General features: G+C 43.6%; 5 protein-coding genes and 2 long non-coding RNA genes across 17 annotated transcripts in view; 5 read left to right on the plus strand and 2 right to left on the minus strand.

The window, feature by feature from the left end:
• Nucleotides 1–2,535: 2,535 nt before the first annotated feature.
• On the plus strand, nt 2,536–46,323 carry IFT43 (intraflagellar transport 43). 2 transcript variants are annotated; one of them, XM_042865466.1, is made up of 10 exons: nt 2,536–2,581; nt 2,745–2,834; nt 9,490–9,519; nt 18,939–19,006; nt 31,044–31,076; nt 31,484–31,530; nt 43,376–43,448; nt 44,842–44,917; nt 45,273–45,335; nt 46,077–46,323. In XM_042865466.1, the coding sequence occupies exons 1-10, from the start codon at nt 2,537–2,539 to the stop codon at nt 46,185–46,187; spliced, it is 636 nt and encodes a 211-aa protein (XP_042721400.1). In that variant the 5' UTR covers nt 2,536; the 3' UTR covers nt 46,188–46,323. The 2 variants fall into 2 exon arrangements, with proteins under 2 accessions (XP_042721400.1, XP_042721390.1); XM_042865456.1 differs by lacking the exon at nt 9,490–9,519.
• Nucleotides 46,324–84,989: 38,666 nt separating this feature from the next.
• On the plus strand, nt 84,990–272,260 carry GPATCH2L (G-patch domain containing 2 like). Of its 4 annotated transcripts, XM_042864953.1 has the most exons (13): nt 85,232–85,313; nt 85,983–86,650; nt 92,942–93,006; nt 95,885–96,061; nt 96,399–96,478; nt 98,432–98,496; nt 99,171–99,210; nt 101,456–101,541; nt 112,517–112,608; nt 167,305–167,472; nt 251,157–251,566; nt 259,805–259,921; nt 272,175–272,260. In XM_042864953.1, the coding sequence occupies exons 2-12, from the start codon at nt 85,992–85,994 to the stop codon at nt 259,889–259,891; spliced, it is 1,929 nt and encodes a 642-aa protein (XP_042720887.1). In that variant the 5' UTR covers nt 85,232–85,313; nt 85,983–85,991; the 3' UTR covers nt 259,892–259,921; nt 272,175–272,260. The 4 variants fall into 4 exon arrangements, with proteins under 4 accessions (XP_042720974.1, XP_042721059.1, XP_042721146.1 ...); XM_042865040.1 differs by lacking the exons at nt 85,232–85,313; nt 167,305–167,472; nt 251,157–251,566; nt 259,805–259,921; nt 272,175–272,260 and adding exons at nt 84,990–85,030; nt 117,533–124,467; XM_042865125.1 differs by lacking the exons at nt 85,232–85,313; nt 101,456–101,541; nt 251,157–251,566; nt 259,805–259,921; nt 272,175–272,260 and adding an exon at nt 84,990–85,030 and having other exon boundaries at nt 167,305–167,467.
• LOC122176623 lies at nt 234,392–392,233 on the minus strand. 4 transcript variants are annotated; one of them, XR_006177803.1, is made up of 5 exons: nt 392,148–392,233; nt 341,719–341,868; nt 326,649–326,701; nt 289,036–289,124; nt 234,392–234,586 (listed from the first exon to the last, which is right to left on the minus strand). It is a non-coding gene; the product is annotated as an uncharacterized LOC122176623 (long non-coding RNA). The 4 variants fall into 4 exon arrangements; XR_006177814.1 differs by lacking the exons at nt 234,392–234,586; nt 326,649–326,701 and adding exons at nt 280,832–281,872; nt 318,274–318,317; XR_006177791.1 differs by lacking the exon at nt 234,392–234,586 and adding an exon at nt 280,832–281,872.
• Nucleotides 392,234–392,950: 717 nt separating this feature from the next.
• Nucleotides 392,951–407,686, plus strand: VASH1 (vasohibin 1). Of its 2 annotated transcripts, XR_006178302.1 has the most exons (8): nt 392,951–393,214; nt 398,033–398,121; nt 398,982–399,038; nt 400,104–400,178; nt 401,172–401,553; nt 401,925–402,037; nt 402,570–402,752; nt 406,004–407,686. XR_006178302.1 is itself a non-coding variant. In XM_042868518.1 (7 exons), the coding sequence occupies exons 1-7, from the start codon at nt 392,951–392,953 to the stop codon at nt 402,640–402,642; spliced, it is 1,053 nt and encodes a 350-aa protein (XP_042724452.1). In that variant the 3' UTR covers nt 402,643–407,686. The 2 variants fall into 2 exon arrangements, 1 of the variants encoding a protein (XP_042724452.1); XM_042868518.1 differs by having other exon boundaries at nt 402,570–407,686.
• ANGEL1 (angel homolog 1) lies at nt 406,649–422,671 on the minus strand. 2 transcript variants are annotated; one of them, XM_042868510.1, is made up of 10 exons: nt 422,589–422,671; nt 420,259–420,858; nt 419,504–419,730; nt 418,826–418,895; nt 417,600–418,033; nt 416,816–416,942; nt 415,918–416,028; nt 415,589–415,658; nt 415,017–415,180; nt 406,649–414,165 (listed from the first exon to the last, which is right to left on the minus strand). In XM_042868510.1, the coding sequence occupies exons 1-10, from the start codon at nt 422,650–422,652 to the stop codon at nt 413,996–413,998; spliced, it is 2,037 nt and encodes a 678-aa protein (XP_042724444.1). In that variant the 5' UTR covers nt 422,653–422,671; the 3' UTR covers nt 406,649–413,995. The 2 variants fall into 2 exon arrangements, with proteins under 2 accessions (XP_042724444.1, XP_042724437.1); XM_042868503.1 differs by having other exon boundaries at nt 418,826–418,919.
• Nucleotides 422,672–425,807: 3,136 nt separating this feature from the next.
• Nucleotides 425,808–445,228, plus strand: LRRC74A (leucine rich repeat containing 74A). The gene is made up of 14 exons (XM_042862958.1): nt 425,808–425,835; nt 428,992–429,102; nt 430,785–430,960; nt 431,301–431,408; nt 432,172–432,268; nt 432,700–432,749; nt 433,533–433,614; nt 435,234–435,319; nt 435,653–435,847; nt 437,950–438,045; nt 441,588–441,731; nt 443,023–443,130; nt 443,799–443,884; nt 445,159–445,228. Exons 1-14 carry the CDS (start codon nt 425,808–425,810, stop codon nt 445,226–445,228), a joined length of 1,437 nt encoding a protein of 478 aa, XP_042718892.1.
• Nucleotides 445,229–482,995: 37,767 nt separating this feature from the next.
• LOC122179943 overlaps nt 482,996–485,464 on the plus strand; it is an 8,496-nt gene continuing 6,027 nt past the window's right edge. For both annotated transcript variants that reach the window (XR_006178867.1, XR_006178868.1), the window contains exon 1: nt 482,996–483,190. This is a non-coding gene — a long non-coding RNA (uncharacterized LOC122179943). The remainder of the gene's footprint in view (nt 483,191–485,464) is intronic.

Raw genomic sequence — 485,464 nt, forward strand, 5'->3', positions numbered from 1 at the left:
CGCCGCGCCGCCCGCGGGCTCCGCCGGCCGAGCGCAGCGCCGCGCCCCGGCCCCGCCTGCACACTGCCCCGCCGCCGCGCTCGCCGCTGAAATTTTATACCTCCCTCCCATGACGTCCCCGGGACGGGGCTCGCGCGGGGGAGGGAGCTCCAAGCCCGGCCTTCGCCCGCGGCGCCGCGCTGATGGCTTCAGCAGGCGCGCGGCGATCGCCGCCCTCCGCCTCCTCCTCCTCCTCCGCCGCCGCCCCCCGCGCGGACGGCGGCGCCGGGCCCCGCGCCTCGGGCTGGGCCCCTCCGACGTGGCCGAGGCGGCCTCCGCCGCGGCGGCGCGCGGGCGCCCCCTTCTGGCGGCGGGCGAGAGTGGGGCCGGGCCCTTCGCGGTGGTCCGCCGCTCCGCCCCTTTCCAGAGCGGCGAGATCGCGTTAAAAGCGGCAAAAATACCCCGAATAGTTTCCCGATGCGGTTTCTTTCCGAGAGGAGGAGGGAGGGGCCGGGGACCAGTGGGCCATGCGGCCCCAGAGGCGGTGGTGGGCGCCGCGGGGCCCCGCGCTGGCGACTCGCGGAGGGGCCGGGGCAGCCGCCTCGCGAGCCTGCAGCCCGCAGAAGGGGTTCGGCGGGCGGGATGTCGGCCCCAAGCGCTCACCCGGCTCCGGTCACGGGTTAGGATCACACCCTCAGGTCCCCATGGTCTCCTCTCCCGGGGCATGGCCCGCTGCTCACTCGCCCCGCCTGGCTTCCAGCCTGCCCGCAGCCTGCGGGCCCTGTGTCCGCTGCTCTCGTTCCACACCCTGCGCTGCCCACTGCCGGGCCCTCCGAGAGCTCAGGTGTGCCCTAGGGATGCTGAAGGGCAGCCCAACGCCCTTGTGGCCAGCGTGGTGCCTGGGGAGATGCTTTTTCAGCACCATGGGTCCTAGTTGGGAGCATGGCTGGCGGGGATCTGCTGCTGCTGGGCTCCCCTGCTCGAGCTGCAGCTGCCAGGTGTGGAAGCCCATAGGGTGGCTGGAAGCATTGCACTCGAGGGGTCATGTATTGGAGGCCACGCTGACCCGTAGCTCTGGTGGCTCTGGGATGCTTCTGCTCACTTGCCGCAGTGCCACATGGTGAGTTACTGGCCAGTGCAGAGATAGGAATGGGAATTGTGAGCTGATGAGGGCAGCTCCTCCATGTCTGGGCCCGGGTGTAGGTGTCAGTAAGGATCTTGGCATACTGTGATGGATGTGTGAATGATATTGGCTGCTCACCCAAGGCTGGGAGCTTTGTCAGCACGAGGGCGACTGAGATGTCCTGTAGGAGGGGGTAGGGCAGCTGTCTCTTGCTATGGCAGCTATGGGTTGCTGTGTCTCCCTGCAGCAGCACGATGCCTGCAGTCCCATGTCAGGCCAAGAGCCCAGCTAGGCGCCCTTCAGCACCCCAGCTAAGATGGCCATTGTTCTCTCTCACTGAGCAATGTGTGGGCTCCCCACCGCAGCTACATGTGCTGCTGAAGGTGGCTGGGAGCAGGGCTCAGGTGTGATGGCTTTCTCAGGCTCCCAGGCTTCCTCTGTGCAGGCGGAGGACAAGACACAGCGCTTCATAGGCCCGGTTAAGAAGCAGTCAGCAGCACAGTGCTGGAGGGCTCTCTGAGTCCTGCTCCGCGCAGCCAGGTGAGTGAACCCATGGGTCCTGCTGATCTGTGACCTGTTCCAATCCCTCCTGCGGCTGCAGCACCCTGCGGCTGCCTGTCGGAGAGGGGGTGGGAGATGCAGGGCTGTGTGCCCGTGGCTCCTGTGGTGAAGTGTGGAGACAGTGAGTGGTGCCCTTCTGCCTGGTGTGGATACTGAGCCTGTCAGTGACACAGAATCACCACAGTCTGGGGGCTGGCGGTGTGACAGCGCCCAACCGGCCTGGCTTCAGGGGAGGAAAACCACGTCTTGCTTACTGAGCTTCTTGAACATGAAAGGACAGATAGTAGCTTCTATTAGAGCAATTGATATAGCTGGAAAAAACAGACAAGCTTTCGGGCACAGATGTGCTGCGTGTATGGCTTTTTCCAGCTGCATCAGTGGGTCTCATAAAAAGTTATTGCCTCTGCCTACAAACCTCATTTCACTTAATTCTCGGATCATCACAGCTACAGCACAACTGCTTGAAAACGCAGGCAAGGAGCAGAAAGAGGGTTCTCTGACACAACGTCTTTAGACCTCCGAAAGGCCTCCAGCCAGACCACAGCTCCCAGCGAAGCCGGGCAGTCAGAACGCTACCCTGGAGCGTAGGGAACGGGCGGGGAGCAGCCTTCGGCTGCCGCAGCTGAATTAGGGAGCGGTGGCAGCTTAAGCTAATGAGGATGGCTGGAGGCTGCGAGGGGTGTCAGAGAAAGCAGAAAAATGCAGCAAATAGGCCGGGACCTTGTTTAATGCGTACAGCTCGCACGGGGCCCATCCGCAGCAACGCTATCTGCAGGGCCGGGCAGGCGGAGGGCCGGGCTGGGGCGGGCTCCGCTGCCGGTTGCTAAGGACGCGGGGCGGGCCGAGTGCCGGAAGCGGCGGCGGCGGCGGCGGATGGAGGCTGAGCGGGAACGGGCAGAGGTGCCCCGCCGGGCGGGGGTGAGCGGGCCGGGGTGCTGCCGGCGGGGGGCGCCGCCCCCAGCGTGCCGTGCGGGTGGTGGTCGCGTTCCCCTCTGACCTTCCCGCGGCTATGGCCGCCTTCTGCGGGCCACCTGAAGCCGTGCGTGTCGGTGACTGCGTGCCCTTCGTTCCTCTGCCACAGGTGCCCAGGATGGGCCGGCGGGCTCGCCAGGACCTCTTCTCTGGTGAGAGCCTCAGCAGGAAGAACTCCTCTTCTGCGTCCACGGGAGAGGTGGGTGTAGCTCCAGGACATCCTCGCTGTGTCTCGCACGGAAGCTTGTTGCTGTCTTCTGAGATTCGTTCCCCCATTACGTGCCTTACCCTTCGAAGTTTATCCTTAGAGTTGGGCCCTTGTGGCTGCCCTGCCCCTTCCCTCGTGCTGCTTTCTGCACCGCGTGCAGGGTTCACAGAGCTGTTAAATGGGGTTCTGGTTCCTCGTGGTGAGGTGTGGAGTAGTAACAAGCAGACTGGGACCTATTCCTCCAGTCGTGGCATATCTTGCCATACATACATGCAGGCTTATTGTTTTGTTACCAGTGTCTCACCACCTGTGATAGCAAGGCAGAGTACAGGTAAGCAGATACTTCTCGTTTGCATTTGGCTTCTGCAGGAGCCAGAGTACAATTTCTGGTGGTCAATATCAAGCTTGTATAGCAACTTGTATAGCAACAGTGTTTTTCCATTCCTCTGCTCACAGGCTACAGAGGTCATGCTAGAAGCCAGCTTTGCAGCATGTGAGACTTTGTGATAATGTACAAATTCATTTCCCTTTTGACTTTGGAGATAGACTTTTGTTCAGAGTCTGTTCTTGTCAGTACCTCTTCAAAAAGTAGAAAGTAGCTGCCTGGAACCCTTCTCTCACAGGAGGGTGAGGGACCATCCTATAATAACCCAGAAGATAAGAGCTGAACCTTTCAATCTGATATCTTAGTGCTGCAGAATCCTCAAATTCTACGTGGGAGTTCACTCTCTGATGTTTGCATGGCTTTTCCATAGCATTTCCTGCTGAAGTGAGCACCAGTCAAGAAAAGACATACAGTGTTCTCCCTGTCACCTTCAGATGGACAAAAGGCTCCTAAGATTTCCAGCTTACTGACTGTGATATTTGTGTAAATGAGAATAGTACTTTGGTTTTTGCAGTGCCTGTGTTTCAATTTCCAGCATACCATATCCTTGGTTTCTTTGAACTGCAAGGCCAATTTGCTCTGCTGAGCACTCTGGTACCAACTGAACTTCAAGTTTCTGAGCCCTGGGCCTTCTGTCTTAGGAGCGGCTGCTTCTCTGTGTCATGATGGAACTCTGAGTTGCTGTATCACACTCATCTGTCCCAAAGTATTTTCTGGGCATTTGTTTCCTTTGAGTCCCTGCTGTGTTGTTGAAAATATACCATTACAGCTTCTCTTAAAATTACACTGAATATCCTTTTTTTTTTCTTTTTTCTTTTTTTCCCCTTCTTTACCCCCCTGAACAAAGTATGCTCCTTTTTCCCTTTGATCAGCATAACAGAGAATCATCTCTTCCCACCTATGTGTTCTTCTCCCTCTGGGTATGCTAGGAGGTCAAGAGGAATTCTGGGAGGGCATTTGTGGAAGGAAAGGCCCATACTAAGAACAGACCTAAACTCTATAGGGTTTGTAGCACTGCTTCCCTGCCACCTCAGGAAAAAAGTGAGTGCTCTGGTTTTTAGAGTTAAATCACTTTCCACTGGCAACTGTTTTTGGTGCTGCTGTGGATACTGGAGAATGAAGAAGAATATTTACAGTAAGAGGAATAACTGATACTCGCCAAGATGTCTCTCATCCAGTTGAGGCTGGGCAGTCGTCACTGTCTATTTCACGTGACTAGCTGAAATTATTCTAAAATCACCACATGCCTTGGGTAGGAAGGGACCTTAAAGCCCACCCAGTCCCAGCCCCTGCTGTGTGCAGGGCTGCCCCCCACCAGCTCAGGCTGCCCAAGGCCCCATTCAGCCTGGCCTTCAGCACCTCCAGAGATGGGGCACCACAGCTTCTGGGCAGCTGTGCCAGTGCCTCACTGCTCTCTGAGTTGAAAAAATTCTTTCTCATATCTAACCTAAGTGTCTCCTCTTTTAGTTTAAAAACATTTGCCATTGTCCTGTCACTATCAGACTGTATACAGTCTCCCTCCTACTTATTAAGTTCCTTTTTAGTACAGGAAGGCTGTAATGAGTTCTCTCTGGAGCCTCTCCCCAAAAAATCTCAGTTCATGCATACTAAAGAGCTGAATGTACCCTGTGAAGAAGCTCAGGAGATAAGACGTAATCCCCTGCTTTACCAGTGAGTCCTATGACTCTCCCAATTAGCAAGAGACCTCAGCAGCAGGTGGTTTCATCCGTGCTTTCTTCCATCTGTCACTGAAGCACTAGAAAGGCATGACAGGAGATGCTAGATGTTTGCAAAGCAAATGTAGCTTTTTATGCATTTATTTTGGTAATTTAAAAAACCAAAGTAACAGTGGGACTCATAGGTAAAGAAAGTCTTAGAAGCCAGCTGGTGGGGCAAGCAGGTGTTAACATCGGTTTGCTTCTAGTTGAGAGTGGCTCACTCTAATTGTTCTCTCATCGCAATTGGCTTTGTGGACTGATTCCCTGCCTGGAAAAGGATGGAGGCATGTGGTAGGACTGCAGCTGATAGGTTGCAACTTACTGTGGTTGTGCTTAGTATGGCTAATGTCACAGAGATTATAACGGGTGTGGAGAGATCATAAAGATTCCCATCCTTGGACATCCTTGGAGAGGAATAAGAAGTAGAATCTTCTGACTGAAGGCAGTGAGCTTTTCAGCAGTAAAGGGTGAGGCCTTCCACGCCTTAAACAGTTCAAATATGTTATTACTGGATCTTAACCACCAAGAAGAAAACTGTGTCAGTAGTCTCCCTTCAGACAGTTCTTTGTGTGCTGTTAACTGAAAGCCTTGGAGCTACAGGAGAAGAGACAAAATGCACTGTATCCTCAGCCTTTTCCTTTGTTCTGGAATTGGAAGCCTTTCATACATGGCCATGGTTGGTAAGAAAAAGAACATTTAATAGAACTGATCTCGTGTTTTCCTTCACCCTGGACTGGCAACTGTGTTCTACTTTTCTGGAAGCTTGGCTCATCTCAAAAGTGTGGGGTCAGCTGTTAAAATGGGTGTCTCATTCAGCCCACTGGTCATCTTGAAACCTTTTCAAGGAGCATTACTAAAAGAAACTACAAAACAAAAACAGCATAAAAACAACCTGCCATATTTTTTTTTACTAGGACTCACCATAGTGGGGGAGGTTCCATGTAATTATTTCAGCAGATTTTATTCCTGTTAGTGATTTTGAAGACAGGTTTATCCTAAGCCTTTGTTGTATTGACACTTCTGTGGGAAGTTTTCTATTTGGGATAGTGATTCTGTCCTTGGTAGTACCTCAGGGTTTTAGGACTGTTTTAGGGGTCATCTTGATTTTCATTTATTTATTTTAATGTTTGTCCACCCAACCTCCACTCAGCTCAAATCTGTGATGAGAACACCTCATTTGTCCTCGCAGATGTCCTCACTTCTTGTCTTTTCTTGATGCCAGTAAGCACTCTGGATGTGTTTTACAGTCAGAACAGCTTGCTTGAAGGAAGCAGAAAGTACCTGTCTGTCCATGTTTCAGCTTTTGGACTTACTACAAGGAAATCACTTTGTGGAGTGAACTCATTTAGCATAATTAAAAAGATCTTTGTTTTGAAGTCAATAAGCAAATCTTCTGAGTTGGAGTGTAGATCTTATCAGTTTACCACAGATCTTTTGTTGACCTGGACTCTGTCTTCAAAAAGAGACTTCAAACAATGGTACTGTCTGTCTTCTTTCACAAATGTGTTGTGGAAAGCTGTTCCCTCGGACATAACTGCAGTCTCTTGTGCCTTGTAGCCTGCTATACATCCCCCAAGCTTTATAAAGCAACGCAGTATCTTAGTATTTTTTGTCTGCCTGTTGTGTATATGCATTGTTTGCTCTTCTGCAATAAATTCCTTAACTGTAGTAGTCTCTCTGATTCCTCTGGCCACATCTGTTTGATAGCTCCCATTCCTGTGTGGAATTATCTGCATTACCTTCAAATTCAGACTCCTTGAGGAGCTCCTTAAAGGTCATTAAGCTGACAGTCAGCCATCTAACATGCAGAGCATTCCTGCTTTTTCAGAAGTACAAGTACCAACAAACAACAGTGCAGCTGTATACTATTTCAGGAGGCAAGAAGGAACATGATTATTTGCTGTAACTGGTGCAATCAGCATCCTCCTGCAGCAATGGTTGTGCATGTTCCTGGTCTTCAGAGCTCCTTGGCAATTTAGCAGGCACTTCTTGAGCACCCAGGGGAATATGCTGTAAATGGGAATTCCTAGAGATAAATTTACTTGCTGCATGCCAGAACTCTGCATTTCAAACATTCATTTTCAGAAGAGTAATACATCCATTTTCCATTGGGAGGCCTTTCCCATCCCCTGGCTTGCTGTGTTACTTTTTACTCATCTTGACGGTATTGGGTTTCTGGCAAAATGGGACAGACTTGAGCTGGGGGTGTTATTTGTGCAAAGGGAGGGGTGGATGATGCAATGAGATCTGTTGAAGATCTTTGTTCTCGCGTTCTACCAGGACTTCTGGATGCTTGTCTAGAATAAAAGTCCTGGCTCTAGCATTGCTGCATCCAACTGCCTGAATGTTAGCTCAATGTCATTCACCAAAATAAAATATTCAGCCAGATTCAGAGCTCTTAAGGAGATTGGTTTGGAAAGCTGAGTGGAAAAGACTTCTGTTTAAATATGTCAGCATTTTGTTCCTTTTCTGTGTCTCCTCAGCAGGAGTGGGCTATCTGTTGTTCCATAAGAAATCAGTATGCAAAAATATTTTTGTATTATTCTGCTTAAGCAGTCCATTTTCTCTTTATCCTACTGTGGAGAGGCTCCCTTGGGACTTTGTTCAAGACTTTCTTGAGTTTCTGCTCTTACAAACCCTATGTGATGTTGTCAGTGTCTTTCTTGCAGTGCTTTGTAGATCCTCTGCAGAGACTGCTTTTTTGTAGGCAGTGCACCAGCCTGAAGGATGAGGTATACCAGGCTGTGCTGGGGGCCTCTCCTTACAGGCAGGACAAGGGTTACTTTCACATAATGGCAGAATTTGTCCAGAACTTTCATTTTCTTCTGCATGTTTTACCCAGGTCTGGGGAAAGGCTCTGTTCTTTCATTTCTGAAAGTGTGTTCTTCCCTCACACGCACAACCATTGCTAGGTTATGGCAGGTACCTGTTATCTGTAAGCATGCCTATGTAGTTGTAGTCCTAGAGTGATAGTTAAAAAAAGAATATTTCTATCTTCAAAAATCTTACACAGGCAAGTGTACAGACAAAACATTGAACTGCCTCCACTGTGTGCTGGGCAGATATTCCCACTAGTGTGTTTTACAGAGAAGCTCTTTGCACTTCTGCCAGTCAGCTTACAGATGCCCTGGTAGTGGCTTCAGGCCACATTCTTTAGGCTAACATGCTAGCTTCATTTAAATGGGACTCTGGTTGTTTAAACCAAGCAAATAGACAACTGCACATCAGTTGCTGAGGATGAAACCCGGATGGAAGAGTGCTCAAAATGGTTCTATAAATGCTTCTTTCCAGATGTCTTGTCCAGCAGGATTTCCTTCTGTGTGACTGTGAGTCCTGTGCCACCTGGGTTCTGTACATCTGGAGGAGCTTAGATCATGCTGGACCCCGCAGACATCTATTTGCTGTCAGATACAGGAATAAGGAGTCCCTGGTTAACAGATACACAGTTCCAATGGATCTTATTGGTTAGGTCAATCTGGTTTCATTTACTCTGCTTTCAGATACGGACACTTCTGTACCCTGCTGCCCTATTAACTGCATGTAGGCTCCCTCTGTCTTAATAAGGCCATAAGACCAAATGGCAACACAGAAACTAAATGGATTCAGATACCAAAATATTTTAATTGGAGATGTATTTATAAATTACATGACTTCCCTTCTCCACCAGAGAGATAATGCAGTCCAGATAAAGGTCAGGTGGATTAAAATAGTGGTTTCAGCCCTAGTCCCTGTACTGGGTCTTAGGATACCTATAGTTTCCCTGAATTATTCTGTTATTTCTTGAATTGTGTAGAGATTACTGAGTTCTTCAGTTGCCTTCTCCATGCATTTGATGCCTAACAATCGGTTGTTGCTGTGCTTTTTCTGGCAGCGTTAGTCGGAAAGATTCTCAGCTAGTTCACAAGTTTCATGGTAATCAACAGGCTGCTTTCTGTAGTTATTCATCTGCCTTATAACTAAGCTGTTCCCTTCTACAGCAGGGTTAACTAAAGTTCATATACTTATGCAATGCTGTTGTCAGCTAGGGCTATGTCAAGCTAACTGCTACAGCTACCACTACAAGTGGAGAATTTGACTTTGCTCAGAGTGTCTCCCAAAAAAGGGGTACAGTCAGCTGTGGTAAATAACTCCCAGCATGGCAGCTCCAGCATCTTTTCTGGGCTGGCATAGTTGCAGAGTCTGGCCATTCAGATCTTTCTAGTGTCCTACATGGGCTTTCTTGGATTAGGTTAGTTCTATTCTTGATCTTATTGTAGTATTTGTTTGTTTTTGTTTTTTAGTATTCCTTTTAATGATATGATTGCTGTCCACTTTTAATGCCATTGCAGTCAAACAGGCATGCTTTGTGGTATCACAGTATGTGTAAATGACTGGATATAAAACCTTACAGTAATGGGATCAACTTTGCACTTTGTTCAAGTGATTAAGGTTGCATAGCATATGCTGCTGAACAGTTCATATCAATCTTCAAGCTATTTTGTGCAGAATTAATTAGCTTTTCCTTTTAACTTCTTTCTCTCCTTTCCCCTCCTTATCCTTCTAGGATGAAGACCCTGAGGAAAAGGTTGACCATGTAAGGCTAGAAGCTTTCTAGGTAGATGCTGGCTTCTCTGAAGGGGACTAGTAAGGCTAACCTATTGATGTGCCTGGGGCCTACCATAGGAGGGGACCCTAGTGCTAGAGAGTAAGACGAAATCATTCCTGAGAGCAGTGCCTCTCCTGCATCTTCCATTCCTGTTGTTGACAATTTTTTGTCTTATTATCTGGAAGCAACTCTTATCAGCTGCTGCTTCATGTACTTAGATCACAGACCTTTGTGTGGCCATTGAAAAGGCATTCTGTTTTCATTTAAAAATCAGGACAGAGAGTAGCAGACGGATTACAGAACCTGTCTGAGGCTACATGTGCTGTCCACTTTGTTTAGCTTACTCCCACAACATGAAAACTTGTTTTAAGAGATTATGAAGTCTCACTGGTGCCCCAGAGGAGAAGGCCAGCCAGCAGTAACAGGATTCTGTGCTTGTGTATTTCCTGTGAGTCTTTCCTGGCTCGAGTAGCTCTTTGTATATGTTAGATATTTAAAGCATCCTTTCCCATATTTTCATTCTTTCTGCTGAAAAACTAACTCTGTCATAGTGTAGTAGCTCCATTCAAGAAGTTTAGAGCCCAGAAAAGAAACTTGTATCACCTGTCTCATTAATTCTGGTCTCAGCAGCATTTTGTATTGTAAGAATTGAGTACTCTTCAGTTTTCTCTGATGGTGCTCGAGATGATATTGTAGAAAAGATCCACTGAGTGTATTATATCCACTGGAAGCTGCTGGAGAGGGTCCAGAGTAGGGACACAAAGATGGTCAGAGGTCTCCCCTATGAAGACAGGCTGAGGGAGCTGGGCTTGTTCAACCTGGAGAGAAGAAGGCTGCGGGGTGACCTCATTGCAGCCTTTCAATGCCTAAAGGGAACCTACAAACAGGAGGGGAATCAACTCTTTGAAAGGGTAGATAACTGCAGGATAAGGGGAAATGGTTTTAAGCTGAGGGAGGCAAGATTTAGGTTGGATGTCAGGGGGAAATTCTTTACTATGAGAGTGGTGAGGTGCTGGAACAGGCTGCCTGTCCTTGGAGGTGTTCAAGGCCAGATTGGATGGGGCCCTGGGCAGCCTGGTGTAGCATTAAGTGGGGAGGTTGGTGGCCCTGCATGTGGGAGGGAGGTTGGAGATTCATGATCCTTGAGGTCCCTTCCAACCCAAGCCATTCTTTGATTCTATTAGTCAGCGACAGATGCTTCAGGACCCAGAGCACTCTTCCAAAAATCAGGCAAAAAGACTACCTGCAGATGGGTATTATTTTGGGAAGTACTTACCCAATAGCATTTTTTCATAATAATTGTCTTAAACTTTCTTATTTATTTATGTATTACCTCAGTGAACCCAGTCCTTACAGTTGTTTCACTGGAACTAATTCTACCTTTCATGCATTGCCTTAATTCATAGGTTCTGAAGAGCTGCTGTGCTGAGTGGTGGCTGGTCACGTGCTGCAGGCACCTTCTTGCTCCTGGCTGCACAATTTCATTAAAGCAACTAAACTGATTTGACTTCCACATGAACAATTGTTATTGATTTGGGGGTGTTGTGCAGTGGTGCCCAGCAAGGAGATGAAGTGATCCCCTCTCTAAAACTACTCCTATCTAGATAGCTCCTGCATACCTTATTAAGCAGCATGGTCATGCTTGAAAGTATTTTTTCATTTGTAAATGCCTGTGAAGGGCAACAAAATGGGTAACTGAGCATTGAGAAATCTGACTCATCAGTAGTCTGCTTGTAGGTTTTTAATACTTGTATGCTTAAAATGCCTACTGACTACTATTAATTGTATCATAGCCCCCTTCCAAACCAATTATTAGCAGAACTTTATATTGTGTGATCCAAAACTGTTCAGTTGCAGTATATCCCTTCCTTAGTCATTGCCTGGCCAAGCTGAAATACTTGGATTCTTGAATCATGTCCGAAGTTGGCCCCTTTGTCCCTCTGATGGCTCACGTAACCCTTCTCTGAACTCCCTTTGGGCTGTGCTGAGTGTTACAATCTGAACTCTTCCTGGATTTGGTCCCTTTCCTCATGCTGCTCTGAAGTTTGTGGCTGCCAGAATATCAGCAAACACCCAGTCGGTGCCTTTGATGTGAGCGTACCTGCTGAAGTCCTGCCCTGCGGCTGGCTGCCTGCTCAGAGACTTGTTTTGCATCCCCTGGCAAACCACTCATCTCACATCTGAATTTTTGCCAGTTGAGTCACTCGTTTGTCTGTGCCTTCCAAGGCTGCCTGGGACATGAAGCCAAAGGCCGCAAGGCTGATCAATGGTATAAGAAAAGGGTGTATCCCAATTTCTTAGTTAATTTGCAGAGGCAGAATAAGCAGGAGTATGAAAGTGGCTGGGAGCCAAGATTTTTGCTGGGTTCTCTTCCTGGCTTTGCCACAGGTTTGCTTTAGGGCCTTAGAGAAGTCGCTTCTTGGATTTGCTTTAGCCCCTGTTTAAAGGAGGGATAGAACTTCACATAGGAAAATTGTGGGGATTCCCTAAACACAAATCCGCAGAGAAGATACCTTACTCTCGTAGCAAAATCAATATTTTAGCCCACTGTAGGCCCCTGTGTAGTATGCAGATGATGTCAGATGGGGCTGGGAATTAAGGTGATAGAAAGAGGCTAGGAACTGCAATGTGTCTGAAACCCTGCTGTCCTGTGGAGTTCTGGCACCTCTCAGAGTTGTGGGAGAGCAAGCCCTTCCACTATCCTGGTGCTTCGGAGTTGTCAGTCACAGAGTAGGACTTCTTTTCTTCAGGGACCACCAGGGATGGAGGTGTTAATGTTGATGCTGAAGCCACGTGTTTTACACACAAATTCGGAGTTCAAACCTGCCATCTCCTTTCCCAGCTGGAAGACACTGATTCTATTGCCCTCTTCTTCTTCCTTAAAGATGTTTCTCACTATGAGCTGTTCTGGGTCTGAGAAGGCTCTCAGTCCCTTCTCTTGAAGCTGCTCCGCTTTGCAGAAGGGAACTGGAAGCAATCTTGGGCTGCAGGAAAGGGCTTTTGAACATTTGAGCAGAGGGGCATCTGTTCTAGGACTAATGAATCCAGCTGGGACCTTGTCCTATAGCTCTGTTTTGATAGACCTGCCATAGGTAGTCTTGATGGGAGAGAACACCTGATTTTTGACTCCTCACTAGGTGGTTGGTGACTTGTATGTCTCCAAGTCACTCAAAATTTGATGACATGCTTTAAGGCAACAATTGCAAAGAAATGAAGATCTGACCTCTCCAAAGGGGCAGCCAAGTTCTTCTGTAGTTCTAGATCCCAGTGCTTTTAAAACGGTTTGAATGGGAAAAAATGGGCTGTTGCTTTTTAGGTTAAGAAGACATGTCAAGAACAAATGTTTTCAATAAATGCTTTTGGAGGAACAGCTATTGAAGTTTTAAGTGGCTGAAATGTGAAGCCGATTGCAGACCTGTGTTGCTGAGTGACCCTGTTTGGTGAGGTTATATCTTTGCAACCTAAAATACAGTGCAAATGACTCAGGGACGCCCTGATGAGGAGCAGCCTGCACCGGCTGTGCAGTGCTGAGATGTGGCACAGCTTGGTTACCTGAAGTAAATAAATCTAGACTGTTTACAGAGTGGAGCTGACTCACATGAATCCTACTTGCAGGTGTGTCTGCACCTGTGGTGTAGACATGGCCTTGGGCTCTGTATGATCAGGGCCTTTAATCAGAGTGGTATTTTCCTAACCCATTTCTTATCTGAGCACAGTGGTTGGCACCCAACTCCGAACTCATTCTGTTGTCTGATCTGGTCTCAATCTGCCTTGCAGGTGCTCCCCTAGTGGTCTTCCCCACATTTCTTGCCCATTGCTTAGAAATGTGGAACTGAGGATCCAAACACTGGATGCAGTCATCTATGTGCTTTCTGGGGGACTTTATTTATGCAATAACAATGACATGGTTTTAGGCAATGTCCAGCCTCTTTAGTCCAGAGTTCATGACTTAAGAAGACGCATATAGTTGTAATGCAGCCTCTTAAAACCCTTTTTTTGATCTATGACTTGCGTGACAGTAAGATCTAGAGAATGTTGGTGAATGGGACAAAAAGTTCACATCCCAAAGACCCCGCGGTCTTACTGCATTGTTTTTCTCTCCAGCATCCTGCTCTTCCCTGTGACCTTCAACTTGTAGAAGAACTCTCACCAGAGTAAGGCTACTTTTTGTGTATAGTTTGTTGCCAGGGTTTTGCCTTCTTAGGCATTCAGCTGGGAGTGGGATGGACTGGCAGTAGCTCTTGAAGTGAGTGGCATTTCTGAGAATCTGGGAGGGTTCTCAAAGGCAGAATTTCCTGTAGCTAGGGCACATTTTTAATACCCTACTATATGTGTGCTTGTTCTGGACTGGACTAAGTATGTCCGTGTGTGTCCTAGTCGCTGTCATCTGTTTGGGTTCTTGCATTATGCTTATAAACACACTCCACCACTATCTGAAGCAGTACTGACTTTTTTTTACCTGCTTCCTTTTCTCAAGGATTGCGTATTTTTCTCCAGTGGCCTTCTGGTTACTTGTAGAGTTGCAGGGCTCCCAGCCCATTCCCGGGGACCGCACAGCTGGAAGCTGGCCAGGTTCTCCAGGAGGAATCTCAAAAATGCAGCTGAACTTCTGTTCCCTAATTAGGCCAACTTTCCCAGTGTGAGCCCCAGCACTGTGTGGCCCAAGCTCCCCAAGGCCTCCCGCTGCCTTTCTCCTGTGTACCCCAAGTGCCTGGCTGGCAAGGCAGCTCTTTTCAATTTCCTGAGATTATTGGGAGTCTTTTGATGACATCTACTCAAATAGCATTTCTAGTCCCCAGCTTTTTTAGTGGTATCCTTCCTGCTTGGCCACCTTGATTTGGATTATGGGCAAAACCTGAAAATCTCATGGAAAATAATTTTATTATCAGCTTTTCTTTTTCTTTCCACGCATTTATTTCATGCTTCAAGTGCTCCCAGGCCCATCTGAAGGTAGCAGAAGAACTGTAGGAGGGGTGTAGGTGGATGTGAATGTCTGTCAGTATATAGCACAAGGTAAAAGCAAGTGGGTTGAGAGACGTTTACATCTTGGAAGGCTGGAAGAGGCGCAGCCTTACAACTGTGGTTGTGAGAGGTTTCTACTTGGTAATCCTTTGCTGGTAGAATCAGATTATTTTGCACTGTTTTCATGCAGAGGAGAGCAGCAACTCTTGAGACAAGGTGTCACACACTGCAGTATGACAGCTTCCCTAGCAGGTGCAGATGCTACTTAGCCAGAGCTGACTGTTGTTTTAGGGAAGAGGTTCTTGTCAGCTATTAACCAAGATGAACTGTTCCTTTGCTTGCTGTGATAGATGTCAAAATATTTGAAGCCCCCCAAGAAATGTTTCCATCTCAAAAGCCTTTTCCATAATAAAGGGATGTCAGTGACTATGAAAAACAGCATAGTGGAAGAAATGAGAATCCAGTGTTTTCTGTTAGGCAGAAGTCCTTGGAGGAGACCATTACTTCTGCAGTCTGTGGATGTGATAAAGGCGGCTAGCAGAGATGGGCCACTTTTTTGCAAAAATACAAGGCTTGCATACAATTGGGAACAGATCCCTTTTTGATATCATATGTGCTTTGAGATGTGAATAGGTTGTGAATGTTATGTGGCTGCTTAGAAGTAGCAGGGCTGTTTGACTTACAGCTCCTTAACAAGCAACAGTCAGAACTAATTACTCAGGGCTGTTGGCGGAGATCAGCTTTCCAGCAGTCAGGGAGCCTCTGTCAACTTGCTGGAGGAACGGAAGCTCGGGTCTGGCCATACACCTTTCTTTCTGCTACATGGCCATTCTTGGATGAAAAGAAGGTGCTTACATGCCAAATAAAAATATTGCCATGTTTGTATGTGAAGGAGAACACAGATCTCACACATTTTAAGGAGTTGTACTGCACAAGAGAAAGACTGTGTGTCCTCTGTTGTGTACTGTCATTTGAGTCCCTGCCTCCTGCATAGAGTGCTTGTTGCTTCAAAGGAGTTGTCATGTTGGTAAAGATAAATTAATCCACATTTCCAGATCCTCCTGAGAATCTGAGGGACTTAAAATGCCCATAATCTGCCTATGTCATGGTGGGTCAGAAGCATCCTAACTAACTGGATCCTCCAGTTAGTTGCTTCCGTGAGGGAAGCAACACCCAGTTAGCACCTTCCAAGCTGCAGACATGAGCCGACAAGTAGCCTGGGAATTTCTGCCTTAATGAGGAAGCTGGATTAGAACCTTACATCTATCTGATAAGAAAGATCCTGAAGAAGAAGGTAGAATTTCTTCTTTAATAAAAGATAGATGGGATTCAGGTAAGCTGAGCAAGGCCAGTAGTTTTCCAAATGGGAGATAAAATCCTGATTGTGATGGTAGTATGAAAGCATTGATAAGAGTACCTGGGAAACCCTGCCTTCGGGAAAATGGCACCAAAATGAATTTCTGAGAAAAAATCAGCAGGAGATACAGAACATGGCAACATGCCTGAAAAAAAGAGAGTCTGCAGAAACTAAGATAGGGGAAATCTGGAGATAAGGAATTGACAACTCAAGCAGAAAAAGCAAGCCGTGGTGAACAAGTGATTAGTTAATGGTGTGAAACCGACTGAGCAGCAGCAGTTGAGAGAGCACTCTTTTGTCAGGAGCTGGGGGATTCTCTGTGTTCTGAACACTAAATCACTTTGGGTATATAGTTTTGTATGTGTAATGAAACTCTTGCCTTTGATATGGCAGGTAGTACTGACAGGTTCTGATCATTTTAAAGCCCACAGTCGTTTTCATCAGGAAGACGTGTTCAGGAGCACATTTGCTCCATGACAGAAGAACAGCGTCTTTCATTTCTGCTCTGCCTCCTCTGGCTTTGGCATTCTTCTCACTTTCTGTGTCAAGCTTGCTTGCAGTTGCAACTTTTCTAACTGTGACCATATTACGGCAATGCATAACATTGCATTCTCAATTGTAAATTACATTTTAGAAGTGGGAAAGGTAAGTTTATTTACTTGACAGGAGTGCTTGTGGCATGTGACCTTATTATGGCACTTTCCAGGCAACTAACAAAGAAAAACTATTTATTCTCAGCTGACAGGTAACGTTGCCTTTCCTGTTGCTAGTGTTCCTGTGGGCAGCTCAAAAAAAATTACCTGATTTATTGCAAGAGGAATAAAAGGGCTGTAGGTGTATGTGAAGTGTTTGTCAGCATCTGCCAGATATTCAGGGCTGCCTGATACGTATGATCAATGGGAATACATTATAAAATTGGAAAGACATGGGAACCAACCCCCTAAACACAGTGGAGTCACATCCTGTGCAAGGGCTGGGGCAGCCATTCTCACCACACTTCTATCTGAAGTGCCCGACTTTGCTCCTTCTCTTGGAGCTGAAGAAGGGTTTTGGTGATGCAGGACATAAATTGCCAGTGCACTGACGTGTCTTGGAAATGCAGTGTTTTCCCTCAGCCTTATGCCCAGGTTCTTTGGTTACATTTGTGTTCGGGAGCAAGGCCTGCTGGCTACTAGGGGAATGGTGCAGGGAAAGGAGGGAGAAGGGCTGTTTGCGTGGGAAGGATCAGTGTGGGAGGGAGTGTGTTTCTGAGGTAGGGGTGTGTGTAATGGGAATAGGGATGTTTTTGTGGGCACGCACGCCCATATGTGGTGTGTTTTTCCCCATTTTCCTGGGCTTTGGGTGTGTCCAGATCAACTGAATTCAAAATGCTCCTTTTTTGGCACTGTAGCCTCTTCTCTGGTTTGGCATCTTAAGAATCTGGGGAAATCATTTCAAGATCAGAAAACTCCATTCACTTGGGCCCCTGAAGGCTTCACATTCTGTGACATGGTCATTCCAGTCGACTGAGCTCTGTCCCCTGCGGATGAGCCCATATAAGGAGGCTGTTTCCTGTGTTTCACGCTCCCTGCCTGTCCCTCTGCCCTCCTGTGCTCCCTTTGCTGAAGAAAGCTGGTATTTTGGGACTGCAGCTCCTGCCTCATTCCTGCTCCCTGTTTATTTTTGGAGAATGACTATTTTTGCTCCTATCAGGGAGCTATGCAGGGTCGTGCCCCTTCCCTGCAGCAGGCAGTGGCTGCCCCTGGCAGGCTCTCTTCATTTCCCACACTCACAAACAATGCTTCTGTTTCAAGAAATAAACACAGCAGACCCCTACCATCAGAGGTTAGTTCATCCCCTTCTTCATCTGTGACAAGAGACAATTTGGCTTTGGCTCAGGTTTGACCCCACCTCACAAGCAAGCTTCCCTTGTCAGGTCAGAGATCCTCAGGAGTCACCCAGCCCATTTGCTTTCTTAATAAAAGCTTTGGGAGCTGTATGTCCTCTTTCCCTCACCCCAGATTAGACTTCTTTGCATTTACCTTGTTTTCCCCATTTTTGGACATTTTACCCCATTATCCTTTTTTTTCGGATCATTCCTTCCTGAGTCTGTTGCAGCTGGGCACCATCAACTGAAACAGACTGCCCAGGAGGTGGTGGAGTCACCATCTCTGGAAGTGTTCAAGAACCATGTAGATGGGGCACTGAGAGACATGGTTAGAGGGCACGGTGGTGATGGTTGGGCTGGATGATCTTAGCAGTCTTTTCCAACCTTTAATGGTTATATGATTCTGTGACAATCAGGAGCTATATGTAAGTATTTATCTACTGGGTTCACCTTACTTCTGCTTTTGGTATTGCACGTTATGTAGAACACTCAAGCTACTGCTGCATGAGGTGCTTCAGGCAGGGGGCTGGGCCCCAAACTGCAGAAGGCATTGGGCAGCTCTCACATGGTGGGCCTGGTATTTGGAAATTCCTGTTGTGAGCCCCAAGTCAAATTCTTGTTTTCTCTTGCCACGTGGCTGAGTGCCACACAAGACAAAATAGCAGGGAGTGTCTATAAGCTCTGAGTGAACTTTCCCTTTATCGTCCCAGAGGTGGTGATGGCAGGATTCATCTTGCCTAACGTTATAGGTCTTCGCTGTAGTTGTCATCTGACTTCCTATTCTAGTCAGTGGAGAAAAGCAGATCTTTCTAGGGAACGATTTGTCATCTAAAATACGATGTCCAAAATGTGTGCTGACTGACTTGTGTCCTAGCAAACATGTAAAACATAATGCTCCCAACTGAACTGTGAGCAGCAGTAGTGAAGGTGTTCCCAGTGAAGCATGCTCTGGAGTGCAGTGTTTCCTCTGCTTTGTCTCTTGAGCAAGTCAAAGGCACATAGACCTGCAGCTTGTCAAGATACTGACTAAAGCAGTGTATGTCCTGCTTCCATAGACATGTATAAAACTATCTTAAATATCTCTTACTTTATGAATAAGCAGTACTTTAAGCATTATCTCTCCATCTGTTTGGTAAATTGTTGCCTGTGTATGTGTGGAGCTGGTGAAAGAATTGGCTTGACAGGAGCTGGCTGTAAAATTTCTTTTTTTTATTATTAAAGGAACCACCACCCAAACCCCCACGCCGACATGGAGGCTGGGCAGTCGATCCTGTGCTGGCTCCTACCAAGTGAGTACTCACTTCTTTCTTTATTAATAGGGGCTTCAGCATGGATTAACTGAATGTCACTGGTTGGGCTTTGGAATTGCAGGCACTGGAAATGTTTTTTCTGGATTTTGCAGTTAATGTCTCCAATATCCTTGTTAACTCCTTGAAACCATTTGAGGTATTGCTCTTGCTTGGTCCCACTAGCAAATGCTCTGTGTAGATTGACCTGTCTGGGCTATGAAGTGCATTTACATTGCTGTCTGCAGAAGGCAGTATGTTCCTCACCTGGTATAGACCATGTGGGATTCCTGGAAGGAGCCAATAAGGGTGTTAAATACATGGGGATGGGATTTGATTGTCCACGTCCTTTCCAGGAGAGTGACACATGTCAGTGACCCACTGACAAGCATGAAATGAACTGTTTACCATTTAGTGATTGTCCTTGATGGTAAAGATGAAATCTGTTGATGTTTATGTGCATATGGGTTTGTGGTATAATGGAGATGGATGGAGATGGTCCAAGAGAAGAGATGGAAGAAAAAGTTATTCAAATTGTAGGATGTATGTTGAAAAGTCTGATTCTTATGAAGGACACATTAAGAGAAATACCCAGATACACTAATAGGATGGGTATCAGAACTAAGGGACAGTTCAGACCAGAAGGAGGTCTCAATCTATTTGTTATTTATCAAGCTGTAAAGTTACCTTGCTGTTACACTTGTTATTCACAGGACTGAAGGGCTCTGCCTTCGGGTGGTGTGAGATTGCTTGTGTATATTAAGGCCTTTAGTAAGAGTGCATTTGTCTGGACATGTGCTTTGGAGACACTGATCTCTGGAAAAAGTTATATATTTTCTTTCTTGGAACCTTGAGAATGAGACAGCACATCTAGAGACCTGTTACACAGTCAGTATTTCCTGGGAGCTGAGAAAGATGGTCTACATTCTAGAAAACAGTACTTTTTTGGGAAAATTATGGCTTGCTCTTTGTCTCCAAAGAATATATCAGCCCTTTGTAGAACCAAGATGAAGCTTATGGAAATGTGATAGCAAAGAACAAGGGTGAATTGCATTGCTTAGGAAAAATAAATCACGTAATTGGTGGCTATGTGAGGGACTGGATAAGAGCTAATTCAGTTATTCAGAACTGAGCCTAATGTGCCCTGAAGGACAGTGCTCAGGTTCCTAATATGATGGCACTGTGCTATGTGCTGCTGTAGGATGTTTTCTGTGGTTTAACTTGAACCTTATCAGATAGATTTAGAGCAGTAGTTATCATCAGTGCTTCTCCAGCATCCCAATTGCATGGATAATGGATATACCAGGTGCTTGGAGTAAACACTCCTATGAGGTTGGAAGCAGAGCAGGAGCTAGAGGGCTGCAGACTTTTCTACCCATAGGACCCTGCCCAGTGGGACATAAGATGAAGACGTTCCCCTTTCTCGTTCATGAGTACAGTATTGTGTCATACTTGACAGTATTCTCTTCCTTTGTAGTAAGAGCTTTTATGGAATAAATTTTATGAAGAGAAGGTTTGCTCTGACGTTCTTTAGTTGTAGGAAGGATGAGGCTTTTGTACAGCTCTTCCCCTGTCATCTCTTCGCTTCAGCTGCAGATTCTTGATAGGCTGATCTCTTTTCCTTTCCCTCAGAGAAGCCTGAGATGCTGGCCTGTAAGGCTGTCCTTGTGACATATCCCAGAGTTGAACCTTCATGTGAAAAGTCTGAGTCATCGATGGGCTGATGTCATACCAATGTTGCTGTAGCTTTTTTGTTTCTGTTTTCTCAGGCTTTATCTCCCCATAGCTTTTCTACCAATTTGTCTAAGTCTGGAAGACCATCAAGTCATTGCTCCAATTTCACTGGGATAGATATCGATACACTAGAATAACGTGCTTCTAGTAACATATCTGATGCAGCCATAAAGGGCTCTTATGCCAATGTAACTCAGCCTACACTTGGAAGTATATTGCTTTAAGTAATCTTGTTTAAGTAATTTTGAACTGACAGCAATACATTCTGTGATATTTTGCTTATGAAGTGAGGGTGAGCAGCATGACTGCAGTTGGATTTTCTGTGTTGTGCAAGTATATTTTGGGTCAGATGGGATACTGCAGCCACTTGGGAAAGTCTTGTGCATCATTCTCTTCCTTATTTGAGGTATAAGCTTTTAGTTCTGTTTCTGACAGATTCAGCAGTAAAACTGCAAACTTACTGCTTTCCCTGCAGGGCTGTTTTAACTCTTTTTTGCTGTATTTCTAGATCCAAGTTTTATCAGTTTGAAATGATTATTTGAAATTGTTCTCTGTGTTTCCACTGAATAACTGTTAGAGTAGAATTTAATTTGTGGCTGTTTTTCTGTTTTTCTATCTTTGCTGCTCCCTCCTCAGCCCTTACCTATCCAGCTCTTGTCATACCAAGGTGAACTTTCAAATATTTTCACCATCTTGCTGATTCCTTCCATTAGACTTGTGCTGTCTCAGACTATTGCAAGTTAGGAAGAGAAGGAGAGTCCAGTCTATAATTAGTTTTAAAATTAATTTGCACAGATTGTGTGCAAGGAAGAGAAAGTAATTTTGTCACGAGTTCCCATGGCGTTTACAAGTGTCAGATATTAATGTCCCAAGAATGATCATAATGCTGTCCTTTTTTCTCATTCTTAAAAAAAATAATAATAATAATGCTAAAAGTCAAGCATGGAGCGATTACTTTGGACTCCCAGCGCCTCTGTAAAACAGTTGTCATTACTAGGAGTCCCAATTTGTTGATGTGGCTAATAGTGAAGACTATAGATAAGTTTCTGAGCAAACCCTCAGACTTGCCCTCTGCCGTCAGCAAATAAATGGTGCAAAGCAATGACACAGAAATCTTTTTTTGCTTACTGATGGGGTTCTCTGCAGCTGAATGTACTGTGCATTGTACAGAGAGAAAAGAGTAGTTGTCCATGAGAAGAGGCAGTCCCATTGCTGCCCCAGCAATATTCTAGTGCCAGTGTTACAGGAAAGGGGATCAGCCAAGAACCAAGGCAGCTGCTTGGAGCCTAGCACCCTGCTGACATTACATAAATGGCAGTAATTACAGATGGTTTTATGCTAGAGAAGCATCGCTCCAACCACTGGATGGAGCTCAAGTGCCATTCTGAAAACTGTACTGATGTCCTTAATAACATCAGTGTTGACATTTGTGTCAAGCAAAGCAAAGGTTTTATTGTCAGGTTATCTCATGCTTTGGAAGGAAGAAAAAGAAACACAGCATTCCTGCCAATGGGAGAAGGAAAAAAAAAGTCATTTTTGCATACTGGTGGGGACTTGACAAAGGAGAGATGTTTCAAAGACCCATTTAATTCCAGGTTCTGCTGATCTCATCTATCTGACTTTCCTTATATCCTACTTTCCTTATAGAATTTCCTTCGTTTTTCTTCCTGTAAGTATGTTTTTCATTTGTTTTTTTGATCCCGTGTGTCTCCTTTCTTACGCATGGATCCTGGCATTTTAGCAACAGGTGCTCCAGCCACAACTGAAATTTCTTTTTTTCTGACTGCTCGGTCATACAGAATTGGAATAATTAGGGCTTATTTAGGTGAATGACCAGAATGTTTTGGAACAAACTTGTCTAGCAGTGCCTTTCACAGGAAGATAAATGTCAAGGCCCAAGAAAGAAGTGGATGCAGTTGGGATGACCTTTAGAGTGGAACGGTATTGATAACTCAACCTTTGTGTAGAAATCATTTAGGGCTCTGGAGGTTGGGCAATGGTGAGATTGCACCCTGGAGCTGGAGAAAAGTTATTTAAGAGATTAAGGTTTTTTATGATTTAAGGTCTCTAGAGCTAACTAAAGTTAAAAACCTCCTGTTTGAAGAAGATGGGCTTAAACTATCCTGTGTTGCATCTATATGAGATGACCCTCAAGAGTGTCTGTTTTATAGAACCTCTGGCCATCCCTGTCTTGCAAGTGGGAGTAGTAAAGCGTTCACAAGTTTCTCTATCTGACATGGCAGGGAAAAGCTTGTGTCATTGTGTCTGCCCTCTACTCCCAGCCCTGCAATGCTGAGATAAATCCTGGGCTATGCTTCCGTATGACACTGCCATGTTAGGAGCAGAGCCAAGCTCCTGGTGGTGGGGAAAACAGCAGGCTCCCTCTGCATCTTGCCACCCTCTGTGGATGTCTTCAGTGATGTGAAGAGTACAGGTACAAAGGATCGAAGCTACCAAGTGAGGAGGCACAACTGAGAAGGAGAAGATAGAAAAGGAAGTCTGATTAAGTTTTGTCTTGAAGTGTCTGTTTTTGGGTTTGTCCCTGCATTGATCTGCAAGGGAATGAGGCAAGTAATAGCCCCTTGGGGACCTTCAGGACTTTCCTCTCAATGTCAGCCGTCATTTTCAATCACCCTCTCCCTCCCAGCCATTAATTTTGGCCCAGGATCATGGGGACTTGTCCATCTATCACTCCTAATTGACACTAAATGATCTGTCAGTTTATTGATGAACGGCAGGAGTGGAATTGTCACAATATATTTTACTTTCTAACAACTCCTCCTGACAATTTTACCTTGTCCATCTCACTCTCCTCACATAAATCTCCATTGGCCTCTCATTCCTTCTCTTGGGCTGTTCTGGTGCCAGCCGCCTCCACGCCATCGGCACGCATCAAGGACATCAAGATGGCGGTAAGCTGCAGTGTGCAGGCCTGGGGTGGGCTTTTTCTTCTCTTTCTCTCTCACTCTTCTTTTTTTTTTTTTTGTTTTAATAAGCCGGATGTTCCAGGAATGCTAACAGGCTCTTGTCCTCTTGTCCCTCCATGTCATTGCTGGGGTGAGCTCTCCTTGGTGTTTCTGTTTAGACTCAGTAAAGATAACTGGCAGAAAATTGAAACTCCCTTAAAGACAAAAGAGTCATCTGAGAGTCCCTCAGTACCATTGCTGTGATGGGGGATTTTTTCCTTTTAATCCTGTACCGTGTGACTAGCAAGGGTTTCCAGCAAAGGGAAAATGCTAGACTTATGCCCATACCTGCATCTTAGCAGTGCCCAGAGGAGCCTGGAAAAAGAGTTGGCTTTTGTCTTTTTTTTTTTTTTTTTTTAAGCTATTTTTCTGCTTATTTTTTTCTTTATTAGTGAAGTTTTCTTTGTCTTTTTCCTGAAAGACACTGGACAGTTGAAGAAGTAGAAGGGCTGTAGAGTCTACCTCCCTTAGGAAATGGAAAATGGAGCCTGCACAACAAAAGCATGACATTTTGGTAGCAGTCCGTGTAAGCTGCTGAGATGGCAAAGTGTGAAGTCTCTCATTTTTTTGATTGAAAGCAAAGCATTTTCCTTCCTTAGTTCTCTGCATCTCCAAGGAATTTACCAGCACATCCAGGGAAGACCATACTTGCTGTCCCAAATAGTTTGAGCTTAAAAAAGCAAAGCACTCTTGAAGACTACATGCAACTTGGAACTCTTTTGAATCAGTCAAAGCCAAGGCTAAAAACTTGTCTGGCCTACTTAGGTCACCTCTAAATTGACTGTAAAGTCTGACTTGATGCAGTTTACCTGTGGAAAGAGAACTAAGGTGACCTTGATCTACTTGTTTGCCCCCAATTCCCCCTGTCCTCCCCTAACCAGCCTACTGTTCCCAAGTTCTTTAGATATCATTTTTTTAGAAGACGTGGCTCTCAGATGACAGCACAAGGTGGCACTTATACCTGGTTTGTCTGAGTTTTTGTGTTGTGGTTTTTTTTTTTTAATAATTTAATATAATGTTTTCAACGACAAGTAAATAGACTTTGGCCAGGTTCTTCAGAATTTGGAGTTTGCTTTCTGTTGTGGGATTTGGGGGGAAAAAAAACACACAAAAACCCAGCTTCTTTGTCTTTGCTGTCTAGTTCTGTTTCCTTTAGCAGTTGGATTCTCTGTAATCATGAGGATCAGAAATGTATGTTTCCCTTTAAATGGGAACTGAAATGCTCCTGTAACCCCATTTGATGTGAGAGTTGGCTCCGGTGCTCACTGCTCACTGGAGACTGAGGATGTGATCTCTTGGACAGGATCCCCTGTTCTCAGGGAACAAAGATGCGTGGTGGATACCTCTAGAAACTGCAGTGCTGTTTTCCCACACAGCAGGAATTTGTGTTGAGTGTTGTTGTTTTTTCTGTTGCTCAGTGGGAGCTCAGAGCAGCTCTGCTGTTCAGCTCTTTACCAGCAAGTGGATTGGGGCACCCTGGGAACATCTGTTATGGGGACGATGCAGTGTGTAGGCTGAGGTTCAGCAACCCTGTGAACTGCATCTGCCTGCTTCTTCTCTTGTGCCAGTTCCTAAAGCCTGCTTGCCAGAGCTTTCTTCCTTTCTTATTTCTGTTAAGTAAGCCTGTATACTAGGACATGAGGAGAAAAACAGCATGAGGAGAAAAAATCTGCTACAGATTGGCTAGTGCCTCTTACACCCATGTCAGCTAGAGCTGTTTAGCCACAGTGTCTGTCAAATCATAGGATCACAGAAATGCTTGGTCTAGAGGGACATTAAAGCCCACCCAGTCCCAAACCTCTGCATACACCCCCACGTGCAGGGCTGTCCCCCACCAGCTCAGGCTGCCCAGGGCCTGGCCTCCAGCACCTCCAGGGATGGGGCATCCGCAGCTTCTGGGCAGCTGTGCCAGGGCCTCACCACACTCTTGAGTGGAAAGAATTCTTCCTTGTATCTAACCTAAATGTCTCTTCTTTTAGTTTAAGGCCATTCACCCTTGTCTTATCACTGTCAGACAGTGTGAAAAATCAGTTGCCATCGTGCTTGTAAGCTCCCTTCAATTACTGTAGGGCTGCAATGAGGTCTGTCCAGGGCCTCTTCTCCAGGCTGAACAAATGTAGCTCCCTCAATCTTTCTTCAAGGAGAGGTGCTCCAGCCCAGGTCTTGTCCCGCAGGGAGTGCTTGCTCATGGCCGTGCCCCTCTTCCACCCATGCAGCACTTAGTATGTGATCCAGGCACCCCAGGGAGATGTGAGGCACCAGGGTGTCATCTGTAGGACCATTACAGGTTCCACAGTTGTGTGTCTGCCAAATCCCATTGAGGAAATACCAACACACACCCATGTGCTCCTGGGCTTGGGAGCGGAGGGCCGTGAGACAGTGTCCTATGACAGAAATAAAAGATCACTGCAATCTTGGCTCTGGTGAGGGTGCTGTTTTGATGGCAAAGTGCAGCTTGATTTTAGGAGTCTTTTCCAGGCTGCCACAGTCCTGGGAGAGGTGGGTAGAAAGCTGAACAACTGCTCAGCAGCCCAAGGAAGGTGAAACGGGATAGCTGTCAGGACGTGTTGTGTAATGCCTTCCAGCACCACTGCAGTTCTGCACTGTGAAGCTTTGGTGGGTGTTCTCCACCTGCTGTGCCCCAGCGAGCAAGCAGTGACCGAGCCCCACACGTGGGGAGCTGGGAGCGCTCGCACTGGTGCGTCATTGTGGATGTGCGCTGAGTTGTGCCTCAGGCTGCTGAACAAGCTGCTGCTCGTGGCTCACCGCCCACTCACCGCGGTGATGGGCACGGACAAAACACTTGAGCAGGAGTGTACGGTGTTTGTTTGGTTTTAATCGTAAAGAGAAGTGGTTCAGACATGCCAAGAACAGGCAGGCAGATGAGATTCTCCCCGGGCTGCCGGGCCCTGGGAAGCACCTCGCAACGTGCGGCCCTGCAGGCCTCCCTGGCAGCCGATCCCCTCACACCCGCCTCCCGCAGCCCATCCCGAGGGGCCGCCGCGCCGCCGAGGCCCGGCAGAGGGCGGCCGTGGCCCGGCGGAGACCTTCGGTCGTCCCCCGCCTTCCAGCCGGAGCTCCGCAGCAACACGGCGGGTGCGGGGGGTCCTCCCTCCCCCGGAGCGGGCTGCGGGCGTGAGCGGAGCTGCGTGAGCTGCGAGCACGGAGAGATTTCAAGGACGTTTCCCTCCATTCATCCCAGTTATGTGCGTCTCTAAAATAGGTTAACGGTGTCTAATTAACCACTGCACATTGTCATGCTGCATAAAGATAGCAGCCTGGCAGTTCTCTGAGCCCTGCTACTTTATCTCCATTTAGATCTCCGTGGTAGTCCATTAAATGAGAAAGAAGCAGTTTAACGGAGATGATGTCTACATTAGAGCTGCCTTTCACCTCTGGGCACGGCTGTAGGCAGCTCCCTTTCAGCCGGGCTGTGCGCTGCGGTGCGGAGGGGTTTCTGAGATTCAGCCCCCTCTCAGCACGAGGCAGGATTGGGCCGGCTGGGGCTGAGCGTCGCTCCAGATCGAGATCACGTTTATATCTTCTGCTCCGGCACAGCTTGGAGACAAATAGGTGGTGCATAACGGAAGTTGTGTGATAGGATGCACTGGGGTCTGCCGGGGGTCTTCTGCCCCGTCAGAAAGAATGAGAGAAACAAAAGTATTGTTCTCACAAGAGCGGATGATGGCTGGTGTGAATACAGCACACAGTGCATTTCTGAGCATTGCTCCCGGGACTGTATTGTTTTGCTTGCCCTTACTTAAGTGTATATTCATGCAGCACAAAGATGCACCAGAGAGTGTTCAGCATGTTAGGAAAAAATTATTTACCATGAAGTTGGTCAAAGGCTGGAAGTGGTTGATGCCTGTCAGTGTTCAAGAGACATTTGGATAATGCCCTTAATAATCTGCTTTAACTTTTGGCTAGCCTTGAATTGGTCAGGCAGTTAGACATGATTTTTGAAGATCCCTTCCATCTAAACCATTCCATTCTATAGTTCATGCACAATTGCTCATTTTATGGATGCTTGTTGCTATCCTCCCTGGGCTTTGTCTCCTGTTAGAGCAAACAGGAAGTGAGGGCAATGCACTTGTTGCTGAGACACAAGAAGAGAGTAGAAAATCTATCTGTACTGACCTGACTTTACAGTTTATCTTCTTCCATGTCAGTTTTCGCTCATTACTAGAAACTTATGCCCTTAGGGGTGAGTGAGATGCTGTGCACCTGGGCATGATATTCTTTAAAGGATGAAATGTTGGTCTCAGCATGTTGCAATTGGCATTGATAAATCTGAGCCAGTTCTCAGGAATGGCCACTCCACTCCACTTTGAGCAGTGTGGTAACTTTACAAAGAATGCCTGCAGGGCTTCCAGAAGCTGCTGATAGCACCTGGAGACCAAAGGGACAAGCAGGTAGCTGGACCTGCAGGCACACTGTCTCATGTGTAGCTCAGCCCTTACCCAACCTTATGAAAGGTGCAGGGTTGGAGGCAGGACACATTTCAAGAATTTATTAACAACTTTTTTTGCTTATTGCCTGGATGGTTTTTAACCTCAGGTCATGGGCCAAAGCTTGTCCTTTCTCTCTGGGTCACTTTGTTAGGTAGATTTAGATGATGCATTTCAGCCAAAGAAAGCAAAACGTTAGCCAGGAGAACAAACCAAAAATATTTGTGATTTTTTTTCCCCAGCTTGAAACAAGGAATTAAAAAGTAATATGTCATCAGAGAAAATAAAAGGAAGGCTTTGGGTTTGGGACTTTTAAAAAAAGAAAGCTGGTTTTTATCTTCTTTACCTTAACTCGGTCATCAAGGTCACAGGGAGTGTAGAACATGAAATTCTTACAGAAGTTTCATACCATATATCCCAGATAGTTCTCTACCCATGAGCTGGTTTGAAATGCCAGTTTCATCAAATGATGCTATTCCAAGTCATATATTAACAGACCTCTGTCGTGCAGGTGACTGAAAGCAGATGTCTCACCTAAACAGAACAGCAGTCATTTCTGTCTCCTGCTCTGCTTCCATTGGTATTTAAATGCTCTCTATAAATGAGAGTACTGTCGACGTAACATACTTTCCTCCACTGCCACCTCTGTTCCCTGAAGCATGGGGACTGGACTGACAGTGGGGCTTTAGCTAGCCCTGGAGAGACAGGAGGGTGTTCTAACACCCAGGCTCTGGCGTTACAGTGAGCAGTACTGCTGTCCTTTCCTGGTTTATTAATTTATTCTCCACATTACTGTTTTTTTTTTTTCAATGCGGTGCAGTTATTTCATAATAAAGTAAAGCTATTTGGCAAGCTTGCAGATTTGGGAGTGCAAAAACTGCCTTCTGGAAGTGTGTAGGAATCTGAGTATTCTGTACAAATTATGAAAGTATTGAGTGCAGACAGAAAATTAAACCTAAGTAAGAGTACTGATACCCCCAACAAAGCTGTCTGGATTTGGAGTCATCTAGATCAGTGAAGTGAACTCTTATAATTTATATTTTCTTACTGCCTTCAATGAGTCCATTTATAACATAATCAGGAAAAGTCTGGAAAGCTTTAAGTCTGAGAAAGAGCAGAATAGTCTCTGCCACTAGGACTAAATATGACTGCGTTCCCAGTGGGCCACCTGCATATCTATCAGGAGAGGGAGCTCAGGAAAAAGAAACAGCAATTGCTTGCAGGGACAGCAAGGTGTGACCCTCTCCTGGGAGGCATAAACATGTTTCACTCCTGCCTGGGAACAGGCAGTGAGCAAGAATGTAAGAAGCGTGAGTGCTGAGGGAAAAAAAAAGGGTTATTTGGGGCTGGACAATTAGCAAGAATAATGGGATCGTGCTAAGGAGAGGTTAGATAGAACCTCCAGGAAATGATCCCACTGCGAGTGCCAGGGGTCTGAAGACAGGCTGTGGGAAGCAGTTCCGTGAAGGCAGAAGGGAGAGGGAGAAAATGGGATAAATCATGTATCGTCTTTTCATCTCTGGTCAGATTCCAAACTCTGTTGTGTGCTGGCAGTGGACTCTGATCCATTACTTTCTCTTTCTGCAGCATCAGGAGGTCACAAATGTGTTTTGCACTATCACTGGGGAAAATGACTTAACTGGACAATTACTCCCCACTGAAAGAACTCTCCTAAATTCATAACTCCGCTGTACTTCTGCTGGAAGCTCAGGTGCAGGTGTCACTTATGTGGCTGTAGTTCTGACCATAGCAGTGATATCACTGGACTATTATTACTTATAGGGTCTAACCTTTAGCCTCTCACAGACTGCAAGCTCCAAGGAGAGCAATGGAGACAAGGATTTTCTTTTCATATTTAGACATTGTCTTGCTCTTAGAAGAGTGGACTGTTCATAGGAGGACTCAAAGAGGCCTGTGGCCTCATCAGAGAGAACTGATGAGAAGTCTGCCTGTTTCATGGAAGGGCTTTGAAAGGTGAAGTGCAAGGCAGTGCAGCAGCTTCTCTCACATCTTGGTGTGTCCTGGGACAGTGCATGTGGTAGAGTAGGGCCCCATGTGCTCTTGTCATGGTGCTCTGACTTGAGAGAGGGGAGAATATTTATTCCTAATGCATAGAGATGAAACTTCACTCTGCAAAATGGCCAAAGCAATCAGTGAGTGATGAAGTATCTGCTAAAAAGAAACCTGGCATTTAATTAACTTTTCAAAGTGCTGGTTCAGCAACCTCCATGTTTTACATTTTGAATATTGAACAAGCATCCCTAATCGGAACTGAATTACTTCTGGGCTTGCTGGGGTGGAGAGCAAGGGAGCTGCCATTTGCCAGTGCCTCCCCCCCACATTATTATTATGAACTTCTGTTAACTCAGCCGGATCAACCCTGATTTACTGCAGCGACAGCATGTCTGACCTGAACTTGGCCTGCTCAGATAGAGCTCCTAACCCTCAGAGGTGACCACATAATCTTTAAGCACAACCAAGGGCTAGAAGAACCTGTTGATCTCTCAGGGGAAGGTAGACAAATTATACTTTCTTTATTGCTCCTTAATGTGCCAACCTCTGCACCCAGGTAAGGCAAGCTTTGCCCACAGTTGATGTCAGAGAGTATGAAAAAAGTATCTGAGAAACTGAAAAAGCAGGGACTCTGTTCCTTGCTGTATCTGGACCTGATTGTCTTTTGGGACTCAGATGATTCTGCTTTATCTTGATGCACTCAAGGACTTTTTGATGCCTTGGTTTAGTGGTCAGTAAGAACTCTTTACAGGTGTGATGTGTGATATTAGACCTGGTTGCAGGAACTGTTTTATACATTAAGAGTGATACAGAGAAATATATGTTTTTTAATATATCTTTCTAGACTTTTCTAAGCACAAGCTTTTCCTTGTCTTGCAGGTCAGGAAAAAAGCATGCAGAAGAAGTAGAAGAGTAAGTTCCCATTGTTGCTGAGACTTCTTTCACAACTTCTACATCTGATTTCATAGAGAAAGGGGATGCAACTCTCTTAGCTCCTGTACATCAAGATCTGGAATCTGGGGTGGATGCAGAGCCTGGCATAAATTCATGCACTGGTCATGGGTCAGGACTGGTTGCTCTGTAGTTCCCTGGATACAGAGTTTATGGTGGCTGTGTCATTCCCGTGTGAGAGAAAGAAGTGGAACATGTCTGCTTTCCCAGCATACTCATGCCAGGCTCTGCTGTCTAAGCCACGTGTAATAACCTAAGTATTTGCCGCAGATATGAGGCATTGTAGACTTGTGGGGAAGAAGAAGATGGAAGAAGATGCTTCTTTGGGCTTTCATTTGAAATTCTTTTCACCTTGTGTTTTGTTGCAGTCATCGTCTCAGGCAGCAGAGCCAGGAGGTATCGAGTGAGGGAGGAGGTATGTTTTCACCTACTTGATGCCAGAATTGCCTTTATACCTGTCTGGGGGTTATCCAGTAAAGTGAGCAGAGGCAGCTATCTGGTAAGAAATGGCTAGAGAATGAATCAGCTTGAGGAGAGAAACAAATGTGGCTGCTGTTTAAGTCTCACAGCTGCTGAATGGAGGAGAGAGAGCAAAGAAGATTGAGAGAACGATGATGAAATGAACCTACAGTCTAAGTCTGTCTCTTCATTGACACGGAATAATAAATGCCTTGAGGAAGAAAGAAAATGTCATGGGGACACTTCTCTGTGATTACCTCCATAGGGATAATAGTGTACTGGGAAAGAAGAAAGCTAAAAGTCTGATAAAAAGGTAAAAGCAGGGATAGAAATCACTGCTGTCCCCTAGTTTAGATGATAGCAGGCTCTGCTTAAAGCTCTTCTTGTGTTTTGTGATAAAAGCGTTATCTTGTGCCTATCAGGACAAGTGCTTGCACAGTTTTCTTAAGGCATCTGTCATTAGAGAACTCGTTATTTAAGAAAAACACTTGCACTAATGCAAGATCTTAGATCATAAGCTGAACTTACTCTGGTGGGTTATCGTACTGGACTCCTAACTTACCGCTGCTAGTTTTCCACACGGTTTATATTACCTACGCTTACAGGACTGATTGAAGCAAGAGAAAGCCCAGGAAAAATCTGTAGTAGGAAGTCCTAGGCAAACAGTGGAAGGCCATGGATGTAGAAATTCATTGAAGTCTCTAGCAGCTACCTCAATTTTCAAGGGCTAAGAATTTTATACAGTGTATAAAAAGTTGCATCTGTAAAATGTTGCTAAGCATTAAGAAAATTACTGGAAGTCACAAAGGATGAGACATCAATATGTTTAATGAGACTAATTAGAAGACTTATTTGGGTCTTCCAGACAGATTAAGCACAGCAGCATATGACTGCCTGAAGTGGCACCTTTATAGCACTGGCATCTTCAGAATAGATTTAATTTCCCCCATGGGATGTTTCTTGGGCTTCTTAAATTTCATGATATATCACTGAGGCTGATAGTCTGTTCTGAATAGCTATTTGTCTGTTTGCATGTGTGCTGTCCTTCTTGTTGAACCTTGGTCTTGTATTCAGAGTATAATAACTTTCTTTGCTAACCAGGTATAAAAACTTGCCAGATGTTTGCAGTATATGACCTTTAGTGCTTGGGTTATAAATACAGAATATGTTGGGCTATAAATACAGAATAGAATTGATACAGAACATGGTATGAAGACATGATAGGTTGTAATACGCTTCCCTTATTTACTTGTACCTAATTTGTGGCTTGTAGTTAGTTTTGGCTTGTTTGCTAATCAGAATTCAACTTTGGACTATATGCATGTGTTAGAAGAAGGATCCTGCAAACGTTACTGGGAGATCCCACCCGGGCAGTTGCTCGTATAATCAGATACACTGGTTTGTAGATCTAATTCTGATATGGAAAATCTCTGAATGATCAATACATTGCATGCTAGTGGTCCTAGTGGTACAGGGAAACTAAACAGACTGATTCTGGGAGAGCAGTTCTCTGTGTGGACTCAGCAATTGCAGTGAGGACAGGTAACATATAAACTCCAGAACCTGATTAAAAATGCTTCTGCAATTAAGCAGAGGGGTACATAAGAGCTGGCCAGTGCAGAAGGTGTGCTGTGGTTGTGCCTTAAATTGAGTCATATTGGCCTCCCCTGCGCACAGTGAAGGGCTTGTGTCCTTAACTGTAGCAGTAAAGCCCAGATTCTAACCACCCTTAAATCAAGACATTGGTGTATGGATCCCCAAGGATGGGTCATGGTTATTTTTTGCTGCATAATGTGTTAGCTTGTACAACTTAATATGAACAGGCGCGGTTGCCTACTGATTGCTGCTGTCAACCAGTACATTTGTATTACCTTCCTTTGCCCTATTAGAAAGCTTAGCTGTACCATTCCATTAACATTGCTTGTCCGCTGTCCAACCTTTTTATTAAAAGAATGAAAGACAAAACAGTCTGCCCTTAAAAAGATAGCTTACGTATCTGAAGTGTGCTCAGCTATAATCGTTTGTATGGCACTAAAGCTCAGAGGCTTAGAATTTGGAGTCTGTTGGAGGAAGCACTGAAAAATGACAAGCCCTGGAGAGAATCCATGGTTTGGCATGTGGAGAATGTGGGAGTGTGGGAGAGAAGGACAGTTGGTTCTCAGAGTGTGGGAAGGTTGTGTGAAGACTGAGGTAACCTGGGATGTTGCAGGGAGATGGACCACACAGGACATCATATGTGGAACTATATGCATTTTCAGCCACTCCTTACAGCTGCACAGGGAAACCCAGGTGCAAGTCATTCACACTGTGCAAGATAAGCCACTGAAATATTAGTAGTGAAGTGTCTTGGCTCAAGCTTTGCTCAGAATTCATTTTCTTTAACCTGTATTTCTTCTTCATTGAGGCTACTCCAGGACAAGAGAGCCATTTTGAAAAGGAGCCAGTGCTGAGTTATAGGGATCAAAGAAATGTGTTTCACTAAAAGCACCATCTGCTCCTTTAAAACTGCAAGCTGGAAAGACTGATATGAAAAAGTACAGCATCTCTCCAGCAGCAGTTCTGGTGCATTGTCTGATGGATTCTGGGGTTTCCTACAGTGCCTTCCTTCTCTGAGCTCAGTGCCCACCCTCCTGAGCAGTCACTGGTACACGTTAGAACACAGTCACAGCAAGTGGATAACTAATGTTCCTTTGTGAGGTTGTTGTGTGTCCAACCGAACTGTGGTGCAGCCCAGCTCCTCTGTACCATGGAAAACTCGCTTTAACAGGATTTAATGCATCACATCTTAAGGAATAATAAACTTTCACAGGCCTCAAAAAAATGTTTAATTCCTAGAGGACAGGCCTAGTTGAGTCACTTTCAGCCAGGGGCAATTGGGGGCTTAATGCCATGTATGTAGCAATCTGGGCAATCTAAGAGAGAGGAGTTTAAGGGTAATTGCTCAATTTTCTGTCCATGTCAACAGGGAAAACGGGCAGCTGAGTCTGAGTGCTGTAGAGCCAGGAGACTGCAGGTGGGAGACAATCAGGAGAATTTAACAAGTGCTTTCTGTAACAGCCATGAGCAGTTTCTCCCCACTACAGACTATTCTTTGTCACAAAGTGGGAGGAGGACAGGACAACTGAGTATATGTGAAAGGGCTTTCTCCTCCCTTTGCTCCTTTCTCCAGCAGGATTGTAGAGTCTCTGCTTCTGCTTTGTTTGGGTTTGTTTTACTTAGCTTGTGCGTGACTTTACTCAGCTTGTGTGTCTCATTCTGACATGCAGCTACACTCTTCTATCAGCAGACAACTTTGTTGTATAAAAGTTTCCTCTATGTTCTGTTCTTGTCCACCTGTTCTGCTCTGCTAGGTTCCACACCCTGGATGCCTGTCTCCTCACTGCATGGTCCTTGGGCTTTTCCTCTTAGCACTGGAGCAGGGGTCTGTTAACTGATATTATCATCTGTTCTCCCTGCTCTCCTTCTTTTACAGACTGTTCTCCCATCTTCAGAAATCTTTTGCCCCTTTCTCTCTTACTCTTGCATAGCTCCTAGAACAGGGCTTTTAGTGGAGAACTGGGCTGTGACACATGTGATACTCTGTCTATGGGAACAACAGCTTATTTTAAAGCAGATAGTGTGGGTGAATGAGAGAGCTGATTGAAATGAAAGCCTGCCTGTGCTCACAGACAACCCGGACGTGACCTGCAGGTGAGGAAAGCTGCCAAGAGACAGTCACTGGATCTGTGCCCTCAAGGCAAAATCCCTTCCTGCCTGCTGGGAAGCCTCTTCGAGGAAGCAGAGCTGATGATGAGACCTCTCTATACAATGTCAAATCTTTAGAAGGACTTCTTACCCTTCTGGCATGTGGCAGCAGCTCCTTTGCATTTGAGCAGGATAGGAGTCCAGGCTCTGAGCATAACAGGAGCAGTAGAAAATGTGTTAGTGCTCCATTGAATATTAATCTTACTTGCTTGGGGAAAAAAAAAAAAAAAAACAACAAAAAACAAACAAACAAAAAAAAAAACAAAAAAAACAAGAAATGGAGAAAGTGGGCATGTGCCCTGGTCCCTGCATTGTCCTGGGAGCGATGTCTATCAGGTGGAATGGTAACACAGGATATGGCCATAAAATACCAAGCACCTTACAAGCTGCATGCAAATATGCAGCAGTGCTGAAATTACTCTGAATCGAGCTGAGAGTAAGAGCACAAGGTGATTGCTGCCTGCGTTATTCTTGATGAAGTTTGCGAGTTGCTTCCTGGTGAGCTGCTGTTCTGACAGAGCACACCAAGTGCTGGTGGTTTCCGGGGGCTGTGACTGCAAGGAGTGTGTGACAAAGAAAGCCTTATCAGCCAAGCACGAGCCAGAAGGGTGAGAGCTGGTAGATGGGAAGCTGGACATAAGCCAGCGATGTGCCCTTGCAGCCCAGAAAGAACTGTCTCCTGGGCTGCATCAAAAGAAACTTGGCCAGGTCGAGGGAGGTGATCCTGCTCATCTGCTCTGCACTGGTGAGGCCTCACCTGGTGTACTGCATTCAGATGTGGAGTCCTCAGTACAGGACAGACATGGACCTGTTGGAGCATGTCCAGAAAAGGGCTGCAAAAATGGCACAAGAGATAGAACACCTTTCCTGTGAGGATGGGCTGAAAGAACTGGGACTGTTCAGCATGGAGAAGAGAAGGCTCCAGAGAGACCTGAGAGCAGCCTTTCAGTATCTAAAGGGAAGCTACAGGAAAGATGGGGACAGACTCTTTGGCAGAGTTGGTGGTGATAGAATAAGGGGAAATGGTTTCAAGCTTAAAGAGGGTAGATTTAAGTTAGATGTAAGGAAAAAGTCTTACACAGTGAGGGTGGTGAGGCACTGGAACAGGTTGCCTAGAGCGGAGGTAAGATGAGAGGAGGTTTCTGGAGACTCTCAAGGCGAGGCTGGATCAGGCCCTGGACAACCCGATTTAGCTGTGGTGTCCCTCTTCCTTGCAGGACAGTTAATCTAGATGTCCTTTAAAGGTGCCTTGCAACTCTAAGGATTTTCCGATTCTGTGAATCTGCAGGAACTGCTGTGGACTGAGTCCTTCAGAGGCTTGAGAGCCAGCAGGTTTGGGCAGAGCTATATGGGCTAAAAGCATTGAGCATGAGTTGCATTGGATACAGAGTGAAAAACATGGTGGTTGGGAGCTTGTGTGAGGGACTGAAGAGAGGGGCCTAAGGCAGAGTGACAATGACTGCTGTGTTTCTTGGATTCTGTGCTATTAATTTGTGTGTGGTTCTGTCAATGCACCTCTCTCCTTCACTTACTGCTCCCTACTGCACCGCCCTAAGTCTTTGCACAAGGTCAGTGAAGGGCAAACTCAGACCAACGTTATGGTTTCTCCTGTGCTGCTGGTCCAGGCCAGCTTGAACTCCTACAATGACTGCTGACATTGCGATCTGGAGGTTCTGCTGTTTGAGGAAGCCTTTTTTGGCAGCCGTGGTGGATGGGGGAAACAGAGAGTACGTCCCAGGGGATATGGCTGAAGTCCTGTTTGGAGTGACTAACCACTTGTCACAGGGCAGTGGACAATTTAATTGCAAGGGAGTGAGCACGGCTTGTTTGGGGCTGAAAATAAAGGAGTGGGTAAGCATCTTCTATCACTGTATTCTGCAGTATGGTGGATACATAGTCATGTTGGTCCTGTGATTGCTGAGTCCATAAGTGTAGTTGACGGACTAGGTTTACCTAAAATACCCTTTAAGAAAAAGCTCTTGAAAGATGATTACAGAATTGAGACACCATCATTTAAAACTGCCTGAGGCAAGCTCCTTTGAAAATTGCAGCAGTGGAGGGACAGAGAGAGAACCACATAGCCCTTGATTGTAGTGTCGTTCCCTCAGGACCCGTCCCCCCTCCCCCTCGGTTTCTCATCTGATATGAGAGAGAGCAGCGGTTAGATTCCTCATCTGTCTTATGAAAATCCGATTCTGAGTGGCTCTGATCAAACCCGGATAGCTGTCAGCAGCAGTGGCCTTGTGTGGAGGGAGGGAGGCTTCTGAGGAGTTGCTGGATGTGGAAATGTCATGGGTGCTGCCGATCAAAGAGGCATTTTTTAATAAATATATATAAAAAAATAAAAAACCTAAGGATTTAGCATAAAAGAAATGTAGTTTGTCTTGTTTTTCCAGCGTAACATAAAGAGGATGAAATAGAATCAGATACGCCTGCTCCCAAACATAGATCCACGGGAGCATTTGAGAAGCTGCTTTCTCTGCTACGCTAACACTGTAGCACAAAATCACTCATCTCCAGTGTTATTGAGGACAGTTTTCTATTTCTGAGTTCACCAAACCCTCCCAGAAAACCTCATGCCTTCTCATCTGCTGCCCTGCCACCTCCTGAGTATGTTTCAGCAGGGGAATACTGCAAAGGAGCAAAGAGCAACCTGTGTGAAGAAAAAAACAGGTGTTAGTAGAAAGGAGGGCAGGTGCAGTGCTCTGTCAGGGACTGTGGGTAAATGCTAGGAGGTGTCTGGCCACTGTAGATGCTGATAACCCCAGGAATATGTTGGACTCCAGGTCCTGATCTTGGCCTCCTGTCTCTCCTGTCCTCTGCTGGTGAAGAACCTATATGTTAAGAGATTCCTTGTCTTTAAAGCCTTTAGTATCTGGTCTAGATTGCCACCTGTTGAAGCCCTGCACAGAGCTCAAGAGACTCATATGACGTGGCTTTTTGGTGCCCTGGTTGCACTGCAGCAGATTATCTCTCCTCATGCTTCCCAGGGATCAAAACTGAGGCTTTGTGACAACAGCATCCTTGAAAGATAGCAAATATGGCTGATGCATGTCCAGCAAGCTGTCGTCTGAGATGCTATCCAAGGTAGTAGGGTGTCTCAGTGAACCACCCAACCTTCCAGCTAGTCCTCCATCTAGCTAGCAGTATCATCAGAGCTTGGCAGCTGAAGAAAAAACGATTTTGTTTGATGTATCTGTAAAGCAAGGCAGGAGGGTCATTGCTGAATCTGCTGCATGACCCATCCTGTCTAGGTCCTGTGAATCCTCTCAGACCAAAGAGTGACTTTTCCCTTCAGCTGCCTATGTCACACCATTACGCTTCTCAGAGGGGTGTTTTGGGACATGAGAATCTCAGATGATCTTCTGCTTGTCTCAGCTTTTAAGACTGCCCAGCAGCTGTAGTACCACCTGCTTTTCACCCTACTGTTTTCATCTCTCTGCTGGCTGAAAGGTACACTGCTCAGTATCAGCCTCTTCCTAGGGCAATTTCAGTAAGGGAAAGGTATCCCTATGAAATTAATGTCTCAGCATCCAAAGAAGTATTCTTTATCCTCTCCATTTGCCTGCTGCTCTCCTGAGAAAGGAAAAAAAGCCTTCCAAAAGCCTTCAAGCTTGTTTGTGTGTTCAGCAGAGGCTGAATGTGTCCCTTATTCCTTATGGTTTTTTGAAGATTTTTTTTTGCCTGTTGCTTTCCACTTTTTTCTTTTCTTTTTTTAATTCTCCATTTTTCCACTTAGAGGGAAAAATTATTTATTGCATTGAGATGCGCTAATTAAAGCCATTTTCTGGTATTTGGTTACTGAAGTGTTTGATGTCTCTCTGACAAGACCATGAAATGCACAGTGTGTCTACAGGGACAGAATTTGCTGAACACGGTGCTTTGTAAATGAGGGGACACAGTGTCGCAGCAGCTCATGAATATGAAACGCCCATGATGCTACCTCAGTGGACTTGAGAACACAGATGAATCCTGTCATGTGCTAAATGAGACCAATTTCTTTCACTTAACTTCATCTTCAATCAGACCTTCTTCCATTTGCCTGTTTAAAATTCCCCAAACGTGATGCAGAAGGTAACAGCATTCAGTAAAACAAAGTTTTGCAGCAGCAGAGATATTATAATTATCTCATTTTTACATTTTATGAGCAAGCAACTTAAACTAAAGTTAGTTTCATTCTTATGCCTGCTTAGTGGCAGGGGACTGCCAGTTCCAGCAGCCACTGCCCTTTTTGTTCTCTGGATATGGCAGTGGATGGGAAGAGAAGACAGCTCCATCCCCACTGCAGAAGTGCCCATTCTGAACTGGCACTGGAAATACGCACCCAGCCGGTGGAAGTTAATCAGATGAAGCAAGATGGAGATGTTCTTTTGGGTGTTTGGATCTTGGGTGTGAGGCTTAGGTGACTGAAAGCAGCCCGGTGAGACTTGGCAGCCACCGTACTGAACAGCTGTAGGCTGGACTTGAGATGTGGTTTCTAGGAACAGCTCTGATTTATTGCCTGACCTTGAACAAATTCTGTCTGTCTCTAACAAAGCATTGAGTTCTGTGGGGCTAGGACCAGATCTCACTGTGATGAGAGCCTGCAGGTGTTGCAACTAAACCAAAAATAAGCTCCTAGGAGGGGAAGTGCAACTTGACAACTTGCAGGTGTAGCTGGGCAGTAGTTAGTAGGCATGCCTCCATCTCCTGCTTGTGGCTGTCTGTGGTTGTCATCAGTAACCTCTTTGCTAATGGGCAGAAGAGGTGATGGTCACTGCACATTCCTTGTCATGAGCACAGAACCCTGCTTTGTGTGTCACTTTAAAAACTGCTATTCCTTGTTTATTGTTTGGCTACCCAGATGTAGCCTTTCTCCTTTGTTTCTTCGTTCTACTGCTCGCACGCTTCTGCCTCATGTTGGCAGCATCTTGTCATAATTTAGCTATGGAACTCTAATAGTTTAAGACCTCGTTTGATCTAGCTATTGTAATAAAAATACTGCTCTTAATTATGCTTTGGACTTGGATGTTCTAAGGCATTCAGTTTGATGGAACATATTACAACTCTCCTGTTAGCCAACACTTGTACTGGTGTCTCCCATCCTAACCTATGTGTGGATGCACTCATTTTGATTTCATTCTTTGATAGTTTGCACCTGCTTGCTATTATATGAGGGATGGAGGGGAATCTGCAGTGGTGTAATCCAGCATTTGATGCTCACTCAGTATTTCATATCTCTATCATGAGTAGTTTTGAAACTAGTGTCTTGTTTATAGGCTGAAAAATTCATGAGAAAGGCTTTGTTTTGATTTTGTTCCCAGTCATTTTGAGCAATAAAGGGAAGTCTCACCCGATCCTCTTTACTGTCACTGTAGGCACTGAGCTTTATGTTGTCTCCTCTATCGTGGGCATACCATGTCTTCTGCTGGTGATGAAGTACCTGGCACATGTGTCCACCTCTTCTACTCTCTCTTCAGCTAAAATGAAATTGAGATACTCTCTCAGGGGGACTTGAGTGCTGCTTTTAGGAGCGTTCATTCTGGCAGTTTTATCTGTCGTATGAAATGGAAATTTGGAGGAGTTCTGTCTGGGGAAGATGACTTGCAGGAGGCTGCATAGATAGCAGTAGAGGTTTGTAAGGTAGTCTTGTTGGAAAAGCCTAAAACCATTTCTGTATGAGTGCTGCACTATGAGACTGGGAGAACATGGACCTGTGAACATTTCTGTATGTATTAATGTTATATCAGAGTCATCTTACTTCAGCTAATGGCAGTATTAAAAGTAAAGCATATGCCTGTATTCTTGCAGCACTGCAGCTCATGTGGTTCCATTCCCTACAGTAGGCATAGTGCCATGACTTAGCTGTGTTGTTAGAGCCTGTTGAAAAAGACAGATGTACATGCTAAGAAGAGCAAATAGTGGGCAGGAGCCTGGGCAAGTGGAAGGTTGGCTACTCAGTGATGAAGGTGAAAAAGGAGACACTTTGTGAACTGTAAGAAGAGAGGAAGGAGAGGGATTGTGGAGAGATAGCGCTGTGGATATTGGCAGAGGGTAGGAGAAGTTATGAGTAAAACAAGGACCCAAATATTTCAGGCCTGATTTGCCATTGGTAGCAACTGGCCTGGGGAGCTTTTTTTTTTTTTATACCTTGCAACATTTTTGTTCTGTTTCCTGAGTCTCTAACAGTCCTAAGGAGCATTGCGTGTGCCTAGAAATGGACAAAATCATTGGCACTTTTCGGTGAGAACATTCATGCAGTTCTCTTTGCTGGAGGGGCTGGCAGGAGCCCCCAGAGCATTTCCACGAGTTCTGTCTGAAATATTTTCAAAGTGCCTATAAAAATATTGGAGCCTTTAATTTCTTTTCGAAGGAATTTCTATGCGATTGCTTTCATGATGGTAATACAGAGTAGAGGAAGCGCTCAGGAAGGTGTTCGGGAATCTCTCCATGGAATTCAATGGCAGTGAGATAAAATCAGCACTGGCAAATCCAGAACTCTTTGGAAACCTGCATAAAAGGAAGATGCTGCTCAGAGCACTAAGTTTATGGTTTTCTCTAGTGCAAAAAGAAATAAACAGAAGCAAAAGTCTGGCAGGGTACCTCTGTGTGGTGCTTTGTTCCTCCTGTTGTACAGCCTCTGCAGTCTGTATCCTCCTTGGTCTTTGTTATGTACAGGGACTTTCTCCCACATTGTCACTGAGCAATTCTCTCCACAGGTCAGTCTCTGTCCACAGAGATGCTGTTAGCCTGTGACTGCATTTTATTATGAGCTTTACCTTGAGCTGGGAGCCCCTGCATAGAAGAGCCAGTGGGACAGCAGGTTCTCCTGGCTCTTGTCCCTAAACGCAGGGGGGGACGGATATATCCCAAAGGCATGGTAACACACTGGTGAGGCGTTTCTTGCCCTCTAAGGGACATCCTGGGGGCCTGTTGCTGCAGTTTTCCTTTAAATGTCTTTGAGAAGTTTGCCTTAGTCAGAGAGCTGCTTTGCAGGCACCTGTTCCTCAGGCAGCTGGGGAGCTCGAAGGCACAGCTCTGCTGAGATCATCCAAGCTGTCACCTCCGCTTGCCTTGGCCTGGCTCTCTCTGCAGCCGCTGTCCTGCTCAGCCCTCCGCCAGGCAGCCAATTAGTGAGAAATCCCACTGTGTGGCCAGTGCCGAATGACCGTCACACTGAGGCCTGTGCTGACCTGTGCCCTCCCGCAGCTGGGCCAGGGCTGCTCTTGCCCCAGCAGCCAGTGAGCCCCAGGGATGCTGAGGGGATGCTGGGCAGAGAGGGCAGCTGAGAGCTTGCGGAGTTCTGACAGGCGGCCGGACAAGGGGCTCTTCAGCAAGACCCTGCCCGGAGCCTTGGCCGCCACAGGTGGGGATGTCTCTTCAGCTCCTGAATATTCATCTCAGCCTGGGCTGCAAAGCTGGGCAAAGTCAGGCCCAGCTGCCTGCTGTGCTGTTGGCAGAGGCAGGAGCAGCCTGCCTGCTCCAGCACTAGAGGGCCAGCTCTGATCCCACCTTGTGCCTGTGAAACTTCTTCCCAGAGCCAACCACTGGCATCTCCGCCATCTGAGGGCACAGCATCTCTCAGGTTCTAGCGGGATGCAGTGCGCAGCCAGTTTTTCCTGCTCACCTCTGTTTTCTTTTTTTTTTTTTTCCCTCTAAGTACCCTTTTTAGGTGGAATAACCATAATCAACGTGCTGGGAATATCTAGTGACACCTATCAGCCATTCCAGGTTCACTCTGGAAGACACAAAAAGATTTATGACATTACAGCTTGGTGCATCCTCCCTAGTCTTAATGTCAGATGGACCACCAGCACTTCCTCCTTCAGCCACTCGGAAGGTTACAGCCTCTGCCCAGTCTGCAGGGAGCCAGCAGCTCCTTCAGCATGCAGATTCATTCACAAGGCTTCTGCCACTTTATGCTCCACACCTCATTTCTAGCAGATTCTATGTGGCTGAGCTGAGCTGAGTAATTGACAACGTATCTCATAGGAAGCAAATTCTTACCAGTCTTCAGATGATGGCCAGATTCTTTCAGCTAAAAGGTTGTCTTCAAACACTGTTTTCTCTTATTGCAGATATTCCTGTGATCCCTGACTTAGAGGAAGTCCAGGAGGAAGATCTGGCCATGCAGGTGGCAGCCCCACCCAGGTAAGAGAGCTCTTGAGGCTCACATTGGCTGTGTGAAATGTGTGGTAAAATTAAACTCCATCTTATCTCATGTCCTGTGGATGTCAGTGGCAGTTTCATTCAGCAGGATTTGATGCTCTGCATTGTGACAGTGGGGCTCCAGGCTGAACAGTGCCAACTTGTTTCCTATTGCACAGAGATAGCAATTAATGCATTTTCTCTCTGTATACACAAAAACTACATTAGAGCAACGCTTTTGATGTTGCAAAATCAAACTCTGAAAAGTGAGGTGTTGCTTGATGTAAGGTTGCCTGTGTGACACATGCCTCCAATACACATGTATTATCACACACTTTGACTGCACTCTGCTTTGCCCTCCACAGGATATCCTTTTCACTCAAGGGCTTAGTTAATTTGCAAAGCACAATATGGTCTGTAGGTGTATCACAGTAGTCTTGGGATTAGCTCATGGGAGAGTAGTACGTTTTAAAAATTGAAAGTTAAGTTTTGAAGTTAATTTTCTTGTTACTTCTGAGTCTTCTCTCCTGTTGGATCTATTTTGAAGATCACAGAGTAAGATTTCTGTTCACCTTTGGATGACCATAGATGCCTCTCTTGCAAGTATGGAATAGGTGTCGTAACTAAATAGCTGTTAATAAAAATAAATGACATATCATAGCAGTAAATGAAAAAAGATTTTGTCTCTCACCAGGGTTTGTTTTTTTGCTTTCTCTCTCTTATATAATCCCATCTGTTCTTCCTGTATCAATAGTCACTCTGCAATAGAAGATAAATAGTTTTCATGGGCATACATAGAAGATAAATTAATACGAATCTTCCCAATAGTACTACGTAACATGCAAAAGAAAGTCTTGCAGGACAGTATATTGCTGCCTACCCCTGCTCATCTTTGGAGTCTGCATTTTAAGAAATTGCATTTGATAGCTGAAATTTAGCTGAGAGATGGAAATCACAAAGTCTTCACTGTTCTATAGTTTGCACTGCGGGACTCTTAGAGTGTGCTTTACTTACCAGATAGGAGTGGCATTTTGGCTGTTACATGCTGGATGTTTCTGTATCTGGGCTGTTTGAATGTTCATTGCCTTCCTGTTTTCTTTCTGGCCCTTGCATGTGGCTTATGAATCTTCTCTCTGGCATGCCAGCTTCTCTGAAGGAGTCCCTGTTTGCTCCATATCTTATTTTAACACATGTGATCAGTCTGGCTCTCAGATGTCAGTGCCTTTTAATTTGCTGAATGAGATGTTCTGTTCTTGGACAACCATCTCGATATCCTCATCACCCAGTGTAGATACTTGAGGTGGGTGTCCCCACACTACTGTTCAAGCCACTGTTTGTCTCATCTGATGTGCTTCCACACTCATCAGGGGTGTATTTTGCACCTTTCTGTTTGCAGTGTGCAGGTGAACCGAGTGTTGACCTACCATGACTTGGACAAAGATCTTATGAAGTACGCTGCCTTTCAGACTCTGGTAGGTGGATGTTGGTGTGGAGTGACCGGTGTAAGTCCACTTCCTTCCAGTTTTCCATTTTCCTCTGTGATACTTAGCTGCATAAAATACATTGCCCTGTCATCCAAGCACCTTCCAGTCTGCCTGCAAGTGTTTTCCTCTCTGCAGAGCGCTTTTCAGGCTTGTGAGTGTCTGTAAATGTTGTACGTATAGTGCCTCTTGTTATATGAGGAGGTACCTGCTGCTGTCCTAAAGAAGGTGCGTGTCATGTATGGGACAAAATGTTATATCTGTATCTCTAGCAACATCCTCTCTGGTGAAATGATGGTGTCTGCTTTCTCTGTGTCTGTAAGACTGTGATTGTGTGTATTCTTAGGATGGAGAGGTTGACCTGAAGCTTCTCACCAAAGTCTTGGCTCCAGAACATGAACTACGGGAGGTGAGTTTTTCTGGAAACGCCAGTGAATTAAAAGCTTCTTATGTCTCAGACTGTACTTAGAAACTAAGCTTTTGTTGGCATGGAAGAAAGAGACTTGAGAAGGAGCCTATGAAGAGGAGCTTGTTTTCAAGCTGATGGAGGTCTGAATTCCCCAGCAGATTATTTTAAAAGTTTGTAGGTATTTCTGTGTGTGAGATCATGGCATTGCTGTGACTGGCTTCCTTCAGTTTGAAAGAGCTAGTGAAGGGCCTCGTACTGTCACAGATCCCTGCAGAAACCACTGCAGTGTGTAGTCTTTTGGTAACCACCATGGGCTCCAGATGGTTCTGCACTGTGCTACAGAGGAACAAAAAAAGCATTTACGGTTAGGGCAGGGGGCTGTTTTAAAGCAAGGCAGAAGAACCTCAGTACAAATGTATAAGCAGTACCTCAGGACTTGAAACAAAGGATTTCTACAGCCTAGAATTGCAGGTGCTTTAGTAGAAGGGTGGCAGATTTTTATGTCTCCTTATGCTCTTCTTGAGGGTACCTAAGATTAACAGTGTGGGCTTTACTGAATTTGGGAACATGATTAATTCTGCCAATCTTTAAATTGTAACACGGATTCACATTCCGTTCTCTCTAGGTTTCCTATCCTAGTCTACGAAATACATGCCTTCCTCTCTGGCAGGATCATCATTCAGAGACCTTTGGGAGTTATCAGTTAAATTTTCAGCATGTTTGTCTTTTTCCTCTTGATAGGACGATGTCTGCTGGGATTGGGACCATCTCTTCACAGAGGTATCCTCTGAACTAGTAACTGAGTGGGACGTGGGACAGTCTGAGAGAGAGGATCACCTCAGTGTCCCCTAGAGCACTGATACACCAGATATCTCCTCGTATACACATTCCCTGTAAATAATTTAGCACTTTAATTTTCTGTTCGCTTGTTTGTATTTGAGAATATATTTCAGACATGGAAATAAATAGAGCTTGCTCTGTAGGAAAACTGGCTCAGGAGAAGTTTTGGATATTTTATAGTAAGACTCTTCATTCTCAAAAGAGATTAAGAATGACAATAAATTATTTACTTGTGAACAGTCACTGTCACCTTACTGCAGCACCTTTACAGATAACTGCAATGGGCAGTCTTTCTTCAATCAAATTGTAGCCTCTCTGGGAGACTGTCTTACACAGCCAAACAATGGAATGTGGTTTTCAGTGATGGCTATGAGAGAAGATAGGTTGGTACTGTTTGTTTGCCTAGGACGTCTAAGTTATCATCTTCCCACAACATATGCCACAAGTTGTCATGATGTCTGTTTTATATCTCATCTACCAGCTTCTGTCATCCCTTGCTGGTTTAACATTTGCCCTGGGTCCTTACCTCTGTATAGACTCAGAGGAAGAATATCGCCTACTAAACTGCCAGTACTGCTTCTTACAGGACCTATTCTTTGTTTTCCCTGGAGGGATCCCAGACAAGGGCTGACCAAGCCTAACGCTGCTTAGCTTCTGCAGTCAGATGAGATCACATATTGAATGGAGTTAGCTCCAGGCAGTAGGTAGTTTGCAAAGAAAATACTACTCATTCCACACATGAAAAAAAGAAGCCTGCTGCTCTGAAACAAGCTAACTCCCTGGTGTGTTTCCTTGGAAGCAAGTAACCTGTTCTCATTGTCACCTAAAAAAAATCTGTTTAGCTGTTAATGCCCTATCCCCATAGAGCTGTGGTCATTATTTGCAGGAAACAATAGTATGACTTCTAAGCCAGTATCCTTCAAAGCCTTGTCCCACTGGAGAACCTTGCTATATACTTCTGAGGTGCAGTGCAGGTGCTGTGCAGAAGGCTTGTTACTGCTTTTCTCAGCTTGTTCCATAGGTCTCATGGAGCACTGCATTCTTTCTTCTGTACTGGCAGAAGTCCAGGAGAAACAACTCAGTGTGAGCTCAGTACTCTGCAAAATTTCTGATCACAGTTGATAGCCAAAAAAAGCCTACCAGCAAGAGAGAAGAAGCTGTCTGAACGAGATGCTATGTTTGTAAAATCAAGGAATCTCCCCTGTAACTGGAAAAGTAGATGAGATGGAAGCCTTGGGGCTAGCGTGTGGAGCATACCCCCTGAGGTCTTTTTCTGAGCAGAGAAACCTGTTCTGGAGTGAACAGAAACTTTCCAGCTTAGAGCAATGTCTGTTTTTCTCTGACATCTGTGGCGCTTGGCCAAAGAGAATTTAGGATTCTTCCTATAGTCCAACAAAGAGAAAACAAATTCAGCAAACTAAAGTAGCTTGGTATATCAGACAATCTCAAAAAGGCTGTGTGGGGAAAAGAATGGTAGAGTGGGAGAAGTTGGTTAGGCTTCAGGTTAGATTTGCATGGTGATCTTTGCACATCCCAAAGATCACAGAGAAAGCAGAGGCTCTCTTCTCTCACATACAGTCTGTAGTTAGTTTAGTGTGAGTTCTCTCTGTTCTGCGTAAGCTGAGGCTCCTCTAAGCTGCTTGCCTGGTATCATGGTATTCAGTGCATGTCAGCCAGTTATCAGTGACCATAAAAGATGCCCAGCCTTGAGGCACAGCAGTGGATGAGATATGAATCCAACTTCTCTGGTTGTCCAGCCTGAGGTTTGATCTGTGACTTGTGACATCATATGTTGAAGTTTATTTAGAAACTTAGTGAGGTGGTATTACTGACAATTGGAGCATTAAGAGAGGAAAGCCAGGCAGTACTTAGGATTGCGGCCTGCAGAATGTGGGCGGTTGAGGCTGTGCTCAGCCCATTGCTCGTCTTGAGCTGCATGCCATGCCGACAATCCTGCCTCTATCCAGGAGGGCAGAGCACTGCCTGCCTCTGAGGACTTCACTGATCTCCCTGGAGACCCTTGAAACAGAAGTGGGAGGGATATTGGATGCTCAGAGATCTTCCTGGGGATGGTGACAGGTAGGAGTGTGAAGGGCCTGGGGACGCCATTTTAGACAGGTGTGGGGAGGAGAGCACTTGATGTCACAGCAGGGTTTCTGGGAGGGCCAAGAGGAATGAAGAAGGTGAATGATTTGGAAACAGTGTGTATAATGTTTGGAGGAACTGAGGACAGAGCAGGTGCTGATGGAGAGAAGGAAAGTTGAGGTGCTTTGATGTGTAGTCTGACCTGCTATGATACAGGCTGTGGCAGAGCTCAGTGAGATGTGGCTGAGCTTCACCTGTCTTTTCCCTGGTTAGTTACCTCAGCAGATAACTGCCCTTGTGGTTCAAAATCTGCTTTATTTCTAGGCTCTGTTTTTGTTTCATCTTCTGTTCCTTGCATCTGGCATGCTTTCACCTTCCCTGTTAAATCATGCTGTCAGATACTTCTACTTGCTCAGGCATTTATGTGCACCATGAACTAGTTGTATCTTTAATTTTCTTAAATAAACTTAATAGAGTGAGACTTGTTTCCACATCTTTCCCATTCCTTCTGCAGCTGGAGGAAGGAAGGTGAGCTGTCTGGCTCTTGGCCTTCCTCACCACCTGCCTGGTTGCGGTGCTGGGAAGTGTCTGAGCTGTGCCCTCTCGCTGTCAGGCCCTGATGTCACATTGAAATCTGCTCCTGTAACTGTTCCTGCTGAAAAGAAACAGATGTAAGTGCCTTTGCTAACTCTTGGTGAGGAAGGCTGTATAGCCATCCTTTGAGGCATCTCAGTGTCCACAGTCACAGAGGGGTAAAGCGGTGTGTAATAGTGTGCCCTCAAGTTCCTAATCCAAATACAGTGCTTATAGACCTAGTGAGTGTTTTGTTCCCAGCCTTTTGTCTGAAACTAGTGGAGATCTTGTGTCCTGCACGCTCCTTGTTCTGCTCTGGCCCTACATGGCAGAGGGAGAGCTGCAGACTTGTCGGTGTGTTGTCAGCAGCAGGGTTAGCACAGTGAGTTGCTCTGGGTGTCTGCAGAGGGCTCTGCTGGGGCTCAGGCTAGGTGAGCAGCTCTGCCCCAGAAAGCCCCTTGCAGGCTTAGGGCTCAGTGGTCTATTCAGGGCAAACTGTGAGCCTCATCACAGAATAAAAGAAATGCACAAATAAAAATGAATTCTAGCTCCTTGCTTATAATAATAGATACAATATTTATATTAAAGGAGATGCCTTCTTAGAGTACAGCTTGTTGGGGAAGTGAGAGGGTTTTCAGAGCAGAGACTGCAGCTCTGGAAAAGCATGTAGAAAATAAAAGCTGCGTAAAAGCCAGGCCCATCAAGTTTCCACTGAGGAGCCTGCCTGCTGGCCGGGAAGCACTCAGAGGGGCTTTTTCACTCAGAGGATGGTGACACACTGGAACAGGCTCCCAAGGATGTTGTGGGTGCCCCATCTCTGGAGGCATTCAAGGCCAGGCTGGATGTGGCTCTGGTCTAGTGGCTGGTGACTTGCACACAGCAGGGGGGTTGAAACTAGATGATCATTGTGGTTCTTTTCAACCCAGGCCATTCCATGATTCTGTGATTCTGGGCTCTAAGTGTTTTGTTAAGTGTGGCAAAACGATGGGGGGAGGGGCTTTATGTTAATCAGCTGGAAAGGTGCTGCTGCTCCTCTCACCAGAGCATCTCAGGGACAGTGGAATTAATTCATGGCATATGCTCCCAGCAGCTGCTGCGCTGACCTGGAGTAGCGGCAGCCTGGGGCCCAGCTCCCGCTCCTCGCTTGGGCCTTGCTCCCTACCAGCCCTGCTGGGCACAGCCGCTGCTGCACCGCCCCGGGCTGCAGCCTTCCTGGCTCTGGGAGGGAGAATGCTGTAGGCCTGGAGGAAAGGAGATGCTTGGATACAAAAGAGAGCAATCTGAGTAGAAAAAAATCCAGTTTGTCCAAAACAGCCCTGATTCCTTGTACAGTGCTCACTGTCCAGGCCCTCCTTCCTCAGCTGCTGTTCTGTGCTTGCTGTGAGGCACCTGCTACTCATTCTCCATCCTTGTTTCCCACATTTGCAGAGCATCTCAGTAGATGGGTTGATCCTCTCCTCAGTGAGAGCACAGAAAAAGACTTTGCTATTAGTAGATGTCACGTGTCTGATGGCTCTCAGCAAGTAACTTTTCCAGCCTTGTTTTCACTCTGGTAACTATCGGCCACGTCCAGGGCCTGTGTCTGCCATTACAGGTAGTTGAACCATGTTGCTTACAGGCCACGCTGGCCTTTGTCTGTGTTTCATGCCCTGTGTAACCTACAGACAACTCTCGCTCTTGGGATACAGCTACTCCCAAAGAAAGCTGTCACTCTGCTGCAATTACGCCCTTGGAGGAATTAAGCCTCTCCTCTAGGTGCCCTCTCCCAGAGGGATGTTCTGCAGTCAACCTCACTAGGCCTGAGCAGCCCTGGGCTGTGTGCCCTTATCGGGCTCCATCACCAGTCACTTTCAGGACTACTTCATTATCCCTTTATTAGCCCTCTTCTCCCGCTTATCGTTATTAATAATCATGTTGGATCGGCTGGAGTGCTGACAGCTGCCTCTTGTCTATTCTTTCTGTCTGTTTTAATCCTGCCTGCTTATCTGGGATAAACTTGATCCTTTTTCTTTTAATTAAAGAAATTTGGTCAGCCAGCCCCTCCTCCATGCACAGATAGGATCACACCGGTGATATGCAGCAAGCAGGAAAAGGGGCAAATTGCTGGGTGACGGTGTTTTCCACAGCCCAGAGATGGGAGATGTGGGAGTCCAGGCTGGAAGAATCACAAACTGCACAGATCATCCCACAGTGCCACAGCACTCTGTGCTGGGGCACAGCTCTGCTTCTGGCCTGTTAAAAATGCTCAGGCAGCTGAAATATTCGTGTTGTCTGAAGGGACAGGTCACTGGAGGAAGGGCTGTGCGAATAGGCTGGTGAAAAACTATTGACTTAATTTACACTTTTATGAACCCATAAACTCAAATCTGCATTCGTTGCAGTCTGTAAAATAACAGGAGTGTGGGCTGAAATGCTTAGAAAGTGTTAATCAGGGGTCCGTAACAAAGCAGAATGCTCTGAAGTGCGGCAGTGGGAGCCTGACCGTGAGCAGCGGAAGTACTCAACCTTAGTGCTCAAAATGCACGTTCCTTTGTTCCCAAACAGTTCATTTCAGGTGCATATGCTGCAGCAGTGACTGGATATGTATGTACCCACTATGACAGAATGTGGCAACTGGCTCAGATTTGTAGGACTGTTCCACCCCTGAGAAGCTGTGAGCCCGTAAAGAGTACAGGGCAGAATTTCCCAGTGTTCACTTGGAAGCATGGCTCTGAAATTGTGTTGGGCAGAGCATATTGTTTTCTGTGCCTGTGCCACTGGTGCTTTTCAGTGCTTCAGCAGGATGCCATGAACGCACATCTGCAGGTCAGGTGTTGGTTAGGCAGCTGCAGCAATGCAGCCCACACGTTTGACATAGAAGATCCTGTAAAAGTACAGGGTTCTTTAACAGTGGCAGGCAGGAGCTGTGCATCATGACATTCATGCTGTTGTGTGTTTTCCTGCTACCCCCAGAAAATATTTTTCCTCACTTTTCTTCCACTCAAGAAAACGCTGGAAAATAAACTACAGTGTATGGCTGGTTTACAGTCAGCTGAGAGCAGACAATGAGTGATAATTACTCAGTGTTGAACAAAATATTTGAAAGATAAGAAAACAGAGTCCACTTGCCTGAGCTAGTGCCTGGTGCACTAATAGCTGCTCTGAGCTTTTATTATCTGACCCTGCTCCTGCAACAGAAATCCTCCTCCTGCAGATCCAAGTAAGGCAAATTCTCAGGACGGTCATGGCATGGAAGTCACAAGGGGCACCTTTTTTTGGAGTTATGGGACATTTTGGATCAGCCAAAAAGGAAGGGCTTACAGCCCGCATGAGAGGCTGAGGGCTTGCTTTGATCAGTGCCCCATCAGCAGAATTGCCCGCAAAGCCAGAAAAGTGCCTTGGGAGGCTGCCAAAGAAGTAGTTCAAGTTAAGTAACTTTCTCAGCGCTTTAAGCTCTAAAGCCAAAGGCAGAATGCAATATGTATCTCCCCGGGGCCTGTGGGGTTCTTTGTGCAGATGGCTTGGTAAGTCAACCAACTGAATAAATGCATAGTAGCAACTATCCCTGAGCTAACACAAAGGCAGTCCAGACAGCAAACTCCATCTAACCCAGAGGGATGCAGAGCGCCCTGGGCTTGTCCAGCTGGGTGCTGTGGCTCTTCCTCAAGGGTCTGAGCTGGCTCATTTAAACCACTGCTGGTGCTGCTCCTTCCAATGCTCTGTGCCCCAGAGAGATGCTCTTACTCATTTCCATGGCTTTCACACCTTTAGTGTCTGAGTCTTAAGACCTTGTCTGTCAGTATACAGGGGATTGAATGGTCTTCATTTCACACAGATTAGAGCCAGGATCTGATAATACTCTTTCAGGGTCCCGCAGTAAGAACATGCCATAGCCTTCCACAGCCTCAGTGCCATTACTTCACTGACCAGGATGTTGTACAAGGCCAGTGAATTTGTTAATTTTGATTTTCAGTGAAAAGGTCCTTCCAGATTTTCAAATACACAAACTAAAATTTCCTGATACCTTTATGTAAGACCATCCCCAGGAGGAGCACAGCACGCCACTCAGCTCATGGTACACCAGCTGAGATAGAAATCTGTATGCATCCTCTGCAAAACCAGTTTTCTGCCATAAACCTGCTGCTTTTGTCCCAGGAATGCCCAGGAAGAGGGATGAGTTGTCAATGTGTCAAAAGCTGATAGAGCTCTTCAGCCTTCTGCTGTCTCCAAATCAAGCTCTTCTGCTGAGCTCAACCCTGCTAGGACCACAGAGCAGTGATGGAAAATCTCCATGCTAAGGGATGCATGCAACATTCAGGAAGGCTTTGGTGAGTCATGCAGTAGTACATGCTTTAAGATAACAAAAAAAGTGCTTCTTTTTTAAGTTGCATAATGTTCAAAGGACTTTAATGCAATTGCTAGGCTTGCCTGTCCCAGAGACTCTCACTGCAAGCCCCAGGTTAGTGTGTGATCGAGTGGGACACACTGTTGCACAGGGTCTGCAACATCTTCCTGTGATATGACAGGCAGAGAGGGAGCCCTGTGGGATGCCTATGGCTTGCATGATGTGCAATTGGTTATGGCCAGCTTTGAGAATAGTGTTCTATGTGGGCTCTGTTGCATTAGGAAATGGCCCTGGAATATATGCATGGGTCTAAAACATCCAGCTTTATCATGTCCTATCTGTGGTATTTTTGCTTACATAATGGGGATTTGTGTTTGGGTCATACTGGGTGTGCACCTCTCCTTGGCTGGAGGTGTCCATACAGAGCACAGCAGTGTCTTGCCAGCTGCATGTGTCTGTCCCATTGGGTTCAGGGGTCTGTTTGTCCGTCTGTGCAATGTGCGCATGCACCAGTGATGGCTGAGGTTGGAAGTATTTATGGCAATTAAAATGTTTTGCCTGGGAGCTGTTTTGGGGCTTTTTTTGAAGTGAGGATTTTCAGACTTCAAGGTGTTAACAGCCCCTCTAAACGGTTTTGTTTTTTAATTGCAGCAAATGACTGTGGAGCCATTAAACATTCGCCTCTCTGCAGTTGTTTCTAAGCCCTTTCAGTCCTTCTTCTATTTATTCTGTTTAATTCAGTCAGGTAGCTTCGGGGCAGTGAAGATCAATACTTTACTTTGATAGAAAAGAGTCAGGTTTGAAACATAGAGATAAAACTGACACATTTTGTATAAATTTAATTAAAAATGCACCTTTAGTGGCTTGTTGCAAGCACAAAGCCAGCCCTCCATCCAGCTATCTCTCTGTCTCGTTCTGTGTCTCTCTCTTCCCTTTCTTGTTCCTAACAGGAAGATCTCTGAATCCGCCTCACCAACAAAGCACCTCGTTTTATGATTTTTGTCTTGAAAGTTTAGCACTGAGGGAGAAGGATGGAAGGGACGTGCAATGCTAAGCAGACCCCCTGCTCCCTGCCTGGTCCCACTCCTTGTGGTGGTGAGGGTACAGGAAGGAGCTGGCTCCCCGGTGGGGGAGGGAGGGGGATGAGGCAAAATGATTTTATTTCAAAACCCAGCAGATTGGACACCCTGGGGCACTTTCCATTTGGATCTGTAGCTTTCCTCCTCCCTGCCCCCCCCTTTTCCTGCTTTGTTAGGCTGAGAATTATTTTTCTGACTGCATGAGCATCCCTGATCCCACTAGGATAGTGCTGGCCACGAGGCACCGTCTTTTTCTCTTTCTTTCTTTTTCTCTTTATTCTCTCTTTCTTTTCCCTCCCTGCCCCCCTCACTTCTTCCCTCTCCTCTTTCCCCTAACCCTGCTGCCAGTGAGGACATTTGTCTTGTGTTTTATACTCTGGCCCCTTCGCCCCCTTCTGCACTTCTCTCTCTCTCTCTCTTTCTCAATCCCGTTTGCCTTGGTTCATTTTTCACTTGAGTGCCTTTCCTCCCAGACTCCCCTCTGCTCTGGCCCCCCTCTGCTCAACACCAATAAAACATGCGCAACACAGGTAGAACAAGGTGCCAGGGCTCAGAGTGACAAACGGTACGTGTGCCGCCCCGCAGCCAGGCTGTAAATCGCCCCTCCTCATCCCGACAGCTCCCAGGGATGGGGCTGGTAGTGTAGGCTGCCCCGTGGTGGGGTGGGCAGTGGGGAATCACACAATCATAGAAGTTGGAAGGGATCTCCAGAAATCATCAACTCCTACCCCCCAAGATCCCGCTGCCGGGCACCATGGCCCCTCTCAGCCCACAGCCTGAGAATAGGCAAGGGGAGAAGGCACGGGCAAGTTAACAAATAAATATGGACAGTACCTCTCGGCAGCCAGCGGGACCAACAGGCAGCTCCTGGGTCTGCTGAAACTCCAGGAACTGTATAAAGAGCACAGGGAAAGGAGCTGGTACATGATGGATGGAATGGGAAAGGGGAGTGAAGGAACAATGCAGATGTCACCATTGGAGACTGGATATAGGATGAGAGATAATGGCCTTAAGTTGAGCCAGGAGAGATTCCAGTTGAATACTGGGAAAAATTTCTACTCAGAAGTGGTGAGGCACTGAAACAGGCTGCCAGGGGGAGTGGTGAAGTCACCATCCTTGGAGGTGTTCAAGAAACATGTGATGTGGCATTGAGGAACACAGTGGGCATAGTGGGGATGGATTGGACTAGATGAAGACTAGAGGTCTTTTTCAACCTCACTGATTCTAAAACAAAAGGATTGCATGATGAGAATAAGCTTGAGGCTCTTGCACAAGCCGGACGAGCTTGCAGAGGCTGAAGGACAAAGATGCACAGCCAGACAAGAAGCAGAAGAAAAATGAGGTGATTGGTGCACAAACAAGGGTGTACCTGGCTGCTCCCTGGGGCAGAGCTGGGCCCACAGCTGCAGCCACATGGAGCAATGCACAGAGGTGCATGCTTTGAATTCCATTGTGTTTGACTTTAGCTGTCAGAACCACAGCCACTGTGAATTTTGCTGGGAACCAGGGGATGCCTTGCTGTTTTGGAGCTGTTGGCTTTGGAACAACATGTAAGTCCGGCTGCCTGCCCTATGGGGAGTAGTCCCCATTGTCTTGAGTAATTGCCAACTTCAGAAGCCGTGTGAGGCTTCTGGTGCCAGCACCAATGGATGTGGGGTTCCTCTTCACCAATCCGTGTGTCAGTTTGTGCCAGTGATGTATGTGGCATTTCCTACCCTCCCTAAAGGAGGCTGCACTTCAACTGTGAGGGAAGGGAGTGTATTCTGAAAAGTGTGAAGTACAGGCAGACTTTCCTTACTGCGTAAGGCACAAAGGGGTTAACTGCCAGCCAGGCTGCAGACAGTGGCTGCAACATCAGTTGGAGTCCTTCGAGTGATGGTGGAGGTGAGTGCTGAGGGCTGCTTTCTCAGGGACTTCTCCACGGAGGTGTGCCACAGCCAGCAGCACACTGCTGTGTGCAGACACCTCCCGCGCCTCCCGCCTTTAATCACAGCAAATGAAAGTTCCCAAACAGGCGGAAGATACCAAGCTTTTGTGTTCTGCCACCCGAGCTGTCTCTGCACTGCCGTCAGTGCCGGTAATTGCAGACAGAAACCGCTTTGTGTTAAAATGGCATCGGTAATTGAAACAGAATTCAGAATCAGGACCCCGCAGGCACCGCTTGGTGAAAGAAGAAATAAAGATCGCTTGGGTCACATCACTTGTAATTCGCGTTTAATAATCGTACCAGGAGGTGCATACAAAGGGAGAAGAGACACGAGGTGCAGCACTCCCCTCAGCCCATGCTGCCTCACAGCCTTCTGCAGCCCAGAGGGCCCGGCCAGGATGTGTCCAGCTCACTGAGAGACAGGAGGAGAGGAGGTGCCTCGGTTGTGGCCAAGTGAATACTGAGTTCTGCTCCAGGACCCACCGCCTGCCAGGAGCCTGCATGCACTGGATGCTAGAGTTGCAATGTGAGCTCATGGCTGTGTGCTCCCATCTTCTGCTGAGCTGCTCGTCCCCTTGTTTTGCCTTTCTTGGGCCTTGCCATGGTGTAAAAATAATCCAGTTCTTCAGTTATTAAAAAAAGCTTTTATTTCTTCCACCAAACCAATGACATCACGCATACACCTAAGGAATGGCATTATCCATTCATGTTGCCCACTTTGCTCTTGGTAAAACCCAGAGACTGGCTGGGAGCTACTCTTAAATTCAGACCAGGTGGGCACAAATGTGAGCAGGACCAGTCCATTCCACCTTTGCGTGGTGGCTCTCCTTTACCCACACATTTTGGGGAACAGACTCACTTCTGGTTACCTTGGATGCTGTTCTGTTTACTTCCCTGGGAAGAAGCCAGTGGTGCTTTCTGGGCTTGTTTCATGCAACAGGCATTTTCTCTACCATCACAGTTAACTCAGAGACAAGGTGGTGTTGCTGCTTGTGCTCAGGATATAAAGAAGTCTCCAGTGTCCAGCAGTTCTCCTGTGTGCTGTATTGATGCTGTTACTTCATGGTTTCCTTTGCATATGCGCTCTGCATTTCTTCCTTAAGGTACTGTTGGCAGCTCACCATCCACAGCTCTTGCCTGTGGCCAGGAAAAGCATCATCTGTCAGCTACATCTGGAGCTGCCATCCTGCCTTCTCCCAGGGAGCCCGGCGGGTCCTTATCAGAGGGACTGAGCTGCTGTTGTGACAGCAGAAATTTAGGTTGGGGAAGGGAGGTACGTTGGCTCTTTCTAGTCTTAATTGCCACTGTAAGAGAGAATTGTGTTAAATGTTGAGAGCAGATATCCTGATCTTTCTTAAACCTAGAGAAGGCAATGATATGTGAATGGTGAAGTGCTGCTTAGTGTCTCCCTGTTCACGTTATCTGTAAATACTCAGAAGCTGGAAGTTTTGAGGGAAAGCACCTGAAAGAGGTAAATGCAAGACATTTCTGCACTTTGTGGAGAAAGAGAGACCAAGCCCCATGTGATAATGCATTGGCCCAGCCTTTCTTTTCTGCCTGAGACACTAGGGCTGTGTTGGCCTTTGGATGGAGCAGCATCACTGCCACATGGGCCAAGGAAGTTCATGAGAGGCACACTAAATGCTTTGTCCTTCTCCTTCCAGTCCTTTCTCTCACTTTATGCATGGCACAGATCTAGCAGCCATCATCACATTAATCCTGTTTCTTGCCAGCACCTCAGGAAGTGGCTGTGCCACAGGCTCTGTCTCACAAAGACAGCCAGGTGGGTCGGACTGCTGCCTGCAGGTGGTTTCTGGCTGGGTGTGTCCCCTCTAGGGGACAGCCACAGTGGGATGTGATAGCAATGTTCTTCTGCACTCTTCCATTTTTAGTGCAGCCCCAAATCCCTCCCCAAATCCTCAGCTTCTCTTCAGCATCTTCACTCTTTCCTTGTGTGTGAATGGGGACCCAGAGAATGCAAGTGGCTGGTGACCTGCTTGGTGGTGGGCAAGGAAAAGATCTTGCAGATGAATTTAAATGAGCCCTTCTGGCCTTGCTATGTGTTAGTGCCTCTCTGGGGGGGCAATTTCCACGGGCCTGATGCTTGGCTCTGACAGCTGCATTTCCTTTATGCTGTGCTATCAGAACCCACTTTGCATGCTGCATGAGCTGTCATTAGGAGGAAAGGGCCATAAAACCATCAGCAGTGGCCTCCTGCAATCTGTATGATTTCCTCACACCCCTCCCACTACCTCCATCCTCACTCCAGCATGCTCACCGGACAACCTTGTGCACCCACACTTCCACACACTCACAACATGCTCTTACTTTCTCCATTTTGCCTTTCTCCTTTCCCTCCTCCCATCTGTTTGCCAAATAATTCCTGGCTAAGGAACTTTCGCCATGCAGCCCCCGGGCCGGGATGCAGAGACATGTCCCCCCCTCTGTGTCTGTCCAGGGGGCTTTGGAACATGTGTTTCTGGGAGGCAGACACCAGCTGGCTGGGCAGCATTTGCATAGTCAGCGAAAAGCCCCTGAGCTGAGCTGGGCACGTCTAGAGGAGCCTGTGGCAGGATGGAGGGACGAGGGATGTGCTGGTCAGCTCGGGGTCAGCTGGAACAGATTTCCAAGCAAATGGACAGATGGTGAAAGGAGGCGAGGGGTGAGGGGGAGCGCATGAAGGCTTCTACATCAAATAAATAGCTGGATGCAGCTTGGAGTAAGCAACCAATGTGTCTATGGGCAAGGCAATCACCATGCTGCTTCCTTCAGAGCCCATGGGATGGATAAAGGAGAGGATGGTGCTGGAGAGGGGAGCAGTTATGTTGGAGAGGTGCAAGAAAAGGCAGGGGATCTGGCATTGGGCAGACCCTGAGCTCGCATGGCCACACCACGTTTCCTTGCCCTTCCCTACCTGATTGGGTCTGGGACTGGGGTATGTGCAGTCCAAGCATGAGGCACCATCACAGCACCAACCCAGTTCTTCCCTACTGCTTCTCTTATCTCCCTCCACTCCAGTTAATTTGATTGGACTGAAAACAGTGAAGCAATCTGTATATTTTTGCTTTTACAAAGACATGTCTATCACGTACCAGAGTAACAGCAAGACACAATAGTTAGGAACCTCTACTGTTGATAGGAGTTCCTGTGTTGCCTTTGCACTCTGGTCAGCACTATGCCTGTCTGGGTCCATACATGCTCCCATTAGCACAACTTACTCCTCAGGACAGAAAGCTCACTTTGGTGTTTGATCCTGTAGCACGTTCTGCAGTGTTGGAGGAAAAAAATGCCCTCCCCTAGCATGTGAGCTGCCCAGAGATCTTGAATTGGAAGGGACCTACAAGGATCATCAACTCCAGCTCCTTGGCTTCACTCAGAACCACTGAATATTCAAAACATGTTTCTGAGAGTGTTGTCCAAACATTTCTTGAATTCCACCTGGCTCGGTGCCATGACCAGTTCCTTGGGGAGCCTGTGCCAGTGCCCAACTATCTTCTCACTGAAGAACCTTTTTCTAATATCCAACCTGAATGTCCATTGCTGCAGCTTTATGCCATTATCTCAGGTCCTGTTGCTGGTCATCAGAGAGAAGAGATCAGTAGATGAAAGGCATCCTTCTGGACCTTGGGAGGCATCTGTAGACTCAGCTCAAAGTTCCAGCTACTGGGGACCAGTGTAGGGGGGGGACTGGTGTCAACTACTGGAGTATGACCAGCGGTTTAGGCCTGTGGATGGAGGTGCCAACTATTGGAACGAGTGGGAATCCTGGTATCAATAACATCAGTAGTTGGAAGGGATCCTCCCTGTGCCTAGGGAGGCATTCACAGTCTCTAAGCCCAGAGTGCCAGCTTGTGGGGACTAGTACAGTGGTGCTTGAATTCAAACAAGAGGTGTAGGCATAGGATGTGAGCAGGCTGTGCAGCATCAAAGATGAAATTGTAGGCTCTTCTCTGAGACACAACAACTTAAAGAGCGTTATAGCTAAAATGCAGGAAAGAATGACAGCATCCGCTCCTCCACTGTTGAGGTAATCTCTTGAAAAGGGGAAGGATAGATGAAAATGATATCATTGAAAGTGTCTACTACAAGCCACCTGTCCAGGAAGAAGTGAAGGATCCTTCTTATCAGATAGGAGCAGTCTCAGGTTTGCAGACCCTCACCGTCATGGGCGGCTTCAGCCACTCTGATATCTGTTGGAGGGACAACACAGCAGGATGTAAGCAATCCAGGAGTTTCCTGGAGTTCAGTGATGATAACTTCCTCCTTAAAGTTACAGTCAACAGGAGCAGGTGCTCTGCTGGGTATTCTGCTCTACATCCCTGTTTGAATGTGGGGGCTTCACCAAATGACATCCAGACATTTCTTCCAACCTCATCCATTCTTTGATTCTTTGAAACACATTGATATTATTATTAATTTAGTTTTGGATGATTGGTATTTTTCTAGTTGTTTGGTTTTTGATTCCCCCCTCCTCTCCCCCAACTCCCTGTATGGAAGGTTCTTCTCCAGATGAAAAGAATCTGTAGATTAAACAAAACTTCCCTGAGGCCACTAATTGGACTTAATTGCCCTAAGTGGTTTCACCTGGACACCTAGCCATACCTGCTGCCCATGGCCTCATTTAAGCTCAGGTTGGGCCTTGCTCCTTTCCCGAGCTGTAGCTTCACATGTTTCCAGTTATGTCTCTGGCCTTATCTCCTCAACAGACCTTTTATTCATAGTGTAGCAGTGACTTCAGCCTACTGGACTCCCTGGATGGTCCCTGGACATGGTTCATACTATGCCTTGACTGGGACTGTTGATGGACCCTGTTACTGGCACCTGCCTTCTGTATTCAGGTGTTACGGCACTGAGCCCTGGCTCAGCTTTTCAGCCCTGCCTGGGCTGGACCCCTCCTGCTGTGAGTCACCTCTCCTAGAAGCAGTCTGTCCTCACTATGGCCTGACATGGATTGCCAGTTGCAGTTGGCCTGGAGACAAGAAACAACTGCTGCCTTGGATCCATCAGCATCATGTGTTCCTGCTATTATCTGTCTCTGAAGTTCACTGCTTCTCTGGCCTAGATTTGCTAATACAGTCAGATTTTGCTACTTGCCCCTAATTGCTGAAAAAGCAACACCAAACAGTACTTCTAAAGGTCACATCCTGGCATCTTAAGGCTGACCTTCAGCTGTGCTGAAATTAGCAGTTTACTCATTTCCCTTCAAATTTGTGCCAGAATTGCCACCTTCACCTCATCATGGTTTAGCTTCATCAGCAGCATCTTCAAGCTGATGTCCTTTTTTTGCAAGTCCAGGTAATGATTTCTCCTTTTCTCATAATTTTTTCAGAAATTACTGATAGACTCAGGGTGGCTAGTTTTCTTTCAGAAAGCATCTCCAATACGTGCTTAGTTTCTATTCCTTTTTGCTCCACTTTGTTACCTCTAGCTTTGAGTTGCTGATCTTGGCGAGTTGATGGGCAAAAGTCAATTATGGTCTGCACTGATGTGGGTGCTGATCAGTGGTGTTGTTTTCTGTTCTGTGAGCAGTCAACTTGGGAGCTGCTCAGGTCCTGCTTTGAGCCTTCATAGTTAGCTCTGTTTTTTAATTTAAGAACACCTATCAGGAGAAAAATAGATCTTTCAATAATGCTTGCTCAGTTTCTATCATATTCAGTGCACTTCTTTTTAGCTAACTCATCATTTATTGACAATGGACTCCTCTAAAGTACCAGGTAGTCCTGATTCATCTCTGTCCCTTTAAACTTGATCTAAGTGCCTGTCCTGACGGACCAGAAGTCAACAAGCAACATAGCCTCTGAATGTAGGAAACCATCATTCATTTCTCTTACAACAAAGAGATAGCAATTATTATGAGAGCTCACTTAGTATGCACAAAAATAAATGTAGAATTGCTGTGTTGTATTTTTTTTTTTTTTTCCGAAAAAAATCCTCAGGGCCTTATTTATCACTTGGAAGTACTCACATGCCTCTTGGGATTTTGTCCCAAATTTGCAGGTCTACAGAGTTTTCTGTATTCTAGTAGGGAGACTTTTCTCTTTTAGGTGTAGGCTGTATTCTTTATTGGATGTTTGTCATCTAAATTGGACAGAAATGCTCACTGCAAGCGTCCTGTGCGGTAGTAGTTAAAGCTGCATTTCTGCAGTGCCCATGCAGTGTGCTTGGACCCAGCAAGGCAACAGGGGAGCTTTCTGGGCAAGCTGCTCTCACCTGTCTTTGCTCGCATGTGGGTTCTGCACACTCCTCAGTCTGAGTGCCCTCTCAGTTCTGTGGGATTGAATATCTGAAATAACATCAGTGAAGCAGGCAGGGAAAGAGAAAGCAGGTTTGTCACCTCTCTGTTTATGCACATGTGCACGCATGCATGTGCACACCATAACAAACCTTGTCAGTTCCTTGGGATTGCTGAGCTGCCAATGGGATACAGAGCTCTTCTGCCTCCAAGCTTTAACCTGTTCTTCTCACTCTGTGGGCAGCTGCTGCCAAGTGCCCAGCTCATATTTTGTTTTATGAATCCCTTGCTTCTGTGAGGCTTTTTTTATTATTATTCGAGCTAAAATGGATCCGTAACCTTGTGGGACAAGGACATCAGCCTGGCTGGCAGCGCATGCACTTTCTTTTGCTCATGCTCTCCCTCCTTTCCACAATTACTCTTCATTCAGCACAGAAAATAAAACATTCCAACAAAATATGACAGCCCTGGTGAACTACCCCCTCCCCTCCCAATAGGAGGTCACTAAGGCTTGGACTAGTGCAAGGGAAAGAAAGCCCAGGAAAAGAGCTGCTTTCCTTTGATTTACATGCTGGCTGGCCAACAGGAGGAACTGCAGGGTGGAGGGAAGGGACTATGTAAGCTGCTAACTTAATAATCAAGGTTCTGAGATGCAGAAAAGGCAGCAGGAGCCCTTTTCTTGCCCTGGGTCTACAGGATGAGTGTTATTGTCTGCTTTTTGACTTTGCACAATACAGTTGCTACGTCTCTGCCATAGCCAAGAGTGTCTCCAGCTTTTCCTTTTCTTTTGGTGTTTCTCCTCTAACACTTCATACTGGAAAACTTAATGTAGTATTACTGTGCCTGAATAGATGTAGAAACTCTTTCCCTGGGCATGACACAGAGCCTTCTTTGGCCAGAGTCAAAGTGAATGGTGTTTGCTTGCTGTCTCCCTGTGCTGTGCTAGGGGAGCTTGGCGTGAGCATGTCTGTATGATTCTGTGATTCTGAGTGTGCCCAGTCCATCCTGTCTAGGACTGAACTGAGACATGCAATGCTGGGGCTGTGAAGTTGAATTCAGCAAGAACTAAAATGCTCTTTTGTCCTGGAGCTGTATGTGTGATGCTATGATTGTCAGGGCTGTGCAATGGGAATATAGCATCTCCTGATGTGACTGGGACTCAGCCAGAAGTTGCTGTTTCTTCCTCCTCCTTCCAACCACGCTGAGCTGCCAGCAGCTCAGCTTTCTTCCCTCCCAGATGCAAACTTCAGCCACGTATTCAGAATTGCAACCCAACTGCACGTTATCTTCCAACATTGATAACCACCTGTCCTCTTCATGGTGAACTGCATGCCCAGTTCAGGACTGTATTGGAACTTGAGTGGTTGTAACTCAAGAGGTAGTGTGGGCAAGACCCAAATCCATTTCATTTATCTGCATTAGTTCTGGACACTCTTAGTCTGGCATAATCACTCTCTTGCTTTGAGTACCACCTCTTCACCTCTGGGGGTCAGTGGATATTCCCTGTGATCAGCACTTGTTTTCCTCTGGCTTGGGAGAAAGGTGATTGCTGCAGCAGTCAGAGCAATTGAGACATTTGTTTTTGTCTGTGAGGGATGCTCAGAGGGGAGGACAGGCAGAGTCCCTCCAGCATCACTAGAGGTCTCTCTTTATCTGTATGTGCTTGTCTGCAGGGCAATGGGAGAAAAATATACTTGCTCAGAATAATTTCTTCATCTGCTTCTTGACATGTCACAGACTCCTGAAGCATGCAAGCCTTGTGAATTCATCCGGCTGAATCCTCGAGGCTCAGTTTTTCTGGATGTCCACTGCTTCAAAGTCTCTGTCTGCAATGTGCCTTCTGTTGCCTGCTTGTCCACAGCTCCCACTTCTTCCCAGTGCCCTGCTCAGTGCTGCAGCCAGCTGGCATCTATTGCCTTCTGTCAACCCACTGAGGAACCTGCTCTGAAAGTGGTCTGAATTCTCTGAGGAGCTGGCTAAAAACTGGTCCTCTCCTGGCTCCTTGTTTTCTGGCCAAGTTGTTGGCCACGGGTCTTGGCCTTCCTCTGTCTGCCCCTGTAAATCCTGCATGCTGACGGGTGTGATGAGGTCCTCCAGCAGCAAACAGTGATACTACTTTGGAGCTGACAGGACCTGTGGAAGGAGAGGAAAGATGTTACTGGTGCTGAGGTTTACAGAGGGCTGGTTATCCATTCTCCCGTGTGAGTCACTTCACTTTAGCAGTGGTGAGCCATGTCCTCAAGAAAAAGTTCCTCTGCTGGCTGTGTGGAACAGGAGGCCTGTTAGGAGATTCTTGGACTTCACTCAGTATACTGCTACCTCTTTCACAGAATGGCCTGGGTTGGAAGAGACCTCAAGGGTCATGAATCTCCAATGCCCCTGCCACATGCAGGGCCACCAACCTCCCCACTTAATGCTACACCAGGCTGCCCAGGGCCCCATCCAACCTGGCCTTGAACACCTCTAGGGAAGGGGGAACCAGCAACCTCTCTGGGCAGCTGCTCCAGCACCTCACCACTCTCTCTGTAAAGAACTTTCCCCTGACATCCAAGCTAAATCTTGCCTCCCTCAGCTTAAAACCATTTCCCCTTGTCCTGCTGTTATCCTTTCAAAGAGTTAATTCCCCTCCTGTTTGTAGGCTCCCTTTAGGTACTGAAAGGCTGCAATGAGGTCACCCTGCAGCTTTCTTTTCTCCAGGTTGAGCAAGCCCAGCTCCCTCAGCCTGTCTTCATAGGGGAGGTGCTCCAGTTCCCTGATCATCTTTGTGGCTCTCCTCTGGACCCTCCCCAACAGCTCCCTGTCTTTCTTGTACTGGGAGCTGCAGACCTGGACACAGTACTCCCATATGGGGCCTCACAAGAGCAGAGTAGAGGGGGCCCTGCTGGCCGTTCCTCTTCTAATGGAGCCTAGGGTACCATTTGCTTTTTGAGCTTTTCCACTTGGAAGTAATGTTGACAATGTTGTTGTAGTCTGTTTGCAAGTATGTAGAGATACTGATTCATTTTTGAGTGACTAATGATTCTTTAGAAGCTTTTCAGATTAATGATGTGCTTGTCTTGTTTTGCATTTGTCAGCTGCTCCCCAAAAGACATCCTTGCTAACCTTCATCTAGGCAGAAATACAGACAGTTCGGGATATGACCATGACGTGAGTGTTTTGGGGTATGAGAACAAACACCAGGTCTGCAGCTTTCTTGTAATGCATTCACTCCTGAATCCAGCAAGCCGCTGGTTGAAAGAGACCGGTTCTTTCATCTGTTGTTTCTTTTTTTTTTTTTTTTCTATCTACTGCACTGCTCTCTTGCTGTACCAAACACCAACAGAACCTGTGAGGTTGTGATATACTGTGCCAGAAGTGTTTTCTAGGAAGAGCTTGCAGGTGCCACTGTCTCTCTGATAGTAAGACAGATGTACCTCAGCCTGGTTCTTCATGGTATGGTCCTGCCAATTGGCTGAGCATGAATCAAATTACTTTGATTCAGCCCAACTGATAAATTTGCTAAATTGACAACTTCTAGATTTGCTGCCTATGGCCAGTTCTGTGAGGAGAACTATGAGGTTGGTCAGCTTGGGTGTTTCTGGATGCTTGAGGCCCGGATGATGGTGGTGGTGCAGAAAGCTGCCCTAGTGCACTGAAGGAGAAAAAGAGTGATGCAAAAAGTCTGTGTTCCATTCTGTAAGGACAAAAGTCTCCACTGCCCAGAGAAATGCTCTGAGATGGCAGTGGAGTCGATGTTGGGATGTGCTACTGCCATTTGTCTCTTTGGTAGGTTTTTCCCATTTGGAAAATCCTTGGAAGGAGGAAAGTGGAGCTCTTCCCCATGCATTAGCCCGATCTGTTCTGGGCCCATGTGTAGAACTAACTAGTCAGCTTAGTAAATGTGACATAGTTTTTTTAGGGCTATGGTTTAGTGGTTGTGGTGGTTGTGGGTTGATGGTTGGTCTAGGTGATCGTAGTGGTCTTTTCTAACCTTAATGATTCAGTGATTCCAAATGCTGTGGAAATAGGCAGAGATTTCCCAGCCCAGAGAGTGTGCATGGAGACTGATGTCCAATAACAAATCCAAATATACCTGTAGAAGAACCAGCAAGCATCCTATTAAGTGGTTTCCTTGCCTGTCCCACAGATCCAAACTTGGTGTTTGGCCACAGCATGTAGGGTGAAAGATGGATGGTCTTTGGGATACACAGATGCTGTGAGTTTGGTAGGTAAGAAACGGACAGCTTCCTCAAGGATGAGAAACAGATCAGCTGAGATCTGAAACCCAGAGAGTTCAGACACGAGAAGTGCCACTAACTCCTTTCACAGTGTTGCATTGGTTTGTGAAGTCTGAGACGCATTTATCCTTTACCTCTCATTGACTGGGGAACAGGAAAGATTGAGCAGTGATATCACAAGCTGGTGGAGGAGGAGATTCTTATTTGTGGACCAAGCATTTGCCCCTCTCTATTTGCATTCAGTGTAGAGTGGTTTGTGTATGTGTGTTAATATCTTCTGAAGGAGAGAAACAGGGTACCGCCAGCTGCTGCTGCTGTTTTCAGTGGGGTTCAGGATGCCTTGAAGCCTGGCTGTAAATACATTTAGCTCTGCTCTTCCATGGCTGCACATCTCAGCACTTACTGTAGGTGTTTGCAGGCACGCAGGCAATTATCTGTGTTTCTCCGTGTCTCGTGTGTTGTTACCTTGGTCTGACCATGTACCTGTGTCTCTGCCTGTGGGACAGTACAGTGGTGTAACGAGGGATGTCCTGCAGTCAAAGCTGCTGCTATAATTACAGCAGATAAACTGCTCTGCTTGAGGGCTGCTGTTCCCACCAGTCTGCGAGGCAAGCAGCCTGGCTTAACCGCTGAAGTCTATTCATTTTAATAAGAGGGACACCCTGTGTTATTAAGAGGAGTGTTTATTACTGTCGCTGCGTGCTGACAGCAGTTTCCATCATCGTTAAAAGGCAGATGGGGGGAGGAGGGTAGGGAGCTGTATGTTCCCATCTTGGAGGCTAGGACCCAGCTGGTAAGGAGGCAGCAGGCTGCAAGGCTTTCAGCCCAGGGAGAAATCACCATGTAGAGATGGGGCCCTGGGCAGGAGAGGGTGGGAAGTGTGGGGCAAGAGCAAGTGGTAACAGGTGATGATTTGCACAGTATGAATACCCAATATCAGTAGCTGGCCTTGTGGAGTTTTCACTGTGCCCATCAGGCCTTGTAAGATAAGGTATGGAGGGGCCAGTTTCAGCACAGGACAGGATGTACCAGCAGAGCAGGGTAAGCATATTGCTTTCCCCCTCTGCCTGTGGTGCTTTCACAGTTCTTGCTTCTGAGCACCTGAGACATGGTAGTTTCCAGATAAAAGATACTTATAGAGTCAAATCCCGCCTAGCTCTGGACTCAGAAACAACTGTATCTAAAGCTGGAGATGGGCCTCATTACTTTGCTTCTCAGAGTCCTCAGGAAAGTCATTGATAATGTTTGACTTTCCACTGAAGTGCTCCAATTTCAGACACCACTAGTGGTTTTCAAACATGAAAGGCAGTGCATTTAAAATTTCCCTGTCTTCCTCTCAGGTGTTTCTCTCTTTATAATTCCTCTAGTACATTCAAAACTGCCTCCAGTTTCTGTCCTTGGGCTTTTTTTCTTCTCTATACCTTTTAGGTTCAAGCTCTTGGGCTTCTTTCTCTTTCCTGAAGGTGTGGTATTGGGGAAGTTACTGCTGGGGATGTCAGATCCTCCTTTGTCGCTTTCTCTCCTGAGGAAGATGTATGAAGGGGATGAGATGATCTGTGGGGACTATCACAGATGGTGATTGTCACAGCGCAGAGGTGGCAGTCCATGTATGTCCTCGTGGGTGCTCTTTGTCTGACTGCAGGTGTTGTAACAGGCGTTAGTGCACAACAAACCCTACTGCACTCCATACAGAAGTAAAAGGTCTCTGCAGTACCGAGAGGAGCAACTCTCCCAACAGAGGAGTGATGCAAGTCTGCTGTTTTGTGGAAACATCGAATGTCCTGTATGTTCATAATGGCAATAGCAGTCTCACGCACTGATGATTTAATCCTACCAAGCAATAGATGAATAGTGCAGGGGAGTAGGTGGAAGGGGAGCCTGTGAGTGAGCAGAAGACTGGGGGAGCCTGGAGCAACAGGGGGGAAGCCTGTCTTGAGCCAGCAATGAGTTCTCAGATGTGCAAATCCTGTCCCAGCTACACTGAGTTGAGATTGGGTCCTTTGTCCTTGTTCTGTGTGGCTAAGTGCTTTGCCCTGACAGATTAAGCTTTTGCTGGTCAGATGCCTCTGATGGCTGGTGACTGCCCTGGCTGCTCCTCAGGCCCTCGCCCAGCCTCACTGGGGTTCTCCAGCCAAGCATGACATTAAGGCTTCTCTAAGTCTCTGCAGGTTTCACAAGGTTGATTGGGACCAGTGCGTGTCACTCTCGGCCACTTCCTCATCACCATAACTCTGGTCTGAATAACAAGAGGCCAAGAATCTGCTAACGCAGGCCCCAGCAGAGTGCCCCATCACTCTCTTTTATTCACCCTGGAGATTTATGCTGCCTATCTCCCTTCCCTTTGTCCACCGGTCGGGCCCTATAAGTCACGTCCCTAGGCTGACAGGTCACGTGGCCTGTGCTGCTGCCCTGTCAGAGTGACTGATGCCAAGGGGTGATTAAAAGAGAGGAGGGGTGAGAGGTCAGCAGCAGGCAGCATGATGCAAGCGGGGGATGTAATTATCACTCCCATGACATACTGCTGAGGGCTTTCATGGATCGTCACTTGGGCTGGAGGTGGGGAAGGAGGTGCTGGAGCAGGAAGGGGAATGGATGGATGCATGGCAAAAGCATGGAGTGTAGATATAGGAGGCAGGGAGTTTCATTTTCAGGAGAAAGTAGGAGGTGTAAAAGCCAAACTGCTCCTCAGAACTGAACTTCTGGGCTCCATGGGGCAGGATGGAGAGAAAAGGGCATTTGGAAAGCTGTGGGGATCTCTCTTGGGGTCAGAAGGTAGCCCTCTGTTTGGAGAGGCTTCTGGCCACATTTAAAGTGCTGCTCGTTCCTTCTGCTGCTCCATCCCAACACTGACAGCACAGTGCAAGCAAAAGAGTATTCATATGTGAGAAATGAGAGACCTGCAAGAACTGCTGGGGGAGTGAGTCGACAAAAGCTGGAAGGCTCAGTCACTCAGTGCTGACTCTGCCCATTTCCATCTGCAGTTCCCAGTTCGGAATCTTCTTTGGGCAATGTGAAGCTGAGTAGATAGTAGGCTGTACCCCTTCTGGGCATAGGTAGAGATGGGATCTTCTGTAGAGGAAAAATCAAGAAAGAAACTAGATGACAGATTGGAAAGCACGTATCTCAAGCCTGGAGAAGAGGATTTTAGATGGAGCAGGAGGACAGCTGTCACACACCTGTGTGAAAGAGAGAAGTAACTTAGATTCTGACAATGGGAGGATGAAGAATGCTAGATGGCAGCTGGGAACTGGATAAATTAAGATGATGTTGAGAAATGTCTTAGCAGTGAGAGCAGTCTTGAGTGTGGTCAATTTTCAGTGTTGCAGAGCTGCTGGGCAAGAACTGAGCAGATCCATGGGAGAGCGCACTAAAGGGGCAGTTTCTGTCTCTGATCTGATTTAAGTTAATTCCAGAGTGTCAGGTTTGGGTTTTGTTTTTTTTTTTTTTAGTGGATTCTGTTTGTGCTTTTCTAAGGTTCCACCACTTAAATTTGAATTTCCAGTGTTCTGGTCACCTCACCAGGGTGTTCTGTAGGCTAGGACTTGAAAGCTCCCCACCTTCAGTTTCCAAGAGCATACCTGGGAGCAGTTCCAATTTCCATTTTTTCAGTGCCTCATACTTGTCTCGGTGATCCTCAGGTAACATGGGCATCTATCACCACATAGCAACATGAAACTTAACATTAAAACTTTGGACTCTGTGTGGGAATGTGGTGAAGAACATGCAGTACTCTGCTTTTTTTAATCTTTCTTCATGCATTTTCAGGCTATTCTCTCTACTCTCCAAGGTCTTTGTTTCTCTAAAGCAGTCTGCTACGTATTTGATGGTTGTCATCATCTCCAGTCTATTTTTTTTCCCTCGAGACCAAATAAACCTAATTACAACCTTGTCTTGCTGGACAGGTTTTCTAAGTCTCCAGTCACTCTTGCTCTGCTTCCCTGGGTCTTCCTGGATGGTTGTGTGTGGTTGTTTTGTTTTGTTTCTAAATTGGGTTTGGTTTGTGTTTTTTTGCTTGTTTGTTTTTGGAACTTACACCTTCAGAGAGGGGCAAGGAAAGGCAGAGAAGTCCAGCTCAGTACCTCTCAGGCTTGTTTACAGAGACTTATATGATGTTTATTTTTTTACAACAGCTTTGCATGGAGATTTGTCTTCCACTTGAGTCTATTTCTTCACTTTTCTACAGTGCTGCTACCTATCTGATACTTCTCCAAACCCATGATTTTGTATGGATGATTATTCAGATTGGAGAGGGAGTTTTTAGGCCATCTCCTTTATCACTTCCAATAGCAGCAAGAATATTATTAAGTCCTGTGCTGAGACTGTGTGTCTCTGCAGGTCCTTCCCTTTACTTGTATAGTTGCATCTGCTTGTGTTATTTCTGCCTGAGTGTGGTGCTCTGGCTGACCTGCTTCCTTTATTTTCTAGACCTTTTCTTCAATTTGTTGGGGTCTTTTTTGATTCCTAGCCTGTTCTCCATTGTCCATGCAGTCTTTTTCAGTTTGCCATCTGTAGATTCATGATCACATTCTGGTACATTGAAACCTGTGATGATGGGTGACCACCGTTTGAAAAAGAGAAGATCATACCTCATTGAGAATTGGTTACAAAAGTTACTGAAAATTGTAATGATGGGAATTGAGGAGGCTGACCCTAATCAGTGCATTGTCCTCTGAGTCATCCCCCATTTGATCATGCTGGAACAGTTATTTATTTAGTGTGGCTTAAAGAAAACCTATCACAGAAACTACAAGGTACTAAAACCAAACACAAGTGGGGAAATAATAGGTAAATAGGGATGTACAGTAAGTCACTTGGTCTAAGAGAGCTATGTGATTACACTGAAGAATTTATGCAGTTATTAACTCTAATAAGTGGGGTTCTTTTCCACTGTGTTCCTTTTTAGAGTTGTAGTCAGTAGGCATTGTCAGGACGTATTTTGTGAACTGGAAGTTTTACATCAAAGAGGAGTTCCAGATGTGAAATCTAAATATTTGTCAGAAACCTTGTTTTTAGGCTTGTTCTAGGATGTCACAGCTTGTGCACCATACGGAGTTCTTCCAAACCAAACAAGTAAGGTATAATCTCATATACCAAATATAAAATCCCTCTTCTGTTTTCAAGCCCAAACTCATTTCATGAAATTGGTGAATACAAAACAGCAAATACTCTCAAGGAAATTCAACTTGATGAACAACTCATGAGAGAATGGAGAAATGGGTTATGTTTGGCAAATAGAATATTTTCAAGGCACTACTTATTGGGGTTTACAGGGGACTGGAAGGGACACACCAAAACAGCTACTCCTAGTCTTTGCACAAGGGAAGCTTTCTTGAAGGCATTACAAATATGTTATGCTGGATCAGAAAGGGGGAGTGAAAGAGAACAACTTCCTGAAGATGAGCTCTAGCGATGGTGATGAAAGGTGGTGCAAAGGATATAATGGGGATTGGATGAGGGTAGGCAGGGAGAATGAGAGCAACAGGTAGGAATGAGAGACACTAGAGGGGTGGGAGCGTAGGGGAGGAGGTGAGTGAGTGAGCCAGGAGAAGACAGCGTGACTGTGTCTGATCTACACTGACGAGTACCAATGTTAACTGTCACCTCTCATCTCCAAACTAAATCACACCTGGAATTGGAGGCAGCACAGAGCTGATAGTCAGCCTTAGAGAGCCGACAAGTCAATCAGAGCAGAGATGCATGGAAAGACACCAGCTTTATAGGGATCGGTGCTTTCATTCATCGTGGGATTTACACCTGTCAGCCTCCTGGAGGGGGGAGCACACTGGGACTCACTTCAGTGCCACTTAAAATGGGGCAACAGGCACATTACTGCAATCAGTTCCTGTTTGCCTTTCCTATGGAGAGTATATTGCAGGGAGCCTTTGCTACTTGCACTTGAATTGTCTGCATTTCAAGATCAGAAGGGCTATTCCCCACACAGCTGAAATGCCCCAGACCAAGTAGGCAGGGTGGCCCTAACTGGCTTCATGTTTCCCAACGTGTGGGGCTGGGGGAAATAACAGGGTAGCCACTCGCTTACCAAAAAGAAGGCTTCAGGAAAGCTGCATGAGCCCATCTCATTATCTGAGTTTGTCATGACATTTATTACAAGAGGTCAGTGGAGGCCAGACCAGGAGACCAGCCTGCCTTGTCTTCTACGCTGCTCTTTTCAAATACCTGCAGTGCTCTATAAAGACCCTCCTCTCCTTTCAAAAGGGCCCCCAGATCAGAACTCTTCCCTGCTGGCTAAATCCTGGGTACCAAAGCTTGTGATACAGGCTTTGAGCTGCCTGATCTCTTAATCCAGCTGTGTGTATTCATTTGAAACTGAAAGCAGCTCCTTTTTGTCGTCTGCTTCTCAGCATTAACTTCTCTTTGATGTAATTCTTGCTTCCGATGCTCTCTCCCTTCATGAGGAAGATTAGTGTGAAATTGGCCTGCTTCTCTAGAGACTGCAGTGTTAAGCCTCCAACACTTGGTCCTTATTGGAAATCCTTAACCCACATCGAAAGGAGGGGGAAGGGAGGAAAATGTACAAGTTCCAGACCTGACTATGGCAGTGCTCTGCTCGCATTGCTGTTTTGGGAGTGGGGATATGCTCTTAGAGATGCAGGTATTTTGGAGCAGGAACAAAGATAGCATCCAAGCTGCTGGGAGTGTGTCTTCTCAGATTGAGAAAAGAGGACAGCAGTGCAGGGGTGCTGAGAGGAGACTATGAGCAAGCAGACAGTATGCCCAGCCCGGGCTGAGTGACACCCCTGTTTGGAGTGTTAAGCCATCAAATTGATCATTACTAATCTGCTTTGAAAAGTAGGCTTGGAGCAGCATTGCTGAAGTCCATGTGGTGAGGACAGAGTCCAGGAGACAGAGGCTCCCTCTTCTCCGTAAAGTGATGTGACTTCAGGGTGGCTTTGTGCTTCATCTGGAGTATCTCCAACATGAAAAGGATAACGAGGTTGGGGCGGATGAACTTCAATGAGTTTGCAAGTGCCGATGGCTCAGACAAGTTGCTCAGGAGGCTCTATTCCTCGCAGCACCAGGACAACCTCTTTTCCTTTCACTCTGTTTCTTGTGCTTGCCTTCATTAAATGGCTGCTCTCTGCTTTTCTTTCCTTATCCTACTGTTTCATGTTCTTTACTCCCCTGACAGCTTCCCACAGCACCTGAACCTGCTGCTGCTGCTTCCACCGATCTCTGCCTTTCTCCTACCCTCACTACCTTTTCTAGTGGCTCTTCCCTGCTCCCTGCACTTTTGGCCTCTGCTATCTGCTGCGCTCCAGCCCCACCATCCCCTCCCTCTCAGTCCTCCGTTGCCCTCCCCATGAGTACGTGGTGCTGTTATCTCAGAGAAGGGCCTTGAACACCCCTTTGGTTTAGCCTTGTGCTTCCTCTCACTTGGCCGCCCCCCTCCCTCACCCAGGTCTGCAAATCACTCCTTCCCATGTCAGCCAGCAAATTGGTTTATCCTCCCCCCATCCCAGCTTTCATTACCTTGCCGAAATGAAGCGATATCTCCTCGGCGGAGGCTTCCCGTCGCTGCAGCCAGTACCCAAATCATGAGAGCTGGCATAATAAATGAAGACAAAGTGCCGGCGGCCCGGGCCATCTCTCCCACTGCGCCACTAGCCGCTGCCAGCTTCATTATTCGCTTAAGTTGCCGGAGAAAATTACTTAACCCTGACCCGTGTATTAGGGCCCTGTATTAATGCTGCGACAGGCGTCTCTTACAGCAAAGAACAATTTATTAGAGCCGAAACAGGCTGCTTTTCTCTGTCATTTTTCCAATCTGAGCTTTGAACACACATCATTAAACTTGTCTGACTCTCTCCCCTTCTCCATCATTCCTTTTTTATTTTTTTTAAACAGAAAGCGCTGTAGAGAATGGAGATTGTTCTGAACTTGCTGAGTGCCTGGACTTTGCCCCCGCCTTTCTCCCCCCATGCTTTTTCCTCCAAACGTGGCCCATGTCTCCATCTCTCTCTGTCTAATTCACCTTATTCTCCTCTTACTGTAGTCTCACCCCTGTTTTTCAAATTCTTCCTGAAATTCTCTCATATTCTGTTTGTAGCTCTGCTTGTTTGACTGTCCCCCTCTGCACAGGTGTGTCACATTCTCTTTCACTCAGTTAATTTGTCTGATTGCCAATTTTTCTCTGGGCTGAGCTGATATTCTGGAGGAAAGGTGCTGGGAGGTATAAGCGCCCTGTGCCAGCGCAGGGCCTGTCCCACTTTGTACTGCCCTAGGACTACCTGGAACACCAGAGATCATCAGCAAATCTGGTTTTTAGCACTATCACCTTTGCCTCGTTCATTCTCTCCGAGCACTCTACTCAACTTCAGTTTGGTCCTCAGTGTCACCCAGCAGTGCTCAAGCAGCGTGAGCAGCAGGCAGGACTTCAGCATGACTGACTATACTTGGGAGGGGGGCTTTCTTCTTACTTGCTGAGATACTTTCATGTGCTTTGGTGGAATTCAGTTATGTGCTCTTTTTTTTTTTTTTTTTTTTAATAGCTGTTTCATTATGAGATCCAGTGTAACTCATGATAGTACAGAAAGATATAATGAAAATAATCACTGTCTCTTTTAAATCCCACGTGGGCAGACTCACAGAAAGAGGCAAGAAGCTAGATACAGGGTGACAGGCAAGAAAGTAGTAAAATATACATGAACATCGGTCATTGGTTCAGAAGCATTGAAGCTGCAGGTACTTTCTTGGTTTCCCACCCTCTCTCACTTAACTTCCTTTTAATTTTTTCTCTTCGTATGCTGTTTGTCAACTTCCATCTTATTTTCTTACTGACCCATTTAATGAAATTATCATGTAGATCTTATATCACTGTAATATTTCAATTCTCTTTCTTTTTCCCCTTTTCAGAGCCTGTCTGGCCAGAAGTCAGATTAGTTGAGAACCTGGCACAAAGCCTAATTATCAATTATGTTAGACTGGAGCTATGTATGGATTTGGGGTTAATTTACCAATCAATTTATTAGTTGACTGTAATAGAATTTCAAGGCTGAGCCATCAGCATCTTTAGGAGAAAACAACATGGCTAACTTAGAATTTCAACACGAGCTATGACAGGCTTTCTTCTCCACTTCCATTTTACTGGTGATTTCCACAAGAAATCAGCAAGAAATGGACACTGCTGAAGAGGAAAGGCTGAATGTAGAGATTCTTTCAAATCATTCCAACTTCAAATTATTTCTAGGTCTGGCTCTGTGTCTGCTCTTAGCTATGTGTTAAAAATTTGTCATTTGCTAGCAATTGTCCCATGGGGATAAGTGATTGAAGGGGAATTGCTAAGGATTGAATGGATCATGGTGACCACTCTGCACTTCAGCTAGCTCTCCAAGAGTCCCCTTCTGGGCATTCCAGGTACTTGACAGGAATGAAACCTAGTGCTAAAATGTGAGGCTTTGCCTTGTGTGGAGGGTCTGCTTTGGATGCTGTCTGGATATCCCAGAGGAGCTGGAGATTACTGGAGCTCAACACATGGTCATGGGTAGATGGGATTAGGCTAAGAAGAGGTAAGAGATCTGCATGGGGTAGGACTTAGGAGACACTGTTTGTGCTACTTTATGGAGAGTTATATATACTCTGAAACTGAACACTTCTGTTTGCCTTCACATTTTCCTGTGTGATTCAGATGAAAAGAAGCCCAATTAAAAGCATTTCTATTTTCACACTTATTTATTGTGAGTGCTCTCCTGGACTGAGTTTCCTGGAGTCTAAGGAATGAGACATTGTGCCCTCACTCCTACCTTAGAGGGGTGGTTTTCATCAAAGGAAGGGAGAGTTCAGTCCCTGCAATTTTTTCAATCTATAGATGCATAGCTGAAACTTCAGCTTCTCTCTTACACTTTTTCTCTTCAGTTTGGAACTTACCAAAGATCCCTTTGTCATTTCAGAGCAGGATTTTTTGTAAATCTTAAATACAGCATTGAAAATAGACTAATAACAGAAAAATCCTCATAACTAAAGCACTAACTAATGTTAACAATGGGAGTAATGGGTTACATAGATTAATTAAGTAGAATCTTTATTATCTTCCTGTCCACTGCAAATTTGTCTGGGATGCCAAAGGTTTATATTATAAAAAAAGAAGGAAAATTAAAGTGATGGATGTTTTCCATTGTATCATTCATATGTAGGGTAGGAGAAATTCAACTTTTTATCTGAGCCCCATCCTCTTGTGTTATGTGGGCTGGATGAATTTTCAAGGCTGCTTACCTTCCCGGAGGGGGAGAAAGTTATTTCTAGCAATGTCAGGAATCAAGGGGATTCTGTAGCTATTTGTCAAGGGAGCGATTGTGAGCTGAAGGACAGCAAATTCATGAAGACATACACATGGTGCATGAGATGGCTTGGGGGCTGGTGGGCTGTATCACAACAGTGATACCTCTCAAATGGGGGAAATAGAGGAGTCGTGCATGGAAAGAGCGGTGTAAAAACTGGTTCACGGTAACATCAGGGGTAGTTTTTTTCCACCTGTATATAATTTCTGTGAGTGAGTGAGACAGTCAAGAGCTCTAGTTTTTAGCCACCTGTTGAGGAATCTGCTAATGAGAGATACTCTGAAAAGCCATACGTGACCTCCCCAAGTAGCTTGGAGGGAGGCCAACATTTTTGGAACCTCTTTGAGTGTTAGCGCAAGGCATTTAAAACGGACTGTCAGCTGGGCCTTTAGGACCTCAGCAACTCCAGTGGGTTTTCAGTCCTGACTGTGCAGGCTTTGTCACCACACAAAGCATCTCTTCAGCCACTAAAACTGTTGATCTTTGGAACTTTGCAGTTTTTTCCAGAGATGTGTGAAGGGGGTCATTGGGTCTGACAGGGAGAGGAGGGGTGGAGGGGAAGGCAGTGAGGGTGAGAGGGGATGGTTGGTTGGAGCAGCTGCCCTTCTGCTGGGAGTCCCTCCCGAATTCTCTGGCACTCTCCTGCTCAGCCTGATAGCTCTTCCAAGTTCTCTAATCACCTTCTTGCTGTAATGAGCCTCTCATCTCACTGATGGAAATCAGGGTATTTGGTTATGAAAGGGACACTGTTAATAACACGATCTCTCTCTTCCCCACTCCATCCCCCACTCCCCCCACCAGCCCCCCTCCCAGCTCTCCACACAATTCTCTCAATTAACGATAGGCAGAAATTAATTTTTCCCCAGGACTGAAACAATTGCTTGGCAGAGGATTGCCAGCTCGGCTCCAGATAGGGACCTTTCCCAGCAGGGCCCAGAGAAAGGAGGAGAGACCAAGGCGATAAGCAGGGCCCTATCAGCAGCCACAGGACGCAGTAATACAAATGTTATCCTTAGAAATGTATTTAAAGAGGATATGTTTATAATTCGAAGGGGATTGTCAGGCTGCTCCCCTCCCCCTCCCTGCAGATCCATGCTACCGCCTTCTTCCATGCCATGAAGCGCACTTAAACCTCCAAAAGGCTTGGCAATGTCAGCCCTGCATGCTCCCCTGGCCACTGCATGAGGTGGTAGGAGGGCTGCCTGGGTGCAGCGCTGGGAACAGCCAGAGAAAGCCACAGAATCCAGCAGGGAAGCCAGGCAAGGCAGCAAGCAGGATCTGCTCAAGGGGCAGGGGCTTGTAGCAGATCTACTCAAGACTCAAGGAACAGGAAAATATGTAGTGCAAGAGAAAAGTGGTGGGAGGGATAAGCAAGTACACAGAGACAAGGGGGGAGAGTCCTGGCTGTAGGCTGATCTGCAGGGCAGGGGAACCTTAAGTCCAGCCTGAAACAGGGATCCAGCTGCTGTTGCATGCAAATGTTTTAGTAGCGTTTGTGACTTGGGAAGCGTTGTCATCTTGGTTGCTTTCTAAAGCTGCTTGTTTATGGATCCCATGTGCATAATAGCTCATTGTGTAAAGATAAAACATCAAGCCCAGACCAACCAACATGCAGGACTATTCCAATGACTGCCCCTGGCTGAAAGAGCCAGCCCTGTTCTCACATACAGCGAGCAGAACATCTTCATCTTCTCCTCAAATTAGGGATGACAATACAACCAGTGACGCCTTCTGGCAACCCTTCTTGGCTGCTTTATGCAGACATGTGACATGCCCTGCAGCACTATCTAAGAGGACCTGCTGTGCTCCTGTGTTCCAGTTGTTCTCACTGCAACAGGAAGATAATGATAAGTTGCAAGGACAACAGGAGAGGAGCAAGAGGACTTTCAGGATGCAACACCTGCAGTTATTATAACTGAAATAGGCATTATTCCACTCTCCTCGAGGCTTCACCAGTCCTTGTAGGTGATCTCTGCAGTTGGCTCTGTTTGAGGCCTGTTACTTGTGAAACACCTCTTGTTCTTGCTGGAAGCAAGCTAGCATTGAGTTTCTGCCACACAGCGTTAACATCCATGATGGCCCAGTGCCCACCAGCATCACCAGTGCTACTGCCAGCTCTTTGCTGCCATGATGAGTATGTTCCTTTTTAGTTGGGCCCAAGTTCTGCTGGCAGACTGATGAGTGCTCCTGTGGGTGGCTCAGAGGCCACCGTTGTTAAACCAGCAATAGAACAGAGGACAGGCAGCCGTCTGTAAGAACCAAGACTATTACAGTCCTACAGCAGCCAGTGATCTGTGGAGAAATAAAGGCAATTGTCAAGTAAAATGTATCAAATATTCTTTACAATACTGTAAAAAGGCTGGCTCTCCTGTGCATCAGGTTCCACATAACTCTTGGCTCTCTTTACCTCTGGTCTTTCTATCTCCACTTTGCAAGGGAGCACTGATAGACCAGGGAAGATCCAATTCCCTGAATCTGAGGAACAGATGCATGTTTTGAAGTACTTCTTTCCATTCATTGTGTGGAAGCAAAGTTTCATGCAGAGGTGCTGTGAACAAACAACAAACCTTAAAAGCCAATCATGTTTAACAACATTCCAGGGGCTGCTTGACCCATCTGGACATCAAAATGCAATGTTTGCAGACTGGTCAGCCCTCATTTCTATATTGCTTCAGGTTCAGAGATAGAAAGTTCTTTTAGACCTTAGTCTATTAGGATCACTGCAAATTAAGCAGAGGTCTGTCATAGGACAGATTGTTCCTGATTATTGGGACTAAATGAACACCAAAACATTACTCAGAGGAACATAAATGTAGGCCTCAGAGCGTGTTACAGAAATAGCAGCTGATGTGTGTAGAACAGTAAGCAGATAATGGGTTTGAGCTTCTACACTGAAGTTCCTGGGTTCTTCTTATGAAGGAGGAACATTTGTTCCTTTCTCCCAGCATTTCCCAGCATTGCCAACCTGCTGCTCCTCGGTGAGGTGGTGGAGCCCCCTATCCTAGCAACAGTAACATTCGTCCCCTTTTCTTTGTATTTGGGAATACTAAAATATTCGTAATGGGGTGGTGGCATATCCAGCTACCCAAGAAGGGATGATGTCTACCACTAGAAGGCAAGATACTTGTGTGACCTTTACCAGCAGGGGCCCTGTGGAACCAGTGGTATAAAACTCTAGGAGGAGAAGCGAGGCAGTATAAGCATATTGCAGTTCTGTCCTCCCTAGCCATGTTCTTGTGGCTGGTATTCAACAGTTACAGATCTGTGCCCATGTCCACAGCCTGGATGGCAGCCTCCTCCCATCCCTGCTATCTTCATCCTGCTTTTGTTACCAGGCTGCCAGTGCTGAGCCAGCCCAGCAGTAACCTCACACAGATGTCCCTAGTGATGGCCTGGACCTCCAGATGGGAGTGACCCAAGGCACAGACACGGGCTCTGCCAACTGCTGGGGGGAGGCACCAGAGAGGTCTTGCCTTGTGCAGAGCCTCCCACATACAATTCCTTTCTACTTTCAAGTACTGTTTAAATGCAGACAGTGTTGGCTATTGGGAAACTGGACTTTTAAGGTGCCTGAGGGGACACTCCTACAAGACAAGTCCACACAGTCCATAGTGAAAAGGAGACATTGTTTTTTTCACAAAGACACCAAGAAGGCCCCTCCATCTGCCCCAAGTGTACCTGTTCCTGGTAAGGGCCTGCTCTCTGAGCCAGGGTGCGGCCCACCAAATCCAAACTGACCACCCAAAGCCTTCCAGTGGGCATCTTGCAGCTCAACAGCAAAGTCTTCAGAAACTCCTTCCGGGTGGTGGGGTGGGAGGGAGACGTGGCGGAGCAGCCTTGTCCATCGTGCACTTCTTCACTCCCTCCCTTTCAGCCCTGTCCTTTCTCAATACCCAGGAAAGATTAACTCCTCTCCATGCGCCAGAGAAAGTTATTATCATTAATGAAGAATTAAAAGGGAGCGATTAATAAAGGGCCCTTATCTGGCAGCGAGGAGGAGGCTGGACAATGGAAGGAAGATGGAGAAAATGGAAAACAATAAATATGAAGCGTAAAAGGAGGCGAGCACTGCTCCCACTTGTTAGATCGCAGCTGCATCTCCTGAGGGGGGAAGGCTCCAAATTGCTAATTACTGCCTCTGAAAAGACCTCGCTCTGATATGTTTTCTGCTGAAAGGTTCCCATTAATGAAGCAGCGATGATGCTGTTTCCCTTTGACTTGCCTTCAATTCCCTCTCTGAGCTTCCTCCCAAGCCGGGAACAATGAGGCCCTGGGAGCTGGCGGCTCCCACAGGCCTCGCGGAGACTGGGCCGGGGGCAGCCGAGTGAGGGGAGCCGCGCCGGCTGTGAAATATGGAGGGGGGAGATAAGGCAAAGACAGAGGAAAGAGGCTCACTCCCAGGAGCCCAGGGAAAATTTGCAGTTATTATGAAGGAGATGAGACAGATTAAAAGCCCTTGTGTTCTGTGCTGCCCTTTTATTTAGTGGCTTCATCTCCAAGATGAAAGAAGTTGGAAATGACTTTCTCCGCATTTTGCTGCAAGAAGCTTCACGGCACATTTTTTGACTTTATTCCTCCCTTTGTCTCTTGTCCCCTTTCTGTCTCTCTCTTTTTCCTTTTAACCCCTGGAAGGTTTTGCTGAGAAGCACCATGGGACCGTGCAGAATGTTTGCTGGGGTACAGCAACGACCCCTTTACTCTTCCTGTCCTACCAGGCCATCCCTGCTGTGAGCATCCCGCAGACCTTCCCTCGCTGCTCACCTCAGGAACGTCCCTTGCCAGCAGCATCTTCTCTGTCATATCAAGTCCCAGCAACAGTTTAGTGCTGGTGACTACAGATTCTGGGCAGGAGAAAGATGCCTGCATGTGCAAAGCCCAGGAAAGGCTAATAATCCACTCAGGATTCAAGTCCTGAACATTTTGCATCCCTACAGCTTTTTACAAGCAAAATTAGTGCTGAGAAAAATAGGCCAGTCCCTGTTGTTCGTGCAGGAAAACTGCAAACTACAGAGGGATCGAATAATTCACCGGGGATGTGGGGTGAAGTTGAACTCAGGCAAGGATTCAAAATTTATAGTCACTGTTCCACTTCAGAGTGGACTTTGTGAGACAGAACAGAAATATCATAAACAGCTCAAAACCAGATTACCACTTCTTCCCCAATATATTTCACCAACTCCTACTGACAATTTTCCATTTTTTCCCTATACACACCAGTGCCCTGTTTTGGCACCATTTTAGTTCCTGTGACCCTTGCAAAAGGCAAAAGCAATTCTGTTACCACCAAAACTTTCCCAGAAGAACATCCCCTATCTCTCCCAGGTCAGGAAAAAGGCTGCTGACATCTCTTGGAAGTTAGTTTGAAATGGTGAAATTTGCAAAAATATTGACAGGTGCTTTAAAAATCATACGATTTGTAAAACTCTTGTTGACCAACAGAACAGCACCGAACTATTTGGGAAAATGAATGGAGAAAAAGAGAAATTAAAGTGGGCATCTGCTGCTGTCTCCTCAGGACGTGTGAGCACAGGAATTCTTTTACACAACTGTTTGTGTAATTTGTTATCCTGCTCAGTACTACAGCCAGCACAGAGCTGAAATGAAGAGGTAAGAAGCTCTGAAGTGGATGTTTACAGAATAACCTTCCCACCAGGGGAGTTTCTCTGTAACCCAGACATTTTGTAGATGTTTTATGTCCTGAAGCATGGAAAAGGATTGCAGTGGTAAAACAGGATTAGATTTTAGGATCTGAGAGTAAAAAGAAAACCTCTGTACTGAAAATAGGAAACTAAATGCTGCAGTCAATAGAGTGAGGTACTGCAATTGAAGGGGTTAAGAAGACAAAAGGACAGACAAGTACAGATGAATTGGTGCAGAGAAAGTAACTAAACTGAAGACAGACATTAGGAATGAGATAAAAATGATTTATCAAATGGCCATTTTTGTTCTTTTAATATTTCTTTTCCACATAAATTTCTCAGACAACAAAAAGGTAATGAAAATGTTAAAATTACAGCTCAGAATAAAGGTTGAGTTGGAGAAACAGCAAGGAGAGATGTCAGTGAAGCTGAATGATGATCATTTCAGAAGGTGTAGGAATCAGCCACAAACGTAAGGATTTTCTTACCGTTATTTTTTGACAAACTGGGGGGGTGCCAGGGAACTGGGGAAAAGCAAGAATGGTGTCAGGGGGAAGCAGGGAGGAAGTCATGATCTTGGCAATTATCACCCTTTCAGTAAAACTTCTGTTCCTGGCCTCATAAAGGAATAAGTAGAAGCAGGAAAAAAATGTAAAAATGCAAAGGATAATAGATCTTTGAGCAACGAGCAGCAGCGTAGATTTATAGAGAACAAATCATGTCAGACAAACCTGATTACTTTCTCTGATTTAATTTACAAAATTAGCAAATGAAGAGAATGCCATGTACATAATATATCTGGGCTTCAACAAATCCTTTCATATACTGCCTTGTAAAATATGACTTGAAAAATGAACTAATATTGCCTTGAATATGAATGCTGCCACATGGATTAAATAAACGGAAAGACGAGAAACAAAAGGGAATGCTGCAGAAAATGGAACTGGGGTCACACTTGGCTTGACTCTGATGGCTGCTGATGATCCATAAATTGGGGAGATAACAGGCACATGCTGTGACGGAAGGAGGTGCAGATTTAAGGACAAGGAAATTGCACAGAGAGATTTATCTTAGAAAATAACAAAACTGAGTTCCATCCAGATGTACAAGTCCAGTGTATTTCCAGATATACAAGTCCAGATACACAAATTCAGTATAAAATGCAGTTTTGGTACCAAGTATACTGATCGCCAGCATCTTACAATTAAAAAGAAAAAAAATCAAGCAGCAAAAAGGAGAAGCACATGGCAAGAGCTGGGAACATTCAGCTTCTATTAGCAGCTAATGGTCTGTGGAGACATGGGCTGGGACTCCAGCAATGGGACCAACCAACGCACAAATCTTCAAAAAATCAATAAGAAACACCAGCTTTCAGCAGGGCATGTGTTACTTTCATTCACAAGCAGGCCAGGGGTCAGATAAGCCAGGGACTGATATTTCCATAAATAAGAACTTCATAAACCAATGGCAAGTGATAACATACACCCACTAAATCAAGGCATGCCTGCGCGCCCAGCATCGGGAGAGGCCTTGTGCACCGGGCCTGATTTCTGCTGACTCTAGAGCTGTGAAGTGATCTGTAGGGTGAAATACTCAAACACAGGTGGGATATTCATCTGGGGAAAGTATGGTTGTGGTTTTGGTGATATTAAACCTCAGCAGCGAGTCCTGCAGGGACAGGGCCTCATGGACAGCTCTCCTGCCTGATGTGGCACTGCACTGAGACACCTCATGGTCATCCCCAGCCACGAAGGGTCTGATCCAAGGAATGGAACACTTCTCATACAAGGACAAGCTGAGAGAGCTGGAGCTGTTCAGCACGGGGAAGAGAAGGCTGCAGGGAGACCTGGAAGTGGCCTGCCAGTATCTAAAGGTGGGCTATAAGAAAGCAGGGGACAGACTGTTTACCAGAGTCTGTGATAACAGGCCAAGGGGAAATGGTTTCAAATCAGAACAGGGAAGATTTAGATTGGGTGTAAAGAAGGTTTTACAATAAAGGTAGTGAAGGCCTGGAACAGGTTGCCCAGAGATGCAGTGTACGTGCTGTCCCTGAACACAGACAAGGTCAGGCTGGATGGGGCTCTCAGCGCCGTGACCGAGCTATAGGCGTCCCTGCTCGTTTCAGGGAGTTGGACTAGATGGCCTTTAAGGGTCGCTTCCAACTCCAGCGAATCTGGGACTACGATTCTATGAAAAGGCTGAATGGAAGGACTCATGAAAGAACGCGGCTATCCTGCGCAGGGACGCCTATCCAGGCACCTCTCCTCGCTAAGCAACGGTCTGTAACGGCTTCTAACAGCCCGCAGCAGTCCGGCCACGGCCGCACGCCACCCCTCAACCAGCCGCGCTGCCGGGCGGCGCAGCGCCCCATGCCGGGCCGGCCCCCGGCACCAGACCCGCCCCTCGGCGGGGAGGGCGGGGAGGAAGTGGCCCGGGAAGGCCGGAAGCGGCGCTGCGAGGGGCTGGCGGAACGGGCGCTGCCCGGTGAGTGGGGTCGGGGGCCGCGGCCCGGCGGTGGGGTCGGAGTGGGGCGTCGGCGCTCGAGACGCCCCTCCCGCTCCGGCCTTGGGGCGCGGCGGGCTGCGTTGAGCTGCCCTGCGGGGCCGCGGATTGCCCGGCGGCGTGTGGGAGAGCGCCGGCTTCTCGGAGCGGGGAGCGGGAGAGGCGTTACGGTGCGGCCTTCCGGGTGCCTGGACGGAGGAGGAGGCCTGCGGCAGCCAGTGCTGCTCCGGAGCGGGGCCGCGGGTGTTCTGGGCGAAGTGGCCGAGTACGAGAGCCCAAAGTGCCGGCGGTGGGGCGGCCCGGCGGTCACGGGCAGTGTCGGAGTTTGGCCAAGTCCTTAGGAGGGGCTCGCTGGCAGTACGGAGGTGGAAGGGCTGGGGATTTTGCCCCTGGCAGCTGGGTCCTGGTGTCACGTACACTGTTGTTAGGAGTGTGGAACCCCGTGCGTCTTATTTTGCTGCTGCATTGAAGCTGATTTGCAGACTGCTTTTTTGCTTTCTGTTTTGTGCATAGCTTTACTGCCTGTCTACTTTTTGGAAGACTTCAATCTGCTTGCTGCAGCTGCTAACCCTTCTTTGTAGCTTACAGTAATTGACATAGGCACACCAGGTAGCAAACTAGTTGCGGGCTCTCTTACCCTTAAGATGTGTAACGGAACACATTCATTCCAAGCAAAATACAAACATAAGGCCTTTTCATATACGGAGCACTTGACCCAACTGCTGCAGTGGTGACATCTCCACCACCATGGGTAGAAGTGGAATTTAACCCCTGCAACAGGAAGGAGTGAATGTTAGCCCAAGAAACAGCAGTTATATTGCATTGTTTCTCCCAGGCAACTGAAGTGTGTAACTGCTATAGTATGCTGTAGTCTAGCAATATGTTTGTGACAGCATTTATGTCAGGTGCTAATTGTTTGCTGTCATTTTTGTAGGCATTGCCAATGGATGAGCTTGTGCATGACTTGGCCTCAGCCTTAGAACAGACTTCAGAGCAAAACAAGCTGGACGAACTATGGGAAGAGATGGCCCTAAGCCCACGGCAGCAGCGACGCCAGCTTCGCAAGAGGCGGGGTCGCAAACGACGCTCAGACTTCACGCATCAGGCAGAGCACGCCTGCTGCTACAGTGAGGCCTCTGAGTCCAGCTTGGATGAAGCTGTGAAGGATTGCCGTGAGGTGCTGACAGCCAATTTCAGTGACTCTGATGACATGGCAGCAGTCAAACGACATCCAGCTCTCAGTGCCACCCTGAGGAGCAAGCAACACTCATGGCATGAGTCAGACTCCTTTACAGAGAATGCACCCTGCCGGCCTCTTAGGCGCCGCCGCAAAGTCAAACGTGTGACATCAGAAGTGGCTGCCAGTCTCCAGCAAAAGCTCAGGGTGTCAGAGTGGAACTATGAGAGGGGCTGCAGGTTCAAGTCAGCCAAGAAACAGCGTCTTTCACGCTGGAAGGAAAATGCCCCGTGGACATCATCTAGTCGTGGCCTTTGTGAATCGGGAGAGAACAGGCCCTTCCTCAGCAAGGGGGCAAGGAAGGAGCGGATGGAGTGTGAAGCTGATGAACAGAAGCAAGGCTCGGATGAAAATATGTCTGAATGGTGAGGTCTTCGTTTCTTTCCCATGCTAGAGCTAGATGGCTTCCTTGCTTGCAGCTACTTATAAATCCTTGTCTTTAGAAGTTCTTTCCAAACTTATTCAGTGCTATTCTCTTTTTTTGAGTAGGGAAAGTCCCTCAGCTACTTTAAAAGTTCAGATTTTTTTTCCCAACAGTCTTTTCCTGTCAGTGCCGTGATGATGACCCAAACACTTTCTTTGAAAAGCTAGCAGTTGTTACATTTCTGGCTTGTATTACACAAGCAGCTCTTTGAAAATTCTGTGGTCCTTCTGCTACGAAGTGGCATGCTTGTGGCCTGACGTTTGGCAGATAAATCCACTGTTGGTACTTATGCTGTCTGATTGATATGATCTGTTTGCAGTTTCTTGTTTTCAGAATTTACCATAAGCAGTAACAGAGAACTGATCAGACAATGAATGCTAGACCTCTGTGCAGGTACTGTGTGAAACTCAGTCAAAGCATCTTCATTGCAGTTCTACATTTCTGCTATGGATTTAGAATAAGGTGCTGACAAGCAGAACCTTTCCTGCAGGCTGTGGCAGGAAAGTAGTGAGAAGATAAAGAAGTTGGGTAAAATGGAATATTTGCAGGGTAAATCTATGAACTGTGAAGTCGGGCTTATATTTGTGTCCAGTTTTGAAGAACTGATGAACTAATGATGCAGTTTTGTACAAGAGTTGAAAATGAGAAGCGTAAATGTCATGATCTGAATTTGTGCATCACTCTTGAGAAGTTTTCCCTTTGAGTTTGATTTTCATTCTCTGCATAGAAGGTTCAGTGTTATAAAACTCCTGCTTTACAAAAAGATTTTTTGGGATTAGAAGAGAAACAACTGCTGAGAGTCAAATGGAAGAGTTGTAACAAATGGCATACAGAAAGGAGATAGGGACTATCATTGTTTAAAAAGCAGGAGACATTCAATAGAAAACTTTTTTGTTTGTTTTCATAAAACTGCTGTGGGACATTTTGGAGATCAAGATTTGTATGTATACGAAAGGGGGATGTGGAGGGTGGATTTTCTAGGGGCTGATAAGCATTACAGGCCAAGTGGAAGATTTGTCTCAGGAAGTCCTGAAACTGTTGAAGCTGTATGAATGTACTGAGGAAACGGTCAGTCCACTTTTGTGACAGTCTCATATGCTTTTCACAAGTATTCACTACAATAGACACTATCAGAGACAGTGAATTTGAGAAGTATAATTGTTTGCTTTGGTGTAATTGTTCATGTGTTTGGGTTCATTTAAGTGTTCTGGCTGTCTAGTTACTGCAATTTGTCAGTGAACAGGTGGCATACAGTTATTGAGGGCTTTGTGGAAAATAACTGGAAGTGCAAACTCCTCACAGGCACTTTCTGAGAGGCTGTGAAAAGCACAGGCTGTAGTACATTTCTCTCTGTGCTGGTCCTAGAGATCAGTTCATTTTCATTGAACCAGCATTGTATCTAACTGTTAAGAGGGTAGAAGAAGCATTAAAAGTGATTTTTTTTTTCCCATTGAAAAGTGGTTCTTTTTAGGTTAAGAAAGGAGGGAAGATGTGCCTTTTCAAGATGCTAGTGAATGCCTTTTTTGGTATTAGTTGCTAAAAACACTTTTATCTTTTCAGTGCTGTGTGCTGGCAGTCCAGAAAAGGAAGTGTGCTGAGTAGCCCCTGAATGTTGCGTGTCAGTAGTGATGGACTGAGAGATGCCCTTACTTGATGTGGCAGTGATGGACAGAGCTCCTTGAGGGTTTTTTTCTACCAGTCAGAGTCTGTTCCATCATGTCAAACTTGAACTTAAACCAGCAGGCTTTCATCTGGGCTTTAGTTGTGCCAGAATTTGGAAGAGCAAATAAACAGCTTTGTCAGACTATTACTTGAGGACCATGCTGAGGATATCACTTTGTTCTGTCTCAGGTGTACCTTGCTTTCAAACAAATTATTGTGCAAGTGTTTGTATGCTGTTTGCCTTGTGCTGCCAAGTCTTTGAGATTCTCTTCAGAGATCCAGAGGTCAGAATATTTCACCTCTCCAATACCACAAATGTGATCTGTGCTGTGATTCACTCAAGAGTGTCAAAGGTGGAGAGAAAAACACACATAACCCTCTTTGCTGTGGACTGCCCCTTGCAGCAGTGAAGGATCACGCTTGGTCTCTGCTGCTCTAAATATAGCGGTTTGCTGCTAGCAAAGTGAAACTGGCTTTGCTTACCTCACTCTTGCTCTGCTACTGCTGCTTTGCTCCTTTTTCTGCTACCATGAGAGAGGTATTTCATACAGCTGTATAACAAGCATAGCCTGAGGAAGAGAGAAGAAAATTGGATACCTAATGAGAAAGGATGGTATGTTGGCATCACAAGGTGGGAAAGCGACTAATAAAGCTTGCAGTACCTGGAACCAGTCCACTGTGATCTAGTGATGTATGGAACAACTTGATACTGTATTGGTTCCATTTCTGTTCATAGAATCACAATCATTCTGGTTAGAACAGACCTTTAAGATCATCATCTCCAACCATCCACCTAACACTATAATTCCACTGCTAAACCTTGTCACTTCCACATCCACGTCTCTTTAATACCTCCAGGGATGGCAACTTAGCACCTCTTTGGACAGCCTATTTCCAGTGCTGGCTACCCATTCTGTGAAGAAATTCCTCCAATGGCCGCTCTGAACATCCCCTGCTGCAATTAGAGGCTGTTTCATTTTTGTGTTTTGTAGGAGTAGATATCCCTAAATGATGAAATAATCACTATTTTCTCTGCTTTCAAGAGAGCTCCTTGTTCTAAGTCAGATCAAAAGCCTACTGTATTCAGGAAATAAACTGATTCACTGAGAAAGCTTTGGAAATGTATATTTAATGGGAAGTTTGCTTGTAGGCATGTACGTAGTGTATGTGAAATGAAATATTTGAAATTGCCAAATTTCAGTGTACACTGTGAGGAGGAAAGGTGTGCAGGAACGTGTTTCTAGGTTGGGTGATGGCACGACTCAAAGCCTGACATTGATAATTGTGATAACAAGAAGCAAGTGGTCTTAGTTTAAATAGTCATCTGCATGCTTGTACGGGGGTGACAATTAACTGCTAAGGTAACGTGCCCTTCTTTCTCCTCTAGTGCTCTGAGATTCCCTGCAGCCATAGTAAAGCATAGGGAAATTATATATTGAGTGCTGAAGCTCCTCGTGTTGGTCTAAGCTGAGCGCTTTCAGAATGATCTGGGTTTAACTTGAAGCCAGAGCAAATCATGGTCAAGAGTTGTTTGACAAATGACTTTGAATGATGTGCTTAGTAGTGAGAGCTCTGTGGTTTGTCTGATCTACTCTCAAGTGATGTGACTTCACTTTCTTGAGCTGGTCATTGCCCTCCCCCAGTGGCTCTGTGTGACTTTGCTGGTTTGCTGCTGATGTGTGTTGGCCTGGGATTGTAGCCATCGCTTCTCGAGTGTGTAGTGCACTTGCCTTTACTCACTGGAAGAGGGCTGTTTTCCTAACAGCCTGCAGTGGCAGTCGAGAGCCTGGCTAAGCTGATGAATTGAAACCCAATCTCTCGGTAAAGAAAAAATTCCTCTCTTGGAAGGCAAATGACAGAGACAGAGTGTTCAGCTTCCCCTCCTCCTCCAGCCCAGCCTGACCTTCTGCAGCCCCTCGGTGCCTCTTGTTTTCTTATTTTTATAGAAAATCAATATCCCTCCTGACACAAACAATAGCTCAGGAGAAAGAATAAATGGGGTAAACCTGAGATCTCTGTCCATCACCTCTCACTTTAACTCCCCCAAACTATTCAATTATAAGCATGCTTTGCTCCAGGTGTTTGCAACAGTGAAATTGCTAAATGAGGACCATTTTAACCAAAGATTGGGTGATCAATAACACTCTATAGCAGTAGGTTGTCGGATCAATAGGATTCATTATTTCATGGTTAAGGTAAGTAGCCTCCTTTGCAAGTGGAGGTCATTAATCAGTGCTTACTGGACCTGTAGAAAGGCCTGTGGAGGAGTCTAGTTTGTGTTCAGCTCTGAAGTGTGAAATTGTAAAGAGGGTGAAGTGGGATCCATGAAAGTTGATTCAAGTAAGGCATTGGCAATAACGTGTATCTGTAAGGAGCAAAGGAGCTGTCAGTATGACAGAAGGCTTCAAGTGCAGTTGATGTGATCTGGAATCTTACGTAACACTTCTTCCTTTCTCTGGCACCTTTTCTCTGGTGATGCTTCAAACCCATATGAAGCAGTCACTCAATCCTTGCTCATAAGGTCTCTTAATCCAGGCTTTCAAAGGAGAAAGCAGACACACTGAGATTTGCCCTGGGTCATACAATGAGTTGGTAGGAGAGCTAGGAATGAAACAAATGACTCGTGGTTATCAGTCCTTGGCCTAATTGCTTTGTTGTATATGTGGGAGGGCAAATGGACAACCACACGCTGTAATGGATTGAGTTGGAATTTGATATTAACTTACATACTGAAATGTGGGGATGATATACCAACCATTCATCCTTAAAAATTTATATGACCTTTGTATAATGATGAAGATGCAGAGTTTATAGATATCCAGCATGATGAATTGATTTGGCTGTACTCAAGAGTGTATTTTCCAAGAGCAATAATGTGCTCCAAAATTTTTAATAACGTTTAAATAATAAAGTAACATAATAAAAAATAAAATTTAATACCATAATGAAACTGAAAATGTTTAATTATGTTCCTGCATTTATTTGGGGTGATGCTTCTTATGATCTCTCATCCTTTTGTTTTGTGAATCAAGGAGTTTTCTGTTGATACCAGTGTCAGTATGACTCAGTTTCCCTGTAGGAGGCCAGAGAGCTTTGTAACAATGCTCCTCAATCAGAGCTTGGTTCTAGTTCTGACTTGATGTTCATATCTCCTATGAGACCTTAGTACTAAGGGGGTGTAAGGGCAGTAAGTAGTTACCACTTGTTACGATATTTCTCAGCTAAATTGGAGGAAGTATTACCTGAAGTGCAGTTCAGCGCAGAAGGCCAATCCTGGACAGCATCAAGAGAGGTGGCAGCAGTGTGTGGCTGCTCTGCCCTCACGAGGCCTCATCTGGAGTACTGTGTGCAGGTCTGGGGCCCCTGCACGAGATGAACGAGGAGCTGTTGGAGAGGGTCCAGAGGAGAACCACAAAGATGGTCAGAGAGCTGGAGCACCTCTCCTATGAAGAAAGGTTGAAGGAGCTGAGCTTGTGCAGCCCAGGGAAAAGAAGGCTCCAGGGAGACCTCATTGTAGCCTTCCAGTACTTAAGGGGGCTTGCAAGCACGAGAGAGACCAACTTTTTCACAGTCTGGTAGTAATAGGACAAGGAGGAATAGCTTTAAACAAAAAGAGGGGAGATTTAGGTTTGATGTAGTAGGAAATTATTTAAAGGATGGTGAAGTGCTGGAATGGGCTGCTCAGTGAAGCTGTGGATGCCTCTTGTCCCTGGGGACATTCAAGGCCAGATTGATGGGACCCTGAGCAGCCTGATCTAGTGGGGGCAGCCCTGCCCAAGGCACAGGGTTGGGACTTGGGTGGGCTTTGAGGTCCCTCCAACCTAAGGCTTTCTATGAAGTGCCTGAGGACTGATTTAGTATCAGCAATAGAGCTGTCAGATGCTTGGGGCTGACTTGTGTGTGTGTGTATTTCTGGTGCAAATATTCATCCAATTTTACAGTCAACACATTAATTTCTTGTTTAATTCCTTGATTCAAGAGTAAGTCCCTTGTAACTGCTTCAGTAAATGCAAAATGCACAGTGCTGAGCGGCATTCAGCTGCAGCAAGTCATGCTATGCTTTTTAGCTGGAAAGTTACAAACATACCTGCTTCTCTTCCCTGCAAAGGAGGTAAAAGTTGCTGTGGATTGAAGAGAGCCTTATGTAACTGGGTAACACGTTTGAGGAAAAAGAAACCTGAAGTACAAAACTTAAGAGGCTTTTGAGTATCTGTTAAGTAACCCCAGGGCAGTTAACTGCACTGAATTTCCTAGTGAGATTCCAGACAATGTCATAGTCAGGTTATGAAATCTAGTACCCCACGCAAATGCCAGTGTATTAATTACTTTTTGATACCTTAGAAGTAGACTAGATACAAGATTCTGCTTTTTGTCAAGTGATACAGCATTGCTAGGATTTAACAGGGAGCCACCATGACCCATGCTCGACCGAGCCATGTATACGAAGTGCAGTGATACCCAATTTCTGTGATGTAAAGTATTGTGAGCTCAGATAAACTAGTAAAATGTTTGTTTGGTATTTGCTGGGGTTGTAACAGTGTTTTTTTTCATTTGTTTGTTTTTATTGCAGTGAAACCAGCAGTGTATGCAGCAGCAGTGATACCGGACTATTTACCAATGATGAGGGCCGCCAAGGTAACAACTGTCCTGAAATATTCCTCATGTTACAGGGAATTTCCCTTGCCAGATCTGAAGAAAGATCTGAATTTGAAGCCAGACAGGGAAGAGAATGTGGGTAAAAGTCCAGTGGCTGTGAGGTGCCAGAAGTTATCAAAATGATCTGAGGGTCATAAAGGTACGGCTTTGGTAGCAGTACACTCCTGTATACGACAGAATCATAGGTGTTGAAAGGGACCTCTGGAGATCATTTAGACCAACCCCTGATAAAGCGGGTCCCCTATGGTAGTTTGCCTGAAAAGCATCTATGTGGGTCTTGAATATCTCTGGAGAAGGAGACTCCACAACCTCTCTGGACAGCCCGTTCCAGTGCTCCGTCACACTGTAAAGAAGTGTTCTTCTCACGTTCATATCAGATCTGTAACATTTAGTATACCAAAAAAACCCAATCCCAATGAACTACTATTATGGCAAGGCCTAGAAAGACAAGAGAAATTTAAAGCTCTCCATAGTAAAAAAAAGTAAAATTCACAGTGTCTTTCTATAGATGTTTTAATTGTTATCTAGTTACCACTAGAGCCCTATCTGTTAGTTTTTTTTTCCCAAGGGAAGGAAGAAACAACTCCAAAATAATCAGTACTATCAAGTCATCTAAAGAACTGTGCTAAGAAGAGCATTGCTGTTGTGTGTATTAGTTGAGCCTTGTATCTTCAAGGTCTATTGTAGAAATGGTTTCTTAGGGCTTTTGGGTGTGGAACGAATGCTGATTTTATTTATCAGTGAGAAGCGTTCAGTTTATGAGAGATAAGGTAGAAGTAAGTGTGAAAGCACTTGCAGCAGGCATGGGACTGTTGTATTTGGAGCAGGTGGGGTATGACCCTGGAGATTTGTAAGTCTGTGCAGCTTGTGCTGATGTCTATTCTGTCATATGTCAAAAGCTATAATTTGGATGAGATCTCTCCTGGGAATATGTGAGTGCTAAACTCGGTAAGAAATACTGCTTCCACTTGTTACTGACCCAAGTGTCTGGGTGAGGGGCAACATGATGCTAGCAAATATGTGTACGTTTTTTCTGATTATATTAGGCTGTAGGGCTGATCTGAGGTGTGTAGTTGTGACCTGAGGTGGCTCTAACACTTTGCCTAGGGTAGGAATTTCAGAGATCAGCTTTGCCCTTTGCTGAGAAATGATGATTTCCAGTATTCTGTTCTTCAAGAGCAACAGAAAAAAAAAAAAATCTCTCATCCCCTGTTTTTGCATTTAACTCTGCTGGGAGAGCTGAAGTTAGTGAGCACTTACATATCAGACGATGGCATTGTGTGTTGACTGAAAGGTCAACCTTTTATTTTAGCTCATCACTGAAGGCAATGTTGGTGTAGGCTCTGTGCATGTTTGCACATATGCATACCTGTAAGAAGTTTGTGATCACCTCTGCCTGCTCAAACTGTTTATGCTGTAAAGTAGTTTATGCTGGCCAAGATGTTTTCCAGCTTCCAGTATGTTTCAGTGAGTGGAAAATGGTCCTAGTTTATAATTTCATTGCAAGTTTTTGTTAAATGAATCTCTTGTTGTGAAATTTGAAGAAGTATCAGCATATGATCTTCATTGTTAATGTTTGTCTTGTGGAAGAAGTGATTTGAGGTGCGCTATGCTCATAGAGCCAAAAGTTTGGGGATATTTTCATATGTAGTATGGTCACTTAAAAAGAACTAGACAACCTTACTTGGTTTTTGCTTAAAGGTAGATGGAAGTGTGGGGTGTGTGTGTGTATGTTTATGTGCATAAATATAATTATACGTCAGTTGATGAAACATGCTTATAGCTTTGGGAGGAGGTGTTCTGGCTGTCCTAGCTGTTAATGATTGGAGTTGGTTATGGGTGCTGCTTTTTCTGTTACATGTAAGATTGCAAGAGTTTTACCAGCATGAAGGTTTTTTCTTTTTGAAGAGAAAACGGAGTTCGGTCACAGGTAATGTGACTTGGTTAAGAGAGAAAGGAGAGTGACTGGAAATACCTGAGTCTTAATGGTAGGGAAATGTTTTCCCTAGGTCAGGTGTGTTAGTAGTATTTTAAGGCACGATGAAGTACTTTGCAATTAAACAGTACTGTTTCTCAGTTGGGATCATAAAGAACTTCTTTGTTGTGTTTCCTCTTTTTTTTTTTTATGTTGCTCTTGTGCTACTTCCAGGGGCTACTGCTACTTCCAGGGGCTACTGCTACTTCCAGGGGCTTTTTGGCCAGCAGGTTTACCATGAATGGTGTCTAAGGCAGTTCACTATTAAGACTGCAGCTGTATTAATTACAGTGGCCATGCTTTATGGAGACCTTCGTAATTACTTCTGTTGTTGGTGCTCTACTTTTGCAGGGAAGATTGTGGTTCTGACAATGCTGTTTATTCCTGTTAGCTACTGTGCTAGGAGATCTGTTTCATCAGTGACTATGTTCCTTTTGCTTATCCAAAATAGCGAGCCTGCTGTCCTGTTGTGAGATTTTTCCTGTGGTTGCCTATACAGTGTGCCAAATGAGTGCCTTCTCTTTCTCTGAAGTAATTACTGTGACAGAAATAGATGTGCGTTAGACATCACACAGCATTGAACTAAGGTTGATGAGATGCATCCACAACAGAGTGCTAAAGCTGCCCTAGGCAGGTCTATAAAGAAGGCTTTGTTCTATAGGGAAATTGTGTAGACCGAGTTGGATAATTTAAAGCATTTAGTGATATCCCATAGTCACAGAATGATTGAAACAGAATACAAATACAAGGTTCTCCAGGAGTGAATTCCTAATGGACTTCAGCTGTTGTTCTACATCCAAAAGTGCCTACCTGTAGTAGTGTGTGGGACAGTCACAGGGCACGTTGTTTTTTCTTGTGGATAATTTCAATCTGTTTATTTAGGAGATGATGAGCAGAGTGATTGGTTTTATGAGGGAGAGTGTGTCCCAGGATTTACTGTCCCCAACCTTCTTCCCAAGTGGGGAGCTGACCACCGTTCTGAAGTGGAACGGATTGACTCAGGCCTGGACAAGCTCTCAGATTCCACATTCCTCTTGCCCTCACGACCAGCTCAAAGAGGTGAGTTCCATAAGGAATAAGGTGTTTTTGATCTTCTGCTGTGATGGTAAGAGTAAATTTCGCTCATAGGTGCTGCAACGTAAAATGCTTTTGATGATCTGTGTTTTGTAATGATGTGGAGAAGATACCAAAGAACTTATCCTTCAGAGTCCCTCTGTTCTGTTTATGGTTCGGTTTTTGTTAAATAAAGATTTTGGTTTGTGAATAAAAAGGCATATCTACTATTGAGAAACAAAGGTGGAAATACTGATTTGACCGCTAAACCAATTATTTTTCCTGCTGTTTTACTGGGAAGAATCCTCAATTTTCATGTGTTTGATTTTTATTTTTTTTTCAGGATTTCACGCTCGCCTGAACCGCCTTCCAGGAGCTGCTGCCCGCTGTCTGCGGAAAGGTCGAAGGAGGCTTGTTGGCAAGGTATTGCCCTTTGCAACATAGTACCTCTTTATTTCCAGTGCTGATTAGAGCTAGAGTACTATTCAAAGTTAGTACATGGGCCCTTTCCTGCAGAAAGGGGGCACTGTACATTTTTATTTCATAAATTCTTGCATTTGGTGAAACTGCTTTGATTGCTGGAAGCTGACTGAGAGAATATAGATTTTTAAGACAGATGTAATGGGTCAAAGAGAGTTGGTTAGTGCTAAAATTGATACAAAAGGAGGTCTGGTGATGAATGATAGAAGAAGAGTTAGACAGAATGTAGGGCAAAATGATGAGGCATGAGACCTTTTTATACCAGTAACACCTACAAGGGCAGAAAGCTGACTCTGAAGTGAAAGAGGGTGAAATTGTAGGTATATGCAGTGTTACCCAAAGCCACTGACCAGGTCTTTTATTTGTAGGGTAAACAGCAAAAAAAAAAAAAAAAAACAAAAAAAAAAAAGCTCATCCTGTTCTTAAAAGAATAAATGATACTTGGCAAATACCTGTCTAAAAGAGGCAGGCATCTGGTCTGAATCTTGAAGTGTGGAGTGCAGTTGTCTTCTATAAAAGATGTTAATGAGGGTGGAGGTTGTAGCCTGTGCTAGGTTTTACTGAGATGTGCTCTTGAATGTAGTGGCTTATATTCTTAGTTGGCTGGCTTTAGAGAGTTTGTTTATCTCTAAGGAGTGTCACATGGGTCTGCTTTCTAGGTGAGTGTGATTTCTTCCTCAGCAACTGTTGTCACACTTGAAAGATCCTTGTTTGCCCCTTCTTCCTTCCACTCACCTTGCTTAGTTATAACAGGGGCTTAAAATATGAATCATCAGCTGGCAAGAGACTAGCTTTGGGTAGATTCCTCAGGCCACCTGGGTCTATTGGCAGCACCTCTAATGATCCAAATGAGAAAGATAATATTTACTTGTTTAATTCATCTTCATCACCTTAAAGGGATCTTTGTCATTTGCAGCGGAGGTCACTGCTCCCCCTTCCCCATCTCTCTCTAAATTGTAATCATAAATAATGAGTTTCGTTCAGAGCTCCCCGCCAGCGAGCTGCTAATTATCAAAAGTACGGCTTGTAATTTACACAGTAATAAACCGTAAATTTAAACATTACTGCACTTTAAGTTAATAATTTTCCTGCTGTAACAAATAGCCCATCTTTCACCCCTGCTGTTACTACTCCCCCTGAACTTTGAATGTTTTTTGCCTATGTAACCTGGCAGAAGCTCTGGAGAATCTTACCTGTGCATTCTTTATCCTCATTTTCAGACATTCTGCAAAGCACTTTTCTTTTCTGATGCAGTTGCTATGCAGATTTGAACAGTTGCTGTGTCAGGCTATGTGTGTATGCCAGTATCAAGCACATAACACAAGGCAGCATCACTCAGAGAAAAAAAAATGTGCTTGCAGAGTAAGCCCTTTCTCCTGAGATACACCTTTCCTTTAGCTGTTAAATGTCCTCCTACTAAATTGCTGTTTTTAGAGAGGGAGAACTTCATGTTTCCTCTTTGTTTCTTTCACCTATACTTGATGGATCCCTTTCCCCTTTGGCTGGAGAGACTGAATTCAGTTTTGTGAGGAACATTCTTTTTAGTAAGATATTGTAGTATTCTGTCTCTCAGCCTGCATGTGGCCCAGCTGACTAGTGTAAACTGATTCCATTTTCCCCATTCTTAACTGTGTCCTTGTGCTGTATGCTTTGTGCTGGTCCAGTCCTTGGTGCACCCCTGTGCAAGCAATTGTAGTCACTAAAACAATTAAAAAACAACAATCAAAATAATAAAATAAAACCAAAATGGTCTTTGGCCTTCAGTTGGGGTTCTAAAAGGAGAGGATGTTTAGCTGAGACTGAGCTGCTACAGCAATGTTTGTTTTTATTAGCAGCAGTAAACCATGACTGCTCTCTGCATGAGTCTGCAACCTTTTACCTCTCTTTGTGTTTCAGGAGACCTCCATCAGCACTGTGGGCACTGAGAGGCTAGGTCATGTTAGTGATCCACGCCAGAAAGAGTAAGGCACTTAACAGCTGTTGTGTAAGGTTTTGGGAGGGGAGGAAGAACTTTGGGATCCTCTTCCCTTCTGTGACTGAAGGGAGTGAAGAATTTTGTGGTAAATAAAGAATACAGACAACTGCTGAGTGGGAGGCAGTCCTCTACTGACAGTTTTTCCGTTTTCTTTTTTGTAATCGCTGACTCTCCTTTTGTTAGTAGGCTGCCCCAGTATGCAGAAACTGCTCAAATGCCCTTTTGGTTGCAGTCTGTTTTTTGTGACTGCAGAAACGATGCTGATAAGGCAGTAGTGAATTTGCTTTCTCTTTCTTGGGTGTGTTATGTCTCCTTCCCCAAACTGTGTTTTAAAATTAGAGTCAGCAATAGAAATAGAGATGGTGCCTATCCCTTGGCATCCCTCTAATGCTGTTCTTGTGGGGCTATAATTAGGTAGATGTAGCTCCTCTCCACCTGTAATGCAGTGGGTCCAGCCTTCACCAGCTGTCAGTCCTCAGTTTTCTTACTTGGATTTGGCATTTGTTGTTTTTAATAGTGATGCTTAATCTCTCTTTTTCCCTCCGTGTTTGTTCTTCTTTTGCCCTTTTTTCCTCATCCTCAATCCTCTTTTTTCCCCTCAATGTTCATTCCTTCCATGGCATGGCTCCCACCTGCCCTTCCAACTCTGCCTCCTTCCAGTTTTTGGTTACCATCAATGGGGAAGAGAGATCGCAACCAGGTAAGCTGTCTATGCTCTACCTTTTTTATTTTCTTGGTTTCCTTCTCTCTAGAAAGAACACAATGCTGGCTTCTGATTTCCCTCACACCGTGGCCTTAGCACATGAGGTAATGTGGAATCACAGAACGTTTAGAGCTGGAAGTGATCTTTAAAGATCATCAAGCCTAACTCCCCTGCAATGAAGAGGGATGTGCACAACTAGGTTTGGTTACCCAGGGCCTGGTCCAGCCTCGCCTTGAAAGTCTCCAGGGATGGGGCATCAACCTCATCTCTGGGCAGCCTGTTCCAGTAGCTCTGTCCCTTTTTGTTTTGGTAACTTGTCTTCTGGATTTGAGTGCAACCCATGTCTCTGGCATTATGTTGTCTGAATAGCTCAGGGGCTCCTTTTGTTGTCCCGGTGTTTCAGGTTAGTGTTTGCCTTCCTCTCCAATAATTTGTGGAAGGGAGAATGACTCTTGTCAGGAGAAACTTTGGCCTCACAGAATTCCATGATAATTAGAACATTCTTCTGTTTTCACATGCTTTGTTTTGCCTTATTTGGCTCAAGCTCCTTCCTGATAGTCTCATCAACAGAGAAGGGGAAAAAATTAAAAACACAAATTGTTATCTGGCTGTAATTAAATAGCAGATGTAACAGGAAATAGAAAGAAATGAATGGGCACTCTTTTAAGTGAATGAATCTGTGGCGTAGGCACTTCTTTTGTATTCTTCCTTTGTAAATTTTATATACCTTCAGTGGTAGAAGGCTGTTTTATTCATGATGTAAGACTCCAGGTTCCAGATAGTGGCTAGCAAAAAAGATCTTCCACTTACAGGGTAGTGCTGTAGTGGTGTTCCTACCCTTCTGTTCTATTGCTAGTTGACTTTTGGTTAGTGAACACTAGGACCAAACATTGTTTTACACTATAGGTGACTACAGATACACATATGGCAAGAAATTATTTTTAAATCTTTGTGCAAAGAGATAATTTTATGTCCTTTGTGCAACTGTGCATTTCTTATTAATGACAGCATTTCACATACCACTTTTATGTTGTTAAAGATAAGAGAGATAACTCAGCTTATAAATGACCAATATAAATTAGTTTTATTTTTCATAACTGAACTTGCTTCAGCTACAGAGAGGTACTGATGATTCTCCCCTATGGTGCAGCTGCAGCATTATTTCACTGATGGTAAACTAATAGCCCAATTTAAGGAGCAGCTCACTGAAAACAGAAGCTTTGTAGTGCATCAGAAAGTTTGAAGATAAAGGCCTAATACTGAATTCTAGGCTTCCATATAACATTGATGACAAGAGTTGCTACAGCTGTGGATTTTCCCTATTTAAAAATGCGTCAGTAATCCTAGTAATATAAGAGCAAACATTCTGGAAATCGGTCAAGCACTTTGCAAAACAGATGGAAATGAATTTTCCTGCTTGTGGTGTGAATTATAAAGAAATAGATGTTGAATGGAACTGTAATGTGGACGACTAGGGCAACTACTAGCCTAAGCCATCTATTTGCATATTGAGCTAGGTTTGCTCTGTACACTGAGTAGATTGTTCCATGTCTTTCCCATCCCTTAAAAAAATGCAGGGCTGCATCTTCCACCATAAACTGTCTTTCACAGGCTTGATGGCTTGTCAGTGTATGCCGTACAAAGGATGTAAGATTAGCCTGACCACACATGATTTCAGAAAATTGTTTTAAGCAGTTTGCAATTAAAGCTTGTAACTGAGAGGAGCAGCTCACTTGCTGTGGAATGAATTTTGAGCTCATTGTGAGCAGACCCTGGTGGACCTGAGCCTTTTAGAGATCTGTTTCAGTGACATGTGTGAATATAGAGGAATATTGAGACTGTTGGGAAGTTCTGTGCTCTCCTTAGTTATAGCATTAAGTTTTCATTCTACAATATGAATGTGGACAAGGAGCTTCACTAGAGGGAGATGGATTTTTTTACTCATGTGCAGCAATAGAGCTCTTTGAGCATGCTCTCAGTCAATCAGCATTTCCAATAATGTGAGTTGAAAAAGAAGTGTGCTCATAGGGCTGTCTGCTGGGAGAAGATGGTTATGAGATTTGCACCCTGTGCAAGGCCATTGTCTGAACTGAGAGTCGGTTCTCATCTAACCTCATCCCTTGGTGTTTCAGAGAAGTGTTCTTATGCTGTATGAACAGCTGTAGGGAATAGTCCTGAGCAGCTGTATCTGGAGACTGTTTCTTTTAATGGTTTGCTTAAATAAAATCTCTTGACTTTCCAGTTCAATCCATTATCTCCTCTGTACTCTCTGGATGTGCTTGCTGATGCTTCCCACCGAAGATGCTCACCAGCACACTGCACTGCCAGGTAACTCCCTTTCTCTGCTCTGTTGGGTTGTCTTGGTTCCCTTCCATGTGTGTCTTCATTAGTACTATGCAGTCTGAACAGTTGTCACAGGCATGGAAGTTAGTGCACTTTTCCCTAGGGGACCTGTGTTCAAAGTCAGCATAGAACATACCAGTGCAGATTATCTGGCACGCTCAGTACTGTAGGCACTTAGAGTGTATTGAAGACACCTAGGCAGGACATACTGTGTTTTTACAAACAGATGTAATCTGTTCTTGCTTGTGCATTCAGTTGCTGCAACTCTGTTGCTTTGGTATGAATGGGTGTAGTATTATTGTCCAGTATTAAAATCAGAACAAGATTAGGTGACTCCTAAGGGCTTGGTATTTTTCTGCGTTCCTGTAGCATTTGCCCAAATGTTGAGATATATTTGAGTTTGCATGGTTGGGGTTAACTTGCTGTTCAGGCACCTTCTGCTGAATAATCCTAAATTACATCCAAGAGTTGTCCTTGGCAGTGACTTCTGTTCTTGTGCTGCAGGTGACTATCTAAAGGTAAGGTGCCCTTGAGCTCTTTCACTGTACAAGGAAGCAAGATCCTGCTTGGGACACAGTTCTGCTTACGTGCTTGTACAAAGGACCAAATCTGAAAGAACCGTCTGGACTTTCAGCTTCATGGGGTTTTTTTTCCCCTTGTTAATTAGCAAATAGAGCATGAAAAATGTACTGAGGTTGTGTGTGTCTGAGCAAAAGCTTGGCATCTACCCAGCAAAGCCTCTCCTCCCTCTGGCTTCTGCAGGGAATTTTGTGATACCGCACCATGACCTCATGCTGCTGTAGGCAGCATGCTAAAGCTAAAAAGGTTTGGGGGGGAGAGAAATCAGCTCTTAAACATTCATATGGATGAGAACAAAAATAGTTTGGAAGGTTGTGCATAAGCAAGTTGGTGCTTTTGCACCAGTCTGGGGATGTTTAGTGCCTGTGAAGCAAGAAGTTTGGTTGGTCTCTTCATTTGCAGTGAAGGTAACCTTTCTTGTTCCACTTTGTGAAACAGTTAGAGGGGAGACCAACTGTTTTCTGTTTGTTCTTCAGAAAGGGGATCTCGACAGCTCTCAAATTTGAACAGGGCAAACTGTCTCCCTTTTATAATGATCAGTGAAGGCCTTTTCCAAAGCCATTGATTGTGACAAGATGTTTCTGAAGCTGGAGTGATCATATTTGTTTATATTTACTGTATGTATAGTCTAGCTATCCTATCGGTATGAGCTTGGCTCCTTCCTATAGAGAATAAGTGGCTGACATAATCCTAATGATTCGTTACTGAATGTTGATAGGGAAGTAGTTTGTCCCATTCCAGCAGTGAGTGCATTTTTATAAGTGTCTGTTGTTTGAAAAAGTAGCTTCTTATTATATTGTGAAATATTATTAATGTGTGAAAGAATTTGGGGAGGAGGGAGTGCAAAACTATGGTAAGAATTAAAAAATGCTATATGGTCTCATGTATGAGTGAGCTTTCCAGTGCAAGATGTTTACATAGAGATGCTGCCAGGGGCACAGAGGAAAATTCCTTCACAGGAACATTCTCTTAACAAGAGCTGTTGTTCAGGTATTTCCCAATTCCTTTTCCTCTCTTTTCATGGATGGAGTCAGTTCCTATAGCTTGCTCTTTAGCAAGTTCTATCAGCCTGCATCTGGTCCTGGAGAAACTCTACTCAGAAATGTGTCGGAATATGGTGGGGAAGGCTAATGTCCTGAGAGCAATGTGAAGTGTTTTAGAGAAGAACCTGTTTTGATGTTATGGATATCCAGTTTCTTTAATCTCATGCCCTCTGTGCAGTGGAAAAATACCTTTCTGTTGAATTCCTTTTATCACAAATCACAGAATTGTTCTGGTAGGAAAAGACCTTGAAGATCACCTGGTCCAGCTGCCAGCCGCTCTCTACCATGCCCACTAACCAGTGGATGTGTAACTACCAGCTGGAGCCTGTTCTATGCCATGGAAGTGTTTTCTTTGCCTCTGTGGTAGATTTTGGTGCACTTCATCTCGAGGTGCAGCACGTGATTGGTCACGCAGTGCTTCATTTAGGCAGAGCTGTTAGCCAAAGTCCTGAGCACAGATAGAGGTGTTCAGGAAAGGCTTTTCATTGTCAAGGAGATTCTGTGTGGAATGTTCTTTGGGAAGTCTTGTCTGAATGGCTGTGTGAATTGTACACTTTCAAGATTACCTTTCTTGCTTTATATCAGTGATGAGAAGAGATTCATTCAAAGTGTGTGCGTAGCGCTGGGAATTTCACACCCATCATTAGAAGCAGTTTTGTGTGTGTGGTGACTGTTATCATTAGTGGTATAATTTTATTTTGTGAAGCAAGGAGAGTTTCCTGCTTTCTTGCAGCCCTCCCAAGGGACAACTGGTGTATTAATTTGCTGTATTGCCTCCTGGCTGTTCCCAGGCTGTTTTTCCTCTTCATCATGGAATTTTTAATGGCCCTGCTGCCTCTCGGGAGGCATGCAAGTAAGAGTACCTCAGGGATCTCTTCCTTTTTTCACATGCCTATAATTACTCTCCTTTAAGAGCACAAAGCGTTTGCTAATCATGTCTTGTCTGTTAAGGTTTCTGCTTGACGATGCTGGCTGTTAAAAGCAAGCAAGACGAGACTGGCATGGACAGCCCAAGTGATCCTCCCTTCATTCCTTTCTACCCACTTACCTTTCTGGGAGAAAGAGTGGTCTGAAAAGAATTGTTATCTTGAACTCCACTTGAAGAGGATTTTCATAGAATCATAGAATTATCAAGGTTGAAAAAGACCTCTGAGATCATGCAGTCCAACTGTCCACCAATCACCAATATTTCCCACTAAATCATGTCCCTCAGTACAACATCTAAACGTTTATTGAACCCCTCCAAGCTTGGTGACTGCCCCACATCCCTGGGCAGCCCAGTCCAACACCTGACCACTCTCTCAAAGAAGCAGCATTTGCTAAAGTCCAACCTGACTCTCCCCTGTCACAACTTGAGGCCATTCCCTCTAGTCCTATCACTAGTTATGTGGGAGAAGAGGCCGACTGCCACCTCACCACAACCTCCTTTCAGGTAGTTGTAGAGAGCAATAAGGTTACCTCTGAGCCTCCCCTTCTCCAGACTAAACAGTCCCAGCTCCTCATAAGGCCTGTGCTCCAGAACCCTCACCAGCTTCATTGCCCTTCTCTGGACATCTCCAGTACCTCAGTGTCTTTCTTGTAGTGAGGGACCCAAAACTGAACGCAGTACACAAGGTGTGGCCTCACCAGGGCTGAATACAGAGGGATGATCGCATCTCTGCTCCTGCTGGCAATGCTGGTTTTGATACAATTTTGTACAGGCTTAAGCAGAATATTTTATTAGACTTTGGCTAGTCAGTGAATCTGTCAGTGGAAAAATGTGATAGGTTGTTGTTTCGTGGGGTGTAATTCTGTTGAGGCAGGGTGAGTTCCAGAAGAGTCTAGAACCAATGTTCCCTTCAATTTGAGTTGTAAAACAGGTAGAATAAGACAGGAGGGTAGGCAATAAATTGTCCCTAATATAATTTATTGTTTGCTTAGTCTTGAAAATAGGGTTATGGGTGAAAACTAATGTCTTAAGAAAAGTGGATGTCAGTGCCCGGTGAGATGGCAAGTAGGTGATGCAGTTGGAGATTTGAGGAACGTCTGCAATTCCAGCTCTAGAAATATGCGTGTCTATGCAAACCTCATTCTGTTGTATCTGTACAGAGATCCTGGTGTTTTGGCCTCTTATCCAAGCATATGGAAATATAGAGATTGCCTGCAAGTGGGTCAGGCCTTTCCTGAGGTAGCTGAAGCATTGAATGAATTTTCACAATTTCATGCTCTCCCACTTGATCCGGACAGTATCCAGTTTATTCCATGCAATCTATCCACACATCTTCATCTTCCTGAGATGTCTATATGTATGTTTATGCATCAGCTGCTTTAGGTATCATTCTTCCGTTTCTTTTTTTTCTTCATTTAGCCAGAGCACTTTCATGTCTTCCTTTGCTACTAATATTCCAGTTAATATTCCAGTTGGGGATATAAGTGAATTCTTCATGCATGCATGCATGCAACAAACAGCAGTCTAGCATCAGTTGTCTAAGGCCTAGTGCTTCCATTTTGGTGAATTCTAATTCTCCAGAGTGAAAAATAAATGAGTTCCCCTTGGTTTCAGCATCTTGTTTAGTTATTACTGCTTTCTTCTGCTATGAAGTATATTGCTTTTACCAAATCTGTGTACTCAGGTCAGGCAAATGTTAAGTATCTGCTCTTACTGGCACACCCATGTTGTATAGGTCTATATGAAAAGAGAGAATACAATACATGGGATCACATAATCTCTACTTAGAATGCTTACTTGAGTAATGATTGAAAAAATGTGTTCCTTTCTGTTCACTGTATGCAAACTTTAGTGAATGAAACTGCTACATGATTAGAATGCATAGGGGAACAGAGCATTGCTGCATGAAGGCCTATTAGATTCAGATGATTGAAGAAGTGAACTAACTTGTAGTGACTTTGGAATCTGGAAATCTGCTCTAGAAGTTGTCCCATGAGGTTCTGCAGAGCAGAGGAGACTCTCTTATGCACAAGATTTGTATTGATTTACAAAAGTTAAGTGCAGATCAAACTTTGGTGCCCATCTGAGTCTGTAGTTTCAAAGAGGAGGAGAAATTCTACTCTTAATTTTGTGAGGCCACTTGGGTAGCAAAAGAAGGTAACGACAATACCTTCTACTGAGATACGTGTACTGTAAAGCTGTAGAAGTTAACAAAGAAGGAAAATCAGCTCATTTCTTCCGGTGACCAGCAGTGGCTCAAGAGGAGTGCAACCTCTATCTGGAGAGATGCTGCTCCTTCGGCTGCTAACCCTTAAGTGAGGGTGAAGAGGGGTGGATCCAGGCTCCAGCCCTTCTGGTCTTTCAGGTGTATTGCTTGTACCTGAGCTCCCTGGGTTGGCCACACCTTCTCACCTGGTGCTCAACCGTTGATCCATGCCAAGACCTGGCAATTCCTCTGTGCCACCATAAACCTCAGGTAATGCTTCCAGATTCACAGGAAGAATGTTTCGTTTGGCCTGTGTTTGCTGGGAATATAGCGTCTCAGCAGCCGCACTTGGGTTGTGTGGCATTTTTTTTAGCAGTAGTACCCTTGTTAGATGCTGTCTCTGCTGAATGTTTATTTTAACATGAGGATAATAGCACCCCTTGTTTGTGTGACAGTAGATTAATGGCTACCTAATATTCTCTATATAATCAACTTGTTTTGCTTCTTCCAGAGGTTGTCAGGAGAGAAACTGAATAATATGAGATTACAGTAAGAGACGTACACCCCCAAGTGTGCGATGCACCACCTGTTTCCAAAAAGGCCACACACTGTAGCAGCTAGTTTTGCAGGATGTTTTCAAAGACTTCTGTTCTGAGATTGAGGTGTATTTTACTCTGAGTTTTAAGAGGACAGCATTTTACAGACTGAGAGGGTTTGAAGGACCTAATTCTGTTCAGTTAGATTCATTGTGAACTGGTGACTGCTTGTGCTTTGTGTTGTTTTTCGTGGATTGTATTGCTTGGCAGTCCTAAACCCTACAATTTTCTGGGTTTTATATCTATGGCTTGTATGATCCTGACAGTCCAGCATGTGGTCACTTTGATCTGTAGGAGTGAGGTGGCAGTCCAGTATATACAGTTACACTTAATTTAAACAAACAGTTATATAATAACTATCTGGAAACTGGAAGCAAGGAAACATTCAAAATCCTTCTGACACGTTAAAGCCAACAACAAATCCCAGCTTTGTGCATAGCAAAGCCTGATTTTTCTCCAGTGTGAGCTGCATGTAGAATCACCATGTACCTCGAGTACTATGTTAAGCAAAAGATAAATCCATATTTCCTGGATAATTCCTTAGCTTGTGATTAAAATATACATATAGACATGTTTAGAAAGAAACTATAGATTTTTTTCATATAAAACCATTTGTTTCTAACATGTGTTACTTCTCATTTTCTAACTCCTGTAAGTAAAAAGCTGTGGTGTTATTGTATATATTGGATATATTGTAGCTACCAGGGTAGCTGCATTTTGGATCCTGCTTTGTCTCTCCAGGTGTGTTCTGTTTTTCTCTTCCTGGAGCAGAATTTCGGTTCTCTCTAGACAGGTTGATTTCCATGTTAGTGTTTGGTTGACTAGCAGATTTAATGGTGATTTAGCACTACAATTTTTTTTTCTTATGATCACCAGCCACTGTCCAATAGTTTTCTTGTTACTGTTCGTGCAGTGTTCAACAAAATATAGAAGCCTAGCAGAGGAAATAGAAAGCCAGTAAGATCAGATTAGTGCCATTGTGTTTTCTCAATTTAGGCTCAAATCTGTCACACAATGCTTGGTACCTCTGACTTCTTCACAAGGAGGCTTGTGACAATGCTACAATGTGCATTTGCTGTTATCCTTTCCTCTTGGCCCTGTTCAGTTCTACCTCTGAGTTATTTTTAACCTGTTTGGAGGAGTTGTTAAAATCTACATTTTCTGAAAAACTAACTCATGGTTGCATCATGACACAGATTTTTCACACTTTATAGTTAACATCTGTCTGCTGTGAGACGGTGTGCTGTGCATATCCATTACCTTACTTTGCTGGCAATGCTGTTCCTATGAGTTTGCTGATAAACTGGTGTGGTTTAACCTGACAGGCAACTCAGCACCACACAGCTATTCTTTCACTTCCCCCTGACAGTGAGATGGGAGGAATATTGGAAAAAAGGTGGAATTTGTGGGTTGGAGGAAGGGTCATGTCACTCCCATATACAAGAAGGGGAGCAGGGAGGACCCGGGGAACTACAGGCCGGTGAGTCTCACCTCCGTGCCTGGGAAGATCATGGAACAGATCCTCCTGGACAACATGCTCGGTCACATAAAGAATGAGCATGTGATCCGAGACAGCCAGCACGGCTTCACCAAAGGAAGGTCATGCCTAACTAATCTTGTGGCCTTCTATGATGGAGTGACGGCATTGGTGGACGAAGGGAAGGCGACCGATGTCATTTACCTGGACCTGAGCAAGGCCTTTGACATGGTCCCCCACCACATCCTCATCTCCAAATTGGAGGGAAGTGGATTTGATGGGTGGACGACCTGATGGATAAGCAATTGGTTGAAAGGCCGCAGACAGAGGGTGGTGGTCAATGGCTCTATGTCCAGGTGGAGGCCGGTAACAAGTGGTGTCCCCCAAGGGTCTGTCTTGGGACCGGTGCTCTTTAACATCTTTATTAATGACATCGATGAGGGAATTGAGTGCACCCTCAGCAAGTTTGCTGATGACACCAAGCTGAGTGGTGCGGTTGATACGGTGGAAGGAAGGGATGCCATTCAGAGGGACCTCGACAGGCTGGAGGGCTGGGCTCGGGTGAACCTGATGAGGTTCAACACGGCAAAGTGCAAGGTTTTGCATTTGGGCCGGAAGAACCCCAGGCACCTGTACAGGCTGGGAGGAGTGGTCCTTGAGAGCAGCTCGGCAGAGAAGGACCTGGGGGTCCTGATGGACGAGAGACTGAATATGAGCCAGCAGTGCGCTCTGGCAGCTCGAAAGGCAAATGGGATCCTGGGCTCCATCAGGAGAGGGGTGGCCAGCAGGGACAGGGAGGTGATTGTCCCTCTCTACTCGGCTCTTGTGAGGCCCCATCTGGAGTACTGTGTCCAGGTGTGGAGCCCTCAGTACAAGAAAGACATTGAGATTTTGGAAAGGGTCCAGAGGAGGGCGACTAAGATGATCAGGGGGCTGGAGCACCTCCCCTATGAGGACAGGCTGAGGGAGTTGGGCTTGTTCAGCCTGGAGAAGAGAAGGCTGTGGGGAGACCTCATTGCAGCCTATCAATACCTGAAGGGAACCTACACCCAGGAGGGGAGTAAACTGTTCAGAAGGGCTGATAACAGCAGGACTAGGGGAAATGGTTTTAAGTTGAAGGAGGGAAGATCTAGGTTGGATGTTAGGGGGAAGTTCTTTACTAGGAGAGTGGTTAGGCCCTGGAACGGGCTGCCCAGGGAGGTTGCGGATGCCCCGTCCTTGGACGTGTTTAAGGCCAGGTTGGACGGGGTCCTGGGCAACCTGATCTGAATGTGTATGTTTGGTGGCCCTGCTAGGCAGGGGGGTTGGAACTACATGATCCTTGGGGTCCCTTCCAACCCGGGTGATTCTGTGATTCTGTGATTCTGTGAGATAAAGACAGTTTAATAGGACGGAAAATGAAGGGAAAGTAATAATGATGATGGTAGAAGAATATACAAATTGCTAGTGCAGTTGCCCACCACCTGCTGACCAATGCCCAGCCAGTCTCCAAGCACAGTCAGTTCCTCCAGCCAAATCCCCGTTTTATTGTTCAGCATGGCACCATATGGTATGGCATATCCCTTTGGCCAGTGTGGGTCAGCTGTCCTGGCTGTGTCCCCTCCCAGCTCCTTGTGTGCCCCTGGCCCATCACTGTCAGGGCAACACAAAGCTGAAAACTTCTAGGACTAAACCAAAACATTTGTGTTAACAACATCGTTCTCATCCTAAATTCACAACACAGAACCATACCAGCAAGAGGGTAATATCTGTCCCAGCTGAAACTAAGACAACTGGGATTTGCCAATTTCTTCTCTTACCAATATAATACCAGTAGTGTGGTATCTACCAGAAAATGAACAATTCATGAATTGTAACAGGAACCCTTCCTGCCCGTGTTTTAATGAGGTATATCATTCCTGTATACATTCTTTCATTTCATCCTCTCCCAAAGTATCTACCACCTGGAGGTTCCCTGTATGCAGATTTACAGTGCCTGTAAAATGCACCAGCCACTTGAAAATGACATTTTTACCACCAGGGCAGTCAGAGCCACTGAGTAATCAATAGGTTCCTGATTTACTAACTGGAGCGTGGGTGATCAATAAGGGATAAACCTGAATGAAATACGTGTGATGGTGACTATTTATAACTCCAAGCCTTTGTATGTTAGAGGCAGGGCTGCTGGTTTCAGTGTCCTTGCTACTAGTCTCCAGCTGGAGTACACTGTGCCTTTATTTTCAGTACGAGAAAGAATTATGAGATTCTCTCCCTTTTTCTTTTTTCTTACTCTTTTTTTGTAATTGTGAGGTAAGGATAGGTGTGGTTTGAGCACGGATCTGAGAACCAGGAGCTCTTATTCTAAATCTGGCTCTAACATTTGTGAAGTGGGAAAAATTGCATGAAGTGCCCTGGAGACAATTGTGCATACCTGCTCTGTAGTATGTAGTGAGTCTTCAAAAAAGATCAGCTGGCTAATAATTGGGGTAAGCTCATAAAATTAAGTTAACCTTTCTATTATGATGTAATAATGATTTGGATTATCATATATAACTACTTAGTCATCTAGTCAGTAGTATTATTTTGTAATATTGATGTTGAATCAAAAACCTGAAGTTCCACTTGAATTAGTCTATCTTTTCCTTATTTATGTGTGCTTAAATTTTTGAGAATACATTGTAAGAGCGTGCTAAAATACTGTATGGCCACCATTACGACTATATACAAAAGCAACTTTAAGCCTACATGGGTTAACTTACAAGTTAGTCATTTATGTGTAGAAGGGTGGGATTTGCATGTGCAGTCTCCAGGTGTGCTGGTATTTTTGAAAGCCATTAGTTCATGTTGCAAGGAGACTTCTGCCTAATTATATTGATAAGAGCTCCTAGAAATGATTTGAAAAATTGGCCCTTGGTGAAACTTAATGCAAGTTAAAAAAAAAAAATTCAAGTTGTGCCTTAATGTCAAACTAAGATGACAAATCATGTAGAACTTGGGAATTTCAGTTGAGAATGCAGAATGGTAGCTATTTTGTTGTTTTTTCTTTCTTATTTTGTGACTGCATACTTGTTGAAGGTAAGTAGGTAGGCCCAGCAGCATTCAAACAATTGGTAATTTTTACTTGTATGTGGATTTTTTGTGTGCTCCTTGCACTGTTCTGTACAGTTGTACAGCAGCAAATTTCATAGTTGCATAAATTCAGCTTCCTAAATTCTATTAGATGATATTACAGATACACCTTTTTTTTAAAAGAAGAATTTGGTATGGAAATATGAAGCAATGATCTCTTGCTCATGTCATCTTGTAGAAAAACTTGTGAAAGTTTTTCGTGCTTGGATAAACATTCTGTAGAATGAGATGCTCTGGGCTGATTTTTTTTTCTTTTTTTTCCTGCTCCAGGCTGTCTTTTCTGAATGAATCTTCCTTTCTTTCAACATGTAGAACTTGGAGGAGTTGCTCTATTTGAGCCGCTCCTAATAAGGCAGGTTTCTTCTTAACTGACGAAGGGTTGTCAGCTGGTGTGGCTGGGACAGTTTATGCCTCTCCATTCTCTTTCAGGTGTCAGAAAGTCTATAATATTGCAAGCCAGATTCAGCTGTTTTCATTGTATCATCTATAAGGAAATTTTAATTTTGAAAATGCGTGAAAGTTTTGAGTTTCTAACTAAATTTATGAACTTACTTTTGTAGTCATTTGGACTATAGGTATATCCTGAGATGTTCTCTACAGCTCTGAATATATGTATGTAGCAAAATAATTCCTGAATAAGTGAGCAAATGGAATTTCTTCCAGGCAATTTTGCAGCCTTTTTTTTAAACTTGTGCAGAAATAATGATAGGGTGTGTCATATCACTGCCTGATCACGTCTTTACTTATGCAAAAGAGTTATGTAAAAGTGATTACTATTCCATATCCTTTAAATGCTAGGAAATAATAATTATTCTGCTCAGTTTATGGGTGTGCGCTCTTAAAGAAATGGATCCTAATTGTATGATAACAAAAGGTGTGAGGGAAACTTCCCTGGGAAGCCTTTGATTCATTTTGGTTACTGGGGCAGACTGAGGCAGAGGAGGGCTGGAGATGATCAGCCAGAATCTTGTGGGAAGGTGACACTGGAACAGAGTTTAATTTGCTGTTTTAATTTCTCTGTAGGCAAGCAAATGTACACCTGGGACCACCGTGCTCAAGGGACATCAAGAGGAAGCGAAAGCCAGCTGCAGCCTCCGTGTCCAGCCCAACGTCAGGTAGCCTGGATTTGTGTGTGTGTCAGCATTTCTAAAGTCGTGTCCCTCTTGGGCAGAGTGCCAAAGTCAGAGCAGTGAAAAATAGCATTACCTCAATTTGAAACTAAAAACAAAAAGTGAGAAAGGCAACCTGTGAGAAAATGTCGTGTGTTTTTTGTGTAGCATGAAAAGCTGCCTAACAAAAAGGTCTGATAACGCAGCTACGTGAAGCTAGCATAACTTAGTGCTTCACTGTGTGGTGGCTAATAATCTGTTTTGTCAAGAAGGAGTTCCTTCCTCAGTTCCTAAGTTGTGCAGCACTTGATGATCAGCATGCTGTACTGTTCCTCCACTTTTGGGTTGACATCAGCTGGTAGCTTTTTCAGGGTGCCACAAGGCACTTTGCAGGAGGAGAAATCGGGCAGTTTTTGCGTGATCACTCAGTGAGAAGAGCTGTATTCTCTTGGAGTTGTCTTGCTGTTGAGCTTAAAAAAGTCACATTTTTTCTTACTCTGGTTGTAGTGATTAAAGAGCTGGTTTATTCATCTTTCAGAATCTGAGAAAGTGTGTATGCAGAACACAGAGGACTTTAGGAGACTTCTTTATATTCTCTCATTGCTTGAAACATTTTTCCTGCTGCTAAATGACCAGTGTCCTTCCAGCTAGCTCATTAAGACAGTGTACAATCCAGTAATAAAGAGTTGGTTGAGCTGATGGGAAAAATGATGATGTGAAAACCATAAAAGCCAATGGAATTGAAGATTAATAGGAGGAATGAGGTTTGGTGGGTTTCATTGTAGGGCAGGTGGATAGACAATAGAATAATGAAATAGGGAAGAAAGCTATGCCATCTTTCCAGGCCAGAGATCTGGATTGGAGAGTGTTTAAAAGGTTTTATGTTAAAAAAAAAAAAAGATAAAAGAACATGAAAATTAATAATCTGTTGCTCAATGAAAATGTTGTTATTGACTGTTGATTTAGGATGTCCTTTTCTAGCTTTTGAGTATCTTGTGCTAGGGTATTCAGACTTCTGTAGTGAAAGGATTAATAAAATTGCATATTTGTAGCCACAGAATTTTAGTTCTGGTATACTAGGTTTTTTCGGTATGAATGCTCATGTTTCATTATGATGAGACACTGTTACCTGTCTGTTTTTTAGTTCAGAGTGCAATTTCTGTGCTGCATTGCTGCTTACATTCTATAGGGAGAGCTTCTATTTCTGTGCCTGTATCTTTCAAAATATTATCTAAAATATATTTGATTAGATGAAGTGCATGATGAACATTTTTCACGGAACTGAATCTGCATCTGGACTGGAACTCAGCAGTGGAAAATAGCATGGAGGTCTGATAGTCTTTCAGGAGAAGTTGGAAAAAATGAAGTGTTACAAATGAAGGAAGGAGAGCGTAGCTCTGGAATCTGGACAAGATGCTTGTGTTGATCATAGAGAGAAAACTGCTGCAAAATCATTAATAGTCAGAAATGGCAAAGATCTCTGTCTTTGAACCTGCTTAGAAACATCTCCAGCAACGTTAACAGATGGTCAGGGTTTTCTACAGGACTTGCAGAAAGTAGTTCCTGTGATTGGGTAACTGAAGCTGTATCCTTGCTGACTTTCTGCAGCGTTCTCTCAGTTGCAGCTGGAGCACAACCTGGGCACATAACTTGGAAACTTCTGAAGTTTGGTGGTATTTCTGTTAAAGATGCTCTGACTGCAGAATTACTGATGCCCAAAGCAATAACACTGAATTACTCTGCAGTAATGCAGAATTAACTGAAGCATCTTACGCTTGCTGGATGTTGGTGGGACAGATGCAGATTTTTCTGCCTTCGTTCACCTACACATCACTGCACAGATGCCATATGCTGAATTTCCTGTCCCTGAGGAATCATGGCAGCCTCATTTTCTCACTGCAGAAGCTCTTTCTGTTTGTGGTGCCTTATTCCTTTTGCAAAAGATGGAACACGGGTGGATCAAAATGCAGGCCCGTGTCTGTCACTGCAGAAATACACCGCGCTGGATTTCTTCACTTTTAAATAGCTTCTTAGCAGAGTCCAACTGCTCTCGTCTCACTTGTTGACCAGTTCCTGCTTCAGTGATCTCCTTTTTTGCAACCTGAGTGCCCCATGGAGGTGAAGGACACAGCCTGAGCTGGCTCCATCAGTCAGCAGAACAAATGGGCTTGCTCTGCCGAACATCGGGCCATCTCAGATTCCACCTCTTTTATAGAGATGAGTGATGAAGAGGGGCTCGTTCCGCTTTGCCGCTGTATTAATACACATCAGGGGCCAGCTCCCGGCACTAAATCACACTACTGCATACATCTGTTATCGGACTCCTCACCAGTGTGATGAACAAGACTGCAGATAGAGGCTTCCTCGTGTCATTCTTTATAGGATTTTCCTAAAAGAATAAATAGCTCAAATCTCTGCCAACACTCTCCCCTGTCATTGTGATGAATTTAGCTTCTTTCTTAAACATGCAGCTACAAATCTTCCCCTGTCACCTCCCCCGCCGCCGTCATCCACTGAAAGTTTTGAGTTGAATTTGGCTGAAATCAGAAGATGCTAATAAAAGGAATATGGGGTGCGGATGTCGGCTTCTTTCTAGTTGCAGGAATGAGAGAAAGGAGCTGGAGATGTGTTTATTTGAGACCCAAGCAAACTAAGTTTATTCCATTGTCTTCTCACATGTTTTTCTGACAATATTTAGGGTTTGTAGTTACGTTTTGTTAGAGACCTCTGTACGAATGTCAAAGAACATAAACTACTGTAGCAGCAATGCCACAGTCTTTGTCATTATAGCATTAAACCTCCATTATTTGCCACAGTTTGAGGCTAACTAGCCTGAATATCACAACTGAGTTGTTGAAAAGTAGCATTTTGGGAAAAGACCTGCATGTGGAGACAAAGGAAGAAAAGGGCAGAAAATTCATTTTTTTTTCAGGAAGTGACAATTGTAATCAAAAATAAGTTGATACACTTGTGTGAGTGTTGAGAGAGACTGAAAATGAAAGTTAGTGCTTTCTATACTACGTGATACCTCTGTGTGTGACTCCTAATGCTTTAACAGGGTAAGATCAAAAGTCTAACTGATGTAATTTGGCCAAGGAATAAGGAGATCTGGAGAAACACTGGTTGTACTAGATTAGATCAAAAGTTTGTCCAATTCAGGGACCAAAAGCCAGTGCCTAGACAGCAGGAAGGTCTGTGGTGATGAAGGGCCTTCAAACTTTCAGTGATCTAAGATTAGGGGCATCAGAATTTGTTGATAGTGTCCTTGTATTCTGTTAGACTCCATTGTGGTATATTTTTTGTGTGAATTCCTCAGTGGCATTGTGGTCTGAGAAATAGTATTTCCTTATTCTCATTGTAATTATTCTCTGTCTTGAAAGGGATCTCAAGAAGATTGTTGTGTCTGCCTTCCATTTGTTAGAGTAGACCACAAGTGTGTATGGTCATGAAACACACAGCGAACAACTGTCCAACTTCATATTAATGTGTTCAGTGTTTGTGGTTGTGTGTTTCAGCCACCTGTATATGTAGCAGTGCACACGGTAACCAAATAACCAACATTTTATTCAGGCATCCCACTGATGAATCTGGATGAAAAATCTTCTTAAATAGATTTTGTTTCTCTTTGTATGCGTTCATACTTGTAAAATAAATTAATTAAAAAATTTGTAAAGGTGTCAGCAGCTTCTGAAACTGCTTATCAGAGAACAGTCTGAGTAGCAGCAGGTTAGTGACTCTTGCTGCTCAGTTTCTTGCTAATGCTAATACATCCACTTACAGTGTGATGGTACCTCATAACGAGGAGCCAAAGGTGGGGAGACAGCTAGTGAGTGTCCTTTGTGTAGTTTTGGTGGTAATTAATATTTAAGGATTTTTCACTTGTTTTGTTACTGTTTCTTTCTGCATATTTCCTCTTGCCTCCAGGTGAAGATCAATAGGCTCAAAGTAAAACATGCTATGTAGTGTTATCAGCTGTGCTGTTGTAGATGCATGAATGACTCACTGTTTTAGATGACCAAGACTGTTGGGTTCCAAGGTCTACCAAGTGCATTAACTGCTAACCTCAGCCACTGATACTGGCTTTTTATGTAAACTTCAAAGCAGTCAGTGTTCTAGTTGAGGCTTGCTGTGGCCTTTTTTTTATCGTTCATCCACTACAGAGCAGCAGAATCAGCTTGTAATGAAAGTACACGAGCAGTTATTATCTGTTGGGAGAATACAAGGCAAAAATGTGTTGGGTACTGAAGCAGTTGCTTGTTCAGAAAAACCTGTGGTTGCCCAAAAGACTCTTCTGACAATTTCTTGTTTTTATCTTCCTCTGTTCTGCTTGCGATTCAGAATGCTGGGAATGGAAGTAAACTGTCACATCTCCAGGTTTCTTATAATCATTCTAGAAATTTGGGTTACAGTTCAGTTGAGCTGTGGATCTGCGAATCATTTCTGCTAGTTGTATCTTGTTCCATTTTGAACCAGTGATCGTGTTGAGAAAATGAGAATGGATTCCAGCCTAGCATAGCAGGCAGCTTCTTGCTCTAGTAAATTGATTTACCATGTTGAATATATGTGGAAGTTCATGGTATTGTCAGTACCAGTGAGCTCTGTTTTCTTCTCTGAGCTTTGCAATCTGGCAATGGCCGATGTTTCAGAGACTTTGAAATTCCCGATTTTTCAGTAGGAACTTTGACTAATGGAACTGAAAGTTCAGAATGTGGAAATCATCAGGGCCACGATGCTAATGCCATCAAGTATTTATACGTCAAAGAACTTGCAGGGAGCAGAACTTGCAGGAACTCAATAAATGAAACCCTCATATATATATAAGTACTGAAGTATATGAGGAGCTTGCCATGAAGTCTCTCGTTCTAACATTTTTTATTTCCTTTTCCTACTCTCCTGTCTGTTCCCCCTTTTCTGCAATTTTATATTCCAGCAACTTTATCTGTGCACGTGGATGCTGCAGAGTCAGACCTACCAGCAACACCACCATCCCTGAGGTCCCAGAACCCTGAGTGGACAGGGAAAATACCAGCAGCTGAGAAAGCCACAATTGCTGCCTCCGCTAACTTTTTTAAAATGCCGCCAGAGAAGAGCCCTGGATACAGCCAAAAGGAAGCATTGCAGCTGTAAAAGCGTGCTGGATTTTGGACGTGTCTGACTCTCCACCAAACACCTTGTTTGGCAGTAGAGATATCCTCAGTATTGGTGCGTGATGTGCGCCATTATCCAGGCAGAATCTGTGTTTAAAAACAGGTAACGAGCGTTGGGACTGCAGTGACTGTTTAAAATGTTCCTGCTATTGCTGTATTTATTATGCGTTCATCTCCTTACCTGATGCCAACTCATTCATATGGATTGTGTACAGAATCTTTTGGGTTTCAGATCTTGGATCTTTGTGCACTCGGTGCTTGTTTGCTGCATTTGGCATTTTCTGGGTGAAAGTTCCCACTGCTACTGAAGGAGGCAGATGTCATCCCCTGATTTCTTCCAGGCCAGGAGGATTTCTTGGCTGGGTAATGAGAGTGATAACAAGTTGAAATACGTAAGCAGAATTCTGTGTTTGCGGAATGTTTCAGGCTGTGTGTATGAACTTGAACCATGTTCCTTCTAATGAAACGAGTACAGTGCATGTCAATTCAGAAATTGCCATTGGCCCACTGGCAGCGTGGTCCCTTTGACCTTTTCCTTCTCTCTTTCTGAATGTCTTCTGTCTTGCTTGTGTATTGCATGTTCTTTCCTAAATTTCCTGGACAAGGATTTGGGAGAACCAGTTGGACATAAATGTGCAAACTGATGTCATGGAAAGGAACTTGGACCTCCAACACACTTGACGTATGTTAGAGGATAAACCAAACTTCTGTTTCTTAGTGTTTAACTTCAAAAGTGATTGTCAGCATTTCCCAGCACGTTTTCAACTGAAGTTAACAGATAGCTGAATGAAAAAACAAAGAATCACTTCTATTCAGAGCACTTTTGGCCTTGTTCAGACCACAGCTGTCTCATGTTCTCGCTCCCTTCAGAAAGTATTGTCTGCTCTATCTGTTGGAAGTGTCTCCACCTGCTGATGATTGTACTTTACTCTGCAGCATACACAGAAGAGATTCTGTTCTCTACATAAGGCTTGCACTTCATACTCAGTTACCTTTTATGTTGCAGTATATATGGGTAGTGATTTCTCCCTACTTTTTTTGTATTCCGTATCATATTACACTTCAATTATTCCATTTGCAGCATATTTTGGAGTTCATTTTTAAAATATATACCTGTATAGGATGTATCAAGGGACCGGTGACCTCACGGGTTCTCAAGTCTTTTAACAATAGGATATATTTGTATGCATACCGTTGTTTTTACTTTCCTCACTGGGTGGAGCTTTCAGACAGGACTGTTAAAGCTTCTAAAATTCATTTTGAATGTGGAAGTTCACCTGGAACTGTTTTTACTGTTTTTGCAGTGGTTTTAATTATTTTGCCGTGTTTACCTCTGTTTTATAAATGAGTAGCTGAGGGACAGATTTGATAGCAAGGCTATATGGTGGTATTTTATATTTAATTATGTATTAAAATGTTAAATGGTCATAACGTATACAAAACAAAAATGGAATGGCTCAGTCTAAATACAGATTGACAAATACAGTTATATTACAGACATCCTGCCTATCTCTGATCCCCTAATACCTGCTTATTCCTGGGGAGAGATCCAAATTGGATTTATGTTTCGCAGCCCAAGCAAACTGTCAGATCTGTCCATGCAAATCCCTCTCAAAACGTTTTTTTTTGTTGTTGTTAGCGGTACATTTTAGAACTATATAAATCAAGAAAAGCCCTTTTATCTTGCTAAAGGAGTACAGGGGTCAGTTCAGATTATGAGACAGGCTGTGGGGGTTTTGTGGAGAGAGGAGTATTCCTGTTTTAAAGTTACTGGATTGTCTTATTTTGTACTTCAAGCGCTTGGTTCAGTGGTGCTTGGGGGTTAGTGGGAGAGGTCTATAGTCTGGAACTGAAAAGTAGTGTCTTGTCTGCCTAGGACTTGTGAGCATGTTCAAGGCAAGGGTGAGCACCTTCTTATGACAGTGTGCAGATAAATTTTAGTTTTGGGAACCTCGTAACCTAACCTGCAGCCAGTTTCAGTGACAAGGAGTCTCCCTAAAAGAGCATTTGTGCAATTCAGACGCTTTTATCTCAAGAAGGATCTTCTAAAACTTCACTTGATTTGAGTCTGTTCAACAGATGCACTTCTGTTTCAATTTAGTTGAAATTTTAATTGGTGGCCTTTTGTGCTCCCCCTTTTTAAAACAATTCTGATATTGTATGATATATTCTGAGGATTGTTTGGAGTAGTTCTGCTTTTTCTGTAATCTAAAGACAATTTTAAAACTTTTATGAAAGTTGTTGTGAGGTTTTAGGGAATTAATGGCCTTTCTCTCACTCTTGGGAGAGACACCAGACTTGACATGATTTTTCTCTGGGGGCGCTGCAAGATAAATTATCAGATTTTCCTATTGAGGTCAGTAGTGCTGTTCATCTTGTTAAGCCCTTGCTTAGACTGTAAGCTCCCTAGGAGGTCTTACTTGCCTTTAAAGTTTGAATGTACCTGTGGCACTACTGAAGAGCAACCGTAGCAGGCCTTGTCTTGATAAATAGTGTTTCCTGCCACTGCAACTTCCTGAAAGTGAGGGGAGACTCAAATTCCTGCAGCTGCCCTCTCTTCAGTATTTCTGTGTTAGACTCCATTTGTAGGTCAATCAGGCTCTTGATCAAATTTGATTCTCCTGACTGGCAGACAACCTAAATGAATCACATGTCATGTTCCATCTTATTACTCCAGGGTTTATCTAAATTCATCGTCATACTTCAGTAGCTTGATTCAGATTTCAATATTTGCAGCATTCTTTGATGAATGAAGTAGTTGTGTTGTTTTGCAATACTCACTTGTATTCCATTTCTTGTCCACCAGGACTCCCCACTTATTTCCAGATCTGTCTTCCTCTCTAGTTGATGTTCAGCCAGTGTCTTATATAGGGCTAGTCTGTCCCAGATGCAAGAATCTCTAGCTGCCTTTGGGTGAGATTCAGGAGGTTTTTGTCTGCTTACTCGTTCAGTCTGTCAAGGTCCCTCTGGGTGGTACCTCTTGCATGTCAGCAACTCTCTCCAGTATGTCTGTTCTTCTGTTATTGTTGAGAGTTTGTTCTGTCTCTTTCTCCGCATCACTCATGAAAACACAGAATAGCATCAATCCCAGTATTGTCTTCTGAGGCACACTTTTCATACCTTGCTACCAGGTAGATTTCAAACCATTGGTCATTCCTTGAGCTTGACAGGTCAACCAGTTTCTCACCAACCTCACTGGGCTGCACGCAGAGCTCCCCAGTACAGCTTATAATGATGCTGTGAGAAACTGCATCAAGAGGTTTGCTGAAATCAAAGTAAGCAGCATTCACTGCCCTCCACTGGCATTTCATTCTAGAAGGCAGTCAAATTCGTACCTCATAAATCTGACTGCCTCTCCTAGCCACCTTCTTGTCCTTTGAAGCTTGGAAATGGCTTGCAGAACTTGCTCAATAAACCTAGGAGGGGCAGAGGTAAGGCTGACTAGCCTATCAATCCCATTTCCTCCTCGTTGCATTTCTATAAAGCGGCATAATGTATTCTCCTTCCTGCGTCTGTTATTGGGAACGTCATGCAATTGCTACAGGTTTGCAAAGTGATAAAGACCAGCTCATAATGACATTCTTACGCAAAGAGGGCTTTATTTATGTACAAGAACGTTTATATGTAGTGGAAGAGAAAGCCAGAGCTGGGAGGAGAACATTCGGTAGTTATTCTTTGCACATTTCTTGTAGCCCAGTGAGCTTTTGTGAGGCTTACGTTCCAGTTTGGTAGATACGGGGGGGGGGGGGGGGCGCAAATTAAAGAATGAATTTATGATTTTAAGGTAAGGTACAGTGAAGAGTGAAGGAGGCAGGAAAACAGTAGTTGGAGAGAAACTCCTAGGAGGCTGGGACTCGTGCTACTGAATGATAAATTAGCTTCATGATTGTACTATGCAGAGGTGTGTCTTGCTAGCGTTCCTGAATAATGATATTGAGGTGCTTAGTGCTGCCCTTCAAACTGTAGAAGCTCGCTCTGTTACTTGGTGGATGTTGCAGTCAGCTGCTCAGTGGGCAGAGAATGAGAAGGAAATTGGTGAAGAACAGTCGTTGAGAATCTTCTTTATTGTAATTGCCTTCTGTACTGAAGAAAGAAGATGCCATGATGTATGTGACTGGAAATTGAGAAGGAATTATGTCAAGCAGATAAGGACTTTGCTTTGATGTCTTCAGGAACAGTTTCTTAGCCAGAGAGCATCTCAGTGAAGCAAAAGTAAACCCGATACGTGTCATTTGTTCAAAAAATGTGATTTAACAGCCCTGGATAGGAGACCATCAAGGGAGAATGAATTTCTGTTATCACTTTGGTACTGTCTTGTTGTGTCTTTGTCTCCTGCGTTCTAATCCTGTTCGTGTTTGCATTGAGGCATTCTGGTTTTGTACTACAAAATACAGGAAAAATATGATGCTGCTGCTTAGGGCAAAAAACATAAGGGACTACTTGCTATAAAGAAAGCAAAATTATCAGAGGCCATTAATATTTACCCAGTACAAGAATAGAATTCAGCACAGAGAGAGAACAGAGAATCTTAACTACACCAAAGCATCTTGTTCTTTAAGGAAGTGAACTGTGTCACAGGCATATGAGACTGAACCGTCACTGGACACCCATGCATGTCTAGCCTGCAGTCAGGTGACATACCAACTTGTGGAGACAAAATGTGCTTCCCAGCTTTGATGAGGGTGGAATTCCATCTCAAGTGCAGACGTGGCTGTTAGTGTGATTTCAGTGTGTTGATATTCAGCTGGAATACCTGGAAAGGAGACTTCTTGTACCAACTCAGAGAACTGGTAAAATTGGAAGATAGACTGATACATTCTGTTATATCAAAGAAAGATGCAAAATATATATACCTGCAAACAATAATCACAAAAAAGTATTGCTTACCCCTGCACGTGTGATCCGGTACATTCAGTGTCTTTAAAGCAGAGCTGCCAGTGTTGTGAGTGTGATCATATTATGACCATGAGGTTTTGCAGAGCTGTTCTAATTTAATTGTAATCTCTGAAGAAATTGGGATGAAGAGAGAAGCAGCACTAGGTCAGGTCAGAGGTCTGCCTCGCTTGGTATTCTGTTCCTCACAGTGCCAAATTTGTATGCATACAGGTTACTTAAAAACAAATGAGTTGTATGGTGATATGTCCCTTTTACATTCTGTTAGCCCCAGTGTCTGGTCTCAAAAAATATAAAGGTTTTTCAAGACTGAAGAAAACTTCTGTGAACCTTTTAGCTATAGTACTTTTCCTGCAACTGAGTTTAATTATAATTTTGGAGGGACGTGTAATCTGACTTCAGAAACTTCAAGGATTAGATCATTTTCCTTGGTAGTCATTTTTCTTATTAATTGTCCCCTCAGTTAGGAAATTGCATCTTCTCTTGGAATAGTGCTTTTCTCTAAGTATCAACAGCCTGACACTTTTTCTTGTTATGCTTTTTTCAGCAAGGTTGAAGACTCCTATTCTTCCTTTACAACTAGCTTCTTTGTTGTGTACAACTATCTGTTGACAGTCAGCAAGTGCTGATTAATCCATTAACCCATGTAATTCTCACAGTATAAAACTTGTCATTCAGCCTGTTAGTTCCTTTCCTCCATGAACATCTCCAGTATTCCACATTAATCTGCCTTGTGTTCTAGTGTATTCTTTACAGAAGTAGGAAATCTTGCTTCCCTGTTGCTATTCATGCTTCATATATTTGTATAGCCAAATATCATAGTCCTTGCTGCCCAAACAGTGCCATAACTGCAATAAAATATTCAGTCAGCTGACCCTGAATCTGAAGTTTTGCTTTTCAACACATGGGCTCCTATAAAGTAAGAATAATACCCATTTTTTTCAATTCCAAAATGCACTGTGTTTCCTTTAGCTGTATTACTGTGCAGTGTTGGATAAAAAGTTCTTGTAATTCAGAATACTTCAAAGCTTAGTCTGTTTGGTTTCCTTCTGTGATGGCTGGTAACTTTATCATACTAAAAGACCAAGATGGAAGGGTTCTTCTCATGGAGGAGCCGTGCCTCACTTATCTGAGAGAAGACGGTGCTTCTGCAAGAAACAATTTTCTGGAAATATATTCTATAATGGTAGGGAGCAGTGACCTTGTAGAGAGAGTGCAACTTTAAAATACTTCACACTATCACTTTTCCAAAATAAACGTAATGTTCCAATGATAGCACAGTGCCGCATTTGAGTTGTTGCTTACATGTTTAAGGTCCTTTCCAACCCACACTGTTCTATGATTATATGATTCACATCCCAAGTCTTGGGGACGTAATGTTAATGTCTCATGCTAGCATTTTTTTGTTGTTGGCCAGAATTCTATGTGAGAGTGCAGTGACTTGAGGAGTGCAGGCTCTGGCCTGACCTGAGAGCCCCCACACACTGGTGAAGCCTTTGAATTTTCTTTCAAGTCTGGCAACATCAGACAGTTTGCCATAGCACCATCACTTTCATTGTGGCTTCCTTCTGTCCCAGACTTACTCAGAGGTTCACAAACAGCTGTACTCTAAAGAGCCACATAGTATATGTCAAAACTGTTTTATGCGGTCACAACATTTAACTGTTTAATAAGTATTGGATTCTGCATTCTTAGGAGTCTGTTTTGGGGGAAATGTAAATAAGATTGTTTGTATTCTTTTGTCTTTAAGATGTATTATCTGAAAAAGGGACTTGCAGAATCTCTGTTCTGATTATAGAAACTGGAAATAAATCAATATATGAAAGATTTGTTGTATCTGATACAAAGTGAGCTGAGAGGTGGAAAAAGGTTCAGTGATATCCAAGTAGATTTACAGAATTGGCATGGTTCATAATCTTTTTGCTTCCTCATCTGTTTCCTTAAATACCTTGAATACAAACAGCAACCTGAGAGTCTGTAGGAATTGCATTTTTTTCCTTTGAATTGCAAGCTTGGGTGAAGATTTGAGGTAACTCATCATGTCCATTCTTTGCTCAGTAATTTTTGTTTGTTTCCTAATGAGCCATGATGTCATGTCTAGGCAATGGTGATGCTCCCTGTTTGGAGCTTGAAATGATTCCAGAGTTTCTTAAGTATCCTTTCACTTCCAAGTCACCACTTTGGATTTGCCAAGTCCCAAAAAAAGATTTCATTTAAATGAGTGGTCAGTCTCAACTGATATTTTAATGGATATATATTCATTTTGCCAAAAGTAGCATCCTTTTAAGACTGATTTACATCATTGTATTTTCCAGTAATAGCAGCAGCTTCAAAGATCAAATTAGCAGTGGACGTTGAATTTTCTCATGCATGCATTTGTGTCCCTAAATTGATAGCTTGCATGCTTGTGCAATGAATGAAACAGAGCTCCTTCTACATTAACTGTTCCCAGGAACCCAAGCTGATGGTACATTTTTAAAACAATGGTCAAGATCCGTTGGAAGCCACTTCCAATTCTTAATCTTACATGTGGGTTGTTTGTTGTTTATTTGATTTGTTTTCCAGTTTGTAAAGCTGGTGATTTTCCTCTCTCGCCTTCAAGCTGCACCTGTGAGAACTGAGAAGTGTTTCTGGTGAAATGTGCTGATTTTTGCTGGGAGGAAGGAGAAAAGAGCTCTTAAGAATAGAATTTCTTAGGAGAAGCACCCCAGTTCAGCAAACATGATCAGCTGTGGGTAATAATCAAAATGTAGTCAGATATTCACAGTTAGTTAAGAGCAGCTTCAGTCTTCCACCTATCTGCATTTGTTTCTTAGTAATAAATATTTCATTTGATAATTGGGGCATTTCTTAACTCTTTTTTTTTTTTTTTGTTTAAGCTGACTTTTTGTTTTTTGTTTTTTTCTTTTGTCACTCCCTTGGTTTTGCAGGCATGGGGCAATAACTTCTTATTTGAAGGGTTGCTGGTAACTTCAGTAGCAGGGCTGGCTGTTGGGTCCTATCGAAGTGGTGGCTTTATTCTACTACTGGTATTTTTCAGATCATGCTTGTTTCATACTTTTGCACCTCAGAGAATTTACACTTCATGAAAATACACAGGAATACAAGTAGACTAACTATGTACTTATGGAGATTTCTCACCTATATAAATGATATTTCAAATTTGGGAGTGCAAGATTTGTTCTCTACTAAAGTCAAGCAGTTTTCCAGTAAAGGTGGATACTTGGTAGTTGCTTTTTATTGAAGAGAAATAGAATTTCAGACTGCTAAATGACATTCATTTCATTCAATCCAGGTGAGGGAACAACAGGGAGATATCTGAGGATGAGAACAAGAGGAGAGCTTATGCACATTTTAGACAGGGGGTCTGCCCTTAGGAAGACAAAAACACATGGAATGTATAAAACACCCTTAAAATAGCATCATATTTGAAGAGCTGGAGACCTTCATAAAAGGTTCACCAACATTGCCTTAGGAGTTTTCTTCATCATGCTTCACTCTATGCTTTGCAAACATGTGGACTTCACTCAGTCTCCCCCTGTCCCTGGGGACACCTGTATTCCTGTTTTCAGAAAGCCAAAGATGAAGATTCTCTTAATGCTGAATGCTGTGTGGAGAATGAAAGAAATTCTGTGGTTCCTTTCTTGACTATCCGGTGTCTCCACAAAAGAGCCTAAGAAAGTGAGCTTCCAGAGGGGCTTTTGTGCACCTTTTCTACTTTTCTACTTCTTTTGGATATTGTGGACACAACAGGGAGTAGGAATGTGGAGTAGTGGAGCAGATTTCCAGGATCCATGGGACTGCCCCTGCTCTGCACTCAGCCAGCACAGGGGCTGCCATGGAGCTACCCTGGAACCGGTGGCCGTTCTCCTTACCACATCAGTAGGAGTGCTGCATGACTCCAGACATCAACTTCCTGGGTTTCCATTTGTTTAGATATTTAAGCAAGTGTATTCTTTAACAAGGGAAAGAAGAAAAGAAAAATGATTCATGCTTGCACATGTTGGCAAACCAGGTTATAATTCAGGTGGACTTTGTTGCTCTAATTAGTACAGCCAGCCCTTCTGCATGCACAGTACAGTGTAGTCAAGCAGTAGCAAAAGTTGGGGTTCTTCCCTTTCACATTGGGTTCCTGCCTCGATCAGTGTGGGAGAGCTTAGGTTCACTCAGCGTACAGCTGCATGGGTTTGTTTTTACTTCATTTAGACACTTCAGGCTGTATTCATTGCACAGCATCCAGACTGTACTCTGAAGAGGGAAGAAGTAATTTCCTTGTTAGTGTCTTCAGGGTGCCTCCTGCTATGGTAATATAAAATGTTAATGGATTTATTTATGCACTAGAAATTTGGATATTATTGTCACCCTTATTTTACAGAAGAGTTTCAGTCGTCGAGATCTAAACAATAATTAGGAATTGTCTCTGAATTTGGGAGGCCCAGGATGTGCTACCAATGAACTGGTAGATTTTGGAAATTCCAATAATTTTTTCTAACTTTTGTGACAGCTGTGAGTGCCCAGAGATTCTGCAAATTCAGTCACAACATACCGGTGAGGTGAGGAGCCCTGTGCTCATTGCTGGAGTCTCTCTGTTTTTTGTTTCATACTTTTGCACCTCAGAGAATATACACCTCATGAAAATGTACAGGAATACAAGTGCACCATAGAGATGGCATCATAGAGATCAGGCATCATAGAGATGGCAACAGGCAAGCATATCTTCAAGGCTGTTGGTCTCTTGCATTCATCACAATAGCTTTGTTTTGACAGTCTCCTGCTTTGGTTTTTCTGCCTTTAGCAGTAAACGAGTAAGATCCCATCTCATCCAGTTCTTGACCTTCCTCTCCCCAGAGGTTTGTGTTTGGTGCTCTGTGAAGCTGGATTCTGATTAAAAATAAACTGTTTGATCATTTGAATTAACATTGTAATGTTATGCACAAAAGGATGAATTAGGATAACAGTTCGTTTCTTCAATTTTGAATATTTCTATATGTATCCAGATACACATGTGTATGTATGTATATATACAACTATAAAATTTATTTTTACACTAGGGGTTGTTGGTATGTATTCCCTTTGTGTTGGGATTTCTTCACAGGATATTTTAGCTTCCAAAAATATGCTTTCTCTCTGGGTCCTGGACTTCAAAGGAGTTGAAAAAGGAAGAGCAGACCAAATGCATAGTATGGCAGAAGATCTGCTGTGAAGTAGCTAATCTGCTACAACTTGAGAAAGAACAATAGGTAGGTGAAAACTTGGTCTTGAGCAGTTACACTTCATATATTTTTACCTGAACACCACAGGCCAATATGACTGTTAGCTAATGTCTTGCATGGACATTTCAAGTGTTACTCTCTGATTCTCTTCCCTAAATTCCAAAGCAATGACTATACAGTGCAGAAAACCAACTGTTATTTAAGGAGTTGCCTGTCAGTGCCCAGGTCAGTAGAAAGTGACATCTCAGAAGTTTTGTTGTGTGTTTTTGCCCTAAGGTCATCTTTGGAACCAGAGTGAATAATCTGAACTGTATCGGAAGGAGAAAGGCATTAAGAACTGTTGATTTTTGCCTGTCCTGTATTTTGTTCTGTTTTCTCCTTTGAATCTCAGGTTTAAATCTTGTTAAGAAATTAGCACTTTTCCTTCTTCTTTTTCTTAAAACTTAAACCAAAAAAATCTCCACCTTTCTCCAATGTTTATTAGAATTCTTGTGTCAGATCTGGTTAACAGGCTCTATTTGCAGCTGAATTCCCAATTTCTGATGTAAACAGATGCAATGGACCTGAAACACAGAAATCAGAATGTTTGAATTTCCACAAAAAACATCTTGAGATGGGGCAGGTAGCTGCACTTGTATCCGTATCATTGCTATAAAGCATTGTGGACCACGTTATCCCTTGCTTACACACTGCACCTATACGCCTGTGCTAAATGGGCTCTTCCTGAACAAAAGTGCATATTTTGTGCTACAGAAGCATTTAAGGTGGCACATGATAGGATGTTGTACAACCTATTCCTTCTCTTCTAAAGCAATAATTGTGGCTACCATGTGGCTCAGACACAACTCTGCTGACACCTGGAAATTGTTTTTGGGTAAGCTACAACCTACTTGTGTATACACATTTAAATGCAACTGTGGCATTTGCTCATGGGAAAGTATCAAATGCTTATCAGAAAAAGCTGGGAACTGGAAGCAGCAGACCTAGTATATTCAGAACGTGAGTATTCCCTGTCATTCTGCAAGTACTTTGAGTTTTGGGGTGCAGATGAGTACAACTTCTACTGCTTGTCACTGAGCAACTGCTGGTAAATGAAAATTGGAATACAGTGTTCCCTGGAGAGTTTGTCTGTCATGGAGCTCAAGAGGTTAATGTGTAGTTATGTGGTGATACTATAATTTTATATGCATCTGCATATACTGGTAATAGATATTAAACCAGGCATTTAGATCCTTATTATGGGTCAGTACTTGATGTCATAATAAAAAAGTCACATCAGAAAAGTATGGGATAAAAATCTGATTATGCCCCTTTTGGAGTGTAAATGGCTTTAAAATTCAAATTGTCACCTGATGGGAGGATCAGGAAAGAGTCAGAACAAGGGCAAAGGGGTTTGGCTGTGAGGTGCAAGGGGCAGAGTAGGGAGGAAAAGACAGGCTGGACAAGGCCTTTGCTTATGCAGTTTATATCCACGTGAATACTATATCTCATTACTTAGCTCTTTGTGTCATCTCATTAAACATAAACCTGAGTGAAAGGTGGACTTTGCAATGTAGTATGAAGGTCGGTAGATCACAGTTCTTCTGTCTTTATCCCTAGAGTGCAAATCTGGTCGATGTTGGTGAGGCTAAAATCTCATGGTTAAAGCAGTGTTCTTGTTTGAAAAAACAACAAACATCAGAACTAAGAGTTCCCAAAGCCAGGCAAAAGCTAGAACTCTCTGGAAGCTGTCCTCAGTAACTGCAACACCTGCCTCAAAAGGGGAAGGATGGGTACTGAGGGGGACTGAGAGATGGAATAGGGTGGTGTAGGTTAAGATCCGCTTGAGGAGTGCAGAGGAGACTACAGCAGCATGCAGTGTAGACTGCATACGCAGCTAGACAGATTGGGTCAGGAAGCTCAGCTGCAGGGCACTCAGAGGGCTTCCGACACCTGGAATGTTTGTGCTGGAGCTGAAACCCTGCAGCAGGTAGAAACTTGGAAGGGTGTTGACTTTCCATTTTGTTGCTATTTTCTTATCCAAATACATCTTGCAAAGTCTTCACAGCTGACTGTATAATTAGGGACATTATATTTTTTGGAAATGTGAAGTGTAGTGCCATGAAGTGAAATGAAAGATCATCACAGCTGAAAGAGGAAACCTTCTTCCACCATTCCCACCCTGTCTTCCCAGGCCTGGTTGTAACATCCTGCTGTCTCCCTGGCACTCCTTGGGGTCACCCCTCTGAGTAGCAGTAGCCTCTTAACAGGAGGAAAACAACAAGCAACAACAAAACCTCAAACACAAAAGCCTTGCTTTCTGCTGGTGTGATCAGTTGATTGGCTCAGCTGGTGTGCATGAGGAGTGCCAGAGGCAGAGCAGGCCTGAGGGCTGGGGGAGGGGCTGCCTGGCCACGAGGAAGGCTCCCTCAGCAGGCAGCTCCACTTCGTTTTGGCTCAGTTACTTGCAGGCTTGTGGCTGCTACCCCACTTTCTCAAGGGGTTCAGCAACTTGCTGAACAGTCCAAGGCTGCGAGAAGCGCTTCGCCGGGCTTGTAAGTCACACCAGCAGCTGTGTGCTCCTCATCTCCCAGGTGCTCCTGATGGGGTTTTACACCATCTCTAGCTCAGGTAAGAAGGGACATTTCCTGTGAGATAACTGCATGTGTTTCCTAAAAAGGGACTGCGGCTGGATAGAGCTGGTCTGCTTTAGCGAACCCCAAGTGTCTTTCTGGTGGATCTCTTAGGGGATGATTTGTCTGTTCAGAGTAATGGGTGATGGGCAAAGTGAAAGAAATGTACATGATGAGAACCAGCCTTTCTGGTGAGTGAGAATGTTGCCTGAAGAAGTCAGTGAGTCCTCAGCACAGGAGAAACACGGGCCTGTTGGAACTTGTCCAGAAGGGGGCCACAAAAATGATCCAAAGGATGGAACGCCTCTCCTGTGAGGACTGGCTGAGAGAGCTGGGGCTGTTCAGCATGGGGAGGGGAAGGCTCTGGGGAGACCTGGGAGCAGCCTTTCAATATCTAAAGGTGGGCAATAAGAAAGAAGGGGACAGACTGTTTACCAAGGTCTGTGGAGACAGGACAAGAGGAAGTGGTTTTAAATTAGAACGGGAGATTTAGGTTGGGTGTAAGGAAGAAGTTCTTTCAATAAAAGTAGTGAAGGCCTGGAACAGGTTGCCCAAAGATGTGGTGGATGTCCCGTCCCTGAAGACAGTCAAGGCCATACTGGACCAGGCTCTGAGCAACCTGATAGAACTGTAGACGTCCCTGTTCATTGCAGGGAAGGTGGACCAGGTGGCCTGTAAGGGCCCCTTCCAGCTCAAGTGATTCTATGAAGCCTTTTGTCCTTTGTAGTAGCTTTCTCTAGAGTTACTGGGATGTTGAGGCCCCTTGCCAGCATGATCCACAGTATTTTGGGATGGGATTTAAGGCAAGAAACAAGATATTTCCAGAAGTTAGAACTTTGCAAAGGTTGCAGAGCAAATCCACAGCAAGCCCAAAGGGCTTTTGAACCTGCTTCTCTAAGGCCCTTGTATTTGTATGACAGAATGCTCCAAGAGGCTGTCTGTTTGGTGCATAAGATGGATACCAAGCAGGCCTGGGGCAGGCAGTCAGCCCCTGAGTGAGGTCCATTCAGTTATTAGCGGATCCTGGTTTGTGAATGGCTGCGTCTCTTGGCTTGGATGGCTTTTGGCTGCTGAAAAAACAGGATTGGAGAACTCCATCCCCCTATTTGCAATCAGTGTTCATTATTAAATGCTGACAGTGTGTTCTCTCATGTATCTGGATTTTGTTTATGCATTGGTTGTTGCTATAAGCTTCTGTGCTGTAATGTCTTGCATTAGCTGCTGTTGAAAGAAGTCCAAGTAACAGTGTGCTTTGAGAAGGATGGGGGTGACTTGGCACAGACTGCAGGAGCAATTCTGAGGGAAGGATGAAAATGGGTTTTGTTAAGTGGGAGCCTGGCAAGGAGTAGATGTCAATGCCTCTATGTGCATCTCTGTGCTCAAGTGTGATGCCAAATTTTTTGAGGGGGATGAGGAGCTAGATAGAAGGTGTAATTGAAGGCAGGGGGATGAGCTAGCCATGGAAATGGTGTTGACAGAGGGTGCTTTTAGCAGACATGGTATGTTTGGGTGAACAGGTGGTTTGAGGTAGTAAGTGTGGCACCTAGGCCAGGAGACTGCAATTGCTGGAGATGACCAGAAGGGTAGAGGGGCATGCAGAAATGATAAGAGAATGTGGGCTGTATATATAGGAGGAAGAGGAGGAAATTAAAGCAGAGAGAAGAAGGGAAATAGTGAATATAAGCTGAATCCATAGCCGGCTTGAAGAGCATTGTAGGTGTAACAGACAAGAAAATGGGCTCTGTTCCTACCATGGGGGAGAGGAGACTGATTCCTTGTGCAGGGTTCACAGAGCACCTAGAGGGTCTAAGGTGCAACATCTGGGTTAAATACTATGGCATGTGCTGCGGCTTCCTGCCCTGCTTTGCAATGCTGAGCTGTGTGTGGAATGCCACACATCCTTAGTTGGCCCTTTTGGAGATTGGAGGTCTCCCGTGCACCTGTAAGAGAGAATTCAAAGAGAACTCAATCAAGAGAAAATGTGCATGGATTTGTATAGTTTGATTATGAGGAGCCAGCATCTTGAGAGCTCTATGTCATCACAGCCCATCTGCTCAGAATGGTTGCAAGGGAGTATGTTAAGATAATAAATTATGAAAAGGGGAGCTATTTTTTTTTTCTTTTTCTAAGGCCACCTCTGCCACTTCTCCTCCTCTCCTCTCTTCAGTAAGGAAGTGGAACATTAGCTGGTAATAATCAACATAGCTTCCTAGAGAGCTACTAGAGCAAAAGATTTGGCATGTTTCTTCATGCAGTGGGAACGGACAAAGAAGGATGTCATGAGGATGGCTTGTCTCTCTGGAATGCGCTCACTAACTGCTAACATGTGGCCTGACTGGTCGCAGGCTGTGTTTGCCTGTCTGAGCCTCATTCCTAAAATGCAAGTGGCTTCAGGGGCTGCAGAGACCTTCATGTTCCCTGGTCTCCAGGAGTGGAGTAGGATGAGCTGGGTTATCAGCTACTATTTATGTGTTGCTGAGGTCTGCTGGGTGTAACTGTCCCTCTGCATATTACCATGTAATCCTGGGAATAATCTGATGGAGTCACTGCAAGCATCTCTCCAGACTATCTTTAACTGCAAAAGTGACTGCTGTTAGTTATTTTATGTATTTTGGGTACATAGCTCTGGTAATCCAGAGCTCACTTGTTGAAGTAAATTGAGGCTGTCACCACTAGCAAGCTACTTTCCTCTGGCTGTTGCTCAACTTGCCCACTTGGAACAAGTACCTCTATTTTCCCCATTTCTTACTTAGTCTTTCCTGATCTTTCCAACCCTCTAATGTTGCCATACCACTGCTTCTCTCCCATAGTCTGTGTTCAGGTATGGCTATTTAAAAGCAATCACTGTCAACATTTGTCATTAATCTGTTTCCATTTTTATTTATAAAAGAAAGAGAGAGAGAATGGAACAGCAGCAGTAGCAGGGCAATTGCAGATGAATAATGAAAGGATTCATCACAGCCATAGCAGGATATATATATTTTTTGCAGCCAAGCGAGACGGATTCCCATCACAGCTCGGGGACTCGTTCCACACAACCACTCATCTTTCATGCTGGGGGAAGGGAAAGGTGGAGACAGTATCATTATGGATGTAACGGGGCTCTGAAGTGACTGGTCAAGGTTGATGCTTCAGTCACAAGGAATCTGCTTACAGGAATTTTCTCTCTACTGCGTACTGTTGCCTTCTACAGCAGCCTGCTGAGAAAAGGAGGGAGGCTGAGTGTTTGCTAACGGGGAAACTTGCTGAGTGCTCAGATCACTAAAGAAGGACAAGGTATCTGGTGAGGAAATAACACACGTGAGGAACTTGTCTCAAAGGAAATGAGGGACAGACACACTGATCATTCTTTCTCACTGTTTTCTCTCTGAGCCCACAATCATGTTTGTGGTCATATCAAGAGTCAGCTTTCTGCTTGCCCTAATCCCTCCAGCTTTACAAATCCATCTTCCCTGGTAAGCAGTGACATTTTTTTCTTCTTGTCCATTATTAGTAAGTAAAGTGGAAGAAAAATGATGAGATGGAGGATGCTGAAATACTCTGGAGTCCCAGGGAGTCCAGAAGTCCAGAAGAGAAATAATAATCATTTAAAACAAACAAAAAAAACCTACAGCCAAACTCCAGATAGGCCCAGCTGATTAAGATGTGCACTCAAACCTATCAAAATCTTTGTATTCACCTGTCCGCCACATTCAGGGGAGCCAGACTGGGGAGTGAGCTGTGCTGAGTGATTCTGAGAGGCATGACTGCAGTTGCCATGTCTGCTCCTGGATTTTTGGAAGGAGCCTGAAATCAGACCATATATTTTTTTTATTTAGACCTCCAGCAGGATGGTTTGCTATACAAAATGTTCTCACTTTCACGTGTTGCAACCATGTGTTTTTCTGTTTATTATTTCCACTTCCAATTGTGAGAGCACTTCAGCCCCCAAGAGACCTTATCCCAAAGGACTGTGTTTTTGTCAGGCTTCTTGGCATCCCAGAGTGCTTCAGGCACGTCAGGCAAGGCGGTAGCACCAGGGCATTTCTGTATTAAATCCTTCCTGTTAATTGAAACACAAGTGCCACTGGAGGCAATTCCAGTTGAATGGGAGGGTACAGTAAAATACCACAGCTGAAGCAATCCATGATAGAGGAAGACAAGCAATTATATTGCTTTGTTGGGTCCCTTGGCAAGGGGAAAGAGAGCTTTCTCTGATCTTTTCTGTTCCAGACCCTTATTTTATCTGTAGGAAATCCCAGTCTTGCTAACAGTAGAGAGATCGGGGAGAGGGACCTGTTCCTCAAGCTGTCCCTTCATTTCCCTCTTGTGCCCAAGGGATGCAACACAATGTTCAGAAGCTTGGATGCAACTTAGTCTTGTATTTTCTACCATTCCCCTTCCAATGTACAGGGATCATTTTGTCCATTTCCCCATATCATGGCACTGAGTTGTGACAGACCATTATGAACTGGGTATTACTCAGTTTGACTACATGGTCCAGCTCCATTCAGGCATCCTACTAGATTTAAGTTCCCATCCTAAAAGGATGCAGCACTGAGACAAGTTTTCTGTTGAATGTGGAAAACGTCATGTGTGGGCAGTACTATAGGAAGAGTTTTTTATGTAGGGTGCTTGCTTATTCCAGAAAAGAAAGGTGGCTTCAGCCATGAGAGCCATTCTCATCCTTGAACAGCTGCTGGTTTGTATACAGCACTTGTGGTTGATGGCTTCTTACACATCTCCTGGAGGATCTCACTTTTATACATTGTGGTCACTAAAGGTGGCTTTGCTTCTGTGGAGGCAAGACACTGTTAATACTAATGGTTACCTCCTGGCCTCAATTGGATGTATCCAAGTGTTTGGATGTTAGGAAAAAAAGGAATAAAGAAAATCAGGTCGCTTGCACTTATAGTGTAAACTTACAAAACTGGGTTGAATGCGAAGGTGAGAAGTCTTGGCAGTTTCTCTTTTATTTGTGAGATTATGGATTATTAATAGAAGGCTAGCTTTATCACAACTGGGAGGTTACTTTGCTTCTTATTGGTGCTTTCCAGGTAGACACAAATTTTGGATGAGTAATAAATGTATAACATCATGTTTATGGAGGAGACAGTTTCCTTCAAACGCCTCAGCAGTTGGTTTAAGAGATCTCATTCCCGCAGTTGCCTTTGCCTTGGCAACATTTTTACTGAATTATTTTATTTCAAGTTTTGTATTTTAGTGACTCCGTGCAGTTGGGGTCCATGCAAGTGACAGGTTTTGGGCCTTCATTATTTGGCCTTTATATCCTTTCTGTCTAGCTTTGTTCTCTTCTTGTCAAATGCTACCAACCAAACCATGAGCCACTCAAAGAATATTTTCTGGATCTTACAGATGTGCCTTTTGCAGTACTCTGCTCTAGGTCACCGTTTCTGGACCTTGCCATGTACCCACACAGTAGTGCAGGCTGTAGAACCACTGCACAAGATGAAATATTCAAGAGGAGAAGCAATTTGCTATCACAGGGTATCACTGAGGTATTTCATGTTCAAATAATAAAAATATAAATAATAGTATAAGTAATATAAATAAGATTTGTTTTAGCCTCAAAAACTCTGAAACATTGCAAGCAAGAAAATCATAGCTCTTGGTAAAGGTTTGTGATGCAGCATACAGACTTTTGCTGGGTCTGTCTCTTCCCTACCAAGTAAGCTCTTCTCAATTGGAAGTATTGAGCACCCTATTAGTTTCTGGTGTGTTCTCTAATATATTGGTGATCTCAGTTTTCCCTGAGGGACTTCAAATTATGAGGATATATATAACCAAGTGCATGTTTGCAGAGCCTGCTTTGAAATACTTCACTCCATCTAATGCATAGTTGGGTTATATTTAAAGTTTTCATGGTAAGCATGCTGGAAAATCTGCGTAGCATTCAGTGAGTGGTTGCTAAAGAACTTTAAAGCCTGTATCTGGGAGATACAAGGGTGTTTTTTCAGCAAAGCAATCTGTGGACAAACCTGATATCCTGAGCAACTGCTGTAACCCAGGTACAGGCAAGAAGAGGATCCATAGGCAGTTGTGTTTGGGACAGAGATTTGCTTGGGGAGCTGAACCTACACTTAAAAGGTGAGCAAGTTTTTGCTTTTTATATCACTTTACCTGTTATCCCGTGTGGATTTTCTCTCACTTTGCTGATGGTGTGTATGCATATAGTTCTCTGCGAGTCCTACCAAAGCAGTGGAAGCCACCTTGAGAATGGTGTCTGCCTGTCCCCAAACTTCTTCCTTTCTGCTCTTTGCTCCTGTGAAGGAGATGCCCACTCAGTGTGGGTGCACTGCACTTCAGAATTGATACTGGAGGTGGGGATGTGTTTTGCTGGTGACAGCTGCACGGTGGTAAGGGTTGTCCTGCTTTCTCAGTCCCTGTGCTCTGTGTTCCCAAGCTTTGCTTTCCATAGCAGGATCAATTTCTCTAAGAACAGTGTAAGAGACCAAGCTATTGCCTCTGGGAATAGTACTTCCTATGCTAATGCTGAATGGAGGCAGTTCAGCAGTGTCTTCCCTGGATAGGTCTGCTTCCCATTTGGTACTTCCCCAGGATTTCTCTCTGCTGACTCCTACCTGAGTCTGACAGGATGAGAACAAATCTGCCCTTCATGAATTCCTGCAGCTCTGAGAAGAATTGAGGAGCTGTACTGATTTCAGTCTGTTTCTACTGCATTGTTCTGGTTGAGGGCCTGAAGGTGGTGATGGCACTGGGGTATTGGGCTGTTTAATCATACTGTGGAAGTGTCTAAAATGTTGCAAAACAATTAAAGAGTTGATTTAGCTGCTATTGACTGAAATAGTCATGGTGGCCAGCAGACTGCACTAAGCCAGGGCAGAGACTCTTGGTTCTGTCTGAGAATGAATCTGAATTCAAGTATCCTCTAAGTGGCTGTTGGTTTGACAGATGGGCCAGGCACTCTACAAAGCGACTGTTTGACTGTCCTATCATGGAATCATTAAGGTTGGAAAAGACCATTAAGATCATCTAGTCCAACCACCAACTCGTCACCACTGTGACCGTGCCTGATGTTTTGTTCAAGAGCATTGTGTCCCAGGTGCAAACCCAGTGATTTCAGTTGTTACGAAAACAAGTAAAGAAACCAACAAAACCAAACCAACAACAAACCACAAACATTTTTTCTAATTTATTCAACCTGATTACAGAACACCAAAGCAGTATTAATATCCCAATTTCCAAGGTGGGAGGAGAGGTTAAAATGGAGCTATTTGCCCCTTATCCTATGAATGGAAGTTACCTTCTTTTGTTACACCTTTCCTGTGGGGTATTGATGTTTTGTTGGCAGGGTTCTGGATAGCTCATAAGAAGTCAGGGTATGAGTGAAACAGTGGGACTGAAGTAACTCTGGGATAAGAAGATGACCTCTTCGAAGGTGTCTGTACTGTATCCCTTTTGAGGAGACGTAGAGTTTCACCTGTTGTATTTGAAATCCTTATGGGGTCCTGAATTTGCTTTGAAATTGCAGGGAACAGAGGTTTCTTCTACACGCTTAGCTGAGTCTTACCAGAAAGTCCAGCTTTCCTAAACAAGGCTGATCCTTTGCTGGTGTGTTACTGGAACCAGAGGCTATAATGGGCATATGTTACTTGTAAGTCCCTATATTTTTGCTTAGGAGACTGATGAGGGGAGGGAGAGAGCTGGACTGCCTAGCTTGACCTTGTGTTTTGTTTTGTTTTGTTTTTTTTCTTCCCCATTGTTGTTTTGTTTTGTTTTTATTCTCTCTACACGTGCCTCTAATTGATCTTGAATAGAAGGGACAGTTGAAGAAGACGTTAAGGTGAAATGAAGCCGTAACTGTGACTGGAGACTTTTATTAAGTGTAGCAAAGTTCCCTTGGCTGCGTAGAAATTGTTTATTGATTTTGGTATGGCTCGGTGCTCCAGAGTAATCGCCCGCAGAACCGCTGGAGAGAGCAGAGAGCAGAGTGTTTGGCCAGGCTCCTGCTGCCTCCTGCCCTGCTGCTCTTTTGCCTGTGCTGGGGGGCTTCAGCCTGTAAGTGGGGTGGCTGCAGCTGGTGCTGGGCTCTGCCCTCCTATTTGGGAGGCAACTGGTAAGGGAAGAAGTGACTTTGGAGTAAACAGTGGTCAAGTGAGCGTGGTGCTGCCTTGGCTGCTCCTTGGCTCTTCCGCCTGTGGGTTATTTGCATACAGGATCCTGTGCTGGGTAGCAAGGTCAGCATGGCCTGCTTAGCTGTGGGCAGGGCAGTTCTGTGGGGGGGCAGAGACGAGCACGTTTGTGTTTCTTGCTAGCATCTCAGAGAGGTTTTGGCAAGCATCCCTTGCTAAAGCACCCTGAAATACACTGGTCCCTTGTTCCAAGGAGGAAATGGGCATGGAAGCAGTTTTGAAAGCATTTGGTTGGATATGTGAGTGAATTCTCTTAGACACATTGCACAGTTCTTGATACTCCCTCTTTTACAGGAAACACTGGTAATAGAGTATTTATTGTCTCCTCTCTCCCCATTATCCACACTGTTTATTTTTACCATCTGGTAGCATAGGTTGGTTTAATCGCCTTCCTTTCTTATATGGAAGACTTCAGAGGGCTGCTATACCATGGTTGTTGGGTGAATGTTGTTTTGATGCAAACCAGTGTGCGGAGAAAGGAAAAGGGACTTGCCCACTTGGTTAAGGCTCCTTTAGAACCTTTGTCTTTAATAAGAATGTCAGACACTCTGATGATAAAAGATGAAACAACAAGCTGTGTTGCTTTCTTAATCATCTATTCTGCGTGCAAGAGTGGAATTATGAAGCCAGAGTAAAGATAAGATCCTCCTTTGAATCACTAAACAAAGTTTTCAGGAGGCCACGTAGATGCTATAAAGATCTTTTTTCTGCTTAGCACAAATGTTCTGTTTTTTTTTTTAATGAAAAGCATGTGGAAATGTGTATTAGTTTAAAATATGATTTCCTATGGGCCACAGTATTAATGGAAGGTAAAATATCTCTAAAGTGGTGGCAATTTAACTCCCATATAAAGTGTATAGAAATAGGATAAAATAATATAAATAAAAATTTACATCTCCCTAGAGAGTTCTCTGACAAAAATGACACATGAACATAAGTGCTAGGAACAGCAGTAACAATTTCAACTCTGATCTTTTTGTTTGGTTGTCTTTTTTTTTTTTTTTTTTTTTTTTTTTGTCCCTGTAATAAAGTTAAAAATGTAACATACTGTGGAATGAGGACAATGAATTATGCTGATGTGGTCTGTGTACTTTGGCTAGGAAGTGTGAATGCTGTAATGGAATCTGCATCACTCTGCACTGGTACTTCAAAGCTTATATTGTGTATGTACATCACGTAAACTTTTGTAATGCTTAGTTGCTTGAATGAACTGAGACGATGGATTTGTTCTCCTTCTTTCTCAAAAAAAAAAAAAAAGTGTTTTAGCTAAAGCAGCAAGACCTTGTCTTGTGGCTGGAGTTTCCCAAATGCAAGTTCTTGCTAGTAATAGCTGCAGCTTTACTGCTCCTCCTGCTTCTGTGCAAGATTTTTGAGCCCCCATTCCTGGGAAGAACAAGCTGGCTTTAAATTCCTCAGTCCAGCACCTCAGACTGAAGGACTTATTTTTAACCTGCCTTGACCTCTGCTTGAGCAAGAATAAAATGGGGATAGGACAGAATATGACACAAATCAATAGGTTATCCCAACAGATGTGATCTTTGGCACCGTTTTGCCTTGGACACTTGCTGCAGTAACAAAGATAAATGGTGATTTGTTAACATTGTGATCTAGGGACTGGGTGGCTCGGTGGATCGTGTGGTAACCTCTGGCCTCTGGTCTCCAGGCTGCAAACATCAAGATGAAATCTCATTCTGATGGTAGGAAGGGATAAAAGGTCCACAAGGGTTGGGTGGTTTTGGCTCGTTGCTAACCATAGAGCTCCACAAAACAATTGAGCAAGAACTGAATAGGCGCTACCTCCTGGCAGAAGGAATTGCAGCAGTAGGAAGCTGGTGGTCTGTTACTGTGTGCTGAGTTTTACATTGCTTTACGGAGCCTTCAGAACTTCAGAACTGCTTTGTCTCTTAGCTTACCTATCAGAGAGGACTTGCACCAGGGACGATTTGCTGTAGCTCTCAGTAAGAGGGAAATTGACTGCCTAAAATCAGCTTCCCTTTCACTTTCTGGGACATTTTCTGTGTTTCTTTTGACCTTTGACTGATTGCTGAAGGACAGCAATGAGGTTTTTTTTATGAGCTGAGCTATGGGGAGTAGCAAATACAAGCAGGCTAGCTGTGAGCCAGTCGTGTCTTCACTGACCTTGTGCAATTTGTCCAAACCTCCTCAGAGCCTTGCAGGTAGCTTTTAGTTCCCACATGAGTGTAGTCCATCTTGCAGCAGTCTGTGATGGTGTATTCTGCCCAGGGTGCAAACAAATTCCTGCAACAGAAATTCATCCAGAGTGTCAGCAAGGATTCGTATGTATTTGTATCTGTTGTAACTGATTTTGTGTAAATGGACCTAAGCCACAGTGAGTTCTTGTCTGCCTCAGCTGGTGTTCAGTTCCTCCTGCCATGAGGAGGCAGTATGGCAGTATCTCATTCCAAGCTGAACCCTTCAGCTTGGCTCTGGAACTCTTCATGGTTCTGCCTGCAAGACTGGCACCAAGATAGGTGTTTTGCTGTGTTGTGTCCTCTCAGCCTTGAATAAGGGAGCAAAGCACTTGCATCTGCTGTGGAGCAGGGGATGTAATAACTGCTTTATTGATGCATGCAAGACCGATTAGTCATTATCTTTGTCATGTGGTAGATCCAAGGATTACATGAGGGCTTATGTTGTGCTTGGAACTCCCAAGTCTGCCTCTGTGACAATCCCTTACGCTGTCGGTCCCAATTCGTACTTCACACTGGGCTGTGCATTGCTGTGTTATAAAGAATGATGTGAATTATGTGGTTGAGAGTAGCCTCTCTCATTTTTCTTCATCTCACCAATCTGTACGTTGTATGTAAGCCAATGAGTTGGAACTGCAATGGGCCAAGGCAAGCTTTTGCTAGTGTCTCTGTCTGGTGCTGTCTTACAATTGACAGTTGCTCGTGGATCTCAAATGGGAAGCCATTTTTCAATCCATAGGTTGCATATGCTGTAGGTTGCTCAGAGCACTCACTTGCTGCTTGAGATTTTGTATAAGAAAGCCTGAGCCAAATAATCTTGTCCTTCTTGTTTTCATCTGCAGAAGCAGATGGTGGTGGGAGATGCAGGTTCCTGATAACTTCTTGTTTTAGACCAAGGCACCCCTTTGTACCCTGCTCAGATGCTTGTTCTGGTTCATATTGTCTGAAGCTGTTCATGATGTTTATTTCTCCAAAAGCAGGGGCTGCAGCCACCTCTTAGGCACTAGCTCTGTCCCTCTCTGCCATGGGGACAAAGGTCTTCCTGTCTCTGGACAGAAGTCTGTCCCTCTGCCATACAGCCTGTCTCAGAGTTTGCCCTGGCTCCATGCTGTGCAGAGAAGAGAGGCACTGAGCAGACTGAAAGTAGGATGTCCAGCTCACCATGCCCATGCAGGCAGCATGCCACTGTCCTCCAGCTGCCACCACAGCCTCCTCCAAGCTCCTATCTCTCTGCTCTGTGCAGAGTACATTTTGGGCTGAACTTTGGGCTTATACTGAATGGGGACAGCAGTGTGGTTGGTGGGCCAGGAATGTTAGGACCTGCACGTGAAGTAACACCAAAATTGGCAATGGCAGTAGCCTTTCAACAGATGTTCAGGTGCTCTGCACTAGCACTGCTATCTTTACCTACCAGACCTGTCATTCTGTCTGAGGAAAAAAAGGAAGAAAGAAGAAGAAGAAAAAAAAAGAAGCTAAAGAGAGAAGGTAGCAAGGTAGCAGCCTAACAAGACCTAGTTTCCATTATATTTTTAGCCTATGATTTTATTTTTTCCATTATAATTCAGAATTAACTGTTTCGTTGTTTTGTCCAGGCTGAGATCAAGCTTAATTGATCTTGAGTTCTCTGCCAACATCCTTTCTTTTTTTTTTGTCCTTTTCAGAATATGGGGATTTTACTGTCACTGCTTCAGTCTTTCCCTGAGTTTTATGAGTTTGTTGTTTGTTTTTAAAGAAAACATATTGAGATCACTGATGAAATCCTTGGATGCTATTGCTGTAAATTATTCTGTTACATCCTGAAGACCTCCAAAGATGAAGATTGTGCAGCCTTTATGTGCAGTTTGTGCCAATACTTGACTGTCTTCATCATGGAAAAGCTGAATCTCTTGTTTCCATTTACATCTGTTGTATATTGCTGTCTCACCATGCGCTTCTGTAAAGAGCCTGGTTCCATCTTCTTGATAAGCTCCTGTTAGGTATTGAAAGTCTGCTGCTAGGTCCCATCCAAAGTCACCTTCTCTCCTGGCTAAACAAACCCGATTCCCCCCCGGTCTCCCCTTACAAGGAAGTGCTCCAGCATCCTAACCAACCTTTTAGCTTTCTATTTAATGTGCACTAGTTTATCAGTATCTTGTACTGGGTCTCCCTTATTTGAGATGTTGTCTGCCAAGTGAAAGAAATTTTTACATCTGTTGACCTACTGGCTGTGGTCATGTGACTGCAGCTCAGGGTACTGTGGTCATTTTTGCTGCCAAGGCACACTGCTGGCCACCAGATCCACTTCATCACTGGTTGTTACTCAACCAGTGAGGCACTGCTACAGTGGTTTATTTCTTGCAAGGTGTAGGACTTTGCATTTGTCCTTGCTGAATATTGTAAGGTTTATGTTAGCCCAGTTCCTGCAACTTGTATAGGTCATTCTGGATGACAGCCATGCCTTAAGCATATCAACTGCTCTCCCTCCACCACTTGGTGTCAAGTGCAAATTTGATGTGACAGAGCACATTTTCATCTTCCACGTCGTTTGTGCAGATGTGAAGCAGGTCAGATCCCAGGACACACCCTTGCATACCTCTTGTTGTCAACCTCCAGGTACTATATAAGCATTGTCAGGTTTTAACCCATCTGATAACCTACTCGTAATCTTTTATCAGTCTTGAGACATTCTGGGAAATAGCACAGAATGCTTCGGTAAAGTCAAAGTTAGTGGCTGACATGCCTTTCTCCTTAACCACTAATCCTGCCATTTTACTGTAGAAGGTAATCAGTTTAGTCAGGCATGATTTGTCTATCCATACTGTTTCCAATCACCTTCTCCTTCACGTGCCCAAAAGTATGTTCTAAAGGGATTTACTACATCCTTTTCCCAAGGACGCACAAGATAACTGGCTCTTAATTTCTTTGATTTTTGACCTCTTTTGAAGATGGTCAGAAAGAAACCCCTAGCTTTTAAAGTCCATTACTTTCAGCTGCTTTTTGCTTAGCTCACAGCCAGCATAGCATAGCTGGTAGTGTTCATGGATAATCACAGAATCACAGAATTGTAGGGGTTGGAAGGGACCTCCAGAGATCGTCGAGTCCAACCCCCCTGCCAAAGCAGGTTCCCTACAGCAGGTCGCACAGGTAGGCATCCAGGCAGGTCTTGAACATCTCCAGAGAAGGAGAGTCCACCACCTCCCTGGGCAGCCTGTTCCAGTGCTCCGTCACCTCACTGTAAAGAAGTTCTTGCGCACATTTGTGTGGAACTTCCTATGCTGCGGTTTCTGGCCGTTTCCCCTTGTTCTGTCTCCATATAACATATAAGAAAGCTTTCTGTCTGCCTCAGATTTGCTAGCAAGAGACAGGAGAAGCCATGAAGTGATGATCTTAGATACAGGTTGCAGTGTAGCTGGGATCTAGCCTTTAAGTAGTGGCTGATGATGTTGAAGATTTACTGCTTGCTCCCTGATCAAAAGCTTTGGGTGCATTCTAGAGATCACAGAACGGTTTCAGTTGGAAGAGACCTTTAAGATCACCTAGTTCCAACCATCCTGCAGTAGGCAGGGACACTTCTCTCTCAACCAGCTTGCTCAAAGCCCCATCCAGCATAGCCTCGAATGCTTCCAGTGAGGAAGCATTCACAACCTCACTGAGCAGCCTTTCAACCTGTCCCAGTATCTCCCCGTTTTCTTGCACTTGGCCTTAAAGTTCATGAGGTTGGCATGGGCCCACCTCTCAAGTCTGTCCAGATCCCTGTGGATGGCATCCCTTCCCTTCAGCGTGTCAGCTGCACCACTCAGCTTGGTTTCGTCCGCAAGCTTTCTGAGAGTGCACTTGATCCCACTGTCCATGTGACCTACAAAGATGTTAAATAACACCAGTCCCAGCACCAGTCCTTGAATGCCACTTGTTGCTGATATCCACTTAAATATTGAGCCATTGAACAGCACTCTGAAACAAAGATCTCCGAGGGATTTGGTTCATTGTCTTTGAAGCCCTTTCTCTGCAATTCCATGCAGTGTCAGTTGCCTCTCTCTAGCAGGTCTGTATCTCTCCTGCTCTGTATCTCTTTCCTGAGGAGGAAAATGGACCTGTGCTCCAACCCAGCAAATGTTGTGCATAGTGGAAGAATAAGTTTGTCCTGTCCTTCTCCCTGAGAGACATTCAGATAAAAAATAAATTGATTTCTATCACAGGTCTCAGAATGAGATAGCTGGAGCATTGCTCTCGTTCTTCTAAGATATATCTGTCGACATTGTGATTAGTGATCCGCAGGCAGCTTCACTGCAGCAGTTGAAATTGAAGCTGCAAAGTTCCTCTAGATGTTGAGAGCTTTCTACATTTGCTTCCTTCTTGTAAGAAGTTCAGAGAGATAATTTCTTCACTGTTGAGCCAGGAACAAGGGAGATAAGGCTGAGAGAGAGGCGACCGTCCTCTTTTGTTCTGCTGCTGCCCCAGAGCAGGAGGGCAAGTTCCAGCACAGCGTTAGTTGTTGCTTTGTTTCTCATCTGTCAGTGCAGTGGCCTCAGGTGAATGAAACAGCTCAGAAGCTGCCCTTCTGTCAGCCCGTGGGTGTCCAACTTTTTCGACTGCCTGGGCTGCACCGAGTGAAGAGGAATAGTCTTGGGCTGTGTATAAAATATATAGTTAATGTATATAAGTAACAAAATTTATATATTTTTTTTAATTATATCATAAAGAGCAACAATGCTATGAAACTTTGGGGTTATTTGACCTTATGTTTTTAAAACTAATGCATCAGTGTAGTTCAGTTCAGGAAGCAGTTGCAATTTTTAGTGAATTCTCAAGATATTCATTGGAAACTTTTGATTAAATTTTACTCTTCATAGTATCGTCTAAATTGGAAAGGACCTTTTAAAGATCATCTAGTCCAACTGCCTGCGGTGAACAAGGTCTTCTACAGCTCTGTCAGGTTGCTCAGAACCCCATCCAGCCAGATCTTGAATGTCTCCAGGGATGGAGCATCCAGCACATCTCTGGGCAACCTGTTACATATCCTTCTTCCTTATACCCAGTCTAGATCTCTCTTGTTCTAGTTCAAAATAATTTCCCTCGTCCTACCACCACAGACCCTGCTAAGCATTCTGTCCCTGTCTTTCTCATAGCCTCCCTTTAGGTAGAGAAAGGCTGCTTCCAGCCCCTTGTATAAGCCTGTCCTTGTAGGAGAGGGGTTCCATCCCTTGGATCATTTTTGTGGCCCTCTTCTGAATGCACTCCAACAGGTCCATGTCTCTCCTGGAGGACTCTGCATCTGGAGGCAGTATGCCAGGGGGGTCTCACCAGCACAGAGTAGAGCAGCTTCATCCTTGTGTTTCATCCTTGAAAGCTGTTCACAAATGTATGAACTGTCATAAAGCAATGACATGAATAAGACATTGTTATGAAGCCAGGGATATTTCTTTCTGGTAGTTTAGGTCTTAGAGAAATCTGGTAGAGAGATACGGTCTGATCTTTTAGTTGAATATCTAATTGTGACTCTATACATTCCATTTGAAAATTTGCAGGTAATGTATTTATGTCAACTGAAAATGGAATTGCATACATACAAAAATTCTCAAATTCCTGTATAAAAATGGAAGGCATTGCTGCACATCTTTTGCTGTTCAAAAGGACTGTTTAGGCAATGTAGCAAAATGCATACAATAATCCATACCTAGGGTTATTTACCCTAACTTGAGTTAGCAGAAGTAAGAATAAATGCTCTGAAGGGAGGTTGCAAATAAGGGACAGGGATGGGTAGTTGGGAGGGCGCAGCTACTGATGTTCTTGTGATAGGGGTATCTCTGCAGAAATTGAGGTGAAAGAAAGAAAAGGAGGACACAGTTCTGAAGAGCGGGTAGCAACATCTGTAAAGGCAATGTGCAGAGTAGGCCAGGCAGTGCTCTAGCTTTCAGTTGCTGTTGCTTGCTCACTCATTCCCCACGTAGGAAGAGGAATGGAAGCTATAAAGTGGTCAAAGGATGATGGTCATCACTGTAAAAGAATCTTAGAAGCTTGAGACAGAAAGGTCTGGTCTGCACCATTCAGAACCTGGTGTGTAATAGCCTGAAATGGCCATTTAAGTGGGATAGGGATCAACATTCAGTTTGGTATGACTAATTCTTTTCATTAGATGTAAGGAAGAGGAGGTAAATAGACCATTAATTAAATCTACAGAAGATACTAGATTGGGAGCACCGTAAACACTGACTGAAGTGTGGAATGCAAAGAGATTTGGAAATTAGAAGCGGTGGTAGGAAATAAAGATTGCTGGTGCCAGAAGATGTTCAAGTGAAAGCAAACCAGATTGAAACTGATATTTGGAGAGGAGAAGCCTAAAAAGACTGTGGTGCCAGAAGGAGGTATCGGCTGTGTGAGGGTATTCATTGGGTATTTTACTACTGAGTTACTGCCTGTCAAGGGAATCTTTAGATTGTGTTCTTTGGAGAAAGAAACGAGTTTGATTCATTGTTTGTTGAGGTCAATGGAAGCCCTCCCAGAGGCTTCTATGAAGTTTGGAGTGTAGGCTAAGTGCTGATGGATGAGCCAATGGGAAGCCAATCAGAAACACTGTGTGCCTATAGCTGAATCAGTGGACATGCTTTGGAGCAGGAAACCCATGTCCTCTGCAAGGAGTTCCACTTTTAGAGTGTATCAGGGCAGTGTAGCTAATCAGTGTCAGAAGGAGTCAGAGTCAGGGCCTGGAGTAGGATAAGAAGGATTTTTCTGCAGCACAGGAGCAAAAGAATTGATGGGGTGAAAAATTAGTGAAATCTGTAATCAAATGTACTATGACCTACCTGCCCTGGCCTTCTCCAGTATTCTCTTCCCAGCGTATCCAGAGAGCTGCTCAAGCATGACCATCGTGATCAACACCATCCCCAGGGAAACTTGTGGAGAAAGAGAGGAAGAGGGAAGGAATTAAGCCAGTGCCAGGGAGGTGTTAGTGTAAGCAAGAGAGGCTCGGGACAGGAGTTACGGTTTTTGTTGCGACTTTGGACTCTCGCAGTGTTTTGTCTATTTAGCATTTGGGAGACAGAAGGGAGCATTAGAGCTCTTGGAGGTTAACATTCACCCTTTGTTAGAGAATTTGCCTCACTGTCAGGCCTAGGTTGTCCTTGGCCATTACTGCAGTTTATACTGCCTTGTGACAGTGGCTTTCCACTTCAGCTGGAGCGTATGGAAAACATGAACACACATTTCTCACTGGTTGTAGATGGCATCTCTGGACAGTGAGGTAATGTGAGAAGGTTCTGAACATCCACCTTTGAAGAGCTGAGGGCTGTGAGTGGTGGGTTCTATGTGGGGACTTCTGAGTGAGTAGGGCCTTGGGTATCCCTAGAGGCACTCACAGCAGTGATGAAGTCTCTGTGCAGCCCTCGTAGTGCTTCAGTGAGGCTGATGGAGGCTGAAGGAAAGTGAGTGAATTTTTCTTAAGGTGAGCTTGTAATGTGGGTCTCACCAGTCTGGAGTGGTCCTGCAGTGCCTACATTATCCTAAGAGGAGCAGGGAGATGTGAGAATTACAAAAAAAAAAAAAAAAAAAGTGTATTAAAACTATTTTATGAGGTTAGCATTGATCCCGATACCACCAAATATTGATGCTGGCTGGTGCTGGACTGTTACACCATGTGAGAAATATTGTGTGTATTGTGTGCAACAAGAGAGATTTCAGCTGTAGTGGGTTGTTAGTCTGTAAAGGTCAGGAAACGGTGAAGCAGGGAAATGTAACCAGGGAAGGAAGATTATTTTTTTTCCCTTTGACAGCATTTTGTACCCTGCAGTCCTCTCCAGTCTGACCTCCACCAGCTTGGTTCACATGGCCAGTGCAGTTGTTCTGCCCCTGGATAACGAATCAGACTATCTGGCTGTAGCTTCTGGTGTCTGCACCTACATCCTCATCTCGAGGGACAGAGGAGGGAGGTCTGGAAAGAAGCAGGTGCAGAGGATTTATATAGAAAGGAGAAGGAGCCACCCAGCACTTGAAATGGACCAAGGTGGAGTGAGGTGAGGAAGTGTAGAAGTTATGACACCAGTCTGTGCTAGTCTGTCCGTTTCTTTTGAGCTCTTTTCCACAGTGGTTGGTATGGGGCGCTCCAGGAGAATTGGATATGGAATGTGTAATTTGGAGGTAAGTTTTCTCTATTCCTGCTGGTTTGAGGTTGACTTCAGCCTCTAAGTTGGATATTTGCCTTTTCTCCTAGAAAGTGGATCCAGCTGGTGGTGCTTAGACAGCTCAGAGGACAGCTGTGTACAGTTTTAATCTCTTTCTGTTGGAATGTTAAAGGAGATAGAAACAGCTGTTGTGTCAGTACACAAGACCTAAGGACAAATCTGACCAAGGAATTGCCACCCATGAAGGACTCCTATAGCTGACATCCAGTCACTGATGTGGAGCTGGTGCACAGTTACTCTCCAGTATGCAAAATCCTGCCAGTTTAAGAGTTTTGGGAGGGCACCGCACTCCACAGGTTTTAACTGAATCTCTCTTGAGACAAAAATTTTATATTAAGAGACGGATTGTCCCAAACTACTCTGAGTTTTTTTTTTTTGCAGGAGATTTTGGCACCTGTCAATGATAGAATAGAGGATGTATCAATCACCTCATAATTTATGTACTTATCTGATCCTATTTTAAATCCTGCTTGATCAGTATCTTTAGTGCTACCTTCTGGGGGGTAAGTCCCATTAATTTGATGTGGCTTCATACATTTTAAATGAGGACTTGCTTTTTGCTGTCACTGAATGCCATGCCATGTTCCTACTGCAAAACAGCATGTTGTGGCACTTTCTTCAGGCATTTTCATCGCCCAGCTTTGCACTCTCTCTTCTACTGTCGTCTTCCACAAGTTATTATGCAGTCTGTCTGTGTGTTCTCTGGGGCTGTGGCCTCAGTATTTTTCCTTCCACTAAAAGATTGCTCCAACATATGGAGATAATGCTTCTGTGGAGCACAGAACATAGGGACAAAAATTCCTATCCATTATCGCTTGGTATTTCCTTACTGATCTATCTGAATGAGGTGGTTGGTTGTTTGTTTGTTTCCTTGTCATTACTGCAGAGTGAAAGATCATTTCCATTGAAATTTTCTGTTTCCTATATGTACTGGGAAATTCCAGTCCTCTGGAAGTGCTGAGCGTGGTCTGCACTGTCTGGCTTTGGCCAGTGCTAGATTTCACTTACAGTTGTCTTCTCTTCTATCCAGCTGTGTCACTTCGAGGTTCTGCTGAGCCCATTTTTACCTTGATTAATTTAAACAAGGCCGTCATCTGCAGTTTTCTTGCAGTAATATTCAGGTCAGTCATAATTTACCTCAGTAGTCCTAGCACAGACCCTGGTAGAGATGAGCTTTTGACCTGTGCTGCGGACTAGCTATTCATTCTTTACCAGCATTTTCAGTTTCATCTAATTTCTCATTTTTGACAGAAGTCTCACTCTATAGATGCTGGTTTTTCAAGAGTCTCTCAGGAGAAAAAAAAACAAAACAACCATCATTATATAAGGGTCCGGACTGTTAGCTGGCTCTCACATCAAGGTGTTTCAGGTGTAAGTTGAAAGAAGTCCCTTCAATCTAAGCAAAAGGCCAGTTCTTCTGAAGTGAGAGAACTGGCTTATTTGGTAGTTGTAAATTAGGCTAATAAATGTTAAGTCTAGCTTGCATGAGTATTAGGCCCTTGAGTGTGGCAGTCATGGAGATCCCTTTTGGTGTGGCATTTCACTCTTCACTGACATCCATCAAAGGTGAGGTGAGTCTCTTCTGTTAGGGGCATACTCAGGCATTCACAAAGAAAACTGCGATGCAGTGGAAGGAGGAAAACTCCTCTTGAGCATCAACTGATGTTTGGGTGCCCTAACTTCACTCATGGGCAACTCAAAGGCCATTACCGTCCTGCCGCCCATGGCAAGCAGGATATGATGGTGGTTATCACAGAGCCTTTACATTCTTTCCCTTTGATAAGTCTCCTGTAGGCTAATTACTTAATTACTTAGCAAGGAAAATGAGCTCTGAGAAGTTAGGAGTTTAGGCTGGTGACACTTCATCCATGAGAATTCATTGTGGAGCTGAGGTTTCTCTAGGATTTGTGGACAAATGTGCTCAGTGCATCCCAATATCTAATTGCATGATTCTCCCCTTGTTCCAACGTTCCTGGTTCTCTGCAGTACCCAGCCTCACAATACTGCTGCTATTCTCTGCTCATTGGCATGTGCTTCCCAGGTGCTCATACCCTCCTGCTTCTGAGGCTGACCCTGTGATGACAGCTGCCTGGCTGCCTATCAAAGGCTCCATTTAGAGCTGGCCTTAGTGCAGACAGAAAGCTGCAGTGTTAGACCCCGAAATCTGACACAGTGTGGCTTGCCTGCTTTTCAGTGGGTCCTTGACAGCCTTTCAGCTCATGTCTGTCAGCCCCCCTACCAGGCACACAAGTTCACTTCCATCGTGGAAGAAGGAGTGAGAGAAGTGACATTTCACCGAGCGGTGGGCACGCCAGGGGATGTAGGGAGATAAGGCAGGATCACAGAAGCAGCTGAAATCCCCAGCGGATATTGCGTTTCTGGCTGGATTGACAGGTTAAAAGTATTGCTGGGACAAGTCTCTCTGCTCCCTCGGTCCCAGAGGACTGTGCAGTGAGAACAGCACTCAATCCTAATGAATCTTGGCCTACACTGGGACCAGTTCTGCCGTAGCCTGGCATGAGAACATCCATGGGGAATTTGTTTCCAGCTTTCAACGAGAGCTACCCATAGAATGGCATTTTAAATAAATAAGTTCACTTAACAAACAACAGCAATAAATGAACAGAAACACTGATGTGGCCAGGGATGAAATATTAGCATTTTTCAAATCCGTTTAGTGAAGACAGCTGCTGGGCATTGGTTCAGGTCTTTGTATTAGCAGGCTGTTTGCAAAGCACTAAACTGACTTCCAGACAAAACCTTCCTGAAGCTCAAGAGGGCAAAACCTGTCTTAGTTGACAAACTAAATCTGTTCTAAACCTTTGCATTTCGTTCATCCGAAAGTACCTATCAGTACTGATGATGACACAGATGTGTCCCAAAGACCCTTCAGTCAGTGTTTTGGCCACTCCAGACTGCAGGCATGGAAAGGAGAACATGAGTTTTTGTGGGGCTTGAAAACTGCATAGTGAAGACCAAACTGGAGTGAGTTGCTATAACAGGACCACAGGATTTTCAGTTCATTCAGATGATCATGGTGCACTGAAAGGCTTCCCTCTCATCACAGCAGCAAGAAGCAGACTCAAATAGACTGGCTTGAAGAACCTCCCTGCTCTGTTATGAGATGCTTCCTGCCTGTGGCTACATTTCTTGAGGCATTGATCTGTTCAAATATTTGTCTAGCTAAATTACTGGTTCACCAGCTCTTGTGAGGTGCAGCACAAGATAACAAGGCTGGAGGCTATGGTCTGTAGTGCAAGTTTTCCACTCTTGGAATGATGTCACTATATCCTTGGAGAATGAGGAAGGTGCACGGGCAGGCAAGCCTTTTCTCTGAGGTCACTTGCTCCAAGATGTCTAGATCAGGAAACCTGTGCCAGCTGTGTGCTGTGAGTGGTAGCTTCAGTCTAGCATCCAGTAGAGAAAATACTGAAAATATGTAGAATCTAAGATGAGGGCTCCCAGCCAAAGGAAAGTGCTTTCAACCCTAAGGAAAGAGGTATCAGAGTGTGATGAGGGTCTTCCCAAGGAAAATTATATGTGCAGTAGGGGGAGAAGCAATGGTGATTGATGAGTGTGTTACCGAGGCAGTCACAAGTAGCTCCTAGCCCAGGGCATTCTCCCAAGCCATTGAGGGGTCTCTGTAGAATGGGAGAGTGCTGGGAAGTGGGTGTGCCTGTTTCTCTCAGATCAGTAGAAATGAACCAAATCAATAGACTAGCTGGTGATGGGCCAGGGGGCTTAAGGGACTGTATTTGCCACCTAAGGAAGGTGCCTGAGGTCATGCAGGGTTGCAGAGCTGTGGTGAAGGGGCACTTAGCACTTAGGGTACTAAGGATGTAGTACTGGGGAGATGAGGGTATAACAGTGAGGCAGAGGTGTCCTGTCATCCCACGGCTAGTGAGCAAATTGCACCAAGGTCTACTGTGTGCCTTGCTTTCCAGCCTCCCCACACCACTCTCAGTTCCCTGCCCACTCTTGCATATAGCAGCTGGTGGCACTACCTTTATTTAATGTTGTGATCTGTGCCTTTTCTCTCGAGTATTGTGATTCTGCAATATCCTCTTCTCAGGCTATCCAGACTTGATATCTGAGGCCTGTTTTCACCTTCTTCCCTCTGTTGTGCTATCCCAGACCCATTTTGCAGCCCTATGGCCCTATTCAGCATGCAGCACTGCCCCTTGCAGTCCCTACTGTGAGGTTAATAAAGACCTACTGCCTGAATTACCTTTAGCTTTTATAAACCAAAAAATGCAAACAGCATGTAAGCAGCATTCATTACCTTGCACGCCTTCAGCTGCTTATTGGATACACATCCCCCTCCCTCTAGCATCTCTCTCTTTTTTTAATATGTTTTTTTAATTTGTTTTGATGAATGAGTGACAACCCTGACACCCGATTCGCTGAGATTAATAGAAACGACACAATATTTACGTCGCGCCGACGAGCAATTATCCTGCCATCTATCTTTGAGATTATCTTTCTGATTGAAAACTACTCATCCGTGTAATCGGAATTATTTGGAATTAGAAGGGAATTTATGGCCCCTCTCACTCTCCCTCCTATTTGCCTCTTTCGCAATCCTTCTTTAAGAGGGATCCTTTCTTTCTTCGTTCCTTCCATCCTTCCAGCCCTGTGGATGGAACTGCATGCTTTGCTGTGCAAGGCATCACTGTGCAAGAATGGTTGGCTGTGGAAATGTGGAGAGACTTAACAATACTGTGGCCAGGCAGGCAATAGGGGCTGTGAGGACAGAGTGAAGCCTGGGGATTAAAAGGTTCTTCATAAAAAAGCTGGCATTAGAAGTGGGTGTGTAGAGTGTGTGACTTGGTGAAGGCTGTGCAGGCAGCACCAGTGACAGAATAAGTGGCAGCACCTCACTTATTTTCCTTGTTTGTTTGGTCTTGCATTTCCTTCTTTACAGCTTTGTTTTGAGGATGCTTTTTACCAGCTAACTGCTTCATAAATGTGCTCCTTGTGTATTTATTTTATCTAAATGCTTATCACAGAATGGCCAGGGTTGGAAGGGACCTCAAGGATCATGAATCTCCAACCCCCTTGCCACATGCAGGGCCACCAACCTCCCCATTTAATACTAGAGCAGGCTGCCCAGGGCCCCATCCAACCTGGCCTTGAACACCTCCAGGGACAGGCAGCCTGTTGCAGCACCTCACCACTCTCTCTGTAAAGAACTTCCCCCTGACATCCAACCTAAATCTTGGCTCCCTCAACTTAAAACCATTTCCCCTTATCCTGAAATTGTCAACACTTTCAAAGAGTTAATTCCCCTCCTGTTTGTAGGCTTCCTTTAGGTACTGAAAGGCTGCAATGAGGTCACCCCACAGCCTTCTTTTCTCCAGGCTGAACAAGCCCAGCTTCCTCAGCCTGTCTTCATAGGGGAGGTGCTTCAGTCCCCTGATCATCTTTGTGGCTCTCCTCTGGACCTTCTCCACCAGCTCTTTTTTGTACTGGGGGCTCTACACTTGGACACAGTACTCCCATATGGGGCCTCACAAGAGCAGAGTAGAGGGGGGACAATCACCTCCCTGTCCCTGCTGGCCACCCCTCTTTTGATGGAGCCCAGGATACCATTTGCCTTCCAAGCCGCAAGGACACACTGCTGGCTCATGTTAAGTTTTTCATCTATCAAGACCCCCAGGTCCCTCTCCACAGGGCTGCTCACAAGGACCTTCCTGTCTGTATGGATGCCTGGGATTCCTCCAGCCTGAGTGCAAAACGTTGCCATGTTGAACCTCATCAGGTTCACCCTGGCACACTTTGCTAGCCTCTCGAGGTCCTTCTGAATGGCATCCCTTATCTCTTATTCTAGCTCAGTGTAGAAGAGGGACCCATGCTTCCAACCTTTCTGCAGGTATTGGAGTAGCAGGAACAACAGCAGCAATCCCTGGAAGCAGCTTAGTCTCCTATGTGTGTGGGATAGCATCTGGCAGTCTTGTTTCAATGCTGGCATCCTCTACCACAATACTGTCTGTATAGGGCTTGTAAGAAATACTATGGCTCGTTTGTCGCTGCCTTAAAGAGCTAATAGGTGGTAAAGGACCTCTGTTGGTTTTTCTCAGTGGGAAGAGCTCTTGTCTCTTTGCAGGTTTTTGTGTTTGTTTTTTTTTTTCTTCAGAAGCACCAGTGTTTCCATACTTGTCTTTATTTGCTTTTCATGCTTTTGTTGGTCTGAGATACAGATGAACTAACTAGTCCGGTTGTCTCAGGGCATCTCTAGAGGTAGGAGACATACCTCTTCCTTTGTGGTTGATTCCAGGTCAGGATGGCAAAAGGCTCTCTCTTTGCTGGAAGCCCCTTCCTGATCACAGTCCTCAGGGAAGATATTTCTTGCCTTTTCCTTTTTGCAGAAGATAGGAGTGGGTCTATCCTACTGCATGAGGACACAAACCATGTAGAAAAAAATCTGTGCCGTAGCTTAGCCAGAGCCAAGAACTACTCCTCCTCTGCAAACAGCACTTGGTTTTTTTTTTTAAAGAAGTGATTGCAGCAGAAACAGACAGTGAAGTGAATGTCAGGGGATGTCAAGCAGTAGAGAGATGTTCTAAATGGATCTAGTAGCATTGAGGTCCTTTGAGAACTACAATGTGAAAAGGTTTTGGTCTCATATGAATCCTGATGAAGAAGACATAAGGGAAGTAAAGGGAAGGGTTGATGAGCAAGTGCCATGTTCTGAAAGAGAGACACAGGCTGAGTGCTGAAGGAATTCATCCTGAACTTGATTGCAAAGATGTCATTTAACATGCAGGCCAGACTGACAATGATGTTTGATACAGAACAGCATAAACAGTTAATGACACAAGGGTTTGGAAAGGGAAATGTGTTTTGAGGTACAATTGCTCAGTCAGCTCGAGAGATATGGGCCCAGATGGGAATCCGAGATCCTTCCGCCCAGAAATACCCAATGTTGTTATTAATTAGTATGGAAATATTTTCCTTTCTTCAGAGAGGGTTGTTGAATTGCCAGTGGGATACTGGGGGGATGGGTGTGTGTATGTGTGGGGTAGGCTATCAAGGAACTATTAATTAGGTTACTTCCCACTGCTGTTGACATGCTGGGGAAGGGGTTTATTTGTGGGCCAAAATAAAAAGGAAAGGAAAGGAAAATGGAAGAACTGGAAACAAGAGTGAAAAACAGGAGAGAAAAAGGCAGTTAGGTAGGAAAAACATCATAGACTGAAAGAAGATGTGTAAAAAGGGATTCCCAAGATCTCATCTTCTGTTTTGGGAAAGAGTGAGAACCCAGGCTGGCAGTTGATACCAAAAGGGAAACTTTTGAGGCAGCTGTGGTGTGGGTTGGACACAGCCATTCAGTAGCACTGATCCTCTCCTGCCTTGTCACCGGTTTTCTTGTTCACAGTTCAACAAACTTGGCACCAAAGCTTCTTCCTGACAGAGTCATGATATTTTATGCCAGCTGTTATTAGGTAGTAGAACAGAATTTAAATGAGAAACTTCTCTAGTTGTAGATTACCTGCCCTTGCTGACGTAGATCTCTTACCTCTCTTTCTTTGGAAGGAATCTTTGTGAGATTTGATGAATAATCATAAAAATATTTGGAATTTAGTTTTCTTCCTACATAAAAGTATACAGTGGTTGAAACATTATCAAGATTTCATTGTGTTTTCTGCCTCTGTACTTCTGGTAATAGTGTGTAAAGCCATGGGAGAGTCCCAGCACAAAACTGGCAGAAAGTGATAGTGTAGCCACATATCTAAGAAGTAGATGCTGCATTTACTGTTCTGAGATAGTGTCAGAACAAGAAGGAGACAAAGGGATGTGTGTGGTGGCAATGCTAGAATAAGTGAAGGGTGTATTCACAGAGGGGAAAAAATTGAGCAAGTGGGTTACCTAAAAATATCCCTTGCAGAGGGAAGAAATCAGTGCAGTTTTGATTATTGAGAGAAAGTGTTTTGGGTTTGCAAAGGGTGTGAGTAGTGTGATAAAAAAAAGACATAGCATTGATATCTCGTATGGGACCAACGCAATCCAGACCTATTTATCTAGAGATTTGACTCATAGAGCATAGCTATCTGCAGTATTTTCTTCCAAGAAACTTGTCTTGTAGGAAGTTGGCTTCTGAGCATGCAGAAGTCCCACCCAGTCTCCTTGGAGTAATACAGCACTAAAGGGAAGAAAAGCCTACCATTGCTTCAAATTCAGTTACTAAGAGATCCAGAGTGGTCTGAAACAGAGAAAATGATAAAAAAAGGGATTAAATCCAGCACAACACTGTGGTTTTCAATTCAGGGGTTTGGGCATGACAGTGACCATTTATTAAGGTATGAAAGATGACTGTTAGCGTGTGAATGCATGCCAGAGGCCAAGGAGATGTCCCTTAATCTGCCTCTGATCAGAGAATCCAGGAGAGCCCTGTGGAGCCGTGCCAACCCTTGACTGTACTCCTTCTGTGCTACATGTAAAGCAGAGCAGGAACAAGGTGGGATGTGTTCTATGAGGAGGGATGTGGCAGGACAAGAGCAATGAAGCTGGCTGAAGCTGAGCACTGCACTGCTCCTGATTTCAGATACAGCACTTTTTGATTTAAAAATGAAAGGTTTTTTTTTTTTTTTTTTTTTTTTTTAAATGGAATACTGATTGTATTGCACAGTGTGCTCCTTAGAAAAAAATGCATTGTCACTTTAACTCAGATTTCTTGTTAGGCCTGATTTTTCTAAGGCAGTACTATGTGTGTGATTACACTGGGTAAGTTTCCCTAACTTTTAAACCTGTTATCTAATGTCAAGCACATTTTGCACCCAGTCACAATTGTGAAAGGTACTATGCTTATGTCAGTTTCATGAAGTAGGTGACAGGTAGAGGAGGAAGACCTTATTATCATACCTTAGGGAAAGACTGTAGAATGAGATCATTCTTATTAGAGTCCTGGAGATCCACACGGGACAGAGACTGTCCGAATGCCCCAGATACAGAAGAGTTCAGTTGAGGCTCATATCACACTGGGCGTGAGTTGGAGGATCTACTGGTTGGTCAGTGTCTCTCTGTCTTTTCATCTCTTTCTCACTCGCTCACACGAACACACGCACACAGATTCTCTACTTAGAAAGGTATGAGCTGCCTTACTTCTGGACATTCATAATGCTGTTAATGTATGTGGATTCCCTGGAATTTAGTGAAGGGTGAATAATATTGCAGCCTCAGTATACCAGAGTTTACCACCACCACCACCAACAGAAAACAGTCAAAGATGAGAGAAAGCTATTGGAATCAAGATGTATTTCTTTCATATCCCTGAGAAGGCAGCGCGCACCCAGAATTCCCAGTAGAGAGATTTTTTCAGGGGGTGGGTTGAGGTGCGGTTGTAAAAACACAGTTGGAAACTACTGATATTTGTACTGACTTTGTCTTCTGTCCCTGTGTTTACCTCAGCTTTCATTGGATTGATGATTTCCAGCATAGTTTCTTTGGAGATACAATGTAGACTAAAATATATCTGTTTGTAGCTGTGTAACTTTGTTCAGTGCAGTATTCTTATAAAATCACTCCTGTGAAGTGGGATAGTTACAGAAAAAATGATGTGGATCAGGCTTCAAATTATAAAGCATTTGCAGCAGAGACCATATTTGCATATATGCATGATGTTTAGTGTCAAAAGACCCAAGACCTCACTGAAGTTCTGAATGCTGTAATAATAATAATAACAACATTAAAGGAACACAAGCTGAGGAGTCACCACAGTGTCTGTAATTAGTTGTGGTAAAAATTATCATTTCTAAGGCATCTGGAAACAAAGTAACTCTCACAGATCTACAGTAACTATGTAGTCATCTCTGTCATGCTGCAGTCGTAATGGCATTTTTGTCAGGGAACTTCCTTTCTTTCTGCTAGCTCCGTACCTCTAAATAAAATTAAAAATTGAATGGGTTTTATTTGCCATCTTGCTATAATGTGGATCACTGAGAATGCCCATATTAATGATTCAATATTTGCAAAGGGAACAGGTAACATTTTGCAAATACAAGTTAGTGATCCAGAAGCAGCTTCTTTGCACGTTCTGAAGGAGTTGAAAAAAGAGTTTTTAGGGATGGAGAACCTGGTTGAAGAAGTTGCCTTTAGAGGAGAAAATCAATGAAAAGTTTAGGGCAGGGTCCTGCTTCCTGATTCCATAGCTTTCATTATCAAGCCTTGTTTACTCTTTGATTAAAATTTTCCGGTGTTAGCAACAATTTCTCCAAATTACAGCCACCACTCAGAACAATAGTTCTAAACATTTCCTCCTCAACTCAACTATTTGTTAAATTTCCTGCTCAGAAAAGAGCGACCTTTAGGAAACTTTTCTTGGGGGCTTTGCTGGTACAGCTGAGGAATATGAAATGCCCTATTAAGACCAGAGCTGCACCTGTGTCCTGCCTGGATGAGAGCTAGTGACAGGTGAGAGAGTGAAAAATAGAGTAATTTTTTTTTTTTTTTTTTTAAAGTAAGCTGTTTTCTTTGGAAACCTAAGAAGAAAATGTGGAAAAAAAAAATCCGCAGACTATTTTCTAACGTTCAATTTCAGCAATTTTAAAATTGTGAACAGAGTCATCTAATAATTGGAAAAAAAAAAAAAAAAAAAAGAAAGAAAGAAAAAAAAAGAAAAAAAAAGAGAAACTTCTTCAGAACAATAACGCATACATAATACAACTGGAGAACAGGATTCCTGGGGAGTGGGAAGCAGGTTTCCATGAGGCTTCAGAAGGAAAAGGATCCCAGGAGCTCACAGCAAGGCACTTGATTTATTCTAGAGTGGGAGACTTTGTTCTCATCTATGCTGCTTAAGGTATACTTGCTGTGCGCAGGAGAGCACCATGCAGACACAACTCATAACTCATCTTAGATACTATTTCATGGCAATCTCCGTTTGAATTAATACATCCTATTTCTCATCAGGTTGTAAAGTCCCTATGAATGGGGCTTTCTGCCAAATTCCAAACTTGCTTTCAGAGCGTGCTGAAGTAGCTCTGCGTGACTCTGTTTAGTTAAGATAACGTTTCTTGCTACATGACATTAAAATAAATAAATAAAAGGGGTGGGGGTAGGGGGTGACCTGCTTTTACTGGAATTTCTATCACCTGTTTGCAAAGTGCTTTGATGCCACTGACCATCCTGCAAAGATGCAGAGGGTTGAATCTACCCCTTTTTGCACGTAACTTAGTGTTACACAGAGGTGCTCTGTCAGGAAAGAAATTATTGTGTTCACTCCAGATTTTCCTCTCTGTGGAGAGTCACGGCCAGGCCTGGTGCGGGCGTGTGCTGAGGCCATGCCCATGACACATTACTTGAGGGAGGGGACAAGCAAGGAGCTGAGCCTCGCCTCCCAGCAGTAGCAGGGCCCTAGGCAGAATCTATGGAAGGGACTAGTTCTTCCAGGTGAGCCCGGGTCCGGGGTGTGGCGGGAGCATGGACTAAAGCAGCAGTAAGAGGCTGAGCGACCAAATGTCTGCAGCCGAAACCTGGATTCAACAGGATCCTTCCTCAAGCAGCTGTTTCCAGAGGGCTCTGGGTAAATCTATTCAAAGAAAAGAATGTGAGAGCTGTTTGTGGTGGGCATGGCACCTCTACCCAAAGGAGGCCTGTCCTCAGGCTGCTGGGGCTGTTGTCTGTGGAGCTGGCTGCTCCGGGACGGAGGTGGGGTGGAAGGCCTAGCATGGTACTAGCAGGCCAGGATTGGAGTGAGCAGACACTGGGTGCTCCCGCTACAGCCTCAGAGGCATTGCAAGGGGTTGCTGTCTGCTTCACGTAGGCTGCTGATGTGGAGACTATTGGGTTTTTGAGTCCTTCTCAGGCTAGCAGGTCACTGGCTGGCAGCATGTGGCTGGCTGAAAAGGGGCAGTTGGTGTGCTTGCTTGAGCAGCTGCCAAGTTATCCTGGCACTCTCTGGCACTGCTGCCTCTCCACTGGGACCTTGTATGTCACTGCCATCACGTTCTCTTGGTGTAAAGTATCACCAGACCAAATCCTGGGTGACTGAAGCGAGCAGTAAAGTTTGGCAGTGACAGATGGTAACTGCAGCTTGTCACCTCTCTGGATCCTGTAGCCTTCCTTCTTTGTCTGGGATGAGCTCTGTGCTGGGGAGCCATTTTGGTCTGTCTGGGAAGAACTCTTTACCTCTTCTGATGCTCTCAGTGGCACAGCAGTTTTTTCCTTGCTCCCAGGGCAGTTTTCTGCCTTTTCTTAACACAGGTGTACCATGAGGTGCCACCATTTTGTCTGAGAGGGTCTGCATCTAGCTTCTCCTCACAGAGGCTGCCTCAGTGGGTCCCTGCAGCCAGCACCTGGACATGGACACCCAGTGCAGGTGTGCTGAGTAACTCTAATTTGATGGTATTTTGAGGTGGGTGAGAGCTGTGCCTTCTCTCTCAGACCAGCTCTGGGCAGGGACTTTTCAGACATGACCCAACTCAGAAATCAGGCAGGTTGGTTGTGTTGCTTCAGAGAGGGCTCAGGAGGGATCTGATTCAAAATTTCCCTTTATTTCTTTGCTTTAGAGACTAACAAGCTTGGCTTTACTTGGTAGTCTTACCCGGGTTGTACCCACCATCTGGTGTTGTCCTCTGTATGGATGGAGGTGGGTGAGCAGCCTTGAAGGACTTCAGCTTGCAACTGAAGCACTTCTCCTACGAAGACCTTTTCTTCATTTGAATATCTATAGCCAAGGAACCTCCTCTTTCTTTTAAGAACTTAATTAGTTATTTGCCTTGATATCTTATTTATTTATTTATAAATATCTTTTTATTGAGCAAAGCATACAATCAAAGAGTACGTGGCTTCCCCTTGGGGAGGGATAGGGGAGCAGCAATAAACCCCCTCACCCATACCTTTGGAAAATGGCAGTGATTTTTTTTTTTTTTTTTTTTTTTTTTTCCAGGGAGCTGAGCTAACAGTCTGGCTGTAAGGAGTTTAGATCTGGAGCCAGACATTATAGTTAGGCCTCTCTGTGGTTATAATGTAGTTGTTTTGGTTTTGTAGAAATTCTCTGAAGAAATCTAAATTAAAAACAAAGCAAGAAGAAAACAAAAACCCAAGGGGAACCTGTTTCTGGCAGTCCTCATCTCTCCGATCAGGCACCCTACTGGTTTAAATCTCACACTGTCCTCCAGGTCTATCAGAATTGCTATTAGCTTTATTCTGATAGCTACTTGCTATACTACTACTATGCTTCCTCTGCCTCTCCACTGTGGTCAAGGTCACTGAGAACATGAAACAGTATCTCTTGCCCCAAGTCCACCTTACTAGGCTGCAGGCTGCTTTGAGTGCACAGCTAATGCCTCATGCTAGCACAGGTGTGGGCTTGCTGCTGCTAAACAAAGTCCTAAGCAAGTGGTACAACAACAGCAATGAGTTTCTGCAAAGCATCCGCGCAAGTCAAAAACGTGAAAGGCACCTGCCTCAAGTGATGGAATTGACAGCCCCACGTTAGTGAAACGTGTTGCAGCGTGCAATTGGAAGAAGTTGGTGGTGGTTTCCAGAGAGAGTGCATCATGGTTGCACCAATTTAGGCAGAGTACCTCTATAAGAGTTGTCTTTTCTCAGTGTATTTTGCAGAGTGTAAACACAGAAGCGCTTTTAGGTGGATGTTTAGGAGGGATCTAATTAATATTGTGTGCAATAGATTGGCAAAGGCTGTGTGTTTAAATGTACTCCGGTATACAGTTATTCTAGTGCTGGCAGGATTTAGTTAAATCCAGGCACGTTTTATTTCTGTGTGTGTAGAACTGAATGCTTGCTCTGGATGTTCTCTGAATGTACTCTGATATGTGTTGTGTCTTCTTGTTCAGGCCAAGCCATTTTTTATTAGTTTGTTGTTATTACTGATGGACTCAGAAAAACAAGGCAGAGTAGCATTTTTCTGGACTTGTTCTTGTTAAAGCCCATGATTATAACTTCTCCTGAGTAGACACAAATGGTGCCTCTCAGCAGCCTCGCTCTGCAAGTAGCTATGCCAGGTGAAGATTTTAGCTGCTCGCAGCTCTGGAGGTGGAAGAATAGATTTGTGCTTCTCAATCCAGAAAAGTTGTGGAGCCCTAACCTGATGTGCTTTGCTTGAAGCAATGTAGTAAGTTGTGATAGGTTCCCTTCTGCACAGAACTTTTTCGAATTCTAATTTCTTGCTGGCAGGTACATGGAAGGTGGAATTAGCAGGAATAACTAAATCTGGTAGGGAGCTTCCGTAAAAATTTTAGTCACTTTCACATTCCTACAACTTAATAGCGTGTGTAAGAGTTAAAAAACAAACAAACAAAAACCTAAGAGTGTTTGCAGTTATATTAACAGATCAGTATGACCTATCCAAGTGATAATACAGACTTGACAAAGTGTGGAAAGCACTATACTGGATCACACATGAAAGATCTGGACACAGAAGTATGGACCTCGGGTTCAGCATTTGCCAACAAATATCCTGCTAAAGATATTTGTTGCACAAAGTATGCTGGTGTATATGAAGTTTGCAGTATTAAAATTGAATAAGGAATTAAAATTCTTAGTGATAATATCAGCTGTTTCCTCTTGAGCATCTGCTGTTTTTCAAAGTACTTGTATCAAAATGTAGAGTATCTTTATCTATTTGTTAAGTTGGATGTAAGAGTAATACTATGTGTGCCAAGCATTTGGAGAACGTTGCTACTCACACTTTTCCTTTTAAATGCAACTTATGCCCAATTTATTCTTTGTTTCTATATTCAGTCTTGAAAGAAGGGTTTTTGACTTTAATTTCCTTTGTGTGTTAAGAGTTATTATGTTATTGAATCTGTTTTGGTCTTTACTGTTTGAAATCAGTAAAATTCCCATCTCACTAAGCAGAGTTGTATCATGGCTATCCTGGAATTTTGAGGTTGTGAGACACGTTCAGGGTAGGGAAATTCTGACAGTGGAACTTCTTATTGGACTTTACAGTTGTTTTTTGTTGTGGCTAAACTTGGGAATTGCAGAGCTGTTTGTTTCTTGTAAAACTTTTATTCATGCTTGTTTTTCCTGATGCAAAAGCAGCAGCGGTTCTAAGCTCTAAAATTATGTCACATAATCCAATGTGCACTGAAGCATCCTGATGCTCGTGGCACATGGGGCAAAAATTGTCAGCATGGTTTCATGTGTGAGTGGGAGGAATTGGAAGATTCCACTGATTGGGCCAGTATTTTCAAACTTGAACTGGTTTTGCTGTGTCTGTGTCTAAAAAGGGTAGCTGTGAATTTTTGTTTGTTTTTATCATCTGGAGGAAAGTGTATTTTGCATTCTATAATGGCATAAATGTAGCTGAGCAAATTCTGCCCAGATTGACACAGGCAAGCCTTGAACTGCTTATGTTTGAAGAAAAATGAGTACTGAAATTTTACTTCTGCTAGTCACACACTTTGGAACCTGAGGCAGAAATACAGGCTTATGAGGAAAGTAGCCCTGGCAAGAAGCATTTAAAAAACTTTCCCAAACAACCATAGAAAAGACTGTAAAGCTGTGTTTGCATTTTACAATGTCTTCTACGTGGGTGCCTCAAGGAAAGAGTTGATCCTTTAATATAGTCTACAAGTCCCTGATGTTAATCTTTTGTGTTGTGTTGTGTTTTGTTTTTTAATGTATCTGAGGGTGCTCTTGAAATCTTCTGGCTCTCTTTTTGCTGTGTTTTGAAGTGGGCATCCTGTTTCATGGTCTCTACCATTGGTTTCTTTCCATGCCTCACCCTGTCTTGGTTGTGGCTGGACTGAGGAGAAGTTTGTACACAGGAGGTGGTGACAGTGAGGGGCAGAAGACTGTGTTAGAGGTTTTATTTGAGAGAGGCCCTCTGAACTGCCCCATTAAGGTCATATATCCTGGTGCCTGAAGGCAGGGAGGATGGAGGAATGCTGCATCCATTCAAGATTCATCCATATTAGCTAAGCTTTTCATGCTGGCAAATTCTTATCCCTTCATCTTCCATACAGAAAATAGAAGGATGGGGAGTAGAAGGATGTGTTCACTTTTGCTCTGCTGTGAATATGGGGTGCCAACAATAAGCGCTAACCTGGGCCTGAGGACTGAATAGAGCTTCCTGGCAACCTGTGTGAGATGTGCCAGCACATAGGCATGGGGTTTCCTTGGGATTCAGTTTGGCCCATGGCAGAGTAATGGGGCAGAGACGAAACTGTTCACATAAAATAGGGCTTGGAAGAGTAATATGTGGGGATCTTTAGATGCCAGCAATGTAGAACGTCAAAAACAGTTTGGCAGGTAACATTTTTAGGGCCTGTATGACTGACGTTATTGAAGCTGAATTATCCAAAAGTGACTGCTGGATTTAGGTGCCCTGTTTTGGGACCTTTGTCTGTTGTACCGCAGTCTGATTATCCTAAAATTCCTTTTGATGGCAGTGGGAAGTGTAACATGCTGTACAGCTCTGAATAGACCAAAAGACCAAAACATCATCTACTACACAGACTGAATGAGAGAGCTGAAATGAAAAATCTTTGGTCACGTTAATTTTATCTGTGATGGATCGTTCCAGTAGTGAAGGACCGCAATCTGGCAGGAAAGGGGTTGTGTTTCCACATTAGAGCACAGCCTATCAGATACTTCTTTTTTCCCTGTGTTCATTTGTACATCCTCATCTATAGATTCATGCCCTAAAGTGCACTGTTAAATACTGTTATTGCTATCTTATTAAAGCTGGAGGATGTGAAGCAGTAGTAAAGCGATAAGTGAAACTTTGCATAGTGCAGATGCTCAGCTGAGGAAAACGTCTTTTTCCAGTGCTTCACCAGGTCCCTGTTTTGTTGGAAGATTGGTTTGGTTTGTTTTTTTTTTTTTTTTTTTTTGGAAAAGCACGTTGGCTAAATCCTATCAGCTCGGACACTAAGCATATTGACACGTGGTGAATTACACATGCAGCAGGATTTGTCCCAAAATGAAAAAATTACTTTTATATTCCCAAATAATCAATAACTGCATTGATCTGAGACCTTGGCTATGAGTGGTGAGACCTTGCCTGACTTTCAGATAGCTGCCCCTGTTGATTACTTTGCTTTACTCCAGTGAGAGCAGCAGCAGCACAACGTAGACATGCCTAAACTAGCTTGAATAGTTCAGGTACTGTTAGCCACTGAGCCAGAGAACCATAGAGTTCAGTGTGGGCTTAATGCCTGGGGATTTTGTCCTGCTTTTTATGAGTTCAGCATTGCTTTACCATCTCAGCACTAACAATGTGTTGAAAATAAAGGTTGGTGGATCTGGTACTCTGTCTGCTGTAGTGCTTTTCCCTGCAGAGCTGAGCGTGGTGCTAGGGGTGTTAGTAGGAGATACTGCCAAAGGTAGCAGTGTGGAGGCAAAACAGCTTTTGTTCTCTGCCTGCTGTTCTCTTCTTTCCCACACTTCCGCTAGTGTTTATCTGGAGCTGCCCAGCCTTTGAGCCTGTTTAATGTGAAACTGCTTAACTGGTAAGGTTTTGCTGGGTCTGTGAGTACCTGGGAGCTTGGAGGACCAGCTACCTCTTGGATCAGCTTTTGGCCTGTCTGATGGTGGACCAGAACAATCAAAAGAACCTCTAGAACTTAGATATGGAAAAATCCAGGTCTGTTAATGCTACCTTTTAATGGGGACCAAGGCAGAAGCATTCCTGGTGCTTTATGTCAAGTTATTGCCTGGATTGTGGGTTCCCACCTTAGCCTCTGCAGAAGAGCTGTGATGATACCTATAGCTTGTTAGGAGTTTTCTTCTGGCAGTCAAGGATGTGATTGCAAGCAATGGTTTGGTCCCTGAGAGTTCAGTAGCTTCTCTGAGCCAACAGGCAATGCATTATCAATGCTCTCTGTTTTGTTTTCAGGAACAGCCTCAAGAACCAGTTTCTGTGGGCTGAGACCTTAAATGGACAATCAAACTGTTAAACTGCTGCTCTGCCCGCTACTCCGTTTGTTCTGCAGCAGAAATACAAACATGCCTGGACCAAACCCCAGAGCTCAACTCTGAACTTCTCTTTCATTTTGTCAGAATCCCTAACCTGTTTTTAAAACGATATTTATTTCTGTTAAATTGCGGAAGAGTTGGATGCAGTCTGCCAGTTGTGCTTTCCCTCCTCTTCTTTGTGCACTGAATTTTGTTCACTCGCTTTACATGCCTCAAGTTGCTGTAATGCTGCTGGGAAAGTAATTGCCTTGCACTTTTTCTTTCTGATGCCCACGGGTGACTGTGGGGGACTCCTCCCTGGGCACAGCGCAGAGTTAAAAGCCCAGCTTCTGCTTTGCTTAAGACCTGGTTATTTCTTTCTTTCTTTTTTTTTTTTTTTTTTTTTTTTTGTCAGCTGCCTGTTATATCAATCACAGAGCTGGGATCTATTTATAGGTTGGGACTCGGAGTACTGTGTCCTAGTCACAAAGAGAGGCAGAGACGCAGAGGGGACTGTCGGCTGGTGCAGGCGGAACCAAAAGATATTTAATCAGCAATTAGAAACACCTGAGGGCAAGGGAAATTCTACTCCAGCCTCGAGCTTCATCTCTCAGCCTGCAGCATGTAAGTACCGAACTTCTACCTTTTATTGCATTTGTGGAGCTGTTTGTTGTTTTTAGGTTGTTGTTTTGTTGTTTTTTTTTAATGTATTTATTCAATTGTTGCTGTGCACCAATCTTTTTATCTGGGCTAAAAATTATGGCAGCATCCCAATATAGTTAAAGGTTATATCTATATATCTATATATCTACTTTCACACTGTCAAAGGAAGGTCAGTGTGACCCACAAGGATAGGAGTTGGTTTCAGAACTTCATAGAAATCAGGCAGTTTCACTATTCAGGAGTTGCTTTTTCCTCTGGAAATAAGCAAGTGAAAGTTTGAGAGGAACAGTTATGTTTTGGGAATAGAAATGGTCAGGTTTGCTGGCATTCCAAAAAGGTCAGTGTATAATGTAGCTCTGCTTAAGGGCTTACCAAGGACAGGTGCTGTTTATCCCGTGCTGGTAAAGGCAAACCTGCAAACTTCAACAGTCTTGTCTTAAAAGAACCAAGTGACACCTTTTCCTCAATTTCACCAAAAAAAAAAAAAAAAAATTCATATCAAACCTTCTCTTAAAAGGGAAATGAAATTTGCCTGTACTGAATGTCTTTGTCATTGAGCAGTTGATATTTCTCTAATTTTCAGTGTCCCAAGCAGACAGAAGCCTCTTCAGTGATAAAAGGGGGTGCAAGTCTTTGTAAACTCAGCGCAGAGACAGTCAGGGAAATAACTTAGTCTGCCTCTGGTTGCCAGTTAATCGTTTGCTTTAAAGCTGCCCAAATGCAAAATGGTTTTAACAATGGTAGATTTTTTAATTTTTTTTTTTTTTTTTTTTTTTTTTTTTTTTTTTTAGAACTTCTGTTAAAAAGGGAATGAAAACTGGGAGGAAAATAATTACTCAGAAACTGTTTTTTTAATAGCTTTTAGCATAAATTTTTGTCGAAACACTGGAAGTCAAGGAGGTTTTTCTTACTTTGTATTTTGACCTCAGAGATTTGGGTTGCATCTTTTGCAGGATTTAGTTTTTGTATTTATTTTTAAGCACAGAAAAAATTCCTCCATTTCTCCTGGTTGTAGTGTCTGGCTCCCAAAACGCAAGTATTACAGTTTTTAATTTTGGTATGTTAAGTTTTTCAGTTTAAATTATGTAAGAGATACATACTATTAAAACTTTTTGCCCCCTCCTCTCTCCCCTTCCCCCCCCCCAATTTATCATTCTTGAAAGCAGTAAGAAGAAAAATGAAGCTGTATTTAATTTGGATGGAACAAGTGTCTAATAAGCACAGAATAATAAATCCAGAGCTGTCTCACATTCCGAGGGAATAGGTGATAGCTGAATTGCTTGGACTAACCATAGAAATGTGGCAAATAGGCTGTTGGTTGGCTCTTTATTTTGTGTTTCTTAGATGGATGTTTCAGAATTCTTGAAGTTTATGACTTCAGTGCAAGGAACAAACAGAACCCCGTTATTCTTGCTAAGTTTTCAGTCACGGATAAAAATATTTCCTCTTTCACTTACAACTCTAGGTATGAGGAAGGCTTTTAGGACAGTACTGATAAACACTATGAATTTTTATACTCCAGCGGTGTTCCAAATGACTATTACAATACTCTGCTTGCTCTGAATTTCCCTTCCCCCAAAATAAAACAGAATTGTCAGCCTGACTGTTCTCATCATAGAAAGCTTCCTTTTGCATATTAAGGCTTTTTGCTTTACTTAAAAACGAATGTATTTAAATTATTTAGGTCTCTGTTCTGTTTGTTTTGGCACAAGATTACGTTTATTCTCAGTCTGTGACAGTGTGACATCACTGTTTTATAGAAGAGCAGGTTTTCGTGAAAGGCATTAAAGAAATTAAATTGCCGACTCTGTAAGCAATAAGGAATCCATGGTATGACTGGTCTGGAGCCCTCCTAACAATTGAAAATCAAGCAACATCACTTGAAAAACAAAAATCAACTCTGTTTCCTTCTTATACATACAGAAATATCAGCATGACTGTGCTCAGGAATTACTGCAATTATTATATCTCAGTACACAGATTTGTGGAAATGCAAGCATTCCTATAGAAGTCTTCTGAGCCATAAATTTAGAAGATGTTTAGCCTTAATTTTTGGAACTATTCCATAGTTGTGTCCACTTAACTGCTGGACTTTTGATTTTAATCACGTGTGTCTCTTCCCCTGTTCAACCTGCTGCATTTTGTTACTGCATATAGGAAAAAATCACCGAGCATCCCCCTGCTTTATGGTGTACCAGTTAATAGCTTATGGGCTTGCTGTTATTTGGGGGTGGGGAGAGAGTTAGAGAGACTTTGATGTATGATGTGTGGAGAAGTCTTTGTTACTTAGTTTCTGTCTCACTAGCAATTCATTTAATGTGGACCGAGCACCTGTGAACCTCGGGAGTGACTGACTTTGAGTAGTTTGTCACAGAGCTGTTACTTGATTTATTTATTTATTGAGGAATGAAAAATCGTCTTTCTTAGTTCATCCTAGTTTGTTTGTTTCCTTGATAGCAAAGTAATGATTGACGTGCAGATTCTCTTTTTTGCGCCCCTCCTCCCGTTGCTGAGCATGACACCTCCTGAGAATTATAAATATAACCTGTGCCAAATCTGCTCAGGTGTCTGGAGTGCGGTGCGCCGCAGTGCCTCACTGTAAGTCCCTGAGAATATGGAGTAAATACCAACAGGAAAAAATACTCTTCTTGAAACAATTCTGTGGGGTTTTTTTGGAGGGGCCTTTTGAATAAACCCCCCAAAGCCAGCAGCTGGTTATTAAAGATTGTGTAGCTATCTCTCGCTCGTGCTATCTCTTACCTCTTTTATCATTTCACCTGTACATCCGTCCATCTATTTCTCATCTATTTTTACATTTCATTATGCTATGCCTGTTCGCCGGCTCTCTTCTTTTCCTTTCCTGAAGACACATTTCTATCTGGCACAGAAAATAAACTCAGATTGCGGGTAGTTATGTTAATCTAATTCAATCCTCTGTGGGTTAGGAGTGAAATTCTAATAGTGGAGCTGTTGAGGGCTTTTTTGTTAATGGCTTGGGGATTACATTGAGTTAAAGGCTCATTTCCTAATCAAACAGAGAGGGAGAGAGTGACTCCGAATATTTATGAGTCTCCCAGCGCGAGTTAAACATTGAACTCCAAAAGCAGGATTTCAGTGCTACAGAAAGAGTTAAAACCCCTCAGGGCTGCTGTGGAGGGGCGGGGGGAAGGAAACCAGTTAAGCCATCAGCATTTTCAACTGCTGTATAACTTCAGTTTGGTTAGAAAAAATAATCATCTCGCAGAGCTAAAATGGAAACTGTAGTGAGATATTTAAAACAAAGTCAAGTGATGCTTCAGAAAGACTCTCCTTTAGCAAAGCAGGATACATGCAGTGCATGCTGTAGCCTAGTAGGAACTCCAAATAAATACTCTTCTAAATGGGAAGAACTGGAGGGTGGGCTTAGTTTTTATTATTACTGCCTCGAAGACCTGATTTAAAATTTTAATGAGTTATATTTTTGGTTCTGTTTAACCCTTGGGTAATTTTTGCTTGAAGAAAAAAAAGAGATGTGTGTGTGGGTCAATACCTAATTGTTCCACTTCTGTTTAGTAGGCTGATACCTATCGAGGCTTTTTTTTCCTGCACTTCAGATTAGCTGGAGTCTTGGGTCAAGCAGTTTAGGTGGAGAACTGGGTTCTCTGTCACAGGAAAGATTAATCAAATTAATGTCTGATTACTTTTGTGGTAAGTACGTCTTCAATGCTTGGGTAGACCCTGCTGTTGCAGAAAAAGAGCGGTCCTGCCTGCCTGCAGTGAGTAGAGGTACAGTGTTCCTAAGCAGTGTGTTGAGGGATAGAGACCAACAATCTTCTGACTTGCATGGTCATGTCGTGCCTCCATATGCCTCAGTTTTCCTGCCTGTAAAATGATATATGGCTGACATCAAAAGTACTCTAAGGTCTACAGAGAACAACTTGTATAAATCCCCAGTGGCTGGTTTGCTCATGGCAGACTGACTGCAAATCGCTGACCCAGGTGTGTAGATTGAGAACAAGGGGTTACTGTGCTCCTAACAAGGAGTTACCCCACTTTGCTAGGTTTGTTTTCTTTGGTGGTGTTGTTTTGTTTTTAAAAGCATTTGGTACAAGTCATCAATAATGTCTTCCAGTTTGGGTAAGACAAGCAAGTAAAAGGCTAAGTTACTCCTAGTAAAACCAAAATTCAGTAGAGTTGTCCTTCACATTAATCTTAATTTGATCCTGGTGACTCTTGCTGAGATGAAGCTCCAGGTTTATTTCTCAAAGGTGGTAAGCACTGACTAAAAAAATGTTACTCTGGTTCTGGAGCCACTTGTACTGATGGTTATTCTCAATATACTGAACTTCCTGTTTTTGCTGACATGTCTATCTGGGTGCAGCACCTTGAGGTAAGAATTGGCACCTTGCCCTAGTTTAAAAATTATTTAAAACTGTTACCTGATGTAAATGCCTGAGGCCCACTTCTCTTTGTATTCTGTGCCTGGACCTGCTGAGGAGAGCACCATCAGCTGGAGTCTACTTTATTAAATGCATTTGAAATACATAATAATTGTGTTCTTTCCATCTAATAACTGGTACCCACAGCAGATCGCTTTGAGATGTGACTTTCTGTGGCCAAGCTGAACACTGAGTAACATTTTTTTCCTACCTTCCTCTCCTTCTTTTCTGTTGTACTGAGCCTTTACCTCTCCTGCTCTGTTCTGCTGCAGCCATATGGTTGGCAGTGTATACTTACATTTCCCCTGCTGAACTTTTAGGCAAAATAATCTTCCTTCTCTTTCTGTTCTTTTCAGTGTTATGCTGAATCCTATGAATGATCTGCTGCTGTTTACCCCAAAGATAGATACATTTTGGTGCAACTTTGCCTGGCATATGTACAGTTTATGAAGAACTAGGAAGCTGAAATCTGATTTTCTACTCTTCCACAAGCTACACAGAACTGTGTTCTTGTCGTTGTTTACGTGTGCCACAATTACTTAAAAAAAAAAAAAAAATTATAGTAGTGTAGGAATTTCAGGGAAGGAAGTGTGACTCTTTAACTCTTAGAATACAGTTTAGTTTCCACAATTACTTGAAAGTAATGGCATTTTAAAAGTCTCAGGATGCTTGAAAGACTCTGAGGGGAAAAAAGGGCTGCTTCCTTAGGGGGAATTATCCTTTTTAATGGGATATAACTAAATGTTATTTGAATACTGAAAAGCATATGCCAGCTACAAAGCCTGAATCTCATATTTATAAGAGGGAAACATAAGTGGCTATTTTTATTCATTAAGGGGTTGCTGCCCTTTCCTTTCCCTCTACCACGTGAGATGTGAATGATCCTGCTCACAAGAGTTTCATGCTTCTCCTAGAATGGATTCTCTATCTCTTTATAATTGTGTTTGCTGGTTCAGCAGGAAATGCACTCCAGAAGTTCTTGTTTCTCAAGGCTCCCGTGATCACCTCTTTGTAGTAGGTCTCAGCAAATGGCCAGTAGCCATGTACAAAAGTGCAGGCATTTCAGTGACGTCCTCCCAAAGTTCACAAGGCCTGGAGTGTGACTTCTTGGGTAGAAGAGGGGGCATGCCTGCTGCCAGGCCTTCCAGACTGCTTTCTCTTTGTTTGCTTTACTCTCATCCCATCCTCAGGCCTTTTCTTTACCTATGGGTCTCCTGGGCGTGCAGGAATTACAGTTGTGCTCATCAGCAGCTCTTTCTTCTGCTTCTCTTTAGGAAGAAAGCTCTTCCCTGATGCGTTATGTCTCCATGGCCTAGCAGGGGGGTTTTCAACCTTTCTCTGTGGGCAATGTGGACTCAGGTAGATTGGCGGAGAGCTCAAGTGAATGTGAATTTCTGAGTTGTGCTCCTTGAACCCACAGACTAGCACTGAGAGCAGCGCAGCACTCAAGTTATAACCATTGGCTGATGCTGTCTTTGGGTAGAGGAGCCTTTTGTGTACAAAACAAAAATCTAGGAAAGGGTTCCTTGCATCAGCATCCTCTCTAACACTTATCCCTAATGTCTTTCTCGGAGCCTATCCAAAGCCCCCCTGCTTTTTAGGTGCACAGCTTAAATGTATTCATAGGCAATCTTTGTACAGAGCCATTTGTTTCACTGTTGTTTTTTAATTCTAGCTCTGACACAGACACCCTGTTTAGCCTAAAGTGAGTCACTTCACTGATGTGATGATGTGTTCTGCACGTCTTAGATGGAGTTCCTGCTTGCCTGTTCTCTGTGGCTCATGAGTTGCATGACCACAGCAAAATGCTTTGTGTTACTGCAGACTCCTAGTACAGTCCAGTGTTTTGCCTCCAGTAACCCTCATTCTCTTTTTTTGCAGTGCATATAATAACAAGATTTTTCTATTCTTCCTGACTCTTCTCCCCATCCCTTTTGCTCTCTTTGTGCTATATAGGATTAAACTTCACTTTTCTCTGTGGTGGGCTCCTGGGACTGTAATGACTGTCAGTGCCATCTACTGCTACCTTCTGAGAGGGGGAGCTCTGCTCTGCAGATGCCTTGTACTCCCTGCACAGAGAAGTTGTGGGGGACAGAGAGCTACAGCTCTGATTTCTTTAGGGTAGTCTGTCCCATAAAAAGAAATTGAACGTAAGCATACGTATAGGTGCTTGAAGGGCAATATATAGAGATGTTGTTGCTTTGCTGTACTAATGGGTAGTGCCTCACTGCAATACTGTGCTAACCTGGCTACATTATTTCCAGCTCTGTAGTCTCTTCTGGCATGTGAGCTAGTGTAATGTGTGTTCAAGGAGGATGGAATTACTGGCGCTGCTGGCTTGTTTATGAAAGGTGAAATGATAGGGGCTGAGAGCCATGGCTTCTGGGAAATAAGGGCTAGCCAGAAGAATTGATTGTCTTGGCTTATTGATTCTTCAGGAAACAACCCTGAAGTGATAATGCTATTTCTGCCACTTTGAGACACTTTGTACCAGCAACATCCTCTGTTTACCTAGAATAGTGTGAAGGTGGACCTGTTCTGTTGCCAACTCATTCCAGAAAAACCCCGTGCTAGACATGTGTTGAGTTTACCACTTGTCTATCTGCTCACAAGGAGTGGGTGAGCAGCTTCCCTGCACATGCACAAGTGTCACTGGCTTATAGTGGGTAATGGCAGTTGGCTGTGAATGGTGTTTTTGAGAGTTTTTTTCCTAGTCTTTGTCTGTAGTGGCATTTTGTGAAGTAGCAGCCTGTATCACATCTCTCCTATTCTTTTCCATTCCCTTTCTGGCCAAATTGGAGTCACCTCCCAGTTGGACTCAATGCTTGAAATAAAGTGGCTAAATTCTTTTGATCCTATGAGCCCAGGCTAACTTCTGTCCACCTCTATTTGCTGTTGATGGGCAGGTGATAAAACAGCTGCTTTGCACTGAAGAAGAACCTGCCCCGAGAAGGCAGACATTTCTTTCTTACCCCCAAGGTGGTAAAGGAAGAAACACCAGGTTACTGCAGGAGCTGGTGGATGAACAGTGCTTTGTCTGCTCAACTATACCACCTGTAGATGCATGTGTGAGGTGTTTGAAGAGCAGAGCATGCAGAGTGGCAGCCTTGAACGTCTCTTGGGTGCTTATGTGACCATGGGCATGGTGGGGTCTGAGGGAACACTCTCCTGCCTATTTCTGGGACTCACAGCTGTCTTTGCAGTGCAGTGGGCTGGGGAAGCCTTCATGCTGTTGCCCTGAGGCACCAGTTGCAGGCAGCTTGCAAGATGGGCTTGGCTTATGGCCTTAGCTAGGCCTTTGTGGATGACTACTGATTTGGACTCAGATCTGCAGAAGTAAAAGCGTAGTTTTCTCATCGTGTTCCATATCTCCTTTTCTCTCTGCTTTGCATTCACGTGCTTTGCACCCTTTCATTTTTCTGCATGTGCTGTTGTGTTATGAGGAGTTTCAGATGGAGGGTGATAGCCTCCATAGCCGGGACAGAAGGCCAGGAAAGCCTGGGAGCATTTGGAGCCCATTGCAGAATCTTGCAGAAAGCCAAGAGAGCCAAAAAAACTACTGTGAAATGCTTCTTTATTAAGTCAGGACAGTTTATATATAGAGATACGCAAATAACTTAGAGCCATTTAATTACCCTATATATCATTTCTATAGTTCATCTTCTTTGATTCTGCCAACAACTTTATTGCTGTACTTGAAATTTTACTTGACAACTCCACCAAGTGAAAATAAATGATGAGAAAAATTGCAATTTTCTTTTGAAAGGAAAAAAAGTGTCTAGACCACAAGGTTTCAGTGAACAACTAAAAAGCAAAACCAACTGCTTAAAAAGCAAAAATAGTGGGGGATAAGAGTAACACCAATGTACATATAATACAGAATATAATTGTTTATTTTGGGACTTGATCAGTAGTTGAACATTTGTGGCTTACAGTACTGTGTATTATGTAATGTAAAATTATTATCTACACTTAATAAATTTCATGCTGTGACTGCTCCACTTCTTTTTAACTAGCTCTCAGACTGTGGCTACAAGTCGTGCTGGCAGCTTTGGATGTTTCTTCCATTTTGCCCTTGTTGCTTGTATCATGACACAGTCCCTACTCTTGGGCCTGCTGCATTGAGACGTGAGACAGCTTTTGTCCTAGAGACCTTGCAGTTCTCTTCGAGACGAGATGGCTGGAAGTACAGTTGTCTTATAGTCACAGACATAATAACCAAGGGTAACTGAGATAGGAATTAATGGTAATGTGTTAACACAAGCATGGCTTATTTTATATGCAGATGCCTTTACTTACTGTGCGCTTAACTAGAAGATAAAGTATACTCCTTTACGTCACTGTGCAAGACCTATCTAATTCTTTGCTTTGCAAAATTAACACCTCTCTTTCTTAGCCAGGAGAGCTTTGCTACATGTTCACAAATGTGTGCTTTCCCATTTTTTTCGGTGCCATAGTCATCATTTTTTCTTAAAAAATAGTTCAGAGGGAACTGACTTTAGATAAACCAAGGGAAGGATTTTTTTCATATAACCAGAATTAAACTGTGGGATTTGTTGGCCTCTGTGTTATTCAGTAGCAAAGTTATGGATGGACTTGGGAAAATAAATTTATGGAATTTGTGGTTGTCATCATAGACCAGTAATGTTATGGTCTAGAGGCAACAGCTTAAGCCACAGAAATGCAGCAAGGTGGAGAGCAGGAAAAGTATTCTCCTTTCTTATAGTATTTCCTTGAACATGTTAGTGGCTGCTATCAGAGATGAAATATGGGACTAGCTGACTTCTTAACTTGACCTCATGTGACTGTCTTCACGTCTCTTACAGGTGAAACCAGTGTTGTCACTAAATGCAGGTGGCTGAATTACTTGTTTATGTGACACCCCATTACAGACACACAGCATTTATATTTTGTTTACACTAAATGTTTTTCTGCTGTTATAGGCCATGTTCTCAAAGCTGTGAAAGTTCCAAAGGCAGATAAGCTATGCCATTGAGAAAGCAGCACTGAAGACAAGAATACAGCCAGGGAGGAAGGCTGAGCCCCACATAGACAATGCTCCCTGAATGTATTGGTTTTGACTGGTGTGCATTCCTTCCCCTGGACGGGGTGGTTCTTGCACTGGAATTTGCTGGGCAGAGAAAGGCCCAAAGGAAAAAAGGCATGTGCCTCTATGGATGCAGAAGAGCAGACTATACAGCAGCTGTGATCTTTTCCATGTATAACACGTGATGTTTCCATGTATAATCCATCCTCTGCTCTGCAATGTGTAGTTCTGCAGAAGATTTAGTCATCCAATGAGCTTTAGTTTGATGATGTGTTGGGTCAAGGAGCAAGATATTTTACTTGCAAGATGAGGGTTCAGTGTGAGAAAGAGAGAGGACCGTGAAGGTTTATACACTCAGTGGTCACATGAATCAGCCTGTTTCTTGTCCAGCGCCTTCCCTATGAGCCCAAAGCACTGAACAAACGTGCCATTATCTGTTGAAAATTGTAGTTTGTTGTTGTGGCTTTCTTTTTTTTTTTTCCCCCAGGATTTCATGGGTCTTCTCCAGTGCAGCTGTCTGTAAACTTGTAGTTGTAAAGCTGTGTGAGCTTGGAAGCTGTTTCATGTTGTAGTTTTGCTGCTTAATGTGCGTCTTCAACAAAACATGAGGGACTGCCTTGGAGCTTCTGAGTGAATTTACTTTCATGGCCCAGAATTCACCTCTGTAGTGAGAGGGCAGGTTTGCATTACTTTTTGGGAGACAGAAAAGGCCTGATCGAGAGCAACCGTGCTTTCTGTCTTGCTTCAAATGTAGATTGTTGTGTCTTGTACGTGTTTTCTATTGTAACTTGCACTGGTAGGTACTGACCCATGTTGGAAACAAAACCTTCTGGCGCTGAAGTCCCAATAACTGTTCAGACCTAAAAAAAACCTCTTAGCAGGCCTGAAGTTGTGGGGAGTGATGCTAGTTTTAGTTCTCCTTCCAAGCCAGAAATATTCCCAATTTTACTTTTTGAGCCCATCAATAACATGGGGTAATTATGTGACTATGAAAGCTGCCTTTGTACAAAAAGATGTTTGTATCATATACTATTTAAAAGCGGAGCCAAGCAGGAATTTATGCTGCTGGTTTCCCATTCATCTGGGAACTGCTGCAACTTTGGTAAAGTCACGTTTCTGCAGAGAGAGGACTTGAGATGCTAATTTGACTGTAGGAGTTTATTTCTGGAATGCAGCAGTGTTTCACCAACGGAGCAGCTGTCCTGGAAACACTTACTATAGGAGCTCTTTTTCCTCACTGTGTATAATTGACAAAATCACCCCAGTTAATGTGGAACCTTTTAAGTCTCCTTAACTAGACCACAGGGAGTGCAGAGAGGTCTACAGAACTCTGACCTCTTTCACTTCCTTCTCCTATCATTAGGGAAGAAAAAGATACTCCCATGCTTAAACGTTCCTTGGAGGAGAAGCCCATAATCTTTTCTGAGTTTATAAAGCTGTTTCTGTCAGTAATGTGCTACTGTTTGGGGGGAATATGTTGGTCTCGCACTTTCAATAGATAATTTGTGATAGTAAGTAAACCTCTTCTAAGCTTCTCAGCTATTGTAGAATGATTAATCACAGCAGTTACAGGTGGGAAAAGTTTCTTAAGTTATTCAGTTCTTCTGTTTGACTGGCTTGGCTTGCCCAACTTTCTTCCACACCCATTCACTGCTGGGTGACATACATTTCTACTGCTCAAGTGCTTCTGCTACCAGAGAAATTTTCCTGGTTGTTCAGTTAATATTATTTCTTAATTTCTTTTTTTTTTTTTTCTCTCTCTCTCTAGTTTTCTCTCATGATACACAGTTTCTTCTTTTCATTGTTTCCACTCTTAGATTCTTTTTAGACAGAAGTCCTGTCTCTTAATCCTTGTTTCCTTGGCCAACCTCTGTTTCTTTTTTGCCCTCCCCTGCTGCCACTTTTCATCGTTCTCTTGAACTACTCTGTAAGTTTTATTGTGTTTCTGTTGAAAAGGTTTTACACTTCGAGTTTCGAACCTGTCTTTGGCCAGTGTTCAAGGCTACTCACAGGTAGCATTTCTTTATGGGGAGGAGGAAATTCCAGCTGGACGAAGGCCTTTTTTTTTCAGAGAGTACCAAGTGACAAGTCCTGCATCTATGATGTAGGCCAGTTTCCCTGATGGTTGCATCACTGAGGCAAGATCTGCAATGGAAGCCTCCATCTGCTGGAGTTTGGGGAGTGCTTCTTCCATCAGGTATTTGACACAGTCCACAAATTGCCCCCACATCTGCTGCTGGCTCTTCTCCCAGGCTGTGCTAGTGTAGTTTTTCAGATGAATAAGTGTGACCAGGGCTTCCTAAAAATTAAACACTTTGTCAAGGATTTTTAAGATTTTAAGAACAGCCTGGTATGACACAAACTGGAAGGAGCAATTGGAGAACAGCAGTGTGCGAGTTTAAAAGGCCTTCAGTAGGCAGTAAAATAGTACATCACAGCTTAATGGAGAAGAATAAAAAAATATGGTCCCCAGTACTATGTAGTCTCTTCTGATGGCACATGGTTCCAGTCACTTGAAACTAAATAACAGATTTGTTTTATCTGTTAGTCAGAGTACACGAGAAGCTGGAAAAACAGATTTTTCTGCTACAGCAGAGTCCATGGCTTCACTTCAGGCTGCCAGTGCTCCAGTATTAAAATTACATATTGTAGTAGTAGAAGCAAAGCTGGACAGCAAGACAAATGTTAGCGGGCTTGGATGGTAGACAAACAGTAATCATATATTATTTTATAACCCTGATGTTCTGGGTCTTATATATATTTTTTTTCTCATGGGCATCTTGCTCTGTGAAGCTTGAATGAACTTTTAAAGTAAAGCAGATCTTAAAAAAGCAAATCAAGACACAGACACTTCCAACTGACCACTTATTGTCTTGTGTAGGATTGATGCACTGTGCAGCCCTTGCCATTGGGCTTTCAGATTTCTTTAAGCATTCTGGTAGATGAGATGCATGTTCTCTGGTAAACGTAGGTAGTTTTTCATAGAAGGATTAATATATAAGAAATTGCGTTATGAAAACCATTTATGATTCCTCTTAATTGAAGCTTATTGAGAACAAAAAAGTTCTGGTTAGTTGGTACAGCACAAACCCTTCTCAGTGAATGGTTTCACCAGATTGAAACAGATGCAGAAAGCAAGATAAATGTGCACAAATACTGAAACTTGTAAATAACTGAAATCTAAAAATATTTTGAGGCAAACCCATGTCACTTTGATGCTCTAGGCTTAATGCAGGCCATTAAAACCCACCTAGTAACTCCTGGACTGACTCGGTAGCTTCTCAATGTCAGTATCTTCTAAAGAGACATGCAGCTGTTATGGAAAGACATTGTGATTATCTGGAGTACCTCATGGCAGGTTGTCCAACTGGCCAGTTCCTTCTGTTTAAAAATGAAAACATTCTCTTTATTGTGAAGTAGAATTTGTCTAGTTTTGATTACTAGAAATAGTCTTATTTTACATCGTTTAAAAGAAAGATAAAAGAACTCTCCACTGTTAAATTTTCCTATGCTTACAGTTGTATCCTGTCACTCCTCAGTCTGTTCTTGGAATTAAATTATTATTATATTAAAGTATTATGCTTTTCAGATTGCTCTCTGGATAGTTTTCGTTTCCAGCAAGTCCTGGTCTCATAGAACCATGCTTTTCAATTCAGAAATTATGTCTTTCAGTCTCATTCTGTCTCAACCATGTCAGCATTTGCCTACACAGAAGGAGATGTTTTCAAAGAAAAATACCCTAAACATAAATAAAACATCTGGAAAAAAAAAAAAAGACAACCCTAAATGTAAATACAGCAGTTGTGAAAGTACATTAGCAATGTGGGGAGCATATGTCGTGTGCATCTGAGCCTATAGTAATCCTCCTTGTGGTCAATTTGGATTAAACCAACCTTTTGGCATTTTAAACCCATTTCATCTCCCCACTTAGAGCTGTGCATTCGCGTATGTCAGCACATGGATAACCAGTGGAAAGAAATCATCTGACCATACTCAGCATTGGTGCTGCCTCACCTTGAGTACTGTGGTGCAGTTTTAGGTTCCACAGCATAAGAATATAAAAATATTAGAATGTGTCCAAAGAAGGGCAATTGAGATGGTGAGAGGACTTGAGGGCATGGCTTATGCAAAGAGGCTGAGAAAGCTTTGTTTCTTCAGCTTGGAGAAGACTGGGAGGTGACCTGATTGCTGTAATAATGAAGATTTTACACTAAAATCTTTCAGGTAAAGAAACTCAGTATGCTCTAAGAGACTTTGGCCTTTACTTTTACTGTCTGTGGCAGAATGTAATTTTGTTGCTCTGGGAAGAATTTGAGGAAGAAATCCTGGATTGGGATTCTCTGTTCGTACTGTCCTCCTTTGTACAGGAATGGTTAAGAACTGAGTTATTTCAAGCAAGTTGCTCTGTGAAAGAGAGTGAGTTCACAAGACCAGAAATAGTAGTCTGTTGTTAGGAGCATGAGAGGATCAATCTGACAGTGGATGGATTTGCTTGTGTCTTGCCGGGTTTTAGGTTTTCAGCCTTTGACTGCACCTTACCTGTCTGCTATAATGCAATGAGAGGACCACCTTCTTTCACTCCCCTTTGCTAGGATATTAAGGCTATTTGGAATCAGATCCTATGAATGAATGTAGTAATGAAGCCATCAGTCTCAAATATGGGTAGCCTCTATATTCATAATTCTACTGTGAGTTTTATTTCTCTTTTTCTAAATTATAGTCTTATGATCAAGAGTAGAACTGCTAATGCTTTACCAAAGAATTCCAGTACCAGTTGGTAGACACGCTGAATTGTTAATATATTCACTATAGCCATATCCTAAAAAATAAATGAATAAATACTTGGATTATGAAAATGAGGCTTTGTGTGTAAGAACAGCAGCAAATGAGCTGCAACAGGCCTTTCTTTGTACTTTATCTGAATAATTGTTTGTGATACGGCCACTTGGAAATACACTTATGGAAATAGCTTGTTAGCTGGTGTAAACCAGCACAGCTGTGGTGAAACCTAACCAGCCCTGGTATTGTATGCCACATTACAGTTTGGCCCTTGATGTCCATAGGTGGTTGTTTCCTTGCTTTGAAGTGGCCAGGTTTTGTACGTGATGCAGGTAACTACAGGGTTGTCAGCAAACCAAAGCGACCTTAAACGTGGTTCTGACACAAGGTTTCCTTTCAGGCTGTACCTGCTCAAGGGAAAATATTCCTCAGGTAAATGGAACGTGGTAGAGGACTGAATGGGAGCATGGGGAGGAATGGTGGTGACAGGCAAGTCTAATCTGAGCTAGCACTGTAGCACCACAGACCAAGAAGGAAAAGCAGGCAGGTTGCATACTTTGGCATTTGTATGAGATTTGATTATGTTGTTTGGAAGCAGGACATCACAAAGCATTGAGGTAGTGTTCTTGCTCTGTACCATCCTGGTGAGACTTTCAGCTCTGGGCACTAGAAGAAAAAATGCAGAGAAAACTTGGAAGGTAGTAAGAGAAGAACAACAAAAATGATGACAGAGCTGGAGGGATTGTTTTTATGAGGGAAGATCAAAAGATCTAAATATGTGAAGCTTGGCTAAGTGATGACGAAGAAGGAAACATGAAAACTACCTACGACTGTTTGAAGGATATAAACACTAGAGGTGAGCAAACAGCAGGGAGAAATGGTCTATGAATTTGAAAGTCATTCTCAGTGCAATCTTGTTTCCACCCTTTAGTGCTCGCTTTCTGTTAGGACTTGTGCTTTGCTGAAAACATTTTCAGGAAAACAAATACCTTAGTAGTTCAAATGCTTCAGTATCTGCAAGGAAATTCTGAAATCTAAGTTCAAGTTTAAAATTTGAAATTTGCTTTACCTTGCATAAGTCACCTAATGCTAATTGACAGTATGCAAATTTTGTGTATGGTAAGGTAAATGTGTGGTTGAAAACTATACTTTCTGTTTATGTGGGACTTGTCCTTCCCTGATGGAATTAGTTAACTAACTGAGCATTGCAGGATAGGTTGCAGCTGCCTTCTATCAACTTTGCATAAAAAGATGAGGCACTTACTTTTGTAGGCAGACTGTATTTTATAAATAGAATGATTTGCATGTTGATCTGTTGGGAGAGACTTCGTGTTTGACAATAGGTAAAAGTGAGTAGAGCACAAAACACAAGTATGTTACTCATTTGAGGGTTGTCAGTCCGTTTTATGAAGTTGTTCAAATATGCTTGTGCACTGCAAGGGAGATCTTTTGTAGTTTGTGTGTGGGCTATTCATAAGCTAAGAAAGGTGAATGTACCTTCTGTGAGTCCAAGGACAGTTAGCACAATTGAATTAAGTGGAAGCTGAGTTTTAAGAAAATGTTTGAGTGTTGAAATTCTCTCCTGGAGGTTCACTTATCATTTAAAGTACTCGGGCAAAGCAATGGAAGCGGGTGCTGGGCAAGCCTCAGGTGAGCTGACTAATTTGGCAAGTCGTTTTCAACTTTGCTTATTTGTAAATTCAGGCATTAAATTCTATGCTAATACTCATCAATGGACTTGTCTATGCATCTTTCCCTGTTAATGTAGGATTGATGCGTGCTGCTCAGCAAATGGCAAGAAATGCACAGCTGTCTAGACACACTCTAAGAAAATGCTTCTCTGGAAACGGCAGTGTATGTGCATGCATACATCAATCCATACTGTACACAGAAACTACAGGCATTGACCTATGCAAACACACACCAAATTATTGCTTCCTATAAACAAATTAGCATGCTTTAAAAGGTGAAAAGCTCTATAAAATTGTCTGCCCTGTTGTTTATGACATGAGCAGAGGATGCACTACATTACAGGGGAGCTCACATTTCTCTCTTCTCCCCCCCTTCTCTAAATGGACGTGTGCTCCGTCCGTTTCACCATTGTTCCTGCCAGCCCGATCCCAGCAGGGGTTCCCTAATTAGCAATCTCTTCATTTCCAATCAAAGCACAAAGCGGCCCCAAAAGCCTCTCTTTATGAGGGAGCTGAGCGGTGGCTGGGGACGTGGAGTGGGATAATTGCCTTCGCCACTGGCAGCAGTAAGCAGCCTGGCTAATTCATTATTGTAATAACTTTGCTTGTCCTTGGGGAGGGGGGGCTAGGATGAGGAGGACTGAGCCTGGCGGTGCTAGCTGAGGACAGGGGGAAGGGGGAATCCAGCCAGAACTGAGGTAGGGGATGTGAACAATTGGCAGGAAAGGAGAAACTATTTGAGATTTTTCCCTCTGTCCCCCCTAAATAATTTGGGGAGGATGTTAATTTGTGACATGGTAGACAGTGTTCCCTAGCAAGATTGCTAAGTGCGCCCCTTTGCTCTGTCCTTGCGCTCACAGAGAGGGCAACCTGGAAAGGCACATTGCTCAGTCCCAAGACTGCTGGGGAGGCTGAGGCTATGGGTGAGGAGGACTTGGGTTTGCCTCTCAGTCGGGGTAGGAAAAGTTGCTTCTGAAGCATTGCGTTAAGGCTTAATGACTCAACTGTCCACACCTAGCAGTCTGTGGAATTCAGTGATGCAGAAGTCGTCACCAGCCCTTGTGTAGAGACTGCATATTGTGTTTATTCCACCCAGCCAGGAGCTGGCAAATCTGTGGCAGAGCTTTGTTCTTACCTATTGTCTCTTTAAAATACCTTCAGTTATTTACACAACTGCGTGTAGGTTGTAGCTTTGAATTTGCTGGAGCTCTGTTGGCTGCCAGCAGCCAACAAGACACTGCCCTCATGAGCAGACTGCCAGGCTGATGTGAGCAGCTGCTGGAGCTGCTGAAGGGAATTGGCAGAGCTGATGGTTACTTCCCCTTAACTTGAAGGGAATGTCTGTGCTGAGGTATGGTAAACTGTTTAGGTTTTTATTTTTGAAGTGTATACTTATTTTAAGTAGATAAGATCGGTCATATATTTGCAGACCCACTGGTTCTTCTTTTTTTATTTCTTTGTCCTTATCTCAAATTGGTGTGGCAGGGTCTTGGCTACTCTGATTGATTGATAGTACAGCTCCTTTTCCAGATTCCTTGGAGCTGTTACTGCTGTGTACATTCACTGAACCCATCACTCTGAACCTGTCACTATTCACATTCCTGCAGAGAGGTGGCTGGTTATGTAGCTATGCATTTTATTGTCAGTGTGTTGTTTTTTTTTTTCACTGAAAATTATTATTTCTGGCATGGAATAAAACAAAAGAAACAGTGATGTCGAAGTGAAAGTATCAAACATGCAAATTTATGTGCACAGGAACACTTTCATATTAAACTACTACATTGTGTTGGTAAGCACTCCATTCTGGAGCTATTTGCAGGATTTTTTTGTTATGGAGAGGCACGTGGTGCAAGTCTTCAGCCTGATGTGCATTTCAATAATTTCCTGACAGGTTTAGCCACCTAAGATGTAAAGTGCTTACAAGAAGACAGGTGTTTCCAAGGTATTTGGATGAGACACCAAAGGATTAATGGGTATTTGAAGCAGAGTCTATAGGTGACATCCTGATTCTTGTGACCAGTGCAGTTTTCCTGGCTGCCTTGTGCTAGTTGCTGTCTGGCAGGTTTCTCCACCTCTGACCAAGACGTTCATTCTTCTGCTGGCTGTTCAGCCTGCGGCCAAGGGAATGTCAGCTTAGCTGTCAAGCAAGAACAAACTTCCTCTGCCCTGTACCACTGTGCATGAGCAGTCCACAGCAGTGATGCTAGAGTCCTAGGAGAATGTGTCTCGATTTATTTTTTTTCCTTATACTCGGTGCTGTAATCTTGGTTGTGTTATGCATCTTGTTGTCTAATGTAAACACCTTACAGGGAGAAGGGTTCAAGTGGGCCTGTGAGTGAGCACAACTGTTATTTCAATCACTTGTTCTTTGTCCTCCTACAGCATCCTTTCCATCTAAGGATCATTGTAGGAGTGATGGGAAAATTGCACATCTCTCACAGCTTGCCCAGTTAATGAGGTACAGCAGAAACAGCACACAAGAGTTGAGGTGAAGTCATATACATAATCCTGCTTGCTAAAAATGGAATATTGTTCAGCATTTGTTGAGTTAGTTGTCAGTTGTGCGGTGCATCCTGCACTTCTTATTTTTTCCTTCAACTCTTGGAGAGCACCTCAGCGTTGTGGAAAGCATGGTGACCAATAGTTAGAGTCAAGCACTCAGTAGAAGAGACTTTGAACAAATCATTTTCTTTCTTTATGTTTCAAGCAGCTCAGGAATGAGGATAATCTTGAATTTGCTTCGTGGTGCTTTAGGAGGCTAAAGACCTTTTGGTAAATGAATTAGGAACAGGCAGCAGAAAGGGGCGAAAGTGTCTGATACACAACACACTGGCTATATGACTGGGGGAATGCTAGAATATGGGCAAAGGTGAATGAACTGGAGCAACATTAGGCAGCTTAGTCTTGAGTTCACTGCTAGTATGAGACCCTAAATTGTATCATTGTTAGCAATTGCTTCTGAAGAGGTAAGAAATTGTAGCAACGGGCATGAAAAGGAATATTAATGATCCAATTTCCAGCTGGGTTCCACTCCAAGGCCTCTCTGGGTGATGTGCATTTTTAATCATAACAAACAAGAAGGAAAAGGAGTTGTTTGCAGTGAGGCGGGTTTGCGTATGGAACCGTGGTGTGTGACTGTACTTTAGACCTCTGCCTGCTGCTCCAAGAAGGGCATTACATACAGCTGCTGTGCTTGAGTGCCACAACAAACTCGTCTGGATTATGACCATAGTAAAACCTGGGCCACCTAGGAATGCATCTTGAGTGGCCTAAACCTCTTAGCCAAAAGAAATCACTGAATTTGGCTGAAGCTTCAAATCAAAACTGACCCTAACCCCAAAAGGGCAACAGTACAATTTCAGAGTGTTAGAAAGCCTTTTGCTAATACAGTGTTAATTCCATTAACCTATTTTTGCAGTCTTGATTATTTCTGTGCAGGGGTCTCTTCACTTGTTTTGTTTCTGGAAAGTGATTTCTCTGACTTTCAGGGGAGTAGTCTAGCTGAGTGATATGCCCAACAGCCCGATCCCTTCAATCCTTTTAGTCTTACACAGGAGTGTGGAGGGGCTTTTGGAGAACCGTTGTGGTTTCCTTAACCTCTGAGGTGTTTTTCATTCTGAGCTTTAAGCCAAGGAAAGTTCTCTACTGCTTTGGGAGCCCATCACTGAATGGTTGAAACAGTCAGGAGTTGTTTTTGAGTGACACAAAGCCCCACTCACTTAGGGCTGAGTATTCTGTGCTCATTTAGCTGTGAGACATGCAGCTCTGTCCTTGATACATGCATTTGGGAATGTGCCAGCCATCTACCCTAACTTAACTGCTGAGCTTCAAGCTCTGTGTCTCAGGACTTACCCTTGCTTTTTCATCCATCTTCTGCTCTGTCCTGCTGACTGTAACTCCTTTGTGTGTTGCCTTGAATGGCTAATAGTCACACCAGTGTTTTAGCTCCACAGTTGTCAAGTGTGTGTGAGAATGTGGTGAAATAGCACAGGATCTTTGTGGCAGAGATTTCTGATAATGTCTTTGGGGCAGAAGAATTGGCTTTCTCAATACAAGACTTAAAGTTCATGCTGAGCGGGACAGTTGTTCCACCTGGCAGAGGGCAAGGGGGTCCTACAGGTACTCCCTCATTACTGTATAAGAATCCTCTCATGTGTAGTAAGGCTAGAAGTATGTGTCCACCTTCCTGTTTGTCTTAGCAACCCTCAATTGCTCCCCTTTGTGTTAATGTTAACCCAAAGCAGGGAAGAGGGCTGAAATACTGCATGCCTGGTCCTCGTAGCATCATGTTCTGTGTATCTGGCAGATGAAAGGTGGCTGGTTTCTAACATCCCAGTGCTCTTACTATTTTCAAGTAAGTAAGGTGGGGGATCTGGAAGAGATGGAATAAAAAGCAGGACAGGCTTTTCCTCCTATTAAAGTAGGGGCTGGTGTTCTCTGGGATGACCTGTGCTGATACAGCCATCAGTGACCTGTTGGTTGGGGTTAGAGCATTGCTACAGAAAGATGGGATGCTTTCTGTCAGAAAAGGAGGTTCTGGAAGAATGTAGGCACCTGCAAAATCAGAGCCAGCCAGGCCACTTGTGTCTGCCTCAGCTCCTGCAAGCTGCAGTACCAGGGGAAAGGCTGACAGCTTGCAGGCTTTTGTTTTGCTTCAGAATAAAAGTTACAGCATTAATATCAGAGTTGTTTCACCTCAGGAAGGGAATTCACTGAAGTGGCTGAGAAGGGAGTGGGGAGGGGATGGGAGAAGTTGCCTTTCAGCAGCCGCAGTAGATGCAGCCTCTGGCATAAGTGCCCCGGTTGGAGGACAGAGCAAGGGGTTTGGATGTGTGTTCATGCAACAAGTCTGGCCCTGATAGAGGCATGCTTCCACTTGGCAAAGCTTCCTCACTGCTGCTGCTGAATGCCCGACCAGCCAATGCACCTCCTGCACGAAAGGCTTTGGACTGAAATGTTGAAAGCTGCAATTCTGTGTATGTACATGTGTAGGAAGGACAAGAGGATTGCATGGACAGTGGTGCCCTACTATTAGGGGGATAACAAGTGGACACATAGCTGGTTGTAATCTTATAATTGCTTTTTGGGGAGGATGGCTACCATTTGCTGAGACAAGTGTTTGTTGCCCAGGCAAAACTCCCAGTGTATTTACAGCAGCAGTCTCTGTGTGTGCGGTAGGTATGTGTGTGCGCGTGTACATGCTTGTGTATGCCTTTATTTCCATGCTCCAGCTGCCTGCCTCTGATTTAAGGGCAGGTTTTATTCCCTAGCTGCCTCAGGGCTCCTCTTTTCTGATTGCATTAAAGTCTCCGTAATTCTCCCCTCATTAATGATTGGCATATTTTTACCTCTCACTAAAGGAGCTTGGAGGCAACTCCCGTGGGGCCCTGCTCGCCAAATGAAACAATTTCATCCTGCTCCAGAAACGCATTAAAAAGGGTTTGTCAGGATCTTATCGCTAGTTAAGGAAGGCTAATCAAATTACTTCTATTTATTAGCTGCTGCAGCAATGTGTCATTCCATCAAGTACAGGTACTGGGACAGGCAGGAATTGCACGAGAGCTCTGTACATCCAGTGCTGCTGTCTTGTTCTGCATAATGTTGTCTCTTGCTAAGAGGGGTGCAGGGCCAAAAGAGGCTGTGTGCTCCCTGGAACAGTCCTTCTGCCGCCGTTCCCACTGGGATTTCCCTTCTTCTGCCCTTTCTTCACTCATCTTTTCCAGTGTTACCTTTGAGTCTATTGCTTCTGCATTTGTTTGACCTCTTCTTACTATTACTGACTGTATTTTGCTATGGACTATTTATTTTGAGCTGCTTTGGGTTCTTCTTTCCCAAGCTTAACTCAGTATTAAACCAGTCTGCGAATTATTTCTTATGTAATTTCTCTTTGGATATGGGGACTTACAGGGGAGCACTGTGGGAGGATTGCAACAATTTGGAAAATCATATATGCTTTGCTTACTGTTGGTTTTTTGGTGGTTTGGTGTCTTGTTTTGTTTTGTTTGTTTGTTTTTAATAAAGTAGGTTCCAAGGACCTAGTTGGGACTCTGAGAAGAGCACCAGCTGTTGCTGGATTGGCACAGATCACATGAGCAGTAGTGGTTTGTCGAAGTGTGAACTCAAATAAAAGCTCACGCTTTGATTCCACACATGAAACACATTTTCTGCTCAAAGTGCACTTGTGCTGATAACCACATGCACTGTTGTTCTTTGCATGGGTTCCCAATTCCCATGATGAGCATACCTCCCATGGGCATGCTCCAGTGGTATATGGGGGCAGGTGCCTGCGTCCATTTTTAAACTTTGGAAAATATAAGACGACTACTTTTCCTTTACTATTTCTTTCATCTTGAAACTGGGAGTGATTTTATTCATGTTTGGGATAAATGTGAGTTTGCCAATGAAATTGTGCCTGTTTCCATGTAAAGCTAGACTCATTAGGAAAAAAAAAAAAAGAATAAAACCACTCAGCTGATGTATTTGCATGAAGTGAAATGTATCTAAATAGAGTTATGATGATGCTGAGTACTTAGTGTTAAATTTGCTCTTTTGTTGTGTGCATGCCAAGATCTTCACCTTAGCACAAAATCCTGAGCAAGCAGTGAAAGTGCACTGTTCTTATGTATAAGCGTATGTGAACACAACAGCATGCATATGGCTTTGACTTCATTTGGGGCAGATCCGTGCTGATTTTCAGCACTTTGCTGAAATGTACGTACACATGTACCCCCTTTCTTTGCTTAGAAATGATGGAGCACATAGAGATTTCACAGTAGTCTGCTACTACAAGCAATGATTTCTGGAGCTTAGGCAGTGGGAGAGATCCAGATGCTCCAGCTGTTACAACTTTGTGAACTCACTGCGTGATGTTAGTGGCTGCCAAGCTGCTGGGGTCCTGGGATCCAGTTCTGGCAATGGCAGCATAGCAGGATGTGTGGGGAATTGCTGCCCTGTGCAGTGAGCCACGCTCCAGCATCCTCATTATCCACACAGTTCAAAAGGCAGTCCTGAGCGGTCCTTCACGTCCCACAAAAGGCTGTATCGATTGGTCTGTCGGAGCGTTTCCTGGGGTCCTTTATATCTCTCTGCCTCGTCGTCAGTAATGAAGAGGCCAAGCGCGGGGAGAGTCAGCAGATTCCCAGCTGCTGGGATTTCTTCATCTTCTCATCAGGATTTTAATTAGACACGTCCGAGAGGGCAGCACTGTGTGAGGGCGGGCGGGAGCTTTATCAAACAGGCCACATCTTTAATTACTGTTTACTGACAGATAACAAGGGGGGGGGGGGGGGGGGGCAGCAGAGATGGTTGTCGGGGGAAGCAGGGAAGGGAAGGACAGCGGTCCCCAGAGCACTCTCCCTGAAAAGAAGGCCTTTACTAAGGATTGAGCAGAAAGTGTTCCCTTTCCCCAGCCTGCCACAGTGAGAGAGATTCCCTTTGCACCTTTCCTAGGAGGCAAGTGGTAAATCTAAAAGGTGTGAAGTGTTAAGCGTCAGAGATGCAAGGAATGGGAAGTAGATGTTTGGTTAGAGAAAAATGAGGTAACTGTCTCCTCTGGGCTGCCAGTATTTTCAGCTGAACTGCCCTGTGCCTTCCCAGGCATTGGCAGCCCTGTGGGTTTTCTGACACTGCACAGTAGGCAACAAAATCATTTCCTTTTTTTCTATTTGGAATTAGCAACGCCCCTGTCATTGTTTTGTGGAAGTCATCTCCTTCTGTCTTTCTATGTGTCCTCGGAACTGGTCGCATAGGAGCACAGCTGGCTTTCTCTTGGTGCCCACAGACTTCCAGTGCTCTGAGCAGAACAAGATCTGGAGGATGTGCTTGGGATCAGCAAGGACTCTAATTGGACTGTTGTTCTTCCATTTTGCTACGCAGTAGCGAGCAGATTATAGAGCCCACATGTTATAGATTTCCTGTCATCCCTCATGAATCAAGCTCTGCTGTCTTATTTACTGTTGGCCAAAGCCTGTGAATAACATCACCAAGGGATACACTCTCACGCAGTTGTGCAAACACAGTGCAGAGCAGTTGCATGTGCCTTTGAGCTGTCAGTCCGCCTCCCTCAATACCACACCTCAGCAAGGCTGTGTGGTAGGGAAGGGCCTTCCTTTCTGTGCAGGATGGCTCTTCGTCTCCCTGGGTGCTCTGTCAGTAACACTGAAGGCAAACCTTTGTAATCTCAATAATGTGAAGTTCGAAAATGTATAACTTGATGATATTCCTCCTCATTATTCGAGACATTCCATATGCTTGCATTCCTGTAGGTACTAAGGATATAGAATTCCAGTTTCCTGGGAGCTGTGTGATGTGAAATCTGCCAGCTCTGCAAGGTTTTTCAATGTAAAATGCTTGGTTTGTGTCCTGGGCACAGCACTGAAAGGCAGGACCAAGAGCACAGCGATCAGCCCCGTTGAAGATGTGTGCTCTATCTCTATTGTTTCTCTATCCAGTAGGGTAGCGAATGTAACAGGCGATAGCTTCAATTTATCAGAAGATATTTTCTCAAGTTTCCCCAAATTTCAACATAAGGTTTTGAAGGTATGCGAGTAATTGAATCCAATTTGGAGATTTGCCTCAGTGAAGGACTAACATTTTTTTGTAACTACAGTGAGACATGACTACTGAGTTAGCTGGGGTCCCCTGGAAGTGAAAGCAAGGTTGCTCTGTATGTCATAAGCCAGCCTGCTAGCTGTTCCTGGCTGTAGGTGTTTGCAAAATGCTTGGCTTTCCAAGGGGTAAGGTTGGAGACTGTCTGAGGAACTGTGGTGCTATTTTGTTTCTGTTAGGCAGGTTAATATTTCTGTTCTGGAAATCTAGCTATTAAATAAGGTCTGGGGAACATGTCTTCAAATTCTAAGGGGCTTTATCCAAGAGGAAGTGATTAAACTGTTTGTGATGTCTGTTGATGATAGAGCTGGAAGTAAATGGGCTTTGGATACAATGCAGGAGCTTTCATTTCTATGTTACAAATATCACATTAGCAACAACTCAGAAGCAATAGAACAGACTGACTGAGAAGGGCTGAGTTTTTCAGAGCAGAATGGAAAAACATCTGTCAACATAATGCTGCTGTGTCTGTTCTTCTATAGGGATAGAAAGATGCTGCAACCAGCTGATGTGGTCCTTGCTTTATTTTCTGTGACTTTAAATTGTGCATGATCTTATGACCAGATGATGTGGGTCTGAAATGGGTGCAGGTGTGAACTGGTAACTGCTGAGTCACGGCCCGAACCACTGATTGAGCACCTGGGGAAAGAACCCGGTCAGCCCTGGGGGCACAGGTGAAGGCAATTCAGCTGTGTGACCAGAAGGGGTGGAGCCTGGCTGCACCTCTCTGAGACCTCATTTCAGGGCTGACTGCTGCTGGGGAAGGATCTCTTTTTGGAGATTCCTCCTTGGTGAAGCTTTCCCCTGTGAATCTGGAGTCTTCTGATATGGGTGAGCAATTTTCTTTCTCTCCTTTGTAGCACCTTTCTAGTGTGCTGGTCCTTCTGTCATCACGCTTTTGTTGTAAAGTCTTTCCCACTCTATTGATTTGTTCAATTACTACAAGGTGCATATATCATCAAATAAGCATTAGCACCTGTAAGCTACTTGGAACAGTGTATCTAGAAGTGCAAGCGCTCTGCTTAAGCAACTTTAATTTTTATCTTCAGATGTACTGTTGTGTACAGCAGAGGCTGCTAGCAGTACCTTTTTTCTACTAGTACTCGCTGTAAAATTTAGTTTCAGTTGTTCATACCACTGCTTAGCTTTAGTCATTACTTCACGCTTTTCTATGTCTGTGATAGATTGCTGTTTTTGTCTAAAAGTTCTGCAAAAGCAAATTTAAAAAAAAAAAAAAAAAAAAGTAGGAAAAAGGTAGGGACTGTACTGTGATTTTGGCTAATGCCTTCTTTCTGTTTAAGTGCAGACCAAGAACGTTTCTCCTTGTAAAGCTCTAAAATTGTTTCTGTTCCAGAGCCAACCTGTGGGGACAGACAGGGCTGTATTGGGGTGAGGAGATAATCAGGCTGGAGGGGAATGGTGTTTGGAGAGTTGAGAGCAAAGGAAAGAGATGGGGTGAAGAGGCAAAGACAGTGATGGGAGTGGACTGTGATGTTCTAGAGTGTAAAAGACACAGATTGAATGGTCAGAAGAGCCTCTGACTGGTTATTCCTCAGAGGTGATCAATGTCTGAAATTCATGCCGTATTATCATTGCTCACATTGGTCTTAACAGAGGAGGGTGATCTACTCCTGCAGCCCTTTCCCTCCATTACCTTGGTTACAGTGGTCTGCATGATGGGCCAGTCTTTTCTGATAACCACGGTCATGGTGGCACTTCACGAAGGAATTTGTGGTGGGAGAAACAGCAAACCGTGCAAAGGGCATTCTAAAGCATGCTGACATAGGAACTGGAAGATGGAGGAAGGCCAGTTATAATCTGTGTGCACTTCTATCAGCCTGACGGTGCCTCTTACACAACTTAGGTGTTAGCTACGTAACTCTGCTATTTCTTCCTCAAGACCCCTGCTTCATTCACTGCATGTGGTAGATCACCAGCTGCGAGATAAATCAGAATTGCAAAGTGAAAGAAACTTCTGTAGGACCTCATCTCGTTTCACAGCTGTGTAGCAAGTGAGATGAGGGATGATGGGAGGGGGAGGGAAGCTTTTATTGGTGAGGCAGTTAAATTCTGATCTGGTGGTTGACGTCGTCTTTCACCATTTCTGTATGATAGTTTTCAAGCTTCTGAAGCAACTGTTGTGTCAGTGGGTGTTTAATTGTGCATTCCTTATTTTATAGTGGACCTTTTTGATCCTAAAGGATCCGCTTTACAGAAGCACTGACTGCTTATAGCTGCAAATGAAGTAAGTGGGAATCCACTAATACTGCACTGTGCAAATATATCAGTCAGGCTGTGAGTCTCAGAATGGGCGCCCAGAATTAGCAAATGTCTTTCACTGTTGTTCTCAGTCATTCACCCATAATATAGGAATGAAAATACCCCCTACTTTTTTTGTACGAGTGTGTGAAAATCTTGGATGGTGAAACTCTTGGACAGTGGTAATGATAAGCCTGTAGAAAAATGCATGAGAAAATGAATGAATCTCCAGAGATATGTTTGAAGAATGTGAGGTAAATAAGGCCTGTGCTTCGTGCTTTGAAGAATGATGTATTGCAATATGGTATTGTCTCATTCTCACTGTTTGGAGGAAGAGTTGCTGTTTTGTGTAGTTGCAGATCACATAATTGCAAGTAGTCAAAACCTGCTGATCTTAAATAGTATGTAATCCACTAGTTGTAACATCCACTCAGGGGTAACACTGCATGAGTGAGAAATTCAGATTTGAACCCTGTAATTTTGCTTTGTAAGCAAAAATGGTGCCCAGATACTACTGTTCTGAGTAGTAAAGGATCTGGGAATATGTGAGATCATAAAACCCACTGGAAGTAATTAAAAGAGTAAAAGCCCACATAATCTTCCTATGTAGCAATATACCAGAGAGGAGAGTGTCACTAGGGCTCTGAAATGACCTTAAAGATCTTTGCTGTAATGGGAGGAGGAAGAGTGGCAAAACCTGAGCTCCTAATGAAAGTATGCAGGAATGTAATGCTCAAAATATTTTAGTTAACTTCATTTTTCTTTATGGCTGATTATGTACATTTCAGAACAAGTTTATAATGACTGTAATGGTGATGGAGTGGTGTTAAAATCTACTAAATGGAGAAAATGAATCTTAATAGTGTTAGAAAGATCAGTGTCCAAACCTAACACTAGTTACCCTTTCTGTGGTGTGTCTGATATTTGCTGTATTTCCAAGAGAAAATGGCACAAGTAGGACAAGAAATGGAGCTGTGGCACGTACTACTGGCATTTCGTTTGTGGCAAGTAGAATTGTTCACTGCAAGTGTCTAAGAACCCAACCATGAACTCTTTATCTTATATTTCCACCTTCCCCACTTCTCAGAATTTCAAACCAGAAGAGGATTCTTTGGCTGATTTTTGTCTGCAAAATGGCTCTCTGAAGGATGGCTAGTGTCACTTGACCAGTTGATGACTTGAAAAGCGCTTGTTCCCATGTTGTGTACTGCAGATAGGGATTCTTTCTGGAGGTGAAGTAAGCCAACCCTAACAGACGCATCTAAATATGGGTGAGAGAATGAATGCAAGTCCCTTGTGCAGTTGGTTTAACTTTTCCATCAGACAAATGTATGGTTTAAAGAGAACAGAACAAAAAGTCATGCCAGGGTACCTGAGAGCAGGAACTCTTAGAAAATCCCTGCAGGCAGGACCTGACATTACTGGCAAGGAGACAGAGGAAAGAGAAATTTAGGAAAACAACCAGAAAAATCCAACAGTCTGTGGTGTTCAGACTGCAAAATGCAGCACGTGCTGGGTGAGAGCCATCAATGGGAGCTGGTTTCTCCGTGAGATATACAGACCTGAACTATCAAAGTAAGTTGCAGCTGGGACTAATGGAAGTTATGCTATGTTGGCAAAGCTATTCTGTTTCTGTGATAGGCACCTGATCTTAATAGGCAGGATTTAAACCCCTTTTTTTTCTGAATATCAGGGTGCAATATGACCCTCATAATTTAATCCGAACTGCTGTATGTGATGCAGCTCTGGGGTACTACGCAGAAGAGAAGCTGAAGCATAAGGCAGCGTGTTCCAGGAGCGTCACTTCTGAGTATGTCACATGAGTCACAAGCTTCTGTTGCATGCCAGTGAGTGGAGGAAGAGAGGCTGTGGGGCCCTGTGTTCCAAAACAATTGTCTCATTGACAAAGCTAGGCAACACTAGTGCCTAAAAACTTGGGCATACCTGTTTTGTAAACATCATCTTGAGGCATCTGTGTGCAACAGGTATGCTGCCTTCTGGAAACAGCTTAGGACAGAGCAGGGGAAATGAGACTGAGGAGAAAAAAAAAAAAAAAAAGCTGGTGCTCCTTACCCCACTGAGGCTGTGCAGGTGTAAGGTCAGGCCTGGGCTCAGCAAAAGAACTGCATGTGCCCAGAGGGTGTGATCCTAACTGTGCAGGGGCAGGCGATCTGCAGTCTCATTCTTTGCAGACTTGCCAAGCAGAAAATGTTTATTTGTGGCTCTGGATCTGCAATCTTGGAGGAAGGACTAAAAGTGATTTAACCTTCAGTGTGAAAAAATCACGACTGAGCAGGACACAGAGGACAGATGTGACAAGGGGCCTTGCCTTGCCTGGACAGGATGGATGGGGAAAGAGAGGAGAGGCGCATTAATTAATTATTATTTATTATTAATCTTCTAATTCTTCCCTTGCTCAGATTCCACAATTGTTAAAAGAAAAGGCTTCTCTAGCTGTCTGGGTGAATCTGATATTAACTCTGTCTTTGAGATGGGGAGCACCCTCTGGCGGTTGAGGATAATCTGACATTTCCTGGGATTGACACCTGTCAGCCCAGCAAGCTCCTGCAGTTAAACTCAGTAAGTAGCAGGGACTGGCTTTCTGTCACTGCTGGGATGAGTGCTTGTGGTACAAATGCTTCCTCTGATTTTCTGTCCCAGGAAACCATGCAGAGCCCTTAGGAAGCCTTTTTGCTCTATGCAAACAGTGCGAGGTGTGTGTGCTGTCCTGGTCCCACTGTCAGGTAGAAGCTCCAGTCCAGCCTCGTCCTGCTTATTCCTGAGCAGACAAAGCAGCACAAAAGCCAGCCCAGGGCATGCTGTTCCCTCAGTCTCTCCTCTTGACCTGCTTCCCACAAGCTCAGATCTTACATCCAAAAGTCTCCTCAGTCTAACTAGGCTGTTTTTGCTCTGCCTAGGTGCTAAAGCCAGCACAGTACAGTCCATTGCAGGGGGCACAGCAATTCAGCTCAGGTTTCCCTTCTTTAAGTGGATTAACAGGCTGAGGGGATCATCTCTGCCTGCCTGACTCAATCTTCATTAGCTAACGTGTTTTGCCAGCTGCAGTCACATCCTGGGTTGAAGAGCTGTTTGAGAGCAGTGGATTCTGGCCCCAGCTTCATTCAAATGCTGCTACGTCTTCAGAGAGGGTTTTCTTGACAGCATGTCTCCGTGAGCTACCCTGGGAAGTAGGGACATGGGGCAGGAGTGCTGCGATGTATGCATCCTTGCTGTGTGCAGTGCTTGCTTTACAGCAACTAATTTGCATTCTCTGCTGACAGAAAGTTCTGAGCCCCTGTGTAACGCAGGTACTGTATGAATGCCTGAAAACATCCTGGAGATACACCAATGTGTTCTCCCCCCCCCAAACTATGTTTTCCTACCAACAGGATCTTGACTATACCGGAGTGTCCTTGAAACTTTTCTTAGCTGGCTACCCCTTCTTGGGTTACAAGCTAACAAGCTGTGTGCAAGCAACTGATCACATCTCCTCTGCCCCTTCTCTCCTGTGCTGTGTTGTGATAGTCATTTTACAAGTGCTGCTTTTTTCACTGTTCAGAGATCTTTTCTACATGAGGAAACTACTCTAAATTGTATCATATTAAAACAAACCATTTAAACTACTGAACATCCAAACCATGTATGCTCTCCTGCCAGCTTGAGGTTATTTAATTTGCCTCATTAGATACCTAAACAAATTCAGTTCCAATCGTAATGAGAGTCTTTTGCACTGCTTTAAGTTAATCTATTTAAAATTGTACCTTGAGTTATACTGCAGAAGCATCCTCATGCAAAGAAAGCTTGCCAAGAGGGTAGGTGAACACTGGGTTCCATGAATACCAATGCCACTGGGGGAATTCTGTGCTTGTTAATAAGTGAAGCCACCTGTATGGAAGGAAGCCTGTGTGCCTTTCAGAAGGAAGGAGAGGCCTCCTCCTTGCTGTCAAATGTATATCATTGGGTGCAGGTTAAGCATCCTACACAAATCACTGTGACTGAAAGATCTCAACGCGAAGTGCTTCGCAAGGAAGCAGATGTTCTCCTTACGTGTCTATAACCTGACAGTTGCAGCAGGGGAATTTGGTGTGAGAGCTCTGGGTCTACTGTGTTCCATCTCCCTTGGGGAGGCAAGGCTCTCTAGAGCAATTTCCTGTTAGGATTAAGTAGCTATCAGAACGTTGCTAGATATTCTTCCCGAAGCGAGGAAGAAAGATCGCACAAATCCTGGAGATGTAACCTGTCTCTGAATGCGCTGCAAAGGAAGTTCTATTTGAAAGGCCAGATAGTACCTGTTTTATTGAAATAGGATTGTTTTAATATCTTTGGAGGAACACAGACTGGGAGAACAAGCCTCTTTTCTTCTATTTTATGTGTATTTATCAGAAATTACATTGTTTTATGTGGGGAGAAGAACGCTGAGGAGAAGTCTGAGAGTGAGGAACTTGCTGAAGCTCCCTCATGCTACTTTGTGCCGAGACTTGGGTCACTGATCTTACCTTTTCAAAGATTTTTCCAAACCTGTTCATGGATTCAGGAGGTACTTCACTGCCACAGCTGGCTTTGCAGTAGCTTTAGCAGCACAATACAAAGTACTGGTTTGAGACAGGAAGTGAGAGAGAAAACCAGCACTAGGGAGTAATCTGAGATATGCCGGGAGAAGAAGGAGCAGGAAAAAACTAGGAATGCTGAAAAAAAAAGTCTAAAGCAGTAGTTCATTGTCGGCTCCTGCCTTTTAATCTTAATCTCTGGCATCTCATCAGTAATGAATAGCAGGAAGACATGAATTGATATGGCGTTAGGCTGTGCCACTCATATGAGTTCAGCTGCCATCAATGACTCTTTCTGAAACATTTTTGCAGCATTTTTCAGTGGGAAATTCAGATGGTGTCTGATAGTTTTAAGCCCTGATTTCCCTTTGTGGCTCTCTGACCAAGATCAGAAGAGGATAGTTGCCAGATGTGTCTGACAGGGCAGATCTGTGATTGTTTCTGCAGCTTTTTTTTTAGTTAGCACTGGAAGATTGGTTCTGAATAATGGAAGGAATTTTATTATTTTAGAGAGTAAGACCTCTTCATCCTCCAGTTTGGGGAAACAAAAAGGAACTATATACTGTACTAAGAATATACTGTACGGTATCTTGAAAAAAATTTTCAATTTAGTTTCCCATGCTGTCTGCCTCAATTTAGTTATTTCCTCCTGTTTAATCTGCTGGTCCCTCCTTCCCCATCTTTTGCTGAGCTGTGGATGCAGACTAGACTGTGCTTTTTGTGCAGTTAGGATCTAGTTGCATGTAACTTCAGGGTTAGTCTATCAGCTGTGGATTAAATTGAGGGTGTCTATTGGGATTTTCAGGTCTTGGTTTTCTCATTGGAGGTCCTTCCATCAGACATGTCTGTTAAGCACTTGCTGAGTCCCTTGAGACACTTGATCTGTGTTTAAAGGGAAGCAGCTGAACCACAAGAAAAGAGAAACAGAAGTGTCTGTGTACTCAAGCACTGTTGCTCTGAAGGGATCTTACTGAAAGCTCTACAGAGCTTGCATGGCACTGGGGGCCAGGGACTCTCTGTGCTTCATCTCAGCAGAGACCTGTGTGATGGTGCTCTTTCTGGCCTTTCCTGCTCTGGGAGATGGTTGATGTCTCCTGGATGCTCCAGATGTGAATTGTTTAACTCTCCTGAGACCCAGGCCAGGAAAACCTCAGTAGGATTCCAACCAGCATCCTGCTCCCTACTTCTCTTAACGCTTCCCCAGCGGATACACCTGCCCAGGGAGAACAGGAACTCCATAAATAAATAATTCCCTCTGTCTCTCCTGATCAGCCCAAGCAGCTGTGATTGCTCCTGAAAGCCTGGGTTGCTTTCTTCTTAATGGCTTTTAAACCAATTTTACCCTCATCTGATGACCCAGCTTCTCCTCTGATTTTTGAAAGAACACTTTCTTCTTTTAGGGAGAGGGTTGTGGGGGGTGTTTAGGCTGTGCCAAGAGTTGTGGATGAGGTGAAATGGTAACACTGCATGTAAAGCTGCAGTATACTGTCTCCAGTGTGCTGCCCCATGGTTTATTCTGACAAACCTTTATGGGGCATCTCCCCAAGTATTGCAACTGGCATTGACAGTGGGCGTGCGTGATACTCATGGATGCTTCACAAATAAATAGGAGTTTAATAACTCCAGAAGCACTCTAAATATACTGTAATTTTGGATATATTTTACTGTTGAAAGAACTCACTACTGCACACAAGTACTGTGCAAAAAAGTTGTCTTTATGTAGCAAGTATTGTGTGCAGTTCTGGGCTCCGTGATATAAAAATGATGTTAAGATGCTTAAAGTGTCTGGAGGACAACAACAAAGCTAGTAAAAGGGCTGAAAGGCATGTCCTATGAGTTGGCTTTTTGAGTCTGAAGAAAAAGAGACCAAGAGGTGACCTCATTGATCTCAGCAACTTCCTAAGGAGAGGAAGCGGAGAGGGAGGTGCTGGGCTCTGCTCCCTGATCACTGATGACAAGACATGCAGAATGGCATAAAGGTGCCCCAGAGGAGGTTCAGACTGGACATCAGGAAAAATGTTCAGGTGGTCAAACACTGGAACAGGCTTCCTGAAGAGGTGCTTAATGCCCTGTGCCTGTGTCCAAGAGAAATGTGGATGATATCCTTGATCATCTGCCTTAGTTTTTGGTCAGCCCTGAAGTGCTAAAGCAGTTGCACTTGATCTTTGCGTGTCCCTTCCTAGTGAGCTTTCCTATTCTATTCTACTGAATATCTGTCTGTTTCTTCCCAGAGACTAGGAAAAAGCTTGGGAGCAAAAACTTGGAATGCATTCTCTCTGTTACCTGTTCAGCTGATCTACAGCGTATCAATAATGGGCATTTTGACAGCTGGTCAAATATGCGGGGCTTACACTGGTGTTCTTGTACTTTGTATATATAGGCTGTAGTAAAACTTTTTTTTTTTAAGTTGTCTTTGTGTAGCAAGTATGTGATCAAACCTAAAGGTGCTTGGAATGTAGCCTTGTACAAACCTGAAGATATTTATTGCTCCTCTGATGGGTGTCACCTAGGTGTGTCTATGCAGAAGCATTTTGTATTTCTGGAAGTATTAGTACTGTCTCTGCAAGCAGAACATACATGCTGTGCAGTAGGACATGCAACACCTGTCCTGCTGGTGGCCAGGTGCCTGGGACATATACTAGCAGGCCTCATGCTGTTTCATGTCACTGATACTTTCCCACGGTGCTTGATAAACCAGTTTAATGTTTCTCCTCATGCAATGAATGAGCCCCTAGAAATGAAGTAATCTCTCTGAGTGCCCTTGCCTAGTGTCTTCTCCCTAGAAAGCCAGACAGCGTTATCCTCGGTGCCTCATCATTGGCTACTTTGCAGGTGTCTGTTTTTGAGGAAGTGACTTTCTTTGTCTCCTACCATCTTCCTTCTAACTTCTTTCTCTCTGTCCTGAAGCAGCCACAGGTTTAACAAAGAGGGGTGCTGGCCCCAGTCTGTATGGTTCCCAGAAGGAATCTGATAACAACAACCTCTGGTACTTATGCCTTGGCATAAAGCCTACCTTTTGCTGAATTTCTAGCCACATGAGTTATGAAATATTGCTACATGTTGATAAGCAAGGCCTAAAAGATGGATTAAGTTCTACCGATTTCAGCTGACTGTAAATATTTAATGGAAGCTTGGTACGTTTGACAGAGGAGAAAAGAGGTGGGCATTGGTAGTCCCTGATCAATACAATAAAAGTGCTCAAGAGATGAGTGAAAGACCAGAACTGGTTTTTCCTTTGTAAGCACAGTGGAGACCAAGGGGATCTGTTGCTAGGAAGCTGTAGCACCAAAGTCACCCTCAGACCACATGGGACTGAGATTTGAGTTTGCCTTAACAATGATACTGAGAAGTAATTTTCTATAATGCTGCCACAAGAATGGCAAAGCTGGCAGTGCAGAAAGGATGAAGGCATATTTGCTGAAATACACTGACGCGTGCTCAAGTCCATCAGGAGATGGCTTTATTGCATCCTCTGTGCCTGGGCCTCTGAGAAACTTGCAAGTCACCTCAATGGGACTTTTACAAAGACATCTGGGGACCTGTATTTCCACATACAAGAGCAAGTGCTATCTTTTGAAGCTCACAGGGCTGCTTAGCAAAGTAGGGCTTCTCCTTACCTTTGCGTAGAGAACCTTTCTTTCTGGGAATCAGCATGCACCTCTTTTTGACTGACTACTCTCTTGATCTTACATGTGCATACATCACATAGCTAAATAAGACAAGTTCATATGGTCCTGAGTAGCCTTGTCACTCTTAAATGATGTTTGGTTATATGTGGTATAGGTAAGAATTGGTTTTCTGCTGCTTTTTCAATTTCTTGTTTGGAAAAAGCACGTGTAACTGTGATCATTCCTGCTCTGAAGGCAGTTTTTGAATATTAATAGCTTATTGATAAAAGCAGCAATATCCTAGCATGTGCTTCACTGCAAGTGTCTGAATGAGGTGTTGGGACTCAGAAGTTAAAAGTATGTTAAGCTTGGGATGCAGTTTGTTGGCAAAGTAGTCTAATGAAATAAGAGCTGAGGGTGTGATGGATTATTACCAATTTGTGTTTGTTGAGGAAGTGAAATAAATGTTGTATAAGTAATAAATACACTCAAGAGGGAGTTGTGAAAAATCTGTATTTTCTATATATAAACACAACAGTTAGTACAGAACAGTTCTTCAAAGTGGAGGTGTACTTAACTGATCCAATCCAAGGCAGAGGGTTCTTGCAGTTATTGTGCTTCTCATACATCTGTCTCTAAACTGGAAACTGGCCTTTGGCATGCCTGGTTTAGCCAAAACCAGCAACTCCTTACTGTTAGAAACAGGAGTGTTCTGGGGTTAGAGAAGGTGACCAGAAGGGCTGTTGATCATGTGATAATCTCTGCTTTTTTTTTTTTTTTTTTGTCAGATTGTTTTCCATCAGGTTTCTTAAGGTCACTTGGAACCTGCAGGTTTGTCTTGCTGTTAAACAATTCTCACAGATCTTCTGTCACTAAGCTCTTCTGTATTTGGCCTTGCTGATCACGTGAAGCCAATGTCTTCTGATGACCAAGGCTAGATGGAAATTCTGGCAGGGAAAAGAAAGCCTTTAATCCTTGTTCTTTTCATCCTCTATACTCTTGATGGAAACTTTTCATTGGTTTGCTTTTGTAACTGCCTGCATCACTTTCCAGAAGAACTGTGTTACCTTCACAGAGAACCCAGCTAAGAGGAAATTGCACACATACCCACTGTTTTTTTTGACACATTCTAGAATTCAAACTGGAAAGCTTGGGCCACTGCAGCTGCTTCATTTCTGTTGCTGAGAAAAGTTATCTTGCACATGCTGAAGTTCCTGTTTCCATCACAGATTTGGAAAATTATCTTCCATCTCCACAGCTTAACCTGTGTTGGATATGCTTTCTAACAGCTGTAACTTGGAAACATTTGCATTCTTTTTAAGCCCCTCTCTTTCTGGGCTGAGACATTCAGCATTATCAGTGCAGAGGTGAACATGTTTTAATTCTTTCCTTGCTGCATACTAGTAAGTAACTGCTCTTCGTCTTGACAAGGCAGCTATTTCTTGTGAGTAGTTCAGCAAGTAAGCTGGTACGGTGAATGCTGGGGTCCTGAAGTGGTTAGGATGGCCAGGACTGCAGAAAGAAGCAGCGAATAGTCTCCCTGTGTTAGAGGAATGAAAGAGCATTCTCAGGCACCTCCTGACCTCCCACCTTGTTCTTTCTTAATGAAAGACTTCAAGGTAGTGTATTCAGATTGAAAGGTTGAAGCCGTTTGGCTTTGTCCCATCTGCCAGGATGAACTACCACACTGGAAAAGCCACCCTTCTCGTGTCAGTGATGGCTAAGCAGAGGCAGTTTCAAAAATTTTGGATGCCATGTGGGTTCCCTCCCTGTCCCTGGTAGTATGGAAGCAAATAGCCTAATTGCTGTTCTATGGGAATTATGGATGGAGAAGGGTTCATTTTTGCTTTGCTGCAATTTGGATGGAGTCCCGGAATAGCTAGTAGATGATGTGTAGCTGTCAATATGAATAAAACCACTTTCCTGTCAATGTCTTGGTCATATTCTGCTTGGCCAAGGTGGCCCAGCTGAGGGTTGTTGTAAATACATCAAGGGATATAGATCAGCAACAGGTCAAAATCTGTAGCTTGGACACAGGTCATCCAAGTCTGCAAGATCAATCTACCTCTGTAATTACCTGCCTTTTTTGAGGAAGGTTGCTGATTGCTTAGTTAAACAAGAGCTAGCCAAGCTCTGGCCAAAGAAGTAGGTTGACAAAATGTGAAAGTAGATAAATTGCATTATTTCTGAGAAGGAGGGTTAGAAGTCCATATCAAATATTTTAAGCAAATTAATGACACAAGAAAGCATAAACCCAGTAAAAAGATTTCCTCTCTTGCCTCCCTCATGTAAAAAGAATTAAATTTCTTTCTACAAGCTCTTAATCTAGAAAACTGTATATTTTTCACACTGTCTTTATTCTTTCTCATTTGATAAAATACATAGTGTGTACCTCTTATTCTGATGCCCTGTTTTAAATTCTGTGAAAGTTAATGCAGCTTTGCCTAGCTTTTCTTTGTCTGTTTGCATGTCTGTGCATTCATCTAAGATGCCAGCAGAAACGTGTTCTGCTCTGGAAGCAGAGCTTATCCTGCTATAAATGCTGCAAAGTAGGAAACACAACAAGTATGGAAGGACAAAAATCAACACTGACCCTACAGAAGTAAGGATTATTAGAAGAAAATAGGTGTGGTTAACTTCTCATTAGCAACGGAGGGACTGTGTATCATCTGAAGGCTCCTAATACTGCCACATCCAAATTCAGAATTGAAAAAACTGGAACCTAATGAAAGGTCACATCTCTGGGACAGATAATTCTGAGGCAAAGCAGGACAGTAAGGGTTAAGACACATATGCAGACTTACACTGTGCTACAGACTTGCTCAGTTTCATCTTGGGCATGTCAGCCTCTTCATGATATGATTTGACAGTCTATAGGTTGAGAATTATAACAAATGTTTCAGAGATTAGATAATGCTTGAAGCATGTCTAAGGGTGTTCAGATGAGCAGTTATTTAAATGAAAACTATTTCCTGTTTAAATAGATGTTGAGCTTTAGCAGTGATGGTGGTGATGTCTTCTAGGTAGAGCATATTGTTCATAAAGCCATAAGGAAAGTTTTGGGGAAAACAAAAAATCAATATGGAGTTCAGTAAAGAATGACAAATTGTCTTTGGTGACAGCGAACTGTTTTGTTTAAATGTAGTGAGGGAAGGTAGAACAGAGCCCCCAGATAGAGAAGTCTGTCTTGTCCTCATGGATAGAGTCCTCATCTGGGATGGGGGAAGCAAGGGGATGTATGTGAGAGTAGCGAATGCCCACTGGTGATTAGGGACCTATGCTCAGAGAACCTAAGGTTCTCTTCTTTGTTACGAGTTTTACAATGTAGAGGGTTGAGGGCATGCAACGCAGGGACTTAAGCTGTGCTGTTCACCTCTATAGTGTGAAAGGGTTGTCTTCTGAATTCATCCCGATGAATCCTGTGTAACTGTTGTTCCTTTAAATGAGATGGGGTCTGGGAAAAGCCGCTGGTCTTCTGGGTAAAGAGAAACTCAACAAGGCAGGACTGCATGTACGCAAGCTCAGCTTAGTTCTCCGAAGTAGGTATGGTTTTTGCCCTGTGCAGCACCTCATTCACTTCCTTATGAGAATACAATAGTAGGGCTTCATAAAAGGGAAAAAAAAAAAAAAACACTAACCCCCCCCAAAGTAACTAGATATTATCTTCTGCTGTATTTTCCTTATTCACAGAAAACTAACCTTATCACCAAGTGAAATCAGGTTTGTTTGGCAAGATTTGCAGGTTGCTCCTATATTAGTCCAAATGAAATTTCTGTCAGTCAATCAGTCATCTTCCTGGAAAGCTGATCTTTATTTCATGATAAAAGTTTTTAAAAAGAAGTTAATCCATTGAAAATTCCTTAGTCATTAAAGAATGGGGGAAAGTTTCTCAATAAATTCTTAACCCAACATCTCTTGGAAGAGCCAGCGAAAAGTATGAAAGACATCTTTTTGTGGAAGGGGAGATTGCATACCTCGAAGAAGTGGTACTGGTAGGACACCATCTGCACTCTAACTGTGCTCTCTTCTAAGTTAACTCATGGAAAGTCATTGCTCTGCATTGAGGTCAGGCAAGAGAAGAACTGGGGACCTCAAAATCCAAAGGCTGCCTTATGATGATCAACTCAACAGGTAGCATTTACCTGAGTTGTGCTCTGTTCAGAGGCTGCAAATCAAGCGGGCTCAAGTGTTCCTGGCCCCCCTGGAGGGAGAGCAGCATTTGGAAGGCCTGATTCAGGCAGGCCAACAAGGGCTGTGCTCACAGGACAAGCTAGCTTTGCTTTGTTGTGTGTGCGGTTCTACTTTGTATTTACTTAGACTGTGGCTTTTGGATCTGACAACCAAATGTTAGTCTTTCTAAACTTGTTCTGGCACATATTTACAACACGTATGTTGGAAGGAAGGCCATCTCAAGATCAGTATTTCCTTTAATCTTTGGAGGGAACAGAGTTGGGCTAAAGCTGTGAGAAGAGCTCAGTGAGAATGGTGTGCAGAAGGGATGAAGCAGAGGAAGATGGGGCCTCCTGAAATTCTCAGATCAGCCTTCAGAACTCTTGTCCCATTTCTTGGGGAATTCAAGCTTACAGATCAGGCCCAGACAGTGGAAGTTGTTCCTTTATAGCCTTCAGAGGAAAGAAGGGTTCTGCTCAGCCCCTTTTGAGGTGGGGGAAGCTCCATTTGTTCACTTGCACTGGATTAGGAGAAATCAATGTTACATTTCTGCACCACTTTGTAAATACCCACCTTACCCAGGCAGTTCTTTCAGCAGCAGCCCATTTCCAGAGTACAAACCCACCATTGTACTGCTGATATCAGCTAATTTGGCCCCATGGACCTTGAGCCGGGCGATCACATGGTTTCCTGCTTGCCTTGCCTCAGCCTGGTTAAATCTTAAAGTGAAAGAATAAAACATCAGGTATTGGGAGATTAATACCTGCCTGCCAAGCCATGCCCACTCTGCTCTCCTGTTCACTGAGAGCCTACAGCTGAACTAATTCTGCACAGTCAGTGTGCGGAGAGTGAGCATCTTTCCATATAAAATAGTTTTCAGTCCGAGTCAGCTCACTGCAAGCACACTGGCTACTCTTGAACCCTGCCCTGACCCCGTGTGCCTCCTCCAGCGTCTCTTGCTACATCAGGAATCCTCTTCAAGCAGCAACCAGGTCATCAGTAAGTCCCTCTGAGCTCAGACCCCTGCAGGGAATGCACTGGTGCTTGTTTCCTCCTCCTCATCTCTGGTTGCGTTCAGGTTCTTCAGTGTGGTTGGTGAGATCCCTTCCTCGCAATACTGGGCACTGCTCCAGTTACCCCCAAGCCCATCTTCAGACTTACTGGCAATCAAAGCATCTTAGAGTTTTCACTGTGCTGATGTGTCACTTAGGAGGTGTATATTCTGAACTTTGTGTCACCTGCAACATTCAGGTAAGCAGATTTGGCTCTACTTTTGAAAGTGTGGACAAGTCTCTGTTGTCTTCTGTTTTCTAAACTAAGGTTTTCAGTGGCTTCTTCATGTGTCTTTTATTAAGGGAAATTTATCAGAATCCTGCAGCTTGTCCCTGCACAGTCAGGGGATGCAGCAGGACCTGCCACGAGTTCATATGGTGTTTTTGTTGCATGTTCCATAGTGCTTACGATCTCTGTTAGAAAACTTGTTGAGAAAGTTGTGCTGCCTTTAGCAAAGAAGGTGTTTGTGAATTTGACTATTCCTCTTTTTCTGAATATAGTCTGCTTCAAGTTTCTCCCAAGATGCTTAGCCTAAAACTTTCTTACAATGTAGTGATTAGCTGTAAACATAGCAATAAACACTGTTTCCCTCTTTTGCTGTATAGCCCCTCTAATCTGGAAAGTTCTTAAGGATCATCGCTTCTGCTGCTGCTACACTTTTGCCTCAAAATAGATTCTGTGCCTTGTATTAAGGAGTATCCTTAATGCTCCAACTTTTCATTTGCCTGACATAGGAGAGTGAAGTTTTGCTCAGTTGTGTTTATTTCCGTTTTAAAAGGGCCTCTCTTGTTTGTCAGTGAAGGTTATTTTAGTATATTTGAGCATCAGACACCTAAGCACAAAGTAGAGGTGTAAGAGAGGGGCATGGGAGGTTTGCATCTGTGCCCTTTGGGAGTCAAAGGGCTGGTGGCAGTGACCAAAGAGACCCTGCAGGGTACCTCCACGTGAGTCAGGCTTCCAGGACAAGGCCCTGGGCGTGTGGCTGAGGCTTGTGTGCACGTACAGAGATGATTCTTCAGCTGGGAACTGCTCTGCTGCCGTAGGAAGGCAGTGAGGTTGCATGGGTGTGAAAACGTGAGGATAGTGGAAAGCCTTGTGACAGGGCAGCTGGTGTACGTGCAGAGCTTAGAAAGGTCTTTCATGAGGATTGTTTTGTGTTGGTTTTGATTGTAACGTTTCTGAGGGTCCGTACCTACAGGCGTGTGCCTGACAATACGTGCTTTTATCCCGAACGTCCGATTCTGGTCTCAGTGCCAGGGTTTATTCCGGCACGCTCTCAGGCTGCGCTGAAGCGACATCTGAACGGTGCTGCTTTGAAACCGGGATCGGGTGCTCGTCTGCCTGCGTGTGCTGAGGATGCGGGGCTGCGGCAGCGAGCCTCGGCCTGTGCGTGCGGAGCCGTGTGCGCTGCTGCCCGCCGGCTGCGCGCCCGCGGGAGGAACTGCTCCCGGGGCTCCGCTCCGCGGGGTTTCCCCTAACCCTAAACTCTGTGGCCGCCGGGTAAAGGTGCGAGAGATGCGGGCCGCGCGTGCCGCCCGCCGCGCTGCTTTCCCTGCCGGGACCGGACGGCGGGCTGTCATCGCGGGTCCCGCCGCCCGGCCCGGGGCCGCCCCCGGGAGCGCTGCGCCCGTGAGGCCGGAGCGGGTCCCCCCCGGCCGTGCCTCCCCCAGCCGCGCTCCAAGCCCGGCCCCCGCGCGGGAGCCAATCGCCGCTCGTCCGTCTCCATCCATCTCCCGGTGTTAAAGCTACAGCGGGGCTCGGGGCGGCGAAATCCCCCGTGGCTGGGTCCTGCGCGCCGCCCGCCTCCCGCCGCTGCCAGAGTCCGGGAGCGGAGCGGAGCGCAGCGGAGCTGCCGGCCCGGCCCGTCCGCCTCTGCCCTGCCGCCGGGCTCGGCCGGCTCCCTGCCGCGGCTCCACGCCCGGCGCCCGAGTTGTCCTCTTGTTGTTTCCCTTCTTTCTTTCTTTTATTTCTCTTTTTTAAATTTATTTTATTTTATTTTTTTTTCTCCAACCGGGAATGCTCAAAGTGGACTGATGGACATTTCCGAGCTGTGCATCTCTGACCCGCTCGGCTACCACAACCAGTGAGTGCGCCGCGTTGTGCCGCACCGGGACCAGGCGAGCCGCGGGCGGGCGGGTACCGGCAGCGCTGCCGGTGGGACGGGACGGGGCCGTGACCTGGCGCGCCTCTGCCTCGCCGCGGGGATAGGAGCGGGCGGGTGCCGCGCGGGAGCGCCGGGAGTCGGTGCGCGGGGCCGACGCTTTATTTCCTCGTAACTTCTCCCTCTAACGCTTCATCTCCTAGGAACGGGCTGACGCTGAGCACTGGCAGTCCAGTCTGCACAGTGGTACTTCCCGTCGGTGCTAGGATTTTTATTACGTGGATTCTTAGGCGTCTATAAGGAGATATGCATAAAATTACAGAAAGTGGATTCGCTAAAATACTATTGCGATTTTTTGTTGTTGTTATTATTGTTGTAACAAATCTCGTATTTTGACCCGAAATCCCCATCGGAAAAGGAGTTTCTCACAGCTCGCTCTGCGGGGTGCCTGCCAGGAGAGGAGCGGAGCGGCAGGGCTGGCCGCAGCATCCCGAGCCGGGACCGCTGGCAGCTACCTCAGCACCTGCCGCTGCTCTTTGTATCCTGCGCGGAGCGGTACCCGGTAACGCTACGCTACGTTCAGAGCCGCGTTAACGTGTTAAGTTTGGTTTGATCCTTTTGGGGAAGTTAGGAAACAAGGCAAAATTTTCACAGCGTCTGCATCCAGCTCACTGGAGTCATTCAGTTCCATGTGCGTTTCTCCCCTCAGATAAATCTCCACGAGTTGAATCCCCTTTTGTGTTTTCATGTTAATCTGTGTGTCACCTACAGAGGTTCTGTGGTGTCATCCGGAGGGGATAGGGGCTAGGAGCGAGGTCATTTGCCGGTTTCATTGTGTTTGTTTTAAGAACGCATTCTATTTAGTAAAATTAAAGCACTTAAATCCAACCAAAACCCTCAATGATATTGACCTCTCTTTCCTTGTTACAGCTGTCCTTTATCCGTCTTGCTTGCTGATATTGTCTATTCTTATGCTCCTTTCTCCCTATTTTAATCCCCCGCTTTCAGCGTTTCATTAAAATGTGACTTAGAATTGTTGATAGAAATTAATAGTCTGACCTGTGTGATTTTTCTTTTCTCTACTGCTTCACTTGTGGCTGCTCCATCCGGAATTAAAAATAAACAGTTTCTTGAGGGAAATGTATTCTGTGTGCTTATGGGAGTCTTTTAACATAAAGCCAAAAGCACGAAGTGCATTTACCTTCATTAAAAACCAAACAAACAAACACCAAAACAACAGAAGAAAATGCTACAGTCAAAAGGTATATTGTTATCATTTGCTATAGTGTCTCTTAACTTTTTATTTGTTCTAGTTTTGGAATTGAGAAAAGAAACTCCAACAGCACGAAAGCAGTAGGAAGGGATCTGCACGTTGGATTGCTGTCCCTTGTGCTGTATCACCAAGGGCTTTCGGGCAGCTCCCAGCTCAGGAACAGTGCCCTACTGTGTTCCCAGCCCTTTGGCCACGCAGCAGGCAGGTGGAGGTGGCCCTGGGGAAGTGCAGCTGAGCTCCCATGGCTTTGCAGTGGGCAGATCTGCGCTTTGCCATGAGAATCTGTTGTAGTGCTCTCAGTTGAGAGGAGTGCTTGACGTGGCTGTGTGTGCCAGCCAGCTGCCATCCTAACACTGATGAGGTCGGGGGAGGGAGACCAAGAAATACCATTTTAAATATTTCAATCCATTTTATTTTGTTTAATTAGAAGAGTGCAGTGATGAAGTGGGCAATTATGGCTGAGTCTGGGAAAAGTTGGTGAGAAAAGGAAAAGGTGTGAGAAGCCCTAAACCGTAGAAAAATTGATGTGTGTGCAGTGTGTCTGCTATTGCTTGGGTTTACGTTCTTCTGTTGTTGGGGTTAGATTTTGGCTTGCGTTTTGTAGCTGAGGATAAGAGTTGACCCAATATATGCTTCTTGAGCTGCTTCTTCCCCCGTTGTAACACATTTATGAACATATTGGGTAAATACAGGTATTGCGGTTGTGCTTGTGATAGTAGCTGGTTGTGTGAGCATATCGTCCTTTTTGTTGTGAGTGAGTCTTCTTCCTGACTGTTAATCACTGAAAAAGATTTTCATAGTTATTTTCCTTTAAAAAAAAAAAAAAAGAATGCTTTAAATTATGTGGGCAGCATTTGTCATCAAATTAAACCTTAATTTAAGAGTGAATTTTTAAATATCACAGGCTGCCTCTTGTTAGTTGCTTGTTAAGCTATAGGAGAAAATGGAAAGAAGGATTGAATGTGGCTGGAGAAGGAGCTGTAGTCACTCAATAGGGGATCCATACAGTTACCTGGAAACTGTATTTCACCTTGCAACTATGGAGAGAAACAAGGCAAAGGAGAGGAAAGGTGACTCTGTTCACCTTGGAGTTTAAGGGGAGCTTAATATTTGTAATGCACTCAAAAGCAAACAAAAATGAACAAGGGAAAGGAATTCATTATCCCTCATCACACTCTTGAGGTTTTGGGTTCGTCTTTCTGAAGCATTGGAAGTTCCCTTTCCTCTGTGTGTGCAGGTCTGAGCGATGGCATCGGGAACCGGGGATGTTCCATTTGGTGGGCTGAGTGCTTTCCCTCAGCACGGGGTCTTGCAGTGAGAGTAAGGAAATACTGACTCCTGATACTGACCCTCTGTTTTTGACCCTGTGCATCCTACGGCAGTGTATGCGCTTGGTTTCTTGTACAGGAGTCTCCTCTTTGGTGACCACTTTCTACCTTTTGGTACTGACCTTTGGGAGAATTATTCCTGGGGTCGATGATGCAGCTCTGAGGGACAACCTTTTGCGTGACTTCCAGTTGGGAAGCTGACAAAGGCAGTGATTTGTACCTGCGGTTCGTCTCTCAGGTGAGGCGTACGGTGAGAATGCATTAGTTACACTGTATGACAATGTCTGTCTGCAGTACAGCGCGAAGGGAGCGCGCTTACAGGCACTGGGAACAGCATCCAGACAGACAAAATAGGTGATTATATTCACACAAACGTGTGTGCATATATAAATATTTATATGGAGTTGTATGCACGTACATAGGTACGGTCACGCTGAATATCGGTATTGCGTATCGCTCATATGCAAACCTAAGGCTGTTTCAAAGGGGGCAGCTTTACTTTTATGTATCAACTTCCATGTCCCAGAGAATTTTTTCTGTCCAGCAATAGCTGCCACAAGAAATACTGACAGGACTGCAAAATTGCCATCTCCGTTTCTAATTAATATTCTCCATGACAGTCAGAAACTGACCAAGTAACCATAATGAAGGGAAAATAAAAATCATTGGCAAATAAGGGCGCGCTGCCAGATGCTATGTCTCTTACACTGTTTCCTCTGATGTACAAGAAAGACACATGAGTCACTGATCTGATAAAAATGAAAATTATTTTATGGGCAGAAAGGAAAAGTTGAAAGGAATATCTGGTACGTTTGATAGAGAGACGGAAAGGTATAACATTGGAATTTTAAGTCAGTGAAACGGCAAATTCTGGATCCTGTAACAAAGAATTGACAAAGTTGTTGTCACTGACTCTAATGCACAGACTGAGGAAATGTGACTTAATTTGAGAGGTTACTGGAAATGTCTGTATTCCATGAATGGGAGGAAATCTGAGTCAGAGAAGCTGAATGCAGCGGTCTGGTCTGACTGTCTCTGACAGTCTGGGGCAGGGAGGAGTTGTTAACTGGGGAACGTGGGGAGGGAGTTGTGTGCTTTATTGACGGAATAAACTGAAAAACCTCTGTAAGGGAAGCAGCCTGGTTGCTGGGTTCCTGACTAAACTCCCACTGCAGAATAGGGTCTTGGTGTACTGTGCGTATTGAGCACGAGGCTGATGAGGAAATTGGTACCTTTATGACATTTGTATTAACTTTTCCCTCTTTTTCCAATTCCACTTGTGAAAGTAAAGATGGTCTAATCATTATCAATTATTGAGAAATATGGAAAGATCAATATATTTTAAAAAGTAGGATTTTTTTTCATTGTATTGATTTGAAGTAATCAATAAATATTGCATTTAGCCTGAGAGGGGAAAGACTTTGGAGAGATTGCATCAGAGAAAGTTGCTGTGACAGAGATTTCACATCCCGTTTTCTCCCTTTCCAGGGGATCACTGCTGTATCCTCGGTGCCCTTTTTGCTGCTGTTCCCCAGCCCCGCTTCAGCTCTATTACCACTGCTCAGAATTCCTTGTCATTTGAAATATTCTGTATTTTCCCAATAATTTTAGCTCAGTAAGAAGTTCTGTGCATTGTGTCAGTGCGTCCATTTCCCAAATTTGCCAGGGCTCCAAGGACACGAGTGCTTTTATGGGCTTGAAGAAGGGAGAAGGGAAAAGACTTCAGCCTGAGACCAGTGGACTTCACAGCTTCTGTTAGGAGCGCAGTAGAATTGCTTCGGAGTTTGAAATAGCAAAGAGAATTTTAAATAGAGGAAAAAATAGTAAAAGTAGAAACAGATGCTGGCACAGCTTGGATATAAAAGCCAAAATCCTATATCCAGCTTTTCCTTCTAATTCCTGCTTCTTGGATTGGGAATCAAGGTTTGTAGCAGCCAGTGTTTCAAAGCAGTAGCTCTGCTGCAGGCTGTGGAGACTGGGAAATTCTTCCCAGTAACACCTATTTTTTTAATCCATGGATCTCCTGCTATTAACTTTACAGAATTTTTAGTTTATGCACCGAGAGGAAGGAAATGTAGCATCTGTCCAGCCCCCAGCATTGAGCTTTCTAGGTAATGCTGCTATAGAAACTGGGGGGGCAAATAGCAGGATCAGAGCTTCAGCAGAAACCTCAAATCAGGTGGTTGGTTGTTTAGTGAATGGACTTAACAAAGGCAATGTTAGCAGTGCTTTTTTTTTTTGGTGACCCTGCTGGAGAGGCGAAAACCTTTTTTTTCTTTCTGCCATCCCAGTATCGACCGCGTTTGAGTTCTGAATGTAGTCATCCCTACGCAGCTTACATGTGCAGAGTGCTTGGTGCCTGTCATCAGGAACAGAATTTAGTATTATTTATTACTAATAGCTATCGATCTGATAAGTTTTACTACTTAAGAATTACACTATTGTAACGTACTCTGCATCTGTTTCATCCTTGCTGCCCTGCCTCTCCCCAGCCTTGTCCTGTCCCCTCGAAGCAGTAGCGATGCCCACAGAACGTGCCTTGCAGCTGGAGCATGGCGTGCTTTGATTCTGCCTGTGCTTGTGAGTGTGGCTGCTGGCTGTGGCTGCCCAGGAGGAGAACGTGCCCGCTCAAGGTGGAACGCACTGTATAATAATATATTTGTCATGTTTGTAATTGCAAATGTAATTAGCAAACAAGCTCTGGGGGATTGAGGACTTGAAACTTTCACTGCACATCGTTTGACCCTATCTTGACTGGACGGGAGCTTGTGTGCCGCTGTTAACCCTTGCTGGTCTTGCAAAGAAGTGCTCCTTTTAATCCGACTGCAGCTAAGTTTGCTGTTTAGTAGGAGTCTTTTTGTCCCTTATTTTTTTGCTGTGAGCAGCTTTGTACCTACATTTACTAATACCTTATTTTACTGTGATGGCAAGTGCTTACGTTCCTCCTGCGGCACACTCACTAATATTTCCTGTCCTAGCACTTCTGACAGACTGGAAAGCATTCTGCAATGCCCTTTGTGAAGAGCACTGTGTACCAGTAAGTGCTTTTGCATATTGAGCTGTTCAGTGCACTCCTATCATCACAGGCAACGTTACTATTCAGTGCCCCTTGCACTTCGCAAAGACAACTTGCGAAAAGCAGGTGGCAAGCTGTTATCACACAACCTGCGATGGCTCTGTGTCCCTGCTGAGCTGGAATTTTCTTGCACTCCCTTTCTGAATGGGAGAGGAAAAAATGGATGAGAAATCCTGTTCATTTTGTGGGATCCTAGCAAATCTGCGCCTAGTTCACACTTCGGCTGACTTCAGTCGTCGTACAGTGAATATTCCTGCCCTGTAAGGATTTAGCGAACAACACAGAATCCATTCATAAAATCACAAACTTGTATGTATGTGAAGAAAAGAGGACTCTTTTTTTTTTTTTTTTTTTTTCTTTTTTCTTTTTTTTTTCAGGCAGATGTCACCTCATTTCTTTTTCAAGATGGGACTTAAATTACAATACAGTGGCAATAATAGGATTGTCCTGGTTTTGGACACGGTTTTATTTATTCCTGTGTTGTTGTGCATGTGAAAGGAAAGAGATGTTGTGTAGACACAGGTAGCCATTTTCATACAATTTTTGCCATGGCTGTAAGGACATCTCACAAATCCTGCATCCTGTTGAAAGCTTAGAAGGAAAATGAAGTATGTTCTAATTTGTTCTCGGTAGAGTATGAGAAACTGATGAGAACCCTTTGCTTCAGTCCAGATTTTCCTTTTCCGTTCCTGGAGATGATGTTGGATTTACCGTGTATTTAGGGGTCATATATTTTTCTTGAATTAGAAAAGCCCGTATTGTAGAAGACTGAAGTGTGTCCGGGACCTCCAGCTTAGAGCATGCTGCATAGCAAGAGACAATTTCTCATCATAGCACCTTTTGTTTTGAATTAATTGTCTGTGTTTTACTGCAGCTGTTTTTACCTGACAATTTCTTGTTGCTCCGTGTCTGCTCTCCTGAAACTCTCCTTGTAGGTATGGCATATTTAGAAGTGTTATTTTCTAATTTTTCCCCTTTTTCTCCTGGCACTTTAAAGTTCCTTTTAGTAATAACGGCCCTCAATCTCCGGTGATGGAGCCGTCATTGTGAACAATGCTGGTGAGTGTATTGTCTCGCTGTCCTTTCACTCAAGAGAAAGGTCAAAAGAACAGCTTTAAAAAAAAAATGTTCAATTCTCCTGTTATGATTTTGCATATGGAGATGATAGTTTTTGGAATGTGCAAGCACTTGGGTGAAAATAATGCAGAAATATGATTTTCCATGTTGCCGCTGGTACATTTGGAAAAAAACATGCTGACACGAGCAATCACAAACCAGATTTCTCACTGAGGTTTACGTAATTTTGCATGTTAAAAAAAAATAGAAAATTACTACATAATTATTGCTTGACAGATTTTATTTTTCTGAAGTCTTATGTGTAGTTTTTGTTTTTATTCGGTTAGTCTGACAACTTTCTCATTCTTAGCAATGCTGTTTGTTTCCCGGCTATTAAAAAAAAAAAAATACCTAAGACCTATTTCAATGAGATTTTCACAGATTTGTCAGCATAGCAATGGAGAACGTAGAGTGTTACTGATCTCAAAGACTTGATATAAAATTTTTTTTGGTGCCCAGAACAGAATTAACCTATGTACATTTTAATGTATACGTTTCCTTTATCCTTTGCTTTTTATTTTTTAAATCAATCATTGACTTATACAGTAGTTTTGAGGAGTTGCGGTGTTTTTGGTTTGATTTGTTTCTGGACCACGGATGGCATGCAAATGCCACCTGGTTTTAAACAGTTCAGAAAGTGCTGCAGAGGAAGGAGTAAGAGATATTTAATTATTTGGAATACAAATTCTGTTCTTCCACAGCCCTTTTTCAGGCATGCAGGGTTCTGCTTCTACATTTTGCCTCTGAGTTTGATTCCATTTCTTTTAGTTGTTATATTTCTGTTGATAGAGGTTTTTAGGTCATTTTTGTCAACTGGAGGGGTAATGGTGCAGGGAGAGGCTGAAAACATTCTCCTGCAAAAGTAAAAGCCTTGGTGCCTATTGCCTGACACAGTTTTTGACATCAGATTGATGGCGGTGCAGAGGTGTCTGGATGGAGCAGGGCTCTCCATGCACCCAGCCTCCAAGCAGTGACTTGCAAGATGTGCTGTGCAGAAGCAGTGCAGTGTGCCCAGGGACTGGGGCAGGGAGCGGGCGCAGCAGCTGGCACGGTTGACAGCCAGGGAAATCCCAACGTGGGCACTTGTGTCGCAGTGCCTGGGCTTTGTGAAGGTTGTTAACTTTGCTTCTTGAGGCTTTTTTTGGCTGTAATAGATTGTAGCAAATGTGACCTTTTGAAAATGATGGTTAAGTGTATTGATGTGTCTGTATGTGTGTATGTATTACTTTACATAGATGATGCCAAACGCGTCTCCCGCAGAATAATTGACATGAGTTACATAGTTATGGCACCAAGCACACTGTGGAGTCTAGAACGAGCCCAGCTGTGACAGAAGCAGTTGTCTTGTGTGCAGAGATCTGTAAGTGCATGGACATATGTGTATTAGGCTATATGTGTCCATGTTTACTTTTAAATAAATGTGCACACTGTAAGTTAACAGGAAAAATAAAAAGATGAAATATATAACTTATATATAGCATGTTCATTCTACGTGTTGTTTCACTTGAGTAGTTATCTGTGCTGAGTCTCACGTACGCATGTCTTTCTGCATGTGGTTGTGTGTTTGTGTGCGAGTGTGTGTAAATGCATAAAAATCAAGGATAGCTGTATCTGTCTTCATCACAAGGTCATCCTGAGTATTGGTTAATTGAAGTTTGTAAATCTTTTGATAGCCATGCATGGAAGGTGTCCTATAAAAGCAGAATGCTGTTCAAGTATGCCATACATACCTGAAAAAAATATTTGGTGCTTTTGTTACAACTTCATAGATATAATAACTAGCAAGTATTTAGGGTTAGGTGCTATTGAACTGGCAATGGATGTTCTGTTTATAAACCGATATATCTTGGAATCTGTGATTTTCAAAGATCAGCAGAGATTTTTTTCAAATAAAATGCCATAGAGGAATTTGAAAAACGGTTTGCAAGCTATAAGCTGGGCTCCTGTGGCATAACCAGAAAAGTCAGGTGTTTGGAATTTTGTTTGTTTGTTCAATTTTTGGTTATTTTGGAAACTTTTTTCTTTTTTCAATGCGTTTTTGTTTTTGCAGGACACAATGTAGGTTTCCCTTATGGAATCCCTTGCTTCAGAAATTGTTTGATGATGGGATGTGCTTTGTGTTTTTTTCTACGATGTTTCTGATTGTTCTCTTTTTATTCCTTTGGTTGTATTCTTTAGATTAGAACAGAGCAGTTGCTTTTTTTCCTAGCAGTTATAGCTGGGGAACTGTCATTGCGAAACTGTAAGCCCTAACTAATCAGTTAATACTACGGACCATCTCTGTAGAAATTTCCCCACTTGAGTTCACATTCTAATATGGACTTATTTTCTAAACTATCAACCAATTCAATTCCATAGCCATTTTTATTTATGAAAGAAAACCAAAAGCTCATGCAATACACGGGTGCAGAATTTGTGCACTTTTAATATGCTCATATTTCTTAGAATTTTTGCCCAGGTGTTTAGAGGAAAAAAGATGCGGCTTCTCCCCCTTCCTGTTTGTTGAAAGAAGAAAAAAATACCTGCTTTTGGATGGCCTGCTTTTTTGCTTTGCTTCAACGTCTGCAAAATGTTATATATTCAATTCTCCTGTTGGAGCAAGAGTTAAAAATTAATTCATGAATAATAAAAACCAATCAGTCTTGTTGAGTTTAAGAAGGATTAGAAGAAGGGCTTTTGTACAGAAGCAGTTATATATCTTGGTGCTGATATTGTTGGACTAGTAGATATTGTACTAGCTCCTGTTGGTTATCTGATAAAGGTAGCTGATTTGCAAATAGGATTGTTATCCCGATGAATAACAGGTCTAATACTGGATGGATTAAAAGAGGCTGGGCAGTTGGTGTCTATTATAAGTTCTTGACTCCCGCTCAGAGATAAATTATAATTTATTTGATTCAGAAATCTGTAGATAGAAAAGGGACCAGGTAAATACTGTACATGGTTTGTGACGCTTTCCTATTGCTGGCACTTTCAAGGAAGGCACCAAATTCCACGGAGTTTCAGCTTGCCTCTGCTGCTTAGCTGACTGTGGCACAACATTCAGTACAGACATCAGGCTGTTCTGTGCTGAAAGCAGGTAACTGGCACCAAGAGGGCACAGAAAAACCCATTATTCCCTTGAGACGGACGAAAAATTTGCAGCCAAAATTTTCTGATGCTAAATGTCACCCTGTTCTTGGAGAAATCTGCTGTGCAACACCTATGTGAGGAAGCAGAGGGATGAAGATTAAAAAGATGAAATTTAAAAAGAAATTCAGTTTCTGAATCTGATGTTAGAGGTTAAGGGAAGCCAGTGGACACAGGTGGCTTGTTTCAGCAACAGTGCTTGAGCCTGATATGGGTTTCATCAAGAAGATGGGATATCTGGGTTGAGAAGGAAGAGGCCAGTGAGTGAGAGGAGACCTGGATGAATTCTTTCAAATACCTGCTCCAGAAGAACTTCCTAGGACTACACAGAGCCTTGGTGGGAAAAACATCTTGAAGTGGCAATTTCACCTCCTGTAAGAGAAGTTTGATGTCACACTAAAGAGCCTCAGCATCTGTCTTTGAACTGTTCTGGGAAAGCGTGCAAACATGAGATTCTTGGGAGGTTAACAACACTGATATGCAGCCTGCAGGTGACTTGCCTGTTCAATTTGGGTATAAACCAAGGCGGCATAGATAGAGCTGTCTTTTGAAAGGAGAACACTTTGGCTTCCCTCACTGGAGGATGGCTAGAGGCTTTACCTGCACTTGCCTGTGGTTGCAGTGCAGGTGGGAACTGACAGAGCTCAGCAGCCATGTGCAGGGCCCTACCCAACACTACTGCACATTGCTGCTCGGGGGCTGTGGAGCTGCCCGGGACCAGCCATCAAACCTTTCCTTTCACAGCCTGGCTCTTTAGAAGCATTCAGATTATTTTGTCCTCTGAAAAGTACACCTGGGTTTCTCCTGGGCACCTTGGCAGTGCTCTTATTGCCGCGTTAGGAGAGCGTTGCCATCTTCATGGATTTTTTTGAAGCCTCTGAGGAGACTTTGTGACATCCATCACAGGTCGTGTCCTGCAAACTCTGTTCCTCATCCTGCTAATACAATGTTTGGAAGTTGTCACCATGTCTGCCAGGGAGTGATCTCATTGTAAAGAAGCTTGATTAGGAGAGAAAAAGTGCAGCTTCCCATCTTAGTCCCTTTGAGAAATACGTTACCATCTTTGAGTGCATCTCTGATGTGCTTACTCCTTTTGATGTGTTTGTTTCCTAAATGAAGCAATCTCATGATTTTCTTCATACTTGAGCCTATCAAACTATTTTCTGGTGTATTAAAGTATCCAGTATGCCAGTCTGTCCATATTAAGGTGACATCTAGACATTTTAGATTAATTGTATGAAAGAGAAGTATTCCCTACTTAGTTCATGGATGGAGTATTGTGATGTATCTTGTGTAGGTGATGGGCAGCTGGGAGAGTAATTGGGTCATTAGGACCTGAATCGTGGGGCTACTGCAGCCTGAGTTAAGAATCCACAGGTGGTACATTGGCTTGAAATTCATAACCACTTCACTGAGAGCATCAATTCTGTCTCATCAGGAGATACAGGAATTTATGTAGCTAATTTCTCATTGAGTCTAGAATATACCTTGTCTGCATTATATATTATTAATATCAGCATACTTGTTTGAAATAGTCTCTTTATCTTTTCATTACTAGTAGGTGGCTTAATATGATTCTATTCTTAACAGAGTAAATGAATATCAGTGAGCAACAATTAAGTGCAGATTTAACAGAGCAATCCATTCATTTTTTTGATTGTCTTGTTTTGACCCCTGGCCCCAGTCCTCAATGTCTCTTGTTTCTTCTGGTACAGTGACATTGGAGTGGTCTCACTGTATCTTTGATACATCACCAGTGTGAGAGTTAGGATAAAGGTTTGCCGCTTTTCATGATGTGGACTACTGAGCCATCCAAAAAACCCTTTGATATCATAGAGAAAAATCTTGGAGGAGGAAATCGGGTTAAAATAACTTCTACAAAGATAAAAAACCTTCTGCCTATAATGATACAGTTGGTACTTGCTGCCTTCCTGGAGCAACTACTGTGCTCACGTGTTCTCTTTGATTCACAGCAATAGGTAATTTATATCAGGTTATTTCATCATCTGAAAGCAACTAACAACCATGAAATGTTGTCAGTGTTGTTGAAGGAAGAGGCTGGCGTTAAGAATTTATATGGGAAACAAGACAAGCAAAAGCCACAAGATGAAGAAGCCATCTACAAGCTCCAAGCTTGTTTGGGAACTTACTTTTAAAACTGTCTTCTAAGGTGCTTTGGATCTGAATTGGCTGTCGTTTATACCTGAGTAAATGACAAGTAACTGTCAAAATCAGGTGGCATATGGAAGTGTAAAACTGACACAACACTAATATTAGGCCATTCAACTCAACATCACAGTGGGGGAAGATATACCTGGAACTGATATAAGAGATTGTATTGAAGGGGAAAATAAACAATAAAATCCTAAATCTTTGTATGGGGAATCATTTTCCTCATCTAAAACTCTGCCAGGTGCTGCTAGTGCCTCAGATCACTGGCTACTTCCTTCAGAGTTCAAGTTTCATGCTTCCAATGCATGAAATTATTCTTTCAGCCCTTTGGAAATAATTTGGAATATGTTGGGGAAGGCTACATAGTGGTAATTGGGGAGCAGTTTGATGCATTGCTAAAATGCACAGAGGACAAAATGCCAAATGAGGTGTGAGAGGAGGTGAAGTGTGAACTTGCTGAAGTTGCAAAGAATATTATTGGGATAAAAACACAGCAGAGAAGAGTAAAGCAGGTCTCCAAAGAAGCATTCCAGCATGTGGAGAATTCCAGAGAGCTCTAGATGAGAATGTCCTTCGCCAGATTTGTGAAGATGAAACCTATGGAAGAAGAAGGCCTGTGCGAAGGAAAAAGGAGACCAGAACAAGACAAATGTGCAGACCTGAATGTGGTTTCAAGATCTTTTCAAAAATATATATGTAAATGCCATCAAACTCAACAGCATTTACATCTTTATAACAGTGGAGAAAATTGAGGGGAAAAAAAAAAGAAGGCAAATATAACAAACTGTGCCTTAAGCAAAATATCCCTGTTATTCACCTATGGGTTGGAAATATAAATTTAACACCATGTGATTCTGTAGTATTGTTTAACCCCTGATGCTGCTAGGAAATGTGTAAAGCAACGCCAGGCAGTGTCCTGCTGTTCTAGGCAGGAGATATGAAGGAAAGTTGATGGTGCAGAATGATCTTGAGCGTTTTGGGTTGTAAACAGTATCCTTCCACTGTGAGCTGTGTTGGACTGCAGATGGTGAGCTGGAGGAGAGAAAAGCAAGGATAACATCTGGGTCATGAAGATTGAGCTCTCACTGTGACAGAGCGATGGTGAACATAAAGCCCAGGACAGCAGTCACTGTGTCTGTCTTGCCTTGACTAAGGCTTCTTTCTGATGCATAGTAGGAAAAATCTATTTCTGACCACTTTTCTCATTTAAATTACTGAATGTGCACTGAGAATACAAAACCATTTCTTCCTGCAGAAAGCTGGAATTTGGATACAACAGCTTTAAGGGAAAGGGAGATGACATGAAGACAGAAAAAAATTTCTAGCATATGCATAGGTTTGCTTTGCTAAAATTGAATGAGGATTTGCCTAAAAATTGGGGTCAAACCTTGTGAAGCTGCTGCTGTGTTTCTCTCTCACCTTTTTAATTCTACAGGCACTGCATGACCATTTGACTTGGACTTTCCTTCAAATTTGCAGACTCTCTTGCTTTGTCTCTCTTCCACACAGAGGAAGTGTCGGCAATGTCCTTGTGAGGCGAGGAGGAGGCACGCATGTAAAGACTGCCCATGCCAGCACACAGGGTTCCTCCTGCCTGACAGCCCTTTGTCCTCTGTTGCTGGCTGAGAGCAGAGCCTGCTGCCTGCGCCTACTGTGGGGAACCTGGAAGCTGGGTGGTGCAAGGGGTAAACTGCACAGGCTGGAGAAGAGAAATAGGGCAGCTGGATCTTTCAGAAGGCAGAGCAGCTTTGAAATGGTGCTTTTGACATTGGAAAGAGCTGCTGTGTGTAATGTCATGGGGCCTGAGGAAAGTGAACTGTTCCCATGGGATGAGGAGATTTATTACAGTGTGTTTAGCATCCCTGCAACTATAGAAGGAAGATGCACATCAGCAGCTGGTAGGAGGCCTGTGTGGCTCTTCTGCTCCAAGGGAGCGGAGAAGGCAGGAACAGTGCAGCATGGCAGGGTGAAGTGGGAGACCTGTGCAGCCTTGGCTGTGAATTAGAGCAACACTGACTTAGTGTGAAAGAAGGAATAGCTCAGCTGTACTTTTCGGTGTGACAGAAATATTATGGAATAACCCTGGGAGAAAAAGCAACTCGCATTCGATGAGCTGGAAAAGGAGAAGCTGAGGACGGCAGCTGATTTGTAAGGATTTTTCTGGCGCATTCCACAGACTGTTGCTGGTTTCAAGTCTCAGTGCTGTGTTGCAGGATTACCGGGCACTACCTGTTGCCTCCTTGTTGAACGGTGCTTTGGAGAGGTAGACTGAACAGTGTTTGTTACAATTTTAACGGACAGGAAGCAAAATAGGGGCTGGTGAGGAGAGTCTAGCAACTCAACTTAGTTTTGTAAACCTCTGATGTTGTGTAAACAGAATTGTTGCTTGTTTCCTTTTCATTTAAGGATTTAAAGGTGCAAAGTGAAAGACCTTCACAGGAAATAGGAGGCAGAAGGTGAACCCTGTTTCCATGCAGAAATGCTATACCTCTGTGAGACATGTCCTTTCCTTGATGTGCGTTGTCACAATCCCTTATCCCTCAGAATGGCAAGGACACAGCTTTAGCCTTCAGATGCGGTGATGGAGTAAATATGTGGCCGAAGGGACCTATTAGCTTCCGGGAGTTACCAACAAGCAGCACTGAGAAAAATTAACAGTGATAAAAATAAATTATACAGTTCATCAACCTTTTGTTTTTAACACTGAAACAATGCTGCTTGGGGCACGTGGGTTACAGCAGGGTCAGTACTTCCATCAGGAGATCTCTGGTTCCCCACCCTCACCCACCCCAGGAGTGCGGCAGAATGGCTGCTGGCAGTGGGCGCAGTACAGCCTGGCCCAGCAGCCCTTTGCCTCCAGGCAGCGTGAAAAACCAGAGGCCATCAGGTACGAGTGAAAAAATTATAAGTTTCCTCAGTGTCAGCACAGGCCAATTCTGGTTTTAAACATGAAATATGGCAGCTAATTAATCTAGATCACAGCTTAATCGCCTGTGGTGGGTTTAAAAAAAAAACATTTTTGTGTGAACTGAGCACTCATGAAAGTGTGAGGCTGATATTACTGCACCAACTGAAGCACTGCTCGGGTAAGCTGCCTCGTGCTGGCTCTGCTCATGCTGCTCTGCTCATGCTACTCTGCAGTGGCTGGCACGAGCTGCTGCTGTCCCCTCTGGATCTGGCCCTGTGTCTGTGTGCATCCCCACAAACCCAGCGTGCTGCACTCCTCCCTAACTGTGTTCAGACTTGGAGTTGCAGAGCAGCAGCTTTGCAGTTTCCCCAAGGACAATATCAGGAATGCCTCTTCCCAGGACTGGGCCATGGCATGCTGCCTGCTGTATGAGAGAGAGAGGTGGAGGTGTGCTGAGAGGTGGCACTGCCCTGAGGCCTGGCGCGAGTCGGGAAAGCAGTGAGGAGGCACTAAAAATCAGATCAGAAAGCCAAGTGAATAAAGGCTTAGCTAGTTCCGTTCTTCCCCCAGTCCAGCTGCAAGCCAGGACTGGGAAAAGAAAAGTGATCTGCCCAATCTTATTGACTGTGAGTGCATTTATGTTTTTATAAGATTTTGAAATCACAGTGTGAGTCCTTCATTGTGCATCTCACCCATCATTAGTGAGCTGCTCTCTGTTAGTGCTTCCTGTAGTGCAGGTCTTGTAGTGTTGTGGGTGCTTGCTGTGAGGCAGCATCAACCAGTCCATTGTGAAGTGAGGGATGGCATGGAGGAAGGCAGGTGCATGCTGGAAAGGTGCTCAAAACAGATGGACCAGGCTGGCAATGTGTTGCATGTGATGGATCACAAAAGGGCTAGCACGATCTGAGGAGAGGCTGTCTTATTAAATCTTGTGGAATGGCAGTGCACTGCAGTATTGCTTATTGGGTGGATGCTTGAGTTCTGATTAACTTTCAACTCAGAAATTTACATTATTACTTATTTTCTGTTACAGTCTCAACAAGACATAGCGGTCCTTTCAGTTCTTGGGCCTGGGCTGTAAGCATTAGGTCTCAGAGACAGATGAGTGGAACAGTCCCTTACTGTACGTGCTATTTTGAGTAGCAGTTTAAGTTCTTGTGGTTGAAAAGTGCTACAGCTTGCTTCTAACTCACTGTAAATCATCATTTTTTTTAAAATGACCTAAGTCATTTTTAGGAAGTCTTCAATTTTGTGAGGTAATAACAGTATCCTAGGTGAAATAAAATACAAAGCCAAAAGCTTTAAGCAAGAATAGGTTGTTAATAAAACAGGATAGTGCAGTTTTATATCTCTAACCTTCAGCCATTATACTGACCTGTGTAGGAGCTTATAGTTGGTGCTTAATTTGAATAAAAACATTATTTTTTATTCTGTCATGTAGATGTGTTGAGAAGATGGAGCAATCATATTTACTGGGGGGCAGTGAGGCCAGAGGGCAATGGAGATCTGAACAGCATGGCTTGCACTCGTTCAGAGTTATGACCAGTAAAGCTGGGGAACAGACACATGATTTTCAACCTAAAAACACAGCATTGATAAGTTGAATTTTGTTGTGTAATATGTGATGTGCAAAGGCACTGTGTCTGTGGAGCAATTTTGGAAAAAAAAAAAAAAAAAAAAAAGTGAAATACTTGTGACAAGGTAAAAACTCAGGGAAATGACAGAGTTCACAGCTCTGTAGGATGGGTTGTCCTTTAAAAAAAAAAAAAAAAAAAGAGTTGCACACATCAAAAGGCACTTTAGAATGATTTGAGATACACATATGACTGCTGGGTCAGAAACAAGGAGATTCTGATTTGTCGTCTTCAATTTACCTTTGCTGTTATGCAGCATTTATCCCCACAGCCTCTCAAATCTAGCTGTTTAGTCTGAGGAAGAATAACACGTACGTGAAATTTCTGAATACCTGTGATGTATTCTCACAAAACAGGACTTTGAGTACCCTGTGGGCACACAATTAACTGTTTCATTTTAATTCAGCCCAGTGGGAAGGGGTCAGGGTCTCTCTTTCTTTTTGAAATTGCTTTGTAAAGAAGATGGTTATTAAGCATCAACTGAGCGTCTGCTATTGAGATACACCGAATAATCACCCGATCCTATTCTGGATTAGAAGAATAGAGAGAAATCGGACAGGTCTAGGCACCAATTATTAGCTTTACTGCAGCCTGGCAATGTATGGACTAGGCAGGATTTATATGGCTCTCCCAGTTTTAATTTCCATGATTCTCCACAAGGCACCCAGCAATCTTGGAGGGAAAAGAGTGGAGCTGCCATCTCCTTGTTATCTGTCCTTATGTTGAAATTCCTTCCTTTTTGTTTGCCTTCGTCTGCGATTTTGGGACATGGAAAAAAGCGAGCATCCCTGAAGATGGCAGCACAGACTCCCCAAACCTAGCTGCTCTGCTCACAGAGTGCAGAGTTGATACTTTCTGGCCTGAAAGATAGGGTCCCTTCCCTGTTTACTTCCTTTTACAGGCACTCAGGAGGATGTTTCTGCTCTTGAGAGCTACATTTTGCTATCTGGTTCGTGTTCCCAGCAGGTGGGAATTCTCTCTAGGGTGCCTTTTTTTTTTTTTTTTTTTTTTTTCTCCCCTCAAGGAAAGAGTAAAACTTGAGGAAATTGACTTTTTTTTCTAGCTGTGCTGAAATGAGTTGTCCTTGCATAGTTTTCATTTCTCAGTGAAAATGATTTTTTTCTTAAGATAAATGGAAATAAATGTAAGCAAACATTTCACAAAGGAACAAAAAAAATCCTGAAAACTCTTTAGATGTACTTTTAGCATGAGTTTTGGAGCAAGTTTTAAAGGTTTTGTGATGAGTGGTGGTTATTGTTGTTGGTTTTTAATAAAAAGCTATCTCATTTTCTGTGGTATTCTGTCCCTACCAATAAATTAAATATACCTTGTGCTCTTGGAAGCATGCAAAGTAACTCTTCTGATTCTGCTGTTCTCCTAACTTCTGTTTCATAATGAAGTTGAATGCTATAAATCTGGGATCAGGATCAAAGCTCAGTTCCCAGGTCTTCTATAAGTTCCTTAGGTGATCTGAGCAAAGACTTAAGTCTCTGATTCTCTCCCCTACTGGTAAATTGTGGGTTGAAATATCTCCTTTCTTTACTCTCTCTCTGGAATCCAAGTTCTTATGAGAAGGTACTTTAATGAGACAAACACTTTGGGTCTATGAAATACTTTTTAAATGACAGTAATGCATTTAATAATAAAGCCAGCCCTATCACAGTCACACAAATCAGATTGTTCTCTACTTTTGCTTTAGTGGAAAGAAATTCTTGGAGATGGGTGCTGCATACCAAGTCCTTTAATTTCAATCTCTATAGTCTAGATGAAATCTTAAGTGCAGCACAAGTGTACCTGTTCTACCTTGACATAGGTCAGAGAAAGATGGGAACATTTGCAGCTGAATGGCAAAGAAGCCTTTACCTCTTTACAAGTAGGCTCCTGTATTTGTACGTATATAAACATATACTGCGTGTGCGGTCCTGTTTTCACACTCAGATATGGAGATGAGCACATTCTGCAGTTCTGGAAAATATCCTCCTTTGAGAGCAGGTCCCTGTGTATTGCACTCATGCGTAAGCATAAATTTCAGAGACCTTTTTGCCCTGGCAGCATCTATATTGTGTTGTCCATGCCCTGCATCTATTCATACTCTGTTCCAAAGACAAAGGACACAATGTTTTTCTTGCTTCTCCTGCTTACCTGTTGAAAGTCTCCTTTTGACACAGATCTGCTGCAAACTGATCCAGATTGCCTTTGATTTACAGTTATAAGAACATGTTTTTTGTTTTCCTTTTCTACCGTCTTTTGGAGTCTAAAGAGTTTTGGTGGTTTTTTTGTTTTTTTCTTACCCCATCTCCCAATTTTTCCTACCTTTCTGGCTCTTTACTGAAACCCAGGGCTTCCCAGGACTTTGTTACGTGCCTTTTTTCTCTGCTTGAAGGTTCATTTCTGCCCTCTGCTCAGCCAGGCCTCTCCCTTGGTCTGCCACAGACTGGACAAGTTGAGGCTTTTGAATTCTACCAGTGTGAATGCTATGTGTCTCTGCTATTCTTGGGAGCCTGTAACTTGAAGAAAGGCAGTAGTGATGAGTTAATTACTTCCCTGATCAGTAACTGGGGCAAAGCTATGACTCAAGTTTTATCTCCTGCCACCACCACCAGCAGCACCTAAGTTGGTTGTGACAGGATGTCATTCAACAGCCTTTACTCAGTCCTAGAAAGATGGACTAAACACCCTAAGAAACACTCTAAGAAAATCTCTTAGAGGGAGGTGCGTGTAGAAAATACCTCAAAGCTCCTGAGCCCGGCCTGTTGGTAGCTCTTCTTCCCTTTCTTTATTTTTCACTGAGCAAGTTTATGAAAATGAACAAAAGTTTCAGGTAGGATGTGAAGCGGAGTCTCGGAACAGAACAGTTGATTCTGGGATTTTTTCAAGTTTCAGCCAGATCTATGTTTGAAAGATGTATCTAGTATTTGGAAAATGCCAGAAAGCAAAAGCAAGCTTTATTGAAAGAAGAGCAACAAAGATGGGCAAGGAAGGAAGCTGTTAGTCTTGCATGATGGAAGGCCTCTTTATACACAGGCTGTGGTTTTGTTTCATGGGAGGAAAGAAAATTGAGCCCTTGGGGTACAGCAGTTGTCACCCAGCCCTGAGAGTATTGATGTACCTATTGTACTTCAGCTAAGGAGGGTAAATCAACAAGCACAAAAGCCGTAAGCTTCATCCTAGATCTGCTAAGTCATGGGACAGTTTGCTGCCATGGTATCATATATGAGGTAACTCTTTCCCACCTGAGGAATTTTCCCCTTTCTCCCAGCTGGGTGCTTATGCTGCCAAGTACATTCCTGGAAGAACTCTGCCTGTGACACAGCAGATCAGTGGGCACAGACACAAGTCCCCTCTCCTCCCAGAGATCGATGTGGTGTTGGAATGTGGTGCTGAGACTGGCATTGCCTGCTCCTTTCAGGTCTGGCATTGATTAGCTGCAGCCTGTGGATAGAAATGGAGCAGTGATGCTCTGCAACCTTGATAACCCATCCTCAGGAGCCTGCCAGTGTCAAGGGGCTCCTTCCTGCCACCATAGCCAATAGAGCCATTTCATTAGGCTGTAAAGGTTAATTGCATTGGAAACTGGCATCGTCCTCAGCACATGAACATTATAAAACTCCACAGCAGTGTGAGGCCTGAAGCTGTCTCAGGGAGAGCAGAGCCCATCTGAACTCTGAGAAACTGTTCTGTGCTAATAGTGTGGCAGAGCTCAAGATCTTGGAAAATTGTTGCTATTGGGGTTTTCTCTGCTGCAGGAGGACACTGGTATCCTGCCCAGCTCTAGGAGCTGTCACCTGTCCAAAAACCACAAGGAAGGCTCACTTTTTTCAAGGCTGGTCCTCTGAAAGTTCGGGTGGTCCATTCCAGTGCGTTGTTAGGCTAGTGTGTATGTTAGCTAGTCAGAGAAATGTATTTTGTGTTTCATGTATTTCTGTGATTGCAGGCAGCTGCATTGAAGTCAGAAGTCTGATTGAACCTGAGCGGGTGATCACTCACCCACTGACTATAGATTTATGGCAAAGGTCTAAAAAGATCTGCATGTTTTCATTGTGTCTGATTCCTAGCACATACCAGGGCATCATAGTTCGGATGTCCTCTGCCCACTGTGCAGGAACCTTCAGTTGCATCTTGACAGTAAGTGAGAGAACGGACTTAAAGGTCTGCAGGAGGAAAAAAAAAATGGAGGAAGTGGGAGGGAACGTCTTGGGTTCAGGAGAGCTGCTTAGTGTTTTGAGATGTTCTTCCAGAGTGCACTGGGTTCCCAGTGGGAAGGGTGCAGTGAAGAGCTTTCTCTTTAATACAGTGTGCATTTTATCTCCGCAGACTTCTTGCAGACTTAGTTTAAAGATCTTAGCTCAATACCATTAGTGTATCTCTGCTGAAGGCCCTTTATAAAATTGATTAGAAAGTGGGCTTTTGCATGTGTGTGTGTGGGCTCTAATCTGATTTGAGTCCGAGATGGTATCTTTAATTCAGTGCATCGCGGCAACTAACTCACGAACTTCACCGAGAGTCAGGGCCCCTAATTTGGTTTGAGAATACATTAGCAAAACGAGCTCAGAAGACCCATTTTCAGGGAGAGGGGGAGGGGATGTTTTGGGGGGGGGCTTGAGGGAGGATGGGAGGAATTGACTTGACAGAGAAGAGTCGTGGGTTTAAACAAGATCCTGGGCACGATATTCCTGCAGTGGTTCCCAGGAAGTGAAAGAGAAGAGAGAGTGCAATTGATTGATTTCTGTCTTGCACAAACTGGAGAGAGCAAAGTGAACCTCAAGGCGGACTAAACCCTTTCTTCCCACGCAAGCAGAGAACCCAGAGTGCTGACTAGCCAGCGGTGTTTCTTCCCATTCTGTTCCTACCTGCTGCTGTGTGCGCTGATGTCTAAAGCTAACATTGCAGTTAGTGCTTCTATTCTGGTAGATGATCCACGCTATCAAAACTTTTCTAGACTGATCTGACAAAGAAAAGCATTAAACTACGTCTCTCTTCTCTCTTCACTTCCTGAAATGGAGAAAAAATATATAAATGTTAGAAATAAGTAGACTATCGTACCTGGTGTTTGCAGTGGGACATTGAAAGCAGTGTTTTGCTGCAGGTAATGAGAAAAAGTTTTTGCTCATCATAACCTTTGTTCCTGTAAGATGTGTTGGGAGGTTGTGTAGCATTCTGTATCATCCAGAAGTTCTGAGGAAACTGAAATTCTCAAGATTCTGTCCTGCACCCTTTAAGTAAATGATTATTTTCATTTAAGAAATTGCTGAAGTTAATGGGGAAATAACAGACTCTGCTGATGATATAGAAATACTCATGATATAAGTAAATATTTAATTTGAAAGTGTAATTAGTAAGTTGTTAGAAAATGTTTGCTGTGGTAATTCAATAGTTTGGCTGAGGTCTTTCACACACAGATGCCTAAGAACTCCAAGTTCTGCTTCCTTCAGTAGCAGCAGTGTATTCCCTATGTAACTGGGCAGTATTCTTCTTACTGGGAGTTTAGGGCTTGCAGCCTAAATTTTGTGTGTTGATACAATTCAATATACTGCAAGGGAAGGTTTATTCTGGTTTATTCCATGTGTGACTGTTAATACTGAGTCTGAGTTAAATTTTCAAATGAAGGCTCCTACATTTTGTTTGCAAAGCACTTAAAAGATACGTGTGTAATTGTGTGAATAAGGCACTCATGGATACAAATGGCTAATATAATTTTGTCTACAAGTTGTTAATGAAGTTGCTGAGCCATTGTTTTTGCAGTAAAAGTGCGAGTTATTTAGTCATAGTTCAGTATTTGTGTTTGTGGGTAAGAATATCTCTGTGCAGTGCCACATCATGGTTGTTTTATGCAAACATCAAATCTCGGGACTTGAGTATATTGCAGAGTGTTTGGTATAGTATTCCTTTCTGATGTGTATTTAATCATATTGCATGTACATTGCATGCATTGTATAATGCAATGTTTCCATTCCATTGCTTGAGAATAAGATCAATCAAGACCACAGCTGCACAGAGGGCAAACCATATTCACACAACATTCACACAAGATCCAGACCCCATCCTTACAGGCAGTATGTCTGGAATGGGGAGCTGACTGCTTTTAGAAATGAAGAGTCACAAAGAACAAATCTCTCAGAACTGAAAAGCTTTGGCAGTAGGTCTTAATACTGTCACTTGGATATACAGCTGGCTATATGATGATTTGACTGTCTAGACTCAGCTGCCTTCCAATAATTGTTTTTGTTATACCTCACACAGAGCAGGTTGCACTGCCCATACGCTTAGTTGAGGTTCCCTTTTCCACCTTCTCTGATGATCTGCTGAGGTCAGCAATTTTACTGCAGTAGCTTGCTCTGATGAACTTTTTCTACACCAGCCTCTCAATCCAGACAACACTGCAGTGCAGAGAAATAATCCAATTTTACTTGATTATTAATAATTACTCTCAGCTGCTACTTTTTCAGTTGATTGATTAGAATAAACAGTGCTCTGGCAGTATACACTAGAATCCATAACCCCCTTCTCCCTCTGCTGCTGCTCCAGACTTGACTTTTCCAAGTGCTATGTGAAGTGGAAGGTTGCAAAGCAAAGTGCTTTTTGTATGTACTTTGTTGCTAGAGGGCAAGACAATGTTTTTTAACTAGTTTTGACCAATATTAATCTATCTGGACTGAAAGAAGTTTACGAGGTTTGGGTGATATGTCTGGTTTACAAGTCAGTGCTTTTGCAAAACAACTAAGTTTTCCATGTTAGGGTTGAAGGTGGGCAATACAACTTGATTCTGTGTTTTAGTCTTCCAAAATGAGTATAGGTTTGCAGGAAGCATGCTTCATATTTACAACCTCGTCCCAAGTCCGACTGGTTGTGGATTCTTCCAGCAGGGTTATAGGCCGTGAGTCACCTTAAAGGGATCTCGTGTTGTTGTTGTGTGAGATTTTTGCTGTACCAAATCTGACAGTTTCCTTTTAGTATTTGGAATGTCCATATCAAAAGACTTGCTCCCAACCACTCATGGTCTGAAAATCCATCCAGCAGTTCTGCTGGGACAGAGAAACTTTAAAGAGTTTACAGATTTGTCAGGAACTTAAACAGCTAAATTATCGACAGAAAATGTAGAAAAACGAACACTGATATTCACATTAAGTTCTTTACAGAGAGTGGTGAGGTGCTGTAACAGCTGCCCAGAGAGGTTGTGGATGCCCCGTCCCTGGAGGTGTTCAAGGCCAGATTGGATGGGGCCCTGGGCAGTCTGGTCTAGTGTTAAATGGGGATGTTGGTGGCAGGGGGGTTGGAGATTCATGATCCTTGAGGTCCCTTCCAACCCTGGCCGTTCTGTGATTCTGTGATGTTTGCACTGGCTTTGTACATGGTCAGGAATAGCCTCTCTTAGCACTGCAATCCAGTTTATGTGGCTCCTTTGCTGATCCAGCCTATTCTGTACCAGGTTGCTGTTAATGCCAAGTAGCACTGCAACTGGTACCTCAGTGCACCAGAACAGGTGGTTCAGGTGTATCTGGGATCAGCAGTGCTTTTCCTACTAAGTAGCTGCTGTTAACTCCATGGACTGGAATTCTCTCTGGAGATGGTTTTGCTACTTGTAGCTGTTTGATTTGTAGCTTGGATTCCTTCAATTCATCTTGTTCTTAGAATGATGTTCTTTGTTGGGTGGGAAAGTAGAAAGTTAGAAAATTGCTTCACAGACCTCTTCTTTGCACACAGAATAATTGTCAGAGGTTCCTAGAGCTTGGGCTGTTTATTTGCTAACTATGAGTTTCTGTTAGATAGATCTCTGATAGACCTTTGAAGGGAGCCTGTTGTTGCTCTCCGGAGTGAATTGCACAGGGTGGACAAGTCTGTTACAGCTGACAGCAGTGTGGTTTTTAAGGGATGCTTAGACCAATCTCCTGCTCAGCACAGCACCAGATGGTAGAGGTGTGTGGACAGATTCACTATGCACCATGGTTTAGGAATAGGATCTTGGTTATCAAACACACTTTTATTTCAAATAAGCAAAACAACTTATCTTTCCTAACAGAGAGAAACGAGGAATATTTGAAGTAAAAGTGTTCTTGTAGAAGTTGTGGTTTTACATTAGAAGTCCAGAAGTTCAATGGAGGGTGTGGGATAGCTGCAGTGTTCAACATTCAGATAACTCTTCTGATCCTGAAGTTCAACTCCTGTTCAGATCAACAAAAAAAACCTATTTAATTTCAGTGGCAGTTGGATCAAGACTTAGAGAGATAGGATCTTATTCCAACCACCTGTCATTTATTTTGACTGTCACTACAAAATGCTGGATAGGATTCAGATAGCAGGTAGGATATTTATACTAATTTCAACAATTTTTCCTCAGTGGGTTGTAAAGTGAAGTACTTGTGCTGGTGCTAAGCAGCAGCATTCCTCATGAGTGAATGAGAAAGAAGTTTCATTCATGCTCTCATCAAAGTGGATAAAATGTCCAGGTCAATTTTTGTAAGTTGATAGGGAGCCAGGATTTCTGAGTTTCTGAACACATGCCAGCAGTCATTTCATTGTGATGCAGAAAGAATGGGGTAAAGCTTAAAAGGCACCAAATGGAAAAGCAGAGTGGGATTTCTCCAGTCGCACTCAGCTTTCAAAACAGAGGGGTTGATTTTTGGCTGTGTGATGCTCCTTGACACATGGTTAATCCCTACCATGTAATAAGGCTGAGTAATAGAGAATGACTGTTTTACACGAGTTGATGTCACAGCTTCTGCCATAGTCTTGAATTCCAGAACTTTTATGTACAGTTCCAACTTCTTGGATCATTCAGATGTAGTTTATTTGCCAGTATTTGTTTCAGTAGGCTGCCTCAATGAAGAGGACAAGGTAAGAAGTGTACCAAAACATCTCTATGTACATTTGAACATAAGTGCTTTTGATTAAGTACAGAAATTAGACCTGCTCAGTGAAGAGCAAGCAGAGGGCTGCGTGCAGGATGCAAGGAGTGCCAATCTTTTTTCATCCTAAATCTGGCTGCAACATGAAATTGTAAGCTGAGTAGAAAATCTGTTGAAGTTTATTTTGAGAAAACTCACCACTTTCTTTTACAGTATGTTCTTCAAACAGTGCATGTTTGGCCAGTCAAAGAACACAAGGCAGTGCACAAAAGAGTAAACAAAGTACTAGGAACAAAGCAAAACTAAGCATCTTACTTTGTTTATACTTGTTTTGGAAATCTTACAGTACAAAACAAAATGGGGCATTTTTCTGTAAGAAAATAGAAAATCTTTTTTTTAACACAGTAAGTTCTTGATGAAAAACTTCTAGCAAAGTTTAGCTGTGCAGGAAAACATAAAAATGGGTTGTATGGTGGTGTGGTCAGGAGACGGTTGGTGTGTGAAATAGCACCCAGGGAGCTGGAGATAGGATTAGGCAGTATTAGAGATAAGGTTATTGTGTAGACTGCGTCACAGGGGATTCGGTATAAAGGGCAGTCAGATGCAAGAGGAGGTCAGAATTGATCTGTATAATACAGATTTGTGAATCCAATTCCTCTCTGGCTAGCTTGCATGCAAGAAAACTGTAACTACTTCTTACTCAAGCTAAGCTCTGGGCTACAGTGCTGAAGAAGGATGTTCAAATTCTGCTGCTAATCATAGAATCATTGAGGTTGGAAAAGATCTCTAAGATCATCTAGTCCAACTGTCCACCTACCACTGATATTGCCCACTAAACTGTTCCTTAGTACCACATCTACACGTGTCATGTACACCTCTAAGAACAGGGACTCAGCCACCTCCTTGGGCAGCCCTGCTTGTTCCATTGCCTAGCTACTCCTTCTGGGAAGCTTTTCCTTGCATCCAACCTGAACATCTGCTGGCACTACTTGAGGTCATTCCCTCTTTTCTTATTGCTGTTACCTGGGAGAAGAAGCTGACCCCCACCTCACCACAATCTCCTTTCAGGGAGTTGTAGAAAGCTATAATGTCTCCCCTGAGCCTCCTCTTTTCGAAACTAAACAGTCCCAGATCCCTAAGTTGTTCCTCACAAGACTTGTGCTCCAGTTCCCTCACCAGCTTCCTTGCCCTTTCCTGGACACACTCCAGGGCCTCGACGTCTTGTAGAGAGGGACCCAAAACTGTATTCAACAGAGTTGAGTACAGGGGACGATCACCTCCCTGCTCCTGCTGACTGCACTATTTCTGATACAAGCCAGGATGCCATTGACCATCTTGGCCACTGGGGCACACTGCTGGCTCCTGTTCAACAAAGCAACGACCAATATCCCCAGGTCTGTTTCCTCTGCACAGACTTCCAGCCACTCTGCCCCAAGTCTGGAGCATGGGGTTGTGACCGAAGTGCAGGACCAGGCATTTGGTCTTGTTGAACTTCATCCCTTTGGCCTCAGCCCAGTAATCCAGTCTGTTCAGATTCATCAGCAAGGCCTTCCTATCTTCAGGCAGATCGACACCTCCTTCCAGTGCAGAGTGCAAACTTGCTGAGGATGCACCCAATCCCCTTGTACAGGTCAACGATGTACCTCGAGTACTGTGTCCAGTTTTGGGCCCCTCACTGCAAGAAAGATATTGAGGCCCTGGAACGTGTTCAAAGAAGGGCAACAAAGCTGGTGAGGGGTCTGGAACACAGGCCATATGAGGAGAGGCTGAAGGAGCTGGGAATGTTCAGCCTGGAGAAGAGGAGGCTCAGGGGAGACCTTATTGCTCTCTATAACTTCCTGAAGGGAGGTTGTAGTGAGCTGGGGGTCGGCCTCTTCTCTCGTGTCATTAGTGATAGGACCAGGGGGAATGGTTTCAAGCTACGGCAGGGGAGATTCAGGCTGGACATGAGGAAGTATTACTTTTCAGAAAGGGTGGTCAGGCACTGGAATGGACTGCCCAGGGAGGTGGTGGAATCACCGACCCTGGGGGTATTCAAGGAAAGACTGGATGTTGTGTTGAGGGACATGGTTTAGTAGGAGCTATTGGGAATAGGTGAACGGTTGAACTGGGTGATCTTTTAGGTCTTTTCCAACCTTAGTGATTCTATGATTCTATGATTCTATGATAAAGATATCAAGCAGGACAAGACCCTGTACTGCCCCCTGGGGAACACCAGTCATTATCAGCTGGATTGAACTTTGTTTACCACCAGTTTCTGAGCCTAACCATCCAGCCAGTTCTTTATCCAGCAAAGACTGTAACTGGGCCATGGGCTGTCAACTTCTCCAGGAGAATAAGGCGGAAAATAAAGTCAAAGGCCTTGCTGAAGTCTGGGAAGACTACATCAACAGCCTTTCCCTCATCCTCAGGCCATCACTAGAGCATAGAAGCTCATCTGTCCATTATCCTATTTAACACTCTCATGTATTTGCTCCATTCTTTCAAGCATAGTTGCTGATTAATGCTCTTGGTGTTCCTGAGAGGTTGTTCAGGACCATATCTGTGGTTTCCAGTTGGCGAAGCAGTGTCTTGGAGTTCTGCAGTGACTTGCTGAAGTCTACAAAATTAGTGTTGAGATTGGAATTAGAGTATGAGACTTTTGGGCTGCATTATGAGTACTCAGTACCTCATGCCTGACTGTTCTGTGTTGTAAGTAAAGAACCAGCAACTAGGAGCAATAACATACGTATGGATCCTTGGGCTGTGTTTGAGGCATCGGTGCCTGCTGCTGAGTAGAAATGTAATCTAGATGCAAAAAAGATCAGCGACTCTACTTCTAGATAAGACTCTTCCAATAGATTGAGCTACAAAGCAGCCTGTGAACAAGGAGATCCACTCAGACCTGGCCAGAGAGAGTTGGCTGGGGACATGCCTGGTTTGCCAAGGGCAGAGGGAGCTGGGTACACAAAGCAGATGAAGTGTGAGTGTGTGGAGTTATAGATTCTGTCCTTATGCATCACATTGATTTCATTCATTGTGTTATACTTAGCATTACGTTTATATAATGTCAGGATGTTATGTGAGTTTGTTTATTTTTAACTCATAGATGACTGGCAGTTTCAGTCTGGATGCTGTTCGGTAATAAAATGGAAGGCAGTCAAGTTCTGGTGAAAGATCTTTGTCAAAGGATTTTTTGAAATAACAATAAATGCACTTTCTTGACTATGTATATTACTTTGTCACCTGGGAGCTAAATCCAACACCTTCCTATATGCTGTACAATGGTTGCTGACAGGACTTAACACCTTGCATGCTGAATGGCTGGGTCAGCTTATGATGCATGTTAAATTGCATTTAGAAATTTAGGGGGAAAAAAAGCGATGGGCAAGGTGTGTTCTGCATCATACAGTAGGAGTCTGTTGCTGAAACAGCTAAAGCAAGGCTACCTGGTGAAGCACGTGATGTGAATAGAAGAGCTCAGGACTAAAAGCAGCCTCTTAACCAAACAGCTATGCCTGACCTCACTGCTGGTGGCCACTCACTGACTTGCTGTGCTGTGTTTCCCATTGCTGGTCGGCTTTGAGTGAAATCAGTTTGGGGATTTGGCATAGTATTCCCTGGTATAAACAGAATGCTGAATCAGTAGAGACCAACACCTGCTAAAGATCCATATCTTATCAACAGAACTGGATACCCCTTTCTTACTCTTTTTGGTACTTCCTGCTCTACTGGAGGAAACATCAAGGACTTACAGAGTTTCTTCCCTTCAGGTTTTCACACTGCATCCCTCATCCAGCTGAATGTGAGTGGGCCTAGGCTGCAGAACCTGCTTCAAAAATGGCCCTGTTTGCCCTGATGGGTTTGCAGTGCTTACTGCTGGCTCATCACCAGACATTGATTTCCATTTCCCATTGCTCTGAACTCTTGCATGGCTCACACACAGTGAGCTCAGTCTATCTGCTATGAACTGTCAGGGGATGTGGCTGGAGGGGATGTAGTTAGCTTTTGAGACCTCCCACCATCAAAATATTTGGCAAAGATCTGTTGTAAATGGATTTCTGCTTCTACCTATTCCCCACCTCTTGTCCAGGTTTCTCACACCTTCTATTCTGCATGCATCTGTTCCCCTCTCAGCCCAGTACTGCCCGTCCATCTCCTTCTCCATCTCCGAGTCTAATGGAGGTTGGTAATCCCGTTAGGTGCTTGCAGCAGGCGCTGCCGAATTTGCTTGCAAACGCCTGTGCCAGGTCGAGTGTCATTGCCAGCAGCGCTCTTGGCGGGATGAAGGTTGCATTAGTGAACAGTAATTGAAATGCAAAATAACATTTTGATCGAGCGAGCAGGCTGTTTATTTATCAGATCAATAGCCAAAATGCCCCATCTGGAGAAGTCAGCGTGATAATAAGTGATAGCATTCCAAGGGCAAACGGAACAAGCACAGCAGGGAGGACGTGTGGGCAGGGTGGGCTGGGTCACCCCGGGCTGGGGGTTGCTGAAACTTGCTTCTTTTTCCATCCCTTCCTTGAAGAGGGCAGCCCCCTCTGAGATGTGTCTGCAAAGGGCTCCAGATCTCTGGACAGAGAACAAAGAGTGCTCAAATACTAAAGGAGACAGAGCGCAGACATCTAAAATCATGCACGGGCTTTTTCCTCTCGTGCTCTGGTAGACACAGAGCCATGGTCACAGTGCAAGCTGCAGGTGGTGTAGCCCTGTTAGGCAGTGAATTTTTTTTTTCTTTTTTTCTTCTTGTTTTTATTAATTTATGTATTGTAATTTGATTTTTTTTTTTTTTTTTTAAATCTTTTGCATTATTGCACTGTATTTCCTGTAAAGATCAGAACACTCACTGTGATTATCTGAAAATATGAGATCATAGTTTGGCTTCTGTAGTGAATCTACTGGAATGGTACCTAGGTGCATCCACATAATGAGGAAAGAAGGGATGTCTGAAAGTGAGGAATGGGGTTGTATATATTTCTGTGATAAATTTGTATGTATGTATAACTTGCATACACAGGTTCCCTATTGAATGAAGGCTATCTCAGAAAAGTAGTGTGTGAAAGTGCAGAAGCAGCTGTAAATCTGTGTAGGTGCCTTGCTGTCCATCTGCCTGTGTTATCGTGTGTGTCTTGGCTTCTGTTTGCCCATTAGTAAGGACACTGTAAAGAATGGGACCGGGAGGTAAAACTGAGGTTGAAGATCTCACAGCTTGCTTTTTTTTTTTTCTTTCACATTCCAAAATACGAACAAGGAAAAGTGAAAATTTCCTAGGATGAGAAAATTTATTCATCATAATAGAAAGGAGTGCTTGATTATTTTTTTTAAACAACATTTAGTTGTACACTTGGTGTTGTTAATTTGAGAGGAAAATGTAGGGAATTTAAGTGCAGAATTTGTTTTGGGTGAATGTTTTTTTTGGCTTCAAGATAAAAGAATGTGTAATATAAGCCAGAGTGATGGGGAAATGAAGCATGTCCTTGTTCCATTACACAAATTTTTGTCTGCAGAGGGGTTTGTTGCCTGTGGTGGTCTTCTCATCTCTTGTTATGGCAGGTAAGCAGGACATCATGGGGTCTAAGGGTCAAGCGAACTGGAAGGAAATGGGGACAGTCTGAACGATGGATGAATGAGGTGGATTTAAAACAAGTCATTAGGGCTCAAGGTTGGAATTTGGGTCAGCTACAACTAGCTACTTAAAGTGTTTGTCTGGAGAAGAGGAGGCTCAGAGGAGACCTTATTGCACTCTACAACTTCGTGAAAGGAGGTTGTGATGATGAAGGCCTCTTCTCCTAGGCAACAAACAGGACCTGAGGAAATGACCACGAGTTGTACCAGAGGAGGTTTAGGTTAGACGTAAGGAAGAACTTTTTCTCTCAGAGGGTGGTCAGGCACTGGAGTGGCTGCCCAGGGAGGTGGTGAAGTTGCCATCCCTGGCAGTGTTCAAGAGGCGCCTGGATGAGGAGCTACAAGAGATGGTTTAGTGCTTGTGGTAGGTTGTGGGAGGACGGTTGGACTAGATGATCTTGCAGATCGTTTCCAACCTTGTGATTCTATGAGTCTACAATTGTAGAAAATATGCTGAATGCCTACCAGTGATGAGGTTTTAAAGACTCAGCAAAAGTGAACCTTGGGGGTATCTTAAATAGGTGGGTAGTGATAATCCTGTATGTTACAGTAGTTTAAGGTGTGCAGAAGCACCTCCCAAACCTGTGGTTTCTGTTAGACACGGTGGGCTCTCTCTCCACTGTAATCCCTTTCTCTGTTCTGTGCCGCATCAAGGCTCCAGTTTGTAGCACGGGTCTCTTGCCTGCCCTTGCCCATGCACAGCTCTCTTCTCCTTCCCCACCACACTACCACTCCCACTTCCACTCTTTTAATGGTTCTGGGACAGCTTCCCTGTGCCAGATTCAGTGTTTGCTCTCACACTGTTACCTTGCTTTCTTTCTGTATTGTCTTAGAAATACTCCCAGAAAAGGCAGGGATTTAAAAAAAAAAAAGTTCAATTTGAAAAGCAGTAATTGTCCATTGTTATTTTACATGCTCTAATGTATGCAAAAGTAATTTTAATAAGTTTTTTCAGGACCCATCTAGTTTTGAGTAATGTTTCTAATGATGAGCTACTTAATTATAGATTTCTCCAAGAGCTACAGGTGGAACCTAGGCAAAGCCCATCTGTCCTCTCTGGACTGTCTTGGCAGGGATGGGAGAAAAAGGCAGAGTCCTGCTGCAGCTTTCAGTGTTGAGATGTAAGAAAAATTAAAAAAAAAATGGCAATCACTCAAAGTCAGAGAACTCCTGAATGCCTCCGGACTGGAGAACATTCAAGTTCAGATTTTGTCTGAATAAACTTTGGATACCCTTTCAGTAAATTAGTATTCGGAAGAAATATTAGTTCTTTCTTCATAATGTAGTCTTTCTTCATATTTCCTTCCAGGATGACGTCCTTGATAGATAGGTAGCTCCCATCTTAAATCCTTTCCGAAACACTTGCTGGAATTAAACAGTACTTCTGTGTCTTTATATTTTTTTTCTGCTATTTTACATCATGCATTGTAAGCAAGGCTGAAGAGAGGAGTGCCTTCAGTGGTTATCTTCAAATACAAGGAATTGCAGGCTGAGGAATTTGCCCTGGTGGCAGTTTTCTGTCAGAAATGCTAAGATGGTAGCGAATGGAAAAAAAAGGTCTGTGTGAGATGAGACGATGGATCAGGCCAGGATGCAAAAATGAATGTGACATGAATGACTCTTCTGGAGGTTTTCCTTTCCTTGCTCAGCTGAAAAGGTGAAAGCAAAATTCTGACGTATGAGTGTTTGAAGTGCTCTACTGAATATGTTGTTGTATGAGTATCATTCACTACTGTCTGAAGGACACTGAAGGTACTAAGAGAGATATAGATTAGAAGTGCCCTAGATAGACAAGGTATAAAGAAACATTCAAGAATAAATGAAGGTCCAGCTGAGCATTTCAACAGGGATTACTGTATCTAGCTTCACCATACGCAAGCAAAAATGTTGAACTGGTGTGAGCAATCTTCCAAATGTGGAAATAATAGAGGAAGAAGATATAGACAGACAGGAGGTGTAAAATATACAGTGTCTGCAGGGGGGGGAAAAGGGTGACGGTAGAATTTAGATAAACAGTGAATGGCAAGTGGATCCTGATCCTTGTTTCATAGTAGTATCAATGGTAAGTGTAAGTAGAAGCATTAGCTCAAGTGCTAAAACAATTCATTCTAAAGGAACAGCCATTAGTACGCCTTAGGGCAAGGTACCTTCAAAAGGCAATGTGTTAATAAGAGAGCAAACTGATAATGTATGTCACACCTCCAGATTAATTGTCACTTCATCTGTGTAATACTTCTTACCATTAACTAACAGGAGTGTTGTCTTAAGTGTGAAGAGAAATTACAAGAAGGAGAAAAGGGATGAAGGCTAGCAAGAAATCCATAATGTCTTCTGCCCATAAGAAAGCTTTTTATTTCTTAAGCAGCCTCCAGACAAGTTTGCTGTGGTGGCTTTCATCAGTGCAAGCTAACTTGGACTGGAGCAAATCTACTGATACGTAACTGTGCTCTGGTTGTACTATGGGTCAAAGGGATAAAAATGTCTTGTGGGCATTAGACAAGCAAATACTATTTGTATAAGAGCCAGAGTATGTGCACTTGCTGTCCTGCATCTCCTTATCTAGCAGAAGAACCCAGCTTGGAACTCCTTTGCTCACTCCTGTGCAAGGAATCTTTTCTTCCAGTCTACATGACAGAACTGTCTCATGCCACAACCCACTTCAGGAGATCTCATATAATGCAGTTCATCTCAGGGCTGACACTGGAGACAGGTCTTTTTGTTGACTCTTGCAGCTGAAGAGCTCTAGCATTTTGTTGGCTACCTGTCATATTTACTTTCTAGATGCTTCAGCCTCCTGACTCAAAAATTCTTTGCCTGACCTCCTCAAATTACAAAGCAAATTCAAAAATCCATCTCTTTCTTCAAAGTAAGTTTAAAAGGCAAGCCAAGTGTGATGCATTTGTACAGAATAAGCCAGGTCCAGATGCCCAGTAGAGCCAGAAGCAACAGAAAAGATTGCAATTAGAGTTAGAACGGTGTATTGCATTTATTAAAAAAAAAAAATGCTGACAATAGCACCTTGTTACAACCTGACTGTTCAGGTTGGTGTTCATGCTGGGGAGTAGAAGTGCCATCCACTCCAGCAAACTCATCAGTGTTTTGCTATGATTTGTGTTTGTTCTGAAGGCAAGCAGGTAGTATTTATTATGTGTCTATACTAGGGATGAATACTTTGCAGAGAGTGTCTCTGGGTCTTGCTGTACTTTGCAGAATAGCAACATAGGCTATGCAAGCCAAAGGGAGCTCCTGCTAGCAAGCACGACAGAACCCTTAGAAATCATATTTACGCTCCAGAGAAAAATATTTAGGTTGATTTGAGCTTATGACTGTCTTATCCTTTATAGCAAAGCAAAAAGCTATGATTTAAGTAAAACCTTCTAAAACCTAGGTACTGATACCTTGGCAATTTCTGCTTATGATCTGGCACCCAACTTGGTAATTAAGCCTGTCACCCACGCAGTACCCAGGCTTTTGCCTCCAGAGAGAACTAAAGTTTGCCCTGGGTGCAGAATATGTTCCTGTGTGACAGAATATTCCCACAACAGCTTCCTGAACCACGGTGATTAGGGCTGAGTTATCCACAATTACTTACTGCACAGAAGTGACACATTAGCAGATCCCATTATTCTCAGACCATTGCATGGAAAAGATCTGTCAGGCAGGATGAGGCAGTGTCTCTAGATGATGATGTTCCTCTCATCTGAGGTTCAAATGGAGCAACAGGGCAGGACAGGCCTTGCCCCCAACAGTACATGGGAGGCCAAGAGCCAGGGCCATGCATGAGTGTCTATGGTGCAAGTGGAGCCCGCAGGTGGGAGCCACTTGGCCCTGTGTTATGAACGCCTTGTGCCTGTATCCTATAATTAATTACTCAGGTTGTTATTGCAGCTGTCATGTCTAGCCTGCCATTTGGAAAACATTATTTGCTTCTGTATCTAAAAAAAGCCACCTGACAAAATTTGGCTTGTTCTTGAGGGTGTGGCAAGTGTTTGAGAAGCTGATCTAGTGCTTGTCAGCCAGCTATGAGTTGTGAAGCTCTCTCATATGGCCCACAGAGGATGCAAAGTCTGTCTTGCCCCAATGGCATCATGGCATGATATGCACATCTCATTTTCACAAGCAGTGTAAGTTTGTCACCTGGGTATTATTAGAATACTGATAGTAAAAATAGGCCTGTAACCATGGAAAGGTTGGATTTTTTTAAACTGTTTAATTGTTGGTGTTTCTTCTTATTAAAGAGTCTTTAAAGTTCCATGGCCGGTCTAAAAATGTCAGAGCAATCCAAAGCATGGTTTTGTCACAGGTTGGGAAGTAAAGTGAACAGATTTATAGTGGCAGCCTTCTCAGTTTTTTTTCAGCAAAGCTTGATTTCACTGTGAGGCCTCCCCAGTTGTGACCTTCAGGACTAATGTAGAGAACCAGAAGCACAGCCATAGAGCATCTGGAAGTTGCAAGCCATACCAGCATGTTGCCTGCAGGGCTCTTCAATTTATGGTGGATCACAGGACTTTTCAGAATAGAATTCTGTCTGGAGTCTATGTCCATCTGTGAGAACCACCACAAAAGCCCATTTCTGACCTTTGTATTGTTTCTTGTACCTGGGGAAAAAAAAGGTTTTGTTCTGAGGAATTTATGAGAGAGTGTTCATTTGCTCACTCATTACCCATGTTCATACTAACTACACAGATGTATTTCAGATATGTTTTAATGACAACTTCATTTTTAATGTTGGAAATCTCCAGCATGCTGTGTTGGTGGCTATGTGATTTAATCAGAAAATCCTGGCGGAAGGACTGGCCTACATGGCAGAACTTCTGATGCTCATTCCTACCTTCCTTCAAGAAATGAGTATAGCACTGAGATAACCTTGCTTTTCTTGTTGAAGATAATGTACTGAGATCATCCACTAGAGAACATCAACAGTAACACTTCTAAACTTCCCTAGATCCTATTCAGAGTAGGGAGCGCTGCATGGAGAACATGCAGGGTCAGACACTTGGTTTTGCATTGGCACTTGGAGCTGTGCAGATGGAATTAAGTTACCGAATTTGGGGTATGTTAGCTGATGGAGAATCCTATTGGTAGGAGAGAGCTACCTTCTGTAACAGCGACAGGTACTGTTCTAGCTCACTTGAAAGTAGCTGTGACCCACCTCTGGGTTTGTCTCTTAAGGCATGTAAAGGCTTGTAGTTAGAAAATACTGATGTCATTTTCTTATCTAGAACTGGGATAATAAGATGGTTATAGCTACAAATGACTATTTGTGGCAAAAGAAAAAAAAAAAACCTCAGAAAATGTGTAATGAACTTTATAGAGAAGTAGCAAAGGGTGAAAGGACAGAGAAAAATTGGAGAAATTTCTAATATCAAATCAACATCACTGCTCAAAAGAGATAACGCTAAAGGCATGGGAGCACCTAAAGCACAATCCTGACTTGGTCTAAACCTGCATATTTACATTCAGGATCACTGAGATCAGAGCATACTTGTCTGACAGCAGTGTGCACACAAAGGCTAACAACATCATCAGTGATAAACAGCAGTGGGTTTATGAAACGAGAGTAGTCAGACAATAACCTTTCTTGATACAATTAGATAATTAGTGGGCAAAAAGAAAGCAGTGGATAGACTGTCTGTGGGCTGCGCATGAGCTTTTGACACAAAGCTGTGTAAGATCTTATTAGGGAAATTAGATCAAATTGGTTTTGATACAAATCCTGTGAAATGAATCATGGATTAGCTGACAGAGTATAAACGGAAGGCATTCTTTATCCTTCTGCAAAGGTGGTGTCCAAAAGGGTGCTGCTTTGGCTTTAAGTATTCATTAGTGACCTGAAGGAAAATGTAAGAGATTAGTTCTTAAATTTACAGTTGACACAACTGAAAGATATTAGAAACAAATCAGTGTTTAAAAAAAAAAATCTAGGCTAAAAAAATGAGCATTATTAAAAGACCTTGGCTTTGATAAAACAAGTGAAAATTAGTGGTGTGTGCTTTAAAGGTGATATGAGATCTATTTTAGAACAGGAAGAGTCTGAATTTCATATTGTGCACAGCAAGATGGCAAAGCAGCTTGAGTTCTGAGAACTAGTGAGACAGTGGGTATGCAGTGATGTGAGCTGGGGTGCAGGCTAATGGCTAGTGAAGCTACACATGGCTGGCCTGTAAGTCTGCCTGACTGTGCACTTTCTGGAGAGTCTCTCCCCTGAACTGCTGTGGCATCATTGCAGTGTGCGACTCGGGGCACCTTGCTGCAAGACCCAAGTAAGCTGGAATGAGTCCAGAGAAAGGCCACAAAGATGCTAAAGGGATTAGAGGGAATGACCTATGATGAGGAAAGGTGAAAAGAATGAAATGTTTAGAACCTCTAAGCTTGTTACATGGGCACAGAAATAGTAACGGAGTTTCCTGTGCCAGCGCAAAGGAGAGTTGGATCAAGTCTCTCTCCTTTCACTTTCCTATTAAGGTAACCAGAGCTGAGCAAAATGGCTGTTCATCACTTTGAACTCTTTGCAAAAAAATGTTTAACTGTTCTTGAAGTTCAATACATTTTTTTTCTTGCCAGGGGACATACTGAGTCTGCTTAAAAATCACAGTGGGATCTCTGTGGGACTTGTAAAAAGTCAGAGATGGAGAGGCTTAACTCAGTGTCTACTGCCCATTAGTCAACTATGCAAGTTGTACCGGAGGACGCGAAAGAAAAACCCAACCTCTGGAATGAGTGGATACACCCTAGCTCTGGTTTTTGGTCTGTCTTGGTGCTAAGGGCTTTTGTATGTAAAGCACTTGTTCAAACCTAACCAGAACTTGCTATGTGTTACTGTCTCACTGAAAGGAAAAGGAGCATCCTTGACTGTAAGGATGTAGGGTTTTGTTGCTATATTTGATTGACCACCAGACAGTCACTGTATGGCAGCTTCCATAACTGAGGCTGTGAGTTGAGAAGTGAGTTGGACCTAGGACACTGATCTAACTTTTTTTTCTGTTATTTTTTCCTAGTAGACAGAAACACCTCACTGAGTCTGTTTGAGGCAAATCCAGCTTCCCATAACTTGCTGGTGACAAAATGGTGCTAGCCTTCAAGTCTATCAGTTCAGAACTAAGATTTTTTTTACACAGTAAGGTCTGGAGCTATGACAGCAGTTCTGAGAAGTGTTTGCGAACAACTGTCCCGTCCTTTTTGTGATTCCCTGGTTTGTGATGGCCTGGGAGGGCAGTGTTCCTAGGTAAACTGCACTGTGGCATCTTGTCTTGCAAATAGTGATTACATTTACTAATACAGTAGACAGGACTTCAAAAAATACTTCCAAATCTGAAAAAGTGAACAGCCTCATGCTCCGACAACCAGCCATAGCAGTAGTAGCTCTGTTTTCCATATTCAGGTTTGACTTTGGATTTGTAAAGGGTGCTATTAAGATGAGGAGGTGTACCAGGCTGAGTCTGTTTTATACATGGCTAACATGAAGAATGTGAAATGAATATGCTGTACTTGGAGTAGATATAAGCACAGACACAGAAGACTTCTGTCACCTCTGTTTAACCTTAATTCTCTGAAGTCCTACTCCCAGTTTTCAGTATCTTTTCTAATACAATTCAGAATCTTATTTTTTGCTCCTTCATTTCTTCCCAGTCAGTGGATTCTGGGCTTTTTAAGAGACAGAAGCTGGGATTTGAACTTACCTGACTGAATCTGACAGTTCAGTTTACCTCCTTGTCATGCCTTTTTCATAGTGCTGTCCTCTGTCTGCCCTTAACATGCAACTTCAGCTCCTTTTTCTGTGGAGTTCCTCAGTGCAGAAAAGTCTTTTTTATGGTGGTTTTGCTTTCCACTTTGATCCTAATCTCATGTTTCTATGCCTGGTAATCTTCAGGTTTTTATTACATATGCACCCCTCAGGTAGAGAAAGGTTCCAGAATCTGGCCAGCACAGCAGCTTTTTGCTTTGCTTTCTGCTTTTCTGGGAAAAGCATGGGGATTCATCAACTCATCACACTGTCTCTGAGTGGGACTAAACTCTTGATCCCTCTCAAGTAACACCAGGCAAAGCAGCCCAGGAACGTGAGATGCCTGCCCATAGTCTCAAGGTCAACCATCTTGCCAAATAATGGACCTGTATGATCGATTCCTGGAGATGGGAGATGAGGTCAAATGCTGACAATGAAACAGAGAAAGGAAAATCAAGAGATACTTGGGTCAAATGAGATCATAAGGATGTAGAACTGTAAAGCTGTTGTGTATCAGACATATACATTCATATCAGTAGACACACAGAAATGATGTGTGTAATGTATCCACGTCAGTGTTGCTGTGTCACAAAATGTTTTGTCCTGTCACCTGATGGGTCAGACCTCTTGGCAGCAGGCGTTGCCATAAATACCAGGTAAATAGGTTGAAACTGAAATAGAAATGGAAATTACCCACATGACCATGGTGTGGTAACTTTAAACCAGTGGACCTTCCAAGAAGAAATTCAAGCATCTCCAGGCAGTTAAAATTCTTTGGACATGTCATCAGGAAAATCACTTGATCGCATATTTTTAGGTTTTCTTAAAAACTGTTGACAAATTATCTTGCTGGAGAGAAAATCTGACCTCTCAGGTTAATACTATTATCAATTTAAAAGTGTCTGAGACAGAAAACAAAGAGTAGGCATACCCTATCCAGAGAAGAAGTGGAGGTCAATTCTCAGGATGGGAAAGGTTAACATGGACAGCCCAAAAAATTCTGTGTTGAGGTGTTTGATTCATGCATTAATGATCTTCAAAGTGGGTGAGCAGTCAGACTCTGCAGATGACAGTACATTATCAAGAAAGACTGAAGAACCCCAGAGGATTGTACCAACGCTAGGTGTGTGGACAGCACAGTGGTAGCTGAAGTGCACTGCTGACCATTGCAGTGTTGTGTTCCAGAAGGCATTAATTTGATTTTTCATAGATCTTAATGGATTCTAAATTAACTGTAGCAACTCTTGAAAAGATCTGAGAGTCTTAGTAAGTAACTTGCTGATATGGTCTGTTAAAGAACTGATAACTAATTTTATAGGAGGGGAAAACAAGCAAATAATTTAAGGAGTTATGTAAGTGATGGGCTAAAAATAACATTGAAAATATGGAAATGTCGCTAGGTAATTGATGGGATACCTTTGTCTTGACTGCTATCCAGACCATCAGCTGGAGAAGTGGTGGAATAGTGCCAGTTTCATACTACTGAGGAGTTGCCTCAATGAATTCTTCTGTACTGAACAGAAATAGCCAAAGTAGATGAAATTCAGAGATGGACGATGAAACAGATCTGAGGTTTGCAAAACTTCTGTGTGAATGCATGAAGAACAATTATATGGATAATGAAAGTCTGAATTAGGAGAACATAGGAAAAGTACAGGACAGAAGAAGGAGAATTTGCAGATGTCCAGGGAATCTGGGCGGCTGCAAATACAGCATGCACAATAGAGGTGATTGGGTTTTTTTATTTGTTCATAGACTAAACGAGTAATCCTGCAGCTCGTTTTCATATGATATCATCAGAATTAGCAGTGTTCTAAAAAAAGACTGAACTTTCAGATGAACAATAAGATTACCTTTGACTGCAGTTAATAATAATAAAAGCTTTCAAATTTGGTAAAGATGCCATCCCTGCATATACTTTAGAGCATATGACTCTATAAAAAGTGGAAATTTGAGAGTAAACAAAAAAGATTAATATTTAAGATTAAGCTGGATGACGCTTTTGATCAGATCAGTTTCTTTCAGTTTCTGAGCTCCCATTTGAGTGATGTTAATGAAGAGGAGCAGTGAATCCAACATGAAAATAACACAGAGCTTCTGTATTACAAAAGAAAATCCATTCTGAATAGATCCTTCTTGCAGAGTGTGCTTGTGTATTCTGCTTAGAGCCAGGGCAGGGAATCCTGAACTAATTGAGAATCTTTTTCATTTGACCAGCCACAGATAGGCTCACTTTTTTCTGCTTTCCCAGGGTTTGTCTGCTCTGGGTAGCTTCTGTCTCATCAGCACTGATGCCCCTTCCAAGCGCTAGCCTGTGAACAGCCTGAAATTGTGATTTACATGAATGGCCTAGACTTTCTCTGTGTGATTTGGTGGGAAGTAGGCAATGGTTCTTAGTGATTTGTGTTGTATCCCTGAGGAGAAGCACCTGTGTGGTGTTGGACTGCCTGAGGCAACTGGAATTGGACTGAGGTGGGAAAGGAGAGCTCTCCTTTGACTACTTAGGAGCTGCTTTTAGCCAGGAGGCCACTGAACATCTTTGCTCTCTCTTTGCAGGCTGCTTGGCAGAATGGCCACGGAGGAGCGGCATCTCTCCTCCAGCTGTGGGTCCTTCATCAAAACCGAGCCCTCCAGCCCATCATCTGGCATCGACGCCATCAGCCACCACAGCCCAAGTGGCTCCTCTGACGCTAGCGGTGGCTACGGCATTGCCATGGGTGGCCACCCCAACGGCCTGGACTCACCACCCATGTTCAATGGCACAGGGATTGGTGGTGGGTCCTGCCGTAAGCGATACGATGACTGCGCCAGTGCCATCATGGAGGATTCACCCACCAAGTGCGAGTACATGCTTAATGCCATCCCCAAGCGGCTGTGCCTGGTGTGCGGGGATATTGCTTCTGGGTACCATTACGGTGTGGCTTCCTGTGAGGCATGCAAAGCCTTCTTCAAGAGGACTATTCAAGGTACAGTGTACCAATTTTTGTCAGTCTTAACCAATGATCAGAAATTCCTTAGATGACTTTGATAACCTCAGTGAGTGTATAAGTAGACAAATTGCCGCTCACTGATCTTGTGAATACAGTTCACATATATGGTATATGCCTGTGTCCTGAGTGCCAAAGGCATGCTGCAGATGTGTACATGTGCAGGTCCAACAATACAGCTGAAAGTAGAAGTGCATACGGGCAGGCTCTGATATCTTCAGATGCTTGGTTGTACTTACACAAGCAGACTATGTATGAGCAAACATGCCTGAACACACAGGTACTCTCTCTGCTTCTTACACTCTCTAACTGAAAAAAAAGGACAGAAGAATTCACTTTGCAATAGAAAGCATACTAGTGTGTTGACTAGAGAGCAAGCCATTGTGTTGGTAGCTGGCTGATGTCAGCCCACCACACCAACACTCTCTTGACTTCTGTGAAATGAAGTAAGTCCACTTGTGGGGAAAGCACTCTTTTTTTCTTTTTTTTTTCTTTTTTTTTTTTTTTTTTTTTTTTTTATTTTGTTCATTGACTGGGTCAGTCGTACTTAATTAATACTCCATCACTAGGAATGTTCAATTCTGGAGTGAACAGAGCAATACAGAGTGCAGATTAGCACGGATCTCTACAGAACTGACTATTTTTCATTTAATTTTTTTAAGATTCCAGGTGTATCTCCATGCCACTATACTGCTATGGAGATGATCATTCTGTATTGCCCCACTGAGTCTTCCTTTTTCATTATGCCATGTGGAAAGGGTGTCTATCCCTAGAGTATTGGCCTATGCTCTGGCAGAATTCCTGTGATTTATCATTGCTGAATCTCCTGTGATTGGACTTTTAGTCGCACTTCTGACTGTCAGCACAGACTCTGTTCCTTCTCCAGCACTTGGACCCATTCCCTGTGTTTCTTTTTGGCACGTTTGGGTACTAAAGGAGGGAAAGGGTATTACTCTGAAGCAAAGCCCTTACGGGCTTTTTATACAGGAAGATGATGAAAAACTAACTCCTCATGGGAGCAATACAAGAACTTTTTTGTGGCAGAGCGGAATATAGGCTTAACCTGGGGAGAGGAAAAAGAAATCTAGGAAGTTTTGAGAAGTTGAAAATGATCCAGAGCAACAGTAACTAGAACCTGTAATCAGCCTTAGTATTACATCAGCTGATTTCATCCTAGGAAAGGAGACTGCTTCTCTCCAAGCCCTCCTGCCCAGCACAGCCATATTCTCCCTGTGGTTCCCTAATTGATTGCCTGTTAACGTGTAACAGATGGGGGGAAGGAGTAAGTGAAGATTTCTCTCACCCTGTCATCAGCTTGTGTTAGTAACCGAGGTACCAAAATGCTTCAGTTCCCAGTAGTGGGAGAGCCCAGTGTGTTGTGCCAAGTGTGAATGGTTCTAGCTATGGAGCTGAAGGCTGAGCCTAGGGAGATTGGGTAGGCAATAGGATTGCACGTTTTGGTTGACTCAGGAAAATGTAAAATTCCTAGGGCTGTGCTGTAGTGATGCTGTATCCACTCAACCCTGTGTACACATGGGAAAGAGCTCAAGTATAACAAACAAGAGACAGGCAAAAACATTTCCAAAAGGTACTCATTCTTCAGCTGTATTACACCCAATTTGCAGACTTTTTTTTGAGTTAAAAGGGCTTTTTGAGGTAAAGTTTGTTTTTTGTTTTTTGTTTTTAATTAAAGTATGGCAGAGCCTGACAGCTCTGCCACTTACTCTTCCTTTCAGCCAGGTGAGTCCAGGCTGTCCTCAACATCATGAAGTCCACTGCTTTTTGACTGATGGGAAGGAGATGGGCTGAAAGCCAGCAGGGATGTGGTTGTGTATCTCTGGTCGTAAAATCATAGAATCATAGAATGGCTTAGGTTAAAGGGACCTTAAAGATCATTTAGTTCCAACCTCCCTGCCATGGGTAGGGCTGCCACCCACCAGATCGAAGTTGCCCAGGGCCCCATCCAGCCTCATCCTGAGCACCTCTGAGGATGGGGCACCCACAGCTTCTCTGGGCATGTTGAAATGTGCTACTGTTGTTGCTTAAGACAGGACTGATTTGAAAGCAAAATTTCATACTAGTTAAATGAAATGAAATAGGTCTGTTACAAGAAAGGTAATGGTTTGAATATTTCTGAATTAAAAACTTTTAAAATTCATATTCCATAGAAATCCTACATAATTCTCTCATCCAAATTTAAGACAAATGCTATGGATACATATTCATAATCTGACTATTCATTCTTGTAGTAGTTTGCTCAGCAGATAGAACATTATAAATCAATCAAATAATTGTCATTAGCTTTTGTTTTTCAGTTCTAACTGGTAAACAGTTTTACTTCTCTGAGCATTAAACTAAGAACAGTGCTACGTAACCATATGGCTGTCCTTATTATTCAACATATTCATGATTATTACTGCCCTTCATCTATTTTTCATTTTCAAATAGTGAAAATTAAGGCTATTTCTAAAATGACCATTAATATAAAATCTTAAAGTCAGCAAAATAAACCTGAATTAAGATTTCCCTCTCTGATCTTTGTGAGTCAGTCTGTTGTGTGCTTGGAACTCATACCCATAAGGTGAAACAACAGGACTTACAAGAATTCATGTTGAGGAGAATTGGGGCATTGGAGAGAGAGAGAGAGAGAAGAGGCATCTTTAACATCATCTTCTGAAAGGCCAGGGTGTTTATCAGGCAAAGCATCTGCATCCATGGATTCTCTGCTTGAGTCTTGCAAACTTCAAACTCTGTGAACATCACTACACAGCTGCTGTGCCTGGATGCCCTTACACCACTAAGGGGCTTAAAATGTGGATAATGCAACTCAGAAGATTTATGTGGATTTATAACAGGCTTGAAACAAAATGTGTGGTCTTTTAGGGCCTCCTGGTTGTATTTATAGTGATCAGCATGGCTGCTGGGAAGGTAAGAGCAGCTGAGAGAGTCTGCACATCTTCCTGAGCGCAAAAGTCTTCCACAAGTGCAGCAAAGAACCTGTGAGATGCAGGAGGGAGGTTTGTGACCCTGCAGTAGTGGCTGTGGCAGTCAGCTCTGTCCTGTCCCTCTGTCCTTCTCATATTTCTCAGATGGGAACTCACAGCAAAAACACAGTGTCTTAGACTTCCGAAAACTTTTGTAGCATGGCTAGAAAAAGCACAGTATTTCCAGGATCTAGTGCCCGACTGCTATTTATTATCATAGCTCTAGTACTTGAAGTCAGAAAATCATCTGCAGTCCAATTCAACCTTGTTAGTTTTGCATTTTATTTTTGCCTCAGTGCATCCGTAGAGATTGCTTTGTGCAGAGGATCTGTTATCCAAAACTTCAATAGGTAAATACTTCCGTGTCAGAAACCTGTCTGCAAGAAACTATGTCAGGCTGAGAGAAAGCTGTGTGCTGCCCAGGGCTCAAGTCCTGCAGCCACATGCAGGCAAGAGGGTGACTTGACCAACACTGCAAAAACGTCCAAGTCCTTTTGCATGGAGCAAAGAAGGCAAACAGTGCTGGTACTACACCTGGAGAGACCTCTATTTGCTCTCATGGAAATTTTCCTCTGATTTTCACAAAGTACCTGTCCTCACACCAGGACTCAGATTATGATGTCTCAGCTAATTTAAGTGGAAGGTAACAGAGAATCCCCTGCATGCTTCCTATGAGCGTTCCCTTGTCCTGCTGTAGAAGAGATTGGACTGGTGCCCACTGAGAGCAGAGACACTGCTGGTCATTCACCATGGGCCATTTTGCAGTTTTTAGGTCTTTTTTCAGTGGGACACCAAATGATCACTTGCCTTTGGAATTGGAGAAAAAAGAAAAAACAAAACCAAACAGATTCTGGACAAAAATTTGCAAGGCACGATGCTCTGTGCTTGATAGAACTCCCCTAAACCTACAATATTCTGAAAGCAGTCCTTGAAGGAAAAAAAGAAAAAAAGAAAGAGAGAAAGGATAAAAGGCAACAAATGCATGAGCTGGGAAGGCTGCAAGATGGATTTCCCTGTGAGTTTTTCCCAGCCCTCTGGCACCACAGGACCAGCACTGTGGAACCATGCTGCTGGTCATAACTGCAGTGTGTTGCATCAAATCATAGGGGTGAAAGAAAACTTTTTATCCTGAACAAACAAAACTTGGCATTTAATAGCAAATAGGTTGAAATGTAGGCTTTTCACTGGAATTCAGGGGAAGCTTGACTAAGGAAACAGAGGGCGGGAGAGACGGGTATGCAGCAGTAGCAGGATGGAGCATGCAAGGAAGAGGATAGGGAAAGAATGGTGAAGAGGAGTGCAGAAGAAACCAGAAGGAAATAAGAGGTTCAGTTGTTTGCTTGTTTGTTTCAGAAAGCAGAAGTTGAAAAGGCTTCATCTCTGAGGACTTTCCTGGTTATTTCTGTTTGATTGTCCCTAAGTTTCCTTTCTTGTATGTGGTGGAATAGGCAGGATCTGACTAAGCGGGGTGAGCAGCTTGTGCTTTGAGTGCTATACCAATTCTGAGCTCATCTCCCTTGAGGAACCAAGTCCATAACATGAGCAGGAGCTGTGTGACAAGTTACCACATTCTCCAACCTCCGAGAGTCGTTCTCCCCTTCCCAGATCCTCCCCTTCCAGAGAGGACGTGTCATCTAGGAGACTCCAATTTTCAGGTATTCCAATTATGTGTTCACTGAATATTTTGTTCCAAACTGTTTAACAGTCAAAGGTCTCTATTTTGCAGAAAATAGGGTAATTTTACAGTTCTCCAGCATAAAAATACATGACCTGTCACTTCAATAGTCCTTGGCTGTTCCTTAGCATCTCTCATCTAAAGGCTATAAAGTGCAGTTAGACCCTAATGAATCAAGACTCACGATCCCCCCAGGAGACAGGTTTGGTAGCTCACCCAATTTTGATGATGGGAAGACCAGGACACAGAGAGGAAGTGATTTGACCTCCAAGAGGAAAGCTCAGAATAAATCCAGACTTTGATCTGGTCAGCAGCCACTTGGTTTTTTTGAAGCTGTTTTTTAGGTCAGCCTTGTGTGGTGGCATCGGTGAGGTCCTAGCAGGTTTTTTGGATCAAATGTAAATATTACCTAAATCAAGGAAAGCTTTTCTAATAAATGACTGTTCAAAGCAAGGCCTTGTCTACTAGATTATCCCATTTTCTTGCCTTTTCTTTCTAGGTCACATAATCTACAATTCACAATACAATACGTGCCACAAATTTATACTCGTATAAGGACTTGTCTGTCTGAGCTCTTGTGTGCACAGAGGCCCTTCTGCACCCCAGCTGCTGTAGCAAAGAGGGAGCACTCTCTAAGCGCCAGCAGCCAGGCTGATGGTGTGACCGCCAGCCGCTGTGAGGCTGCTGGAATTCCGATGAGTTAATCTCATCACTTTATCATAGGGCACTTACAGAAATTACAGGAGCTGCGAGCAGCTCGCTGTGCTGGCAGCCGGCCCCAGGACCCATAAAAGAAATTGAGAGAACAAACAATGAAAAAAGTCAGAGAACTTTGTTACGAAGTTTTGGAGATGAGCTTTTCTTGGATGAATTCTGCCTGGGTAATGCTGATAGTGCCTTCCCTGGTGACTGCCTGCAAACACTTGGATATTGCCCCCAGCTGTAGCTTTCAGTCCATCCAGTACAGGGTGCATTTGGGGCTTGATAAAAAAAAGTCTGTTTAGCTTGGCAGCACTGTCTTGCATCTCCTAGTGTCAGTTCTTTTGTGGAGAGAACACACTGGGCTTCACCTCTAGCATTTACCCAGCAGAGCGGGCTGCAGGACATGGTTGCTGGTGCTTTCTTCCTTGAGACTGGGAACGGGGTATATGTAAGAACATGCAAACCTGCGTTCAATGTGAAGGCAATAAGACACGCTGAAAGGGACGTCCCACTGGTAGGTGTATTTTTCTCACTTTTACATACCCATAAACCCTATGGCTGCAGCACCGCATGGTGGCTGCTGTGTTGCCATACAGGAAGGGGAGCTGGCCCAGTGGCCACTCCCTTCTGATGCTTTAACAGTTGTGATCCCAGTACAGAATGCCTTTGAAAGCTGCATATTCAAATTATATGTCCCTATATGGTACATACGATACCCAGTGCTTACTCTGACACTTTCACAGTTGAGTTGTGATCTAGGCTACATAGACCACTGCCAGTACTTTGTCAGGGGGAGGCATGAAGAAGTTGAAGGATCTGCCTGACTCATTGTAGAGGGACCTTGAACTTCTGGAAAGGGCTGTCATTGCCTTCTGCTGCTGTTAGGGCTCTGTGCCCCCTTGGGTGTCTCTGTCTTAGGGGCTGAATTTTTGGCCTTGAAACCATAAAAAATGAAATATTTTGCTCTCCAAAACCCTGGTGCTGGTTTTGGTATGCAAGGTGAATATTGAAACTAAGACAAGACCTTCAAAAGTGAGATTATGGTGGAGTTTTATTCCAGGTTTGTTCCTGCTCTGTTCCTTCCTGTGCTGGGCACAGCAAGTAGAGATCAGGCCTCTGTATTCAGAAATCTGTAAGGCAGTGGAGCTCTGTGTCTAGAGCAGGAGTTTATTACCCTGAGATCATACCTGAATCTCAATTTCCAGCTCTCTGAGAACCTTGGTACATTGCTAGCTATTGAAATTCAGGTGCTGCACAATGACCAAATACGGTCTGAATGGAAGCAACTTGTGCAACGTTTTTTTTGTGTGTGTGGACAAGCTGCATTTTGGGCATGAAGGAACAATGGTGAGGAATGAGGTGGACAGCCTGGAGCTTAAAGTCAAGTTGCAGGTCTTGTGACAAGATAGAGGGCAGGTTTGTAACTAGCAGGCAGATAATGTCTGTACTTCTAGGGGCTGTATGCTTCTGAGGTTTCACCCAGCAAGGGCCGAGCATAATGAAATAAATAAAATGGTGCTTTCCTCCTTTTGAATCTATCTCTCTTTTAGGTCTGATTGTCAGTGGATTCTCTGACTGCTTAGTTAGTCCCAAGATCTAGTTATCACCCCTAGAATCTGTATGCATATATGCAGAGAAAAGAAGGGTCTTGAACAAGAACTAGAAATCCATTGCATATCTAGGAACAAAAATCAAGTGTCCTGTCCTGGTGTTACTGAACTGGGAGCTTCCCTTCTAATCTGGTGGCATACAAAGTCCAGGCTGTGTCCCCTCTCTGCTCTCACATGTGCTCTTTCCTACAGCTGTGAGTGAACTCTTGGCTCTCAGTTTCCTGCTCTGAACCACCAAAGCAACCTTTCCATCCTTCTGAACTAATTGTAGATTTTAGAAATCCCTTTTGGAGCTGCCTGTTTTACCTAGTAGCCAGACTGCCTAGCAATACATTATCACTGTTGACGCCAGGTTTCTGGTCCTGCTCCACAGCAAAAACTGAATAGTCCTCTTCAGAAGCATCTTCACAGTCAATGTCAGGATGAAGACAGCTGTTTCTGTTTGTTATCTTCTAGGGCTAAATAATTGCTGCTTTACATGTCATTCAGTGTACTATCCACTCCATCCTCATATCAGACCCCTGCTTCCATGTTTCAGTTACATGCTTGGCTTATTATAAAATACAAAATGAGCAGAAACAAATTTGGGGTGTCTCTTTTCCTGTTTTGTCTTGGAGGTGATGTTGTGATCATAAATGAAAGGAAATAAGGAAAGAAATTATCTTCTCTACAAAGAAATGATAAGGACTATTAACGTAAAACTGAAAAGATTTGCATAGATAGGTTGCATTTTACATCTTACCCATTTTTCTCACCAACTGCTTCCCTGCTACCTGCAGGATGTCACTGACAGGAGGAAGCAAAGGAGGAAATCCCACCTCCTAGCTCTGTGGTACCCAAAGCAAGACAAAGAAGACAGGTGACATCCACCTGGTAGATGTGGAGTGAGATTTGCTCTAGCTCTCAGGGCTTCAGGGAACAGGTAGTAAGTGACGCAGCATAAGAAGTGATGATGTGCTTTGAAAATACTGTGTGCCTGAAAGCCCAGCTTTGAGTCAGCCCCTTAGATGGGCAGGTTTCTCCCAGTACAAACAGCAGTGTTGCTTTTTTTCTGAAATGAGCTCCAGTAAGTAGTGCTGGGTTCTCAAAGAGCCATCCATCACAAGCCAGATGTGGTCTGTGTGTGTGAGCAAATGAGTGAGCAAACATAGAGACCAATGGTTATGGAAATACTTGGGCACTTCAGCCTACTTCTGGGTCAGTGAGAATATGGCTCCTGAGTGACCATATCTGTGTTTGATTGCAGGGAATATTGAATACAGCTGCCCAGCCACCAATGAATGTGAGATCACAAAACGGAGGCGCAAGTCCTGTCAAGCCTGTCGCTTCATGAAATGCCTCAAAGTGGGGATGCTGAAAGAAGGTAAGATGCAGTTGCTGTCTGTCCTGACCTGGAAATCCAGGCCTTGTAGAATCCCCTAGGGCAAATATATGCTTGTGCTCTCAGGTTTTTCTAAAGTATCTCTATATAGGAATTTTAGAAGAGTCAGGATGGGCCGTTACCAAGAAGACAATCCAGAGAGGAGGGTGGTTCTAGTCAGCACACTAATGCTAGGATATTACTTTCAGCGTGATAGCAGATTCAACAGATAACTGGAAACAGGCTGTGCCAAACCGTTTCCTTCCTGAAAGAACCCCAGGCTGGATGGTATTGTTCTCTTTCCCTCCAGGTCATTTTCCAGTATTGAGAAGGAAAGGTTCTTGCTTGATTATGACTGGGTTGTCTGGGCTTAGTAAGGGAAGGATTGAGTTAATGCAAAGCTATGGCACAGTGTGCTTGAAGGTCTGCCCATGTTTCCACTCAGGAGACTTTCTGAAGATGTTGAGGAGCACAGGTTTGTCTGGGAGCTGTGGGTTGCCTGCCCTGCATGCTCAACCTGTTCAGCTTATTGATCTGTTCGGTGTTCTCTAAGCAGTGTTCAGCTTTTCTTGTGCTGCTTTTCCTCCCTTCCCCCCTGCCTCCCCAATCCTTGTCCATTCAAGGTGAACCGCAGGGAATTCAGTGGCAATTAAACACATTCTTATGGATTGGCTTTAAAGCTTTGTTTCCTTTGGGTCCCTCAGGGAGAGGAACCGAGAGGAGGGGGGGTAGGAAGGAGGAGAGCTACTTGTAACCCTCTGAACTGCTGTACCTGACAGAGAACAGTGCCCTCCGTTTGTCTAAAAGGAACAACAGCTAGCTGTGGTCTGCACAAGGCCAGTGTGCTGGAGCCAAAATGCCAGCATGCATCGTGCTTCCAGATCATACCATTTTAGCAGCCAGTGATGAATTGCACGATGTCACTTGAACCTGTATTGCTTTGCACTGGTGCTCTCTCATTTCTTGAGAGGCAAGTTGATGGCAGCCTGTATTGTTAAAAATGTAGATTAGATGTTAAACTCTGTCCTGTTCTTTGATGGATGTGCAGCTTCTGTGGTTAAATATCTTCCTGCTGGAGCACACCAGGTACCAAGGGAAGGAGATGCAGTCTTGTGTAGTCTATCTCTCCCCGGCAGGTTATCGAGTTGGGAAGGTCTTGATCTTCTGCTGGGAGGGAGGCACCTGCTTTGGGATTTATAGAGAAACTCCTTTAAAGCAGCTTTCCTGTGTGTGGTCATTCTGGGGAGCATTATATCCCCTCACTCACATACCAGTCCATGATATTGATGTTGCCTTTAGTGGAAGAGCACATTGGTTATGAGAGAGCCTGCTCACATTAATCATGTAAAACAACCATAAAAATATGATGATGTGGCTCCAGTCGCTCTGCAGAGCAGCAGCACGGGTCCTGGCTTGCTGGCTGCCTGTGTCTGTACTGCCCTTCATCCAAGCAGTTGAGCCTCTCAGAGCTTGGCAGCTCTGAGCAGCAGGAGCCTGTGCTGGCTTGACTGCAGCCAGGGCAACCTCTGCTCCCAGTTCTAGGAGTGTAATGCAGTCCAGAGCAGGGTCTGAACTGTGGCTTAGCCACCAAGTTGTGTGAAAACAGTTAACTCCTACCAGACCAGAGACAGGCTGACAAACAGCATAGTTTCATTCACACCATGCTGTGTCTGACCTCCTGAACCCTGTGGGATACAAATCATTGTAAACTGAAATTTGACTCTTTAAGGCTGCTTTTGTGCTGAAGTGTCTTTGGTTATTCATATAGGGATTGATTTGGCATCATTAAACCACTAGGGAAGGGTGGTTTGCTATTGATGTTAGTGTATCTGTGATCCTTCCCATAATATTTAGAGCTGTGGAATATACAGCATTTAGATTTATTGATAGCAATGGGATGTACGAACACTTGACAATATCAAGGGAAGGAGAAGAGCCTATTTTAGCAATCTAACAGGAATTTTTTATCCTAATGCTGAGTGGTCAGCTGATGTAGGAAATGCTGCTTCTTTTCTCTCTCTTTTGCTCATCTTTACCAGCTGAGAAATAAGGGTCAGACTGCTTTGCAAAAGGGTTATAAGCACTGATTAGTTAACTTTATGTGAAGCGCAAAGTTATTAGTATACAGAATTTAATCAATACACATCTTTAAAAGCAAAATCCAAAAAGGGATAAAAAATGGCTTCACAGTCTTTGATCTCCACAGGGCCAGGAGTTTCAGGAAAGAACAAATCCATAATTGTTTGACTTACTCAGAAATGCAGAATTGACAAGAGATTTTGGATTAGAAAAGGTTCGTTGGTTTTTTACATCTCTGATCTGTCATTCTGTTAGCTCATCCATCGCTTTATCCACCAGGGCAACAGTGTTCCCTGTTACACATTTCTAGTAGTTTGACTGGTTTTTGAAATCCCTGGTGTTTTGGCTTTCCCAGAGAACCTATCCTGCAGTCCCCATGTGCTCATTAGGATGTTTTCATCTTCAAGCTACGTGCTATTTTTCCTTTCAGTATTTTCTGTTTTTCCTTGCTTTGGTTTACATCAGTCTTCTTCCTTGGGTCCATACATGGCAGAAGGCTGCTAAGCCAGGTTCATTCTCCTGTTTGATTGCCCAGAGTTTGGAGAAAAGTGATCTTACGGCTAAATGAGAGATCTTGAAGCCAGTTTGTCTCTTGCTGCATCTCTCTTTGAGATCTTTGGTACTGATCTGGTAACTTACTGTGAGACATTTCTGGGAAATGAAACTGCCTTTCTCTGAAGAAGAAAAATATGATATTCTATTCGTGCCTAGTTCAGTGCTTTGTGATTTCTTCTCGGTAAGACAGGAAAGATTCTTCTGGTTATTGTCCTTACACGTGATATACACACCTCTGTCTGCTCACTGAGCATGTGGTGTGGGCCTATTTTTCAAGCAGGGGGAACCAGTAATTAAAGATGTCAAAAAGCAGGTAGCAATGACTTCAAGCCTCTACTTTACTCCTGAATGCTCAACTTGATTCTGCAGAAGCAGAATCCCCTTGCAAATGCACATGAGGGTCACCAGGCACGTTCTTTCTTTTCCAAGGGACTGCAGGGAGCTGAACAGCCAACCGTGTCCCTTTAAGACCTGGGAGACTGTCCCTAACACAGAGGTGCAGGTTGTTCGGGCAATGCCAAGTGAATGAGGATCAGGGCAGGAAGAGAGCCGATGGGGCGATCAATAGGTGTCTCAGATATCCAGGCCACTTTCTTTAAGAGATCTCCGATCAATGCATTGCAGCGAGGGAACCGCACAGACACCAGAGCTTTGCTGTCTCAGGTTCTCCAGGCGTGACGCTGCAGGGCAGGCGAGACTCACTGGGGAGAGTGACTGGCAGAAAGCAATGCCTGCGGAGCCCAACAGAATCAGATGTGTTGGCCTGTCTAGCTGTCCGTCTCTCACTTTCCCTTCCATCTGGATTGTGCCTTCAGAGAGCTCTAATTGCCCCCTCATTCAGAGACCTGGACAGGAGGCTGCTGGATTTGGAGTTTGTGATTCCAGCGTACCCCAATCCAAGAGTCCCTGTAGAGAAGTTATGTCCCTAGAAAGCCTGTGCTCTGCTGATTGTGGCCTGGCTGAGGTATCTGCAGGCAGAGATGAATGGGGCTTCTCTACAGCTTTGTCCAGCCGAAGTGCATACCTTCCTGTTCTGCAAAATCTGTCTGCAAACAGACATGTTACCTGTAAGGATGCCTAGCCATTGAGGATGGCCTGTGGGGCTTCCAAGAAAGAGGGCAGACTGAAAGGGCCTTGGGGATGTATCCTGTGGCAGATGAGGTGCACCTTATTTCAGAAAATATTTACATCCAAAGTTTCCCAGATGCATTTCTTATAAGAATTCCCAGATAGGAAAACTGCTATGTTCAAGATGCCCCCCTGGCCTGGCCTCCTTGCTCTGAGGGTCACCCAGCAGTTTTTACTTATGTGGTGAGGGTGAAGTCTACATGCATAAGAAAGGTAGGGGAAAGAAGTCTGGATCTGGATGCAGAAAAGGGTGGCTCTTTAACAGCAAGAGAGAGTTTAGGCAATTAGCGAAGAAAGGTGGATGACTTACTTCAGCTACATGACTCTGTTTCTTCCCAGAAGTGTATCTGCTGTGATATAGTAATCCCAGGTACAACCATTCATTTCCCAAGCTTTGCTCCTTGTCATACTAATGCACTTCAATAAGTAAGACTAGAGAACATGTTAAAATTCAACAGGACATCCAAATTCCTTGTTACAAATCCCCCAAGCTCCCGAACTGTTATCTGTCTAATCTGATTTGTGATGTACTCATCACTAGAATGTGTGGATACTGACACTACAGGGCCAAGGACTGAAATATGAATGAGAAGTGAAGAGAGAAGAGCCACAGAATTCACCCTGCTCGTCTTCCCATTAGCTGTTCCCCTTTTTCACCTGTCTGTAGAGCCTTTGGCAATACCCTGCCTACTGCAGCCAGTAGAACTATCCTAACTCTGCTCTTTCCCTTACCAGATGCAGCCAGTGGCTGTTACAAATGCTGTCCAAAGAAACAAACCTGTCGCTCCTGAGTAGGCCTGGCTCTGTGATTTTATAAATTGGGTGCCATTGTCCAGTACCTAAACAAGGGATTCCTGGCACTGGCAATCTCAAAATACTTCTACCTCATAACTTGCCTTCATTGTTCACTAAAATCCAGATAACTGAATCAACAGTGGACCTCCTTTCAGCAACATATCCAAATGGAGGGTGTTTCATTTCTCTTTTTAAGTGTCAGAATCTCTCAATGAAGCAAAGCGTTTCCAGCAACTGCTCCCTCCTGCCCCCATCCCTGCTTCCAAACCATGTGTTCTCGAAAAGACATTTGATTCCAGTGAAAGCTCAGCTGACATCCCTGCAATATGCTTGGGTTTTTGCTTTGTGCTTCCTGGGAAGGATGAGGGCTCCTCCGGGGATTCTGGGTAATTGGGTTAGTGGCCAGCTCATGTCAGGAAATTAAAAGGCAGCCCCGATCAGGTTGCTGCTGCATGGGATTTAATGGCTTTGTATTTATAAAGTATTCTGCCTCCAGCCGGTGCCAGAAATATCACTACTGGAGGCATCCAGATGAAAAAAAAAAGAGAAAATTTATTTTTCTTACTCTAAAATACCCTTGTGTTTAAAAACAGACGGGCAACCAACTTCTCTGTCCTCTGACATAGGATTTCCAGATGCAGTGAGTGGCATCCTGATGTTTGTATTTTCTACACCCAGCCATTTTCCAAGACATGAATTGAGCATTTACAGTATGGCTAGAATTGGGCTGCGTGGTAGCACAACATAGAGCATATGCAGCCTTTGGTAGGATGCTGGTAAAGCTCCAGAACTGAGGCTTCTAGTGGATGGACCATCAGTGAGTGTACACTGGAACCATAGCACTTGGTATCTGTTTTCTGAACACCAGACTGGTGCATCATGGACCCTTGCAACACCTTCTGCCACATCCAGTGGATTATCAATCTGTCAAGGTTGGTTTTCTCCATTCATTTTGAACCATTAATCTGCCCAGATGAGTCCGTAGGTTCTTGTTATATGTAACTGAACCTCTGTTCTATCAAACATGAAGTCCAGATTCTTTGATGTACTTCAGTGCAAATTCAGAGAGGGATTGCCTCTACAAAGGTTTGTGAGTGTATTCCATCACTAGAAGCTGTGCTTAGTGCTCTTATAGCACATACAAAAAGAGGAAGCTGATAAAAACTGCAACTGTCCAAGGATTTTTAGATGCCAATCATCATGCAATAAATCTGTGGGTAAGATCCCCTGAGCTGAGCAGGAGTAGGTTGGGCCTGGACGCTTGTCCCACTCCTCTGCTGTAACTTAAGGCACGTACATTCAGCAAGTGTCAGTGGGCACCAGTTCTTAGTGGTGCAAACACCACTGCTGAGGTGGGAATTTTAGGAGACATTTTAAGTCTCCAAGGCACAAGTAGAGCTGTGCTGGGAGAGCTGGCTGAAGTGGCAGCATGCTGTGTTCTTGGGCCCAAGGAGCTCCCTCACCTCTGCAGAGCTTTGTCACGAGTGGGCCTCTCTCCATGTGCTGGCGGCGCCTCTCCGTTGTGTCATAAATCTAGAGTTTTGTTCCTCAGTCCATGCTCATGCTCCCTTGCCTGCTCCAAAAGGCTTGTGTCCTCTATCTAAACATTTAACAGTCTTCTCACAGATGTTCTCAGTGTGAAATAGAAAATTGAGCTAGAAAAAGCATTGGTTTGACCCTTCAGGGCATTTCTGAGGTTCATCACATCTCCTCACATAAGTGTCTGGAGGGTGATGTGAATGCAGATATGCCTGCTTCTCTCTGTTGCTTCTCAGAGGAGCCCAGGTGCACAGAAGAAAGCTGTCAAAGTCTAAAGTAAGGTAAGTGGAAACACACCTGGGGCTGTAGGTTTCTCTAGGCAGCAAGCACCCTTTTGGGGATTCAGTTCTGAGTATTATCTCTTGGAAAGTTGGTGGCACTGTGGCTTTGTCAGCTCTTAAGTCCTTCTGTGAAAGTCATCCATGGTCTTTTCCTGGTAGACACATGCCTGTGTCTTCTTTCGCAGTGCCCCTCAGCCCGCTGCTGTGTGAGTATTGCTTTTGTGGGTGATGAAAGTCAGTACGCCTTTTGTCTTTCTTCAGACTGGTTAGAGGTCCATGAGGGGAAACAGTCCAAGCATTTGTATGGACCATGAACAGAAGGTGAGGGTGTGGGCGTGGGAAGCACTACAGAATGCTAAAGAATGTACCGAGGTATTCTTTATTCCCTTCTGCCCCTGAAGCCTTTCTTGATTCCTGGTTTTCCAGTGTGACTAGGGACTCAGCATGGGAAGGAAGCTGTACCTTTGAGGGACAGGCCAGGGATGCAGATACACCTCAGCAGAGCTGGCAGCTGAGGAGGAAAAGGGTTCAAAAGCTTTTGAATTACATCAGATCCTATATGCTTTGGACCAACCACCGGGGACATGTAGCTTATATGTGTGTGACAGTTTGTGTCAGTGCTCCAGAGCATGTGACAGGCTCTGGAACCAAGTATGTCACCAGTTGTTGCTGGGCTAACCTGTCCCTTGCAGTTCAAGGACTGTTTAGCTAGACAAGCAGGAAAACAACTTTTCTACTCAACTAATACATCCCTGAAAATACCAGAGGAGGGATCAGATCCATCTCTCTATAGGTCCTTGTAACACAGGAGAGGGATTATGATATAAACAGGACTTCTTCTCTTCCTGTGATGGAATCTACAAGTGACAAAAGAAAACCTAGTCAGGTTCCAGCCTTTCCACCTTCTCACTAAGCACTTTTCTCCATGGTCTGTTTCTTACCCCATCTGGGCACCCCTAACTTTTAAGGTCATAGCTACACTGTTTCCTTGATAGGCGTCCTCCCAGCTCACTCCTCCCACTGCCACATCCCCTCGTCTCTCCTGATGTTCTGAGCAAAAAAGGAGAAGGAACGCCTTGCGTACAGTACTTTTCCTTTTCTTTTTTCTTTGGTCTCAGCCTATGTTTGCCAGCTTTCTTGGGCATTGCCAGTCCCCGTGCTTTAGACTGCAGCTCCTGGGGACAGGGGTACCTCTGTCACCTGTGGAGCAACACCTCAGTTCAGACCTCGGGAGAGCAGCTAGGTTGCACTGATGCAGACTGTACCTCAAGGTATAGGTGGGCAGTAAGCACAGGATCTGGCTGGTTTATAGAGTGAGCTGGGCAAAAGCAGTCCTGGAGATGCTGCTCCCTAGCAAGCACTTGTCCTCTCTTCCCTTCAGTTGTGCCCTTCTTGGTCTAGACACAAATTATCCCATGCATAAACCCTGTAGCTTGGCTTCTCTGTTAGCTCTTGTGGCAAGATGGATCTTTCTGTTCCTGTCAATTCATGAGCATGTGATAGGACTCGATGGAAAGTGAGGTGAGGCTAGTAATTTGACACGACAGCTGATATTGGGCCTAGACTGCATTTCCCAATGGCCGGAGCTTAGCTTCACAGAGCTTTTAAGATTATTTTTAGTCCCCAGAAAATAAAAGAGAAACTAAACCTGACTCTGTATGCTGTCGCCTCTGCATACTCGGCTATTTTTACTTCCGACAGACTGGGCCTAGGTCCAGCTTTTAAAAAAAGATGGAATTATTTTACTTCCATTAAGAAAAAAAAAAAAAAAAAAAAAAACACCCGAAGCCTGATGTTATCAAGTCAGCATGGGGACATCTGATCCCAAAGTTGTCGGGCAGACATCTCTCTGAGGGGCACGTCACAGAAATGCAGGGAGCTTGAACAGATCAGTGGATCAGCTCTCCCACTGCAGAGGCTTGGTGCTGGCACAGACCTCTCTGCACCAGCACTTGGAACACGAGTGGCACCCACAGGACACTTCGAAAACTGACAGTCCTGCCCCGGGCAGGATGCTGAGCCGACAAGTTCTGCACAAGCCCCGGACTTGCCCCTCTCCTTGCTTGTTGCTGGGGAGCTGAAAGCATGCTGCTGGTGAGTGGGGACTCAGTGCAACTCTGGGAAGCTTGGCAGCTGGGCTGCTGTGCAGAGTGACTCAAAAGGTAACAAAATTCAACAAACGGCACTTCCTGGCAGCACTGAACGGGAGGAGAGGGGATGTTTCAGCACATACAGCCTTCATTTCTGAAGAAGCAGTTTCCAGAAAGGTAGGTCAGCACAGAGTGATACTTCCCAAACCTTGCTCTGTACTGTAGCACCTCACATCATAAATGTGAATCCTCCCATCCTGTTTGCTCTAGCTGACCATCTTTGCTGACACTGTGTCAAGAAGGGGGGGGGTCCAAGAGTGCCAGTCATGGTGATGGCTTTGTAAGATGAGTGCTTTGTTTCCTGGGAGCTGGACAGATGTGATACATGTGAAAAATAAGTCTGTGCAGGAGCTGGAAGTCAGCTGCTTTCTCTTGGTGTTGTCTGGTCAGGCTGTGGTATCAAACCCTACGTAAGAGCCTTCTGACCAGCTGTATCTCAGAAGTGACTGCTGCACTTTGCAGTTAAAGTGCAGGTGGCTGCAGGCATGGTGTGAACTCTGCACTTGGGATTACAGTGTACAAAGCACTCAGCCTTGCTCCAGCCCTGCCCCTCTCATCTCTCTTCTGCCCTCTCACTTTCATTCATTCAGTTTACATCCTGCTCTGTTTCTTCTCCACTTGATGCTTTCTTTTTTGCTCTGAGCTCATGCACTGCAACTCCCCACCCCATTTAGGTACCCCTTAGGTATCCTCCAGTAGAGCTGCATTGTAACCGCCCTCCCTATCTTAAAATCAATCAGTGAGCAAACCAGAGCAGAGCAGCAGACATTAACAAGCCACTGCTGCTTAGTATTAGATCTTGAATTTTGGCCATGCCCTTTCCTGCCATCTATGACCCCTTACGCTGTCAGCTCTTTAGGAAAGGGCTTTTGCCACAGTGCTCACTTCTGGACTGTCACAGTCAGGGACTCAGCTTGAGATGCCTTTGTTTGCTGTTGCCCTGAACAGCTGGAGCTGCTGATGACAGGGTAGGGTAGTGGCTCTGCAAATGCTGATTGAAAGCATTTGCCTCAAGGAGTTTCATGCAGGAACAACAGGAGGACGAAGGTTTGTTCAAAATAAACAAGCTAAAGACCTTGGGCGAACAGACCTCTATCTGCCTAGTGAGGGAAGGAGGGATGGACGGTAAATCTCCCTGCGTCTCTCTTATCTTTTTTTTAATGCACTTAAGTCGTTTGTGTCCTTATAATCTGATTGAGGGTCCTTAATACTGCTGCAACCTGTGCAGCCATCCCTCTGCTGGGCACTGGAGATGCATGTTTCTCCTTGGGAAGAGGAACAGAAAGCTCCTTCCCCCATTTTCTCCCAACTCTCCCAGTCGTCCTTCCGTACTGCTTAGCAAAGTGCACAGTAAAAGCATTGTGGAGAGCTGTTTGCTGGTTTCCACTGGGCTGAGAATGGTGTCCCCCATTCCAGTGAAATCCTGCCTATAATCCATCCTATTGGCATGAGGGAATGGGCCTTCCTGTGACCTTTCTTGTGTGAGTGTCCTAGGAAGCTGTGATGCAGGAGCGAAGTCCTGTAACCTTTTTTGGATTCCTCCATAACCTTCAAACAGAATTATTCCCAACCCTTTAAATTTTCACAGCTGGTTACTTGGTTTCCTGGTACTTCCTGAAATCTGTCTCTCCCATTTTCTCCTGGCTGTATGTAGGTGTCAGTCATTCAGCAGAGCATAGTAGCGTAGGGGTCTTCTTTCTTATGAAACCAGGAAACATGTACAGAAGGAAAGAATCACAGGCAGAAGTGACAGCATCCTACTTCATCCAGGACTTTATTAGTGCTGTTCCTTCAGGATCTCCCAGGATAAACTTAGGTTTGGGATTCCCCATCTGCCCTTTCTAAAAATCACTCACTGGAACCTATTAGGGCTCCCAGGATTTTGCCCACAGGCTACCTGCTGCAGGGAACAGAGATAAAAGAAGCAGTGGGCAACATTTTCAGAAAATCTGCTGTGTAATAGAGGAGAAAAGTAGTACTTACTCTTAGGGACATCAGTAAGCTCTCTATACAGTGTCAGAAATAGAGAATGCAGGGGAAGGAAAGGTTTGATCTGAATTCACGCATTCTATTTCACGTCATTCTGTCCATCTTCCAATGCCTGTCCTCCTCCCAGAGCACACTCCTGCAGCAGCAGTTCCTTTGGTCTCAAGAACTCCAGGCCTTCCTGCTTCCTCTTAATGGCAGCAGCTAGTCTCTTAAAAGGAAGCAGCTACGTAGCCCTACCAACAGCATGCCCCTGCACACCGAGGCTTAAAGGCAATACACCTGCACGTGGCATTGCTCCTGCTGGAAATCCTGGCAGTACTGCTGTGTAGCTAAGTGCCTTTGGCCTGGCTGGCAGTGGTTCTTTTTGCTGTTGCAAGGCTGCTGGTGCTTGTTTGTCAGTTGATCTGGTTTGGGTGCTCTGGTTGTGGTATCAGGATTGAGGTGTTGTGGCAAGTAATAATTTCACGTGGTGTCAGAGGGATCAATGTGAGCGCATTGCAAGCTTTCCTTTTTCCATGACCCAGTAAGCAAATGGGGCACTGGCTTGAGACATACAGTGTGACAGATGTGTCTCCTTCTGGGGTTGAATATATGTCAGCAGGCTGCAGGTTTTTCAGATGTACAAGTTGTTCAAAAAGCACTGGTTTGGAGTGTTTGCTTTTAGATGTTTGTGTTTACGCAGTAAATTGATTGCAAAATATTAATGGCTCAGTGTGATTAGTAAGTGTATCGCATAATTGGTTCCTGTGATCAGACTAGATAAACTCATCAGTGTTTATACGCTTGTATTGTGTAGGTTCAAAGATTTATTCTACTTGATTGCCCCTACTTTTATCATGAGAGATTTTTTTTGCAATAGCTGTTTCCTCCAGCAGGACTGAGCTGCCCCAGTTTCTCAGGAACTAATTGCCAGCAGCAACATGGCTGCCAGAAGTAACTGACAATTGGTCAGATATCTGTGGCTTTTTTCATGATTAGTTTTTAATTCCGTGTCTTGTCCCAGTGCAGTTCAAGATAACAGAAGTTCAGTGGTAGTTCCTGTTCAGTTGTTTATCGATGCTGCTGTAGTTTTTTGTGTGGGGTCAGTCACTGGGAACTGTTTTCACTGTAATATTTGCAGTTTGGTTCTCTGTATTTTCAAAGAGCTACAGCAAATTCTTCAGTGTGTCCCTGCTTCAGATTTATTGCTGCTATATTGTAGGAGAGGTTGTTTCTATTTATTTCAGTTCTGCTTTTATTATGGCTCCTTACTTGATCAAACCTGAAACATTTCTGTTGAATTCATGGTTCATAATCTATTTGCTACAGATCACTTTTTTCAAACATAAGCAGTGAGAGGTAACAGAACATTTAACTCCTCAATTTTAACAACAATCTGAAACCTTATTTTTATAACTACAGGTTTGATTGACATTTAAGGCTTTATTTTTAAAAGCAAGATCATCATCCAGAGGACATTGAGCTCTGAGACTTTTCATTTGTCCATCACGTTAGCGGTGATTCAAGAGTTCAAATGGGTTAATATTTGTCTTCATTAATGTCTTGAAAGAAAATGAAGCTCCCAGCAGTAGTATGAAAGCTAGAGGTAGCTTACCTATTATTATTGGGATCTCTGAGTTCAGTTGAGATCTCAAATGATTGATTGGGAGAGTGTGGAGAACATCTCGGCAGAATTTTACATCTGAATATCAAGATGGAGGCTATAAGGAATCATGTGAATATATCCTGTTTTAACTGCAGGTGTTCGTCTGGATCGAGTCCGTGGAGGCCGCCAGAAATACAAGAGAAGACTGGATTCTGAGAGTAGCACTTATTTGAGCTTACAGATCCCTCCCCCAGCTAAAAAGCCACGTATGTATCAGTGTTTGGATTATGGTCCTCTGAGCAACCACTGTGTTCCCTTTAGTTGGTCTCACAATGTTCAATGGAGCAGTTATCAATTCTGGTTCCCATCAGTCACCAGCACTTTTTCTTGTGATCACAGTGCATCAGTATACTTGCTACATCTAAGGTATAGCCTGGGTGCAATATTTATTGTATCTAGAATATAGACCAGAAATTTCCTAGGAGATTATAAAAGTTCATTTAGTGATTTTGTTGAACTTTTCTGCCATCCAAGCTACCCTGACAAAATTGGTCCTGTGCTGATTCCTCTCTTCCATATGGCCAATAATTCCCGAAACTTTTCCAGGTCCTATCAATTGATTATTCATGCTTCCTCCTATCCCTGTTGGATCTACCTGAAATAGTGATTGACAGCCTTACAGTAGCTTACTGCTTTTGTCATCCCTGTATGGAGCTGGTTTGGCATAGACAGATCACTACAGCATATGAGGTTGCGGTGTATTGTCTTCTTGTGACCTATACAATTTCTGAGGTCCCACAGCCTCTGTAGCCATGTATTCTGCAGGAAGGCCCTTCTAGAGAGGGCTGTTATGACACTTTATGTCACGAGAGGTAAAACAACAACTTCTCCTTTGAAATGTGCAGTGACTAAGATCGTCTCCCACTTGCTGGTGGCAGAGCCAGAGAAGATTTATGCCATGCCTGATCCAACCATGCCGGAGAGTGACATCAAAGCCCTGACAACCCTCTGTGACCTGGCAGACAGGGAATTGGTGGTGATCATTGGCTGGGCGAAGCACATCCCAGGTAAATGGGAAATTACAGGGCTGAAGTGTGGACAGCAAAGGGAGCTATTATTTATCATTGTGCTTATCAGTTTGTCTTCAAGTAGGATTTTTACATATAGTGATGGACGGAAATTACTGATACAGAAAACTGCTTGTGGCAGGCCTTCATTGGAAACGAACTCCAGTATAACCCCTGGTGCAGGTGCATGAGTTCACTGTCTGTGTGTGTGCCCTGGCATTATGCAGTAGGCTTTGAGATGCTATAACAAAGTCCCAGTGACATCTGCATTGAGTGGCACAAAGAAAGCACTTGGGGAACAGCCCTTGGGATGGTGGACTTGTAATGATCTTGGACTACATCACTATGGCCTAGGTCTGTTGTGTTTATGGATGAAATAAATGTTATGATAGTGACTGGACTTCATTGCTAATGGCAAGGCAGGTGCCCACTCTGTCTGTTGTGGGCATTCTTGTGCAGACTTAGGAAAGCTTTTATCTTACTGGATTCATCACAGAGCAAGTCCCATTGAAATGGAGGACATGCTCACTGTTGTCAGTCAATCTCTGGTCTTCTGTGCTGGAAAATAATGAGGACAATGTATTGGCAATGTGACTGGCCTCTGAAGGCTCACTGCCTTCAGTATTCAGTATCTCAGTACCCAACTGAGTGTGCCTGTGCAACTCAGTGAGAGAGCTACAGCATCTCATGTGCAGTAGGATGGACCCAGGCTGAAGGAGCAGACATGATCCTCAAGAAGGTTCTGGGACATAGATTCAGACTAAGCAGGGAAAATGCCCCTTCCTTCTCTGTTGTTCCTTCACAAACACCCTCTCCAAAAAAATAGATTGGATTTGGATGTGGGGAAGATTGGATAGGGAATTTGGAGAATGTCCTTGAGGTTTACATGGCTGCTTTCCAGAGGACTACTTCAAACAGATGCTCACTATGAACAGCTCAGTATTACTTTTTCCTGCCTTCCACCCTGCCTTGTTGGGAGAATATCTGAGGTCAACCACAGAATCACAGGATTTAACCAGTATTTGCCCATTGTCTGCATCTTCCGCTGCATAGACTTGTGTTATGTTGCTTAGCTTTGTGGCTTTAAGTTCTTCCTTGTTTTGTGAGGCATCTTAGCATGAGTGAGCAAACTCATTCAAACCTATTTCTTTTATGTATACTGCTTCTCTTTGTCACTCCTCTTGTGGCTTTTTGGTGGCTGCTCTTCTTTTCTCAGTGGGAGTATTTCTCCTGTGACTCAAGGGTTAGTGACTTCCTAGGCTGTATGAAATACAGAGTGTTATGTGGTGGGACTATAAAGTCTGGATAAACTTTCTGAGGACAGTGTTTCTGAGTAGAGGTTAATCCCAGTGGTGCCCTTCTTACATGAGATCTGCAGGATCTGCAAGTGTTACATCCATCAGTAGCACTGGAATCCTTCTGGGGCTGATTCATCACAAATGGGGTTACAGTGGTGATTAGGGAACTCAGCCTGGATTGTTCTACTAACCCAGAACTTAGGGCATTAACACGAGTGGTTTTCATACAATGCAATTATCTGCTTGGCTGTCCAGTAAGGTGCTGCTGTCTGTTCTGCTAACCTTGTCTACTCCTATTTGCACAGGGTGTCCTGCTTTAGTTCCCTTGCTTGCAGTGTGGGATGCTCAGTTCTGAGTTGTTACAGGGTCTTTCAGTTTGGTATGGTGATTATCCCAGAACAGGTGTGTAGTAATGAGATGGCTCCTGCACTACAAAAAGGGATCTTCCACTCCATTGTGAAAGGCAGGACAAACCTGTCATCACCTCAGCTTTCTCTTTCCTATCAAAGATTTTGCAGCATGATAAACATCAGCCATCAGCCTCATGCAGTTCAAAGCAGCAGTATCATAACAGGACTGTGTATACAAGAGAGAGCTCAGGGACTGTTACACAAGGGAGCGGTAAAAGTTCATAGAAAGGGAACAAAAAAACACGTACAAAACATACTGCATTAGGCAGCAAGGGGGCAGAACAGGGCAGAGCCAGGAGGCGGCCAGGAGTCTGGATTATACATGCCATGTATTTCTGCCTTCCAGAGATTTTTAGAATACCAGGACTTTGCTTCCTGTGTGCATAAACTCTTGGACATAGTCAGCGTGGAGAAAGGAACAGAAGTCACATCATATCTGCCTTGTTTTCACAGTGGAATTAATAAAGAATTGTGTGGTATTAGTCTTACCAACCCTTCAGGATCCCAGATGTTGGTGCAACCTTCTGCCTCATGCTGCTAGCAAATAAAATCAAAGCTACAGTCCTATGATAACAGGAAAGCATGATTTAATGGTAAAGGTAAATACCTTTAGCTCAGCAGTCTTATTAGCTTTTAGCGCAAAAACCAGACTTAGTGTGGAGTTGTACCCTTCTGAGTGAGGCCCCTCCCCTTGTGCTAATTCTCTTTGAACATCTACTATTTCTGCATGCCTTGATGCAGGGAGACAGGACTTCTCTCAAGAGGTGACGGCGAAGGCTCTCCCAGGGTAGCTGTTGTGCTGCTCTCGCTAGGAAGACGATAGTACTAGCATGGAATGAAATATGGCAAGTGGAGTGACAGCAGCTGTGTCTGGAGTGGCCTCAGATCCTATAATTACATCTCCCTTTATTACCTCTGCTAATGGCCCTCCAGAATGACAGAAATGATAATAAATTAACAGATTATGAACTCCACTTGCCACAAATTATGTGACTTTTTTTTTTTTTTTATTTTAAATTCTGGGAGCTCCCACTGCCATATCGCTGAGGGGGAAAAATAAGCCACAAAAATAATGATTAAAAAAAAAGCATGTCACATCAGCTATTGCAAATAAAGCAGCTTTTCTCTACCCGCACCTGGGAAGGAGGGAAATGCTCATGCAGCTCTGTGCTGATCACGGAGCCTATGCAATCCTGAGATATTTTTTTGGAGCCTTCCGCTGCCGGTGGAGTAGTCAGCACCTTTCAGAATAAGGCCTGCAGCAAGAAACAGATTAGTAAGGGCACTTTCTGGATGCTGTGCTATCAAACAACTCAGGAATGCACAAGGCTGGATTGCTAGCAATTCCTGTGAGCTATGATCTGGTGACGCACTTGAATTTCACAACTGGATGTTCTCCGGTGTTACAAACCTATAACAGTGAGCCTCTGATGTTGGCCAAATGAAATTAGCATTTAACACTCCAGATCCCAACTTTCATATATGGGAAACCCTATGTTGTCTGATCTGTCTGATGTTGTCTCTTGTCTGTGCAGAGTGCAATATCATACATCACAGTCCCCCAGCCCTTGCATTCTACTTGTGGAAACAGTGGAGGGTCCCAATTCTGTTACGCATTTCAAATCCAGAACTGGCACTGCAGCTCCTGCCTTCATGCTCACCACAGGAGACTGGCAGAGGACTCTGCTGGGTGGGCAGGGCAATTGCAGCTGGCTCTTCTGTCTCCTTTGGCATAGGTAAAGAATGGCCTCTGCTTTGCAATTCTTTACCTGCCATAACGACCTCTGGGAAAGAGTGATTCATAGAGGTGCTGAGTGTACAGGCTACTGCTAGGACATATCAAGATTTTGCACTTCATTCTGTAACAGAAATGTGTGAGCTATGTCTGTCTTGGATCCTCTCACCATACTACATAACTGTTTCTCAATCTTTAACAAATTTTGTTGACAGACTGCATTGAGACAACAGCATAACCCCATTTGCAACCCAGATGAATAATGGCAGTGCAGAAGGGCCACAGGATTTACCCAGAAACTGGACTTAAGGCAGCAGCCAAAATGTGGGGCTGCTCTCCATGGGCAGAGCTAGGAGAAAGGTGAATGAAAGGCTGAAAGCTGGCTGCAGAGGAGAAATTCCAGGCACCAGAGACTGTGCCAGTGCCTGTGCACAGCTTCCTCTGCCTCATAGCTAATCCTATGAGGCTCCTGAGTAGCAAGGAGACCTGGGGAGACAGGACCAAGCCTGTGAGCTGCCTCAGCCTGCTCTTGGACTTGGGATGGCTGCATTCAGGAGCAGCAAAAAAGCAGTGTACTGGCTGCTCTTTAATAGGAGTTAAGGAGCAGGAGACTAAAGAGAAAAAGGAGAAAGGCATCCCTGCATCCTCAGCAAGGGATGGGTTTCATCGGGCACAGGGCTACGTGGGCTGTGCTGTACAGGAATCAATCTCACAGTCATGGAGCTGGATTTTTGCAGCTTTTCTCCCCAGCAGCCTGGACTCTTTAGCTGTTCCTTCTGGCACTCCTCCCCAGTGGTTTATTGATTCTTTCCTCCCACCCACTGCTCCCCTCAGACCTTGCACACACAACATGTGACAGCTGATTGGTATCTGTTAATTAATGTGGCCTGGGGCCTCTTTTCTATTCAGTGGCCTGATAAGGGAAATTGGATGTCCAAGGGCTGCCAGGCCATTATCACCCTTTGCTTCCCCTGGCAACACAAACACAAAACATGGCGTAGTGATAAATAAATACCACTAACCCACCCTTCTGCCATCCCTTCCCCAGCTGAGATAGCGCAGATAGAAAAAGAAGACCCACAGTCAGTCAGTCAATATAGCAATCATCAGCTCTTTTGTTAATTGCCAACTTGATAACAAGAGAAATCAAATGACCATCATGGCGCCTGGCTACCTAGGCCTTGACATGGATCCAAGGAAAGTGAGCAGGGAGAGCTGTGGGATGGAAGCATCCCGCTGGGCCTAACACTCAGTTAGTGGGACTGGCAGGCTCCTGCGGACAGAGGCTAATGAGTTCCCATGCCTCTTGAGGAGAGTGAACCCCAAGGCTGAATAAGCATGTGGAGTGAAGACTGGCAGGGGAGGCTGGTGCAGCACAGTCCTCCCAGCTGAGAGTGTCAGACTGCCCCATTCTCCCACTGCCTGGGGGACCTTTAGACACAAGGAACTGCCAAAAATCACAATTCCTGCCTGTCAGTGGTGGCCAGGAGCTGCCAAGACAGGACCAACTCACTGTACTTGACGTCTCCGTCTGCAATGGCTGTCATACAGTGCCTGTCTCCTAGGATCTTTCTTTCATGATCTGGCTTTCTGGGATTGATACTGAGGACATAACGGATATAACTTTCTTTCCTACGCACTTGCTTTTCCCTTTCTCTTCAGATAGACAGTACCTCTGTGTTTCAGCCTCTCCACTTCTCCACCAGAGCCAACAGGACTCTGATGCTGTCTATGAATGTGACTTTGACTGCTCTTTTTCCGTTTGGGGAGGACGATCTGCTTCACTGTTCTGTCGCTACAGGGCCTGGCAAGAAATTGTTTGTATAGCACCACAGAGGTGTTTGTGTACTGGGTAAGGTTGGCTGTGAGGGGCAGAATGCTGATGGTGCGGAGCTCAGGGAATACTGATGAATAGAAGTGGATTTTTTCACAGACACATTCAGCTTTTAACATTTTAGCATTCTGTTGTGGCAGGACCTTCTCTTAGGTTGTCTGAAATGAGAGATTGCAGTATGTGTGTGTTATTTCTTCCTATTCCATCAGAAACAATCATTTCTGCTTTCTGGAGCTCTCTGCTCTTTGGTTCAGCTGGGGAGACTAAATGGGCTGCTATACAAAATTGTAAAGGTGCAGTGAACAGGAAGTTGTGGTGCAAAACAGTTGCTGCTGTAGAAGAAGTAGAAATCAGTGAAAAGAGATTATCGTTAAGGTTGCCATATTCTGTGTGTTCTGTGCCACAGAGACAGGGGCCACTTCAGTAAGCATTTTTTGAGAGTTGCAGGGGGAGAGTGCTTTGTGTGGACCGCAGGGAAATTAGGAAGCCCAGGCTCTGGGATTCTTTGCTGCACACCCTTTTGACGCTGGCTGTCTTTTGCCCCATCAGGGTTCTCCAATCTCTCCCTCGGGGACCAGATGAGCCTCCTGCAGAGCGCCTGGATGGAAATCCTCATCCTGGGCATTGTGTACCGCTCCCTGCCATACGAGGACAAGCTCGTCTATGCTGAGGACTACATCATGGATGAAGAACACTCTCGTCTGACGGGGCTGCTCGAGCTCTACCTGGCCATCCTACAACTGGTGCGCCGCTACAAGAAGCTCAAGGTGGAAAAGGAAGAGTTTGTCACGCTTAAAGCTCTGGCCCTTGCCAATTCAGGTACAGCCCTGGCCCAGGCAGCCTGGTGATCAGAGTCATTGCGCATGCTGTTATCTGGCTTGGGAGGAGCTTAGGGCCCAGTGCTTGAGTCTGTGCTTTGCCCGTGTCGTGCAGCATCCCTGCATTTCTCTGTCAGCTGCAAGAGATGAGGGAGGTGGAGGCTCCCTAAGCTGGTGAGGAGAGAGAAGCATGGCCTGCTGCTACTATGGCCTCAATTTGCAAACTGGCCCTGAACTGAGGAATGGGACCTGCCAGAGGTGGGCTGGATTCTAGCACTAAAAGAAAGGCCTTGTGCCATGAGTTTAGATAAAGGGATGCAGGCCAAGCCTGCATCCACTCAAGTAGCGTTGGGCAGTTATAGCAAATAGGGAAATTCTAATCTTAGTTTTAGATCCCACAACAAAACAACAAACAAACAAAAAACAACCATCCTGTGGGGTTAAGGATGCTTGGTCTGCTGCTGTAGGTGTTTAGTGACCACTGACACTGAATTCCCCCCCTCCCACCCCCCGTCTGAATGGTAGAGGATAAGATGTGCTGGCAGAAGCCGGATGTTGCCTGTTTTGTTTCTTTCTGGGAGAGGATGAGAGAGATGAGGGCCCTCAGCCTCTACCTCAGTAAGGGGAGGTTCACAGCCCTCAGGCCAGCAGGCTGGAAGCCTGTGCCCATGGGAGGCACAAGGTTGTGTGTGCTGTACTGATGTTGTACCAGACATATATTTGCTCAGGAGTTCCTTCCGAAGGGAAACTGCTGAAGCTATTGTGTGACGAGGGCTCCCTCTACATACCTTGAGTCTCACTGTCTCACATCTGATCTTGCCAAACTGCAGTGTGTAGGTTACGCAGTTCACCCTTGCAGGCCAGCAGTGAGTCCAGTATCTGTGTTCAGCTAAAGGCACTTTCCAGAAAGGCACTCAGTATGAAGCTGAAGGCCTTAAATGTGGGGAAATCCACACCTGCTGTTGTCTCTAAAAATTGATCATTCTCTCAATTTAGAAAGAAAAGAAAGGTACCATATCCCAAGTGACAGTTTGCCTGAGTTCAATCAGCCTGCAGATAGTGCTTTTCTGAGCTGTGTCCTATGATCCCAGGTTCTTCTGCACCTGACAGCTTGACATGATATAGTTCCTATTTCATAGTTGCATTCCTGGGCTATAGGTGTTACTTCAAGTACAAGCAAGTGGTCCAGAATGCTCTGTGAGGCTACTCTGTTTCATACCTTTCTGTTCTGGTTTGTCATCCACACATCTTAGCAGCAGCAATTGGAAAGAAAGAAGTTAAAGAAAGAAAGAACCAAATCACTTACAGATAATTGATAAAAACGTTGGATAGCCTCTGTTGTTTTACTGATCCCTGCGGATTTCCACCAGAAATCTCTTCCTCCAGGGATGATTCACCACTGATAGCTACTTTGAAATCTGTCATCTGGCCAGTAACTAATCAATTGAAAGTGTGCTTTATTGATATTGCATGGTGCTAATTTTTTAATGAGAATGTCCTGTGGTGCTAAGCCAAGTGCTATATAAAAGACTAAGTCTATTATATCTATGCAGTTAACTTTATCAACCAAACTTGTAATCTCATCAGAGAATGAAATCGGGTTTGTTTGACAAGACCTCCATTCCAAAGTATTGTGCAGACCGGCAGTAGTTGTAATACCACCTCTTAAGTTTTAATTGAACTTTTTCTTCTTCCTTTATTTTACTCTGGTTCACATCAGTGGCAGTTATCAAACAGGGACAGTATATGCTTCATTAGAACTTTTCCAGCCATCTCGAATTTCTCAAAAATACCTACCCTTAGCAATTATTTACCTGCCCTAGGTGGGCCTTTGTCAGCAATTTTAAAATTCTAAAAGCCAAGGTATCAAGGTCTACTGATTCCTCTGAAGTCTGTCCCTAACAGATGTCTGATACCTTCCTGTGGAAACAACTGAGTAAGGCGTCTCACCATCTTCATATAAGACAGGTACATAACACTTCTTATTCTAAATGCAGGACAGAAATACTCACTTCCTCATTCTATTAATAGTTTAATCATCTACAACATAAAAGAGTCCCCCTACAAATGGTCATTTTTCTTCTATTTCTTAAATATTTATAAAACTCTTCTTTATGGCCCTTAGCCCTTCCAGCCATGGATTTTCTTCCAATGTCCTTCACTTCGCTTATCGATTTTCTACACTTCATAACTTTTGATTCATATGAATTGCTATCTACTTCCCTTTTTCAATTTCTCATATACTGCTTTTTTACCTCTAATTGCTGCCTTTACTTTGCCACTGAACCAGAATGGGCAGATGGCCAAGGCTACCCTTTCTCTTTATTGTGGGATGGTGGTTTTTGGCTATGCAATCAACTCTTGTTAAAAAACATGCCTCCTGTCTACCAAGAAGGTCATGGGATTAAACAAGGAGAAGGGCATCTCAGAGAGGCTGAAGAGTTAAGGCAGTGTAGTGACAGGGTGACAGAAGAACCACACTGGGACATTTGTCTGACCCATGTTTGAGTGGACTTGTTGTAGGACCTGAGCCTTGATGCTCTCAAGTTCTTCATGGTGCAGAAGAAGCACTCTACTGGTACTGTCACTGTGCTGTCAGGACTAAGCCCCATGTAAGCCTTATGGAATAGTCTGCAGTAGTAGAAAAACACTGAGCAGAACAACCAATGCTTCAGAGTTCTTCTTTTAGCACTGTGGAGCAAAGAAACCAAGGTAGAAGTCAGGAAACATAGGCCCCACATGAATGGGAAAAGCCACTCTAACTGCACTGATTTGTTCTAGGTACAGTCAGGTAGCAGCATAAGCCACAAAAATCTTGCTTTGTTAGTCTTACTGAAATATGTGAAAGTACATGTATGTACACACACACAAGGAAACTAGATAGGGTAAGCTGTATTCTTCTAACATAACCTTCACATTCAACCTTTGCATTGTATTAATACATGTTATTATTCTTAGTATATTTTTGACATGGAATAAACCTGCAGAACCTTCATGTGCGTACTTACATGCATGCACAGCTGACTCCAAGAACAGAAGGAATGCAGACTGTCTCTGGGCCAGCCATTAGCTATGTGGGTCAGAGGCAAGGTTTAAAGCTGAGCGTTTAGATTAACACCTGTGTTGCTGGAACCTGTCTTTTCTCCTTGCCTTCCATAAAGATAAATTTCTGATTTTCCCCTCTTTCTGTTGGATGTAATTTCTCACGCAATCCAGTTTCTAGGGAGTTTCCACTCTTCCATGCAGCTCGGTGCACGTTGAGCCTTTGTTTCTAATAATTAAAGTGAATGGAAACAGAAGTGGCAGCTCACTCACTGTTCACTAGAAGGGAAGGTGACAGTAGGTGCAGTGCTGCTTTGAAGGAACTGCCTTGCCCGAACTCTGTCTGATATCTAATCATCACTGAAATGCACCAAGGACTCCTCTGGTGGGACTGGCACCAACCAAAATCTGTCTTTACTGAGTACTTTTCAGAGAGCAGAGAAATTAATTCTTAATGCCCCAAAGCAGCAAGCAAGGTCAAACAATGCAACGTCAACCATTTTTTGACAGAGTAGGTGTGCTGTAAATGTCACCTGTTACAGTTTAGAGACAGCATTCCCATGTTAAGCATTTCTAGCTCCTTTCGCCACAAGAATACAAATTGATGATGCTGTGCATCAAAGAGCTCTCCAGGTTAGCATACAGCACATGTTTGGCTGAAGACGTCCCAGACTGACCAACTCTTATTTCTCTTTTTTTTTTTTTTTTGGTGTGTGTATGTGTATGTGTGTCCATTCTCATACCTGCTCTAAGTTCCATGTCAGCCGTGCTGGAGAAAAAGGCTTCTAACACGAAGCCTCATATGTAGGCTTGCTGACCCTTAGGAACATGACCAGGCTGCCTCCAGAGCACCTCAGTGCTCTGACAGCTGTAAAAATTCATAGCTATTGATTTTGTAATTAACAGTTTATCAATGCCATTGACACCAGCTCATTGATGGCTTGAAAGGAAATTAATCCTGCAGTGTTATTTTATATTTTGCAGTCAGCTGCTGATTTTGACCATCTTTCAGCAAAGAGTGGGAGAAGAAGAAAGACAGGCCTTGGATCTTTATTTCCCCAATTTGTCTCCATCTATATGCCTGGCTATTTAGTGCTGTTAGGATCTCCTCACCTTACAGAGGCCTGGTAGCATAAGGGCACAGCTTGAGCATTGTCTACTGCACAGCAGAAGCAGCAGCAACCCTTGACCTGAAGCATGACTTTACTGTGCCTCCAGCACCTACTGGACTCTGTAAGCTCTGACAGGAGCTCTTGCTTCTTCCCTCGTGCCCCCAGCCAGAAGGACACACATAAAGTAGGAAGTGTGGAGCATATTTCTCTCTGAGTTCCACTTCTTGATGCTTCTATTCTCCAAAATCACCTCTGCAATTTGTAAGGAAATGCTTCTCCTAATGGTGTATGGAAATTCTCCAGAGGCACCACCTGCTTCTGGGAGAATTTGCCAGGCTGTTTCTCCGTCTCTCCCTTCCTCCCTCTCTCCATTCCTTTCTCTCTCTTCTTTCAGAATCAACCTCTGGGGCAAGCTCAAGTCACTATGAGGACCCACCAGCCCTTTTCTGGGCTTCATTGCCTGGTCTCTTGGCTACAAAAAGCAAATACAGCAATAATGATTTTTTCCCAATATGCATCTTGGAAGTACAACCCTTCGATATGCCCTAATTAGTGCATTCCTTCTAAACATCTTTTTAAACAGCCTCCTTGTTAGACATATTATTTTCTTGGCTGTTGTAATACTTTATGAATCATACGTCATAAATAGCATCTACTGTACATGTATTTTATGAAATTCACAGTCTCCAATTTGTGTTGAGCTCTCCATAGAGATTATTTGTATTTCTGGAGAGATTCTGGCATTTCATCCAGCCTTCCTCCTCCTCTATTGCTGTCAGACTTGGGAAACAAGTCCTCACATTTGCGTTGGATGCACGTAGGCTGAGCAAGACACTGTTACACTGCAGAGCCCAGCTAGAGTGGCAGACAGGTGCAACTGTATGTTTATTCTAGCATCCCTTTGCTTCTGCTTCTAGATTCATTGCCCCATGGCCAAAATAGGAATCTTCACCAGTGCATTCAATATTGATTAAAAGTCTCTGACCAATGAAGACAAGGCAACAGTGTATAACTCTGTCAGGATTGTGAGGCAGAAGCAACTATCAGCAAGATGAAAGGGAGAAAACCTTCAACAACATGGTGCTTAGCTAGCTTCTCTAATCTAACATCTCTCCTCTGTTGTGGTGCCCTCTGCCATCAAGACTTCCCCACAGATTTAGCAGTCTGTTAATCGTCGGTGCCTCAGCTTGACCCAGGACTGGGTCACTATCAGCTGCCTTTGCCTCAGAGATACACCGAGGTGCCATGCTAGCCTTGCACTCTCTGTTAGCCTCTCCAGCAGCCTGGCAGCCTAAAGGAAGAGGTTTTGCAGGAGGTGCAGATTTCTAGAAGGACTGAATTGGGAAACTCTCGAGCAGCTGCTGGCAGTCTCTGAAAATAGGGGCATATGCACAAAGGTGGGGCTGGCAACACCCCTGGGCACACTGACTGTGACCTGCTGGGGCTTTTCTGTCTTGCGACACCCTGAGCAGCTGCATGGCAATTAGGTAGTTTAGACAGATGAAGCACTACAGCAGTGTTAATTATTCTTAATGAGATTGCTCCCAAGCGGCAGCACAGCAGATGCTGCCCCTTGCAGGGTGACTCCCCCGCAGGAGCATGGAGGGCAAGTGAATGTGCAAGTCACAAAGACCCCTGGCCGACCCCCTGCAGCCTGGAGTAACCAGCAAAGTGGGCACACAGGGCACAACGTGTCACAAACCCCAGTAACATTTCTACTGTTCCTGCACTGCTAGGGCCAGCTCCTGGGCCTGACACTAAATTTCAGCACCTGCACCTGCAAGCAAGTTGGATTTTTTTTCCCCTTACAAAACAAAAGAGAAAAGCAATTTATTTAAAAAAAAAAAAAAAAAAGATCTTCAGCTGAAATACTGGAAACTGTTTCCTTCCTCATGTCCTGTTTGCTTTCTCTTCTCCCTTCCCCCCAGACTCTATGCACATAGAGGACATGGATGCGGTGCAGAAGCTCCAGGACCTTCTCCACGAAGCCCTGCAGGACTACGAGCTGAGTCAGCGCAACGAGGAGCCCCGGCGAGCAGGGAAGCTGCTCCTGACCTTGCCCCTCCTGCGGCAGACAGCCGCCAAAGCTGTGCAGCACTTCTACAGCATCAAACTGCAGGGCAAGGTTCCCATGCATAAACTCTTCCTAGAAATGCTAGAGGCAAAGGTCTGACAGCCCCAGTGCCAGCCAACAATGGCCGGGGAACAAACTAGAAACAAAGATGCAGACAACGGAGCAATCCAAACAGCAGCAGCAGCAGCCACCGCCGGCTTTTATCTCCAATCATTTATTATGGAAGAATTATTTAATGTCTATCTGTCGGCGTGACTGCAGAATCTCATGTACAGGAGGGGGAAAACTCTTTTAATCAGTCACCTGTTTCTCTTTTTTTCATTTGTTTTCTCTGTGGAAATACCAGAATATGCTCTTGCACTTGTTGAGGCGGTCGCTGGGGCTCAGCCCCTCTGAGCGATGTTGCTCTCAGCACTGTGCCGGCCGCCTGGTCCCCAGCCCCCTCCACCAGTGCTGGAGAGGGAGTGGGGACTGAAGCAGGAAGAGACGAAGAATAGAGTCAATATAAACTTTATCTGCTTGTGGTGTGAGGGGTCAGATAGAAAGGGAAGCAGCCAGGGTCCTTCATTTTGTCACCTTTCTGGCTCTAACAAAGGGCAGATGCTCCTTTGGAGAAGAGCAGTACTGGACCTCTCCTGATCAAAATGGCTGCCTCCCAGGCTCCTCTAACGCCAGCTAACACTTGTACATACAGGCCCCACTTCTTACCGGGAAAGATGCTCCTAACTGTGTAAGATACCCTGCGACCTTGTACAGCGTGTCATTACGCCTGGCTAGTCCCTCCCATGTGCAATCCCCGCAGGACCCTGAAGAGGCAGGATGTATGTCCCTGAGAGAATGCAAGTCTCCCAAGTAGTGAGAAAAACAGATTCTGGTGTAAGCTTTTGTGCTGGGTTGACTTGATAATCTCTGCATCCTTTTCCATGTGGTGCTAACTACAATTCTTCTGCACTTTTCGCCCTATAGTATATAAAACCTGCCTCTTCAGTGCAGCTGAGTGCCATTTCCCACTCGTTCCTTGTGGCAGAGAGCACAAGGCTTTGTCTGCATGGTTACCACCCACGTATAAACACACCCCAAACCAGGGCTTGCCTAGACTTCATTCAAGTAATAGATCTTTGCCTCCATGGAGACTTAGGCTTATTGCCAAATACTAGTTAGAAATCAAAGGAACTGCTTTTTGGGGGAGACAGCTCCTGAGCCCAAGAGACTGCTTTTTTTTTTTCTTCGTTGTTTTTTTTTTTTCCTTTTTTTGTGGCAGCCTAGGCAAATAAGCTTAGAGGTTGGCGTGGAACCCCCAGATCCAATATCCCAACTACTGTCTTCCCCTGCCTCATCCCATTATCCTCAACAGAGCAAAAAAGGTAGCATGGATTATCCCTGGACCTGGTAAGAGGTTCTCTCACTGATGGAAGAAGAGATATATCTGACCTCAAGGTGGTCAGAGAAGAAGTGGTGGAACGTTTGTTTACTCATGTCACTAGGTTTCTACTGTGTCTGAGCCTTAGTTTAGCTCAGCTGGCTAAATCACAACTGCTGCATTCTCAGTATTCAGAGGGGATTTTGGGTGGCTTGAAAAAACTAGCTTGGCATTCTGTGAGATTTTATTTTTTTGGACACTTTGATCTGAGCCAGCCTGAGCTGGTGAGAGAATGTATTGTCTGTTTGGTAGTGAGTGGCATGACAACAGAGCTGAGGAGAAGCCTCTGATCTGTATTTGAGACACCACTGCCTCTGCTGCCTCTTCTCAACCTAGGCTTACGTTCCTGGATAACCCAGTGGTGTGACCTGCACAGGAAGCCTTCCAAACTGTGGAGTGTGATCAGGGAGGTACCGGGTGCTTGTTTTCTACTGGAACTGAACATGTATCTCAGTGCAAAGCTCAGGCTAGCTCAGAAACTGGGGAAATTTCGCTGCTACTGAGCTCTCAGCTCATGTTGCTAGCCCTCTGCTGGTCCTTTAGTTAGTTCAGTTCCATCTCCTCTGAGTTCTCCCAACACTATACAGTCATAGCTACTCACCCATTCTGTACTCACTACATAAAAGAATTCAGTCCTGCTTCAGGCACATTAGTAAGCCAGCAAAGATCCAGGAGTCAGAAGGCACACGGGAGCTGGGATTGTTTCCACACTCAAAGCAGCAGCAATTACACAGTGGCCTTGTGCTTGAACAGATACCTGTGCTTCTTTTCACCTTCACCCTCCCAGAGAGAGCGGGGAGAAAAACGATAGCTTTTGGTTGCGCTTACAATCTCTGTATCTATCTGTGAATGAGAGGGACCAAACTGAAATGCAAGCCTTCACTAGAGCCAGTTTGCAGCGTGTTGCAACCTGGCAACTCTTTCTGGCTGTGGCATGAATATTCTCACACACTTGCTGTGCTGTGGTCTCTAAGCAGGACTCACTTGACCACTGTTGCTTCTCTGCTGAGTCCCACTCAGCTGCAGCACACTGTGTTCCAGCCTGCCTCACAGCTGTCCCAAAGTGGGCTGAAAAGTTCCTAAGAAGCAAGTCTTACTCTGCTGGGCCCTGGCTGAGAAGGTCATTTAAAAAAAGTTCCAGGGAATTCTTCTCTAAGTAACCCTGCTTGAGCAGCGGGGTTGGACCAGAGGACCTCAACCATTCTGTGAGTGTGAAAAGACTCCTCCAGCTTTGTTGAATTTGAACTTGGGCTTGCTTTTCAGAACAGAGGGGAAAATAACCTAGAAAACATGATTGTAAAGGAGGGCTGCTGAGTTACCTTCTAGCTAACAGCGACTGCTGTCTATTTAGAGTATGGAGGCAACGGCTGCGTTGGCAGAACAATATAAAGATACTAAATTCATTTTTTTCCTGGACTTTCTTTCTCCATTACAGCTGCATAATCTTGGAGCCCAACTGGATATCCCCTCATTGCTTGAAGGTAGTAGGCCTGGAAATTTTGCTGGTTTGCTTCTGAAACAGGATGGGAACTGAACCAGGCAGTAATTAGCATGTATTTATCTCTCTATACCAGGGATGCAAACTGTTTCCCAAGAATGGGGACAGAAACACCTGCCTAGATTTAACCCTTAAAAGGCTTATACCATCTTAGTTGGGAAGCAGGGCAGGTCTCTTGGCCTTTCAGACAAGTGCAGGCTTCACGTGCATCTCATCCCTTTCCAGTTTCTCTGATCTGCTGTGCCTCACTAGTACCAGCATGCTGCCACAAAAGAGGAGCATGTCCAGCTACACAGCAGGTCAGGCTTGCAGAAAAGGGTGACATCTTAGTGTAGTCCCCTCAGTAAAGTTTGACATGGGAAATGAGGCTTCAGCAACTGCTTAGGTCTTGGGATTCTCATAGGCTCTTACAAAGCGGTCTGGAGATGTGGAATTCAGGCATAAACTGGGAGGTGGGTTCTGGTCAGTGTTTCTTATGCCATTCATTTGTAATATGGGGCTAACAGAGTCAGCTCCATACAGCTGTCCTTTTGCATGGGGCAAAAGATGACAGAGTTTGGGCCCCAATTTCTGTGACTTAAAGAAAAGCTAAACTGTAGAGGTAAGTGTGTTGGTGACAGTGAATAAGCATGAAGCTGACATGCAGCTAGTATGGTAAAAGCAGCTCTAGCCCCCGATACGCATGTGCAGATAACAGAAACCACATACCTGTGAGCCACTGCGAAAAGGCAGATCTTCCCAAGTGACCAGTTCTTCTGTTTTGGGCACATTCTTCTGCGGGAACAGCAGTCTCTGGCCTGTATTGCAAAATTAATTTCATGGGGATCAATTAAAGGAAAGGGTAAAACACTACACAAAAATGAGGTTTCTGGGGAAACTCGGGCATTACACCTCGCTGCAAAACTGTGAAGTTACAGGAAAGTCCCCTGCAACAATCAGAACCTCACAGTACTGTTTGCACTAAGGGGGCATTATTTTTCTCTTTGTCAGCTGTCATCTTTTTTTTTAAACAATTAACAATTTCACCAGAAACATTTAAGCAGCTATTAGAGGGGAAAATCACTGAGGAAGACCCTAGAATGTAACTTGTTGAGCTTTTATTACCAATTGGAGCTGAGAAAAAGTGCTTCCACTTTGTATCCACAAGCTATAATCAACTGTATGGCCGATTGTATGTTCTTGTGGCTGGCTTATAGAGGGAAGCTAAAGAGACAGAGGCTGTGAGATTGATGCAGGGAGTTATAGACAGTGAAATAAACAGTATCTACTTAACTATTATCTGCTCCTTAAAAAAAGAAAGAAAGAAAAACCTGTGAAATAAATAAATTGTATTCTTGTGGTACAGGTCATTTCAAACAAAACAAGAAATAAAACACAGAAATGTCAAAACTAATCATGACAGAGTAATGTTTATTGTATTTAGAAAACGCTCTGTTCTGTCTCTCAGGATGCACAGAGACCCACTGAAGGGGCTGGGGTGGGGGAAGGCCTCATTTGTGCATGCTACAGAAGGGAAGGGAGAAAAGTCCAACCTCTTATTTAAATGCCCTCATTTTGGTGTTTTCCTCTATCCAGAGAAAAAATCCCCAGTAAACTTTTGACATTTTTTGAGATCAGCATGGCTGAGGGCTGGTAAAACAGACACTGTCGTCAGTATCTGGCACAGATTGGTCTCTGCCACTCACTCATTTTCTCTCCACTGGTGCAAGGAATAAACATGAGCTAGTGATGAAAAAGCCTTGAAGTTGTTCCAGTGAAAAACAAAATCTCTAATCATAAAATACATCATTGGCTTAAACCCAACAGTGACATCAAGAGTGTTGCAAGCATTGCAGCAGCTGCCCAGTGCTGATGAAGTGGGTACAAGTGCTGAAGTCATTGATCTGGTGGTCAGGTGTTGCAGAGGGCAATCTCACTTCTGTGTCAAAAAGCAGGGAGGGAAGAACGTTTCTTTAAACCGTGTTCTTTAAGCACATTTCTCTGTCTCTCAAGTTAGAGGCACGTTTAACTGCTGGAATATGTTCTTCAGCTCCAAATGTTAAAACAGTTTGAGGTAGTTGTTTGTGACTGCCTGCACCCAAAATAAAATGAAGACAACCAGTGTCTTCCTCCTTCCAGCTAACGTATCAAACAGTTAATGAGAGCAAATATTAGGCACAGAAAACTTCAGCATTCAACTTTCCAGTAACAAAAAGTGGCAGAGTTTGTGCTTTGAGCCTGTTTCTTTACAAAGCCATTGCTATCAACTTGAATGGCACAATGGAAAAGCTTGACCATCTCTGTCTGGGGAACAGGAGGAGAAACTAAGCAGTGTTGCTGGGGGCTGGACAAGACAGAGGATGGTAAGTCACAAACGAGCACTGAGTTTAGATAGCCCAGCAAGACACAGCAGCTCTGGTTCAAAACATTGCTGGCTAGGCAAGCCAAAAACAATGACTCAGAGCCAAAAGAACTGCAGCCAGAAAGTCTCTTTACATAAGTGCTAATCAGCTTTGAGAGGACCAGCATGGTTACGGCCTTCTGTGGGCTTTGTTCCATAGGGCTTAGGTAAGGCTAGAAAGAGCTTCAGCTCTGGGAGTAGCAGTATCCAAATAATGACAAGCAGGAGTGAGGTCACAAGAAAGACCAGAACTGGCCAGATGCTCAAAGCACCATTTGTAAGAAAAACGGAGACAGACAACAGCCACCACTGACACATCCCTGACTGCTGAAGAGTTCACTGCTTCACTGAACCCTTCCAAAATCTAACCACTGCATGCTGAGACAGGTTGGAAGTGTTTAGCAAATGGTCTCTGGACAGGACACACTGTGTACAGAAGCAGCTGTTCTAGCTCAAATCACAGGGCCAGGTCCCTCTTGCCAAAAATGGCCAGCAGCAGATGACCAGAGAACAAAAAAAATAGGGCGCTGAGGTGTAAAACTAAAGCTCCTGGCCATTTACAAAAGCTCCTGAAGATAGAGATGAAGCCTCTGCATTTAACCACCCCTGCTGGCTTTTCTTACATGGATTTGTCCACCCACTTTTCGAGGTGATAGAAGCATTCAGCCTCTGCATCAGCGATGAGTTCTGTGGATCACTGCTAAAAGAAACAGCTTCTTTGCCTGCTGTGGACATGCCATCAGCTATTCTTATTTCATGCCCTTACAGCTTGCATTAGAAAGCACAAGGAACAGTCCCATACTCACTTTTCCCTACCATTCACACTCGTCTAAATCTCTCCCAGTTTCACCCTCTGTCATTTCTTTTCAGGGATGAAGGACAGCTGCCAGCCTTCCCCCTTCACTGAGTACACACTGCACGAATTAAATTAGAAAAATGGGATATTGAGAAAGGCAAACTTCTGCCTTGGGTGAGATGCTTTACAGTACAAACACTGTCCCCATCTGAGAGACATACAAAGCTCTCTTCTTGTATCTATCCACACACAAACATTCACTCACCACATCTCTTAGCTATATTTTCATTCACAGCCCTGCTGAAGTTCACATTTACTTTCAAAACAGCTCACAGACAAGATCAGCCTATGCAAACCCTACTTTCCTAACCACAACAAGGTGGGTGTGGCCTTTTTTCCTCCATCTCAAATAAAGACACCTCAGCCTTTATCTGATCTAATCCTTTTGTCATAGGAGAAATGGATTTTTAAAAGAGGAGATCTTTAGTGCGTTCCTTGATGCATCAAATAATAGATTTTTAAAAAATTCATTCCTTCCTATTGCACTACAAAACTTGATTTCTGTTTAGAAATCCCAGCTTTATTAGTAAGTTCACGAATACCTGACTACTGCTCTTCTGAAACGAACACACCGAGTGTGCCATTAAGAGGCTCAGCATCGAGTGAATTACTTTGGTGAATGAAATAACCATACATTTTGTTCTCGGATTTCAAGTGGCATTACACTTTCAATATGCTTTATGACACAGCCCCCGCATAACTGCAATCATTGAATAATAAAAAGCAGAACAGTGATCAGATAAGGAAAAGCCATGACAGAGCAAACTAAAAGCACTTTACCTAAACCTGCAAGAGTCAAACACAAAACAAGGCTTCATTTAATAGATGGGTTAGAACAAAGCAGATAAATCATGTTTTTACTCCATATGCCAATTAAGTCAAGTGCAATATGTAAGTTATGAATAATCTCTCTGGAGTGGAGAGTGTTGGATTTGGAAGGAATATAATCTAACTGAAGCCAAAATTTTAATCACCTTCAATAATTACATTTCTAGTATTGTAAATTCTTTTCTGTTGCAACATTGAAAGCAGTCATTTGTGCAAGTAATTTTCCATTACCATTTACATTATTAAATTCACACACTTTTGAACCAAACCCTTGTATATACCTTTTTGCCAGTGATTAATGTTACTGTAAGTCAACAAATCCTTTGGAAAGGATTAAGAAAGAAATACAATTTCACCAGATAGTGCTGTATCTAATGAACCCCTGTAACCAAGCCTGGGATTATCACTTATTTCCCCCGCTGCTTTTTTCATCCAACCATAACCTTTCAGCAGCATCCTAAGGGAATGATGCTCACGGGGACTGTATTAGCATAGGCATCCTCTTTTCTGAGTGCTATCCTCAGCTTTGAGCACTTGTGGCTGCAGAAAATCCTGCACTGCTACTGCTGCTTCTGTGTGTTTCTTCTTTCCAGCACAACTTTCTGGCTGTTCATGATTGAGCACTTACTGCTAATGTTTGGTATGGTTTGGTTTGTTCACTCCTCAGACAGCCTCTCTCCTTCTGCCCTCTTCCTGACACACTGCTCAAGTGAGCGGGAAGGATGTCAGTGTCTATTCAGCTTCCTGTGCCAGCTGACCACACCAAGCTGTTCTGGACCACTTCCATCTGGAAGGAGGGCCACCCAGCTTAACAGGACCCATTGGTAAGGCTTTGCTAAAACGTGCTAGCATTCCAGCCTTGAGAAGAATACAATTTATCAGAAGTGACTGCCTGTATCTAGAGGATGGTTAGAGAAGGGCATCTGCAAAACAACAGTGATACTGACACTTGAGACAGGGCATTCTTTCCTGTCCTTCTCAAGCTTCCTGTGCAGGTAGGAAAAAAGTACAGGCCTCAGACACAGCCCAGTCAGACAGGATCACAGCAACTTCTGTAACAGGCGCAGTTCATCGGAGAAACTGTGTCAAATCTTGCTGGTCAGTGAAATACCCTGCTTCCCTAGAGCTCCACTGCTCAGTCCAAGAGGGCCTCCAAATCCTGCCTGCGTAAGGTAGCAGAGCCATGCAGTGGGGCACCACCTGCTAATGTGTGTTGTCAGTGCTAGACTAAAAAGGCAGTGCTCCTATGATGCTGTGTTCATTTGGCAAAGTAGTTATTAACCTGAATTGAGTTACAGCAATTACAGAAACACCACTGTGTTCACATTCAGTGATCACAGAAAGCGAAAGCATTTTACAAATAAATCACAAACACCTTCTGAATATGTTTAAAATGAGCAGTCAAAAGGAAAGGACAGAACCAGAACTTCCCAACTGTGTTTCTCAACTTTTTTTTTTTCTTTTTAAGCAAAGAGACCACTCAGCCTTTCCAAACAAAAAATAAAGTGCTTGGACTACTCGGTGTCCCATGTACTTGTCAGCTATAAGAAAGAGCAGGGGATAAAGAAAATCTCAGCAGATAGGCAAATAAGATGTTTCAGTTTTACAGAAATTATCAGGTGATTATTTTAACAAAGAAAATCTTATGTAATATTTAAGTAATGGAAAGTCAGATCTGACCTCTTTTCTGCAGGTCTCTGCTAAGCTGCAAAGCCTGTGCTGCAAGCAGGGTAAAGCTGCTGGAGAGGAGTGGAAGCTTCCTATCTGAGTGCACACTGAGTGGCTGAGGTTGGATCAGCCCACTACCCAGCACAGCTCTCATTCCTGCACCCATGGCTGTGCCAGCTCCTCAGGCTGGGGCTTTCCTTCCCATCCATGGCTGCTCTGCACACAAAGCATCTCTTATCCCCCAAGGCATGCTGCTTACAAAAAGGTTTATCCTGAAAAGTGGCTGAAACATCAGAGAAGTGTTGCCTGGGACTTCTCAAAATATTAAGATACTCAACTTGAATCAGCTTGGACTAGAATTTGAGAATCCTTTTATGTCTTGTCTTGCTTTTCTCACAGAACATGCCCACAAAAAGTGGTATTAATGATGCATTCTGGAGTTTGTCATTGCTGTGTGACCTGGAGTGTGCTCCTAAGTTTATTCTATCAGTTTTCCTGATATTCTTATACATTAAGATAGCACAGGATAGCCTGACTGCTGCATGTGTTACTTATCCGAATGCAAGGAATAAATAAATTACCACAAGCTGCCAGTGAAATACCATGCTGAGCACAAGTGCTGTCACCTCTTTGGTGCAAGGTTTTCTGCACTGCTGGTGGCTTTTATCCTTCCGTGGGCCACAGCACTAAATGCCCTTTTCACTAAGCCTGGCCCTCCACTCTCCACAGAAGAAATTGTTCGCCCAACAGATAAACACTGCTCCTCTCAAAGATGAAGTGAGTCAAAACCAAACTACAACAGAAACTGTCTGGGCTGCTGTGTCTACAGGTAGTTGCACTTCATTGGTGATATATGAAGAGAGAAGGGCTAGCATAGGCTGGGACAGTAATGCACAAGGTGAGCAGAGATGGTGTCATAGAATCATAGAACGGCCTGGGTTGAAAAGGACCACAATGATCATCTAGCTTCAACCCCCCTGCTATGTGCAGGCTTACCAACTACTGCACAGAGCCACATCCAGCCTGGCCTTGAATGCCTCCAGGGATGGGGCATCCACAACCTCCTTGGGAACTTGTTCCAGTGCATCATCACTCTCCATGTGAAAAACTTCTTCCTAATATCTAACCTAAACCTCCCTTGTCTCAGTTTAAGACCATTCCCCCTTGTCACCCCTATCACTATCCACCCTTGTAAACAGTCATTCTCCCTCCTGTCTTTATGCTCCCATTAAGTACTGGAAGGCCACAATTCAGGAAAATGTCCTGCTGACATCTCTGCCACAACTGAGAAGTGAGATAAGCACTTTCATGAGCATCCATCAGGTAGGTGGCTACCCAGCAAGTCAGAAACACACCATACCTTTGAAATGACAAGGAGAGGAAAGGTCTGAATTATAACACAAAAAGAGCATTCAGCAGTGTCCCAGGAACTCTGTGCTCCGAAAAATCATTTCTTCCTTGTTAGTCTTCTCCCTTTGTAGTTCCATTGTAGTTTGTAGCACCTCTCAATGAGAAGGGACAGGCCTGGCCATACATTATTTCCTTGCCAGTCCACACCATAGGTATGTGCTTATTTCTGCTGGGAGACTTCTCATAACTAGGAAGGCTGCTGCCTTCGTGCTCACACATATTTTGAGCTTCCAAGGAGAAAAAAGTGAGAGAAATAGGAGAGAGAAGAGAAAACATGACACAGCTTGCTACCTAACTAGTTGGTGTAGCTGGCTTTATCACTTCGTCATCTGGCTGGCAGGAAACCATGACACAGGCATGCTTTGCATCAGTGAGAGCATAGTACACAAACAGGAGGCCAACAAGCTCCTGGCCAACAAGGAGAGAAGCAACCACTAACCATGGAAAACACTCAAATCACTTTGTTCTTTGCCCTCAAGATGACTGACTGTGCTGCTCTTTCTGTTCCTAGAATGAATTTTGTTTAACATTCTAACTTAACAACTTTCATAACTATCATGACTTTGTTTTCTTTTCCAGCTAAAAAATCAGAGCTCCAGAATTTGTCTGAGTAGATATTAACTCCCATGCATCCACATAATGGCAATACAACTCACTTTTACTCAGACTCCTTAGGTCTAAATTTTCCTGTTTGGATTTCTGAAAAATTAAAAGACCCCTTGAAAGGTCATTACAGTGCTTCTTTTCCACTGTATTCCCAAGTCCAAGTGGATATTAGGATTTATAAATTTTGTGGCGTTTATGACCTGGGAACTGGAGCATCTCTATGCTTCTCTCTGAGTTGCCACACACCTAATGCCTTACAAATCCGCAAGGGGATGGGAGCACCAAAGCACCAAACAGCTCTAATTACCTCTGGAAGCAAGCTGTCACTCAAACAACAAAGAAATTTGCAGTCATTTCTCCTAGGCCACATCACTGAGCACTCAGACCATCTGAATACAATACCAAATAGAGCAAGACGTGGGCAATATGTTATTTGTGCAAAGCTGAACTTGTCACATTCGTAAAACTAATATGGTGTGGCATGAGATGAAAGGCCATCTTCTCCATAGAGCTCCCACATTCTATGGAGCAGGCAGTCTGTGCCCACAAATGAAGTGCCTAGCTTTGTAAAACTAAGAAGTTTTCAGACTCAAAATGGGCAACGAGCAGCTCATTGCAAGACCTTTGAGATAAGCACAAGATGATAAATTAATGACAGAATGAGTGAAGTAAGTATTTCCTCTAAGCAATTCTAGATCTCACTGGAGCACCAGCAGATCTCTATGAGTTTTGTTGAAAGTGATGAGCCCTAACCAGGAGCAAGCCAGGAGCACCTGCAGACCAAAGAGCACTGGCAGCCTCTGTGAGATGCTCTGAGACCTCTGTACGAGCAGTATAAGTGGCTTTTATTATCCTTCCTCCACAGTCATTCCTGCCCTCCACAGACAAATAGGAAGAGTGAGTGCAGGCCTCAAGGAACTCTGCAGCCTAAATCCCAGGTAAGTCTTTGCAGCTGTTGGAAATATGTTACTTTCTTGGCAAATTCCCTTTTGCTTTGAAAGGGAGGAAACCGCATTTAAAATAAAAATAAAAAAAAAACAACCAGTGATCTTCGCAAAGCAAGCTGCATTCCCTTGTTACATACCAACCCTATTCACCACAGATAGAGTCACTTTGTTCCTTTTGCCTTTCCTTCAAGCATAAGTTCAGCTCACCCACTCCTCAGTAGACATGGCTCAGGACACCATGCCAATTCAAAAGTTCATTTGGACGTGTCTATCAGTAAAATCCTCAGGAGAAATTGGAAGAAAGTGGCATCTTTGCTTCTTTTGACAATTGGTCAAGGAAGGTGTATTTATGTGTATATATACACCTACATCTATGCAGTACTGCCCAGGTGCTAGCCTGGGTGTAAACCTGACCTTCCTGATGGAAAGCCCATTGACTGCAACACTGCCACAAAGCACCAAACTGTCCACAAGCAACTTCACAAGCCAAGACATACAAGAAGCTTTCATTTCTTCCCCTCTCAACGTAAGGTGGAGTCAGTGACCTTCCCTTCATCCCATCTGAAACTCCCCTTGGGGCAAGAGTAAGGCCATTTCATGAAATAGAAGGTATGCCCTATGTTGGCACTGGAAATCCCACTGAGTGACAGGGAACGGTTCCACAGCAATTGCTTTGTTTAAAATGCAAAATGTGGATGTGTTTAGAGAACGCATCAGCATCAATCACTGTATGCAAATACTGCCTGTGAAGAAGAGCTTCCCTGTAAGTCATTCGTCGCTACCCTAATCGAGTTAACGCCAGTGACTGAGGGCATGTTGAACGCTGATGGGCTGCTGATAACACTGTCCCAGGAGAAGATTAATAAAAGGCAGCAGGAGTGCTTAGTCTGACCAGGGCACAAAGTGAAAGGTGAGGAAGGGGGGGACAGTGATGTCTTTCTCTCTTGCAATCACTGCCTATGGCCACAGACCAGAAAAAAAAAAAAAGAGGGAGGTCAACAGTCAGCGCAGACAACTTACGCTGACTTGTACAGGAGACACTGCTGACTTGCAGTCTCTAGCTCCCTTCACAGAGGGCACATGGGCACATAAAAGGTATGTAAGAAAAGCAGCCCTGTTGCTAAGCTTAGATCCACCTATAAACTGAATTCTGCACCCAGACTATGGAAACTGGAGTTTTGAAAAGAAATACTGCAAGGATTTGCTTGGAGGAGAAGACAGACACATTTACAAACAGGCCCTGAGAGCCATCAAGGTAAAAAGACCGCACAGCTCCTGTGCCAGCTCTGCAAGGCACACGACAGCAAGGCCCAGTGCTAAGCTGCCCGATCTTCAGAAGCTGAGGATCTCCAAACGCTGAAAGCAAGGCCTTGACCTGAGCAAATAGATCCAGCTACAAGGAATTTCTCTGGCAAATGCAGCCCTTGGTGCTTCCTGACAGATGAACTGTAAGTACTGCTAATGATAGTCATTAGCATCATTCCCTCCCTTTGTAAGCAGACAGAGAAGTAGGTGAAGGGAAGTAGAGAGGGTGCAGATGTTCTCTATTTTCTCACTATAGGGAGCAGAAAAAGAATTGGGCACTGCAAGCTAAACTGCTTTTGAGCCCACTGAGAGCAGCCTTACTGCCTACACATCCCTTCTCTTCCTCAACCCTTAACCTGCTACCTCGTCACTTTCTCTTAGCTCCTCTCATCGTTGCCTTGACCCCATCACCCACACCTGCTTCCTGCACCAAATGGTTGCTAACAAGCTTCCCTCTTCACACATTGCAAAGACTTCTGCCCTCGTCAGAACCTGAATTATTGTCCCATGACTCCTGTACATCTGAGTTACTGTCAGCTCCTTGGAGAGAGGAAATCTTCTCTTTTATGTATCTGTGAAGTGCTCAGAACACCGATATTGCTCTATAAATAAGGACAGTAAGAGTCAAATGCTGACAGCTCCAACAGATGCATAGAAAAATTCTTGCCTGTGGAGTGAGATTGTTCTGCTTACTGTAAGATATCATGCCAAAACAGGCTTCTGTATGGAGTCCAGTACCTACCAAAATCCTTCTGAACCTAGCAAGACCAAAGCTGGCCCTTTTGTAAGCAGTCTTAACATTACAAGCTGTCTCTCCAAGGAATCCCATACAAGGCCTACACAATATTTCTAGAAACACAGTGCCATGTTTCCAGGCTTCAAGAGATGAGACTCATCATTACTGCTGAAGCAGGGCAGAAGAAAAATCCCTTAGGCACAGTTCATGTTTGTGCCACAAATGGCAGTTAGTATGCTGCATACATCCAGCTCCAAACTACAATTTTTGCTGGCTTCAGGTTGTTACTATCTGAAATCATTGCTAGAGCAGACAAGGTGAATGAATGCTAAGTATATTTTCCTTATCCCATCATCTCTAGTCCCAACAGAAGTTTCTGCTTGTCTCTAAGTTATTTCAGCTTGTCCATAAAAACTGATATACCACTGATCTGAACTTAGAGAGCTGCTTGTGGATCATTCTGGGTCATAGATACAATACAGAATAAGGCTGGATAATCTTTCAGTCATGTTCTATTCCCACATATTCCACAGTTCTTGCATACATCCAGGCACACTACAGCCCAGGCAGTTTTAAGAGACTTACACTGCCTGACGAATGGGGAGTTTGCACACTGTATCCCTCTCATAGAATCATAGAATCATAGAATCTCCTTCTCTAGCATTTGAATGCTGAAAATCTTCTGCCGGCACCAACTACGTAAGTTTCCCAATTCATGACCAGATACCATCTCTGTGGAATTATCAACTATTTCAGGTTTGTTTCTTACTATTCAGGTCTATTTCTTACTATCAGAGCTCCATTCTGTGACTGGAGCTGCTCCTCCATAGCCTCCAAGGGCTAAAAACTGGTCAGACCATCACCATTGGTCACAGCAATATTTTCATGGAGCAGAAAGGATGTTAATGCTTCCCTAATACTCAGTGGTTTATTTCTGGAATACAAAAATTCTGGAATATGAAGGGAGCAGAAAACCTGGGACAGATGGAGGGCAGGTGAGCAGTGGATTCTGGCTTTACAAGAGGATGATAAATGACAGCAGCTTTAGGAACAAAACCAAACATCCTTCATGCTGTCAGAGCAATGAAGCCAGGACATAACAAGAAGTGGGCACAGGGGTTATGGCTGTTTTCCAGGGAAGCACACAACTATCAGGTTACTACTGCTCTGAGTCAACAGACCAACTCCTCTGCCCTATTCTCACACAGAGTCAAACAGAAAAAAAATCATACTTAGGGACTACACACATGTAGGCAAGTTGGACTTTCAAGCACTAGCAGTCTGATAGATCATTTCTCCCAGTATTAGGTGGTGCTGGAGAGTCACTGCTGCTAAACTCACTTTCCTTTAGCAAAACAGTAAAATACTTAGCAGTTCTTTCCCTGACATCCACATCTCATCTTCCTCCACTAATGGCAAGAGATGCTACCTGAGCTGTCCCTGTTCTTAGACTGCAAGTGGGAAAACTGAGACACTGGAAGGAGAGTGACCTTCCAGAGCCAAATACAGCAAGGATTCAGAAGCTTTCATGAGTCTCCAATCTCTGTACTGTTTACAACCTTCTTGTTTTGCAGATGCTCTTGATCAAGATGAGCTAAGACTTTCATCAACCCGTCTACATGCCACTAGACTGTCCATGAACTAGACATCTGCCTCATCTAATTGAAGACAATTCTGTTAGGCCTCAGGAAAAGCAAGAAGGCCCTGCAATACTAGCTTGGCCTTATCTTCAGCTGGTGGCTCTGAGGACTGCTGGCTGCTTTCCCTTCACAAGTGTCCAGAGACACAGAAACTTAAGCAATATGAACTGCTTTGCTGATGACACCCTATGCTCAAGAACATCAGCAAATGGAAGAAGTGTGAGTATTCTGAGGAGAAATCCTTTGGAGATAGATAGGAACCAGATATATCATGTGACAAAATGCAACAAAAAATGCAACTTCAGTCTGGGAGAATGCAATAGAAAGGAACATACAATTAACAGTCCTGGTAGAAGTAAGCATGGCCATAGAATCTAGAAGTCATTCACTGAACTTGTTACAAGTAGCTTCGTGAGCAGTACAGTGAATGAATCCTACCTTCCAACTGACTGCTGTGTGCTGAATTTACTGTGCTCCATATAAAAATATGTGAACTTCAGTGAGAGTTTTCCCACAAATAGGACACTCATGCACCCCTTCTAAAGGACTATCTACTGTTTCTTTAAAAAGGGATGAAGAAATTGAACCTAGCACACATACTGAAAAGTCTGTCCAAGGAACTTACTGGGACCTCGTATATTTAAGAATTCTGAATCTCTTTCAGTTAAGTCATTTGAAATAGCAGATGCAAAAACAGATTAACCCACAGTATGGGAAATGAGTGAAAAACGATAGACACTCACAGAAATGTAGTGTGAAACTTGCCTTGTTTTGTTTGGAAATGAAACTTCAAGGAATCTTCTTACATCTGCTGGAAACAGAAAGTTTACCAGCAAATTGGTGGGTCTTTGAATTATGAGAAGATTTGCATTATGAGAAAAAGATAAAGGAAGACAGTGACACTGAAAAAAAGGCAGCACTATTTCTTTGGCACCAAGAATGATGTGCAGAGATCCAACTCAGAACTATTCTTTTCAGATGATAAGGGTGAAGCTTGGAAACAGCAAGACTCACAGCAGGACGAACAGGAAAAAAAGTAAATTGAAAAGGCACAGTCTCCCAGGGTTCTATGCCATTTGTCTGGGGGCTCCAAAGGAAATCAAGAATAGAGCAGCCTTGCTGCTAACACAAAGCAAATTACAGCAGTAGAATTCACGCTCTAAAGAGTGACTTCCACCCAACTTTTACAGCATGGTACAACAGCTGAAGTCCCTTGAATTAGTGAGGGCAAAACTGGGGACATCCAAACAGAAAAGTCTCTTCAGCACACCTCTGCATTTCCATACTGTTGGTTACGTAATTATTTTTCTAGCCACGCCTGACTAGTTATTCCAAATAGGCATTAAGAAGACTGAAGAAACCTCCTCTGCCAGAAACCTGAAGTTTTGAAATTCTTGATTGATTTGGCCCTCCCTTTCTTCACGCGCTAGTTGACTTCTATACATCCTGCATAGCCTGTTCTTGCCTCCACCCATGGACATGCTTCCTCCTCAAGTCAAAGTGGGTGATTCAAGCCTCATGCCTGATTTGGAAAGCCATCAAAGTTTCACTGCCCTAATGCTGACATTAGCTCACACTGATAAGCTTAGCAAACACCTGAACTGGAGAAGGGGATGCAAGAAAGGACTTGGAGAATTAGATACTGTTCATGCTGGAGGAAGAGGTAACCCACTGGGACCTCTCTATGGCCAAACACTGAGATCCTCTAGCACCTGCCTACCTCTTAGTCCAGTCTTGGACCTTTCTCGTCATATGAAATGAGTTTTCAAAATGCATATTTAACTTCATAGAATTTATATGCCACTGAGGAGAAATTCACACCGTCCCTCCAAATGAAAGAAGCAAGAAATAAAATCCTGCCCTTCATTTAACCTTTTACATGCACTGCCTCAGCTGGGATGGAATTCATTGGGAAAGGAGCTATTGTAACTTTGTTTCTAAGTCACAAGCTAGCAGTGCCCACCCAGGCCAATGACAGCCTCCAGAAGCATGCAGCAGTGTGGCACAGCCTAGTGACCCTTCTATCACTCAGTTGGTTCTCAATGACTCCTTCTAAAGATCCCAACATACAATGCTCAGCTTAGACCATTTGTCTGAGTTCTGTGGAGCACCACAGTTTATGTAGCTTTCATGGGTTGTGTCTCTTTGTTCAGACACTGAGCATCTTTATCTTGTTGCACTGAACCTTATCATCAATATGCCAATGAGCAAAGAACTGGGTTACAATTCCAGCTATATGCAAGGCCCCCAACGCAAGGCAGCCTGTGGCACTGCACGTCTCTAGCAAGTGTTGTTCCTACAGGAGGTGCTGTGTACCCTACAGGAGCACATACAGGGTTAACATTCTTGAATTCCTGCCCAGAGACAAATGGTTTGTGTAGAGGAACTGCTGCTGGGAAGGAAGGAAAAAAAAGACCCTTTTTTATTATTCTGAGGTGCATTTTAATTTGCACAAGCGACATTGTGTCTGTGATGGATTACATGAAGAGAAACATTACAGCCCAGCAAGCTTGGCAAGGAAAAAAATAAGGGAGATATGGGAAGGATTAAAAACAATCTATTGCAATGCAGAATTCTGATAAGGGGTCCATGATGCTTTCAGAGCAGGAGCAGGTGGAGCTCAGAGTATTGAAAAAGAGAAGGGGTTTGGCCTAGGGTGAGGGCAGGGCGGATGCACAGATTGAAAGAGATTTCTTGGTCATACAGTCCCATTTCTTCCTGCTACTAGCACAGGAGCTCTTTCATGAAAGACCATGTTCCATCTTAAACCTCATTCTATTTATTTTCACTCAGAAGGATGTTCCAGAATCTCACTTCTCTGATGCTTAGAAACCTTCATTTAATTTCCAGACTAATTTATTCTCAGATAGCTTATACACATTTGTTCTTGTGCCAACATTATCCTTAAACTTAAATAGCTGTTCTCTCTCTTGAGGGTTTCATGGTTTGATGTATTTATAGACAGAAATCATAGACCCTCTTCCCTCATTTTGCCTGACTGAACTACCAAAGCTCTTAAATCTTGTAAAAAAGGCTTCCCATATCACTGGTCACCTTAGTACCTTTCAGTGCTCTGTTCCAGATCCTGCCTGTCCTTTTGGGATTCTGGTGACTGGAATTGTGTGTGCCATTTCAAGAGTAGTTGTAACATGCTCTTGGGCAATTGCACAGTAGTTCCTCTGTCCAGTGGAAGCGTCTCAACAGCTAAAATTTGTCCCAGCTTCAGTTTTTCCAGCAGCACCATACTGATCATTTGGCCAATGTCATTAATGGTTAAGACAAATCAGACCTGGAAAAGCCTTCTTTCAGCACTACCTGCTGCTGTCCCCACTTCAGTCACCCTCGTGATTCTTCCCACTGATCACCATAACACACCTTATTAAATGATTTTCTGAGTTGAAGATAAACAAACTCTATCCAGTTATCAAAGCTAACTACCACATTGCTTTTTATCCCATTTCCTGTACAGATCCTTTTTCTTTAGGAAAAAAAACTAATGTACAAGCTAGAGAAAAATCCCTACTGCCTGCTAATGGTTTATGGCACACAGGTAATTCTGTCCCCTTCTCTGGGGGAGAAATGGTGATAATGGTAGTAGTCTCCTTATTACAGTTTTATAATTTCTTACTCATTATATGGAGTCTTAGCAGCATAACCAGGCTCTCTGTACTCCTCCCTCTTTTTCAATTTCACCTCTTCCATTTCTGAACTACTATGAAAAAGCATTTCTCCAGTGATACCAGTGCCTGGAATTAAAGAAGATAGATTTCCATCACTTAAGGATGGAGGTATTTAGTAACAACATAAATGTACCTTGGTAGGTGACCTGAGAAATGCCCTAGCACAGCAGGAAAGACTCAAGAAAACAAGCTGAATTAGGCAGCCTCTAGGTAAACCAAAGCATCGCATTTTTGTACTGTGAATCACAGAATGCATTTGAAGTGACCACAATAAAGATTTATGAGTTAATTTATACGACGCATCTTATTTTAAAAACCCAGATGCATCCATATGAAAAATGAAGAAACCCCTCCCAGGATATCCTCATTAATAAGCACATAAATAGAGCCAGGCTAGTCCAAAATCTAAGCTCCAGTTCAGAGTGGTACTGAGCACCTGGAAACACCAGTAACTTCCCCTGGAAGCTACACAGGCTCAAGATAATTTCCAAGCTGAAGCTGAAAGCCTATTCTGATGAACCCTGGAGTCTTTTCCTGCAGAAGAGATGGACCCCTTAAGGTCAGTGCAGCTGGGCTCTGATAAACAAAATGAATTGTTTCTGTTGAAAACATTTGGCCATTGAAGCCTGTATGTGTATATGTACATACTGCAGTGTAAATGCTTATCTGTTTCTATTGTGCTTCCATACATGAAATGATTGCTAAAACTTTCTGGGAAACTATGAGTACTCAAAGCCTAATGACTCCAGCTCTAGCACGCTCAGATTTTAGAAGGCTGCCATCACCTATTATGAATACAAACTCACCCAGGCTCCAGAAAATTATGCCGTGTTCTAATTTCTTGTACCCTGTTACTAAGAAAGGCTCTGCTGCCTCTCCTGTCTAGCCCCAACTAATGCTACAGGCACAACACAACTGTTCTCTTGCCTCCCTGTGTGTTCCAAGAAGTCAGCTTAAAAAACCCATTTGGTTATCAGTGGAGGAACAGCATCCCGTATCCTTCTTTGAGGTTCTGCTACCTCAATAGAACTAAAGTAGAAGATCACATGCTTCTTTTTTTTTTTAAATTTCAGAGTCAGTAAGGCTAACTTAATATAACTGGTAGCAAGAAGGTTCTAACATTTTCAAAGATAGTCTTTAAAAGTGTATTTTCCTTCTTTCCCCCTTCCATGATATGAGACATCCTAGCCCTTCCTACTAATAAAAAGTTGACTGACCACTTCTCAGAGCAGAGCTGAACGCTGTTACTCTAAGACTCTAGAAAGGTTGGTGTTAAGCCTGTATCATGTCACAGAAGTAAGAAATGAGAGTAAACTTCCAGTGAATGCTAAGTGAAAAAAAATTAATAAAACAGAAACTATTACCTCCAAAATTCATATATCTCTCTGTACCTTGCTGTCCTGTCTAAGCTGTTTGTAATCAGATGTTTTGCTGCATGCATGAAGGGACCATGCATGTAACATACTTGTAACATACATAAACTCCATTTTCTCTTCAGTGGGGAGTCAAATGTGTTCCTTTGAATAAATTTACCTCAGATAAAGCAGGCAGCACTATTTGGCAAACTAAATGTCAGCAAATTAGTAATTGGCAAATAGAGACTAAATACAATAGATGAATGCTCAATGCTTTAGACTCTTCAAATATTAAGTCCGTTTCCTTTTTACTAATGTTAGTGTCAGGGAAAAACAACACATCTAAAATTGGCACCAGGGAATTCTGTAGGCATCCATTCTGAAATGCAGCCATTTCCTTCTTTCCCAGAGCACCTAAATCCTGTCAGCTCCTTTCTTTTTTAAGTGAGGTTTACACAAGCAAGCAGCACAGCCTAATTGGTATCTTGATGCAATGGACACATAAGGGGATGGGTTAAATAGCTCTGTGATAACCTTCCTCACAGATATTTGTTTTCAAGACACACTGGATGTGACAGGTAACATTAGTGCAGCCCAGAGACCTCTTGATAGGATAAAGGTCCTTTCTCACAGTGATTGTACTGCAAACATCCAGTTGTCCAAGCAAGGTCCACCTATGGAATGAACAGGCAGTTCTTTGCCCTGTTCTGGTATCACTCAACTGTCAGAAGGGACAAGTCTTCTCTCCTGACTCCTGAAAAAATGCCTTCTCAAGCAAGGTGACAGTACTGAGAACAGGCAGCAAAGAAAAGGGTTGACAGCAATTGCTCCTTCCACATTTGCTCTGCAGCAAAAACCTCAGGTATATCCCTTTGCCACATTCAGTATGGGTGTCAAAAAAATCATTCTGCTCCAAATCCAATGGTTTTCTACCATTGAAGCTCTTCAATTTGCTCTCGCTCCCAGCTATCAGAGTCAGTATTATTTTAAAGTGGAGAGAAGATGGATGGATAGCATCACACAGAAGACTAGGAGGTAGTACAGAGAACACAGATCTTGCTTCTCATTTTGTATGTGTTGAGCCCTGGGCATGTAGCCTATGGGCAACTAACTAACAGATTTAAAAGAGGGTGAGATGGGATGGGAGGCAAGGCTGACAAGCCCATAAGTCTCTCTACTGTGTATCCTTACCTGACTATGCAGCTTTCAGGCTACTCAACATAATTGCCTGCTTCTTCTTGGAGCATGCATGTTTACTTTTTTCTATGATACCACACTGGTGTTCGCCCAGAAAAACATAAGCTACCCTGTGGAAAAGGTAATTTTTGGCAGTCAAGTCCTGAAAGTGATGAAAAAATTCCTTTAAAGTCCTTTCTTTGTCAAAATGTACACTGCCATGAAACAGTGGAACTGTCAGAACATCTAAAACATAACTTTCAAAAAAGATTCAAGGCAATCTGAGGTCACTGCTTCTGTCTCTATATTAAAACTGCTGTGAAGGGATTTCTAGGGAAAACTCTGAACGTTACATCACTCACATAGGGATTTTCAAGAAATGAGACAGCAGAGCAAAGTTGTGGATCTGTCATTTCAGCGTTCAATATATACCAGGTCCTCAGGAGGAGGGAGCTGGAAGATTAATCTACCATCCAACCACAGTTTTAAAATTATATTCAAAACATACAGCTCAGGAGTCAAGAATCTTTACCTAAAGGTGACCACCACCCCAGTGGTGTATTAGATGCTAACCCAGTGCTCAAATGACTAGGTACAGGGTGAATCTCAGTTACCCTGTTAGTCATGAAACAATTCCGGGGCTAATCCCATGGGTAACGGACAACTTTGATAAGGTCAAATGCTTTGCATTATTAAAAAGCAGCATCCAGTTACAAGTACTAAAGGAGTCTCAAGTTACTTTTGGAGATTATATACAAAACTTTGATGGGACAATGCTTACGTGTTCATGTACTATACTCCTGCAAAAATGGGCTCACAGTATCATTGGTCATCGGGGTGATGTGGAGCAACATTACTGATTACAGAGTTACACAGTTAATGCCAGCAACCATTCTTTACCTGGTAGGGCAGAGGGAGTGCATATGAACCACGTGGAATGGCTGTGCCATGCTCAGTTAGCTTCTCTAACTATGTCCTTACTGAAAGATGCTTGTGATTCTTCCTGGTCAGAAAATACCACTAAGGGTTTTAAAGAATGAGAATAAAGAGAGAAAATAAGACCAAAGAGGAAAAATAAGAACAAAGAAGATTTCCCCTGCTCTTTCCCCCAGAAAGATACACATGAATTTACGTGTTACCTTTCCCAATCATGTTTTGCTGCAAACACCTTATTTCAAGAAGCTGCACTGTAAAATCAACTAGTTTTGTTTTTCTGTGAATGCATAATGGCTACTGCCTCTTAGACGGAGATGGCTATACCTACTGCAGAGCATGCCAGCTATCTCTTCGCTCATGGGTTCTGGCAACAGCCAATTTCTCTGTGTGATTTATCACTTGATAATCCATCTACTCCATCTATTATCCTGCACAAAAATCAGTCCTGGACAGACGTTTTCTCTGCAGCACACCACGCAGAGCTGTCACTTCGCCTGTCCTGTTCTCAGCAGAGCAAGGGAATTTTGACTTTGTGGATTCAGTAAGCTTCATGGCAATTTGGTAGAATACCTCAACGATGAAAATAACAGGTCTGTGCATATCAGGTTAAATGCTTTAGCATTTCTCTTTGCTTGTGGTGACTTCCAACTTAGGGCTTTATAAGTTTTTATAAGTTTTATATAAGTTAGTTCTCAAGAACCATAAGCTACTTGAACATCAGTTAATGAAGCCTCCAAAAATGACCTTCCTGAATCAAACAAATCTGTTGACTCCATGCCAAACTGATAAATATGACATATGTTGGCTTCAAATACTCCAAATGTAGCTGGTACAAACATGCAGTAAGCAATAATTTATGTTGTGAAACAATATATTTGAGCAAAATAATGCTTTATTGCATACCAGTTCTTTGATGTTTGAAATTTGTTTCTAGGACTTTTAGGTATGCAATGCATGTACAGACCCATCCAGCATCTAAAATAGCACACCAGACTTGCGCTGCCATACATAAGAAATATCAGAGGGTTTTTTTTGTGTTAAAAAGATATAACAATAAATTCAACTCATTCTCCTGAAACTGACATTTGCATATTAGTACAAGTTTGGTTTAAGATGATTTCATGTATGGAATCACTGAAGTTAACCAAAATTTCTTGTGTAGACCTGGTTTAAATTATCACATTTGGGGCCCAGGTCAGTGCCTCTGTATCTGCAGACACCTAGCCTGGAACTGCTGTAATGTAAATATTAACATTGGTGAAGTATATGCAGAAAAATAACACACTGCAATGGAAATTAAAGTTCTCCTGCCTACAGCTGTGCAGCTCACATAATATCTCTAGTCCATAAAAAGCTCTATGTAAAGAAAAAGGGAAAAAAAGAAAAATATATTTCCTTTCAAACGCAACAAAGAGCAACTCATCCTTTCAGGAACAAGTCTTTCACCTTTGATACAGCTGTACTGAATCTAGAATTTGTCATGTACTTAGGGAGAAGACCCACAGATTCAAAGAGGGTTCAGATTGGGGAAAATAATTAATTTCTATTCCTCTCCTTCAATTCTGTCAACCTCACAGAGGGAGGTGCCAGAAAACATTACTGCTCTCCATTTCTTCAAATTAAAAAGAAAAGAAAAAAAAAAAAAAAAAAGATGAGGAAGGAAAGGGAAAACAAAGATGCAGAAAGAAACTGGCAAGGGGAGGAGTAGGAACAGGGAGCTGAGAAGCAAGAAGGAAAAAGCATTTGTAAAATTAAAAGGCAGGGCCCCATCAGATTGTGTCGGGCAGGGAAAAGCGTGTCGTAGGCAGGAGTAATTGGTAATCGGAGCAGAAGTGAAGAAGGGGATGATTTATGGGAGCATGGAGACAGGGGTGGAATAATTTTTGGAGCAGAACGGGGAACTTACTGAACGCCTGAAACTCAGCTACTTATCCACTCGTTCTCGTGATAAATTAGCTCTTGTTTAAAGTAACTGGAGCTCCATTTTTCATTCTGATTACTACACTTGATATCTCTCTCTCTCCTTCTGTTTCTCTCTGACCACTGCCCCTTAGCAGGTTTTCTGAGCTGAAGCAATGGGTTTATGGAAACTCTTCACCCTTCCATTACACTGCTCCCCCCTGCCTTCCAATTACTGTAAGGTTAACTCTTTAAGTTGCAGTGTGTTTCTCTCAGCAGCTTAAACTCTTTCTCAAGGTTGACCTGGGAGCATATGGAACATGGTCCTCAAATTATGCTATGATGCAGGTGCATGTGTGCGTATGTGTCGGATGCTTGCATGAATACGAATCATCCACAGTGGTATGCCATGGCTTTCAGTATGTGTGTGTGTACTTAGCACACCTTTGGAAAGCAGCAGTGGATCTGGCACACAGGCAATTACTGGGAATAATTTATTTCATGGTACCTTTCAAACCACTCCTACTCTCTTAGGTGAGACACAACAGGTAAGACTCAAACAAGTGGCAGAAAGAAGTTGGCATACAGAGCCCATAAGAAAGACTGGATGACTTAAACTAAAATACTTTCAAGAATTAATGGTAAGACAAACAAATAGTAATAAATATCAAGTTTCTTATTGACACCAGAATCAGTTATTTTCCTAAAAGCATTAACATACTGAAGTGGATTACAAGAAGAGATTTTGAAGGAGGAAGTGCTTCTGCCAGTCAGTTTATGGAAGACAAAAGACAAAGTAGAAAGGGTACCAGAGGAGAGAGATCTACAAGGGTTCTGCTACCTTTTCTTGTAAGAAAGACATGAAGAGTATAATGCTGAGAATACTCAAGTATAGCATACAAGAACGGACAAGTCAGGAGCTAGCTTATTATTGCCTTTACTCTAGAACTAGGTCATAAAAAGAACAAGAGGTTATTCACTGAAATTTGTAAATGACAAAGTAATTTTGCCACACACAAATAACTATCAGGTGCAATTTTCACCTCCACTGTTATTAATGCCAGGAACTTGTCTCAATTGAAATAGATCAAGCTAATGCACAGACAGAGGTATCTAAACCTATGATGGTTGGTGTGCCTGTCCACAACTCAGCCCCTACATAAGACGCCCATTTATACATGTGCAGGCTCAGCAGACGAGGCACCACAATCCAGCCAACCATTCCTTAACTGTCCCTTGCCTGAAGTCCTTTCACCTTCCCAATGTATTTTGTGTCAGTCACAGCAAAAGACAAAGTATCAGACTTGCAAAGGACATGCGCTCTGACACATCACTACAGCATATGACTTGCCATATGGGGCAGCACTGCCTGCCCCGTGTCTTTATGCTCAGTGCACACACTATCATGCATGACAGTCCATAACGTTGGTTAAACAGCACATTCAATTCTAGGTCTTCTGAAGGAGCCGTTTTCTGACAAGTGTTGTCTACCTGGATCTGTTTCCACTGCCTACCCTGGGACACATCCTGCTCTGCCAACTTGAATACATTCAAGTGCACTTCAGATAAAACACACTGAGCACATTCAAAAGTGAGCTAATTCTAGTAGAGCTACTGTTAACTTAGCTAGGGGATGTCTTATATTTAGATAGCCAGCAGGTAGCATAACATATCATCATCTTTGTGCCAGAAAAGATAAGTATTATAGATAAGTACATTTCCAAATAATAAAATGCATCTCAGCAAAACATATTCATATGACTGTCTCTTAGTACAAACCTTCTTCCTTATGACCTTTCAATGCCAATTCATTAAACATAATGATCTCCACATTCAAGGAGAGCAGTTCCATCTCCACAGCTCTTATTTAAACTGCTATAGAACTGACAGTTTACATGAACAACCCAATAGGGCTAAAACCACGCTATTATCTATGTTACTGTGAGATGTGTTCTTTGAATAAGTAATTGCAGATTGAGTTATAAGGTGTTTAGGAGAAAAGTCAAGGTAAAATCAAAAATCAGAAAAAAAAACCTATGAACATTGCCACTATCCAAACTAGCAGGTGGGCAGGTTGCTTGGAAACAATGATGGAGGTTCTGCCTTGAAGAAGTCAGTCTAGGAGTCCAGGCCTCCTGAACACACACTTACAAATACATAGCCTGATCTGATTCTCACAAAACTCACCAGAAAGCTATCTTTGGAAGACAAGCGGGACTGCCAGGTATTACTACCATTAGTATTTCATCAGTGATGTCTACACAGCTACATTGTGCAGGCAGAGGCTGCAGACCAAGACCTGGAGTAAAAAGAAGCTGCAAGGGATGCAACAGGCAAGGACAAGTTGTACCATAAAAGGGTAAAGATAATGAACATACAATTTCTTTGAGGTGCATATACTGCACATCCTCTAACCTTGAAGGGATCCCAAGGGGTTTTGGAAAGGGGATAAGGGTGGTTCAAAGTTGTTAATACATTTTTATTATATATTTTATTATATTAAGTAAAGGGCAAACTGATCACTATGAACGGACAAGGACAGAGAGATTAGCCTTACTGCAATGATGGGCAGTTTCTTACTTGGAGTTCACACAGCTAATCTACCCACCATGTTTCAGACAATGCTCACTTTACCCGTACATGGAACCCCAGTCCCATTTCTCCTCATGCCTTTGATAGCAAGCAGATAGATTTTCAGAGATTTTAGAAAACCAAAACGCACAAAGCAAACAAAGACTATGAAAGTTTTGCTTTTATACCCAGCAATTCTGATGCAGGAGCACCTGGTATAATCTCAGACAGCAAGAGTTACACCTGAGAATCCAAACCTTTTATGGTTTTTTTTGTTTGTTTGTTTTTGGTTTTGGTTTTGTTTTGTTTTTCAATTGCACTTCAACTTTGAGGCAAAGAAGTAGAAATCTGTATTTTCAGAGAAAGATTTCTCAAAGCTATTTAAATAAATAAATAATAATAATAATTACAAAGGCGATTTCTCGGCATTACCTTAGAAGTGGAATTGTGGGATCACATAATAAAAGACAAAAAAAAAAAAAAAAAGGAAACAAAATGTCTGTTCCTGAAAGTCCAGCACAGGACATTAGTCCAAGAGGACAGAGATTTCAAAGAACAGTACTCTTATTTTTCCCTGCTTTGCTAGGTACTGATGCACAGGAGCTTCTGTTTTATATCAAAGAATGAGAGCTATCTATCCAGCAGCTTTCACAAGCTTTGGAATACTTCAAGTTGAAAAGCATAAAGATGGCATATTAAAAGTTTCTCTGGGAGGCCAGTTCGTTGCAGAAACAGACATTAACTTTAGATCCTTTACAACAACCCATATGAGGACAACTAGGAAAAAAAACTTTATTTTTCTTCAAATGCCAGAAAAGGCCCATTGTATTTACTCTTGGATCCCATTTGACAGATTTGGCATTTAAGATATGGCACTTGAAAACGCAGGAAAGATAAACACAGAAGCTTCATTTTATGGAAGATTTCAAAAGTAATGGGCTACAACCCTAGTGCAATAAACTTGTACATTTTTTTTCAAAGAAGTAAGGTAGACAGGACCTAAATCAGCTGTATAGCTCAAATCCAATCTGCATGAAATTGGGCACACATGGAGTTTTACACTTGCATCCTGAGCAGTTTGGGTTTTGAAAAACGAGCACACACATTTTTACACGACAGCTTGCTATAGGCCATGTGGAGGGAATGATTCCTTTGTTAGACTATAATATTCTCACTTGTAATTATTTTCTAAATGCCCATTGTCATTGTGTCTTACAGTCTCTGTTCCATTCTTCTAGAACCACCTGACTACCACAATGCTAAAAGTACTTATGGACAAATCAGCAGTAGCCTAGCATAAAATGGTGCACTAGTTACCTCTGGCATCTAACTGCCTTATTGTCTTAGCTCCATCCAAGTCAAAAAGACTGCAGGATTCAGGTCTGAGGGTCTTTTGCACTTCAGCCTTCCTGCTGAGACTGTCAGCGGGAAACTTCCTAGTGTGACTATCAGCTATTTTCTCTGCATCATGAATGTAACACCAGTTCATCTGGGACAATAACTTACAGTACCTGGTCAAGAGGTAGTAGCAGCCGGGTGCGTTACTGTAAGGTATATAGTGCAGACTAAAGGACTACTCAATCCATGGCAAATCAACTGAGCAACTATTATTTAAAATACCTCAGTGCATCTGATAATCTAACCCAAAGGTCCACATTTAGTACCTATCTCCCTCGGTGACCAAGACTATCAGGATGTAAATATAACAGTCCCTTATGTGCTGGGAAACACTTCCTCTTTACTCTAGGAGCTCAGATGAGCAAGCAAGCGTTACCTTTGTTACTATACCCTTTTAGTCTCTGTCCTGCAAGCCAGCTAGAATCCAGTGGCACATACTGTGCCATTCCATACTCCATAGAAAGGAACAGCTGATATATTGAGAGTTTGTCAGGATATCTTTACTTTACAAAGAAAAAAAGCATTTATTTTTTGGACAGAATCAAAATTCCTTATCTCTGCTTTCTAGTTCTCTCAATTGTTAGAGAAATCTTTATTGCTCTGTAGACAGTGAAAATTTCTCCCCATTTATCTTCAATGCCACGCCAATGGAGAAGTGGAAACTTTTTTGAACAAGATCTAAAGTTCTTAGAGGTTCTTCCACTTCAGTGGGCCTTCTAAACCATACCAGAATTCAAATAACCTATCTGATTAGTCTGAGACACTGTAGAAAACCACAGGTAGAAGGGAGAGGAAGGTGGAAAGAAGAATCCTAAGATACAATGGATACATTTATTTTTTTAAGAACTATCGTTGCTCTATTCTATGCCCCCTCCCCTGGCAAAGGTGAACTGCATATCTTTAGTTAATAATTAACTTGTCATGAGTTCCATCAATATCCCATCATCTAAGTGACAGAGGGAAGGGAGGCGATGGGGGAGGTGATCAGCACGACGTGCCAGCTCTGCCCGCAGCCTGCGATCTCGTCTCGGCCATAATAAATAGGATGAAATGCGCTCCTGATAAATGCTCATGTCATGGAGAGATTTTACCTTCACTCAGAAACAATGTAATATCTCAGCTATTACCCAAAATAATTTATCAATGTGTAATAGCTTTGTGCAGAGCTCAGATAGGAGGGGAGCAGCGTTGCCTGAGATGGATGGATCCTACCTTCTGCTTTTAATTTTTAATGCTCGTAGGCAGCTTCACATTAAAGGCCAGGTGTCATATATAGACTTAATGTAAGAATGGAGTTCATGAATTCTAATCAGGAGAATCTCCCTCTCTCTTCTCTTGCTTTAGTCACTTCCCTTTTTTTTATTTATCAATTTTCCTCTCTTTCTATATTCCCATTTTCTTTACCTCTCTTTTTTGGTTCATTTCTTCCCCTTGTTCTTCTTCTATATTTTAATCTTTCTCTGTAATAAAATTATTTGGGTAGTTCTTTGCTACTTTGTCTCCAAAAACTATCCCATTACTTAAGAACAAGACAGAAGAAATGATCTACATCTGCCTTGGTCCCAGTGTCATCGTTTTCACCTGGAAGAACAAATTCAATGGTCATACTGAGCTAGAATACCAGCATTTCATATCTAGGCAAAACCAAACAAACGACATCACATTAACAATCAAGAGTATAAAAATCCAAATGGTGACCTCATATTGGATGTATGTTACTGAAAAGAATCTGGCTGTTAGGCGCCAGTGGCGAAGTCTCACCCCATATCCCAGGCAAATTCAATACCCCTGCAAATAAATGTATTTCTTTTATTTGTAAAAATATAGTACTGGGATGTGTGGATCCAATAAATGCTGTATCCCAAAGCCTCCTTTTCCAAAGATTTCTAGTCTCTTTATAGCCATGTCAGCAATATGAATGTTCACCTCTGCACATTCAACATAATGCATGAAAAAACAGTTGGTGCTCATCTCTTCTGGGTTTGCATGAGAGAGATCTATTAATGGACTTTCGTAGCAGTACATAAAATCTTCAGTACAGATAACTGGACTATGTCAGGAAGTTTTATCATTAAGAATACATCATTAGAAATGCCATTATTGTATCAATACACTAATTCAAAGTATGACACACTGTCTGGGTGAGACATACCTGAAAGCAACAGCAACGAATGAAAGCATTTAGTTCTGCACAAAGAATGAAGTGGTAGGAAGGAAGGGGGGAGCACCACTTGCTGGTCAGAATGTGCAATTCCGGGAGATAAAAAGGCAGTTCTGACAAGGAGCAGACATGAAGATCAAGAGGCAGAGAGTGCAAAAAATAACTGTTAGGACAACGGGTTTTGTTTGCACTCCGATATGAAGTATCATCCAATGCAGGAGCACACCAAAGCAACACTGCCTAAAGCAGGAGCACTACTGCAGCTGCAAACACTTCCAAGTTATGAAGACACCAGTGCTGAGGGGTTTGATTTCCTGCTTACTTTTGAGGTAGGTAATGTACTCTGCCCCATTTGTTGGTTGACAATGCAGGGAATGTGGAATCAATGACTCTCAAGATTTTCTTGAAAATAAAAGCTCTCTCTCATGCATAAAAAGAATAGCAGAAAAAGGCTCTGCTGATGCTGCTCCCAGTGACCATTTTAGTAAATAAACAGAGGGCATGTGCCTCTCAGGGTTTGCATTTGTTCTTAAGTGATCCTTAACATCTTCCTCAGCCTACCAGAAAAAGATTTCACTAAAACTCTCTAGGAAACTCTTTTCTTGTTTCCTATCTCCTGCAAAGATTGCTCTGAGAAAATTTATCTGCTTTCATCTTACTCCTTCTCAACTCCGCATGTCACACAGTTCTGGAGGGCAAATCTATATCAGCTGAAGTAAGCAGCATGCCCGAAAACTCCATGGCTTTATTTTGCATCTCACTAGGTGGCTGACCTTCCTCAAAGGAAGAGAAGGGCTGGCGTCCCACTCAAATCCATTCTGCACACTAAGAATCTGCCTCAAAAAATATGTTAAAAACAAGTTTTAATAAAATGTGATTGTACATTTGAGAAAGTAAAAGACTTTCCTTTGTATTCAGCTTTACGGATGTTAGATCTTTGAACATCAGAGCAGAAAAAGGGTGAGAACCTGAAGTTGTATTGGTGGGCCCTGGTATGGTACTTAAGGGTACAGTGCTATTTGCAGGCAGAAGCTCTGGAAACTTCAGGCTGTCTGTGAAGATCTCTGATTTTCCTATAACACTTCGCTTATATACTTCTTATAACCTTTTGCATGCTTGGGCCTCACTAAGCAGCTCCTCTCAGCATGTGTGCAACTGTAGCTCTGCAAAGACAGGATACTAGCATCCTTTGGCATAGCTGCTCTTTGATACTGTCTGTGATACACACTTATCTCAGCAAATAAGGAAGAGAGATGTTGTTTAGAGACAGACAGAAAGATAGCTTTACTTTTCCTGAATACCACTTACTTACTGGCTCTGGCCTGGCTCCAAGCCAGGATAGCAGCATGCTCTTGTCTGTGTTGAATGAAATCCCACCACTGTCTGCCAAATAGCCTCAGGCAGACAGAGACTCCACCATAAGAGCTCTAAATTCATTCACTCGTGGTCCAAGATTCTTCCTAACCCTGGGGGGTTCTGGTAGAGAAAAAAGAAAAATGTCCCCCAGGTAGCAATCTCTTGCATCACACAGCCTGAGCCTAATAAAGGTCTATTGCTGTCTCATTCCATTGCTAACACTGTGACTCTAACTGCAGTGTACTACAAATTAATTCATTCCTTCAGGCCTTGCTGTTCAGTAACGGGCTGTCACAGCAATCTCCCAAGGAGCTAATTGAGAGTTGTGATCCGTGCAGTATTTCCATTAGTGCTGTAATGACAGGCAGCCAGACACACACATACATGCACACACACTGCACAGGTTCTTCTGTCTCCACAAAGGGAACCAGATAAGCCAGAGCCATCTCAAGTATTAAGCAGGAGATGGAAGAGATTTCCACGATACAGACTGAGGTCACCCAAACTTTGCTTGAGAGTGATTTGCTGGGAGCTCAAAATATGCTCTTAATTCACACAAGTGGAGTAAACTCTGACATCTTCCTCTTCCATACAGTGGTCCTATTCCCAGAGACAACAAATCCCTCTAGTCAAGGGACCTCTATTTGACAGGACCTCCCCATTACATGGTGGGACCTGCAGTCTCCATACAGATATTTCCTTAATGAGGATGATTACAGTTGTAGTTGTGTGTAGCACTACAGAAGCACTAAAAAGAAACAGCTAGCAAGATCAGAGATTCTTACAGGTTCTGCTTAGCAAGTTGTAGAGGTGTTAACATGAGAATAAGTTATTTTATCATTTACAGTGTGGTTCAGCCAGAAATCTGTATAGCTCAGGCATGAAGCCTATTTACAGTCCTAGTCTCTTTTTTGTTTGTTCTTCCTTTCATTCCTAGTTTCCATAGGATTAGCAAGAAAGACATTAAACACAGCACCTCCTTTAACTGTGCCACCTGCTGGTAAACAGTCATCTGAAAGGACTTGTTTCATGTCCTACCTGGATGGACTACATCCTCACAGTTCTCTGGTCTCAGTGAGCACCTGAAAGCAAAGATCAAGCAATTCTGCACTACCACTGATGATTACTTAGTGGTCAGTTGGAATGTAAGAAAACTTAGTACTCTTTGATGTTTGTCTACTTTTTTGGACTAGATCTACAATTCACCTTATAATATCTGATATCTTGTATACATACACACAAACAATTAACTTAGAAGTTAGTCAAATTGATGCAAACTATCTCAGTATACACCTCCTTCTCTGAGTGTTTTGTTAAAATCCAAAGTTGTGATTATCACCTTTGCGTTAAATACAGTTTCAAAGTTCAGCATCAGTGGGAAAACAAACAACAATAATTATTTTGAATGATTGAACGAATCCTTCAAAAACGTAGTTTCAGTAGGAGGCTTTATAGCTTTGGAAAAAAAAAAACCACCACACACAACTCTATTTTAAAGTTTTCCTGGAAATTAAAAATCTGTGACATTTTAAGTATCTAAGGAAAGCAGGATGCATTTGCAAGTAAGCTGTTTAAAAGTGACCTGTGTGATTATTACAGCAATCAGACAGACCTAAGTCAAAAGCTCTGTTCACCCTGAAATTGAGACTGTTGCACTAGCAGAGGCTACTCAGAAGGTTATGCATAAGGAGACAGTTCATGCTCTTAAAAGGGACTTACATCCTCTTTTGGGCAATGACTCTTCTCACACAGAATCATAGAATGGTTTGGGTTGGAAGGGACATTTAAGATCATGTAGTCCTGACCCACCTGCTATAGGCAGGGACATCTTCCTCTAGACCTGGTTGCTCAAAGTCCCATCCAGACTGGCCTTGAATGCTTCCAGGGAGGGGGCATTCACAACCTTGCTGAGCAACCCATTCCAGTGTCTCACCACCCTCACAGCAAAGAATTTCTTCCTAATACCTAGTCTAAATCTACCCTCTTCCAGTTTAAAACCATTTTCCCTTGTCCTGTTGTTATGTACCCTTAAAAAGTCCCTCCCCAGCTTTTCTGTAGGCCCCTTCAGTTACTGGAAGGCCACTATAAGGTCCCCCAGGAGCCTTCCCTTCTCCAGGCTGAAGAGCCTCTCTCATTCTGTCCTCATAGGAGACTGGAGGTACTCCTGACCTCTGATAATCTTTGTGGCCCTCCTCTAGACCTGCTCCAACATCTCCATGTCCTTCTTGTGTTGGGGTCCCCAGAACTGGACACAATGTGTGGAGACTCCATCCAGGTGGAGTCTCACAAGAGTAAAGGAGCAGAATCACCACCCTTGACTTGCTGGTAACACTTCTCACAATGCAATCCAGGATACGGTTCGCCTTCTGGGCTGTAAGCACACATTGCTGGCTCATATTGAGTCTTCCATCCATCAATACCCTCAAATCTTTCTCCTCAAGGCTGCTCTCAAGCCATTCCCTGCCCAACCTGTATCCATGCTTGGGATTGCCCTGACCCAGGAGCAGGACCTTGCACTTGGCCTTGTTGAACTTCATGAGGTTGGCATGGGCCCACCTCTCAAGCCTGTTCAGGTCCCCCTGGATGTCCTCTGTTCCCTCCAGCGTGTCAACAGCACCGCTTAGCTTGATATCATCTGCAAACTTGCTGAGGTTGCACTCAATTCCACTGTTCACATGGCCTACAAAGATGTTAAATAATACCAGTCCCAGCACTGATCCCTTAGGAGTGCCACTTGTCATTGGTCTCCTCTAGGACACTGAGCTATTGATCGTAACTCTCTGAATGACCATTTAGCCAATTCCTTATTCAGCAAGTGATCCATCCATCAAATCCATTTTTCTCCAGTTTAGTGACCAGGATGTCATGCAAAACAGTGTCAAAAGCTCTGCACAAGTCCAGGTAGATGACATCAGTCGCTCTTCCTTTTTCCACTAACACAGTAAATCCATCATAAAAGGCCACCAATTTTATCAGGCATGACTCACCCTTGGTGAAGCCACATTGGTTACCACCAATCACCTCATCTATATTTTCTGTGTGCTTTGGTAGGGCCTTCGGGAGGATCTGCTCCATGATTGTGCCAAGCACAGAGGTGAGACTGACTAGACTGTAGTTCCCTGGATCTTCTTTCTTTCCCTTCTTGAAAACAGGGGTTATGTTTCCCCTTTTCCAATAAATGGGAGAACATAGTCTCAGATTTCCAAAGCAGTTTTCTAGCAAGGGAATGAGAGCTGCAAGTTCTTCACAGCTTTCCAGAGAGCACGATATGCTGCTCTGATTATCATTGCAGTCTGGCTTAATAAATATACCTAGGGAAGACACCTATTCAAGGTCTACAAACAGCCTTAAGGGCTCAGATAGAGGATTAAGTTACTGAGGCTTAAGAAGTCATGGCATATAATCTTAGCTTGGTAATTGAACACATGCATGCTCCTGGCATGTGATAAATGCAAGGTCATTTGACTTAACCTAGGAGAAGACAGCATTAAATGGAATTACCCCATGCCTCCTGCAGGCTAGTTGTGCACACAACTCTGTTAGCACAGCTCAGTAGACACAGAGTAATTTGTTCAGCTGTGCTAGATGTTACTGTATGTATAAACCCTAATTCTGCTCAAATGTGACATGACAGGAAAAAAAATCTTTTAAAAGAAGTCAGATGAATTTGATAAGCGAAACAAAAACAAATTCAAAATCATTCACAACCATGAAGAGTCCAGGGAAGATGGGTTAAAGTAGAATGTTCTGAGATATTCATGTAGTCCTGGTGTTCATGTCTATAATTGTGATTTTCCTGTCTATAATTATGATTTTCTATTGGACATACTGGCAAAAGAAAAAAAATCTCAGAGGGACACAGCAGAAGGCAAGGGATGGGGGGTATATCTGCCTCTCCTGCACACAACCAAACTGAAAGTTCCTAGTACACCAAGAATAGTCCCCACCAACACTCCTTACAGTCTTCTGGAAAAGGACAAGAGGGTGTCATGGAATTAAGTTCCGAAAGTCCAGGGGTGGACGAGATCCTGGAGAAATCCACACAGTCTATTAGTGCAATTGTGTGCAACTTTGTTTCAGGCATCATTTGGGGCGTGTGCAAGGAATATGCCTAAGTGGGCATTAAGCCACCTCTGTTATTGATGTTGGGAAAGTTATGCCATAAACGGAAAAGGTCTTGAGTTATGACCAATAACTTTATTGTTACAGAAATACAATGTGCCACAGCAGAAAACAGTACAGGTCTCAGGAGAGCAGACTACAAAAGGGAGCACTGAGGAGAAAACCGATTAAGGAGCCCATTATGGTTTCACCAAACTAAGCTCCTCCACCAGCATGCCCTGAACATCTGCTAGCACTGCCCCAGGAACAAATGTAAAATCTTTGTCCTGAATCTAACCATCCTCCTGGTTTATACACTCCTCCCCAGCGTCATCAGATTTTATACTGACTCATTTGATTTCTGGCACTATTTACTTTTTAACTCACAGTACATTTCCTGTCAGTGGTTTTGATCAGATTTTACAGCTGTTAGGCTTTAAATAAAATACCTGTTCCACTTAATTTTATTTTAAACTACTCAGCAGGCAGCTCAGCACCACAAGGCTTTTTGCTTACTACTCCCTAAGGTGGGGTGGGGAAAGAACTGAAAACAGTAAAAGGGTAAGAACTTGTCCATTGAGGAAAGGGCAGTTTAATTAGAAAGATGATTATAATGATAATAATAATAAAAAGACACACAATGCAATTGCTCACCATCAGCCAACCAATGCCCAGCCAGTCAACCTTAGTTTTGTTGCTCAATGTGATGCCACATGGTATGGAATGTTATTCTTTGGCCAGTTTAGGTCAGCTGTCCTGGCCATGTTCCCTCCCAGCTTATGCGATCCCAATCTCCTTCCTGGCAGGGCAGTGCAAGAAGCAGAAAAGACCTTAACTTAGTGTAAGCACTGCTCTGAAACAACTAAAACACAGGTATGTTATCAACACTATTTTCACCCTAAAGCCATATCAGCTGGTGTGAAGAAAATAAACTTTATCCCAGAGAAACGCAGAACAACTGTTCTCACTCTGAAAGTATGCCACATTCTCTCCTCTACTGGAAGCACTATAGCCTCCTAAAACAAGATCCATTTTGACCAATGCTATAGCTATGTCAGGCAAGGCTACAATCAACGTTAGAATATTATCTCTGGCAATGGCCTAGAGTACATACTGAAAGAGGATTAGAAAGAGAGCAGAAAGAGTGGGTGTCCTTGGGGCACTGGCCTAATGCATCCAGAGATCTAATCATAGTGACCCGAAACACCTTTCTGGGTTATAATATAAAACACAGCACAGTTTGGGTCATCTCCTCTTACTTCCTGCCTTTGTCCTGGGTGTTAGTTCACATTCTTTTAATACTATAGAATCCACTGCTACAGTAATTCTTCCCTTTTTAATTATTAACCTGTAAATAGACGAGACTGTCTATTCCAGCTTCTAGTAATCTGCCTGGCCTAAGAATCTTCTTTTCCTTGATTTCAGAGATACTTACTAACTCTTTGACGCCTTCCTTCCCCGTGACTTCTAGTGAGATGTGATTTTGTGAAGAATGTGAACACATTCACAAAATTTTATAATGCAAACTCAGTAATATCATCAGAACTGTACTGAGTGGGAAAATATGAAGTTGGTAGAAACTCTGTCCACTATGCTATACTACTGCTGCCATATTTAATAGCCAGTCAGACAGTGATGCTGCACTGCCACCAGCATACAGCTTTCCAGGTATATTCTGAGCTGAAGAAACATCTACCAACCATAGAAATTCACTTGGCAACCTAGTCTAGGTATCCATTTTGTTTGTCCTTAACTTATATATAAATAACATCCATTCATGCAAGCCAGAAGAACTCCACAGCAGGTCTAATGCTAACATATTCAGCCTGAATAAACTGTTTGATGGGATCTGGTGAATTGGGACAGCATTAAAACAAAAACAATAATACACTATTGCTTAGTACTTAGACCACACTTTACATGTATTAGTACTGCAAAAAAAACATTACTTGATTAACCAATTAATCAAGAAGCTACAAAATTAGCTACATTAACTAATTAATGAATCAAGAAGCTATTAAAAGCCTGACTGAAAGGATACCGATTGCTGCTAGAAGAAACAATACAGTTGCAATGTTATGTTGCAAAGGCAAGAACTTCAAAGTCGGAAATAATAGTTGACAGATCTATGTAGATGTGCATGTGCGTGGATTTGAGGTACATGCTAAAGGTTTGTGGTATGGCAACCTAGAGAAGAGCTTGAAAATACACTGTCTGATATAAGTGTCAGGTCAGGCTGGATGAGGCTCTAGCTACAGACATCCCTGCTCTTTGCAGGGCAGTTGGTCTACATGACCTTTAAATATCCCTTCCAACTTAAATGATTCTTTGATTCTATGACAAAGGGTTATATAAAGTGAACCTCTTTCAAATATAAAAGATCAAGCTGTGGCTGAAATCATGCCTTGCAAGAAATACTCACTCAGAAGAAAATCTAGGAAAAAATCAGAGAAAACATACTTTTACTATATTTATAGTCTCTAGCATCAGAAGTTGCATGCATTATGGGTTCTCAGAGAGGTACTGAGATATGAACTACACTGAGTAATTTCCAATTAATTAACTTTGACGGGAAATGTGAATGGCTTGCTCAGTATATGCAGCTCATTCAATGATCATGACACAATTCAGTGTTTGCAAGAGTTTTCTGTTAGCCTGCACTCTATTAACCTCCAGAAGTGGGGAGACCAAGATCTGCACCCAAATGGAGTAAAATGGAAGAAACAGAAACAACCTTCCCATTTCCAAGTGCTTGGGATATGAATCCCTGAGAGCAAGTGAGATAGAGATCCACTTTCTCGTTACTTCTTGCTACCATGGTAATTTCTTTACAACCCAAGCTCCTTTCCAAGCAACACACTCTATAGAGCAAGACTGCAGCTAATTTCAGTAACTTCTCTGATCTTTCATATCTCTGATCTTTCATATCATTGATTTCTTTATCCCACTTTGACAACAAGGCCAAGCAGTAGCAGAGTTCCAGTTGCTATTTGTACACACATCATTATAAAGCTACAGCAAAGTACGAGTTAAAACAGCTGCACTGATAACTGCCAGCAGGTCTTGTGCAAAGGTTCTGTAAGAACTGTGTGTTCATCACTCAGAATCCTCCATCTCTCAATTGAATTGCTATAGCAGCACCTCTGGCACAGAAAGGTACCTGAGACTGGACCTGCTCTAACTAGTGATTCCAGAACATGGAATAAGAGAATAATTAAGGATGGAACAGACCTCTAGGATCATCTACTTCAACTGTCAACCCACCATCACTATGGCCACTAAACCATGTCTTTCCGTGGCACACCTACATGTTTCTTGAACACCTCCAGGAACATTGACTCCACCACTTCCCTAGGCAGCCTGGTTCAATACCTGACCACTCTTGGAGAAGAAATTTTTCCTAATACTCAACCTGAACCACCCATGGCACAAGTTGAGACAGTTATCTCTCATCCTACCGTGTCATATCATCATAACACGTCAAGCTATGCCTCTGTGATGGGGATTAAGATAACTGCAGGCAGCAACACAGGCATTATAGACTGTGTGTAATGTGCAGACTGTCACATGGTCATCACACAGAAGAGTAGAAGGGGGTTACCTATTTTTCCTAAACTGACCTGTGATAAAACAGGTCTTATGCAATGAGATTGTTGATCCACTTCCCTGCTTTCTTATTCCAGTGTTTACACCCCTCCTTTAAATTTTATTAATTTTCAATCTTGCTGTGATAAAAACAGAAAATGAGAGTAGAATATCATATCCTGTAGCACTACAGCACTTGAGAGAGAGTCACATCAGCACAGTTGAAGTAGGAAGGAGAGGAAGTTCAGACCAGGTATTGCCCTCTCTCATTAGGCAATCATATGGACAGAAAGAGCTCTTGTCTGAGTGCAGAAAGCTCTCAATTTGCATGGCTCTTCAAGCCAAGTACTAGAGCAGCCTACATTTCATTCATCCTAATTGGCATAAAATAAGCACATTATGGCAGTCAGTCTCTCCAAGGATAAGCAACATAAATTAGATTATACACTGGCATGCAAGGCAGCCTGGTCCCAATCCTCACTTCCTATGAACACTGTTTTTGGTGCACACTGTATTGCAGAAACCATAGATGCTACAGATTACAACCAAGGCTAAATGCCTGGGCTACAGCTTAGTAAAAATGTACAACATCTCTGTGACCTGATGTAGAACCGAGTCTAACGTTTTCTACAAAAAAAAACCAACATTTTTCTATGTCACTTCCCAAATGGAAGGGGAGGGAGGGAGGGGGAAGGGAAAGCAATTCTGAAAACCATAGTCAGAAAGTCTTTTTAGTCTAACTCCAGTGAATGTCTGTACAGCATACTGCTGGTGAGAAACTTTCCCCTGCTAATACTGGATTAGTAATTCTCTCTTTCACACTGTATGGCTCTGGAATCAACTCTACCGCTCAGGAAAAGCCCAGGCTCCCTGACTGAGATCGCTATTTATACTGGATGCCCATTAATTGCATTGCTTGGAATGATTTGCTGTAAGTTTTCCTTTTTTTTTTTTTTTTATTCTAGCAGCATTATGTCGTGATCTGATGATTGATTGGGCCCTGTGAGCAATCATGAGCCCAAGCCTATTGCTGCTAGCTTGATAGAGTGTATATCTCTATTTCATATTCAATAATGATGAATGGTCATGGCTTACATTTATATAGCGCCTTTCATCCAGAAAGATCCCAAAGCGCTTTACAAATTGATTTACTGTGCAAACTATGGGGTTTATTCTCCGCTTCATAAGCTCGTATAAATCCCATTGAGTTACTTGCACTTCATCATGGTACTTGGTATTGCCTAAACAAAGCACAAGCACTCTTTATAATACACCTAGGAGAGAGTCAGGAAGCACTTACGAAAATATGCAAGCGTTCAGAACCTCAGTTTTATGTCTTACCCAAAAAGCAGAATATTTAGCAGCAAACTATCTGCCTAGTCCTTTGAAAGCACAACTTTCTGTGCTACTAGCAGGGCTTCCTGCAGCAAAACATTCCTTGCAGAGGTCACCTCCAAGGTCTGTGCCTACCTGCATGTGATTGCACCCTGAGGCAGTAGCTGTTTAAAAGGCAGTTCCTTCTTGTTTGAAAAACAAACAAACAAACAAACAATCAAACAACAACCCCACACACTATTAAGGAGAAAGCTGCAATAAATTAAGTACTAGAAGCCACCAAGATAGGCTGCATGGGCTTCAACTAGACTTAAAAGAATGGTAATAATAACAACCAGATATTTAACCATAGCATGATGCTCTATACTGATGTTTTGAAAAATATTACCCACTTGACTTCTCTGTTCAGTTTGGGGTGAGAAGGATGACATACCATGGCCATCTCCTGCAAGAAGGAAAGTTCTAACTGAATACGTGGAAAAACATTTTCACCATAACTCAACAATGGAACGTGTTATCCAGAGAAACTGTGGAATCTTAATCTCTGAAGGTTTTCAAGTCCCAGCCCAATCAATCCTCTCCTGCACACTCCTCTGCCCATTTAGGCCTTTACCCAACCTCCTTTCTCACTTAATTCCTCTCGTGTCTTATGTTCTGCATGACATCATGGCTCACGGTCCTCCTTCTGGTTTCGATGTAACTAGGAGTGCGGTGAGAGTAAGGGTGACACTCCTAGTTCTAGCCTGTAAGATAACAATGGCCTTCACGTTTGGAGAAACAGTGACACAGAGGACCAGATCAAGGCCCACAGACCTGAGGTAAAGCATGGAACTTTATCAGCAGGACAGCAAATAAGTATCACCGTAATGAGGGCAGGTACTCGCTTTTTGCAGAGAGCATCATCAGAATTTAGCTGTCAAACACTAAAAAGTAGCTCATTTGAGCTACTGAAAAACGAATCTCAATAACGTGCCTATTTTTGATAATGCAGGGATATCAGGAAAAGTATAGTAATGACTCCTCATCATATTTTATCTCACTCCTTCCATACAATGGAAATAGTTCCTTAGCCAAGAGCATCAATACTTCAATATAGTCAAAACATGCATTGCTGGCAGTCCAATAGCAGGATTTATTTATTTGAGTTAACACCAGAAGTTAAAGATTCCACTCTCTCTACCAATCAAATGTTTAGAAAGCATGGACTTCCATAATTGTCCTGTTTGGTGGATTTAGTAATCAACAAAGAACGATGAGATCAAAGCCAACTTTCTATAAGGAAATATAGAAAACAAACAGGTGCACTGATAAAATAGCAAGAAATTCTTACAATCTGCTATTTGGAAACTTTAGAGAAGCCAAAGAATCATTCTGTAGTTACTGCCTTAAGACAGAACACAATCTTAGCCATGGATTATACAATCTGACTACGCTCTTCTAACTGGATGACCCCAGAGTGACACAACCAGAGTAGGGTATCAATGAGCAACATGAGGCAAACTACATAGGCTGACTGAGGGCACCCTTGAAAACAGGAGCAGAAAAATAAGTTAATTTCATGCAAAGAGACATCGTCTGATCTTATTATTCAGCAAGTAGTTGAAAAGATTTTTTAATTTTTTATTCTTTGACAACTTGCTAACAACCACAGGACACCTCATCAACATTGAGGAACAAGTGATAAGAAAGCCATGAAGTAATTCTAAATTAAGGAAATCCTATCAAATTACATAGTTAAGGCAACAGGGTCAGAGTCCATTTCCTGGCAAAATAGCCTCTTATTTCACATTGAAATGCCAGCATAACTAACATATATTGAACTTTTACTGGCACTCAGCAGAAGAGTCAAGGATCAAACAAATGCTAGAGACTGAGATCCTTTCCAGTCTAGGAGAATCCATTCCTTCTGTAGAAGTCACATTCAGAAAGGCAGGGATACCAAGGAAGCCTATATCAACTTGCATAGCTTTATCTATCCCAAGGATAAAGAGAGTATTCTGACAGCCACCCACAAGCATCAGCCTACACTTTGATCACCAGCACTGAGCTCACATCATATGACTGTTGTCAAAAGATAAGAAGATACAGCCAATATTTTGCAAATGAAAGCACTGACTTTTAAAAGCTTTGGAAGAGTAGTAACAGGTAGTGCTCAAATACCTTCACTTTTATGCACTAAAATAAAATAAAGCAACATGGCTTGAATAAAATAAAATTTTCAAGTTTTCTGGTCTTTCCAAGCAGATCAGTTTACACAAAATATGACAATGGTTAGCACAGTGTGATCCAAAGATTGCAGTATTCAGCTTCACAAGCCTACAACATCATTGTATCTGTCTGTACACAATGGCTTCCATTTAGCCAACAAACGTTTCCCAAAGGTTGTGCAACAGGAGCCAGAGCTACATGCAGGTATGGCACTACGTAGGACAAACACTAAAGCATATAGGGAGAACTAAAAAATGTAAATCAGGGCATGAGGAAACAGTATTTTACATGAGTTTGTTACAAGACCAAGTGGAAAACTATTGTGCTCCTGATTGGTTTTTTGGTTTTTTTTTTGTTTCTTTTTTTTTTTTTTTTCCCAAAGCAAGTGTCAGAAAGCATGAATCCTATTTGTATAAGAAAACACATGATCCTCTTCAGCCTCCCAGTGCGGAGAAGCATGTTGCGCTACACCATCCCCCTGCAGCCCTCCCTCCCTCCCTCTCATCCGCCGTAGATATACAAGGCTAAGTTGATGAGCTGTTCAGCTTAGTGTGAAATGTGTTACATTTTCCCCCCAGCTGCTTCCTGATTGCAGTATTTACTTTTAATCTCCTCTGCCTCAATGCCCGATAAAAACTTTGTCACATTAGATGGTGACAGATGGGAAAGAGAAGGGGGGGATCACTGCAAGGGAACGTTCTGGCTTCCCAATAATTTTTCACAACGCCAATTATGTCCTTCAGTGCTTCCCGGCATGTGCACCCATGTCAGCAGAGAAGGAAATAGAAAGGCATAAATAAAGACAAAACCAGGCCCTGCATGGCTTTAATCTGCAGAATAACATTTCTCATTTGGGTGAAATATTGTTGGATTTTCTTCCTGTACTAGGAATGGAGACACACACACACATATATACACAGAGACACATACTCAGAGTTCACAACTGCCTGCCTTATGCATGAATAGTAACTGCATGTGAATGGAAAAGAACAGGTGTTTTCTGCTTTCTGAAAGATATTCACATTCCGAAAGCAAAGTGTTTGGCTCTTTAATGCAACTGTTACTGATTAAATGGGGGTCACACGAAAATTGTCATCTTTATGGTATCAAAACAGTTCTTAGATAGTTAAAGATAGTTAAACATCACACTGTGCTTGAGGCTGCTGAAACATTTGTTTACAAGTCTAGTCCTAGACACTGCCGCATTTGCCGCCTCTAGATGTTCCATCCAAGACAATGGGTAACAAAAAATCTTTCAAATCTGAGTTTCTTGCTTTGGTCTCCTAGAGAAATGAAACACAACAGTAACAGCACAAATTGGTGGAGACATATGCAGCAGAAGCTAAAAGTAATCATGAAGCAAATTGAGAGAGCTTCAGGAGGAAGATGAGAGATTTGATCTGGTTTGACATTAGCTGTCTTATCAGGACAGAAAATCCTATTTTTCATTTGTCCTGGCTGTATTTAAGAAAAAGCTTTATGGATCTTCTTTGTAAACAAGAAAAACGTTTGTTTGAACAGACAGAACCACATGTGCTTTGGACCACAGCTACTGGTCTCTTCTTGACAACTGTGGCTCAGTTCCAAACAGGTGACTTCAATACCAAGCAGAAGAGGAATTCTGCTTCTGTCCCAGAGAAGCACATAATGAAATAACAGAAGCTGCTCCAGGGTATGATAGAAGTGCAACAGAATGATAGGAAAGGAGCTTCAACTGGAAGAAAAATGGAAAGATAACTTTAGATGTAAATGTTATGATGGTGTACATGAACGTTCACAGGTAGAGTGAATTCAGGCATCTTCCATCAGGCCAGAACTTGGACTGCTGGCAACTTGATTTAAAGTCAAGACAATGTCCCTGTACACAAGATTAGAAGTAAGATACACCAGAAATGAAATAAAACAAGTACTCTATTGCCTCTCAAATCAAGAGGCTTCTGGGTAGCTACAAATTGGACATTAGCCAAGGAGATACTCATTTAGCCTTTGGAAAGAAAAATAAATGTGAATGAAAGATCTCTGGGCTCAAGGCTAGAAGATTTAGTAGACAACAGGCAAAGGGCTATAACACACAGAAACAATGAAGAAGACTCAGATAAAATGAACTGTGCTTTATAAGCAGCCAGGGAACAAATGGCTGGAGCCTGCACAGAAAGATAGTACTAGCAACCTGTTGCCTTAAGTTCTTCAAGTGTAGTGTTGCTCTGATGGAAATAGTTAACTAGTAACAGGAACATTATGATCTCAGTCAGTCTCCTTGTAGTTGTGAAGGACCAGATTTTAGCAGCCGTACCTGTATTTGTGTCTGTCAGTATAGACTCATTAGAGGCAGGTTTACAGCACTGATTATGCCAAAGAAATTCCCCCAGAAGATCAACAATGCACTCAGCATGATATTATCATGCCAGGGAAGAAGCCATCTTCCCTAGAAGCAGTGAGGAAACACAGGTTTCTGAAAGACTTGTCTGAAAAGGGCACAAATTAGCAGTATCATGCTGGCTAGAATTCGACAGATACAGGATCTATTTAAAAGAAAAATTCATATGAAAAGGAACATCAAAGCAAATTGAGTTAAGGAAAAAGCTAGAATTGAAAAATTCAAATGTGAACCATTTTTAAATTGCAGCTGCCTTTCCAAAGGATGAGGTCTGAAAACTAAGAACTGTATATTAGTTGTATGTGGTTGGAGCCTCTGGAAGGAACCTGTGATAGAGCTGCTAAGAATAGCATTGTATTTGCGAACAGGTGAGATGGATAACTGCTGCAGAATGTACCATATCCCAGGGTGATGTTTTTCATTCCTTCTCCTTTTTATAGACATATCAACCTCGTTCCCTTGTAGTTTACTAATTGATAAAGATTCTAAATAATAAAATGTATATGTATCCAGATTGTTTTCATCTAGCCTCCAAATGAGTTCCTCAGCAAAATCACATTCTCAACAGGCAGTACTTTGACAAACTAAAGAGAAAGAAAAAATATATAGAGAGAGATGTACTACTCCAATGACTTCTGACCTAGAAGTATGATTTTTCCAGGCCGAAGAGCTGAATCACGTATTTTTGTACTCTCAGGAGATAGTCAATTGCTTTCACTTGAATTTGTTGTCATTTGCACATTATGTTAAAGGAGTGGAACTGTCCTATGAATCAGAGGCATAAGATACATTTCCCAACTTATACTTTCATTTCTTTCTACCTTAGAAGGAGAAGAAGTTCAAATGTAAAGGACCCTTTCTCTTCTTTCATCCAAAGTTTATCAAGCAATAATCATGCCAAGGTTTCTTCTCATGGTTTAGCTGCCTTGTCTTGCATACTCGACATAACACAATCAAAAGAATTTGAGTTCACCTAAATAATTTAGATTGAGACTACTTAACTGCAGTAGCCAAGAGTTAGAGAATTGTTCTGGTTTTCCTATTAAGAAGTTTGCACATTTTCATGTATATTCCCCCAGCAAATCAGACTTTCCTTCACTTAAGCACAATAAATTTCCTAATGATGGGAGAAAAACAACTGCCAGATACTCAGTGACTGCATAGCTATGCACCAAGAGAATTCCACATGCAACCTGATTAACTTTAGTCCCTGGAGAAAAGAAAGGAACTCAGTCTCAGTTTGCACTTTACTTCGCTCTGCTCTGACTTTCCTTAGTGAACATCACCAGTTTCTCTGGGGACAACTCCAGCTCCTGAAAATAACAGGAAATCCACTTGGTTTTCTTAACCACATGGTTCAGGACAGTAATGGAAAGAAGCAAGGTAAGTCATCAGTTCAAGTCAAAATCTGCTTACCTTGTCAACACAAATCATTTTAGTCTATATGACTAAGATTATCATAGCATTACACAATGTAAACATGTGGGAAGTGCTCACTTGTTTTGCCAGCAAACTCCAAACTGCTCTTAAAAGAACAGAGGGCACAACTAGCAACCCAACTAGCTGTCTAAGAACTGCCTATGTTACGTTAAAGAGGTAGTCAGGAGTTAGCAGGTATGCTCTTTCTTTCCCTCTTGCTTGAATATGCACAGCATTTATTTCTACAACTTCTCAGAGGATTGTGTTTGTACATAGCAATATGCTTGTCAAGGTACTTGCAAAAAAAAAAAAAAAAAAATTGCACAAGAATATGGCCTATACTGTTTTAAACCAATCAGTGAGTTCAAGCAGCTTTCTACAAAAGACCTAGAGTCAGTTTCTCCCTAGTCTTTTTGAACAGTCTACTCTCAGTTTGCATAGTTAAGAGCAATGGCAGGAATAAGAAAGAATAACGTGCAAGTAAATTTTGCCTGACCCTTGCTACCTCAGAATCACGGGATGCTCACCATGCTCCTGTGGGAGATCACGTTTGTCAGCACTCACCCAGGCGCAGGGTGCTCACTGCCATGCAGTGCCAGCCACAGCAGCGACCTGCAGTGCGCAGCCAGGAGGGCAGAACATGCCCAGCCCACTGACTCCTGCTGGGTCTCATTAAAGTTTTCAGACCCCAGTGAAAACAGAGGAGTAGGGGCTCAGAAGCTTAAAACAAGATTTAATATCAGCACTTCTAGTCACTCCTTCATTTGCACAGTGATCTCCATTCTAGCAACTTGATACCTACCCTTCCAATAGAAAAATACGCAGAGGGATAACTTTACTCAGTTGGCAATTTCCAGATATTTAATACAGTAACAGTTCCTGAAAATTGTTGAACAAATTGTTTTCCTGAAAACAAACAATTGTTTTACTGAAAGCAAAACAGAACAACAACAACAAAAAAACAAGAGACAAGCACTGCATGGCTGCATTACCCACACTAACTAGTTTTTAACTTGTAGTGCAGAGTAGTGTAGTGTAGAGATTCCTCAAAATGCTTGCAAGAGCACCACACATGGCAACTGCAAGAAGCAATCCCACCATCAGGAGGCTCACTGTCACTATACAGGAGCCAAACATTCACTAGAAAGATTGTTTTGGTTTTGTTTTGTTTTGTTTTTTGAGGTCCACTTAAACACATCATAAATTTGTTAAATACTACATAAATAGAGGAACATTTTAGCTGCACTAACAAATAGGCATCAATATGTGGATACTGTTACTGGATTTGCCATAAAAGTTTTTAATGTCACCAAATAAAACTCCTCCTCAGAACATTCTATTGATTTACAGGTGAATAATAGGTATTTACAAAGTATCTATGCTATTTGGCTTCAAAGCCTTTCTTATTTCCTTAAAAAAAATGACCTAGCTCAGGAGAAAAAAATCTCAATTAAAATTCTTGTGTTTCTTATTCAAAAACTCTTAGTAGCATTAGCATATTTTCAGGACATGAGCATATTTTTCCTCCTGTTCTGCAGAAATTTGGTATGGATACATATCTATCAGTAGGGGAAAATAATACATTATGGATACAGAATCACAGAGAGTAGTTTAGAGAGTTTCCATTATGGTGGAAAATCCTTTGATTTTCAGATACAATATTCAGCAGATACAATTGTATCAGCAGATACAATACTGTTCAGAAGCACGCAGGATGATTTCACCATGATTACTGTTTTAACAAGCATCTAACGACAATTGTTGTGAGACAAAGGAGTGATAATAACTTCTCTTTTTTCAACATTAGTGAGAAGATTTCAGGCTATATTCAGTATTGGTTCTTTGCATGGCAGAACATAGGAAAACAGGAGGGAGTTACAACAAGGTCTGTGAAGCATATTCCAACCCATGCAGCATGCAACAGACACATTATGGAGCGCTTGAAAACAGACATAACTGTTGGAAGGAAATGCAAAACTGAGTTGTTAATATAGCTCTGGATGAGAGGTAACAACTCCCAGTAGCAAGGTCACTGTACCCAGTGGTGCCCAAATCAGCAGCGCACAGGAGCGTCAGGACCAGACCTACATACAACTCATCACCTTCCACTGAACAGGAGGAAACAGAACAGGAAAGTACTGGATACGCTCTGTGGATCTTAAGCAGCCAGTGAACCACAGCTGAACAGGAGGGAGCATCTAAAACAAGGCTTAGTTCAAGGACTGCACCCTGCTCTCGCAGACCCAGTGAGCAGCAAAACCACAGGCTTCAGCAGGATAAAGCAACAAGACCACTAAAACAGGCCAGAAATATTAATATTAGGATCTAGGGCCTCCATCCTTCCCCTTCACATGAGTAACAAACAAACAAAGAAACAAATTGTATAAAGAAACTTCAGAAATAAGTTTCAGTCATACACTTTTTGCCCACAGCTAATAAAGGAGTGAACTGGGGCCCTCTGGAAGCTGAACAAGGGCCTTTTGAGCTTCTCGGGGTTTGTGAAGGGGAGGGTAGTGGGTTTCAGAGTATCTCACAGTTCGAACTTGTTAATGAAAGAAATAAATTAACCAAGCTCATTTTTCAGGGAATTCTTGTGTAAACTGGAAATTTTCCAGTCTGTGAGCCCCGCACTGCACTAGCCCATAAATCACAGCAAGCAGGTTGTCTGTATAGTGATAGCAGCACGTTTGGAGATGGAGGCGGGGGGAGAAACCAGCATATGTTCATGGTGGGAAAAAAAAAACAACCAAAAACAAAACAGAAAAGAATATCTGCTTGCCCACCACTGGAACAAAATAAAAGTCTTGGCCTCAGGCACTGAAACATACGCTATCTTCAAAGAGCCCCCCAAACCAGGGGAAGGCACCTGAAACAGGTCAGCTTTTAATTGAATACAATATTAATTACCGCGTGCACCATTAACGATTTGTGGGATTTGACTAATTAATGTAATAGTTTTTGAGTCACGCTCATTAAATATGAAAATTACGCTGGTGAAAGGTATTGGTTTCATTATCAATCTTGTATGGACAGGAATGGGAGTGGGGAGTGAGAGTGCAGAGGAAAGATTCTTACCCCAAATTACTGTGTTCTTATCTCTCTCTTCTTGGAATTGGTTCAGATGGCATAAGAAAGAACTAAAGTGAAGAGGAAATAGGCAAAGAGAAAAGCAAGCACTGCCTAATGGTGTGAGCTGGCAGTTGCAAGTCAGGATCCAAAATCTATCAATCTCTTAGCAAATTTCACTTCTGCTTAGTGGACAAAGCTGACTGGTCTGTATGTAGCTCCAACTAGTTGTTTTCACTTCCCATCACAATGCTTAGTTTCCTTCATCCTCTTAGAACAAGTATAATGAAAGAAACTGATGCCACATTGGACACTTAATTCACTGACCCATATAAAGCACATAGTGGTTCCTTAGCAGAAACCTACAGGGAAAGTAATTATCACTGTCACTAGTCAGCTCCAGAGCATGACTATGCACAGGTATGTTGAGTTGTACTGTCATAGGACACATCCAGAGAAGTTACATCTCTCATACCTATCCAGCAATCCAGAGCAGTGGCAGCACTCATATACTCTGGGGGGAACTGCCATCACATCTATGCAGGGTCTTTGGGGAAAGAAGGAGAAGTGCTGTCGATAGGTATTTTGGTTACACTTCCGCACACATTTCAAGAACCAAACACTGATGTTCTGATGTTCTTCCCAGAAGCGTGCAATAGAGCTATTATCTAACGGGACACCACACTACACAGATTTTTGTTCAAATTTTTACAGTTGCTTCAGACTGCTATAGATCCCATGGATTCTGTCGTGACAAAAAAAGAGGACAAGAACTGCAAGTTTCACCAGTCAAAAGCAGAGGTGAGACACTTTCCTCCAGGAAGCACGCAGAGGAACCATGCTCAGCTCCTCTGGCCTCCATCACTGCACTCCTTTCCTCCTTCTCCTCAAAAGAAGAGAAGATACAGTAACAACACGGAGCTCATTTGCCAGTTACCATCATGGGCACAACAGACTGTGTGTAGAGAGGCTACTATAGTTTATTCCCTATTACTAACAGACCAGAGCAGTGAGAACTAAATGCAAATTAAAAACACCTTCCCCCAAACCAATCCACTCTTTTTGCAGAGGTTTAGGGGTGCAGCCAGTCCTTATACTTTGGGAAGGAATAACTACATAGCCACATTTAGACTACTGCGTCCAGTTCTGGGCTCCCCAGTACAAAAAAGACAGGGATCTCCTAGAAGGAGTTCAGTGGAGGGCCACTAAGATTATTAATAAAGGCCTGGAGCATTTCCAGTACTAGAAAAAGCTTAGTAACCTGGGTCTGTTCAGCCTGGGGAAAAAAAAAAGACAAAGGGGATCTGATCAATGTCTATAAATATCTAAAGGAAGGAAGGAAAGAGGCAAATGGATGAGGCCAGGCTCTTCTCGAGTAATGGGCTAAAATTTGAACGTAGGAGCTTCTGTACAAATATGTGGAAGAATGTCTTTATGCTAAGGGTGAAGGAGCACTGCAATAGGTTGCTCAGAGTGGTTGTGGAGATGCCTTCTCTGAACATATGAAATTACATGTTTGGATTGCCTACCCGTGTGACCTATTGTAGGGAACCTGCTTTGGCGGGGGGGTTGGATTTGATGATCTCGAGGTCCCTTCCAGCTCCTGCAATTCTGTGATTCTGTGGAAAGGAAATCCTTTGCACGTATAAAAATATCCATGGTTCAGCCACATAATCAATATAGCTCACGGTCTTTAGTATCTTCTGAAACTTTACTAATTTGAGTTCACAGTGTTTAATAAATTTAGCACCCTATACTGTTGAGATATGCTCTCACTGCCTGTTATCTATTTCTACTTCATATTAAATGTTCCTTTAGCTCAAATGAATGAAAATAAGTGATCATAAATGAACATGACATTAGATACTTTCAATTTCAATTACAAGAGAACAAAGTAAGAACATACAGGACGCTACTGAGTTTAGCAAGTAAGCATGGCTACACTGAAACTGCAGAAACTATGTAATTAATTAAATACCAGTCAGAAAAATGCAACAGCAGTGAGCTTCAGAGCACTTATGTTCCATCAGGAGGTGACTCACTGAAGAACAGGAAAGGTTTCCCATTTTGTTACGTGTTTTTGGGGGTGTTTTTTTGTTTGTTTGTTTTTATAGGCATCAGGACCTGCCAACTAGACTTTATTTATGATACCACGATAAAGTGGCATTTAGGCACTAAGCAAAGTTACAAGTACCTCCTCTCTTCCCAGTACCAGACATTAACAGATAAATGCAGCCTGCCATACATTCCCCCTCAGAACTTGGTCCTATGCTCCTTTAGATTAAATGAGGACAAGAGCTGGTGAATGTAATAGATAAAGAAGTTATGGTAAAGCTACAGTAATAAACAGCTTTTTCTTACAGAGAGCACTTTTAGATTAAAAATAAGTGTCAAAGCTCTGCATTTATAAGCTTTACATGGACAATTCAACTTTCTGAAATGCAAAACTAATAAGAAACCAGGACAGGGATTTTTGAGTTACTCTTTTCTCATTAAGACTAGTAGGTTTTTTTCCTCACAAATCATTGTTTACATGCCTGAAGATTTTGGAATAGTTTCAGAAGGCATCACTGCCCCATTGAAAACTGTAACTGAGACCAATATTGAGTTCTCAGTAGCAGAACCAGGAATACAAACCACTGCTGTGACATTAAAGCTAAAGCAAACACATCATTCTGAACAAAGGGATAAAAATCATTTCCTACTGTTGAACAATGCTTCACAAACAGAAACACATCTAAACTACTGTTCTAGAGATTTAGAGTGCCAGCATCTGGTCACAAAACACCTGAAAGCAATGTACCGATAGACACAGCAGGACTTGCAGTGCATGTATGTACCCAGCTCAACCTCCTACTTGCTTGGGCAAGCTGTTTGTTGAAATTTCAATACAGGAGAGTTGTACTGATCACATCATGCATTTATGATTCATGAACTTTTGTAAGGAACTGTCTGTCCTAGCAAGACCAGGCATCAGTGAGCAGAATAGCACGTTCTAAGCCAGATCTCTGGCAAGAAGCTTTCTCACTGCACAAATGCATGATGTGGAATGAAATGTAAGACAAGAAAGTAAGCCAAAGCCAGTGGATCTGCAGACAGAACAGTTTGTCATCCCATGGAAGTCAGACAAAGCATCATTTGCCTTTTAGATGTTAGCAGCACAAGAAAAATGAGTTCATCCAATGGCTTCTTCTGCTGACAAGGAAACCAAACGTAACAGCCATCACTGGGGCTAATGAATTAGAAGAAATTGATAAAATTGACGTTTTTTTTTTTTTTTTTAGTGTTTTCAATTATCCAACTCACGTTTAACTCTCTTCCTCATAGTAACGCAGTTTCTGAGCAGGTAATTAAGAGAGCACTTCTTTCCAAGTTGAAAGTCCTTGCACAGGATTGAGTGGCAGCACTCCCTGAACTTACCAATCAGCAGGAGTTCAAATTCTCAAAGATTTGGGACATATGTTTTCTACCAAGCTGAAAAGATATATTTAGGGCAAGACTGCAAAAAATTAGAGGATAGTTTGCCTCTCCAGGTACTAGCCAGCACTTCAGAAAACAGAAAGATGAGCAAAAAGACAGCTAACAACAGAATCTATTCTCACTTCTGGCAGAAGCTATGTGTTAGGCCTTGCTCATTTTGAGCTTCCATTCAAATCAGCTCTGTATTCTATAGACACACAAAACACTCATGGTGGAACATTTTCAGAAAGGAAAAATTGGGTAAGAGGATGTTTAACTCTATGCTATAGCTTGCTGCATATCCCATATTTTTTCTTCTCCAAAACATCTGCGGACTTTGATACTACCTTTATTGTTTCATACCAAAATGGGACACACGCTCAACAGATGGAACTGATATGAACTACAACACTCCTGCTGCTTGCACTTTGCTTCCTTAGTCACTCCTACTAGATTTCTTTCAGTGTCTCCACTTCCAACTAGCTTCAGACAACAAAAAAGAATTGGCATGTCACTACAGATACCCACAGATACAGTTTTTCACATGTAGACTTTTTAAAAAGACAAACAGTTTGTGCAGGGCACTTAGATTACCACATCTACCAGCTGCGTAGCTTCTAGAGATTTGTTCAGTCTACTTTCAAATTTATGTCAAGAGTAGTGATGGTATTGCTTGTCTTCCTTTTCCATCTTTGGTCCGAGAGTTTTCTTCGGCTCCAGTTTCTCTCTCAAGACTTAGCAAAGGGATAAATGCTGTTGGTAATCTAAAACATTTAGCTTGTTTACAAATCTGCAGTGTACAGATCTTTCCAGTGATCAGTTCCGAAGTTTTTTTTTTACTTGGACATAGTCAGATTCTCAGTGTAGAAAAGAAAGTTCTGTGTCTACACAGAGACAAATAAAAGCCGTTCACAGTAATTCAGGAAACTAGTAATATAAGCCACTCTTATGGTCAGAAAGAGGTCTAAGGAACAGACATTTCCCCTGCTTAATTAACAGCATATTGTTATAATAATATATAATGCATCTAGTCAGGGATGCTCTGATTAGATTCAGCAGTCCTGGTTTTGTACACTACTTAGACACTGAGGGATAACACTACAGAACAATACTTTTCTCCTGATGAAATACTCAGGAATACTTCTCTAATCTGGCCACCATTTACTTACTTACACATGCCAACCTCAAAATTGCAGATTCTACTCACTGGGCTCCTTTCTGAGAAGCAACTTTCTGGACCATGTGCTGCGATCCAAAGACATGTGGATCATTAACACAAGTGAGCATCCAGCCACACCATTAATCACTGGCTGGCTCAACACCTGCATTCTGCAGCCCTCACCAAAGAAAGTTTGCAGCTGGCCCAGCTCCGGCTGAGCTTTCTCATACCCACCAACTATCTCCACTCTCCATTTGTCAATTGTAAGTGATAATTTCTATTCAATCTGATACATATTATAAGAATATAAACAAATGCCTCTGGCTGTATCACAGCTGCAATCACTTCACTTTATAGCCATCATTTATTACAGGCAGACAGGTGGCCGTTTGGTGGAATGCCGACGAGGCTATCATCTGGACAATCACCAGGAAACACATTTACATTTTCTCCAAGCAGACAGGGAAAAGAAGCTTGTGGTTTCTGGAAAAACTTTACTATGCTCCAAAATTTCTTCCTTTCCCAACCATGCAAATCAGAGGAATACATCTGAATATTGCCAACTTAACTCACTGGTGACAATAATTTACATTTATTTAGAATTTCTGAAAATAGGAGTGTAGTGAATCTCCCCTTATAGTTGCTTCCTTTCGTGTCTCACAACTGTGATACAGGATACTTGCTTTTTCTAAATACTGATCATTTTATTTCCCTGCCAGGTGTTTTTAAACACGTAAATTCTGGGCTTTAAATTTAATGGTTAGCCCAATATACGAGGCTGTCTTACGTGCAGCATGGCCATATTAATGACAAAAGGACACACTAAATCCATCTAAGAGGATTCAGTTTAGATAGATGCAATGATCTAGAAGTAAGAAGGTAGACAAGTTGCTTACAAGAGATAAAGGGCTTGCTGATGCTACTTTTATGATGGTAGCTTGCTAAGGCTGTCACACTTTGAAAAACTGGGGTCCAATGGCCAATCTGTAGGTTTTGGCTCCATCAGTCAGTTGGTCAGTAAATGAGATGATACTACCCAAATAGTATTAAATGAAAGCACAGGACTTGTATGCAGAGATTCCTGCTCTGAAGACAGCCAGCAGAGGTTCTGCAGGAGAAGAGTTGCACGTGGAGGTATGCTAAGACTGCACTGCCTGTTGTGTGAAGTAGCATAGCAGAGACATGCGGACAGGGATGCTCTCAACCTACATTCTTCTGGTTAAAAATGCAGAGAAAGCCTTAGACAATAGAAGTGCAACAAGGCTGCTACACTGACTTTTTAATAAAGTATAGATCCACACTTCCTTAGTCTCAGTGTGAATTTGGATTTTGCAGGAAATAAACAGGGCTGAGGGCAGTGACAACAGGGAATACCCAACAGTAATTAACAAAGAAAGTAACCTAACAATTGAAAGCAACCTTACTGTAATTAACCCAAACTTGACACTGAATAGAAATGAGTGCTGGTAATTAATAAACAGTAAGTGGAATCACCAGGTTCAGTCTCTGCTGATACCTTTGCCTCTCTCTAGGTAGCAAATGTTAGAAACCACCCATTACAACTAAGAACACCATTTTGCAGCTTGATTTCCATTCCAAGGGTTTTATGAATGACACTTCCCAGATTTAGTGTTCCCTTACTCTGGTATTTCAAAACACAGTAAGAATTCATTTCTTGTGACAATTATTTTTTTACATACTGAAAACTGGAAGTTCTTCCCATTCTTCCCCCAAATCAGTTACATTTACATAATTAAAATGCTGTGGAACATACCTGCTTCCTGTGGAAAATTACTATTTTTCACTTGAAAAGAAAAGAACTGCCATGGTGCTTCATAGGAGTGGTTTAAGTCATCATCAAGGCTTCTCAGCTGTGCCAGACAAGATTCATCAATGAAGATTTAATTCACCAAAAGACTCAGGCCTATTGAGAAAAACAGGGAGAGAAGAATTCAAGAACTGTATCTAGCAATTCAAATCTACATAGCAATTATTTTGGATTTCATTTTGCATGGAAAATTAAACCTACTCCTCACAGTCACATACTCTTCTACAACTGTTTCCTCAGTTAGAACAGCCCATTTTCCCAAATAGCTCAGCTAGCTACCTAGTTTTGAAACATTTCTATTTCTGCAGCCACCTGTGATAGACAAGGTGAGATTGAACACAACACTGTGTAGTCTACAGTTTATCAATATTTGATTCTGTTCTTAAAGACTGGCTGGTAACACTGTGCAGTTATGAAAAAACTCAAAACTGAAACATCAAAACAGTTAGTCTTTCTGCATTTCTGGTTGAAAAAAATGAGACCTAAAGATAAACATTTCAAAGCACAAACTAAAAGGACAAAGAAGCAGAACTTCAAGACCATTGGTTGTTGCTTTCTTCTTCTTTTTTTTTTCTTGTTGAAAGAAAAATGTTTGCAGTGATGAAAAAATTGGAGGCACAACATCCAGATCTATAAAACTCAGGGGCTGTAAAACTGCAAAGCAAAACTGGGAGAAGCTTCAACTCTTCCCATAAGAAATAAGCTCCCCTCCATATAGTCCCAGAACTGAACGTCAAAAGCAGTTGACATCACATTACAAGTTCATCTGCAAGTCTGCAAACTCTCCCTCACATCCAACCATCTTTTCCCATAAAGGAACTAATGAACATATACACACAAAGACCTTCACCTAATTTTCATATACCTAAATGCAAAATATTTCAGTTTAAACAGGCTGCCTGGATTAGACAGAAGTTAATTAAAACAATCTCTCATTTTTTACTGTTTAAAACTTAAGCCTTAGTAAAGGAGGAATAAGACAGGACTTTTTATTACTCTTAGATGTTACTAAGAGGGCCTACAAATACATCTCTTCTTCCCGTGATCCCATTCATCTTGCTGCCTTCCCTACTCCTCTTTGCCAACAATCAGATCCCAGTAAACAACCTCAAGTGAAATTTGCAACTGTCAGATAAACATTAAAAATGCTTCTCTTGTCCCTTCCCATTGATAGTCCCATTAATATTGTAGTAGAAGAAAAAGTTATGAAAATGAATGCATGCTGGTTTTGGAAGTGAATGATGCAGACAGGAGCTGTGAAATATATGCACTTGAATATGCACAGACAAAGAGATTCAGTGTACCCAGAAGTGTGTATTTACTTACACACAGTGTTTTAACATACAGGACTCCTTCCTAACCTTATGCTACTGTACATGGTGAAGGAACTCCTCCACTGACTTTTACCTGCTATAAATTCAACACAGGTAATATTAGAATTAAACCACAGTGGCTTTTTTCTTTTCTTTTCTTTTCTTTTCTTTTCTTTTCTTTTCTTTTCTTTTCTTTTCTTTTCTTTTCTTTTCTTTTCTTTTCTTTTCTTTTCTTTTCTTTTCTTTTCTTTTCTTTTCCTCTCCCCAGAAAGAGAGAAATATCAATTCTATGCGATTTGTCTCTTATTCCTCCCTGCCTTTTTAATAGTCAGAGAGTAAAATTATCATAAGATTTTGCCTATTTAGTACTTCCAGGCAATATATAAACCTCTAGCTATTTGCCTACTACTAATTTAAACAAACTTAAGTGGAGGAATATGGGGGGGGGAAAAAAAAGCCATAAATAGTAAAATCAAACTCTTATACTAAATTCTTCCTTTTAGGCAAAAATGAATTCAAAGACTATTCAGTAAAAATTTCAAAAAAGGAACAGTCCAGCTTGCCTCCGTTTCTGCAATAAAATGGTGTTTGCTGTCTTCCATTTGAACCTTCACTGAAATCAACAGATTTGTAAAATGTAAGGTTACAAAATTAAGTCAGGTTGCAACATAATCACCAAACTATCTTAAAATATCATGTAGCATTATTGTCTCCTAAATATATATGTATGTAAATGCATGCGTATGTGTTTTCTTATCTGGCTTTTACATTTTCTGAGCTTTTACATTCTATCAGCTCAAGGTTTTCTTTACAGGAAGAAGTTTTGCATGTTTTTAATAAAATAACTCAAGGATACCTCATGGGAAAGTGGGATTTCAGAGCCTAGAGTTCTAGGAATACTCCCATGTAGAGAGGCAGACATGTAGAGATACAGTTGTGCAGGGTAACTCCAAAAAGTCTGAGAAGCCTTACTTACTCAATTGAGACCATAATTTCCTGAAAACAAAACACGCTGTCATACTGTTCTAATTCATAATGTACTGAGATTTCACTGGCCGTCTTACAATCCCAGGCTTTATTTTGCAGCTTCTAGTCATCCATTTCTCAGGTCTCTTAAGTGATAAGTTCCCAGAATTCTTTCTTTGAATCTCGTACTTTTCCTACAGGTTTTCACTTCCATGTGCGAGTGAAAAGATACCACATAAAGAACATGAAACGGATCTTTCAAACTCATGGTTCTCTACTGCTCAGGTCAACGTGATTCTGCAGAGAAACCATCGCCTAACTGACTTACGCTTATATTAAGCGAAGGTAAAGCAAACAGTTATTAATTTTATAGTCATTTAACATCTTAGAAGCAGACCATGAACATTCTAGTTGCTAACAATCATAGAGCACGGTTGATTTTTTTCCTGTTACAAAACATCATTGCAAAAGCAAAATTGGTTTCTGATGTTCTCATCAAAGTCATAAAGAGGTCAGCCAGACTTATCAGATTTCAGCTGTTCTAGCGCCTCTTCAACTGAAATTTGTTTCATTCATTCATTCTGATACACTGATTATGGAAAAATTCCATTGTAGACTTCTGCTATTTTAATCACAGATTACCAAAAAGTAATCATCCTCTGAAATTCATATTAAAATTTCATCTGAGTGGCAGACAAGTTAGGTAAGATGCTAGTTGGATGAAATTAAAAACTCACATAAAAGCATAGCAAACTTTAGCTTAAGGTAGCTGAAAGAAAGGAATTGTACTGAAGTCAAGAAATCTGGATAGTTAAGAGATACATACAAGCGTGGCTTCATTAAAGGCAGGCCTTGCCTGACCAACAAAGTGACCTCCTACAGTGGTGCATAATGGACAAGGTAAGAGCCGCTGTTAACATCTGTCTGGACTTCAGTGAGGCCTTTGACCTGCCCAACATTCACCTCTCCAAATTAGAAAGATATGGATTTTTATTTATTTTGTGTGTGTGTGTGTGTGTGTGTGTGTGTGTGTGTGTGTGTGTGGACTGTTTGACAGATAAGGAACAGGTTGTGAGATTGTACCCAGAGAGTGGTGGTCAACGGCTCCATGTCCAGATGTAGATCAGTGACAAGTATCCCTCAGGGGTCAGTACTGGACAAACATTCTTCAATATCTTCAACAACTAAATTGTCAGTGGGATCAAGTGCACCCTCAAGTTTGCAGAGGACATCAAACTGTATGGTGAGATCAACACGGCCGAGGGATGGAATGCCATTCAGATAGATCTAGACAGGCTCAAAGAGTGGGCCCAGGTGAAACTCATGAGGTTCAGCAAATCAAGTGCAAAGTTGTGTACTGGGTTGTGGAAACCCTCACTATCAATACAAACCATGGGACAAAAGGATGGAGCAAAGCCCTACTGAAAAAAAACCTGGGGGTAGTGGTGGATAAGAAGCTGGACATGAACCAGCAATACACTCTCATAGCCCAGAAAGCCAACTGTATCCTGGGCTGCATCAAAAGAAGTGCGATCAGCAGGACGAGGGAGCTAATCTCCCTGCTACTCTCTCTACTCTGTGCTGGTGAGATTTCTCCTGGAGTACAGCAAATGTAGAGTCATCAGTAATGGAGAGACACAGACCTATTGGAGTGCATTCAGAGAAGGGCCACAAAAATAATCTAAAGGATGGAACATCTCCCCTGTGAGGTCAGGCTGACAGAGTTGAGGCCGTCCAGTCTGGAGAAGAGAGGGGAGGGAGACCTGAGAGCGGCCTTTCAGCATCTAAAGTGGGGCTATAAGAAATAAGGGGACGGTTTTTAGCAGGATCTGTTTGACAGAACAAGGGAAAACAGTTTCAAATTAAAATGGGGGGAAGATATAGACTGGATATAAAAAACTGTAATTTACAGCCAAATGATCTTGGGGCTGATAATACACTACACTTCAAGCTAGACCATGATCTTACAAACTTACTGGCTACCCTTCACAAGTCAGCTACGGGTACTGCATTTCATCAGCAACATTTACTGCAATGGTATTTACAAATACAAGTTGCCTATTTTTCAAGTTTGTTCACAAAACAACTTCGTTTGAATTTCTTTTTTTATTTGGATTCAAAATAGTTTATATAAACTCTCTTATATTTATTAATATCAGGTTTGAACACCTGTTTTTCTTCCTGTATGGTTATGTTACTTCATTTTGTGTATAGGAATGTTACTATTATCACTAAAATCTTCTTTTCTGGTATGAAGAAAAATTAGCTGCTTACTCTGAGGTCTTGCACACCTACCTGAAAACTAACTATCAACCAGCTTCAACTACAAAAATTCATTCAAGCAGGGCAGTTGAACTGCCATGGAGCAGAGGATAAAAGAGCTTTCCATTGACTGGCCCTTATGTATTCATTTGGGTGGGGGCAGCGGAGTTACAAAGAGTTCCCTTCCTCAAATGACATTTTATGCTTATATAGTGCTGGTACAAGCAAGTAAAAAGAGACAAATAAGGAGCAGTTGCTGATAGGCATGCCTGGGAGTGATTATCATGAGACTCTGTCACGGAGGAACCTCAATGAGCAAAGGATTCACCACGCTTTGTCGTGATGGAAATGCAGCCCACAGCACCAACACAAGATTCAGCATGAATCCAATACTGTTTGCAGTTCGGTTTGAGCCTCAGGGAAACAAGTATGATAGAGCAGAGACAGAGCGTAGGGCAGAGCTGGAATCCTTCTTTCACTTATCAAAGCATCATCAGAAAGCAAACATCAAGGAAAATAGGCACTATGATGATCCATGTATTAACTTCCTGCCCTCCAAGGTCAGCATTTCTTAAACCATCCAGGACATTAGATTCTCTGCACAGTCTCCAGCCATTTAGAAATCACAGAATCACAGAAGGCAAAGAAATGGATGGCAAAGGAAGCTAAAGCTCTAATGGGATGAAGTGTCAAAGAGAGCTTTTTATTTAAAGAAGTAGAGAAAAGAAAAGAAAATGGATATTTTACCTTTTATCTCAGAGTTAGTTAATATTCACACTTAACTGCTGAACTGGCTAAATTCTTTTCTTTTCTTAAGGACCTTTATAAATTTCATCATTAATAAAATCAGACATTCAATTAGCAGGGAATTTCTGATTGCTAACTGAGATTTCCCCCCCAATAGTTTTTTTTTTTTTTTTTTTTTTTTTCCTCCTCTTACTCTCTTTTTATTTTCTGCTCCTACCCCTGTGCGCCCCCTCCCCTGAAAAACCAGGGGAAAGTGAAAACTGACTCCATTAACCTCTGTCATTACCTAAATCCATCTCTTAATTAATATGAGTTAATATGATTAATCAAAATAATGAGACAAACCTATTAAATTAGGGTGTTTAAATTACAAATGGAAGTGGTAAAGGCAAAGGGGCCGATAACGAATAGCTGCAGTCAGAGATGGGGTTAGCTCTTGAAATGATATGTGACAGTCAACAGTGAGAATTGAGAATGAGAGGAAATCATCAAGATCCATGTGAGAAAAAGAATCTGTGTGTACAAGGAGTGATGTTGCTCAGTGTTGCTTGGTAGTACTTCTGAGGATCAGGTGTATTAAGATTATATTTTAAGCCCTATCATAGTGAGATACAACATAGCTAACAACGCAATCAGCAAATCTTTCAGCTCGCAGTTAGCTTCCATAGGGTCGGATGAATCAGATTTTACCTACCTAAAGGCCCCCCACTAGCAGTCTGTTGGGAACTCAGCCATTTGCTAGTGCTGTCAACACCACCCCACAGAGACAAGACAGAGGATTACACACTTTCTATACTGGAGGCACATCGGCTGCGCAAAATCAGCAGTTGCAATGCTCCATCTCTGACATTGACTCCTCAGGCTAGCTCCATGAACTCCTCTGCCTTGCTTGGTTGATTTAGATATACCATTAATAAATACAGTTTCATCTTTTCTCTAAACTGGAAACCTGAGATCTGGTAAGCTTTGACATTGTGTTCCTGTAAGTGCTGAAGGCAAGTTATACCAACAACAACCTTTTATAAGGAGCTCATCAAAGGTCAGAGTCTCCCATTGGATTTTCATTGTTCAATTACCTGCTTGAACTACAGTCCAAAAAACTGTTTAACTCCCCTGTTATAGATCACCAATTAAAGTACAAATAATGTTTCATAGGTTACTGTAACAACAAAAAGGATAATCATACTGAGGTGATACAAAGTGTGAAGTCTTCCCTTTGGAGAAATCCATTAAGAGCTTGTATTTCAGTCAAAATCATCAGCATAGGAAATAAAAGTAGCACAGGACTGACTGAGGTAGAAAACTACTGTCAAAATAGTTAGACATCAAAGAGGAGGCGATGGAATTAACATGTTTTTCAGGAACAAGGAGCCCTTGAAACTAACAGGAAGTGGGGAGGAAACAACCACATTGAACAGTTTAAGACCAATTCCATCCTTAGTATCTACAGCGTCATCCAAAACCCAGGAAGCAAACTCTCTAACTCCAATGTGGTTTTAGAAAGCGGTGTTCCTTTATTCCTCATGATGCACACCAGGAAACTTGACATCCTCTCAGAGTCAGGTTCTACACTTATACAGTTCAGACATACATATGCAGTACTTTGGCACACATATTCACTCTTTTCCAAGGTCTCATAGATATGTGAAAATGTGCCTTTGGGCTCACTGGTATCTAGGATGGTCGAGTGCCCACCTACTTCTTCCCCTTTTTTCACCACACCTTCATCACTGAAACCTCCGACTCATTTTCATTCACTTTTCCCCAGTTTGGAAGATTTCCACTGCTTATTAAGCCACAGTGAGACGCTTTTTAAAAACAACGTACGTGGTACCCAAGGAAAATGTCTGCATGTTTTGAGGCAAAAGATGAAAGTGTTCTATTGTGACTCCAGTACTTCTCATAAGGCAAAATCTTCAAGGCAGAAGATAGAAGTACTGTATTATGCTCCCAGTGCAAAATTGAGGAAAAACAAGACTGTTCACCCACTAAAGCTGAAATAGAAAATTTTACAACTATCACTTATGGATTCCTTTTGCTAAACTAATATATTGGTTCTTACACTCACGTATTAATCCCTGTTGCTAAGCAAACCAACCTATATCAATAGTATAACATCTGTAGTCTCTTTATAAAGCTGAGAACACACTAGGGACAGTGAGTGTTAATAAAACACATAACTGATGAAGACTCCATGCAATATATGATTTATAGACCATTTCAACTGCCTTTAAAAAGCAGCAACTGGGCTGGAAGTGTCTCAAATAGGAAAATAAACTTCTCTCCTCAGGGCACTGCACTGATCTGATAGCACAAGGACTGTGGGATAGAGAAGAAAAAAAATGATCCAGCAGGAACTCAGGATAGGAAAAAGCTATTCCATTTCAATAGCCAATACCTTGCTTAATAGATACAGTCAAAAACTATAGACACCCTAACTCATAACAGAAGAAAAGCACTATTCAATGCCATAATTTGCTTTTCTGGAAAATGTGTCCTAGGGCCATTCTTGGGTCAGCACTATTTCTCACATTTTTAAGTAAATTTCTTCTCAATTAAACAAGCAGCAAGCAAGATACATACTCTGCTTTACAAAGATCTTTGCTAAGGTCTTCAGAAGTCTTCACTAAGAAGAAACATTTAAAGAAAATACAGCTTCACTTTACTATGTTGATTTCAAAGTACTCTAAGACCATAAGCACAGCTGTGAATCTTCTGCATTTTCTCCAGAGAGAAATGGACAAGAGAGGGAACAGAAAAAATTGTTGTTGCTCACCAAAAGAAACTGACAACACTGAAAAGGTAGAATACAGATGCTGTGATCGATCTCCACTCCTCTTTCCTTCCTTAGAATAATTTCAATGTCAGATTTTCTGACTTAAAAAAAATCATCTGTTCTTCTGTGCTCAATTTGGAGAATAGACAGAAGAGACTTTAAATTTCAGCTTAAGCTTTAGGCTATATTCCCCTTCCAGGGGAAATGAAGAGGGAGATGATCTCTCTGGGAACCAATGACAAGACATGTGGAAACAGCATGAAGATGTGCCAGAGGAGGTTCAAAATGTATGTAAGGAAAGGTTTTTTATTGTGAGAGTGGTCAAACTGCAACAGACTTCCCAAGAGGTGGCTGATGCCTCATGCTTATCAGAGTTCAAGAGGCATTTGGACAACTTTTGGTTGGCCCTGAATTGTTCAGGTAGTTGGACATAAAGATCTCTAACTGAATTATTCTGCTCTATATGATCTAAAATTGGAGTCAGGAAATAAGATTGGTATGCTCAAAATTTTTCCAACAATTCTGCACAGCTGTTTTGCAAAAACTGCAGCATATCACTGACTGACCACTTCTTCGAAAGCTGTAAAGAGCGATCTGGAGAAACATAAGCTGCATATAGCGGCCAGTCCAACCATCTTGTCTACATTCTGGAATTCCAGCTATACTGCCTCTGTTTCCTCAATCAGAAATAGAAGAGTGTACAGTGGAAACATTGTGTGGATGGTGAAAAAGCCACAGAAAGGTCTATGCCTCCGGTAGGCATCCTGGCCTTACAAGACCCACCAGGAGCACAAAGCAGGTGCTCAGAAACCTCAGCAAAATCCTGCAATATCCCCAGGGGTGTTTCTCAGGGAAAAGGAAATATTTTCTAAGTCACACTTGCTGCTCTGGAGTTATTATTTCTTGGAGTGCAAGAGGATTCTTTGCATCCATTTCTTTAGACTCTTGAGGTATACATGACAGCAGATGTTTCTAATTACCTAATAGTCTGATTAAGCCCTGGCTTTTTTTTTAAACCAACACAGCTGTCAAGGGGACCAGTCAATGCCAGCTGTAATTCTAATCCAGATGTCCATTGGCAATAGAGTAGGTCAAACTCACTCCAAAGGCCAGACAGCTTTTTGAGAATGCTTTTCAAGCAGTACAGGAGCTGGATGAAAACTGGTGATATAGAAATGGTCTTGTATTTAGATCAAGCAATACCAAGTGTCTGGAAAGAATGAACCCTTCCAGTTACTATCGAGCACCATAATAATTCTAGAAGTAGAAGGTGGTGAATTAGTAATCTAGTGAGATATCTCTTGATAGCATTAATTAGCAGCCCTGGTTCAAATTAGCAGAGATGGGAAGTGACCACGTATCTGAAACAAACGTCTTTAGGAGCTGCTCCAAAACAACAGCACTGAAAACAGAAAAAGCAGAGCAAACATAATGGCAGTACTTGCTTCTACGCAGTCCAAAACTCAAAGCTCATATCTATACATGAAAGCACAACACATCAATCAACATTCTCCCTCCACACAGAAAGGAAACAGCCAAGAGAAGGATGTGTGGCCTTCTGTAGGAATATATTAGCATTCAAGAGAGAATGCAAACCTTCCAATTCCCTCCATGACCCTAAGTAAACTTCCTGCATTTGCCACACTGTAGCTTAAGTATAGAAGACACCTGCAAGAACTCAGAACAGAAGCACATCTTAAGAAGCTGTCACAAGCCTGCCTGTGCTTGGCAACTAGCTAATTATCTCCCTAACATCTCCTTCTTTGTCTTCTTGTCAGCACCTTATCCATATAACCACTCATGGCTTTTTTTTCCCCCAACTCTCTCCTTGGCATAACCATCTTTGTTGGGAAATACTCCTTTTGTTGAAATAGAAATGTTCTGAAGGACCACACTGTATTTACAAAACACTTGCCAGGAAAGGATCCCTAATTTGCAGCTGGCAATACAGAAGCCTGCATGTAGAAGGAGACCTATGTGGATGTTAGAGATCTGGGTTAAAGTTTCTGGTCTATCTTTCTAGATTGAAGACTTAAACTTGGCTCTCCCCCAGCAATGCAAAATGTCTTGATTGGTGTAATTTCTTTTGGGAACAGTCTCTCCCGTTGGAACTCTTTCACTCTGTGAATTAATAAGTGCACTTCTGGCAAAGATTCAGTCCTATATCTGCTACAGCACCAGTATGTGGAAGATCCCAGATAAATACTGTCCCTGCAAATATTTGCAGTATCCCATAGAAAAATCCTGACTTCTTGGATACTGGCCATCCTAAAATCCAAAGATACTTGTTTTCCTCTGACAAGGTTTCTCAGAGTCCGGGTTTAATCATATGTGAAACAAAAAAATATGTAAATCACAAAATAATTCAGCAGATTTCAGAAAATGAACATATCTAAGAAAAAGTATTCATTCAGAGAGACCCTAGTAGACTTTGTTTTCCGTCACAAGCACACTATTTTCATAGCCAACTGTAAAGTTGCTCTAGTCAGGTACTGGTCTGAACTGAGCTTACAGAAGTCTTTATGGGGCCATTCTTCCTGCATGCTCTAGGTTCATTAGCAAGCAGCAAGAAAGAGCTGCCATTTCTTCCAGCCAAATTAAGATGAAAAAGGAGGGCCAATGGGAGTAGAACGATTTGGTAAAGGCTTAAAGCATTAACGCTATTAAATCAGTGGTGGGGCCATTACAGTGGAATGAAGGCAAGGATAAAGGGCACAAAGTAGTTGCAAGGGTCACTGACCCCAGTGATAACCACTGTGGGAATATAGGGTTACTGCCAGGAAAGTAGCACAAGTATATACAACAGGATCAACTGTGGCCTCACCTCTGTGAATTCAAATTCACAGGAAGAACAAAAACAGAGTAAGGGACATAAACACATATCTGTAATGTGAAAGACAGGATGGTGCTGCAGTTCTTTGGCAAGGGCCACAAACAAGCTTAAGATTCTGGTTGTTCAAACAGTTGTTTTGGTTGCAAAAGGGTTTTGCTCAATCACCTGAAATCTTCTAATGGGATATCTTACTATAAAGACCTCCCAATAGCCTTGACATACAGTTCTTTCTCCTTCATACATCTTACATCTTCATGTGCTTGTTTGTCTGTTCCCCATCTTTCCTGAGTTTCATCCAAAGCCCCTGAGTATTTTCAATCTTTTCTCTCCATTGAATCTGCAAATTCGTGGAAGCAAAGAGAAGTAAAAAAAAAAAAAAAAAAAGCAGACATATTTACTACTTGGATCTACTGAGATTTCCTTGGCACTGTTTTCATTTCCCTCATCACCTCATATTGATTTCTACCAGGTAGCCTGCAGGGAAGAAGAGAAATAGCTTATTTGCAACCCGTGTGGATAATGAGGGATCTAGAGCAATGCAGACAAGCAAATTAGAATTACGGAATCACAGAATCACCAAGGCCGGAAAAGACCTCCAAGATGATCCACAGTCCAACTGTTCACCTATCAACAATCCTTCCTCACTAAACCATGTCCCTCAGTACAACATCTAAACATTTCTTGAACATCTCCATGGGTGGTGACTCAAGCATTCCCCTGGGCAGCCTGTTCCAGTGCCTGACTACTCTTTCAGGGAAGAAATTTCTCCTAATGTGAAATCCTGTATCTCCCCTGGTGCAACTTGAGGCCATCCCCCCTAGTCCTATCACTAGTTATGTAGGAGAAGGGGCTCACCCTCACCACAACCTCCTTCCAGGTAGTTGTAGAGAGCAGTAAGGTCTCTCATGAGCCTCCTCTTCTCTAGACTGAACAACCCCAGTTCCCTCAGCCACTCTTCTTAAGATTTGTGCCGCAGGCTCCTCACCAGCTTAATTACCTTTCTCTGCACACACTCCAGGGCCTCAACATCTTTTCTGTAGTGAGGAGCCCAAAACCAAACAGTACTCAAGGTGCAGCCTGACCACTGCTGAGCACAGATGGATGATCACTTCCTTGCCCCTGCTGGCTACGCTATTTCTGATACAAGCCAGGATACCATTGTCCTTGGCTACTCGGACACACTGCTGACTCATGTTTAGTTGATCATCAGCTAACACCCCCCAAGTCCATTTCTTCCACACAGTCTTCCAGCTACTCTGCCCCAATCCTGTAGTGCTGCATGAGGTTGTTGTGACCAAAGTGCAGGACCTGGCACTTGGCCTTGCTAAACTTCATCCCACTGGCCTCAGCCTTTGATCCAGACTGCCCAGATCCCTCTGTAGGGTCTTCCTACCCCCACGCAGATCAACACTTCCACCCAGCTTGGTGTCATCTACAGACTTACTGAGGATTCACTCAATCCCCGTGTCTAGATCATCAATAAAGACATTAAACAGGACAGGCCCCTGTATTGACCCCTGGGGAATACCACCTGTGACCAGCTAAATTTAACTTCATTCACCATCGCTCTCTGGTCACGGCCCTCCAGCCAGCAAAGTTCTTTACCCAGCAAAGAGCACACCTGTCTAAGCCATGGACAGTCAGCTTCACTAGGAGAAAGATGATTAGGTAGATGTCTAAGTAGATGTCAACATCCTTTCCCTCTTCCACCAGGCAGGTAACTCAATCATAGAAGTTTGGGTTGGTATAGTAGGATCTGCCTTTCATGAACCCATGCTGGCTGCATCTGATCCCCGAGTTGTCCCACACATGCCGTGTAATCACACTCAAGATGACCTGCTCCACAACCTTTCCTTGCACTGAGATCAGGCTGACAGGCCTGTGTTTCCCCTGTATCCTCCTTGCAACCCTTCTGGTAGATGGGAATTGCATTTTATGAACTCCTGGTGTAAGCTACAGGGCCAGAAAATGAGTTTGAAATACAATAGGTTAGATAGAGTTGGCAAACTGACTGAAGAAGGCAGGCTGGAAATAAAGCCTTAGGTGTTAACAGCCTCCTTTGCATGGCTAGAAGCTGCAAGTTATATGCAACACAAGGCATCACTTAGCCACCCATCTTGTTCTTTTTGAATATCGGCACAGAGGGACACTGCTGGGCTGTGTATGAGCTTAATATGACTCAAGGACAAAGTCAATAGGAATCTCTTCAGCACGTTATTCACTTCACAGAGTTACATTCAAGGGCAACAAGACCTTGTTCCTTCCACAGAATTACACTTCGAGCACAACAGTAATGAGTTAAAATGAATCTTTCATTAAGTCACTGGATGGACACAACATCCTTGCTAGTCTTTCCAATAATTAATCATTCTTACTACTGAAGAAAAGATGCCTTATTTTTAATATAAACTGCGCTTAGAAGTTTTAATACAAACCACTCTAGCATCTAGATGTTGGTTCCTATTACTTTGAAAGGTTCTCTGATCATGGTGTTAAGAAGTATATGTGTGGGTTTTTTTTTTCATGAAGAAATGTCTGCACTAAGAAAGTCACCTCTCAATATTCTTGAGAAACTGAAAATACTGAGTTCTACTTGCTCATTCCAAGTTATCATCCCAAGCCATCTTGGTGCTTCTGCTCTCTTCTCTTCAGTCTTGCTACCTCCTTTTATGCCGTATGCTACTAAAAGTATGTCAACGCCATTTATGAAGGTTAAAAGTCACTCAATTTCCTGTCCTTGTGGACAACTCTGAGGAATGCAACAGCCTTTTTAGTGGACTGCCACAAAATGGAAGGCTGCATGATGCAATATTTGTACCCAACAGTACTACTTTGTATATGACTGCTAGAATTAGACATTCCTTGTGATACTAATCACTTTACATAAAGTTTTTCTAATTATTTATCACCCTATCAGCCTTGTAACATTGCAAAATGTAAAACTCAGATGTAGTTTAGTTACTTCCTAGTCGCAGATAAACCTGTTGAGTAACACTGAACTTATCAGTTCTTGCTGAATCCCCAGGGTACTCTCATTCAGTGATACCTCCCTTTGAGCTCTCTTAGCTAACTAGTTCTTAATCCATTTAACAGACACTGAAGTGACATTGTGTAATACTAATTTTTTTAGTCAGACTATCATTCTGCACTAAGTCAAATACCTAATGAAAATACATTACATTTAGACAATAGTCTTTAACAATCCATTTGTTTGAGATTACATTCTTAAGATCAAGTTTGTTTGACAAGACCTAGCTTTCATAAAGTTATGCTGACTGATGTTAATTATATTCCTTTTCTTCAGCAACTGACTTTCTCACTAAGTTTTCCATTGCTCTCATTACTTTTTCCTTCTGACACAGGAAAGCAGTATGCAGCCATGGCATGGTTGGGATTAGAAGGGGAGAAGTGTAGGACAGAAGATGTGCAGATAAGTAGCCACTCACAAATCTTCTCTACGTGATCTCATAGTCTAATAGTGAAAAAAATCTCCACACGGAAAGAAAAAAAAAAGCTAGCGTCAGTAATTTGGAGATTTACTAACGCCTCTGACTTGCTTGTTTTAAAGTATTATCTCATTTTGAAAGTTGTTTAACACACCCTTGTGGTAACTAATGGACCAGAAGGGCTTCTGAGTCCTCATGTGATACACAAGCATGCCATCTTTTTCAGATACAGGGTAAAAAGTATTTTGTGCATGTCAGGTTCTGCAAAGGTTGAACTGCACAGAACTGTGAGATTTTTGCCCAGCATTTACAGCTTTGGAAGTATCTTTCCATTGGGGACTAAATAGGTGATGTGCAGAGAATACTTCTCGTAAGAGATTTAATCAGTTTACGTTAAAAAAAAAAAAAAAAAAAAAAAAAGGAAAAATATACAGTGCCAGAGAATCATAAAGGAATTTCAGCTTTGAAGCTTTGTAAAATCATTAGTTTTGCATCTGCAAGCTGATGACCCAATATGACCTTGCAACATCATGCAGCTCAATTCTATCCAATGGGGCTCTCACCAGTCAGTTCAGGACTTAAGGTTTATAGAACAGTGGGACATTTAAAAATACACCTAAGCACTTAGTGATGCTCTGAAAACATTACTACAGGACTGCAGAATATTAGTGCTCTGCTCATGAGGCAGCCAAAGAGTTTGCTGCCACATTCATCCCCTGAACACAAATCAGTACTCTCCCCTCTCACCGTATACCTGCGCCTCCTTATTGCAGGGGAGTTTCAAAACTACAAAAAAACCGATGATATCAGGTAGCACCTGTAGGAAGCCTGAAGTCACAGATTGCCCTTCCCAGTTCTATAATCCCTACAGCTTTTGGGAGTTTCCCCAAGAGACAGAGGAATTCAGGATCTCTATTTAAAAAGTAATACTCTGCTGCAGTTGGATACTCAGAATTCTCATGTCCAGCTGTCAATGTATGACCTTCCACTGAGATAAAAAAAATAAAATAAAAATAAGAGTAGGCAGAGGCACATTCACAATTAGAGTCATTCACAATCTTGCTTGAGTTAGCAACTCCCTGTAAGCACCTACACATACAAGCTCTTCACTGCACAAAACAACCACAGCTGTCAAGCTTCTGTCTCACTAGCATGTCAGCCATGTTTTACACTCACCACTAGCACCCAGGAAAATGTTTTTTCCCCAGGTCCCTCCCAGCTCCCTCAAGAACAGCAGAACAGCTCAGACCTGAGAAGCCAGAGAGTACACAGGGTCAAAGAGGCTCCATAATACGATGTTTTCAAGGCTCTCCTTTGTCACTCTCCTAACAGGACCATCCACAGCCTGGCCATTAAGCTGCCTATTGTAGAGGCTGTTCTCGTGGCAGCAGGCACATTAGGGCTGCTATATGCAGCGCAGTATCAAGCTCTCCCTGCTGTGTTCCTCTAGAGCTACTAGAGTCATGTGATAGCAGGGCCATGCTGGCACATCTCCTTCTATGCGCCTGTCCAATAATCTATATAGAATAGTTCTGTAGATACTTCACCCTTTGAAAACCTAGACCATTCTTCTCAGATAATGAGGACATGACTTTGAAAGTCCCCTCTAGATTTCTACGGAACATTTAAATGTGGTATTGAAAATAAGCATGTGCAAAAGAAAAGGGTTGTGGCACCCCTTAGGGATGATGGTGACAGAGGGCAGCACACCTAAGTACCATGTGGCACGGTGACATGAGGAACCCTGCATGGCAGACTTATTCTGCTCATCTCCTCCGTGCACCCAGGGAAGTACTCAAAGATAAGTGAAAGGCTGCAGCAAGTTCCCAGCAGGCTGGGTTCAACGGTTGGGACCTGAAGCTTCTGAGAACAAAGGGATGTAATGAGCAGGCACGAAACCAACCTCTGAGGAGGTGACAAGTCCCCAGCAGCTGCTGCTCGCTTCCACCACCTCCAAGCCCTCCACCAGGCCAACCGCGGTTCCCTCCGCTCTCCCCGGATTAGCTGCGGGCAGACCCGAACGTGAGGCTTTGGTGCCCCTCAGTGGTCGCGGCTCCGAACAGCAGGACCCGGCCTCCCTTAGCAGCCGAGGCGAACGCCTCCGGCCCCGTAGATTAAAGCAGCCCGTTGCTGCGGCCCCTCTCCAAGTTATTTTGGAGAAACTGTGACCTCGCGTTTCTCGCCAGGAGCAGAAGTAGAGGCTTGAAAATTTGCTCCGTTTCAAAACACAGGTGAAAGGAAACATGGCAATAAAGGCGAGTCGTCATTTAGGAGAAAATATTTCAGCAGCTCGGCCTTTTTAATAAGGGTGAAGGAAACTTTCAGAGCCCACTTGGCTGGTGCGAAGAGTCCTCCCCCAGCTGGACAGCGAGGAGGACAGGGAGGCAGGGAGGCAGGGAGCGGGTTTCTGTGCAGGCGGGGCGCTTATTCACCAGTCACAGCCACAGCACTGACTGCTTACAAACCCTTCTTTAAAAAGACGTCGGGAAAAGAACTTAAGGGAAAGCAGCACGGACTTATAAACGTTGCTAACTGAGAACAGCTGACTGGAAACTGCTTCAGGCATTAACTGACTCAACTCAAAGAGCGCCGCGAGAAAAGACATTGGCAGTAGATAGCCGGGAAGGAACAAGGCACTGCTCGGACAAAAGCTGAGAGCAGAAGTGCGAGGGAGCTCACGGTACAATGCAGACACCCGGTGTTGGGAGGTACCGACATCCGAGTGCGAAGCTGAGAGATAACCATCTCCTGGCACTGCTCCGCTGTCAGGGCCAGGTACCAGCTGGAGACTGGCAACAGCCTTACATATTGGTGAAGATAGAGAAAATCAAGCTAAAATCAGTAGCTGTATTATGAGAGCCCAAGGAGATGACCTGGCCAGGATAAGGGGTGGTGGCACAAAGCAGAGGAGAATGCAGACTGCAGGTTAAGAAAACCTGAGCAGGCCATTTCCCTTGGCATGAATTCATTTAATCTCTTTATGAATGGTAGAAGATGTAAGAGACACTGCAGAAAACAGTCCTAGACTGATGTTACAAGCTGGGCTTTTGCAGCATTTTTAACATTCATCACCTGAATCTTGTATCCTAATTCTAATCTAATTTTGGGTCAGAAGAATGTGAAATGGACTTTCTAAGTCTTATCCTTATGTTCTGCAGGAAAAAATAAAAAATAAAAGCAGGATTAACTTGCAAAAACACACTCCCCTGCAGGCAGAAAGAAGTTGCTTCCAGCAACAGTGAGATGAGGATTACATTTTGTACTGTTTTCAGAGCAATATGTATATGAGCATTCAGACTAGTCAGAGCACAGAACTACTCAGTTCTGGATCTTCAATAACCCCTTCATTAAACAGCATGGAACCAACTCATCTCATAGAGCAACCACATACACATCCCCTTGGAGGAACAAGCAGCTACAAAAACTTGGCTTCAGTTGTTGAAAACATTGGGGTACCTTCTCCTTTCATCTGCCAACAGTCCCATCACAGAACATGCAGAATAGGATGTATTGCGCGTAAGCCACCAGCATCAGCAGTTTAAACTTGTGTGTGACTGCAAACCAGGGCAGCTGAAGTGCAGAACCATATTCACTATTTATTTTCTAAAAAATCTGCTCAAAATTCAACTTCAATAGGGCAAGAAATACAGGTGTCCTCTGTTGGCATCCTACATGAAACCAATGAACTCATATAACTGACTGTCCAAATAGCTATGTTCATGGCTTGTCAAAACAACTTACTTTGATAGTGAGAGCCTTTTTTCCTTAGTACAGGGAGATGTTTTGGTCTATTCAATTAGTTCAGTTCAAACATGCATTCAAGAAAGCTGATAAAATATCTGGGAGTTGAAAGATCAGAACTTAACTTTCACAAAAGAATAAAAAAAATTGAGTCTGTACATCAAGTTAGCTTGAAATGCTGAAAGACATGAACAAACAGAAGCAATCTATTCAACTCTCTTAAATATAGATGGATGGGTTTTGTTAGAATCAGATTTAAGAAAAAACACTTTCTTCAGCTTTAAGTAGAGCTACTGTCAACAGTTTGGATAGATAACTCGTAACAACATTTTTAAGCTTTTTGTGCATTGTAATTGAATTCCAATTTCAGTCCAATTAGCTCTAGACAAATTAATCTTCTGGTAAAAATGAACCCATGCTTTTTTAGTACAAGAAAAAGTAAGAGTTACGAACATAAATGTGTGCAGATGAAAGTGTCATCACTTGACTCAAACTGGTACACATACAGTGTATCTCACTGGCCTGGAGTAGTATCACACTTAACATAGCAGCCTGTGTGTATTTGTAAAAATAAATGGACACGTGTTCACCAAAATACAATTAATATTTCCTTAGCAATGTAACAGTGTATGACAAGATTAAAACAGATTAAAAATAACATTTCCTGCTTATCATTTTAGTCTTTGATCTGCAAACTCCTGTAATGAAAATGAAATTGGACAAATAAATTGGATTTTAGCTGAGTTTGTTAATCCAAAGGACAAGCTATCAAATCTGGTGGATTACACTAATCTTCCTGGATTTACATGGTGCTCAACAGTGAGAAAATTCTTGATTTGTAATGGATTTTCCTTTGACTTAAACTCCACCTTAGAAAAATTGAAGCTTAGTTAGTAAAGCAAATACCGAAGCCTTCCTCTTTCCTTATTCCAGGCAATTGAGAAATTCTATTAAGTACCACCATTCTTCCTGATCTCTGGCACTTACCAGAGATGAGGAAATACTCCTTGGCCTTACATCTATGCACCTGACCGTGTAGGATAAGCAGCCTCTCCTACCTGGCAGCCTGATCTGCTACAACTAGAAAGGATTCCTTGAAATCCCTCAAAGGCAGTTTTCAAACAGCTGGCACTTAAAAGGAAATCACATCAGTGCTAAACATGAAAAATACACTCATACAACTTAAAACGATAAGATTAATCAAAGAAAAAAAGAGGTACAGCATTGTTCAAATCACACTCAACAATTATAAATTACATACTTTAACAGGATAAAAAAAAAAAAAGAAAAAAAAAGGAACTTCCAGCTTCCAAAAATTTCTGAACCTAAATTTTTACCAGTCAATAGGCTGAGTGCAGCCATTTTAGTCCCGTTCAACATTTAATATTTTAGATCAAAGATAACGCTCTAACGAAAGGTTGAATACCACCTACAACCAGGTAGAAATCCTACTTTCAATTAATTATTCCTATTTTTTGTCCAAGCTGGTATTAGAAATCATTTTTATTTCTCCATAGACATCAACAACTGGGAAAAGACTTCCTAACAAATGTCTGCTTGAAAGAACGCAAGGGATGTTGAGAATCAATTCAAGTCATAGCACCAAAAAGTATGATTTTGTCTGAAGACATCAATCTTACCGGTTTACTCATCTCGTTCTCTAGTGTGTTTTAACTAATTTGCCTTCACAAAAAAACTGTACTTGGAATCTACTGAATTGAGCAAAAAGGTCCCTACCTTCTCTAAGGCCTGCTGCCTGTACACTTTTAGATAAAGCACACAACACTGCCCTGCGTAATGCCACACACCTTGTCAGTATTGGAAGCAATAGAAATCTCTCCTCAGGACAGTTCTAACACAAGTGCATCAGTGTGGTAGGGAAACAACAGCATAGAGTAAGTCTTCCTCAGACACACTGGATTTTATGCCATTCTTTGAGTTCATGACAATAAAGTGTTTAGTTGCACTGGTTTGTGACAGGCTTTACAGTATTTCTACCAGAGATTCCATCCTGGAATTCACTCCACTTGAAATTGATGGGAACAACAGATGCACATCTGCTCAGAAAATCAGGCAATATTTTCATAGTCCAGCAGAGTCAGACCCAAGGCATCAGTGAGAGCATGCTCAAAATGTTTTTAATGTAGGGATGTACAATCAAAACAGTTTGACATGACTGCCATATAAATAATGAACATTCTGTATACCACAGTGAGCCATTTACCTTTACTGCCAACAGATTTTCCACATAGGGACCTCTTTCTCCATACTATCTATATATAAACACTAGACACTTAACCTACATAGGTTGCTCTGAAAGCAATGCCTCCTATTTATATCCATGGAAACTACAACAGACAATGAACTCAACAATACTATTTGATAGGGCAAATTCTCAGCTACAAAACACTACTCTTCAACATAGTCACCACCATCAGCCAATTCACACAGATGAGCTGTTTGAGATGTTTCATTTCATGGTGTGACAGCTGTACATGGTCATCTGGAATAAGACTTGTGTTTCAGCAGCAGCGACAGCGCCATGAAAGACATCCCCCATCACTCACTGTGCTCACATCCTCTATTGGGTCTCCATAAACATTCAGCAAACGTCGATGAATGATGATGGGTGCCATTTTTTGGGGGTGGAGAAATTCAATAACACATCTTTCCTTCATCCACACTCCTTTATCAGATGCACTCTGTCAGACTGCCCCTCTGCTGCCATCTGTCACATGGCAACAGCACGTAACAGGATACTGGTGGGAAGGTTCAACTTCTATTGCCATACCATCAACAGCTGCCTCTGACATTGTGGGCCAACGTACCAAAATAATAAAGGCATTACTTTCAGAGCACCCCTTGTACGTTTGTTTGTGCTACTTCAGTATTAATTGTATTAGGAGTGTGATTGCTGGAAGCTCTCCTCTGACTCATGTGAAGCTTACTTTCACATTGGTCATTAAGTCTACAGTTTTTCTCTCCTTTATGTTTTGTCCATTCCAAGAATGGAATACACTTTTGTTTCTTTCCCTTTCAACCCTCTTATAGTATAAGAGTATTTATTTTCCTTCAGCTCTTTCCCACAATTCTGTATGTTTAGAAGCCTTATCTTCTCATACATTTCAGCAGTTTCTGCTTAGCTTTAAGCTTAAAGTCTGTGAGCAAATTTCTGTTGGACATTTTGTGCTCCTCTGCATACTCTTATCTTGGGCTGAATGACCCATCTAGTTTTACTTCTACAGGTCTGTAGTATTCTTCCGACTCATTTACATATCAATTAGTACTCCCACTCACAGTGGCATCAGCAGTATTTTCCTATCCACATACTTTGATTTTTGCAAACCAGATTAATTTGATTGATGATAGAAACATGGATCTGTCATGGAAGTTACCCAGAGATAGTTTAAGAACAGCAGGATTTGTCCTGCTGTACAAGTTGGAAGAATTGCATCTACCCAAGAGGAGTCAATTATGACAAGTTGGAAGTTCAAGAACTGACTTTGCATGATACAGTTAGACTTTTTGCAAGGCTAGAAACCTTCAGCTGTGGTCAGGTCTTCCAACATTTTATAGGCTATCTTTGGCATATGTTCTTCTGATTGATAGGAATTTAATGTTTCCAAGTAAGAACAGATGCTCTGTTGGTGCGGTAGTTCTGGCTATACTCCATTTCAGACACCTGCCAGCTGCTATACTGGAAGAATTTTCTCCCTGAGGGTTCAAATAATTGAACAGAACATCTATGACAACAAGAAATAAGAAACCACTTTTGTCCCTTACTACAGTGCAGGAATCATCAAACACAGAGGAACCATTGCTAAAAGATTGCCTGGGACAGTCAGTCAATAATCCTGGAATAGCACAGTCTTTTCTGAAGTCCTGGGAGGAGACCAAACAGCACAGTTCTTCAGTAATTTCACTGTCCATACTTCCCTCTCTGAAACCATATCAATAATTACAGGTTGATTAAATGCACTTGCAAATTCTCTGTTTCAGAATTCAGCCTGGGACATGATAGTATTCTCAGATGGCAACATTCCATGAAGAAAAATAAAAATCAATGACTGTGACCTTTCTGGCCTCTGTTTAGGACAGAGTCTGACTGTATTCTGCATTTTAAATTTCATTTTCCAATGAAGATAATTTTTTAATGGCATTCCTTCTGTGACTCTGGGGAATTACGAGACTGTTTTGCTTATTCTCCCTTGGGAATCTCAAGTTGAGCTGCCATATTCTAAATCATTTCTCACAGTCAGGCTCTATTAATAACCTGGGCTTTGCACAGCTGGGCATCACATTCTCCATTGATAATTTCACATATTTTTACAGGCCTGGAAGGATCTTCAAGTGCTTTTAAAATTGTGCGTCATCATTTTCATATAGGAATCAACTCAGTTACACAATAAGTGTTACAGCTTTCAGGATGGGGTCTTTCAGTGGTGCTGCTGTTACTGGATACATGGCATTCTTTGTAGTTACACCTCCCCTACAGGAGAATGTAAATCAAGAGAATAACACATATATAACCCACTTGAAGGAAGAATGAGGCATTAGCTTGCTCTTCTGTAAAAACAAAAACAAAAAAAAACCCAAAAACAACAGGAAGCACAGCTTGAAAGACACAGAGATTAATAGTTATAGCAGCTCCATGGAGCCTTTTCAGGATGCTGAGACATCCCAGCATCCTTCATATCCTGTCATGAAAAGCTCAGCTCTGTGCTCTACCTTCTTTCTGCTTGACAAACTTCCTTGGAAGGCATAGTGCTATAATACACAAAAGAGCTTTCCATGTTCTCCACTTCTGGCCTTAAAAAATACAGTGAAGTTTAATTCCTATGAAAAGTGTTCAGTGCTTCTGTGCTGGAAGTAGGCTAGGGAGCAACACTGGAGGAACCACACACACGCACAAGCCAGAAACTCCCAGCCTCAGGTAGACTGGCACCTCTGAATATAAGGGTTATATATCACAGTGAATACACTCTTGGAAAGAAGACAAACATTCAAGAGAGAACACAAGTAAAACAACACAGTGCAAATTCTGCAAACATCTTCTGACTATCTGGAAATCAGAAGGGCCAACAACAGCCTGACTAAAGGCATAAACTTAGCTGCCAGCAACATCTCAACAACTGCTGGGAGTTATCTCTGCACACAATGAACAAGGAGATTTTTAGCAAGGAATCAAGAAGGCAGTTAAATAAAGTCCAAACATCCAATAGAGTTAGCAGACTTTGTCAAGAGCCTGAAGGATCATGCCAGCACCATCTTCTATCACTGCAGATAGTTTTTTCCCCACTTACAGGAGAAATAAAACGGTTGTGGGCATATGTGCGGGTGGTTGTACTTCTCTGTTCCTGTACTAAGTGTGTTAATAATATATAAGGTGTTTCAAAGCTAGATTGTCCAGTTTTCTCCTCGTTTAATTTATTTTGAGAGGAAAAATGCCACACCCTGAACAACATTGCAGTATGGAAAATTTGCTAAACAACAGTATTCAATTCTAAAATAGAGTAAGAGTATTCTCCCTGTTTGGAATTCAATATCATTACCATTGCCCTGTCTGCGGAGGTCACCTCGTTGTTATCAGTTCTCACTAATTAAAAGATTAGGAGATCAGGAAGGTCACCCTGAGGAATCAGTTATTACTAGCAGTAACAACAGCTAGCAAAGTGGCAGAGACATGTGAATAAGTGTCCTACCCCCTTTCCATCAACATAAACTTCAAGTTCATCAGAAACTTCCAGGGACTGCACCCGTGATCCTTTTTGATTCTCCAGACCACAATTTTTTTCTGCTCTCCTGGCGAATTTGCTGCTAATGATGTTTCATCAAGAACTGCTTTCTAAATGACCAGTGTATGCAAGCCCACGTTGCCAGTAGCAACCTTTATCCTCACTAAAGATTTACAGTCTCACTGCGGTCTTCAGAGGCACATACACATGCATGATGAAGGTCATTTTAGATAAAGTGGTGCATCACTAATAATAACATATTAACTCATGACATGTTTTTTCTTTAGTTTTGTTGTTTGTTTGTTTGTTTTTTTTCCCAAGGCAGAAACAGACACTTCTAGGCTGGATGGCTTTAGTATTGTGACAGCAGCGTTGTCTGTTCACAGTGCCAAAAATGAGACTTTGCAAGCTTCCAATGGTTCTAACACTCGGATAGCATTTGAGATGGTTCTGGATTTTTTTTTTAATAATGTTATTGCTCCCTCAAATGGAACAATTCTCCCCATCTGGCCTTGCAACAGTTTAATTGATATTATCATGTCAGGGAGCAGCAGCCAGGGTTTAAGACAAATTAGGAGCTATGATTCCTGAGGCAAAGCTCCAATACCTTGCTGGAAGCAATGAGTCCCCCTTGCAGTTATAGGCTGTTGTGAGGATCTAAGCCTCCTCTTTTTCCTGACAAACTTTGTTCTCTGGATTTCCCAGTCGCCTTGCCTAATACAACATCTTAGTCTGTGATTCTGTGAGCTTATTCCATGCAAACACCTCAAGCCTCCACGACTTTAACCTTTCTTGAAAGTGCTTTGACAGCCATGGATAACAAGTACTATGAATTGCAAAATACATTCAGCATTTTGGAATCATTTCACATGACCTGGTTGATATTAGGTCTTCTCCCTCACAGTAGGATCAGATTCCTACTTCCAAAAGTGTTTTCATAGCAGTAGAAAAATAATGAACAGTCTTAATCAGGTAAGCATGCTTACATCTACACTCACACAGTGGAAACCACAAGGCTTCCACAGGAATTTTAAAAATAAATAATAGAGTTCATCAATCCAAAAGACAATCCCCCACCCCCCACTTTGCTGTGAGATACCAAAATCATAAACAGCTTAGCACTGCTACTCCTATCATTACCCAGGGTTGACTTTATTGTTCTTAATGTAAAAACAGGCCTAAAAACAGACACATTGTGCATCTTCACCAGACTTTGTGGGACGGTGGACTGACAGACTTATCAATAGAAAGACTGGCAAGTCTTGCATGATAGAAACTTTATGTCTGGGTCCCCAGATTAGTAGCTGCAGTTACTGAATCAAAAAAATTTTGTTCTAGTAAAATCTGTCAAAGTAATAACTGGAAACTGAGGAGTTTCATTTCTTCACAGGACAATTAAACTATAGAAGGTACTGGAATTGCTCCTCCCCAATATGCCTTTCAAAAGTTAAACCAATAAAATCTTTGTTCTAAGGCATTTCTGCTGGCAGGAAGGTGGACTTCTTTATGGCTAAGAGTGGACCTGTCAGTGGAAAGGGGCAATTAGTACAAATCCCTGACTGCAGACATGCAATGGGAACATCTGTCTCAGCAGGGAAGACTGACATCCAAGATGTTTCGCAAAGGCAAGAGAACAGGCAACAGATGGCAGCAATTTTTAGTCTCCAGTGACTGGCTTGGACTCTTTTCTGGCTAACAAACATCAATGGCTCAATTATCTGGCCACTTCCCTCAGACTTCTGTGCCTACCCAAACTTGACAGAAATGCACATTTGGTGACAGTTATTTTTAAAATTACATAATAAAAACAATAGAGCTAAGAACTGCACTCAGCTCCTATCAAGTTCAATGGGAGAACAAGGATTCTTAGCTTCTCTCTGGCTCTGACACTGCATCTTGTCCAGAGGCCAGAATGGTGACATAACTGTTCAGTTAAAAGACCTGGAATTTTCAGTAGAGCTCTGGCTTTCTACCAAGCGTCTGACAGAGGTACAAAGGGATCAAGTATCCCAATAAACAGATGAAAAGATGCAAATAATTTTTCATTAATTGTTTTGTGTACCTACAGTTAGTATTTCCTGCACATAAGAAAGCACATAAGCATAGGGGTAACCCATCTATGCCATGATAAAACCCATCTATTGTCCGAAGACCTCCCCTCTCACAAAACCTCAGAGCAAAACAAACGTGAAGAAGCATTCGGGATTCCTGACAAACTATTCCTTTCCCAGCACATGCTAAACAAAACTCTTCTATCTAGCAGGGAAAGAGGATGTATTAACATAACCATCTCTCCACACAGCAATTAGCAAATGAAATCAAAACAAAGGAAATGTCCTCCATTAATCTTTTCCTGCCAAAGAGCACCCGACTGCTATATAATCCACAGCAATTAGCCAAATAATGGGAGCGCAAGAGATTTATCTTGAAGCAGGAATTAGGGAGGGTGCGATTAATGTACTGTACATCAAGAGAGCAGGCAAAAGCTGGTGATCCCTCCATGCTGGCTTGTTTGAGGAAGCTGCAAAGCTTAGTAGTCTGGAACCACATTGTAACACATACACCCTCATGTTCCACTTTAACACATCCTGAGCAAGTCCAACTGGCAGTCACTGCACGTAGTAGGATCAGTTATACTCTTTTTTTTTTAAAACCTCCGTGGTACACTCAACAGCTTAACAATATCTTCTGTTAAGATGGGTATTTGGAAGAAAGATTTGGAAAAATAAATAATTTACAGTCATGCAAGTCAGCACAGTAAGTCAGAGCAGCATCTCTAAATTATTTTGTTTTATGAATTCAGCTTGATGAGGAAGTGAGAACTCTCGCATTCTGAATATTTTGTTTCCTGACTACTTAAATCTTCTGAGATTGCAATGCTCCACTGTTTTTCAGTTTTGGTTCTCATCTGTTGTTCTTCCTGCTCATCTACCTGGTTAATTTATTGGGATCTATCAAACAAGCCTGCAAAGCAACTGAGAATTTGGAGAGAGCAGAGTAGTTCAATATGAGAAAATACACAAAGCCTCACGTAAGCAGATCTTCCCTCTAAGAGGGCAGTTAGAAGATGAGGTAAGAAAAGCCTCAACTTGCAAAACATATAGCTTGCATTGGCATTCGGTGGATATTTTGTTAATTAGAATTGTTAATTAGAAGATGCATTTCCCTTTCTTCAGTTTGTTTTCTCCAGAATCATATAAAACCTGAATATCAAACACAGAACAGCCACCACGGGAAAACCACAAAGCTTTTACTCCCATGCTTGCATCATAAATAAGAAGGAAATAAAGAGGAAAAAAAAAAAAAAAAAAAAAAAAAAAAAAGATTTTGAGAGAAATAATCTTTGTGAAAAATACCATAACTAGGCAACACAAGTCTAAAGGCTTGTGGCTGCTTTAACAAAAAGCAGTACAAAATCATTCATATTAAGCCTTCTGTTATCCAACAGGCTGGCACAGAAGCAGCTATTTAAAGAGATTTACAAAGATGAAGATCTCTACCAAAAACATCTGTGCCAAGATGTTACTATAAGACACTGAACAATTTATAATCCTGTGACACTAAACGTAACAGGACACAAACTAGGAGTTGTACTTATCCAAAGACTTCCTTACAGGTGTATAGGTGCCATAAGATCATGGCCTGAACCAGTGATTGAGCATCTGGTGAAGAGCCATGGCTAGCCTAGGGAGCACAGGTGCAAGCAATTCATCTGCACCACCAGAGGGACACGTTCAGTCCTGGAGCATGCCATACAGAGCTCCTAAACATACTTAGCATACTCAAAAGTGGGGTCATGGGGTATTTAAAATAAATAATAATAATAAAAAAAAGAAGCTACATAAAACGTTAACTCTCCCGACAGTCTCCCAGCTGTAATCTTTCAAATTTCCCCAGAGTTCCATCAGATAACCCAGCAGGGTCACGTCACCCTGGTTGTGACTCCCTGATCTGGTTTCCCACAAAACCCTAATTCATATTTTAATACCTGCCTAATCATCTACAGTGGCTTTTAAGTTTCAGTATAGCTGGCTGAAACTCTTTAACACAAACACTCTCATTGTCATCCAAATATAAGGATGAATTTTCAGACAAACCGAGCAGAGCACTGGCAGCTAGAAGAGCACAGCCTGGTGGCATTTAGTCTGGCTAGGCTGAACAAAAGTACCATTACACAGGGCATTCTTAATTGTTGGTACTGTGCCTCTAAGCAGGGACTCTATCGTACATTAATTTGACAGCAAGAAAATAGAGATCAGTTTAAAAAGAAAGGTTCATGTCAAGATTTTCATCATAACAGACAGATTTGTAAATAATGGAATTCTCATGATACTTACTGCTGAGATTCTCCTTTGTAGAACTATGACAAAACTTACAGTGTAGGGGGAGTGGGAGGAATATTTTTTAATAGCGTCAATAGATGGATGGGTTTTTAGAGAGATAGAGACAGAAGTGTATAAACTTCAGCCAAATACAAAGAAGGAGAAAGTGCCTGGGAAAACATAACTGAGAGTAGCTCAGCAAGGCTTGGTACTGGGAGCTGAACTTGCAGCTTTGACAAGGCTGACTTTAAGGCGACCTTCAGTGGAGCTCCTTAACAGTGTACGCTGGGCAATCGCTGGTAAATCTTTATTAATTTTAATTGGCGGCACCCATTTATAAGAACCATTAAAAAGGATAAATTGAGCCCATCCGGCGTAATGTCTTTTGTTAATTAGTTTGTCAGCACTGTTTTAATATCCCCTAATGACTTCATATTTCAGGCCTGACATTAAAGGAGACGCTGTGAGAAAGGAAATGGTCTTATCACCATGTACATTTTTTTCTTTTTTCAAACAAAAAGTGTCCTTCCAGACCTGACCAAGGTTAGGTGTCATTTAACTCAGACAGGTACAAGACTTGGAAGGGCCCTATCAACCTATCCAAACTTCACCTTACTGCTTGCCAGCATCCTCTTCTGAGGTTCTCTCTTTAGAGACATGCTTAACAGCAGAGAATTTCAAAGTCATCATTCACCAAATATCTACTCTCCACTGTTCATCATAGACTTGTCTCCAGTCTCAAAGCATGCGCGGAAAAAAACATGGGGGAAACCTGAGATACAACTGGAACAATGTCTCCTTTAAGTGCAAGCAGGCTAAACCTCACTAACTGAAGGTTTTTCTGATTCACCAGTACATTCATAGCACCAATACCCCAGTCTATCTTGGGAAACTGTCTTCAAGGTGAGAAGTTGATAAGACCAATTTCAAAGAATACTTTATATATGAATCAGATTTGCAAAAGAAGATTAAGAAATATTTCTCTAAGTATGACTCTTGCGCCAGAATAAAGGGAAGTGAGCAAATCTATGATTTTGGTTTCAGCAGTTCTCTCCTTTCTCCCCACGTTTGTCTTCTGTGAGGACTTACTCAAATACATAAGCTTTTCTCCTGAATGTGTTCACTTGTTAAGTTTTATTCAGAGAGAAAGTACATAAAGGGTCAAGAGAAGGATCAACAGTAGCCATCAGAAAAGGTAATGCAACCTATTACTGGCCTAGAGCTTCCTTTAAGTTATAGACCTGCCTTTATTTCATTTTTTAAAGAAGCCACTGTCTCTCTCCTACCCCACATGAATGTCCCCAGAGATGACAAACTGGAATTATTCAGCCAGGGAAGCATTTCCTCATTGTAGAATGCCCATAGCACTGCAAGTTCTAGCTCTACTCAGCCTCCAATAGATGATCAGAGTGGGAATCCTGAAATTATGTTCACATTTCATCAGTGGAAGGCTTTGACTTGAAGGCTGGATTCCATTTTTAATGAAGATTTCAGCTGGTGAGCAGCAGGAGGAAAGTAACGTTAATGCTTTGATGTCTGGCATTAGGAACATATTCACACGAGGGTGAAGAGAATAAGACAAAGTCCACAAGAAAAAGTTTTCCTCTGTCTCACACTGTTTTGTAAAACAGTAATAATCTCAATAATTGTAAAATGTTTGCATTTACACTACTAGAATTAAAATGAATACTAAACTTTTAGCTAACAAGATAGCATTTTTTCTCTGAAATTTCAGGGTAATCCATACAATGGCTCTTCATAAGCATCATCCTGAGAATTGTACAGCTGTGTTCTCTTTGCTAGATTGCCTTTCAGCAAAACACAAACAATAACTGTAAAGTTTGAAGCAGTTATTACTTTTATTACTGTGCAAAACTCTTGCCTCAAAGTCAATGAAAATCTTGCTGTAAAGGTTTAGAGGACTATCAGTTTTACTTTTTCCATTAAAATTTAGAATTAATGATTTCACCACTTTTTTTTTTTGTGGATACACATTCACAACACTTGAATATTAAAAGCTGCTCTGTGAGCTCCCAAAAGCCATTTTACTGTCATTGTAAAGACACTGCCTTATTTCACATTTCATGCAAATTTATTTTTTTTCAGGGGACTGCTAAAACTATGCCCTATGTGAAGCACACAGTAAAAGCATGCCTAGGGTAAAATAGATATTCCCAGAAGGATGAATACCTCTTTGAATGAACTGCTAATAGAAGTCTTAAGTTTTCCTTCCAACCAGCGTGTCTCTTGTGCACTGATGTGCTCTACAGAATCCAGCCTTTTAGAATCAAAGCTTTGTACAGCACAGCCAGAATAGCTGGTACTTACTCTCCATTTTGCAGCTCTGACAAATACAAGTTTACATAACAGTCTTTCATTTCTATAAAACAGTATCCTTTGACAAGTAAAAGTTTCAGTTTTCAAAGTGGAACAAAAACTTGTGTTTCTACTTTCACAGTATTTTCAGCTTTTGTCGTACAAAAAAATTATACCTTTGTAATTGTCATTCTTGTTAGCTAGAGAGTAAAGAGGTTTTCTTCATATGCATTAAAAACATATTCCTATCCTTGGTTACATGCAACTGCCAGGAAATAGTGTTTCCACAGAACGGTGTCTAACACTGCCGACGTATAGCAAACTTGGGCCTAGGTCTTACAGTCTGCTCCCCTACACATCCCAACATTATTTTCATCAGTTGACACCTTTTCTTCTTTCATATGAAACTTTGTCATTACGTACCTCAGATTTGCTTCTCATCTTCAAAATTTCATTATCCAATTATCAAATTTCCAAGTACTCATTTCCTGTATTGTCACAAAATTAAGTCTGAAAACGCAGAGCGCTTTACCCAGCACATTTCAGGTACTTCAATAAGTGCTCAATACTTTAAATTGCTTCATACAATTTATTAAAAATTTACAGTATGTTTTTATCAAAATGTGGTTTGCTAAATTCAATCCCAACCCCTTCTCCCCCCCCCAACTTACTATCTGAGAAAAGTAGCATCCATTACAGTAACCTGGCTGGTCCAAACACACCTATATAATTAATTTTATAAATGTGTATGACTGGAACTACAGGCAGACAGGGACAAATCACAACAGATAGACTATCTATGTAGCAGCACAAGTTTCCTGACCTCTGGGCTGGTTCTGGCTTTCTGAGTTGCCACGAATCATTCAGGAACTCAAATGGCTTTAACTGTGTGTGGATTATTTAGTGTACGTGTTGATATTTTTTCTTTCTGTGACAGGGAATCAAACTGGGAGGAAGGGAGAGATCATCCATATTTACAAGAACACCTTTTTCTTAATGACATTGTTATTAATAGAATTAAGCTGTGATTTCTGATAGCAGATAACTACACAATACATTCACACAGTGCATTGGCAGGCACCTGAACGAACTGACTTGTAAGTTACCAGACTGCAGTGGCAGCTGGGAGGCCGACATCAACCATCAACTCGCAAACAGAGGCTCATACTGATATACTGCTGGCTTCTAGGCAGGTGCTGAGAGCTTCAAGGGGCCCTTGTTTCCACTGGTGTGTATATATATGCCAGTCGTCCCTGTCTGCAGATAACAGCCACCACAATCTCAGATGCAGTATGAGTCATGTGGCACACTGTCGATAATGGTATTTGCTGGTGGTCTTTACAGACTTGGCTGACTGATGTTAAGTTGTCAATGTTTGTGGATTCAACAGTATTGCTAACTTCTCAAGGTTATCCATTTCTGAGAGACTTCCAGATGTGCTCTGTCAGCACAAACTCTCCCCTCTTTGCCTCGTTGTATTCTGATGCCTATTTCTATCTCCCCCCAACCCTCTCCCATCCACAAATACCTCTAGAATACACTCACACAGGAGTCTTTATAACATTCATACAGGAGATCTGTGAGAAGAGATCACTTCTGAGAAAAACAGAACTATTAGGCAGGACTATGTGAGCTGCATCAATTGCTACAATTAGTAGTTCAAAGGAGAGCCAACCAAAGAGACCTACCAGAATTAGAGTAAAGCTTCAAATTGAATTGATTACAGTATGCACGAATGTTTTGGTTTGTTGGGCTTTTTGGTAAACAGCTAGGAACTATAAAGACAAAACAAACGTAAAGTCAATCAAGTACTTTTTAAATTCAACATATTGTTTAAATAAAACCAAGTTCAAAATGAGGCATTTTAAAATCATCCCACAAAAACATCTTCAGAAATAACTTGAATTTTGGTTTCTTGTTTAATCTTTCATCAGGAGATCACAAGCCAGTTTTTCACTGGAATCAGCTTTGTAGTTTGCATCTCAGCAGTGGAAGAAGTAACTGCCTGATTTTTTCCCCATAGGAAAGATCATAGAAGGAAATAGAACAAATCACATTAATTTGTGTAAAATCACAAGTGTCACTACCTGTGACTTTCACAAGGTCCTAAATCTCACCATCACTTAACCAGCAACTTGTTAGTGCTGCAGCACGCTCAGCGTTTAGCATCAAAGGGGAATATTGCTGAGTTGGCTTACACTTACAGCTCACAAAGAAAATGCCCACTGTCCTTATCCTCATTTTGCAGAGAAGAAACTGAAAAACACAAATTGTTTGATCTTTGTGGCAGAATCAGGAGATGCCTACTTTTATTTTTCCTGGAAAAATACAGAATTTATTTTTTTAATGGGTTTAGAAACTGGAAGTGGCATATTTTGCAGCTCTGATCTGACAAGAGAATTACTCATTCTTCCACCATTTCCTCAGTTTTCTTCAGTATCCCCATCTCTTATCTTTTTTTTTCCCTAGCAAACTCCTGGTGGCAAGGCTAGAAACCTTTAGCACTGATTTTTCCAATGAGAAGTTCCCTCTCCAGTGTCACACCTGTCATAGTTTCAGTTTTGTCAGTTTTGTTTCCTGCAACAAAAACTGCCACAACTATAATAAAATAATTTCAAAGGTAAAATGTTTTTATAGTGAAGTTCAGAAATGAACGAAAACATAGGGAATTCAATTAACAGTATTCTCCTGGTCCCTATTCAGACAGCTACACTACAGCTTTCTCATAAAAGAGCAGCATCAAGCAAATATGAAGATCAACATCACTGTAGTGATCTGTCTCCTGGTATCTGATAGTTCACTCCCTTCCCTTGTCATCAACTTTTTTTCAAGTAAAATGATCTCCTGAATAATCTGTGTAAATATTCTTGATGTAGACCCTATGTACAACTAATTTCTTACACGTATTTTGTATTAGAAATAATTTAGAAATTAGAAATAACATTACTACCATTCTCTAGTCAAAATGAATGTAATTCTGGGGGGAAAGCAAATAGTCAAGAAGAGGGTAGTGAATTTCCACTAGATGGCAGAGGCGGTTCCCACCTGTAAACCAGCCTTAGCAGAAGAAAAGCAGAGAGCCCCTTGAAAGCACTGAAAAGGTCTATCCCTCCCTTCTCCCACAGCGTGATGGATGGGCCTCTCTCAACAAGCAGATGGAAGTTGGGCCCAGGGCTAGGTGAAGTGCCTGTAGTGTACCTGTTTCATAGGTACAATTTAACAGATTGAACGGTGGGGAGAGGTGAGGGAAGAGACTCTCAGTCCAATCTGTGAAAAATAAATGGTGATGCCAAAATCAACAGCGTAGCAGAGTGCAAAAAAATGCTTCGCTATCCACAGTGAGACCGGTCTGAGCAGATGATGCCTCCTGCTTTCTTTTTTCATCAGCTCAGCTTCCCATGGAGGAGAAAAACTGCTTTCTGCTACCTTTCAGGGCTTGTTAGAGCTCTGATGGCACACCACCACACCAGATTTTTTGCCAGAGGCACCACTGTGCTGAAACTGCCTGCTTTCCCCAACATTTCAGCTGCCTTAGATATAAGCTAACAGGTGAAGCAGGCTGAGGAAGAAATCTTGAGTTTAAAACAGTTACTTCCCAGAAACAGTCAAGGTACAGACACTATGCCTGCACAAACAGCCAGAGATTGACATAATCCTCCCCCTCTACTCTGCCCTGATAAGACCTCATCTGGAGTACTGCGTCCAGTTCTGGGCTCCCCAGTACAAAAAAGACAGGGATCTCTTGGAAAGAGTCCAGCAGAGGGCCACAAAGATGGTGAAGGGCCTGGAGCATCTCTCCTATGAAGAAAGGCTGAGTGAACTGGGTCTGTTTAGCCCTGAGAAAAGAAGACTGAGAGGGGACCTGATCCAGGTCTATAAATATCTAAGGTGTAGGGGGCAGAATGGCGAGGCCAGACTGTTTTCAGTGGTGAGTGGAGACAGGACAAGGGGAAACGGCTGGAAACTGCAGCATAGGAAGTTCCGCACAAACATGCGCAAGAACTTCTTTACAGTGAGGTGACGGAGCACTGGAACAGGCTGCCCAGGGAGGTGGTGGAGTCTCCTTCTCTGGAGATGTTCAAGACCTGCCTGGATGCCTACCTGTGCGACCTGCTGTAGGGAACCTGCTTTGGCAGGGGGGTTGGACTCGATGATCTCTGGAGGTCCCTTCCAACCCCTTCAATTCTGTGATTCTGTAATTCCTGCATAAATCCAGTACCCCATGCTTCACCCCATATATTCAAACAATTTGAGTTCATATGAGGGAATTTTATATTCTGCCAGCAGGACATAATTTAGCTTGTTTTAATGGAATCAGAAAGACATGAAGAAGCTTTACAACCTTCAAGTAAGCCACGATTAGCAACTGCACCTAACAGAATCTAGTATCCTGTATATCCCTGCTTTTCCAAGCTTTGCACAGTGCATTCTGCTGTCACCATTGAACTGAGCTTGGAGCCAGGAAGTTTACCATATGCTTATATTCAAAATGCTTTCTGTCCTGCTTCATTCTGATCTGGAAAAGCAGATTAACCCATTCAATTGTAAAAGTCTTCTGCCAAGAGAAATTTTCATCCATACTTTTCTACCTCACCCAGCCCTGCAAAGCTCCCCCCAGCTCCTTGCTAATATTTCCTCCCTCCCATTCCCCCACTGCTGCATCTCTCTAATAAGCAGAGAATTGGCTACTTGCTACCCTAAATGCAACAGAAGATTATGCAAGAGATCTCCTCCTGAGAAATGACCTTTCTACCCCTGGTTTCAATGCTGGGACAACATCACTTGTGTATTTTACGTTCCAACAAAAACAAATCCTGGATGGATAAGAAAAGTTACAAATTTCCCTTGAGCCTCCCTGCTATAAATAAACAAAAAGAAATAAGTGACAGACAGCCTTCTTGAGAACATCCTTTAGAAGATTAAGTGTTACTTTAACAGAGATCAATGTGCTGACATTTTCTAGAGCTGAAAGGAGATTCACATCTCAAGAACTTTTGGAGATGCATCAGACTCAGGATAATATCAGCATGTAGAAAGGAATCAGAAGGGCTTAGACAAAGAAACATGCGTTAAAGCAAGAAGATGCCCTTCCTTGTTCTGACAGTTATTTTCTCAGGCACCAATTATCAAAGGAAGGGAAATACTTGCTGAGTATGCAGAAGGATTTAATGGGCCTGAAGTGCTCACTCCTGAAGGCCAAACACTTACGTGCTCAGGCCAAGGAAAGCAAGGAGCAGCTCCAGGTCAGCATACTTAACCCTAAGAATATTTTGACAAATAGCAGGTATATGCTTCAGAAAGTCAGCCCGCACTATCCTATCAAGTAGATCAGGACAGGCAACAAAAAATTTGCTTAGAAAGCAACAGAATGTACAGACAGTCTCCAAAAATTTTAGAGGAGACAGTTGTTTGAGATCCAGTTATTGCTCCAGCAGATGGATCATAGAAACAGCTGCAAAATCCCCCCAGAGAGCAGATCAGAATTCTGAGCAAGAGCTTAAGAAAGATTCAGACATGGCACTTCTGGCTGTTTATTCTGCACAGAGATCTCAGGCAAAACTCCACCCTCGGGGTGATGCTACAATATGAGTTAACCCATTCATGATGTAAGAAACAACAAAAACAACTTAAATTGTTCAAGAACAGTTTTAAAGAGTTGGAAAAAATCATAATTGGCTTTATTTCTGTTTAGAGTTTCCTAGAGATGGACTAGTTACATGAGGTACAATCACATAGTATATGGCAGTAGAATTTCCACATTCATTGCACCATCACTGAATTTATGAATTCTGTTCGCATCCCTCATCGTGAGGGAACAAAACTGATGTTGCCCTCATCCATGCAGAAATAGCAAAACAAGATGCATGGATTTCTCCATAAAATGAAAATCAAGTTACTTCAGGGGAGATCTTCCTACAGAAGAAAGATAACGGATAGGAGAAAGTAAAGACAGAGCCATGTTCTTCTCCATTTTATCCAGTGACTTAAAAAGAGACAGTGGGCATAAACTGAAATCCAGGAGATTACATCTAAATATGAGAAAAAACTTTTTAAGTATGGAAATGTTCAAACACAGAATGCTCACAGAAGTTAAGCAGCCCCCATCATTGGAGAGCAGTCGAAAATGTGGCTAGGCATGATATAGAATAATCTGCTCCAGTTTTGAACAAGGAGTTTGGACTAGATGACCTCTGAAGGTCCCTTTCAACCTCAGCGTTTCTGTGGTGCTCTGAGCCTGCTTTAAGCTTCATGCTTTTAGCTCAAGATGTGTTACTTCTAGCAGGAAGTGATCTCCATTAGAAGAGACACATGATGTACTTCCTAGAATGCATTTGTTTTATCATAGCTTTATTCAGCAGTGATGTATTGTTCCATATATTTGTGTATTCTAGCTGAAGCCTCCCTATGTATTTATATATGCATGTAAGTATCCAGCTGTATCCTGGATTCAGCCTTCTGAGAAACCAGTGTCATACTCCCTAGCTAGCAGGTCATGAAATATCCAATAAAGTTGATAGCTAACATAGCTCATGCAATTTCTGAACTCACTGCACTCTCGAAGGTTACTCAGAACATCCATGCTGAAATGCTCTGCAGCAGTGAGACAATATCTTTATTTTGGACTTCTGTGGATCCTTGTGGGTTGGTTGTATCTCAGTCATGCCTGGAACCATGGCTTTTGGCTCCATTTTTTCCCCAAAGGATACCACACATGGTTTATAAATACCGGAATCATTAGTGTTGAATTAGTGTGAAATAAACAAGGTACCCCAATCTGCTTTAAAAAGCACACAATTGCTAAGAAACAAAGCTGCAAAGTAGTTGCAGCCAGCATCCCATCTTCACTTTAATGGTCACAGGCCAAGTCTCACTCACCAAGTATCACTGAAGACCAGATATCCATCTCAGAAGCATTTTGAAACTATACTCCCCTAGAACAATCCAGTTCACAAACACGAGGATTTGTGAGATGGGAACAGAGTTTTCCTGGGGAATCTGGAAAATAAATCTTGAGGGATTGGGCAATTGCTGTATGGCCTTCCAAGCAATGCTACTTCCCTCTTTGAAGCACCTTGTCTACCACAGGAACTGTGTTAACAATACTGACATACTTGCTACTCTTTAAAACAAACAAACAAACAAACAAACCCTTCCCCCACAAAAAAAGAATACAAAAACAGAAGAAAAAAAAGTATTATTCACACTATGCTACATGGATACTAGTGACAAACTCTAACACTAAGCTGTGTGGAAGATGCTGAAATATCAGTGTATTTGCTGCATATGAAAAACTGCCAAAAGCAATAGTTTATTCTGGTACATAGTCATCGCTTAATTGATCTATGAAATTTACAAGATACCACTCAGTGCAAGGAAGGAACAAGGTCACATTCTTCACAGTGAACATACAACAACAATAGATATGGAATATCCTACTTTGGAGAGTATTATTCCATCTAACTGAAAGGAAAACACTCTGTCAGTGAATGTATCCAGAAAGGTGTTGCAGGTTTCATAGCACAGAATGTACAGAACTTCCAAGAGAAAATATGCCTCATGCCCTAACAATTAGCACAACTACAATGAGCCACTGTTGCAGCTCATTATATTCCCACATCAGTAGGGAAAAAACCAGCAATGAGATTAGGTGGACACATTCAGAATTTATTAATATCTTAAAGTTACACTTACTCTCATTACATTTTTTTTTATTTTATTTTTTTTAAATCTTGACTTCCCTAGAAGTGAAAAAAATATATAGCACAAGTTCTATTTGCAGTCCTCTGCTTACCAGACTATATGGTCACATATTTAGTTAGATGTAGGAAATAATGAAGTAAAATGCTCTTTTACACCCTTGAATTCTTGCCAATATAATCAAATATTTCAGCCTTCCCTTCACTATTCTGAAATTCAGGTTGGTTGTAGGACTTAACTGAGCACAGAATCCTTACTCAGCAAGGTCTCAGTAAGAGCTACTCAGTCATCTATGAAAGCAGTAACTCCTCAATCTATGATTAAAATCAATGCCTGGATTATTTTCAATAAACAAGACAGCTTAATCAATAATAAATCACCAGAAGTCAAGAACAGCAACATCTATGAACAAGTTTCACCATAATCACACCACCTGAAGACAACCTCCACTCTTTTTAGAGACCAAGGAGTTGACAGATGCTGCCTGCAGCATCAAATTCTTCTAACGATCCATTTTTCAAGAGGGCATCAACGCCCTGGGCAAAAATGAATGAGAATGCCTCCTAGAGTGGCTGCTGCCTGTACCTGCCCTGCAGCTGCCCACATACTCTTGGTAACTTTGTACGTGCTGAGATACCCACCAACTATCAAAAACTAAAACAGGACTCAGCACCTTCAGCACTGAGACAGGCAAGAACCACCCATCTAAACCAAAGTACAAATTGGACCAGAAACTTCATATGCAAGTAGTGAGGCTACGGCCCTCTGTAACAGCTGGTTTCAGCTCAAGAATAAGTGAGATACCCACACGGATGGCTGTGAATTGGCTGGTTTCCATCCACAAACACAGAAAGCCTCTGCAGTTCAACCTACAAATGTTCTCAGAATCCGCTTGCAGCAGCTTCAGAAAAGGTCAAGTAGAAGGTGCTCAACAAATAGCCATGCTGTGATCACTCTGGCTGTTTTAATTGGGCAGTTCACTGTGTGTTGTGACAGACAGCTGAAACATTCAGACAGTGAGAGTCTGATCTGTACCCACATTTAAGTACTTGTTCAATTTATATGCTTGCACAAAGCACAACAGGAATTTGGGAGATGGAGCAGCTGCATTACAAGGAGATACTCTTCCCCCTAATTCAAAGGCAAGTAGGCTGAGGAGGATATAAACAACAATTACAAAATCACAAAAGTGGTGGAGAAAGTAAAATCAGAACTGTTATTCATTAAACACTGCAATACTGAAAGTAGGAGCACTCATACAGAGTATGGGGAAAAAATGGGTTTAAAATACACAAAAGAAATAACTTCCCTTTACTTATAGAGCAAGTAGTGAATCTTTGGGATTTGCAATCACATGAGATCAAGGAGACCAATAATATCAGCAGGTAGACAAGAGCAGGCTGTATAAAAATTTGACAACTGCTCCAGGACAGTTATGGTAATATAAAGAGGCACATATGTACCTCCTTATGATCCCAAATCCAGTGACTACAGATGCTGGGAAAGAAGGAGAAGAATGCATAACAGGAAATGGTCAGGATCATGTCCTAGCCTTGTACAATACTGCTTGCTGTTACCACCAAGGGTAGATACACTAGTCTAAATGGGCCACATGTTCGACAGCAAGGCACTAATAATGCTTTCATGCTTGAAGGCATGGCTGAGGAAAGGCCCTCTTCCCCTATAGGAAAAGCAGCTGGCGTAGTTTTACCCATAATTGCTGCCATACTTCAAAATACACATAGAAATTAAAAAGAAATGGCCCAAATTGTGAAGTTCTGCCACCTGCTACAGCACAGAAGCTAAATTCAGAATGGTTTCTATTTCAGAAAGAGACTCCTTTCCTCTTGCCCCCTGTGCAGTCCATACCCACACTACTCCCTGCTGTACAGAAACAATCCCTGTTGTAATAGTGACTTCTCCACAAAACTTCCAACCAAGTAAGCTTGCCTTACAGCATCACGAAGAACATATTCCAACAACAACCTACCAACGACAAGTCTGTTCCTGGTATGAGCACACAGTTTTAAGACAGAAAGTTTGCTGCTTACTGGCATTCAAACACATGCTGACCTCCTCTGAGCACAGTAGACTTCACCTGTTTCCTTCCTTCTCCTTTAGACCCCACAGCTGTGATGGATATGTTACTAACGCACACAGCACACGTGCCACACAGGATTTCATCCTCCTCTCTCCTTTTCTTCACCCCTGAAGTGAAAGGAAACAAAGGTAGGTAGCAGCCATCTGGATACATTCAAGGCTCTACCAAAGGCTGACGGGACTTGACAGAGTTGACATAGTTACTTCTGCTGCTATGTATTAAATGCCACCTCTTTTCCCAAAATTCTCCACAGCTACTTGTGAATTTATATGCTATGTATACCCAAGACCTTCTGGAGCCCAGGATTTACTGTACTACTTTAATTACTGGGACAACTGCAAAGGCAACTGGTCTAAATAAAAGAAGTGTTTTCTATTTGTATCAAACTTACCCAGCTCCATTCTGTAATGGATGGGCAGGCTGATTTCAGAACGTGCTTGTGACTCCCTGGGAAGAGAGAGGAGAGAGTGACTCCATCTTAACACAGCAGAGCTCATTCCTTTCTCAAGTCTTAGGAAACATCTGCTTCCATTCTTCCTGAAGGAAGCCAAGCCAGTGAGTACACACAACACTCCTTGTAACAGAGATTTAGAAAGTGTCCACACACAACCTCATTTCATGGCATCTCAAATATAACTTGCAATTATATTGTTATGCACCACAGGAAGCCAAGCACTGCCTCTGAGCAATAGAGGCTTTATCTAGCTCATGCTTCACTGGAAACCAGACAACTGGAATTTGTCCATAGATGTGGTATCAGGAATAGTTCCACTGGTTCAATAGCTAGACAGCTAGTCCTTGGAGACTAACAGGAAAAAAACCTACTAAAGCCACCCACTTCCTCCACATGGCATTATATGGATATAATCCATCCCATACCATTAGACAGAGCCTATTTGACAGGGTAACTAAGCTAGCAAGCCTTGGCATAGACATCAAACTCAATTGTTGGGATCAAACTGATGTCTAAATTTCAAATACTACAAAATTTAAGTGAATCACAGATAACTAGGAATTGCTTTAGTTTCCATTGTACTGAGGAAAAAAATGTACATTTCCTTATGAGCCACTAGATGTCACTCTTTCCATTTTTTCCCCATGCCTATGACATAACATTTTTACCCCAAAACTGCTACGTAATCATTCTACAGAGAAGTAGGCAAATAGAATCATTAAGGTTGGAAAAGATCACTAAAGTCATCTGGTCCCCATCTGTCAAGCCATCAGCACCATACCAACAACCCACATCCCTAAATGACAGAAGCAAGCAGCCACACTGCTGCCCATTTCTCTATCCAGCATCTGTGCAGGTAGCATTACAGTGATGGAAGGGATGGCCAAATTCAGCCCCATCTTCACATTTTTACCCTTGCTCTTCCTGCTTATGCTTCACCCATTGAAACGACACCAAGGGCTAGGGCCCAGGCAACAACAAATGCCCATTCAACAGCTTTAGCAAAGGGCAGCCAATAAAATGGATCTAAATTTACGGATGCAGAGGAAGCAGATCTTTCCCAAAACCTGGTCCACGTGAACATTCAGCTTGTTACTGGAAAACGAATGATCACACACAACAAAGCCTACCCAAATGCACCTCTGTATAAATGAGGAAAACGTTTAGCGTTCAAACACTCACAGGTTAAAGTGCTAGGAACAATCTTATTAACTCTTCAATTTCCAGTTTCAACTCTACAAAATTAACAATTTGGGTGGAAAAAACACCCCTTGAGCATCTGTAGAGTCTATTAAACCCTAGGCATATAGACAATCAGGCCCTGCAAAATATTGGTTCTACAATTATTTCCTCAGTAAACTTGTCTTTTTTAGTATCTTTAGAAAGATACAGCCCAAACTGACATCAATGAGGAACCAGTGCTATTTCCATTACACCTTAGCTCCCACACAAACCCAATCCTACCTCCAAGACTTGCGGTAACAAATCCTCTCCTCTGCATGAATACAGATGGCACTGTGTAGCCCAGGCACATCCAGCCTATGTGCCACTCACTGAACATTTATGAAGACCACACAGTGGATGTGAACACAGTGAGGCACCAGGTGATGTGTTTCAGAAGTAACGACAGCAGATCAGCCCTGCTGGTGCAGACTGCGATGAGGGTGGCACGCAGGCTCTTGTTCATGGCTGGTGAAGAACTATAACTAAAGGTGGTGGCTCTGTTGAAAAACAGTTTTTTGTAGCTGAGAATTTGCTCAATTACGCTCCATCAAGTAGTGTTACTGTGCTCTTTGTATCTGTTGCCCATGGAAACAAAGGAGACATTACTTTCAGAGCAATCTACATATTTTATACGTGGACCAAGACAATTCCTCTTCACTCAGCATAGCACAAACTAGACAAAATTTTGGACACTCTGATGTAGCATCAACTGCATTCAACACAATAACTACAGAAGACACAGTGCATTAGCAAGTGTCTAAGCATCATTGCCAGAAAGGCAGCAATTCTCATAAATCAGGAAAATAATAAAGAACTGCATTTAAATTATTTAAGGATAGAGCTGGACTTCTCATATTTTGGTTGGAATTCTCTTCAAGAGACTTTGTGTATGGTTGCTTTCTGATCCTACCTGGATGTCCTAACGTTCCAGCTTTCTCCTCTAAGCAAGGAGACATACAATGGAAAGAAGAAAAACTAAGGCATTGGTAAAATAAAAGTAGAGCTGTATGCTAGGCAGCTTTCATATTAGAAAGTGCATTTTCTTTCCTTAAGGGCCTATGTGTTATGTTTCTGGGAAGTGAACTGGAGAAAGAAGCCAAGTTCCACTTACAAATGACCACTTCTTAATTCTGCTGCTCTGCATGAATCTGGTTTACATTAGGTTATTCAAAACTTATCTTTTTAACAAGCAGGAAGTACACACACTCTAAGCTCAAGTAAGTACAAATGAAATCACCAGTGCAAACCCTTTGGCTCTGTTCTTACACCATGCCTGGAGAGCTTGCAGAAGTTCAGTTTGAAAATAAATGCTATGAGTCCTACAACGCTTTTCAAAGACTTTTGAACACTTGGAATCAGATGATCAGGAACACACTGTAGCTGCATCCACTCACACTCCTATCTCCTCACGTTCCCACATGCCCATCAAGATGGGAGAGAGTGTTGCAGTGATGTCAAACACACTGTGCAAGTGCTTCCACACTGCAGAAAGCACCAAGTAGTAATGCCATCTTCACATTCTTGTCAGTTTATAAGTTCTGTATAATAGGACTATGGATAAATTAGTAACTATGGGGAAAAAAACATATCAGTAGCCAGGAGATTAACACTAACAAGATCTCACAATTTCTGAACCATCTCAGTTTTCAAAAGAAATATATTACTAGCATGGCTTTAATAAATGCCACAACTGTGTAACAATTAATTTTAATTTTAGTTTGTGACATAACAGAGCCAATCAACGCAACCCTGTTGAAAGTTCAATAAAAGCAAGATAGAAGTCTGAGCTGGCAAGACTTCCAACAGTAAAAAACAATCTAAGCATTTCCCTGGCCTAAACAGCCCCATTCCAAGTAATTCTTTCCAGTCCTCGAGACTCATCTTGTTTATAGGCATTAACACATTTTCCAAAACACATCACAAACATGTCTTTCCAGATGCAAAGACTTCTCATTCGCAATTTATGCAGCCTAGAAACAAAAGAAAGCTGTCTTGTAGCTTAGGAGAAGACTCACATTAAGTCTCTGCTCTGCCAGTCTTCCCATACCATCTTGAACAAATCACTCAGGACAGGTCTACACCTCCCAGCAGGGAACAACGCAGAACTCGTTCCCAAGCAGGGAACGCAGATGGCACGGCACTGCTGTACCAGCATGGGCCAGAGGCAGCACCAGTAAGTTCAGACGCCGTTGCAGGGAGGTGGTTTCAAACTAGTTGGCTCATTGCACTGCATGAATTGTTTGAGGTCAGTGGTAAACCAGCCCAGGTGTCTCTTCACCTAGTGTGAAAATTGCATGCTTAGCTTCTCTATTTCATTTTTCCAATAGCAGAATTGGAAGAATAGCATTTTTCCATTTTGAAAGGACACAAGAAAACAGGAGAAACATGGAGACAGCACAGTAACAGAGCAGGGAACGACACAAATATCTGAAGCTCCTGGAGCACTTGAAAGCTTCTTTGCTGCATTAACTTCATCCCTGGCTTCAAGAAAAGAAATTACCTATTGCCACTGAATCACACAATTAAAATTGAAAATACTAAGGATCAAGCTAGAAATAGAGAATTGCTGAGGATCAATTTGACCAAGCAATTAGAATTCATTTGAAAAAATGAGGAGGAAACATCTTTGTACTCAGGAAATGCAAGTTAATTGAAAATCTGCTGAAGAAAACCAAATTTCTGTTAAGGTTACTGTAGTTCAGGGAGGATTTCCTGATCAAATCAAAAGGGAAAGCATGAATTCTAGAATGTCTTGACAATTCTGCAGATTCAAAAGTAAGACAGATGAATTCAAACTATATAATGAGACTCAGCTCAGAAACATTGAACCCTAAAGCTCCAAGTAAGCTCCTGACCTACCAACACTGCTGGCTAGTTTAGAAGTGTCTTCTGCACGTAAGTGAACGCTCACTCTGACCCACATTAAAAAGATTCACATCGCAGTCCAAGGTCACCATAACTATTTCAAATTGAGAAATGTATACTCAGTTCTATTTCATGTGAAACACTGCTGAGATTTGAATGCTGTTTCCCAAACAAAAGAAATACCGAGTATCAGAGCACATGTTATTCTGGTTCAGTTTAATCTGTCAGAGGTGTCTGTTTTATACCAGTGCAGAAAAGGAAAAGGGGTTTTATAGGAGTAGCCAGTTTCCTCTCCACCTCTACAGAAAATATCAGATAGATAGAAAGGAAATTAAGAATTTTATTAAAGAGCCTTCTAGCTTTTTCCAAAAGTTGAATTAAAAAAAAAAAAAAAATCAACTTTAGTAGCAGGTAACTTATTTAACTTTAGGTTGTAACTGAGCACTTACATTGGAGAAAGCTCTATCAACTCTCTCGTGACTCCCAAAATTGGAGTTTGCCTCTCTCACCCTGGAGAAGAAAAGGCTGCAAGGAGACCTCGTTGCAGCTCTGCAGTATTTAAAAGAATATTATAAACAGGAAAGGAATCAACAAGCATAGACAGTGATAAGACAAATGGAAATGGCTTTAAGCTCAAAGAGGGAAGGTTTAGATTGGATATAGGGGTAAGTTCTTTACAGAGAGAGTGGTGAGGTGCTGACACAGGCTGCCCAGAGAGGCTGCGGATGCTCTGTCCCTGGAGGCATTCAATACCAGGTTGGATGGGGCACCAGGCAGCCTGCTGTAGTACCAGATCTGGAGGTTGGTGGCCCTGTCTGTGGCAGGGGGTCAGAACTCAATGATCCTTGGGCTCTCTTCCAACTCAAGCTATTCTAGGACTCATTCTATGACTCAGAGAACAACACTCTTCCCCTTCCCAGCTAAGTAAAATACTTTAAACCAGTTAGTTTTCCAAATTCAAGTTCCTTTCACTGAAATTTGATGCCAAACCATTTCAATCTATGGTCTTTCTCTGATGGAAATAGTTGAACTTAAGAACTTAACTCTTAACATTCTTTCACTAAGCACCCAAGTATTGCGGTGCTTTTCCTGTTTCCCATCTGGATGAATTAACCTTCAGACATCAGTCCTGCACACGACTCAAAACTCTAGCTTCTGGTCTCACGCCCTGCCTCTAAGCTGGGGTGGCACAAAGCAAGTTAGATGATAGCCTGTTCGCTTCTGTGTTCCAGCCCTGAAATGTCACAACTAAGCCCTAAGTCCCTCTCATCAAGCAAAGTTATTATTAAGAACAAAAGAGAAACTCCAAATGAAACAAGTTGTCAAGTTAACATTATCTTGTACAATCCTTGCCTCATTCCAGTGAGTTTTAACCTTCCTGCCTTCTTGAATCCCAGAGCAGGATCATACATGGCTGATGTATTCACGGTGTGACAGACAGGATGGGAAATGCCATGTGACAACATGCTGGTTATGTGAAACAGCAAGGTCAGTCAGTTGCGAGATAACTTAACAGGCCAATGATAAGGGAAGATTAATGCACAAGTTTTTCACAAATATTTGCAGATATTTGAATAGTTGATTGGGTCCAAAACTCCCTTCTCTTAGATCTGATCTACATGGAGAAAGCAGCCAGTAGGACTGCACCTGAACAGGACAGTATGTGGAGTCACTGGGACAGCCACCGATTCAGTCATTCTTAACTGCCCACAAAGTAGGTCTGTCATGGCTCTGTTACAACAATTGCCCAGACTAAAAGTTATTTCAACTTCACAGACAAATAGTAGCAGCTTTGCTGTCATCTTTAGAGATACTCCTGATCAGACCTCTGGAAAGAGAAGAATTAAGGGCAAAGGTGGAATTTCTGCTCTGGGCAAAGATCTACTGCGTCACTGTCATACTGCTTGGCAGTATGCTTCTAAGGGTCTTCCGTACAGCAGACAATTTCATTGCAATAGACAAAGACATTTGTACGATCATGCTAAAAACAGTACAGTTGTGAGCTGGAGAAACTAGAAGCAGATAAAGAAAACACTCTAGAACAAAAAACACAGCTTAAAACATGATTTAAGTCTCCATCTTTTTCTGAAAGTAGCTAAAGAAAACAAATCAAATGCTTAAAAAAAAAGCTCATTCATATAATGCACAAAAACGTATTACAAATAAAACCCAACACCTTAAATTAAGCCACTCTGCTCTGATGTCCCACTGACATTTCTCTCACGTAAGTGCTGTAGATGGAACCTAAGAGGCTATTTGTTCAAGTAAGGCTCATTCATAGAAGAGAGCTTAGCTTACTACTAGCCATCAAGAGAGCCCTTCAAATCAGCAAGAACTGTTCCCGCCTTCAGCAGAGAATACATTAGGCCACTGATTTTCAGTCACTGAAGAAAGGGTCATGAAGGGATTTTAACAGGCCATAAGTCCTCCTCCCCAGTGCAAGATCAGCTCTAACTATATTACTTCTGACTGAAATCCAACAAACAATGCTTCAAACCTTGCAATGACACAGACGCCATATTTTGCTGAGGCTATTTTTTCTCCAGTCTTTCACTGATCTTACGGGAAATACGTTCATACAACATAAGTACAATGAGTCCAAATTAATACCATACATACTGTTTCACATAAAAAAATCTACAGCTAAAAAGCTAAGCAGGTTTTCTTCCCATCCCTCTGCTGAGCGCACTGCTCCAGTGCAGCAGGCCGAGGCCACCCCAGACTCCATGTGACATCTTCCCACTTCACCCTGCAGACGAACCCAGACACCACTGGGCCAAGGCCATCAGCAAAGCTCACAGCCAGTCCCCCACTCCTCACTTCCTCTCACAGCTAACACCAGGAGAGTAAAGCCTGGAAGAAAATGTGAATCTGCAGGAGTATCTACAGGTGCAAGGAAACCTGTGGTATATAGGAACACACATCATAACTATACTGCAGGCTCCCAGGTGCCATTTGGAAGCCTGAAGTGACTCCAACAAGTGGAAAGCAATAGCCAAGTCCTGAAAATTAGTTCAGACAACCCATAAGTGCCTTTGAAATAAGCAATCCGAACGCATACAGAATAAATATGTGAAAAATGCTGCAAGAAATTGAATGGTCATTGATAACTTTGGAGCTAAATCAGCCTGGGGAAATAAATTAAGATGCTGGTTTGTCATAACAGTCTGAAGTCACTGTCTCTGGAGTCTTCCAGACATACAGAAAAGGGAACAAAACAGATACAAAAAAGGAACCAAGCAGCAGAGTCCATGCTCTGAGTGACACAGTGTTATATCACAGAATTATTTAAGACAGAACAGACCTTTAAAGGCCATGTAGCCTAAGTCCCTGCAGTGAACAGGAACACCTACAGCTCAATCAGGTTGCTCAGAGCCTGGTCCAGCCTGACAGCCCTGGGATGAGGCATCCACCACATCTCTGAGCAACCTGTTCTGTGGCTTCACTACCCTTATTGTAAAAATTTTCTTCCTTATATCCAACATAAACCTCCTGATCTAGTTTGAAACCATTTCCCCTTCTATCACAGCAGACCCTGCTCAAAAGTTTGTCCCCTTACTCCTTATAGCACACCTTTAGATACTGACGGGCCACTCTCAGGCCTCACCAGATCCTTCTCTTCCCCAAGTTGAACAGCCCCAGCTGTCAGCCTGTCCTCACAGGAGAGGCATTCCATCCTTTGGATCATTTTTGTGGCCCTCTTCTGGACACACTCCAACAGGTCCATGCTTCTCCTTTACTGAGGACTCCACATATAGACGTGTTACTCAGATGAGGTCTCAACAACATAGTGCAGAGGGGCAGGATTACCTCCCTCACCCTGCACTTCTTTTAATGCAGCCCAGGATACAGTTGGCCCTCCGAGCTGCAAGGGCACACTGCTGGCTCATGTCCAGCTTCCCATCCACCAGTAGTCCCAAGTCCTTCTCAGCAGGGCTGTGCTCCATTCTTACATCCCCCAGCTTGTACTGATAGTGGGAGTTGCCACAACACAGGTGCAAGACTTTGCACTTCAATTTATTGATCCTCATGAGGTTCACCTGGGCCCACAGCTCAAGCCTGTTCATGGTCTCTCAATGGCCTCACTACCATTTTTAGAAACAAGTTTTGGATCTCCTGCAACAGGTGGAACTCCCACTTCACCCAGAGGGAGGCAAGAATTTCTTTAAACTGCTCTCTACACTACTTGCATCCAGTATTTTGTATATTCTGAGTGAATTTATTCGGAGAAGTTTTGGCTTGACTTTAGTCCTTTCTCTATTAGTGCTATTTGTCCCTTCACTATGAACAAGTGTTAAGCTCCCTGCTATAACTAAGCTTGACCCTTCCAAACTGTTCTCAAGTGTGATTCACAGAAAGCACCTGCACTCATCCTCTACAGAAAACAAGTAAAACAAAGCTTTCTATTACCATTATTAAAAAAATAAAATAAAGTTGAGTGTTCTGGTCCCACATTGTCATAGCTACAGTAATCTGCTCCCAGAAAGGAGAAACACCCATTACACAGCCCATATCACAAGTAACAGTATCCATAGACAAGATGATACTAGCTGCCAACACGTGGCAGCCATTTCTCTGCCCTTTCTATCACCTCACTCATACCCACCTGGCACAGACCAGTTCATTCTGCACAGCTGGGCTCTGATTTTCCCAACTAAACAAAGTGTAGCACCAATTCTACCTTCAAAATACTGACCTGTTGCTGCAACATTACTTACATGACAACCAGAGAAAATAAACACTGTTTATTAAATACTGCAGAACAGCAAACAATCCTCCAACAAAACTTGTTTTAAAGCCTGCTGATAATTATTTGCAACTATTCCTCCAATTAAAGATACATTTCAAGCCGTTAAGGACACAAGGATTGTGTTGCACTTCTACTGCCACGCAGGAAAGAACAATTCTTGAAGTGTCACAGATGCTGATTTTTTTTTTTTTTAAACCTCTGGCTGCAGATCAGACTTATTAGCACATATTTCTGACAGAGGGAAAAGCAGGAGCACAGAAAGCACCATACATTGCTAAGCACCAACTACTGATGAAGTTCAAAACCAAAACCCCTGCTTCCATGGAGAGCTGTGCTCAAGCATCAGTCAGGGGAAGCAAAGCAGCTCCATTTAAAAGCTTTGCACTATGCTTTCCCAGCACTGTTACCGGCAGCACACCTGTCACCCCAACATACAGCCCGGCATGTGACCCATTTCTGGGCCCGTGCCAGGAGAGGAGCAAGGGCTGAGGAATGGACACAGCAGGTATGACCTGTTTGGATAAAAGGCATCTAGTCAGGGGCTGTGCAGTAACTCCTGCTAAGACTTGGCCACCCTTCTTGATGTAAGGAATCTTCTTCACTTGCACACAGGTAAGAGGCAAAGACAACCGTAACACTACAAACCTTACTGAAGGGATCAGTCAGCACTGCTCAAGATCCGCATTCAAGAAAAAAAATTCCCTACTCACTGATGAAAGTGTTTAAGTATTACAGAAAGCGCAGTTCCCTCATCTCCACAGCGCGACATTCAACCCTGGGCGCAAACAGAACAGACCCATCACCCTCAGCACCCCGTGCTTTCTACCTGCCGGCTCCGTCCTGCTGGCCGCATCCTGCACAGCCCCACAAACGCTCCGCACCTCAGAGGGCACCTGGAGCAACGACCGTTAAACGGCCGCGCCCCGCCCCTTTCATACGGCCCCGCCCCTTTTATCATACCCCGCCCTCTTTCCCGACCACGCCCCCTTTCTCGCCCCGCCCCCGGGGCTCCCGCCCGCTCCCTCCGTCGCACCGCCGCTTATCGCCGGCCGCAGCCGCCTGGGCCCTTATCGCTCGCGGACAGTAGCGACACGCCCGCCGCGCGCCGACCGCTGCGGCGGACGGCGTCCACGCTAGCCCCGTCGCTCCGGTGGGCCGCGAGATCCCCGCGACCCCCGCGCCGGCTTCAGACGCCGGGCCCGGGGCGGAGCTGGGCGGAGCGGGGCCGGGCTCGGCCCAGCCCAGCCCGTCGCGGCGGCTTTGTTACCCGCATGCGGCAGCGGCCGGGAGGCGGCCGTCTCCGCCCGCCTCGCGGAGCGCTCGGGAGGCGGCGCGGCGGGGGCGCCCCGGCAGCGGGCCCGCCCCGCTCCGCGCCCCCCCTTCTCTGCCGCGGGCCGTCGGGCCGCCGGCGCCTCCCCGGCCTGATGCGAGCGGGCGGGAGGCGTCCGGCGCCGCCCTGCCGGGTTCTCTCTCCCCCTGTTCTTTCCCCCCGCGGCCCCCTGTTCTGATCCTCCGGGCGGCGAGGCTGCGCTGCGGGAGGTGACGCCCCGCTCTCCCGCCCGGGCCATGCGGAACGCGGCTCCCGGCGGCCCGGCGAGGGGCGGCAGGCGCTGAGCGCGGGCGGCGGCGATGCCGCTGCCGGGAGGCGGTGGGGCCGCGGCCGCCGCCAGGGTCCCCGCGTCCGGCGAAGCGGCGGCGGCGGCGCGGGAAGAGGAGAAGGAGGAGGAGGAGGAGGAGGACCTGCGCGACGGCGGCGTGCCGTTCTTCGTCAACCGCGGCGGGCTGCCGGTGGACGAGCCCACCTGGGAGCGGATGTGGCGGCATGTGGCCAGGATCCACCCCGACGGGGAGCGGGTGGCGGAGCGCATCCGCGGCGCCGCAGATCTGCCCAAGGTGAGGGGCCGCGGGGGTGCCGGCCTTAGGGGCGCGAAGAGGCGAAATGCGAGAGCGGCGGCGCTGGCCCGGCCCTGCGGCTCGGAGCGGTCCTCTTGGCGGGTCCCGAGAAGCTGTGTCCGATCACGGTGCCGGGCTCTGACGAATCGCCCTCCTCACGAGGGGCCGTGCTGGAAAGTAAATGGCCTTCGTGTGCGCGTTGTGTGGGAGGGAGATGGGCCGGCTTAACAGAGTGAGAAGAAGGATGGACGATGGAAAGATGAGGAGTTGGACTGGGGAGCCCCCGCACGTGAGGAGTGGGACCGAGGGAGGTGAGGCTTTACAACAGAAGTCAGATTCGGGCACAGTTCGTATAAGGAACTCTTGCACAGGACCATATCTGATGGAAAAGGACCGTTGATGCCCAAGAATCTCAAGAGGAGCTAGCAAACGTGCACAGAGCTTTTTGCTGGTGTAGGGTCAGATTTCTAAGCATATTCCTGGCCTACCTGCAGAGAACTCAATAAGAAGAGGAAGCAATGGGCATTTTGTGTAGCTTTGGGCCCTACTGAATCATTTACACATGAATCTGGGTGGTTGTTGCTATCTGCTTGCACCTTAACTGGAGAAAAATTCCCCCTTTCCATTGGCATCTTGTGAACAAAAGGCACTGCAAATACTTGGTGTGTCGCTCTATTGGCCAGTCAGGGGAGTGTTCCCATCATGCTAACAGGAAACTGAAATACAGAAAGATTAGGCATTTTCTTCCTGTGCTTTCTTAGCAAATACTTCATTCCTTGAGAATGAAACTTGAAGTAGGCAAAACTGCACTGTTGCATGGTGTGCATACAGGCAACCTGTACCACTGCCCACGGGGAGCTCCGGGGATGTGTGTGGCCGAAGTTCCTTTTTGCAGTAAGGAGTTACATGGCAGTAACCAGACCAAATTCTAAATCCTAACTGCAGGCCCTATTCTAACCCTGCTAGACTTCTCCTTTTCCTTTCACATTTCCCTGGACTTTGTTCTGAGCCTGAGTGAAAGCTGAAAATGTGTTTCTGATCGGTCGGGGCATGCAGTGCTTAATTTCCTGATCAGAAGGGATGATTTGGTGAGGGAAATGGAAGAAAGAAGTTCACAAACAGGAGTGTGGTGTGCAGGAAGGGAGGGGAATACTATGCTCAGTCTCTGCTTTCGATCATCACGTGAAGTACTTCTGCTTTTGTTCTCACTTAACGGTCTTTTACAGTTTTAGTGCCAGAGGGTCACAGTCAGGGGATACAAGCAGGATGTGCTCCTCTAGAATAACTGATGAAAGTGGTCTATCCATTATTTGTTGTTGTTTGGTGTCTGCTAGCACCCCTGGGAACCAGAGCTATAAACTCGACTCAGCGCTGTACAATTTGAAATGCTATGCCCAAGCTCACCAGGGCCTATAGACAAGATGCAGGGATGCAGGAAGCAGCTAGGATGAATGGGCTCTGCTTCCCAGCTCTTCCTCCCCTCTGGGAGTGTGTTTTATCTTTGAGGTTTGCTTGAGATGCATCTCTGTGTCATTAAGTTTCTTTGCATGACTGATGCAACAGATGAGAATTAGGGCAGTGAGCAGCGCAAGCTCCTCTGAAAGGCCAGATAGTTTCCATAGGCTGAAAGGCAATTACACCTTTTTAAATGTTGGGAGTCAGACAGTAGTTTGTTCCCTCCCAAATTTTTGCCTTGAAGTATGGCCCATGCTGGGGGAAGTAACTCTTGACAGAGTTGTCCATAAGCTAAACATAATGCCATAAAATGATGACTGCATAAGGCTGTGTCCAGACACTGTGGAAATGTTCACAGATCAGCTGCTGAGGCTGTGTCTTTTGCTGTGGTGTTGTGTTCAGAGATCTCCCCTGAGGCCAAAGGTTTCCTTCTGGTAGGTTTGGAGTATCTATTAAGCAAGCCAGGCCAGGATACAGTTGATTGGCTGTGCATGCAAAGGTTGAGTGTGCCACCATCTCATAGGTTGTTTCCTTTCTAGCTGTAGGTGTGATATTGCTTTGCTTGGACCTTCACAATGGAAATACAAAATGTGCCCTTGCCTCCTTAAGAAAGGCTGGATTATAAATGCAGTAATTATGAGGGCGAAGATGGGAATTATTGCATCTGATGAGCTTGTATGGATAGACAAGAAGAAAATCCAATTTCTTTAGTCAGGCTAATGACTGGGATTGATATTGCTCCTATGCGGCTTACAAAAGGGAAATTAGGGAGGAGCTCAGATAAATAAAAGCACTGTAAGAGAAGCTGTTGCTAAACTAGGCTGGCCAAAAACGTATCCTTGTGACATAGATAAGGCTGGAGCTTTTTGTCTCTCTCCCATCCTTTTTGTCTCATGCACATTATAGCCCACTTGGTATATAAAAATCTGTTGTTCTCTGAATCCTCTTTCTGAAGTCAGGCCCAGTCCTAAGCATATAGCCAGCCTGTCAGCATGCAGGAATCCAAGGGTAGGGTGATGCAGCCCCTCAACACAAGTGATGAGGGACCAAGGATGTGTTCAGTCTGCTAAGCCTGGCAGAGGTATGTGCTCTTGGAAATCTGGGCTCTCTTCCTAGTTCTCTCTCCAGCTTTCAGTACAACTAAAGGGAGAGCAAAATAGATCTGATTTTCTCTTGTTTCTCTTGCAAATTAATTCCTCTTTGCATCCTGGAGGACTGTTAAGACTGCCTATTTATAAGCCTTCTGAGATATGCCATGGATAGTGCCAGGTAAGAACAAATTCTTGAGGTCAGAGTGGGATTGAGGAATGGGGACCTTTCTCTTCTCTCTTGCCCCAGTAAAATGCTGTAGATGTATAAGAAACTGTAGCCCAGTCTGGGCTGGAAGCCCAGATCTGAGAGAAAGTGAGCACACTGTACTTTCATCAGTTTAATTACTTGAGGTGCATGCAGCTCTCTGTGTTAACTAGTCCCCTGCTGAACTGGTTGTCATTACAGTGTGTCAATCCTTTGAGGAAAGGAGCATCCTTAATCTGTGTTGTCAACATGGACTTAATCGGTGTTTGGAATGGTAATCCATTCCAAAAGCATGAAAGTCCCCAAGCTGACGAAATGAAACAAAGTGAAATAGTCATACTGTCCTGCTTGTTACCTCTCTGGCTGTTTCTGCCTGGAAATGATATCCTGTGACTCAGTTGTCAGCTCCCAGCATCCAAACTGACTCAGCTTGTGTGGTTCCAGAGATGGCTCCATCCCTGTGCTACTCTCTGGAGCCTTCCCTGCTCCTGCTGTGGCTGAACAAACACAGTTTCACATCTGCTCCTGCTGTGTGTTTCCTGCAAGTGCCTTAGCTTGCTCCAAACAAGGTACAGAAACAAGGCCCATTTCACCATTGGAAATGGTGAAGTGGAACATTCAAGAGATGTTAGGAAAATATGTACCAGTGTCCAAATGATACTATTTTCTTACCTCAAGAAGAAAAGAAAGATTGAGATGGGTAGAGACTGAGTTTACCTCAGTGTCTGCTTGCCGATGGTAGTTGTAGATAGATTGAAAAACCATATAGTTGCAAGAGGCAAGGACAGCCCCTGGCCACTCAACCATATTGGCACAAGCAGGATGTGGCCATGTGGCAAACCAGGTCAGGGAACTGATCTGACTGAGAACTAGCCATGCTCACTGGCTCAGCTTTCAGCTGGTGCAGGTGCCTGGCCTGTTTCACTGGTCACTTCTGGCAGCCCAAGGCAGAAGAAGGAGGCATGGAAATGAGTGACTGCAGATACACATGCAGAGGGAGATGAATGGCTCAGCAGTGCTGCTGGATACAAATCTGCTGCCAATAGAGGCAGTTGGTGTGCAGCACAGTGGAAGGCCCCAAGGGAAGATCTGTTTCTGACTCATGCTTTCTTAGGTGGGGGATAGCCCACGTCTGGGGGAATTCTGAGCAGGAACTGAAATGTTAAAAATCAAACTGCTGTGAAAAGCTACAGTCTGGTATCAGATGGGTGTGTGAAAGACATGAGCCATCCTTCAGAGGGAAGATGCTAAATTGTTTCTGTGAGCCTGTCAGTCACACCAAATTTGTGTCTTCTCCATTATATTTGTTGAATGAATATGTCAGGGCTGTCTGCCATCCTGGCTTGCCTGTCCACTGTAGCTGAGCAGACAGGACCTCTTCCCTTCCTTAGACACATTTTCTCAGCTGCTGACAAAGCTGCAGTTATCCCCTGTGGAGCAAATGGAGGGGAAAATTGGACTGGACCCATAAGGCTGAGGCCTTAGAATGGGACAGCAGTCTGAATGGTGAACTTTCGGAAGTCATTCCCTGTGTAATTCAAAACAACAAACACAGAAGGTGGGGAGTCATTATGCTGCCCAGCCTGTGTCCTAGTCAGTGCCAACTCCTCCGAGATTCCAGGAGGTAGTAAGGATTCTTGTAAGCCTTTGCGCCAGTGGCTTTGGGGGAAATTATTTTCAATTTTTACCTCTCTCTTTTTCTTTTTTGTTTTGTGCTTTCCAGTTTGCCTACTCAAATGGGCCCAGGCTCCCCTGTGTGATAGTGTTCTTGTCTCACATCTTTCCTTGTCAGTTAATTTTGTCTAATTCTTTGCCTGTTACACACCCTAACAGTAGGACCCTTACAGGCATTTTCTCTTGCAGCTCTGTGGTGTTGCTTCTTTAAAACTGTTACCAGTGAATCAGTTACTAGTAAGGGAACAGAGGAGTGTACCTGACATGGTCACTTCAGGCAGCAAAAAGGGGCTGGTTTTAGAGGAATGTGGCTCATGTAGCTGTGTATCACTGAGTTCAAAAGAAGCTGGAGAGGTTTTGAAGTGGTGATTTATGTTCTGTTCCCTGTTTCAGATTCCCATACCAAGTGTGCCTGCGTTCCAGCCATCCACCCCCATCCCTGAGCGCCTGGAAGCCGTACAGCGCTACATCAGGGAGCTTCAGTATCCTTTACTGTTACCTTAGTCACTGATACCATTACCCAGGAAGAAGAAGGAAGCAGATTTTCTTTCTCTACAAAAGAGAAGAGCTCGTTCTGATTTAACTGGAGAAGAACTGAAGCTTGTTCATTGAGAACAGGAGATTGAGCTTTGGATGATGGTTTGTTTTGCTGCTTTGCTTCTTTTCTGTCCAAGTTACCATCTGATCTTGTTTGCTCCATGGCATGTTTTCAGAGGCCCTTCCCCACCACCCGCTCTAACCAGCCCACTGGCTTCATAATCACATTTCTTTTAAAGTGTATATCTAACACCTTGAGAGCAGGGTCTCAGATGGACTACAGTGTGTTGCCTTTCTGTAGCTGTCTCAAAGGACAGTCAGCCACCCTGCTGTTGTGCATCTGTGGTATCCTGCCCCTTTCTGTTCAGAGCTACGCCATCCTTGCTATGCTGGATAGCAGGTATGTGCCTTGCAAGCATAGTGTAATCTCAGTGGTGAGACGCAGATCCAGTCCTGACCTCTGCCTCTGCAAAAGGTACAATGGCAGTCTTTTTGGCACCTTTCACCCATCAAGGACTCTATGTCTCAGACTGGGTCTCTGCCAGACTAAGAGTAAAGTACCAATAACATTGTAAGGCTCTGTGCAGAAAGGAGCAGACATATCTATCAAACTTTCTCTGCCACCATAGGAGGAACTATAAGTGGGAAAGATGTGGAATAGGGAGATGGAAATTTTCTTGCTTTGTTGCTGTATTTGTGAGATCCTGAATTTGCTCTGAGAAATAGTATCATGAAAGTTCTTCGGGCAGGTTTTCTTCAAAACACTACTTACCAAACTGCCAAGCCCTTAACCTCTTACTTCTAGGTACAATCACACTGGGACACAATTCTTTGAGATTAAGAAGAGCAGACCTCTGACTGGGTAAGTGCCAGGAGCCTCTACCACGCTTTATCCTTGCTTTGAAGTGTTGGGGCTTTGCTGTACCCACTGTTTGTTCACTGAGCCCCTGACCAAAGTCTAGAAGGCAATCACCATTTTCAGTAGTGAAGCTCCATCCTTCTTTAGTTGACTTTATTGTGTATTGCCTGGGGTATGGCTGAGTAGAGCTGTGTGTAGCCTTTCTCAAGGACAAAGGTTTGTTGTCATGAATCAGTAGATCAAGTAAAATGACAGAATTGTATTTCAGATATGTGCAGATTCTTCGTGTTTCTAATTGCAATATAACTACATGAACTTGTGATGGATTCTGAAGCTAGGTCCTGCCCTAAACAATCCTTCTAAAAGTCAAGCATCTTTATAGGGCTAACTTTATAGTACCTGTGCCTTTGCAGTATGTATGCTTGCTAAACTTTAGGTGTGTCATACTTTGAAGTAGGAGGAGAATTCTCCCAGCTGCAAACCTTGGAGAAGAACTGTGCCTGATAAGCTTCTGTAGATAAGCACCTGATGTTCACTGGCTCTCTTGGTCAGCATACTCTCTCAAGAATGGCTTCTTATTATCTGTCTAGTCCACAGGCTTACGGGAACTTGGGTGTCTTGCATTGTAGTCAGTGCAATGTCTCCACGATATTTACCGAATGTAGAACAATATTGTTTCATGCCATAGAAGAGGCCTTTGCTGTCCTTGAGCCTTATGAGGCAAACACTGCTGGCCCCTGGTGCACTGAGATTTCTGCTTCTGGTCATGTCAGTGTCCATCCAGAACTCAATGAGCCAAGTGCTGTGGTCTCCCTGGGAACAAGACATTGGCTTGCAGCATTATTACCATTCACTGTAGGAGCTCCTTGTAAGCAGTGACAATATGTGGAAGAGCGCAGATTTGGATTTATATCTTCCTAAAACACTCTTCTTTTCCCTATCCTTGATGCGCCTTTGTCTCTCCTGGAAACCCACATTGCATATACACTGCAAAAGGGCTGAACTAGCCATATTTGCATAGTGCAAGCCCTCTGACTCTTCACATCTTTCTCTTGTCCTGCTCCACAGGCTGATGGATCTGGCCAAAGAAATGACCAAAGAGGCCCTGCCAATCAAATGCCTGGAAGCTGTGATCCTGGGAATGTATCCTTTCCTCCCAGAAATGTGCATGCCTCACATCCTTGAGTTTTCCCCTCTGATGTTTTGAGGTTGCTGATAAATATTGTCACCAAGCCCCACACCCTTGTTTTTCTTCTCCAGTTCTCCCCAAAATCCCTACCAATGGAATCCAAATCCAAGCAATCTTCTGAAATAGTAGAACTAATTCTTCAGAGATGGGGTGCTGCTATGGACTACTTTGGAAGCAAGTAAAAGAGAAAGGACCTAAAGAACATATAAAGGTGGCAAAAATATTAGCTAGGGTTAGGTGAGGAGGTCCTTTGTGAATAACATTTTCCCTTACTGCGATGTTGCCTGCATGTGTTCTACGCTATGATAAATTAGGGATCCTCCCTCCCCAACACCTAATTATGGTGTATGTCACTTCAGTATGATAGCTAGCATTGCTTGTCAAGTTAGGCAGTGCCTTTAATTCTAGGCTTGTGCCTTCTTCAAGAGCTTGCTTTTCCCAGCTATCTCCCAGGCATAGTCTATGCACAGTCTACATCTATAGACTGGACTACAGATTATTGATGCAAATTGACAAAACCACTTGGAGGGGCAGAGATGGCAAGTGGTTCAGAAGTGTGGTCTGAGTACTGAAGGATCCTCAGTTTCTATGTGAAATAATAGTGAAACAGATTAAATCAAGCTGATGAACAATGCTACAGCATTGCAGCTTGGAACTATGCAATACAGTACACTAAATGTGTTGGCGTTGCAACTTCTGCATCACAAAACTGTCTGGAAATGAGCTCCTTTTTGTTGACTGCCTTGGTGAAAAGGCCAAGTCTGGTTTCCTCATCAGTAGGGCAACTTGCAGTGAGCTGGCCAGTTGATCTGAAGAACAAACCCCATCAGTGTGATACCTGAATGACTAAGGGTGCTAAGCAGGTTGGGAGGGTTTGAAGCAAGAAGGAAGTAGCTTGCCAAGCAACTGGCATCATTGGTTGTTTCCTGAATAGTGGCTGCTGTTAGTTACCTCACCAACAACATGACTACGCTGGACCGTTTCCCCATCAGCTTCAAAACCCACTTCTCAGGGAACTACTTCCGACACATCGTGCTGGGGGTGAACTTCGGAGGCCGCTATGGGGCACTGGGCATCAGCCGACGCGAAGAGCTCATGTACAAAGCGCCCGTCTTCCGCACACTGAGTGAACTCATTTTTGACTTCGAGGAGGCGTATCGCCGCTGCTGGCACACGCTCAAAAAGGTGAAGCTGGGGCACTGTGTATCCCATGACCCACACAGTGTGGAGCAGATTGAGTGGAAGCATTCCATCCTGGATCTAGACAAGCTGAGCCGGGAAGACTTCCGCAAAGAGCTTGAGAGACACGCCCGTGACATGAGGCTCAAGGTGAGCAGACAGCACGGAGCAGTAGTAGTTTGCAGCATCCACTGCCTTGCCCAGCCTATGGCACGTTGGGGGAATTAGAATGGTGATGGAGTGGAGTGTGAATTGGCTACTCTGCTTTGTGATTAGGCTGGTCCCATAATGGACACGCAGGCAGTACTGCAGTTGTGATTACCTTGGACTGTATACATTCCTTGGAGCCATAGCAGTGATTGTGGTTTGTTTTCTGGCTTTTGTATTTTTGGTTCACTTATCTTGCTTTTTTGTCTCTTATTCCCATTTAATTAATAGTTCTTCAGCTTCGCGTTTTCTGACTACTACTAGTATCGTTTTCTGCTCACGTTACTCTCTTTTTTGTTTGTTTGTTTTGGCAGATTGGCAAAGGAACAGGGCCACCGTCTCCCACCAAGGACAGAAAGAAAGATGTTTCCTCCCCACAAAGAGGTCAGGCCAGTCCTCATCGCCGCAACAGCCGTGGGGACCGACGGTGAGTGGGGCTTCTGGCCAGAAGGCCTACCTAGTGCATCTCTGGTTTGTTTGTTTGACAGACTCTTCCTTGCTTTTATTTTTTTATTATTATTTTTTTTTATCCTTCTGATTTGTTACTGGGGCTTTGGTTTTTGTTTGGTTGCTTTTGTTTTGTTTTTGATGTTTAGGTGGGGAGGAGGGAGGCTGCTTAAATAGTCAGTGATCCTGGTGCCTGGTACTTGCCTAGGAGTCTCAGTTTTGATATCTCACAAACCTATGCCCAAAGAGATTCTGCTTACTGGTCAGTGGGACTGTTTTCATCAAAGTGATCTGGGATACCACTGTAGACTTCCTATTCTTCCTAACTTGTGTTCTCTTCCTGTGGAGACTGCCAAGAGAGTTGGTGAAAGTTATCAAAAAATCATGCCTTCAGCCACATAGGTTAACTGTGAAGCTTTCCTATATGCTTCTTCTGTGCTAGCATCTGTACGTGCGGGCTCTCCTGACCAGAAAAACGATTCCTGAATAGTTCTTACCCTTTCTACACACAGGCCATCTGGTGAGAAGAAGCCTGCTGACTCCAAAGCCATGCCAGATCTCAATGGGTACCAAATCCGGGTGTGAAAAGGCTCTACAGACTTCTTGCTGGCCACAGCTGGGACCTGGATCCACTTGCTGCAATTCTGACAAAGGGGACAGGGGAGCGGGAATGGAACAGAGTGCTGGTCTTACAGGTACCTTCTAGTGGGACAGTCCCAGAATTGGATCCTATAGGTCCCAAAGGGTTCACCTGCCTGTTTCTGGAAGAGGTGTCCATCTTAACTCACTGAAATAAGTATTTTTTTAAAAAGAAATAAAAAGTTCGGTACATCTGTGAGAGTGTGCTGCAGGGACTGTAGGAAGTGAGTGGGATCAGTGGACTTGTCAATTTTTTGAGTTGACAGCACGTAAGATTAAGCATCTCTTCAACAGTACTTCTTCCCTATCTGCACACAAGTCTTGAGCCTATGCAGAGCAGAGGAAGGAGTGATGCTGGAATGAGATGACCCCACATCTTGTGCAAAAACTCCTGGTTTTGTCATTCTGAAAGCAATGCTCTTGTGAGAGGGCATAATTTTCTCAGCCCAATTCATTATTGATCGTGTAAGGGCCTCATCTTCATCTGGGGAAATTGTATCTTATATGTTTAATCCTATTTCAATACATTTCATTTGCTCTGAGGGAGTAGACAGATAATAATCTCAAGTCATTGTGACTCTGAGGAGCTGCTGCCGCATGTCCTTTTTGTGGTGAAGTGGGTCGAGATATGGCCAAGCCATTGCCATGTGAAAGCAGGCACAGAAACATCCATCATCCCAGCAGGGGAGGCTGGGACTGGCTGGCAGCCTGAACTTTAAGTCATCTCTTCATCAGTCTTACTAGTAACTTGTAGCGACTGCTAAATTGAAAGCTTATGGAAGGCATTTCAGTCACTGAAGTGTAAGTTTTAAGATAAAATACCTAAAGAAGAATTTATTGATCTCAACAGGTTTTGCAAGAGTTTTTCCTTTCCACATAGATCATGCTTCTCCCTCACTGATACTAGTGCTAGTTATAGGCACCTGTTGGGAGGAAGCCCTGCTCATTGAGGTTGTAGGTGCTTTCCTACCAGTTCAGCATCAAGCTTCCTGAAAGTTGTTTCCCATCCCAGTCCTGGAGCTGTGCTTGTGTTCTGGCTCATTGGAGAGCTGCAGTATTTAACAGCACCACTTAAGCAAACCTTCCCCCAAGGGTCAGGCTGGACCTCTGCCTGGTTATAGCTTCGACTGGAGTGTTTTACTGCTGATTACGCTGTGTAACGCTTGTCAGAAATCAGGAGTGTTGTCAGGTCTCTCTTAGAGGTCTAAGACATGGAAATTGGAGTTGGCATAAATCAGAACAGTGTGCCATTGCAGTGATCTGGTACACTGATCTGGGGATGCAAAATTTGTGCCTGAGAGTTGCAGTGTCCTGGAAAGAAACTGAGACCCATTTTACAACAAAACTGACAAGGAGCTAAGCTTCTGAAGTACTAAGTATATAACTTAGAACTGGGCTTATGCTTTCCTGTGGACTCATTAGAACCATGATGGAGCTCAGCTCCATCAGGGCTTTTTTTGTTGCAGGATAGTTGTGCCACACTCATAAGCAGTGCTATTCTGGTGGCAGAGAATGGGTTCTTATCCCCAAACAAATCAGATCTTCTGCCAAGTTAAAGCAGTGTTAATCCTCAAAGCACCACCCACAAGCGATTTAACTCAGGCCTTACAGGTTCCTAATTGTACATCCTTAACTGTGATGTAACTTGCCAGGCGCTACATCCGTACCATGCAGTTTGTCTTTCTGAACTCTCTTAGTAGTCTGTACTTTTCTGCTCTGCTGCATCACCAAGATGATGATGATGGTACACGGGGTGGTGGCATAACCTGCTGCTGATTCAAGATAAGGTTATTGCAGAAGAGGATATTTGTTTCCACACTGCAGTGCAACACCTGCCCCCTTCCTTGCATTCCAGCTGTATGCAACAACTTAAAAATAGATGGCAGTAGCAAGCCAAGCAGCCTGTTGAATCCATCCTCTGTTCACTCCTATGGCTGTAAATTAACGTATTTAGCATCTGAGTGCTAACAATCATATTAGCTGTAAAGGTACCACGGCTAACTGTAAATAACATGGATCATTTGGAAGCCAAAAACTGCCTTTGCCTACTGTTTGCTATGCAACAGACTGAAAGTTCAGGTGCCACTGTGAATTATATAATAAACGCAAGCAGCAGTCATCAAAGGAAACTGAATGTCAGGTTTTATTAAAGCAGAAGAAATCCAGGAAAAAAACCTAAGTCGCATGAAACTAGGATGCATCCAAACCATGACTCTGATTGGCAAGTTAGATTACTCAGAATAACTGGAGAGCTTGAGAATAATTAGGAGCTTCATAAAGAGCACATTTAATAGCTGGACAGACCTGAGTTTTTTTTTAGCTGGAGAGAAGGGGAAGTGCATTGGGTGGGAGAAAACTTCAGGAAAGATGTGGTAAGTGAAGGGGTGAGCTGCATGCTAATGATGTTTTCCTAAGTGGTGAGCAAAAGGGATGCTAAGCAGTGTTAGATCACCAGGGCAGAGTGGCTAAAAACAAAATGCTTTGTTTGACCCATTAATTAAGCACTTTCCTGCAGGATGTAACTGAGGCCAATAGTTAGAAAACCAAGGAAGTGGATGTTTAAAGAATGAATGACAGGTGGAGTTCAAGGTCTCTTAATCCTCATCCTTGAGAGCACTCACCAGCTGTAGCCAGAGACAATATCCTCTTTTAAGATTTAGTTGCACAATTATGTACGTTAGGAGTCATTTAATTCTTCTTATGTATCTAGTATCCACGACTCCTTAGGATGGACACAGGAACAGACACTAGGGGTTACTATTTCAAGCCACCTTCTGTTTCTCTGTGTGGAAGAAGCCCTGCCTTTTGCTCTGTATCTCCAGTTCAACAGAGTGCAATGAAAGGGAAAATGCCCAATTTTCCCCTTCTTGCTCTGCTCTTGTTCCCTATAGTCTCTATTACAAGATGAATCACATCAATATGAAGTTTAGCTTCCTTGCTAACAAACAAGACAGCTGTCCCGTGGCACAGAGGATTAGTGCAACCCAGACTTATGCCCTAAGAAACTTGAGGCCACAGTTTAAAATGAACCCTGCTTCTGCACTTCAGCTCCCTCATCCAGCTACTCTGGCTTCTGCTCTGTCTGCCTTTATCTGTTAAAAAAAGGCTAGAGGTGAGTCTTTGTCACAGTTCTGCAGCCTTTACAACTGCAGGAAAGGAATGCAAACAAGGATGTAGGGTGTAACTTGTACTCCTTAGTGCCTGCTGAATAAAAAACATGGCTCTTGAGGAGTCCTATTAGTTATTTAATGTTACATATTAACATGATTGTTCATTTAGCTCTGGGGTATAAATCTTCACTATTCAGTAGGTCCCCCCCGATGTCTGTTCTGCATACGAGCCCTTGTGAATCCTGTAGAACTGCCTCCAATACAGAGATTGGATAGATACTGCCTACGTTGTATGTGAAGTCCAGGTCAGCTTTGAAAGATGCGACTGGAACAAATGCTGACCTACTACTGGCAAAACTATCTTAAATATAATGCAAACCTTGAAATGAGGAGATATTCATATTTTTATGTAGAGAAGTCCCTTTGACAGCTAGCCAATTGCAATTTTTTTTCATGGATAAAAGCATAAGTGAGCAAAACCAAGAACTTTCTGCCATGGTGTCACTCAGCATCATATACTGAGAAGTGGGATCAAGTCTTCATCAGTCTGTGACACACTGGCCTTTGTTTTTTTTTGTTGTTGTTGTTTGTTTGTTTTTAACTTTTAAAATGTGAAAAGCTAAACAAGTCTTTAGAAACTTAAGATATGTTAGCAAGTGTTTTAGCTGGGAGTGGAGTGTTTTTATTCAGTTGACTATGACTATTTTACCTGTGTGCCACTGTATGGGTCAGTACAAAGTATGCTTGGATGCCTACTAGAATAAATGACTCCAGAACTGTGGTTGGAACATAGTTTGTGATCATACAGTAGTGTGTTACTGTTATCAGATGTTTAACGTGGGGGGTTTTTTAATTATTTTTTAAGTATTTCAGGTGGAAGCCTTAATCAGGTGCCTATCCCTTAAGGTGGGCTCACATGATGTTGTACAGACTGAAACATAACTGTCCTTAAACTGCAGTTTAAGAAACTATAACTAACAGAAGAACCCTATTGTTGCCAAAAGGCAGGTCTGGATCAGATGCGCCTTACCCTGCTCAAGTGGTTCTCAAGAATTACTTCAGGAGGCTGGTTGCTTTAACCACTTGCTTCTTCTAAATTAAGTATTTCAAGTGGGGTCCTGATAATCAGGTGCTAAATATAAGCAGGATGGGCCTGTGTCCCATGTGTACTGTGCAAGTCTGGCTGAAATAATACCATGTATTCTAGTTGTCTTGCACTGTTGTCCTATTAATATTAAGACCTGTATTATGGAGTTAATAACTGAACCTATGGAAGCAAGTTGTATCCTAGCTTGGTTTTTGCTTTGCCAGAGCAAGGTGGAGATGGTTCCTCTACAGCTAAGCTGAACTCCTAAGGGAATTTAATATTTTTTGTCTGTTTTCCAAGCAGGTGTTTACTTGTATCACAAGCACTCTCCTTCAGTGGTGCCCTGGCTCTGTCTGCTCACAAGCAATTCAATTAGGCCAAGAAGGCGACTGAATCCCCATGATCTCTGCAGAGCAGAGCGTCTCCCTCCAGGCCAGGGTTGAGTTGGTGCTATGGGGCCACAGTGGTCCCCTTTCATGCACATCACTGTTCCACTCTAGCATAGGATAGGGCATTCCAAAACCATTTACATCTCTATCTATCACTGATACAGCTCAGAACTAATGAAAAAATGGAAGGTTTCTTTCTTTAAGAATCATATCATGTGTGTCTTTTTGTAATTAATTGGTGTAGTTCTGTGTCTTTATGTAGCCAGCACAGAACTCTTATTTAGAGTTAGTTCTTACTGCACTTCCATAGCCCTCATGTTGATAATTCTTCCTGCTTCCTTTGACACTTAAGACAATAAAACTGCCTCTGTACTGCTGTCAGCTTGTACAGAGATAACACAGTGTCTGTGCTGTCTTTTTTTCTGATTTAAACTTCCCCTTTGTCAGTTAGTTGAGAAGTCAAAACCACAACACTGAGTGATGGTATCAGACAAATTATGTATAGATGTCCTATGCTTTTGCAGTATCATGGAAAAAAGCCATAGAAGGACCTTCATTCTTCAGCAAGCATCTGAAGGGTAAGTATGTTTGTACACAAAGGCAGCTGCCAGACAGGAAGAAGTTTTTCTGTGGCTGTGTGGCAAAGGCTTAAACTCATATTCTTCTTCTAAGCTGCCATCTGCAAGGCTGCACAAATAAAGTTAGTGGATGAGGCAGGAGAAATTTTAGACTTGAGTCAATATTCTAAGAGTTAACGCAAGCCTCTGCTTGCTCTATTTTACTCTTCAACATATGATCAAGCTTCCCTTCCTGGCCAGAAAAGCAATTCTGTTTAAGCACTGTAGTTTAGTGGCCTTCCAGACTAATGACCTCACCAGGGCTTCTCAGACAAATTCTGGGTTAATAAAGGACAGTCAGCTGCAACATTCAGTACATTTCCCCAGCAAGTGGGATCCAACTTTATTTAGGCTATCATCTTTCAGGCATAGCATACCCCTTCTCTAGGGAAATGAGTAATAAAAATGTAGGCGAGCAAGCTTACAGTATATGCAACTGCAGAAGAAGGCAATAAACATCCTCTACCCTGTCACTCCAAAGCATGGCACACACAGTAGTCTCTCTCAGCTAAGTTAATTATACAAACAATTTGTGTCTCAAGGGGAAGTAATTGCATGGTACCTCATAGGTGGTGTGAACAGACAAGAGAAAGTAATCACATCATAAGACTTTATAGTCTGTGTCTGAGCTCAGAAGATGACAGACTTCAGTGGCAGCAAAAAGGTTCTTGTTCCATGCTCTGTTATTGATCTTTAGGCATTTAATAATAGCAAAAAATAATCAAGCACTGCAACTTCTATACACCTCTACTTCAGATCCTTGTGAGACTTGCTGCTAACTCTTTTATCAGGCTGTCCCCCAATAAGACAGTTCCTGCAATTCTAGGTTCTTAAATTAGAGATTTTACTACTTGGACATCAGTGAAAAACCTTTGTTGGGAAAAGCAGCTAAAAGCACTAATTAAAAATAATAAAACACCATCACCAAAAAGCACTGCCATCTAATATGCTGAGAAGCCCAAGACTGCAAAATTTAAGGATCTCATGCACAGAAGCATGTAGAAACCCACGAAAAAGCAGAAATAAGCTCGGAAGGACCACATGTACAAGGAGTACAGGATTATGGAAAGGTGTATGACATACTTTGGCTAAGAGGCCATTACAAACTTCAATTAATTTAGTTAAGTTGGATTTCCTGGTTTGTATTTTCATTTTGGCAGTGACTTTCATCTTAATTCCAATAAACTGTTGACACCTACATGGGTGTGTTTTTTTGTTTTTTGGTTTTGTTTTGGTTTTTTGTTTGTTTTTTTTTTGTGGTGGTGGTGGGCTGCATTCAATTCCCAGTTCAGGAGCAGCTGCTAAAAGTGGTCAGTAAATGAATAAAATTAAGACTGCTGGAGAAAGCAGCAGACTATCAATGCAGACTTAAAAAAATCCAACAACAAGGCTTCATGCTAAGTCTTTTTTGTGTGTAAAAGGAAAGACTGGATGGAACAAATACATCTTTTGTTCTAGTGCATGCCAACTTCTAGTTCAGTTTTTCACTCATTGCCACCTCAGCACCTTCAAAGTTGCTGTGTTTGTGTAACCACAGTTAGGAAAAATATTCCAGCTCCACTATACAGCATTCCTATTCCCTTAGAGCACAGGAATGTGCAGGCTAGATATGAAGTAAACAAATAAAAAAGACCTTCAAGACTAGATATTTTCAGTGGAAAGTGGCAGAAAGCTCACGTTAGCAGAAGCCAAGCTCACACAACTGACAAAAGCAAGGAACTTGAAAAACGCCGGCTGGTCAGGCAGGTGTCTGTTATTGTTACAGCAGGGAGTTCTCTTACAGAAACTCAGTACCAAACTTTGAAACATCATGCAGTACTGCCAGTGGCAGCCAGCATCCACCTTCTGCATCTCAGTGACAGCGCTATGAAAAACACCACGACCCAGGCAGCTACAGTCAGGTACGGACAGCAATTCAATTAACCTGCACAGCAGGAAGCCTAATGAAAGGATCAGTATTTGGATGAACGCTGACTGTCTGCAAAGTCCTAACAGTACATACAGCAAACATTCATTACTAAGGTGGTAAAAACCGGGAGGAGAAATTGCACTCTAGCAGAGCTCTGATCTGCAAGGTGCTAACTAAGAACATCACTCCGAATCAGTAGGAGCACAAAGCATGCCTTGATCTGTCCTTAAAAGAGCATCTCTGAGATGCTCAACTTTTCTCAGGTCTTCTAGAAGATTCTTTAAAGGAAAGGAATGAAGGCCCTGTTTTCCCATGCCTTACAAAGAAGGTTGCATACAGGGCACTAACAGTAAGTCTTGGATTTTTTTGTTTTTACAACAAGAGTTACTCCTATCTAAGTGTTGGCTTCAGAGCTCCCACTCCTCCCGCTAATCTCTTCAGGTAAGGGGTGAGGAAGCCACTTACAGCCTGACACTATTAAAATACTGAGAGTTTAATATGACTTAGCCCCAAATAATTCTCCCATAGCTTCTAAGTGAAAAAAATACCACTGAAGAAAATAAACATCAGTAACTTTAAAAGATAATTGGATCTTACATCCAATGTCATGGGAAAACAGCTGTTGGAAAGATACCTCATAAGAAAAAGGCACAGAAAAAGAAGGCCTCAAGCAGGAGCCAAGGTTCATTTTCTGACAAAAAGACAGAAATTAGAGAAATTATACTGCATATTACTCCTCCTATCCCATATGTTTTGGAAGAACTGATCACAAAGGGCGTCTTCCTAAAGTGATAAACTTAAGACCAAGAAAGAGAAGTCCAATTTCTATCTAAATGGCAAAATTAAATATGGCCTAGCAGCTGTGGTGCAACCTAAGCTGTTGTTAAATCTGTGTTTGCCTCTACAGCTGCATGTTCGTGCAGCTTAGGACATAACAGATATTTACACACGCTGCCAGTGATCTCTGGCACCCCTTTCCATAAGTACCAACCTCCCTGAGCTCTACATCACTACCACAAAGATGACATAGGTAGTTCACTTCCTTCTTCTGGCTATAGCAGATATTAATGTTCCACTTTCATAGCCATTTCCAGGCTTCTCTGTATCAGAAAACTATGTAAATGACAACTAGTTACACGCTTCAGTCAAGAAACAGTGTTAAGAGCTACATCTGGAATCCTAATTCTGCTTCCCATCACAAGTTGCTGATTACCACAGTCCTTTATTATATCACTATGTGATATTCTCAAAGCATCAGAGAATACATTGTTTTCCCCTACAACTGTATAATAGTTGCTGTGTTAGTGGCAGGGACTATTTCCATCTATCCCATCTACAAACTTTGCCTCCAACATCAAGAGGCATTCAAAGGTCTCCAGATCCATTTGATGTTAATTCTGAATTGCTCTAGAACAGAAGTTTTTCTTTCCTGAAACAGGTCAAGTCTGTAGGAGTCTACACCAGAGCTTTAGGAACAGTGATCAAAACAACACAACAATCAACTATTAGAGCTGCATTTCTGAAACAGTTTAATCTATGAATGCCCAAGAAAATGTGTGAGCCAAGGCTTTGCGAGATGCAGGATACTGGTGGCCTTCCAACCTTCAGAGAGAAGCAGGAGATTTTTGGGCACCGTCCCAGGGTTTCTAAGCACTTGACTCCATATCCACAGTGTTTAGCAAATTAATTATTTCGAGTCCATACCATACAATTTCACATATACTGAAAAACAAAGTGTTAGACTGACCTGTGAAACCAATTTTCCAGCAAAACAGCTGGAACTTAAAGCCTCCCTGAGAGCTGTGTTCATGCAAGTTACCCAAAAGAAAAGTCAAGTCTTTGGTTTGAATGAAATAGAAGAAGTATCTGTGATGTTGAAACTCAGCTACATCACAGGAGAGTCAAGGTGCTTGGGCAACCAGCTCACCTGACAGGGAACTGTGCACATCTCTTGGGTCTGAGTGGAAAGCGGCAGAGGGTCAGGAGGACTTACACACACACACACACACACACACACACACCTATCACTAACAGGCTATCGGACTGGGCCAGCAGTTACAACCAAAGCCAACAGTCACAGTGTTAAGTGACAGCCCTACCTGTCACAGTGTTTTTTGTTTTGCTTTTGGCCGGTTGTTTTTAAACATTCAATGTCTCAAGTTTTCCTTCACAAGGTTACCAGCTGGTGGGAGTCATCTGCAACCAGACTGCTATCTGGCAACATACAAACAGCCTGGCAGAAAAATAAAGCTCTCAGTTGCACAGATTTCTGTTTTCTCTTCCCCTTGCACAAATAAAACCAATTATAAAATCAGAGAGTACTTAAAGAAATTAAAGCAACTCTCAGAAAAAACATCCACAAAAATACACAGCTCAGCATCCCTCCCCAATTACAAACACCAGCACCACACCAGAACCATTAACTCTGAAATTTCTGATGATCAAAGCTGCAGACTTATTTACCTCTAGATTCCTGTTCACTGTGCAGACTCTTACATGTAGCATCCAAGCTGGGGTAGCAAAAGCCATCCACACATCACCAGGCAAATACAAACCATGCAGCAGGGGCAAGAAGGGGATGCAGAGTTCTTAAGAATTGTATGGGAACAGAACAGAGCACACGGCCCACATCTTTTGTACAGTTCACAGAAATAAGCTCTAAAGGATCAACAGTATTTGCTTTCTTGGAAAGAGGGGAATGGTTCCCAAAACCATTCTGCAAGATAAACCCTGATGCCAAATAGACCTCTGGGATGTGAGGATATGATGGGAGACAACAGCTAGACACACTTACCCCTGCCCTTTATTTTCATTACTACTATTTTGTGTAGCTAACCCACATTCTCCTCTTTCACATCCCAGCCAGCAAAGCCTTGCTGAGCAACTCCTCTAAGGGTTCAGCTGCCAGAAGCACAAGGTGCTGCAGTTACTCTGCATTTTTCATTAAATTAGAAAAAATTTATTTTTCAATAAAGAAAGTAACATTTAGAATATGAAAATCCCCCAGTATAACACAGAAAGAGCAAATGATATTTCAAGTCTTTTCATACCCTCTCAAAAATCCTGAGGCAGGACAAGACTTCTGTGCCTCATCTGCGAACAGAAGGTTAGAAATATTTGTCCCATATTGCTTTCCTCACTCACAGCAAAACTGAGCACCAAAAATCAGACTAAACAAGGCAATCTGCCTCAGGACCAGGTACAGTTCTGGGTTTTTTTGTACTGTACAAGCTGAGAAAACTACATTAAGATGATACCAAGAGACTGACAATCCTGCCTCCAAGGAAACAGCATCTGTTCAGAGACAAGAGCCAGTCCAATGGGTCCTACCTACCTAAGCGTGGCTAGCTCCAGAAAGCCCATAGCCTGCCCAGCAGGCTGCTACCAGTTGGCTCTCTGTCCCCTGAGAGGTAAAACGGAATTTAGAAGACACAGAGGAAGGTAGGGGCATTTACAATACGTGCAACTGTCTTGTTTGATGTTTCTGCTTCCTCTAACACATTCTCAATTTTTATCTCTCTTTTGAGAGCCTCCAGAGATACAGCCTCTGGAGTTGTCATGCTTTACCTTGTTTTTCTTCACCTGACATTCACTGGGATGACCTTGTTGAAATTATTCAACTACACAAGCTCTACTGCCAGCAATACAGCCCTTACCATTATTAAGAAAAACCTATTTCTAAGCAGTTAGCAGATCCACTCTCAAAAGAAGCATCACATTCCTAAAGACCATGCTTCATATACTATCATTCAGAAATTAAAAGAAACATTGTTTTGGTGCGAAAGAATGTTGGTGTACATATGCCCTGCTGCTTGGTAGCCAGAAGCAGACAGCAATCCATCTGTATTTCCCAGGTCCTTGAAGACCTTACCAAGGAACAAGCATGGGAGCAAGGTTGGTTCCTGCAGCACTAAAACATTTGCTAAATTAAGCTGTGGAACAAGGATCCCTTTGGGAGATGATAATGCCTGAACACAACTGTGCAGAAACACAGATTTGCAGAGACCCACAAAATACCAACAGAAAGGGCTCCAACTGACTCATCCGTATTTTTGTGAGGGCATGAGGGCAGAAAGGGACTCTTCGGGCATGTCAAATAAAAGAGTTTTCTTGCAAGCTGCTTGTAAATCCAGAGTCTGAAACAGCTATATTCAGAATATATTTTCTTTAGGCAAAGGGAACCAACACTAACCCTCTCCGAGGCTGGAGATCTCCAAGCCAAAGCTAGCCAGCAAGCAGAGATGATCAGATGAACAAAATGGATTTGGTAAGCCATTTGCCAGCAACAGGATGTCTTCAGAGAGAAGGGAAAGGCGGCCAAGCAGCTTTAGGACTCCATCTCTGTACAGCCTGCGACCTGATAAAGTGGAAGAAAACAGCAGCTGTAGACTGATGCTGCAGATAATCTCTACAGACTTGCAGAAAGATGCTTGTCAGTGGTTTCCAATCCTTTCACTGATGAAGAAAGACAACCTGCACAAACACTGAATGCACTTTTGAGCCTGGATATGAAAGCAGTGAGCATCCTATAATGCTGCAGTTCAATGGTTTTGTATGTTTGCAGGCACAACAAATCCAGTATATGCTAAATTCACAAGGTAGTTGTTTACAGTGGAATGAAAGGAACTTCCCTTAAGTCCTGAAGATAGTTTCAAATTCCCCATTGAGCAGGAATTAATTTTCTTCGTTTCTAACCTCCTCCCCAAAGCTGATCCTGATATAATCCAAAACCAGCTCCAAGGCAGTTCCCAGATGCATTTACATGCAGTCTTCCATCATCCTAACTCCCATTCCAGGTAGTAGAGATGTGCTGGCATTTTAACAAGAGTCACCTCCTTCAAAGGAGGACGTGCGGTCTCGGTCAGATCTAAAGTCCAAGCCTTGAACTAAGGACTCAGTACTGCTTATTACCAGGAGCGCAAATAGTTAAGCAAAGGAAGAAGAATGTATTCTGCTCTGGCTTCCTTGGAAGTCTACATGAACCTTACCTGAGCAGCTTCAGTTTTTCCAAAAGGAAGACAAACACTGTCTTCTCAAGATATCTGAGCATATGTTGCTTCTGCTTTGTGCATCACCTCAGTCAAAGTTACACTCTATATATCTACCCCAGATTATTAAAATGCTCTATCCACCACAGAGCTAAACTATGTTACACCTCACAGCCCTCTTCCAACACCATAGGGACAAACCCTGCTCTGGCACACTCACCTCCTCTGTTTCCATTCATCACAGGCTCTGCTGAGTAGAAGATATAATCAACAGTGGCACCAAGCCCCATGGGCATGGTTGTGACCTCCGGGCGTCCCCTCTGTGGCAGGAAATGGCTGTAGACAGAGGTCAGGTTGAGGCCGTGCCGGATAACACCTGCAGACCTGCAAGTGAACAGCCAGAACTTACCAAGAAAGGAAACAGGATGATGCAGTGCTCAGTGTTGCAGTACAAAGTTCAAAGTCCCCATGCTGATGTCACAGGTGAAGTTGGAAGTTCCCTTACTGATACAACTCTCCAAACTATTTCTGAGTTTGCAAACACGTACACAGAAAGACAGTTGGAATTATGTACTCCTCTTGCACAAAGCAGACCACGAGCTTACCTCATATCCAATACCCAGTCCTGTCCACTCCTTTCATTCTTGAGCTCATCGACCCAATGGTGCCAGAATATCACCTAGTTGCTGGGATCTCAGTGGACCCTCACAATTATTTCAGTCTTTACTTCAAACAGATTTTCAGTGCTGCAGAAAGCGAAACATGGAGGCCACAGAAGGTGCCTCAAATTACCTTGGGATGAACATCTGGAGATCAGGGTCATTCACTGGAGCAGTGTTCTTGGGCCAGTATGGAGGGGGGTCTGCAAAGAAGTAGAGAGATTCCAGACAGATGTACATAAATGCAGCCTACAGAAGAGTTTGAAACCCAAGGTACCTAAGATACACTGTCAGTGCTGCAGTAAGACTATACTCTGATCTCTTAAGGAATCAATTAATAATCATACAGCCACAGAATGCTACTTTTCTGTCTTCCCTTTTTGTACCAGGTTTTACCTCCAACAGTTTTTCATTGCTATACAGCTAGGAGAGTTGTGAGATGAAAAAATACCCCATTAATACCTGGTTTAGCATCTGTCACACCTTCCAAGAAGACCAGCTCTGGTGGTCGTTCACAAGCAACATCACAAAAATGGAACTGGAGCAGGAAGTCTCGGCTGTACTTACGTCTGCCTGCAGACAGAAATACAATTTAAGAAAATAAAATATCTGCAGCAAAGTCACATTTATAGCAAGTTTCATACCAAGCACCCTTACACCATGTCAACAGGAATCAGTAAACACAGCAGTAACTGTACTCTGTTCTATTCCTTTAGCCAACGCATCCAACCATGGTCAGCACCTTGATGAGACAAATTAAGAATGTTCTCTCTGAAGCACTGTAAGTTCAAGGGATTTTTAAGCAGATCAGCGAGCTCGCAACTTAAGGAAACTCAAGTCTGCCTAAAAAGAAAGAACAGTTCTGCAAATTAGGTTGAATACAAATTTTATATTCAGACTTCCAACAAAAACTATTCAGTGTGGCCTCCTTTTTTAGAATCCACTTTAGAAATAGTAGAGAACAATTACTGTTTTTAAGTGGACTCCTGGCATTTTCTAATTCCGACATGCAATCAGTACACAAAATTGCTCTTACAAATACCTGCAGTTGAAAGCTATGGATGCCAAACATTGGTTACAGCTGCACAAAAGCTCAAGCCTGAGAATATAAAAGATATGTGGAGCAATGGTTACCTGGAATCCTCAGCTGTAGGCTAGAGAAATATTGCAGATACTAGGCTACAGTGACAGACTCCAGAAAAACTAAATTTAATTCAAATACCAAGGAAAAGCACAGAAGAATAGAATCTGTTGCTGACTGCCTCATGTAACACATGCATTAGCTGCTGTGGGAGACAGCAAGGCCCACAGACTCTCAATCCACAGCAAGCTCATATACTCAGCACACACTAGAGCTCACCCTGTTTCTTTGGCCGGCACACAGTAACATACTGGCAGTTGTCTGTTACACCCAGTGAGCTCGGCCATAGCGGGGACAGCAGTTTCCGAGAATGCAGCTGTTGGGAAAGGTCTTCCTGACCAGACACCTGCAAAGAGGCAACAATCAGCAGAGGAAAACATCAGCAACACACAACAGAACTTCTGCAAGCTATAGACAACGTATGTATACGCATTCTCCAAGAGCAAAACAGGAAAGTGCCCTCACAGTGGCAGTGCAGTGGGGCATGGATTCAATTAACTAGAAGTCACCATACAGAACATACTTCGTGGACATGTGTTATTGAATTGATAATTTTGCATGAAAGCCAAAGACATATCTAAGCATGGATATAAATTAACAAGTAGCCACTTGAAGAGTCCAGCATAGGTAACCATTTCATGGGCAAAACTGGTTTCACATCAAACACCTACAAAAATTTCAGGTTGTGTTGGTGGATTTGTGCTCCCCCACACTTCCAGTCACCCAGCAACAGAAATCCCACAGCAAGGGAAAACCAGGGTGTGAGATGAAGTAACTCTTATAACTGGTCTGGCTCAAAAGAAATAAAAAAAGCAGTGTTGGAAGCAACATGCACACATTTATCTACTTCTTTCCTCAGCGCTGCTGGAGGCACTGGGGATGAGTCCTGAATAATTAAGTTTAATACTGGGACTCTTTCTTGTAAGAGGAAGAATACAGCCTTGCTCTTCTCCAGCAGCGCGCAGCAAAGAGCCACCCAATCCCAGTTTTGCCTGGCACCTACCTTCCAGGCTGGCATTCCCTGGTAGGAAAGTTGACCATTCCGGATGAATTTGTAAAGCGGAGAGTCAGGTACAGAGTTCAGGTCGCCACACAGGATGACAGGATAGTACTGACCCTCAGCAGTTTTTGCAATCTTGTCGATCTCTGCTAGGAGCAAGGCCATCTGGGCAAGTTTGATATCTCCCCGCCGGGGATTGAACAACACGTGTGTGTTGGCGACACACAAAGGACTGACTGCCTTCAGATCAAGACCCTCTGGGAGCAGGGGCTGCAGCAGAAGCACCAAACCCACATTATCCCGATTGAGGACATCCAGGCCGGGCCGGAAATACTCGATGGGGCTGACGGTGATTAGCTGGAATCTGCTTTGCTTGTAGCACACTGCGCAGCCATCAGTCTTTATCCCAGTTCTCCGTTTATAGAAGCAAGCAAAGCCTGAAGAGAAACCATCATCCATTAAAAAGTTAATCTGGTTGCTACCTCAAGCTCTCATTCCATTCAAATTCAGCAAGTTAGTATAGCAGACTTGTAGAAGAGGTACCTGCTATGATTTGGAAGAACACAATTCAATCCAGAAGGACTGCCCAGAAGGATTATTTCTCCAACCCCTATGCATTCCAACTGTGTTAATTTTCAGCCTGGTTTCTACAATAGATCTAGGCTCTAACTACAAAAAAAATCAACCGCCATCTGCCAGTAAACAACTCTACTTGTAAAGCACTGGTTGCTTAGTAACATAGCATTTTACATCCCCTATCAGCACTCCCCTAAGCCTCAGCTCTCTCTAGCAATAAGCAGTGCTGGGACACATAAGAGAAGACTACTTCTTGGGAGCAGTTCTTTTCTTCCTTCAGCCGCAATACTTTCTGCCATACAGTTACTCCTAGTTATATACAGTTACTCTTAGTTATTCTAACATACAGTTACAATGCTCTGGGTGCAGCATTATACCCAATTCTGTCCCAGTAATCACCATCTATAATTTATAATCATGTCTTTTCTCTCTCCTTGTCCTCCTAGGACAGATTTGTTACTCTGATCTCTCAAATTGAAAAGTCAGTTACAAATGAAAGGGTAATGGTCCAGGCAGATAGCTCAGAAGTGAGGCCAGCAGCTCAAATAAAAAGGAAGAGTTCTTTCGAGACTGAATGCTTTGAAGACTAAGAGGGAAGCACTGCTCAGCCAGGCCATGAGCTGGGCATACAGACACGTAAAAGCAGGACATACCCATCTTCACGAACGCTGGTTCTAGCTGCTCCCTGTAATGGTTCTCTTGCACCTCCTGTAGACACAGAACCTGGAAGGAAGTCAGAGACCTCACTTGCTCCAACAGTATTTGCCAGTTACCTTGTTTCAGGGAAGGAAGAAAGTGCAAAAGTACGCTGGCATACTAACCCTGCAATAGAAAGGCCACGATTGCAACTGTGTCCTGTAATTCCCACCTAGAGAGTGATAACTTTCTGGGTAGCATTAGTTTATCAGTGATGAGGCGAAAGGTCATTCATCATGCAAAGAGGGTTCACAGAGAAAGTCGTTAAGTCCTCTTTTATGTGAGCCCCCTCTTCTGTGCTGCCTTATAAACTTAGCCCTTCCCCCAAAAAATACATTACTCTTCTTCCTTCACTTCTGCTGTTTATGAAGTTAACCTCTGTTAGCTAAGTATTACTAAATGCTAAAAAACACAGTCAAAACAAGAAAGGCAGCAAAAAAAATGTATACACAAGGCCTCATATAGTCTCAGAGGAATCAGCATTCAGCTACCACGTAGATACCCTCTTCCTACTACTTTCCTCACCCTTAAAGAAAAGAAGGAAAAAAAAAAAAAACTGCCACAATGCAATTAGATCAAACAAAAAATTCAAATTCTAGTGATACTAACATGTAAGGGGCTTAAGTCATACTCACATCAGGATCCCAATGTTGGATCTCCTGCAAAATATTTGGAAGGCGGTAGTCCCAGTTCAGGATGTCTGGATGACAGTGCAGGTAAAGAGCATGGCCCTGTTCCACCAGGTCCTGGGCAAGGATGTTGTAAGACATGACACGAAATTCAAAGACAGGATTTTTTTTTGAGCCCAATTCTAGCTCACAAGGCTGGACAGAAAGATCCTCCCAGTCTCTCCATAAAATCTCTAATAAACAAAAGGAAAAGAAAAAAAAAGAAGAGAAAGCCAAATTACAGCCATTCTGGATAGCCTCCAGATTTTTTTGTTCCTCTGGGACACAGAATATCAATGTCATTCCCTAAGCTCAGGTAATTAAGCCTCTAACCTAATTCTCATCCACTCTGGGTTTCAGATGCTTTATTTGGATTCCTTTGGTTAGTTGCCACTGAGGATGAGGTAACAGAAGACCACAGTTGAGCATATAGAAAAACTCAACAAGCTTTTGGGAGCTTTCTCAGGCACAGCTCCTGGGAAGTAATGTATCAATATTCAGACAGCCCACTGGCACAGACACTTCTAGCTGTGATCAGCTTGTCCTAGGCAAAACCTGACTTCATAGCTTTCACTAGCAGATCTTGTCAGTTCTGTATGGTCTGATACAATCAGTGTTTCCCTGATAGCAAGCCCAGACCTACTCCCCTCAGAAACAAAAACCTAACCAGGTTCTCTACAATACAAATTCCTAAAATTAGATCCAGAGCTGCTGACACTGACCATGGTAGGGTACTTCCGCTGGGAGAGGACAGAATTGCACAGCATCCTGAGCAGGCCAGGCAGGGAGCTCCGTTGGCACCATCTCTGTGCCACCTGTTAAACTCCACGCCAACACTGCCGGGTCTTCATTCAGCCCTTCTACACTGATAGTGGCACAGCCAGCTATCTGGGGATCCGCTTGTGGCACCAGAGCTGCCCAAGGTGCACTGCCTACTACAGCCACTGTTTCTTCTGCTGGTAATTTTTCCAGTTTAGTCTCTGCATGATCTTGCAGTTCTGAAGAAGTCAAGGCACACAGCTCTGTGAGCTGCTGACTGGCACACCACACGACTTCTGGAGCTGAATTCAGGTCACTAAGGCTACTCATCAATAGCTCTGAACCTTCTAACCAGGTGCTGGTGGATGCAGCCGATACGTTTCCCACTACTGGAGCACTCTCACTGGCTGATGAACTCCCCGCTCCTTCCTCCAGCCACTGCTGGAGCAGGGCTTCTTGCTCTTCTTGGACCAACTTTCCTCTGGTTGCAGCAAAGATGCCTTCTATCTGGGTGGACGTGCTCTTCGCCAGAAGCACATTCTTTCGACAGGTAAAGAAAGCATCTGCCATTAAAAAAAAATACACAAAAAAAAAAAAAAAAAAAAAAAACATAAAACAGATGAATATGCTTTCCCATTCATTATTTCTTTCTCCAGTGAATTTGCTGTTGTATATAACCATTCAGTGTAGCAACCCAAACAAACGACTTCTCTGAAGAAAAACAGTTACAATCTGAGTAACTTACCCTGCCTCTTAATGTTAGGCCACAGTCCATAGCTAGCTTTTAGTCAAAGTCACTGAAACTGTACAGCACAACAATGCCTTTACCAACCTGAGTAAGTGCAATTCTCACTCAGGCAGCACCACAGCCAGTCAGCCAAGCTGAAAGGTGCTGTGGCAGTTGGACCTGTTCTCAAATACACATCTGTACAAGTTAGCTGATGGGGTGCGTGGGTTAAGAAGCCAAGCTTTGAAGGTGACAACTTGGAACAAGTTTCTTTACAGAGATTTGGTAAAATGTACTATTCAGATAAGATGATTAAAAATGGTCACATCACAGCAATGTGCTAGAAAAACTGTTCTGTAATTAGAGATGAAAAGTAAAGAAGCAGGGGGACAGATATGAGCAATTAAAAGCCTTATTAAAGAGAATATATGCACAGAAGAATTATCGATAAGAATTAATGGCCACCTGGTGACCGCTATCTGTGATAAATAAATATGTATACATAATCTGCTGTTCACATAACACTCTTAAATATTGGTGGTGTAAAGCAGAAAATGACAGGGACTCTTTCTACTTCTATCGACATCAGAGATGACAGTAGTGATCTTTTGCTACAAACCATACACAGATACCAGTCCCTGATGTTAAGCAGGGATTTCTGTTGTCTACAAATCCCCTTTTTTCTGCTGTACCCCTGCAGCAGTCACCCATAGCAGTAACACACAAGGGTCAGCAATAACTGTACGCTTGTTCTGCTGGTATCTTCTGTGAAAGCTTTTTGCGTGCATCAGAAATGTAGCACTGAGACCCACAACCCCCCTCTGTACACTTGTAATGAAGCTCACGTTTGTCACAAATACCAGCACTTTACTTCCACACACCCTTACAGACACGGCTATCATAGGAGCTTATAAGGCAAGACCTGAACGTCAGGGCAGCCAGCCGGTCGCTGTGATCAGCCTGCAGCCATGGCTGCCACAGACGTGAGAACCGGTTCGGTCAGGCCGGCTCTACACGAACACAGCACCAGGGCCTGCGAAGCCACAGCCAGATCGGGGAAACCAGGTGAAACCTGCACAGACCCAACTGAAGGTGCTTAAGGGCTACCAGGCCTCACAGCTGGCCGTCTCCGAAGGTCTCCCCGGGACCCGCAGAGCGGCTCCGAGGCAGCACGCTCAGAGCCTCCAAGAACAAAATCCGTGACTTCGGAGCCAGGATCGGGACCTGCCTCCAAAACGCCCGCCTCCAAACCCAACCGCACGGAGGCGCACACGCGGCGAGCCGCGCCGAGCGAGCAGAAAGGGCCGCGCCACCTCAGAAGGCGACTCCGGCCAGCACGGGGCCCCTTCCCCGCGCCCAGGCGGCGGAGCTGCGGAAGGACCCGGCGCGGCCTCCACCCGAGGAGCGGAGGCCGCCGAGGCCCCCGCGGCCCGACCCAGCCCTAGGGCGGCGCCTTATGGGAGGCAACGCCGCCGCGTCCGGAGAGCGGCGGAGGGAAGGCCGGGCCCCGCGCGCCCCCCCCGGCCGCTTCCCGGCCCCGCCGCCGCCCGCCCGGGGCCGGGTTACCTCGCAGGGCCCGGAGGAGCCGCACCGCCGGCAGCAGCACGTAGCAGAGCACGGTGCCGATCATAGCGCGCAGCGCGGCCCGACCTCATCCGCCGGCCCGGCCCCAGCTAGGCGACGCGCCGGCCCGGCCCCGCCTCAGCAACGGGCTGACGGCCCGAGCCCCGGCTCCGCGCAGGCACTCACCGCGCCGCGGCCGTCCCCTCGTCCGGCCGTCTCGGGCACGGGCCTCGCCGCGCGCCGGGCCGACCCCGGCAGGTCGGGGCAGGCGTATGGGATGGCCCGGCCGGGGTGGGGCTGCGACCGGGGCCGGGCGCCCGCGGGGCCTGGTGACGGCGCTGACGGCGGGCGGCCGAATCGGTCCGCAACCCGGGGGGGGTGCTTTCAAATGAAAGTTTGCGCTCTGTTCTCCAGAAGCCTTCAAAAGTTGCAACCCCCTGAAAAAGCACCACATAAAGTCCCTTCTGGTCCCAGGCGGTTTGTTATTACAGTTCACTACGTGTCTCGCAAACCTGTACCCACATTAGTCAACATCTCGCAGAGAGCAGGCTGCGTGGACAAACCCCGTTGGCAGCAGGTCGAAGCACCAGCACACCAACGCGTTCTCCTTCTGTGGTTTGCTCACTGCATGTCGCAGCTCTGCAAAACCTCTCCATGTCATCAGCTGTGAGCACACTGTGAGCACCTTGTGGCCCTGCGAAGCTGAGGCCTGTCATGCTGAAACCAGACAGTTTCAGGGAAAAAAAGTCCTGCTTGAGCTTACATTTTTAATACTTTGTTTTATTCCGCATTTGGCTGTGCACAAGGTAAAAATTGAACTGAGCACCACTGCAGCTCTTTACGACAATTACATATTTTAATGTATCATAGTAATATACAAAATTGGCAAATCTAACTCAGCTAAACTGCAATGTCCATGAAAATCACCCTTGTCATCTGGTAGGGAGCATTTAGATCCTATATCCGTACTGGTTATCGCCTCTCACTTATTAGAGGTTGGTTTCTGCTTCAAGTTAAAAGCTTCTCATATTTTCAGAATAATGCTTTATGCCACCTCGGGTGTTTCCCCTCCCACTTGGGAAAGACACCCAGCACACTTCTGGAGGGTGATTTCAGTAACCCTCTTCCAAACTCCCTTAAAGATGGCTCCTGGGATTAGGTCAACAAGACTCATGCTGTCCCTAACTCTGTACCAGCCAGTGCTACCAGGCTGTGCCTTGGATGGGCCCTAGCTGTTGTTTTATGTTATCATAGAATCATTAAGCTTGAAAAAGACCACTAAGATCATGTAGTCCAGCCATCAGCACACCATCACTATGCCCACTAAACCATGTCACTTAGCACCACATCTACGCTGTTCTTGAACACCTCCAGTCCCTGGAGGTGGTGATCCCACCACCTCCCGGGCAGTCTGTTCCAATGCATCACCACTCTTTTGGAAAAGAAATTTTTTCCTAATATCCAAACTGAATCTCCCCTGGCACAACTTGTGGCCATTCTCATTTGTCCTATCACAGTAACCTGGGCTTCTTTCAGGTAGTTGTTGAGAGTGATAATGTCTCCCCCGAGCCTCCTCCAGACTGAACAATCCCAGTTCCCTCAGCTGCTCCTCATACGGTCTAGTGTCTAAGGTCTAGTGTCTAGTTTACTGTGATAAGCACAGCAGGTGTCAATGGCTAGAACCTGAGCTGATGTTACTACGTATATGTCACGGAATAACCTGTGCCAAAACTGAGTATGTCTCTGGCAAAGTACAGCAGTTGTCTGCAGTCTCCCATATCTGGCCGCAGTAGGAAAACCATCATTGGTGTCTGCCTAAAACAGAGGATGTTCTCCAGAGGAAGGGTTTGTGACAGCAAAGGCAAATTGCCAGGGAATTTAAAACAAAGCTGTTCTTTGAGAGTTCAAAAAGTATCTTCAGGCCCAGCCCACATCAGGATAAGCAGACTGGAATCGAGAAGAATATTGGCCAGAAGAATATACAGACAAGCAAGGATCTGGACTGCCACTGTTGTTTGGCCTATGCAAGAGAAAAATATTTACAAACTTGGCAACAGAATCAAAGCTGATGGAGGTCTGCTTTGCGGTCAAACCTTCCACTGGTTTATGCATCATATTTTGTTTTATAGCCAAATGTGACCCTGCTGTGGCCTCCAACGAGTGGACTAGCTGGGAGGTTCATGTAGAACCTACGGGGGAAAAAAACAGGAAAGATATATACATAAAAAACAGAATATTGGTGGGAAGGTTCGGCCTCTACTGCCATACCACCAACAGCTGCCTCTGATGTTGTGGCCAACATAATAAAAGAGGAGGCATTATTTTCAGAGCAGTCTTCATACATAGTGTAGTTTAAATAAACTTGAAAGATTTTGAAGTGTATGCGTCAGTTCTGCTCAGGCTCCATCAGAAATCCTCTTGTGTTACAGCTTTAGATTTCTCCCCTTAGGAAAGGTTTCGGAGTCCTCAGCATAAATTGCATAAAATAATAAGTGTTGAGCCAAATTTGGCACCACCATTACTTGCCCAGACAAATGAATACTTGATTTGAGGCCCCATTAAATGCTGGTATGTTCACAAACCACATGTTATTGAGGAACACACAGGCAAATAGGCAATAAAGAAGTTTGAATCTGTTGAATACTAATAAGGCTAATGCACCCATTTCTTTCTAAGCTCCTTTCTGACTGCAAATGCAGCAGTCTGCCTTTCTCATACAAAGCTGTATAACCTGCAGACCAACCAGAAGGAAGGAGAAGACTCACCAGAGATCTGGCATCACCTTCTGATATTCCTGGGGGTTCTCACAGCCAAAACATCATCTGATCCTGTCCTTGGGTGCTGACACCATCAGAGACCAAACAGCCCTGGTTTCCTGAGAAACCTGGAACACAGAGTTTGGGTGTGAAAGTGAGGTCACAGAATGGCCAGAACAGAGGGGTGAGGGTGCTGAGGACAATATAGGGCTCTCCTAACATCCAGCCAGCCCCTACAAAAACAAAACAGGGTTCTCCTGTTTATAAGCAGTATAAATCAAGAACGTCAACCTTAAAAATAGCACCATTCCTCTTAAAGGCTTTTAAATTGCAGCTGAACTGCTGTGCTTTGTACAACTGAATTAGAGGAAATGGTGGGGCCTAAAAGGTGGCTGTAAACTTCTCACTGAGTGAGGAGAAAAAGCAAATAAACCTGCAGCTCATTGGTAGTGACAAGAAAACAGCCATGGACAAGGACTCTGAGAAGAACACAGGTGCTGTGCTTAGTTACCTACAAGTAGTCAGAAATAGGTAAATCAGCAGGGTCCAACAGGGAATACAGGGAGCACTGTGTCTGTAGACAAGTGAAAGTCTTCCCTTCTGTGACCTGGGCTGCATTGATATGTTACTGCCAAGAAGTGAGGTACCAGGGGACCCAGGCTGCTGCTGGCCTGAGATGGCTACTGCCAGAAGGCTGGTGACAAATCAGACCAGCACCTTGCTTAGAAAATAAAATGCCAGCTGACCAGTACCAGCATTTATACCTCCTGGCAATTATATGCAGCTGCCTTTCATTCCCCACGGAGGATCTAGTAGCTTAGCACTGTGTAAAATGAGGTCCTATTTTAGCCCTCCCTTGCTAGGAAAGGTGGGTTGGCTTTGAGAGGCAGACTGGTCCTGGTCTGCACTCTGCTAAGTAGCCTGTTTGTAGTATTTGGGGCTTGTTTCCTAGTCTAACCTAACTTTTCTCTCATTAAATTATACTCTAATTTCATCTTAGTCATAGTAGGATGGGACCTGGCTGTTCACCTGAATTATTTTTAAGGTATGGTACAAGGAATGTAGAAGTGAGGATGACCTTGACAGTTTCCTTTCACACTTGAAATTCCTTAGCATATATCAATTAGATTACATCATAGAAGAGAAGGAGAGTGATTTATTACAATTTTTGTCTCACCTGAAGTTGAACCACTATAAGCAGTGATTGTAAGAAAGATGACTTCATTAGTTTAGTAGTGGTACACCTAGCATTTTGTAATGCTAGGCAAAAGAGAAGAAAATTTCCTCTTCTTTACCATCCCAGTATAAATTGCTAGTGTGGTATACCAAAGACTTATAAAACACAACAGAGAGAACAATATGGAGTCCAGACAACAGGCACTGCCAGCCTAGCATGAGAAGGGTTTTGCCAGTCTCAGTACATCCATTGTAAATCTCCCAACAAACCATGGTATGAACTCCCCTCCAGGTTCATGGTTGGTAGAATCTGTGCCTGAAGAAGGCTGACCAGAAAGCTGTGTCTGCAGTCCCAATGCCTCAAAAAAAGTGAGAGAGAAAAGAATCTCCAGACTCCTCAGTCTTCACTGCATTGGTTTTGATAATGATCTCTCTCTTGTGAGACCCCCCCTGGATTGCTGCATTCAGATCTGGGCTCCCCAACATAGGGAGCCTACAGGAAAGCTGGAGAGGGACTCTGTCAGGGACTATAGTGATAGGAGAAGGGATAACTCTTTAAAAGGAAAAGAGGGTAAATTTCGGTTAAATATTAGGAAGAAATTCTTTGCTATATGGAGGGTGAGACCCTGGAACAGGTTGTCCAGAAAACAGATTGTACCCCGGGATGCCCCCATCTTCAAATGCCTGAAAGGTGCTTATAGTGAGAGCAGGGCTGGCCTCTTCTCACTGGTGACAGGTGTCAGGATGAGGGGAAATGGCCTCAAGTTGCACCAGGGTAAGTTTAGGTTCGATATCAGGAAACACTTCTTTACAGAAAGAGTGGTTAAGCACTGGAATAGGCTCCCCAGGAGAGCGGTTGAGTCACCGCCCCTGAATGTGTTTAAAAACTGTTTGCATGTGGTGCTCAGGGACATGATTTAGCAGAGGGCTGTTAGAGTTAGGGTAGTATGGTTAGGTCGTGGTTGGATTTGATGACCTTTAAGATCTTTTCCAACCTGAGCAATTCTATGATGCTATGATTCTATGATTCTTGGAAGTGTTCAAAACTAGGTTGGATGGGGCTTTGTACAACCTGGTCTACTGGAATATGTCCCTGCCCATGGCATAGGAGTTGGAACTGTATGATATATAAAGTTCCTTCCAACTCAAACAATTTTATGATGATCATGATTCAATACCTTTTACATTTCTGCTTGAATAACATCTTAACAAGGCAAACATCTGAATCAGCGCTACCTTATGCAGTTCCACAGGGATGCTAAGGACCACATCTGGATCTACCTTAGAAGGCTCAGATCATGTAGTGCAGGGTTGGCTGTTAGTGGGCACACAACAGTTACATTATCAGAAGGTGATAAAGCCTGGAGGGATTCTGTATAGCACACAAAGGTCTGTCTGATCCCTAGGGTGGGAAGTTTTTTATCAGGATGACTAGCACTGTAGGGTCATTAAGCAAAGAGTATCTGGGGATATTATTACAGTATTTCAAATCTGGGTCTTTTTGTCTCATGAGTTCTTTACATGGGATTTAAACCTGTTTTTACCCTTTCTTGTGGTGAAATACAAATAAAGCCATCACTTGAACAAAGTCTGGCAGAAGGAAAATATCTTAATGAAGGAGCTGCAGGGATGGTTGAAATGCTATGATGTGGGTGCCAGCTGTCCAGTCTTTCCCTCACACAGATCTGATTGAACAGCCAAACTGCAAGCTTCATGAAACATCAGTGCTAAGTGACACCCAGAGCAGCCTGGAGCTCTGAAGAGAAATAAGGATTAAGGGAAGAAGGTAGTAAAAGCAGTGTCAAGGGATGAAAAGAAACAGTAGGAAAAAAAGTGTAGTTATTCACCAAAAAATATTTTGGAAAAATCACTCTTGATGATTCTGGTGTGCATTTTCTTGTCTTCAAGAAGAATTTTCCAAATTCTTATTTTCTCTCACAGTAAAATAAATTATGAACGGTAAGCAAGAGAAGCTGTGCTACTTCTATCGAGTCAGGTTACACTCAATCCCAACATACAATAACATTCAAAAATTCCTTTTCTGCTCTGCTTGAAGAGTACTACAAAGCAATCCCCGTCTGATAGCAGTCAGCCAACAGTATCCTGCCATTGCCTGGGAAAGTCTGAGTCAGTTCAGGAGAGCTAAAAGGAGCTGGCACAGCTTTGGTTTATAGGTTTGTGGGAAAGTGGGATGGAGAAGGGAAATTTGTTGTCTAGTCATTTCAGAAAGAGGGGAAGGAGAGAAAGGCTGCTGCTAGGGAATGAAAATCTGATGTGAGCCCATGCCAGAGCTAGCACCACATGGGGACCCAACACCGGGAGTGGTTGGCATGAAGTGGGGCTGGGGAAGGAGCGCATCTGCAGAATGTTGAAGAGAGGTGCAGACTTCAGTGAGAGCACTAGGAAGTTCTGTCATAAACCAGGAGTCTCAAAGTGCTGGGTTGGCACTGACATGTGAATGCTTGGTTTCATAGCAGATCAGAATGAAGAGAAGTCAGATATCAGTAAGCCTCCAGAGTCTCCACTGTCTGATGCCTCAGCAGAGAAGGCCGCGCAAGGCTCTGACACTGACCTAGATGTTGAAGGTGAGTGCTTTCTTGCCATCTGCCCCTCACTATCCTTTCCCCTTACAGTCAGTGCTGAACCTACCAATACATATGTGTCAGAAATGAAGGCCACAGAACACAACCACATTAGGGTCCTGACATCCACATCTGACACCTGAACTGACATCTGGCAGTTCAAAAAGGCAGGCGGGATTCATTGCCTTTTAGGAGCTCCCACTTTGACATCAAGTGTCTTCCTTCACTCCTCTCTGGACAGAATAAACAATGGCTGTTCCTTCATTCTTTTCTTTCTCCTCTAGTCCTTAATAACCAACGCTAACAGAGCAGCCTGCCTGGGCAGTATACCACCTAGAAGAAGCCAAGGGTGGGGGGTGGGGATCAGGCCCAGTGCACTTGAAACACAGATGAAATACTGCATACCAGCTGTTGTCTGCATGCCATAGGTTTGCCATGATTGTCCTTTTCTGCTTGCTCTTCTCTAAATTCCTGCCTAGTGAAGTCAGTCCTCTGGCTAAACAAGTCTTATGCTCATTTATGTCACAGTAGGACTTTTGGATAATTTGTTTGGATAATTTTGGATGAACATTTTTTAACATGTTGTAAATTGAAGGAAAACTTAAAAAAAAAAAAAAAAAAAAGAAGAATGCAAGAAAAAAAGGACTTTTGTGAGAGGCCTCAGACTGAACTGGAAAAATGGGAAGGGAATTTGTCTTGAGGTCAGACCACTGAACGTGTATAACAACACAGAGAAATATGAGCTCTATGTATGGGGTTTTGATGAAGGAATTCCAAATGACAGGTTTCTGTGGAAATACAGCTGCCAGCTGCACTGATATTTCTCACTGCAGCTGTGTCAACAACACCCAATGGCCAAGATGGGAATGCTGGGATTCTTTCTGCTGATTGTAAGCCAAAATGTTCTGAGCTGCCCTCGCTCTGCTGGCAATATCAGCTGTGTGCTTCAATTAAGACTTAAAGGAAAAAAAAAATGGTGAAAAGGTTTTTGCCTGATGTCAGAAATTCTCAATTACACCAAGAGGGATTTAGTCACATTGCAGACTGATGAGAAGCTACAGCTTATCACCAAACGCCAAGTGGAAAAGAAAGCAAGCTACGTTAACTCTTAGAAGTGTGGTATAAAGGCATGGGGAAAATTCTGGATGGAAGATAACTTTTTAAAAGTAAAATTCTGCAGTTGTTGCATAGTGTTACTTAATTTAGCTCTGTAATTAGTAGTATAAGTCTTAACAGAGAGGCTGAGCCAAAGAAACTGGCATAGTTTGCTGATGGTTTGGTTTGAGTCATGAATCAAGACAAAACAAAATGAGGTGCTCATTTTGGCAAAGAGCGAGATCTTGGTTGAGGTGGCTGCTGAGTTCTCTGCAGACAACTGGCAGGCTGTCCCCATCTCCCATGTTGCCACAAATGCTGAGGCAAGAATCCTTCTGCTCCTCATCTCAACATTCTAGCATGAAGAAATGTTACAGATATTGGGGCAAGTCCTGTGCTTAACATAGAAGGGTCAAGAAATCTATATTCAGAGTGATTGCTTTGGGGTATTGGGGAATTATTAGCTTATGCTTGCCAGCTGTGCCTTATTCAAAGGACCCAGAGAGAGTGGAGTGCTTGGGAAAAACAGCCTCAGAAGATGGATGGCAGACACAGAATGCACCACTCATTCACATGCTTTTTCTCTGCAGATCCTGGGAAAGCCTTTGCAGGTGTTAGGGGTGCAGAGCTGTACCTGGAAGCATGCAGACTGATGGAGGTGGTGCCTGTCTCACACTTTGCTCAGAACTTAGCCAAGTCTTATATAAACCTGAACCACCATGGTCTAGGACCCAAAGGTGTCAAAGCCATTGCTATTGCTCTAGTGGTGAGTACCTAGTAAGAGTGGGGCCATTTTTGTCAATGGCATTTTAGGCCTCTCCTTGAAAGTCATCACTGAATACACAAAGTGAGAGAAAATGTCCTACATTACCCATAGGAATTCCAAGTCCTCCTTATATTTCTACTCCCCTGAATGGGAAAGCCTTGTGTGGCAACTACTGGCCTTTGCTGAAATTACTGTGCCATGCCCCTTGCCTAGAGTCCTGTTTAGGACCTGCAATGCCTACTGAGGTTTGGAGGAAATGTCCAGTATCTGTTCACTGAGAAAACAACCCACTTCACTAGCTGTCTTTTCTGCATCTCTTTTTACCTTTGTGTCTTTGCAGTCCAATGCAACTGTCACCCACTTAGAGCTGGAAGATAACCACATTCTGGCAGAAGGAGCCATATGCATAGCAGAGATGTTACGAGAGAACTGCTCTATTCGAGAACTGGTACCCAATCTGATGCAGTTTTTAGCCAAAAGTATTGCTTACCAAGTTCAATCATCTGAAGAATTTCAATACAGAAAACTAATTCATTCAATTCCAAGTTTTAACCAAATAACAGTTGCTCCCATGCAAAAATATTCATATCTGAAAGGCATGGTATTTTTACGCTCATCTAGTTTTAAAATGTACAAGCTTCTGAAATGGCAGAAGTGTGCATGTGATGAGTCTCACGAGGCTCCCAAGATCTGGGAGCCTGGAACTGTTCTTTTCATTAGCAGATGTAACAATAATTACCAGAACTAGGTTTTTCTAGGTCATGCTTAGCCAACAGAAAAATGTTTTGGTCAGAAACTTTTATTCTCCAATATGATATGAGGAAACTTTTCTAAATAGATTAAGGGAGTAATGCATAACTTTCAGATTAAAATCCTTAGGAATGTTCCTTCAATCTGAAAGTGAGGTAAGAAAAATTTTGATAGGCCGCGGGATCTGTGTGTGTTGCACTGAGAAGAAATGTTCTTAGCCAAATGCCTCTTGGTTTACTGAAGACAAAGATCCACATGAAACTGATGGCTCTAGGACTTTGTTTCTGCTAGGAAGGCTATGGGATTAAACATACCTATAGCTTTTATTAATTATTGCTAGTATAACGTTTCTTATGTTATTGGTCTTGCATTTTTTTCTTAAGATCTTGTGTATTAAAAACACAATGAAGCTAACTCATTATTTGAGCTCATCTTTTTTGTCCTCCCTTGTCTCCTTCCAGAACATTTCCAATAACCACCTGGACACAGAAGGGGCTGAAGCCATTGCCAGTTTGCTTTTGGAAAATGCATCCTATCTCCATACTCTTCAGCTCTCAGGTGGGCTGCATGCACTCAAGCAGTGACAGCAGTGGAAGTGAAATGCCACATGTTTCATTTCAGTCCCCCATCCCAAGAGCATTAGTCAGACCATGGGCAAAAACAATTTCTTGGTTATGTCCCTTACAAGAACCCAAAGTGGCAATGTGGAAATTAGATTTATAGCAATATGATCAAAATAAGTATTCAGCCTGCTAGCCTCCAGCCCATCTGCAGAACCAGTCCCATATGAGAAACCTGGATCATTGCTGGGTGTCTCCGACATCTTGGGATAATTCTATAGATTGAAGCAGAGGAAAGGCTAACATATCAAAGTCTGATATGGACCGTGATTAACTGAATGCTTCACATAAAAGCACAGTTTCCTGCAGACCCCAATACAATGCCAAGGGAGAGATCAGCACACTGTTCACATACTTCTTCCTCCACAGGAAACAGTTTTGGAGAGGAAGCTGCATCATGCCTTGCTGACGCATTAATGGTGAGTTACCTGAAATCCAAGGTCATTTGCAGCCCAGATTGCGTAAGACTCCTCATTTTGAGCTGATATTCACTTGGCATAATTTCAGATGGCAATAACTATATGAGTTCCTGGCATAATTCTGCTAAGTGCCTCTTGCTTACTTCAGAAACAAGGGAGCCTGGAGGATACAAAGAAGGATGGACTAGATTAACATTTTCTCTGAACAGCTTTGTGAGTGTGGCTGAGAAATAAAACCTCAGGACTGTGTAACAACAGAAGGAAATACGGGTAATCCCAAATTTTCAAGAAACATAAGTAGGCTAACATAAGAGCACTTTGCAATTCTGCGACAAAAATCTTGGTTTCTCTTCTTATTTCTTGTTTCCAAGTTTCTGCACGATTTGGCACCACCAGAAGACGCCATGAGGGAAGGCCTTAGGCTGATGATAGAAAGTGCTCTTGGTCAGAATTCAGTGCTGGCAGTGAAACAGGGGGCAGCAACCGGATGTGTTACAGATCAGACATAAGCTGTGTGAGAGAAGTTTGTACAACACAGCACAACAGAAAGTCCCATTGCTTTTGCTGTTTTGGGAAGATAATTGCTGTGACTTTGTATGACTGACAAAGCTTTGTCTTGGGGTACACAGTGCCACCATCTCCATGTTGATGAACTCCCACTTGCTGTAGACTTCAACAAGTTCGATATCCCTCTGTTTCATCCTCACGCTGGGGCCTTAGCATGGCAGCTGGCTGCAGCTGGTTGGAAGATCTCATTCTTCCTGCACATTTGTCTCTCTGCAGAGCAATTACCAAGTGAAGAAGATGGACCTCAGCCACAATGAGTTCTCTGAGAAGGGAGGACAGCTCCTAGGACAGATGCTCGGTAACTTACGTTATTACTTTCCAAGAGCCAGGTGTGCAGGCAGTCATTGGCAGACACAGTGGGTCCAGCATGGTGAACATGTACTTCCTTCTTGTCCAATGACCTGGTGGGCAATACGAAAGACCAGATTTAGAGATTCCTGGCTGGTCCACCAACTCACCCTATTCACCACAGTTGACTGTAGCCACTGTTTCACAGCTGTCTCAGAATAGAAATGAAGGATGAGAAACCACAGTAACAGAGGAGTCTGTGTCAGAGAGAGGGAGCTGAAAGAGAAGTCCTTTACAGTGTTTAAAGCAAAAAATTACATTTTAATGGAATTCTAGAGCATAAAAACTGTTTAAAGCTTCTGATCACCAATTGAAACTTTTCTTAAGTATCACAAACTCTAGTGGTTTGAGTCATTGTGTATCAAGCAGCATTGTGTATCAAGGGAAACAGATTAAAAAGAAATAAAATAAAGCTACCTAATTTAGCTCGTCAGACAAAGTGAGATCCATGATGCATAGTAGCCCTGGAGAGGGAAAACAAACAAAACAGTAAAAATCAGTCATTAATTTATGGTACTATTTGTGCAGTGAAAAAGACTTGCATGGATATCTGGCAGCATTTCTTCCCTCAGCACCCGCAAGAAAATACTACCATGACAGGCACAAGCCTGTGACCCGAGCATCCTGTGTTCCTTGAGAATGCCAGTAACATGTCTTTGGTTTAATTAGCAATTTCATTCCCCTGGTTCAGTATTCACACTGATAGGAACCTGCTTCTAATTACAACCCATGTCTTTAAAAGATGGATCGATTAAAACTGCAGTGGGGGAGTAGGCACTATGTCCCTGTATTGCTCAAGTCTGAAGGGACCCCAGGGACCAATACTGAACCTTGTGACCTTCCCAGCCCAGAAAAAAATGCATCTCCAAACTAAAACTTCTTACAGCTCTTCCTTCCAGCTCAATACAGGCAGGAGCTGCAGAGTTTATTGCAGAATCTGTTTTTCTTCTGATCTGTTTTTTTAAAGGAATATTTTAAAGTTAGCTAAATTCACCATCTGCCTCCGTCCATCCTCCCATCCATGGAAAATCTGGATGAGAAATGCTTTCTGAAGAGGAGAAGCTCTGGCAGTAACTTCTACTCCTCTCAGTGTCACAGTGACAAAAATGAATTCACACATATCCTGCTCTAAGTAGAACTTAAACTGTGAGGTGTGTTTTGCATGGAAATTGGCACTGACATGTACAACTGGGCACTACTAGTATGAAGCTGAATTCCTCTCCTCTGCTAACCAAAGATAGGCAGAATGAGTCTTGATGTTTTGGATGTGGCAAGGAGCATCCAAACATTTTTCCAGTGAGAAACAGTGCCTACTAGAGTCAGAAATCCTTCCTCTCTTTACCTCCCTCCTTCACAATGCATCCTTTGACTAAGCCAAAAAAAGCTATCTTCCCTTTCTGCTTGTGATCAATAGCCTGTTCTCTGTTCTGTGGAGGCAGCAAACAGAGAAGACTGTAGGTACAGCTATTGCTGAATCTCCAGCAAACTTGCTCTGAGCCCCTGCCTGTGAGTCAGCATCTGTGCTCAGACTGCTGTTCATAAGATAACATCTCAATTTCTCTCTCTTAGCTGTCAATACAACACTAGAGATTCTGGATCTGAGCTGGAACCACCTGAGGAGGAAGGGAACAGTAGCATTTGGCACAGGTCTTAAGGTAGGAATTCTCCTTCACAGTGATTACTGTCAGAAGCTGATTGAAAAACTGATTGGGAACTCACATACCTGAAGTCTGAGCAGGATTCAGAAGCTCTAGCTAGGCTTATTCTACTGACATTAGGAGGCAGTGCCAGGTGAACAATTAAAGTAGTGAGTAGGTCTGGTGACTCGTGTGGATGGAGAGGTGCTGGAACATTGAAGAGATGTTGGATTCATTGGGGCTAGGCTGGATGTGACTTGAGAGATGGTCCTGTCTCAGCCAACTGAGAAAGGGTAGAGTGATACACATGGTGTACATGCAGTAGCTGAGATCTCTCTTCTCTCACCGGAGGGCAATGCTGCACTGAAAACACTCAACCTGTCTTGGAACAGCATTGGGAATGAGGGAGCACAGGCCCTAGCAGAAGCTCTCAAAGTTAACAATGTGCTGATTCACCTGGACATCAGCAACAACCAGATCAACAATGAGGGAGCCAAGAAGATCTGCAAAGGCCTTAAAGTCAATGGAACACTGAAAGTCCTGAAGGTAAAATAAAGCCCGGACAGGGCTGGAGGAGAAAATGGTGGGAGTAGAAAGTTCTGAGGCACGAAAGACAGAGCGAGCAGTTTGAACTAGAATAGCATAGATGAGTACTGCTCTGGTTTGAAGGTGAACAAAGCAGAAGGAAATTCTGTGCTCTGAGTTTCTACCAGGGAAAATTAATTGCACTGTTCCCTCAAAATATCACCCGAATACTGGCCCTGGCATAACACCACCCCATTACTACCCCAAAGTGGTTGATTCCTATCATATCTAGTCTCAGTCAAGAGAGCCCAGGCATTCAACACGTCTAGCAGAGCCCAGGCATTCATCAGGTCTGCGTAGATCCATAATACAGAGTTGTGAATATACAGATTTATACATATTCTAAGCTTCAACATAAGGCAAAAGTTCAAACAGAGATTTGAATCATAGAATCATAGAATGGCCTGGGTTGAAAAGGACCACAATGATCATCTAGTTTCAACCCCCCTGCTATGTGCAGGTCACCAACCACCAGACCAGGCTGCCCAGAGCCACATCCAGCCTGGCCTTGAATGCCTCCAGGGATGGGGCATCCACAACCTCCTTGGGCAACCTGTTCCAGTGCATCACCACCCTCCGTGTGAAAAGCTTCCTCCTAATATCTAACCTATACCTCCCCTGTCTTAGTTTAAAACCATTCCCCCTTGTCCTGTCACTATCAACCCATGTAAACAGTCATTTCCTTTCCTGTTTATGTGCTCCCTTAAGTACTGGCAGGATTTGAAGGTAGAACATGCCCTTCTCAGTGTGTTAATGATTTGCTAAAAATTTGTTCAAACAGGACAAACTGCTATTGCTACATCAAGGCAATGCCATAGCACTACCCTGAGGTATGTTATCAAGTCTTGGAAAAAGAAAGCCAAAACTGTATTCTGATAAGCTAAGAATCAATAATCTTGGAATGGCGCAAAGCTGAATGACCAGCCAAACTAGCCTTAGAGGTTAGGCTTGAAAGCTAATCTATCTTCTCAATCTGAAATAATTCTGTAGGAATTCTGCTCAGAAAAGTCAGCCTGCTTATGAGATGGATTCTCATCTCAGCTAAAGCTAATGTCATCACCCTGAGAACGTGCAAATGGCAGTACGGTGGTTGAAGGACATCTTTAAAACTGTTTGTACAGGTCTGTCTTTGGACACCCCATCTTTGTAAATCACTGCAACCACAATGCCTTTTTTTGATTGCTGTTCTAGATTACATAAATAAATGTGGCTGCTTGTCTCATTCTTAACATGGTCAAAGGTAGGATCACTTAGCTAAAGCTTAAGCATTCCTCTCTGGGAGCTGGCAACCCTACAAGCAGCACATGCAACACAGCACTTATTGTCCTAACAATATCTTTGCAGTGGTACAAAGGGTAGCAAGTGCTCTTTTATGTAGCGGTACAGATTGTCTTGGGAACTGATAACATAAATAATATACAGTTAATAATTTAGAATTCCATTAGCCTACGTTAACCACCATGTTTTTTTCACATAATTGGAGTGGAGAGTACATATAAAGTTCAAGTTGGAGAAGAGGTGATGTTCATACACTAAGGAATGTACACGGCAATGACAGCCCCATAACTCTAAATATCTTGACCTTGTAGGCCTGAGACAGCTGATCAGCCTGAGCCTTGATCAGCTGTGCTGCCAAGAGGATCCAAAGGGTATGGGAAAGGTCCTGAGGGGTACTTGCCATCTCACAGGGTTCTCTGTTCAGATGAACTTTACTAGCAAACACATCCTCAAACACAGTCCATCGTCTCAGCCTTTTGCCATCATATGACTAAGCACACCCCACATCACATACTCCCATGTGACACACAGCAGGGACACGTCAAATTTCGCAGATGGAGACAGAGGCTGAGAAGGCAACTCCACTGGAGAGCTGCACTGCAGAGTTTTGAGGACAGAGACAAGAGATGCTGAGACAAAGAATAAATGCATCAAAAGGGACCACAGTTATTCTAAGACCTGCTGAAGAATGGGAAGAAAGGGTCACTCCTGAAGTTACAGCATGCCTCCTGCAAGGACACAAAAGTTTCATTCTCACTATGTCTGTCCACATCTTTCTTCCACAGATGGCCAATAATCTCTTGACCGTGGAAGGTGCCACTGAGCTAGTGGGATCTGTCAGAAAGAACCCCAATTCCATGATGGAAGAGATCAACATCTCAGTAAGAGCTTACGTACCGGAAAACTTCAAAGCCCATACAGCACACAGTTTTAGGAGCTAGTTAAATCCCAGAGCTGTCCCCCTCAAAACTGTTTTGAGACTTGCTGTCTGTTTTATTTGTGCATAGCCATTATTTAAGGGAAAGAAAGAAAAAAAAGCTACCATTTTAGAGCCCTTGTAGGAGCCACAAGGAAATTATGGTTTTTTTGGTCAATCTCTGGAGAGATTTGCCTGTAAAATCAGCATATCTCACTCCCTTTAATTTTGCAGCAGCAGAAGCAGAAGGAGGAGTGAATTCAGAGTAGGGGATGAATTGTCTTCATCCCCTGAGCTGCCTCCCTCCAGGGTAGCCTAAGATGCTAGATACTGTAAAGTGCTTCGTTACTCTGTCAGGATGAAAGAGAAACAGAAAGAGATGAATGCTTCAAGGCATTGAAAGCAAAGTGTTTCTTATTAAAACAAAAATCAAACAAACAAAAAAAAACACAAATTAAAGCAGAGGAAAAAATTAAAGGTGAGAGGATAAGAATCAGAGAGGCCAAATATTAATATGCATTTTTCTCCATAGCAAGATGGTAACGTGACATATTACTGTAACCTCATGTGCTACTTCTAAAATGGCTCGGAAAGTCCTACAAATGCTTCTGATTCCCTAAGTGAGGGCAGGGGCTACATCCCAAACCCATGCTGAGCAGAGACCTGGGCATGCACCAGTCCGCTCCTATCTCTCCCATCCATGTGAGTGGGAGAAAGAGTGGCTTGCAGGCCAGGATGGACTTACAGAATATGTCAGTGGCTTCAGGGTCCTCTGTTTATCTTTGGGAGAGCCATGATTAAAGGAAAGACCATTTTCAAAAAATCAGATTTGAGTCTTGAAAGATAAATATTATGTTCACATTTGCAAAAAGCTGAATAGTTCAGGGGGAGTTCTGGAGACTTAGACAACAGGTGGTATCTTTGTCCTGTGGTTCCTGTATCAAAGAAATGAAAACAAAGCAGAATAAATAATATTCATCTATGGCCTTTGCTGGGAGTACCAAGGGCTTTCAGCAGAGATAGAAAGAATGGGTATTCCTCCAGGGCAGACATTTTTTCCTGCATAAATTAACATCAAAGAAAATTATTTGCCAAGACTGCTTCATTTTGCAAAAAACCCCACAAAACTAAAAGAGTCTGTGTGTGAATAAAAGGCTTTGATATAGTATGCGTGCTTCTGTTAGTTTAACTATTAGTAACCTAAACAATTCATAACCTTGTAAAGAGTAATATGTTATGGCTAAATTCTGAGAAGTTAAAGAAATTATGGAAATGCAATTATTTAAAAGGAGTCACTTGAGAAATTTTGAGGCAAGGAGTTCATTAATATTTAGAATCTTAAATATCACTGATTATTTCTGCTTTTCAGTGTTAACAAATGCTCTCTTTTCTCCACCCCTCAAAAAGTCTAAATTATCTGGCATTTCCTAAAGTAAATGGTCAATGGCACAAATTTACAGTGCCTTTATGGTATCTCAATCGCATGTTTGTAGACAAGCATCTAACCTCTCTGATATATTTCATTCCATCTGTGACGTATATGGTCTTGTATTTCAGTTCAGAATATTTGCAAATACACACCTCCAAAGTTCTTCTGCTGTCCTAAATCTTTAAGAAATTGGAAAATCTTTAATAAGAAATCTAACAGCCTTTTCTGCCCCTTTTCTTGGTGATAAATGTTTATTTTGACTTTCAAAGAAAGAATAATTAGTGTGTCTTTAAGTGACATTTCAAATAGAAACCTCCGCATAGGTTTGACAGCACTAGTAAAGGCAAAGTGATAGAAAGACACATTTTTAATGTTGTAGTTTATTGCTTCTAAGCACATTTCTACCATTTCTACCATTTCTAAGCACAGCTGTTCCTCGCACTCTTTCCATAATCTACTTTTACAGACTTTGAACTTGCATTTACTGGCAATCAGCTATTTTATGGAAGGCATGAATCAAAACAGCCAACACACCTATCTTCACCATCACAGCATGAAAGAATGTCCATTACTTATCAGCTGCCCGTGCATTGTTTTTCTGGGCTGTGGGATGACTGTGCCAAAGACGCAGAAATAACCACCTGGCTTCCTCCAGGTTCAAGCTGACTCCAGCATGGCCTGCTTGGCCAGGCGCGGTGCTTGGTTGTGCTGAGGCCACACCGGCAGCCTGTTGCCTTTCTCCTGGGTTCAAGCCCAGCCTGGCAAACCTTGGGGAGAGCTGGCAGCAGGCAGAGACAGGTTGGGTCTCTGTGCTGGGTTCCCAAGACTGAAATGCGCTGCAAGCCTGCGTATTTCATCAAGGTCTGAATGGCTCTGGCAGTGAGCCACTCTGCATCCATAAAAACACTGAATGAAGGCTAGTAAACCCAGCCAGACCCAGACTAGTTCAAGACTATTCACAAGTAATAGCAATCAAGACCTCACTGTAATGTAAGTTCTTTAGCTAACAGTAATTTATTGGGATACCTTGTAAATACACTTCAGGGAAAAATATGATGCTTGATGCCTTGGGAACTTTTTGCAGTGACAGAAAACAGAAGCATTTGTGAATTTGCTGTTCCTAAATTGCCTTGAAATTTCCATCAATTTAATATGTAGAGCTAACATAACACGTGAACAACTGTATTTCCTTACTCTTCCGGAAAATCGTAATTATATTTTCAAAATGTCAGTCAAGGTAAAGGCAAATTCATTATATTGGTAGAATAAATTACAGTGACATCCTTTTTCTTTCTTTTTTTTTTTTTTCTTCTTTTTTTTTCTTTTTCCAGACAGTGAACTAACATCACAAAACCCTGAAACAGGACACTGTGCTGCTGCCCATTCTATAAGCAGTAAAACAGGAAACTCAGAGTGTGAGCTCTGACATGCTGAACTGCCACTACTCTGTCTGAAAGCCTTAGGAAAAAAGCAGTGCCAGGCCTTGCACTGCTAACTGGAATTTCCTCTTTAGGGTTAGACAAGGAAACTGTGTTTTGCCATAAGTTCTTTTCATCTGAAAACACAGACTCTTCCAAGATAGGTTCATCTCTCTTGTCTGGGCTACAAAGCCACATTGCCAGGGATACTCATCTTTCTGCACCTTGGCTGATACTGTTTTCATTTTTTCTGAACTCTAAGACAAATTTTGGTCACTTAAGTGTTTGCCTGGCTGTCTATGTATAGTTAGAATGGAGAGGAGATCCAGGCAGAACTGTCTCTGAGATGAACACGGATCACCTAACGTTCAGTATAGTTTTCAGTACAGGCATTTACCTGATGAACATTTACCTTAATTAAATTAATTTCTACGTAAATTATAGGTCCTTTTCTGACTCAGGCATGGGAAAAGAGAACTAAGAACACTTATTTAGGGTCAGGCTTCTGTTGGATTACTGAAAGTGAAGATCAGGTACAGGAAAACAGCATCACCTTAGGAAAAGGTAGTTAATGTTGGCTTTAGACAGATCAGTTAATGCAAACAAGTCTTCATTGTTTGCTGGTCATCCACACTCACTATCCCTCCTTCTGTGTTTCAGAATGTCCTGGTGAATGAAAATTTCATCAAGTTGTTGGAGTTAGTGTATCAAACACGCCCTGAACTAAATGTTATCTACGGGGAAGTTGAAGGCTGCATCTCCAAAATCTCCAAGCAGCATCCAAATCCTATGAAAGTGATTCAGGTGAGCTACTGAATTTTGTTCCATAGATCTCCTGTACACAGCACCCATGCCTCAAGCACTTGAAGAGAAAGAGTTTGGAATGGATAAGCTTTCTTCCAAGTAGGAAATTCAGGCAAGTTCCTTCAGAAAAGTATATTCAGAATCACAACTGCACATTCACATCTCTTATTCCATGCAGATTGACCAACTAAATCCTTCAATTTTCAGGAGAGGCTGAATGCTTTTGGATCTGACCGTATAGGGCTAATAAAAAAGAGGGGGGGGGGAGGCCTGGCTTTTGATTTGCATAGTTGTGATTTAGTCATAATAATCCCATATATTTGTATGAAAACATTCATCTATATATTTCTCTTTCAAAAGTGCATCCAAATTATTTCTCCCATAGCTGGGAATACTGACTAACAGAAGCTGTGCAGTTTGATAGTCTTCACAAAGCAGTGTCAGAGATGACAACATAAGCAAGCCCCAAGTGCTGTAATCACTGCACTGTGTTGTCTGACGTTTCCATCTGAATAGATGTTTGCTAGCTGAGGAGGACAAAACTGGTTTCAGGTTTGACCAAGATGAGCATGCACTCTGCTCACCAAGCCACTGCAATAGCTGAAATTCACAGAACTGTTCAGTGACAGTTGTGATTTAGCATCAAAATGAATGTGTTTCATAAAAATAGGGCGTGGTAATATAAACAAATACTGTTCTAAATAGAAAATACTTAGCTTTTTAAGATCTGTAATTTCTACAGATAGCAGCAGATGGTGCTATCCTCCTGGCTGGAAGGCAACGCGGCACCGGAGCTCTACTAAGTGAATAACCCCTGCACTACCAGCTTCACTAGCTTTCTAGCTGTTGCGGAGATTTTTAGATAGTTGGATGAAATCTTGGTGTATATATGACTTCAGGTGAAATTAAATACAAGTTTAAGCTGTTAGTTCACATCAAACAGTGCTGCTGTGATTCACAGCTAGTGACTGACGCTCATACTGGCATGCTTTGCAGTTTCTAACAGCAGTTATTACGGCAGTCCTCCTTCAGACAGATAGGAGTCCAGAGAAAAGAAACTCAAGTGATCAGAGGTTGGGGGAAAAGGATTGTATTTGGATTAGACAGCCCAGCCAAGTAGCGCTGGTGGGATTTTGTTCAGACAGTGGCTGCATAAATAGCTAAGGAGAAATACATCTCAGAGATGGGCTGAGTAAAGGCAGCATGGAGGAATAAGAGGAGAGCTTGCAGCAGGCATCAGTGGCTGTTTCATCTCATGGTTGTGCCTGTGTTTTATCTCTGCTTCTCTTAGAAATATTTGAATGAACACAACCTACGACTCTGGGACTTTTTTAGGAAAATTGACAAGGATGGAAACATGAAGATCCCTGTGTCAGACTTCAGGAGAGCCATGATGCAGGTGTGTTCCTGAAATCATGGTCAGGGTGCTCCTCCAACAGCATACTGCTCTGAGGAAACCCCTCTGCTACACCACTGCTACCAGTCAGCCTTGCTGGTGATGTCCAACAAGTAGGCTGAAGGCACCCACTGCAAAAGCTGAGCCTTCAACAGATTCCAACAGAAGTGCTGAGACATCTAATAAATACTGCAGAGGGCATCAGGGATTATCTGATCTGATTATCTGAAATTTAGAGTATCACAAGAACCTGGAGAAATCACAGAGGTCAGCTTTTTGTGCAGGATATAACTATTTGGTCTTAACAATAGTCATTTCTTACTGCTATGAGAAAGTGAGTAAGAGTGATTTAAACCCTTGCTCCTGCACACTGAATGGACAGTTCTCTTCCTGCCAGAATTACCACGGTGATGGTACCAAGAGCACTGGACACCTCTATATCATGTTACTTTACAACTTTGCAAAAAAATAAAACAAAAACAAAAACAAAAAACAAAAACCCAACATTATTTTTATCCTCCCCACCATCACTCTGGATTTTTACATCCCGTATTTTTCCATGAACCAGGCTCTCTCCTCACCTATTAGGAGATGGCCACACTCCAATCTGATACAGAGGATTTTTCTGCTGTAAAATGAACAGATTTGTAAATATTTCTCTCTCCTCTTAGCAATCAAACATCCAACTGGATCGAGTCCAAATTGTGGAACTAGTGCGAAAACTAGACCAGAATCAGACAGGGATTGTAGACTATAGGTAAGTGACTCCACTCATTTGCTGTCTTTTTTTTTTTTTTTAATTTGTTATAATACAAAGTAAACACACCCTCATTCAATTTAATTGTTAAAAGGACACATTTCTTGTCAATCCAGCAACATTTATTACACACTACTTACCTAAGTGAAAAGTAGATCACACAGCGCCTCGTACGCTTAGGAACCTTAAAGAACCAAACTACAAGTCAGGATTGTTTTTCTATTTTATAAACTTCCTGTGAGAGTGCATGGATCTCAAAGCTGAATGGCATTTTTATTCACACTCATAAACCCACATGAGAAGCATCAGCTCAATACTGTCTTCCCCCGAAGCTAAAGTACGATTTGCAAAGGCAGCATATGTATGCCTTCAGACCTTTTCCTCCATCCCCAGAGACTTTCATTTTTTTCTTTCTCTCTGATCATTCTTCTTAGGAGACCTGGTTTTCCCTAGAAACCCACCTTCAAACTACAGAACTTTTCATTCTCTTGAAAGCACCTAAAGTGCCTCTGTCTTAGTGCCTGTAGCAATCATGTCCAAGCTCTGAGTCTGAGCAGTCAGCAACAAACTCCTTGGAGGTTGCCAGTTGCTGCAGGCTAAACCGCTTGTCACTGGACCACAGACTTCCCCCTGGACTTGCAGTCAGTTCTGACATGTGACTCATCACCTGAAAGCCCTATTAATGATGGCCAAAAACTCCCACCCCTTAGTACATGTTGTTGGGTTTAAATATAAGCTCTAGTCTGGTTTTAAGGTTAGAAGCAATGGGTAAGCTTTGCAAATCTTTTTACCTCTGCTTCATAATGTTTTCAAAGAGTAGCTGAGATATGAATGACATTATTAGATCCAGTCTTTAGTCCTTTTCATCTATCACTGCCATGCCAAAGGCATCTATGTTCAGGCACTGTATTGGCTTTAGCCTAGTTAATCTTGAATCACAGATTACATAGGGTAACCAAGTATTTTAAGCACAAATTACAAAAGTGTGGTTGAGCAGTAAGCAAATGAGGAACCACTGAAACCCAGTGGACAACAAAGGCTGCTGCTGAATCAATGTGGAAAAAAAAAATATATAGATACTCCTTATCAAGCTGCTTAGTAGATTTTAACACTGAATTAGGTGTGTTAGTGGCAATATCCACTTTGCAGACAGGAGTCAGAAGAGCTGTCACCTTTGCTGTCCTTACTGTTTCTACCTCAGACCATTTCCTCAGGGTCAGTGATGAGCTGATGCTCAGGGATTAATACTGCTTCATCTCTTTCCTTTCAATCAGTCACTTGAAAGAGCAGAAGCCAGAACAGAAACCTGTGAAAGAGGAAATAAAGGAGGAGACGAAAAAATGAAGTGAGAAGGCAGGTGAGCCAGTGAAATATAGTAGGAGAAACGCTGGAAGAAAATTCATAATGGCTCTGGGCTTGGGGGGATTTGAGAGAATCCAAGTGATCAAATGTAGAAATAAAGTCAATGTTCCTCTGCAAGGCAAGTCTGGTGGTTTTGGTCAAGAGCTGGAGCTGGTTACCAAACCTATCTCACAGCTATTCACTGGCCTGCAGACCTGTATTGTATTCTCCACCCTCCCACTCCTCCCCACCATTTTTCTTTCTTCCAAGCTGAAACATGCCAGCTATTCAATAATTTATCATAGGACAGACTCTGTTGATCCTCGTTTCCCTTCTCAGAACCATTCCCAGGTGGAATATACGGGAATAAGAATCACAACTGCAACGAGCATTCAAGACACTGATGAGTTTGCACATGCATGAATGTAACACTGTTTCTTTTCATTCTCCTCTCCTTTCCTAAAAACTCCCAAGGTTTCATTAGCTTTCCTTGGCTGTTAATGAGCACTGAGGTATGTTTCACAGAACCAGACACCAGACCTGATCTTACTCCTAAATACCAAGCCGCACCATGAAGCCCATCCTTTTACACGTGAAAAACGTGAAGGGGGCGGCGCGCTGATCATTTTGCACTTCTTGATCTCTTCTTCCTAAGACAGAGCAGCTGACGCACCGCTCCCGTGACGCCAAGGACGCTCCTGGGCCACGGCTGCGAGGAGCCGAGGCCGGCCCTGCGGTGTCGGTGCCCGCCCTGCCCGCTGGGTGTCGCCGCAGCCCCGCGGTGGGAGCAAAGCACGGGACCCGGCGGCCCCGAGCGGAGTCCATGTTCTTTCCTGAAAGAGACTTTGTGTCTCCTGTGCAAAAAAATGCCACCGGCGGGACGTCATCTGGTGATTTTCCTGCCGTCCTGCCAGACTCCATTTATGTACTAGGAAATATCTTCATCGTTTATTCCCGCAGCATCCTGGGTTTGTGCTGCATACGCTATGCGTGCATCTTTATCTCATGCGCACTGCTGTCGTGTGTTAGTCACACGTTGCTATTCTGCTTAGGTCTGCACAGAACTGGCTGCCCAACTAAACTGATTTGCCCAATTATCGCCCTTAAGATTCTAGACTAGCTACAGCCATGAAAAATTCTCTCTTCTGTGAGAAAGCAACGTAATCAAATATAGATAGGTACTGCCCTGCAGCAGGTGTGGCTTTTATTTGGTTCTCTTAAGCTTCAGATTCAACAGTGATGGCAGCTTTGTTGTACATTTACACCACAGAAAGCCTACATGGTGATTGGATGGTTTCTTTATTATTTTTTTTAACAAATAAATAAATTTAAAAATCACAACCTGAAAAAATTGTACCAAATTCAAACCCAAATTTCTAGCTTCTAGAAGGGTTTGATAAGTAAAAATTGCCTACTTCACCAAACACATAAAATCAAAAGAGAGTGAATTTCTGGGGAGGATCTCGAGGTGCAACATTCTGTCCTACCCTGTGGCTTGATGCAACTAAAACCAGCTAAAATCAGTAAGTGCCAGTGAAAATGTTAATTCTATGAATTCATATGCAGGCAGTGTGGTGGAGGGATGTGGCTGCAGTCTGTATTGTTGCAGAGTCTCTCTGAACACTCTCGTATCAATAAAGCTTTTTTAAGCTTGGTGGCAGCATTTGTCCTGTACTGGCACTTTGGGGATGAATTGAGTTGGGTGTTGAGCAGGGACAGGCAGGGAATGGAACATGAATTGCTCGCCTGATCCCACACCTGTGAAATGGTGCAGAAGGAAATGTTTTAGCTGCCATAAATTAAGGCTGCTCTGAGACTCATCTAACATACCTCAGGAATTCAGCCTGCCAGTACAAAATTGGACAGTGCAGAAAGCTGGTGAAACAGAATCACTGCATCTTCTGTGTGCTGGAGAGTGATACAGCCAAGTGACATAGCCAGCTCTCTTCAACAGTAGAAAGCAAGTAACTACTATTAAGTAACGTGTTTTGAAAACTCAGCATGCACAATACTGTATCTAATGTGTTAGCTACTTTAAATGAACATTTAGATCTCTCACAGGGAATATCTTCTATCTGTAACAGACCTTACCTAGCAGACTGGGTATTCAGACTGATTTCCTAGGTGCCACGGCAACACTTATGAAAATACAGCTCTGCATTAAAAAAAAAGACATTGCTAGTCATAATCTTTGAAAATCTCATATATATATATGTGTATGCAAATATACAACACAACTGATGTTATATGCAGAGCTATTTCAGCTTGTTCATGTCTCACTGAACTGGCCAAAAGGATTTTCAGGATTTGCTTTCAAAGGAGAAATCTCATACACTGCGGAAGTGGATACACTGATATTGGTTGTCATCTTTTAAGCTTGCATCAATAGTTCTTTGTTCCAGTGGTCTCCCATTCATATAATGGCACACCAAAAGATGTTCTGCATATATCAGTGGACACGTGCCTTATTCAAAGGAGTGTCCTGCAGCTGTGCACAAAATCCAGCATCATGAGACTGGGAGCATGCTATGCACAACACACTCGATGGTGTACTGAGATGCTTACGTTCCCTGTCTATTTGTTGAGTAAATCCTTGCCTGCATAAATCACAACAACTTTACCAAATCTGAAGAGATGATGGAGTGAAAGTTTGCAACAACAGATTTTTTTTTTTTTTCAGTGTGAGACAGGATTTGGGTCATTTGACTGATGCTAAATTGTTTTAGCAACACACTGGAAAAGACAGGTCAGAATGGATCTCAGTTCTTGAAAATGTAAGTTATAGTTGTTCTTTTCTTGTTCAGTAGGTGATTCCTTATCTGTCTGTAATACTGAAGCTAATTCATAGTTCCTTACCCCAGAGAACCCTGCATTCTGAATTTGGCCCACAGAAGCATTCAGTCAACTCATAGTTCATTCCTTGCCACTACTTTCCTGCAGGCTGCTGAGATGCCAGCAGGACATGGTCTGCAGGCTGGGCAGATTGCTCTGGTGGCCTTCTCTGTGCCCTCGCTTCTCACTTGCTTCACTGATGTGATAGCTGCACAGCCTTCTGGGGACCAGTGTATTCCCAGCCTCAGGGAGAAGGGGGGATGTGATCGTGTCACAGAACAGCATGGAAATAATGTCCTGCCAAATACACATTGAGTATGTCAATTCCCTGATGTCTATGCCTGCATTTGTTGTCACAAGTTAAACTAAGCAGTCATATAATGGAGGTCTACAGGGTAAGGCCCCCATGAAGGCCTGAGACTAGATCCAGCCACGAACTTCAGGGAAGATCAAGCCATTGTGACTGTCCTCTTTGCCACTGGTTCCTTCTCACTCCATCTTTGTGTAGCCAAAGTGGGAGCACCAGTGTCTCTGAGTACACACGTGCTGAGAAGTCTGAGCTGGGGAGCTGGGACCAGCCCATAGCACAGCTTTACATCCCATAGCACAGCTTTACAACCCATAGCACAGCTTCACAACCCATAGCACAGCTTCAGCCGCTGAGGCCCGGCCCCACTGTGAGGTAAGGGTGGTGTTCACGGCAGCACTGCTTTTCTCGGGTGGCAGCACAGGAGGACCGTGCACCTTGGGTTTGGCCCCCGCGAAGGCTGCACCTTTGTCCATTTCCACCGAGCAGAGGGCGCTGTGCTCTCAGAAGTGGTCCCAGCACATTCCTGGGATGCAGCCGAACCACTGGAAGAAAAAGTCCTGCACATACACACCCTGAGAGACAAAAAAAAAAAAAAAAAGGACCGCGCTCAAGCCAAACTGTGCACTGCTAAAAAGGTTTTCTGAACCCCTTGGAAATGCAGTTTGTGAGGGTGCGGGAGGCCCCACCAGCAACAGCCGGGCATGGTGCAGGCTGGAAAGCCACATCCCAGCATAGCCACGTGCCAGCATGGCCACGTCCCGGCAGGCCCAATGTCCCAGCAAGCCTGCTGTCTGACAGGCCCGGTGCCTCCGCAGGGCCGCTGCTCCGCCATGGCACCCACCACACACGGCCCCGGCCCCTGGCAGCGCGGCCCCACCGCCGCGGTGGAAAAGCCAGAAGGCGAGCTGCTCTCTGGGAGGTGGAGACAGACACAGGCGGAGTCAGATCGCAAATTCTTGAACCTTTAACATCCTTTCTGTAATTCGAAACATACTTGTTCCCATTCCAGAGCTCTTTTTTTTTTTTTTTTTTTTTTAAATTAAATTCCTTCCTTGAGACTGTGGAAGTACATTCAGGGGAAAAAAAAAAGAGAGAGAGAGAGAGAGAGGCAGAAAGAAAGATAGGAAGAAAGGAAAGAAGAAAAAAAGCAAGGCCGCTACTTATCAGAGGCTCCACAACAAAACGGAAACGTGAGAGCACAGCCCTCCCCAGCACAACTGCTGGCGGGCTCAGATTTCTGTGGCTGGGTCACGGCTGCAGCAGCTGGCCCTGCCTGCAACCAGGCAAACCAACCCTGCCTCCTCCACAAACAGCGTTTACCTCCTCCTGCTTCACCAGGCCTTGGTATACAGAGCGGAAGGAGCTGTTAGCAAAGAGCACAGATTTCTGCCTGGTCACCCTCAGGAGGCGATTCCCATCCCGTGGCCTTCCCAGCCAGCCTCAGCCCTTCCAGCTGCCCTGGTTTGTTTGGCAGAAGAGGGAGCATGTCACTCTGCTTTAAGTCCCCCAGCTACAAACACTCAATCTGACTGCTTCCACAAGAGCAGCCGGCAGACAGTTTCCATGTTTAGGATGGAGTGTGCACGTATGGAGAGGAAAGCTGAACTGACGTGTGCTCAGAAAGGCTTTGCATGCCACTAATCCCCCCAGCAGCACGTCGTGCTTTCTTGCATCAGCCAGACCATGACTGCCTGCTTCTCTCCTCCTGGGCAAACCACAGCAGGTGACTCTGATGGTGCAGCAAGGCTTTGTTTGTTTTGTGTAAAGAAGCAACAATTACCCATGACACCAAATGACACCCGGGTCAGAAGCATCCCAAGGCTCCTGCCCTGCAGTGCCTGTGGCAGTGCTGTTGCTATGCTGGTGCAAGGCAGGCAGAAATGCAGCCAGGCTGCTGGGCAAGCAATTGGAGCCTGTACTCCACTGCCATCTGTGCAGGGGCTCACCCCTGCTCCTTCAAACTGGAAAAACAAGTGTGAGGAGAGAAGCTTTCATGTTTCACTGCCATTATCATAGGTCTGTGTTAATGCAGCATCATGCTGTTTACATGTGTATGCATATGGATGGGTGTGAGTAATGCTTAGGGAAGGCACGAGGTTTTCTAGGAGAGAGTCAAGTAGGCACATGTGCATCACCTGAGGCAGCTCAATGCCTGCTGGGCCAGGAGGCACCCCTGTGCATGGGGGAGAAGCCACGTGGAGGGAAGGGCAGGGACTGAGCACAGGACACATCTTCACCTGGTGTGTTCCTCCCTGTCACAGATGCATGTCACAGAATGCTCTGTGCAGCTGGAGCATTTCTGTTTCCTCAGATTTACATCTTGAGGAAGAGCGGGACTATCTGGAAGTCAGACATGGAGTAGATACCTTCATCTTTTTGGAAGGGTAAGTGTGACATTATAGGGTTTACCCATAACCAAGTCAGGCCTTTCAGCCACATGGCCCTCATAGGAAGGCTGCTAGGTTATGCCCATCAGAGAAATTCTCCCTCCTTTGCCCAGCCCAGAGTGACAGTACAAGTCACTCTGCAGATTGGCAGGAGACACAGAAAAGCCCATGTGTGCTTAAATATTTCACGTCACGCAGCACATGTTATTCTGGCTGCCTGCAACACTGCACCATTTGGGCTCCCTCCCTCTGAGGAGATGAAGCATCCTGATAGCTTAGCTGTATTTATCCAGACACCCTCAAGATGGTCTTTGTCTCTGAAGCCAGAGATTTGGAGCTACCAGCATCATCCCATCTTTTGAATGTTGCCCTCACATGGGAGCCATCCTGCTCAGGGCATTCCCATCTTCGCTCTGTGTCCATTTTTTCACTCAGCCTATGTTCTGCCTTTTAGACAATACAACTGTAACATGGTGTCCTATTTATAACACCTCTATCACTTTTTGGAATAGAAGCCTTTGATTCAAAACCAAATGCTTGAAATTCTTTTCCCAGACATCTTGAATACTAAAGAGTGCTCTATTCTTAGGCACCTGTTGGCAATTGTCCCCTTCTCTAGACTGTCATGCAAGCCCAGTTGGAGCTGTTATTAATATGAGACAAAATGTTGGTTAAGCACGTATTATGCTAAGTTAATGACTTCTGTGGTGTTACCAGCTTCCAAGAGATACAACGTGTGACTCACTAGGCTAGATGACAGACTAACAAGTTCATTTTCCTGGTTAAATTTATAAGAGCAAATTTCTCCTGCATTATTTTTACAGTAAACACTGTCTTACAGGTGTCCAAATGAAATCTGTTCCTGCTAGCTTTTATTCTACTGCAGTCCCACATACTTAATTCATGTCCAAATAGCTGAAACAAAATTATTGAGTCCCCTCTAAGTCAAAGGTTTTTGGATGAGGACATCTGGACTTCCTAAGGTCATTGTTTGGTGGGCTAACTGTAGATTAGATTCCTATCCTGATGCAAATGGCATGTTAAGAAGTAATAGAGAAAATCAAGATTATCAGTTTACTGGAAATGTCCCAGCCCATGCCCTTCCTCTGCTGCTTTCCTTTACTCTTCACAAGTCCTGATCATCATTTGTGCATCTTTTGCAGAGCTCATGATCTAAAGCAAGCAGCAAGCCAAAGGCACGTGGGCCAGCAACAGTCTTCAGCTTGTTGCCTTTGCAATGATGAGCATCTCTAGAGGGATATTAAGTGCTCACAAAGGTAGCTGAAAATTCTCCATATGCAGGGAAATCTCTGTGAGATACTAAGCTAAGAAAGACATCCTATCCATCTCATCATACTGCAAGGACAAGTGGTATTTGGGCCACAGGCCAAGAGCCTCTTAGCTGTTCAAAACAGGGACTGTCATGTCTTGTAGAGTGAAGGAAAGTAGGAGAAGCTTTTACCCATCTTCGCTGCTACATCAGATCCTAGTGCAGTGGCTGGGACAGGTGTGTGCCAATACCTGCAGGCAGAAAGAAATCTGCTGTTTTATAAGTACCAGCTTGTACCAACTGCCCTTTCTTTCCCTCTTGGGCTGGTTATTCATTGCTGAGGTGAGTTTGAGGATGGGTTGAGGACAGCTGGAGATAACAGCCCACAGATGCAGACAGCAAAGAGGAAAGGACTAACAGTACTTGGAAGAGAGCTGTGACTGCTACTGTTAAGAGAAGTTTTCAGAGGCTGAGAGGAGAAATATAACAGACTGGATGGACTCGCAGAAGTGCCAGGAGATGGAGGGGTGCAAACTGAGAAAAGCAGCATGCACTGCTTCATATGGGGTGAGTTTGGAGACTCTTAGTTTGTGGTAGCCTCATCTTCTCTACTAACCTTCAGCAATTGGATGCTATTGAAGAAATAAAACACAGGTAGACTTGAATTAAGGAGACTCCTGCACTCAGTGTGACTTCTAACTGTTTGTAGCAGACACAGCCTGCAACTGTTCCAGGTTTGAGAAGCCCAAAGGAAGACAGTCTCCTGTAGCCCTGCACAAAATGGAAGCGGGGTGGTCTCTGGATGACAGCAGAGTGCAGGGAGACAGGGATGCCTGAATACCAGCCTCCCTTGTGACACTAAATCACAGGGAAACATTTTCTCTCCCTAGTCTGTTTTACACTGATTTTTTTCCCCTTCAGAAAATGGTGCAAATAAAGATGAGTTGCCTCATAGCTTGTGGATGTCTGTACTATAGACTGTACAGCACTCCTGAGAGAGGAGTAAAAAAGAGTAAAGGACTAATCTCAGTGTTTGCAAGGACTTGTGGCCATGCCAGAAAAAGGTGTGATGTAGAGTCCTGCTCGATTTCCATTCCCCAGCCTGTTCCCATAGGCTTTGACTTCTGCTAATCCCAGTCTTGGGGCTAGAAGAAAGCAAGACCAACAGTTCAGTTTGCTCTGACAGGACTGAGCCCTGCTTGAAAATATGAGGAAACCTCCTGAGTCAGCAGCTCACTCGCTCCTACTCTTGGAATAGCTGAGATTCCCGGACACAGTAACTTGACTCTGCTCCTGGCTCAGCACAGCCACTAGCTGAAAGGCAAAATAAAATCCCCTCCTGGCCCATTAACGAGGCCTATTCTGGGTTCAGGAGAAACCAGTCTGACTGATGAACTCCTCTGGCTCAGGGGCTCTGGCTGGGGCTGGGAGCGTTCTTCTTTCCTTATTCAGCAGACAGGAGGATGTTAATGGAGAGCATATGGGAGGGAAGGGAGTACTGTGGATAGTGCTGGAGGAGAGCCAGGCTGAATCAGAGCCCCAAGAAGCCTATTCTCCATCCGGGCAACATTAAAACAGGCCATGGAGAGATGAGAAGTCCAGCTGTGGTATGGAGGAGTTGGGAAAAAAAGCTCTCTGCCTTCCCCAGGCTTCTTACTCCCACTCCAGTGGGACAGTGGTGCAGTCCCGTAGGCACGGTGTTCACAGTACAAGCCTTTCTGGGGAAAAGTGTACCTCAGCCAGGCACCCCATCCTGAGAGTCGTGCTGGAGACTTCAGGGAAGCAAAAACTGCCTCCGTGTTTGCAAAGCGCCATCTAATTTATGGTGCTATAGAAATGATGAATTACAACAGTGCTACAAGCTGGAAAAAATGTGTTAACTCCTCCAGTCCAGCTCCAGAGCTGATGCAGGACTGTTGCCTCTCATATATTTCCTCAGTTTCTGTCAGGACATGTTTTGAACAAGCAAGCAACCGAGGTTCCCACATTTTTCACTTTTTAATTCTGCTTTTAAAATAAAGCTCAACGTGATTAATGTAGTATGGGCTACTCAGCTGCTTGGATATGTCAAGCAGGACGGAATGGGGTGCCTTAAAGGCAGTCCACATCTGCTTTACCTTAAAGATAAAATGGAGGACTGGGTAGTGAAGACTTGATCACTCACTGAACTAAGATGCTTCCCATGAAGTGGAAGGACAGTTGAAACAGGTGCTGTAAAACTCAGCATGTCCTTTTTGGCTCCCAACTATCTGTTAACATAGCCCTGATCGTGGCAAATTTTGGGCATCCATGGTGCTTGGCTTTGCATCATTCACTAGAGCTTAATTAACTAAGGAGCCTAGCTTGTTTAGCCTAGCAAAGGGGGATGTAATTTCTATCTATAAATAAATACTTCAGGAGGTGAACACATGGGGAGGAGGAAAGAGCTATTCAAAGATAAAGGACAATGCTGGCATAAGAACAAATGGGTATAAACTAGCCATGCATACATTTGGACTGAGGTTTGTCAGGTTTCTAATGCTCAGAGCACTGGAGCTCTGTGAAGGTCTCCCAATGGGTTTAGTGAGGCCAAAAACAACGCTGGCTTTAAGAATGAGACACATTTACTCCAATGATTGTAAGAAATGGCTGCCTGTGTGAGCAAGGAGCTGGACGAGAAGCCCAGAAGGAACGTCCTGACATTCTCTGGGCTGCAGTCAGTTCAGGATGAGTTTTGGCTAACCAGCTGCAGGGCCCACCTGGAGCAAAGTGAGGGAGAACTGGAACACTAATAAAACCTGAGAAACTTAAACTGTGTCTTCACTGCACAGTGGGCAGATTATGAATTCACATAAAACTGGAGCCTAGAAATTAACCCCTCTCCAGTGACTGTGCTGGCTGGCTTTGTTTAGGGAGGTTTATGGGGCTGGAGGAGATTGTCAACAGCAGTCAGGAAAAGAGTCTGTGACTATTTTGCGTGAAGAAAAAAGAAGAAAAGAATTGATGATTGGTTTTCCTGTGAGTGGGTTGAGCCTGGGAAGCCCACAGTTGTGTTCTGCCATCCTCTCGGGCGAAAAGATCTCATGAGCCAGGAAACCTTCATCTGTGAGAATGTCTCATCATGTTCTCTAGTGGAATAACAGCTCAGTCTGACCTCAGGCTGAGCCCAATACGTGGTGCTCTGCACACAGCAGTCCTTCTCTATAAAGCCAGTGCCAAACAGACAGTGGGTGTCTTTCCCCATGGCTGTCCTGCAAAAGAGCTGGATTAAGAGAGACCTTGATCCTTGACTAAGGCATGACAGAGAGGCACATATCCAAATCTTAGCTGCCTTATCCAACTGGAAGCCATAACAATACATCACACACTCTGGTTTACACCACCATAAACAAGATAATGGACCTTATATGAGAGAAAGATTTGTTGTAATATACCTCTTCATTTCATCCTACTGCTGCTGGGAGACGAGGAATGAGGGACAGATTGCAGAGACAAAACAGCTATGCAAGTGGCACAGATCTCCCTTGCACTGGGGGAGTTTTCCTATGGGAATCTCCTGCCTGTTTGAGTTCTCTCTATGCTCCATAAGCACTGCAAAGCAAATTTAGCAGAGACCAGAGAATCCATCTTAAAATGCCTTAGGGGGGACAGAGAATAGGGTATAAATGGAACTGCAGTGATGTCTCTTCTGATTCTTGTAATCTGTCACCCAGCTACAACACTGATAGGTGCTTTAGAAATCCACAGACAGACTGAATGTGATTTGATCACATTAGTGATGGCCCATGCATCAAGAGATTCAGGGGTGTTCAGAAAAGCATTAAAATAAAGGTGGTTGTACTTCCAAATCTCTTTTGTCTGAGAAGAGGATATCTCCTAAGGCTGGCTTTACTCCTGACATTTCTCATTCTCTGCATTTTCTCACATATCAGAAATACAACACGAAATGCCTTGTCTTGCTGTTTCCATAATTCTGCAGTCATTCTCAGCGGGAATCTGAGGCAGAGAGGGTGGGAGGTGATAGGCTGAGGCAGGTCTGAAATATGGATCCTTGCACTGGAAGGATGTAGATGTGGCTTCTATTTAAGTCAAGTTCAAGTCTTCATGATGTGGCTGAAAGGTCATCGCTGTTACAGGGCTCCCTTGAAATCACCTGCAGGGTTTCCATCCAACTCCTAACTAATTCCATGCTGTAGCCTAGGAAGCTGAGAACTGCATGAATGAAAGCAATGCCAATGGGGAGCAGCACACATGGGAAGTTTGTTTTGTCACTACTTGCATTTTCCTGCTGTGTGAAGCTCAGACATTTTTCATCCTCCAGGTCTACAGTTTTGGCCTGGTAACCTTCATCAAGCTGAATCAACTTTAAAAAACAGGAGAGAAGATGAGGAAAAAAATATTGATTTTTTTCTTTGAGGGGGAATTTTTTCTCTTTTTTGGGGGGAGATGAAAGCCAACAGTTTTTTCCCTTTGACCACCCAAAAACAAAGAGAATTTATGGGTAATTTTCATGTTTTTAACTGACATTCTTCATGATTTTCTTCACAAAAACACTTCAAACATAGAGAACCTCAATAAATCTCAAAAGCACACAGTTAAAAGTGTTCACACAGGCCATAAAATTGTAACTCTGGATTTGTACGATTCATGCTTATGGTCAGTCTTGTCTCGATTTAAAGAATCTCCCACTTCAGCCATCTCAAAAAGGCAGTAAATCTAGATTATGTATTGAAAGTGGTTAGGGAGCCTGGGTATTTGTACCAACGAAATGCCAAAATATTTTCCTGACATGCTCCATTTTTTACATTCTTTTACTAGCACTTAATTTTTTTATGTATGTATATATATATATTTTTTCTGTTGACAGTTATATTTAGGCTATTCTTAGCTTGCAAATGGCTATGCCTCCTCCAGTCAAAACAAGAGGCTGAAGAATTTCACACACATGGTACCCTGGGCAGAAGACAGTGGAAAACACAGATAATGTGCATGACTGGGCTGAATATAGTTAGGGCTACATATTTTGGAGCTCTGGAACTGTCATGCACAATTTCTGATTCAGTGGGGGGATGTTGCTAAAGAGTCTGTGCTGGTCTTCAGTGTCTCCACATAGGGCTCGAGGTTGTGGCACTCTGCAGTGAAGGGGGTGACTCAGGAGGGAATATTTCTTCTGCGTCAGAAGCACTTTAAAGCAGCCTAGGGGAGCGTGCAGCTAAAAGTGTAAGCTGAAGCCTCTGAGGGATGTCCACCATATTAAGCAGTTGAGAGAGATCTAAATCAGCCCTAGTTCCAAAAGCAGTATAGTGGCATTCATGTAGCTCTCTCACTGGACTTTCTCTTTTAACTGCACGCACCTAACACTGCTACATTTCTTTCCTGACCCAAATCAGCTCTCCCATCCAATTTGAGCAACTTTATGATTCTGCTTGGTGCTGTACAAACATCACCAATAGTTCTCTTCACTGTGAAGGTGCCAGGAGTACATTTTACAGTGCATTAAAGATTTAAATGCAATTAACTAGCTCATACCAAATTCACTCAGCATAAAGGAGAGTGGGAGCATTCTCCATGAGCTCACGCCCAGTCCCAGGCACCTGACAACCTCACACAGGGCCCTGGTCCCCTCACCTGGTGCTCCACCTACCCTGCTCATGGCCAGGACCCTGTTTCAGCCCACAGGACCATCAGTCTCTTCACCAGAGATGCCGCAGGACACCTGTTTCCAGCTGCCATAGCCTTGCCCTGCCTGCCCACCCTCAATCTATCACCATCCATATGGAGGTGTCCAATGCCCAGGGCTGCCCCCCAGCCGCCCTGCTCCTGGCTGGGTGGTGGGAAGGGCTCTGCCTTCCCCATACTACCCCTGGTCCCTACACTCCAGTCTTCTGGAAGACATCAGCCCACACTGTGCCCTGACACTGACTTGTCTACACTCAGTAGCTGTTTCCCAGTACTTTCCTACAAGTCAGGATGTTGGGAATGAAGGATAAGCTCCATAACAGCCATGTAATGCCACTCCCTACTACACTGGAAACCAGAAATGATATACTCATAAATGTGGTCTCCCTGCTCCTCAGAGCTCAGATTAGGTACTCAAAAACATAATAAAATATCAGACACGTGCTTAAGTCTTGGATAAGGAAAAACTGTTTTGGTATGTGAAAGATCAGCTTTTCTTTCACCCCCCACCAGAAAGGCTAGGCCTTATTGTACTGCCCACAGTCCTCTGAATGGCTTCATTTCCCACTTCCTCTCCTTCTGGAAGAATCAATACATGCCTTGAGTGCTATAAGGAGGATACCATGAACCAGACTTCCTTCAAACTGTTTCTTGGATCACCTTTTGCCATGGGGTCTCTATTAATTAAGTGCTGACTTGTGATTTATAGACAGTGAAGTCACTATGGTTTTCTGATTTCCCATATTTTGAAAAATACCTGGTGTAGCAAGTGAGACGAGCTCAAAGAAATGATATTTCTACGTCTGTCTCACTTTCTCCAGGTGAGATACTTTAGCTACTAATGACTTTAGACTTTATTCCACATCCCAGGAACAGTTTACATACCAAGAGATTTTGGAAAGAGAGAAACAACAGCAAGAACACTTAGGCATCATCATACACCTGGTTATCCCACAGGCAGAACATTACGGCACTATCAGTAATATTGTCAGCCCTTCCTCACTTTTCCTCCTCGCTTGCTCACTTAAACCCAAGTTGCTGAAATGAATCAGCAGATTAGACAGCAGGTGACCACAGAGGTGCCTTCACCAAGGAAAGGAGGTCTATGGCCAGGACTGCTCAGCAAAAGCTGCGCTACTGAGATATCTGGAGGGATTCAGAATTGCTCTGTAGATCCTACCATACCATGCTGGGCTGTGGGAGATTATTTATCTTTGCCAACCAAATCTAGGAATGGTTAAGTAACAGTATTGTGTGCTGCTGACCCTGACAAGAAGTCAAGTCCAAGGGCAGAAGTTTACTCTAGGATCTCTTAAGTAATGCAGTAACACCAACAGTGGCAGATGTGTCCTGTACAGATGCATCCTTTTGTGCTTCTCATGGCACTTCAGGGTACCATTAAAAATGAATCCATAGTGTAACAATGGTATGGAATGCAAGGATGCTTGTAAGGGATCTGTTTTTACTTTCTGGCCATAGGCATACAATCTGGGTCAGTGTAGATGGCACATACAAACATGTGGACGATTTCATTATTTCCAGCTGTTCCTCATTACCATTTGCTTTCAGTAATTTCAAGAAATACTGTAGTTGCCCTTTCCAAGTCTCTGTCAGGCTTTCTTCCAGACAGAGGGATTCAGGTGGCTTTAGTTGTTCCCCTTCTTTTTTTTTTTTTTCCAAAGAAATCTGAGTTCTTTCAATACAGTGTAATAAGGGCGTTGTGCCCCCAGGAGGGACTAATTCTCATTTCCTAGCCCAACGTTTGAAGTAGGTAAGTTACCAAAACAATTCTGTAATCTGTGGCTACCGTTGTACACTGAAAATGGCATTCTTAGGGCGAAGTTAAGATATGAGCCCCTTTTTACAGTGGAAGTTCAGCGAAGTCAGGACCAGTTTGTCCACGTGAAGGGCAGTAGGACTCCAGTAGTATCACTACAACAGGACGAGTGCCATAGGCACTCTCTTCCAGTCACAAGCATCCAGATAAAGAAGAGAAGCACTGATGCTTTCAACTGCCCAAGGAGGCTGGGGACCATCCTACCGACCACTCAGCCGCTGGATTGCCAGCCATCTTGCTCCAAGTCACATTCAGAAATCCCCATCTGCCAAATGAGAAGGGACAAAAGTGTTGAGCAAAAGATCTAATTTCCCAGTGTCTATGGGGAAATCAACAGACAATGGGAAACAACATAAAAAACATATACATGAAAGCCTGTTTTTTAAATCCAGTTGACAGTCATTTTCAGTGGAATCTGGCCAGCTCTAGCCAGTATTTAATTCAAAAATTCCTCAGGAATGAAGGTCTTTTGCAGGCCAGCTTTATTTGGCTGGGCTTGGGCTTTGCTTTTTCCCACATCCCGCCTGCTGAAGTTAGAGGTTGATGGCACACAGCCTGATTCCTCTGCCTTTTCCTGTGACGGATGCATCCAGCCACTATCACCTCCTTTTTAAATTGTCTGCTAAAATGGCTGCAGGCAACAGAAGCTGGAAAGAGAAAAGAAGGAAAAGAATAATCTGCTCTGCCTTCTGAGAACAGAGCAAAAAATTACCTGATGGGCAATGCCACAAGGAGTCAACGAAACTGAAGGAGACAAGTACAGTCCAGCATGGGCTACATATGGTCCCATGGCAGAAGCACCTCTCCTGAGTGATAACTTATGTGTTCACAGTGCTACACTGAGAGGCTTTATCACACAGCAGATAACAGCAGCAACATGCTTGCTGCTTGAACTAGACATTGAAAATGAAAATAATACCATACCTAGAGAACTTTTTCCAAGCACTGACCATGATGTATCAGGCTGTTGATCTCTACCCTCTAAGCCATGCAGTTGAGTTAGGGACACTTAGATACTCTGGCTTTACAAATGAGGGAGATAAAAACTACTCCTGCTAAAACATTCAGTAAAGCATACAGCAGGCAGAGAACACACAGCAGGCTGATGAGATTGAGGTATTCCAATGTGAAGCCCTTTGTATGACAGTAGTCAAGCAAACGAACCCAAACACCCCATAAGCAAATAATGATCCCTCCTGCACTGCACCTCTGTCCTGCATCCCACACGCTCCCCTCCTCTCTCCTTGTACATCCAGCCCTGAGCCTACAAAATCCAAGGCACCAGCTCTTGCTGGCTCTGCAGGCTGGGTAGGAAGGACAACTGCTGCTGCAGCTCCAGATGTGCTTTGTCTCTTTTTTGAAAGTGTTCCTCAGAAAAACAAAAAGCTGCGTTGCTATGGAGACTGTACCTCTGGCACTGATGCACCCAGCGGGCGGCAGCAGCTGCTGGCTGCCAGGGCAGCGGGGCTGGGTGCAGGCAGGCGTGGGGCTGGGAGCAGGGCTGGCTGCTGGCACGCCCTGCCACAGGGCCGAGGGAGGAAAGTGTTGGGCTCACAGATGTGGGGATTTTATTCCTGAAAAGACACTGTTAAGTAAGACCGAGGTGGGTTTGGAGGCAAGCAAAAGCTGTATGTAAGCCTGGGAGTCTACGCAAGCAAAGCTGGTAGTGTCTTGTAGAGTGAAAACATTTTCTGATGTTTTGATTATTGTACTTGCACAGCTAATACTAGGAATAGTGGAGAAGCTAAGAAAGATCTTTTTGCAGAAGCAGAAGTTATTTCCAGGAAATCAGTGGAAATGCCATCTTTTGAATCATTTAGAAGTTACAGCTGCACTTCATAAAGGAAATGATGCTCTGCCGGTCCCCCGGAGACACATGAAATGAGACCAATTAGGGCTCCTCCAGCTTTAAATACTTGCACTGCAAAGACAGACTTCATCCTTATTATCTTTGAAAGTGAAAACGAATAGGGTATGTCCCAGCTGAATTAAAATCAGGGCTCACGTTATGTAAAAAGCCAGAGAAGATGATCTGCTTTGTCCCTAGAATCTCTGAAAACATGAGCATGAGGTTACTAGATCAAGTGGGAATGTCTGTTTGTGAAGTCTGGTCCTAGCAGCGCCCACCTGGTGAAGCCTCAGAGGACAGAATGCCAGCAACCCAGCTGGCCAGGGATATGCTGCAGGATGCAATGACTGAAATTTTCTTGGACCTGGGGAGCAACTCCAGAACATGAAACTTCTAGATGTGCTCACAAGAGCCCTGGGAAAGGTCTGGACTGCTGCCCACTCTCCTCTACGTTTTTTCCCCAAAGCTGTTCAGCTTCATTGCTGCTCGAGAAACTGAGAACGGCTGTTGACAGGAAGAAGCCCTATTAGCAGAGACACCCTCCTGGAGGTGGTAGGGAACAGACATTAGGCGGCTGTCTAACTCGTGCACCAGTCCAGCTGGCCAGGGCTTATTTCTCCTGACATCTGCTTTCTGAGGTACTGCCATCCATATCAGATTACATCAAAAGCCATTTTGCCACCAAGTGGCATTGCTTCCTGGGACGTGCATCGCTGCGGGGGGCCCACCATACCCCATGCAGCATCCTGGGGAGATGACATCTACCCCAGTACAGGGGCTGGGGAGCTACAGCAACTCTGCCACGGAGATATTCTGCATTTGGCTGGTTAAAACAAAACAAACTCATGATTTGCTATTGCTGGAACAGACATGCAGTCACTGGTGACATTTGCTCTGAAGTTGTCTCATCTCTGACAGCGTTCTCACTGGGGCTTAGACTCAGGTGTCTGATGGGTGACACCTACTTGGAGGACAGCGATGCAGTGGATGCTGCAGGATGGGGTGCTGTGAGGGCAAGGAGCAGTGGGGCAAGATCCCACAGACAGGGCTGCAGGAGGCACATGGCATAGCTGGGAGACACCTTGTTTTAAACAATAAAATTCCTTTCCTGGTCCTGAAAGAAAGCATGGCCCTATTTGAGAACTGTGCTATTAATTTGTACTTCAATTTGAGCAATTCCATTTTGCTTCCTAAATTTTCCTTATCACATGTGGCTGGATGCATCATGCTGCTACTTCAGACATTATACAGCACTGCAGTGCTCTGTTAAGTAACTTCCTCCTTCCTTGACAGAAATAGCTACATTTCAATAACAAGCGAAAAGATCCTAGTATTTATAGTTTCTTGAGCTTCAAGATGGGATCACTGAGACACAGAAACATAAGTCTGTGGTTCAATTTTGCTGTCTCAGGAAGCAGCAGTTAACAGAGAGGCACACCAACATGTCCAGTTCAGCCACTCCATCAGCACCTGCCAAGAAAAAGGAGTCCTCTGCCCAGCCACCAGCTCCTCAGCCCTTTCCTCTGCTCTTCATTCAGGCAGAATCTTGGAGCCTGAAGGAGATGGGATACTTTGTGAGCATTGTTGTAAGCAGTGTTTCAGCCCCCGTGACCAAACATAGGGTCATTCTGGACATTCAGCAGGCTGACGAAGTACCCCTTCATCAGGGACAGTATTAGAGGGACAGAGACTAGACAAGGGAGTCTGAGCTGCAGACAGGGCACTGGGAGCTGTTGCAGGCAGGAGCACTTGAGAGGTGGCTCCCAGGAAGTTAAGCATCATGTTGGCTTGGCTTGGGGTTGGCTGAGCTCAGGGGTGCTTTGGGAAGGCTGAGCCCATCTCCAGCTCTCACTTTCCTGAATAGTGTCACAGGTTTAAAGCAGGAGCACTGGAGAAAGTGTGTCCTTTCTTCATCATACATGGAAATAAATAAATGTCTACAGTAACATGGGGAGTCAAGAGAGGAGGTGAAAAGAAGGAGGGAGATAGGAAAAGAGGGAGGGAAGGTGAAGATAGCAGGGGATCCTTTCCAGCCCTGCTTACAAGGTGCTGGATAATTCATAGCTCTTGTTTACACTGCTGCAGACCACATCACAGGCATTCCCAGCTAATGGCTTCCATCTGGCGTGGCCATGTGCTGCCCAGCCTCCCCTCGCAGGCTGGTTCCCTGCCAGCAGAGCACGGCCTCCCCATAGTCCTTCCTACCCCACCCCACACCGCTGTCATGGGGGAGGGGGTGCGGGGAGGAGAGCTCTATGCCAGGTTTGTATGACCCAGGGTGAGGGGCTTGGACATCCATCAGACATGGAAAGCCCCACGAGTGCAGGGCCCACAGGATGTGTGAGGAATGTGGGGCAGGGATACCCAGCTACCATGCACAAACCCAGCCAGAGCAGCACTTGAGCATCTGCACATCATGCTTCCCAGCACTCTGGTTTGGGAGGGTTTGCTGGCCAGGGCACAGTGCCAGGTGTGAGCTGCCTTTCCTGCATCTCTGTAGTGCTTGGGCCTGAGGAGCTCCACAGTGCTCACAGCACAGGGAAGGCACCTGCTTGTCTTGAAAGTACCCACCAGGTCAGGCTGAGTCAATTCTAAGCTGGCCTTCATATGCCCTGCTGCGTCCAGCAGGATCTGGGCCCAAATTCTCAGGTGTCTTTGCACTGTAGCTCCTTGCCTTCACAGCTGCAGGAGCGTGGTCCTGAAACAGACACACTGGCTCTTCCCAGGGCTGGTTTGCCAGGATTCCAAGATCAGAAGCCATTCCAACTATGCAGCACAAAGCTATGTCCTGCCTTGCTTGGCTCTCTGCATCTGCAGCAAGACAGAGCTGGGGGAATGCAGAATCAAAGCAGCAAGAGTGCTGGAGGGCAAAGGTGTGCCAGGGGAGCAGGGTAGCCAAAGGAGATAGTAGCAAAGAAGGACTGCTGCAGAGCTGGATACATTCTACCCAGTAGATCCAGCCCTCCGTTAGCCCAGAAGACAGCAAATGAGGCCTAAAACTTGAATGTAGACTGTCATGACTTCACAGAAATTCAGCAAAGCTGGATTCAAACCCAGGCTACCGAGGCAGCTGAAGCTAATTTATTCCTCTGAGAGTCCAGCTAGGTGCTAGAGGTGTGGTCACAGGTTAAAGGCAGAGGCAGTGAGAGGTCAGCCCTGCATCCTGCTCCTTTTGTTCCCCTTGCTGTCTCTCCCACAGCCCCGCTCATCCACACTACACGCTCCCAGCATCTGTCAAGTCTCATCTGCGTGGAAGTCCAACGAGAGGCAGGCGGGGAGCTGGGACAGGAGCAAAGCGGATCCCTGGGCCGTGACGAGGAGCTGAGATTCCCCCCCGCACCATGCACGGGTTGCCCTGTCATAAATCATCGTTTGTCAAATTCAATAAGCATCTCTAACACAAAAAATGACGCTATCTCCTGGGAGCCCCAAGTGCCTGAAATTCTGCACAGATGTGGAGAAATCAAAATACGAAGGAAGGGGGGAGGGTGGGAAGGGAGGAAGAGGGAGGACAGATTTTACATGGCAGAAAGGCAATTTTTCCCTGTGCTCTGCTCCCTCCCCATCTCCTCACCCATGCGTGCCGCCTTCCTGAGAACACCGCAGACCCAGCCACGGGCATGTGTTCTGCATCTTCCAAAAGGAGGAAGGAGGCTGTGTATGCAGTGCTGACCATCTGCCCACTGTGGTGCCCTGTGCCTGCCCCAGAAAGCCCCGTGTGAGGCCAGGGCAAGAGGAGGGGGGATGGGAACACCTCCTGCTTAGGCTGCAACAGCTCAGGGGGACTTCTCATGAGAAGCTGTGCTGCGGCCGCCCCACTGCCCGCCGGCAGCAGGAGGCTCAAGTCAGGGTGCGGCTCCTGCGAAACTGCGGAGCCAGGGCCTCGGCTGGGAAACCCCACAGCCTGTGGGAACACACCGCTGGCAGCACCGAGTCAGGGATGAGCACGGCTGTAGAGGAGAAAAGGCCAAGTGCGTGCTGCTGTGCTGGAGCTTAAAGCAGGCTCCAGTTATGCACGCACAGGTTGTGCTGCACAGCACCAGTGCCTAAAATGCTACGTATAAATAGGGATATATGCAAATACCTGCAACAGCCATTTTGTCTTCCCCTTGAGACCATGGTACTTATCTCCAAAATGTAAGACACAAGCCTCCAGAGCCACTCCGTGTGCTGAGCAGATGCCCTGGAGATGCAGCCTGTGCAACACTGTCAGAGGCATCCGGTCTGAGCCCCATGCACAGTGCTCTGCACCCCAGCCCTGCTATGGGGGATCCTTGGCATCATGGCTAAACTGTGCCAGCCTGCTGGGGCTGTGCAACAGATACAGGGATTTGCAGGGTTGGCGTGCTGCTCTGAGATCAGCAAGGCCCCGTGCAAGTGGGGGCTGCCCTTGTGCTGTGTGGATCCATGCAGCCACACATACCCCTGCTGTCAGCAAACCACTGTGGACACATCCCTAACCACTACCGGTATTTGGACCTTCCATGATATGTATGTTACAGAGCGGCCATTTTAGAAGCAGCGCAGAGCTTCCTGAAGCCTTTACAGAAGCTGCTTTGAATCTCTCTGGCAGCCAAACCGTGTGGATACCCTGCTGCCACAACCTAACTGCTAACGCTGCAGAGGACCAGTGTGAAAATACATTAAAATTCCAAATAAGTATTAAAAAGATCTTCAGTAGATAAATATACCCTGACTTTGAAGGTCAGAGTATTGATCCATTGAAGGCTAGAAGCAAGTACTCTGAGCTGCACTTGTGATCTTCCCCTTGTGTTATTATCATTATTGGCATTGTTGTTGCGGCAGCGACGCCTCAAGGACCTGCTCAGGACCCAGACACCGCTGTGCTGGGGCACTGAATTCAAATGAGGTGACATGTGATGAGCATTCTCTAATGCAAAACAAACCCAGCCTCAGTGTGACAAAAGAAGCACAGTACAGCCCTGCGAGGTGAGCTCTGTGCTGCAGCAGCCGTGCAGCTCCCACAGCCCAAGAACCATGGTTTAGGAGCTCTGTGCTGTTTTGTGATCCTTTTAGAGCTGACGGGTTGGCTTGCCCTGAGCTGTCACCCCGCACACCCAGGTAACTTCTCAGAGTATGTTCAGCTCACCACACAGCGTGGTGTCCTGGTGCATTCACACTGCACCAGTGTTGTGCTTCCTTTCTTAGGCAGCCTGAAGCTGCAGGCAAGCATGCTTCTGTCTGAGTGTAACATGGGAGCCCAGATGTCAGCTTTGTGTCTGGGTTCCTGGTAGCTGGGTGACCATTCATGCATATGCCCACGGGCTGCATTTCTCTAGGAGCAGTGGTTAACCTGGATTCACCCAGGGAAAGGGAGCTTGTGTGTACCTTGCTCTGCAAATGCACTCCACAAATCCAGCTCGGATAGTATGCCCAGGGAAAAGGAGGGAAGTCAGACTGCTGTATTACACAGGTCAGTTACTTCAGACATGGAAATGATTATCAGAAAGTGAAGTGGGGGCAGGTAATCTTACAGAAATAAATCAACTCTCTCACCCATCTTAATTCCTTCGCAATAGCTTTCCAGAAGGATAAAGTTGTCATTTTTTCACTCTTTAGGGAGATATCCAACAGAAAGACTGTAGTGATTCAGGTCTGAGTCTTGCCTATCTGAAGTCTTAGTCAGATAAATTCTGCTCGGTGAGAGAAGAAAATATTCCTCTTTAGACTGAAAGAAAGAAAGCTGATGTGATTGTGCTACCTGCACGTCTCTCTCTCGATACCTTTTTAACCCTGTGATGAGCTGCAGCCCATCACATTTGCAGGCATTTGTAGGCAGTAGAATCTCAGACAAAATCTCAGGCAGTATATTTTATGAAAAGGAATGGCTGGATAAACCAATGCAGCCCACATTAGTGCATGCACAAAGAGGCAGGAGGGCAGACACCACAGTGGTGCCCAGACAGCACACAGGTCTGCAGTTTCATGCCCAAATGGGGTGTAGTAGAGATGTACAGGTCACAAGGATACTGCATGGTTTCAGGAGAAGATGTGAGTCTGTAGGAGATCAAGCAGCACTGGCTAGTGGAACATCCTCTTTGTCAGTAGCACCCATTCAGAGCTGCATGAGTGAGTAAGAAGGCAGAGGGAATCCTCAGTAAGACTAAATGCTATGCCCCTGAGTGCCCAGGGCTCTGGGAATTAGCAGAGGAAGGGAGGGAAAAGAGATAATGTAAATGTTTTTAGCACATGGTTCTACAATTGGTGAACATGACAGTAATATAATACAGGTACCCACGTATCTACTCGTACCTCACATTTCTGCTAAACCTCTGGGGTGCTGGTAGTAGAAGTTCACAAAAACAAACCAAAGGTCACGATGCTGACAGGGTATCTTTATTGCTAGACAACTCCCCAACCCACCCATGATAAATTAAGGCCCTTATTCCTGCTTAACCCATAACCTTTGTAGTAGACCCTGGAGGTCACCCACTTCAAGTTTTCCAACCTGGGGATGGGGGCAGGTAAGAGATCCACATTCACGGGTCCCTTCTCTCCCTGTCCGACACACAGATCAGTTCAGATGGCCGCGGCTGTAAGCCCACAGCACAAGCACAGCACAGAGCTGCACAACCACACAGCAGCAGAGATAAAGCCCATAGTTTACATGCGACACGTGTTTCCTCCCGGCGAGGCCCCCTCCCCCCAGTGCTTTCCACATTATATAAGAATTTTATTCTATCGTATGCTTTGAGGAAGGCGGCATTTTGCCAGATCTCAAAATGGCCTCATTTATCACCTAAATCCCCTATGAAGGCTAGGGAATAAGGTTTGTAAAACATCCCAGATTAATGAGCCTGCATCTACATCTTAATAGCTTTTGTGTGTGCACGGTACTTCCACACACATTTGTGCTCAGTGTGCTTCTGTGGCTCACGGACTCTGCTTGCTTCTCTTACCTGCTCCATCTGTGCGTGCGCTCGTGTTCCTCTCTAATTCTGTGCATGTTGCCTATGCATAAGTCTCCTTCTGTGACTGTAACTGTTTATGCCACAAGCAAGTGAAATCCTTCTTGTGAATATGTGCAGTTTTGTAGATCTGTGCGCAGCATCTATTTATGCCAGAGTTTTGATATCAGGATCGAATGGCATGCTTGTCTGTGAGTTAAAGTCATCACTTCGAAGTTGGCTCCTTAGGCAACAGAGGCCTATATTTCATCCCCATGCTGGGGGAATTTCATTTTGCTGCCATATATAAAAATTCTGGTGAAGTAATTAACGGGAGCCTCCAGAGGCCGGGTTATGAAAACAAGGCTCCACGTGCCTGTTCCAGAGGAACCTTGTACTCCTCGCAAACTCCTCCAGGCAAGGAAGATATTGCAGCTGCAAAGAGGAACAACCCAGGGCAGAGAATGGCAAGCACCAAGGTCAGTTTCTCAGTCCTTGAAAACAGCTCTAGCAGAAAGCTGAAAAACAAAGCAAATTAGAACCTGAGGTTCCAGATGGGATCACGAAAGAAAAGGGCATTGGTTCCACCTACAGTGATTAATTTTTAAATTGTATACCAGAAAGCATTTGGCCTATATCAGTCTAGTGGCTCCGATAATTTACTATCTGGGACACAGGGAATACTTGGAAATTCCCCTCAGAGTTTCCCCTACGGTTCTTTCCTATCTGTTTCTCCTTGGATTTCTTTCTTCCTTTCTGCATCCAGTTCTCCTTCCATCCCTCTGACAAGGAACTGCTGCTGCTCCTTTCCTCCCCTCTCCCTCCCCCTGTCTGCTGTCAGCCATTTCATTTGGCTTTTTCGGCTCTTGCATTCACCAGAGCTGAATTCAGTGACAGCCCCTTGGCAATTTCCCTTTGCTGGTGACTCAGGTAATTAGATCTGGTGCCTTGGGGAGCTGCCAGGCATGATGTCACGGCTCTGCAGAAAAAATACCCTATGTAATTGCTCGATACACTAGCTAATGTCTCATCCTGGTGGAAGGAGGAACCCCGAGTCTGGGGATTGCCAAGATTTCAGAGACTCAGGATTCTGTGATCGAGGTGAACAAAGAATTATCTTCATTTCTTGCTTACACAGGCTCTTGCTTGTTTACTACATGCTCATTAACTGCCTCCTAAGCAGTTAGTCTGAGTGTTCATAATAAATACCACAGCGCCTTGATGAAAAGGGAAGGACTCTGAATGCTGCATTAGACAAAAGAAAATGGGAGTGAAACATCAATCTAGCGCAAGAATGAACAGCTCTGCGTGAGATGGTGTAACCCCACATCAGGATTATTCTGCCCTTTTAAGACATTTGCCTACTAGCATTTGAATGCATCTGGATAGTTCAGTTCTTCCAGGATTGCAGGAAGACCTCACTCTGTTCCTAGCTGCAAACAGCAGATCTGGAGGACAGGCTAGAGATCAGGAGGGGTCAGAGTTAGTCTCAGGGTAGACATCAGAGTGTATCTGAAACCCATTAAGTGAAGCAGCAAGACGAGAATGAGCTAATGGATGATCCTTGCTAATGCACTAATAAAATGGAACTAAAGATTTCTAGCTCATCCCTATGCTGCCCCATCTTGCTTGGAAAAGAAACTCCCTGGAGTTTAGTATTCAGAAGAAATTGACTGTTCCAAGTCCTGCTTTTCAGATGTTTTATGTTGATCTTCCTTCTTTCGCAGACATAAGGAGTCTAGCCAGCAAGGATCTGGCAGGGTGAGATGTTTGGGCCTCAGCTCTCTTCCCACAGTTCATCGGCAAAGCAAACGCTGAATCCATTGCTAGAGGTACTGATTGCTTTGCCAAGAGGAGGGGATGGGAGTATGAAAATTCAGAAAGGAAACCTTTGATTGCCTTCACTGCCTGAAACCTTTTCCCCAGGCAAAATGGGACCTGGATGTTACAAAGTACCTGCAAATGCCTCAAAAGACCTCACAAGAAAATTGAAGCGCAGTGTCAAAAATGACCTACTCTGAAATTCCAAGATGAACAGATGGGTTTGCTGCAATAGCACTTCTGTCCTTTCCACTACTGCAGCTGAAGTCTTGTTGAATAACCTGGAAAACTCAGCAAGTCCTCAGGAAAAATCAGTCATTTTTAGAATAGGTCACAAACTTAAACTAGAAGAGATCGGTCTTTAATTTCCACCGTGCTCTGTCCAATTCAGCAGATGATAATAACCATAGCTCTGAGCTGGTTCTTACACAAGCACAAATACCCCATTTCTGAGATCTCTGTTGAAGCTGTTTGCTTAGGCAGGTCACCAAAAGCTTGCTTAGCTCACTTGCTCTATTCTTTAACACCCTTGCTTGTTTACTCCTGCCTCTCCAGGCCATCCCCTGGCCTCCTGGGGCCTCACTGAAGCAATGAAGTTTCCATCTTTGCTGCTTTAGTGCAACCCTTCCAAAGAGACTGTTCTAGTTTCCCCTTTAGACCTGAGCAATATTTAGGCTGTTCAGGGTGTCCTGGATTCTTACAGAGCCTGGAATAAAGGCTAGGAGGGTTCAGCTGCCATTTTTCCAGACTCCTACCTCCTCACAATCTGCTTCCCACTGGCATTCTGGTGGATCTGAATAGTATTGCAGCTGCAGAAGCATTCCAGGACGATGGTACAACACCACTCCTAGTGAAAGTCTTAGAGATCTTGCTGGGGAGAAGAGGCCACAGCTATCTCTACCCTCTCTTTAGTACCCCAGCTATCCACACTGTCTTTAGCTGGCTTGTCCCAGTCACTCAGCCCTCAGAGGCACAGCTGGTTAACGATACCATTCAGCTACATAGCAGGCCAGGTCAGAGCCTTTCCAGTTTGTGAGGGACAAGTAATAATCTCAGAATTACTTTTTAAAGGAAAAAGAGGAGAGGGGAAAGGCAAATAATCCACCATTCTCAGTGCAGCTAGCATTTTCATGATTTCTGTTGTTAGGGAAACAAGATGTAAAGGGAGAAGCAACTTGCTCGGGTTCCGTCTGTCTGTTATGTCTGCACAGTGCAATCATGCCATCTTCATCAACTTTCCCTGACTGTGCACCCAGAAGCTGTACACATACATGTATGATTTATGTCATGATAAATGAATCCATACTGTTCCTACTCTCAGATTTCTGCCCTGGCTCTCCTGAGATGTTTATGTTAGTTATTCATATTTTAAGCTATCTCTTGCTTCTGATTTCTCTCCCTGAAATCTCCAGTCAACCAATAGAAGCTGTGTATAGATATAATCACTTGGAAATAAAAGCATTCCATAAATAACTCATATATTTATCTGTGTAGAAAACACTGCTACGTCACGACAAGGCAGTAGCAGAGCAGAGCTGCATGGACACCTCTTTGTGGAGCTGGTGCAAGGACTGAGAACAGCAAAGCCCATACGAGAACACAAGCTATTCCCAATGGAAGGAGCGGATCCAAATGCAGCCTGGCCAGTTGCCCTCAAAATCATCTTAGGGCCTTTAGTCTGCCAGTCTGAAGGTAGGATCAGTACATAGGAGGGGACACAGAGATCAAACTATCAGATAGCCAAAGAAACAACCTGACTACATGCTTAGCCCTAGGGCAAAGAACAATTGCAGCAGCTGACTGCCTCTGCAAGCCCAGAGATCAAAGAATAAAGCATTATTAATTACTGCCATTATAATCATTAGCATAGTACCCAGTAGTCCTGGTCATGGACCAGTACCTCACCCTCTTAGCCAGTGTGCAAACACAGATGAAAAGAATGGGCCCTGCCCAGGGAACGCTGAGTTTAAATATTAAACATCAGATGGCAACAATGGGAATGGAGGGAACAAAGAAGCAAGTGTGTCACAGGCAGAGGAAAGCTGCTCAGGAATCCAGACTTGTAATGGCTGTGTATCACCAAAGTAGCTACTGAATTATCTGGCAACAACCAGGTTTGCTTAAATACCTTTACAGTGTACTGCAGGCACTCTGCAGTGCCCTTGCTATGCTTTCCAGCATGTGTTGTCTGCCCTGATGCTGCCCAGGCCAGCAGAGACCACACAGTTTCTCTCCGTCGGCTGAGGTAAAACACATTATTTGTTCTCAGTTCCCATTGTCCCCATGTTTCAAAAGTCACATCATACCAGGCACTACTTGCTTTCCAAGGAACGATCAAAGGCTAAATAAACTAGAAAAATAGAAATTGGAATAGTTCCGTTAGAAGAGATCTGCAAAGATCAAGTCCAACTGCTTGATCAATTCAAGATCAACCAGAAGTTTAAACATATTATTGAGGACGTTATCCAAATGCTTCTTGAACACTGACGGGCACGGGACATCAACCACCTCTCTAGGAAGCCTGTTCCAGTGCTTGACCACCTTCATGGTAAAGAAATTTTTCCTAATATGCAGTCTGATGCAGATTTGTGCCACTCCTACACATCCTACCATCGGTTCCCAGGGAGAACTCTACACATCCTCTGGTGGCTTCAGGACTGGTCTGATGCTCCCCTGCAGAGCTGGAGGTGAAAAAGACTGTTTCTGTCCCTGCTCTGTAGCCATGAGACATCTCTCACTGACACTTAACTGCAGGGATCTGAAGGGTGATATTCCTCTGCATCAGAACAATTTACACTTGTGCCCATTCTCTGTCTACCATAAGCAACAATATCCACTCTATTTTTAAAATGTTCTTCTAAATTTTTCTAGCCAATGTTATGGCTTAAAATGGTCATATTTTTGATCTTCTACTATAACCCCATGAAGAGCTTACAAAGTTTCAGGCAGTGTTTAATCTAACCTCCCTGCCTCCAAGCTCACATCTCGCTGTCTGGGCCACTGTTACCCTGTGCTACCAGTGAAGAGGATGCCTTGGCACAGTGTGACTTGCTCCAAGCCATGCAGCCAGCCAGTGGTGGCACTGGAACTTGAAAGCAAAGAAGACGTGACCAGCACTGATCATGTTTGGGTCTTTCAGCACTGGGCAGAGTTCTCCTGCTCTCATGTGATCCCCTTATTACCACCACTGTGAAAAAGTCCTGTAAACAGCTTCTTTTTAATCCTTCTGATCTCTCAATATTCAGTCTTGTAATGGCACATTCAGATTTCTCATTTTCCCAGTGCTCTAACAACTTCCTCAGACTGTGATTGTTTTCCCTGTTAAGAAGAGGTTCCAGTTACTTCATGTAAATCTCTTTATTTCATATATGTCTAGATCAAGTTGTTGGATTCCTCACTCTCTGAACACCTCATATTCTTTACAATAATTATGATGACAATCCCCTATGAAGTAGGCAAATTTTACACACTGTGTTTTATAGTTGGGAAGCAGAGACTTGGGAACTAACCGTAACGTTGCCTCTGCTCAGCGTTCATGCACCGAAAGTCAGGAGCTAAAATAATGAAGTGTTCTGAAATACTAATGCAACCATCATTTTTCTCTGCTGAATTTCTGAAATTGTTCTGGGGTCAAATTTTCGGGCTTTTATCTGCTTTTATGGCTTTTATGAGGATAAAATGTGTTCTTTTTAATGAATCCTGAAAGTCTCGTGACTCCAGGACCAGCCTGAAGAACTGCAGAGACTACACTGTGCTTTCCAAAATGACCACAAAGAGATACCCCAACAGTAGGAAGGAGGGCAACTGTCTCAGCAGCTTCCTCCACACAGTGGCCAACAAGGATCCAGACTGTTTAATAAGGGCAATATGATTTGTATAATACCACTTTTTTTTTTTTCTTCTTTACCCTGTTGGCACTGCTGGAAGCAGTTGGTCTGACCCAACTGGACATTACTTATACAGATTTGGGAAAGCAGTAAAATCCTTTATTAAATCAATTGCTACAGTATTTGGTTAACACAGGGATATTTAAATGAAGGTAAAGGAATATGTCTTTTTTGGTCATCACAGGAACTGCAGTGCAGCCTATGGTGTACAAGAAATACAGACCACAGAGCTGCATCCAGTTGCTACGTGAATAGTCCCAAATGAAGGGCCATACAACCTCCTTCACTCTGTCAAAGGCTGCAGGTTCTGTCCCTACGTAATTAATTGCCATGTCTGGACAGCAAACTAACCCAGCAGGGGTATACACAGAGACGTGTGAGTGTATCTGTGTTAGCATATGGGATAAAAAGCTGGATGCCTAGATAAGGAAGTATTTAGAGCCCACATGGTTGGATCATACGAGTACAAATGATTATGCATCTCTGTGAATAAACTATTACAAGAAGGAATGAGGAACTTTCTGAGGCTAGCAAGCATCTCAACTACCTCAACTGCACAAGATCAAAAGATGGCCTAAGGTGCTTACCTAAAGCATTTCACAATAAAGAAACAGAATGGCACCCAAAGGACATTTCATTCTGTGGCATTACACCACACCTATCTCAGAAATAGAGCTCAGAAACAAGCAAAGTGCCCTGTCAGCACAGACCATGGAAGTGACAAATTTACACAAACTCCCATAAAGCTGATGTCAGACAAGGTGTATGCCACACTGAATGTTTAATTTTGATTTCTGTGGAATAACCTTCTGGATACCACAAACATTCTAGCACACAGGAGAAAACAAATCTATGTGGGCAAATATTCACAAGGCTAGATAGCATGCTATGTGGCTGCTGGGCTGCTTAGCTTCGCATCAGTTTTGCTATCAGTGAAGTATAAGAAGATGGTGAAGTGATTGATATCAAAAACATGACCATATGGAAAATCTTGTCCCACCAAAAACCTTAACATTGGTTTTTGTGAGTTCACAAATTTGGCTGATAGAGTAACTGGTAATGATAACTACACAAATCAATGTTGTCCTTATTAAACAAATTAAATTCCCACTCAACTGGCATATCATTAAAAAAAAGTAATTGCAAATAGAGAGCCATCATCATCTTAGGAGAGTTATTTTACTGAGCACACAATAAATCTGTTTTGGGCACAAAACTACTTAATAATTCTATCAACCAACAGAAAGAAAAACAGAGAATCAATGTGCATAACAGAAGAATCAGCAGAGAAAATAAATGGTGATGGGACACAGAAGTTGTAAAGACCCATCTGGAGAGTTTGGTAAAAGTGGGCTTCTCTGAACCCTGTGTGTCTGACTATAGGCAAGAGAGAAGTCACACGTCTAGCACAAGAGCTTCCAAAATGGAACAGTCTCTAGGAATGCAGAGACCTGAAAAATCTATTTCAGTTACGAGAGGTAACCAAGTACATATACTTCAGAAAAGATATTGATTATCTGGAAGGAGGTCTGAAGCAAAACTTGAGAGATGAAAAACATGCCTCTGTGACAAATCGGGATAGTTAACATATTTATCTGTGTTATACCTGGCACAAAATGTCCAGCATTGCAGAAGAGAGGAGTGCTGGACTTAGGAAAAAGCAGCATAGTCAGAAAACAGACTGATTCCCCTCTGTCTTCTTGGGCTTCCCCACAAAGCCTGCCTAAGCCTGATTAAGTGTTGCCTATCTCAAACCAACATCCCAACCCAGTTACCATGGACATGAAGGACTACAAAGCTGAGCAACATCCAGTTCATTCCTTTACCTATGTTAACGCATCACAGGTGGCAGTTAGGTGCATCAGTGAAGTCATCAGAGCAACTCTATTCAGTAGTGAGAGAATTTTTTTTGAAGTAAACTTTCTGAATCTTTTAACAACAGCTTCTGCAGTGACTGAATAATGATCCTTATCTTAGGGTAGAACATCAACTTTTTGAAGCTTTGCCCCATGCCAAAGGCAGCTTACCATCTTCGTCAAGAGCTGCAGAGATGGCTTTTGGAACCTCACGTTAGATCAAAAATATTGCCCATAGATATCTGAGATGTGGATTTTTCATCCTTCTATAAATCAACAGGAACTTCAGTAGCAGGAGGCACAGCTCTCATCCACCTAAAATCACTGTGCTGGAACCAGGCCCTGCATGCCCCCACTGGCCCCATTTGGCTGGGGAGAAGGTGTCAGAACTGCAAAGCTGCTGACTTGGAGTTTTCTGACAGCCAGGACTTGTGCCCTTCTCATACACACTGGGATGATGACACAGTGACAGCTGCAGCCATTGCAGTCACAGAGAGGCTATTTAGGGGAGAAAATAATGAAACTGCTACATAGAAATGCGTCAAACATTTGAAAGTAACTCTGTACGTGCGTGTGTTTGTTTTTAGGGGTGTTAGCATTTCTTTACTTGTGTCCAGGGGAAAATATTTGCATATACTCATGTATCTCTCTTTTCTCTCTGAATACCTGATGAGCGTGTGACATGAAGTATTTGTGCATGTGTGCATGCAGGGATTTCTTCTGCTCCTTTCATGTTTTATAGAAGCTGACTGTGACAGCTGTGACTGCTGATTTGAAATGACCCCAAGTCAGACACGGAGCAGCCCTTTGAAATGAATTCATCTTTGCATTATTCTGATTCTGGGATTTGATATGGGTTGTTTTTTGTTGTCTTTTTTTTTAAAGTTGTTATTGCTGTTGCTGTCTCAAGCTCCAGCGCACACACTTCATTTTAGTCTTCACTGTCAGTGTGACACATGCCATTCAAAATGATAGGTTTGTGCCTACAGTTTTTGCCAACAAGAATTGGAACACACACCAAGGCAAGAATCAGTCTTTCATCCCTAAGACTGACTGCAGCAGAAAACCTGATAGCTGCTGCTTCAAGTGTGCTTAATCCCTTCGCCCCTGGAAACTTTTTGACCCATTGCTTTGGCTGCTCAGACTCTTGTCTTACCCCTTTGTCTTGTGCTTTGCACAAAGGTCTGATTAGAACTCTGAACAACAGTATATTTCCTCCTCCAGAGATACTGTACTTGTATATCAGCTCCTATATACAATTTATTAAACATTTTCTTGGCCATCTTTCTTTTCACAGCATTGGAAAGGCAAAGCCTAAAGGCATAAATCTCAGTATATCAGCTGCATGTGTGCAGGCAGTGCAGGAGCTCAGAAGCGGGCTCTGTCCCTTCTGGACATGCATGAGAAAGTCCCCTCTGGTCAGTTTAGGAGAAGAGCTACATCATTTTGAGAGAGAAATCAACAACCGAAGACTAACCTTTTTAATGTGCCCCAACACAACGGTTATCAGAAATGCTACATATGGCTGTTGGAAAGAAAACAGCCTTAAAAAAAGTATGTTTAATAACAACATCAAGCAGAAAAAATTACATCTTAGTCAAATAGTTGAGTAAGTGGAAAGTAAAGACTGCAGCGCTGGAAGGACTCTAAGAAATTGCTCTTTTTCTAATGCAGTATATCTCAAGTGCTCACAGAGCTCTGTCTGATCTATTCTGGAAGAAAAAAAAAAGACCACAAAAGAAAAGGGTGCTGCTTGCCTTTACTGACTCAGGTTTTAGCCATTTCTTTGTGAATGAGAACCTTCCAAATTCTCGTCTTTCTCTAGGACCAGCAGAGTTGTACACAGAACCTCCTTTTTAAATGCTAGCCACCCTTCTGACAGCAAACTATTTACTGACAGCTCCCCCTTAGAGATGTATTTTCCACAGATTGTGCTCCTACTTCATAATGATTTAATTTACATTGCTTTCCTGCCATATGCTTAGACAGAGGTCAAATGAGACATCATTGAAATCCTCACTGAAATCCAGACGTAAACATCTATTATTTTGCCATTCACCGGTAGGCAGTTACATTGTCATAAAAGGATTTAGATTACTTGGACATTATTTGTTCTTAACAAATGAACCCAGGCTGTCCTAGATTACCTTGATATCCTCTGGGTGCTTATGAATCGATTATTTGATAATTTATTCTGGTATTCTTTCAGATACTGCAGCAATCTGACTTGCTTACAATGTCAAAGGCTTTTGCCCCCTTTTAAGTTGGGTGCTTCCCTGCCCTCTATTAATTCTCTTTAACCTCTTCATGCATTTATATACTGAGCAAGTGATTAAGCACTTTGCTCAACAGTGATGCTGTGATCAACCAGTATCTCACACTCCACTGTGGAGCATCTCTTGTCAATATACTCCTGACGTAATGCCTGCTGTGGAATGCTGTGAACTGCGGCGCCTTCCAAAACATCTTTTGCTCATTTATTTCAGAACAATACTTAAGATTTAGTTTCTTGTTTCACTCCATCTGAGAATACAGCCTACAGACTGCATTTCACTGCTTCAAAAGTGCTCTCTCAGTATAGTGCATTATGGTTTGTGAAACTAGACCTTGCTAACAGGACAATTCACTAAAGCATTTTTCCACTGAATCCTTGCTGAGGAACAAGGGTGCACCACAACTTTGCAAATGGGCTACTTTATAGACGCAGCAGGGAAAGAAGTTTTAGGTGGGTTATGTTATTGTATAGCAGGAAAAAAAAAAAGATCCTTCCACAGCTGAAATAAAAACTGCTAGTATTTTATGCAAAGAACATTAAGAAAATTGTTTTGCCTATTGGCAAGACAGCAATGTGTTGGAAGAAGACAGAGCACAAAGGCTCAGCAGCCGCTGAGCTACCATTTGTTTAATGACTGGCACTGTAAAATGCTGATTGATACGTGTGTTTATTTAATTTTTATGTTTCAGCCTTAATCTATAGTGTTTGCTAGTATCACAAACTGGTCGATGATTAACTACCTTTTCTAAAACCTTTATGACACTGGCACTTGAAGCAGTGCCATGACACTTCCAAGAAGATTACATTCCTACTCAGTGCCTTGGACAAAAGGTTTGTGGGGCTTCAAAAGATGCAGGGGAGCAAAGATACTGCCCTCCTTGCCAGTCTCTGCTCTCAGCCATTAACACAGGCTCATAGCAGAGCTGTCTGCTGTCTGCAGATATTGGTATTGTTTCCCATCAGTTCACTGTGAGCTGTGTCACACCCTTGGAATGAGAATACCACTACAGTGCACTGGAGAAAAAGTAATTTTAAAGTTGCCATCTAGAAACACAAGAAAGGCTAAAGATTACATGACATAGAAGTCTTGTGATTTGGGGTATGATGCCACATGGATCACTGCTGCCGTCAAGTCAAATGCTTTTGTGAATGCTATTAGGAAACAGCTGTGAACCCTGCAACACAAGGCTTTATTTTGCTTATAATTCGGATGGGTGTCTGCACAGAGCTAGACAAGCTGAAGCTGTGTAAGCAGGGACATTGCCTATACAAGCATTTCTGTTTGTGCTGCATTTGTATTCCTTTCTCTCTGTGTTCACAAGCTCTCCCTGTGGAGTATCTGAGAGCAGAGCAGTGCATGCAGCCCAGTGTTCTGACTTTGTTTCCCATGTCTCAGGAAAGGTAAAATCTTTTTCTTCAAAATAACTGATTTAATTGTCATTTTCACGCTGTTTCTTTCCTCACTCCCTCTCTCTCACTGCTTTAGGTCTTTTCACTCATGCTTCTTTTCATCTCTTTTTTTTTTCTTTCACCTTCTTGGTTTTTCTTTGCTGTTTTCAGATCTGTCTTCAGAAAAGCAAGGGAAGAAGATTTGTGTCTTCAAGCAGAGTGATATGTGAAGCCATGACCCTGCTGTAGAGAACACCTTGTCTTTCATTATCCACGGGTTCAGAGGAACAGTACTATCAACATGCAAAGAAAGAGGCCTTTCTAAGATGTTCTTGGACAGTTTCACACAAGGCCTTGAAAATAAATGTCAGGACCTGGAATTGATGTAGAAGCCTTCCAGGGCTCTTCGGATGATTTCTTTGAAGGCTAAGGAAGCAGTTGTCCATGACCATCTCATGTCAGGAAGCATTTCCACAAACAGAAAGGACACATTTTAAAGTTTCTCCACATATCATTAGTGTCTGAGATAATAAAGCTATGCTGAAGCTAGCTATAGCAAACACCCTCCTTGTGTGTGCATCCAGGGGAGACCACACATCCATGCTGCCAGTACCACCACTCCATGACCACACCTGAAACTCTGCTAAGAACTGAGTATTCAGCACCAGACAGATGTGGGGGAAGCACTGCCTCATGGGCCACTCTGCTATCTTGGTTGTGTGCAGGAAGTTAGACAGCAGGTAGAAGCTTGGAAGCTCCAGTTGCTCCAGAGGTTCTATCTACCAGTCCTGGACTGATGGAACAGCAGCACTGTTCAGAGTAGAGCTGATCCTGACCTCTTCAAAGGCACCATTAACACTGCTTGTCGGCTGCAGCTACACTGCTCTGGGCTCCCCTTAACAGCCATCGCAGACTGAATTATAAGGGGTGCCTGCTGCTTTAAAACACATCTAAGGGCTCTTGTGATACCAAAATGCCCTAAACTGAAGAATGGAGGGAATGCTGTTCAAGATTACTTTCTTCATTGTTTCGTCAATGGTGAACTTCTGCAAGAAATGCCCAGTAAAGTTCCCCATCGAATGAAGAACAGTCCACTCTAGCAGCATAAATATACTTTTGATTAACAAAAAAACACGATTCAGATGTTGTAACTGCAGCATTTTTAAGGTCAGCATGCCTGTAGCTGCCTGTAGTGGATGAAAGCATCCATCACCATACATGGCTTTCACCATCCATGCAGGCACTCTCAGAGCTCTATAATGCCTTACTGCAAGCCAAACACAGCTTCCAAGTCTGCATATGCAAGCAATTAGGAAACTTAATGTGTGCAGTTCTATTTTCCTTCTGTTTTCTACAGTACCTACAACACCGTATAAAAGTTATAGAAATCTTATTCAATCTCACTCATTGTGTCCCTTTACAGCCAGTACAGAGTGGCTTCTTCCAGTGAAGCTTCCAAGTACCCTTTCAGTAGCGTGTTTGATGCGCCCTTCAGGCTTTTCTTACATGTGGTTTAATGAAGGTTACCCATATCCACTCTGGGCAACTTAAAATTTACTTATTTCTCCATTGGTATGTATGGAATTTACCAGATTTCTCAAAACACAACATATAAGTTTACCCATACTCGCTCTTGACTATACTTACAAGCATCTACATGATCAGACTTCATATGCTGAGAAACTATTTCTGTGCTTGCTTGGACAGAATTGATTTAAATGGACTACTGATTTTACACAACCTGTGACTTAAAAGCTGCTTTGGGGAAACAGTCACAGTTGCCCATTCTTTCCTGAGAAAAAGACCTACTGAGTTGAAAATCATCTTTCTGAGATCTGAGAATCCCTCCTCTCTGACATGAATCTCCCTTAAAAATCTGTTAGGCTGCTTGTTTATGGAGACCACCTCCTGACATGGTGACCAAACCCTTCCCTATGTATCTCTGTCTGTTGCTTGTCTCTTGCACTTAGACCTCGCACACTTTGTGGCAGAGACCCTGTTGTGGTACAACGATATTCTGTGGCCTTTGTCCATGGTTGGGATTCTGAAGTGCTACTGGGAAAAGAGTAAAAACTTTTGCAATCTGTAACCGAATTTTATATCCCAACAGACACCGAAGAAAAAGGAGTGGAGACACTGGGTTTTGGGGTTACTGATTTCATTATTAAATGTTAGTTATGATTAGTTATTCCTTTGGAATCAGAGATGTGTCTAATGTAGGAGACAGGAAAAGACAGGTCCCTCACCCTAAGGCTCTAACAACTCAGATCTGAATGGAGAGATCTGAAAGCCTGAGTACATCTAGTTAGTAAAGTGTCAGACGTGGAGCAGGAAACAAGGGTAAATGCAGCATCTGTGGGAGGTGAGTACCTAAGGCAGATAAAAGGCAGGAGAATAAAAAGATTTAATAGATAAAATTGGGCAAAGTAAAACACAGGATGCACATGAAGCAGCAGTCCCTCCCTATGCAGTCTGGCAGCTGCACAGCACAATCTGACGTGACAGGGCCTAATGAGAAATGTCCTTAATTTCAGGTAGTTCTGGCCCCAGAAATGGAAAATGCTCAAGCATGCTTTTGAATGCATTCATTTACTGCTTGAAGAGCACGGTTCAACACTGGCCCCGCAAGGAATGCAACAGATAGATTTTAAGCATACTCTGATCTCCTAATATCTATCTGATCTGAAACAAAAGGGATGAAATGTACAACCAGAAGACACTGCACAGAACCACGAGCTGGGTGGCTCACCTTTAGAAACCCCTCGATGATCAGGAGGTGGGCAGAGCTCCCTGCCACAAGGCAGCCTCAGCCACGTGCACAGGGTGCAGCGATGCAGAGAGCTGCTCCTGCAGGAGCTCGCCTCGGGGACCTGCCGAACAGCCAGGCTGCTCGTGGCCAGCAGGCTGTGTTCTTAGGCTGAGCTGCACCCTGCGCCGTTCCCTGCTCCTTTGACGTGTGTGCGCTACATGACTATAGAAGGAGCAATCAGTCAGCTCCCAGGAATCTTAGCAACAGCCGCGTCCCCAGAAAAGGCCTGCAGCAGCTGGAGCGCTGATGACTCAGCAGCATGGGCTCTCTGGCCTCTCGCTGATCCCTGGCAAGGACGGCAGCCTGAGCCCTGGCTCCCTTGTTTGGGTCACTGCTTTCTCGCTGGCACCAGCAGATGAATTCCTGGATCCTGCTGGCCTTGGCATTAGAAAGCAACCAAAGATGAGCCAAAAGCTGCAGCCAAAAAAGTTTTTGTTCTCTTTTCTTCTTTAACGTCAATTTAAAGAAAATAAAAAAGAAAAAAAAGAACCAACCCCTGCTAGTCAGTTGTAACGGAGGAGGCAAATGGCAGCGCTCAGCAGCAGCGGGCGCATGGGGGAAGATGGCTGCACGCCAGCAGAGCTGCGTCCTGCCGCCCTTTGCAGAGGGGCACAGGGGTGGGATGGGGGCCAGGCCAGGGACTGCAGCGGGCATCACCAGGAGGTTTGTTTGTGTTGTGTAACCAGGGCTCAGCACGCGCGTTGGGTAACGCCGCCGACATTTCACCTACTTTCAAGCCACTACTGCGACGAATCTGTTTGGCCCCGAGTTGTTGTTGCCTCTGAGGAAAGTATGTTTGCACGGCGGAGCCTCCCCACCCTCCCGCTGTAATTCCCCGGGGCGGACGAGGAGGGAGATGGGGATTGAAGAGTCACAGGTCAGGAGCACAGCATGGCTGCAAGCGTTGGGAAGAACCTTATGGGGGGATGGCGAGGGGCTGCGGGCCGTGCTGCTGCGGGCGTGAGGCCCCTGACGAGCTGTGGGGGGACGGGGCGGGTGAAGAGCGGCAGCGGAGCAGGGGTTCACGTCTGGGCTTTTTTGGCAAAGGGCTGCCGGGAAGCTTGCTGGTTCCCTGCCAGGCTCCGGAGAGTGCTGCTGGTCCCTCCCTTTCACGAGCACTAAAAATTCGCCCTGAAACAAAAACATACATGTGTGTGTAACAATCTGCCTTCTCAGCAGCACCGCCACCACCCCAGCATCGCTGGCCTCATTACTCGGAGCAGGAAATGAGTAAAACATAAATGGCTTGAAAGGAGCCAGGAGGGCGCTTCTCTCCCCCGTTCCCTGGCAATGGCCGTGTATCGTTACAGTTTAATCTTGGAAATGCCAGACAGCTGTTGGGGTTGCTAGGAGACTGGCACACATTATGCAGATGTCGGGGACCTCAAATGTCTGCCGGAAATTACAGCTCATGTTGTGTGCAAGGAGATGTGTGATTCCCCATCTGGGGAGCCCAGCGGGAGCCTGGCCCCCCTGCACACCCCATTCCTGGGCTGGGGCTTGCAGCCCCCGGTCTGACAGAGCCCAGCAAATAAACCTGCTCCAGAGGAGGGGTGTGGGCACAGGAAAACACCTCGGGAAGGGGAAGGTGGCCAGCAGGCAGGGGGGGGAAGGGGAGAGAGGGGGCTGAGAAGGAGCAGGCAGAGCTCAGTCCCCATACAGGCCACTGCTGCTCTCCAGGCACGACCTTCCTCCCTCTGCTTGCAGTACACAGCCCAGGGCGTTCTCCAAATAAATGCCACGCAGCCCATTTTGTGCACCAAGTGGGGGTGAGGTGAGGAAGGGTCCTGTGGCGGCTCAGTGCTGTCACGGTGGCATGACAATGGTGACAGCACAGACTTGGCGCAGTGGCAGGGCTGGGCCTCCTGATGGGGGAAACAACGTGCTACCTTCAAACCCACAGCGCTTGGCAGAGAGCCCCAGCAAAACATTGGGAATGTGGAAAAGTGATACGAGTGCCCAGCAAAACAGGCTGCAGGAGGGTATTTTACGTGTCAGAGTGCGGGAACGTTCAGATGCCCTGGGGAACTTGAACAACACCTACACCGCTTGGAACAGCAAGGAGCGCCGCGTGGTGCGGTTCCAGCATTACTCACCCCCAGGGCTCGGGCTCTTCCCCACCCAGTTACATATGACCAGGAAATTATAGCCTGCACGGCTCCAGGCCTGGCTGAACGGTTGCCATATCGTATGATGCACAACAGCGGTGAGACTGATGAAACAACAGAGCAATGTGTTTTTACTGAAACTGATGCTTCGCAGAACAGACAGGCTTGGCTGGGTCAGACTGCCATTTGGTGTCTTGAATGCATGCTCCCTCTTGCACAACTTGCCATTAATTAGAAATTCTGGATAAAAATGAAATCCTGATCTTCCTTTATGTTCATTCCTGATTGCCCTCCTTTTTCTTACAGCAGACTCCGTGGCCAGCCATTGTGTGCCCCAGACACTAGTTTCTCCATCTTTCTTATATCATCCATCCCTCTCTGCTTTCATTTTTCTTCACGCTCAGCATTCACAAGTTGCTACTGCCTTCCTATCCGTGGCCTCCGCATCTCTCACCTTTATAACATACTCTTCCCAGGTCTGCTGCACACCTCTGCTCTCTGCAGGACACGGCCTATGGAGCTGCAAAGGTCTGCAGCATACTGTATCACCTCATTCCTCTCTTGAGTTTATCCAACACTTTCTACTTACTATTGAGTTTAAAGAACTAGCTATATCAAAGGTCACCTGCGCAAGACTGCTCATCCATCTTTTACACCATGTTCCTGCCTGTCTCCTCCACTAACAAGATGAATCCTTGCCTGCCTTGCCAGTGTCCACACACCTTTCCATGCCACCTTTCCACTGTATGCCTCTTTTTGCTCCACCTTTTGCAGCAGCATCTCTACCTGGATCAGCTGTCTGCAGCTGAAGTAGTCTGATTTCCTGGAGGGTTGGGTGTCATTGAGTCTAAGCATGACTAAAGCCTTTTCTACCAGCAGAGTGTTTTACAGTAGTGTAGCCCATGCAAATTCTCTAAAGTCTGAGAATATATGACCTGCTCTTACTGCAACATTCTTCTGAGCTGAAGAAAATGGTCTTCCCTTCCCTTCCCTTCCCTTCCCTTCCCTTCCCTTCCCTTCCCTTCCCTTCCCTTCCCTTCCCT

Source organism: Lagopus leucura, unplaced genomic scaffold (assembly GCF_019238085.1).
Source record: "Lagopus leucura isolate 7727_CA_CO unplaced genomic scaffold, USGS_WTPT01 Super-Scaffold_1, whole genome shotgun sequence".
NCBI classification, from domain to species: domain Eukaryota; kingdom Metazoa; phylum Chordata; class Aves; order Galliformes; family Phasianidae; genus Lagopus; species Lagopus leucura.

What these genes read in the sequence shown, in the direction of transcription:
- IFT43 (XM_042865466.1), top strand. Translation starts at nt 2,537, where the DNA reads ATGGAGGCTGAGCGGGAACGGGCAGAGGTGCCCCGCCGGGCGGGG. An exon ending in AGGTGCCCCGCCGGGCGGGG is followed by an intron (nt 2,582 to 2,744) that starts GTGAGCGGGCCG and finishes CCTCTGCCACAG; the next exon opens with GTGCCCAGGATGGGCCGGCG. An exon ending in ACGCTGCCTTTCAGACTCTG is followed by an intron (nt 44,918 to 45,272) that starts GTAGGTGGATGT and finishes GTGTATTCTTAG; the next exon opens with GATGGAGAGGTTGACCTGAA.
- GPATCH2L (XM_042864953.1), top strand. Translation starts at nt 85,992, where the DNA reads ATGGATGAGCTTGTGCATGACTTGGCCTCAGCCTTAGAACAGACTTCA. An exon ending in CAATGATGAGGGCCGCCAAG is followed by an intron (nt 93,007 to 95,884) that starts GTAACAACTGTC and finishes CTGTTTATTTAG; the next exon opens with GAGATGATGAGCAGAGTGAT. An exon ending in GGAAGAGAGATCGCAACCAG is followed by an intron (nt 99,211 to 101,455) that starts GTAAGCTGTCTA and finishes TTGACTTTCCAG; the next exon opens with TTCAATCCATTATCTCCTCT.
- VASH1 (XM_042868518.1), top strand. Translation starts at nt 392,951, where the DNA reads ATGCCGCTGCCGGGAGGCGGTGGGGCCGCGGCCGCCGCCAGGGTCCCC. An exon ending in CGCTACATCAGGGAGCTTCA is followed by an intron (nt 398,122 to 398,981) that starts GTATCCTTTACT and finishes TCTTACTTCTAG; the next exon opens with GTACAATCACACTGGGACAC. An exon ending in AAGAGCAGACCTCTGACTGG is followed by an intron (nt 399,039 to 400,103) that starts GTAAGTGCCAGG and finishes CCTGCTCCACAG; the next exon opens with GCTGATGGATCTGGCCAAAG.
- ANGEL1 (XM_042868503.1), bottom strand. Translation starts at nt 422,652, where the DNA reads ATGATCGGCACCGTGCTCTGCTACGTGCTGCTGCCGGCGGTGCGGCTC. An exon ending in TCCAACATTGGGATCCTGAT is followed by an intron (nt 418,920 to 419,503) that starts GTGAGTATGACT and finishes CTGTTGGAGCAA; the next exon opens with GTGAGGTCTCTGACTTCCTT. An exon ending in GATGAATGGAAACAGAGGAG is followed by an intron (nt 414,166 to 415,016) that starts GTGAGTGTGCCA and finishes CCACTTTATCAG; the next exon opens with GTCGCAGGCTGTACAGAGAT.
- LRRC74A (XM_042862958.1), top strand. Translation starts at nt 425,808, where the DNA reads ATGGACAAGGACTCTGAGAAGAACACAG. An exon ending in CCATACTCTTCAGCTCTCAG is followed by an intron (nt 432,269 to 432,699) that starts GTGGGCTGCATG and finishes CTTCCTCCACAG; the next exon opens with GAAACAGTTTTGGAGAGGAA. An exon ending in GCTCCTAGGACAGATGCTCG is followed by an intron (nt 433,615 to 435,233) that starts GTAACTTACGTT and finishes TCTCTCTCTTAG; the next exon opens with CTGTCAATACAACACTAGAG.